This window comes from Anas platyrhynchos, chromosome 1 (assembly GCF_047663525.1).
Source record: "Anas platyrhynchos isolate ZD024472 breed Pekin duck chromosome 1, IASCAAS_PekinDuck_T2T, whole genome shotgun sequence".
Classification (NCBI taxonomy): Eukaryota; Metazoa; Chordata; class Aves; order Anseriformes; family Anatidae; genus Anas; species Anas platyrhynchos.
In genome coordinates this window covers 127,463,235-128,031,819 of record NC_092587.1, presented here as the reverse complement: position 1 = coordinate 128,031,819, position 568,585 = coordinate 127,463,235, and the positions used below count along the sequence as shown (strand labels likewise).

At 44.1% G+C, this 568,585-nt stretch overlaps 4 protein-coding genes and 1 long non-coding RNA gene across 22 annotated transcripts; 4 read left to right on the top strand and 1 right to left on the bottom strand.

Moving 5' to 3' along the window:
* Positions 1 to 6,193: 6,193 nt before the first annotated feature.
* RBBP7 (RB binding protein 7, chromatin remodeling factor) lies at positions 6,194 to 14,470 on the bottom strand. The gene is made up of 12 exons (XM_027448019.3): positions 14,313 to 14,470; positions 14,073 to 14,217; positions 12,066 to 12,208; positions 11,404 to 11,577; positions 11,001 to 11,116; positions 10,240 to 10,400; positions 9,711 to 9,837; positions 9,540 to 9,617; positions 8,891 to 8,967; positions 8,399 to 8,456; positions 7,480 to 7,590; positions 6,194 to 6,678 (listed from the first exon to the last, which is right to left on the bottom strand). The coding sequence occupies exons 1-12, from the start codon at positions 14,326 to 14,328 to the stop codon at positions 6,610 to 6,612; spliced, it is 1,275 nt and encodes a 424-aa protein (XP_027303820.1). The 5' UTR covers positions 14,329 to 14,470; the 3' UTR covers positions 6,194 to 6,609.
* A 27,385-nt stretch (positions 14,471 to 41,855) lies between these two features.
* REPS2 (RALBP1 associated Eps domain containing 2) lies at positions 41,856 to 159,356 on the top strand. 5 transcript variants are annotated; one of them, XR_005262566.2, is made up of 19 exons: positions 41,856 to 42,142; positions 72,873 to 72,996; positions 74,757 to 74,905; positions 76,478 to 76,601; positions 79,085 to 79,182; positions 80,798 to 80,936; positions 83,223 to 83,286; positions 85,034 to 85,176; positions 88,318 to 88,412; positions 93,019 to 93,088; positions 95,206 to 95,271; positions 99,971 to 100,013; positions 102,547 to 102,683; positions 115,992 to 116,056; positions 127,568 to 127,651; positions 130,043 to 130,188; positions 132,051 to 132,156; positions 133,784 to 134,347; positions 159,232 to 159,356. XR_005262566.2 is itself a non-coding variant. In XM_038172938.2 (18 exons), exons 1-18 carry the CDS (start codon positions 41,927 to 41,929, stop codon positions 133,850 to 133,852), a joined length of 1,935 nt encoding a protein of 644 aa, XP_038028866.1. In that variant the 5' UTR covers positions 41,856 to 41,926; the 3' UTR covers positions 133,853 to 135,943. The 5 variants fall into 5 exon arrangements, 3 of the variants coding, with proteins under 3 accessions (XP_038028866.1, XP_038028865.1, XP_038028867.1); XR_011805230.1 differs by lacking the exon at positions 159,232 to 159,356 and adding an exon at positions 155,698 to 156,653; XM_038172938.2 differs by lacking the exon at positions 159,232 to 159,356 and having other exon boundaries at positions 93,022 to 93,088; positions 133,784 to 135,943.
* A 19,834-nt stretch (positions 159,357 to 179,190) lies between these two features.
* Positions 179,191 to 186,953, top strand: LOC139999722 (uncharacterized). The gene is made up of 3 exons (XR_011805229.1): positions 179,191 to 179,668; positions 184,749 to 184,900; positions 185,586 to 186,953. It is a non-coding gene; the product is annotated as an uncharacterized lncRNA (long non-coding RNA).
* A 28,138-nt stretch (positions 186,954 to 215,091) lies between these two features.
* Positions 215,092 to 456,613, top strand: NHS (NHS actin remodeling regulator). 5 transcript variants are annotated; one of them, XM_027448030.3, is made up of 9 exons: positions 215,092 to 215,719; positions 430,565 to 430,717; positions 432,699 to 432,832; positions 441,345 to 441,407; positions 443,593 to 443,785; positions 446,824 to 446,955; positions 448,183 to 451,134; positions 451,637 to 451,763; positions 452,431 to 456,613. In XM_027448030.3, exons 1-9 carry the CDS (start codon positions 215,389 to 215,391, stop codon positions 453,053 to 453,055), a joined length of 4,710 nt encoding a protein of 1,569 aa, XP_027303831.3. In that variant the 5' UTR covers positions 215,092 to 215,388; the 3' UTR covers positions 453,056 to 456,613. The 5 variants fall into 5 exon arrangements, with proteins under 5 accessions (XP_027303831.3, XP_027303838.3, XP_027303849.3 ...); XM_027448048.3 differs by lacking the exon at positions 215,092 to 215,719 and adding an exon at positions 385,526 to 385,651; XM_027448045.3 differs by lacking the exon at positions 215,092 to 215,719 and adding an exon at positions 409,115 to 409,256.
* Positions 456,614 to 463,800: 7,187 nt separating this feature from the next.
* BEND2 (BEN domain containing 2) lies at positions 463,801 to 491,014 on the top strand. Of its 10 annotated transcripts, none has more exons than XM_027448067.3 (14): positions 463,801 to 464,103; positions 466,179 to 466,355; positions 468,021 to 468,202; positions 470,370 to 470,531; positions 473,265 to 473,425; positions 474,702 to 474,773; positions 474,952 to 475,026; positions 476,758 to 476,862; positions 479,392 to 479,905; positions 481,104 to 481,304; positions 482,187 to 482,308; positions 483,329 to 483,539; positions 484,640 to 484,843; positions 487,690 to 491,014. In XM_027448067.3, the coding sequence occupies exons 3-14, from the start codon at positions 468,175 to 468,177 to the stop codon at positions 487,923 to 487,925; spliced, it is 2,091 nt and encodes a 696-aa protein (XP_027303868.2). In that variant the 5' UTR covers positions 463,801 to 464,103; positions 466,179 to 466,355; positions 468,021 to 468,174; the 3' UTR covers positions 487,926 to 491,014. The 10 variants fall into 10 exon arrangements, with proteins under 10 accessions (XP_027303868.2, XP_071885157.1, XP_027303877.2 ...); XM_072029056.1 differs by having other exon boundaries at positions 463,813 to 464,103; positions 483,326 to 483,539; XM_072029060.1 differs by lacking the exon at positions 463,801 to 464,103 and adding an exon at positions 464,366 to 464,607 and having other exon boundaries at positions 483,326 to 483,539.
* The last annotated feature ends 77,571 nt before the right edge of the window (positions 491,015 to 568,585 follow it).

Genomic DNA, 568,585 nt, shown 5'->3' with positions numbered 1-568,585 from the left:
GTTTCACCATGATTAAGCTGCGAAAAAAGCTGAGTTATACGTGATGCAAGACCCGAGTATGTGTATACATACACAGGTAAGTTAGGTCTGTATCTAGTGTTTTGTCCTTCCTTTCATTACACTTACACCTGGTTACGTTACAGTTCAATTCTCAGGTGTTGCAGAAAATCTACCTCTTTGGACTGTAGATGGAAATAACTGTGAAAAAAGTGATGCAGAAATCTAGTTTGTGCTAAACACACTGCTTTATTTTTACAACCCATGTCTGCTTTCATGAGGAAAAATGATAAATGAACAGGCAGTCTTTGTTTTGCTTTTCAAAAACATTTTGTAGAGATTTTTCACTAATGTGAATCTGAAATTTTATCTACTCAATTCTGTATAGATTAAGTAAATAAGTATGCTTAATATATTGGACTCTGAGTTTTTCTTTTACATCCTATTTGTGTCTGACCGGATCTACCAAACTCATTTCTGTATGTTTGGAAACTCGAGAACGAAAATTAAAAGATGTGGAATGTGAGTTCAAGCGTACTGCTCAAGTTAAGTGCCCCACGAAGGGTGGCATTGCGGAGATGTCGGAGGATTGAGTTACCAGGAGGAGTCTCAGGGGCAGAGAGTGGTAGGAGAGCTACTTGCACCCAGCAGGCTGCGGGCATGAGGAGGGGTGCGGCGTGTCTGAGCACGGAGAGCAGGAGCATGGACTGACCCTGTGGCTGGCTGCTTGAGTGCTGCAGTTGGTAACCTACCATGGTTAGACTGCGTTCAGCATGGAAAAACGTGGTGGGGTTGTCCAGTAACTTCAAGAGTTCCTCGTGCCATCACAGGGAAGTAGGGTCATGCGTCACTAATACTGCAGAATTCTCTCTCGGTGCCCTAGTAATGATTAGGGTTCTGATTGCCTCTTTGGCATCTTCCTTAAAATGTGATAGCTTTCCCTAAATTGTAAGAACTGTGGGTTTTGTTCTACTGGGAGGAAAGTACAGAAGAAAAATGAATTTAACTAGTGATGTACATCAATGCAGTGTCATAGCGTACTCTTTAGAAATAGAATTACAGGGGGGAAGGATCCCCATTTCATAAAAGCTGGGTGGTACAAGTCCTACACCTGAGCCTTTTCTAGGGATGTGCCAAGTGTTTTGGAAATTGAGGAATGCTGAGTTGCTGACCTTTCCATACCTGTTAGCACCATTAAAGTACCCATTTCCACAAAAGGCGCTGCCTCTAAATAAAATCTCTACTCTTTCTACCCTTTACTGTGGCACATACTGATATGAAATCAAAGCTCCTGTCAGTAGGTGCATGGATGACTCCAGTCATCCTGATTTTGTTATTTAAAAAAGTCATATTTGTAAACTTGGAGGTAAGTTTGCTTATACATAACTGTTAATAGATGAGTCATTTTGTTCTATTACTTTTTTTTGTCAGATGTGAAGTCCCTTCTGGTACATGTGCATGCACATGTGCACATTTGAGCTGTTCTTGTGAAGTGCAGCTCTTCTGTGAGAACCTCTTTCACCAGCTGCTGCCTCAGCCCTTAAGTTCACCTTTGCTTGGGCTTCGCTCCCTGGCAGATGGACAAGTGTTCCTGATGCACTTGGAAAGGGTACTTGCTTTTATGCCTCTAGTAAGTTACTCCTCACAGTTACTTTTTCCTCTTTTGTGATTTCTTTTTACATTTAAAATTCCCATTATCTATCTTTTTCCTGCTGGTTAGACCTGTCCTCTTGAAACAAGTGTTTATTTTCTTTTATTAGCCTAACTTAGTCTCATCTACCTGTATTGGCTTTCATTGATTTTACTGACTCTGGCACCTATTTACCCTGCACCTCTAAGTAATTTAAGACTATTGTGCTTCCTATAAAGACTTTAATTTCCTTTCAAACTGCTTATTTTCTAGCTTTGAGGCTGCACCTGATTTTGGATTTAGTCAAACAATGATCTGAGATCGAAGTGCTCAAATCCCAGATCATTCTGGACGGTGACAGTTCTGTCTCAAAGCAGACTTTGAATGTAATTCAAGGCTACACTGAGAACACTGCTTCTAAAGATCTATTTCAAGAAAGTACTTGAGGTTCTCACCTTTGGCTTTTGGGTGGCTGTACAGCCCAAGACCAAACTGAGTGTTGATGAACTATTTCTCATTCCCTGTAGACTATACACAGCTGACGAGTAGACTCCGTCCAGCTATTTCAAGGCTGAAGTGGAAACTTCAGCCTTGTGTGGGCACCAATGATAATATTGAATATAGTGTGAATAACAGTGTGGACTCCAATGATAATTATTGAAGTGTTCTATGGATAAGGGCATGAAACAAATGACTAGATACTAAACGTTGCCTGGTATCAAGCAGTTGATATTTTAGGGTCTCACATGCAATAATAAAAACAGTGCAAGTAAAATACAGTTCTTCATGCACAGTAAAGGAAAAGTGCTGAAATTACTTATTGTCTTGTTGAGACAAACTGAAGTGATTTTACACGTTACCTTAGTTTTGTCCCTGTATAGGTATCAGGCTTCTAATATATCTCAACCTAGGTTACCTGGAACCACTTCCAACTCATCACATAGATGTTTTTTTTTTTTTTCAAGTTTATAACCCAACCCATGACATTCATAGAGAAGAAAATAATAGGACCAACATTTGTGATGCAAACTAGTAATGTGGTGGCTTCATGACTAATTAATCAAAATTACAACACTATGCTGGAAGCATGTAATATTGCTTCTCTTCAGCTACTGACCACTCTTCCGAAGTGTTTACTTAGTCTTACTACATTGTGTGGCTGAATATTTTATTATTCAACTTCTGAAAACAAGTCTCTTGAAATAAAATAGCATGTTTTAAATGTAATTTTGGATTGTTCCACATTTTTGTCATTTCTATTTCCTTTTCAGAACAAAGATGAGAGAATTTAGATTTCCTCAGTGTAATCTGAAAACATTAAAGAAAATATAACTTTCTTGATGAAAAAGCTACATAAGATGTATGCAGGAGTGAGAACAAATTAGGATTTCACTCTAAATTAGCAGTTCCTAACTCTAAAATTCCTCACTCAAAGTTACTTTCTGTATTTTTTGTTATGTCTGCACTTGGAAATAGCTAGTACCAAAAAAGGTGGGTCTCCAAACTGCAGTTCCCTTGAAAATAAAGGAGGGTGGATTAGATGTAGAGCTTAGTGATATGGTTTAGTGGGGACTGTTAGTGTTAGGTCAGAGGTTGGACTCGATGATTTTGAGGTCTCTTCCAACCTAGAAATTCTGTGATTCTGTGAACACTTGCTGTTTTTTTCTACTCCCCAGCACATACCTACCCTCAGGAGTAACTTAGTACTTAAGGAACTTAATATGTACACCTGAAGTAGCTGTTGTTTCACACAAATGAATGAGTATCTTACTGTAGCCATGGATCAGGTTGACTATTTTATGTCTTCTATTTTAAACTTCAAATTCCATCATTATTACTGCTAAGTGCAGTGCATAAGCAGTAAGTACTAACATGGAGGGCATCAGTGTTTGAGATCAAATTATTAAAGGATTCAAATAAGTAAATAGACTTAAAAATGACCTTCTTGTGTTTCACGTTCTACCCAGGCAACACAAAAAAATGTATAGGACTTCACGTTAAAAAATATCTTCCTGGCAGCATGTTCTCACTTAACTGCAAGGTGTCTGTCAGTGAGACATAGGCTAATTTCTACAATAAACAGTGATTCTTTGAACTGGCTGGGAGACTAAGCTGTCCTATAATTACCTAAATAAGGCTTAAGAAATTTTGCTACTGTTTAAGAAAGTTGTGTGTAAACATGTATATTGCAAAAGACAATTCAGACACAAGGGGAAGAAATTAGTATAAAGCCTGCATTTAGTGCAGCACTTTCATCAGGGGAAAGAAAAATTCTCATTTTGTTTCATAATAATACGTTTCATATGTCATCCTGCTGCCACTCCTTACTCTTGTCTTTCAGCTGTGAGTGTGGGCAGTGCATGCATCCCTAACCCCCAGTTACCTGAATCTTCAGTGCTCCCAAGGGAGCAGTAGGGCTTTGTGAGGTGAATTTTACTGGAATTCCAGGAACAGAAACCAGGAACACAGACCAATGCTTGGTTTGCTCAGCCCTGAGCAGAGCAGGCTGAGGGGAGGCCTCATGGCGGCCTGCAGCTCCACCAGGAGGGGAGCGGAGGGGCAGGCGCTGAGCTCTGCTCTCTGGGGACAGCGACAGGACCCGAGGGGTGGTGGGCTCCATGAGCCCTCTGGGTCCTTTCTAACTCAGGACAATCCATGATTCTGTGATTATGCTTGTTTGTTTAAAAGCAGTTGTACGATAGCACTGTATCAGTACTGAAGTTTCTCTTAAGACTATGCCACTAATTTACAATAATATTTTGTAACCCTGTTGTCCCTACCTGAATGAGCTGAGAGAAGCTGAAGTAAAAGTTACAGCAATGATCATCACCAGGGTCTCTCACCCTGGAGCACCAGCTTCCACTTGCTGTAGGGAGCCTGAGACATTTCTGGAGCTGGTGAGTCACCCAGCTGGGGCAGAGCTGTGAGCACGGCCCCTGAACAGCCCTCCCAGGTTAGATCACTGCTTGCAGCAGCAGCCACCCCCACCCTGGCCTCCCCATGATTATCTACCAGTCAGACCAAAACCATGCTTAGTGAGCACGCGCACCTCCACTTCCTGGACATGACATTTTAGCAGCTAGAGTTAAGGGGAGTTAACAGGGGAGTGCTCCATCTGCCCCCCAGCAGCTGGGACTCCTCCTGTTAGCCTGGCTGCTGAAGCCGCCTTCCACTGGAATACTCAAGTGCTTTTGCACTTGCCTGCAGCACTTGTAGAAGAGCCATTCCAGAAAGAGGTGGAGAAAGAGATCTGTCTGTGCATGATAACTGAGTGCCTGCAACTCCAGGAGGTCCTGGTAACAGCAGGCAGGGAGTTTAAAACAAGGCCATGAGGGGAGAGCTGCAGTAAGTCGTTCATCCCCCCTTCCCCCTCTCCAGTTAGTAAGGCACTAAGAAGACTCCAGCAAACCACGTAAATGTAGCACGAAGCTGAAATCACAAACAACAGGAATGAAGCACACAGCGCATGGGGGAGTAAAGCAGGCAGTAGGTCTTGAGGTAAAAGCTGAAGAGCACCAGCAACAGGAGCAGTCACATAACAGCAAAGTCTGTGCCTGGAAGAGCCACTACCCTGCCCTCTGGTAAGCACTTTTGCTTTTTCCTGTAAATATCAGGGTATTGACCTCTTCATTTCCTATTGTTCGAAAGCTGCGTATGTCAAAAGGAAGTGGGTACGATTTTTGCTCAGGCCCTGAGTTAAGCACATTTAATACTTATCGTTTGCAGCCATTTGCAAATTAAATTAACATCCACAACTGCAACAGTTCCCTTCAGGTGAGTACTTGTGGAGTACTTCCGGTGTTCCAACAAAGTGCACAGGAGGCAGGACAAGAAAGAAAACTGCTGGCCTGCTTAGATGCACTGTCAACAGATGTTGACTCTTTGAGCTGAAAGACCACTGACCAAGCAGTGCACAAGGAAGTTCACGAGCTCTTTGTGGCACCGCTGCATTGCTGTGCCTTTGTGTACCAGCACAGGGAGACAAGGAGCAGAAGACATGCTGGGAAGAAGCTAGCTCTCCCTGGTATACAGAAGCACATCTTCCTGAGGAACAAAATGCTGGGCCACAGCTGTCTAGTCACATTCCAGCTGTTATATTTATCATGGAGAGGGCAAGCTTTGGCTAACCATTAACTGATAGTACTGCACTGGTACCCAGCTGCCTCATGGAAGTTAACTCTCTCACTTGTTGAAGCCGTATTTCCTTCCTTCCTACCCAGCTTCTAAGCATCGATGCTTGTAAAAATGGAACATAACATTAAGCTACTAGACCTAGGAAGCATCCGCGCTACAGCATTCCCATCCGGACCATGAAAAGTTACATCAAAACTCCTACCCCTTTAAATCTCCTTCAGAAAAGAAATTATATATTTATGTATATAGTTACCTATTCTATGTCTTCCACATCATCAACACACCTCATAGCCCCAGGTGTCTAGTTGTGAGATGCATCATGAACTTTCTATACCTTTATTACAGAAATTAAATGAGACTCCTCTCTATTATGAGGTCTTATATTCAGGCAAGAAGGCATTTACCTTATGTTAACAGACAATAATAAACACATTTTATTTAATAAATTTTATTTATGCAAAGCCAATCCAAAAGTGTTATGTAAAAGTGAAAAGCTCTTTTTACATATCAATAAAAACTTGTGTTTTTTTGCAATTTCATTGTGGGAAGAGTGAAGACTTAACTGTTTTATTTACAGGAACCCACTAAGTTTGTTTAAAAATATAGACACGGGTATTCAGTCACTCTTATTTTCCCTAAAAGCTAACTGCTGTACAGTATACAATAGCTCAAGGTGCCCAAATAACTAAGGGTATCCCATGACAATTTTACTATACAACCTTTTTTGTGCCCGATTAAGGATATTCTTGCTTTGATATAATGCTTCTGCTTTTTTTTCCCCCTTAAATTTATACAGTAGTCAAATTATATTACTATGTCACATCTAGTACTTTCTTAAGGAAGAGAAGTTACGTCCCTTGACCTTCCAGTTCTGCTGGTGCTATATCTGGTTCTTCGTCATTGTAAATGTTTTCTGCCTAAAGACACAAAACGTTACATTATAAGTGGTAGACAACTGTTTTTAAGCAAACTTCTAGACTTAACATATAAACAAATGTGATAATACCAAGAAGATAGAGAAATCATCCACTTCTTAAGGGGACCTCTCTCTGCCTTTTCTTAAAGGGCAGCCAAACTCTGGAACATGCATACAATGGCCAGACATCAGCAGTTGCTCTCCGACATTATTTTATTTCAGTAGGATAAGCCTTAACCATTCAATTCCTTAACATGAACATTTCTTTCTTTGGACATGCTTCAACCTCAGCCTGAACACACAAAATAAACTGAAGAACAGGTATTAAAGCTAACTGAAAGGCTGACCTGTGACACAACTTTAAGTTTGATAAATGTTTTTGGTTAAAGATGGGCCTTGTGTTATTGCAAAGTAATTTTATTCCATTTTTATAGGATCGGTTCTTATAATGTAAAATACTGTGAACTAACTGCAGAGTTAAAAGGCATCTTGCTTCAGTCAACAGGCAAAAAAAAATCAAGTCTTTGCTAGTAGCAGATACAAATTCCCAACTGCCACAAATATTAACATGAACTAGTACCTAAGTCTCAGAGTCAAGAATTAGATATCTGTTGCATCTAATCAGGCTGTTTTACTGTTTTTCTTTTGAAAGTCTTACTCTCCAATCACATAGTGTGAGAAATGTTGAGGAAAGACTGCTTTCAGTCACTGAAGGCACAAGCTGCTCTAGGAAGAACAAGCCATTTCAGTTCCATTTATGCAACAAGCTTCAGAGGAACTCAGGAGCTGTTTTGACACTCACCATTTGCCATATCTGCATTATGTTGTCCTCCGATACAGAGCAGATCACCCAAGGCTCATTAGGATTCCAACTGAAGTCTGAAATTTTGGCAGTGTGTCCTCCATGAATAAACTGTTAAAAACAACAACAACAAAAATGAACAAAGAACACAAGCTTCAGCGAGCCATTTAATCTCTAAAGAAAAATCTGTTGAAAAACAGAGATTCAGAAGTTAAATTTGTTATGCTGACGACTGTACAAAGATGAAAAAGTTGCTGCTAGAGGTTCACAATACAGATGTAAAGAAGGTGTGTGCGAAATAACATGTTTTATTCATTGCTTATGGACATGGATGCAATTGCTGAGGCAGCATTTAAGACAGCAGTTCATGTTATAGGAACAGCCAAATGACGTCCCTGAAAAGGTGCTACTTCACACAAGACTGGGCTACGAAAGCCAGCCACATTTTATAACCACTTTCTCATCTAATTATACTAGCACTTGTACAGTTTACACAGGAAGTGGAGAAAACGAGGTATAAGCATTTTTAGTAGCTTATTTCCTGAGGAAACAAAAACAAAACCTAAGCTTTGGACTTCCTTTATTTTCATCATTAAAGCTGGCTACACAGACCTACTTGGTCTAAGGCAAAATAAACAGTCTCAGGCCATGGCTTTACACACTTTCAGTTGTGAGAGTACTGACAAGCACACGACCAAACTAAGGATGATCAAAAACGAAGATGTGTAAATCACATCTAGTGCAGCTTTGAAAATCACTGTCTTTAGAACTGAACAGAGGGAGCCACTGCAAATTACATCAGTGCATTAAAAGCTGGGTAAGTGAGAAGGTGCAAGAATTGCTGCAGTTTTAGTAGCAGTCACAAGGCATCATACTGCCATATAGCTTGTCAGCAGTTGAAATCTGGACAAAAGCATACCAAGAGTTCAGGAGGCCCATCTTCCGCATCCTCTGCAGACTGCTCTTCTCCAATTTTACTGCAAGAAAGTAGTTTATACCTTTTATTAAAGAGCAAAATTGCAACCTGTATCAATTTAATTTACCAGTTCCTAGCCTTTGTTTCCAGAATTTGCTACTGCTTTTGGTTTCCCTCACTGTTAAAAGGTTACACGCCACAGATACAAAACAAACAGTTTTGTTGTCAGTACTGAAATAAAATCTAACCTGTGAAGCAGGCTGAGGCAGAAAGCACTAAAGACAGCAGAAAGCAATTTTATCTGCAAGAAATCCTCACAGAAAAGTAACATCAGAAATACTGTGCTGCTTGAACAGCCAGGTCTGAGTTAAGCAAGCTAGGAAGGCTAAAAAACAGTATAAATAAAGTCTACCAGATAAAGCAAGTCTGAAGGCTTTATTTTTTTTTTTTTAAATATTTGTCCATAGACAGCAAATGAAAGGAATTGCTCTTCACCTTAAATCCCACACATTAAGCCGACGATCAGTACCACTCGAAGCAAGAATTGTTTCATTATGAGGAGACCAGTGAACCTATTGAAAGAGAAAACTTGACCGTAGCACAATTATTGATTTCTAACGATATCCTGAATAAACACTACCTGACCACTAATTCTCAACGGCTAGACCCAATACATTAGTTTCTTCCAGTACATCACACATTTTACAGCACAAATAGATTGCCTTAAAGTCTTTGATTCTTCAAACCAAGCAACCAACATTATTTCACTGTTACAGAGTTGCATTATGATGAAACTTAATTGCCTAAAATTCAGTGTTACTTGGATACTACTAAAAAGGCAGAGTTCACAGCATTAGACATGAAGCTAAGTTCTCTCCACAGCAAGACATTTCAGAGAAAACCTCTACCTTTACTGAGGGTAGTTACATGCTCCCAATATCTTTACAGCAGTAAGTTGTTGACTACTTGCTTCATTGTCAGTCATTGAAAGAAACTATGTAGTAGTCTGCATTAATTGAACCAAAATTCAGTGCTTAGTTTTAAGCACTGAATTCATTGTGCTTGGTCACCAGATGAAAGTCTACGTTCTTGTCCCAGTCACTAATTAGTATTTTCTTACAGGCTGTGTAAAAAGTTTACCCACCTGAAAAATTTCATCCTTATGAGACTCAAAAGAATGGAGTTTCAATTTTAAGTTTCGAAGATCCCACAGAGCCACCGTCTGGGAGAAGGAAAATACATCATTTTTCCTATAATGGCTTTTGAAATATCATTTAAGAATATGAACAGATTTAAAGTAAACACAAGTAAAAACCTTGTCAGCCGAACCAGTTGCTAAGATGAACTCGCTGTATGGATTGAAGGACAGGCAGTTGACCTCAGCTGTATGAGCATCTACAGAGTGACTTGGCTTTGACGTTGTATTAGATCTTGTGTCCCAACTGTCGCAGTCAAGGGTTTGGAGAAGGAGGGAGTAAGAAAGAACAAGAATTAAGTTTTCTTTTTTTTTTTTTTTTTTAAACTACACTACACATTAGTTTAAGAGAGTACATTAGTAAAAGTAGACTGAAGCTACCGTTTTTATTTCAAAACCTTTCAGGCTTTTTGCCTGTTGCACACAAGCAGTTCTCATCAGGAAGCTGATATACAGATTAATTACAGTTTATTTTCAAAGGAGATGCAGATTTTGGAGAATCTGCAGCACTATTATAGTTGATCGCACTGGAAAGCTGCATCAGACCATTGCAGATCTTTCTTTTTTAATGACAATTCACATGCTCTGGACCAGTACACTGACAGCACACAGCAGGTACTACCCAGAAACTGCCCTAACCCAAACTTACATCATAAGCTTCTGATCATCAGCCACAGATCCAAACAGAGACTCGTGGAGCAGATGCCATGCCACATCTTCTACTACTGCAGAATGCCCAGTAAAGATTGCTTTTGCATCAACGATTTTGCCTTCTTTTGGTCCAGCGCTTATATCCCATAAACACACAGTCTGTAAATAAGAACCACGTTGTATTGTCATCTGGACTTTAGCTGTGTTAACTTTAAAAAAAAGGATCACATTCTACGTATAAACAGAGATGACACTCTTCAAACAGTACTTTGTTTTTTTTTTAAAAAAAAAAACAAAACATTTAGCATGCCATAAATGAGAAGTCAATTGAGTTATCGATCAGTTTTCTGCAAATTCAATGCCCAAAGATTATTTCTGAGATCACAACAGCAATTTACAAAAAGCATCCCTATTTCAGTACCTTGTGATTTACTTAGAAAAGTGACAAAAAAAGTTAGCTGTTAGCGCAGTGGATCAGTTTCATAGTAATTTGCGGCCTCAGATTCAAGTCAGTTTAGAGGGCTGTTGCACACCAGTTTCTTCCAGCAGACATCTGTAAGAACGTTCTGTTCTCACTTCAGCCAGACTGATAACAAAGAACTGGTTGTTGATTATAGCCAAAAGCCAACCACCATCCTTCAGAAATATAACACGTTAGAGTTTTCCTACATAACAAAGTTACACTCAGCCAGCTTTTCCCTAATTATCTGTTACAGCTTTTTTTTTAAAAAAAAAAAGGGGGAATGATGTGTTTTTTACGTGATCATCTGATGCACTGAGAAGATGTCCACTCAAGTTTGAGTTCCATGACAAACCATAGCCTTCTTTCTGGTGCCCTCTTAATCTGAGGTCTGGATTACACTCTCCACTTGGGTCTGAAAGAGAGGAAATTCCCTTCGTTTACTTTTTCTTGCACATGAATCCATAAGAGCATCTTTGTCACTGTTTCTGTCACAATAATCATATTTCATGCATCAGCCTCACAGCAGAGTGCTGCTCTGGAGATTGAGGGCATTAAGAATAACCAGACATTTAAAGTCCCTGAAGATCTGAGGCTTCATATTCTGATTGTAGAGCCCATCACCTCTCCTCCCAGTTAGTTAAATACCAGTTTAACTCACCGTACAAGGCATTTTGCTTAGCTTCAAGGAGTCTGACCCACCTGGTTTTGAAGGATGTTTAGTGTAGTCAAACACCAACACATCAGCGGACGGCGTTTTTGTAGCAATGATGCAGGGATTCTGTGGCATGTAACGAGCACGGTTTACTTCACCTTCATGGTTAATTTTAATCTCCGTTTCAATTTTGCCAGTCACAGATCCGAAGCCACCAAACTCTATATTTGTGATTAAAAAAAAAAAAAGTCAGTTGATCATATCAACTACTTAAAATGGGCTGAAGAGCATTTCAGGCTTCTCTCCCACCTCAAGAAACAGCAGTACAAATCTTAGCATAACAATACAGGAAAGCCTATGAAAGACATGCAGCACATGGCACAACACTGCTGACAGTTTAGGTATGTTGAATCCTCTCTGACATAAACTCTTCCAGAGCTTTAGTGTCTGTTAGAAGTATATTGGTTCTCATCATAACAAACAAAGTTGGCAGAAATGCTAGTAGGAATTGCACATCATAGCATCAGATAAAAAGAGGAAACTTCTTACTTTGGAAGAATTTGTTTGCTGCTAATGATCTAGAATTAGTTTGAACTGGTAAGGATTCACCAGCTTTAGTATTTAACAGGAAGTTAGAATACCCTTTGACAGGACACTTATTAGTGCTATTATTGCTAAAGTATAATTTAAGAACTCATGCTCTGCCCACCTCCTTTCTCACTGTCATGTTGAGAAGCATCAAACTGATCATCGTTGGGAATCTGGACTCTTGCAACAACCAGGTGGTTCTGTTCATCAGAGGTGTGTGTTCCCAAAACCAGCCAGTGCAGCGCGTAATCCTTTCCTTCTGGCCTGTTTGGAATAATTAATTCATGGAATAAAATCACATGCTTAGTTCTGGAATCTAGAGAGCTAGCATCAATAGAACTCAAGATCCAAACTTCTTTGGGGAGCTAAAAAAAAAAAAAAAAAAAAAAGAGACTTGCAGAAGAGATTATTTTGTCACAAGAGACTTGTGCAGTAGAGTGAGCTAGACTGACACAGGCAATCCAGTGAGACAGCCAGCTAGCCCAGCGTGATGATACAAATCAGTAAGAACTGCCGTTGTTACTCAAATGGGACAACTGAAATTTGCACAGTAGCTACATGGTGATACTAACACGTATTTGTATCTTCAATTCTCCCAGCAATTGCACGGTACTGATTTAGAAAGCTATTGATGCTATGTTCTATAAAACACACAAACTGAGGAAAGTGGCAACATATTTTAGTTACTTCTTTTATGAGCTTTTACTGGTTACTATTTTATTAGAGCTTTCAGATTCTTGTTTTTAAACTAAACCTGTCTAACCAGATCAAACTCCTCTTCTGGCGGTTAAATGCAGTATTTGGTAACCAGCAAAAGGCTGGAGGGGCAGTGACATTTGTTTCCTAAAGGAAAGAATTGAACAGTCAAGAACAAGCAGCTTCTGCATTTTTGAAAGCAAAAAAAAAAAAAACAATTAGGCTGTCTGAATCCAAGCAAGCAGGAGTCATTTAAGCAACCATAAACCACCGTAGGTATTGTTAACACTGCTTCCAAGGCAGTGTAATACAATACATACATTTTGACAGCAAAAAGGAAATGCACACAGAATGCACGCACACTTACTTGCATCAGGAACAGGTGTCCCATCATGTCAGGTGCCATACAAAGAGACAGTCCTTGCCTTAAATGGCTTACATATTTTGACACTGGGTAATTGGAAATACCAGGTTTTAAACTGAACATTAAGTCAATCTGCAAAACACGAGGCAAGCAGAAGTGTTCCTCATAAGGGCTCCACACCCTCAAATCCCCACTCCATTTTCTCCATGCCATGATTAGTTAGCTCACATCTCTTAACATCTTCCCCCAGACATCCTGGTATGCAAAACTGGTTATCTAGCCACTAAGCAAAATATCATTTATGTAAGGTGGAATTTCAGAGTGGGAAGTGACCATCCTCCAATTATCCCATGAACTTTACATGTAAGATAATTGAAAACTTGACTGTATCCAGATTACAATAGCTGAGTGGGTACTCTGACAGCTGAACCTCTCTAGTAGCTGATGCATGAACAGAATCTATGTTCATCTCCAAAACTCTTTAAGAAATTAACTGGCAAGCATACAACTTTCAGAGGGAGGTGGAAAAATGGGAAAGCACCAGAAGTCAACAGCAAGCCAGGCACAAACATCAGCCTTATGAGAACAATAACCCCTTAAATAATCTCAAACTAGGAACAGCAAGAAAACAAACAAGAAAACAGAGAGATGATACGGCTTCTACAGAATAATTTGTAGCGTAAATTAAGAAAAATCTTCAAGAAGTTGAGTTTGTTTCTTAGTTTTCTGGGAATTTGCAATATAAGACTGTTGTGTCTCCTATCTGTGAAGTGGCAAAGATTTATCCCCTCACACCTCATGACATCTTTTATTTAGCTGAGCTACCATTCCCTAGGGTACCGAATTATGACTTTTTTTCCTCAAAGCTTCCGCATACCCAAAGGGTTTTGACCGCTGCAAGCACAATAAACCACGACAGTCCAAAACAAGCAAGCGACGGCTGTTTTTTTTACCAAACCTCCGTCGATTTTACCCTCGGGCGGGCAGGTCAAACAACCCCAGAGCCGGGTGCCTTATGTGCGTGTGTGTGTGTGTGCTGGGGGGGGTCTCATCCCGCCGTCCCCTCACCTGGTGACGTCGGGCAGCCACTGCACGGTGAGGCTGGGCCACTCGAGCGCGTGTGTCATCACCAGGTCGTAGAGGAACGGCGTGTTCTTCTTCCAGATCCTGTACTCCTCGCTGATGACGCGCTCCTCCACCGTGTCCTCCAGCGCTGCCATGAGGGGGGGAGAGGAGCCAGGGGCTGAGCGGGGGGACACCAACCTCCCCCCCACACTCCCTCCCAACCCCCAAATCTCCTCAGCCTACCTTCCTTGCCCGCCATGTTGGGGGGCGGCCGTTAACGGTCTCCCGGGGAGCGGTTGGGGGGGAGGGGGGAGAAACGGAGGAGCGCGCGCGGCTCCCGCCGCCGCCCGCCCGCTGCCGCCCCGCGCATGCGCGGCCGCCGCCACCGCCCGGGCACCTCAGCCAATGGCGCCCGCGGCGCTGTGAGGGGAGGGAGGGCTGAGGGGAGGTGGGGCTGGAAATAAAAACTGCGGGGGCTTTACGTGAATAAAAACAGGTCCACCGGCTGAGGACTTTATTTATTTATTCGTTATCTATCTATCTATCTATCTATCTATCTATCTATCTATCTATCTATCTAATCGATGGTGGTGATGATGAATGTGTCTCAAATGCCTGTGACCCAAATGTGACTTGCGCTCAAATTCCTCGCGGGGCGGGGGAATATTAAAATAACAATAATAATTCAACACCCCTGAAAGTGCCAGATTTGGGAGAGGAGCGAGCATGCTGCCACGCTGTGGCCCCCTCTGAGCTCTCCTCCCCGTGTGGCAGCAGCCCGTGCACGCAGGGCATTGGCGCTGGGGGTGGAGAGGAGCGGTGCTGTTATTTATTGGCACATTTATAAGTTTTTATGAGCAGGACCCCGGGTAAATTCGGGAAGGAGGGGCAGTGCTGTCGACGAGAGGAGAATGAAAACAAACGCGCTCCTTCTCCTCACCGAAAAATGTGAAAACCGATTTCCAACAATTACATATCCTAACGGCTTAGAATTTATATATATATATATATATATATATATATATATATATATATATATATTTAACATCAGTTTAAAAGAGGATTTTATCAAGAGCAAGCCTTTGGGGCACGGAGCCGGCTGCAGGCTGCCGTGCGGGGCCGCGGGCGGCAGGGGGCGCCGCGGTGCCACCGGGCGGGCGGGAGCGTCAGGGCCGTGTGGCGGGGCCGGGGGTGTGGTGGTCCCTCAGTCAGCGGTACTCCAGTTACTCAAGTTTTAAGTCCTTTTGGTGTTTAAACGGGGGCAGTAGTGCTGTCGGACTGCTGTGGGGACACGGCTTCTTCCAAGCTGTCACATACAAGGCAGAATGGTGGTTTTGCCGCGGTGCCCACGCAGCCGTTCTGCTCTCCTCTCTTGTTTCGGCTGCTACCAACCAAAAAAAAATAAATTAAATAACTTGCTTTCTATTCAGCTTGAATCAACAGTGCTTGCCGCAGGTGTCACCCTTAACCAGAGCAGATAATAACACCTTCCAGCAGAATAATGAAATGGGAACAGGGCGAACAAGAGGCAGTGCTTTTTAATTTCCCGCTGTGAAAAGAGTCCTGGTGGGCTGAGCCTCCCACCGCCCGGGCTCCAGTCCTTCCAGCAAGGATCCCAGTTATGGGAAATGTGTATAGGAGAGGCCGGCGGGCACCGAGGCTGGGAATAGCAGCCAAAGGTTGCAGCACGGGAACTGGGGAAGAAGTCAGAGGTAGGCAGGCAGCCGCCTCCCCAGCAGGAACCACTGCCTTTTTGGCCCAGGTGTCAAAAAAGAGAAATATTCCAGTGAAAAAGCTGAATAACTATATACTAGTCTTCCTCTTATACCTGCACAAACTGGAATTAAAGCCATGCATGGCATATTCAAAACATGAATGTTGTTAACTGGAAGCTGTAAACTAATCTGCTAGATAGGAGTGCATGGGTGAATGTGTTAGTGCAGACACAGAGCCCTGATCATGCAAGATGTGTTACCAGCTTGACTTTGGCTACGCTTACTTGTTGTTTTGGTATTTGCTGCCAAGTATGTGTCTAATCCTACAAAGTGCTGAGGCCTTCCTAAAATGTTAGAGTGAAGACTGAGCCTTTCAGAGGCTGTGTGTTGTTGCAGAGTGTTGATCACTTAAAACACAGATACAGGGTAAAGGAAATCTCTGTTGGGTTTCCTGACTGCGAGTGACCTCTGTTAGCTCTCATTGAAGTGTGATTACAGAGACCCTTGAAGGATCAACCCCACATGAGTGTGGGGTGGGATGCTGTTTGTGCCTTTTGCTGTGGATAGCAGTACTTTCTGCCACAGCTTACCTGGAATGTGGTGGGAAAAATGTGATTTGTGTTTGGAACAGTAAACAAAATTGTCTTTCAATGATTCAATGATGTCATGTTGGGCTTGGCTGAACTATAGATTTAGACAGGAATTGCTCCTCAACCCTCCACAATTTTTATAGACTCTGTTTAGGATCTGCAAATCAAGCTGGATTCTAATGGGGTGCAAGGAGCAGTGCTAGTTTTGATGAACGAAGTCTGCCACACCTATATATCAAAAGTGACCTGTGCAGTTCTCTTTTCCTTGTTAGCAATTATATTTGCACACAGCCAAATTTGCTTTTAATTTAAACCCACACAACACCCAAATCCTAGTGCTTTTCTCACATTGGGACTGTCATGGGAAAGACAGTTTATAACCATACAGCTATCAAAGAGTACACATCACCAGCTCTCAAGCTGGTTATTTGCAATTCATCAGCACGGTCGTATCTGTGGCCACACATCTAAAACATATCCTTTGATCCCACGCTTTGTGAGGAAAGTAATTATCCAAGGCCGTTGTTCATCATATGCAGCATGTGTAAAAGGTACGATAAATTAGTTTTGAAGTAAAACAGTGACTTGAATCATAAGCTTTATTTTATTAAGCTATACTCCTTTCAAGCCTAAGCGTGAAATACTGCATTTTCATTTCAGTAAAAAAAGAATCTGTCTTCTGCATCCTCAACTGTATGTGCTGCATCGTGATTCAAATTGCCAGATACACTTACAGAGAATTATCTGCACTTATTAATTTTCAGCTTGGAGACATGTGCTGATTTATTAGTCTGCAAAGAATGAGCTGGCTTGCCGGTGCTTATGTCTCTTATACATTATGTGGAGCTGATGGATGCTCATAGCAACAACTCAGCAAGTAGGTGTAGGCCTTACTGTGAATAACTATCTCGGTTAGAACATTGGTTAACGAGAAGTGGGCTTGTACAAAACCTCAAAATAGTCATTGGAAAAGTAAAGTAGCAGCCCCATGACTTATTATTCTCAAATATATTTGCTACTGTCATAGTCTTGGGAGCCTGTTTGGAATAAAGCATTGTTTTCATCAAACATGCTGGTAAGAAAAGCACACCACAGATTAATTGATGGAAACCTCTGTTCAGAATCTCCTGAAGTGCGATGGCATTCTTTTTCCCATTGCTCATCCACTATTTCTTTGTATTTACCCAACAGGTATTATCTCCTCGTTAAAAAATCTCACCTAATCTCATCAATACCCGGCCATCACAGAAGATCTTGAGCTGCAGCAGTGACCTGGACTTGTTCTTGTCCTATATGACATGAAGTTTGGGATCTGTCTAGTGACAGCATGTTTCTGTCACTTCACTTCTACACGGGCCTGGCTGTGTTTCATCCTGATATGCAGTATACATAACCCTGTGTGGCCATGTGCAAACAATAGCTTTGGCTTTACAACGGATAAAGTACGTTTGTAGGAACATTGATGTTAAGGGGACGGCACAACTCACTCTGAGATTACATCCAGCACTGGAGACCAATCCTCCACTTCTAGGTGGGGTTAACCGTTCCAGCTTCTAGGTGGGGTTGTTCCCAAGTATCAGGATACTGCAGGAAGAACTCCCGGGCTGCACGCTTTGGATAACTAGCACTGTTTTCACACTTCCAGTGGACTTTTGTAGATTGAATTGAAGTTCGTGCTGCAAACAGGAAGGAATCCTCTGCCCATCTTGTGCATTCCCTCAGTATTCAGGAATTGACCTTTTACCTTTTTACCTAATGTTTTACCTTTGGTGTAGCATATGCTATATATAAGCATAGCTTATGCTGGAAGTAACAAACACAAACAGAGCTTCTTCTCATATAGCAAGTCTCCCTTCTTTACCCCAGTCCCTCCAAAACACCATTATTATGGCACAAAGCCTAGACTTATAAATCTAACACTGCTGAACACTTTTTTGTTGAAACTAACTGCACTATGTGCTGTTTTGCATGCAATGCATTTCCAAAATGGTGTGTTTTTGTTGTATAGTCTGCTGTAGTTCTGCTGCCTGCTGGTCTGCACAGATGACTGCTCATAAGCAGAGTGTGTGGACCTGTAGGGGTATTAGAAGACAGGAAGAGAATATTTTGCTCTGCACAATATGCTTTGGCTTTTAGATAGAAGTAACAGATGTGAGAATTTGTACAAAACCAATTTATTTTCCTAGAAGTACAGATGCTTAAATGAGCACAAATGGGGGGATTTGCAATAAAAGGAGGGACACATCTGTCTTCTGAAGCTTGCAGCATTCAGCTTGGCACAGTGAAGTTCATCACTTGTAGCCTTGGCCTTTCCCCTTCTGATCTCAGGGGAATTTGGGGAGCAGGGGTGGGTTAGTTCCAAGCCTATGTCTGGGTCACAGGACTCAGGGGAGACTAATCCAGAAGCTGCTGTTTGCAGTTGTATTGGAAGGAGTGAAGGCAAACTGCTGCTCTCCACAATGCACTGAAGCAGAGTGAAGTGCAGGAAAGTGACTGTGACTGTAACAGGAGGTGCCAAAGAAGGCGAAGGGGAGATGTTTATCATCACCTGCTTCCTCCTCATCCTTCACTCGAGGACTTCTACAGTGTTCAATGAACGAAAGTGATCTCTGCACGTTCCTTCTAATCTTTGGGAATCTCTCCCTACCTGGGCTTCCTGGCCTCTTTTTTTCAGACTTCTGTGAGGTCACCATATGGTTCCTTTCTTTGTTCTTCACCCTCATCCTTCTGAGACTTGAAGCAATTAATCATGGCATTATCTTCAGGGTTCTGGGTGTCTCAGAGGTGGGTCCACTGAGAAAGGAACTGTGCCAAGCTCTTTTAGCTCACCAAACATCTTCTGTGGCAAGGAAGATTTTTGTTTGTTCTGTTTGATTTGCTCATTTTTTCTGGCAGATCACCCTCAGGTGCAGCCTTCAAAAGCTCTAAAGACCTTGAAGTGACCTGAAGTTCATCATGCTGTTAATGTGTTTTGCATTACATTTCAGAGCATGCTTTTGGAAGCAGCTTAAACCAACCTAAGTACATAATAAAGCTGCAAGGAGTAGGCTTGATCTCCCCTCTTGGTAGGCCTGACATTCATATGGTCTAGATTTTTTCAGTCTAGATGATCTATTTATTTATCTATTTATAAGCAGAGCTGGTTTTCAGCCAGATCACCAAGCTGAGCATACTCACTGCATGACTGCCTGGTCTCTGACCCTGGCACAGCGGGGAGCACATGGACAAGGGCAAGAGAAGAGATGGCTCCATTCAGGCCCTGGTTTTAGGTATTTCATATCGGTTGTGAGGTTGTGCACATAGACCTTGCAAGTCAGAAGCGTCAGCAGTCACTGCTGCATCACTGCAGTGTCCAGAGTGTTCAGCTCCCTCAGCAGCCAGCAGTGCAGTCTCTCTGCCACTTGTCCTGTCTTTCCTTCCTCCCTCCCTCCCTCCCTCCCTCCCTCCCTCCCTCCCTCCCTCCCTCTCTTCCTTCCTTCCTTCCTTCCTTCCTTCCTTCCTTCCTTCCTTCCTTCCTTCCTTCCTTCCTTCCTTCCTTCCTTCCTTCCTTCCTTCCTTCCTTCCTTCTTTCCTTCCTTCCTTCCTTCATTTTCTTTCAAGAAAAAAAAAAAAGATTTCACAAAATCAATGCTTTGCTGAGAGGCAGAACAACTGGGTCAGATTAAATAAAGCCTGAATTTTAAAAGCACCTTGTGGTTTGAGATACTGCAGAAAGCCACTCTAAGAGGTGTCGGACACTACACATCCATCAACTGAGGAAATCCCTAACACTGGGGGCTTTAGAAAAATCCGAGCTTTCATATTTCCATACAGCTGGAAATGTAATGTAAACAGGGCCTAAGTGGCTTGGCCAGAGTAATTTAGGGATTCAGAACTGCTGACTGCTAATCCTAGCTCAAGTTTCTAGCCACATGCTGAGAATGCTAACGTTTGGGTTTATTGTTTTGTGTTTTCCTTTTAGTTCCTGCAGTGAGGTACATTGTGGGACAATCCTGCAGTGAAGACAGTGAACATCACACCTCTGCCCTCTTTCTTTAGAAGGACCTCTCTTTTGCTGAGACCTAGGGAGGCAAGATGGACTACATGATGATGTATTTCTGTGTGAAAAGTCATTTTTGGCTATAACCTCACTTTTAAAAAAGTTCGTACATGCAAGATTAAAGAGGGTGCGAATAACCTGGTTTCTTTTTTGAAAGAGTGACTCACATGCAGTATGTTGGATCCTGGGATGGCTGTGTTATTTGTTGTCTTTTATCAATACATCTGTATACCACAGTCACAGGTCAGAATCAGATTCTGTCAGCACTCTACAGACACTATACAAAGACGTCAGCTGTTGACCTTAAGGTCTGTCTTATTCTTAGATTTTGAGACAAAGGCAGTTGGATACAGGAAGATAGAGCTGCCCAAGGCAACAATGATAGGTAGCAAAATAAGCATTTCTTTTCTCGTCATGGTTACAGCCTCCTTGGTAGCTGAAAAAATACATAATGAGAACTTAGAAGACACAAAACGGCATAGTGAGTGCTTATGGAGAAGCTATTTATTTAGGTCACCTCCCAAGAGAGTTGCTCCAGGACCTTGATTGTAAGTCTTCTGGGGTTAACAGTAACATTTGAGTTTGGATCAGGAGCAAGTTTTTGAAGCAAACCTTCTGATTGTCCCTTCTTCATCGCTTTACACTACAGAGAGGTCCCTGTGCACATGAATTGGATTCCTTTTGAGGGAAACTAAACCAGAATTGTGTTCCTACTGCCAGTGGGTAATCAGGCCTACAGAATCAAACAAGAGATAATCGTGAAGTAAAAAACAAAAACAAAACAAAACAAAACAAACAAACAAAACAAAACAAAACAAAAATGTTTGGTATGGAGTCAAGGTCCTCAAAATCAATTGCTTCGCTCTAAAGATCCACTCCTATTGCATGATATTACTTGGTACTGTAAACATACATTATCTTGTTTCTTTTATATATTTTTGAAAGGAATTATTTTATATATTTTTGATAGTGTTTCAAGTGCTTTTTGGCTTTATTTCTGAAATATGCTGATATGCTATCTTCTGTAACACCTCAGTGCCATTTGCTCAGGTAGTATCATATGATTTGTTCTGTATTTGCACTGAAGTTGCATCCATTACAGGACAAAGTTTCTAGATGCACAGCAAGTATCTTGTTAGGTGAAATGGTGTATTGACGATACATTTCAAATGACTGCTTAGCATTTTGGTAGTGGCACAGGTTATATGGAAAAGAAGAGTTAAAGATAGCGAAGGTCAGAATTCTGCCTCAGAGGATTTTGACTTGAAATGCTAGACGTTAAAAAAATAACCTCTGTGTTCAGCAAAACATTTGGAAACACTTTTCCCTCTTTCCCATGTGTGGCCTGTGGTGGTTTTACTCTGCTACAGAGCTAACTCCACCACAACCACTCTCTTACTCACCTTTCTCGAAGAAAAATGGCAAAAATAGGATGAAAATGGCTCAGGGGCTGAGATAAGGACAGGAAGATCACTCAGCGATTATCATCATGGGTAAAACAGACTCAGCATAGGCAGATTAATGTAATTTATTGCCTATCACTAGTGGACTAGAGCAGTAAGAACTGAAGGAAAAACAAAACCACCTTCTCCTCCGTCCACACTCTTCCAAATCCTCCCCCTGAGCAGCGCAGGGGAATGGGGAGTGGGGCTGCGGTCAGTCCCTAACGCTTGGTCTCCGCTGCTCCTTCATGGTCTCTCCCTGCCCCTGCTCCCCGTGGGGTCCCTCCCATGGATGCCGTCCTTCCCCAACTGAGCCTGCAGGGGCTGCCCACAGGCAGCAGCTCTTCAAGCACTGCTCCCACACGGCTCCGTCCCACAGGGTCCATCCATACCCCAGGACCTCGTGGGCTCCGGCCCGGGGCCTGCTCCTGCGGGGGCTCTCCATGGGCCGCAGCCTCCTCCAGGCCACATCCACCTGCTCCACCGGGGGCTCCTCCACCCATGGGGGGGCTGCAGCGTGGAGATCTGCTCCATGTGGGACCCATGGGCTGCAGGGGGACAGCCTGCTCCACCAGGGGCCTCTCCACAGGCCGCAGGGGAACTGCTGCTGCCTGCCTGGAGCACCTCCTGCCCTCCTGCTGCACTCACCTGGGGGGCTGCAGGGCTGCTTCTCACTCCTCGCTCTCCCAGCTGCTGTCACACAGCAGGTTTTACCCTTTTCTTAACTCTGCTCTCCCAGAGGCCCACCCAGCGTCACTCCCTGGCTCAGCTCTGGCCAGTGGTGGGTACCTTTTGGTGCTGGCTGGAGCCGGCTCTGATCTGACATGGGGCAGCTGCTGGGCTCTGCTCACAGAGGCCACCCCTGCAGCCCCCTGCTACCAAAACCTTGCCATGTAAACCCAATACAGAGCTAACTATAAAGCCAGGTAGACACAAGGTAAAATTTACAGGGATGGATGGAGTTATAAAGGAATGGCCTAGAGAAAACAATCACCTTGTGGCTCCCAGGTGAAGAGAAATCGACCCATGCTGAAGTATTGGTCAGTGCTGCTAATACCAATGTTTTAGGGTTTGATTTGTTGTGTGGCAGAACATGGGAACTGACTCCTTGATGGATCAGTCTGGTGTTTCATGGGATGAGCTGAATGGGATATAACATGGTTTGAGAAGGATAAACCTAAATCTCTGATCTTTTCAGAGATTTCTATACCTCTACTCCCATCAAAGATTACTAATGCAAAGCAGTACCTAGTGCTAGCAGCTTCACATTTGGGCAGTGACAGGGTGGTACCAGACTTGAAAAAAAAAAAAAAAAAAGGTATTATTGCTTGTGTACATTCCTTTTACAATTTTACTGTTTGGACAGTGAAAAATCCAAATGGACAGTGGTGGCTTATGATTGATTATAGGTGATTGATTGCCAACACTGCACCTTTAACTGCCACTATGCCAAATATCGTGAAATTGGTAACCCAAATTCAGGGAGCATCACACCCATGGATGGCAGCTTTAGATGTTACATACATGTTTTACTTGATTCCTCTCCAGGAATGTGATAAGGCTTAATTCATTTTTGCTTGGAAGGGGATACAGTATGCCTTCGAAAAGGCTGCCTCAGGGGTACAAACACTCCCCTACTATTGCTCACAATGCCTTGGCAAAGGTTTTAACAGAAAGCACCAGCCTGCCAGGCATCGTAATATATGATAGATCGATGACATACTGATAGGAGGGAAAAATGCAGAGGGAGTCAGACATGCAATGGAAGCTGTATGAGGAAAATTGATGGTTTTGGGATTAGATATCCCTCCGTCAAAATGTCAAGAGCTCAAGTTCTTGGGAATCTGGTGGATTAAAGGATCCATTTCTGTTCTTCCAGCCACCATGGGGAAAATAGAGCATGGGTGTGAAAATAGAGCATGAGTCTTTCTAGCACAAAGGAGTTACAACAAGGAGCTTTAGGTTACTGGCGTAAACTTATCACTGTTTTTGCTATCATTGTCTGTCCCTTATACAATCTGCTTAGAAAAGGGAAGTCATGGGTCTGGGATAAACAGCACGAGGATGCATTAGAGTCATTAAAAGAATTGAGTTTCTTTTACTTTTATACAGAGGTTCTTTTTCTTTTTATTTACTGAGGTTCTTCACTGTTATTTACTGAGTTCTTTTTCCTTTTATTTTCAACAGCTAGGTCTCTGACACCCAACCAAACCTATCCACGTAGAATGTGATTCAGTGAGCATGGTTCCTATTGGGATCTCTGGCAAAAGGGACGAGAAGAACCAGAGAGACTACCAGAGTCTGGCTCCCACTCTTTCAATTACACTGAAACGAGATATTCAGATCCTGAAAATGAGTTGCTACCCCTAGTGTGAGTGGTGAAGCAGGCAAAATAGATAAGAAGAGAACACAGCGCGATTGTTTAGGGTCCTTGCCATCTCCTAGATGCAGTCCGCAAGGGTACGGTACCACCTGCAGCGCTACCCAGAAACACACAGTCTGAACATGATATGCCTGTCTGGAAGGTATCAGCAAAATTCTGCCTAGAAGGCAATGTTAAGGTATCTAAATTGCAGAAAGACATCAACAGTACTTTCCTATGCCAAACAAGCCATCTGCCAAACAAATGCTGAGACCTGTACCTGGAGAGGAGAAATCTTGTGTACTAGTAGGTGCTGGAAGCCGGATGGCTGGAAGTGATGTTTGCAGAAAAGGTACTGGGGATCCTGGTAGACACCATCCCTGGGGGTGTTCAAGGAGAGGTTGGACGTAGTGCTTAGGGACATGGTTTAGTGGGTGACATCGGCGGTAGAGGGATGGTTGGACCAGATGATCTTGGAGGTCTTTTCCAACCTGAATGATTCTGTGATTCTGTGTTACACTGCTGAGAGGCTACAGCCTGAGCTGGAAAATGTCATGTGGAACATGTGGAACAAGGTAGATAAGGCTGATAAGCCAAGGCAGATAAGTCAAATGGCCTGGGAAAACCAGCCCCAGAAAAGGGGCCCTCAGCCCCCCAACCCTCCTCCTTCTTCCACGTGAGGGCATCTTCCAGGCCGCCCCCAACACAGCCGCCTTTGGCCACACATGGGCCTCTCTATCACACGGGCTTGCTGAGGACACAGTGGCCACCACTGCTGCGCCTTTGCTGCAGGCCCTATAAAACAGGACCCCTGCAGGTGGGCCACCACTCGCTGAGCTTCCAGGCCCTCTGACAGCCAGCTTGTGTGGCAGGAAGGAGAGCCGAAGCAGCGAGGTGAGCAGCAGGCCTCCTCAGTGTGAGGACAGCGATGCACTCCGAGGAAGCACCAAGGAGTGCACCCAACAAGGAGATGTGTCAAGGGCAGAGGGATAGTGCCCGTGGCACAAAAGACTCCAGTGCCCAAAGGACCTCTGGTGCGCAGCCCACAGACACTCACAGGCGGTACCAGTGAGTGGCATGGGACCTCGGTGTGGGACTGGATGACCCCCTGGTCCGGCACCCTGGCCAGAGAACATTCCCGATGGAACGCATCCCGTGTGGGCAGTCCTGGGCAAGGACGGGCTTGTCCTTCTGCCAGACACCGTGGAGCCCATGGAGATGGATGCACCAAAAGATGTGGAGGAACCAATGGGGTTGGATCCACCTCGGCCAGGTCAGACCCGCAATGCCCCCGGCCTGCCTCTGCTCCCTGCCATCCGAGCGCACCAGCAGGAGCAGCAGTGCCCGGCGAGCTCCCTGCTCGTCGCGCAGGCTCCATCCCCAGCATTAGCCGGGAGCCACCGAACACCACGGACATCCCGCAGGATCCCCTGCAGGATGTCCCGGCAGTAAAGAGCTGTGTTGCCAATTCTCAGGGCTGTGTGAGTGCTTCTTTCCCATCCCCAGCCCTTGTGTGAGAGGTGGCAGCCCTTCTGCACGGAGCCTGGAGGAAGAGCACAAGAGACCCAGCTCCCTTCGGGCTGCTGCGCTGGGCTGACAGGAGGAGAACCCGAGGGCCACCATGCGCCTTTAACATGTGTGAAAACAGACTGAGGGGTGAAAACAGTAGTGTGTAAGTGATTATGGGTGGCTAATTTCTTATCTTAGGAGTGAGTTTCTGTATCTGAGTAATTGGTAATGACAGACATGGAGAAGGCTGAGGTACTCGGCAACTTCTTCACCTCTTTCTGCACTGGTAGACAGGCTTCCCAAGTCTTTCATTTCCCTAAAGCTACAGACAGAGGCTGGGGGATCAAAGTCCCGCCCACTGTAAGTGAAGAACAGGTTCGAGACCACCTGATGCATCTAAACAGGTACAAGTCTTTGGGAGCCGATGACATGAATCCCAGGGTCCTGAGGGAACTGGCTGATGGAGTTGCCAAGCCCCTCTCCATGCCTGGACACTTTCCTTTGACTCCTGCTTTCCAATCCATATTCCTCCCAATATCACAAAGAAAAAAGTGGGGGAATGCCTTGCATTCTTTGACAGATACAAAGCTTATATGAAGAAGCAATGCTTTGATTATTTATTTATTTATGACTGGAACTGGAGGGTGGAAAAAAAAAGACATTGAAGTACAAAGTTCTTTCAGCAGGTCACTTGGGGTGACCACTTTAACAAACCACTTTAACAATTATTAACACAAGCTCTCCAAACACTTAAGTATGCCAAACTGCTTCTTCTTGCTGCATATATTCAGAGCTGCAGATGTGCTATGTCAGGCCATTTATAGAATAAAATCCACTTTTTTTTTTTTAAACCTTTTTTTCAAGTTGTACATTTTTAGTGCATGTGAAAAACTGTTGACAACAACCTTTCAAAATTTGTCCTGTATTATTTTCTCGTTTGATTAAGCACAGTAGGCTTTGACACGTTTTCAGTTATTACAGGTTACTGACAAGCTCAAAACAACGTTTGTTATCACTGAGAATAAACAGGATTCATTTCAAATGCCAATGAATTGCAGTCACAAGACTAAAATCATCAATATGAAAGAGATCTATCTTGGAAAAATAATCATTCTCTCTCTCCATTTTATTTTTTTCCCCTGAAGAAAATAAATCATTCTCTCTCTCCATTTGATCCAATAATCATTCTCCAAAGATGATCCAATAATGATCCAATAATCATTCTCTCTCTCCATTCTATTTTTTTCTCCATTTTATTTTTTTCCCCTGAATTTCTTTGCCTGATGGATTTTTATTATTTTTTTTTTGCTTCTATCTGGAATATGGAATTTGTCCTCCTGGCTTGAATCAGCCTAGTAAAGCTCTGTCTCCAGTAAATGTATCTAGCCAAATAACAGAGGACTGCATTGCCAAGGGGAATAGTTTTTCTTTTATGGCTCTCACAAGTGATTGGTTTATTTGATTAGGTTTATTAAAGTGCCTTGCAACCTGTTAACAGTCACTAAAATTATGTAGCGCTTCAAAAATGTTGGTGCAGCAATTAGTTTGGTGATCATCTGCAAAATTTAACTCTGGATTTCTTCCATTTAGCTTTGCAAAATTATAGTTTAGGACTTGGATGCTAATTTCAGTAAAGAAAGAGCTGCAACGATATATATTGTTATTGACCAAATCTTTGTTGTTGTCCTTCTGCCAGAGGTGAATACAACCACATCCTCAAATAAGTAAAGCAAAATGGTCCTTCAGCCAGTTTGATGTGAAATCAGTAGTCTAGTAACCAAACTTAAATTGCTGTGAGAAGCAGCTGATGCCAAGCTTTCAGATTGTGTACGGTGTTGGCTTGCAAACACTTTAACAATACTTGCAAGAGGCTTGGAAAAGATGAGTGGGGCTGGACAAAGAGGAGAGTAGGGAATGACAACATCTTAAATCACTGCAACTGCTTCTTAAATGAAAAAGCACATAAGCCCCAGAATTGCAGTTTGCCATCACAATAATTATTGCACCACTGCTTTCTGTTGTCTGAAAAAAAGCATTTTTTGATTTTACAAATCCCTTGGAAGAGCTAATGAGAGCGTTCAGCATAAATTGGCTGCTTGCTCACATTTGTTCCAGAGAAATGGCAATCAGTCACTGCTGAGATGGTTTAAGAAAAAGTTTGGCTTTGCCACTGCATAAAAAAGGAGATACTATTTGATTTTTGCCTTGCAATGCAGCTTCCAAACTGCTGAATCACAAAATGTGTGTGAAGAAGGCAAGGGAAGAAGTTCACGGATCCCCAGATTTAATGGGTGCTATTTTTTCTACTCTAAACTCTCAGTTGTTCTCAATGAGAGGTAACAGAATGTGTAATGAATTGCAATAGGCAAAATGGTGAGGATGTGAAACACATTCACAGAAATGTAGATAGGAGCAAAAACATTCACCAGCAAAAAGGAACCAGACCAAAGAAATATGAGCCTGAGTAAAAGAAGAGGTGCCATACTTCCCATACAGCAGTATATATGTACAGCATAAAAACCACAGGCAAAACTGAGGAGGAAAACTTTTCCCCCAGAAACAGCAGTTATCTTCCACTGTATTTTTAGCATGGGAACATTGCCGGGCAGCCTCACTCAGCATCTGAAAGTCCCAGCAATCTGAAAGCCCAAGGAATGACTTTGCACTCGTACTTGTACCAAGAAAGCTGCAGGAAGCTTTCCACCCTTGCTTAGCGCCGTCAGAGGCACTAAGAGCTGTATTTGTCGGCAGCTTTGCGTTGCTCTCGGTATCATGTCCAAAATCCTTGCTCCTGAGGTTTCTGCTGGCAGCTCTGCCCGTGCTAAAGCTGCAGACAGCAGCGCAGCTGAATCACCGTGAGCAAAGTACTGTGCTGTGCACAGGGCTCGAGAGGACTGGAAAGAGCAGTGATGTGCTGCCATCAAAAAGTGTCTGAAAGTAAAAGAGAGAGAATCGAAGCTGACCAAAAGCTGCCTTATGTGAACAGCTCCGCTTCTTGCTTATGGCTGGGGCAGATAGCACGGGTCACTTCACAACGCAATAGTTTTGTGTAAAAGCACACACCTTCAAGGGTGGAAACAGGAAAAAATATTCAGTGAGAGACTTTTAGTGGTACTATTTTATGTCCTCTCTCCAAGGGCCTCTAGTGTCACAGAATTATTCTGTGGTACCACATTACAAAGGCATCCATAATTCTGCAGTGGCTGTCGTCCACAGGTGGAGTAATGGTGAAGACCTGTTCTGAGGGTTATTGTCCTGTTTTAATCCTGTCTTTTTTTCAGGTTCCCAGGTCGGAAGGAGGTGGCTTGCTGTTACTTCCCAATGAGCTCCCCCAGACTCACTATTTAATTAATTCATAAATATTCTTGTACGGCTTCCCTCCTTTACATCTCCCTCCCAGCAGACCCTGACCAAAAGGCTGTTCCACTTCTGTTGGCAATTCAGGACCGTTCTTTGCTGTCAGCCTTTTCCCATCTTTTCTCTCTGTAATTTATTAAATTCATCACCGGCTGCCTGATTAAGACGTCTGCCTGCTCCCTTATGCCTACCAGCAGTAAGTTTTCTGTGCTGTATGAGCTTTGAGTAACTTTTCTGTGCAGTATGAGCCCTCAAGCCTGCTTGAGAGCTGTAATGTGTGTCTAGGTGCAAGCAGGCGGGCATTCTGGAGGAGAGGAGCAGGCTCTTGTCTCACTTCAGATCACAGAACCACAGAATGGTTTGGGTTGGAAGGGACCTCAAAGATCACCCAGTCCCAACCCCCTGCCATGGGCAGGGATGCCACCCACTAGAGCAGGTTGCTCAGGGCAGCCTCAGGATCTGGCCAGACCCTCGTCCTTCCTGGGCTATGTATAACATATATAATCTGTTCTTGTTAGCTGGCCATGGGGTGTTTGCAATCTACAGACCCGCTGATGTCTTTTCTTTGGCTGCAGTGCTTTCCAGAGCATTCAGCCCAAGTGATTTTTATATGGACGTGATCTAAAGGGCAATAATAAATAAAAAGTTGCAAAATGATACTGACACTGATTTCCAGCTGTCGTTACCTGGGGTCTCAAGTGGGATCTCTTTTGCCTTCCTGCCAAAAACCTCTCACTGCCCGTGACAGGAGGCAATTTTATTTAATGAAGACACCCATACGTTGGGATAAAGGTGTCGACTGAATTATTCATGAGCTCCTTTTATCTCCAGAGCATTCCAGCTGCTTTATCTCCCCGTAAAACTGTAAAAGAAAATTAAAGTTTTCTTGTTGGAGTGCAGCTGTTGCTTTGAAAAGCATCTGTTTACCAACTAAAATTGTGAGACAGCACCATCCTCAGCTTCTGCCGTCAGGCAGCAGAAGTACAAGACCAGCAAAACCGGGCAAAGATACACTAGAGGAAACAAGCCTAACTGCTCATCAGTGCTGCGAGGAAATCTACATTCAGATATTTTTAGGTGCCTCATTTTCTGCAATTAATGTCTTGAGCGGTACTGAAAAAAAAAAAAAAAAAAATGGAGAGGCTGAGCTTTTTCTCCCTCTTTATTCCCCTTTCTTTAACATATGGCTGTTCTATCCTGTGAAGTATTTCATCACAGACCAGGACTGTCATTAGTGCAGGACGTTGACATGAATCTTTACTCACGAGGAACCCAGTATAGTCAGCACGGCTACACACGAGCACAACAGGCGTTGCATTTCATCTAATTTCAGAGCTGAGATGCACATACACTGATTCAATTATGGAGTCTAATTCTCTGCAGCAACTGTTAGCCTTATTACTACCTCTCTGGCTACACGGTTACTTAGATTTGCACAAAATAGCAAAAGGGCTGCACAAGAAAAGGTTATGATTTTTTTTTTCCTTGATGGTATTTTATTGCTGTTGAAGTAAAAACCAAGTGTAGTGAGAAAAATGGTTTAAAAATCCATATCTTTAGAAATGGGAGCAGACTACACATAAGCAGCTTGCTGAACTTATTATAGCACTCTAGAGGTTCGTCAGAGCAGGCACACTGTGAGCTTTTGTCCTTTATTTCACCCACTATATCTTTTGACCTTGTGTAGGGAGTTCTGGTGCGAAGGACAAGTCACCGTGATTTATAGTTTCACCTCCTCTATTCTGCAATCGTATCGCTAAGTATTTTCTCATAATCATTTAATCATAAGGAAAGGATGCTGCTGGTCTGCTCATTTGCAGCTGTGGTACACATAGCCAGCCCTGCAAAGCTCAGTGCTGAGTGAGTTTGGAAGAGAAATATCACAGACCACTCCCCCAGCCCTCCCTGACCTGCCCTAACTGCTTGGACCCCGCTCAAGCCAAACTCCGGCTTGTTCAGCCCCCCGTGCTACTCAACATCGCCTCTTTCAAGGCTTGTGAACTGCACTTCACAATATAATTATCTCGTTTGCTGCTAGGAGGTGTCCTTACTCAGAAATTAGTGTGGTCGTGTCTCCCCAGCAGCAGATGATCTGCTAGGTTCCATCACTGCTTAGCAAATACAGCCGAACTCCGCAGAATTCATTTTTACCTTGCATTTATATTATGGCCTCTGTGCCCATAATGGGACAGAAATAACATCGTATAGGCCATCCTACTTGTGACATTTCCTAATCTTGTGGTGCTTTATTTTTTTTATCTCAGTGTTTATTTTTGTGTAGGATGTTTTGCCTAGAACAGTCCTAACAGGTGCCATCTATCCTCAGATACCATCTTCAGTTACCAAACCAAAGTATCGTTTAAAAATGTGATTATAATCTTAAAGGCTCAAGCATAGAGATAAGAAAATACATAATCATAAAAAAATTACTCTCTTCAGTGCAGAAGTGGATTGCAATTATTCCTAATTAATTCTGGTGCTGCTGAGATCAGTATCTGGTTTCATATAGATGCCTTGCCAACTGGATGCTAATTTCTTCCTTCTGAGTGTGAAGTTTTTTCTCTCAGCTTTAATTTAACCGATAACATAGGATTTCCTATGGCAGCTACAGTGGTTTTTTTACCCTTGTTACATCTGACACTAAATTTCACGGCTGATCAGGAGAAGCTACAAGCAAATGCTTCCTTCAGCTCTTCAGAACAGAAGGATGCTCTCAGCCACAGCTTTCTGCCACTGCTGGGAGGGCAGAGACAGACCAAGGCAATGTTCACACTGGGGAAAGTTTGTGGTGTTCCCTCACCCCCCCGTGGGCACCCAAATATCCAGACGAGATAAGTGTGGGAAAACCACACTTCATAAGCCCTGCTTCTCACAAAATCATTACTATTTTTAGTTAGGAATGCCGATAACCCAATTACTTTTCATCTGCATCTCTCCGCTGCGTTTTCTCAGAATAAGATGTTAGGGTTTTTCTGAATCTGTGGGATCATCAAGGATTACTAGAGCCGACTTTTAAAACATCCACAGAATACAGTCTGTCCTTCTTGAGAACATCAGCAGCTATGACATTTCTCATGCGGTTTTGGTTTGTAAGTACTCCATGCAGCAGACTGCCTCTGAACATCTGTTCACTGAATGTCCCAGGGAGATTGGTTTTGAACTGCAGAGCTCAAGCATCTCTAATATTACTATGCAAAACCATCACTGCTCCTCTTGCTGAGATGTTTTTACTGTGGGTAACTTAGAAAAAATAAATTGGTCTGAAAACTGATAAATTTTTTGAATTTTGAAGGATTTTGCAATACTCACACCCAGTCATCCAGTTTAGCTATTCCTTTTAGCTTTCTCTTTTCTTTTTATTTAATTTTCCTTCCATGGCATTTCCTGTAACTGGTCGAGCTGTTTGACTTTAGATGATGATGACTTTTCATTTAGGTCCCTGCTCAGGATTCGCTCTGCCATTAAAGCTTCAATGACGATTTACTAGAGTAGAAAATTATACTCTAATGTTTGAGATTGGGCCTCATCTGGCACACTCATTTATTGCAAATCTTTACAGTGCTGTCTATCTTACAGTAAATTCATAGGCCATTATCTTGCACGTGCTCAGCTTCTCAACTGTGGGCAGCCCTGTGGAAATTCAGTATTCCTTCATGGGTTTTAAAGTTAAGGAAGTACAAAGAGGTCTGGCCCTCAAGGTATGGAGTTCCCTGACTGCGTACATACAGACTTCATTTCCAAGGTACATAGCTAATAATTAAAGTGAAATCACAGCAAGCGTTGGCACAAGAAAGTAGTAAAACTACCCCCAAAACTCAGCATAGGCACATTCTGGTTTTGACTGTGGATCTTCATAATTTATAAGCTTTTTCATATTGTGTAATCCCAATATTACAAGTTAATAAATGTGATGCAGATGGCATAAGCATTTATAGGAACGAACAAACTTCTGTAACTGTACTGGGATACAGACTTCAAAAGAAAATTAAGAAAATTACCTTGTATTGCCTTGTATACATTGAATGATCAAAATGAAAAATAAATTATCAACAACAACAACAAAAAACCCTCTCTGAGCAAATACACTCTTTAAATTATGAGTTCTTCCCTTAAACTAACCATAGTTTTTGAGAGGTCGAGGCTTCCTAAATGTATATTATTTAAATGATGTGGAAAGTACAACAAGGTTCAAAAACACAAATGCTCAGAAACTTGTGCTAGAAAAAGAGAGTGCATATTCGCTATGAGCCCAGAGACTCTAGTAAGAAGAGCTTCACTTCTCAGCACTTCTAGTTCAGTATGGTTCTTTTGTGGCTTTCTCAGGTCCCTTTACGGTTTCTGCAAGGCTACTAGGCACAGACAGTACTTAACTGGTCCAGATGTTAAAGCCAAACCACCAGACATCCCTCGGAGTTTTAGATTAAAACGGCAGTGTTTTGTACAACCTTCCACCCCTAGCTATGTGCAGAGCTCTTTTAGGACAGAATGATCCCGAGTTCCCCCGCAGTGCTCTTGCACCGGAACAGCGGGGCTGGCGATATCATTTACGAGGACAATCGGAGCATTGTTGGAGGAAGCGTTTGTAAAACGTCTAACTGACCCCGTGCGGGAGAGTAGCTACACATCCTGTGGCCGAGCTCCAATTGTTTCTTCTAATATTAGGGCCAGGAACGGCTGATTTACCACACCCCGACGAGCAAACAGGAAAGGCTGCATCCATCGCTTTGTTCTGCAGCCGTGCGTGACGAGGGGAGGCGCAGGATACGTCCCGGCGGCACAGCAGGCAGCCCCGAGCTGCTCCTCCAGCACACCTGAGCTTCCCAGCCCACTGCAGCCTCAGGGCTGTGTGGGCATCCTTTGAGACAGAGCTTCTTCCTTTCTTCTTCTTGCCCGGCTGGTCTCCACTGTGGCAGATCTGCTGCAGTTTAGGGCTGAATATTACGAGGTGGCATCAGCCATAGGTTCCAGACGATACCCGCAGGCACAGCAGCAGGGTTTCCTAGACCAAGGGGCTGAGTCCTCTGAGAAATGGGGTGAAGAGAGTCCTCTAGCAGCCACAAAGAGGGGGAAGAGGAGGGGAAATTACATGAAGGTTCCCATATGGCTTGCAGAGGGAGGTATACGGCAAGGGAAGATGGGGATGACAGTGGTAAGTCCCTAGTGAGGAGGATGAGGGAGGGATGATAGCAAAGCTTTATCACATGGTGCTTGGTAGAAAAGCCTGGTTCCCACCTCACTACAACCTCTTTTAAGGTAATTGTAAAGTGAAATAAGGTCTCCCCTGTGCTGCTGACTATTCTCCCACCTAAAGTTCTTCTTGAGGGTGTTGGGTTTCTCTTCTGCAGTCCACTCCTGATGCATGGCCACAAAACACAGTGCTGAGCAACACTGCAAATCCTGTGTCTGGCACCAACCCACCGGTGTGTCACCACGGCCTGGCCCAGTGCCATCACAGGTGATGGTTTGGGCTCCCGAAAAGCAGCTTTGCCATCGTCCTTCACCTGAGCTTCTCAGCACGGGCAGCTGTACTGCTTCGATTTGGGAGCTGGCTGCTGCCTGGGGTCTCTGAACTTGGCTGTATGGCAGAGCCTGGTCATCTGCACAGAATTACTCCCGAGTCATGTAATCAGACTGCATCTCACCAACTCATCTCCTGTTAGTCTCTGTCATCACACCCCGGGTCATCCCAGAGTTCATGTCAGGAATAATCTGACTGCTGGTCCCTCACTGTGTTTATTTGCTCCCCATTACCCTTTCAGAGCATCTGAATGCCCTAAAAACCTCTCCTGTACCTCTCAAGATTGCTGTAAGACTATAAAATATTTTCATTGTGCTACTATTGAAGAATGTTTGCAGGATTGTGTGGCAAATATAACAAAGATAGGAAGGGCACCAGGTTTTTGTGAATCTCACTAAGATGAAATCCTTAGTCACAAGACTGTAATTTATCTTCCTTACATGCACCTTCCCTCTTCACCACGAGGAGATTTAATATCTAATTTCTGTACTGAACGTCACCTGTCAGCTGCCTGCAATTCTTACATTGGGGAAAAATGAAGAATACATGTGAAGGGTGAAGGAGATTTTAACAATATTTAGTCTTTGCTACTCAGTACTGGCAATGAGAACACATAACTAAAAAACAGAAAAATAAGATTTTCTATAAAAACCAACACAGGGTTGGCTCAATGACATACAATGTATGTACATACGCACAGACTAGCCTATATTTTAAACCCAGTCCCATTCCTATTTTAAATCCTGGCTTTAGATACCTGAACAGAAAATCTATAAAGGATTTTCAGCACAAGGAGTGGCAAGGAGTACCAGCCCTTTCTTTTCTCATACTGCTGCAAATGAAGAATAATTTCAGTGAAGCTGTTGGGGCTGCTGCAAAGGTGAGTGAGGAAGCAGGCTGGCAGTACTCTGATGAGCTGACCAGATAGCCGTGCTCCTTCCTGAACTCTGGAAGCAGGAAACAAACCTTGAAGAGGGGTCTGGGAAGAAGATCTTCTTGCCCTCCACTGTGAGAGCCTTCAATGGGAGAAGAGTCCCTGAGGACGTGCTGCAAACTGCTTTGTGCTCTGCCTTTGCTATGGCCAGGGTCAAGCTCCCTGATCCATGTGGGATCTCCCGTGTGCTGCCCTGCAGCTCTGCCTTTTGCATGGAGAGGGGCAATGATTTACCTTCCCCTGCTTGCAGATTGCTGACCATGAGCAGGCAGGAGATGAAGGTCATTTGGGCTAGCAGGGGCTGGACGAGCCCAGCTGTGGTCAGCGTTATCTTTCCTGTGCTGCCTCCTGTTTGTGGCTCTGATGGTCAGAGGCTGTCCCTGCTGCAGAAAACGACAAGAATTTCTCCTGCACTGCTGAGAAGCAACGCCAGACCCAAACTAAGGCAACTCGGGACTCTCAGGTTTCTTTCCTTCCAAAGCAATGTCCCAAGTACCTGTTGGGAGCTGGGCAGGGAGAGGAGCTGCTCACACGATGCAGTAGCAGCTCTGCAACCAGGCTGCAGCTGGCGCGTCCCTAAGCAGCGCTGGCTGAGCTTTACCGAGGGCACTGAGCATTTACTTGGCCAGCCCTGCACCAGACACAGCCGCACAGCTCCTGGCACTGCTCACAGGCAAACCCTGCCTTGCAGGCTGGGTTAGGAGAGGTAAAGAGGGCACAGTGCAGTGCTGCGAAGGAGGGAGCTGCAGCTCCGGCTGCTGGTGGCTGCGGGCCAGCTGCGTGTTTCTCTCTCTCTGCATGCAAGGTCTGGGAGGTAGAGTTTGCTCTCACGTTGCAGGCTGGGTTTCAGTTACGGCAGCTTTTGCATAACAAGCGATGCAGTGCAAGTGCACCCTTTCTCAACCCAGTGGACAAAAAGATGTGTCATGCCCCAGGTACAAGCGTTATGGCATGCTGCACGTTCCTGCAGAAAACGCCTGCAATGATACTGCAAGTGCAATGACACTGTTGTAGCTGTATTTGGTCTGGGAAAATTAGTAGTAAAAATAATTTATTGTTGCTGCTATCTCCTCTCTCAGTGGTGATAGAAGAATCTGTAGCACTTTGCAGCTGATTTGTTTGTGCTTTATATCAAGTTGATGAATTAACCTAGAGGACGAGGTGGACTATTTTCTCTGTTAAAATGTAACCGTGAAAATGGCATAAGGGAATACTATTTTCCCAAAGGAAACTCGTTTAGGTCAAAACTGCATACGGAGCATGAGACCGCAGTAGCAGCATTGAAAGCCCTTTATGGTCAGCAGGTTATCTTGTAACTGAATACTTAGAGGTGTTTTTTTTCCAGGTCTTAAGGCAAAGGTTTTGAGAGGAAAATTAGCTGAAAAACACACAGAAAAGTGAATGTGCAGTGTGTTTTTTTTTTATTTAATTGTTACCTCTTCAATTGGAAAATACACATTTGCTTTGCATTAGTGGCTCCCCTGCAATGAGTAATGTCTCTCTGCCTTTCTGTGGTGATTATGCACTTAGCAGCGTGGCTGCCAGTAGCGGTTCATTAGACTTAACAAGTGAGGGAACGTTAGCCACCCCACCAAGCACTAAGAAATTTTCTTTAATTATTATCTATGTTCTCGTTATTGCCCTTCTGCATGACACACATCTCCCTCCTTGTCCATGAGAACGCGGTTAACTTTCAGGCTGTGCTGCAAGACCCCTCTTTTAACTCACGTCTGTGGGGGAAGACAGTCCTACGTCCTTACCAATCTACGTTTTTCTGCATGCGACTCTCAGGATTGTGCAGGTCTTCCTTGAGCAGCATTTCTTGGCTCAGGATTTCAGGTGTGGTGATGGTGATAAGATCTTTAGGAAGTGTTGCCCTGCTATGTGGTAAGGTTTAGTGTGTTCTGGTTGAAACCAGATGCACTGACTGCAGCTCAAGGCTCCATGAATTCCCTAAATCAAAGCACAAACAATAGAGGAACCACGTTTTAGTATTTGGTGTGCTGAGTGACCTTTCGCATCTATAGACCATAAAAGGAAGTGGATAATCTCTCAAAATAAAACTAAAAATACAGCAAATGTGCACCTAAAATATTATGTTTTTCAATTTTATGTGAAGCCAATATTTTAAAAGAAACAAACTACCAGGGACTTTGATGGAAATTAATGGAAATGAGCTTGTACCTTTCTGGAAAATTACTTAAAAAGCAGTATACTATTTTTTGCCTTCATCTTATAAAGATGTGTGCCTTATGCCTCCAAGCTCATACTACATGTCTAAGCGTTTGTACAAAGACTTTGACTTTTATGAAGACTGTTCTAAACACAGCTAGTTGTGATATCATTGTAAGCTTTCAAAACTTTCTTGTAACTAAGAAACTCTACATACCAGTAAATCAAAACAATGTAAGTATTTATTATTTGCTGGAAAAAAAAAATAATAATGCCACTTATGTAAACTAGATAGAAATTTGATTTATCAAAGTATGTTTTAAAGCTGTATGTGGTCATCTTTTCCTCGTTTCCTCCCTACTGAAATAATAAATATGTGGATATTTGTCAAATATTTTATGGCTTCAGTTGTTATTCTCTACTATGGATTCAGCTGCTTACAGACAAAAAACTGTCATGAGCTGTATCTTCCCCAGTCTGCTCAGAGGAGGCAGTTTTCACCTACGATGCCATCCGATTTTGGAAAACGAATAGGTCAGAGCTAGGAAATTGCTACTCTTGCTTAGGTGTTTTTCATGCATTAGAGGCATCAACAAGGTGGAAGACAAGGAACCGAATTTTGCAGCTCACTGAACATTTCTGCTGTTTTTCCTGGAGATGGAACATCTTCGTGCAAGCAGCAATGTGAATAATGAGGGACCTGTACTCTCGGCAAGAGTATTTGCACGCTAAATTGCTACATGGCTCTACGAGGCTGTCAGCTGCATTCCAAGCATGCTTGATGCCCTGGGTATGAAACCTGCGCAACCAGCTACTTGTCACCAAAGCCTTTTCTCCTTTTCCAGAGAAAGCAAATAAAAAAACCCCAACATGTCATTAGTAGCCGGGGGTGTGATTCACTCAGAATGATTTGGGAAAATCTAGATGACAGTTTTCCAGCCAAACATTTGCCTGCGTTTCTGAAGCTTCGCCCAGTGATACGCGGGGTGTTGTCACTGTCAACAGGACACAGCTGTCAGCTGGGCCTTTTGGGCCAGGGCAGGCTTAACACGGTCTGAGCCCTATGGTAAGTGAAATAATGTACACGTTCCAGTGACTGGTCTTTGGGTCGTACTGCTCAAAAAATAAAAATAAAATAAAATAAAATAAAATAAAATAAAATAAAATAAAATAAAATAAAATAAAATAAAATAAAATAAAATAAAATAAAATAAAATAAAATAAAATAAAATAAAATATATATTCCCAGGATCCCCTAAATACTACCATATTAGAAGGGATTTTTTATGGTTAATTGCATATTATATGTCCTATATATGACTGACTATACTGACAATTTCATTATGAAAAAAAAAATCATACATATTAGTACAATTCCTATTAGCAAATCTTTGGAAGGAACATTTCTTTTTTTTTTTTTTTTTTTTTTTTTCAGTAACACTTTCATCTCCCTCCCACACTTGATCAAGGAATTGTTTGCCGGACTGCTGCTGGCTGTTTTTAGAATAAGTCACTGCGTTGTTATTTGGGTGGGGAGGCAGGGAGGAAAGGAGGACCACACACAGATCTAAAGCATACTTTGATAAGTCGGATTTCAATCCAGTTTACATTACTGCCATTATTTTTCTTTCCAGCAAACAATAAATACTTACATGGTTTTGATTTACTGATAGGTAGAGGTTGTTAGCTGCAAGAAACACTTGTAGCCTATAATGACATCACAACTTCCCTGTAAACAGGAAGGTTTAAACCATCTTCCTACGGTACCAGCAGGGCTTCTGTCACCACTGGGTGCCTCTCAGCCTGAACTAATGTGCCCTCACAAGAACTTCAGACATGCGATGTCTGTCAATACCAGCGTAGAGAGAGGGGGATGAGGCCACTATCGAAAGGTTGTACTGGCGGACTACCACGTACCGCAGGCAAATATTTCCACTGACGTTATGCTTTGCACATCCTTGGCACACACGCATGGTTTCTTGGGGTGCCCCAGTTCTTACAATCTGTGTCAGGCAGACCTGAAGGTGTGCTCAGCCCCACGGGGTGCTCAGCTCACAGCTGGCACCGAGGGATGGCACCATCCCCTCTGCTGTGTGCAGAGAGAGGAGCGGCACTGGTTGCCCTGCCTTCAGCTCGCAGGGGTTTGGTCCTTTGGAGTTTTGGAGGTTACGGTAGCAGGGCAGGCTGGTTTTGAACACTAGACCCTCTGTAAGCTGTGTTTGTGTTTGCAGTGTGGCTGGTAAGACAGACTGTTGTGTTCAGGGGAAATGGGTGTTTCCAGTATCTCCTTGCCGTGCCCTCCGTAGAAAAACAGAAAAATTGAGGCCATCACATCACAAAATGTCAAGTGGTGCCTGGTGGGGCATCGGAGAAGGGAGAATTTGTTAGGGTGAGACATTAGTAGCACAAGTACTGAGATGGTCAAATTTCAGCAAGCATCTTCAGTCACAGCAAAATGCAAAATTAGCACAAGATGTTGACAGCATTTTTTTTTTTTTCCTGTCAGAATAACATCTCTCTCGTTCAAGTTCAGCTGTAAGACAGCTGTAGTTCCACACGCCAATCTGAAGATATTATCCTATTTTCACAAGAGCCGTATAATTCAACATGCCTATGGTTAGGTAAAAATGACCCATGTCATCTCCATTGTGCGGGTACCTTTTCCTGACCGGTACCTTGTACCTGACTGAAGGCACAGGGAAGGCGAACATCTTAGGGCTTTCCAGGACCGGGCAGTCCTGGTGCAGCTCACTCTTTGCTCTGCAATGCCTTCTAGAGAGGATTCGCGTAATTTTTCTGAGTTTTCCAAGTCAGGCTTCAAGATTCACTTTCTGAGATATAACCACCCTCCTCTCCAAACCATATGTCTTACAATGACAAAATACCACGGCAGTCCTCTGTCCCTAGAGGAACAAAGCTTTCTTCACCATTGGTTCCCTCACCCTCTATCTTTTATCAGGATCACCAGCTGTGCTCCCCGCAGTAACTGCAAATCCCAGCCTGTGCAGCACTGCGGACAGGGAGAAGACCGGCATGTATGTTCGTCATGGATTAGAGGAATTAAAGGTTCTCCTGTTCTGTGCTGAGAAGGAGGCATGGCTACGTTGTGTGGAGAGGATCAAGTAATTTTGAAAGGAAACAATAGTTCTTGTTTATGAAGACACTGGTGATGTGCTAGCAAGTGGGATTTTTTTGGGGGCTTTATAAACAAATTAATTGATAACAACTTTAATTGAAGTAACCCTACCCTAATATTTTCCAGTCAAAACAGTATATTAAATTATTTTAATTATTATTATTTTTTTTTTTCCAGAATAGATAGTAAATGAACACATAAAAACTAAAAAATGTTGACTTCCTAAGCATTTTTTATTTCAGGATCACAACCAATGGCTTTAGTCATGCGTTGTCAAAGGTATGAGAGCGCGAGTGGGTATGGGGCCAGCTGGTTTCTTGGGGGCCAGGCCTCTTGTCAGCACCAGAGCCTTCAGGAGGAGAAATGCTCACTCTTCAGAGGGTTGCTGGCACTCACGAAGGCAACCTTCAGTGAAAGGTGAAGGTTGGTTACCTTATGCCTTGTCTGCTGAATTACCTTACCCTGAATTACCTTACCCTGAATTTGTCTGCTGAAGTGTCGGGAGGAGAGGCGAGCCTGGCAAGCAACATAACCCCACAGGCAGCCTCTCTGCTGGGATTTTGTGATCTGACAGGCTTCTAGGGAGGTTCTTGGCCTAAACAGGACCATTCATGGAGCTGCAGTAGTTGGTCCAGCGCAGAGCCATGAAGATGTTTAAGGGATTGGAGCATCTGTTTTAGGAGGAAAGACCGAGCAAGCTGGGGCTGCTTAGCCTAGAGGAGATTGAGAGGGGATCTGATCAACCTCTACAAATACCTGAGGGGACAATGTAAAGAGGATGGGGCCAAAGTCTTCGCAGTGGTGGCCAGCAATAGGACAAGGGGTCACGGGTATGAACTGAACCACATGTTTCATTGCCACATGAGGCAGCACTTCTTTACTGTGAGGGTGACTGAGCACTGGACAGGGAGACTGCGGAGTCTCCGTCTTTGGAGATACCCAAAACCCGCCCGGGTGCTTGAGGCGAGGGCCGCACCTTCCCCTCCTCAGCGCCGCCTCCCTCCCTCCCGCCGCCCCGCCTCCCCCGGCGGCTCGGGCCCCGCCGCCCGCCGAGCGGCTCAGCCCGCACCGCCCCGACCCGACATGGAGCCGGGGCCGCCGGGGGGCCCCGCTGCCGCCTCCGCCACCTCCGCCGCCACCCCCGCCGCCCCCGCCGGGCTGCCGCTGAGCGAGAGCGAGCAGCAGCGCTACTCCGAGCTCTTCTCGCGCTGCTGCCCGCCCCCCGAGGCGGCCGCCGGGGGCAGCAGCGTGGGCGAGCTGTTCCGGGCCTCGCAGCTGCCCCCGGACACGCTGCACCAGGTGGGTCGGGGGGCTCCGGGCGGCCGGGGGGCGAGCGGGGCGCGGGGCGGACCCCCCGGGGCCGGGCGCTGCGGGAGGAGGGCACGGCGGCTCGGGGCTGCGGCTCCCGGGCGCTTTGCTTCGTTTCTTTTCGTTTTCTTGCGTTTCGTTGCGGTTTGGTTCATTTTACTCTATTTTATTTGGTTTTGGTTTACTGCTTTATTATTTCATTTATTTTATTTTTTTTTATTTTATTTTTTTATTTTATTCTTTTTTTATTTTATTCTTTTTTTATTTTATTCTTTTTTATTCTTTTTATTTTTATTCTTTTTTATTCTTTTTATTTTTATTCTTTTTTATTCTTTTTTTTATTTTGTCTTATCTCCAGCCAAGCTGTTGCTGCTGCACATACCCACCTTTCCCTCCCCCCCCCCCATTTGCCCAGGTGCCTTAGGGGTGGCCGCTGCGCCCCTTGCCCCCATGTCTTGCCCCTGGGGTACCCGCAGTGCTGTTCGCAGCCCCCCGCGCCTGCACGCAGCCTCCCAGGCAGGGCAGCTCGGCAATGCCATGAGCTGCCTCCAAAGAGCCGGCCGGGCTGCAGAGGGCATGCAGCGTGTGCAAGTTTTGCCCTCACTGTGATTTTCAAGGGGTGTTTCAGTGCAGCTGGACACCAAGCGATGGGGTTGCATCAGTACACCTGTACTTGAATGCATTCATTTAGGAAGCAGGGGACTCTCGCCCATGCAAGCAGCAGAGCTCCAGCAGCGATTCCCCACGGAGGTGATGGGGCTCCCACGAAACCCTTCCCAACTGCAAGGAGCAGCTAGGGCTGTGCTGCTCCCTGCCACCCTGAAGGCATGGGCTTTTGCTTTTCCCTGCCTGCAGGTGGGCGATTTGACCCACAGATGGAAATTTTCAAGCAGAAAAAAATCATGTCAAAGTGGGGCTGAAGTGTAGTTACAGCTAGCCTGAGGGAACAGGACTGCTCCTCCACTCGCTTTCCTGACTGCCAGGTCGTCTCTCAACAACTTTATTTTGTATAAATCCGTATTACCTAGGTGACTCTGAATGAAAAATGTGATATTGAGAGGATGCTTTTCCCCTCTTACTTGCACTGTTTACCAGACATACAAACCGCAGCTGATCAGTGCTTTGTTTGCAGTCACACCGTGGCCTTCGACCTGCAGGGAAGTTCATGGGAAGGCAAAGGTATCACAGATCCAGCACCAAGAGCAGGTCCTTGCAAAGAGGAAGGAGAGGGCATCTAATTTCAAATAACAGCATACTAAAGAAGTGTATTAAAGCCCTATTGGTAAAGTTCTGTGGCTTTGGTATTAGCCATTTCATTTTCCAAAGAGTTACAGAAAAAAAACTCTTAGTTTTATTACATAGATCCTTATCCTATCATTTAAATGAATTTGGTTGTCATATTATCACAGTCCGTTCTGGGGGTTTCTTTGGAGTTTGTTTGGATTGTAACGTGTGACTTAAGCCTGGAAATGTTTTGGTATTCTTTTTTTTTTTTTTTTTTCTTTTTTCAATATTTTAGATTATTTCCAGGTATATTTATGATGTGAGGAGAACGTTACTGGGAAACAACTTTGTAATTGGCTTCAGGAATCTTCAGGATAATAAGACCTTTGGGATCTGGGGTTGTTTCTCTTCTTCCTTCCTGCCCTGCCCCTCTTGTTTATATGGCACTAATCACAGTGAAGCTGTGGTCTGTGGCTGGAGCTCCTATCCACCAAGCCCACTGCTGTCAGGTATTCTTACTAACGTTTACTGGAACTGAAGAAAAAATGAGTTGCCATAATGAAAAAAAAATGGAAACGTGGATCTTCTGATATGGGAAAAACCACAACATTGATTTTCCTGGGATATGTGATGACACTTTGTCTTTTGTTATCCTCCAAAAACGAAATTTCATAGTTTTGTTTAAAAAATAAACAGTACCATTCTAATAATTGTGGAAACAAGGCACAGCAGTTCATGGTAGCTGTTTTCTGCTAGTGCTGGGAACACCCGTTTTAGGCAGAGGCAACTCATTTGGGTTAAGATAACATGCTTTCTTTGAAATGACTGTTGACCATGAAGTTTTCTCAAAACAAAACATATCCTTTCAAAATCCCCATCTGTCACAATTAGTGCTTCATAAGCTGGCATCTCTACAGAGCCATCAAGAAATGGTCGTGCTGGGTTTTGTCATGTCGGAAATGTGGAGATTTGGATTGGAAAATGACTCCGGATTTCAAGTGAGCTGAGCTTGTGCAGTACAGAAGGTACTGAGCACCATTTCCCGGCCCTTAAATGGGCTACAGCAGGAGGTGGCCGTGGACCATTTTGTAAGCTCTGCGTGACTTAAGCATTTTTGTCCTCAAGGTATTCACGAGGAGTGGCTTTACTGAATGCTGTGCTTCCAGAACTGGCGTTTGGTGCCACGGCAAAGTGCTGAACCTGTGCCGTTGCCTTCAAGGTTTTGTGCTTGTGTAGTAAGTGGGATAAAGCTGTGAGAAAGAGGGAGCCTTTCGTGATACAGTGTTTGATGGAGGTTTCTTGTTGGTTGGGAGGATGCTCACAGGAGCTGTGGGAAATCTCCTTCCACCTTCCTTGAATGCAGCGTCAGGGTTTGCAGTCCCGACAAAGGTGCTGTGGGTGCAGCGAGGTGGAAGCCCCGCTGTTGGATATGGCAATTCCTGTGGGGAAAAACAAGGACGTGTGCTCCCAAACAGCGAAGAGGCATGGTTTTGTTCGGTTGAAGGTTCATTGGCTCAATCCAGGAGGTAATTTAGATGAAATAGGCTAGGTAGCAGGGAGCAGGTAACATCAGAGTACATGCCAGAAGAGGAAATGCTGGTTTAAATAGGAAAAAATCCAAGAGTGGCCAGGTCAGAAGGAGCAGATGGTGTGCACCCGAGAGCCCTGAGTCTTGCTAAGAATGAAGTGCTTGAACACAGATTCATTACACACAGACTCATTAAAATCAGCTATTCTGCAGGACCATAGAGTACAGCAGAGGCTGTAGCAATTTAACTTGCTTTAGAGAAGGGGCCAGGGAGCGAACTCAGCAGGAGTTATTTCAGTTCTGGAAAAATGGTTGGAGTTATAACTGGAATTAAAAATGTAAGACGCTTGACAGGTCTGGGAAGGGCACAGCAGGGACAGGGCAGCGTGATTTTTGTGGGCTGTGTAATCATACAGACTCATGGCAGAGGCTGGCAGGGACCTCTGGAGGTCACTGGGTCCAACCCCTTGCTCAGGCAGGGACGTGCAGAGCAGGCTGCCCAGGACCATGTCCATTCCTCCCTGTGTAGAGGAAGCCTTTGGTGTGCTGAAAGGCAGCACCACGAAGGTTTTATTTAGGCTTGCACAGAGCCTGGGGCGAATCTTTCACCAGGGTCTTTTAAAATAACTCTGTGAAATGTCTACAGTCTCTTGCCTGAAAGATCCATGCTAGGATTGTTTATTTTTAATATTTATGTCAGGGGAGGAAGGAACAGGCTAGTCATGTGCCATGCTGTTACATAGGCTCAGAAATAGAGGAAACTGAATGGCATCAGCCACATATAAATTTAGCGTTGGTCCAGTTGGAAGGGATGTTCCCTATGTTTTGACTCATAATAGAAGGAAAAAGAATTTGCGCAAAGAAAAAACATGCATGAAAAATAAATGTTTGCACGATTGCATCTCAGGCAGGAGGCACGGCACCACTGATGACCATGAGGAGATGACAGCAAGATTTGCATGCCTGCAAGGGAAAACTCTCTCTGGGGATAAGGGATGAGTCTCTCCGTAGTAACCCCCGTGCCACAAGTGGCAGCAGTGGCCATTTAGCCTTGTTTCAACTGTGGCAATGAGGCGTGATCCAATTTTAAAGCTAGCTGTCGGTGAGGACAGCCTCTGCTTATTGACTCCGTGATCCCAAAGTGCTTTCGTTAGGTATGCCAAGTACCAATGGACTGATGTTTGCATGGATTTCAGATAAAAGAGTGCTTTATACAGTTATTACCCACTGGTCTGCAAAGAGGAGGTGCCTTGTGGTAATTCTGCTGTTTGCCAGTATTACTGTGAATCTCTGAAGATTTTAACTAAGGATGAGGCTCAAGTTGTACACTGAACTCCTTATCTGATTAGTTTTTCACGTATTTAATTAATTCCCACTTGGTTGTGTGATGGTATCTTTAATTCCTGGTTTTATAAACCTTAATTTTAGTTGTGGACTTGCAGTATCAGCACAGAGATCCAATTTTATTAAGAAAATGCATTCTTTCCTCTACAAATGAACAAACTGAGTTATTTCGAGCTCCGAGGTTGACAAGTACTAATTGTATGACTCTGGAGCTACACAGACACTGCTTTTTTTTAGTTGGACCTCTCCTTCCAGTTCTGTGTGAATAGGGAATTCAGTCTTGCTTTTCCTCTGCATGGTCCATGAGTTATTTTGGTGACTTGTCTCTATAGTTACTCTGAATTGTTTAACCGTCCTGTTGTGTTCAAAAGCAGAAGTGTGAATAGATTAAAAAAAAAAAAAAGAAAAAAGTTGCTAAGATTCTATTTCATTGGAAAAGTGCCAGTAAAGGGTTGGCTTTTCTATCATTTATTTTTCATAAGCATAAATTACTACCTGCACGATAGCTGGGGCGGTGTTAGCTTAAAACAGTTTCTCTAGGCAGAAAAGAATAAGAACTGATGGCAGTTAAAATATGAGCTTTTCAAGTGAGGAAAGTCTAGAGTTATTGTTACTTCACAAAAGGTAAAATTCACTCTGTTGTGCCCCTGTACAGAATTTGGCATTAAGCTGTTCTCAGTGCTGGAAATACAATTGAGCTGAACGATGAACAGCAAGCACATCGAAGAAGCTGTGTTAGCTAGGAGGGCACATGGAGAAATTACATCCAGCTGACATCTTTGAGTCAGGAAGAAACAAAAGGGAGGTACAATTTTATGTAAGTGATACAGCAAGAAAAGAAAATTTGACATTTCAGTATCAGGACTTCTGGCCACAATCCCCCAGACTGTCATTGCCTTTCAAGAGTCACAAGCAGACGTGTAAGAGCATCCAAAACCCAGATGTAAAAAACATAGTAGTAGTATTTAAAAACAAATAATTAAAAAATCTAAATTGTACCAAGGTAAAGGGCAAAATTCCACCCGAAGCAGTCTTAACAATATATTCCATTAAAAAACATTCAGAGTTCCTGGTACATCTTTCAACTGTTGTTGGACAGTTTAAACTGTCACTTAGCAGTCACTGCTTACTGCTTAGTTCAGAGTGCCTCATTGTTGAGATGTGCAGTAAAAAAAAAAAAATAGAAGCTGGTTCTTCTCAAGTGTGTTTCAAGTCACGCTGTAAAACCAGAGACTTCTGAACCTGCTTGACATAGACTTCCCGCTGATGATTACAAATAGCCTGGTCAAGACCTGTAGCCTTCATTAATTGACCTTCATTACAACTAAGTATGGATTCATTATTTTATTTTCCAGTACAATAATGCTTTGCTCCACCAGTGATTTAAAATAACTGTACAGGAGGGATGGAGGAAAAAGGTCCATTGGGATGAAAATGAATAACTTTCATTCTATGAGAGAGTGCTGCAGAATAAAGCAATGATGATGAAGAATTTTTTTTTTTTTAAATGAGTGCTTTTGTCATGATACTTGTGTAAGTGCAGTGGGTTCACTAAACAGTTGAATATAACCTCTTGCTTTTTTGTATTTATCTGCAGCAACATCCTGTCATTATTCTGATGTTTGCCTGCAGACTGACTTGGTGTTCACAATCTGTGTTGCAACTCACCTGCTTCAGTGGGGGAATATAGTGCAGATACCCCCATAAAACAGGGTTGGTGTGAACTCAAAGCATGAATTTAGGAGAGCCGAAAAACTTAGCAGAGACAGATTCATGAAAGACAGAGTAAGCATTTCTGTGACAAAAAAATCACAATAAATAACCTATTTAAATTTAAAATACGATGAATTGTGAAATACATTTGGTATAATATCTGTAAAGCAAGATTCTTTGATGTATTAACATGTAAACATACTGACAATGTAGAAAAATAAAAAATTAATAAGCAATGCATACTAGTTCATTTGTTTGTCTTCAGAAGTTCAGTGGATGAGCTAGTGCATAATTGACTACAAAAGGTTGCTGGAGTAGAAAACCAACTGTTGGACAATAACAACCTCCTCTTCCTGAACAGAGGGAAGACTTTCCCCTTTCCAGTGTATTTCAGCAGCATTGTTTAGTGACCGCTGCATACAAGCTGAAAACTCTGTTGGGAAGAACTTGGTTGTTCTTATGCAGTTCAGATATGGTAATGAGGTGGAAGCATGTGGGAGGATGAGATCTATTAGTGCTGTTACTTGTAGGACGCAGTGACCAGAAATAATCAGCTAAAGCACTAACTGCAGATTACACTTAATTTATTTAGGAAAATATTTAAAACAGAAAATGTTTTTATAAACTTCCAAGTGTTTGTAAACATAAGAAATACATAGTTTTTCTAGCAGATGAAAATAGTCTGTTTATTTTTAAATGAATTCCAGTTTTCATCTAGATTTATCTTTGCATAAATCACAGGTGGGTTGTACCTACGCAGGTAGGTGTATCTATTAAAGAACATAAAAAAATCAAATTGCTTGCAAAATAAAAATTAAGATTCATAGTAAGGTACATATAGCGGCTTAGATTTGATTAAATGTACTACTTATTAATAAAAACAAAAATGTTATCATTCATTAAAAACAACAAAAAAGAATTATGCGCTGGTGTCCCCTTGCCTGGGCGAGGGCTGGCAGGTGCTGTGGGGATGGCAGCCATGTGTGTGTGGCTCTTGCTTCTGAGCAAGCTGGCCCTGCAGTGCTGTGCTAGCCTAAAACCACTCTATAAACGGCATGATGTGCTTTAACTGAGGGGCAGGGGATTAGAGTAGGCCAGTGGAAGGTGTTAACAACCTTCTGAGTGTGTCCAGCCTGTTCGTGAGCGGGAGGAAGGCCCGAGGTTCACTTGGCAGTGGCGAGGCCTGCAGTTGGGTGTGAGGTCTCGCCAGCTGGATCGAGGCCTGCTTATACTGCCCCAAGTTACATGCTGCTTGTTAAATGGTCTCTTGTCCCTGCATGAGTCACTCAGTGGTCTTCCTAATGAATATAAATTACTGTGCACAGCTGCAAGGGTGCCCTGCATGGAGCAAGGTGGCTTGGGATTGCCTTTTAAGAAAGGGTCTTGAGAAGCTTTGAACAGCCTGGCTTCCAAAGTGTGTTTTTAGTTGCTGTGTTCTTCTCCTTTATTTTTCCTTCCAATGCCCTGAGCAGCCTCCCCCATCCAAAAAACCTGCAGATGGTTCTTCCAGTATCTCCTGTTTGCATCTGCATAGTCCTGTAATCTTCATGCGCAACTCAGCTGGTCCTCTTCTGCACCAGGAGATGGCAAAGAACCAGTCCTTTGAGCAGAGTCATACTTGAAATGCTGGATCCAGAACTTAAAATTCCCATTGGCGTGGTGGCACTGAAAATTTAGAGTCTGCTAATGGGAAACATGTGGCTGAGCCTGAATTTAAGCTGTCTGTACATGGCCTGTAGTGTCTGCTTGCTCATTACCGTATGAATCATGAAGCTGAGTTCTATCTTCAATCGCAAATGTCTGTAGTGTTGCTGTATTATTGTTATAAATTTCAAGTGGTTTTGGCATCAGCCTTTCGTATTATTATTATTATTATTATTTTTCCCTCTTCTGAAAGTCTCTCTTTCCATACCAGGGAACATTAGATCAGCTTTGGCATAGGTAATGTTTCACGTTTCATGCATTCTTTGCTTATGGCATAATTTACACAATGATGGCCTATGGAAAGCCAATATGATGCTCTTTCAGAATAAAACAATGTGTCTAGTCTTCTGCAAAACAAGATGAGAACTCTGGGCTGACAAATACAGTCAGAATTATTTTGTTACCAACAGTAACAGCAGTGGAAGAGTAAAAGGTGAAGTACTTAGAAGTTTCAAAGGCCAAAAATAAAAGTAAATGGGGAGGGAGGCAAAAACAACTCAATAGTGTGATTTATATATACATTTATTTTGCTTTCCCTCCTCCTGGAATGACTGCTGCCCTTATAAGAGCATCTTTCTGTTTTAATAGATGTAGGCTGCCTTTCCTTTACTATCTACGGATAGAAATGCAAATACAAGCCATGATATTAAATGTGCTATTAAATGCTCTCGTACTGTGCATGAGCAGTGGAGATGATGTAATCTTTGACTCTGTACAATGTGGCTGCTATAGAGTCCTGTGTTCTTTAGCAGAATTGAGGATGAACACTTGGTTTAGACACAAACCAAGTAGGCTCTTGCTGACTGAATGATGCATTTCAACACATTAAGTGCAAGCATGTTGGTTGACATGATGATAATTTTCGGTTTTAGTTTAGTGATGTAGAAGAGAGAAATTTAAGATGCTTTTCCAAGTGATGTGTTGATTCAAACTGTAGGTTAATAAGGTATAAGGTCAAGAAAGGGCAGGAAGGGTCCTCTGAATGCGCTACTATATGCAATGAAGTTATCAGCTAAAATGGTATGCTTCCAGTTAAGTCTTTTGACAACTTTTCAGTCATATAAAAACAATACATACATTTCAATGAAAGACGATTTTAATTTTTGTGGTATGGATTAAGATAAATGCACAACTGAAGAGAGTAGTGTTTAGATATTTGCTGCATTGCTTTAAAAAGTACCTGCTGTAAGCACTAAGGAAATGAACTCAGGAAATGTGTCAAATGTGATAAAACGGGATTGGTGCAGGGAGCATCAAGATTTTTTGGGGCTGCCTGTCTAGAAAATCACATCACAGCAAATTCAGAAGAAAAAGGCTTACTCTAGGAAAAAAAAAAAAAAGATTATGATGGGAGATCATAACAGGAGATAACAGGCTTTATGTGGTTTCTCTTTGTGGCAAAAATGCATCAGTCTCTGTTTTCCTCTATATTAGTAGGGTCTCATTTTCTCTGCAAAGTGGAATAAAACCCAGAGTTACATTTCCATGTAAAAAGCCAGGCTTTCTTCTTTCTGAAGCAGAGTTAAATGTGAGAAATGGTCACAAAAGAAGTTGATTTGGAAATGTTTAAAAACCTATAATTTACTGAACCAAATCAAAGCACATTGTTTTGAACTGCTTAGGTGTTAAAGCACTGTGGCATCTTAAATGGGTAAGTTTTGGGAAGGAAATCATTTACGTACATCATCTCTTGGTCCTTCCTGTTGGTTAGACTGATTCTGCTGTTAGGTGGAGCTGTGGTGGTGGCCAGGCAGCTCTTGGATGTGGTCTGCTGAGCAACTGTGAGAGCAAGGGTGTGAACTGTCAAAACTACAGCTTCCACAAGATTCTGTGGTACTTTAATATTAATGCATCCTAGAACAAAATATTTCAAGGAGAAACTTGAAAATCTCATTGGAATTTGAATGTTCTTTCAGGATGAAACTCAAGATTTTGCAGTATTTTCGATTAGTTTAGTTCAAGATAACTAGATCTGGTCACTGCCATCTATCTGAAGAGTATTTATCCATTTGTCATCACTTCTTGGATACTAACTGTTGTGATTTTTAGCTACTTGAAGCACTTTGTACCACTGCCTTCAGAATGTCCCATTTCTTTTCTTGTTTTAATATTTTAATAAATAAAATAATTATTTTAATTATAAAGGGAGGAGGACTAGGAGGCACCAAATATCAGATCTTCAGTGCAGAGTTGTCCATAACTGATTTTCATTCTGAGAAGTGAGAGGTAAAAAGTTTAAATTTCTGAAGAATGAGTTTTCTCTATCATTGCTGAAGTTTTGGAAGACCTAGATAATTGTAGCTGCTAGAAATGTTATTTTTAGCTGTGGGGATGTGTCCCATGTAGACAGTAACATTCCTTGCCATCAAATCTTCTCTTCTGTAAACTCTGAATTCAGCTTTAATGGTAAAAAGGCATCTTGAAAATTCTTCTTCGGACCCAAAATACACTAAATCCATTCTTAAACAGAGGAAGAAACAAAAACTGAATGCAAGGCATTTCCAGAGTGATAGTATTTTTCTCTAAATCATAGTGGTGTGGCTGCTCAGTTATTGGCCTGGTTCCTTTCTGGTGTGGTAACTGCAATGCTGATGCCTTCCAACACCTTCTTGCGCTTCTCATAATTTGATCTCTTTAACGTTTTTGGTAGGAAGCATAAAGAACAGGTAGACTGAAACTTTTTCCCATTATAACAATGTAAGTGGAGACATTATCCAAGTATGAGAGTGCTAGGATGTAGAAGGACGGCAGTGAAACTCGTTCAAAGCTGTGGCTGTGGAAGAGGCTGGAGAGGAGGGAGGCTTGAAAGAGGCAGCCAGGTGCACGTTGAGGAATATCTGGTTTGGGAGGAGACCAGAAGGCAAAAATAAATAAATCCCAATTTCATTGTTAACTGCTGTTCTCTGTTGTTGAATAATGAAAGGCAGAGACCAGGAAGCTGCTTGTTTCTGGTTTTTATTAGATGCTGTAGATACCATGGTGATGAGCAGGTTATAAATATAAATGTTGGCTGCAGATAGAGCATGAAACGGACTGGAACCTGGTAACCTGTAAAAAGGGGGTAACGTAAGGTTTAAAATTATGCTGATGGCTGAAGCTTCCCAAGGAGTCCTTGAGAGAAGTGCCATAAAAAGCCTATCAGTAGTTTAAAAATAAAAAATAAAAGGCAAAATAAAAAAAAAAATCACACATCTTATCCTGTTTATGTTAATGCAATCTCATGTTGTAGCACCGGAGTTAGCTGAGGGTCTATTCGTTTCTGTTTTCCACACCCCATGTGTTAAACCACTTCAACAAAAAGCATGCTTGGATTTATTTTTTATTGCACTTGTAAACCTGCTGCTACCCATGCTTAAGTGGGGACTTTTTAAAAGAACAGCACCACGTTCGTATTCTGGAGATGTATTATACTTGTAAAGTAATACATCTATGAAGTCATGCCTTTCAAAAAGTGTTTTGAGTGTTTGGAGAGGAAGGAACCTGAATGGCAGCTTGGATGTCACAGTCTTCAGCACCTGGCACTGCACAGTGCAACTAGTCAGGGCAAATATTGTCTCAGGACAAGAAGGAGCAGCACCAGCCAATACTGATGTCAGCAGGAAAATAATTCTTATTGTTATTTACACTGAGTTACCTGTCACTTATTTTTCTTCTCTCTCTCTGTTCTCAGCTGTATCATAGTAATTATACCTTTTATTTGAACTAGTCTAAATCTGGACCCTCCTTGAGGAGGTTATTCTCTGAAGGATTATTTCTTTTTAGAAAACACTCATCTGCTTTTTTTTTTATTTATTTAAAAAAAAAAAAAGACCATGTTATTTACTGTATACATATTTGATTGCAGGCGATGTGTGTGAAAGACTCTTGAGTTCAGTCTAGCAAGGCACTTTGTGTCAGTATAATCACTGAATTTAAACCCTACAGCAAAACAGGGCACTCAGTTACTGAAGAACAGGTCTTAAAGTGAATATCTCTTAGTAGAAGAAACATTTAAAAGAGCAAAAGTGGAGAGTAAGTGTGTTAAGCTTTTTTTTTTTAATGCACCATATAGGTTAAAGTATTTGGTAGTGTTTAAATACAAATGTCAGTAACAGCCGAATTTATACTGAGACACAGCAATATTTGGGTCCTAGTAACCTTCTAGACACCCAAGTGTAAGTTAAGTTTCAAAAATAGGAGAGTGTTTGACATATTTTAGTGAGGAACAATGTGTCAAGGACTGTAGACACTTTTAAAGTAATGGATTAGAAGTGCTATCTAATTTTTCCATGATCTGGATTGATACTGGGATATGTATAGGGTTTCTAAACCAGGATATAGGAATTCTGGTAAAATATGGTGCCTTAAGTAGTTGTAGGACCTTTCTGTGGTCAAATTGGCTAAAACAGTGTTTCTGCAGTTTCCACAGCACTTTCTAGTCGTGTGACATAATCAGTATGTGACTCTACAGAGCTCAGAGAAGCACTAAGTTTGTCCCAAGAAATTAAGTCATTTGAGCCAATGATAAATATTTGAATAATTTTGCAAGACAACACTTCTTCCAAGCAACACTGTACAACAATTTTCTTACGCAGAAGAACATTAAGGCATTTCAAAAACAGGTCACTGTTGCTATAAAACAGGTGAGGCAATAGTTTTGTAATGAAAGAGTGTTACCAGAGTTGTGTAGTTCCAAGGAAAAGCAGTTTTGTATCATTAACTAATAATACACATTATCATAGTGAACCACTTCCCCACATTAAAGCTTAATGGATTTTAATCTAATATGACTTTTTCTTCCCATGAAATATGAAATAAAAGTTGTTTATTTTGGCTTGCTGCTGATGTTTCTGTTCTGTTAGACACGTGCCTGTCCGTGCTGTTTATACCTTATTATGATATATTTCACTCTGTTGACTTAGCCTTTCCTTGTGGTCCGCCTGGGAGAATTGCTACAAGCATCGTACTGGAAGTATTCCTCTGCAGCGGGAATGCTCAGATCTTTTCTTCACAGCAAGAGTAGTTAATTTATTGCCAAGGTTGCGAGCAGAATATGCATGTTATTTATATCCTTGTGTGTACACACATCGGTCTCATTAGATACCAAGGTAGACTGTCAGCATTTCACATCTGTTTTTTAACTGCTTAAAGGGCTGACAACACACTTGAGTTTCTGAACATGTAATGTACACTATGGGGAAAGCGTCTTTCCTCTGGTTCTCCACAAGGATCTTGCTTAACGTGCCACCCAGCTCTTTATGCAACGTGGGGTTTCATCTGCTGCTGAGAATGACCTGCAGCTAGTGGTCTTCCTGTTACCATTACATCACTACCCATGGGCACGTTCTCCTGAAAGGTCTTGCCATTTCCTACGTAATTGCATGGTTTCAGCTCAAAAACGATCACAGAAATAACTTACAGCTTCCTTTATTGCTGCTTATTCCACTTCACCTTTCTTAATGTAATCTAAAATTTGCCAATTTCCCGTGTCATGGGTTCGGATTATTTTGGCCTGGTTTTGAAATAAGATTAGGCTTGAGCAATAATACTGTTAATTCAGCCCAGGAATAACTTCTGAATCTGTTCACTGTCAACAAAACTTCATGGAAAATTAAGAGACTTTGAAGAGGTGAAGTTCCTAAGTTACGTGAAAGACAACTCATCTGGTAGAGGAAAGCTCCCAGAATGAACTGAAGACACGTTAAAGAATTTGTTTAGGAATGTCACTTCAAGGCAGTGACAAGGAAATTGGGATTCATTGCTCTTGATGCTCATGGGTGGCTCTTGCTTGGACCCAATGTAGATGTGAAAAGTAGTTTGGGCATGAGCTAAGAGAAGGGTTGCAGAATAATGATTTAAAAGCCGCTGAGCTGGTGAGTAAAGAGGGGCAAAAGTGGAAGGCGAGTGTCTCCGTGTCTGCTCGGGGATGCTATTTTGGTGCCTCCCTCCCTGCGCGGCTCCACCTGCGCTGCTCTTTGTTCCCCTCCGCTCCAGCTGGCGACCTACGGGAGCCAAGAGAGCTGCTGCTTCAGCGCTTCTCGGCATCTGCCAGGAAATGCATAAAGAGCGGGAAGAGAAACGGAAGGGATGCCTTCTTGCTCTTTTTGTCAGCTCTGCTTAGGGCTTTTTTTTAATTGTACGTCTCGCAAAAATGTACCACTGTGAGAAAATTTCCTTGAGACTGGAGCTGGATCCTGTCGCTGCCTTGGTTTCCTTAGTTTTTTGGCATTGAGAAAAACACAAGGGCTTCAACAGGGATGCACTGGAGCTGGATTCTCATTTTAACCACTGTTAAATACACCATTGCTATTGAGAGGTTTGATGCAGTCCCCTAAAGGCTTGCCAGGGGTTGTGCTTTGTTCGCATACACCCCTCAGTCATGCAGCACTCTGTAAGGTGTCCTACGCGTGTAGGTGGGCAGCCCGAATTTGTTCTCGGTGTTGCTTTGGGAGTTGTTTGCTTTCAGTTTTATAAATTCCCTCTAACTCTCTCTCTGGAAGCTGAGTATTATGTCGTGGTACTATTCCTGCTCATTTTGTGCCTGTATTTTCTCCTGGCGTTTCCAGCCTTCTGGAATCTGCCTGGGCATTGGAGAGAGTGCCCCCATTGCCCTTCTTGTTGTGCGTGGACTCAGGGTTCCAGGTACCCCATGAGATGCCTCATCCTGTGACTGGGGTTCAGATGAACAGGGAGGTTGTGTGAGACACAACAAGCAGGTGAACCTTTCACGTGAATAACGTGCCATCTCACCGTGGTGCAATTAAAGCTACATCTGAATTAAATACCTAGATTTGTCACCCCATGCTCATTCCTGTATTTTTTTTTCCAAAGGAGACATTGATTTTGCCAGCCCTTTTTCAGCACCCCTAAATCATTCATCAGCAGCTTCTCCAGTGGTTTCCCTTCAGGAAGTTTCACTTCTTCTGGTGTAAGAGCTGGCTTCATGGCACTGTCTGCTGTGTAGGACAGGCTGCCTGCCTGAATTTCCTTGGCAGTAAGCTTAAGTCTTAATGCACAATATTTCTAATATTTCTATTGTCATGGGTATTTCTCATTCTTTATCTCTACATCTCTTTCATTTTCCCTTAAGAGCATCAAGTCACCTTTTAAAAGCATTTACGTTTTTTTAATGTATTTTTTTTTTGTTTTTGTTTTGTAATTACATATAGAAATCAGTAATAGATTTTCTTTAACTTCCTACTATGTCTCTGCTGTCTGTTTTTTCCTAGCATATAAGGAAAGTTTGCCTTATTTTCCAAATTTCATTACAGAAATGTTTAGGTATATGTGTTACAGGGGAAATGCTTCCTTGCAGAAAAAATGTGTAACTATTTCCAATGGAGTTTAAAAATAACAAACAACACCATCTCATTGCAGAAGCATTTCTGCCAGTATAAAATCTTGGAAAAGAATGTTTAACAAAATCTAATAGTGAACCAAATTTTGCCTGACCATGTATATTTTGACTTTGTAAATGTGTTTGAGGTTTTAAACTACACAAAACGTTTGTGACATGGTTTGTTTGAAGGACTGTTGGGAATGCAAGATAATTTCTGAAACAATATATTGTTATTAATGTTCTATGTGTTCTTGGGGTTTTGACGAATATCACTCAATATACATGCTTTTGCTTAAGATTAATGAGTCTTTAAATTTTATGAAAAATCAAAGCAATGTGTTAGACACCATAAGATCCATGTTGTTGGTCTCTTTGGAAACTGTCGTATATCCTGTGCTCAACCAGCTTGCCCAGCCTAGAGCGAGCTCCATGCATGCTCTGTAGGCACCGGTGCTGACCCTATCTTCCTTAGATGCAATTGAGACAGTAGATTGTATGGTACTTGGTAACATGGTGTAGTGGGTGACATTGGTAGTAGGGTGGTGGTTGGACCAGATGGTCTCGAAGGCCTTTTCCAACCTTAATGATTCTATGATTGCCTAGTGTGTTTGCCAGTATCTTTTTTTTTTTTTTTTCTTTTTTTTCCTTTCCTATTTAAATTCTAGTTTTTAAAAACAATTCCTAGTGCCACGACTTTGTCCTGTGGTCACAAACACTCTTTGCCCCTGAAACCAACCTTGGCCGAGGACCAGAAAAAAAAGGCATATTTATCAGAGGCCAGTTTTCAATTTTGTTGGAAATACTGGCACCGCCCTGTAATATCTAGACCTTTTCTGGTGGAATGAATTCACAGTAAATATCCTGTTGAGTAGGAAATGTTTCTTATTCATTCCTTGAAAAATGAGCCATGGGGGCAGGCTAAGTTGAATGCTGGCCATTTTACACTCCTGTCAAAACTTTCAGAAGACCAGCAACTAACCGGAAAACAATTTTATTGTAGAATGCTTAATAACAAGACTTAAAACACAGACACAAAAAAACAGTTTAACTTTTTTTTTTTACAATGTTTTGTTCCTCTGAGACTTTTATTCTTGAAGTTTCATTTGACTCCAACTTGTTCAATGTGTCTATTTTTTTTTATGTGCTGTGCTCTCATCTGTAGGCCGTGTTGTAGATTGGACGTAAGTGGAATGTAAATATCTTGCACGGGAATCCCAAGTCGAATCCTTCCCAAAGTTTTTGTAGAAAATCAATTTCCTGTGAGGAGTGTCAAGATTTTATGGTTAATACTCCACGGAAATGCCTCCAATATTTTATTTTATTTTTTTTACCAAGCTGGAAAAAATCCGGTATTGTTATGCTATACAAATTTTGTGCTTTTGATGTGCTATAAATTCAATTACATACCTTGTTAAAATTTCTTATACAAAAGTGTGAGGAGAAAAGTATTTGTATTCTTTCAGTCTGAGTTAATTTCTTTTGACATTGAAGTGTGGAGCCAAAAATTTTCAGTGTTGTGAGAATCATTTTGGAGAAAGCAATTCTGAGGGATTTAAAAAATACGAGAGGCCATGGTATGGTGCCCAAATACTGTGATGTTAACAAGAAAGGTACAGAATACAATATTCTATTGTAGACTAGGTTATTTGGATCCTTTTCACATGACTTTGTGAACCAGAATTTTTCCTTGTATCGGAATCTGGAAGCATGAAATGGGAAGGTCAACCAATAGGTTTTTATAAGGGTGTGGCTATTCCAAGGAATTGCAGATATTTTTGGGGAAAAATCTTTTTTTTTTTTTTTTATTGTTCCAAATGTGTGATACTGTTTTGGTGGTGTTTTGCTTGTTTTTGCTGCTCAATGGAGTGATTGCAATTGTCACAGTTTTTCCATGATCATTTGCCTAGGAAGATAGAAGTAAACAGTAGATTCATGTATTTCTCACCATTTAGGAGGAAAAGGTAGCACAGTTTGTCTTCATTTATCAAAATTAAAATCATCCTGGTTTTGTGCATACCTTAAGGTCTGCATACAGTCACACTATTCTTCTGAGTTGTACTTTATCCATCAGTAAAAAATAACTATTTTTGTGTTAATAAGGTACATACAGCGTACAGATTCAGAATCATTTGACACATCAGTACTAAATGGACTTTTGAAACTGTAATGAATTTATTCAATCATTTGTACCTGCCATACATGTTGAGAATAGAGGTGGTTTTTTTTGTTTTGTTTTGTTTTGTTTTTCAAATACAACTTATACGACCAGAAACTTTTCAGGAATTCAGGAAATGTACATTGTTATTTTTTCATACTCAGTGGTCTATTTAATTTTCTTGTTTCTAGTTAAAGGGAAGTTGTTTTAATTCAGAACTAACATAGGTATCAGAGGTTATTTTAAAAAACATTTTACCTTCATACATCATTTCCTATAAAATCTGAGAGTCGGATTAAAAAGTTGTTTCAAAATGTGCATGTAGTGTTTTGTTTCTTTTTGAAGAAAAAGTACTTATGAGGAGAAGTGTGGAGTTGTTTTCTGCTCAAAGTAATTGTTGTTTCTAGAGGCTGAAAATCATTCATTTGTGTATTATATAATAATTTTCTTAGAAAGTGTGACTAAAAGCTGGGGGAGGAACTCCATTCTGCAGTACTCAGCAGTCAGCCCACAACTGTGGTGAGAAGTGTGGCACGGATGGATGGGCTTCTTTGGTTATATTGGGGATGGGTCACAGAGGAGTGCAGATGTAAAACTGGCATTTCTCGCCTGCCCCATGCAAGTTCCAGCAGTTTGTAAGGCAAAAAAAGAAATGTCTTCCATCATGTCTTCGTCTCCTCATTCCTACCCTTGGCCTACCCCCCAAAAACAGTGATGAAATGCAATCTAGATTTATTTTAAGTACTCACACATGTGGAGAAATCACTCCCACTTCTTGACTGAAGACCCAGTTTCAACAGCAAAATAAAACTAAACCACAGTTGAAAGACTTCAAGTGAAGACATGAAGCAATAATTTTGTTTTCAAGTTGTTTCTATATTTAAACTTACTTTCTGTAAGCGGATAGGAATAATAATATCTGAAAGTTAACCTTCCAGTGCCAAATCAAGCTTAGGACATAGCAAGCTTGATTTTCTGCAATAACACTCTTGCTGTGCAGCAAAAGGCAGGTAGAGCAATGCTTGCTAGGTAGGACCAGGGGGAATGGGAGTGTCAGAAACAGGACTTTCCATGCAATCTTGCTCCCCGTGCTTAACAAAGTAGCTGTTGTTAAGTCTGCTAAGCCAACAGATTCCTGTGCAAAAGCATTGAGGGAATTAAAAGCTTAATCAGCCCCTGTGCTCTCAGGAGTTCAAATGGTTTAGACATGGAAAACAGGGGAAAGAGTGTATGTTTGTTAAGTACGAATGCTTTTGCTTATTCTCAGTCAGGCTCCAAACTAAGAAAGCAGTTAAGAAACTTAGGGGTTTCCAGCCCATGAGCATTCCTAGTGAATTCACATGGGGCTATTTCATACGGATCTCGGAGAGAAATCCTTTGAATTGTACAGCTCTTATGTAAGAAAAGGATTTCCAGCTTGGCCATATGGAGTACGCTGTTACTAAAATATAAATTTATTAAGTCTTCTGTGGCTTCACCTTTTTAAAGCTGTTGCACTTTGGCCCCCTTTCATGAACATGTTTTGGGGCTTTAATTGCACGGTAAACCATTTGCTTCACACGATTCCTTTCCATTTAGTGCAGAAATCTTGTACAAAGTGCAAGGCAGAGGCTTATGAGAAGGAAAAGAGGCTGCTGCCTGTAAGATGCGGATTGGCATGCAACACGGGTTTTGGTATCCAGCTTTCATTTGTTTTAAGCAACAATTCACCTAAGGGTTTCAGTCTTAAATGTAAAACTTACCAATATTAAATAACAGGAAAGAAACTAAAGCAATTAAAAGGAAAAAAATGACTGGTAAATAGTTCATTTGCTGTACTGGTGCATATGCTTGATTTTCAATGCTGAAAGAAAGAAATGCTAAAAATGAACAGATACTTGGAAAAGCTGCACGCGATAAGCTTTTACAAATCCTTTTTATTGTAGTATGTAGTAATGTGTACAGATGTCTTTTTGTTTTTCTAGATTAATTCCAGAAAGTCCTGTCAAAGAGTCATCAGAGCCTCACAGCTGATGTTTTTAATACCTTGGCTGCTGCAATGTTTCACCCTAATAACACAGGTCTATTACGATAAGCATGCTGTTAGTGGTTGCATTAAGACCAAACAAACTGGAAGCTCTGAGCAATTTAGCATTTCACATGTTCTGTGAACCACTTCTGCACTCACAGCCACATCAAGAGCTGGGATGGGTGCCGGCATGGCCCCAGTTTGTCGTGTCTGTTTGTCTGTCCGTTGTGGGAGGCTGGTGGTGTGAGAAGTAGCCACACATCCCTGGTGCATCCCCACGGAGCTCCTCTTGAAGGACAGGCAGGCTTGCAGGTAAACTCTGGCTCATGGACCCTGTGTGAAATGGGGCCTAGGTCACATAGAGCATGTTATAAATGGCTATAAATGGCTAAATAGCAGTTCTCAGATCCCTAGAAAAATGATCATAGGAGAATGAAAGGCAGGGAGTGAAGCCTTCATTTACTTAACATTTTGACATTTTTTGTGCTATTTGTGAACGCGTAGCAGGAGGAAGCGCAGGCGTAGGAAGTATTTTTGAAATGTTTGCAATGTTTTTGGAGAAATGAAGTCAAAATCTTTCCTAAAATTGGTGTTGGGGCAGAGGGAGAGGTTTCCACTACTTGAAGAAAATGGATAAGGTTTTATTGGATATTTTCTTTTTGTTCTTCAGACAGTATTATTTCTCCTGCAGTGATCACTAGTGCCTTAGGAGCTCCAAAAATCACCATGTGATACCAGCCACGGATCATTCTCCACCTCAGCCATCTGTTCACAGCCAAACACATCATCACTCTTTTCTCTACCCGATGTGTTAAATCATTCTTTATTCTACTTTGTGCCATCAGTGTTTGCTGAAAGTTGTGGGGAGGAATTAGAGGTTAAATGGAGATTCGCATGTGGCTACTGGGCTGCTCCCCTCAGCTGTGTGAGGCCATGAAGATCGGTGTGGGGACGGGTTGCTGTGAGCGGGCTTGCATTATTTGGTCAAGGTCTTAGAAATCCAAAGCACTTTTTGGCGGTCTGTCTCACAAGTGCAAGTTGTGCTGTCCTTATCTTTATCCAAAGGCCGGAGAGGGGCTCATCAGGGTGTCTACAGTGGTGATGTGTGGTGGATGACGCAGCATCGGCGATGGGGAAGTCAGCTAGGCCTGGGGCAGCTCCTGGCTCTCCTGAGGGAGCCCACCTTGGCTGCTCACCTAAACTGCCACCATCCTGGTGGCTAGAATAAGCTTCTACAGGATCTCACTCCAGAGTTACCTCTCTGTCAGCAATTTATGCCCGTTTCAGTTGAGTGCGACACTCTTTATAATGTCTCAATTAATTTTAAATTGCACAAATCTTCAGGCTGCTACCAAGAAGGAAAGGCTTGGGAAACAAGCTTCATCAATTGCTCCCTCTGGGACTTTAGAATAGATATAATTTAAAGCACTCCACGTGACTTTTTTTCCTCCTTTTTTAATGTACAGAAAATCATTTTCTGAGTGGTTTTGGATTTTTTTTTAAAAAGGTAGATTAGTTTTGCTGAATAGTTTTCTGAATGTTAACTCATGTTACTAAAAGTTAATGTTGGATAATCTCTTAGTGTAATGCTATGAAGATTTTGCAAGAGAGCTGTGATTCTTAAGCGGTGTATTGTTTGTTTGTGCATGTCGTGCTATTTGGATCCTACAGTTGTCCTAGGCCATTAAAGATGAGGGAGGAAAGTCAAATGGAAATAAACGTAAAGGTGTTGTTGGACTGATTGTTTAGGTGCTCGTCTGTATTACGCTGGCCAAAGTTAAAAAATATCTGGTGCTAAAAGGTGGGTGATACAAGTTATAAGTGACACATCGATGTGTAAGAAGTGCTTTATTCGTGTTTGTCTTTATTGGAACGAAGGCACGCTGAAGACAAACAGATACAGAGGGATTAACTTGCATGCTGTTTTGTAGGAATATCTTGCTGTGAACTGAATTGTGCATGGGAGGGGACATCCTGTTTTGATCCCCGTGCCAGGCTTTCCGCACAGAACCTCTAACCTGGGGTTAATCACATTGCTGCTATATTTTTTGGCTGGTTCTGCACCGTATCAGTCACCGCTTAAGGTCGGGGTCACGGTGTTTCAATGGGGCTGGGAATGCTTCCCAGTAAGGAGCTGGTGCTGGGAAAGCCAGCGGGAGCCGTGGCAATGTGGGCAGGTTTTGGGGAGTAGCTGGAGCTAATGGTGGCAATGCAACTTATCCATGGTGTGGCTGCGGAAAATTCAGATTTCAGTTCAGTTTCAGTTGGCCACCTCTGCTTATTTTTAAAGACTGCTCCCATTCCTTTGGCTAGTTGTTGAAGGATGCTCTCTTTCTGTTTTTAACAGGTTTGTCCTGAGTGTCTTAGGAAGGAAAATCAATCCTTTTTTATTTTTTTTTTAAGAGCAGCATTGAGCAATGCTTGCTTTAACTCTGTCTAAAAGTAAAATAAAGGCAAAAGCAGCTAAATGTTGTAAGAAAAATATCACCCCAAAACCAAGATAAAAGCAAATAAAATATTTATACTGCTCTAGAACTCTGGATTTTATACCTGAAATATGTATAATGGTTGCTGCTTCCTGTTTGAGGCGTTACTGGAGGAAACCTGAAGGATGGAGCGGCATACTGGAGCAGATGCAGCTGTATAGTTGGCAATGCTGCTGTCACTTGTGAACAGTTAAAGCTTGGCCAAAATGGAGTAAAAACCTGGCAGTGGCAGAGGGGATGATTGTGAGTGCTGCCTCGGATGGTGATGTGAATGGCTACCTCCAAGCTGTCATTGCTTGTGGCTTTTTCATTTCCCTGACCACCTCACTTGTCGAGGTAAAATCATGTATGATAGATCTCAAACAGCAGAAACTCATTTGTATGCAGAACCTTTCAAGCCTGAAGACTCAATTTCTTCACAGACATTGTACTGCAACTATTTAAGCTGACACTGAAATAGGAAGATGTAAACTTCAGATATCTTTCTATAATCTTTCCAGCTAACTTCAGGTAGTTCTGTCATCTCCTGCAAGTGGTGCATCCCCCAGGAGTCCTGTGAGCTGAATTGTGGCCCCATGAGGCTTGTATTCAAGTGGCTCGGCTAGGTGCAGAGGGAATGCCAAGTGCATTGCTTCATTATCACCTGAGATTAAGGACTGATTTACCTGTTACTCAGCTGAGAGGTACGGCAGGGTGCACCAGGATGGTGGTGAGGCTGGAGGTTTGCATCCCATCAAGGAGTAGGAGTGCGCTGGCTGAGAAGAAAAGGCGATTCGCTTTCCAAAATAAGTCGGGAAATGTTTTTGCCTGAATCTGTAAAGATAACGGTAATTGCCATGAGGTATGCTGTCAGCTGCCCTTGGTGTAATTTCAGCTGTGAAAAAGCATCCAAATGGAACAGATCGTAAAGTTATTCTGGCATAGCATCTGAGAGTGAAACTCTTGAAATATTTCTTTTCTGTAGTTGCGAAGAAACGTGGAAATAATAAGGCAGCTGTTGGGGAGGCAAGCGAAGCACACTGTGGTCCTGCCTGTGGACGGTCATGTAGGTCTCTTGGACGCGATAATACACTAAAATTAAATTAGCTTTGTTTGCCTGGATTTGCCCATAGTGACATGATGTGCTCTGACAAAGGGAAGCCTTTAAACATTGCCACCAAATGAGAAAATAAAAGGAGATCTAACAGAGGAGGTCCATATACTGGGTGTCTCTGCCTTACCTTTATCAATTAGAAGTATCAAAAGACCTATGAGAGCAGTTAATGGGACTCAGTGATCTTTATGGGTCCCTTCCAACTCAGAATATTCTGATTCTATGATTAATTTTTGTACATCCAAAAAGGTTATGTGCCTTCACTTGATTTTTAGGATTTATCTAGCGTTTCGATTATTTTGCTCGTATGCTGGAAGAAGCTCAGAATTTGAGAGGGTATTTTGGTGGTCTGTTCAGAAAATGTGGAATGTCTGCAGGAGGCATCTCCTTAGGCTTGGTTCAAAGCTTTTCGGTTTTTCAGCAGCTGCAAGTTACATTTGTGCATTAGGTGAGCTTGGCTAGTTGCTTCACTGATGGCAGGGAGGTGTTTTCACAAACCGAGTGTTACTTACACTGAGGCTTTTTATGATGCTATTTCAACCTGAGAACAAAATGGAATTGCACTGCTAAGCTTTGCAGGGCAGCTTATTTACTGAAGTGTAAGCTGCAACAAAGAACTGATGTTTGATTCTTTGGAGAGGAAGGTAAATCCTGTCTTAAAGCACGTTATGGTGAAACGGTAAAAATGAAGTGGATGTTTCTGTAATACACATTTGAATTGTATGACTAATACTCATGCATCTGACTGAATTTTGACTTCAGCAAATAAAGTTACTTCAACCCAAATCAGTGGGGATTTTTTTCTGAAAAAACAATCATTGACTTCGCAGTCTGTGGAGTGTTATTAAGAGACTGAAATTTGACAACAGGTAGGATAAGGATTGTCTGTGTGAATAACACACTGCAAAGGTCAGTCAAATGTTCTTTTGTACAATCGAGGAGTCTTGCATTATAAATGCCTTCATGCTCCGTTATCAAATTTCAGAATTTTCAATTTCTTTTATATCCATATCTAAACTTTTTTTATCCATATCTAAACTGCAGAAATGGAGAGACCGCTCTTCTCGTATAAAAAAAGGCTTGGACAGATTGCAGAAACTTTTCCTATTAGTGTGGGATTGTTAAGACCATGCTTCAAATTAAATTCAGTTTCGGTTGTGTACATATATAGAGTGTTTTTGAGTTTGTTTTTTTTTTTTTTTAGCCATATTGAAATACATTGGAGTTCATAATAATTGCCATTCTAGATAATGAATTCAAGTTTTCAATGATTGCTATATTTTAAATCAGTGAAAATGTACTCTCAAGATGAACATGTGCTAATGAAAATGATGTTTATGCAAAATTATCTTTGAAATACTAACAACTTGGTTGGTGAAATGGTCAAAAATTACAAAAAATCAAGGAAATGCTACCTGTACTTGAAATGTGTCCTTGTTAAAAAATAATGTCCTTTAACGTGCATGTGATTGTCCTGTTTTTTCATTCCAAAAAGATCACCAGTGCAGCTCCTTTGCAAAAACGTGGCAATTCCACCTGAGCTCAAATGGAACTCTCCATTCACTCTCACTACTAGTAAGAATGGTATATGATTTTTGGGTCAGCCTCCAGAAAATGAAAGTTTTACAAACTGATGTGTATTTCAGTTGGGCCAGTGCCAGTGCTGGCCCAAGACCCGTGTGGGTAGTTAAGTCTATGTCAAGTTCCCCTGGTGCATTTTATTGCGCATGGGTACAGGGGTTATTAGCATCACGTCTCGGCTGAGTGAGCAAGAGTTGGAGGGTCTGGGCTCCCCTCTCTTGTGTCCTGAGCCTTCTCGGGATTATTTCTGTAGATAAGTTTTTGGAAGAGAAGAGGTGAGAAGGAAAATGAACAGAAGTCCTTGGAGTGACTAGTGCCTTATTTATAACGTATACAGTGTATGTTATTAAACATCTGCAGGATGGGATCCATGAAATTCATGTCTCACGTCCAGGAGAATGAAACATTCCTGGCAGTGCCTTGTATCAGAAGAAATTCGGATAAGCTCTCTGGAAGCTTCCTGCAATCTACTTGTGTGGATGGGGCGGTGTGACAGCTCTCTACTTGTCATCGTGCTTGGGATGTTGCCCTTATTCCCTTGTTTCCGCAGTAAGATTTGAAAAGCAGATAAAGCATCTGTAACCAAATTCTGCATACTCTGCAGATTTCCAGGGGATTTGGGGATTTAATAGTGATTTTAGTAAGGCTATGTGTACAGCATCTCAGGGAGTGGCTTGATGAATATGTGCATTTCCATAGCCAAATGCTTAGGAACGATTGCCTACAAAAAACGTGAAACAGTTCAGTGAGTAAGTGGAATCATACTTTTACAAAAATCCGTACTGCTTTTTGGTATGCTTATGATGAGTTCTTAAATCCACGGTAACCAGTTCTCAGGCTCTTTATTTTTGTGTTCCGGAGTAATAAACATTATTAAAATTTCACATATCCTATACAAATTTATTGGCACAAGCTGTGTTTATTGACCTGGATCGATGCGTGTATGAATTTGATACAAGCTAGTTGAATATAAAGCACAGCTTGAACACTTCTAGATGGATGAATCCTCAGATACAGTATTCATTTGCCAAATGGGAGGACGAAAAATGCAAGCAAGTTTTGAAAAGTATTTGCTTCATCTCTTTCACCCCTGCAGGCTTTCTACACGCTCCTAAAGGCATGTGTTTAGTGAGGATGATGGTAGATTTTCCTTTCAAAGAGAAGACGGAATGAAGTATCAGCCAATAAGCATAGCAGCCTCTGACCTTATTCTGCTATTGTGAAAAGAATTTTGTTTATGTGGCATCCAGATTTCTCAGGAATGGTGATTCTTAAGCTTCCCAGTAAGAGTGACATCAGATGAAAGTGTTTCCTTTTTCCACATCACACACAGATAAAGCAACAAGATTCATTACCGTTTGTGCATTAAATACCAAAGGTTGAGCAGAGGAGACTGGATTTCCTTCAGGTGCAGATCTGTGCTTATAAGTGTTAGGCTGCATCAGCAGCTTTTATTCCCGGGCAGTTGATGCTGAAGTCTTTTGATTAACAATGCTGACTCACACGTCCCAGTAGCTGCACAGCTCAGATCAATACTTTCTGTAACTTGCAGTGTGCTGGCATTGCCACTCCTGCTCTGTGAAGAGAAGGACTGTGAGATTTGTGTGCTTCAGTTTCTCCAGGTGTCTGCAGCTGATGATACAGGATAGGGGATTCCCTAGACCCTTGCTTTGACCAAGTTAACATAAGACTTAGAGTAATTTGAAAACGTTTTTAGTGTTCACACGTGATTCAGTCCCTGAGTGCATGTGCGTGTGTGCGCAAACGTGCACTGCACCATAAACTTTGCAGTTCTTGGGGTCGGCACCAAATGCTCTGCCTGGGGCTGCCTGGCAAGTGCTTTGCCCATCCTGAGGGAAGAGCTGGCCCTGCAGAAGCGCCCAGGTGGGGCAGTGTGGGGAGCACTTGTGTGTGCAGACGTGTGTGATTCTGCCTCCTGCCAGCATGGGGGGGTCTGGGGAAGCTCTGGTGGGGCTGTCGGCACGTTTTATGCAGCAGATGTGGTTGCTTCCTGCTGCTTTTACAACTGCGCTAACTGCGGTGGCTAAGCTACAGTAGCTTATCAGTAGCTTGCCTTACAACTTCGGCTAAAAGGACGCTGTAATTTTAAACTGGGGTCACACACAGCTTAAACAGTCAGATTTTGTAGCTAGGTCTTCAAAAGTGCCCTATGTATGTGTTACCTTGTGTGTCATAAAGTAAGCCATTTCCATTTCCTTTCATTTTAGGTGCCAGAACCCTGTTTGCTCAACATAGCCAAATTTTAGTGAGCTTCTCAGGTGCTGTTTAAAAGAGCCTAAACCAGCTAAAGCATCAATTTTTAAAAGACAAGGCAGCGGAGTAAATGTATGGTTACAGAAATACTGTGGAGGCAGAGGAGCAAGGCTAACAACCCCCCAGTCCACAGCAGAGCCCCTTCCTCCGGGTGGAAGCTGCTCCAGCACGTTCCTGCTGCCTTCCTGGGCACACCTCCTGTGTCCACAACGTGTTGTTCCTTACTTCGCTTTAGATAAATAAGAGACACGTAGCCGTGGGCTCCAGGCAGTGGTACAGGTATTTGAACAATGATCCATTCAGAAAGAATTACCTGTTTAAGAATGCAGCAAAACTTGTCCACGACCGGCAGATCAAAATCTGTAAACAGAAAATTAAACAACAACAACAAAAAAAAGAGCGAAGTGGGTCAGAGGCATGATATGGTTTTGAGATAAGCTGTTGATAAGAAACTGCTGCAAATATTTGTCTTTGTAAAAGTTATCACGGGGTGGCTGGTGTAGAGGGCTGAGCCTGGAGCTGCGTCAGCACAGCTGGTCATCTTGTAGGCAAAGTGGTTGCTTATTTTCTTTTTCTTTCAGAGGACATTCGTTCAGCTTATACACGTTCCTCTCAGAGCATCACAGCACTCACAGGGGCTTTCAGCTTCCTGGGCTGGGTTTACCCACAAATGACAGGCAGTGACCACGGCAGATTGTGACAAGGAAGCAGAACAGACAAAAGCTGGATGCCAGCAAGATACAGAGGACAACATAGCCTTGTTAATGATGAAGTAAAAAAGCAAAAATCCCAGCTTTACCTATGCTTACAGGTGAAAAACTTTCCCTTGAAGCTGGAGGATGACCACTTCATCCTGCCTACCTGCTCCAGGGTTGCTGAATAGCTGTTGCTGATTGTACCTCTTTCCCTATGTACAGCAAACTTCAGTTCTAGGCTTGGTTCCTGAAGTTTAGCTCTTGAAATCTGAATTAGTCCTGCCCAGGGTGTTTGAGAGGTCAGCGCTCTTGGAGGCTGCGGTGGAAACTTGTTTGGAGAGAACCGGGGAGGGCTGGAACAATGTCAGATTGTGCTGGGAAAAGCAGCTTCACGTGGGATGTCTTCAAGGAGCAATTACAAAAATAACACTCGCTGTCAGCCGATAGAGCAGAGCAGTGAGTGGATAGTAAATACAAAAATCTGCTTTTTGTTCCAGCGTTTCAAGATGTAAAGCCTTCCTAATAGGAGTTCACATGGAGAACAGTAATTTAAAACAGCCACTCTTCCAAACAGCTCAATAGCTGTGTCTTAAATTTTAATGTTGATAAGTCAGATTTCTTTTTTTTATTTATTGTTATTTTAAAGAGAAGACAGAAGAAATGTTATTTATTTTTACAACTGTAGAAGAACTTTTGGCCCATCAGAAGGGCGTGCAGGTGTATAGATCTCGATCTTTCTCCCCATCATTCACGGTTGCGTGATAGGGAAGGTGGTGTGATTCTTGTAGAGAACATGTGTTTTAAGGCTTTTTGCTAAAATGCCATTGAATATACAGGCATTGTTCCAGGACTGACTTAGAACGAGCACAAGGTTAGGTACTGTGGCTCTCCATCCTTCTCCGAGAAATGTTTTCGCGTGCTGTGTGAAATGAGCTTTTTTTCTCAATTGGCAAGTGACCCGTGAATTTGTTCCATTTAAGCAGTTGCACCTTGCAGAAATTTAAACTCAGTTCTGGTCCGCTCAGCATCATGCTCTTGCCTCAAAAAATAACATTTAATAGATGAGTCTTTGACTAATTCTGTTTATCACCCTGAGGTTAGATTTGGCAAGACACAGCGGTAACCTACCACCACGAAAAAGCATTTCCAACATGTTCTGCGTTAAACTTCTCTTCCACATTCAGCTGTCACTGGGGGATTGCAGTTTTCTGCTGAAGAATCTAAAAAAAAAGGCAATGAAAAGTGACTGTCGATAGTTCTGTATTAAGATCCCGTGCGGTATCGAGGTGTGCAGTTTATTTTGTTTTACATCTGTGTCTGTTTGGCAGCCTGTGAATAGAAAATCCCAGTTCTTTCCTTGCCCTCTCACTTGAAAACAACATAACCTAAACTGACAACAGGAGAGGATAAAAAGAATTTGTTTTTAAATATCATTTGAAGGAAAGCAGTCCTGATGTTTCCCTGTCTTACAGGGGATATTTTCATATATCTTAGTTCCAAAGTACTCTGTTTTATTTTGGAGAGTCTAGTCTGAAAAAAATACCATCTTGCATTGTCATATATGGTGATTTTAATTCAGATGGATCTTGGAGAGTCCTAAATAGCACTTGGCACAAACTAGCTTAACTTCAGGAATATCACTAAATGTAATCAGCCCAGCAAGAGACTACGTGCACTGACCCTGCTAAAGGTAAAATCGGGAAATAAAAAAGACAGTATTCACTTTAAGCTGCTATGGGAATGTGAGCAGCATATTCTGAGGATTTAATTTTGGGTGAAGGCTAATCTGCCACCTACCTCTGCTGCTGCTGCAGAGAGGCTGCTCCAGCCCGCAGCCCTAAGCAGGGTCCTTGTTTAGGTGGTGTGAGAGGCTGGCTGGAAGGGAGCAAGCATCCCTCTGCCTTAGCTGCACGGGGACACTAATAAGAACAAATGCCTGTACCTACAATTAATCTATGTGAATAGCTGCAATTACTTGTGTCATAAATGGGGCTGCTGTGGCAGCTTCCATATGTTGCTCCGGGCCATTAGCGAGAGATCAGGGCTTAGTTGCAGAAATAACACGGAGGAGGTTGTGCCTACAAAACATTTTTCTTCTGTTACTACTGAAGATGGAAATTATACAAAGAGGCGGTTCCAGGCAGAGAGTTTGAAAAAGCATGGTATTTTTGAAAAACGGTGTACCCTTGATAAAAATAATTATTATTATTTTTCTTTTTAAGTCTGCTTTATCAGAACAAAATGCCTTTGTTTCTGTATCAGGAGGGGAGCAGATCATTTACAACATCCTTAACATTTCAAGGTACAGAAACACGGGTGCAGAAGTGACTCTTAGCTTCTTTTCGGGTGGCTCCCAGCAATGCTGATCCCGCTGCTGAAGCCCCACTTGCTGCTCAGCATTGCCTCTTGCTGGTAAGAGTGCCCCGGTAACTCATGGCAAGCTGATGGCATGGGTTTGGGTCCTGCTGCAGGACCCTTGCTCCCACCTGGATGTAAAATAAGCAGTAAGGCCAGCTACAGGGAGAAAATAAAAAAAAAATAAAAATAACTTCAGGGCTGGCTTCAGGGAAAATAAAATGCGTAGAGGAAAGGGAATGGCATGTTCTGCTGGTTTACTGAAGCTGTACTCGTCCAGAGAACCAACCTCCCTTTTCTTCAAGCAGTCAGAGAAAAGCAAGCTGCTTGATGCGTCTTGTGATCGAGGAATGGAGCCGTGCATCTCAGAAACTCTCAGGAAGAGAACAAAACCAGAGCTCATCCAGTAGAAGCCACATCCAGAGATACCTTTGCTTGAAGATAATTTTCTTAGATTATTAAGAATTGCCATTTCCCCCCCCAGCTGGGAGGCATTGCTGATCCACGCTCGTTCACAGCAAAACAACTTGGGGCTTCCCTCTGTGTCTGAGGGCAGCGTGTGGGCCTTGGTCCGACTGCAGGGCCTGATGAAGCCTGCCCGCGATCACCTCAGTGTGGTGGGGAATAGGGCCTGTGCTGCAAGCCTGCCGGCAGCTGCTGCTCGTGTAGCTGATGTCTGAGTGTGTAAAAGTGGAGCTGTGTGCTTCGTGGAGGAGGTGGCCGAAGCCTGGTCAGGGATGTGTGGTAACAGAGCTTCGGCACCAAGAGTTAATTTTCCCCAAAGCGTGTTCTGCTGAAGCGACAGGATGGGGATTTGCCCGTGTTGCATTTATGTTCTGGTGACAGCAGTCGTCTGAGCTGTTGGAAGGACTAACTTTAAGTAGGATTTTCTATGAGTGCCATAGCTTCTGCAGTGAAGACGTTTGACTGGACAGTGCATGTGACAAGCCATCCTTTCACCTGCTGTTGGAATCATACCTCGTGTGAAAGCACACGAATCATTTTAGGGTAGCACTGCTCCTAAAAATGGTAATAAATAACAACTTCTCTCTGATGTTCTAAGGGGACTGTGATCAAACAGCAACATCCCGAATTGGAACAAACACTTCTACGAGCTAACTGTAAATACAACACGCGTTCTGCCTTTGTAAGGACTTTTTGCTTTGCTTGTTTGCACAGAGCTGCTTGCGTTCCCTGAAAAAGTGAAATGCGTTTTACCAGCAATGCGTCTTTTCTCTCCTAGATTACGGAAGTTTGTGGAGCCAAGCGCGTGGGTTATTTTGGTCCTGCTCAATTTTACATTGCTTTGAAGTTAATTGCGGCGGCACAGTCGGGGTTCCCAGTACGGATCGAGAGCATTAAGAATGGTAAGCAGTAAATTTTGCCTGCAGCACTTTGCACTTGTTTTTTTGCTTTCTTTAATGCTTGCAAGCTCTGTGTGCTGGTAAACTTTCCTTCTAGCTCGTCTGTGAAAGCATTGTATTTTGTGGAACAGAGGAAGGCAGAAGGCAGCGTTACTTTCTGGAAACGACTGGTAGAAAACTGCACTGAATGACGTGTGGCAGAGCTGAGATTAGCATCAGAAATCATAGAATATCCCGAGTTGGAAAGGACCCACAAAGATCACTGAGTCCAACTCCTACAGCCCCTCTCTAAAGGCATTGCCAGGTGGCAGCTGGTCGGTGCTGTGGCTGCATTTCCCTGTCACCTTCAGGCTCTGATCTTGACAGCTGTCTGCAGCGGGGGCTGATAGCTGCTGGGGTGGAGGGGTGCTTTGGGAACCGTGCTAAAATAATGCTCCCTGTCGTTAGATAGGTAAACGTATGGTAGGTGTAATTTAAAGCAGCTTTGTTCTCCACGAAGAACGACAATGTTATTAAATGTACAGAAAGAAAAAGCCTCACAATCAGGGCTGCACTGCTGGCACAGCTTCAGCTCAGCTGCCTCTGCTGAGGGCAACGAGTTGCAAAGTTTCCAGGTCTGCCCCTTCCCAGGTGAAAGCACCCACAGACCCACGTGTGCCAAGCCCCTCGCCCCAGCTGCCGGTGAGGCAGAGGGGTCAGATCCTGGCACAATGGGACCAGGGCTTAGACCGCATCAGGGTTTGTCTGTCTGTTTTCCTTGCAGATGGCTTGTCTGCGATGTCTTGCATTGCGCATCTTTCTAAGGATGCCACTGTTAGTCTGAGAAAAATCAAGCTAAATTAGAAACCTGAACTGAAGTGAGATTTACTGTGCGCATTTCACAAGTACAGCAGTTGCACATCATCCACCAGTCTGAGCAAACAAGGGTCCTTGTATTGGTATCCTGCTTACTTACTCGGCCTGAAACATTTCAGTGCTAATTACATCTTCCCTTGAAATATATTGATGCTTTCAGAGCGGGATGAGTAGCGTGCAGCAAACCTAAATTGATTTCATTTTCTTCCTGGTAGCAGTTGTAGGTGTAAATGATTACAGAGGTGATGCGTGGCTCAATTTTGAAGGCTACGCTCTGTTAATTCTATCATTATTGATCTTTGGGGGTGACTATGTACAAAAGAAATAATGATTTATAGTGAATATTCCCTCAAACTAATTGCAAATTATCCTAAAGATACATTTGCTTAAAAGTGTCACTCTTCTGCTCTGCAAAGGAGAAGCAAAATGGGACCTTTTGGTGGAGCCGTCTCACCAGGCCCTGAGAGGGCTCTCTCTGAGCCCTACCTTTATAACCTGCTCCTTGTATGATGGCAGCACTGAGAATACTGTCACCCTGACCTAATGAATTCATTAGTCCCACAGTTTCTATGAGAAACCCTTCTTTTTACTACAGACAACGTTTTCAAGGCAGGAAGTGAGTTTGCTGCTTGCTTTAATAATGTGCATAAGGCTTATTTCTTTCTCTGTGCATTAAGAGATAATCTGTAAGGCTAGCAAATGTGGCTTTCTGTAACATTCACATCTTTATTAAGACCTAAAATAATAAGACCTAAAATAATTACAGGAGTTCCACACTTATCAACGTAACAAAATATAAACAGTGCTCTTTCAGAGACGAACTTTTCACTGGTTTCACAGCACGGTGCTGCTTCAAAGACTGTTAATGTTCTGAAGTCCCAACTGAATTTCTCTCTCTTTCAATGAAGAACTGCCTCTGCCGCGGTTCGTGGCGCTGAAAAATGACAGTGACGTACGCTATGGGACTCCAGCAGAGCTCCATGGAGTTAAGTTTCAGGTTCCACATGCAACTCTGGAAAAAAACTCCTACAAGAGAACAGATGAAGGGGACAAACAGGTAACGGGTCCGTCTCCTTCAGGCCAGTGCTTTCATTGCTGTCATTGTGCTTTCTCCTTCTGGGTCCGGCCCTGGAAGTGATGACACTCATGTGAACTTACACAGTTTTTCAGCACAGTGCTGAAGATGAGCTCCTTAGGTGAGAAATAATCCCCATCGGGACTGTGCTCTTATTTTGAAGATCTCTAATACCAGTCACATCCCTGAAGGGAATTTATTTATATGAGCATGTTTAAAACTCAGCCCTGTAGTCTTCTGTGTAAGTTCTTGCAGCGTTGTAGACCTCCCTAGTGCAGTGCTATTTCTTGGAGAGTCCAAGGGGAGGGGGGACAGAAAGAAATCTGTCTGCTCAAGGGGGAATAAGCAGGAAAGTGAGCGATTTCTCATGGCAAGCGTGATCCTTTGTCGCTCCAGAAACACTAATCTGGAGAAGAGGTGCTGAAAGGGGGAGAGCTGGTCGTGAGCCACTGTTTCTGGGTGGGATAAGGCCACCGTGCTTCCCTCCTTACTAATCTCCCCCAGGGGTAGTCCAGAAGAAACCTCTTTATCTTGTCCTCAGTGAAACACCATTCCAGCTTCTCATGCTCTCAACTGCTAGCGTAACAAGGCTGGCCAAGGGAGGTTTGTGTTTCTTGCATTTGGGAGAGTTGAGAGTGCTCGTTCAGAGACATGCAAATTCGCAGAGCAAGCAGTATTTGCACAATTTTCCCAAGGCATAATGCCTTCTCTTAGGGTAATGCTTGGGGTCCTACCATGGTTGCCCCATGGCAGACATGTCACCTCCTTGCACTGTTCACACACACGTGTGACACAGCGTGACAGCGCTGTGTCAGCCTGGGTGATGGCATTCCCAGCTGGAGGTTAACCAGCAGCAACGAGCTGCTGCAAGACGCACAGCTGGTATAGCAGGATAAGGAAGAGGAGCGTGTACGTCTCCTGCCTGTGTGCATTGACACTGAAGCAGAGCACCGCCCTCAGACCTCTGGCTCCGTCTGGGTTGTCTTTGTTGTGTTGTGTTTTCCTTTCGTACAGTAAATTGATTCAGGATCGCATCCCCTTTAACACTTTCTGTAAAATCAAGAGAGAGTGAGCGCTCTAGGATAGATAGCCAGTAACGCCTACAAATCCACCAGGTGCTTAAAATATCAATTCAGAGGTTTATTTTAAATTCTTGGTACGTGTTTTAGTACAAAGAATGCTCTCTCAGAAATAATGCCTTCACACTGAGTAAACGTGTTATGTAAATCCAAAGATACCCACTCACATTAAGCCTTCTGCACTCACTCCTTCAGGCATGTTTGGAAGTGGGATATCTTAAGCTGTTTGTTGTAAAGCTTCGCTATGCCGTTGTCACACTTTATCCCTAGAAGGCTCAATACCAAATTCTGTCTTTACCCTCTTTTGTTTTTTTTTAATGAGAATTTTCTTGGATATAGAGAGCCTGAGAGAATCGCAGTGTTTTCCTCTTCTTTGTCCATCATGTTGCATTTGCTTGGATTGTGGTGCAGAATTACTTGGCTGTTTTGTTGTCATCTCTGAGTTCCTTTCTGCGTTGATGTGTTTTTGCAACAGGAACCCAAGTCTCCACCGATGTCTCCAATCTGTTCACCTCCTGCTTCTCCGTCTACTTACCAGAGAATACCCGTGACTTATGGATACAGTAAATCAAGAAGTGGGCTGGAGCAGCAGCATGGAGGTAGGGAAAAAGTTGGAATGTGCACACTGTATTCAATTATTATTCTTTTTTTTTTTCATAGAAGCATCAAAATTTCAAATGAAAATAGCAATCAGCCTAGTGTTTCTAAAATTTAATTATATCCGAGTTTTGGAAAATGATCCAATCATGTCATTTTATTTTGCCTAAAAGCTTTTCTTTGATTGTTCACTCCTGTCTTCCTGTTTGCTTTCTGGTAAATTAGTTAGATTTATGTGTCACTGCTCACAGATAAATGCTAATACCCAGTCTCTGACAAGGTTACATGCAATGTATCTCGATGATTGAGCGTTTGTGGGTATTTTCAGAGCGTATGGTGCTTTTGGTATAGTTAGAGGGGAAGAAAAACCCACTCCTGATTTCAGTAGCTGCTCTACTAGTATTTGAATTGACAATGAACCTTCCTTTGCAGGAAAGGATGATAAGCTCTCCACTTTCATAACGGAAATAACAATAGGACATGAATGTAAAAACAGTCCCACAGTGTAACACGGACAAAACAGATAAAAATAAGGCACTACAATGATGCTGTGTCCTTGATCTTACTGCCTTTAGAGTTGGTGGCAAAATGTTCTGGTTTTAGTCAGAGGGTAGTGGGACAGAAGCCAGTTCTTACAAAGGCTTGAGGAGCTTGAGGGTTTTTTTCCCATCCCACTCTTAACACAGCTGAGTGATGGCTGATTTCTGAAAAAAGCAATATTAGTGAGATTGTCTTCTTGTACGACACATGTTCTGCTCTAGTGAATAAGACCTGCAGCAGACAGCATGTACCCTGAAGACCAGTGCACTAGGAGTGAGGATGCCATTGGGAACAGCTGCCCATGTTTACCTGTGGTGTGCTCTACTCTTTTCTGGGAATTTTTTCAGGCTCTGTCAGTGACTTGCTTTTTTTGAGAGAGGTGAGGTAAGGTGTCTGAATTTGCATGCAGTGGTAACTCCAGTGAAGTCTCTCGTGGAATTGGCAGCCGTGTAGTGCATAGACAGCAGCCTCCAGCTCAGGTATCAACTTCTGAAATTAATCATGCAGCTGCTTGAGGTGATAAAATCTTGGAGGTGTACAACACTATTCTTACTTCCCAGGAATCACTGGAAATTAAAATAAGGGCATAGAATTTTTCAGCTCAGCCCCTAATGCCTTTCCAGAAGAAATTCTTCAGCCAAACGTCTTCTCAGTGGAAGTAACTGAATAACACGTTATGACCTGTGCTGTACCAAGTGCCAGGCTAGATGACCTGCTGATTCCTTCTGGCCTTTAAGATTAAGAACCTTCCAGTTTCCTGATGAGTATGCAAAAGGCTGGGCTTGAAAACAACAGCACTTGCATATGTGTCTGAGGTGATAACTTCACAGAACTGATCTTGCTAGACTTAGTTTGTACTGAAAGTATGATTCTGAAACTGGGACAAAGTGTCTCTAAGGTCAGCCTTTTGCACTGCAACTATGGCTATACACCAGTGGAGTTTACTTTTTTTCTTGTTAGTTTTTATGTTTTTCTTGCTAGCAAACACACAGCGGTATGACCTTGCACTTAGATCTCCTCTTGAAGTGCTTCTGTATATTTTCCAACTTCCTTCCTGTGTTTTTTTTTTCTTCTGAAATTAGAACTTGTACAGGAATAAAAATAGGGACCAGGATAAGACCACTTAGGAAAGCAAGGGGTTTCGGGATGTAATTTTTAAGGTCTTCCTGAGCTCAAAAATGCCAAGTCTTCTCATCAAGATTCCTTTAAGTGCTGTCTGTCTAACACAGACTGTCTTTGTTGTGGCACATTTTAAATGTGCTGGCAGCAGAAGTTTTCACTCTGTAAAATTTTGCAAGTGAGTTGCCTTTGTGTTTGCATACTTGACCTGTTTCTAAAACATTGTTCTTAAATGTGCCCTTATGTCACTGCTTACTATATTTACTGCCGTAGAATGCAAGCGACTTAGCAAAAGGAGTAATTTTCTTTACTAACTTTACTCCAAAAAATGTGAAGTGGTGAGTCATATTTTTTTGATTTTCAACAGACATTAGGGAGGAGAAGGAGAGGAGTATATGGAAGATTAATATATAGAAGATTTGTGATTCCACTGTTAGATAGTGTTGTCAAAGCATGTGTTTTTACATCCCAGTTTACTATTTCTTGCTTCTTGTAATGCCTTTTGCTATATAAGGCTGTAAGTACGTAAAATATATAAAGATATAAGCAGGTTATATAGATTGTTTGCAATGTGGAAGTAGCTATGCTTTCTGTTATCTAGTAATATGCAATGACAATTCCTATCAGTAATGTCTGAGGAAGAACGATGTAACAGGAAAGACAAGTGTGTGGCTGGAATTTTGTTGTTGAAGACAAAATCTACTTTGATACTATGATAATGTGGGGTCACTGTTGCTTGACCTTGCAGTATTTAACTTTTTGCTTTAGGCTAGTAGAACCTTTTGGATTATTTTCTCATTTATATACTTATTTTAAATGTCTATAGCTCCTTATGAAGTCAGACACTCTACTCACCAGCAAGATGGATCGTCATCAGGGAATTATGGAGCCAAACCTGCACACGCATGTTCAACTCTTGGTCGGGTAATGAATTGCATGTGTTTTTTTCTTCAGCAATGTTACTTCTAAAATTACAGATAAAGGAAAACAAAACAAAAAATCAAAAAAAGCAAAAGAATTCTCCATGGTATTTTTAGACAAGAAACTGAAGTGTGCCTTTTAGTATATGAAAAATAAAAAAGCAAGGATGATAGGAAGAAGAAATTAAAATGAATAGTATAATTACATTGCTGAAGCTAAGTAAAATGAGAAGCAGCAAATAGCACAGATAAGAAGACTGGACTGAGAATCTTTAGTTCAAAAGTTTAAAAAAAAAATGTTGAGGTTATTCTAGCAAAAGTAAAACATTTTCATTTGAAATATATGAGGTTTCACTGAGGTTCCTGCTTGATTTAGAATGTCATCTGTAACTCATACACAAAATTTATGTTCTAATATTCTCTGTATTACTGTTTTTACCCCAGCTTATAAGATGGCATCTCAAACAGAATAAACAAATCTCTGGCCATTTGTATGCTTTTATGATATGAGTCCTGTGTTCTCCTGCTGGCTGGAAAATCATATCTTTCTAATGTTCCACTGTGCCTGCTGCGTATTTATTATGCAAACAGGTAGTTTGCCCTAAGGGGGGTCAGAGCTCTCCTAAGGGAGAGTTTTTCCTAAATAAATATGGCTCAGGGCAGGGGCTCTGTACTTCTTCTGTTACATGCAGCAATCCACACCCATATTAAAATGTCACCTGAAGCTCAGGAAAGGTTCTACAGATAATGTCACATAATTTGTGCTAACTTGAAATGAAATTGAGTGCATTCGTTCAGTGCTTTGAAATGAAAATTAATTTACAACTTTATGATGTTGCCTGTTTCAGGGATCTTTTGATGTATTTCAGAACTGGTGTTTTGCTTTGATTCTTAAGAAATTGAGAGATGGATGTCAGAGAAAGGGTTTTGGAGTTGGTTAGAGCCTAGTTATTGTTCATTCTTGCCCCCTCCCTCTTTAAGAGTGCTGTTGTCCAGGCCTAAAGCATCTTAAACACCAAGTTATTGCAGTTTAACAAAGACACTACTTATATTGGCAGACCTCTTATAGGCACCACCACCAACCTAACAAAAACGGCGACCTACCTTAAGTGAGTCAATCAGAAAAGCATATAAATAAATTGATAAAATGTCCTCCTCTAGAATATTCTTTTTCCCAAACTTCAGCTTTTTTTTTTTTTTTTTTTTTTTTTTTTTTACTGAAAACGTGGGGAACAACAGAAAGTCAAGGAGATCCCTTGGGACTTGCAAGTCTGTTTAAGCAAAATGCGTGCTGAGTTACCTGGGTGAGCTATGGATCCAGAAGCAGTCTAGCTCCATAGTTACAGCATCTCTCTAAGGCTAAATATGTAGTTTCCTAGCAGATCTAAATATGTCATGGACTGTGCTGCATATATATAGCTGTAGGTCCTTTATTAGTCCCATTTTAGGTATATATATTGCTAGGTCAGTATTAAAAGTAAAGAGACAGTAATCACATGTCCGTTTCTGCTTCTCATCTTTCTAAAATGTCTGCTACCAGAACAGCATGAATCTGGTCCACTGAGGTTTCCAGAGCCCAGTCTGGCCCTTCTGGCTGGTGCCAGTGACCCTCCTCTCAGTCTCTTTCAGTGGAGCGGGAGCAGCCAGACAGCAGTGCCCATTACTCAGATGACCCTTGGAGGATAACTGAGGAGCAGCGAGACTACTATGTCAACCAGTTCAGGTCCCTACAGCCTGACCTGAACTCCTTTATTTCAGGTAAGTTTTACCAGAAATGTCTGTGTCAACTAGAGGAGCCAGGCTGAGAGACATGAAGTATTAAGTAGATAACTTAATTATTTTCTTTTCCCCAGAGTGTATTTGTGAATGAGTTGATTGTGTTTTATTTTCAAAGGCAAGCAACTGAAAGAACAAACCCATTCTTTGGGCATTATGTTTTTTTTCCTAAATATTAGCATTAATTCTTTCAGAAGTGGTTCTGTTTTAAAAGCTGACCATTTGAAAATGCATCACACGTACTTCAATTTTGCAGATACACTTTAATATTGCAGATCTTTTTCCTTTTCATGTCAGTCCCTGCAGGTTTACTCTGCCATCTGAGAATCAGGCCAAGGTGTTTTTTTCCTCTCCCTTGTGCATCATGCTCAGAAATCCCAATGCTGCTTTTTGTTACACATCTGCAGTCCTGTTGTCCTCTTACACAGGTGTAATTGTTGGCAGTTAAAAAAAAAAAAAAAAAAAAAAAAAAGGCAGCAGTAATAATGAGGATCAGGTTTTTGCCCTTGGTTAAGCTGACTGCAGAGCTTAGGGGAAAATGACATGAAAAATTGTGACTTCACACTAAAACAAAGTGGTTATCTATTTCCAGTGCATGATTTGAAACTGCTGAGAGGACGAGCACTGCTCAGACTTGAGGCAACACTGACCTGGTCCTGGTTTTGGGAAAATGCTTACTTGTAAGGAGAAGTGTTGGGGTTCAGTAAAAAATTAAAATGGACTCTTATTCTAAGGGACTGTATTCGTAGATCAAACCTGCAGTGTGTATTGAGCTGAAAAAGCCCTAGTCTTAGGCTTACTTTCCCAACAGAAAAGTGGCAGCATCCGTGTAATGAAAGTTAAGCACGTGTTTAACTCTCCTGGGTGGTTAAACCTGAGTGTTTATGGCTTTGGGGGACTGAGATTTTGACCTCCAGGTGGTTAAAAGCAAATGCTGGAGAGCGTATACATGGTGAAAGTGTTGTAAGAGTGTACTGAGATTGCATTTTCATCGTGAATGGGAGGATCAGGCTGCCTGGGAGAGGCATCCCCACAGGTACTGACAGTCTGGAATGGAAGAAGTTGCAGAGTTTAAATTTTACCAAGTCCTCCTACATATTGCTGCTCTTCAGCAGCATCTGGGATTCAGGAGGCTCAGATGTAGCCAAAGGTTTAAAGAAATACCTAGTGTTGACATAAATCAGTGCTTTAGCAGTTCTTTACCTCAGTTAAGTCTCTTTTGTACAATTTGCTTGAGAGAGGAAATAATTGTTCAACAACACTATTTCTTTACACACCTATATAGGTCTGTGACTGTGTGTGTATATTCACGTACAACCTTTCAGGGAGCTTTGCATTTGCCTTTATATTGTGTGAGACTCTCAGGCAGTCCTTGCACATCCAGAATTACTTTTTATGAATGATAAATTGGAGCTTCACACAACATCCTAAAATAATTAAACTGTATAAATCCTTGCTGCAGGGTGATACAAGCGCTAGGAGTTTGTCCAGGCTTAGGAAGTTATTTAAGAAATCCATGATAGGAAAATCCATCAGAAGTTACTGAATATTTCAAGCCTACTGCTGGTCAGAGGCTGAGGGGATATTCTGGAGCTGTATTGTTATGTGGCTTTGTCATGGTCTTGTACTCCTCCCTTGGCATCTGGTGTAGGAGAGGACAAGCTGCAGTAGATGAATTTTGTACCCGTCCTTGTTACAGCCTTCCTCATGTGCTGCAGTGGGCGATCCGACCTGAATGCACAAAGGAGAGAGGGGTGTTGACCAAGAAGTCTGTGTTACCTTACATTATGTAAAATATTACCATATATTTTATAAGCCTATGTACTGGCAGGGCTTCCAGGACACAGGGAACTTGTGCTGCCTCAGTAGCCTGTGTGCATGGGATGGTGAAATAGTGGATTTGCTAGCTAGGAGAAGCATGACTCTGCCACACACATGGCTTCTGGGTGAAGCAGAGACATCGGTGTCTGATATTTCATTACTGGTGTCATGGTAATGTGCTGGTTAGAATCACTTGTACTGAGGGCTGCTGTCCTCTATTTATTTTTCCCATTTGGAGGGAATGGGGAAATGAGGTCAACAGCTCTGTCTGACTTAGTCACTTACTCACCAAGAGACAAATGGTCCAACAGCTCTATTAGGTCTCAGTTAATCTGAGTGTCTGTTGAACATAAAGTACCCAGCTGCTTCTGGTGAAGCAGCCCTGGCCAAATGTAAATAATTGGAGATTTAATTTCAAACAGTTGATAAGGCACAGTTTCCCAACAGGTTCCGTGGCAAAGAATTTCTTCACGAAATCAAAGCTGCCCATCCCAGAGCTTTCTCACATCTGGTAAGTACTGTAATAGCGTTTGGGATGTGTATCCTGTTTTTCAGAAGATACCTAATTCAAGAGTTCTTGTTAAATTTTAAAAAGTGTCTTCAGTTGTAATTATTGCTCTTATCTCCAGAATCACTTTCAGGCCCAAGCAGCAGGGTGCTCATTGATCTTCCCGACACACTTGTTTTCTGTAGAGATGTTCGCCTACTCAGCAGGACGGGGAAGGTTTGAACAGCTACGTAACCGAGAGCTGTTCTTAAGAGTGTTGTAAGCAACATCATTAGCTCAACAAACTGACATTTTTCATGAAACGATGTGGAGGAAAAGCACATTTGGAGTGTTTTAGCTGTGTTGTTGGCTTTATGTTTCTGGCTGTGTTTTGTCAGATGAAGCCTAATTAATACCTAATTTTTAGTAAGTGCAACTGCATAATTCATCAGTGCTTTTCTAATGAACCAGTACACTTACTTTTAATGAACTTATTTAGAAATGATTGCAGATGGAACTGTACATGATAAAATTTGACAAGAATTCTACTACATTTTCATAAACAACATGGCACTTTGTAATTCAGCATCATCCTTCCATATAGATAGGAAAAGCAAACAGTTTAAAATGTTGATTAAAAACGCTGATAGAGTTTTTACTTTTATATATGCTTTTATGAGGATGGATGTGAGGAAAAGCTTCCAAGAGCCTAAACATCTGTTGGGGTCAAAGAATATGTCTGGAATCTTTTCAAAGCGGATTGTCAGTCATGAAATAATGAAAAAAAAAAACACAACTGAAGAAGCATTATACTGGGGGAAGTGAATATTAGAATTTAAATGAAAGATTATATACGAAGAATGGATTAACCCAATATGTAACAAAACACTCTATTTGTGTTGCTGACATAAGCAGTTCTCTGCAAAAAAAAAATAATCAAAGAAAAGCATTATTTTCTAGTAGATGATTATAATTTTGTAATGATATAATTTACCAGGTCATGTCACTGCATTAAACACATGGGATGTTTCAGACTTTGCCACTATAACCTCAACAGCTTGAAAAATACTCATTACTTTCAAAGAGTAGGAAGTTATGTATTTATGTACTTTAGTCACTGTGCTAATATAATAGTAATGTAATAGTTATTTCTGGCAGAGGAGTTGATTTTATAAAATCGAATTATTCAGTATGAGTATCTGAATTTAATTGTTTGAGAAGAATGCAGGAATTAAAGAGACAACAGATTTAATTAACAAACACTCAACACTAACATTTGAACATGTCAAGAACATTAATTTACCTCTATTCTTGAGGCTAGTCAATGTTGCTAATTAAACATTTGCCGAAGTCCACTTTTAACTTTGTCTGCTCGAATTGGCTAAAGATCCTGCATGGATTAGCTAAAACTGCTTTCAACCACTGGAAAGTTAATTTCGTCCTTAGAACCACAGGGTATGTATTTCATGTCATAACATAAACATAGCATTATATTGTATGGTAAGATGTATAACAAAAATACACCGCCTTAAAAAAGAAAAGCTGCAAATCAGTATTAGAAAATTAGCTCCATTTTCCTCAAGACTCCGAAATAGACACTCCCGTGTGGGTGGGAGTTGTAGTAGCTGTGATCAAGTAGGAATAATAGAGGTGCTTGTCCTTTATCAAAATAGCCGTCCTCAAAAAGCTCCATCTCTGTGTCTCCTGTGACTGCACGAGCACGCTTCCCTGAGGCAGCGGCTGGGGAAACGTGCGGCTCTCGTCCCTGCAGGGAGCTCAGCGATGTGGACTGTGACGGGGCGCTGACGCTCCCCGAGTTCTGTGCTGCTTTCCACCTGGTGGTTGCGAGGAAGAATGGTTACCAGCTGCCCGAGACGCTGCCCGACACGCTGCTGCCGGATTACCTCCAAGCAGGTAATGTCCCTGTGGCAGGCAGTGGTCCTGTGGCCACCTCAGACACTCGACGTGCCTCTAAAGCAGGCTTCGTTTTTCATATCACAGGTAGAGCTGAGTTTGTTGCTTAATGGCTCCCCAGTTGCTTTTTAAAGCACGAGGTTTTAATTCTGTTTATGAGGCGATTGCTGAAGAGGGAATTCCTGAAAGCACAAAACAGAGATGCGAAATGTACCAGTTGTCTGCCTCTTAATGCCTGTCGCTCTGCTCCCGTGTGCTTCAGGTGCCATTACAGCTAAAGTGGCAGATGATTCCCTGTAGCAAGAGGTGTATGGCTTTTAACTCCTGGTGATTTTCCCTTACGTATCTGTCTTTTGAAGACATGCTGAAAATGGTGCTGGACTGCTTTGGAACTTACTGTGCTAATATGTGTGTTGGATGCAGTCACTGGTTGTACCAAAGGGTGAATTTTGTACGTTTTATATGTATATAAATATATTTTCACATTTTATATATATACATATATATATATATCTTCTGCTATAAATAATTTGCACTAGTGACAGAGGGATTACAGCGGTTTGTCTAGAACGAGGATAAATTAATCCAAAATACAACATACCTCAGTAACAGAGTGCAGCGAGAGACATGCCCTTTTGTTTCTTCTCTTCAGTTATGTCTCTTGTAATTATAAATGAACGTTGAAATATATACTGTTCCATCTGAAAAATGTGCATGGCTTTCTAGGGCAAGGAGGATTAATCACAGATGATAATTATAGTGCTAAGGGATAATATTTAAGACCTAATAAAATCTCCATTAAATTTGATGACACTGAATGTATTAAAAGGCAGGAAAAGAGCAAATCAAGCTGCAGTTATGAAAATTAAATGTTCACCCTGTATCAGATTTGTGAAATAATTTCTGATGGAGTCCATGTTCCTTCATATCCAAGGGGAGAAGCTTCTGTAAAACCTGCACCTTCAGGTCTTCATCACTTTTAGTCTCTCTAATTATGACATTCTCTTGTCGTAATTACAGCTACCCTTCTCCCTCCAGGACCACCACTTTGCTCGCTAGCCTCACTCCTGATCTCATCATAAAATAGCTTGTAATCTTCTTCATGCTTCTTGTTGGCATGTCTTCACATTAAGCGTTTTTGGGTAACTCTGCAATGGAAATAACTATCTACAGTGGTATCAAATCACTACATCAGGGGAAGGAAGGTGGTAAGCTGTGGTTGTTCTCTGGGAGTCCTCTTTTCACAGAATCACAGAACTGTAGGGATTGGAAGGGACCTCAACAGATCATTGGGTCCAACTCCCCTGCCAAAGCAGGTTCCCTAGAGCAGGCTGCCCAGGTAGGTGTCCAGATGGGCCTTGAATATCTCCAGAGAAGAAGACTCCACAACCTCCCTGGGCAGCCTGTCCCAGTGCTCTGTCACCCTCACCGTGAAGAAGTTCTTTCACATGTTGGTGCGGAACTTCCTGGGCTCCATCTTGTGGCCATTGCCCCTTGTCCTGTCCCCACAAACCACTGAAAAGACGTTGGCCAAATCCCCCTGTCTCCCACACTTAAGGTATTTGTAAACATCGATAAGATCCCCTCTCAATCTTCTCAAGGCTGAACAGACCCAGGTCTCTCAGCCTTTCCTTTCCTTTTCCAGAGTTTGTGCCTTTTAGCATTGAGCTGTTATCAATTCCGTAGATGATTATTGTGATTATTGTGTTGGACACAACCAAGCATTTCAGACCGATTTATGTGAAAGCGTGGAAGGACTATTTGTTCCAGGCACTCTAAATACCATGGGTAATAAGCTAATGCTGTTAGTTTGAGGGTCAGAAAATGTCTTATGGTGTTTTGCTGCCTATTCAGAAATCTGAAGACTTGTATAATAAGAAGTGCAACATCTCAACACATTGAAGCACAGTAAATCACAAGAAAGAATATAGACCTGTTTGTATCAACTTCTGAAATAAAAGCATTGATAAATAAGCAAATCATTATATACTTACGTGTTTTCATAGTATTCATTTCTCTGAAACTTAGATTTTACTTGGCTGGTTAGGAATATGATAAAGATTTCTGGAAACTGTTTTTAATTAGGTTGTATTAAGTTCAGAATAAAACAGGCTGTTTCATTCCTGGTTTGATTGGAGCAAAATGTTCACATCTGATAAGACTGTTAAAGCTTCAAATAAAGTGGCTTGGAGCATAAGACTTTTAGAACAAATTAATCTTGCTAGTTTTACGGCTTGTTCTATAAACTACAAGTGCAAGGCCAAATTCTGTCCTGGCACAGCTCCACTGACAATTTGACCCACCACCTTCTTTTCTGAAAGTTTTTATTAAAACAAATTAAAGAAAATCCATAAAACTATTTGCCCTGTATGTAACCCACTGTATTTTAAATTAAGACAGATTTGCAAGAGCTTAATTTGTTCAGCTGAACTAGATGCTACCCAGAGACTAGGAATTTGACCTGAGAACTGGTTATTCTGTCTTTCAATACATTGATCTTACAGAAAAAAAAAGTTTTCCAGCTTTTTAAACAGATTCATGTAAAAATTAGTCTTGTGGTGGTACCAGTGGAAGGAGTTGAGCCTACAGCTTAGAAGTGTGGTTCTTATGAATATCACCATGAAAAGTTGCTGGGATGTTTTTTTTTTTCCTGCTCTCAGTGCTGTTTAGCTAAGGAATACTGAAGATGATATGTACTGCAGCAATGACTGTCATTAGTACATTTGTACATAGTAGTGTGTGCTTGTTTTTTACTGGCCTTCAATTTTAGTGTGTAGTGTAGATTCTGTTATACTTTTCAGTATTTAAAATACCAAAAATTAGAGTTGAACATTTGGTAAATACTTTTAACCTTACTAAGACAGCAGGATATAAACTATAAGGCCAACTAAGTCGATACCTTCTGCAACAGAAATCATATTTGTTAACACTTTCAGGACTTTGTGTTTTTCAAGATTCAGGATGGAAAGATTTTCTTCATACTTTTGTCATCTGTTGTTAGTATATCAGTTCTGATGTGTAGAAATGAAGGGCAAAATGATGTCAGAACAGGTTTTTAAGGGGGTATTAACCAAATACTTGTCGTGGCTCTGGTTGATTTTTTTTCCTTCTTTTTTTTTTGGGTTTTCCTTTCTCCTCTAGCTTCGTTGAAGCCTCTACGCGACTGCGCACTGTTTGATTCTTACTCTGAGTCATTGCCGGGCAGCCAACAGACTCGGGACTTCAGCCGGACAGAGGTGAGGAGGTGTGAGCAGGGCAGCTACCTGCAGAGCACAGAGCAATAGGACAGCCTCACGGTTGCTGTGGTATGCATAACAAGAGCTGTGAGTCTTCAAGAGGACTTACAGAGTGTCCAAGTTTAGCGTTAAGCCATGTTACACTCCTCTCAGCCATTCCCTGTGTGTATGGAAAGGGGAGGCAGATTTTTTTCGAAAGAGATACCCACAGAATCCAGCTTGCAGTAGGCATCTATGGACTCCAGCCTGTCTTGATGCTGGAGTCTGTGTGGGAAAATAAAGCTTCACCATTGGTGTCCTGCTGGGCAGCATTTGGCCCTCCTGTGCAAGGATCCAGCAGTGTGGAGCAGAGCCCATGATGGAGGGGGACTGTTCTGGCACAAGGGCAGTGCTTAGGGGAGATTTCTCATGAGTCTGAGTGGGTAAGAAATATTACATTTCAGGTGCAGACCTTGTCCTGGGTTTCCTGACCACCTAGCTTTTGAGTCTTTCTTCGATTTCCAGAGCTCCATTTACAGAGCATGCAGATGCTCTGTAAAGCAGATGAATGCACGTGCATGCAGATGAAAACTGTCTTGGCTTATCCTGTTTCTTTCCACCTTGCTTCTATGGGGACCGAAACTCTCCCCAGTTTTATGCAATGTGGACATGCATAGCTCAGGTCTAGGTGGTTCAGTTCCAGTTTTAATGTCCAGCCTTCCAATAGTCTAAGGAACAAGCATCTAAGGGTCTAGATAGTAACTGTAAGGAGCTGGAAAGAGTGTTCTGAGGGGTAGGAAGGGGGAAGGATTCTTAGGGATCCATTGTAAACAACATCATAATGGATGTCAGCCTTGTAATAAAAGACTACTGCAAGCAAAACTAAGTTAACAAGAAGAGTTTATTCTTGAGGTTAAAAAAAAATGAGGCTTTAAAGATTCTATATGTTGAGCTAACCATGGCCACTGAGTTGTGCTTGGATATTGCAGCTGTGAATATACGCGCCGAGGGATTTAAGGGTTTAGCATTTAAGGCAGTGAATCAAGTGGCAGGCTGACTGCAAGAACAGGCTTTCAGCTCAGAATTGTGAAGGCTCTGAAAATTGCTGTGGATTGCTGTTGCGATTGAATAGAAGGTCCTTCTGATGCTGCTGCCAAGTTAAAAAGTTGTGGCATGTCATGCCAGCTCAGCAAGGCATTTCTGCAGTTATTTCATCCCCGTGTCTGGTTCTGGGATGTCACCGGGTCAGAACCCAGATCCTCTGTCAACAAACTCAACTCGGCTGATAGCACCTCCAGGCAGGCTCTCCTGAACTGCACTTCTAACGCATCTGACTGTTATGTATGCTTGGTAATATTGCAGTCAGTGCTTTTAATATCCACCCTGTCTTCTGAAACTGTTAAAATACGCCTGGGTCTCCCCAGTGCACTTGCTGGGTATTGCTTTTATCCAGCTGCTCGACCAAAGCACAGCAGTTGTATTGGGTTTTGTAAGCAGTGCTGTTATCCTGGTATTCTGTGGCCTAGGGCATCCTCATTCCAGTTAGGATGCTGGCTTCATAAATGATCACCCAGGTACGCAAAGTAATCTTTTGTTAGTGCAGAGTTGTGAGGAAGTTTGTTCTTCAGTAGTGCAACCCTTGGGACTGTGAGATTACAGCGTTCATGTGTGTATTTCAGAAAGTTCAGAAGTCCTGCTTTCAGAGTCATCTTCTGTTTCTTAGTTATAAGATGTCATTTCAGTAACCTAACCAGTACAATTCCATAATCTTATTAAATGTCCGTTTTTTAGGCTCTGTTTGTTTGTGGTCCTTAAATGTAAGCGCAGAGTAAGGATAAATCTAAAAGAACATCACCTAAGCAGTTAAATTGTGTCTTTTTTTTGCTTTTTAGATTTTTCTGCTGCAGTGGAGATAATAACAGCAGGCACATCATAGTAAGAATTAAATAGCTTCAGAGTCTATATAGCACAAAATATTAAAAATAAAATAAAAAAAAAGTAATGAATCCTCCATTTTGCATTTAATTTTTCATTTGATTTCCAAAATTTAAGGCTTTCAAACCTCCTGTGCCATATCTCTGCTGTATCCTTCTGAAGGCGTTCTGTCCATAAATGCCAATAACTTGCAGATTACTGTGCTGCATTTACAGTCAGATAATGTTCTTGGGGGGAACAGCTGGGTGTTCTGCTACTCCATTTCTGTTCTGCAAAATCAATTTTTTTATGGGTAGCTTGAAAATAAAGAAACTGTAACGTGATTGCCTGTTGGCTGAGAATGGATAGTGTTACCTGAGTAAATCATGATTATTTGCCTGTCTTTGCTCTGTTTCTTTACTGTCTGGGACCTAGAGGTGTTGAGCAAAGCTCTCAGTTTGTTGCAGGGCCTTGCTATTTTGGTCCTTTGTTATCCAAAATTAGTGGAGCACAAAATCTCATCTGAAACCTGAGTTGAGAATGATTTTGATTTAATTTCTGTTGCTGTTGTTCAGCTGATGTTTCTATAATCAGAATAAATGCCCTGAAAGAGTTTCACTTGGAAGGTCAGCGATTCACCTCCCATTCATCTCACTCTGTGGGAAGCGCAGTAATTCACTGTTGCAATTTAATTTGTAGCTTGGCTATTTGAGGAAATGCAGTTTAGATACCTGATCACTCCATTAGAAATACTGTATTATCGATGCAATCGGTTATGCATTATCTCTGTGCCTTTGTGTCTTTCCATGTCTCATCAATTCAGACTGTTTAATTTAATTTCAGAAGACCATTTTTACTGTGACTGCTGAACTACAGTACTACAGTACAGTGGAGACAATTCCTGAATGTCTATAAAGAAATTAATGGCAGGAGACAAGTCACCAAATAGTAGGCTTTGTTAAACTTAAAAAGCACACAAATTCTGGTAATGGTATGCTCAAGAATGACAAGAGTGACTGCTTTTTGTTAACTAGAGTTTTGTCTTTTCGTTTTTTTTTCTCAAGTTTTTGTCTCCCACTCTGATTCTGGTCTCTTTTTTTTTTTTTGGCTCCTTTCCACAAGCCTTCTCACTGCCAAACGCTTAAAGATAAGACACAAGATTTCTCACTATATGCATAAAATGACTGTCTGGGGTTGCTCTAAACTCTCTCAGTAATGACATACTCACAGTTCATTTAAATTTGTGAGTCATTCCATCGATTCAGGCATGCAGTGAATTAGGTCTTTAGTCTTGACACTCTTTTCTTAACAACTGATGAAACCAAGACAGAAAATAGCGTCACGTCTCATCCACTCCCATGCTATAGCAGCACCAAGAGTTGCTATTTATTGTGCGCTTGAAACATAAATCCTTAACGTCAAAAGATGAGTGTGAATCATAATAGGATCCGGCAATTCTGAGACATTCAAATCTGGATTGCTTCTGTGCCTCTTCCTCCCAAAATTTTTTCTTTTTTTTGTTTGATCAGCTTGAAGTAGTCTGTAAAGGGCCACCTGGTCCAGAATCCTTGGTTCTTTCAGATGTGGCAAGCTCTGTAGCTAAACCAATTGGTGACCTTTTTGTTTTCCTTCCTTGTAGCATTGATTGTAATATATAGTGTCATGGCTAACTAGGGATGTTAAGTGTTTTGCTCAAACATTTTCATGATCCAAAAGCTATGGTTTGGATATGTTCCTTCCTCAAAAGCATTAGGGAATCCCACGGGCAACTTTATAAAACAAATTTCATTGCCCTTTACTCTGGACTTGGCCCTGACCTGAGGTTTTTTGAAAATGTCTGCAAGTTCTATGTTTCTGAATTCTTTTTTTCCAGTGGGTCTTAAAAAAAAAACAAAAAACAAAAAAACAAAAAAAAAAGCAATCAGCACTGTTTAACATTTAGAGAAGCTTGAGGTTTCTGCTGTTTGATTTATTGTTGTTTTGGCCACAGAATTGTTCTTATAGATAATGGTAGTAGAATTTGTTCCTCTTTCCTTCTTGGTAAGCTGTGCAGCAGAGGTTACAAGAACCACAAATGCTTATAGTGTAAGTTGCTGCTGTAATAAAGAACAGTTAGGAATAAGGCTGGTGTGAAGTTCCCCATTTTCCCATCGGAGACCTGAATGGGACTAGTAATGAATGCTGACATGCTGATGAAATTTTTTTCCCCATTTCTGTGAATGCATGCAGAAAGAAGAGAGTAGTCCAGGTCAGCTACCTCAGCCTGCAGACTTTAGATGCAGAACTACTGACAGTGCAGTACAGCTTGAGGTTTCGCTGAAGAGAGTTTTCTCATGGACACTAACTTGCGTGAAGAGGCTGGAAAGGCTTCTTCAACCTAGTACAGGTGTTAGACCCAGAGAAAAAAAGAAAACACAGAATGTCGTTGCTCTGTTTTGGGAAGTCTCTCTTTGCATGTAGTCCTTAGCTCTTTGTGATTCGTTGTTGAATTGCTTCTTTAACTAATTTCAGGAGTGAAACTGGTGTACCTTTAAAAGCAGAGAGGTATAGCTGTCTTTTTAAAGCTCTTCTGTGCTTCTTTATCATATAAAGCAAGTCTTGGTACAAGAGAGAATATCTTTATTTGTGTTGGTCTGTGTTCTTAGCTATTTGACTATGGAAATGCCTGGGTCTGCTATGTCAATCACTGTAATAACCGATCTTCTGTCTTTAGAAGACAGCAGCTGAAGAGGTGCCTGATAACTCTGCCCTGTTACAAGATACAAAGAAAGATGACAAACAAGGTATTCAAATGAAACATTTTTTTTTTCCTTTTTTTTTTTTCTTTTTAGCTTAAATTTTGTGTGATAATTAGTAATTCGATATTTCAGCTGATAGAAGAAATGGTATGTTTAATTTCTAAGCTAGCTGTATATTGCTGTAGGTTTAAAGAGACAACTATTGACAGCAGCTCAGCTGAAGAAAAATATATGGATGGGTTTGCTTCAAAATTAGTTTTATCACATGTGGATGATATTAAGTACACATTCTAAAATAGGCTTAGTCCGAAAGCAAATAATATTTTTACTTCATATTTCAACAGAGTTTTAATTGTCATTATCAGGAGTTTTGTAAGAATAAAAGCTAGATTGTGCCAAATTTTGGATTTCCCTTTTTTCATCAAATAGCAGCATTTCAGAATTAGTTTTTATTCCATTAAAAAAAAAAAAAGGAACCACCACCGACCCCATATTTTCTTGCAAAACAAAGGTTTTAGACAAACAGGACTGAAAATACTTGATTCATTCATGCCACTTGAAATATGGGAACAGCAAGCCACGTGAAATTGAAGTGATCTTTTCGTTTTTGCACTCAGCAGCTACTAGGGCTTCCAGAATTAGCACTGGATCATAGCATGGTCATTGCCTTTTATATTCTCTTTTCATTGACCTTTCAAGTTCTCACTTGTTGTCCCTCTCCCTCAGCCGTGGGACTAAAACAGTTGTGGGTATTTTCTTGTCTGATTCTCAGAACTGAATTATACATTCATAAGATAATAATAATAATTAAAAAAGGGGGTTAGGGTAGATCTTGACCTTCCATTTGTCCCCACAGTAAGGAGTTGTGAGACCAGGTAGTCCACATTCCTTCCAGTTACAGGTGTGACCAGGTTTGGCAGATTCCCAGTATCTCTGGGTCAAAGAAAGGTTGTCAGAGTTTGTAAGACGTTTGGGTAAGTCAGCATATTCCACAAAAATTGTGTTTTGTTGATAAGGTGTGTTTTGTTGTAAATCATGAAGCATGAGAGCAGGACTTGAACCATGAAGGTTATTGCTTTCAAATGCTGAGGGAAGATTCACTTTTTACCTGAGGAATTTGTTTTCTTCCCTGTTTAGGCAAAGAACTTGTGCTTTGTTCTAGATAGGTGACACGTTAAATCAGATGGGAAGCTGCTTTGGTGCATGCAGTCCTTCACGGCTGAGGATCTGCTGTATTTGTGACAGAGATTCCTGCCTTTTCAGCCAAAGAACAAATGCTCTCATTCTACTACTTATTGCTATTCTGGCAAATGAAGAGCAGATTGCTGTCCTGGCTGGGAAGAAGTTCCCAGACATCAAGAATCTGTAGTTCAGGACTGTAGAAGCAAATTTCCCTGCATTTTCAAAACGATACAAGTAAATTAGCTCGACTCTGTGAGCTAATATTGTTAAGTGGGGGAGATAGTGCAAACAGAACAGGATCCAAGAACCAGACTTTTCCCACGTATATTTTATTTGATGAAGGCAGATGGAGATGAGAGATTTCATTCCGAGTGGTCATTTATAATACAGCGTATTACACTGCATTAAAATATGCTACAAGGACGTCTTAAGAAAGTAATTAATAAAGCATGCGTAGACATGGATGGAACGGGAGTAAGTGCAAAGCATTGTGATCTCCTAAATTTTAGCCTTGGCTCTATCAGTGCCATTTGACATCCCCTGGAGCAAGGTGGCGAGGCTTCAACTACCAAAAGCTGTTGTCTCTGTTGTGCCCTGGGTTTCGAGGTTTGTAGGTTCAGAGAGATGCATCCCAGCTCGGCCAGGTGATGCTGGCTGCCGTCTGTGCAGGACTGCTGCATTGCTGAAACACAGGTCTCTCCTTTTGTGCATTCAAACCCCAAGTTCTCAAAGTAGGGATTATTTGGCTATTTGGGCATAGGCCTTTCTGTTCTTGACTTTTGTGCTACTAAGAGTAGTTGCTGCTTTTGGGTGTTTGGTGTTTTGAAGGTATTTTGCTACCATTGGTATCTTTTCATGTACGTTTGGCTTGATTAGACATTCCAACTGATACTGTTTTAGATGTTGCTTTCTCAGAGCTATGTCTACAGATACTACCTGCACATATTTAAAGAAATTTTCATTTTGTTTGTTTTAATAAGCTCTTAAAGTAAGCACCGCTGTCAAGACAATACCAAAGGATTTTCAGCACTTGACTGTGAAAACAGGTAAGAAGAAAACCATTCACTTGTTACTGCCATTAGAATTTCAATCAAATGTTTCTGTATCACAGTGAACCTAAATTAATGTATTTTGATATAATTTTTTGAGATCCTTTTTCTCTTGTAATATTATACTACTGAAATTAGCTTTTACCTCATAATGACTACAGTTTGCACAAGTAATCTTAGTACTTCAGGATGCCAAAAGGTTCTCTTGCTTTCTTTCTCTTGTTCTTACTGTATGAGTGTTCTTCACATCTGGGAAATATTTATGACGTAGCATTTTGAAAGGACTGTGGTTTTTGCTTTTCTATACTACAAATGAAATGCAATAGCATATTCTTGATAAAAAGGTCTTCTCCAGTATTAAACAAGAATGTCATGTTTTGGTGACTGTTCTGAAGTGGCTTGTTACTTTTGAAAAGAAATGAGCTTCTGCGTTTTCCTATAGGAGTTTTGGAAACAGATCTTGTGGCACATAAAGCATTGACACATCCTTTTGATTCAAGGGTGTTTCTCTTGTGAAACCACCAATGTTTTTTCTTTCTTCAACTCCAACATACCATCCGTGTTCTTGTCATACTGGAAAAATGTATTTCTGGAATGTCGTATGTGAAAATTACTTGGCTGTTCCAGAAACTCTCCATGCATTCAGTTTAGTTCATCAGGTCTCCTTGTTCCTCCTCTCTGTTAACCTCTTCCCTAAAGTGGTAAGAGCATTGGCAAGGTCCCAGGGAAGCTAAACTTTGGACCTGCTTTCCTTTCCTTTTGCATAAATGTTTTTACTCGTGAAGATATCCTTGATTAAGAAAACTGACCCCAAATGTCTGTCACAGCAGTTTTGCCTTATAGCTCGATTTATTCATGGCTGCTCAACAGCTGCATGCCTCATTTCCCAACCTTTTTTTTTTTTTTTTTCCTGGCTTCTTCCCAAACACTTGGCAGCTACCAGATGTCCTATCTTCAGCTCCTATTCTTGAACAATTGCTGCTTCTCCTACAGCCAGCAAGCCACACACAGAGCACCCCCTCTAAAGGGGAAAGGGGGGCCAGTGACACTTTCAGTTCTGTTCTCCCGCATCTCTGCCCACCACCTTTTGCCCAGGAGCACCCCAAGCAGTTTTATTTTCACTTCAGCATTTCCATCTTTGGTGTGCTTAGGGAAAAAAAAAAATATATTGTCACCTGCACATCACCTTTGCCACTATTGTTTTTTTTTGCCCTGTGTCCTTTATTTCCTTGTAAGGGAGCTGTTCTGTGTGCCAACTGTATTCTTTCATCAATGCTGCTGTGTTTGCATACCAAGGGAAGCAGTGGCAGATTTCCACCCCATTGCCCTGACTCCTGTTGCTTTGGGAGTTTCACCTGTGTGGTCCTGCACATGAAGGATCTGATCAAGCACATTCTGAGGTTGCACAGTAAGACTGATGTTAGAAGTCAAAATATTTATCTATCCAGTGTGCTAGATAAAGCACAATTGAGTGCTTATTTCAGAATCAGTCATCATTCCGAAATGTCATCATAATTATTACACTTCAGGATGCAGATTCAGTTGGGATGAAGCAAGAGAAAATTTACATCCTTCGTTTAGGCTATTTATGTAAATTCAGGAAAGATGATACTGCCGCGGTTCATTAAGGAAAAGTTTTCTTTGCCATCAGACTAGAAATTTGAAGTCAGTAAAACCTTCACATGCTCAACATCTCTGCAAATCTATTTTATTTAGGCTCCTAAGTGTAAGATCATTGTTGACCTTAGACTTTTAAGGAATTAAGAGCCAAATTTGTGAACATTTAAATTTTGTATTTCTGCATAGGCCACTAATAAGAGATAAAAAGTGAGTCACTACGTGTGATTTAAACTGGGGAATTCTTTTTTTTTTCTTTTCTTTTCCTTATCAGTGTAGCATACTTGCACCTTTTAAAGCACAATTTTCCACTCAAGTTTCCATCCTGTAAAGCAGGGAGGCACCAGTTATGCACACTGGAACAGGCTCCCCAGGGAAGTGGTCACTGCACCGAGCCTGACTGAATTTAAGAAGAGATTGGACTGTGCACTTAGTCACATGGTCTGAACTTTTGGGTAGACCTGTGCGGTGTCAAGAGTTGGACTTGATGATCCTTAAGGGTCCCTTCCAACTCAGGATATTCTATGATTCTATGATTCTATAGTCCACTAGGCTCCAGCCAGAAGTCACGGAGTCAGCATGCTTGGGAATGTTACAGTGAGCATGTACTGGGAGAGGGGCTGGGAGCAGTTAAACGCCTAAACTGGCAACCTTCACACTCTCCTCTGGCGTGTGAGAATAAATAAGTTCATCATCATGTGTGATTTTAATTGGTCCAGACGGGGCTGTTCAATTCATCAGACTTTGCCAGGAATAATACAAACTTCTAAATACTAACTGTACTCAATTTACTCAACAGCTTTATTTTTTTATTAGTCTTATGTAACATAAGCATCTCTATTCATAGCCATAGAAATAGGGAAAACTTGTGAACTGGCTAAATATTTTTGTATCATCTTGAATGCTTATGTTGTGCGTATGCGTAAAACTGCAGCTCGCACATGAACCGTGGACAGAGTGCACCGAAATGTCTGCACACTATACAGAAATGCTGCCACAATTCTTGTTTGCATGCCCTAATAATGAACTACCTGTTTTATAATAGCATTATATTTCATTTTATGAAAGGTTCACACTAAGGCTAGGTCTGGGTATTGTGTAAGTGTAGCCTCAAATTTCCTGATTTTCAAAAGCTTATAAGAAAATCCTTGGCAGTAATATTATATTGCCATAATTTTTTATTAGTAGTCATATCAGGTCTCTCTCTTCCTTTTGTGTTTTCCTGTTTACCTCAACAAGATGTCCTCAGAGAGTTCTCATTCAGTTCAAAGAGTTCAATTTTACCTGTAGCTTTTTAGAAGAAAGGTTTTCTAAAAGAAGTATGAACAGAATTACTCTCTCCCTAAAAGAAGAAAAACTTGATGGTTCTTAAGCATGGCTTAGCTTGGAGAGAATTTATACTTCCTGTTTCTAAATGACATTTATTTAATAATTGTGCATGTAATTTAATAATCAGCAATTCAACATCGGAAAAATTGGGTCATATGGCTTGGCTGTAGGGAAGCAGTTTCTAAAGTTGTGCTCTCTGGGAGTCTGATGCAGAGAGGGGGATTATCACCACTGCATATTTTAAAAGTAATTCCCTCTCTCTTCTTTACTAAGAGTTTGTTCCACTGAAGGCTGGAATGACTGTGGGCCAGTTTGCTGGTGACAATAATCTACTAGAACTTGATTTATGAATGTGTTGTGGGTTTTTTGTTTTGTTTTTGTTTTTGTTTTTTTTTGTATCAGTGTGGCACTGCATGACCCTGAAAGCATATTTCCTTTATGAAGAAATAGTGTGTGGCTCTGCACGTGTCATATGCTATTTCTTGCCTTCTGTATGCCTCAAGCCTCTTGTGTAGGGTCTGTGCAGTGACACAGTGCCAGCCATTGAAAGGTCAGTGTTTGCCAGCTGCTACCACAGGTAGCTCCTGCCCTGTTTGGGGGAGTCTGCTGTATTCTCAGGGAGTGCTGTACAGTGACTTCGTGCGTTGGGATCGCTTATGCTGCTGCAGTACCTCGAGGGTATTTCAGTGGGCTGAATTTGGAAGCAATCACAGAGATATATTTTGTCAAGATTATTTGATGTCAGCAAGGAGAGTAACAGTTCTCTGGGGACAGCGACAGGACCCGAGGGCACGGCATGGAGCTGGGACAGGGGAGGGTCAGGCTGGGGGTTAGGGAAAGGGTCTGCACCCAGAGGGTGTTGGGGCAGTGGGACAGGCTGCCCAGGGCAGTGGTCACAGCACTGAGCCTGCTGGAGTTCAAGAGGCATTTGGACAATGCTGTCAGACACAGGGTCTGATTTTTTTGGTGGTCCTTTGGGGACCCAGGAATTGGACTCGATGATCCTTGTGGGTCCCTTCCAACTCAGGGTGTTCTATGGTTCTATGAACAGTGTAAAGCAAGGAACAGCTTCGAGGAATAACCCACAGAAGGTGATTCAGTGCTGTTGTTTTTCTATCACGTAAAACCTGGTGGGGGTGGCAGGATATTCAGGATTAACCCAAGTAAAATAGATATTTACATTGATAATTATTTATTTATGTATTTATTTATTTTACCAACACTGAGCCTGTAAAACTTTCCTCTTTAAAATATCATTCCTCCCCAATGTCAAAGTAACCTCAACCTGATGTGTTAAAAAATTTTATGGGTGGCACAAACATGGACTTTTACGTCCTTCCTAAATTCTTCAACTAATTAGTATAAACCTTTGTGCTTCAGGATGCAGGACAACAAATAGATGTCTGGACCAGGAGAAAGGTGTTTTCTACGGACAGCTTATGCTATTTCTGTGTTGCTTGCCAGCACTTCTTTGTCACAACAGCATCAGACTTATTGCTTTCCCTGCTTTGTGTTAACCAAAGTAGACGGTGAGGTTTTGACTATGTTTGAGCTTTTGAATTCTTAGGGCATTTACACACTACAGAAAGAAAGGGGAAGGAGAAGTGAAAACAAATCCTCATTGCTCATGTGGGGTGAGCAAGCTCTCACATCCACATTTGCCACACTCCCAGTTTTAATAAACACCGATCCCACAGCTCTTATTTGGCATGATTTGTTTTAGCAGGTGATACTTTCTTTTCTCTTTCAGCTCCTCAGGAACCTAATGCACTTAAAGCCAGACCCAGATCCAGGTACCACTTTCATTTCAGTTTCGGGATAAGACGTACATTCCTCTGATGTTATACGCGATAACCAGTGTTGCGATGTTTTACTGGTGCCGTGCTGGAAGTACTACTCAGACCTGAGAGATTTACCAGGCGGGATCTGTAAACTCTGGACTCCCCAGGAGCACTGCCTAGCACCCTGTGGTCTTGGATCACAAGGCACTGGCATTTTTGCCCACCTGCCCATCCCGGCTGCCTCCTCGGGGTGGTGTTGCTGTGGAAATCGGGGCAGTGGCTGCGTATGGAGGGAGATGCCTCACGCTCCCGCTGCAGCAGCAGCAGCTCAGCTCTCAGGTGTGGGTGAGTGCATCCTTTCGTTGGTGGGGGTGTGCGTGACTGGGGCTGGTTGGTTGTGGTGGAGGAGGCTTATGGACTCACGGCTGCAGTTTGAGGGAAATGGCACCTGCTGAATTTGGGTATTTTAAAGAAGAGGGAGACCTGTGCAAAGAAATACTGTGTATAAAAGTATTATATTATGTATAAAGTATATATTATGTATTGTTTTTGTCTCTTCTGTTGTACAGCCCTATCATTCATTCACCTTAAAGCTTTTTTTTTTTTTTTGAGCTGGTCAGGGGAGCTTAATTTCTTTTTCTTAGGCTATAAGAGTATAGCAAGAGCTCTCTCCTAAGCTTGTCAAGGGCTGCTAATAAGAGAGGATGAGCAATCCACATAATGAATGAAGGTGGAAATCCTCTGTGCTTAGGACCCACATCCAGAAAGACTGAACTGCCTTCTGTCATTTTTCTGCTCCTAGCCAAAGCTTTTTTTGTTGTCACGCTGTTTTAAATTCTCTTGATGATTACTGAATCGTGAAGTGCAAATATGCAAAATATACATAAAAATATTTTATGTAAGACACACACAAAGGCATTTAAACAAAAAAATGCATAAAATAGCAAGCATTGTTTAAACATTTGAAAAAGTCACTTGAATGTGACTACTGTGTCACACATGACTGTCTCACATGTGACTATATCTCACCGTGTCAATGCAGAAGTTGGGGCTAAAGTTCCTTAGGCACATCCTTGCACCCAGACCTTCAGCCTGGCACAGCCTGGAGGGCTCTACAGCCTCAGGGCTGTCTGTCTTCATGCATGCCTCACCACCAGAGGCTACGATTCGAGTCTCTTAGAGCTCCCAGCTCAGGAGGCTGGCTCTCTAGTGTGAGCTGTGCAGACTCTTAGCTGCTGACTCTGAGGTGCCCAGGTCTGCCTGTTGTAAGCAGCGATTCACTGTCATAGGGCTATGTGTTGGCACTGCTGCAGCAGGAATATTTTTACCTAGTAGCTGCTGTCTTATTCTTTCTTTAAAAAAAAATAAAAAAATCTCAAGCTGTTAGGTTGTACAATTGTAAGGCAAGTAAAATATATACCACATATTATGGAAAATAAAAGTATAAGAAAGTAAAAAACAGGCAAACAAAACCAACAAAAAACATTCCCATTTATTTCAGAGGGGTTGGATTAGGTCTTAAATGATATGGCCATGGAATTCAAAGCTCTACCAAGACCGAAAAATTCAGCATCAGCAGAGGTTTTTGTGTCACATGTAAATTTTGAAGCAATTGCAGCTTTCACTCCTGTATTTATTAAAGTTTACATCAGAAATACAGGATCAGCATTGCCAAACGTCTGTCCCGCTAAATAGCTGTGTTCTAACAACAGCCTGCTTGGCAAGAAAAGATCCGTTTCCCATTAGTGGGAGTTATTTCTGTTCTCCTCGAATGTGTTTTTGGTCTTGCCTGTCATGCATAATGTATTACAGTAAGTATAACATCTCACGTTGTCAATGCTCATTTTGAACAAAGCTCTCGGTCGTGCAGAAAAAAATGGTAACTGCAACCACTGAAAAATATTGGACACTATTCAGCAAAATCAGAGTTCTTAGCAAATGCACTGTGCTGGGATTAGCATGATATGGACTTACCTGGAGCGGCCTAGAAAGGTGTACTGAGATACGTACTTGAACAGTATGGGTTGCTTTGGATTCACTCATTTTTCTGGATTTTTTGGAATTTGGTGACAGTTTGCTCTGAAAAAATTTACTCTGGTAGTTAGAATATCACAGTTTGCAAAATATGTACTTGCAAGAGGCAAGTTGAAGCTATACCTCTATAAACACTACTCTCACAGTTGTGAAAGGCAGGCAAAAGAAGCTGTAAAGAAAATTATTTTTTACCTGCATTTATTCAAAATAGTTGCTGCAATTATCATAGTGGCAGTTAAAGATACACGAGAAGAGCCTGAAACTGTGGTATAAAAAAGCCTTAAAAAATATTAGCAGTCAGTGTGACCCATCCATTTACCAAGATGCATGGTTCCCTCTGTTGCCAAATAAATCTGCCTTGTTATAAGGGGAACTTAAGTCAGTAGGGCGAGGGATTTCCACCATGAACTTGAGTTCTGGTCAGTGTGTTTTTAGATACTGTTCACTGTAGTTGTGTAAGATGAATTTCTGAAATAAAATATTTTCTGCTTTTAAATCTTTTCCTCCTTAGGTCTTATTCTAGCACATCAATAGAAGATGCCATGAAAAAGGGAGAAGAGCCCCCCACTCCACCTCCAAGGCCACAGAAATCACATTCCAGAGCTTCCTCTTTGGACCTGAACAAAATATTTCAACAAAACACACAAGGTAAAGTTTGCTTTCTTTCCTTCTTTTGAGACCATTTAGGTTAGTTGAGTATTTGGCAAATTGATCTGTTTGCACGAATGCTTGACAATATGTGCATATGCTTGTCTGTGCTATAGACAGTAATATACTGTGGAACAGAAGAAGTTGCACTTTACTGCATTACATCACCAGTGAGGGGAAAAATCGCTCTGTTGCCATAATTAAGGTGATTATAATGTTTTCTGGCACGATAACAGGAAGCCTAACATATGGTAGTCTGTCATCACTGACTGTTTATAACTAGTCTTGCTGTTTAAACAGTTCTCATCAGTAACTACAATACATTTGATTTTTATTACTATTTATTTTTTTGTAGTTCAGAAGCAGGAAGAAAACCCTGAATGTTTAAACTGGGAGAAAGTGTAATTTGTCGTGCGCAAACGTTTTCGATGTTAAAGTCTTCCATATGCATGGGGGCAATCAGAAACCATTCTTTGACTAAAAAGAAAGGGAAATTTCTTTTGACATGGGTACATGTTGAGGGGAGAGAAAGACAGAGAATACTGGCTGGAGGGAAATGAAGGAAAACCATTCTCCAGTGCTTTAGTGTTGGAGCCTTGCTTTTGTGTTGCACAGCGAGCGGTGGAAAGAGGAGCTGTTTGTTCAGGAGAGCAGGCACCCAGCGTTGCTGTGCTCTGCCAGTGTCCTTGAACCAGGCCAGAGGTTTATGCAGCACACACCAATCATCTGATTCAAGGACTAGGTTAAACATGGTCATGTTTATGCTTCAGAGGAACGCCAAGGTCTGACTGTGTCAAGGAATGTTTTAACTGGGTTCTCTTATGTGGTTGTTGGAGTTGAAAGGAAAGAGTTTCACCTCTTGCTATATAAGACATTCTTTTGTGCAAACACCAGGCAGAATTCAAGAGTCCTGTTGTATGTGCTGAACCCTGAAACTCACTAGGAATAAACAAATTTTGTTTTTTCCTTACACAGAGAAGCAATTCTCAATCTTTGACTGTGGTTCCTGTGCAGGGATCTATTGCCCCCAATTTTGATTTTGTTAACATCAAAAAGAAAACAAATGGAGCCAAGTACACATTTCCTAAGGCAGCAAATATTCTCAGAATCCAGATAAAAAGCATAGCTGGAAAGAAATAAACTTGGATTTAAGTTTCTCTTGGAACACGAATGAAAGGAGAATGTAAATTTTCTAAGAAATCAATCTGTGAATGAAAAGTAACATCTTGCTTTGAAATGGATCTTCTTGAAAGTCACCATTACCTTTGATGTAAAGTGAATTCTTCTGGGCAACTTAACAAACTGAAAGTGTTATAAAACATGAGTGACAGAGAAAGGATAAATTATCGATACATTTTGTAGGACTTCATCACTGGAAATGGGACAAGTAATAGGGGATAGGCAATTGCTCATTTGGGAACCAGGAAAAAAGAAAAGAAAGTACTTTCGATACCCTAAAACTATTCATCATACTCAGTTCAAAATTATAGATATTTATAGCTGGAATGAGAATTGGCTCTAGGTTGACAAAACCTGAAATATTGTGTGCTACCAAATTGCAGAAATGTGAAAAGTCTTCCAGAAGTTCAGCTTCCTTCTTTGCCTGCAGGGTCTTGGCCTACAATTTTCTGCGCTCTTGAATGTGCCTTGGTGGCAATACTAAATGTTTGGGGTGGCCTTGTTTCAGTCTCTTCTAATGGAGCTCTTCTATTTTGTATCAAAAATGTGAATACTCATTGTGGAAGAATGAGGAGAAATTTGTTGCCTTAGAGGATTTAAGGAAGAATTTCTTAAACAATTTGTAGCCTTCCACTAATAAGGGTTCCAGTAAAAGTCTGCATCATCAGAAAGAGGAGGAATTAATCAAGCCATCCCAGCACCCCCAGGTACTGTGGTGCATTTACCTTGCCTTATTTTGTTTCGTTAAAAATGTCTGCATTGGAAATGCTATTTTAAGGTCTTTATTCTATGAAGAAACGTGAGCATGCTCTTTTCCATCATTAAGTCCCGAACGTTTGTTATTCTGTAACATCCTATTGATAATAAGACTTTATACAGTTGCTTTATTTTCTTCTACTTATCTTATTTTCACCACCTCCCTTTTTTTCATTCTTTCTCTGTTAGACTTGGTTTTCATGAGAAGTTCCAGTCTTATTTTGTGTATTCAGATACCTTTGTCATCTAAAGACAGTTCTTCCTCATGGAGTGGTCATTGTTTAATAGCCAAATGCTCTAATGAGGTGCAATTTCTAAAAACAGAGTTTGCAAGGCAGCAGAGAAATTGAGAGCTGTCACCTTAAACCAAAGAGCCCTGGAAAAGCAAGTGAGTGTACACGCTCGTGTCAAGTAAATTGCTGACACTTGTATAATAACGAGCTGTATTCTTATTTCTGCTGACAGTATAAAGGATGAATTTAGAATAGTTTCCATCTGCAATCAGAAGATACAATTATATAGATCATGTGGTGGCAATGTACTATTTAGGTTTCTTGGTGATTGGGATAATATATCCTGGCATAAATATCGAACCTGATGAGTGTCTATCAGCAAGCTAGTTAATTACCTTCTGTCCTAATGTACTCTTGACTGATTTTTTGGTTTATGTTTTCTATCTGCTTTCCTTCCTTCCTAGGTTTTAAAAAACAGTCTCATTGTTAAAGTTGAGCCACAGAAATTAGCAGCTGGAACGGCCATCCCTTCTAGCACCTCTAGCACCACTGTGTTGCCTAGTGTCAGTACAGACGGTACAATTGGCCATTTTAACAGCTTTCAGGGTACATCCTATGGATTAGAATAATTCAGTTCTGGTACATTGGATTTTGTCCTATTAATTTTTGTTCAGAAATGATCACAATTGTGTGAGTTTGGTGAATACTGGCAAGAGTGTGCAGTAGTATTAAGTTCTGCTTTCAGTTCCTCATTGGTCATGTTGATCTATGGGTATGATGTCTTTAATTGTAAAGCCATCAGCGGTTTGGAGTGTTTTTGGGTGTATTTCATTTTTAAAGGGCAGAAGAAAAGTCTCTTCTCTTCAGGTAAATTCAGCCAATGACTGTGGCAGATCCCTCTTCTGTTTTGTTTGTGTTTTGCTTCATTTACTGCATGTGCTATATCATGCTTACCACCCATATTACGATAACCTAAAAAATAACTAACTTTTCAAATTTCCCATAATTACTGAACTGCTCTAGACAGGCATTTGAGTAGTATACACAAGAGTATTGTTGTTCTATCTATCTGTGTGTGTGTGTGTGGATGTCAGTGTGCAAAAAAGAAAAAGTGTACGTGTGTGTATATATATATAATGTATAAATATATATATATATATATATATATATATATAAAAAAACACACCTTCTAGTTGTGTTCATCAAGGCCACAATTCAAGGTGACGTTGTAATTCTGGAAGACAGTGTATGTGTGGCAAGCTATAGGAGTGTATTTTATCATTTACTGTGCTGGTTTTTCTCAGTTGTGACCTAAAGGATAATTCCTCAGGTGATCTGGCATAGTTGAGAAAACATGTATGGTAGAATGACCTTATTTTACATTAAAGAAACCTCAGGAAGTTCAGCATTAGGGTTATTAAGTACTGGCATCAGTGAAGCATCATGCCTATTGCCAATTGCTTTTTTTCCCCCAAACTGTCCTGGGATACCCCTGGTTTTTGCTTAGCTTTGAAGGGTGATGCATGTTTTCTCAAGCATTGCACAAAGAAGTTGCCTCAGTGAAAGTTTCATTGTCTTGAGGAAGAGGATTTCTAAAACCCCACTAGTCCCTGAAGAGTTTTTCCCACAGTATCCATGAACAAGGCTGTTACTGAATTTAACTAGGGCAAAATCACTGCATACCAGCCTATCGTGTGAGTGCATGATAATTTCTGTTAAGACTCATTAAAAGAGGGAAATTTTCTATTTTTTTAATCACGTAGTCTCTGTGTTAGCATCTGACAAAAATTCAGCACAGCTAGATTCTCGGTGTATTTCTTCTTGTTGAATGTATAATCTCTGGCGTTTGTCCTATGTACACATGAAGAAAATACTTGGCTGGGTTTTATGCATTCCTGGAAAGACAACAGCAGGTTTTAAGTACAAAAAAAAATGTCAGTTTAAATACGTGCGTGACCTGGTTTACATCTTCATTTCTCCTCTAGCCTGCTGTCTAGCCAGATACAAGCCGAGAGCTCCTAGCGTGAGCACTGAGAGCCTGTGGCCGGAAAAGCTTTTCTGCACTGTTCACAGAGGTGATTGCAGAATTAGCTCCTCTGGGGGCTCCTTGGGCCCCCCGCTGCCTGTCCCACTGATGAGGTGAGGGATCAGGCACTGGGGGAGCCAGCATTGCTGCAGCACGGTGCCTGCGGGGTCTGCCACACAGCCACGCTTCACCCTCTCCAGCAGCAGAAAGCCAGGGTCTGCCTCAGGGTAAGAGGGGCTGGGGCAAGTCCCAGCTTTACGATTAAAACCAAAAAATGTACCCACTGTCTTCAGGCATTTTGCTCAATTAAATTTTCTGCCCATGAAAACTACTAAAGAATTTAATTCTGGGTGGTGACAGCAGTCTGGGGCTTGTTAGGTTGACACTGATGCCTCTGAAATAAAATTAAATATATCAAAGAGTAGAAGACATTTTATTTCCCACTTAGTTCCATTACTGAATTTCGTAACTTCTTTTAATTAACAGGATCTGTAGAACAAAAGAAATGTGTTTGGAAAAGAGGATTTGCTTTGATGAAACAACATAGCTGTCATAGGCAGCGTAGTTTCATGTTGATGTGGAAGCAGGCTGAACGTCTCTCTGTAATTCTTCAAAACAGCCCTGTAACTATTTACGAATGAATTCTAGACTGAATTTTTTCAGTGCTCGTCTGCTTATGAACCTCATCTCCTGCGGAGGCTGCCCTGCAGTGAGGAACACGTGCAGCACAGGCACCGTTTCATACGCGGGCGTGTAAGCAAACACTTGGTGTAACTTGGGTTTGATCCATGGGGGATGTGGGTTTCAGCCTGTAACATAGGGCTAATACATTTACTTCTTTCTCTCTTTCACCGTGTGAGGTGTTAAGTACCACATGTACTCAGTAAAGAGGGAAAACTCTAGTGTATGAAAAAAAAGTCCTTTTTTGGATACCTTTGAGGAGCAAGGGTCCTCTCTTTGATGCTTCCATTACTTCATTGAGCGCTTCTTATTTCGTTCAACCAGCACAACCTTTCCTTGAGTGTATGGCTTTAGGTGTGTGTTTGTTTGCCAAGTGTGGAGATTTCTGAGGAGCAGGAATCTGTTGAGATGTTTTTCAGATTTGCCCAACCACAGACAACTTTTGTTTATTTCTGTATGGTTTTAATCCAGGTATCAAATAAAATAGTTCTGTAATTGTGTAGGAGAGAGGATGTGGAGAACTAAAATGCTGCTGCACTATTATACGCATTTTTATGGAAACTGATCCAAATACTTACCCAAATACTGTTTTCAGCTGTTTGCAACTACATCGTATTTGTAGCTCAGGGAGCAAATGCAGGTGACTCTATTTGGGGCACATAGAACTGTGTACTAAAACACCTGCCAAAGTTAACATAGGTACGGTTATTGCATTATCTTTTGTAATATTTATGCTTATTGGTATTTTCTAGGAAATATCTGTATCTATTAAGGTTAGCTATCTGCAAGTCTTAGGTACCAAAGACAAGCTTTTAAGGAATTATGGAGTCATGTTGTTTGTGTTACCATAAATAACAATTTCCCAATTAACTTTTTGGTCCAAAGTTGAAGTGACAAGGGGAATCCAGAATAATAATGCCCTTTTTAATGCTGAATTTAAATCACAGTGAATTTAATTAAGTAATTACTTGTCATGAGTCCTTCCTCTCATCATGCTTGTATTGCTCTCTATTTAGTAAAATCCAACTACTTTCTTGGGTAATAAATAGGGCAGGATTTTATTCATGCTGCAGTACTGTGCTGTCTTTCATAGTACTGTCCTGTGTTTGTTAATCGGTCCAAAAGATTAAATTAGGAAGGTGACAATTCTGGACGACCTTTATTTTAGCAGAGCAATAATGCCTACGATCATCAGCATAATGTTGCCTTTTGCTGAATATTGTTTGCACAGTGTACAAGAGTTCTGATGTCAGCTTTATAGAGTTAAGAGTGCAGAATCCAGTTAACATTTTCAATTGTAAGGGTTGTAACAATTAAAATGAAAAAAAAATGCCTGTTACGCTTAAACCAAAGCACAGAAAAGCCAAAACTGAGCTGATACTCATAATACTTTTTCTCAGCCACTGACCCACTGCAAAGAAAATATGTGAAAATGCTTTCTTAACATAAATTTTGCCTTTTTTTTTTTTTTAAGCAGAGAATAGCTTTTTCATTCTGTCACTGAAACTGCTGTTTCCTTGCAGTCCTGTTCCCTTTAAGAATATATGTGTTACTGAACTGAGCATATTGTGAATAAAATATGAAAGTTGTCCTCTGATTTGCATGGAAGAGTTTTATGCCTTTCAGCCTTTTAGATTTTTTTTTGTGAAGTATATATGTGTTTACAGCTATGTAGCTAATTTCTTTGTCCAGATGGACAAGGACATAATCAAGATTGAACGGGCTGAAGAAAATAGGACGTAAATGGATGAATGGTTAAACGTTATTCCTATCGTTTATCGTTATTAAACGATAGGAATCTGATGGGGTAACTTATTTCAGCATCTCTAGGTATTTAAATTTCTACATTTATCTCTAAGGGCTTAGTCCAGAGAGCACTTGTGTGCAAAATGGGGTAAATCTTGCTGGCCTTTCAAGTCTAACTGTTTCTTGACAATTTGTGTAAATTGAACTTCTTCTACGTGACATTTTCCATTTTGCTACTTGTAGCACTTGCATTTCTAGGATTGAGGAATGGTTTGTGCTGTTTTCATTGTGTTGCAGGTTATCAAAAATGTGAAATATTTTTATGGAACTCTAATCCCCGAAACTCTTTTCTAGTGAAAGTTGTTAAAGTTGAAAAGTTCTTGACTGCTCTACCAGCCCCAGTGACCTTGGCTGACCTATTTTCATGGTTCTGTTTGGCACGCTATATCCCATGGAAAAAAAAAAAAAAAGTTGGTCCATCCTAGAAGAGCTCAAGGTCTATTTGCAGGAAAGGATCTCTTGTTTCTCATGTGGAAAAGGGGGGCAAGTTGCCTCCCATGTGAGGAAGACTGCAGATGCAAATACTGCCAAAAGTCTGGGGGATGGGTATGGTGGGAGGCAGCCCGTTGCTTTTCCTGGCTCCCACGTGCCAGGGTTGATCTCTGCTAGACATGGTCACAGGCAGCAAGTGCAGGTGATGACTCTCTTGGAGCATCCAGAAGTCCCACTGGAAACCCTCGGGGTGAGAGAACTGTCAGTGTGGATCTGTCGGAGCTTGGTGGAGGGACTCTGCCTCCCTGTGGGTGGAGAATGAAGCTAAACGTGATGGGAGAGAGCAAAATCACGAATAGCTCTTTTTCACAGAGCAGGGGAGAGGGAGATGCAGTCTCCAGACAAAAACATACGGAAAATAAAAGGGTAGAGAAAAGAGTAACCAGAAAATGAAATGGTTTAGGGAAGATGAGGGACTGGAAGTAAAAAATACAGAGGCTGTGGATATATGACAAAACAGAAGACGGGACGGATGTTGGAAAAAACAAACCTGCTTTACAGTGAAAACATGCTAAATTACATAGATTGGGCATTAAAGAAACAAGGCATCACAAAAACAAATGCAAAAATAAAAAACCTTTAATGGTGTCTTTCTTGTTTGATGTGAAAGTGGCTCATGAAACCTGCAAGCACACCAGTGTCCTACATGAAGTCGCACACCTGAGAGTTCATAGTACAGAAACAACAGTGCTTCATGGCTGGCTCTCTCTCTTTGTAATCACCTGGAAAGCACTTAGAAAGTTTTGCATGCAGTTGGGGTAGAAGTGATGTTCAGCGTGTTTAGCACATGAAACAGCTGTAGCAGGAGTGTGTCTGTGACAGTACGTGTGTGCATCGCTGGCTGTGGAAAACAAAGCTTTGTTGCTGAACTGTTTCCCCAAACTAACTGAGAAGAGAGGTTTTGTCAGTCAAGCTCCAATTCTGGCATTGGCAATGCTTTCTGTGATCTTTCTACAAACCTGATAACAAAATTACTATTAGTAATCTTTTTTTTTTTTTTTTTTTAATTGCTGTTACACTCTGCAGATACATTAGTGAGAATTATTAAAACAGATCCCTGGACTATTTTGCATCACCTTACTAGGACCCTTCACTAAATTTGCATGCCTGGCTACGGCTCTAAGATTTTTTTTTTTCCTGTTGCAGCTTTCTTAAGGCATATTAGTGGGAATTGATAAATCAGATCTCTTGGAGTTATTTCACAATCACTGTGCTAAAGTATAGGAATGTAAATAAACGAAGGGTTGCGGAGAAGGATCCAAGTAGTCAAATTTCAGCGAACAAGAGGAAAGTTTATAAGACAGGTAAACAGGAATTGGATTTCAAGCATAGACATGGAACTTTCTTCTGTGACCTGCCTTTGGCAACAGAAGAGGAAAAAGTATCCCAAACAAACTAGCCTCAGAGTGGAAGGCCAAAATAGCCAGCTTCCCAAACTACCTAAGGCACTGAAGCAACTGGTGAGAACCCGTTCTTTTTCAGAGTAATTCATTCTTTTGGCATATCTTTTTGGGAGTGTTTCTGTATTGCAGATTATGCTTCACAAAATTAATTGGTCGCTCTTCTGTTAAGCCTGGTTTGGGAACTCAGCACTCTGAAGCAGCGCAAACTGGCTGCATCGTGGGTTCACATCAATCTCCCCCCCTCGATCCAGCGATGGTAGTCAGATTGTGGGCTGATCAGTAGCATCCACTTGAAAACTGTAATTGGTCTTTTTCCACTCCCATAGGTAACAAAAGCGCTGAGGATTTGTCTCCCCCACCAGGGAGGCTGGAGGCAGAGTGGCGTTGCCGGGTAGGATGGCATGGCCTGTTCTCAGATTGTGGAATTACATCCTGATGTTTGCTTGAAAATGTTTATCTAGCTTCAGATTGGAAAACCTGCTTTTTTTATCTAGTGTGGTGTCCTGCTAGTGCTATTAGACCTTCGCAATTGCCAAAATAGGGCAGGAAAATGGTCCTGGCAGCTTGCCCTGCTGATAGTCCACCATCAAGTGTAAACACACTGAGTAAAGAGCCATGGTTATTGTCCTGAAAGCCTTATCGCTGCCCTTGTGGGAGTAGCTAGGGCGTGAAAATGCTATCATTTTCAGTAATATGTGCGAGGCAGACACTGGGTGTACTTAAATCTATTTTACTGGTACCTGAACAGTCCTTCTTCCACTGTGCTATCTGTAAGACTGCGTTTACGTTGCTCACTCTGGCGTGAATACCACCAAGCTGCACAGTAACGAGGCGACCGGTGCAAGAACTGGGACTGTGAATGCCCATCCTTCAGCGAGGAAAACCTCTGGGTATCCCTCGCTCCCTACACCTCTGAGTGGTGTGCTCACCCAGCACAATTCCCTGCTTTTCTGTCATTGCTCATTCTGTTTGATGCAAGGAGGCGTTTCAGAAACCTGGGGAAACAGGGCTTGTGCATCTCGCTTGCAGCTTCCAGGCCTTTTGGATCCCATCACTGCTGGTGGAATTGGCACGGGGAGCACAGCTGCTGTGGGGGCCCTGCTGCTTTCAGAGCAGCTGAAAGGAAGGATTACCACGTTTTCCTGGTGTAAGTTGTAGGGCAATACATAAGGACAGCAACAAACCAAGCGTGGATAACTGTATGAAGGGAAATTACCCCATCTTACCCTGTGGTCCTTTTGTGTGTGCCCACATCCCCCCAGTTCTCTCTGCTTTTGTGCAACGTGTGAAGAAGTCTTCAAAGAGCGATGGTGTGCAGCTTACCCAAGCTCTGGGGCATGCACCTCAAAATGTGACATCTGGCTGTTTGCTGCTCAATCCCACATCACTTTGCTTTCATTTTGGGAACAGACCTCCCCCTGTATTTATTTTTGCTTTCAAAGCTATTGTGGTACCACCACTAACAGCAAGAACCAGTCTGTGTGGGACGGTCTCCCAGGAGGGGAGGCATTATAAAGTAGCCTAATAGTACAAGTCACCTGCTGGTACACATAAAAATGTATGAGTGTCTCTGAATATTGCCCCTTTTTTCGAGTAGTGATACCAGAGAAGGCTGAAGCCTGTATCATCTGTCAGTTATTCTTTTTTTTTCATTGCCCTGTGGGGAAAAAGTGACTTTTTTTTTTCTTTATAAGTTGCTATTAGTCCCCAAAAGTCAACCAACTTGGTCTTGTCTAGCAATTGTGCTCACATAAGCATGATTTCCTTCTAACAACAGGCCAAAGATGTTCTGCAACAGCAGGAATTTTATGAATATTTCATGAGTAGCTTAAGTTAGAATTTGCAGGATTAAAAAGAGGAAACTGGGTCAAATCTCGTGGTGTAAGCATCAAACTTCTCTAATGCTAAATTAATGTATGTCCTATTTTGAAAGCTGAAGAAGATTTTTTTTTTTTAATTTTGACCATCTTACAGGAAAACAAGATTTTTCCCTCTGGAATTTTGTTGGGAGCAAATCCCAGGAGTCTTGGAGCTTCATAGCGTGGGGCTTTGCAACCACATCAGGATGTGCTTTTCCAGCTAAACCAGCATCTTTCTGCATAAAGAATTCCCTGCTGCTTTTCTAGGTGTACCAGTGAGTTGGAAGAGCTGGGGAGCAGGACAATAGGTGCTGTATCTCTAGAGCAGTGCTGACATTTGGGCCATTTCTCGATGGACACAGCTCCTGTAGTACTGCTTTTGAGGGCCTGCTGAAGCATAAGCCAGCAAATATGAAAAGATGGGCTCTGGTGGGGGCTGCGTACGTGCGCCAGGGCCAGAGCAGCAGCTGGGGTCGGTGCCTGGGGCTTTGCCTTTCAGATCCTCACGCTCGTGGCTGCAGCACACTCCATGGCATCATGCTCAGACTCAGCAGGAGGTCTGCATGGCTCATGCTCCTGGCCACAGCCACGACACTGGAGCTGTTGGGCAAGCACAGATGATCTCGCAGCGACAGCCACTGGTGGTGGCAGGAAGGTGAGGTGCCCCCAGATATTTCCAGCGAGCATTGCAGCGAGGCTCTCCCAAGGCTTCCCAAAGATAAACGTATCTCACTGAGTACACATACTTGTCTACTATTAAAGCATGCAGCTGAGTGACCTATGGAGCACTTGTGTTTGAGTTAGATTGTGTTTTCAAGTGTTGTTATTAGCTGTAATTGCCAAAGCCAGTGCTCAGACAAATGAAATAACACTCTGAAATTTGTAGAAGGGAAGCCTTCATAGTCCACTGTTCAACTCTGAAGACCAGTTGCATGGAAAAGATGGAGAGTGTTGTGGAGAGGACACCATGCTAGTATTGCAGTGACCTTATAAATGGAGCTAATTAACACAGGGGAGAGGATTGCAATCACTCAAATATATTTTTTTTTTCAGATTTCTCTTATGCCTGTAGGTATGTTAATGGCTCCCTTAACCTAGGCTGGGTTTTAATTGTCTGCTCTTTGGCATTGTCTGCAGTGATACTAGGCTTCATTCTGATTCAAGAGATGATGATACAGAAGATGTAAAAAACAACATAAAATAAGCCTCTTTGGAGCTGTATATAGTCAGTGTGACTGTTCCCATTAATTTCACCCACACGTTTTTACTCTCATGTCGCTGACTTAATGGTTAATATTTTTTGTCTTTGAATTTTCAACCATGAAGAGATTTTTAGGCTTGGTGTATAAAATATGTAAATGGCTAAGCTGTAACAAGGCACATAATGGTCTTTGTGGCTTTCTAAAATATGCATAGGAATAAAAAGTGTATAAATGTAATTGCTTGCTTAGCATTATTGTGGTAAAAGGCATTTCTAAGTTTAATATTGCATTTTGGGGGCTATACAGATAACCAGCAGTGCAAGATGGACTATCTCATCTCTTCAGCAGTACAAGTGCTCAGCACTCAATGCCACAGGAACCGAGGGAGGGTAACCCACCTAAGGAGTCCCATCAGTCCTTGGTGATGTCTCTGTGTTAGCCTTGCCCTCCTCTCCTCTGCAGCTGTCTTTGGAAAACCTCATCTGTCCTGCAGTTGTGTCCCAAGATTGGGTTTAGATATTTTAAAGAAATGGAGAAGTATAGCAGCTGGACCTATGTGATTGTTACCCTCCCTTTATGCTAGCTCAAGATAAAAGATGAAATTATGTTATGCTAAAGAGGCCTGAACTGACTATTAGGGTTTGTCTTCGTCCCTTTATTTCTCTTCTTCCCTCCAAAATACCACCAGTGAGTAATAACATGCAGATACAACACATAAAGTAAGTGATTTTTGGGGGGTTTGTTTAGGCTTTTGTATTTCTAATTCCATGGCAGATTTTTTCTTTACAGGCTGTGCTCTGTTGTGTAGTGTGTGGTATCTGGAGTGAACTGAGGGCCGTAAAAATGATCAGAGGGCTGAAACACCTCTCCTACAAAGAAAGGCTGAGAGCTGGGGTTGTTCAGCCTGGAGAAGAGAAGGCTCCAGGAAGACCTTATTGTGGACTTCCAATAAGTAAAGGGGGCTTATAAGAAGTTGGGGAGAGACTCTTTAGTAGGGTTGGTAGAGATAGAACAAGGAGTAATGACTGTAAACTAAAAGAGGGTAGATTTAGATTGGATATAATCAAGAAATTCTTTAATATGATGGTGGTGAGGCCTTGGCACAGGCTGCCCAGAGAAGCTGTGGATGCCCCATCCCTGGAGGTGCTCAAGGCCAGGCTGGATGGGGCTTTGGGCAGCCTGGGCTGGGGGGAGGTGTCCCTGCCCATGGCAGGGGGGTTGGAACCAGGGGATCTTTAAGGACTCTGCCAACCCAAACTATTCCGTGATTCTGTGAACTCTAATATCTATATTAAATGCTAAGCACTACTTTTTAAAAAAGGCAGTGATGTTAAGGACAGAGAACAAAGTACTAAGGATAAGTATGTGCTCTTTCTGTTCTTAACTAGAATTGGATTGCTTTAGCTACAGCTTTTGTGGCTGACTGGCTTCCATCTCTGCTTTTTATCATAACATTGTGGTTTTTTACAGCAATTAAATCACTGCTCATTTTATGGAATGGTAAGCACTGGAGAAAGTTATTTCAAACAGGGTTTGCTCAATAAAGATCAAGTATGGTTTCTGTTATTAAAATGTTGAATACTGCCTCATCACAACGAATTATCATGGAAATAAACTCTGGTTTTATTTGTAATTAAGTGAATGTGTTTGTTTTTCTTTCTCCCTGTTCAGCTGTGAGGTCTGGCTGGCTGCCCCCACCACCACCTGCACTGCCCCCTCGACCTTCTGTATCTCAGGTATGGACAAAGTTTGAGCATTTTGCTGTGCGTTATGTGCTTAGTTGTGTTGCTGGCGTGGACATCATAGCCGTTCTTGCTTCCAAGTTAGCGCAACTCCACAGTTTGCTCTGCAGTTCCGTACATGTCCTTCATCGGTCTGTCTAGCCAGCGTGTTGTAGAGTCAAATTACAGGCTAATTAAATCTCTTTGTAGTGGAGCTGACATGCACCCACTAGACAAAGCTGTAAATTGAAAGCTAGTAAGGCTGGTCTCCTAATAAGAGCTTGATGCCTGAAAGGCATGGGCTTGATACCTGCTATTTGCTTCTCAAGCATCAAATGCTCGGAGGGCATCTGTTAAGGGAGCTATAGCATGCAAGAGTATGCTTCACCCATGGGTTTGGAAAACAATGCTGAAAGGAATTCAGTCCCCTGCCAGTTACGTTATTAAGTTTGAAACCATTACCGGTGCATTTCGTTTTCCTTTCTAGATGATTTTTGTGTGTTTGCATTTAGAGCGTCACACAATCACAGCCCGATGCAAACTGGTGAACTTGTGCGTGTCTGCATCCAGATACTGCTTCATATTTTAGGCAGTGTGATGTTGTTGGCTCTGTGAAGTCTTAGGCAGCAGTCTGCTTCACATATTACTCCTTTAGGTGAGGTGTTTAATAGAAGACAGGGCCACGGGGGAGCTAACAGCCCATTACACATAAAAACTTGGCAAGGCACTTTCTCTGGGCCAGAAACAGTCATCACTTGAGTTTTGGAACTACTCACACAAGGCTGCTGGTGAACACCTCCTGCTGCACTGAGCTTATGATGGAAATGATAAAGGCCTTGCTGCTACCCCCAGCTGTACCAGCAGCTCGTTACTCTCTTCCTCACCCTAGCCCCTTTTAGCTGAGCACAGCTGGTGTTTGTCTGGAGGACTGTAGGATGCTCTGGTTTGGACTTGCATGCTTCCCCCAAGACAGTGTGGCATAGCCATACTGCTAATACGACGTGCTCCTCAGTGCACCCATCACATTTCTGCTTTGTCTGGTATTCCCTGGAGAGCATCCTGAGCTGCTTGTATCCTACACTGTGTCATCTGTGGTATAGGACCTTTCTCGATCTACTTCTCTCCAATACGAAAGTCTGTTTTCTGAATAAATGATTAATTGATTAGAGTGGTTTATATGTCTAGGCATTATTTAATATATAGCTGGTGCTTTGCTTACATGCATCACTTACCTTTACTCATTTCTGATGATTAAAAAGGGTACATAATCAAATATCTCCTCAAAAGATTCTTGTTTTGACCCAGCAAAAATATACATAAAGCCAGTTCTTGAAAAAGTAATAAACTTCTTGTTTGTTACATTCTGCTTTATTTATCTCTAAACATTCCTTTCTGCGACACAAGTAATAGAAAGTAGGAAAGTATGTGTGGTGGGGTCATAATTCAGTTTAGCTGACCCTTACGAATAGCATGTAAGCAATAGTAAGCATATGGATTACGTTAGTCCAGTGGGGCCCTTGGTTTAAAGAGCATGAAGTAGGAGGGAAAATCTGCTTTCAAAACAGGATCAAAATCTGAAGAAAAACCATGATGCTGAAATGACGCATTCAGCTTTTCCTGTTTCTGAATCTACCAAACTCTTCTCAAATTTCCATCTCAACTTATTTTTCAACAGTGTCATTGAAAATCCTATTTTATTGCCTTAACGTTTTATTATATGCCTGCAGCTAAGTACTGCCAATGATAAATATAGCTTGGAAATGAAGCAAGGCCCACATACTTCAGGGGCTGTGCACCATTTATCTATGCTTGTGCTGTGGTTGGTTTGGCTCAGGTTTGGAAACCAGTTGATGGAAGAGGAGTGGGAAACAATTTCTTCTGAGGACTACAGTTTTGTATGGATGATTGAGGAGCAGCATGGACCTGTTGGCTCTTCAGAGCAAGATTAAAGGGCTCACGGGATGCAAAAGCCAAGGTGCATAAAAGAGAGGTACCAAAGGATAGGTAGTACATTTCAATGGAGCAGGAGTCTTCCTGTGAGCTTAATCAATAGCGATAGAGAAATGGTGTCTTGACTTTGGTCAAAGGTTGTTGTCGCTTTTAGTAGAATTTGTGTCAACTTTTCAGAAGGCATTATTTTTCCTGTCACACCCTCCAAGGTCATCAAGCTCAGCAAGTTACTGAAACACTGGTTAGTCACAGCATGCCAAATGTCTCCAGTTGGATCAAAACCTTCTTAAATTATGACCACATCCAACTCTGCCTCTACAGCACAGGCAGCTAAATAATGGGGGAGAAGGGCTGGGTCACTGGGAGAGAGGATCACAAGCAGAAGCTTAGAGATACTATTGATGTGGCACTGACTCTGTAGCTCAGTGGGTACACAAACTTACTGTGAGAGGCTCCAAACTTGTGATCCTGTGATAAATTGACCAGTTCACAGGGAAATAGCCGTGGGGCTAGCTTCACTGGTCTGGATTGCTGCTGCCAGCCCATGCTGTTTCACATCTTTAGTAGGCAGACACCTTTACAGGTGCAGCTATGGCTGTTCTTACCTCTACACCAGCTGCGAAGGTTGGTGGATTGATTATGTGTTTCCTTCTTCTTGATGGTCACTAAAAGGCTGTGGTAAATCCATCTCCTCTGTATTTTTCTTCACTGCCCAAGTCAGCATTTTGTAGACTTACATCTGCATCAGTCCAGAAACTATACCCGGGTTATCCTCAGACCATTCACCAGGCATTTCTTTAAAGGAGAAGTATTTCATCTGAAGTCCCTGAGGTGACTGAATAAGTTTAATAAATAAAGATGGGTAAAAGGCAAGTTTACGTAGTGTGGAGAGGTACTGCAACAGATCATTATACCTGATTTATGATCCTCTAATTCAAATTCCAACTCATATCTCTCTGCTCTGCAAGCTGTTTTGAAGTGAGGTTTCCAGTAAGATGTTGTGAAATGTGGTATGAAACGCTTTATTAGAATCCTCAATTCATATTGCTTTTCTATTGGGGAAAAAAAAATAATTCAGGTTTTGCCTAAATTCTGTGAAGGGCACTTGGAATTGGAAAGACTGTATGGAAGCAGGCTCATATAAAGGCTAGAGCTTTGTTTTGGTTAATATGTTATTCTGAAGTGTTTTCCTTTTACTACTGTGTATGTGCCTGTGTGTAACTTAACTGACACCTTCTGTAATCCCTAGTAGCATGTTTTACACTTAGCAAATCTGTAGTAGCTGCTTGGTTTTCAGAATAATTTTATTTGTATCAGTTTTCCTTCATCTTCAGATTATAAACAATATGCTGCAAGCTATTGAACAGCCTTCAAACACTGGCAATGTCCTTATACCTCTCTTGTTCACTTCACATGGCATGCCACAGTTATGGCTTTTCTGCTCTTGTTTTTTTGAGGCACAAATTTTCAGGGGTTTTGGACTCCCCAGATGATAGTATGTAAACCAGACAACCTACAGCTTGTTGAAATATCCAGTGTGTGTGTATATATATATATATATATATATATATATTTTTTTTTTTTTTTTTTCTGGGCTTGTAGAGGACTGGATTCAGTGGCCCTGGACCTGATCCTGCGTTCCCAACTTAATGGAACGCAAGTCATCAGTTAAACACAACTCATCAAAGAGAAATGAAGTAACAGTGGTCCCAGAACTTCTGTGCTGATCCAGGGTGTACACACAAAATCAGTGTAACTTTTAGAGGTGCTAAGAATTGTGGTAGGAAGCCAGCAGCACACATGGCTGGTTTTCAGTGACACAAATGTCAAACAGGAAATAACTTTGGGTGCTCATGAATAACATTCCACCGGAGCTGAGCTGGGACCGAACATGTGCATGCACATCTCGTGTGAGCCTCTATTATTATTTTCTTTAATGGAAAACAAAATAATAGTTTTTACCGTTGGCTTTTAAGCCTACAGAAGCCGTTTACTGCTGCTGCTTACTATGGGGGATTTAGTGACATATTTATGTTAATAGGAATTATGGATGAACACTGAAGAGCAAATATGGGTTTAGGATTTTTTCCAACATAGCTCACTATCTGCAACATTGCCCAATTGGATCAACACTCCTTTATTTAAGTTACTCTATTTCGGTACCTTCCTGTCCTTTATTGGGGTATCCTGCTTGTGCTATATAAGGGGATTTGAAAACAGCGGGACTGGAAGAAAACCTTGTATATCTTGGATGAAAAATCTGATGTTCTGAGTCTTTTTTTCCCAGAGTCTAAATTTTAAGCCTGTTGGTTTTGTAAATTAGCACTGATTTGTGCTGGATTTTTATTTCCTAGAGACCTTGGAACCTGTTTTCCCCACTGGTTCCATGCTGGCGGTTTTGATGGGCTCTGAAAACAATTACAGACTAAGGCAAAGTGGTCAAGTGAAGTCGGAGTGGGTAGGTGGTTGTTAAGATAGTCAAACTGAAGTATCCTGATCACCTTGCAGCTCTGAAGATTAAAATCTTGCTGTGTTACATGAGCTCAGAGTTGAGCTGTCGGTTTAATGGCCATCGTTAGCGTTAGTTATTAATGATTTGGTGAAATCACGGAAACAAAGTGCTGTGAGGGATGATAGGTGGGTCACCCTTCCCAGTTACAAGCACCTGGCATTGCTGGAAAGCTGAGATAATATTCTTCTTAATACATCGAATGTTCCGCTCTCGAAATGTTACTTGATACTTCATAATTCCTTCAAGCCCTTTGGCCATTCATCATCAAGACTTGCAAGTGAAAACTGGGACCCAGTTCAAGAAATGTGTCTGTAACAGCAAATTAAGCGTGCCCATGCTGATCTGCGGCACCGAGGCCGAGGGGTGGGGAGGGGAGAGGCTCCCATCCATCCTGCTGAGACCTCTCCTTCTCCTGCGTGGGATGGCCACGTGCCGGCTCCGTGCTGGGAGCTGGCCCTGACATCTCCCCTCTGCCAAAGTCTAACTTTGCCTAGTTAAAATTGGGAATCCTGACAGGCAGATCTTGGTATATCTCCCGTGGGTCTTGAATTTTTTTCCCCTCTCTTTGACTGGAACACCCCGTACTTGCTGGTTCCCAGGTTGCCTCGTATTGTCTTAGCTCTTTGTATGGCATCTGGGTAAAGCCTGAGTTGTATGGAGGATGAGAGAGGGTTTGGTGAGAGGGTTCAGTGTTGTTTGGAGAAAATGTTCAGCCAGCTGAAGTGCCTTCTTACTGCAAAATTATGTGAGGAATTTCAAGTGCTGGCGGGACACCTGGACCTTTATGGGAAGGAACTTTTTTGTTATAGAAGAAAGAAAGAACAAAAAAAAAGATTTTGCTTTTGGCAGCCTGCAATTCGTGGATATGATTGTATTCTCCCAGGCAACCATATTATATTAAACCGAAGGAATACTCTTTTAGCTTGCATTTACAACTGCTGTGCAAGAAAATGGTTGGGAGGGTTGATCATCTTCGCAGTTTTGGCCGCAGATTAACATATGTTGTATAATCGGTGCATTAGGTACTGCAGAAGCCTCTAAATAATAAAACTGAAAGTCTTCTGTAACATGAAAGACTTTGCCATCTGCCACTTAATATAATACAAACGGATTATCCTCTTCTGTCGTGAAAATTATATATTAAATCTAAAACGGGCAGACAAAGTAAATTATGGTTTAAGAAGTGGCAGAAACTAGCACGGTCAGAATTGAATTTGGGGAGTAGTTGATGGATGCCATAAAATCCGTTCTAAAGAGGTTTCTGGGAGAGCGGAAGCAGGGCAAGTATCTTAATTAAAATGTGTTGTAGTAATTTTTGAACATTTATTGTAAAAACAACAACAAAACAAGCCAAGAATCCAGTGCCTGTATCTGTAGTGGAAGGCACATACCTCTTTCTAGCTTATGGTAATCTGGTTTTGTAGAAGTGGAGTATTAAAACAGATTGCTAATGCTTCCATCTGGGTCCTATTCTTTCCTGGCGAATGGGCTGAATGCTGCAGCAATTTGTTTGTATTTACTGCCTTTTTCCTAAACCTTATCGCCAGCCCTCAGATAGCTCAGGGAGAGAAAAAGCTTATCAAAACTTCAGAGCTGCACAGTGCTGAGGAAGCAGTCAGCACGCTGAGACCCTGGCAGCTTGTTGCATTTGCATCCCTATGGGTTTTCTCTCTGTCTTATCGTTTTCAGTTTCTGTAACAAGCAATAAAAAGAATTGATGATTCAGTGTTGGGTAGACTAGACTCACAAAAACTGGAATTGAGACATCTTGACTTCTTCGGAATTGCCATTAAGCACAAAAATAAGAATGTTTAGAAAAAGGAAAAATGCCTCTTAAATGAACTTACGTAGAGATGATAGAAGATTGCAGTGGGCGCATACTGAGCGTTAAGCATATTTAGCATCCTACTTTTTTATACAGATAAGCTCTTCTCAATGCTTTTTCGCAAAGCTAAGCAGTGGCACTGTATAGGTAATTATTATGGGCTATTCCAATGAATGCAGACTGACAATTTCATTTCTGTGAGTGGTGCTATTGACTACAATGGAACTATTTCCACGTGTAAAGTTAGCCTGGAGCATAATCGTGGATGAGACTGAATTGTGGGGAAGACTGAACATACTTTAACTCTTGCTAAAAGGCTCTCAGGTAACAGAGATATGAAAGCTCCGTGAAGACTTTCTGTTCTGGGAGACCCGTTACAGATTGTCTTGAGAAGTGGGTGTGAAGTCTACATATAATCCAGCATTGCTAATCAAAAGAACTGGAAATGTAAGCAAAAAAAAAATCTGTTGTAAAGTAGTGCGTTCTTTTACAGTTATGAAAATCTTTCATCTGATTCTTTCAAAGCACTTAGTGCTTAAGTGAGCATTACATATTCTTTTAGAAAGGTCCTGTTAAGTATTGTCACGTGGAGCAGTTAGAAGACCATGAGTGGCTGCTCCAGGATCAGACCACGAGATAGTAAGCATTTGCAGTTCCTAATACTTATCCTAACGATGAGGGATTGTCTGTCCTACTGCTCAATATTGGTCATAGGCCACAGTTGGTCTCTGGCTGAGGCCATTCTACAGAGACTTTGTTGGCCATTTTTATCTTCTGCTAGGAAGAATGAAGAGGATAAGACTCTTCTTAGATGCAGGAATGGGGGAATATATGAGTGGGGGAAAAGGAGATATCACCTATTAATATCTGGATGTTGGTCTTGGCAAAGGGAAGCTCTTCAGGAGATTTGGAAGAACACTCGGTGTTGCTCTTATCTGTGATCATATACTCTTCTTCCCATAATCAAGATATTCTCAGGCATGTTCTGGAAATTATCTTTTGTGCTGCTGGTAGTGCACATGAGCGGGATTTTCTTGACCCAGCTGCTGTAACCCTGGATGTGGACCCAGCCATATCAACACTTCCTATGTCAGAAGCTTGTTTCATTCTGTGGCCATGAGACACTTCCATCTGAGCACCTTCACCCTATTGTAACTGAATTTTCCCTTGGAAGACCATATTGAATAAGCAGTATAACCTCTCTGGGTAGACAAGACTTTAGAAACCTGAATTATTTAAAGCACTGCTGAAGAATTTTAAACAATAATGTAACAGCGAGAAGTTTCCAAGATGTGGGAAAGCTTTAAGGCGTTTGTTACTGTGATGGAGGGAGGCAGTTTATTGCTGTGTTTCTGAATGAGAAATGAGTTGCCCAAATACTATATTAAGCATGGTATAAAAACAGTACAAAAATAAAGGGAATCCACCTTAATTGATCCTGATGGATCACCTTTTCCTTACACTTAAATGAACTCAGATAGGAGTATCCTGGAGCCAGTCTCACTTGACCTGTGACCAGAAGGCTACAGGGACTGGCTTTCACCCTGTGTCCAAATCAGTGAAGGGGAGGAAATCTGTGAAGAATCCCTCTGCCAAAACAAAAACCAGGAGTCAGATGCCATTGTCAGTGCCATGTTTTGTCCAAAATTACTGGACTGTTTCCCTGCAGAGGACTAAGCTTCCGTTCTCTCGGTAGTCAGAGAGGCAGGAGTTAACAGTCTGCAAGGAGAAAGTTCAGGCTCCCAAATCTTGTATTGCAGTTGGAAACCTCCCATGTCTGCTTGGAGGACTTTTTCTTTTAAAATGTGAGTGGGGAGGAACCAGCTTGCAAACATATTTGTAAAGCATCTCAAACCTCGCCTAGGGGACTCTGTTGGGTTGTTGAATCAGCAAACCTTCTTTGCATCGATGCAAGCTGCAGTTACACGAAATACTTCTGCCTGGGTTAAGTGGTGTCAGTCTCTGAACAAAACCCACTGCAGCAGTATAATACTATTTTTTTATGCTCAGACACTTGTGTCAGAGGCCCATCACTTCGAGGACTGGGAACGTTTCCTGCGTGACCAGCAAACAAGACACTCCAAAGCACCGAGGCTTACCTTGCCCAGCACTAGCTGTCTGCACACCTCACGGGGCAGGATCAGTCTGCAGGCCCTGAATAATTTGGACAGCTATTTTTTGGTGTTTTTCTTTAAGCCAAGCACTCAGAAATGGCCTATTCCACGTGCCACTAGGTGGCACTTGAGGGACATGGCAGTCACTTGGTTTTATTCATTATGCATGAGCTGCATCCCCAGAACTAGTTCTTTTTTAAATTTTTTGGTCAAATGTACTTATGTATTTATTTTTACCATCTGCCTTCTCCAGCCAGCCCCTGCCCTGCTGCCTGCTGAGCTTTGCACGCCAGCCTGCCTGCAGTCCCTGTGCCAGCCCGGTGGCCCAGCCACTGCTCTACAGACCAGGAGCTGCCAGAGCTGCTAGGCTGACAGCCACATCGCAGCACTCAGCTGCTGGAAAAAAAAAATATAGATGATGTGTCCTTGGGAACTGCTTTATCAAACTGCTGGAAATGTTGAAAACTCACCCTTTTGGCATCAGTACTCCAATTTATATTTGCTCTCACTAGAACAAAAAGTTCACTTTTTTTTCTCCATTCATTTTTCTACAGGTTAAAACAGTGTTCTCCTGCAATGAGGCCACTTTTTAAGATCAGTTTTTCTGAAGCAGTTTTAGCTTTTTTTTTTTTTTTCCACCTTTTTTTCCCTGCAGGTTATTTATCTTATTCTAACTTCAATTTTCATTCATATTTGCAATTTACATTGTAGAGTACATCTCTGTTTAGTTACTTCTACGCTGCTTGAACACATCAGTTTTTGAAAGCTGCATTTTATCTACACATGAAAGGAGACCAAGCCTCTGTTATTTTTTTTTCCATGCTGTAGAATAAGGTGCTGTATTCTTGCTTCTGATGCAAGGTTTAATATAGACTCCAACGAGAGTGTGAGCACCAGCAGCTGCCGGTCTGGCCAGGTTAGGGGGGTGTCTGGAGCCCCCAGTCCAAGGAAGGTCATTCAGAGCTGGCTCTCACATGTCCTTGTCATCACACTCATTTTGCAGCAAAGCTATACCATGAGTGCCTCATAGTGTATATATTACACGGCTCTCTGAAAGACTGTCTTTACTCTTGCTGCCCCTAAATAAGTGATTTATCAAAGTGATGTGATTTGGGACCAAATTTATTGTGTGGCTCTGTTGGGTATTTGAGCTTTGCTATCCCCAAATCATTCATGAAAGCCCCATAGATCTTCCCATGCGACTGTTAACAGTGCCCAGACCCTTGATTTCTTTCAGATATATAAAAAGTGGTTGTACAAATCAGAGAGGTTATGGGCTATTCACAATGCTGATAAAGAAATGCTATGTTGCATTAAATGCATTTTAAAGGTCTTTGATTTGTGTAGACAGAAAAAAAAAAAAAGATTGCTTTTTCCATTTTGCTCTCCTATTTGTACCAGAAATCAACAGATATAAACCAAGCTCTTCAATCTGTGAAAAAAGGTTTCCAGAATTGAAATGTTAATATCTAATAGCTATTTGAAACCCAAATACTTAAGTCATTAATATTCAAATACTACTGGAAAGTCAGAGCGTGTTTATTTTTATTATGCCATCAGATAACACTACAGATGTAGCACACTTGGAAGAGGGGGAGAGAGATCTTGTCAGCCAAGACACATTCTCCTCCTTTCCAGAGGAATTTCACACGCATTTAAAAAACATAAAATAAAAAATCACAAATCTCAGTGCTCTGTATAGATGTTCAACATCGTATGGTTGAAGAGCAGCAGTAACCTGACAGAACTGCTCTTCCCCTGCAGCTCTCTGTAGAGCTCTTACTGGTTTTGTTACAAAAGAAATGGAAGTGCTATGAGGGGGAAAAAAAAATAATAAAAAATAAAAAGTCCTTTCTTTTAAAATATACCACATTGTGTCCATTCTGTCATTTTTTAACCTGTGGTTAAGCCCTGTGAAACTTGTGACTACTCCATAACTTGATGGGTCTAGGCAGAAACCTCCTGGCAAGAGCAAATCCGGTTCTTCAGTGTGTGACAGGTTATTATTTTGGCTAAAATCCTGGCCCCTTTAAAGTCTGAGGCTTGCCTTGAACTTTTTATTTTTAAACCCGAGCTTTCACCTGGGTAGAAGCGAGCCTTTTTTTTTTTTTTTTGTGAGGAGCGAGCAGGATGGCAGGTTGCCTGCCCTGCCTGGGGGCCACTGTCAGCTTGGCTCCGACTTGACAGGAGCTGGGAGAGAGGAGAGGAGGCAGCCTGCGAGTGCCAAGTGCCCTCAGCCTCCCCGCTGCTGCCTGCTTTCCCCGTCTTCAAAAGCCAGCTGATGCTTTCGAGACAGAAAACAGCCGTGCCCTGTTTACACCGTGTTTGCTGCAGCATGCCCGGGGACAGGCAGCTCCGAAGCTGCCCTCCCGTAGCAGATGTGCTTTGCCACGGCCTGCTGGGGCAAACGGGAAGGTGCTGGAGGATCTTGGGGCAAGATCCTCCAAGGCAGAGCCAAGGGTTAGCCCTCTCTGCTCGTTTTCTCTTGTGTCGGATGCGCCAGGGGGAGGGCGTTGTGGTTTGCTGCCGCGTAGAGCTGTGTTTTGAGGGTTCAGCTCGGTTTCTGTTTGAAACAGGAGAAGGGGGAAAGGAAGGAAGAAGATTGTTTGGCTTCTTTTATGACTTGTGTTTTCAGTGCCTTTATTGGAATTTTTGGTATAATTCATACTTTCTCACTCCAGCCTTGCCAGCTTCAAAGACAGAAGCTTACCCCAATGCATTTTCATCAGTTTCAGGAGATGATAAGGTGACAGGGAGCAACCAAGGTCTTTCCAGATTTTATCCACCCCACCTTGGTTTTTCCTTTGAGCGCTTAGGCCATAAGGATAGCTTTGGAAGAAACTCTGGTTACCAGCTCATTTATATTCAGAGACACGATCCCTAACTTCTCGCAGAAAAACTTTTCCCTTGTTTTCCTAGCACAATAAAATACAAGAAAAGGGTTTTGTTAAGTCTCGAAAAGACGTATGTCATCCATTCAGCTGTCATCCTAGACCTCTATTTCTCCTACTGTTGAATTGTTAAAGTAACTTTTCTTTTGTGTATAATGTTTCCTTTCATTGACCTTATTGTATGTGACTGCTAGTCACTCTCTGGGTGTAGCAGTGACTGATTTGTTGTTACAGACAGAGCAAGCATCTGAGGTTGAGTTACACCCTCAGATGAACAGACCCCCGTCGCAGGCAGAAGAAAACAGCTCAGCAAAAAAGGTGAGACCCGCGTATGTTGTGCCATTGTTGAGTGATTTGCCCTCATCAACAAATGTAGTTGTTTCAAGTTTTAAAGCAATTAAACTGGGGGGGTTAGGGTTACGTTTTTACATGTTTGCTTTCTCGGGAGGTCAAGACACCAGAGGGAACTGGGATGGTGCGTGACATCAGCTCCGATAAATCATTGAGAAGGCTTTTAGTACGCACACATCAGTGCGTGTGCTTTAAGAAAGGCAGCTTCCCATTTGTTTCAAATCAACGGGGGCTTGTGGAGCCTTAAGGGACACAAAAAAGGAGTTTGGTTGTACTTGACCCCTGCCTCACTGTAAGCCTTCCAAGTTGTGATGCGGTTCTTGCTTCCCCTTATTAAGGGTTTGGTTTTGATGTAAACACACCTGTTTGCTGTGAGGTCAGGATCTGCTTCGAAATGTACACAGAATGGGAAAGATTTGCTCAAAACATTTGCTTAGGAGGTATGATTTCTAACTTCTTTCTGTGTGAACCCATACTTTGTATGAAGCAATCACCGAAGGTGCAGTGGTGCTCTTCACAGAGCCTGGCTTATGGATAGAGCAGCCCTGGCAGTGCCTGTGAGTGTTTCCCTGCTCCATGGCAAGGTTGTTGGCACAGTGCGGGCTCCCTTTTGAAGGGCTGGTGCAACGACAGCCAGCCAAAGAGCCCCCTGTGGAGGGGTCTGCTTTTAGGTACTGGGTATTTCTTCCAGTACTGTGCTTGAAATGGAAAAGGGATTACTCCTATGGATTTTGTAGTGTTTTGGCAGTTTAAGGTCAGCTGGGATTGCATATTTGGAATCCCACCAGTTTGTAGGTGTTGAATGCATACACAAGTACCTTGCGTTGTGAGTTTGCAGGGAGCTATAGGATTTCAGAGCACAGTATTATCTGAGGTCTGTGCACTGCTGATGTCCTGATTAAAAGATCTTCTAATATTTTAAATTGTGTTTAAAGTAATGGCAGAAGTGTTTGTAACATCTAACCCCCCTGTGTCCTTATAATTCTAATCCCTCTAATAATTTTAATCCTTCTAATTCTAACTATTGATGGTCTTATGTTTTTCTTCGTACTGTGTCTGTCATAGTAACCTCTTCTGATGAGTCAGGCTGTTTACTACAGTTCTTTTTCTTCTAATTGCTCGGTCATTAAATGCTTCCTTGTTTATTTATTTTTTTCTTGTTTTAGTAACAGTTGGCCAAAGCATAGTGAGGAAGATAGTCTGACCCAGTAACATATACTCTGCGATTGATAGTAAAACTTGATCTCTGGTCTTGGCTGTGATGCTAAATGTGTAACCTTTGTCATATCACTTTGTTTCAAACAAAATGTTTAACTTTTCCATTCCTGAAATGGGGCACTAATAGTTATGTCACTTGTAGAAGAGACCTAATAATAAAAGGCACTGAAAACCACACGTTTGTATTTCAGTATTAAAACAGATATAAAACATCAAAACCAATTCTCATTGCAAAAGGAAAGATGTCTTAATTTAAAAGAGTGAAAACACTTCTTCATTAAAGGCATTAAGACTTTTTGTTTTACCTGCAGACCAGACTCTCTTTTTGATGTAATTTACCAAGAGAAATAACCGGACTTGTACACTTTCAACATGTTAATTTTGCATAGATGATTGGAAACATGCATCTTTCTAAGCTCGTTTCTGTGTTGCTTCATGTAAGAGAGTAGGGGATGAGAAGGGAGGGGCCGTGTGCCAAGGGATTAAAGTAGAAGCTGTGATGCTAGTGATTGATCCTTACCAACTGGGAGCATAATTAAATGTAAGTCTTGCAGTGTCCTAATGTTTTTGAGCCAACTGGATGCTAGTACATCCATTCATACCCCCTCCCCAAATGCTGCCCTATACAATCCAGTTCTGAGAAGCCTGTCATCCAGATGAAGACAAAATTCATCTAGCTAGTGTAATTGTTTCATTCGTTAATCACAGAATCACAGAATCTCTAGGTTGGAAGAGACCTCAAGATCATCGAGTCCAACCTCTGACCTAACGCTAACAGTCCCCACTAAACCATATCCCTAAGTTCTACATCTAAACGTCTTTTGAAGACTTCCAGGGATGGTGACTCAACCACCTCCCTGGGCAGCCTGTTCCAATGTCTAACAACCCTTTCAGTAAAGAAATTCTTCCTAACATCTAACCTAAAACTCCCCTGGCGTTAAGGGGTTGTAGGAGTTATTGTTTCTTCGAACAAAGTCAAAAACCCGAGAGGCTATTACCAAATTTAAATTAAGCCCTGTACCACTTTAAATTATGAAACCTTAGGCCAGATGTCAGCAATTTCTGTGCCACAAGCACTCTCCAGCCTAGTGACTGGACACATATGGCCTGATTTAACTTTGCTGTGCTTCTCCCTTGCAGGAGGTTGTTCTCGTTCAGCCGCCCTCCAAACCTGCCCGCAGGAAGCTTCGGACGGAGACGCAGGGACTGGAGACCCCCGAGCTTTCTCCCACTATAAATGTGACTTCTTCTGTGCCAGCAGTCAAGCCTCACCTCCCAGTCCAAAAGTAAACAATTTGTTACACGCGTGCCAAACTGTACCATGAGATCTGATGTGACAGGGTTTGCTCTTTGCATAATTTTGTGCTTAATAGTTCTGGTTTTGGGAATACTTCACAAGATGCAGGTCTCTGAAATCTACATCTCTCCAATCCAGTGCAGGCTAAGTCTATAGTAACTGTAAGTCAGTAAGCCTCTTGAAAAGGTACTGCTTTGCCCTACCTCTGCACCTAGTAGTCATAAGCCACTGACCACTTGTGACAATGCAGTAATTGCCAAACCCAACATATGTTGTTTGTTTTCATAAATACAGCTGTTGAAGCTCTCAACAGCAAAGACCTGGAGGATTTCATTATATATATTTATTTAATAGCAATGTTGAAGGGGCTGCACAAATGGTAAGTGAAGGTACTTGAAGCTCTTTTGGGTCTATACATCTCCCTCAACCAAAACACCGTGCAGACATTACAGCCTGCCTTCGCCCAAAGCCTTGCAACGGCATCTGGTTCAATCTGAAGCAAAACTGAGATGCCCAAATCAGTTGAGCAGTTTTTGGCAAACTGCTTGTCAGCAGACTGAATCTGTGCTGCATAAATGGAGATTAGAATAAATCATAAGACTCCTAGGATGCCCTTAAAGTGCTATTTTATGCTTTGGGAGTGCGTATTCCATAGAGGTTCAAAGAACAGATAAATAGCATTTGTTAACATCTCAACTTAATCCCGTCTTGTCTGTATCTTTCCTGAAATGTTTAAATGACCATGGGGTTGTAATTCCTTGTGTTTTTTTTTTTGTTTTTTTTTTTTTTCTCCTGTAATTATTACTTTATAGTCTACAGGGAGTGGTTTGAAGCAAAACCTGACAGTTCACTGGAAGATAATAGCATAAAGACCAGACTGTGTTGTGACATAGACTCTATTGCAAAGATCAGTGCCATGAGCTCTGTCAAGAGAAAGAGCTAACGGGGACTGTGTACCATTATGGACCTTATTTGAATAGGACATCTGGTTTAGGTTAAATTTGTCATTAAATAGCTTTTGATGCCTCATGTAAAACTTTAAAATAATCTCTGTGAAAAAGGGCTTGGATATCCAGCCAGTATTTTCTGTATTTTTTTTTTCCTTTTATGCTCTCGCTACCTCTATCTCTTAGAGCAGTTGGTCCTTATGTACTAAGTTGGCACTTTCTGCACCCATCTGCCTGACTGCAGTTTCCTCCACACCGGTCACCATGGGCTATAGAGTCATAATAATAATAAGAAAGAAATCTTTTATTTAAGCAGCAAAAGAGATGAGGCAATTCTGTAAGTCATCTGCCTGTTTCTGTTTGTGATATCAGGTAGTTTCAGTAAAAGTGACTGTTTTGAGAAAGAAAATTAATATTATTTTTAAGTGAAGCAATATCAGAATCAGCAGAGCCTTGAAAAATCTGAGACAGCATTTTCATGCAGATGTCATTTCTTTCTGAATAGAGTGATTTTTATATTTTCTTTTAGCCACTCCTGAATTTTAAATTATACAAGTGTCTGAAAACAGCTGAAGGACAGATACTGCAATAAGGACAGCTATGCAAGGATTATTCTTAAGCTGAATCCAACTGCAGTGATTTTAAAATAATTGAGACAGCCTAAAATGTTTCTGTCATTCAGATTAACAAGCATGGCCATTTTACTTTCAAATAGCCCACCTGGTTCAGTCATCTTATTTTAGTGTTACGTTTTTCTTTTCTTAAATGTGTAGTTTGTACCTTGTCTTTGACATGTAGTCTAGTGTGTATAGGGTATAGACACACAAAATGGGTGGCTGGTCTTCTGGCATCAGCCACCATTGAGGCTCTTAATTGAAATGTTTTGTATTTATCTGTCTGGCAGACAGTCTTCCAAGCAGAAAAGGGCTATTCAGACTGCTATACGAAAAAACAAAGAAGCCAATGCTGTGCTCGCCAGGTTGAACAGTGAGCTCCAGCAGCAGCTGAAGGTAAGGAACACACTGAAAATCAGTGACAAACCTCCCTGCAGTCGGTTTCTGGAAGAGAATAACTACGCTGTATGGGTGGCTAGAGTGAGACTTTCTAGGAAGAGTTACAACCTGTGTGTGTACAGCTCCGTTGGCACTTAAAGTCTAAAGGAGGAATCTTGTCTTTCTGAAAAGTTTGGGCAATCTGATGGTATCACCCAGTGCAGGAGAGCAACTCAAGGTGTAGCTTCCTTGTCTGCTGATCGGTTGTGCTACGTAGCTGTCTTCTGGTGTACACGGACTGGCTAAGCCATGCTCTTTTTGTGAACATCTAATACTGATTTTTAGTGTTGTCTGTTGACATCTCTTTAAGCATGTTCTCAAGGAGCTACTTTCTTATAAATACCAGTTCTGTTTTTTCTGTTGTTTCAGTTCAAAGATAGTACCAACTTCAGCTTTTCATCTGCTACGGCTTTTTCTTCCTAGCATGTTATGAACACGCTTGACTGAAAAGGGAGGTGAACCCTCAGTTGCACTTTTTCTCCAGTCAAGATGAAAGTCTGTTTATGTTCAACTTTAATATATATTATTTTTTAACTAGCTTTCAGGGATCTCCCAAGAGTCATGCAGAGTGGATGCTCTGTTCTGAAATCATAGCAAAATATAGGACAGTGATTGGAATAAGCATGGAGATGAAAGCTTTTGATGACAGCCCATTGCCATCATTAGTTAGTTCAGTGTATCTATAGTCTGATTTTCTTCCATATGCTATCTTCAGTGTGCTTAATTTCCAGTCCCTCCACAAAATAGGCCTCTGCTATTCCCTGCATTTTACCTGCAGGACCATAGAAAGATTGCGAGATTTGTTTTAAGTTCATAGAAGAGCAGAAAACTGAACTTGTCCTTCAAGTCATATTGCTGCCTGGAGACTTTCTGCTGAAGCAGGGCCTTGTTCTTACAGGAACCAGCAGACATTACGGGCATGTATCAGGCTTTGTGAGCTTGCCCTGAGGCGGGGAAGAGTACAGGGGTGGAGGCCTGCCCGCTGCTGAGGGCACTGACGTCTTGGGGAATCAGCACAGCTCTTTGATGGGACATCAGCGAGAGCCAGGCCTCAGTGCAGGGGCAGCCTTGAGGCCAGGAGAGGCTTTCCCCAAAGCCATCACGGTCGGCTCGTCACCCAGGCTGATGTTCTCCCTGCCAGGGCTGCCAAAGAGGCAGACTGCATCTCAGAGTGGCCAGATCTTGTACATTTGCAAAATGAAAGAGTTTGGTTGTATGAACCAAGAATTCTCAGAAAGTAATTTTGAGGGAAATGTGACTTGAAAATGAACTGGTTGGTTTTCTTTGGTAAAAGTGCTGAGTTCCAGCTGTTTCACTGCATCCCAAGCCATTCCACTGGCTGATGTAGGACCTCTCCTCTCCGTGACTGCCTGAGCAAGTAGTTGAGCCTCCGTATCGCCCTGCTACAAGGACTGCTGTGGGGGGTGGCTGTGTGGTAATGTTTCAGGACAGCAAGGAGAGTTACTGAAATAGCAGAGCCCCACGTCCCTGGGCAGCTCAGCACCAGTGGTTTGCCCTTCACTGGCGCAGTATGGTGCATGCAAGTGCCAAAAAAAGTGAGGGCACGTCTCTCTTCATCTTCCAGGAGGTCCACAAGGAGCGAATTGCCTTGGAAACGCAGCTGGAGCAGCTTCGTCCTGTTACCGTCTTGTGACCCCCGGCGGGGCGTGCGGCAGCAGCAGAGCTCGTGCACCAAGAGCCTTGCTACGACCACGGCACGGAGCAGCTGCGAGGGGACCGCGGTGATGTGGCCGGCTTCTCGCATCTCCTCCGCACCCTGCTGCGCCTGCTTGCCTTTGCAGATGAAGAAGGTACAGAAAGCAAACACCAAACTGTCGGATGTGGGTGTCTGCCCTCTCCACTCCCTCTTCCCAGCCTGACATGTAAATGCGGTTTACCACTGAAATGAGTAACCTAAGAGTATTTTATTTATGTAAAGAATTCCCCACTGATACACACTCTTGCAACGCTTCCTGTCCCGATTCTTGAGAGGTACATCATTCCAGAAGTCTTGCTTAAATTTAAAACTCATCCTTTGAGATGGGTTCCTGGTTGTCACCGATTCCTGTAAGATGGTAAAGGACCTGTGGATTGAATGTACAAGAGGAATAAAACTCACCAGACATGCAGTCTTTATCAGCAATCACGTGTAAGATAATTATTTTCTTAGCACTGTTTATTATTCAATCATGGATGTATTTTAATGTTAGAGAACTTGTATTTTATAAGTTACATATCATAAGAGAGAACAGTAAAAAATATTAAAATTGTATTATTTTGGAAATTACAAAAAAAAAATCTGTTTTTTGAGCTATAACTCTTTCCTATCACTTGCTTGCAATTGCCAGTGTCTCTGCATAACTTTTTTTTTTTAAACCAACAGCATATTTCTAACAAGGTGTTAAAAATGCATTCCGGGCATTTTTGTAAAGGCTGTTCTAAGTATATTTATATTAGTCTGCTTTGTTGTCTTAATGGCTGCTGATTTGTTTTAAGGATGTGTACAAGAACTGTATTTCCAATAGAAGCAAGATAGCAAAACGGCTACATATGAGGTTATAAAACATTTGAAGGAAATAATTGCCTTCTAAAGCAGGCTTTCATTAAGGTTCCTTTGCACCTCACTGGAGATGATATTGATAGGATGAAGCTGCTAATGCTCATCTGTTTTCTAAGTGAAGAAGCACAGATTTTTTTTATTTTTATTTTTTTTAACCTGGGTCTGTTTCAAGGCAAACTGAACTCTGTGGGATTTTTTTTCCATGGAGGCAGTGGTCATTGGCCTTGGTCTCAGTTCTTGCAATGGAAGCTGGCTAAGCAACATCGATTTATTTCTTGGGCCGATGCTGTTAGGCTGGACAGCCTCAGACATACTATCAGCCCTGCTCCCTTCATGGAGATGATGTTTGCTTCACTGCTGGGGAAGTTCACCTACTTGTTATCCATATTACACATGATGCTGCATGTTTCCTGTCCCGTTGTATCCTGTTGCTCAGTGACCCGAGTATACACCATGCAAAAACTGCAGCAGGGTTTTTTTGTTGTTGTTTTTTGTTTGCTTTTACCATTTTTTTTTGTCTGATGCTTCCTCACAGTAGCTTTAGGACGTCTCTGGGGTAGAGAGGAAGGAGAAGTAGGTTTAAAATAGCTAGTTGGCCTCCATTCAGGCTGTGTCATGGCATGGCTGCAGTGAGGTATCAGAGGACATGGGAGCAGCCAAAAGTTTTGTTGGGTGATAAGTAAGAAAGACTTCAACAGGAATGTTTAAAGTGATGAGGAAAGAGGTTACTTTTGCTGAAAGGGATATGGATGTGGGATATGGATCCAGAGGTCTAAAGGTGAAAAGAAGCATTTATTTTTTTCAGGGAAAAAAAGAAAAAAAAAATCTGTTTTTGTAATGCATTGCTTTCAATTCATCTAAATGTCACTATGCGAATGAGCAACAGACATTTCTCTGGGTTTGGAACTTTTTTTTGGTGTGACTGTTGGCATAGCTGGAGTCAGATGATCGTTCCTCGTCAATGACAAAATGTGAAAGCTGCAAACTTCCAGGAAGCTGCAGAAGAGCTACTGTCCTTGTGCTATCAGTGGTGCTGTTCAGAAGTTGTCGTCATTTATTTCATGTGCCCTGAACACTGAGTTGTTCCTGAGTTTTTAAGGATGCTAAGTGCTCTTTCTTTGTTTGCTTTTTAGTTCTTGCATTGTCATTTGGTTAATAAACATCTGCTACTCAAATTGGAAATAATCATCTGGCACTTTTTGTTTTTTCTGTGTGATTTTTAAGGAATGCTTTTCAATGATGACAAAGAAATATGCATGTATGTATTTTTTAGGCAGTGAGTGACTTTCTTATGTTTGGAAGACCACACTAGAGGAAGACCTTGTTTATTTCACTCAGGTTATTCATTGAATAGATGGCATTGAAAGAAAGAGTGGAAAAGACTATTCTGTATGTCCTTTTCAGATGTTTCCTTTTTAAGGTACAGGTGTTCGTTCAACCTTAAAATACCTGGTTACCAACAAAGAAATGCTTCGTGGTTAGTCTGCCACTGGAGTTAATAAATTTAAAATGTAACTATCACTGAGGTTGCACTTTGAGGGGTGTAATCAAATTCCATACTTAGCTTGAAGGCCTAGAAAGTGAGTTAATTTGTAATCTGTTTGGTGTAGTATTGGCTGTGATGATGATACAACAGCTGACACAGAGACTAAATCAAGACATTCATGGAGAAGTGCTGTGTTATACATATCCTGCATGAAATTGTTCTTCTGTATGTCTCAGTACTTAAGTATTTGTGCATATCCTATCCAACATGATAAAGTGTCTGCTCCTGGGAAGCTGTTAACATCTTGAGAAGGAGAGGAGAAGGCATAAGGAAGCTCTCTTTCTGGCAGATGCTCCATGTGGCCATGTACATAGCTACTATTAACAGGGGTCAAAATTCACATCTAAATCCAGTATTAAGAAATTTTCTCAAAACAAACAAAAAAATCCTTTGGAAAAAAAATGTGGGTACAGAGAAATCATCACTTCTTGCAGGAAACTTTACTTTGTGAAACTTTGGGTGGGAGATGCTCCTAAACCTAAGGCAGAACACCTGGCAGAAGGAGATTCCTCAAGGTTTAGGGCACTTCAGTGGGCTCTGGGAGAGTGATCAACTTTAAGCCCCAACATACCTGGCCCAGAACAGCAGCTAAGACCTGGGAGCTCAACCAGGGAGCAAGAGCAGTATCCCATGCATCAAGTCTTGCTTTCCTTGATTTACAGTTTCTTCAAGCATTTGTGCAGAGCATCTCCAGCAAGGGATGGTAACTGAGGACAGAAGCTAGAACTCGGCTTCCTCGTGTCTGAGAGGATGTGCTGGCTGTGAGCCTGGTGTCCCTTTCTGAGTCTTCACTTTCCTGCAGCTATTTGTTCAGACAATCAAATATTTTTGTCCACAAGACAAGACTAGGTAGAGCAAGGTCTTAAACAGGCTCTTGCTTACAGCCCAGATAAGGATTTTCCACGGCGTGAGACTGTGTGTGTATATGTGTGCACTCATATATCTTCCTTTTGATCAGGCATTTCTTTATAGATCTGTTCATGTTTGTTCCATCTGATATCTTTCTATGAGAGATTTGTTTCAATATGTGGTAGTTTAGTGCTGAAAGAAGAAAAATGCCCAGCTAAGTGCCGTGAATGGTTGCCTTTGTAGATCAAGCCATCTTTACTTGAGCCTTTAAATATGAACCATAACCTGGTAATTACGTGAGGTGAGCAGTTTCCATTTGTTTAAACAAACGGCCTGTGAACAAACATTAATCCTCAACAATCAATGTCCTTCTCCGAGTTATTAAATTAATACTCGATGCAGAGGAAACATTACCACCTCTTCCCAGAGAGTTTTCCATTCTCTCTTCCAGAGAGTTCTGCTGATGTAGCAGAAATGTGAGTGATGTAGTGGATCCAGCCCTGTCGTTAAGTCAGCAAATGCCCTTCTTAACTTACCAGATTGTCTCCAAAGTGTTCCTGTGTGCGAGGCAGTGGTTTTGCTGCTGGGAGTTGAGCAGCCACGCTGGGGAGAGGAACTCGTTTAGCTTTCATCCAGGTGTACACCACCTGATGCTGTCAGGGCTAACCAGCCAGGGCGATGACAACTCGCGCCGTAAAATGGCCCCACCAGGATGGCTGGGGTCGGAAGCCTTCACAGGAAGCATTTGGGATGGACATGATATGGAAATCACCTTTCGGTGGTATGTGAGCTGCTTTCCTCCCACATGGGCTTCCAGGACAGGAGAAGGACAGTCGAGAAGCTTCTAGCCAGGGGTGGAGGGGTGTCAGTTTTCCAGCACCGTCAGCCCTTTGGCCCTCAGCACACACAGTCCTTGACAAGAAAATACGTGGTGTTACGAAAGTCAGACGGGAAAGAGGCCCTAGTGAAGACATATTTTATTGACTAAAGAGTAGAAGTATTTTTTCAGCAAACAAAAATCCAAATGATGTAGTACCTCTGAGAAGAAATGTATTTTGAAGCTTTTTCCAGTTATCTTCTTGATAATGTGCTATGGACACACGCATAACGTTTTGCTCTGTTATTGATTTTTTTGATGTAAAAATCTTATTGCGAGCATTATCATTGTTAATCTAAAAAAAAAAAAATACCCTGAGGCTATTATATATTTGAATTTTAACTTATAAAGTAGATAGCCAGATTTAAGCAATTTGTTTTCACAGCTGCAGAACGTCCATGTGGTAGGCTGCAAAATGTATAGTGCTCTATACTCTGCCCATCTAATTTTGGAAAATGTATGTGATATGGAACTGGGTGCTACATTCAAATAAAAATGTCCAATAACTTCAAATTCTCTCGCTTTTGTGGTTTTTATTTAGGATGTCGATTGTGCAGATCTGACAGGAGGATGGTAACTGTGACTCACTATGGAAAAAATACGGGGTTGAGATGGCTGACCTTCAACTATGAAGGATGAAATCACTTAGGCTGGGATTGTGCGTACGTGAGAGAGAGAGACGAATAGAGACTTATTTAAAGTGAAATCGTATTTCCGTAGGTCTCAGTTAAGTCAATACTTCATCTTTACTTTGTCAGGCCTCGCTTTGTCAGAATTCAGGCTTAGCTCCACGATAAACCTGAAGAGGTACACCCTTGTCTAACCTAGACTGCACAAGCACAAAGGAAATGTCCTTCCCATGGGCACCCCAAACCCTTGGCCTGGAGGTGCCCAAGCAGGAGCAGTGAGAGGACCCAAGTTGTTGTCCACCAGCACCGTAGTGATCATTGTTTTCTGTCCCTGAGGCTGCCAGGTGGGTCCCAAGGGTGGCCCATCAACTACGAGAGCTGAAACTAAATGGGGAGAAGAAAAACATTTGAAGAACTGGCCTTTATGGGCAGGGAGCTGGAGGGGATGATGCGTTTCTACTCTCTAACTAGCGTGATTTTCAAGAATTACATCCCAGCTATCCAAAGAGCAGGGCTTTAAAAGAGGAAATAATTAGTGATAAATTAATTTTTACAGCATTAAGCCATGACAAGAGATGATTTATTGCCCTGGAAGTATGTCTCTAGTGCACGTGAGGCACAAGGCCAAGGCACTAAAAACTTGTAAATATCCTGTAGGGAGCTATTCAGCATTGGCAGCAGGATGGATTTAGATGGCTTTTCCATTCTTAATTTTTACAATTGTATGGTACTCTGGGGTGTCTTCGTGCAATTCCAGGTTGACTCTTCGTGTTTGGATTCATGTTTCCAATAATCTTTCTTAAAAAATAAAAGATGCATCTTCCTGCTCTAGAAAAATAATTCTTAGTGGAAATGGGAAAGAAAAGAAGTATAAGAAGTTCAAAGACCTTTTTTTTTTTTTTTTTATCCTTCCACATTTTTTTAGGCGACGCTGCCTCACAAGTGTGCATGATGAGGCTGTATGCTCACACGGATTCTGCGGCAAAGCAGAATAAAGGAAAATTAACAAATGAACAGACCCCTGGGGAATCTTGTAGCCCACAGCTGGGTCAGAGCTCTTTCATCACTCGTCCTGTTTCACCTTCCCTGCCAGCCTCCTGGGCACCACATGCCCTCAAACAAATGCGCTCCGGAGCAGGAGGCCTTGATACGTGAGGTCGGGTTGCAGTATGCTCATGAGTCCACGGTATTCACTCAGCACACACCGTTTTGGGCACATCTGGAAGCAGTGGCATTAGCTGTGTCCCAGCTGTGTTAATCCAGTAGTCATTCTGGTAAGTGCCACATCTGTACTCCCAGTTAGATCCCGAATTGATTCACACGTATTGATTGCTAAATGAAGTAGTACAAGCTAGAAGGAATGTCTTATCAGAGGACATTTTGAGGATGTTTTATGCATCAGAAATGTGATGGACTAGACAAGATCAAGGCTTTATACTGTATCTGGCCTGTTTTTCATGGGAGGGAAGGAGAAAAAGGGGGATACTTTCCTTAGGCCGCTTCCACACATCACAAGAAATGTCAATTTACTTCCTGTCCTCGGTTAGTGTGAGGCACTTGCTCATTGCTGTGCTGTTTTTTAATGAAACAGATGCAATGAAACAGGTGAAGTAATTGTGCTTCTGAGGTAGTGGAGAAGTCGCTGCATCTCCACCACCTTGCCCCAGCCCCACACAGCAGAGTAACGTGCCTAAAAAGCTCTGCTGAGCACCTCACCATCAGGAGGCTTATGTGTAGGACATACAAGTCATTTTGTTCCAAGGTCACTTAAGTATTTTGTGCCGTCTGTTACAGAGTTAGGGTACATTTAGTCAGTGATCCTCGCCTTTGGCAGACTGATACAAAGCATGCATGAGCTGAGTAGACTGGGCAAAGCACAGAGACACTAACAGGCTGCTTCTGCCCCAGCCCCCAGCCCAGGAGGCTCGGCCTGCTCTCCTTTAGCTGGGTTATGGCTTTGCTCTGGTTCGGGTGATGCAGGGAGGTGGCCAAGGCTGCAGGTGGTGGAGCACAGGGCGCTTCATGAGGTGCCAGCAGGACGCAGCTCATCCAGGTGGCTCACTGTGGCCTGTCGGCTCTGCAGGCCGTCTATTGAAACCCTCTGTGGAAACCTGCGCTCAGCACAGGGCTGCTTGACAGAATTTGGGAGAAGTTAGGGGAATAATATCTGGGACTCACGCCCATGCTAACACAGACCACGCGGAGCTGTTGCTCCAGATGTCACTGCATGGGGCAATGCCGAAAAGCACTGGAGGAAAAGGGGAGGGCCCTGAGGCTGGCAGCAGCGTTTCAGGACACAGATTCCTGGAGACTGCAGCCGTGGCTGACAGACTGGCATCTCTTCTGGCACCCCTGGCACCTAAATGCATGAGCTGCTGCAGGCAGGGCAACATGGGCATCCCTTCTCACCGCAGCATTTCCATCTTCTCTAAGTGGGCACAGGGGAGAACCTGTGACACACTCTCAGCAGTAGAAGCTTCATGCAAACTTTATTTACCTACTATATTTTAAGTTTCTGCTATGCTTTCAATTTGCCATCGATTATTCAATATGCATTTTTATCGTTTCCTGTGTTATTTTTCTCCAGTATAGACAGAGGAATTCCCATCTGCTCAGTCTGTCTTTTTCCAGACGTTTCTTTGTCTCCAGCTATTTTTGCTGCCTGTCCCTGGAATTTTTTTCTCCTTCTTTATATTGTTTTTTGACACAGGGTAACCAAAACCGAAGCCAGTTCGTGGTTACCTCATCTCTAAAGCAGTGACTCTAAATTACTGCATCATGACACCCACTTGTTTTTGTCTGTTTTGTTTAGTTTGGTTTTGTTTGTTTTTCCTTATCTGTCAGCCCTGCAAACATCAGCTGGCATCCTGGAGGGGCGGTATCATCACAGCGGATTGAGAATTTGCTAATAACACTGTACAATCCAGTAAACGGTGGTGTGAATCTCTGGCTTTCAATCTTCTCTCAATGCTTGCATCGAGCCTGAGGCACCATTTGAAAGTAATAACTATTTTTAAGCCGTCAGACGTGTGTGTGAGCCTCCCTGTCCCATGGCAGGTATGCTCTGTGTTTCTCAGTGAGCTGCATGGAAAAGTTTCTGCATGAGCTGGAAAGGAAACCTCAGGCCTTGGCGGACTGAGAGCCCATATCTCACTGAAAAGCAGTGCTAAAAAATGTGCCTCTTCAGACAGATAAAAATTGTCCTCTGACCTCGTGTGCTTTGATTTCCGCTTGCTCAGATAACAGCATTGCCTGTGAGCATCTCCCGAGAGTGCAAATCCCAACCTCCGGAGCTGCTCTGCAGCTTATGGTAATGGCAACTCTGAGCCTGGGCTCGGGAAATTCGCGGGGAGAAGGACAATTTTGCATGTAATTTTACATCCTGAGGTGTTTCATTAGCAGTCTTAACTGTTTAGTCTCAAGAAGAAGAAGCAGCAGGATCAAAGGCAGGAGAGGAATGAGAGATCAAAATTAGTTCTAATCAAATTAATAAACATCTCAATTTTGATTTCCATTAAATAGGTGTATTTATTGCTCCTCTTTGAATTTTGCAGAGCCTCTTGAGGCTTGCTCTCATTTTTGCACTCAGAAATCACTGCATATTTTGCCTTATGTAGCTGTCATTTATCATTAGGGAAGAAGTAACAATTCAGGCCTCAAGTAGAGCTTTTTTCCTAAAAGAAATCAAGTGGATTGTTCATTGACTGCCATATAATCCTCTGATCTGTTAGACAGATACAAGTTATTTACGTCAATCCTAAAGCTAGATGGATGTGTTAGTAGCTGTTATTTATTTATATTTTTTTGCCAACTTTTATTATGTATGTTTTAATACAATGGGAAGTGGGTGACAAATTGGGGAATGTGTATTTGCTCGCCATGCGTAGTACTTTGCTGTAAGCCGGTGCTGAAGGTTTAAAGCAGTAATTCTGCAGGTCACACTTGCTGCAGCGCTCAGGAAGCCTGGTCTGTTTGCGTTGTACAAGTTGAGTGAAATGTAAAAGTAAATTAAATTTTAGAAGTTCTCTAGGGACCTAAGAAATTAGTAGGAAAAACAACTTCACATTAAAGGATTTGATTTTTACTTGCGCTGTGTCATGTTGGACAAGGTGTTAAAGCCCCGGTGATTCAAATTTATGAATCCAGCTTTCAAAATCACAAGGTGGGCTTCAAGAGTGAGAAGTAAAAATGAAATGGGACGTTTGTTTAATGTGCCTTCTGGCTCCTGGATCTTTAATCCTTATCCAGGGCCCCTTTCTAATGCTTGACCACTGATTTTTCGTAATTAAATCTAAGCTTACTTTTATCTAGTCCAGCAGCTGGAGCTTTAAGGAATACAGTCAATACTCTGAGAGAGCAGATAGGTAGCAGTGGAGCTCAGCTGCTGATATGCGTGTAACAGCACTGCTGCAGCCCTACAGGGTTGTATCTCCTGTGTCAGTAATAGCCTCACAGAAAACCTCGAGCAGCTTCAGTATTATCCCTTTCATTCCCAAGAACAAATAAAACTTTCAGGGAATGCTTCATTATTTGATATAATTTTTATTTATTCTCAAACAAAGTATTCTAAGTATCCAAACCAGTAACACTTACTCAAAACTTTGGTATCAAGCTCGGAGTGTAAAAACTGTCAGCCTGGCACAGCTAGAAGAGGAGTTCCCATTGCTATAAGGAGTAGCAGTGTTTCCAGCTTCTCTAGACCTCCTTCCACTGGTGGAGGGTGTGGTAATTGCAACCTCCACAGACCCACCATAAAGGAGGAAATATACCCAGGCTGTATTTTCCTCTGGTTCCAAAGCTTACCCTCTTTGTGAAGACTGCCAGAGTGTTTCAGACTGTAGGTAGGTGCCCAGTGCCAGGACAAGAGGCACTGGGCACAAACTGGAGCCCAGGAGGCTCCCCCTGAGCAACAGGCAGCACTTCTGTGCTGTGCAGGTGAGGAGCCCTGGCTCAGGCTGCCCAGAGAGGCTGTGGGGGCTCATCCTTGGAGATCTTCAATAACTTCCTTGGCCTGGGCCTGTGCAACCTGCTCTGGGTGTCCCTGCTTGGGCAGGGCTTGGAGCAGGGGAGCCCAGAGGGCCCCAACAGCCTCAGCCCTGCTGTGATTAGCACAAGGTCTAATGTATCTGCTAGCACAAGGTCTTACCTACCTGAGTGTTTCTACAGGGAAACATTCATAAAACTGGATTCTTGTTTCTGTGTCCTGGAGAGACTGGAGGACAGTGGTCTTTGTTCTGAAAGCACTCTGGGGGCAGACAAATCACAGCCTGTGTTTGTGACAAAGCCAGCCTGTTGCTTCAGCTCTTTTTCCTCCATCAAAAATCTTCCTCAGCCCAGCAGTGTTGGCCAGTACCACCAGCCTTCCTCAGAGTAAACAAGCCTGACCTCAGCACATAACCCACTTTCTTGAGTACTGTCATTTTAGAGAGGCTGAATTATTTAATCAGCAGTGACCTAATAACATGCATGTGGCAGGTGCTTTAGGGCTCAGTGGACTAATGAAGTATGGACAGCCCTGGCTCAGAAGTCTGGGAGATGAATTGGGAAGCTAATACAGGATGAGCTAGTCGAAGAGATTATTGTCTCTCATGAACAATAGGGAGAGCAACACAAAGCTGTCTAAAATCCTGCCTTCCTAGAAATCTAGTCCTTTAAGCTGGTGAAATGGATTCTGTGGCCCTTCTTCTCTGTAACCGGCTGGGAAGGAGATTGGCAGACCTGGACTCGATCCAGGATTTCCATGAAGACAACTTTTAGGGAGGTGACTGTCCCCCTGCGTTCTGCTCTGGTGAGGCCGCACCTCGAGTGTTGTGTTCAGCTTTGGGCCCCTCACTACAAGAAGGACATAGAGGCCCTGGAGTATGTCCAGAGCAGGGATACAGAGCTGGTGAAGGGCCTGGGGCACAAGGCCTGTGAGGAGCGGCTAAGGGAGCTGGGGGTGTTTATTCTGGGGAAGAGGAGGCTCAGGGGAGACCTCATTGCTCTCTGCAGGTATCTGGAAGGAAGGTGTGGGGAGCTGGGGGTCGGCCTCTTCTCACAGGGAACTAGTGACAGGACTGGAGGGAATGGCCTCAAATTGCACCAGGGGAGGTTCAGGTTGGAAATGAGGAGACATTTCTTCTCAGAAAGGGTTGTGAGGCATTGGAACAGGCTGCCCAGGGGAGTAGTTGGGTCGCCATCACTGAAGGTATTCACAAGACATATAGATGTGGTGCTTGGGGACATGCTTTAGTGGTAGATTTGGCAATGCTAGGGTAATGGCTGGACTAGATGATCTTAGAGATCTTTTCTGGCCTAAATAATTCTGTGCTTCTAACGGGAAAACCTTCCCTGCTGCGAGTGGGGGCAGGTGCTGACCCTCACAAGGCAGCATCCTGCACAATGCGTGATAGGGTAAGCCCATGACGGGCTTGTAAAAAAAAAAAATGTATTAATGGAATGGGTTACAGTTGCATTAATAAAATATTATCCCGAGGAAATAATCTGATTAATTCTGAGAGCAAAAAGTGCTTGAGGCTGTCTTTACTGTCACGGCGTTTATTTGCCACTGATTTTGCAGACGACAGCCTGGTTCTCAGATGCCTGTCCCCAGAGAGGAAAGATTGTCCTAGCATCAGGACACCAGCCGAGGAAATCCATATTCAAACCCTGCTCTGCCACAGTCTTTTCTGCGGCCCCAGGAAGCTGTCAGAGGTGGGATTAATCTTGCTTAATTTCACCTAGGTGAGAGTCAAAGCTCCACCGTTGTCTGGGCTCCTTCTGCATTAAGGGGCAGAGATGAGCACTTCTGGAGGCCTGTTCCTGCTGGGCCACGGTGCTGGCAAGCCCAGAGCTGGGAGCAGGCGGCTCTCGGCACCTCCCTGTGGCCCCAGTGGCACTTGTGCTTTAATCCAACTTGAGGCAGCGCTGCCACAAAGCTTGAAGAATGGAAATGCCTTGACAGCAGCCAGCAGCAGCACCATCAGCACCAGTTTGCAAATTCTGGCCCAGTGGCATCGTCACCGCAGCATCTGATGGGGGTGGGCACAGAAGAGGAATGCTCTGGCTGCAAGGTTTGAGCATGAAACAAAATGCAGGTGGGTGCCTGATTACAGGTGGCCTCTGCTATATTGAATGCATGATCTAACCAAGCCATTCAGGTGGAGCCACAGCTGCGCTTGCTCAGTGCCCCAGCACGCTTCAGTTTGAAAGGTAATATCAAAGGTAAGGGAGTGAGGGGGCTGTAAGGCTGCCACTAGAAGTGGAAGGCATTCCACTTCTCTTCCCCAAAAGAAGTTTGCAGACTTTCTAAGGTCATGGTATACGGTGCTCCAGCAGCAAGCAAAAGGAGAAGCAGCCCTGCAGCCCCCCAGGTGAAAAAGGTCAGTGAAGAAGGAGGACCCAGGTTATCCTGTCTGCATGCTCTGGGTTGGCAGGACCCTGCGGTGTTTGGGAGGGGGCTGCCTCCCACCCTGCAGTGACATCCCCAGCACGGCTCCAGCACGCAAACCCAGGAGCCCGTAGTGTCCCCTGTGCCAGATTCAACAGCCAAAAACCTTCTTCTGCAAACAGCGTCATCAACTGCGACAGGCCCTAGCTGTGAAAGGAATTACGGGTGTTTGGCTGCATGAACGCAGAGCACAGACCCCCACTCAGCCCTGCAGGGAGATTTGGTCTGCCTGTGCACTTAACCCAGCCCAGCCTGTCTCTCACATTGAGTTGTTTTGAGAGTTTGGGAAAGTTTGCTTTGCTCTTGGTTTTTTCATTCTCGCACAGTTCGTTCCATCTGGGCCTAAAAGGCAAAGCACTGAAATGTTGCAATAACAGCTGTGCCTGCAAGCTTTCTGTCCCAGCTGATAATTAAATGCAGAATATCTCAAGGAAAAATCGTATCTGGAGAAGACAAGCCCAGCTGTTAAAAAGAAAAAAATATATATATATATTGAAATGAACCTCAGAATCTGTCGGTATTTGTGCAAACCTGAGTCACTTCTGCTCTTCTCAAGTTCAAGATTTAGCTGGGATCACGAAGGACACTGCCTGTTGTTTAAACCTGCTGGCGCCTAACTCGTGCAGGAGCTCGTGCCTGAATTTAAAAACTCTTGGCAGCGACACAGAGTGTCTGCAGCCACGGCTGTTGCTCCTAGCACCCATCGTTTGGAAAGACCAATTACTGATCCTAGACACTCAATTATAGATTACGCCTACCGTGTATAACTCTGTTTTGCAGCATACGGGGCACTGGGAAAAAATGTGAGCAGATCAGAGCAGCTGGATTGAAAAACTGTATTTTTCCCTTGTTTGATTCTAAATTTTGTTTTGTTTTGTTTTAATTTGTCTATGGACTGCAATGTGGGGAGCAGCAATACCTTCTCACACTGAGTTTGGATTCATATAGTGCAGCCCTCCTGGGAGCACCAGTGAGGGACAGTCACCTTATTTTCACCTTATTTGGGTACATTTCCTCTGGAAAGTGCAGTTCTGATGGATCCACGTCTCACTCTTGGTTTCCATTTTGCTGCTGGGTATAGCTCTGGAGACCCTCCAGGAGCCTGGGATGGCCTGGGACCTTGTCTCTGGCAAGACCACCTGGTTTTCTGTGGTGGCTCCTCAGCATTTCAGCTGAAGAAATTTCAGCTTCTCACCTGTAGGTGCAATGAGGACACCAAAGCATTTTCAGCAACAGGTCTTTCTCCTTTTTCAGCCTATAAAATCTTGATCTATTAATCTTTTCCTTCAGGTTTAAGATGGGAAAAGGATGGTTTGAGGGGAGGAATGACAAGCACTTGTTCCCAGGTGTGGGGAAGGCTTTTTGAAAGGGAAGCCGCACATCAGTGCTTCACTGGAAGGTGCTGTACTGTGCACGTATGTGAACTCCTGGAGAAGTACACTTCAAAAATCAATAAAAAGTTTCTTTAAAAACAAAAAGTTGTTGCACACAGGGAAGGTGATGTGTAAACACACATGTAGTTCATGGCTATCTCATTTTTCACATATTTAGCCATTTACTTCAGTATTAAAATCATAGAATCAAAGCATCACAGAATGGTTTGGGTTGGAAGGCACCTTAAAATCACCCAGTTCCAAACCCCTGCCATGGGCAGGGACACCTCCCACCAGACCAGGCTGCCCAAAGCCCCATCCAGCTGGCCTTGAGCACCTCCAGGGATGGGGCACCCACAGCTTCTCTGGGCAATCTGTTCCAGGGTTTCAACACCCTCTGAGTAAAGGATTTCTTCTGAATATCTAATCTAAACCTACCCTCTTTTAGTTTAAAGCCATACCCCCTGTCCTACCACTTCACTCCCTGACAGAGTTCCTCCCCAGCTTTCCTGTACCCCCCCTTTACGTGCTGGAAGGCCACGGTCTCCCTGGAGCTTTCCCTCCTCCAGGCTGAAGAACCCCAACTCCTTCAGCCTGTCTTTATGCTCCAGACCTTTGATGATCCTTGTGGCCCTCCTCTGGACTCATGCCAACAGGTCCATGTCCTTCTTGTTCTGAGGTCCCCGGAACTGAAGGCAGGGCTCCAGGTTGGGTCTCATGAGAGCAGAGCAGAGGGAGAGAATCACCTCCTTCACCCTGCTGGCCACGATTCTTTTGATGCAGCCCAAGGTACAGCTGGCTTTCTGGGCAGAAATTGCATGTTGCCAGCTCATGTTGAGTTCGTCATCAACCAACACCCCCAGGTCCTTTTCATCAGCTGCTCACAATCCATTCTCCACCTTGCCTGTATGTGTGCTTGGGATTGCCCTGACCCAGATGCAGGACCTTGCACTTGGCCTTGTTTGACCTCATGAGGTTCGCACAGGCCCACCTCTCAAATGTGTCACAGTCCCTCTGGCTGGCATCCCTTCCCTCCTGCGTGTTGACCACACTACACAGCTTGGTGTCATCAGTAAACTTGCTGAGAGTGCACTTAATCCCATTTTTCCTGTCACTGACAAAGATGTTAAACAGCACCAGTCCCAGTACTGACCCCTGAAGACCACCACTCATCACTGATCTCCACCTGGACATTGAGCTATTGACTGCGACTATTTGAGTGTGACCATCCAACCAATTCTTTACCCAGTTGTCCATCAGTCAAATCCTTATCTCTCCAGTTTAGAGAGAAGGATATCACTGGGGACAGTGTCATACACCTGGTACAAGTCCAGGTAGATGATGTCAGTTGTTCTTCCCCTATCTTTATAGGGGTGAATGCTGTAACCCCATCACAGGAGGCCAGCAGATTTTGTCAGGCACAATCTGCCCGTACTGAAGCCATGTTGTCTGTCACCAGTCACCTCCTTATTTTCCACGTGTCATAGCACAGTTTCCAGGAGGATCTGCTCCATGATCTTGCTGTGCTCAGAGGTGAGACTGACTGGCCTGCAGTTCCCCAGGTCTTCCTTTTTTCCCTTTCTGAAAACAGGGGTGGTGGTTTCCCCCCTTCCAGTCAGCAGGAACTTCATTGGACTGCCATGACTTCTCAAATATGATGGAGAGAGGTTTAGCAACTGCATCCGCCAGTTCCTTCAGGACGCCTGGATGTATCTCATCAGGACACACCCTGCTCAGCACTAATTAGAAGGAGAAGTATCTGTGAATCTTTGTAGTTGTGAAACAGATTTTAAAATATGTGGATCAAGTGCAAACTGCCGCTGTATTTTCTTCACAGGTCTACAGAAGTCTTGAAACCACAGTTCTGAGAGAGGCAATTAACTCCTTAACCTAAAGATGGGCATTGACACGCAGTGTTGTTAATGCTTCCCTTGCTAATCACTTCTGTGGTCTTAATCAGCTGGCACACGCGTCGCTCGACTCCAGAGGGCTTCTCAGACAGCCAAAAGTAATGACCCTCCTCTAACGCAGCCCCTACAACACTTCCTTAATACTTTCCACACTGCACATATTTTCTTAATATACAAAGCTGTAATATAGAGAATTTGTGGGGGCAGCATAAGGTTAATATATATTAAAATAATAATAATAATATAAAAAATAATTCTGAATCTACCATGCTTATTTTATTACTCTGGTTTGTATTTTATATATTAAAATCCCCTCCCCCCTCTCCCTCCTTTTATTTTTATTTATATTTTTTTTTTCAGTGAGCTGGTTGACAAATTCCCAAGCTGTCACGTGGGAGCTCTGCAGAATTTGGGGGATCTGATGGAAAACTTCCCTCAAAGAGTAGTTCTAGGGAACAACCCTCTCAAGATAGAGGGGCAAATTCCCTTTTCATTTATAAACCATGGATGACAGGTGACTTTAGCAAGAACCTCAGAACATCACAACCTCCAGTCACTTCATCTTCTCACTGGGGCTTCTGGTGGTCAGGGGTCTCCAGACCTAAAATAGCCCCCCTCCCAGTACTTAGCTCCCGGCTCTCCTGGTTCCCATAAGGAAAAGAGGTCCGTGGGTGGCAGATGCTGTCCTGTATCTGAGTTACTGCTCTGGGAGGTTTGATGTGAAAACACTTTCACTGCAGCTGGTGGATGTCTCCATTAGCCAGCCCTGCAGGGTTTGGGTGCTGAGACTGGAGGATGATTGGCATTTTGTAAGGTAAACACAGGGGTTTAATCAAGAAGTAGCTGCTGCCACAAATGCTGGCCTAGCTTTCAGCACCAGTGGTGATGATTGGTGTGTAATGTCAGCTCAAGAGGAGAGGCCATAACTTTCTGGAGGAAAAAAAGGCCAAACGGGCATGAATGAGAAATGTTCTGCACACTGCTTAATCCTCCTTGATTTAGTGCTGACTGGGGGACTAGGAAAGCTACACTTTGTGTCTAAATTCAAATAAAAGACAATTGATGCTCTTTCTTCCAAAAATGCAAACCATGACTGTTTAAAAACATTAGACAAATCCCCAGCAGATGAAACAACAGGTAATTTCAAACTAAGATTTAAAGAAATAATAGATTAATTAGGTCTAGTTGTATCAGAAGTGGCCTATGACTTTAGCTCCTTCCATTTTGCCTGCTCAATATGAGACACCTTAAAGGACTTGAATTTGAGAGACGTGAAGCTTTGAAAATAAAAGTTTTTGGTTTGTCTACATGGATAGATATGGAGGGTAAAATCAAGGTTTTAGGCTCTTCAGCAGTTTTATGGCTATTCCTTTTCCCTCATCCTGTTGGCACATCCCCATCTCACTCTACTATATTCCCTCATTCCCTTGTTGCTATTTAGGTATCCCCAAAGGTCATGATTTTAAAAAGCTGTCTTTTCCCCAGTCACACATATTTAAAGGATGGTCAGGTTTTGTTTGTCACTTATTCTTGATGCTCTTTTCTGGAGTTATTTTCATGTCCCCCAGTGGGCCACTGCCACTTCCCAGTTCACCTGTCCACTTCCTGCTGACCCTGATGAATTTTCTGTAACCATCTGAGTTGTATGTTTATGGCACGGCGGATGACTCAAGATGCTTCATCTTTTTTCCCTATTAAAATTATAAATCCAATAAATCCACAGGGAGATTTTACATTTGAGATGGAACCTATTTTAACTGAAAACTTAGAAAAATTTGAAGCCTATGAATTGTAGATGCTCAAAAAAAAAAAAAAGGAAAAAAAGAGAGGAAAACATAAAAAAAAAGGAAAAAAGAAAAATGGAGAGGAGCGGAGAGGAGAGGAGAGGAGAGGAGAGGAGAGGAGAGGAGAGGAGAGGAGAGGAGAGGAGAGGAGAGGAGAGGAGAGGAGAGGAGAATATGAAAGGAAATTGGCGATGAATCTTAGTTGATGGTATCCTGTCAATTACATCAGAACAAAGACTAAGAAGGAAAAGGTTTTCCATAATCTAAGACAGCAGTGGATCTGAATCCACAGACTCAGGTTTTGGCAGTGTTTGAAATGTCAGCCTGCATCCTGCTCCTCGTCTCATCTACACCCCTTACGTCTGTTTTGCACAGACAGAAACAAAGTTCACATCTGCATTCCCCAGCCTTCCCCGTCTGCCTCGCAGACCTGCGTGGCAAGTGGTGCCCCACAATGAACAAATGAGCCAGAACGTGCACATGCTTGGAGCCAAAGGCAGCTCCCGACCTTCAGAGCTTTCAAACTAGGGCCGACCGTGCTGCCTATCATGCTGTGACAGAGCTTGAAAGAGATGGTGTGAGTGGCTTGCTAGGTAGGCAGGTGTCAATGATGCTGTGTGGCTGTCTCAGGAGCAAGATGGAGCCTTCACAGCCATGGGCTCGCTGTGTGTGTCACCAGCCTGGGGACCTCTGACAGTGGTTGTCCTCTGCAGCCCTCTACATTGCTGTCTTTTCCTTTGACTGACTCTTTAATGTCCCTGAACAACACTGAAGTGTCTTGCTTGACTGTACTGTTTCTCATGGTTCTCATTCTTCCTTCCACTGAAGGCATCTTCCTCATGTTAGTCATCTCCTGGAAATTGGAGGGGTATTCTGGGTGCTTGGGAGATAAGGCTGAGTTGACATTTTCTAGCTGACTCCTTCAATAACCGCCTCTCCCACAGTAGGACTTCCTGCCCAAAAGATAAAAGAGCCCTGAGATGGCATTATGGGACCAGGGAACAAAAATAACTATGCCAGCACCCTCCATCTGCTTTAAAAACACACACACTTCTACAAATCTCCATCATTTCAGGGGTCTTCCAGCTTCTCTGTCCCCACCCCTGCCCCATGGTGGGGGCAGCCTGGGTGCCCTCACTGGGGACAGGTACCCAGGGCATCCATCGATGGGATACGTGATGCAAGAGGTGGCTGGGTCAGAGGTTGGTTGGAGGTTCACTGGCCTCATCACCCTGCTGCTCTGGTTTTAGCTGGGAAAAAAATCACTTGTGGTTTTGGAGGAAATTAGAGAAATTTATCACCCAGAAATGATCTTGGCTACATCATTTCTTGCTGGAAAAGGTCATTTGGCAAGATCAACATAGCCGACATAATTGGTTCCAATTTCTTTAAACATGCTGCCCTGTGTAATGAGAATAATGGAGGCCTTTTGCTGCCAGGTTGTTGAGTCACAAATCTGAAAGAAAGAAACCCAAAATAAATAAATTACAGAGAGGTTTAAGCTGGCTACTTTGGGCCCGTTTTTCAACAGGTCTTGCTGGAAGCATATTTAGTATTAAGATTCTGTGGGTATCCTCCATAATAGCGCTTGGCTCTCAAGTGGAGTTCAGTGTTCAAAGTTCAAGGAATAGCTTGGATTTGGGCTTATCCTTTGACATATTGTCAGCAGTAGTTGCTTTTTTGCAACACCCGCAGCCTCTGCAGTTGTGTGAAGCAGGCGAGCTCATACTGTCCTTAAATTGAACTGGCAGCTCCAGCCACCAAGTGTTATTCACAGCGCCAGCTCAGATAAACCTCTCCTGCTTCCTTGCGGGCAGCCCCTCTTCCAAAAAGTGCAAATCTCCACAGTCTGCACGAGAGTGTGAGGCACAAACCACTGCGCTGTGTCTTCCATAGGCCTCCCCCCAGCCCTCCGCTTTCTTCGCAGATCCTTTACCACAGGAGAAATGTGGGGTTGAACTGTCTTGGCCAAACAACTCAGTGATGTTTGTTGAGTATTTGTTGAGAAAAACCTGACAGGTCTGTGAATATCCACAGAGATGCTCAGATATGACCGTAAGCGAGATTTCCACACTCTCGCTGAACCTTCCCGTGCAGTGGGGAGCCCGTGCTCACCTCACTGATGCCGGTCCCCCTGTAGCTGGTTTGGGATCACACTCCTTTCCCGCCCCATGGCTGGGATTAGAAGACCGCTCTTGCTCCAGTAGGCAATGCTGGGAGCCCACTTGCTCCAGCAGCTTGCACAAAGCCATGCTCACACACACACAGGTCTCACCAGGAGCTGGCACGTAGGCCTTGCAGCACATATACACAAGGGAGGGAGAGCGCTGTTATATATGGAGCAGTAATTCGTGTCGAGAAAATGGTTGATATTAATAAAGAAGAGGGAGATTTGGGAATGTGGCCATGGGGGGCTGGAAAACCCCTTGACTGAGATAACATTAGACTCTTACCGATGAGGCCATCAGGAATATAAAAGAGTTTAGAGGGAACAAAGAAGGGTGATTCAGGAGACTCCATGCAGTCTCCAGTTTCTTGTTCTCCAGTTAAGGCATGGATGTTTCTGGGTGTTTGCTGTTGTCGTTACATTCAAAGTTGTTTGAGCAATGAAAAGTTGTTTTGAAAAGAACTGCTGTGGAGAGAAGGGTATAAGAGGGGAGCCTGCCCTCAAAATAAAAAAAAAAAAGGCAACACGATGAAGTTACATCAATAAAGAAGCAGGAACAAGAAGTGAAGAGGAACAGGCTGCCAGAATGGAGACCAGGACGGGAACAGGCACTTTGATTGCCTCATGAAGATAGGTTCGGCCAAACTCAGCAAACTGCTCAGAGAAGCTCGTACAGAAAGTCGCTGGAAATAGGCGCACTGGAGCTGGAGAGAAGCTCGAGCTGAGAGAAGCGGAGCTGTGCACACAACTGCCTCTCGCTGGTAAGCAGTTGTGCGTTATGGGGAATCATTCGTCCTTAGGAACAAAGACCATCCTGGTAACCTTACAGCTTATTCTCCTTATTAACAATTGGACAGTTTATGAGCCTCAAATATGGGACCAAACTGAGGTTAAGGTGTGGGTCTCTGCAACTAAAAATGACAAGGTTGCAGTGGGATTTATCGGCACCTGGCGAGCAGTCTCTGAGGCCTTAAAGAGCCACGTGGAGCCACGATCACAAACGTGTGGTTTGCCAGATAGTGAGGGAGCTGCGGGCTCCTTTACTGATCCGACTGCTACGCCATGGGCCCCTCTGCTGTTAGAGCCATCGAAGGCTTTTGCTGTTATGCCCCCTGCTGCCCTGAACGTGCCTTTTGACCCAGGCCTATTGGCCTTGAAAAGGAGATGGATATGCTTTTCTTCGATCTGGGAAGAATGGGATACAGAAGGCCTGAAGAAAAGGAATGGGAAATGGAGACTTGTTAGTAATCAAGAAAAGGAATGGAAAATGGAGACTGTTAAGTCATGGAACTTAAAGGATTGTTTGCTACCTTTCCTGATTGTACGTATGTAGAGGCATACTTGCGTTTAGTATGTAAAGCAATGTTCTGCATATTTAGAATGTTTGATGTTTGTGTGTGAGTGTTGGTGGAGCGTAGACTCCCCGCACACCCAGCGCTGTTTACTTGCCTTTTATGCCTTTTATAGCTTTTATACCTTTTAGAAATATTTGTTCTATAAATATTACAAAATTCAGATTGACTTGAGACCTCACTTATAACAGCGCGACTCCACAGAGAGAGAATTAAGAACAGATTTAGTGAGAAACAGATTTAGTGATGCTAGTGCATCAGTTACTGCGACCAGGAAAAGTTTGTTTCTTATCCTTGTCTCCGTGTTTGACTTGTCAGGTCTGTGCCTCAGCATTTTGCTTATGGCTGCCCCTTCTCTGCTTCTATCATCTTAAGGATGATGGGAAGAGGTGGGGATGCAATCTGGGAGAGAAGGAGAATGCTTGAAAGGGTCACTAGGAGGAGCGCACTGGGGTGGCTCCTGCCCAATGTGCACAGGGACTCCCTGGGGGCGTGTTGGGTTTGTGAGCGAGCCCCCAGGGTGGTTTCTAAGGCTGGGATGAGGGCGCAGCCCCTCTGGGGAGGGCCTTGGGCTGGGCACAGAGGTGCCCCAGCCAGGGCAAGTGCCCAGAGGCTTTGGGGATGTGCCAGGCACCCGTGGCCCCAGGAGACGCTGCTGCCCCACAGGGGCTGGGGCCTGGGAGAGCCTCCTGTGGTGCCCCCTGCCTTGTCAGCACCCCTGCGCGGGGCAAAGCCCAGCCCAGGGCTGCTCATGAGCAGAGCTTGGCAGGACGGTCCCCGCGCCACCTCTGGCCAGGGCTCGCGGCCCTGTTGGGCACCCGAGAGCTGTGCACAAACACCTGCCTGGGGCGGCCTGTGGCCCGGGACGTGCAGCGCTCCCAAACCCTGCCCTTGCTGCCTCCAAGCTCCATTGCCCCCTCTCCTACCTACCCTCACGTCTATCTGGCTCCTGTCCCTTCTCCCCCAGCCACCAGCTCCCTCGCACCCAGCCCTGCTGAGCCCCTTCTCTCCCATCTCTTCCAGACCATGGCTATTCTTCTCGTCTGCCTCCTGTCAGTGCTGGGCCTCCTGCAGCTCACACTCAAGGTTGGGGACCAGCCTGACCAGGCCACCCAAGACCTCATTGAGGAACAAGAAGTGATGCTGCAGCAGGAGATGCGGGTGCTGCTGCAGGAGATTGAGGAGGGAAGCGAGCCACAGAGTGGGAACAGCACGGTGTTCCTGTTCCTCGCCATGTGCCACCACTGGCAGTCCTGGGCACTCTCAGAAGCAGTGCTAGCTGTGTTTGGCATGTACTGGCTGCCCAGGAAGATGAAAGCTGACACCAATGGTCATTCTGAACCATGGAGCTCAAGCAGTGAGGATGGCGATGGAGGAGAAGAAGAGGAAAAAGAAGTTGAGGAGGAGTTGATGGAGGAAGAGGAGGAACAGGAAGAAATGAACTTTAATGACCAACATGATCCAGGCCTGCTTGCGGGCCTGCTCAGGGAGTCTGCTGCCGAAGCTGCTTGAGATGCAGAACATTATGGAAGAGATGGCAGGGACAAATTCTGCATCACCAAACTCCCTTCAGAGATCCATTTTCCTGACGGAGCTGCAGGCAGTAATAGGGTTGTTTGCAACTCTCTTTGAGAACAACCTGCCTGTTTCATCCCTCACTTGCTCCAATGCCAAAGTTAATGGTTTTCCTCGTGTGTCTTCAAGCTTCCACTGAGGAATACCTACAAAGATTAGATGCATAAATGCATACAAATAGTCAGAATAGCTAAGGTTGTTTGTTAGGAGGTGTTTTCCATATAGATTAGTCACCTCAATAGAAACAGATTTGTAGTTTATAAGGACCACCCAGCAGCTGGGTTTCAGGACTCCAGCAATCCTGTGAATAGAAGAGTCTCACCAGATCCATCTGAAGATGCTGCTCCCAGAAGTCCTGCAGCAGAGGCTGCCATTACCCCAAGGACAGTAACTGTCCATGCTGCTAGGGGAGCGAATCCCCTCTAGAAGCACTAGTTTAAGCAAAATTCCAATAAATCAGATTGTTTGAACAAACACTGTCCCTGTGTGTCTTCTCCTGAGTGTCTAGGAGAAACTTTGTTGGGGGACACTAGCCTTTGGTTCCATCTCTTCCCTGTAATAAAGAGATGATCTTTGGGCTTGGTGGTATGTTAGCAGTGGTTACATTTCTGAGAAGACATTTGAGAACAGCAGGATTTCTGCAGCCTGCTGTTAGGAGAGATAAGTGCAAAGAGCACCACTGCCTCTTGCAGCTTCTGCTGCTCGGGAGTGCTGCTGCCCAGCTGCAGGGGCTCAGCACAGTGCTTGGGGATCCGGGGTCTCTGCCCAGGCTGGGTGTGCTGGCTCTAGCTGGGATATTAACTTTCCCTGCAGCAGCCCACACAGTGCTGGGCTCTGCACTTGGAGCTAGAACAGCACTGGTATCACACTGGTGCTGTGCCTGCTGCTGAGCAGTGCTGGCACCACATCAGGACTCCCTCCAACCCCCAGAGCCAGCAGGCTGGGCATGGGCAAGAGGTAGGGAGGAGACATCACCAGGGCAGCTGACCTAACCCAACCAAAGGGATATTCCATGCCCTGTGGTGTGACACTCAGAAATAAAAGGTGGAAAAAGGAAGAAGAGGGGAGGGATGGGCTCTCGCTGTGCAAAGGACTGTCCTGAACAACAGCTACGTGCGTTGAGGTCCTGCTTCAAGAATGTGGTCAAACATTGCTTGTTGGTGGGAAGTACAGAGTAATTTCTTTGCTCTGCACTTCCACACAGATTTTCTCTTTTTTCTTTTCTTTTTTCTTTTCTTTTCTTTTCTTTTCTTTTCTTTTCTTTTCTTTTCTTTTCTTTTCTTTTCTTTTCTTTTCTTTTCTTTTCTTTTCTTTTCTTTTCTTTTCTTTTCTTTTCTTTTCTTTTCTTTTCTTTTCTTTTTCCTTTCCTTTCCTTTTTCCTTTCCTTTCCTTTCCTTTCCTTTCCTTTCCTTTCCTTTCCTTTCCTTTCCTTTCCTTTCCTTTCCTTTCCTTTCCTTTCCTTTCCTTTCCTTTCCTTTCCTTTCCTTTCCTTTCCTTTCCTTTCCTTTCCTTTCCTTTCCTTTCTCCCCTTCTCCCCCTTCTCCCCTTTTCCTTTTTCCCTTTAGTTATTTGTTTAATTAATAAATTTTTTTCCTTAATATTTTTTTTTTCATTTAATTACATTATCCTTATCTCAACCCATGAGTTGTTTGTTTCCTTTTATACTTCCCTTCCCCTGCTCTTCTGAGGAGGGGGAGTGAGAGAGTGGCTGTGGTGGAGTTCAGCTGCCCAGCAAAGTAAAACCACCGCACTGGGGAATGGGGCTGCAGCTTTCCCCTTGCAGGTTCAAGCAGTAGCAAAGCTGAGCACGTGTCCCCGAGATGCACAGGACACACTCAGGCAGAGACAGGCCCCTAAGGCCCCGGCTCGCTGGGTTTGTGCTTTGCACCTTGTGGTGGCCAGGGCTGGGGTTTTGGGTGCACAGGACAGCTGTGTGATGCTGAGCTGAGACTAGGGACATGGAGGTGCTCGAGCAAGTCCAGAGAAGGGCAACAAAGCTGGTGAGGGGCCTGGAGAACAAGTCCTACAAGGAGTGGCTGAGGGACCTGGGATTGTTCAGCCTGGAGAAGAGGAGGCTCAGGGGCGACCTTATCGCTCTTTATAAGTACATTAAAGGAGGCTGTAGAGAGGTGGGGGTTGGCCTGTTCTCCCATGTGCCTGGTGACAGGGCGAGGGGGAATGGGCTAAAGTTGTGCCAGTGGTGTTTTAGGTTGGATGTTAGGAAGAACTTCTTTACTGAGAGGGTTGTGAGGCATTGGAATGGGCTGCCCAGGGAAGTGGTGGAGTCACCATCCGTGGAGGTCTTTAAAAGACGTTTAGATGTTGAACTTAGCGATATGGCTTAGTGGAGGACTTGTTAGTGTTAGGTCAGAGGTTGGACTCGATGATCTTGAGGTCTCTTCCAACCTACACAATTCTGTGATTCTGTGATTCTGTCTGGGGCCTCCCAGGGCTGTGGTGGTCACCATGGTGCTCTGGTGCCCACAATGGAACTGGGATGAGTCGGCATGGGGACGGTCAGTAGGGCTCTGTGATGCAGTGCGCTGCAGGCCATCGGTGAGTGCGGCAGGCGGGGAAAAGGCTGGCCGAGGGCAGGGTCAGGGGCAAAAATGGCAGCCCCCAGGGTGGTTTCTAAGGCTGGGATGAGGGCGCAGCCCCTCTGGGGAGGGCCTTGGGCTGGGCACAGAGGTGCCCCAGCCAGGGCAAGTGCCCAGAGGCTTTGGGGATGTGCCAGGCACCTGTGGCTCCAGGAGACGCTGCTGCCCCACAGGGGCTGGGGCCTGGGAGAGCACAAACACCTGCCTGGGGGGGCCTGCAGCCCTGGACATGCAGCGCTCCCAAACCCTGCCCTTGCTGCCCCCAAGCTCCATTGCCCCCTCTCCTACCTACCCTCGCGTCTCTCTGGCTCCTGTCCCTTCTCCCCCAGCCACCAGCTCCCTCGCACCCAGCCCTGCTGAGCCCCTTCTCTCCCATCTCTTCCAGACCATGGCTATTCTTCTTGTCCGCCTCCTGTCAGTGCTGGGCCTCCTGCAGCTCACACTCAAGGTTGGGGACCAGCCTGACAAGGCCACCCAAGAGCTTATGGAGAAAAGAGTAGTCATGCTGCAGCAGGAGATGCGGGTGCTGCTGCAGGAGATCGAGAAGGGAACTGAACCCCAGAGTGGAAACAGCATGGGGTTCCTGTTCCTCTCCGTGTGCCACCACTGGCAGTTCTGGGCACTCTCAGAAGCATTGCTAGCTGTGTTTGGCATGTACTGGCTGCCCAGGAAGATAAAAGATGACACCAATGGTGATTCTGAGCCATGGAGCTCAAACAGTGAAGATGCAGATGGAGGAGAGGAGGAGGAAAAAGATGAAGTTAAGGAGGGGTTGCTGGAGGAAGAGAAGGATTGGGAAGAAGGGCACCTCACTGACCATCATGATCCGGGATTTCTTGTGAGTCAGCTGAGGGAGTCTCTGCTGCCAAAGCTGCGTGAGCTGCAGGTCATTATGGAAGAGATGGCATCAGCAAACTCTCATCAGAGATCCCTTTTCATGAGCGAGCTGCAGGCAGAGATAGGGTTGTTTGCAAGTCTCTTTGAGAACAATGTGGCTGTTCTTTCCCCCATTTGCTCCAATGGCAGTTAACGGTTCTCCTCATGTTCCTTTGAACTTCCACTGAGGAATACCTACACAATTTCCCATAGATGAATAGGAATAGTCAAATTAGCTAAGGTTTTTAGATGTTTCCCATAGATTAGATACTTCTTTAGAAATAGATCTGTATTTTATAAGGACTACCCTGCAGAAGGTTTTCAGGACTCCAACAAATCTGTGAATTGAAGAGTTTCTCCTGATCCATCGGAAGATGCTGCTCCCAGGAGTCCTGCAGCAGAGGCTGCCATTACCACCATTACCTCCAGGGCAGCAACTGCCCACACTGACAGGGGAGTGGATCCCCTCTAGAAATATTAATTTAAGTAAAAAGCCATTAAATTATATTGTTTAACACTGTTCACGAGTGTCTTCTCTTGAGTGTCTAGGAGAAATTTTGTTGGGGGACACTAGCCTTTGGTTCCATCTCTTCCCTGTAATAAAGAGATGATCTTTGGGCTTGGTGGTATGTTAGCAGTGGCTACATTTCTGAGAAGTCATTTGGGAACAGCAGGATTTCTGCAGCCTGCTGTTAGGTGAGGTAAGTGCAAAGAGCACCACTGCCTCTTGCAGCCCCTGCTGCTCAGGAGTGTTGCTGCCCAGCTGCGGGGGCTCAGCACAATGCCTGGGGATCTGGGGTCTCTGCCCAGACTAGGGATTGGGGCTGAAGCTTTCCCCTTGCAGGTTCAAGCAGTAGCAAAGCTGAGCACATAGCCCTGAGATGCAGGGGACACACACAGGCAGAGGCAGGCCCCTAAGATGGCCGCTCACACAAGCTGTTCCAGCCTAGAGCTGCCTTCAAAAGGACTCACGTGAAGCACACAGCTGAGACCATTTCTTCCACTCCAGCTGGCAAAGACAGACATTCACTAGCACAGGCACACACACACAGCACTCGTCAGTTTCACAAACGCACATAGATTCAGGATTTGCTCAAGCACCAGCACAGCCCCCCTGTCCACCCAGCACCCCTGCCTGGACGCCAGGCCCTTTACTCACTTAACAGGCCTTCTGCTTGCTGGCTGCTCCAGCCTGGATTTTACTAGGGAATACACACACACACTGCACACACACCAGGCTGGGGAAGCTACAAACACTCACTCTCCTCCAGTAGTACCAAGGAGGGAAGGGCAGAAAAAAACACATCCAGCCTATCTCTCTGCCATCACGGGTTAGTTTTCACTGTGCGTCCTCCAGCAAACACAGCACGAGATGACCTAATTTAGATTCAAGGTGAAACTTTCCTGTCTGTACAAGAAATTTTTGCTGTTTTCACAGCAAAATGGCAATGCTGCCTTGCAGTGGATACAGATTACACCCATGGCTGACAGCTCACATGCTGCACAGCCATGGTCCACCTTTCCCAGTGCCAGCTCCAGCCCCAGGATCCCCTGCTGGCTGCTCTGAATGCCTTTGCCAGCTGCTCAGACTATTTCAGGTGAGGAAGCTTTAAGTAATAAAGCTTTGATTCTCGGTCCAGGAGTTCTCACGGCACTATGGATGGTGAAAGGGACAACAGACATCCCCCTAGGCCCAAACTGTATCCACCACATGTCTCTGCTCTCTCTTTGTGAAGTTTTTCATTTGGTATAGGGGCAGAATTGGGTCCCTTGCTCTGTTCATTGCACAGCTGCACAAATGTGGGTTTGACTGACCCCATTGGCTTCAGCTGTGTGTTCATGTTCAGGTGCCCAAACCCAGTCTTGTAGCTGCTTCAGGGCACCTTCACTGGCCTCTGTGAGGTGCTGTGGGGACCTCATGCACTCATGATGAGTGGCACCCTTGCTTTTACTGTAGGGGCACATACTCTTTCCAAACATTTGAAGCCACAAGGAGTAGCATTTTTAGGTATGTTCATATGCTCTCAGCACCCCTAGCTGCCCCAAGTTCTTCCAGCCATGAAGGCTCCCTTACCCTGCTCATCGTCCTCCTTGGACAGAAGGAACAGGGGTGGAGCCTTGCCCTGCACCACCCAGAACAGCTCTGGGAATCATCCGCCCCTTCCCAGGCGTTTAGGCCCAGAAACAAGCAGGATCATGGCTGAGGATTAACCCCAGGAGGGGTGCAGGGAGCTGTGATCTCCTTCTGCAGCGCCCCACAGGGAGCTCTCCCGCAGCAGGCCACCACTGATAAGGAAAACTGGGGCTTGCTCAAGTCAGGAAGCTGTTGCTGGGCTCAGACCAATGCACTGAGGCAAACTGCAAATGTTCCCAGACCACATAAATAAGCCATCACTGCGAGCAAAGACAACTGAAAAAACAGGCAGATTTTTAAAAAATGTCTAAAAATAGTGGAGCGAAGATTAGCAGCACAAGAATCAGCTCAGAAACATCAGGCCGCTCCTAGGCTTATTCCTGGAAGACAAATAAGAAGTTCTTAAAGGAGAACTGCAAAGATGCTGAAAATATATACCACCATCCCTACACATTTCTTGGGCCTGAAAAATGGGAAAGTGCTGTGTTCACAGCAAGGCACAGTGGCTACCTGGGAAGTCTTAACGTTTTTAATGAACGCCGTGAAGAATTTTATTATCATGGAAAGGAATATAATCACTTTCTCAATAAAAAATCTCCTTAGTCAGTAACTGCTGCCTAGCACGGAGAGGCAATTCAGCCTTCTTTATCTGTCATTACACAAGACATATGGCAAGAACAAGAACAACCCCATATTGCCTTTCATATTAGGAAAGCGTTCCCACTAATAACAGGTTTGTCTTTGTAATGTGTGTGTAGGAATGAAATAATTTGAGCTATGTGGTTTTTTATGAGACACTCTAGAGACAGCAGTCAGTAGAGATCTCTGACCAGCTCCTCCCTTTGCCTTCCTCAGGCCCAGCTTAGGAATTTCACAGCCATCCATCCAGTTCATTCCTGCTGCATCTTCTCCTGCATTACCACCCCTCTTTTTGTTTTGAAAGCATCATTCATTAACTATTTAATACTTTATTAAGCCAGCCTGGCTCACGAATGCATATTTTCTTTCTCTTAGTTTTCTTTACTTTTTATAGTGTACATGTTAAAACTTGAATCTCTTGTTGTGGGAGTGTAATACACGTTTAATGTCAATACTGTTGCAGGAGCTTGATAGCAGAACAACCTTTTGTCTCCTGAGTAGTGAGGCTTCCACACTGACCCCTCTCTTGGGGCTGCTGAGTCCTCTCAATGGTGGTCTGAAGCACTGTGCTTGCCCTGAGAGCCTTCAGAAGCTTTCTCCCTGCAGCTGCAGACGTGACTCAGCTGCTCAGACACTGTTGCCATCTGACCTCTCCCTGGTCATTTAAGTCCTGGTTGATGGGTGAGCTGAATTAGCAGCTAGCTCTCCTCCATCACCGGGATGGCTCTGCCCTCCTCCAGATCCCCATCCACACCACTTGCTCCCCACCTCACCGACTCTCCTGCTTCCAGCTCTGGTTCTTGTCTGATTGCAAGATAAGCCAATTTGTCCCACTAAAACAGTGGAGCCATGGGTTATTAATTCTACTCTAGGTGTCTTGTGAAACTATACCCTCCAGCTAAAAGCACAGCTGAGCACTAAGCTATATGTGGGCATGGTTCTCACCATAACAAGAAGGAGCATACAACCTTTCATTTCTTAAAATTGGAATGATAGATTGTGGAAGGTGTGGGAAAACATGTCAGCAGGGACTCTGAAACCATCTGCATTTGGACAGCTGCTAGGTTGTGTGATCTCTAAGGACCAACTTCTGTGTCCTTTCTCAGTGGGGCTCACATTAGCCTGCATTTCAGTGGGAGAGCTTGGGCAGATAAAGAAAAATAACCAGCCCCTTGCCAGCCAACCGCATCTCCTGCTGGTTTGCTCTGTAGCTTTGGATAGCTCAACCCCTTCAGGACTTCTGCATCCCCAGTGATGGATCTACAATCTCCATTGTGAACCAGGATGCTCCGCGAGATATTTTCTAAAGCAGGTTGGGCACAATGCAGATGGTGAATGTTTAAGAAGAAGGCGTTCCAGTCCTTTCTCTTTTTTGGGCTTGCTCCTGTTGTCTCTTAACACACATATATAATATATATATAATGAGCTGTTCCATCAACAAAGCAGCAATGACATCTATCATAGCTCGTTATCACTCTCCCCATGTCAGTATCAATGTAGGGGGAGTGAATTTAGAGAGCCCGTGCTGGGTGTGCTGCTCTGGCAGCACCACTGTCTTCCCTCACCATGCCGGGCAAGCCTCCCTGCACCTCTGTGTCTGTGGGGACTGGAGTTAGCTGCAGCTTGTCTGCATGGTGGCACGAGACAGGACTCATTAGTGTTCACAAAGTACTCAGACACCTGGATGAAAGAGAGCTATAAATGCTCAGCTTCTTTATTTGAAGACCCAGATCAAAGACCCAAGAGGAGCCTTGCTTTACCACTGTATGTACACCTGAAAGAAACACCCAAGTGAAGATCGAGTAGTAAAAACAATGACAGTAAAAACAACGAGTGCATGAAGAAAAAGTTCACAGCTGTTCAGCTGGAACACAATGAAACAAGGAAAAACAAAAAACAACTTTTTTTTTTTTTTTTTAGAGAGAGGTTGTTTTTTTTTTTTTTCTCTGACACTCTTTACCCTCTTGTTGCAGATTTTTAAAACAAAACAAACACCCCCCAGGATATTTAACTTAAAAGAAAAAGAAATGAGGAAAGAGAAGAGATCTTTGTTCCTCTCTGCAATAACTGCAGCTTTAGGAGGAAGAAGGTTCTGCATAAGAAGTTAATGACTGAAAAATAAATTCCTGGTAGTTAAGGAAGGGGCCAAGCACGGATCTGTCTCTGCCTCTATCCCCTGCCCGTCTGACAGCCATCAGAGCTTGTTAGGCCTAAAGCCACCAATAAATTTTCCTGCTTCCCAGCAGCATACTGTAGTCTTCATGCCACAGTGTCTCAGGTAAGCTCTTTCACATGGTATTATGCACTTACTGACATGTTTTATATATCCCCTGTGGTTAGTATGCACACACATTCCTGCAAGGTTAAGAAAGGGCATTCAGCTACAGAGAAAGGAGAGGACTCAGAGCAAATAGGACATATTTATCCAGGGAGGGAGGAGAAGCAGTGCGAGCATCTCAGGGGAGAAGCGGGTGCTGGGTGGGGGTCTGCACCCCAACTTCTGAACACAAGTGACCCTACGTCTGGGCCTGGGATGCAGCCCCGCCATGGGGAAACCCTTGGTTTCCACATACAGCACCATCCACCAGTGTGACACATCAAGTTTCATCCCTTCTGAGGTACCACAGGACAGATGTCGTGAGCCACTGCCTGGTAGCTGGCCACCTAAGGGAGGGGAGCGGCGATGGGAGCTGCTAATCTTGTAGGATGGGAGCTGCAAATCAGAGCTGGGTGCCAGCAGAAGGGATTTTTCCCTTGGAACAGCAGAGAGTTACCATCTTGTCTTATAACCAAGCCTATTTCAGACTATTCTGTGCTCACAATGGAAATACCAAAAGGCTGTGACTAGGTGGGTTTGGGAAGAGGTATTGAAGAGCTGTGCAGGAGGATGAGCCATAGAGGCAGGCAGGTAAATAGAAGTGAAAGGCAGAGGTCAGGAAATGTAACGGAATCACTCAGCAAATCTAGAAAACTTGTTTTGATTAAGTTTATAAGGAAAGACTTAAGGAAAGGGGAGGAAAAGAGACCACCAACATAGCAAACACAAGTTGAGTTAATGGAAAGAAATGAGGTTTTATTATTTTAGCAAACATTGGTGGGGATGGGATTGGAGAAACCCCCTGAATCCAAACTCCCCCCCTTTAGGAAGCTGATCAAGCTCCAAATTTCCCTGCTGGCCTCAGCTCCTCTGAAGGGCCAACCCAAAACCCTGGAGATGAACACAGGGAACATGAGGAACATCAGGAGCAGATCCAGCTCTGTGTGGCTTTGGCTTGCTTCCCAGCAGACACAGTAAAACGGAGGAGAAATCAAACCTATGGAGGCTGGAAAGGGTTGAGACACCAGTGGGGCTCCTCTCATCTAGCCGTAGCCGTCTCAAAGTGGCTGTCTGGGCTCTCTTTATTGTGTCTGGAGCCACAAATGCCTCCAAAGGCTGATTGACCCCAACAACTTGGGGTACATTTATGCTATTGAATCACATCCCTTCCCAATTTGCTGTTGGGCCCCAGTGCACTCATCTCCCATGCTGCCCATACAGTAATCCATGATGAAACCCTCTCTACAATGAGTTTCAAGAGGAGTGCTGGCCACTGCTGAGAGGACAGTTCACTTCAGCACCTGCAGAGACAGTCCCATGACCCTGTCAGGGGTGAGGTGGCAGAGCTAATACTCCCAAATACCTCCACACGCTTCCTTGGTTCACAGCACCTGACCTTAGCATCCCATCACAAGAGCACTGTCACGACAGCTTGATATTTGTCTGTCCATGGAATAAAATGGGGACCTGAGCCAAGTTGTCATGCGTTGCCTGGTGCAGAGGTGGCCAAGCTGCTCCAAGGGTAACCTGCCCTGCGCGGTGTGAGTGACTGCATCGCTTGGCAGTCTGTAGTAGCTTCTGCTGAGTTACCCCTTTACACAACCATCCTTCCACTGACTATAGAGAGAGGATGGATGGCTCCCTCAGAGCAAACGCCCTACTTGATGGTGAACATTAGGTGGTACCACTAGTACTCAAAATGATGATGAGTCCTCTATGAGCAGCCACACTGCAATGCTCCTTAATGGAGCAGTATTTCAGTGATTCTTAAAATAACTCCATCTCTGAAACTAACATCATCTATAGGATGTCTGGCCTTGGTATTGCAGTAAGTCTGGTGCTCCATCTGAGGAACTTCTCTTGCAGAAGAACTAGCGCAGGCTGGAATTTCAGAATTTCCTGAGAGACGTGTGTTTTTTAAGAATTCGACCTAATAAAGTCCTTTCACAAGCAATGGCATCAAAACAGAGAGATGAAGCAAGGGAAGTGCATGAAAAGCGGGCTGGCTGATCTGCCATTTCTCTAACTGAAAGGCTGCTGCTTTTTTCTGTGTGTGATGCTGAGATTCTACCAGATCCTGATAAATTCCAAGTGACAGAAGGGGAAAATGCCCTCTAAGGGTTTCCTTTGCCGTAGAAGACTAAATAGGCCATGTCTACAGGAGGGAAAGGGCGTCCCTTGCAGTGAGCAGTGCTGTTCAGTCATTGAGCACCCAAGCCTTGTGGTGTGTGGGGCACATCAAGGCTCGGGGAACTACAGTATTTCTAGGGGGATTCTTCATACTCACTTTACCTGAACTTTTGAACAAAGTTCAGTGGTAAGTGTGCATAGCTTAATGAGAAAACTGTTGTGATGCAGAATAAATTCCAGACACACCCACCGTAAGACCATCCCTGCTTGCTATTCCCCATGCTTCTGCTAAACCAGCTAAAATCAGAGAGATGCTATATTTCAGGAAAAATAAGGTAGCATAATTATGTCTGTTACCATATGAAGTATGCTATTCAGGAAGTTACAGTGCAATAATTTGCTGTAAAACCACGAGATACAAGTGCTCTCAATAATTACATATATTACCTTATCCTAAACTAAATTTGTCAAGTGTGAGGTAGTTTCCTCCTCCTGAGTTGAAAGTAAACTTCCTTATTGTAACTGTGGGGTAACAAGTTCCCCCTAAAGGTCATGGTTATGGCACCATTTTCTTTCTGCATAGCTCTGCTCGTAGCTCTCATTGCAGGAGCTAAGGATGCTGCAGGTCCTGCTCCTTTCCTGGGAGAGGGACCAGTACCAGCAACAAGTTATTGGGGTCACAGTCATTTATAAAATCAATTTTCAGGGAAGACTGTTATTGAAAAAGTGCATGATATCTTGCTAAAACACAGTATATTTTAGCTTTAAAAACTGTATTTTTCTTTGAAATGGAATCTTTCACATCTCCCTCCATGTTTATTTCCTTCTCAATTTATATCCCTTTCTAGTTGTGGTGCCTTTCACTTAGGAGTGTATTTCTAATAGTATACCATTTGTTCTTATGCTCGAGCAGACCCTGTGTAAATATACCAAAAAGAGCATACTGTCCCTATGCAAGACCAAGAACAATGTCCTTTGGCTTTCAAGTCCTAGCAGCACTTGAGCCAGCCTCTCCCATGCCCCTAAACCTCTGTTCTTCAGGGTATTTAGCCAGAGATAGAAGAGCCACATTTCTTCTTTTACATGCTTATTATTCTCCTTCAAGTGAATATGAATGAAAATGAAACAGATCTGATAAGCTCTCTGTGAGCAGGATGCAGATAACCTCTGAATGAAAGAATGCTGATAAAAAAATGGTATTTTAAGACAATAGCAATTTTTCTTTTATAGTATCAGATCTCCTTTTATGTGCTTTCCACCGACATTTAAGTAGATGAATTTTCCTAACATATTTTTTTGCCAGAAAATAAATCTGTAAAATGAAAGTCATGTGAAAACACATCTGAGAGTGATCACCTGGGGAGTCTCACTGGCAAGGCTGGTGGGACAAGACTGAAACCTCTTTTATGGTCTTGGAATTGTTTGGTCTGAGAGAATAAATATGACTGATACGACCAATTACACAGATTGCATTTCAGGTAATAGGCAATTTGTAAATAGTCCCATAGTTCCTGTCTAGCTCATGAATGAGAAAATAGTTGAACTGAAAAAAAAAATTAAAAACTGTGGTTTTCCAGATTCTCTTCCCTGTTCTGTTTGACAGCTCAGAGAAGAAAGTATTGGGCTCAATTGCAAATACATGACACATACTTCAAGTGCAGAGCTTCTGAGTGTGGCCTGGAGTGCTGATAACTGATTTTCATGGAGCGGCATTTTCACTGTTCAACAGTTTGATCTGTTATCCTTTTTGGACTGACCTCTCATTCTTTACATTTTCAGATAGCGTCTCTTAGTGAGGAATTCCTCACCCACGAATACAGAAATACAAAAATGTAAATGGCTACCAGATGAGGAGCAGATGAAGGGCTCCTGAGGATCTGTTGCCAACTATTCTCATCTCTTTGATAGGGATCTAGTCAACATAAGCATGTAGCTTGCACCTACATTTTTGGCACCTAATGAAATAGTCTTCTTTAAAGTAACCACTTCATTTCCCTAGGGAGACGTACATGCCTTTGAAGGCCTCCCAAGAAGATATGCTTTACAGAACAGAAGCACCTAGGTTTCTCTCTATCAGGTGAATAGGAAGCTTTGCCTTTTAAGGTGGGAGTTGCCTATCTTACATTTACTCCTATAATGCATCAGCATCTAGCCCGGCTATGTGAAAATGACAACCTACAGACACTGAAAAGGGATGCCAAATTCCAAAGGACAATGTTTATCTACTCTGTGAGACACCTATTGGGCAGTGGCCAGAGCTTCTCCTGGACATGCCTCTCAGTCCACACTGACCAGGCAGCTCCTTTGGAAATGGCCTGAGAGGAGGCCAAAGCGGCAGGCAAAAGTCATGGATTTTCATCTACGAAGCCTGCAGCTCTCACTCAGTGTTCATTGAAGTGATAGCATGTTTAAAATATTGCATGTATGTGCAGACATGCAAAACTTTGTCATATGCAACATTGGTTTTAAATATGTCAAAATTCAGCTGCTGAAAGGAACACACTAATACCATAGTGCTTAAATGCAGTAGGATCTGTATTTTTTTCTTTCACAGCCAAATACTCAAAATACTCAAAAGCAGTAACAGAAATAAGGGGGGATGGGTGGTGGTGAAAGCATTACGGTCTTTTATGCATATAGTTGTCTATTTAAATGCATATTTATGTATTTATAGGACAAGGCACAGCAAAATGCACACAGATGCAGACACACACACACACACATTCATATTGCTGAAATTACATATCAAGTCTGGAGATTATACCAGAAATAGAACCCAGATCTCCTGATGCAAAATCTTTTGCTGTAGCCACTAGAGAATAGGTCCCCCTAGCCTGAAAGGCTGTCAGATTAAAATGTAAGAGGAAAAGAATCAGAGGAACTTCAAATCAAAGCATGAAATTGAAAATCTGTCAAGATCCGTAAAATGAAAATTCTCTCCAAAGGAAAATTCTGACACGATCACATTTTCTCATGAAATTGGAGCTGGAAACAAGGTCATTCTGGAAAAAGAAAAAAAAAAAAAAAGAAAAAAAAAAAAAGGAATAAAAAAAACAACACTCAGCATCAGCCACTTCAGTAAGAGAGTCTGAAGGGTTTTGACAAGTACTGTGTCTAAGCCAAAAAACCCCAGGGCTAGATCTTCTACAAAAATCAGAAAACTTAAAGGGACATTGTCAAAGTTGGTAGACCAAACATTTGAGCTACTTTAAACTCAGAGTAATATAGAAGGGTTCATACTTTTCTTTATTAAAAGGAACAGCTGAAAGGTATTTTTGAAGAGTATGGTGACAGAGTTTGCATACTTATTTTGTAACTAAGGATAACAGGCTTTGCAACATTTTTGCTGGGTTTTAAAGCATACATTGTAGGTTGAAAGACTAATTTCTAATTAAAACTTATGCATTCTCTTTCCTTTGCTCGTAAGAAGAAAGCTATGGATGAAATCCACTGGAAAAAAGTGAGTTAAAATGGGACACAGAGAGGGGGCAGGGGAAAAATATGTTTATTTTTAAGTGCAGCATGGCATCATTCTGTTATAAAAATCTGGCACAAAATGATTTTCTGAAGTGCTGAGAACCTACAGCTCCTTTGAATTCAACAGGGGATCGTAGCGCTCAGCAGACTCCTTAGGGAATCAGGCCACATTACTTCAACTTTCCGAAATTTAAGCCTGCAAAACTTACTTCACATGTCCTGTTTGGCATAGGTGGTTGCTCTAGCTGGAGTTAATGGGACACTTGATCGTCATTCAGTTGGCATAGGTGCAGAAGATTAGCAGCTAGGTACACACCTCAGATAGCACAGATGCAATCCATCTCACTGAAGACCAATAAAGGCTGTAGCTTGTGCCAGTCGCACCAGGCCCCAGTTAATGGAGGACACAGGTGCTGCTCAGGCACAGTTCATCCTTCCCAAACCCAGCACACAAACTAAACCACATCAGTATTCAGGAGCCTGTGTGTGCAGCACAAACAGCAGTAGGATGTTGCAGTGGATGTTGCTGACTTGCATTAGTATCACTCTGGCTTTTGATGCATTTGCTTCTGGAGCTCAGAAGAAATGGGTGGAAAGAGAGGAGTGTTGGGAATGCAGGGTCAAAACAGGTTAGTATCTTGTGGCCAACCACAGTTGGTTTTCTGTGCTACCGGCCATGTCTGTTCAGCAGGGCCAGTGGTCAACATCACGTAAAGAACAACCTGAGAGGTCGGTCTGTGGGAACCTCATGAGTTTCAACAAGGCCAAGTGCAAGATCCTGCACCTGGGCCAGGGCCATCCCAAGCACAAATACAGGCTGGGTGGAGAATGGATTGTGAGCAGCCCTGATGAAAAGCACCTGGGCGTGTTGATTGATGAAAAGCTCAATGTGAGCCAGCAATGTGCTCTTACAGCCCAGAAAACCAACCGTATCCTGGGCTGCATCAAAAGCAGCGTGGCCAACAGGGAGAGGGAGGTGATTCCCCATGCCCTGCTCTGCTCTCATGAGACTCTGCCTGGAGCCCTATGTTCAGCTCTGGGGCCCACAGCACAAGAAGGACATGGGCCTGTTGGAATGAGTCCAGAGGAGGGCCACGAGGATGATCAGAGGGCTGTGTCACTTCTGGTACAAGGACAGGCTGAGGGAGAAGAGAAGCCTTGTTCAGCCTGGAGAAGAGAAGGCTCCGGGAGGCCTTACAGCGGCCTTCCAGTGCTTAAAGGGGGCTACAGGAAAGCTGGGGAGGGACTCTTGGTCAGGGAATGTAGTGAGAGGACAAGGAGTAATGGCTTTAAACTAAAAGAGGGTAGATCTAGATTAGATATTTGGAAGAAATTCTTCCCTCAGAGGGTGGTGAGGCCCTGGCACAGGCTGCCCAGAGAAGCTGTGGGTGCCCCATCCCTGGAGGTGCTCAAGGCCAGGCTGGATGGGGCTTTGGGCAGCCTGGGCTGGTGGGAGGTGTCCCTGCCCATGGCAGGGGGGTTCAAATTAAATAAACTTTAAGATCCCTTCCAACCCAAACCATTCTGTGATCTAAAAAGTGTGAGAGATGTTTCGTTCTGATATGAGGTGTTGTGGTGGGCAGCACTGGATGCAGATTTAAACCTGGAGGGGAATGGGGACATACAGATTTCTATGGAGTTATAGCTAAGGACTTCTGGATATACACACTTTTTGAGGTGAGTATGTCCCTTTGATGGTTTGTTTCCCAGTTCCTGTAGAGAGAGATGTTCATTCTTAGGAATCAATCTGTATATAAGAAAAAAAGACTGACCCCACTCCTTCAGGTACTGTATTTCAGTGGGCTGCCTGGCTGGCCCATATCATTGTTTTTAATAACCGTAGCGTGATAAACAGCAGCTCAGGCAAGCGGTGTTCTGCTTGTGCATGAAGACATAAACTCTGACAGATCTGACATTTAATTGCATACATTGTGTAAAACCAGGAGACAGCACTAATCTCTCATAACTCTCCCCTTTTAAATTATGCATAAAGATCATGCTGTCTCTGCTCTAGGTTGCTTCCCCCTGAAGAAACTAATCTCATAGTGAGCTGCCCCCATTCAAACGGACCCTCCAGCAAAACCCAGGGATGAGTCAGCTTTTCAGGCAGCAGAAACAACTTTGTTCCCTGCAACTGGCTGGGGAAGTACTTAAACTTTCACTCAAAATTAGTGAAGCTTGGTTCTTTTTATACTCTTTTTTTTTTTTTTTCTTTTTTTTTTTTTTTCCTACAGCTGATGAATCCTCACAATTGGCTTCATAATGTCATTTAGACTTTCACACTTCTGCAGTTCACTCTGGTTCAGCTCTAATTTCCAGTCAAATCTGATGGTCTGTATCATCCCGTTTGCCATAGGGATTGGCAGTGTCCCAGAATCAATGCAGGGGGTTTATCATTCATCTAACTGGACCTTTCATTTTCCTATAGAAGAAAAGTAGTTTGAAACAAACAAAAACCACATCATATACAGGGACATCAAGTCGCCAGTAGTCAAGGTTAGTAAATGCAGATAGGGAGGCAAAGTTTAGGTGAAGCTGAAGGGGATGATAGGAAGTGTTTTAATTTTTGCCAGGACATTCTTATTTCTTTACCTGCCAAAAGCAAAAGTGTGACACACGAAGCTATCTGTGATTGTCTCATCTGATTTGTTTTACTGTTGAGCTTTTAGTGGAGGGACCTGGGGAGAAGGAATGTGTTTCAAAAACTAATCCTTTTCTGAGGACTGAAAATCCACCCTCAGGTTTTCTGTGGACGGTCACAAGAATAAGTTAATGAGGCCTCCATGGAGGTCAGCCCAAGTTCAGAGCCTGTTTCAGTCTGTTCATTTGACATAGGGAAGGAGACGAACTTGGTGGCTTGGTGGAGTCGTCTGGAATATGCTGTGACTATGTCCTCAAGTATGGGAAGACTCTCAGGAGAGAGCTATTTCTCAGTTTAGTCACTTTCTCAGTTTCTCCTGTCCACACAGCTGCAATCTGTCCCCAAGCAGACTGTGCTCATTGAAAGCATCATTTACAAATTAGCATGCTAACATCCACTTAAATTATTATTCCCAGTTTTTATCTTTGAATAGCTGAACCTGGATTCCCTGTGTCTAAATCATGCTCCTCCTTCTCCCTAAGACAGTGCAGGAGCAGCTCCTTGAGTCCCTTTATTATTTCTGCTTGGATGAGAATAACTTAGTTTCTTGCCAGATGCTGCAGATGCCACTATCATCCATTTCTACTCTATAACTGGAAGGCAACCATACAGATCTCCTCCTTTTCAAAGCAATTGTTCATATTCTTTGTCCATCCATCTCTTGGTTGGATTTATATGGGAAAAAAAAAAAAAAAGAGGTGATCCACCAGTGTTGCTTGTTTTTCTAAAGAGCTTGGACCAAGGGATCTCACATGCACATTTCACCTAATGGGGTTTTAACAGGTTGTTTGCAGGGAAGATTTCTTTGCCCCATAAGTATTTAAGGTCCATGCTTGGTCAGTCCCAGTCCCTGTCATGAGTATTCTTTCCCACCTGAGTGACCTCTGCATTTACAGATAACCATGATTTCCACCTTGAGCAATTTTCTTTTCTCTGTGAAGAGGAAATGGTTTGCTATGGACCAAATTTTCCATCTTTAGAGGCACAGATCAAGGCATAGCTCACAATCCACACAATGTATCCCAAACACTTGTCTTTGTGATGAAAAATAGTGAAGAAAGAGAGTAACAGTATATAGCTGTGCTTAAATCCACAGGGGATGCAAAGAAACCTGAATTTCCAAAAGCTTAACATGTTAGGATATATTTGAGTTAAATGATGTCATACCTCAACAACGTTTAGAGCAATCCTACCCGTGGATTTAGTTCAGGTCCATTTCAAATAGAAAGATGTAAAACAGGTAGCAAAGGCAGCACTTGAACTTCAACTTGAATAAAGTTGACAGAAGCAGCAACAGGAAAATCATGTTAAACTTCTGAGAATTATTTAACTTAATGTAATACAAATCCAAATCTATTATTATTCCCCTCCTCATTTGTCACTGGAAAAATCTGCAGGAGAATGGGATCTCTGCCTCTGAGGTGACCCTTTATTGCCAGTGCAGGGCCATGATGCTCGGTGCCCTGTTCCTGCAGGGCTATGGGCCCTGTGGGACTCGGCTTGTGTTTTGACTCCAAGCTGATGGGAGAACAGTAGTGGCACTGTATGTGGTGTCATCCTCTCCTCTGTGAGCAGAAGAACCCTTTATGACATTATAATTATTTCTCAGTAATTAAGATCTTACCCCAGACACGAGAGAGACACAGGGGAGAAGAGCAAGCCTACCTTAGGAAGTTGGGTTTTAAAAAAGTATTTTGTCTTCTGAAGAATTTAGGATTTTACTGTGGTAGTAGGGATCCTAGCCTGGGGAATTTAAGTCTGCTGACAATAGCCCTGCTTTTCTTTCCTCTCAAGGGAGGGACTGAGAAGCTGTTTATGGGTCTTATGTGGTCTGTGTTTGTGATCTGATTTCTTTGAAGAGCTATTCCATAATCCACATGTTGGTCTGGTAATCAATGTTCAGTCTTTAATCAGTGGAGCTACTGATTGTGAGTGGGAGCAGAGCTTGCTGATATTTTAGGCAAAATTTCTGTAGTAATAGATCTGCCAACATTAACCGTGTATGAATACCCTTTAAAAATATTATGTACCAACAGAGAACACATTCAGAAACCACAAATCATTCTGTGTTTTCCTGTTCTGAAACAAAATATGATAACATCTCTCTTTAAACATTTGCTGGGGTAAAGGGATATCTGGCCCTCAGCTCACCAGTAGGGTTCCTCCATCCAGAATCATCCATCCTGGATGCTGTAGAGTGGGGATGTGAGAGCAGGGATGGCAAAAAGAGTTTCACCACACCCCCCCCCCCAGTGTGGTCAGCCAACAGAATCTGTCACCTGGTTTCATTTTCTGCCTGTCCAAAAAATGTCTTCAGGCTTTCAGACTTGCAGCCACAGAGGCTGTTGGCCTCAAAGCAGATCCACTTATTTGGTACAGAGCCTGCGTGGTCTGCACACACTTCATTATTTCTGCAGGAAAAACTGCAGTTCAGCTAGGAGGGTTACGGGGAGCCCTGTTCGTGTCCCATAGGAAAAAGGAGCTGGCTCAAAGGTGTATTTTTTGGCATTTTCTGCTACGACGTTGATCATGGTGTAACATCCCACCCACTTGGTGCCCTCACTTGCAAGCTGGAGCACTCCCAATAGGATGCAGATGGGTAGTTGGTCCTGCCGTGTGCCAGCCCATCACAACCCATAGCTGGGGTTGAGTAGATCCCACAGCACCACTTCCTAGATGCACGGAGGGAGGTGGTGTAGGCTGGAGAGAGCCCACAGAGTTTTGCTGCCAAGGCTTTTTACTTCTCTGTCCTTCAAACAAAAATTGCAGCCATTGAGAACAAAGTAGAGGCTGTGTATGTCCCAAAATGTTAATGAATGTTAACACCATAAGCAGTCAAATGCTCCTTTCATGGGCTCTGGGAAAAAAAAAAAATCAAAACATTTTTGATTTTTCATCTTAAATTATCACAGATTTGAGGCCAAAATTATACCATTTGTTTTTACGTGGGTAGATTTCCACAAATGTCAAGCAGTGAGGAGGTTTCTGCACAGATGTAGGGCTGAGCTGGATGAGACCCCTCAAGAGATCCCGACCTCCAGTTCCACCGTAGGACCTCAAGCACAGGCTCTGTACAGAGAGCAGTTCCTCTAAGCTGAGGAGGTTGTTCAAACATGGGTGTAAACCTCTGTGTGACCGGGTCTGAGGTTATTATCCGTACAAATGTGGCTGGCACATTGTAACCAGCAATTGTCAAGGAAAGGGTTTGTAGATACAATCACAGCCTTAGCACCGAGGATTATGCAAGAAAACAGAGACATCAGGGGAATTCTTTTCCTTTTATTGTATTTCCCAGTGCAAGTATTATGAAAGGACTCCACACGCATTTTTTCATCATTTTCCCACAGTCATTTAGAATAATCTCTTGGAAGCATCAAACCGAAACTTCATTCCTTCAGGAAAAAATTGCCCACTCATGCATTTGTTTTGTTATGCTCAGTTTTTTCATGCGAGCTTAGGCAGTGCCACCAAATGGTATTCATATCTGACCTTGGGAAAGCCAGAGCTGATTTGGGGACACCGCATGCGAAGAGTTAAATGAGTTGCACAGAGCAGATACCAAAAAGAGGCAGTGAGAGAAATACTAAGTCTGGCAGTTACAGCAAGTCCTCTACATCGGACTAAAGCCTGCAAGATACGTTTTAAAATCGCCCAGGGGGGAAAAACAAAACGCACGCTCTTCTAATATGGGTCAGAAACACTAATTAGCTGGAATTGTTTCTCATGATCTGTAACTCAGCAGCTCTCCTTCAGCCTCCTTGTTAGCGAATCTGCATAAAAATAGCAACAAGCAGCCGCTGAACCCTCCTAAACACACAGTGGGCTTCGATTCATCTCCCGTGGTGCTTCCCTGCGACAGCGGCGATGGTGGTGACGATGAGATAGGGCTGGCACTTCACACCGTGTGTCACTCCTCACTATCCCATGAGAGCCCCTGCGAGAGGCAGGTGCTGGGGAGCGGAAGATTAGGTGCAGTGCGTGTAATCAGGCTAAATCCTCCGCTACCTCTGCAGAGCGATAACAGAACGCAGGCAGCTCTTTCCTCTCCGCAAACCCTTCCCTGATTTCTCCAGGCTCGTCAGCCTGCAGGTTGAATTGCCTCAGTCGTGGCTGCAAAACTGCATGGCAGAGACCAGCACTTCCAGGCTGAGGGTGGATCTGGACTTCAGTCTTGTACTTCTTACGGTTTCTGTCCTCCGAGGAGCACATGCAGTCCTAATTACACAGCCTTAAACCAACGCACAGAAATCTCCCTCCCTCCCTCCCTCCCTCCCTTTCATGCAGATGATAAAGCTTTTCTTCCTCAGTTTCAGTAGATCCTCTTTAATTCCCTCTAATGGCTTTCACACTCGCCGCAAATAAGCAAGCGAATTTTGCAAGTGAATGCACATAATGAAAAAGCAAGGTGCAAGGCTCTGCAACATGAACTGGATTTTGACACTTGCTGCATTAGTTTTTGTACTTCTTAGTGTGCCAGTCAACGTTCAACAACGTGGTTGTTAGAAATGGAGCTCCAGTAATGAGATCTGGTGGGCCTTGTGGAAAAAAGACAACCATTTTTCAGTGCCAATTATGAACGAGAACTACTTGGGCTTTCTGCACGCTTTCAGGGACAAATTGCTCCTCAGATCTGAAACAAGAACGCTGGCTTGTTGGGAGAGAGCCAGGCCATGCTGGGCAAGAAACAGACACCTGGCTACATGAAGCGATTCATGCACACTGGCCACAGGGAAGAAAATACATAGCTGGCTTTGTGGAGAAGCTGGCTAGGACTTAGAGGCTTCCCAGGCTATCCCAGACAGGAGCTGTCTGGGATCAGCCCTTGTGCTGGAGATACACATGGGAAGCATTAAAGGAGGCAAATCGGGCAACTGTGCACTACGCATGAGAAATTATGGACCATGCAAAAGTGAAGCGTTAAAAACAAATCTTTCTGTGCTTGCCAGCAGTCACAGCTTCCTGTTGCAACTGGTAAAATGGCAGGCATGATGAATGGAAATGTCTGTGTTTCTCTTGAGGGCTAGGACACTAATGAGGGGTAACAGCAGCAAAAAATCCTGTCTACTTAAGCAAATAGCCTGAGGATGGTGAGGGAGGACTGTGGTGGCATAAAGGAAAGGCAAAGGACAGTTTTCTGGTAGTGGCCATGGTCTGTAATTGTGGGCACTCCTGCTCTGTCCTGCCAGCAAGGTCACTTGGCACCTTCCCACACCATAGGCTGCACAATTTGGTTGTGGTGTGATGAAGCACCTGTAGGGAAGACTCTTGCACTGTTAGGAGATGCACTCTAAGCTCTCTTTGCCTCTTCTGTGATACCAAAATGTATCAGTAAGGCTCATATTGTTACTGCTTGGATAGATGGGCATAGAATCAACCCCCCTTGAAATACAAGGATGTTTCTGTCACACAAGGAAGAACAAGCCAGGGAGCGGCCTGTAAAGGAGGCCTGGGTTCCAGCCCAGGTTGCATCTCCCTTAAAATGCTTTAAAAGAGTAGCCTTGTGTTTTGCAGAGTCGACTGCAGCTGCCTTCACTGTGTGCTGAGTCAGGCCTGCATGGAGAAATAGCATTTTCCACCTTGTAGATGTCAATGAGTTCGTTCAGCACGGTGCTAGGCCTTGGGAGAAAGAAGGAGTTTTTATGCTGCTCTGACTTGCCTCGTGTCCAATCCTGTGGGCTCCGAGGAGCATCTCTCCCTCCCCAGCAGGAGTCTGTGGCCTTGCACTAGCTGGGAGGCAGGCACTGTTTGGCAACTGTCGATGCAAACATTTCCCAGACCCTGGGGGAAAACATTTAGTCACACAAAAATCCCAGTTGGTTGCTTCATACTTAAACTGCTGCCCTGTGCAGCTGAGAAGTTAATTTGGGAAAAAAAGGGCAGACTGACAAAGTAAGGAAAATATGGCTAAATGACCTTAACTTTATTTTTAACAATGGATGCCTCTGGTGGATATAGCAATACTGGACATACCCCTCATTTAGAACTCTACCATTTGATTTTTGTAGTCATGAAGCATGTGTTTCTGTGTACTGAACATCAGGACAGGAAAGAAAAAAAAAAAAAAAAGAAGAAGAAAAAAAGTCCACTGCTGACTGTTTGCTCAGGAATGGGGCTTGAGCAGGAAGGATGCATCAAGGGAGAAGTATGTTTTCGTAGGTGGCAATTTCTCCTTCTTTGTTTTCTAGCATGTAAATAGTCATTTCTACCCTGTGCATGTTTGCTTCTTTGCATGAAAATTGTAACCATGATGAGTATTTTTACTGTAGTGCTAATTGCAACTGACCTACAAAAAGAATATTTGCTGTTTGGCATCTATTAAATGCCATTGGTTTTCCAGTTTTGCAACCTGACCCATAAGCTGAACACCGCTGAGCTCTGCTGAACCCCTGACAGGAACATGACCAAATATTACATCCTTCTTGGGGTGGGAATCTGCCTCTTCTGCGTGCGTAGCCACTGTGATACCAACATAACCTCAGCTATTGGAAACTACAGCTGGTAAGAAGAGCTACTTCTGCTGTTACTGATCAAGCTGAAACCTGACTGCTGAAACAGTCCCCCTGGGAGGTGTTATCACTTCACTTCCCTGAAATATCACATGCAAACAGGTAGGTTCTTCTGATGATAGTCTTGTCTATGAAGTACAGTTCACCATCGTTACAGGAAAGAAGAGTGGTAAAGCAGGCCTACAGATGCTCCACTGTACAAATTATCATGTAAAACCTATTTTCTACTGTTAGGGGATGAAAAACACAGATATTCACTACCCAGATTGTGTTTCACTGTCACATCATGACCCTAAAGGTGAATGTTTTTCATGGACAAATAGTAGAGATGTTCAAAAGCCAGAGTACCAGAAAGGTAACGACCGTTTTGCCTACATAGGTTGCTAAATCTACTCTCCAGATCTTAAAAATACCACAGACATATGTACGTGTTTGGGCATTCATGACCTGAAATATTTCTGCTGTTCTGGTGATACTGTAGGCTCTCCACAAGGTTCTTGTGGGTAGAAAAAGTGTTCAAGAATTGAGCACGAATCATGCTGTGTTCACATGAAAGTCACTTTTAGAAGCTGTATGGATACACAAAACCTCTTCCCACAAACAGATGTTTGGATCTTAGACAATGAGCTGTGGCTCAGCATTCATTCTCATTACATGAGCATGGAAATCCCAGAGAAACTGGGATCTGGCCACCCTCATAAGCATCCTGGCATGCCCACTGGAAGTGAAGTGCCTGTGAGTTTCTAGTGGCCTCTTAAGTAGCTGCAGAAGATGAAAATGCAATGTAACACATACAATAGGGCAGTGGAAAAAGTACATTTTACAGAAATTTTCTTAAAAGGTTCTCAAGACTTGTGTGTGAAGTGGTTACAAAAGTGTAACAACCATCAAGGCTACTGCTTCTCAGGTAAGACAGTGTGGATTGGCTAGGTTCAATATAGTGCTCTGCTTACCAGCTAGGTGAAAGCTGCTGTTAGCACTAGCATACCATACAATAGGCTGTATGGTGCAGGCCTCACTTTACGTGCACAAAAACTGAAAGCCAGGTGAAGAACTGCAAGGTCTGACCAAGGAGATGCTCCCGATGTGCTTATCAGAGACAGCCCTACAGGTATTTGGCTGGCCCATAAATGGAGAGGATTTAGAAGTTAAACCAAGTAAAGTTTAGTTCATCAGTCAAGCTGAGAATGGGCACATATCTGTGCCTTTCTTTATTCTGTCCTTTATTTTAGAACAAACAAATACAGACAGGCTGTGTTCTTTGGAGGACTCTGACACAAGGACCACCTTCAAATCTTCCTTGCTGTCTGAGGGACAGCTAGGGAGGGAAGAGATGGACAACATGGCATTGGTGTACGAGTGAAAAATTAGCTATGGAAATCACTGTCTTCAGGACTGGTTCAGAGCACTGACTGGCTGTGCAAAATTACCGAGCTGCATAAGCTGATGACAGCATTGATAAATACAGAAACGTGTCACCAAGTGAAGGGAGAATTCAAACCTGACCCATGTGTTGCAGTGCTCTCTGTGCCTTACCCAGCTTCCCTTCACAGATGGCTGAGGGGGCTTCACAGCCACCAGCTGTTTGTATATTTGGGGGTTTCTTGTAGTTGCCATGGTAATTCTTTAAATTTGCATCCTGAAACTTACCTTGTTCTAACCTGCTCATTGTTGAGACAGCCCTTGCTGCAGGAGAGAAATTATACATGCTGTAGAAACTGCAGACTGGATGCCTGGCTTTTTTATAGAACCAGGCAAACAGAAAGTACTTGTCCTACTTTCTAGTCAGTAAGCTGAAATTCTTCATGTTTAATTATAAATCAAATAATTGACTACAAAGCTATTGTGGTATGGCCTTCCATGCTGTTGATGGTTTTAATTGCAAACTGTTACATGACGTGCTTCAGTAACAAAGGATGAGCCCTAAAGTAGTGGAGAAAATGTCCTACTTTGCCTCTATTTTTACAGCCAGGATGCAGGAAACTTTCCGGCTTGCCATTTTTCTCCATGATGGACATGAACAAAGGAGCTGGAGGCCACACAAGATGGCAGTCAGGACCAGGCCAGTGGTGCATTTGCACAATGTTCCTGGGGGCAGCCCAGCAACTTGTTGCAGCCCATTTCTGCTGCCCCTTTTTTGGGGTCTACCCCCTGAAGGTCACAGTTCCCCTTCCTAATCCCCAGATTGGAGCTTGAATGGCTCACCCTGAGGCTGGGGATGAGGCAGACCATGGTGTGGACCACTGAGGGCCTTCCTTACATGAGGCAGCACCCCTGGCTGCTGGTCAGGGAGGGGAGCAAGTAGAGGGTGACGCTGAAGCTCCTAAACTCCTCATTGCCCACAGTGCCACTCGTTGCATGAAGAGTTAGACATAGCAGGGGCTGTAAGGGGAATCCCCACAGGTGTGAGAGGCTGTCCTTCCCTCAGGCACCAGGCCCAGGGCTGATACACTTTGACTCCTCTGGGGAAACTGGGCACCTGCTTCTGCTCCGCCACACAACTGCCTCTTCTTCTCCTACTGTGTATCTCACTGAAGTGCACCATCCCAGTAACCTTGTGTAGATACTGGAAGGTCTCTCTGAAACCATCTTATCTCTGGTCTGAGCAAGTCCCTGTTACCCAGCAGCATCTTATGGGGCAAACGTTTCAGCCAGGTGGCCCTCTGCTGAGCTTCAACCACCTCATTGATGAGTTTCCTGTATCAGGCCCCAGCGCTAGACACAGTGCTTCAGATATTGTCTAATAGTGATGAGTAGGTGGGGATAATTACTTTTCTTGGTCTACTGGCTACATTCCTGTTGATACAGCTCAGAATGCTTTCTCCTTCCCAGATACTACGGGTCCAGGCATTTACTGTCCCTCACAATTACTCCATGAAGTGAGGGCTGCCCTGAGTCCCACAGCCCTCATTTTTTGGTGGAGAGCAGAGAAAAAGCCACAAAGGAGGGATCTATTTGCCATCTGCAGTTGTCAAATGGAGCCAAGCTACTCTCAGAGGAACACAGGGAAAGGAAAAGAGGCAATGGGCAGAGACTGCAGCAAGAGAAATTTTTATCAGTTACAAGGAAAAAAATATCACAAGGAGGGTGACTGAACACTGGAACAGGCTGCCCAGAGTAGTGAGTTGTCCGTCCTTGGGTACAGTCAAAACTAAACTCCTGAGGTCCCTTTTAACATGAATTTTTGGTCAATTTTATAACTGGAAAATTCCTCACAGAACAGAGTATGGGTGTTTTCATTGTGTCCCTTCAGCAGTGAGAAAGGGGACCTTCGTGCACAGCTGTGCCTCCATCAGGTCCTCCAGTGGTCCTGCCTGCTCCTTTCCACTTATCTTTTTCTTACCGTCCCCACCAACAACCCACCAGGCTGCAAAAGATTATCTAGAAGAAGATATTGAGAAGGTGCTTGTGGTATCTTGAGAATGTGGAAATGAGAAAGATGAATGAGATTTTCCTTTAGCAGAGTAACCTGAAACAGAAACGATCTTTACCTGGGCTAGAGCCAGGACCCTCCACATGCTTGAAGCAGGGCAAAAAAAAGCTGATCAGGAAGGGCCCTGAGCACTTTGGTGCCCAAAAATGAGGAAGAGGAAGAAGTAGGGCAGCGCTGTCAAAAGTATCTCATAGGTAAAAGGCAGTGCTGGGGTAAATACCTGCTGAAAGTAAGGAGAGGTACACCTTCAATAGGTTGGGAAAGGCAGGTAGAGGAGTCCTAATCCTGTGTGTTGTGTGGCCAGAGGTGCTTAGGGACTTGCTAGTGAGGGAGAGAAGCTGCAAGTCTCTCCAAGTATTTTTTTTTTCCCTCTAGTACCCAACTCTGCTCATCCCTGTGAATCTGTCCCTCAGAAGCAGCTGTAAACTTCTTTGCTTTCTTCTCCTTAGAAAAGAAATATTGAAACCTACAGCCAAGATGGACTGAAAAATGCTCTCCTTTTCACCCACAGACAGTAAGATCTGGAGCCTTTCTTTGTTGAACACAGAGACTGAGCAGGGCCAATTACCTGCAGTGACAAACAGTGTTACAGTGAGTCTTCGGGCAGAATAAATGTAAAATCCTCCAAGTCAGCTATGACATCTTTCAGGCATATTTAGTCATTGAAGCTGAATATCCCCAGCTGTGTTAAACTGTTAAGCTGTTGAGTTTCTGTTTGCAAGCCGCTGACAAAAAGTAGGCTGCAATAGTCTTGCTGTGCCTGATCTTGCCTAGTGTTGCTGAGGGAAATGAAACTTAAAGCCTGGACTGATTCAAGTTTCTTGGAAAAACACCCATGTCCTTCATACCAGTGCTGTGTTCCAGTACCTTCCTGCTAGCAAAGTTTTTCTTCAGCAGCATCCAGGGCTGTGAACCTGTGTGCTGAAATCCTTAAACAGGGGCAAGTGAGCTGCTGCTTTATTGTGTAACGGTGTTGATCTTGAACCTTGCTCTGCTGAGTGCACTGATGTGCACAACTGATCACCTCCACGCTCAGGGAACCTTTTTGGTCTTGCTGTGGCACCCCTCCTCCAGGATCCCCGCAGGGCTGCCCAGCTGCTGGGTGTGTGGCAGAGCTCCTGTCCCCCAGGGAAGGAGGGCAGTCATGCTTGAGCCTGGTACAGCCACTGCTGGAGTGAGAGCCCAGCTTGGAGAAGCTGGTTCCAGCACAGGAGCGGATTTTTCTTTTCTGGATGTATGTCCCTGCAGCCCCAGGGGCAAACGATGCTGGCCGCTGTTTTGTGCGAAGCACTGTTGCTGTGATCTGTATAAATAATTACAGAAACCTTTGTTTATTAATCTCTGATTAAAATCCTAAGTAATTTAGATGCAAATTAACTGCTTCACTTATGATCCTGGCTAATGGCCAGGCTGGCCCTTAGCGTGGCAGAACAGGCTATTGTCCACGGCAGCTTTGCTGCTGTAGGGCCTCTGATCCCCTGGCAAACCTTGCTGAAGACCCTTCAGCTGAATGCTCAGCCTCCGCAAGGTGCAGAGCCAGCCCAAGACAGCCAGGGGTAGGAGATGATGGCTCCCTGGCAGGGGGGTCTGAGTGAAACCTCTCCCTGCTCAGGTGTGACCAGGCACCCCCTGTTCCCCCCAAAAAAAACATGTTCAGCTGCTGAAGCCCACACATTTTCAGCACGTGTATCTGAGAAGCTGCAGACCAGATTTCAAATGGCTGGTTATATATTTCCCCTTCCTTTCCAGGTCTGGTGGCAGCTGGAAAGAGTTGATGCTGGAAATTAAGTCAGACCCGTGGTGGTTGCTGCCATGTTTCTGCACTGCCCGTAGAGCATCGCTCCTGCTGGCCCACTGCAACAACTCCGTTTGTCATTCTGCTATTTGAAATAATGACTTTGGTAAAATTATGATTTATTTATTTATTTATTTATTTTGTTATTATTATGAAAGACTGGTGTTTTCTTTACTGATGTTGTTAAGGAGACTGTACCATCCCTACACATCCCACCAGCAGCATGATGTGTGAAGCTTAATGGGGGCTTTGGACCTGGAGAAAGGGTCCATGCACCCAGTGACCTGCCTGTTCTTCCTAGGCCGGTCAGTAGCCCTAATAAAAGATGTTTCTCCCCCCACAAACTTCAAGCAATTAAAGACAGAACAACAATCCCCATTAAGGGCTCAGTTGTTTTGCTATTCAGTGTAATAAGTCTTTTAAAAAGCAAAACTTTCCTGAAATTTTTATGAAAACATAATGGTGGGAAGTAGCGATCAGAAACACAGACTTCCACAAATCACACTGCAAAAAAAAATAAATCGCATTAAATCTTGTAATAAATGAGCTTGACTGTTCACAAATTCTTTCATACACTGGAGCGCTTTCCATGAAACCCCCCTGCTGGGCTCTTAAAAGCAAATTTACAGAATTTCTGAGTGTTTGGATTTGATCCAAATTGTGCTATTGAGATATAATGCTCCAAAAAAAAAAAAATAAAAAAAATCCACTGCTATTTTATCTTACGCTGATAATATGATCTAATTTGATTTTTTTTTTTTTTTTTTTTTTTTTTCCTCAATTGCATGAAGTGAATTAGCCTGGCTAAAAGGGAGTTGAAAATAGATCATCGGAACCAACTCAAGCAGGTACCCCTTAAGAAAATAAGCTCTTAATTCCCTAGGCAATTCCAAAGTTGAGAAGGAAATACAGTAATACTTTGTGAGAGTTCAGCCTGTGAATAAAAACATGGCTTTTTTTTTTCTTTTTTTTTTCTTTTTTTTTCTTTTTTTTTTCCTCTCACATGGGCACTGAACTGGGAAGTTCCTACTTAAAACTGTGTCACCAAACTTGGGAGCAGCTTGGAAAGGCTGTTTCCGGGGCTGAATTCCTTGGTCCCCCACCCTTAGCCAAGGTCAGAGCTGTTCTAGGGAGCTGCATGGCAGCTTGGAAATAATCAAGTTACGACGAATAAATCTTTCAAAAATGCTTTATGTGGAAATATATGAGGAAAGGGTACCTTCCCTTCTAAGATGTTTGCTTGTGTATTAAATACTTTCCACTGTCTCAGGAGAGCCCAGCAAGCACACACAGCCCAATGCATATAGTTTGTCAAAGCTTAATGAACTCTTTAGTGGATGTTCTTTGTGGCTTTGTGGGGATTAGGCTAGCAACCACACTTATGCTTCAAGGTGAAATGAATCAGTCTCCGCAGGCAACCTGACTTCCAGAGTGTTTTCATAGGAAAATCTCTCTCAAAAATTTTTGTTCTCTTCTTTTGCCTTCTTTCCACTCAACCTCCTCTACCTTGTGCATATATGCAGTGTTCACACAGCTATCCAGTGTTTTTTTTCAAGGAGTTTCACTTGAGAAGCAGGAGTGCACTTGGCAACAAAAATATTTCCTATAGGGACCTCTCCTGTCCACTGGGCAGTCATTGCCCAGGGGCAATGGTCCAGTGACTTCTGGTGTGCACTTCCACTGAAACTTTTGGAAGAAAACTCAGACTTGTACGCGTACACAGAGATAAATCTTCTACCCTCTTCTATCTATTTGACAGCATCCACAGTGCAGCTTCACACACCCCATGCACACCTTTGCTTTGGCTGCTGGAAACCTGGTTCCTGTGTGGATGCACTTTCTGGAAATCTCCCACTGCTGCCCACATTCCTTTCTCCAGTTGTACTGGCTGTCACCAGAGCTGTGCTGGTGCTGGACACAAAGGTGGCACATTCAGGGAAAGCATTTTCATCAGTACATCCTTTTCCTGAAGCAGGACAGGTCTGAGATGGGTTAGGATTTTTATTTCTTTGTATGAATTTTCTTATGGCTTGTTTCTCTGTGCAGAAAGGCATGGTACGGAGCAGTGCTGCAGTTGAGGGAGTGAATTGCTGAGTGCATGTCCTCCAGATGCTCCATTCTCTAACCAGAACAATGGGAGATTAAATGCTCTTGCTCTCCAAGACTGGGCTTGGTCAAATCCCACTGGGTTAGCAGGAGAGGTGTGAAGACACGAGCATTTGTGCTGCCAGGGAGGTTGGGTAGGTGTTTATGCAGAAGTGCTATGGCATTGAGTCCTTCGGCATTTGAGTCCATGTGGCAACAGTTCCACAGCAAGCTGTATCTGGAAGGAGGAGCAGGGCAAGGACCGACAGAGTTTGTGGTGTCACCACCTGTCTTGTTGACCATCCCTTCTTTGTGCTGAGCCATCAGGTCACCATCTGTCTGTGGGGAGCAGTCTTCATGTGTTGAGGCATGATGCTCACAGAGAAAAAAGCATATACCTGTAGATCTAAATTCTCCTCTGTACTGAAAGGAGCAGACACAATGTCATAATGGTTAAGAACCATATTTTACTGTGTTTCTCTCCCAGTGGTATTAGCCCAAGTGTGTGCTCATACCCCAGTAACAGAGAAATCGCTTCTGCGCTATTTGCAGCACAAGCTACATACCATAGGAGAAAGCTGCAGGGCATCTGGATAATCTTTTTATCTGCTCATACCTTCGGTACCCAACACGCCCGTTCCAAAGCAGCTACCACCTCTGAAGCAGCAGGATGCTGTGGCATCCATAGCCTCTCCCTTCTGCTCCACTTGAAAGGGATTTCAGATGGGTAAGACCAAGGCACTCACTACAAATCACTTTTAGGGTTTCGTTGGCTGCGGTGTGGGTCTCTCCAATTCCTCCCCTTTGTTGTTTCAAACTCCCTGTGATCTGTGTGGTCTGACCCAAACCTCCAAACCACAGGAACAAATTTGGGGGAGCATACAAGTCCCTGGCTGTTCTGCCAGAACCTCCTTTTTGTGTACTTTTGTAATTATCATTCCGTGCTGTGCTCAGGTCTCACCCATTGTACCTCTCGTCCATGTATGTAACCAAGTTTCCTGCTTCCCATTTCTTAGAGCAATCATCTTTTTTGGTTTTTATTTTTTATTTTGTTTTAGTGAACGTTGATTATGCCCCAAGTTAGTCTGGGAAAGACGGCAAAGCAGAGATGCCTTTGAATTTGCTGAGATGTGCAACTCCGGATGCCCAAGAGGAACAAGCTCTTAAAAATCTGAAAGGCTTCCAGAGGGTAGGTGCCCATCATGTTCTCAAAAAGCTGCAGGATTGCACCAAACTTTGAAGCACTGGGAATCATTAGTGACAGCCTTAAACTCCGGCATACGCACATGCCAAAGGCTCCTGGCTGTAATACATGCCACAGGATATATTACACTCCACACGCCATAAATCTTACAAACTGGGTTTTGAAATGACTGTGAAAGATAGTCTTGCCCAGCATTTCTCAGAGTCTCTCATCCATGCCTCTGCTCAGTCCCCTGATGTTTTTTTTTGTTTGTTTGTTTGTTTTTTTTTTTTTTTTTTCTTTTTTTGCCTGTCAGGCAACTGTAGCTCCATCAGGGCGGCTCGTGTGATTCAGAGCACCTCGACAGATTCCTGCAGGTCTGATCTCTTCCCTGCCCAAGAGCAGGTCCAGCTTGTACCAAAGCCATTCACAACAGATGTTTGCCTAAGCTGTTATTCAAAAACAAACAAAGAAACAAACAAAAAATAAAAGGAGATATAACCGTTTCTCCAGCTGATCTATCTAGTGGTTAATCAACCTTACATTAGATTTTTTGTGTTTATCCTAAATATCCTTTGCGTCTATCTTAGCCCATTATTTCCCATCCTGTCATCAGTGAACACGGGGAACAGAATTATTCCCTCATATTTGCAGATAACTTTGATGTATTTAAAGATTGTTATTGTCTCCCTTCAGTCTTGACTTCTCTAGACTAAACAACCCTATTTCCTTCAGTCTTACTTCATAAATCATGTTTTCTAGATCTCTAATTGGTTTTTCTACTTTCAAGAACTGGATTTGGGCCATCTTTTTTTTTTCTTTTTCTTAAAAAAAAAAACAAAAAACGTATGGAACTAAACAAAATATTCCAGCTGAGGCCTTAACAGCCCCAAGCAGACCCAAGGTGTGCCAAACAGCTTATAACTGGTGCTGCTGGTGCTGGACCCCAGCACGATGCTTGCAGTCCCTGCAGCAGCAGGACACTGTTGGCTTCTTGTACCAAATGGGGTGACCCCCCGCTCTCAGCACAAGGCACGGGTTGTGGTCCGTCATCTTCCAGCCCTGTGCTGATCTCGTCTCCTCTCCATACGTTTCCCCGTGCTGTTGCCTCTTGCCATAGGGTTTGACTCTTTGAAGCAAGGACCAGCCTTCTGTTCTCTCCCTGGGCAGTGTCTGGCACGATGGAGTCTTGATCCGTGATTAAAGATCCTGAATGTAATGGCAATAGAAATAATGCTGTCTATGCAACTGAGACACTCCTGTTTGTGGCAAAATGGGGAAGAAGTGGGTTTTATGGGTGTGCTAAACTTTCCTTTTGTGGCTCTAAAAACTGTAATTGAAGGCGGCTTTTAAAAATGAGCTGCTATTTCGTTAGGAAAATACTCTTTTGCTGAGGAGAATGGTGCATTCCTCTCTGTAAAAATGTCACATTTTCACCTGGGGCATATTCATGGAAATTAAAACTTTGCTTCTTGTTGTAAATCTTTATAAATTTCCATGAATTTGCCGTAGGTGAAAATGTGACATTTTTACAGAAAAGGAGTACTCCAGTTTTGCTGAGAGAGGCAAAAAGGCCTTCCTTAAAAAATAGAAAAATAAAAAATAAGGCAATGGCAACCTTCCACTTGTGAAAAATACCTATCCCTTTTATTGGAAAAGGAAAAAAAAAAAAAAAAAAAAAGAAATGAAGCTCAGCTCTTGCAGGGCTGTATTCCCCACCTTCTGATCTGCCTCTGTCACTAACCACTGTGCTCAAAGGTGCAGAGAGGAACTTTTCCACGCATTTAATTTACAAATGCACTTCAGAAAAATGACTTCTTTTTGTGGTGGGAATGGGTAACTTTACCATTAAAGTGTCAGCTTTGCTGGCACTAATATTGTTATATATTCAATGATTGTCACAAGCCAGCTACTGCAACCCTGGTTCTTTCAGCACTGCCACTAAAATTGCTTCAAGATATAATCGTGAAAGAAGCGATCAAATAATGTCATTTTGTAATAAAAACAAAATAAAATAAGAGGACAGTGCTTTCTGTTAGCTTTTTTTTTTTTTCCTGTTCAGTCTCTGATTATTCAGCCTGCCCCAGACACAGTACAGTCAACTGAAACTTTATTTCTAAAGTGGAAAAAGGAGAAGGAGAGGACTTGGAGGCCTGGATTGAACGGGCCTGGACATCACTCAGAGAGAACATAGTGTCCCTTGTCACACCATTGTTCATGACAAGTCTCCCTATGGCAAAGAAGAGGAATCACAGAATCACAGAACTGTAGGAGTTGGAAGGGACCTCGAAAGATCATCGGGTCCAACCCCCCTGCCAAAGCAGGTTCCTTAGAGCAGGCTGCCCAGGTAGGTGTCCAGATGGGCCCTGAATATCTCCAGAGAAGGAGACTCCACAACCTCCCTGGGCAGCCTGTCCCAGTGCTCTGTCATCCTCACTGTGAAGAAGTTCTTTCGCGTGTTGGTGCGGAACTTCTTGGGCTCCATTCTGTGGCCATTGCCCCTTGTCCTGTCCCCACAAACAACTGCAAAGAGGTTTGCCAAATCCCTCTGTCTCCCACACACAAGATATTTGTAAACATTGATAAGATCAAAAAAAGTGGAAGAAGTTTACACTTGAACTTGCTGTCCTTTAGCTGGAGAGCTGGAGAAGCAGAGGGAGGGTATTTGCTGTCCAGCAGCTTGACTGTGAAGCTTCTGCTTGATCTATGTGCCTGTGACTTTAGCAGGAGTTGCTGTGTGCCTAAACTCTTGTTATTGCCCACTCAGTTGTAAGGAAATGAGAAATTGATGCTAATGCCAAAAAGGGGTCAGTGAAGTATAAAAAGGAAAAATCCCAGCCAGCAATCCATGCTCCCCAGAAAAGAAAATGGCACCCTATGTTCCCAAACTGGTGAGGTCCAAAAAGCTTTATGAAAACTGGTGTTTGATTTGGCAAGTAGGTTCACCCTTACTCAGTGCAAAGCCATAAAATGAATCAGTATAAAAATACCCTTTTATAGCAGAGTTGCCTCCTCCCCCTAAGAGTAAATAGAAAAATAAGCTCGATAATTACGGGTACTCTGCATAATAAGCGCTGGTATCTGTTCAGGGAACGGGTCTCCTGCTAACCCTTCCTCCCTCATGCAACTCGCCCCCTGTAGCATGGGTGTGAGCATGGGTGTGAGCTCTGTAGCCCATCTGCTGCTCAGCACATACGACCACCTCTCTAGGGGCCATGCCATGAGGCTGTGAAGCCAGTGGAGTCCAGTGGCCCCCGTGGCCGGGCACAGAAGGACTTGTGCTTGCACACTGTGGTTACAGGATGGCCACGGGGAGCAGGGACCAGCAGTTTCCCTCCCTGCCCACATCACCCACCTCTGGTGCCTGGGTTGAGATGTGCTGGGTTAGCACTGACTCCGCTCCCCATGAAAATTTCCCACACTCACCGCAGTGGTAGGGCAAGAAGAAAAGCTCAGCTCAGTCCTTTGCAGATAAAGAGTTAACTGTGCTTCGCATTGATTATTGGCAGGATTTTCGTCCTGGCCTCCAAATCAAACTAAGATAAGTTAATAGAATTTGGGTGCCAAAAGACGGCAAACATTTTTGAGGACTTGGATATTAGTTTCTACGTCAGCCACTGGTGTTGCACATTCACTGGTGGCTAAACAGAAACAGTAGGTCTGGAAACACAGGAGAATGAAATATTTACAGCCCATAGCCATGGCGTCCCCATAGGAACCAAGGGAGCAGCAAAGACAAGTTTTCAGTGTTTTCAGCGTTTTCAGCACTGTGTTGCCTTGCCATGCCTGGAGAACTAGCTGATAGGGTATAAAACTCTTCTCTGTGCTGTGGAGCCACCCTTCCTCCCCATGGCTTGACGGGTTGCACCACTAGCCTGTTACGGATCCTGACTTTCCTAGAGTAGATGGATGAGGCCATGGAGAAAAATGCATTATTATTTTACTTAAATAGTTTAAACTTCCCAGTACCGGATGCCCTAGCAGTCTTTGCAATTAATCTTCCTACACAAGAATAGTGACCACCCAGCAGTATTACAGATAAATCTGTTAGGCAGCGTGCACGGTCAGCCTGCCAACAGTAGTAAATAAATGCTTGTAAGTGAACTCCAGCAGTAAATCAGAGATTAAAATACATAAATAAATAAATAAATAAATAAATAAATAAATAAATAAATAAATAAATAATTCCCCCCCTTGTTTCTGGAATAAGTCCTCAACCTCTCCCCAGAACTACATCTAATGAATGGCTTCCACCAGACACCACAGCAGCAGATTCCAGGATCCAATCCAGCCCTGCCCTTGTCCATGAGGAGATCTTGCCTTGAGCACCCTGAAGGACTTCCCCAGCCCCATGGAGAACAGTTCAAGGGCTTTCCTGGGTCCCCCAGCAGTTTCTCCATCTCTTTCTGCATAGGAGAAAGCCTTTTGACTTTGGTCTTGGCCTCAGCCATGAGCTGAGTTGGAAGTCTGGGTGGGATTCACTGTTATCACAGTGTTGCCTTTGGCAGTCCAACATTCCCTGCAAGGATTGATGGCTCTCCCTGCTGATTTGGCATCAGATCCCTCCTCTCAAATGTCATTATGTTCATCCTCTTGGGGTAAATGGGCTCCAGTCCAGCAGTAAACACAAAGTAAAACACGAGGTATGCCGAACATTTTGTATTATCATAATTATTTTAAAATAATTTATTTACCTGGAAAGGCTTAGCTCATACTCAGCATCTGGTTTTTGGTCAGCTCCTGCTTTTTTTTTTTTTTTTTTTTTTTCAAACCAGTTTTCCAGCTGAGTAGACAGAGGAACACACCAAGGCCATACAAATTGCCAAAGGTCACACAGAGAATCTCTGGCTCACACAGGATTTATAGAGAGATTTGCCCTGGCTTCAATCAGCAATTCATGTTGTCTCTGTTTGGGTTTGCTCTGACACTAGGGGTTCCTGATTCAGCCTTGCCAGTTCATAAGACTTTCTCATGAGTCTATTAATATTTGTGGCCTCTCAGAAAGCCGACTAATTGTTCAAGAATTTCAGACTTGTATGAATTAAGCTTCTAGCTGTGGTGACAGCAGAGCAAAAATAACTTGGAACAAAAGAAGACTGCTGTATCTTCTCAAGGCCTAGAAACTGGAGTAAAGTTGCCTTTCTTTTAAAAAGACATAATTTTCTAGCTTGATTCCTGAGCTTTGGAAGTCAGCTTTGTATTTTGTGACTACTTGGAGCTCCATTCATGTCAAGTTACTGATACTTCCAGACTTCCTTATGTCTTTTATCCCTAGTGTTGTTTTATTCTTTTTCCCCCTCCCTTTGACATTTAATTCAAGAACATTGTTCGACTTTTCTTTTTCAAGTTCTGTTCAATCTTGGATTTTATTTCTGTAGATATATTTTTTAAAAAATGGGGAAAAGGGTGCTCTGTTTTGAGGTTTATCTAATTTTATTTCTACTCAAAGGGCTCCATATATCTCCTTCAATAACAGAATTCAGAAAACTCTTAGCCCCAGACCAAGATGTCACGATATTCAGACATCTTAGGTACTTGCTAATCCCTTGCCATATATGAGATATACAACTGCTCAAAACTTCTGAAAGCGAGAGAGTGAACGTGATGCACAGGACCAGACTTTTGGATAATCCGGCAAGCCAGGCAGCCTCAGCTATCAGTACGATGGAGATCCCCATGCAAAGACATAAGTTTTTGACAAAGATAAGGGGATAGAGTTTAAATTGAATCTTACCAGGAACAGTTATTTCTGGTTTTAATCAGGGCTGCACTGAGTTAGATACAGATTTCAGCTCAGTGTCTATGCAAAATATACCGGCAGGCCTGAAACTGCCCATTTGCCCTGTGAAAATTGCATAACAACCTTCCATCCCCCTTCCTACATAGACGCAGATCTTAACATCCCTGCAGTGTTAACTGCCTAGTACAGCATGTAATTATATACAGAGAATTATCCCTACACTATGATTAGCCAAATGCATTCATATGCATGTGAATTACTCTTTGTGCTGACACGGTGAAAGGCTGGAGGCCGCATTTTTCTCGAGGGGATGGAGAGGAATGTGCTTGTGTGGTCCTCCAGGGGTGCCCTGCTAATGGGAAACGGACTTCTTGCATCTCATCTGCCTGCAGCAGGGAGAGCCTCTGGAGCTGGAGACGTGCTCTGGGTGTGAGCCCTCCGAGCACCATCAGCTCTTGGAGCTGTGCAAGCTGCATGTTATGTTGCTGTTAAGGGGATGGTGAGTTATTTTCTCTTCTTATGCCCAGTAATCTCCACGTGAGGGTCCTCAGGCCTGGTAATGGACAAAATTGATGTGAATGGGAGGGACTGAGCTTACAAAGTGTGCTCCCTGTGTGGCACATCAGCTGCTGAAGAGAGAAATGCCAGTGTGGAAAGTCCTGAAACTCACCTGACAGACCCATGAGGCCCTACCTGTGGCATAGGGGAAGGGTGCACTTCCTAGCCTCCTACAGCGTCAGCTTCCTGCTTGTCCACTTAACCAGGATGGGAAGGGAGAGGCTTTCCAAATGCAATTTTATCCTCTTCCTGCTACACGGCTCTTAAGGAGGAGTTGGTATGGAGAGCTGTGATGCTCTCTTGCCCAGGATCTGACACAGGCCAGTCCTTCTGATAGTCCATAGGGCCCCTGAATAGGTAGCTCCCTTCTACCAAGGGTTCAAAGCTGTCTTTCAGGGCTGGTGGCTGCTGCTTGTGTGACTTCTGTCTCCATGTTAGCTTTTTCTCCATGAGGCCATGAAGCTCTGGTTGGATTTTTGCTAGTTGGCACATGCTAGGAAGGAGAGGCGAGCCTTGCAGGTCTGATCTGGGATCTTTCTCACAAGGGAAATCTAGGACATGCAGCTATTTCAGAGCATGATGGTTGGCTCTCTCTTGATTTTTAAATCTCGAGGATGGTCATTAGGGGGGCATAATTAGTTTGAAGCTGAATGAAGTTAATACAGCTCAATGCCACCATGAGCACGCAAAGCTGCGGTGGCACTGCAGGGCTTCCTATGGCAGGAAGGATACTTCTGGGTGTGCGTCAGTGCTCATTCTGCAGGAGCTTTACAGCTTCAGGTGGTTGAGTATGGGCAAGCCCGGGGAACCAAGCCTGCCCTCATTACAGTGGTGAAAGTCTGCAATAATTCTGAGTAAGCTGCACAGCTACTATAAATTTCCCCCATAAGTGTTTCTTCCTGGGTCGCTTCCTTAATGTGGTAGTGAGGCTAGGGGTTCACAGTTAAATGTTATTAAAATATTAAGTATAATTTTCTTCTATATTATCTCTTCAGAAAGAATGTGCAGGAGATGGCACGCCATGTGAAATGTAAATACAGGTATTCCAGGGCAAGCAGCTTCTCTCAGGATATGGTGATCCCTGAATTATGTGCCTGGGGGTTATGTCTTTGATTTAAAAGCTTTTTTTTTTTTTTTTTTTTTTTTTTTTTTTTTCTCCCTGGTCCACCCTTGCTAATTAGCAGACTAATCACCGGCAGCCAGCTACTACAGGCTGGAGCAGAAAAGAGGAAGTTTTTAAGCTGCAGCCAGATCAGCCAGATCTGTGTAACTTTCTTGGTTTGGAAAAAATTCAGATGCAAGCAAAGGTGCTGAGCATACAAATGCTGATCCGTATCTATCGATGAAGGTTATAACATTGCAGGCACGTGAGAGAGCTTTGCAGCCAAACCAAACAAATGCTCGCAGAATGAAAGTGTTCCTTGTGCGCCAGTTCCCTCACTGCGCTCTCATCCAGCTCTGGCCAAGGAGCCTCATCACAACACCAGCCACAGAGGACTGGGCATACCGGGGAGGCACCTCCATCAGTGATGCCAGAGTGTGACCAGTGGTGTCCACAGCTGTATGGGATGGTGGGTGTCTCGAGTTGCTTGGGGGTGCCACCACTGGTGCCACACGGGGTATCCTGCTGGTCTGGCTGCCCTGCTTGCTGTGGAGTTGCTCCTGTGCTCTGCCAAGGCACATCACGCCTACCTTGCCCTCTCCACCTTGCTTTCCTGCAGATGGTACTGGGGGAAGCCATGGGAGGGTACCTGGGGTAGGGAATTAATATTTCCTTGCTTCACAGCTCTTGGCCACCCTTCCTCACCACTTCTTCCTCACCTTCTGGATGCTTTCTGGCTCAGACAAGAGTTTCCTCATCCTTATTCCAAGAAAAAATCATCCACAACTAGGTACCTGTGGTGTTAAAAGAACTGAGAAGCTGTTGAGTATTCTGGAAATATAGATGAATGTTTTCAGCATGAAAAGAAGTATATTAATATTGTTTACACTATTAATACACGGTCTTATGTCCACAAAATTACTGTTTAAATTGGTATGGTTACTTCCCTAGGACTTTCCTGTGTTTGTGGTGAAAAACAGGTGATTTTGTTGAGTTAATTTAATGTTGTGTTCATCTTAGTTATATGCAAGGACTTCACAATTACACCTGAAAACACCAGATGAGATAGTGTTTTGCACTTGTAGCAACTTTTGATGAGTCAGTATTTCAAAAAGAACAAGACATTCCACTTAATTTTGTACATTAAACACTGAAGAGAAATGGGTGTCTCCAATGCACCCTAGGTCCACTGCAGACGGAGCTCCTCTTACAATGACAGTGAAAGAACAAGCACAATTCTACTCTTGCTTTCACCATGAACTCCCATGGGCTTCACTTTTGCAGGTAAAAATACTTTGAAGAGAATCCACTTTCCTGTGGGCCCCTTCTAGCAGAGGGAGATCAGCACACTCCTTCCTCTGGCCCTTTGAGACGCCAAGGTAGAAGAGCAGCACAGAGACAGGCTTACAGGCTTTCCTTTCCAGGAAAGACAGTGAGGCTTACTGCAGGATTTTTGTTAGTAGCAGAAATTTGCTTGCTTTAGTGGCCCATCAGAGACAGCTTCTAAAGGAAAGTGGCACCCAGGAAACCACTGCAGATGTGAGCCAAGATACCAGAAGGAAGGTATTGCCTGCATGCCCCCTGAGCACCAGTCCTGCAGGACTGTGATGTTTTTGTGCACATGAAGAAATTCTGCTTTACTTCTGAGGAGATCACTGTCAAATCTTCAGAGGGTTCTACAGCATGGAATTGAATCTGGCATGAGAACAGAAGCCACATGTGAGAGAAAAAGACAGTGAAACATGAATGGGAGATCATTTAGGAACCAATGAACACCTCAGCAAATCATCAGAAACACGAAGTTTGCCTGAGCACTTCTCCTTGTGTCTGCTGCTGGTCTTCACCACAGTGCTGAGCTCCCACACCTCTGCCTGATTCCTATTCAGGAGTTTCAGTCTGCTGGAAAAGAAGAGCTCCCTAATGCCCAGGATAGCATTTGGAAGTTGATTGCCTGCCATCCAAATGTAAAACAGCCACTAAGTCTCAGGCCCTGAGTTTTCTATTAGCCTCTGGCCATTTTATTCCTTCCCTTAAAACAAACAGGTTGTGTCACTGACCTCAGCTAAACTCACACGGAAGCCTGATCTGACTTTATTTACACATTAAGTAAAAATGATGGCATTTGTTCATAAGATTTCAACTGCATCTTTCATATCAGGAATGAGCATAGTCGCAACATCTACAACATCTCATAAATCAGCCTCTTCTCCAACAGCATTTCCACCCTATTGCCGCTTTGCCAATGGAGCAAATTCATGGACCACAGTTATATAAACAAACGTTAAAGGTAGGAGGCTGGGTTGAAGGCATCCTAAATACATGAGATGTGCTTTTATTTTTCTGGATGGAGTGTGTAGGCAATAAACCTGCCACTTGGCCAAATGCCTGAAATTTGCTTCCTATGCTCAAAAACAGGACAAAGCTTCAAAATGTGAAGGTGCTGCCTGCAAGAATACACTGCACTCACGGTCCTGTGTCTAACACCACCCTGTTAGCTCCAATGCTCTTCCGAAGGCATTGTTTCTTGAATTCCTCAGAGTCAGTTCTCAGACAAATCTTTCTGTGCCGTGAGTCCATCTTCAGCAGCCCATGACTTACCTCTCCAACTGATCTGCTGTCCCACTGCTGGTAGGGCTTGCAAAAGCTACAAAAGATCTAGTCATCCAAGGCAGACTCAGCTGCAGATAATCAACCCAATCCTGTTTAGCAGCAGGCTGGCACTGAGGAATGCGAGCACTTTCATGGCCCTGCTCCCCAGTGGGATTTGCTTTTCCCTGGAGATTTTGCCCCTGGCTGAAGACCCACTTCCTCTTGCTATTCAGTTGCGTGAGCAGGCAAAAGAAGCCCCTGCCCACCTACCTAGAAGTTTCCCTCTGTGAACTGAGATTAAAGAAAACCCTCACTTTCCAATCCTTTCTGGCATAACCCAATACAGAGTGTGACCAAAGTTGGCAGGGTTCCCATTCCTGCAATTCAGTGATGGTTCAAGAATTAATTAGGCAATAAAGTAGAGGAGATTCAGCTCATTTGATCTAACAGTTTGCCAGGGAATGGTGGCTATGGCTTCATCTGATATACATACCTTATAACTCAAATACTCATTCCATATAGTCTCCAAAAATACATTAAAACCAGCTGTGAAATACAGTGCTGCCATAAACTAAATTGAAGAGAAAAACTCTTTTGAAACTTTAGCCTTGAAAAGCATTAAGAGATCATCAGGTCTGCTTTAAATAAGACTATTTATGTGAACTGTCAGAAGTGTAAGCTGTATATAATCAGAAGTCAAGAAGCTAGGACATCAGAGAGATCTCTGAGCTGCCCGCATCTTGATGGGAACAGACATGGAGATGCCCACTGCCCAACTGCAGATTGAGCTCACCAGTAAAATTGTTAGGAAAGCAATTTTAACAGAAGTTCAGTCAACTTGCTGGAGCAATTTCCCTATCCCACTATAATAATTCCTTGCAAGGACAACACTGTTGCAGACTGAGGCTGTTCAGAGATGTCTTTTCCAGTACAACAGGGTGAAAATTCTTAATGGTGAAAATTGTTGCTCTGTTAACCACAGGAGCTAAAAGGCTCTTTGTCTTCCCCCAGGCAGATTCTCACAGATGCAGAAATTTCTACCCCTTGCTGCATCCCAAATTCTGAGTTATCCAGGAGCTGCTGCTGCCTCTCCTGTTTGCTTCCATCTGACATTTCTGCCAGGTAGCACTTCCTAAAGGTGTTTTTTTTTTTCCACATCATGCTTCTGGAGAGGACAGCCAGCCATCTTGCAATTGTTTTGCAAATAATACTTCTGTAAATAAATCAATAACATTAAAATTTCCCCTGGAAAGGGGCAAGAACTGGGTAGGCTGGAGACCAGTAAACAGAGATGCTGATCAATGTTGCACATCCCACTGCCACAGCAATTAACCTTAGTTGCATCTCTCGAGCTCTATCTTGGTGACAGTGGTGTGGCATATTTTATTGTGTTTGGAAGGACTCCACAGTCTCAGGAATGCACTATGCACTCACAGAAGATGGGATTCTCCTTTAAGATGCATGAAGATGTTCAGTGTAAACGATGGATAACTTCTTCGGGCTGAGCTGAATCAACAACATGCGTTTATTATCTGGTTTATATTTCCATGTTGTTCAGCTTCTTTGTGAGACTACAGGGAAATGTTAACAAATTAATTGCATCCACTGCTAAAAGGGACTGTAAGAGCTGTTCTCAATCATCTGCTTTATACTGATAGCGTGTGTAGGAGGTTGTGGTGTTTACTGCCAGCTATCATTTGTACTACCATAGCACCTAAGTGCCTCAGAAATGTAGTGGGCTCCATTGCAGAGGTGCCATGAAGACAGAAGAAAACAGACCATCACAGTCTCAAAAACCTCTCTGAGGTGTTAATCCCTGAAGACAATTTAAAGTAAAAAACAATGTAACTCAGCCATTCTCACCTCTTTAAAACTTTCACCTTTTCTTTCTGGATGAAACTGCGACTCAGGAGCTTTTTGTTTCTCATCTTCTGTCCCTTTAAGTTTTATCTGCAAGACAGTAGATAAAGTTAAGCCTAAAACTGAATATGTATCTTTTTACTTCAGCTCAAACTGCATTGTTGGCATGATGGTGTTACCCTGATAACATTGTGACACGGGGTACTTCGCATATATTGGGAGCTGTATCCTTCTAATTAGCCATCAACTAGATAAGCTTCAAGGGGAGGAATTTTCCAAAGGGCCTGGAATGCAGGCAGCAGATAGAGAGATAATATCCTAGTGAGGTATAAACCAAACCAAATATAGTGTTCGGGACTGTGATGCAGCTCTGTCAAATTGGAGCACACAGTATAACCAGTATAATAAAAAAGTAAATGAAGCAAATTGTTCAATTATCAGACAGCCCTACTGCAAAGGCCCTTCTCATTTTTCAGCTAGGTGATGTGAGTGCAGTTTCCCCCATGGGTGCACAGGTTGCTGCTGTTAATAGGACTGGGTCAGTGCTCCATGCCTAGAGAGTGGTTTTCAACCTCATAATCCACAGCCCCGTGAAGTCCTTAGGCTGCTTCCAGAGGCTCTGGGAAGAGGGTTATTAACAGGCTCCCACCAGCTCGCCAGTGGTCCTCACATCCATTAGAAAATGTTTTGGGAGGCATGTTTCTTCACCTCCTTCCCTAAGCAAAACGAGCCAAGCCTTCCTGCCCAAAGTATCATTTCAGCTTCTGAAGATGGCTCAATGAAGTCAGCGTAAGAAGGCCCTATATTTACCCAGGCAGACTGCTACCTGCCTGGAGGGCAGGCCCAGGTTTTCTCATTCCACCCTCCCTGGTAGAAGATATTGTCAGGGAAATTACTTGCCTCGAGTTTTCTGCATTTGCTGGCAAAGGTCCATGGTTTCTTTTGCTCATTACGGCTTATTGCAGAAAGTGGAACATGAGGCAGTAATGTTGCCCCTTACAAGGGAAAAACTGAGAATCCGAAGTGATCTCATGACTCCAAACAGAATCAGATGATAAGCCTGGGAAGCTTACCCGGCTATAATGGTGCCTTGTACCAATCAACAGCTCAGGATTAGTAGGATTAAAGTAAATCTTGTTTCTGGCCTTCCATGTCTGAATTTCTGTTTGGCATGTGGTCAACAAAGCAACCGCCTTCTGCAAGGTAGTGTGACAAATTTATTTTTCCGTAAACATTATGAAAAAAAAAAATGTTCTTGAAAAGTCTGTGAAGTGCTCTGTATTATCGGTGGAGATGGTACTAAAATTGGAGCAGAACACAATGTTCAACTCTCATTTTATAACAGCACAACAGAAGCACATCGTCAAGTCACAAACTTACATCTACTCAGGTGGGGAAGGAGAAACGTTTTCTTTTCTCTATCATATACATCTTCTCCTTACACCACACCCAAGTCCTCCAGATGAAATACTTTGTATTATTTTTAATGTTTCCTTTTGTACCCTGAGTATGTAATCACAGATGAGCATTGGCTGCCACACTTCAATTGTTAGCCAGATGCAATGGAGAAAAGAGGTTCAAGGACATGAAAGGATGCAGGTAACACAAAAGTGAAAGAACTGGTATTTTGCAGTTGCAAAGATGCTGAGATTGCAAGCTTTAAGCAAAGCCTGAGGTTTGAGCATGAGCATGCTAAGGTTTTGAAGGCTCTTTGACGGCAGTTTTCTTCTTAAACAGAGACTCCATTTCTAAAAATGGCAGGTTAAAATCCAATTCTTCATTGTGTTAACTTCTCAGAATGGGGTGACATTTCTGAAAGATCTCTCTATTTTCCAGAAGCTCTGATCTCTCTTGTGCTTGCGGCTAATAATTGACTGCTGCTCGGGCACCAAAAGAAGGCATGCCCATGTGTGGACATGTCCGAACCAGCGTGGTGCAAATGGCTGAGCTCAGTCCCAGCTCAGGAACAAATGGACCGCATTTCTCCTGCTCTCCAGGCCTCTGCTCTGCACCATGGGGCTGCTGACTTTGATAAATACTAATGGCTAAAAGATACACAAAACATTTGTAGCAGGGAGGAGATGCCAAGTCTGCATTTTGGATGCAGACCTAATTTGGTAGGACTATTTGAAGCATCAAGTAGCTACTACCTGAGACCAACAGACCTTTTAACCTATTCCCAGTGAAGTTCACTCAGGAAAATTAACCGTGTTAGGGGTTAGCTCTTTGACCGGTAAAAGGCTGAAGATTGTAATCCCTAGAGGCAGGGATTAACATCCTCAAATTGGGAATTATGCCTTGAACACCTCCTCAATTCTTTGCTGGGTGGAGGGAAAGCTACTCACTCCCTGGTTTATGGCCTGAAAATTTCTGGGTTAGAATGTTAGGCATTAAAAATGACAGAGCTCCGCTGGCGTCACTCCGATTTACAAGAACGAAAGATCTGCCCCAGCGTGTACGGTGATTTTCTTCAATTAAAGCCATGTCTTTAAGAGCATGTGCCTGTAACTGTCCCCCGTGGCCCCACAGCTGCTGCTGCTGCTGTCTTCTGGCAGCAAAGAGGAATAACAGCTTTTTTATCTGAACACCACCAGGTATAAAGATCACGCTGTCAACAAACAACGTATCATGTAACAGCAGGGATCTTCTGAAGGAGTGCTTTCAGTTTTATTGGAGTTTACGGTCCAGAATGGAAGCATTAGTGCAGGTCCAGTAAGAAATATAATACCAGGAGTGAATCGCAGTAAACATCTTTTAAAGGGTGAAGCTCCAGGCTTAAGTGATCCTTGTGGTGATATAGGCCTACGTTAATGTTACCAAAGCAGAGTTAATGGGCCAGGCAGTCAGCTGGTGCGAAGGGAGCACCACTCAGTAGAAAGGCAGGAGTACCGACTTCATTTATTGCTCATCATTATTGAGAGACTCACCTATTAAGCCACCAGGGGCATGTCACTTTCCCTCCAGAGCTTGTGGCTGGCTACCAGCTACTAATGTCAAAGGTTTAATAAGCGGGGGTAATCCAGTGACCTCGGAAAACCATTGGGTACGGATTGGCCTGATGTCCCTGAAGCCAGCAGGGCTGCACCGCAACACATGGATGTGCACCCTGGAGCAGGCACTCAATTCTCACTGCACAGCTGCATTACGCTCTTGCTTTTGCCATGAAGCTGTCAAGCCCAGGAAGCCTGGAGAACAAGGGGGCAGGTGCATGCATCAAAATGCACAGGCCATTTCCCAAAGCCTTCCCTTCTTCCCCTGGGACATCCTTTGGTGGAAGAACCTGGGACTTGTGGGGGCCTTTTCCGTTTCTACAAAAAGTGAAGGCCAAGTTTGGGTTGAAAAGGCTTAACAGCTGTGAAAATTGATACCCAGGGCTTACAGGTTTCTACATGGCATCCTGCTGGAGGAAGGGACCGCTGACCCTGCCTGCTAACTCCTTGGTCTGTGATCAGAGCACTCCAGCCAAAGCTGGGCTGAACAACCCCCTGTCCCCCCTTGTTTCACTGCTTTGTTATGCATATAGAGTGTTAATTGCCTGATAATTTACTTCCTATGGCCCACACACTTTGTCTTCTCACAGGACTCAGTTTTGACAGCTGATGTGAACCCCTCCGATCTAATTCCAGTACATTCACACGAGCTGTATGGATTATTCCCGGCATTTTTAGGATGTGTTTGAACTTCCATAGAAAAAAAATCAGAGGCTATTCTTCAACAATGACCCCACTGGAGAGTAAGCCTTAACCTTTGTTCTCTCATCTAAGGTATTAAATTAATTATGGAGAGCAAGATAAGTAGCTCTCAAGAACAATTTGTGCTTTAGTAACTCATTTCATGTAACCTAAGACCTCATGCTTGATCAGTGATGTTGCAGTGAATTTTTAATGTGTTCTGCGCATGGATTTTTTCTGAATTGCCACTTCAGTTTGATTTTACTTTACAATGCTCAGTGTTGTATGCTTGTCAAGGCAGACTTTGCAGGAGTGGAATTCTGCGCCTAGTTTTGAAATGGAAACAATATTGTTGAGACATTTTGCCTGTGGTAAGATTTTCAGTATTGTGACAAACGTTGAGATAGTAACAAATGTAAGTAAAGCTGTAGGAACAAGGTTAAAACATGCTTTCTTTCCTCGTGCTGCTCCTTGCTCTTGATTGATTACCAAGGTCTTTCTTTTTTTCTTTTTTTTTTCTTTTCTTTCTTTTTTTTCTTTTCTTTCCTTTTTTTCTTTTCTTTCCTTTTTTCTTTTTTTTTGGAGTAAGGGATTAGATACAATTCCAGAAGTGGTATAGGTGCATATCTCCTGAATATCATGGGTCCTGCATCACTCATTAGACATCATTGTCCTGACACATTGTCCACACAGCAACCTCATTGCAACATCATTGCCCAGGCCTGGATGGGAGCCCATTGTGGTTAGCATGGACTATGCCATAAAGAACCAGAGGGAGTGCTCTCAGTTCTTATTCAGACGCTCAGAACATTTTTATTTGCCTGTACAGGGTTGGCTGCTGCTATGATAGGTGCAAACCAGTAAATATTCCTAATTAATCCATGGTAAAAAAATGCACACATCACGTGGAAACTGACGTCAATAACAGAGGCAATAGCAGCTATGAGATGTCCACATAAAACTCTTAGCCAATACTTCAAATACAATGGTCAGGTACAAGCTTGTTGACATCATTCTTACAGGTGGAGCATCCAACCAAACCGCCATCCCAGTTAATGGAAAGGCAGGTGTTTTCTTTTTAACCATAATGAGTAATGAACAGATGCTGTAGTGCCTTCAGAAGCAGTTTTCAAACAGCAGAAATCATACATGATAATTCAGTATCTCCTCCTGTAAAATGGTTATCCTGCTCACTACTCTTCCTACCTAGCTAGATCGATTAAAGTCAGCAAGGCATTTTTTAAGCACTGTGGCTTTTATAGTCTACTATGGCCACTCTTTTTTTTGAGTCATTATTCATCTGCTATCCAGATGAGAAGAGCATGGAGACTCCAGGAAGTTCACTCTAAACCCTTATATTGCTAACCTAATACTGAAGATGGTGAGAACACTGTAAGCATATCTTACTACAAAGGGGAGATATTGGGGCCCAGATTCATTCCACCTGACTCTTGATGTTGGTTTGTAATGGAGATGTCCAGGTTTGGAAGCCAGTGCCTATAAAAAACAGGGACAGATGCAGGGATTTTTAGAGCATGGTTCAGGTTATAGCAAGATGGTTAACTCATCAACCCACAAAATTAAATGAAGAGTACAGGGGTTATATATACTTTTCTTGTTGTTTGTAATCACCATTAAGAGCCTCACCTTTGGGTAGGAGTGCCCACAGAGATCCACCAACCTGTGCTTTTTTCTGCAGCCTCTCTCCCCAGTCCTTATCCCCACCTGCCCTGAAGAGCCACAGGAAAGAGTCTGTGTTGGAGGGTGATCCTGCAGTATGTCCATCATTTTATAATCACTTACAGGAAGACAAATCTGTGAAGGTGGAGTGAGGACTAAAAGAAATTACACGGCTCTGCTCAGATGCCTTGCACTCAAAATGTAGCCTTTATATTTCCAGAAATGTTTATTTGACTTACTAACTTCAGAGTTATTTTTCTTTAAGCAATAAATATTCCATAACACCCAAAATGTTTTAAACCTCTCTTCTGGCAACAATTTGCTGAGCTCTCTTGGTGTCTGAATGGTATTATATTGGATTAAACTTTTCAGAGGTTCTTTTGACACATTTGCATAAATGTCAATAGAACTAGAGCAAGAAGGGACAAGAAGAGAAGCTTTTGAAAATCAAGACACTTGTGTAACGTCTTAAACGTGGACCTAGATGGCTTTTGTGCCTGCATAATTATTTATTTATTTTTGATACATAATTGTACAATGTTTGTGATGCTTGTTTAATAATGCTTCATTAATCATAGTTGATGCCATCAGCAAAACTCCACCTCCTGCTCCAGCTCCAGTAGTGCTAGTTCAGAGAGCTTTAATTAAAAATATTTAATGGGAAATACCTAGTTATTTTGCAAGCTGAAGCCAAACAGACTGTCTACCCTGGCCAAAATACTTACCTTGCCTGTTCACCTCTGCGTTTGTGGGTGGCTCTAATAACATTTGAAACTGTGTCAGGTTTTCTGATATTAGGCCTCATCACTGTATATTTGATGCTGTGTATGTGGAAAAAATATAATTCAGAGAATTAACTTGTGAGTATTAAGGTAAGCTGCCTCTTATAAGCAAATGTGAGTGTCCGTATATAGTACTCAAGATCTCAAAAACACTTTAAATTGCTTTCTTCAGGACAGGTGCAGAGTACTCAGGAAAGGGGTATGCTTTTCTCTGTCTGCATATGAGCTATGTCTCATAATGTACACAAATGTGGGTCTCTATCATTAATGGTAGGCTTCACGGACTAATGTCCCCTGGCCCCTTTCCTCCAAACTGTGAACTTCAGTTGTGCCATGGTTCGAATTTCATACAGCTGTAGGCCTTTGCATTAAAATTATAAGAAAAGTCAGTCCGAATGTATCAGAAAAGCAATAGCAACAGAACAACTTTTTGGATGCTAGAAAATAGGAGTAAGCCTCCTGGAAGATTTTGCTGCTATTCCATCATCCCTTATTGATTCGGGTGCTCCTTTTCAGGTTGCTAACTACTAAGGGCATTTTATGTCCTGTTATTTGACTTCAAGCAATTGGTTGCCACGGAAACAGTAAGACACAGCTTTGGGCATCTTTGGGGCCAAATTCTAGGTGAAAGTCTCAGTGGGAAAATTGTCATTGTGAGATAGCTGGGTTTTAAATCAAAGCCAAAGGATCTCAGCTTAACAAAGGAATTGAAGTGAGATGTGGCTGGTCTTGTCTCTCTTGATAACCAGGGACTTGTAACTAATGGAGGAACTGGGATTAGCCATGGAAAAGGCAGGGGAAAAAAATAATAAAAGACCTTCTAAAGAAGACCTTAAAAAAGAGCGTATGTCAAAGCATCACCAAACTGATGTAAGCAGGAAAGTGGTGAGGAGTGAAGTTTGCACAGTTATGGTGTTCTGTTAGCGCAGTTGTTATCTGTATGCAGATATTGCATTGGCTTTTCTGGTTAGCGCCTCTGGTCTTACTGATAATAACAGCAATAAAGGCTTTTTTTTTTTTTTTTTTTTTTTTTTTTTTTTTTTCTTAAAGTAAGACATTACTTAACAGACTAGCATTCTCAGTAAAGGAGATATACAGTTTTGCACAGGTTAGAGTGTCCCCTTTAAGTGCTGCTACATTTCAGTGCATGTATGAGGAATCAGAGAGTTTACTCAGGCTGGCTTGAACAGATGGAACCTTAAGTCTAGTTGGGAGGTTTTTGAGCATTACCAAAACGCTTTTAATACCTCTTGTTTCTGCACCTGCAGGAAATACTGTGTCATCTGCCAAAACCCAAATTTCAAGGATTAGCTAATAACATTTTCTTTGAAAAAGAGAGCTGATTCTTAACCAGTATTGTGAGTCTTTGAAGTCTCTGTAATCTATTTTCACCATCCGCTTTTAATGAGCCTTTGAATGTTACTCTGCAATTTCTTTCTTCTTTTCCTTTTTTTTTTTTTTTTAATTTGTTGGGGGAAGGGGATACACACTCACTTTTCTCCAAAGAATTTTAAAAATTCATTATTGCAAATAACTTTCACAGTGCCAGAAGACTAAGTAATGCAGTACCCTTTGAGTGCATATATGGTAAATAAATCATAGCTTTGCTGGATTCTCCATCCGAGAGGTCAATGAGATGTAGAAGAAAATCCCAATTAACTCATATCTGATTTGGGTCCCTTTTCTCACCATGTAGGGCAGCTAGCAGTGGTATTTCATCCAGTTCTTCTTGAAATCCTATGCTCTGCACTACTCCACATTCTTTAAGTAGTGACTACCAGTATGCCCATGTAGTAATGCAGAATGTTTTGTAAACATTCAACAACGTTTACAAAATTAGCAAATCTAACCATAAACCAGTTAGTTTTGTAGCAGGTCAGGAGCTCAAAAGTGATTTTTGTTGTCGGCTTTTGCAGGGGCCTTTACCACACCATGCTTCACCCCTGGATGTGAGTGCAGGCATATTTAGGCTCGTGTAGCATGAATGCCCACTGACTTTCCCTCGTGCATCAGCTCCTGCAGTGGCTGTGCTGGTGCTGGTGGACACCTCACCTCCACACCATGTGGAGGCCTCCATCCCTGACCCCTTCTGGCCTCCTCTGAGGTGCACCTAGGGCAGCTCAGCAGGCAGAGAGGGAAGGATATGGTGGCTGAGGATTCGGCCTCTTGAACAAACTCTGCAGTCACCCGCCGGGGACGTGGGCCCGGCCCCGCAGTTGCTCCCGGAGGGCTCGGCGTGGTTCTGCAGGCTGTTTTGACTGGCAGCCCAGGTCTCCCTCTCCGTTTCTTTGCGACCACAACCACAGGCTTGCTGTCGACGCCTCCAGACACGGGCGAGCAGGCCCCGGCCTGCGCGACTTCTTCGTTAGTGCTGCTCGAAGCCATAATTATATCATACGAGAGGGTTTTCCTCTTGCCAGCAGACAGAGTTAATGTACAAAATCTGAAGTAGTAATTTTAGGTATATTGCAGCTCAACTGTAAACAGGATAGGGCTGATTTTTTTATTTTATTTTTTTTATTTTTTATTTTTCTCTACACAATGAGCAGAGCCCATTAGGCAGAGTACGGAAGGAGTAGACATAAATGTGGGTAACTGTATAATAGCCCTGTTTATCCCTAAAATAAATGTAGACTTTAATGACATTCCATTATTTAACGTGTTTCAGTATCTCTCTCAAACCCAAAAATTATCTTTTCAGTTCCTCTACCATATTTTTCTCGTTTAAGAGCAGATGACTAATTATGCTTCTATAAACTTTGTTTGCCTTTGAAACGGTAATCACTTACTCTGTCAGACTTTTCCTATTATGGTGCATTTTCAGAGCACTTAAAGTATTACTTGTTAGCTAAACAAAACAGGGAGCTGATTTGACTGGCCATGATGAGACCGCAAGTTGTCTCAGCCTAAGAAGGATTTATATCAGAGGATGCTTCTTCGGGAAAGCCAGGCCAGTGCTGGGCACCGCCGTGTGTCAGAGCTTCTCAGCCTGCCGAAAAGCACACGCTGTGAGCCCTGCTCGGCTTCAGGAGTTAAATCACCAGCGTTTGGGGTGCCTTCCCACTCTGCTGGTGGAGGGTTGGAAGCCCTGCCAAGCCACTGCACGCAAAGCTACTCTTTTCACCTCCATTGTGGACAAAGAGGTGGAAGAAGGAATTAGCCCACCTACTAAGCTGTTATTTATCTTTTGTTATTTTGATTTCTTTCAGAATCAAAGAGTTACTCCTGGCAGACAAACTTTTATGCATAATGGAAATCTTACAGATGGAAAGAGTACGTGCGGGGCAGCATGAGCTTTTGAATTTACTTGCCCCAGTGGTCTTCAAATCTGATCTGCTCCCCCTATTTTTTTATTTTTTATTTTTTTGACTCCTGGAACATGGACTTTCTGGAACATGGCCTGCAAACCCCAGGCCAGATCTTGAAACACCCAGACAGGCTCTACAGTAGTAGTCTCTGAAGGTTATGCGAGCCTGATCCACTCCCAGACGTCCTGTGCTGGAATCCAAACCAGAGAGAGCCCAGTGGCAGGAGCTTGCCTAAAACCTCTGGATGATGGCTGACACAGGGCTTTGCAAGCAAACCTGTGACATGGACCTGCCCGGCTCAAAAATGCAAAGCTAGCTTACTCATGCAGTGCAGCTACCCGAGCAGCACCCAGGGCTGGGTGAGATAACATCGTGCCACAACACAGAAAGAGGCAGGTGAGCCGAACACCCATCCCATCAACACTCGAGTTCTTCCCTCAGGGAGAAGCAGTGGGAAGCACAGAGGCACCAGCCTGACCTGGCCTTTCCCAGTGCAGCCTCCTCCTCACCTCCTCACCATGAGTGTGAGGGGTGGATCTGGCCCTTTACTGGTCTGGCTTAGGTGACAAAAGCTGTGAGATGGTGGGATTTTTGTTTGTTTGGTTTGGTTTCTTTTTTTTTTTTTTTTTTTTCCTAGGGAAGAGTTTGAAACAAAGAAGAGAGGGATAAACATCAGAGTACAGAAACTTGAAATTACTTCCACATTTAGACCACATGATAGAGAGCTAGAACACATTCAGCATGTAATCAGCATGTGCCAAATTATTTTGGGAAGTGTAAAAACGCGTGTTCTTAATATTGAAGAAATGATCATTGGTGGATGATGGGGTTTTCACCTTCTGTTCCCAATAAATCCTCCTTTTTCTATGTCAGTGTTGCTCCTCTTGCTATGATATAGGCAAAGTGTCAGCTGAGGTCAGCTGAGTTCTGAATCAAGATTGCAGACTGGGCCTGATGTGCACAAACTGCCTGATGCCAGCAGGCAAAATTAAAGAGAACAGTGAAAATACCCACCATGTGCAGGTTAAACCCCCACTGCTAACAAATCAAGTGTAATTAAGGAGTCAGAGCAACGTAGAGGGTGGATGGATCTCACACTGCAAGGAAAACATCTTCTTTCTCCCTTATGCTTCCGTTCACTGAGTTATGTTTCAAATACAGATTATTTTGTCTGCCTCTTCTTTTATCAGGGCTTCTGAAGTCATAACCATCTTTTCTACCTTTTGGTCATCCTGAATGTTCCCACTTGCTCCCCCTGAGATCAAATTAACCAGTCCCTCTGCATATCCCGCAGTCAGGCTGAAGACAGGGGCATTTTTGCCCCACACTTCCCTCAGCAGAGCTGTCCTATATAAACTAGAACCTGACACGACTTTAAGAGCTTTCCCATCTGAAGACATACCCACCAGCCCTTTCCAAAAACACGGTGGCACCACCCGTGTGTTAGAGCCCACCTTTCCTGAAGTCCAGCTCAGAGGCTGCTGCCAAAGCAAGGTCACTCTGCTGTGCTGTCCTCTCCTGTGGAGTCTAGGGCAAGCATCCCAAGTGTCCTGTGCACAGCTCTCCTTCTCTGAGCCAACAAACACAGGAGCAGTATTCTCTTGGATGACAGTGTGGGTACTTAGACTCATCATATTATAGCAGTTGGCACTCTTTAATGTTTTTTTGGGGGACCCTGAAATTTACCAGAAATTCACAGCCTCATTTTGATTTGTTCTTGGATTTATTGCACATTCTTAACCATTATTATTTTTAAAGGCATAAATGATAATGGCATTTATTCAACTTTTTTTTTTTTTTTTTCCATCTCCTTGATATCTCCCAGTGCTAGGAGCCAATACCCCTTTCCAAGATGTATGGATGTGAAACTAATATTGATATCAGAGGAAACTGCAGCATTTGCTGTTCAGAAGGGTGCTCCATTGAGGTTTTTTCCTGACTCGCAATGCCAGGTAGTACTGATGGAAAGCACTCAGTAGATGTGCACTTAACATGAACTTGCTAGGGAGATAGGGAAGTTTCCTTATTAAAACAGACATTTCTTAGTAATAAAACTCAATTATCATGTCAGCCTTGACTTAAGGCACATTTTAAAGAAAGTATCAATTTAATAATCACTCTTCAGCTTGAAATGTCATCCCTACTCTGATTGCAAGTAAACTCTATAACAACTGTAATTAAGAGAGTTTGAAGAAAGGGAGTTAACTTTCAGGTTTTAATTGTTTTGCCTGCACAACATGATTTGCAGCACCTTGTGGAGCCCAATTACTCATTTTGCTACAGGTACACACGCTCCTGCAGGCCCTGCTTTTTTCCTACTTAAAGCAGTGACTAAAGCAGTGGGGTCATGATTTAAGAGTGAAGCGGTTTATGGTAATATAAATATTAACAAATACCAGAAAAAACAGCAGCAAGATGAATTCAGAATGCAAGCTGGTGACAGCACATGTGTGGCTGGAGAAATTCAATGGGACAGGAAAGAGAGATTAACACCAAGAAACGCTCACTGTTCTCATGTCTGCACACATCTGCACCAGGAAGCGTGAGGAAGGTCAGGAAAAAGGTTTGCTGAGATTCATGGAATTATTCTTCTCAAAGAGCAGTGAGAAAAAAGGGTGCCAAGGCCTGGTGGACAAGAGAAAATTCAGCGTCTGCACAACATTCGTGTACTTGGAAGTGTTGTGAGAGATCATGGGGGCAAGGATGAGCAGGGACTATTCCTACCTGCCCACACCTATTCATGTGGCAGCTCCTGGAAGAGGTTCATGGTCTCTCACCTACTGTGACAACACTTGTGTAGCTGTTTGGGCCAATAAAGTCATATGGAAGTGGGAACTGGAAGTGAGAAGAAGTGTGCCTTAGTATATCAGCGGTGTTGCTTTCAAAGACCAGATGACACTGAAGGAGGAATTCACCTTGCTGTCCAGAACAGAAGTGTTTTGGCGAACACAGGACATGCTGTGTGAAGCTGAGTTACCAGCATTTTGCCTGACTAAGCCATTCAAACCCAGCGAGCCTCTTCAGGAGAAGTATTTCTCAGCTAAAATCCTGTTTTGGACACGGTCTTAACATGTTTGTGCTGAAATGAACTGGCAGGGCTGTGAGACCTAAATGAGCAGGTCCAGACTCACAGCAGGCTGCCTTGACTGCGCTGCTTTCCTGGCTAATGGGCTTTTATTGTTAATGTGGCCTTGGTGTGATCAATGGACGTCACTATCCTGTCTAAGAGAGTTTCTGAACAAGGATACTTCTTGCTAGCCTGAGTGGGTACAGGTTTGGTAATGTGCTGCCTGTGACATCTTTGCTGGGAATAAATATGTGATACACTTAGGGGGGCTAGCATCGGCGATGACAGATGCCACAGCATGGTCAAAAGGCCACAACTTCATTAATATGATGCCTAAAGGCATCCTCCTGACAGCCCTGGAAAGAGGAGGAAATGACAATAGCCTGAAGCACTCATCAGCTTCTCCTCCCTTTTTGGCACTGCAGAGCAAGGCGCACTGCAGCAGGCCAGAGCAACCCTGCCAAACTGGGCGAGATTGCCTCATCCCACCTCCCTGGCTCCTGCACTGCATCAGGGAACCACTGATTCCTTCTGACCCAACAGTGGTCCTGCCCTCCATCCCTATCAGCATGCCAGTCCCCTGGCTGGTTTCACTGTAAAATCACCTCAGCAAGGATGGCAGCAACAAATGCAAACTGGGGAGGGCGTGAACACGGCTGTAGCATGGGGCTTAGGGCTGTGAAGTTGCACAGCAGCTGCTGTGTTTTATGACCAGGGGCCTGCCCAGCACCAGCAGCACTGGTCAGAGGTCGAGGAGGAACTTTTCTTGTACCCTTTTCACCCCCTCTCCCATCCCCACAATGTATGTGTCTCTGAAGTAAACCACCACACAATCTTTCCCTGCTATGGGTGAAGCCAGGGCCATCCACAGCAGCATCCCAACCTGAAGTCACTGCAACCAGGGCAGGGAATACAGCTCACATGCATGCAGGAAAGCAGTACAGCCCAACTGAAGGCTTCTCCTGCAATAAATAAACAAATAAAGAACTGGTTCACAAGCTTATCTTTGTTCATGACTGGTACTCTTTCTGACACGTCTCAATCTCTGAGATCTGCAGGTGCGTGTTGAAATATACTGACGCAGAAGGCTGGTCCAGGTTGGCAGGTTCATAAATGAACACTTTGGGGAATAGTCCTGAAGTTTAACTTCAGCCTAGGAAGCTCTGCTGCCTGGGCTTCCCCTGCAGGCAGAGCAGAGGAACAGGCGCATCTGAGGAGGCTTCAGAGCTGAGGTAAATGTTCAAAATCCATCATGGGGGAGTTTTTCCCTCTCCTTTGGCTATGGAGAGAGCCTCCAGAGACCCGTCCCCTGAAGCTGAGGGTAGCCTTTGGGACTACGCCTCTCTATTCCTACCCCAGTTATTGAGCAGACACAGCAAGAACAGTTCTGGGGGCAGCTGAGAACCTGCTGAATTTGGGGTTGTGCTACCCGGCATCACCGAAGGAAAAGATTTCATAGTGTGTGACTGGGAGGGGCACTACCAGACCCCTTGGCACCTGCAGTGATAGACAGAAGCTGTGTTCCCACCAAAGGAAATGAGGAGGCTGAGAGGGCTCCTGTCCCTCCCGAGCTGCCCAGATGACAGTACCAACCAGGAGGCTGCAGCAAGGCACAGAAATCCTGCCTCTTTCAGCTTCCTCCTTTTACGAATGCCCCCCGATCCAGTGGCTCATTGGGATGCCTGAGAGCAATGTGGGATAAGCAACTGACAGCTGCTTTCCTAAATGCCAGTTTTTATCCCCACCCAGTGAGGGCTATAATGCTGCTTCCAGCAGCTTTGACTCCTGCGGTCCTTTTCTTGTGATCCCACACCACTTTGGATGGCTGCTGCCCTTTCTGTGGCATTAAAACATAGCCGCCCCCCCTCCCTATCCCATTTGCGAATCCCAAGTGAAATACGAAAACACCTTTCAGCGGATTATAACTAATGCACTGCGACTCCCACAGGTGGGAAGAGCAGCACAGGCTGTGCTCCATTACCGGGGATAACAGTTGAATCCTGTGGAAGAAACTCTGGGCACAGCATCAGGGCACACGAACTGCCCATGTGCCCATGTCAGAAGCCAGCAGCAGGTCCGGCAAACTCGGTCGGCTCAGATTTATCTTTGCAAGTGCACGCTGCTGGTGGTGACGGCAGCTTGGGCTGCTTGACACAGGTAATTGCACGCCGGCTGCATGCGGTCACGTAGCGTGTCCTGCACCACGGTAAGGATTCAAGGCTGCAAGGGTGACAAGTCCGGGTCAAGCAGGCAACCAGACCCTTCCGAACCGCGGAGTGCGGCTGTTGGGGTTGCTCTCCTACGGCATCTTTCCCCGCAGCACCCCCTCCGCACGTTTTCCACCCATCACACGGGATTTAATACCTCCGTATCCCGTACTGATCTGACATCCCGCCTGCTCCCTGGGCACTTTCGGCTTTGGGCACCCCGGAGGGCTCCACCAGCACCCCCTCTCCCTCTGCGGGCGGCAGGGGGGTGCCAGCCGATCTCCCCCATCTCCCGGGACCCCCCTGGCAGTGCTGCGGGGGGGCCGCCGGCCGCCTGCACCTCCCAGCTCGCTGCCTCCAGCGCCTCCCCGCGGCCGACGCGGGCCCCCCCCGGCCCCGAGCCCGGCGCCGGCCCCCGCCCCGCCGCCTCCTCGCTCCTCCTCGCGGCCGCGGGATTCCTCCGGCTGCGTTTTTGGGGCCGCCCCTTCGCACCCGGCGGCGGAGCGGGACGGCACGGCACGGCACGGCACGGCACGGCACGGCGCTGCGGGAGAGCGGCAGAGGCGAAGCGGGGCGAGGCGAGGGGGGCTGTCCCCGGCTCCCCTCGGCGGCGGATGCCCGGCGGCCGCCCGCAGCCCCGGAGCCCCGTGCGGGGCCGCGGCCAGGCGATGGGCGGCGGGCGCTGAGCGCACGGCGGGGCGCGGAGCGGGGCAGAGCGCAGCGGAGAGCAGGGCGGCGATCCCCGGCCGGGGCTGCTCGGCCATGCCCTTCGCCAAGAGGACGGTGGAGCCGCAGAGGCTGTGCCGGGCGGACGAGAGCCGGGGAGCCCCGGCGGAGCCCCGGGAGCCGGGGGCGGCGGGCGAGGAGGCGGCGGCGGCGGTGCTGATGGTGCTGGACCTGTGCGCCGTCAGCAACGTGGCCCTGTCGCGGATCCTCCGGCAGCTCTCCGACGTGGCCCGGCACGCCTGCACCCTCTTCCAGGAGGTCGAGGCTGACATCCAGGGCACCCACCGCCGCGTCCGAGCGCTGCACGGCCGCATCGCCGGCCTCCAGGGGGCCGTGCGCGGCCTCGACCCCAAGCAGGAGGCAGTGCGTAAGTAGCGCGGCTCGGCTCGGCTCGGCTCGCAGGGAGCCTTACGGAAAGGGCTGCCCGCCGGGGAGGGGGCGAGGATGGGGCGCAGGCGGCCGGGGGGGGGGGTCTGCTGCGCCCCCCTTCGCTGGCCGGGTCCCCATCCCCGAGGGGGATGCTTGCCCCTTCGGAGGTCGAAACCCTAAGGGCTGAAGCTGAAACGGCCGCCCCGCAATGCCCAAAGCACCTCGTCTCTCTGCGGCTTGCCATGTAAAATAAGGAAGTTTGGTTAATGACTTGTGTCTGTTCCAAGAGTGGCCCTGAACGGCCGGGGAGGGAGGGAGGGGACGAGAAAGATGAGGGCGATCCGCCGCCTCTGTGCTGAGCGAGGAGGGCTGGGATCCTGCTGCTTGCTTCTCCACCCGGGCTGTAAAAGCGGTGACAGGCTGCGTAGTGCTAGCAGCTGCTGATTTCTGCTGAACATTGCTCGTGTTTACAGCAGCCTAATGGTTTTGTGCTCTCACTGGCGCAGACGCTTCCCCAGCGCTTGCGACTGTCTGCACTCCGTAGGTAGGGCTGTGCACCGCAGGTCCGGAGCGGCACAGATCGGTGCCAATCCTGCCCTCCTAATGTCTGGCTTGGAAAAAGCAGTGGCATCAAAGGGGATTTGGGCTCAGTTTTCTGCTTTCTGCTACTCCCCTCAAAATCCCGCGTATCTCCGGTGGGTGTAAGGAGGTGGGTTTACAGCGGGGTAAGCGAGAGCGTGCCCCCTTCTAGGTGGTTTTAATGAACGTGCCATTTAAAAAATCGTGTTCTGCGTTTCCCCCTTTCGGGGCAGTGTGGAAGAGAAGTAACTCTTCTAGGATCAGCTAAGCTGTACCTATTAACAAAACCGAGCCTTAGGTATTCGGAGCTGTTTCAACTAGATCCTTGGCAGCTGCACGGTGACTTTGCCGATGATACGTTAACATCCATCAACTCCAGGTCAGCCCGACGGAGGCTTTCTGTGGTTTCAGGACTAGCGTGCAGGCAGAGGAGAGAGCGGGGCTGTGATTGGAAACTGCGGTGAGCAGGAGGGCTGGCCGGTGTGCTGAGGGAACTGTCTGAGGAAATGAAACTCCTCGGATCACGTTCGCATCTGCAAGTCTTCGGAGCCGAGTAGCTGCGCGCACACACGAATGGAAGCGAGAGCAGGGCTTAGCCCGTCTAATCCACACGGCTGTTTTTCTTTGTGGGTTCTGCAAGTGCGGCTTGTTTTCAGATCACGGTGCAAAACCGTGGTATTACAGCACGGCTATGTCATGCGCTTAATTGGAGAGCCTGGCTTTTCCCCTGAGATGATAAACGCGGAGTCCGCATCTCTGCTCATTTTCTGTTTTCCTTTAAATCCTTCACTTCTGGTCGTGATCTCCTGCGGTCTGGCTGCTGCTTCTCCTCTCCCCTGCATGCAGCACAGTGTGCAGCGCAGTGCTGCTGCTCTTGCTGCAGATATCCCTCGGGCTGGCTAGCCAGGGGCTCCTGCACGGCGCTGCCGTGTGCTGCTGCCCGTCCTCCTGTAGGTGTGTGTCCTGCCTCCAGCTGTGCAGCTGCTCACAGGCCCTCATCGCACTGTGCTGCACGTGCCCGAAGCGTGACAAGTCTCTGCACCCAGCCAGTGGGCACGGCTGCTCAACTTGCCACACGCTCTGGCTGCTCCTCTTCCCCACCCGGTGTTGGACCAGGACAGCTGCACTTGCGTGGTGCTGCAGCTGGACATCGCAGCTGGGAGCCTGGAGCTGAGCGGCACCGTGCTGCAAGGCTTCTCCTCGCATCCTCCAAACCTGTACATGTCCACGGCAGCTCCTCCGTTTGGCCTGCAGTCTGCTCTGTGCTCCCGAGGGCCTGATAGAGCTGCCTGGCAGGAAGCTGCCCATCCTTGCTGTGGCGTGTAACGAGAGCATGCTTTCTCCTTCCTAGGCTGACACCTCCTCCTTCATTGTTACTTTCAGCAAAGCTATGCTAATGTTTGTTTTAAGCATGAAGTGCCTACACATTTCATTCCTGGCAGCATTTCACTCCAGTCACAGGACCCATTTGTTCTCTTCAAAGCAACAGAGCAAGCTCAGGTCTGCCTTACCTTACCAGCCTCACATGAAGGCATGCTGACTTCTACACACAGCAGCAAACGTGGGGATGGTGAAGTGGCTTCGGGGCTGCTTGTTGGTTGTTGGGTCCGAGTACCACATCTAAGAGCAAATCAGAACCGACTGGGGATTTGGACTCACGCCACATGGAGCAAGGTGGTGGTAGGCACCCGTGTCCTCTCTGTAATGGTGGCACCAAACTTGCTGTCTACCTGGAGCCTGGAGGTGCTCTGCTTGGCATATTTACTGAGGTGCTGAGTACTGGCATGTTAGCCTAACAGCAGCACGGCCCACGTGTACATTTTTTAAGTTCTAGGTTACAAACTACTGGGCTATCTCGCCACAGTGAGATGTTCTTGGTGTTATAACGCCAACTGCAGCACAGTGATTTGAGAGTAATGCTACCAGACGTGCCCTAGATACTGAGCCGTGACATTTGAAGGCCTTTTTCTCCGCGCTTCGTAAGCCAGCTGGATTCCTGTGATGAAGGGACGGTCTGGGCGAGGAGAAGGAAATGATGGGCCAGATCCATCCCAGCAGCTAATGGAGCCAGTGGTTACAGAGGGCATCCCTTAGCCCGATCCAGTCCGTGGCAGTAACAGACATGATACCAATGATACCAAGGGGAATGAGGTCGGGAAAGGAGCTCTCTTGAAAATAGTGTATTGTACAATTTCATGTAATAATGGCATATTTTACATCAGAAATTACATATTGTTGCATTCAAATAAAACACTGGTGTTGGGTCCAGAGAATATTAACAGAAAACTGAAATGAATTAATAACGGTGTTTTTCTAGTAATGCTTATCACTGTGGCTGTTGTTTTCCTGAGGACTTACCATTCTCAGCTTTGTTGCTATTGAAGTGGTAAAGATTTGCAAGACTGGGTATGCTTTGCTCTAAGAAAAGTGCTTGAACTGCTTTGCTGAGCTGCTGTTGGAGGGATTTACCTATGTGTTGCTCTTTTGGTTCGGGCACTGTTCGGAAAGTGTGATTGGAGATCTTGTTAGGCATAATAAAGGACAGATTCTGGGCAGTCACAAGTAGGTCATCTTCAAAAACTCCGGGTCCCTCGCCCCTGCCTTCCCAGATGCTGCTGGTCCTTTCATCTTTCTTACAAGCCTCTGGCCAGCTAGCATCTTGCAAATATGAATCCTTTCCCACCCTCTGACTGGAAGAGAAACAAGGGTGAGAAATGTTTTCCTGCTCAGCTCCTGAACTAACTGCTTTGCCCTTCTGCCACTCTAAGTACTTCGCTGCTTTTCATCACGATCAGCTCCAGGGTCTGCTTCTAAAGCAGAACCATGTGGGAATAACATGACTGTTGTCAGTCTTGCTGTTGCTTCGAGTTTTCTTATTAACAGCAAGAGAAATGAGCAGTGTGATAGTTGTTTCATAATCGTGGTAACGCAGAACTGTAGAAGTGCTGGATTCGTGTGTATACTTGGGACTGACTGCCTCTGTCTGCACTTGGAGAGACGATTCCTCCGGCTCTGGCAGTCTGAGTGGAACACAGTACTTCTCAGAACCTGACGAGGTCAGCTATCTTGCTTTCTGAGTAATCAATAGTGACTGGGCAGCAGATTTTCAAGCCCTGGCTAACAAGATCGTGTTTGCACCCTGGCATCCCAGAGAATTCCATGCATTCCAGGCTTTTTTTTCTGAAAGCATCAATGTGTTACCAGAAGCAAATCTTCCTGAAGGCTGTCTCCTTTCCAGCAGTTGCTTGTTTTATCTTCATTGCACCACATTTCCATTCCCAATTTTCCTAAGTGCTCACATTTAGTAATACAGCTGCTTAGGAGTGTGGGCATCCCCTGTGTTACTGTGTCCCTCAGAGGTCCCCACACCTCTGCAGTGGGCTCTCCAATACTTTTCTTTACAGAAGTGACAGGACTGAGATAAAAAGGACAGCTGTGAACTGGTTCTTTAGCATTTCAGGCTCTGCATTAATTTATTCTATTTCATCTCAATTACTGGGAACAGCCTGGCTAGTTTCACTTTTGCTTTTGTTATGTTTTCTTTGGGATTTTTAGATTGTTGTGTTGTTGTTGTTTGTTTATTTTATTTTTTACACACTGATATAGTGCTCCTCTGTTCGGGTTTTGAGCACTGCAGGGGAAACGTTTAATCAATTGTAAGGTTTTGGTTTGCTTTCTGCTGCAGTTCTACCATTTTTACAAAACATAGATTGGATCCAAAGCTCAGCAGATCATGCCTCTCCTTCTTCTTGGCTTAATGCACTCAAACCTCAGTTCCAGCTGAGCCTAGAAACCTGCACCCTGGTTCCATCATAAGGCCACCCCAGGCTAACTGCTGGTGGTCACGCTTGCAGAGATCTTCAGGAGAGTACAGAAGACTTTAAGAGTAGATGCCCCATTGTAAGAAAAAAAGAAGCAAGTGCAGCTTGGGTAGGTAAGTGCTGCACTTTATCCCTGCTTCGCAAAATCCCAGGGATTTCAAAGTGCAGTTTCCATTGTACAGATTTCCTATTGTGCTGAGGCACAACTGTAGACCCCCACAGGTTGGATACATTTACACAAAAGCGTCTCTGGTACTGCTGGAAACAAATGAGAGTAGATTTCTAGTTTCCTTTAAGCCTGTATTGTAGTGCTTTATAGTGCATAAGCGCATCTGTGTGTAAGGGTAGCTACACTTCCAGAAGCATGCGCTAATGTGGTTTGGGACATGAAGCACGAGAATGTATTCACAGCTCTCTTTGTACATCGAAATCATATTCACTGGCAAGTCTTCATCGGGTGCATAACAAAACCTCCAAAGAAAAACAAAATTGTACGATGGATGTACGCAGGCAATCAGTTGCCTGCACCCATCCAGATGGAATGACACAGCCTCTTCCTTTGTCCTTTTGAAAGTGGAGGAGAGCTCTTTTCTATTTTCTTTTATTCCAGGTGTGTTTTTTATTTTGGGGGGTTTTGTTGGTGCTTTTTTTTTTTTAATTTCTTTTCTTTTCTTTTTTTTAGGTTTTGTGCTTGCTGTCACTTATTTGCTTGTTTCATAGAGCTCTACTGTCTGGTGCACTTGACTGTACTTTTCCCATTAACGCAAATAACCCGGGTTGTGGGTGTGGGAAAGTTGGATAATTTCCTGAGTGCTTGGCTTCTTCTAAATGCAGAGGGCTGGTGTCAAGTTAGCAGAGTCTGCAGGAGTGGGAGGCCAAACCATTGGTTTTCCTGTTTACCTTTTACTACTGTCAGAACAACAAAGAAATGTAGGAGGAAAAACCTGCTAACTTAAGCATCCCATTTGTACCTTGCCCATGACATTAGATAGAGCGCCGTCAGTTAGGAAAAAGATTCCTTATCTTTGTTTACAGAGTAGTGATAGAAAACCTTTTACACAAGAGCATGACCGTACGGAGCCTGGGGTTGAGAGATTTTTCTCATCCATTTAGTACGTGATAGAACATAAGGGGAGGAAATTTGTCAAGTCTCTTTGGCAGAGACATAGTGCTTTCGAAGCTGTTGTCACCTTCAGTCACGTTGACTGGTGTAAAGCAGACTCTGGCACCTTTGCAGATAAAAGCAGGGGATAAAACCCTTTGTCCTCTTGAGGTCAGTGGGACCATCAGTGGAAAGGCTCCAAGAGCTCGGTGCTCAGGTAGACTTGCTAACCTGGCACAACCTGGTAACGGATGAATAGCAGGTGGCTGTGGTTTTCCTCTGAAGCCATTCCCCGTTAAACAGATGTAAATCTTCAGGAATTGTGCTGAATTGCATTTACTTGGTCTTCCGCTGGCGTGGTATAGAAGGCCTTTACTTTCCTGTAGTTACTTTCCATCCCACAAACAATACTTAAACTGATGTAAGAGATTTGAAATGTTTGAGGACTTTTGTTGCTAGATGGAGAGCCTTCCCGACAGAAGACCTGACATCCAGTTATAGCTGAAGCTGGAATCCCACCTCACTGCAGCCACAGACCCACGCAGTATCATAGCCATTAATGGAACTTCCTTCTGGCCCATACTCATGCACCAAACAAGGGTCTCCTGGGCGTTTATTGAAATCCAGGTGGAAACAACTCGACTCCTTTAAGATCAATGAGGTCTCATTTACCCAGGAGTAGGACTGCAGAGAAAATGGAACCAGGCCAGTAAGACGCTTGCACTTACTGTGGATCTGATGACATAACATGAATACTTCACAAAGCCCCTTTAAAACTCCCTGCTTCTGTTTGAGATCTTTTATAGTTTAATGTAGATGGAGACGTGAGACGAGTGTTCCGGTGAAATCAGCAGAGACGTTCCCACTTTCGGTTGGTTCCTCCTGCTGATACGGGCGAGATCTGGAGATTAAGAAGCAAGCAGGCTCTGATAACTTACTGAGGATGTGGGAAGGTCATTCACCTGTTTATTCACACACATAAAAGATGGTGGTTTCTCTTTATGAAAGATGAAGGGCCTGGAGTGTTTCCAAAAAGCCTATTGCGTAATTCTCGAATGTCCTTGGACTGAGGGAACGATTCGCAGGAGGCAAGTATAAATATATGGCACCTGGTATAACGGTGCCACTCAACTGCTCTTCTGGTTCAGCAGGGCAGCGCCGGCTGTTTGAAGAGCCCCCAGTCTGACACATTTCCTTCACGCACACCTAGGTGTACCGCACCCAAATCAGAGACCCACGAGGAACTCCTGGAAGCAACGCTACGATGCCCAAAGTGGGGAAAAAAATACGACCAGCTCATGGGAGTAATATGCACGTGCATTTTAAAAGCATCGCCGCACAGCTGTGTGGTCTCCTGAATCAGAGAGCTGGGATTTTCAAAAGCTTGCTCTCTCCAATCACTTGGCATCTCCGTGTAATCGGAATCTGACATCAGACTCTCCACTGGAGCTACTCGAGCTATTAGGCTGTGAAGAGCAGAAGCTCTCTGTGTTACTGAGTGTGTGCGTGGGGGGGGGGAGTTTTTTCACTTCCTTTGATGTATTAGCATCAAGAGAGGGAGTCTTAGCTTCATTCCTAATTGCTTCTCGTCTTTGAATTTATACACCAGTATGTAAGTAACTGCAAAGGGAGATAGCGGAATTTATAAAAAGTTCAAAAAGGCAGGGCTTAGAGCATGATTAAAATAAAAGATAGCATACAGTGCGTGCTGTTTTGAGCTGAAGCATCTCCCCAGCATACTTTCCATTTCCATTTTCATTATATCTAACTGCTTCTAATGCGCTGCTTAGTTTAACAACTGGCATGTTTTTAGGGTAGATTTTATACGAGATATACACCCACTGTGTTCTTAACTTGAGACTTTAAATTGCAGTATCTGTATTGGACAATCTTTTCTTATACCTTCTTGGCTGAAGGCAGGAAGAAAGCAATAGTGATGGGAACCTAATTAAGCCCATGGTTTAATTACACCAGGAGTTGTGTGCTTGAAATGCTGCTAGATTCAATGAGTGCTGTGTGGCACTGCCATGCTAAGTCCCAGCAGAGAAAGGCATTTTTTTTTTTTTAATTTTTTAATGGGATCACTGTAATTCTTACAAAGCCACTGTGGGTTTCCCTTTCTTTTCAGCCGTGGAGGTAGTTGGACTTTGAGCTATAGCCACTCGGGCTGAGTCCCTGAGAAAGTTTGGAGGAGCTGTCTTGCTAGCGTGTGCATGTGATTAAGGAGAATGAGCATGGGGCGGTGTGTTTGTGCTATAAATATGCATAGCTCGCTCGGGCCTCTGCAGCTTTTCCCCTGCCTTCTCAAAGTTTTTTTGTTAGCTTGCTGATGTTTGAAAAGACCTTTAAGCTGGCCTGGAGGGAGGGCACGCTGAGGGGAGAAGGTGCTGATCCTTCTCCTTGGAGCTGTGAACCAAGCAAGTCATTTTGGGGAATGAATTATGTGGGGTGCATTGAAAAATTCCTCTCTTGGCACAGGCTTTGGACTGCTTTAAAGGCGAAACTGGTTCCTCTATGGATGCTCTGTTTTGCCTGTGTGTTTTGGTTTTGTTTTCAGAAAAGCTACTACCAAGCATTGTTCTCTCCAGTTTGTGAGTGCCTGTGATTGCAGAAACGAGATCTTGCTGATGGTGATCAGGATAGGCAGCAGTAACTTGCTGCGATGCTGAGAGGCATGCTTTTTGTAACACGGTACGCATTTCACTGTGGCTGGTATTTAGTGAGACATGATAAGGGGTGAATTAATTTTAAGTGAAGTGAGAGACTAATTATGATTAAACACTTTCCGTGCAAATCAAAATGGGTCCAGGGAGAGGGTACTGCCCAACTCCATTTCCCTCACTGAACCTGAAGTCTTGGTCTCCCCAGCAGATTGCATGAAGTCTTGCACACAGCATGCCAAAGCTGAATTTTCCCTGTAGGATGGATTATTCTGACAACACAGCTTTTAGCCTGGTTTCTTACTGAAACAAGAATTAAGGGATAGCACACTCTGTGAGTGTGTAACAGGGGAGGAGGTGGGCATACCTATGTATCTCACAGCAGCCATTCAGAAATTTTGTATCTGTTATTCAACTACAAGCTCAACTACATTGCCACAGGATAGGAATCATAAAAGAGGCTGCCAGGTAAAGGAGAGAACAGAACTGCTGCTGCATTTGAAGGATGGGCTTGTTCTTTATTAGACACCAGAAAATCCACAGGGAAAGAATCCACTATAAATGCTCCAACCCGATTAAAAAAAAAAAAAAAAAGTGCTCCAGTTGGAGCTCACATTTTCTTCAATGTGAAAGTCAGTCCTCTGCACAACATAAAAGCTGGAGAAAACCAGGCTTCATTAGTTCCGCTGCTTGCAAAACTGCTTGTTCGTGTTCCTCTTTCCCCTCTAGAATTACTGATTATTTCTTTCCAATTTTAGTCTTTTTTTTTTTTCTTTTTTTTTTCCTTCTTTTTAGGGGGGTGGACAACTTATGCCTTGAATGACTTTCCTTTTGGGTCACCCTATATTTTGCTCCTTTTTTCATGATGGCTTCATTAAGGACACACCTGCGCCTTCACTGTTTACCTCCATTTTAACAGTAAAGGCAACCCCTTCTCACCGTGAGAATGAGCAGTGTTAATTTTTATGGCTGTGGTTTATTCTCTATTGATTATCTTTAATGTGGTGCTGTCTTGTTCAGTTAATAAACTACTGATAACCTGCTAATATTTAATTAACCACCATCCCCCAAACGTAACCTGCTTTTAATAGACATTATAAATGCATTCATTGTGGCTAGCACATTAAAATCACTGTTTTAAGTTCCTTTACTTTGAAATTGCACTCTAGCTGAAGTATATTCTGTGGCAATCATCTTGTCATTACTCTGCTAATAGCCTAAAATAAGTATCACTACTTCATGATTTCAGCAATATTTTTTGGCCACTGTTATAGCTCCCAAAGGCTTGATGCAGCTTGGTGCCCAGACAGAGGACAGATAAGCTGTGTTCTGGACAAAATCCTCCTAATGGAGAACGAGCAGGCTCACCTGAAGGTCTGCTGTTAGCTCTCCATCACTGGGAGGAAGCGGCAGCTCAGCTGGTGTGAGCTGGTACCCAGAGCTTGTGAGCCATCCCTTTGGAGCAAGAATGGCAAAGCATTGCTTGTTGAAATGCAGGTCATGGAATCACAGAATGGCTTGGGCTGGAAGGGATCTTAAAGACCATCCAGTTCCAACCCCTCTGCCATGGGCAGGGACACCTCCCACTAGCACAGGCTGCCCAGAGAGGCTGTAGGGTCTCCTTGGAGGTCTTCAGAAGCTGCCTGGAGATGGGCCTGGGCAACCTGCTCTGGCCTACAGGCACAGGGTGGAAATGAGCAGCACCTCTGTTCGAGGAGTGTTGGGTCTGCAAGTGAACAAATACATTACAGCTACCTTCCACATCTATAATGTGGCTATTCATTTATGAAATTGTCCAAGTGGAACTTAACACAAATTATTAATGTAGATTAGAGGTATTTTTCATTTATCTCCTTGTTCCTAGGTGCTGTGCTGAAGAACCCGTCAGAATGGCAATTCGTTAAAGGAAATGAGAGGGAAGTGCAAAATATTGCAGCTCAGAGAGATTATTTTTTTTCCTTTCTGGAATTTGACTTGCTGATTGGCTGTATGTCTGGCCTGACAAGCAGCATCTAGGACTGTGAGACTAAAGGATTCCATTGCCATAAAACAAACCAGCATGCAGACCTTTCCTAACAATAGTTGCAACTTGGTTTGGACAGCATTTTCTTCCTCAAAATTTTGGTGTCACTGGAAGAGAAACACCATTTTAACTGTCTGTATACACAGAGGTGAAGGAGGAAGATGAGTGGAAAATTTGGGCAAGATAACATTGGTCGCTGAGCTTCAAGAAGCTTAATAGAGGGGAGAAGAATTTTTACAGCTGTATCAGCAGTGAAGTGCTGAAAACATGGGGAAAATATTCAGTATTATAGCCCTTATTACAAAGTTAATAGTCAAAGGTAACTGTTGTGTCTCATTCTTTGCCTTTTTGACTTTGTGTCCAAAAGCATCTTGTGGTGGAGGTCACTTTCTTCCCTTCCCATCCCTCTCACACTGGAAGATTAATCTGGCCTTGAGAGGTTGTTGTGGTATTGTTGTAAAATCTTCATCTGGATGTAATGGGTGATCCTGCCCTAGAAGTAGGGTACATCTTGCTTGGGGATGTGGGAATGATGATGATTTTTTGTTCTTATTATTCTGACTTGCAGAAGTGAAGCCTTTGCTCTTGAATCAATTGCCCCCACTATATTACAGCAAGAATTGAAAAATTAAAATGTAGAAAACCTCAGCCTAGTTCATTAAATTAATTCTTCGAAGAGAACAGATGGGAAAGTGAAAAGTAAAGTGATGCAAGTGTACAGTGTAGTTTGCAGATTCACCGAAGGAATGTTGTACACTCATATTTACTGTTTCATGGAAATGTCTCCTCTGTTCCCTTTTGAGGCAGTCCAACCTTGGGCCTGTTTAAATATGTCTCTAGAAGTTGGCACATGCTGACCTTGTTTGCTGCAGTCTGTTCTTCTGCAGCTTCTTGATTCTAGTGGCATGAGCCAGATGGACAGATCCCTAGAGCTGAATGCTGGATAACATAATTAAATGCTCTAGTACTGGAGGCTGGAGCTGGCTGAGTCCAACTTTGGCCAACACTTCAATACTTCTTGGACCAAGATATATCTGCTGTGTCAAAGTAGTTTTTGTTTTTTCTTTCAGACCATAGTACTTGGGTATGAGGATGTTAAATTATATACCAAGAACATTTTCATCTGTGTGACACACAGCTCTCTACTACTTCGTGTCCTGATTGCACCACAGGAACATTTTACAACCTTGTAGAGCTATGTGAAAGCCTACCTGATTTTTTTATTTTTGTTTTTTCAAATCTGTCCAGACATTTTTCTGTTGCATTTTGGAGCTGTGGATGTCAGTTGTGAGTGTCACCTGAACCCCAATCCCTGGAAGCCCCTTGCTTGTGCTCGGCTGCCCAAGCACCATGGGGGCATCAGGATGTGACTCTGCAGGTCTCATTGTGAGTTTGGGGTCTGAGGAGCCTGGTTACATACTGATGGGGAAACCAGGTCAGAGGTCTGTCTGGTGTCCTGCACCCTTTTTCCTTCTTGCTTTTTTATGCCATTTATAGCGAGGGAAATATCTCCCACCTCCTTTTTCTTGACATGCCACTTCATAGCTTCAGGGGCACTGAGCAGCTGGTGTTTCTCACTAGCTTCACCTATGCAACCCAGCAGCTTTCTGAGGCAACAGACTCCCCTGCACAATGTTCATGTGCAGTGTTGCCCTGCATTGGTGTAGCTCAGCCTCCAAAGGTGCTGTGCCAGCGAGATTGCGTGAGAGGAGAGTTGGCAGCAGGGCGGCACGGGTGAGGAAGCTGTCTGCCCTCCTGAAAAGACCACTCACTGAATCTGTGTTTGTATGAGCTGCATGACACAACACGGCTTGTTTAAAATAGCTCGGATATTTCTGGCCGCGATTTAGAATGGGCCTGAATCTGGAGATCATGCTCCTCCTGAAAAAGCTGCATCAAATGGAGATTGTTTGTCTGTTGGTCCCTAAGTACCCTCCCTGTCTGTTCCCTCAGTTTCTGCTGAAGAAACATTAAAGTTAGGGCAATAATTAATTTTTCCATAACGTTACTGTGGATTGTGTTGTGTATTCATAGCAGGGAGATAATTACAAAAAAAAAAAAAAAAGAGGAAAGAAAAAAAAAGGAAGGAAGGAAGGAAAGAAGGAAGAAAGAAAGAAAAAAGAGAGTGTTAGAGCAGTTGCATGAACCCTAGAAGAGCCAGCTGAGGCGACCAGCACCTCCCCTCTGTTTTTACTGCCAGGGCAGTTTTCCATCAGGAAAACTGGCAGTTTTCCATCACTCTAAACGTTAGGCAATCCATCCCATTGTAAGGTGGGTTTGTCTCTTGCTGTTGAACAGAGGAGTTTCTAGATCTCATGCTTGGATGAGTCCCTTAACTCGTGTTAAACACCATGGGGTGAAGCACGAGTACTGCCATGGGCTCTGTAGGCCTCGGTTCCTCAGCTCTGTGGCAGGCCCATCCCTTCTCCTCAGGGGTGATATCACGCAAAGAATGAGGATGAGTTGGGCTGGTCTTTCTGGTGGTGGATGCAGTACAGTTACCCAGGCTCGCTTTGTCAACAGTGAGCAATTTGCGGGGCTGAGAATTCTCCACATCAAGAGTGCTTCGGTCCTTTATGGACAAACGCTTCCAGGTGTTGATGCCATTTTCCCTAGTGAAGGTAATACCTCTAGGTGGGGTTTCCGTTCCTCCTTCAGTAAGCAGGATTTCTTGTTGCTGAGAGCCACAGATTTTTCCCCTTGAGGATCAACCTGAAGTTGGACTGAAGTTTTTGCAGTTACCAATCTTTCTTTTGAGGCTTGGATCATAGAGAGTGAGCTTTCTTACGTTACAGACAGCATGTCCTGGTTAATTACAGTCATGTAAAGATGAGGTTGTACCGTGGGACTTGGTTTAATTAAAAAACGGTGCTGGGAAGTTTAATAAATGTCTGATGTGTTCTATCTGGCTGCCGAGTGCTAACGTTGCAGTTCCCTTCAGGTGCGCTCTCAACTTCAGTCAGAAAGAGCCAACTGAGCTTGACATCTGCTCTGATGAAAGGGGAGGATGGATTTTCATTATCTGTCCAACCAGGCTGGTGTCTGGCATTGCACTTTTCACAGCTTGGGCTTGTACGTGGGCTTTGGGAGAAGCTTTGTGCGGGTAGTAGAGTCAGAGGAAAACTCTCAATGTGGTATCTAAGGCTTTCCCTGTATAATGGAAAAATCATAATTGTGCAGATGAAGTATGGACTTGGAAGAACTTTGCGTGGGTAGTCTTATTTTGATTCTTCTCCCCCTAGACCCATTGCCTTCCCACTCACGTATACTGAAGCCTGTCATCTATTTAACTTGAGCTTTTCTAATAATCGCAGATAATATACAACAAAACCAATAATAAAGTGCATGCATATACAATCTCTCTGATCTGTAGGAGCCACAAGATCTCCTAGACATGCTTTTTGTTAATACTGGCTTGTGAGAGACCTAGCACTCTATGATGCCCATCTGTTAGCAGCATGTTTAAATGTGATTAATGTGAAAGTTGCAAGAATTGCAGATAGCTTTTGCTAGTCTACAACAGAGTCTGTCATTGCTAATCTTTCACAGTATTAAGAGCTTAACATAGTAAATCTAATGTTATGGAAAGCTGTAGCTTTGCTTTGGTACCATCACCTTACTGCATTATTAAGCTAATATTTCCTTTTCTTCTATAGTTCATAAGCACAGTTGAGGCAGTGTAGGTACTGTAGGTACATTCATCAGCAGAAGAATATTTAAATGTTCATATATCTACGAAGGCTCTCAAGAAAGGGATGCTACAGCATAAAAGGACTCAGGAACATTGAATTTATTTGGGATTCCTGAGCAGTGCTGGCCAGAGCGGGTTGCATTAGGTGTCAGCTCTCCCCCAGAATCCTTGAAGAGGCTGGGGAAGTCACAAGCAATGTCTTGCCATGATAATTCTTTTCCATGACCAGGTAGAAATTAGAAACCATTTTGGCCATGACAGCAGGCGTGCCTCCCCAGTAGTGCTGATGGTGCTTCCTCAGAACTGCTGTGTCTTTAACAGAGAGCGAGGGCAGGGTGAGCAGTGTTGTGGAAGGAGCCGGGACTGCCTGCTGGAGCAGGTTGACACTGCGGGAAACAAACAGGGGAGGACCCAGGGAAGGAAAATTGCTTTCTTCATATAGCTGCTTGTGTTGGAAAGGATCAAAGAAACCATAATGAGTCAGTATCTTTCTTTCTTTCTTCCCCCCCCCCCCCCTTTTTTTTTTTTAGAGAAAATTTCAGAAGAATGATTCAATTAAATAGTCGTTTACTCAAGAGCTGCAGGTGGCTTGTAAAGTGTAATTAGATCCCCCTTACCTTTTAAACCCTGATCTACAGCTTTGTTCATTTTGGTGGGGGGGTGCGTGGAGTTCCCCATTCTTGGATTCGCACTGGGAGGTTGGTAGAGGAGAGGGCTTGTTATAAAACTAACCATTTTGTGACATGATTACAAGGTGCTTTTGGTTCCAGCAGGTGCTTTGGTCCAGGCATTTCAAAACTGCTTTTAATCCGTAAAATTATCAGGTGCTGTAGGACAAATTGAGACCTGCCTTTTGCTGAAGCACCCCCTGACTCCATCACACACAGCTTCTTCACAGCAGCCCAGCAGCTTGTCCACATCCAGTCACTGTAGGGAGTCAAAATCAGATCAGATCAGATAGGATAGTGCTTTCAGAGGGGTAGTTACAAAGTGTACAGTCCCAGAGATCAGACCGGACTCTAAGGGATTTTCTAGTTCTTTTGTGTACCCCTCTATAATCCAGTCTTTGAAGCATTTATGAGCTCAAGGTGCCATGATTAAAAGCTTCAAGCACCATTCTTTTTCATTTAGCCTCTAAGAGGATAGGCACCAATTCCACTGCTCTGAGCTGTTATGAAGACTTGCAGAGAAGACAGATCCCATTTGCCTTTTGTAGGCTGTCAGTCAGACCAAGTTCAGTGACGGGGCTTTCTCCCTTGCGTGGTAACACACATCGTTGAGACGATGAAACCATTCAGTTCTGGACCCTGAGGGCTGCTGTGGCACACCCTGGGCCTGTGGTTTTGGGTATTGCTCCTGCCCTGTGCTGTGGGTTGGAGAGTGACATCCAGTGTCCTCACTCTGTCCTCAACAGGAGTTCATATACCAATGGCTTGAAGTAGTGAGCTGACATGAGTTGCATGCAGCAAGTAATCAGTCTGGGACCCTGCTTTGCTCTGCCCCCTTCCCTCAGCTCTTTGCTAGGTTTGGCTGATGTTCCATGAGAAATCCCAGCAGCTTCCAGGATGGTCTTTCAAAGCTTTGCAAAGCTGTGCTTGATAGTGTAAAATCTGTTTACAGGAGTCAGGGATCAGCTTCACCCTGTACTTGTGTTGCTGGGGTATCCCTGGAAAAGGCTACTTTCCCATGATTTGGGGGAATCTTTTAGACAAGGGAGAAAAGGGAAGGGTCATTCATCTGCACCTTGAATGTTCACTTAGTTTTCAGCTCAATTTTTCAGCTGTTAACATGTCTCCACATTTTAGGAAGGATGATTCAGTAAACAAGTGCATGTGTGTTTGTCTTCAGTGCCTGCCTACTCAGGCAAGGGAAGCATAATTTAGCTGCTAGTTAGTGCTGATGTATCAGAATTGGCAAACACTGAACACTCCTGCTACTGGATCTGCCCCAGTTGCTTGATGTGCAGCGATGAATGGATGAACATTCACCAATGCTGTTGCACAAATAACCAAGTTAATAAAAAGCAGCTGATTATGTCAGTGCACACTGTAGAAACTCCAGAGCAGCACTGAGATTATTTAAAAACAGATGTTCTTATCTGGGAGCTCTTAGAAAGGTAGAGCAATGGTGTTTAAGGAAAAAGAAGCACACAACAAAACTCAGCAGAACAGGCACAAAACTACATCCATACCTTGTCCTGAAATGATTCAACAGGGAGGACTTTTGTAAGAATTTTTGTCTTGGTGCCTTAGCCTGGGTCTGAGTTTGAAAGTGGACTTAGCTTTGAATTGTGTCACTGATAATTGGAGCCGCGCTGGCATTCTCCAACAACAGAATTAACTCACAGGGATTTTATTTTTTTATTTTTTAAGGGGACGCACTGGAAAGAAATAGCAGTTGGAAAGGGAATGCTCTGTGGAAACTGGAATTATACAAACCAGCTGTCTGGCCTCACATAAAATTATATCGGCCCTTTGTACCTCCGCGTAAGTGGTATTTAACCCTTGCTATCATTACGGCGTACCGCCGAGACGGATGAACTTCCTCAGCTGATGCCTGAGCAGGGCCTGGGAACAAAGCAGGGGCTGATGAGATTGTAAGAGGATGCTGGGCTGTCAGCAAGGCCAGCCGTTAGTTCATTATTCAGGCAGACAAAGCTTCGTGCCCTCATGAATCACTTCTGTGTTTTTTTTTCTTTCTTCCCCTCTCCGAGGTAGCTCACAGAGAGAAGCAGGCACGTCGAGCAGTCACAGAAAGCTGGGTTATTGTCTCCATTAACGTTTTTCTGCCCTCTGGAGGCAAAAGCTGTCCTGTTGCATATGGCCTGGGCTGCACCAAGGCTCCCTGCTCCCCAGGGGCTGGTGTGGGGCAGCGTGCGGGGCCTCCTCTGCACACCTCCCCGCACAGCCCCTCCAGTAACTGTGAAATACCTGGGAACAACGGGCAGTTTGGGACCCCCCCAGCCTTCCTGTTGCTGGAGGGGGCATGAACGCCTCCGTAGAGGTGTTCCAGGGCCATGGGGGCAGCCACAGGGGATGCAAGGGGTTCCTGCTGTAGTGGTGGTGGGAGCAGCCCCAGGTCTCTGCTGCTGCACGCCTCGGCTGTTGCAGTCTGAAGCAGCACAGGGCTCTGGGGGGGGATAAGGAGAATTCTCCCTATTCTTCTCTTGAAATGGGGAAAATGTACTCGGGGAAAATAGTTTTGATCAGAAAAGCCCTGGCTGGTACCAGATGGCTCAAGCAAAAAGTGCAAGAAGGAGTGTAGTAGAAAGTAGTAACAGCTGCCCACACATGATGCGTTATCCCAGAGAAGGCAGGATTGGTTTCGACAGGTCCCCTGAATCATCAGCATTTCTAGCTCTTCTGTGTAGTTTTTTCACTCCGTATGTTGTCATTGCACATGCTACTATTAATTGAGCTTGCTTTTTTTTATTATTTTTATTTTATTTTTTTTTGTTTAATTCTTTTAAATTCTTGTCCTCACTGATGAAATGTAGCCAGCAGCTCCACAGGTTACCTGTGTATTGCCTGGGAACTCTGTGGAATTGGTTTCATTTCTCTGAATACCCACTTGTTCTTGCATTACAAAGCTGGATAATTAAAGAATCCTGGGATTCCTTCTCTGTGCTATTCATTACTTTGTGTACCTCTTTCATGTGCCCTTATATCTAAATTAAACACATCAGACCTCTTCAGTCTCTCTCCATCTGTAGATCTTTTCATGCCACTAATTATTTTTATAAGCTGTTTCTGGGACTCCTCTTTTATTTCTCTGTATCTTTCACCACTCGAATGAGGCTGCAGGCAGCCGTCTCCTTATGTGCATGCATTCTCTGAGTGTGTTTCTCTTCAGTTTCTGTCTTTGCCCTCCCTGTTTCTCCGGGCTCAATGCTTCAGCCTTTGCTAATTGTGCCGTCTAATCCCGATGACTTCAGCCATTGTAAATGAAGACTACAGAATCCTTCATTTATATATATTAATCTGACAAATGACTAAAGCTGAAGGCCTGAGCATCTTGGTTAGCTGCCATCTTCATTTGCTAATCGTTAACACACTTGAAAGACCTTCTTCTTTATTAAAACACAAAGTATGGTCTTTAAAGAACAGTGTTTTGCAAGACGAGAAAGCTGTGTTTGTTTTGAAAAGAAGATTTATTGGGATGATATAATTCAGCTTGCGCTATCTCACCTGTTTTTCCTCAGGGAGACCATCAATCTTTATTAACATTTCTTAATCAAAAGATAAAAATGATAGACAAATTCCAAAATGGGATGAAAATACTAACAAGAGCTGAAAGAGCAATCCCTTCCTTTTAATACCTGCTGAAACGGAATTCAAAGAGGAGCTAGTTTGCCACAGATGTCTGGGATGACAGCAGTTTTGTGGCTCCAGTTCTGTTTAACTGGAGATTGGACAGAAAGCACAGCAGTGCACGGGTCCCATCTGGAAGGATTTATCATCTGAACTCCTAATGCTAGGCTTGCAATCTTTTTGCAGTCACATGAAATAACTTTGGGTGGGTCCTGGGTCTGGCTGGGTCCAGTTTCTCTCCTTACTTTACCATTGCCTGCCCTGAGCAGCCTCTGCACAGCTGATGCTTTCCTTTTCCATCAGGCTCAAAAATTTTCTCTCAAAATGGGCTGATAGAAAAGCTGCCCGGTGCAGCTTTTAAACAGGGAGAGGAGAAGACCTTGAAATGCTTTCAAGGAAAAATGAAGCTTGCCAAGTGCTTGAGGGATGAAGGTTTCAGAGAGAAGCTGTTATGCAGACCCCCAGCTATTGTTGCGGGGACATTTGCTGAAGCAGCATCAGTTGGGCCTGTAGTGTTGGAGTTTGCTCTTATTTTGAGAGAACACTCCAGCAGCAGTCATACACAAATGGCTCTCCTGTGGCTACCTGAGATCTCTCCTCACCCCAGAAAACAGCCTGTGATACTTGTCCTCTGTGGGAGAAAAATACTTCCTCCGTGCATAAGTGAAGAAAAAGGTTGTTTTCAGTAAACCATGCACTCATGCTTCCCTTCGTGTCTTACAGACTGAGAAGTGGCAAATGGGACTGAAAAAAAAAAAAAAAGATTGTTTCCAAAATTCCTTTTTTCTTTTTCCATTTCCATAAAACATAGCCTTGTGATCCCAGCAAGGCGAAGAGCTGGGGGGATAGTGAAGCATTCACTTTGACTGTGGTCCTTAGCAGAGTTTGAACAGTGTGATCTTAGCTGTAATGTCTAAAATCCATAGATACATACAGGCATGTTATGTATCCATCCATCCGTAAGTTTAAAATGTTATATATATAATGTTAATAGACTTATTCACACATTTTAATTTCTCTGTAAAGATCCTTTGCAGCCATTGGTATTTTACTGCATATGGAAGAAAAGGGCAAAACCCAAGCTTTTTCTCATTTGCAGATAAAGGGTAGTACTACTGTGATCCAGTGATTGATTTTCTTGCTTGTCTCACTAGCCATGAATCAGTCCACAGCTCTTCAGCACTGAACAACGCTGGGTCAGGGTTGAAACCGCGGACTGTGTCAGAGAATCAGGGCAGGAAAACACATTTTATGATTTGTTTTTCCTGTTTGATCTAACACAGTGCATTGCACATGTTGAAGCTAAACAGAATAAGCTTTGTAACCTCTAGTGCATGGCATTAATTTATTCTGCAAATAGGCTTTGATTAACAAGGCATAGGTGATGTTGACTTTTGGTCACTGAAAACAGTGATTTTTTTTTAAAATGCCTAATAAATGGTAATGTGCAAGAGTACTTATTTTTAACACAGAACCTAAAAAGTGAATGCTCTTAAAGCAAATGAGACCTGGAGCCCTGGAAGAGCCAACTTGTGTGGGGCAGTGGCAGCACACCTGGAATTTGTGCAGTGCAGTGTAACTGTTCCCTGAGCAGAGCTGCCAGGTGGAAATACAGCAGATGGGCTTGGGCCACATCTTTGCTAGAGAGCAGTTGTGGCCTGCTGGCTTGAGAGTAGCCACCTCCAAGGTAGTCAGAAATGTCATTTCTTCCTGGGTTGAATCTCCTAAATGTCTTTTTGTATTCATGATAACACAGTATGCTTGGGAGCAAATGAAAAGCACATACAGCCATATGCTTTAAGCTTTATTTTCTTCCTTTGCCATGTCTTTGTGGCAAAGTTTTTAACTTTATTTACTGGTTTGTCTCTTTATCAAAGAGAATCATCTGTTTTTAGCAATAGAAATTTTATCTCAGAGATGTTCATCAATACTGCATTCTGGTCCAACACCAGGAGCTAGACTGTGGTGGTTTTTTGGTTTTGTGTGTGTGTGCTGTTGTTGTTTGTTTTGTTTGTTGTTTATTTTTGTTTATCCTGTGGGAAGTTACAAAATATTCCCTTTCTTCATATGTGGATGCTTGTCCCAGGGTAGTTGGTGAAGGAGGCTGCATCCAGGGCCAGGCTTTGGTGCTGTGGATTCTCCTGCTCATGCAAAGCCCCAGGTGGATTTTCTGCTAACAGCTGGAGGGATCCTAAAGTGAGGAATGGGGCAAAGCACAGCTATTTGGGTTAGTCTGTTCTTCTATAGCCCTCTTACTCTGGGACCACAGAACCTCCAGTGCCTATGGGCCACTGTGATCACACAGAGCCGATGTATAACATTTCCCAGGAAAGAAACGACTGTAAATAAAATGTTCAAAAGGAAATAAGAGAAAGACGGAGATTGGAATGGGCACAGAAGTCTCAGAGAAGGCAGGTGTCTTGTTTTAAACAGGGGATGCAAATTTTTACAGAGGCAGTCTTGGCTGAGCCTTTCTTTCAGAGAAGTCTTAAAACAGTGTTGGTCTTTACACGGCACTACTTAAGGTTTAATTAGGTTCCCATTCTGGGTCTGAAGGGAGATGGAAGGGGTATTCAAACTCCGAAGGATATGATTAGAAATTGGACTAGTCTGAGGAGGGAATAAAGTCTGCCTTTCTCTCTTTGTCTCTCTCTGGAGTACAACAGCTGGTTGGGGAAATTTACTTCTCATGATTGAGTGACCTGATTTTGTCTCCCACTTGCACAACACAGCCTCTTATAAGAAAACGGCTAGTCTTAAATTCATACATAATTGCACAGCAGGGAGACGGAGTTTAAAAATGCAGATTCTTGGGTATTAAGCAGCAGAAATCTGTTTTGAACCCTTGAACTCCCTTTGTTGTTTAAATGGCCACCTACAGAACCCGGCTGTGGAGAGCAGCAGAAACACAGTAGCTTCTTTTATGTGGAAAAAAAGTATCTTCCCCCACCCCTCCTCTTTTCCCCTCCATTCTGAAATGAATGTATACTCCATCCTTATAGCAGAGGGCACTAATTATGGAACTTGACTATGTACGTCTAGGCTATACAGAAGCAGTAAATGAGGGTATATTCTGCTAATCAGTGCTGCTGAACTTGGGCACAGTGTTATCTTTCTCTTCTTGAGAAACTGGGTTATTTGTTTCATCTTACTTACTTGCTTTTTTCTTATGAGCCCAGTATGCACAACCCTCCTCCTATCTGTATCAAAGGGGCTAGTATTTACATCTTAACCCTCAGACGTTCAAAATACAAACTCTTGCTACAATTTCAGCAATTTAACAGAACATAGAATATATGCACCCTACCGTTGCTGTCCTCTATATTAATTATATTAAGTGCCATAGATGTAAATATGCTGTGAATATGGTTTTATGGAGCCTGCATTTGTATTTTATCATACTTCCCAAAGCCTTAATATAAAGGGCAATGTTTGACAAACATGCTGTGAGCAACCCACATGAATATCAGCAAGAAAATTAAAACAATGTGGGATACTTTATTTCATGCAAATGACTCCTAAACCTTCAGTTTTACAATTTTGCATTTTTTCATATTAAAAAAATAATATATATATAATGTTATAATATATATAGTTTATATGTATATAACCTAAGTTCAAACAAATCACCTTAACTATGTGTTGAAAAACAAATTTTGTGGAATGGATGATTTTGAGATAAAAATGCTTTACTTCTTGAAGACACCTAGCTTAGCATATACCTGTGCTTCAGAGTTATTTTCTTTTACTCTGCTTAAGCTAAGGTAAGATGAAGAAAAATATCCACACTGGGAGGTTTAACTCTTTCATAGTTGTGTTATTGTCCCCGTGCTGATGCAGAACTGAGTGAAGTGGTATTCCAGCTCTGCTGGGGATTTCCTTAAGCCTTTTGAAACATTTTGGGAGATACTGCAGGGTGAAAGTGTCTGTCTTGAATTGACAAGTAGGCAAAGGTGATGTTAATGATGTTAACATGGCAACTTGTTGCATACAGTACAGTTATGAGGTGCTGGTTTAGAGCCTGAATGGCCTGAACTGAGACAATGTATCCCGCAGCAGAACAGCCATCGGCTGGGAGTCAGTCACCAGCATGTGTGGATTTCTCATTTTGATGAATCTTCATCTGGCTTAGGGTTAAGAACATCAGACTAACTGGTTCTGTAGCATTTCCCAGTGCTGCTGGGTAATACCTTGTTGCATCCTCCAAACTTATTGAAGGAACCATCTTACTGTTTACCCCAAGGGCAGTGCTGCTAGATGTGGAATTCCTAGCTCCAAAAGTATTTGTCTTGGAGAAAGCCTGAATGCCCTGGCTTTGGAAAGTGTGGTTTGAGAGCCCTGTGTGATTTCTGTCCAGCTTGGAGCAGGCTGGTCCTTATCTTACATCGAGCTACCATGCTTGACTTCTGCTTGCTGCTTCCTAGCAGCCAGGCCCATATGTCAGATATATTTAAGTAGCATCCTGTGATGGACCATACTTACCAGAAGCAGCTGGGTCTGGTGGAAGGGGATTGCTGCTGTGATGCAAGTGGGGCTATGCCACATAACAGGAGACTTCTAGTGAGAGGTGGGTTTGCTCAATGGCAGGCTGTACAGCCAGAGACATGGTTAGAGTACTTCTCCCAAGTGACCTACTCTCTGGGTTGCATCTCCATATCCATGACGTGACCCAGGACTTTCCCATACATTGGGAAGATGCTTGAGAGGTCTACTGGATGGGCATAGTGAACTGTTATAGCCAATCTCTGACCCACAGCACTGTCCAAAATGTTTCTATGCCCATGATATGTACCCCATTGTGTTTTGTTGTTGTTGTTTGTTTTTGTTTTTAATATGTTTTCTTATTTTCTCTTGCAAGCAGAAAAATGTTTTTGTACCAAGTCTGACGCATTAAGAGAGATTGCTTTGGAGCCAAAAAGAAGCACGTAAACCGGCTGATTACCTGTTCCATATTGAAATTAGTTTGTTTTCTGACCCTTTGTCACTGTGTTATGCATGTAAGAAGCCTAGGTGTTGGCTGTGGCCTCTGAAAGCTGAGAATGAATTAAACATTGAAGCTAAGGGTACTCTATAAGGTCTTCATTGCTTTTAAGTGAAAGCTATGCAAGAGCAAAATGCTGTACTTTCTGGTAAGTCTAGCATGCAAATGAAGCTAAAGCATTTTGTGCTCATCTAGTCTGCTACAAGGTTGTTGTCCTTGAATGCAGCTAACAGTTATTTTATTAACCTTTTTGGCTTTGTGCTAGCATAGGCTGTTGAGAGTTACTGTTGGTAGCTGTTTGGAAAAGAACACTGATGGAAGGGGACCTTGTAAAACGGTAGATGAACTGTCGCCCTTGGTTCATGGCTTGCTGACAGCATGTGGGCACTGTTGCCAACTTCTGTGATTTTATTGACCGTCTTTAGAGTGCCAAAAACTGGAGTCATATGTTCATTTGAGCATCAGCTCTCTCTGTTTAGAAAGAAAAAAGTTACTAGCCTGTCTTGTTGTAAACATTAGTATTTTGAACTCTAGAAGTTCACAGCCTGAAGTTAAATGAAAAGGACCAAACTACCATTTAAAAAGCAAAACACATACAGCCCTGATACTTATATCTGATTGTTATGTATGCAGACTTTGTTTTAGGAGCCAAAAACATTTGACTACTGATCTTTGAATACTGGGAGTTGGCAATAATGGACAGAGATTAGTCTATGTTCTCCCTTTTAAGGTGAACTTACTTGGAACTGATCTCAGCACCTTAAAATAAACCCAAAACATAAATAAATGCTAGGTTGTCTGTCTGGAGGACTTCCTGATAGGCATATCGTTATGTTTTCTGCAAGTACAACAAAGAGGCAGTTTCCCATCCTACTCAAAGGGTTATTGCTGCTGCATTCACTGTATGCTTCCACATTTTTTCTTTTTCTTTTCTATTTCTTGAGAGGAGATTTTGGTAGGTTTTGCTGTTTAATCTGAAAGTGGTACTGATGTCTGGCGCTGATAGTACCTTCTATTCTTGCCAAAAAAAAAAAAAAAAAGTGAAAAATTATAGAAGAGTAACAGTTGAAAACGGTTGAATTTTTATATCTTTCTTTCATAATTGGACAATAAGTATGACACCACTTAGATATTTTTCTCATGACATTCCTCCCGCTAACTCATTTCTTTTTTTTTTTTTCTCCTTTTGCAAAACACTCTTCTTTAAATCATGTAAACTCATAAGCTGGTGAGTAGACTAACTTAAAATCACTCTTCATTTTGTGAGTTAGAGGTTGTTTTTCACAGATATAACTCTTCATTAAAACACAACTCTTGATGTTCAAGTCTCCATCTGAATGTGTTTTAGTAAGGGTGTTGGAACACCACCATCACCAATAGCGCTGTCCATGTACAGACTGAGTAATATAATGCTTTAAGGATTAGACTTGTAAATAGATATGTTTGGGTATATCCTTAAATCTGTCTAGTTGTGTATAAACCATTCTCTTTGATTGAATGAATCTTAAGGCTTGTGAGCTTGGCTTCAGGCTTCAAAATACAAAAGGCTTTTTGCACAGCAATTGATAGTAAAATGACAATAACCGTTTTGGATTCAACAGTAGACCTCTGTTTCTTGGCATTAATAACATTACATTTATTCTACTTTTGTGACATATCCTGTGTTTTGTTTGTTTGTTTTGTTTATGTTTTTTTTTTGCTTCAGCAGAACTGAAGTTAATCAAACAAAGTGTGTTTTGCACACCCATCTCAAGATTTTTTCAAGGTTTTATCTTCCCTTGCTAAAATGGGGTTTTGCTGAGTCTGAAGACCCTTAAAACCAGTAGGAGGCCCACTGATGTCAAGAGCTGTTGGAACAGGATGAAAATGGAAGGCAGAAACCTGAGGAGACATGAAGGGAAAGAGACTGCACCAGTCCAGGCCCAGGCCTCTACATCAGCCCCAGGGCCACCAGCCCCTGTCCCACTGAGGCGCCATCAGGTCCAGGCTCCATCTCCCCACAGCCCTGCCCTGCCAGGCCCACCTGTGGGCCTGTGCCCCGACCTGGCCTCAGCCTGTCCCTGTCCCCAGGGAGGTGCTTGGAGCACCAGGGCTGCCCCGTGCCTACAGCTGCCTGGCTCAGGGGATCTCTGTACCAGCTGCCCCAACACGTTAATGGAACACTAATTTGGGACTGTTAAAATTTGGGGTTGGTTTCCCCTGACCTTGCAAGCAGGGAAGACAGTATGCTGTTTCTTGTTGTAAAAGCAAGGGCCTTTTTTTTTTTTTTTCTTTCCCAAACTGCTAACTGCAATTGTTTATATTTTACAATATTATTACTCCTGTTATGAGCTGCCTAAGGCAGCCACATCAAAGTACTGCAGAGCGTGTGTGGTGCCAGCTCAAATAATAGCAACAAACCCTGGTCTCTCAAACCTTGGTTTGATTTCATTGTTTAAATAGGAAATGAGCTAGTGTGATCCCTCTGTCTGCGAGGTTCTTTGACTGCAGATCATTGTTCTGGCACTCAAATCCCTATTTTAATTAGAAAAGAAGGAAATACTTTGAGCGGATGCTTAGATAAAAGCTGTGAATGATATTTATCACTCTCTTAAGGAGTTTTCTTTCAATTTAAGACCTCACAGCAAAATCTGCTGTGAGGACTTTCTCTCTTTCACTTCTATTTCAAATGTTTGAGTCTCTTGTTGGCTCTAAGGCAGCTGAAGTGATTGCACCGTTGCTCCAGCTTCTGCCCTGGGTGAAGTTCTGGCCTCACAGATTTCTGTCTGTCCAGGGGAGCTTTGTCATCGATTTCAGTGAGGCCACAGTTTTGGGCGTTGTCTGCACAGACAGATTTAAGGAGTGGTCCCTCATGGGAGACTTTTATCGTTGGGTGGCTTGGATCTCTCATAACCAGCTTTGGATGTGGTGGGTGTAGAGCTGCCAATGGATGTCATCTTCTCTGTCCTGGGGCTCCTGTGGCCACCACTAACCAGGATTGTGAGGGAAGGTTTCAGTGCCCGCTGCCTCCACTGATGTATCCAAACTGAAGCAATTTGCTTAACACTTCCAATGGCAGGAGGTACCATATTTAGGTCCTGATGATGTGTAAGCATGCTGATTTTGGAAGTATAGGTTTTGAAGTCTAATTCTTCATGAAGACTGTTTGTGCTTTGGCCTGGTTGCCACCACTGTCAAAAGTATGATTAACTTGAGGGCTGTGATTTGTGGCTTTTCCTTTCCTTATTATGTTTTTTCTTTTTTTTTTTCTTTTTTTCTTTTTTTCTTCCCAGTTCTCCCTTTTGAAAAGATAATGTTTGCCGTCCTATAGCTTGGTGGCTGGCAGCAGCCTTTAAAACGTGCATACATGAAAAGGATGAGTTTCCACCACAGTCTTCAATACCTTCCTTCCAGACTCTTAGCCAGTTCCCAGTGGGAATCTGACTCAGCACAAGTAGTCCCAGGACTGTGTGTTAAAATCATTCCCTTGATTGTTCTATTTTAGAAACTTACATTTCCACTGGGCAAAATGAATAATGTGCAAATGCACCAATTTTGTTACACTGCTAATATGGAAGTCCATCACAGCTGACCTTCTCTTGACTCAAGCTTCTTGTATTTGCATTTCAAGTATCTGAGTTTCAAAGCAAGGCTTATTTATAGTCCCCATTAATAACAGCTGCACATGCATGGACCTTACCTCCTTCACTGTATTCTGCCAGCTGTGCCTTCTTGCTTTGAAAGCTGTGAAGTCAGGACATTAAATAAGAGTAAACTTGAAAAAATAACTCCCATATAAGTAAGAAAGCCCTCACATTTATGGATTTTTAGAATGTTCTTTCAGGCCAAACCATTAGAAGTAATCAAGCAGCTGTGCATGAATGTGTTAGAAAACTAACTGAATATGATCTAGCTTCTTGTTAAGAGTTTTATCTGTGTTGGTAAAAAATGATGTTTTCCACTTGATCTCACACTATTCTTTAAAACTGAATTCTTGGTAAACTTCTTTGTATTGTAAAATGTTGTATAGCTTTCATTTTCATTATAAGTATGCACATGTTTATGTAAGGAAAATAAGTCAAAGAATTAAAAGATATGGGGTGAAGTTTTCTTCCTTCGTGTACATCAGCATAGTCTGGAAGTGGTAATTTCACAAAGAACAGGAAGATGTGTAGTAAGCAGGAAAAAAGAATTGGACAATTAGAAAGGAAAATTTTATTACTGGAAACTCCTGTATTTTTTGAGTTCTTATAAAAACATGAGACATGAAGGATAGAAAACAAAAATTAATACATTTACAAGTCACAATGACAAGTATATGAAAAAATGGATCATGAAATCATAAAATAATACTAATAAAATTATTCGGGGTGGGGGGAATGTTGAACTTAGAGCAATGTAAAATCTGGAATGTTAAGCAGAACCCTGATGTGGCTAAGGAAAACAGAAGAACTGGGTACAGCAGAAAGACATTAAGGACAAAATCAAACTATAGTTCACAACTATATAAGGTGGGTCCTTGAGCAACTGGGGAAATACTCACCTCAACTTTTTGAGATATTAGGATAAATGATAAATGGAATCAAAAGCAACTGTATTCACTAGTGGAAGGGAGGTCTATAGAGCAGTATTAAATAAAGAGGAATTGCCTCTGGCCCAGGAGATCCCACAGGATCATTCCAGCATATTTCTCAAAGTGGCATGCTCTGGAGAAAAGTCATGGCATTTTCTTGTATGTTGCCTTGGCCAACTGCCCTTGCTGTTTTTTATATTTTTATAACTGAAACAGTTAATAGGAGGGCAGAAGATGACATGCAATGAACCATGCTTAATCCCTTAGACCTCCAGTTTAACATTTTGTTTACCCATCTCTTTTGGAGTTGAGAAGATCTTGGAGAATGTAATTTACTGAACTGTAATTTAGATCAGTTTTCTAGCCTTGCTTCTGAGTCTGGCCAAGAAGCTATAAACCTGTGGTTTCTAGGGGGTAGTGAAACCACAAAAAATGAGTGAGTGGTGCTAATAAAGAGTAAATCAAAGCATTGACTTAGTTATAATAATTATTGCAATTGCTAGAATAAGGTAAATGCAGTACCCAGACAGCCAAACCTTGTGCCCCTGAAGTCAGTTTCATAGCTTGCACTGACTTCCACTTAATTTTCAGTGAAGAACATGACAGTATTCCTCAAAACTTGCATGGAACTAATTTTAATTTACCTGGGCTTATGCACTGCTTAGTTGATGGAATGAAAGGGCAGCATTTCCTGACATTGAGGTATTATTACAGTAGGGAATGTGCAGTTCACATTAAAGCATCCAGAGCCTGCAGCTCTGTGTGTGTGTGTGTATGTGTATGCATGCACACATGCAGGGTGGAGACACTCACCCAGAGGTCCAAGCCAGGTTTGCAGCTGAAGCTTGCCCTTGATCAGCGGAGGAGGGTGATGTGGGGAGACCTCATTGCAGCCTTTTAGTACCTAAAGGAGGCCTACAAGAAAGCAGGAGAGGGACTCTGTGTCAGGGAGTGTAGGGATAGGACAAGTGATAATGGCTTTAAACTAGAAGAGGGTGGGTTTAGTTTAGATATAATGAAGAGATTATTTACTCAGAGGGTGATGAGGCCTTGGCACAGGCTGCCCAGAGAAGCTGTGGGTGCCCCATCCCTGGAGGTGCTCAAGGCCAGGCTGGATGGGGCTTTGGGCAGCCTGGTCTGGTGGGGAGTGTCCCTGCCCATGGCAGGGGGGAGCTGGAACCAGGTGATCTTTAAGGTCCCTTCCAGCCCAAACCATTCTATGAAATTCTGTGGTATTCCTTCATATATCTTCTCATCTCTCCTTTCTGAGACTTCCTCACATTTGTTTTGTTCCAAAGCTAAATAACAAAAGTCTATGTCCTTCCTGGTAAAATGGCTTTCCCATTCTTCTGTTTATCCTTTCTTTATGTCTTACTGAGCCTTTCCAGAGTTCGCTTACAGTGATGGCCTGGGAGTGTGATTAAATCATGATTTACTAAACCCTGCCAAACCTAAAGTAAAATATGTTTAACATACTCCAGCTGTTCATCATACATAATCCTTGATTTATTTTTATTTTTTTTTAAATATTGAGCTGGTGTCCTGTAAAAACACTCCTGGGAAAGCTGCTCATTTGCTTCTATGCCAGTGAGAGCCTCTTTACTTGCTCAAGAAGCAGTATCTTACTCTTGATGCCTTGGTCCTGCCGGGTAACAAACACCAGCCAGTAGTTTCCCAAAACACAGAGTGCTTCCAGGATGGAATGGCAAACTCGGTGTTGTTACATAGCAAAGCTCATGACACGCACAGAATGAGACCTGTGATGCTATTGTGATGGTGTGCAGGCTGTCTGGCTCCAGAAACAGAGGACAGGAAAAGTGTTCATTAATTGCAGTGCATGTAGGTCACTTTATCATTCCTTAGAAGTTAGGAAATGCTTTTATTGAGACAAAGCATTAGATTTCTCTTCTGTTATTTTTCACCATTCTTTTCTGTATTTTGAGCCTGTGCTATTAGAATTTGGGTTGTGGGAGCTCCAGGTACATGCAAGAAGCCAGGCCTCTGTTTTTCATATTGACTTATTTGCTGCATTCCTTAGCTATGTGTCTGCCTGTGTATTTCCCATGTACTGAATGTCAGGTGATTGCTTCCTTGCTGCCCCCCAAAACTAGCTGTGCCCATCATGAAGACTGCAGGACAAGTAGGCAAACATCCATGCTTGTAGCATCAACCTGTCAGGTATACCTTTGGCAGAGGTACAAATTGCGATGGTGCAAATGAGGGGCTACTACAAGGTCTTTGCAGGATTTGGAGGCAGACCCTTTGGATATTTGGACTTTGGACCAAGTCCTCCCTGTGTGATGGAAGATTTCATGGATTCCCCTAGGGGAGCCCTTCCTGAAGTTCTCCTCTCTATGATTCTCCTCCTGAGACTGTTGCTGCCAATAATTGTTAAAACCAAACTTCAGGCCCGTTGGGACTCTTGACAAAGACAGCACTAACTGAGAAATGAATTAAGCAGGCATCTGAGGGCAGCTGAGCAGGAGGGAGAGTTATCCAGACTCTTTTCAAGGGTGTGCAGTATAGGTGATAGATAGCCTCTGAACCACCTTGATCATCATGAAGTCCTGATTTTGTTTCTAAATGCAAGTTCCACAAAGATACAAGCCTGGGTGAAGCCAGCCACATCTGTGAACAACATCTGAAGAAGCTCTGTCTAGTTATTTGGGGTATACTTTAAAGAAACAAAGCTCATTTTAAAATTTTATGTTTAACATTTGGGAAAGGGTCCTGTGTCATCCGAGTAAGATTTCCAATTGATCATAAGATAATAGAAATCCCAAACATTCAAACAGCACACCATCTACCACTGGAGCCTGTTTACATATACTCAAGTGCAGTATCTATCCAAGTGCTGCAGAGATATATTTTTTTTAATTACTCAAAGCACAAATGATTAATTTGAGGGAGAATCTCTGCTGGAGTAAAATAAGGACCTGCTTCTTATCATCGTGTGCAGCTTTAATGGGAAGTGAAGCCTGGGATCTGAGTGACTTGACGGTCAGCTAGACGGTTTTGCTTTCAACAGCTGAAGATCTTCAAGCAGAGCGAGGAGAGAAGAACACAAACCTGAGCACGGGATGCGAGCCTCTTGCCAGCTGACTTTAGTACAAACAGCGAGTCCCTCCTAATGGAAACAACCTTCCTTAGCTCGCAAGTCCGGGGGCTGGCGACGTGCTTGTTTGGTGCAGGTGGGTGAGTGGGAACATTTTCACTAGGTTAATCTCTGCTTAAGCTGTCTCCTAACCAGGTGGCACAAAAACAGAGCATGCCTACGCAATGTAGGAGTACAGTAGTGCCTTAGGGCTCTGGGGAGTGGGCTTTACTCCCTGGCAGAGGTTCATGGCATCAGTGCTGTGGTGCCATTGGCTTCAGTAGGACAGGAGCGTGAGTGGCCCCTCACTTGGCTGCTCACCACGGCTGTCGTGACTGCTTTTGCTATTAGAGTAGAAGAGAAGAGAGATTTTTTTCCACGGTTCCAGTACAGCTAGGTTTTAATGTTCTTGCTGATTACCACTGACCCAAAAAGTCTGCCTAGCATGCCTTTTATATGGAGTGTATGTCAGTGAAGCTTAAAGTCTCTTCTCCTCCCCTAGGCTTCACTCCGCAGTCGTGTCTTTCAGACAGCTGAAATGCCACAGCTCATTCATCGGGCTTTGTAGCGAAATGCTTGATCTAATCACGTCTGAATATTTTAAAAGGTTTTCGATAAGGGAAGGCTAGAAGTGTGTTTTAAAAAGGTCTGCATCCCTGAAAAGTGTGTGTGTGTTTAATTTAAAACTGCCAGCTCTATCCCAGCTTTGTCCCTACCAAAATACTTGCCATTTCTCATTGTAATCATAAATCCTGTCATAGACGTCCTTATTTCTCTGTTGCCCTTTATAGCTCGATTTGTATTTTTAAATGTGAGTTGCAGCATCTGAAAGCCTTGGTGACAAAGACTGTACCAGTCAATGAAACAAACTGTTCTACTCCTGCAAATAATTTCCATTAGCTCATGTAATTCTGTGCTGCGGAGTGTGCTTTGTGTGTCTGTCAGAGTTAACGCTGCAGCTAAACAACAAGTTTGGCAGTTTTCTCCAGAGGGCACTTTAAGTGGGGCTTCAAGCTGCCTCTGTCCCTCTGCACCACCTATGTGAACTACTGAAAGCAAAATGGCTTTCGCTGTATTAGTGGAAAGCTTTCCTGCGGTCCGTTATTAAGCTAGACTCCCCCGGTATAAAATTCCTTATAACAGGGTAATTCCTGAAAATAAACAGGGTAAGAAATCTTACACTCCAACTTATGCCACAGCTACTCAGCAAAACAGATGCTGTCTGAGATAAAGGTGGGCTTGAGTTGTTCTTGGTGCCTTTCCACTATTTACATACAGAATACTTTGGTCTGTGGAAGTCACGTATGTAATGTCACAGCAAAGGGAAAAAATCTTGGCAGCCACTACTGACCATCGAGTTCCGTTCAACTGCACGTGCTGGAATACACAACGAAACGTTGCTGCCCTAAATGAAAGGAGCTAGCTATTATTTGAGCCTAGTTGGCACATTAGGTTGATAGCAGTGGGAGGGAAAAGGAGTGTAGGAGAAAGGGAAGCAGAAAAGGAAGAGTATGAAACCTGAGGTACCCATGAAGGGACAAAAAGAGGTGGATCCCAGTGCAGGCATATAAACAGCACATAAACCTACAGCTGGAGCTGGGCTCTGGGAGAAGTCTTGTGTGTGCAGGGAGCTGCTGTCCTTCAGGAAGACAGGACAGCTAGAGGCCTTTTGAAATGTGCTCAGTAAAAATTCATGTCCTTGACTTCACTGAGAAGGGCAATGATTACAGGTGTGAGGAGAGGGAGCTAGCCACACTGCACACATTTGTGTCTTGGGGAAAGTAGATGCTTATTTTCTTACTGCTTTTTCTTGAGAAGGAATGTATGTCATTATTATCTTCTTGTTCCTCTCTAAAGCAGCTATTCATGAAAGGAATATACAGGCTTTTCTCAGAATTAATTTTAAGGGGGAAAAGCCAAATGCTTCCTGTCAATAAAAATCTTAATTTAGAGAGAGAATACAAAACAAAACAAAACAAAACAAAAAATTAAATACCTAGACTGAAAAGCCCTCCTCAAATCTCTACAGATACTTTTTTTTTTCTGTATTTTTGGATTCCCTGCTTAAGCAAATAGGACAGTCCAGGAGGTCTTGCTTTTTTATTATTTTATTTTGTTATTGCAAAGCATACTGTAATAGAGAGATTACTCCCTCACTCCCTTCTCTTCCTCCCCCAGCTGCAGAGCCTCCCTTGAGAGATAACACCAGCCGGGGAGAGGAAGAAGGAAATACTAAGAAAGTATTTAATAGATCCCCAGCTTCTCATATGCAACAGAGGTGAGAAGAGCCAGCCTCGCTGGGTCAACCTGAATCACTAGCAGTATCAGCGAAAGCTATTGCAGAGCTTGCAGCGGTGTGGCAAGATGCCACCATCCCTATTGAGAGGCAGGAGACCCGGATTATGGTCTGTGCCTGGCCAGTAGCCTGCTCTGTGGTGGCAAGGAGGTTGGTTCACCTCTTTCTGTCTCTGCTTTTCATTGGCACTTAGGTTATGAAACTCTCGGGGGAGGGATAGTCTTTTCATAGATGTTGGCTAATGCTGAGGGAAAAGGGACCCTGATGTTAGTGGATAGTTTGGGCGCTTAATGTAAATGAAAATAAGGAAGCAGTGAAGGACATTAAAGCTGCTTATCCATCAAGGAAGCACTTGTTTGAATCAATGCTGTACCTTTTCATCTCGACCAGGCACATTCATGTTTATAGTCAGAAATCAGAGCAGAAGGAGAGGAGGATTTTAATAAATAATGTATCGTGCATACTTGCAGTGGCCATGTTCTTAAAGCAAAGTGAAGGTGGAGGAAAAATGCATTCAGAATATTTGAAAGAGAATCGATGAACTCAAGATATAAAATTTCTTTCTGTCTTCATGTTAGTAGAGCTGCTAAAACACACATGATGCTCATTTTCCTGAACGCTGTCTCTGCACAACATTTTTTTCCTCAAAACAATGGTAATAGAGATGGGGAAAAAAGGAATCTAATATGCCAGTTTCTGAGCAAAGTTATATATGAGCTGTCTGGCTTGTTACCTCTGCAGTTCTGTACATTTATCTGGCCTGGGATGTTTGTGTGTCCTCACTTGACCTCTTTCCAATGCAAGCAAGTGTTAAAACAGTATATTCATAGGGCCTGACCCCGGTGACAGTAGGGATCTGGATAAGAGCACTCTGCCCTCTCCTCAGAAACTTGGCTGAGCATTTGGCTGAGGCGTTCAGCTGGTGATGACCTCAGGCACATATACATATTGCATCTCTTCTTTGCATTGGTGGGGGAACCACAATGGAGATTTAGAGCCATCTCATGGGTTATGCAAAGCCATCCTCCTGAAATAAAGCTAGCTGTGAGATTAATGTCTGCAGCTCAAAAACAGGGAATGGAATGGGTTCCCCAGTGCTGAAAAGGGTTTTGTACTTTTTGTCCTGCGTAATAAATAATCAAAAGCATCTCTAAAGAACCTGCTAAATATGTCTAAAGAGAATAAAGAATGTTCAGCCCTCAGTGGTTGGGGCTTGATAGCCATGGCTGTGACATGGTGAGAGAGGGAAATAGAAGTGTGTGGGAGGGGAGTCAAAATCATCAGAACTCCCAGAGGGAATCAGAGCATCTCCAGATGACCTCGCCCCGATGAACCTTAATACAGTTGAGCTTTAAATTGCCTTGCAGCTTCTCTCTTGGAAGAAAAAAAAAAAAAAAAAAAAGTTAGATGAAATCATTTTGAATGATGGTTTCATTATTCAGCTCTGGTGGATAAACTTCCTCTGGGCTTAATTTGGAGTGCAGGTTTCTACTATATGTAAGTCAAGGCCCTGCTAGCGCCTATTTCCCTGTAGTTGGCCTTAAGAATTAATTCCCTTTCCTGGCTCTCTAGTGTGCTCCTCTGAGTTACTTCTTTCATTTCAGCTTTCATTGTTGTTGTTGTGTTTGATTTCCTGCCTTGCATGGAAGAGAAGCCAAACTCTTCCTCCTTGTGTCTAAACATTGCGTCAGTTGCTGTCGACCCTTCGGTACCTGTGCGAGTGCCTGCTCATGTTCACGTGTCCTTGGCTTCTCTCTCATTTGGTAATCTCACACAGTCAGTGCAAGGTGCTCCAGGATCCCACCTGTGAATAAGACATCTCTTTGATGCTTTTTATACCCTGCGACTGAAGAAGATTGGTGGTAATGGTGTTCAAGCGATGGGTGCTTCTGCACCCCTTAGCCTTCCCTTGAAAGATGAAGGATTCCTCTTCCGAGGAGCGCTGGAGATCCTCCAGCTGATGTGCTGCCTTTTAACAAGGGAGTGTTTGGAAAGCACCATCTGCGAGGAGACATCAGCACGCAGCGTGTCCCACAGCCTGCACACACGTAAGCGTGTCATGCAATATGCAGGAAATGCAAAGTGCCAGACCAGTATAACTTGAGAGTTGTACTGGAAGGAGATTTCTGTGCTTTGCGCTGAGGATGCATGAATGAACTAATAAATAAGTAAATACATCTGAGGAAGGAGGAGAAGGAGGGGGAAAGTCCAGTTCACTGCTTCATAAACTTCAGTGCCATGTTAACCAGTTTTGCTCCTATATCAGACCTGCTATGCTATCATAGTGCTTTAATGTTTAATTCACTTTGATTTGGACTACAGAAATATCAAGCGTTTCTGCAGGCAAACCGAGGCATCTAAGGAGCCCTGTTGGGAATAAAACTCTAGAAAGACCTTCAGAGAAATTAGAGAAGGGGCACGTTATTGGTTTTTATTCTAGTCCCGCAGTTCTGCTCTGTGGCTCTGTTTTTTCCCCTCTGTTTAAATGAGTATGCGGGGCAGATTGATTTTAATATTGTGTCCTCGTTTCTGTGGGTGACCTGTGGAGGCTGTCTACAGCAAGATTAGAAAAACAAGCAAATGTTTAATTTTGTGAGGGGGAGGGGAGAGGAGTCAGAGGCCCTGCTGCTGTTAGAGGACATAAGACACTGCTGCAAAACAGACAAACTGAAATCTGCCTGTCAGGAGGAAGAGCCTTGATCGGCCCTTGCCTTCCTGCTACCTTCAGACATCCATCCAGGTCATATACATTTCCTAAGGAATCATTAGGAAAAATAAACAACCACTAAGTCTTGTGTTAATGTGCTGTCATGTAGGTGGGCAAATATGAATGAACCGTGCAGCAGAGACACTGCAGACTCCCTCCAGTGCTGCTTCAGGGAGGCTATTGATGAGTCCAGTCCTTTCTGCATCGCTGTGACAGTGTGAAGGGTCTGAGCATTGCCAGACAGAGATGTCAGGGAGCTCGGTGCAATTAGATGCTCTGCCTTCATCCTCTGCACCATACGAATGCTCAGTTCTCTTCCGAGGGTATGGCGTGATTGGAGGGGTGAGGGCCAAAGCTGCCTCGGTGTCACCACCTCCCTTAGGGTTTCAGCTGGGGTTTCTGAGTGCTCTGTGCTGAACTGGAAAGCATATTTATGCATGTGTGATAATGCATATTTATTAATGCATGCATTTATAAATATGCTAAAAAGCATATTTATGCATGTGCGTTACGGGTGTGCCCAGAAGACCATTTTTTAGCAGCCATTACAGCATGTCCAAGAGCTTTGGGTTGTGCTTCACCAAACTGGTTCAGCCCACACCTGGCTTCTGGGCCACTGCAATGCTAGGAGGTGGCTGCAAGGGGAGGGGAAGGGCCAGCAGCCCTCCGTGAGCAAGGTCTAGAAGCAGAAGGCCTGGTCCTATGGCTGACACTTGTCCCTGTACCAGGGAGGGGAAGCCGATACCCACTGCCTCCTCAGGCCATGGGAGCAGGATCAGAAAATCCTGGTATGTAGGAAGTGAAATAGAGACCCAATAACAGTGAACAGAATTACTATAATTCACCCTACTTTTTTTTCCAGACTCTGTACTCAGTTATCGTGGTGGTGCTGGCAGACTGAGGAAGTAGATGTGCAAATAGCTAACTTGTAATTTGCAAGTGCAATTAGCTGGTTTTGTGAGTTCAATCACAGTAATTGCAGGAGCCTAACTTATGTGCTTCAGTGTTTTTCATCTTCAGAGCAAAGACTAATTAAACATTAATAATAACATTAACAGCAAAATTAACATATATATATTTGAGACCATGAATTATTTGCTTTATTGCAAGTCACATAGGCGTGAGGGAGACAAAATGCACGTTGAACAGAAAGAAGCTCGCTGCATTTTTTTTGACCGCCCCAACACAGCTGTTTCATCACGATGCTGGTGTGGTAGCTGTGGCAGCAGGCAGCTTGAGGCATGGCAGCGTGAGGATTAGGGCTCTTTGTAATGAAATCCGGAGAGCGCGTGCTGTAGGATGGTATGGAATGTGGGAAGTCATTCTCGGATTCCTGGTACGTACAACCCTGCATAAATGCATGCAGCACTTTGCAAACAGTGGAGGAAATCTAGCCCTCTTCCAGGTGTTTTTGCCAGGACCAGGACAGCAATTTGGCCATGGAATGGCACAGAGACGCTAGGCCAAATCTAGCAGATGTAGGAATGCTTCGAGGGGAGAACAGGTTCTGTGGAGATTTAGGTCATTGGGTAAAAAGGAAACGGGAAGCTGTTCCAAGTGTAGTGGGTGGTATGGAAAAAAGGCACAGAGCTGAGAGTGGGAGCATACTACAGCTGTAATAATTGAACTCAAGTGTCTCTTTCTGTTCACAGGCACAGAAAGTTGCTGTTACATTTCTTACCTTGCCATACGATAGATGCAAGTAATGCAGTACGAGGATGTTGGCTGTTTCTGGATGTCCTCCTGCTCTTTGCTCACCTGCAGCGCAGCTTTGTCATCCTGTTGTTGCTTTGAGCAGCGCAAGAAATGGCTGGCTGGCCAGGAACAACATCTTGTTTCCTTCAAACAAGTGAAGGCAAAATTTGCACTCATAGTGCTGGTGGTCTGTTAGCCCCTTATCTAAGCCAGACATAAACCAGCTGTTTATTACAAGCTTCCATCCATTTTTTAAACCTGGAAATTTAGTTTTTTCTTCTGAGCAGTGGCCACCTTTGCAGCCTTCACGTCCTCTGTCCTCTTTAATTAGCCCATTCTGTTCATAGTCTGTCATTTGTTTAGTGTCTGCAAAACAAGTTAAAGTCAACATCAGTCAGGACAAACCATACCTGTCACTGGGGATTTCAAGAAGTACAACGATCCATAGTTTTTATAATGACTAAAGAAAGAAGAAATAATAAAACTCTGAGCTTCCAATATAAAATAAAACAGCAAAGGAAAGAGAAAGAGGCAGGGAAATAGAATTCCTTAATATCATGCTCCCATGGTTGAAGAAGCCGTCATGACTCAATCACAGGCTGTGATGGCTGCTTTATCAGGCGTGACCCTCCATTTATCCTCCTTGCTGTGAAAGTCTATGAAAAATGACTCCGTGTTACTCCTAGGTGGGCTGGTGTGCTACTGAGATCAAGCACCTCTGGCATACCAAAGTGCAGGAGCTGTTCCCTGACTTGGGCTTTTATGAGTTGCCAGAAATACTTGTCCAGATCTTACAGCCCAGCAGTTTGGGTGCGAGGAAAGCAAGGTGGAGTATGGAGAGAGGGGTGGCGCAATGAGGCAATGCTGGGTGATAGATAGCTTACGTCTCACTTGTATTTGCTTAGCCTGGCAAAAACCCCGCTCCTAATGAAAAGCTCCTTGTGAGTATGTGTACCCAGTAGACCTTAGATAAGCCAAATTGGAGAGTAAAAGGAGAAAGAGGAAGCACTTTGCAGTTCCTGTAGAAGCAGGTAAGGAGACAAGGCTTGTACCAGAGGCATCACCTTTGAAAGCCTTTCCCTGTCAGGGATTTTGTACTTGTCTTTTTGTAGTTAATTGACAGAAACCTGCTCCCTGGCTTGGAGACAGAGGAAGTGGCCCCCACTAATTGAGCTGAAGGTGTTTTGTTTTCTTTTCTTTAAACAAAGACGGGGGGAGGTGGAAAGCAAGAGCCCTGTGGCTGTGCGCGAAACTTGGCTGAGACCTCCACATTTTGGACAGCTGGCTTCTCATGCAATTACAAGCGTTTTGATGATGGGTTTACAGTTCCTATGTAAGTAATCCTTAGCTCTTGTTTAACAAATTCTCCAGCTGGGCCAGCAATCTGATATTTGCTGGTTGCTTATGGGAGGCCTAGGGAAAAACAACAGCAAGAAGGGAGGGCATCTTTCCCACCTTCCCCCAGTTCTGCAGGCAGCAAAGCTTCTGAGAAAGGTAAGGAGGAAGGGAGACTTGTCTTGGCTTTCTCATACTGTGCAACTCGTGGCATTTTGCCATTCTGCATGAGGATGACATGAAAAACTGCTTGAGGTTTTTCATAAAGAGAGAACTCAGAGGGTCAGTTAATAAGCTGGGCCCAGAGACATGAGAGTACAGCAAAACGGGCCATAAAGCTGTATTTCTCCTCCCTATGTGACTGCTCTGCCTGTCCCTGAAGATAGTTATGAGCTTGGCAGCAACACTTCTACCTCCTCTTTCTCCAACAATCTCACTGCAAGGCTGAGTGCCTGCAAAAAAAAAAAAAAAAAAAAAAAAATCTGCTGAAAGAGTTCAGCAGGTAGAGCAGTGGCCGTTGCCAGTCCTGTACCTGGCCAGTGGAGGAAGGATGCTGAGGTAACAGGTTTCAGGGAAAAGCACTTGAGGCCAAGCTCCTGTTAGATTAAATCACAGGAGTGATTATTTCACCCACACATCCTACCATTCCCTCAGGTTAATAAGGCCAATTCTGCGTTTCTAAAAAGTTGTTTTTAATATTTGATAACCTGTAATGCCTGCTGATCTATCAGGTGACATTAATTGGGAAAGCTTTTTTTAGCTGCTTCCTGAGGTCAGGCATGTATTATAATCAGAAAGCTATGAAACCCTAAAAGAAAGGCATGGGACCTTCCTCTTGGCTCTCTAAAAGTTGTTCGAGCCAAAAAGGGCACACCCTGTTCCCAAAACTTTTGGTGCATGCTTCTGCAACCTAAGAGTACAATGGTTTCTTTGAAAACGTAAAGGTTTATCTAGTCGGTGTGATGCCTTTGACACAGCAGAGCAGTTTCAGGTCTGTTGTTTCAGTTTCCCCTCAAGAGACCATTTGTCTGAAATGTACTATCCTCCAAAGAGCACCAACTGCCTCGCAGATACCAGATATGCCCATTACAGGAGAATGCAGAAGTCTTTAATAACAATTTAAAAGCACAATAGTAGTTTCTGCTCACTTAATTCATTTAAATCTCTGCACTCTTTCCCCTGCAAGCCTAGCTGCTCAAGAGCCTTACAATAAAGATAAATGTATTCAAAACATTTTTTGTTGTAAGTGCAATGCATTCTGATGATTTGTGGGAAATAATCCTGGCTGGGTGGGAGGTGGAGTGGATGCCCTGGGAGACCTCCTGCTTTTATAATCCTGTACACATCACACTGTGTTTTTGTAACCTCCAAGAACTCTCTTTCAAACTACTAGCTCCCAGACTAAGATTTGTTATGTATTTATGAAGGTGCTGGCATTTACCATTTCACATCTCTGCTGGGGAATGCAACAGCTTCACCTTTTTGCTCCACATCTTCTCTTCTTACTTATGTTAAATGATTTGTTTTCTCCCAAAGTACTTTCTCGTTGATCCCTTGGCCCTTTATGCTGCCCACACTTTGATAGCAGTCTTGTTGATCAACTGACTGCCTGATCCCACAAGAACTTCTGCTGGGACCGTAGAGATGGGGCTGACACAGTGTCCAGGGAGCATCCTCTCCCATACTGCTCATCAGAAATATGTTTAAAAGAAAGGTGGCACTTCTGGGAAGGAAACTTGACTGTGCAAGTATGTTGTGATGGGGAAAATTCATTGAACACTCCATTTCTTTCTTCCATTGAGTAGAACAGACAAGAGAGAAAAATAACATCTTGTAGTGCAGTCCCTGTGATGTTACAGTGCTGGGCTGAACTTATGGGTGAGAGAAGTTTTCAGATTCGTTTATACATCAGATTTTGAGGAAGAAAGAGGTAATCCAGTAAAAGAAGGCCTGGCCAGCTTTGAGGGGGTTTTGCTGCATTGTGCCATTGACATTGCAGATCACTGTCTGGGCTTGAGTATTGCTGCATTTCCTGAGTGTCTCCTTCAAGGTGAGGTATGGCTTATTCCCATTCTGAAATCTCATTTACCACTCCTTGGATTTAATCCTTTATATCCAAAATCTAGAGAGAGCGTTTTGGGAAGAGGTTTCATCGAGGTTTCATCTGTCCTCCTCTCCAGGTGTGCAGCTGGGGAGTAGTCAGCTACATGTACAGGTGGGATGTTTATTTTTTTATTGGTGTAGCATGTGGGTGGAAATGAAGCTAAGGGGAAGATTCCCCTTGTAGTATAACCACTGTGAGGAGGAAGAGCATCTGAGGAAAGCAAGTAAGATGTCCACAAATGATCTGAAAAACAGAAAAAAAGATTAGGGAGGGAGAGAGCTGTCACTTTAAGCTTTTGTTTTCATTAAAAGGAATGTTCTGTAGGCCTTTTGGCTTGCTGCGGGGATGAAACTAGTGAGTAAATATTGTTGCTACGGTTTAAAGAAGGAAAACAGACAATTCCTTTCTTTTTTATGAAGAGGAATTATTTGAAAAGGAAATTTCTCCCACAAAGTAGCTTGCTTTTAGAAGTTATTTCATATTATATGGCAGGGTAAAGCACACATTTTCCAAAATGTAAGTAATTTTAGTTTAATAAACAAGTAAATCATGCAATCTTAGAAAGCTCAGGCTGGAGGGGACCTCAAAAGATCATGCCTTCCATCTCCTTGCCCTGAGGTGGATCAACTGTACCAATGTCATTCCCAGAAGGTGTTTGTTTAATGTTTGTTGAAAAGCCTCTAATATTGAAGACCTCATGGTCAGCTTGTTGCAGTGCTTTGCTATTTTTGACATTCGAAAGTGTCTCCCAGTATCTAACTGAAATTGTCTTCTTTGTGAAGTAAGCCTGCTGCTTATTTTCCTGTTCGTCATGAACACAGAAAATGGACTTTTCTCTGCAACAGACTTCATACATTTGAATAATGTCCCATGTTCCCTGTTTCTTTAGGCTAAGCAATGCCAGTTGTTTCTCTTCGTACTCTCAGGGCATTTTTTAGGCGTCCCATCTTCCTAATTTCTCTTCTTTGGACTGTTCACAGAGAATGTATCATTTGGAGAGATCCCTTATCTGAGAGTCTGTAAGCAGGGGTGATGGACAGAGCATTGGCTTTTGCTGTTTCCATCTACATCAGAGGGTTTCAATACTAAAACTGAAAATTGGTGCAGATTGCTCTGAAATGTCAAGCTGGCAATAAGTCCAGAGAAACAGGTTCATTATATTTGACTGTATTCATCTTCCTGAAGGGAGCTGTAACATCCAGATAGTCAAAACATAGTCTTAAAATACTGTAAGATGATTTTAAAAAGCAATAAGTTTTAACATAATAATGCATTTGGATTATTTTTTAATTTCTCTTTGAAATTTTGGCTTATCTCTACCTGCATCTTCACAATGATGAGGTTTGAATTTTTGATTCCTTATTACCTTTTCTCTCACTAAAAATGATAATTGTAGCTTTCACTCCACCTGGCTCCAGGAGCTTGGACTTTAAGCAAAGCACCGTATGCAGTTAATGAAGTTACTGGATGTGGTTACTGGCTGTTCTTGGAGGGTGGCCACCCTGGTTAGTAATGTGGTCTCTATCACTAAAAAATGTATTATTATTTTTTTAATATTACAGATGTATTGGAAAAATAGCTTCTGATAAAAATCCTTCAGAAACAGGCTGAAGTCTGCTGGACGTTTATTTCCTTGCCAGTAGCTAAAAGGCAGGGTGGAGTTAGCGCTGACTGCCAATATTTGGCCAGTTCACTTCAGCTTTTCTTTCTGTCCTTTGTGGAAAAGCTCAGGGGGTAACTACAGCTTGAGCAAAGACTTGTTCTCCACCCATATTCTGAGGGTTGTGTTGCTGTCTGTACCAAGGACTATTTCATGACAGTGCCCTGCACTGATTTGTTGTTTTTGTTTTAAAGATTATATTCTGCTGGAAACCCTTCCATCCTACTGCTGCTTTTTCTGCCCCACCAGTTGCTTCAATCTCTACTTTTATTGCTGACATTTCATATTCTTCTTGGTTTTGCCTGCTCCAGCCAACCTGATCACTCTTGCAGTTTTGTTGTTCTTTTCCCCTGCCCGCCCTCCCCCTCCCTTCTGTTTTCTGCCTGTGATTTATTACAGTTTCCAGCACAGCGGGACTGGAAAGGAAGATGGAAGGATTAATCAAGAACATCTAAATTAAAAACTATAAAATGTAAGACCCAGACTGGATGGTTAGGATATATAACCTTACTTTCCAAGTAGCTAGCGTCAGCTGCGAAGCCTCCAACGCAATGGTTGGGTGGTCTTGTCTGGATAATGAGCAGAAAAATGTGTAATTTGTATGGATTCCCCGCAGTCCCATCTGGCAGCTCCTTTCTGGCAGCATTGTCGGGGATGCCAGGACTGAAATGGCACACTACTGTCTTCTCACCCTGTTAAAGTGCTCCCTCCCAGGCAGCTCCTGTGCCTGCTGGTGGCAAGTGTCTCAGGCACTGCTCTGGATGGAGGGTTTTGCTCTTATTTTATTGAATGGGCCAACTTGTCTTTGGTTGAATCAATGTGTGTCCAGGTGTGTCCCTAAGTAAGTTGTCTGTTAAAGTGATGCTGAGAGATCGAGAGAAAAGAAGGGGAAGAAGCTCTCTCTGCCCCTTGTGCTTAATGCTACCCATGTTGGCTCGGGGGGGTGGGAAATGTGCCTGCTCAGCATGCAGGAAAGCAAACAGCATTGAATAAAAGCCACTGGGGCTGTTGTCCTGTTGTCCTGCTTCTGAGGATGGGGTGGAGGCTGTCAAAGTGAGGGCTCCCACTGCCTGTGCTCATCACCACTGCTGCCTTGCCAGCTGGGTGCCAGCTGCAGCTGCGCACAGGAGGGTGTTGTACGGAGCTGCTGAGTTACACAGGGACTGCAGTGCAGACAGGGGCCAAAACAAAGGCTGAGGCAGGCAAAATTTGGACAGGACTGCTTGCAGGGTTTGTGTGTTTGTTTACAAAGTGCTTTTGCTATGTTGGTTTGAAAGCATTAGTCTTAAAATGGCAGCTCTCTGGATGTTCTTGCACTAGTGCAAAGGTGTTTCCACTGCTACAGATGCTTACAGCTCAAAGGAGAAATAAGTTACCATACTATGAAATAGTTTATACTAGTGTTACTATTAATACTTCAACTAGTGTTACTGCACCTGTGCCACCACTTTAATTTTGCAGGCATTATCATCCCACTAGCAGTCAGACCATTTGAGATACTTTGGGCAGAACAAGTCTTAGAGGAACTAAAACCCGGAGGGACTGGCTTAGCTTGAACCACCAAGGTATTTAAACTAACCCATCTCTTTTTTGCCTGGAGCAATTGAGAGAGCTATTTTTTTTTTTCTTTTCAGGATGGAGTAGTAAGAGGGAAGAAGAACTTCTAGTAACTGTAGTAGAATGACAAGGGGCTGCAGACAATGGGAGAAAGCCTCTTCCATGAGCAATGTATCCATGGGAAGTTGGATGTTCAAAGGCTGAGCCATGTCAACAGGCATTTAAATATGTACCAGGCATTTTTAGCTTCCCTCTTCTCAAGAAAACTGTTGCAGTATTTGTTTGGGGTGTATTGCACTCTTTTGAGCAGGGCATGAGAAAATATCCCTCTACACCATTTGTGGCCCACTCTACAGAAGTGAATACCTCTCTTCTGAGTGCTATGCCGTGACTAAAATATGTACATTGATAAATAAAAATATGCATGAGTTTCTGTGAGCCTTCAGGATTTGAATGCAGTGACCAGTGAATTGCAAATGCAAGTTCTGAGGCAGCCCCAGTACAGCATATTTGGATTTTTGTAATGAGTAAGGTTAGAACTGATGAGATGCAGCTGAGGAGCAGGCTTGAAATTTATGCTTGCTGTTAGCTCATGCAAAAATATATGAATAAATCCATCAGCTCTTCACCCTTTTATATTCCTTTGTGCATATTGGCTAGCATTCCTGCTTTATTTTTATTGCCCTGGTGCTGTTACAGGGTTAACTTCAGTATCGGTTTACCACTGGGCCATTTCAGAAGCTTTAGTAACCCCGTGCTCAGAAACAGAGGAATTGTTCTTGCAGCGTTGCTATTCACCAGATTATCAGTCTGCTCCTGTGTTGAGCTGGTTGGGAAATTACCTCTTTTGGAATGAGTCATGCTTCTTATAAGAGCTTTGGAAAGCTGTGTGTTTTTTTATATCTAGCAGAGAGGTGGGTGACATGGGGCTTCTCTTGCACAAATGGGTGAAGACCTCTCTGACATACTGCCGGCAAATGTTGCCCTATTTGTCTTCTGAAGGCTGACTTTCCTAAATTTGCACATTCACCTTTCGTGCTGTTATGGGCTCCTAGAGTAAGGCATTAGTGTTAATGTTTGACTTAGATCTGTGGGAACGAATATTTATTTCAGAAAGCAAATCAAAGAAGCCCACTCATGTCTATCCATCTTCCCTCAGCTGTGAAACTAATAGGCAGTATCCTGAAAGAAAAACAGTTCTCTGAATATTAAAACCTGCTCCATCTGACCTTTGAAAGGAAATAGCTAGGAAACCCAAAGCTTTTTAAAAGCAGCCATTTGTGGGACTTTTTTTTTAATGAAGATCTTTTGGATACTCTTGTGGTTTGGCAAAGTTAATGTTTGGTAGGTCAAGAAGCTGAGTGCTAACTGCTTCACCTTCTGACACGTATGGAGGAGGAGGTTTGAGGAACTGACCTGCGGTCTGTAGAGCCTGCTGGAACTACACTACTCGTCCATACAGCCCAGCATTTAGCTGCATCAGGCATCAATAGTGCCTGCCTGCATGAACCAAGTTTTGCAGCCTGTGAAACTGCCTGAAAAGGCTGGCCAAATACCGGCATGGTCAGCTTCATCTGAGTGCCCTGGTGCTGACTGGAGTAGTGTGGGGACACAAGCCTGGTCAGCACAAGCCTTGCAGAGGCGTTGGTGTGACAGAGCAGGGTGCTGTGCACTGCGCCCCGAGAGGTGGCTTTCCTCAAAGGCTGCAGGTGTCGGGCTCAGCACCCACTGGTGCCGCCCCAGGGGAGCAGCAGCAATGCCAGGAGCTGTAAAACTACTATTGAGCTGTTCAAGGAAATGTAGGAGCCTGGTTTTCAGGGCGTTATATGTTAACCCTAACACCGAAGTGGCCCTGCTCGGCACGAGTGCTCTTCCTGGCCCCGTTTCTCTTCTTTAACTTCCCTATGCACAGGAGATGCGTTGCACTCGGTCCATCTGTAAAAGTTCAATTAGCTTTGTCATTGATCCCTGCATGGGATCGGGCCTGACTGGCTTCACGTCTGCTTCAGAGGATGCAGGAATATCAGCCAGCCTGGGAGCTAATCTGTAAATTTTGCACAAAGATAATTCAGCTTAATGAAATGCCATCTTAAAACTGCAGGTGGAACACTGTTGAGGGGATGCATCCTGCCTGAGCCAAGACAATTACGGTGCTTGGTGGGTCGAGGGCTTGGGTTTAGTCCGTCACCAGGAGGAAGCTTCATTCAGCTCCCATTTGGACACACAGCAAATCAGATTAGCTGTGGACAGCAGGGTTTCCTCATAAAATATTATGCTGGTTTATCTCAGCTGTGCAGTATCCTGGTGTGGAGAATATTTTGGTTTGGTTCAGGGGGTATTGCTTTATTGCTTTCTTTTTCTCTTTTTTCTTCTTTCTATTTTTCTTTTCCTTTTTTTTTTTTTCTTTTTCTTCTCCTTTTTCCTCTCTCTCTCTCTCTCTCTCTCTCTCTCTCTCTCTCTCTCTCTTTTTTCCCCTCTTTTTTACTCTCTCTCTCTTTTTTTTTTTCTCTTTTTTTCTAATAGGTGTCAGTTGCTATCATTTTGGTTTGTGTTTCTGAATATCCTTTTAGTGTTCCCAGTTAGTCAGCGTCGCTGAACCAGGACTGTAACAGTCTTGCTCCATTAGCTATTACTGTTTGCTGAGGAGTTAATGTAAATGAGGGCAATCAGGAGGAGAAAAGCAAAGGGAATTATGCTGTTTCTCCTGTTACAGCTATGCCTGGCACTGCACGTTTTATTGTAAGTCCAGCACTAAAGGGGATTGATAATATAAGATGAAAGGTCTGTGTGATCTCATGGCTGGTAATAATGACTGAGGGACCACTTATTTCCTCCTCCTGCTTTCCCAGTTCCAGTCCCATTGTGACTTTTTTTTCCACTGCAGTGCATTAAAGCCCACAGGTCTGGGCTCCTTTACAAGGCTTTTTTTGTGGTGCAGTTTTGTCTGATTGAAACCACATTTTTATATGTGTCAAAACCAGTTGAGCAGTTAAAAAGAAATCATAATATCGATTGGATCATATTTCCTAAGTGGATGTCACCAGCTAATGCTTTTGTTATACCATTTAGCTACACAGGATTAAGCGAGTGTTTACTATTAAGCAGTTACATATGGGTTCTATTAATTCACGCGCTCTGGCAGTGCTTTTGACTAATATCTTGTCAAATAGGTTAGCATTTCAAAATGTCTCTCAGTCACTAAACTGCAGGGACCCTTCATTTTCAAAGCAAGAGCTGGTCCACTTAGGGGTCCACAGGTTAGAGTAGTGATGACATCTGGGGGAATTTCTTCTGTTCTTAAAAAAAAAAAAAAAAAAAAAGCTTTGCAAAACAAAGTACTTGTTTTTTTCCTCATTAGGTTTCCTGCAGTGTGTGACAAGGAATACACAAAAAGAGCTAAAGGTGAAAAAGATGGCTTTTGCATCTCCTGTTGTCTTCTGGCACACATCTCCAGGACTGAAGTGCTTCCCTTTTTCCCAAACTTTTTTTCATTCCTTCTGGAACAGGCTCCTTGTCTTTTTGTCACTCTAAATAAGCACCATTTCACCACTGATAGGTACTGTGTTGATCTCTGCTGTCATGGCCTGCGATGAGCCTTTGTTCTTGTTGCTCTCACACCTCCTAAGCTCTGGGGCCTGTTTTGAAAGTACTCCCATCCTCTTTGGAGCCAGTTTTGTTGGGAGGGGAGGAAGAGAGGAGATGCTGTGAGGTTTCAGAGCCATGAGGTTTGAAGGACACTCATCACCTGCCCTTTTCCCTCTCCTTGCTTTCCACTGGGCTGTTTTCACAAGGGTGCTTCCAGAGACCTCTTTTTTTGCAGCTCTTGCAGCTCTGTCCAGTGGGAGAATGAGACTTGAGAGAAGCAAGAGCTTGGTAGGGGTGAGGAGCAGCTCAAGCACAGCTGTCTCACAGCCCTGGGACCTGGCACCTCCACAAGGCCAGACTGAAGCACCAGCTCTGCCTCTGGGTTGATGCTGCTGCCAGAAACTGAGTGGCAGCAAAAGGGGGATGAAGACACCACTTGGTAGGGGCTGGGAGCATCCTGAGTGGATTTGGGGATGAAACAGCACTGTCTCAGGAAGAAACTCAGCAGCTGAAGGACTAAACAGTAAGGCACAGGTCACTACCTGCTTTCTCAGCGTAATCTCAGCAGTAAAATCGTAGCAGTTACTGTTTTAAAACAAGATACACTTTTACTGGGCCCTTCCCCAGGAACATCCATGATGAGTCCTGCTTTGGCAGTTGGTTGTTGCAATCGTGTTTAATCTGTTATCAAACAAACAAACCAGATATCGTCATCCTCTAATTGCTCCATCTCCTTGATACTGCTACCATCTCCAGGGAGGAGCACTCTTTGGTGCTTGTAAAGCCACTAGCATGTGGCAGGTAAAGCCTAAAAAACTGCAGTGAGAGCGTCCTGATCATGCTCTGGCCTTTTCTTATTTAGCCTGGTTTTGTTTTTGTTGTTGTTGTTTTTTCTTTATTCATGGGGCTGAGGTATGAGCATGCCTTGCAGAGCCAGGACGGGGCTCATTTTCTCCTCTTGGCTAGTACTTTAAAGCAAAGTTCACACTGGAAGAGCTGCTTTTGCCTCCTGCCCAGCTCCTCTTCAGAAGGGAGCTTTTCTTTTCCCTGTCTGAATGGGTTTTTGGTAAACATGCCGTGTTGCAACAGAACAAGCCAATGAAAGTCAAAACTTCCTCTTTTCCAGTCTGTAAACATTTCCTGGAACAATATGCTCAGCTTTGAAATCCTTTCCAAAGAGTATCTTACGACCTCCCTCCCTGCCTCCTTCCCTCCCTCCCTCCCTCTCTCTATGAGTCACTCGATCAGAGAAGCGTTCCCTTTTCGTCTGTTCAAGCCACTTCCAGGCAACCTTGTTAAAGCAGTAAGGATTCAGTGCAAGGAGAACCACCGCCAGGCTGTAGCCATTCCCCCGGGATATGCAGCTGGTTAGCTGGAGCTGGTTAGCTGCAGCTTCTTGGGAGTCTGTGGGCTCCGATCCCAGGCTGCAGTTTCTTGGAGCAGGAAATTTTTCTTGGACACCACGTGCTGGTCAGAAGGATAAAGTTCATGGGCATAATACAGTAGGCTGCACTTTTTTTTTTTTTTATTATTGCATACTCCTTCTAAAACAAATAAGTTAGCTATTTGCTCCTTCTTCCCTGTTGGTAATCCATTACATATTAGACCTTACTTCATTGTGTAGCAGAAGTAAAAAATGAAAGGCAGTTTAGATAATAGGAGGGAAATAAGCAGTGGAATAAGCTATCTGCTCTTACTTGCTCAGAGTGCACTTGCTGGGTCTGTGGGTTAGCCCTGTGATGGGGTCATGACAAAGGCAAGGACCCCAGGAGCATGGAGCAAGTGGGAAGGGTGCTGTGGAGCTCAGAAAATAGGAGTCCATGGGGGTGGAGAAGCAGCACTGCTGCCATGGTACATGGGGAGCGCATCCAGGAGGGCAGCCTGGCCATGTGCTCGCTGCATGGCTGTTGGAGACATTTCTCCTGGGCTCCCCAATGGTTGTGCCTGCCCATCGCTTTTCAGGGCTTGTCAGGGCCAGCAGAGGGGTTCAAGGTCTGCAAGGTGTCCCTGAGCCCCAAGGTACCACAGGGCTGTTGGGTCAGGAGAACAGTCTCCAGCAGCAGCCCTGGTGCTCAGTTAGGTTATGGGGATACACGCTAAACCTGCAGCTGTGATAAAGGCTGCCCTTTACTGTAAAGAAATTTGAGTTTAACTTTCCCAATTTAAGGAGGTGTTGGGTGGAAAAAGAGTTAAAGCAATTACGAAGCTGTACTCTTCCACCTTTTGGAGAAGAGATGTAAGAATCTGCTAGCAGCAGCTTTGCTAAGTTGCCTGTGCCTGCACGTAGTGCTTCATCCCTGAACCATCACCATCCATGTTTATTCTTGCTTAATGAGAAAGAAAGCTACCTTTTTTCCTCTCCCTCTTCCTTCTCCTTGCAGTGACTTCAACCTGACATACCGTGTGGCAGAGATGGGTGTTGTCAGGATGTGCTTCTGGGGAGCCTGTGCATCTCTGGAATTTATTTCCCTGGCTTGGTCCGAGCCCAGCTTTGTGGGTACGGTGCAGAAGACATCCGTTCAAGAGCACTGTGGCTGTGCTTCCCAGACCAATTAAAGGATAGAAAGGATCTCTTTTTTTCAAGGTGGTTGGCTGGAAGATTTCCTTTCTAATGATGATTTGAAGGCTCATGGGGTTTGGCTGTATGATTAATTATGCGTGAAGATGCCTAGAGCCTCCAAGAAGCATATGATTATTATTTATTAAAGTCAGAATACCAGTAAATATAATGAAGTGGAGCTTTAAATAAAGATAGAGGAAAAAAATGAGTGTTTCTTTTTTTTTTCTTTTTTTTTTTTTTCTACAGAACACCAGCAGTTTTGCACTGCTCTGGGACTGCGTGGATGAGGGAAAGTTTGAAAGGACAATTGCTGGTGCAGAGCAGGAGCCTGGCTTCAGGAGCCCCAATCCTCCCTGGGCAAACGTTCATGTTTGTGCATCTCTCCCACATAGTTTCCTTGTTTCTGGTCCAATATTGCTGAACACCTTTTCCTGAAAGCCAACAACCTGCAGAACACTGTGGTGCTTCCAAAAGTGTTCCAAGGACATGGAGGAGCAAAATCAAAAGGGAGGCATGTTGAGTTACTCTAGGGAACTTTACTTTCAACTTCAGCCTGAAAGGTGAAAAACAAAAACAGAAAACCCACACGACTCCTCTCCTATTTTCAGTCTCTTTCTTGCCATACATAACAATTAAAAAAATCACTCCCTCATTTTCATGGGAATAACGTAAGGGGTGTGACTGAATAGCAACTTGGAGAAAGTAATAGCACTTTGTTCTGCTTGACTATCCATCTGATATGGACTTTGCCCTCTACAAGTGTGGCGGGAGTCTGTTCCAAGAACTATGGAGTCAGAGAAGACTTGATGTAAAAACAAATACTTGAGCGCAGGAGAGGCAGCCTGGTTGTTGTAAATGGCTTTGCCTGCCAAAAAGCTGGTAATAGCATGTTGGCCAGGCATCTTTGCTTTCCTAATTGAAACCACAGGCTTTTGATTACAAACGTTAAGAATAACAGTGCCTCATCTAATTTAAACCCCCTTCTAACTTCCACGGTGTGATTTCTTGCTGGAGTGCTTGCCAGTGCAGGCTTTCATCCCCATGCCCTCTTCTTTAATACTTTGGACCAGTGCATCCTCTCATCAGCTCAGTTATTCCCAGCACCCAGGTTCTCTGTGGACTGACATCTAGAGAGAGTCTTACATTCATGTGAGAGGTTTTGTGCAAGTTTAGGTGTGGAAAGAAGTAGTTCTGTGAAAAGAGTAATGAGTAAGTAACTAAGCTAGGATTGCTGCTGTTTGGCAGTTGATAGCATATTGCGTTCATATGGCACTCTTTTTTTTTTTTTTTTTTTTAAGTTTTCAAACATTGATTGTGTCAACAGCATCAGAGATGCACCAATATTATGATGTTTTGGCATTTTTGACCAGATAAAGAAGCTGTGCTATAAGCACAAAAAGTTGGTGCTAGACCAGAAGGTGCAAATAGTGGTATTTTGAAATTGGCATTGGACTGCAGACTCAGAATATCACTGAGAAATACGTGGAGTATCCAGGCTTTGCAGATAGCCTGTCCCAAAACACAGTGGTCAGTGGACACAAGGAAGTCCTTAATCATTTTATATTCAGGCCGTGTTGGTTTGGAATATTCTGAAGCATCTTTTCCATCAGAAAATGCCAACTCTAAATCAGAAGAGTCTGTGAAACTGGGTTGGTTACAATGTGATTTTGACAGATACCAGGCAACTTCCTGAGAAAGCTTTGTCTGCAGGGCAGTATCTGAAACCTGTCTCATTCCCTGCCAGCTCCCTGCCTAGCCAGTGGGCTCATGAGAGCCAGGACCAGGGGAATCTTAGGTCTGTGTTCTTGGTAGCCTGGTCTTGCTGGCACCTGAACTGTGGCTGCAATGAGACCCAAGTGGCAAGATGCTCTCAAGCCTGAAGCCAGCCTAACTCCTCTGAAACTTTGCAGCTCCCACCTCCTTGAGCGCTGTGTGTTCTCCTGCTCCCATCTGCCAGGGCTCCAGGGACCTGCAGGAAGACTTTCAAGAAATGCCAAAGTGAAATAGGGGTACTTCATGCCTACGCCAAGCACAGACTTTGTAGACACATTCTTGTAGGTAGGAGTGGCAAATTGTTTACCTTGGACCTACAAGTCTATATCAACAGGTTTGCAGTAGATTGAACAGATAACTTTTCATATTGATTAAAATCAATGGTCCTTTATCACCTGTGGGCAGTGAGGTACCAGTGTATGCCATGCTCGATGTCTTTCTTTGCAAGTGCTGTGAAATAATTTCAGTAGTATTTCCACTTAGTAGTACCAGCCTGTAGCTCCCAAATATCTTCAGTGGCAGAATGTGTGGGATTAATTTAATCTAAGATAGCAATGGTTAACTTACATTCCCCCCCCCCCCCCCCATATACCCACCCCCACAAAAAAAGAGCTGGCAGAGTAGCTAAGACAGTGCCTCTTACAGATAATGTAGATGTTTCTGCCTTCCACTGAGTTAGCTTTTAGCTTTACCAGTTCATTTTCCTAGGCTGTTTCATATCAGAGGCTCTGCTTCTCTGAGGCAGTAAATTTTAAACAGGCAAAATGGGGAGAGCAGTAAAAATTTCAGATTCTGAGAGCCTTTTGGCTTTCACAGTGCTCTTTGGAAATCTCAGATACCCTGAGATTAGGATGTGGAAGCCACATTGCACTGCTTAGTTGAGCCAACGCATGTTTAACTAGTTGTAAATTCAGTTTCTCGGTGAGTAGGAGTCCATCAGCTAGGTTAGCATCCAAGCTGTCCATCTGTGTTAACTTAAGTCAATCTCTGTTCCTCTCCTTTTGTTTAATCGTGTGTTTGTCGGCAGAACCAAAAGCAGAATGTCTCTGCTTCAGCTAAACCAAGGGAAGGAGTAAAACCTCTTTTTGTTTCTCCAGAGACTTCCTTTCCCCATGGGAGTCTTGAAGTTATACCAATCAACAGCTTTGAACTGCTGGCAGCAGCAGCTGGGAGAGATGGCGTGCCAATGTGGGACTTGACATACCACCACCTTTTCTGCCGTCAGAGCTAAAAAGCTCATTTTTAACACTTTGGAACAAATAATATGTTTAAATAGCCATTAATTTGTAGCTGACACCTTCTCTCAGTGCTTCTGACAGCCTGTGTATTTCCTTTGCAGAGTGTCATGCTGCTTCTGTTTAGAAGCTAATAATACAATTTTCATAGTCATTACAGAGGCTGTTTGGCTCTGAGGTTTCCTCAGAGTCTAAGTGGTGCCAGAGCTTCTTACTTGAAGCTACAGAAAACTTTAAATGAACAAAATTTGTTGGCCACTGTGGTGATGAGGGATAGGGAACCTTTGAGCCCTTTTTTAAAATTTTCATCATATTTTCTCCCCCTTTCAATTTGAGGAGGGTGAGCACGAGAGTGGCTATGGTGGAGTTTGGCTGCCCAGCAGGGTAAAACCACCACACTAGCTACAGAAGGACTTGAGCTTCAATTAAATATTAAAATCTAAGCAGTTCAGGGTTTGGTTAGAATAGAGCCCTCTAACTACCTTGCAAAATATTTGCAGGCCAAGTTAATGGTGTACAGCATGTCATTTCATTCACTTTGAATCCAAAAAGATGCTTCAAGTTATGATATGTTATAAGCCTTTGTCCACTCATAACAATTCCCCTTGCCAAAGGTACAGGAAGGAGGATTAATTGGAGAGTGACTGGCCACCATTATTTTTTATGATGTCTCTTGTCTGACTGACATAGGAGATATACCTTGAATCTCAAGAGCAGTAAAAACCCAGTGCAGATGCAAGGACAGAGAATAAATTTTTGCAAAGTTTGCAACCCTGTCTGGTGAAGGTTGGTGCCTGTCTAGTTTGGGAGAACATGAATCCCAGCCTCACTCTTGTTTGGTTAGGGTTCAGCCTTCCTTCCTCATCATCTCCTGCTAGAAAAAAAAAAATTGAGTAAGGTTGCAGAAGCACATTCTCAAAAGTTAGGAAATGCCCTTGTGTCTCTTCACTATAGCAAGCTTTAATTACCAGAATAGTAGTAATTATGGCATGGAAAATTTCAGCCCAAGCACTTCGAAGTTTGAACGGAAAGCCTTAATAAGCAACTGAAAAGCTACACGGAGTAGGGTTGCTTTCTACCTCTAATAACATGCTATCGGATCCCATATGCCATATCAGATCTTAACATATCTTTGGCTCCCTCTCCATACACTCACTAATTAACATAAATGTTCCCAATCCTGCTCTTTTGGTAGCCTGGTAAGTTTTGGGGGCAGTTGTGCAGCTTGGGCTGTGGCATGGCAAGGAAGGAATGTTTTTTATGTGATTTTTTTATATCTGAGACTGTGGCCTTGAGCAAAGGGAGGCTGCTCCTCACGAAGCAGTAACTGGTCCCTCATATTGCCTGGCAGGGGATGGCTGATTTCTCTACAGAATATGTATGCAAGTGTAAGTCTCATCTTGCTGAAGTTGTGATTAAGACTGATTGAGTTTTCATTACTGAAAAAACAATCAGCCTGATAGCCCAAACCTGACTGCAGCCCCAAACTACATCTGACAAAGGGTTGAGATATCAAATGGGAGACTTATTTGTGCATTCTTACAGATACGTATGTCTGATGTTTGCAGTCTAAAGAACACCACTGATGCTGTGCCATACAAGAATCCACTTGTCCTTGAGGCCACCTATGGAATTTTCTGGAATAACTGTCCATCATTTTTGCAGGTTTCAAAAGTTTCCAACCCTTGTGGGGCCTGAAGGAATTTGAGCGACCGTGAGCCGATCCTGCGCGACTGTAGAGCCAATGCTGATGAGAGCGTTGGCAGCTTTTGCTGCTGCTATTTCTAATTCCGTGGGTGGCGGGGAAACAAGCAGGAATTAGGTCAATTTAGCTCCGCTGCTGCTTGGGAAAGCGAAGAGCAGCTGCTGAGACAACCACGGGAGCTATTCCCTCTCGGAGAGCACAGAGAAGTGGAAGCTGGGGGATGGGTTAGGACAGTGAGTGGGGATGCGAGGAGTGGGGATCAGCTGCCGGAGTTGCCTGGACTAGGAGCAGGCATTGCCTCAGGTGGAGCAGGCGTGCGTTGGCTGTACGCTCATGTAAATAGGTCTGGGGATGGAGTAACAGCAACGTCTTGCATCCTGGGAAGGGAAAAGGGGGAAGATGTGTTTAGTTTTTTTGCCTGCAGCTGCCCTGAGAATGTTTCCTCTTCCCTTACACTCTTCTGTTTGTATCTTCAGTTCTGAGACAGGGCTAAAATCTGGATTTAGGGGGAAACGTAAATATTGTGGTTTGGTATGGGCTAGGTCTTTGGTCGTGGAAAAGATACAGAGGAACTGGATTTCTAGCTAGAGCCTATGCAAAGCAACTAGGAGGACATGTTTGCTGTAGGGCGTTAGTAGATGCTGCACTGCATAAATGAGGGTAGTTCTTTGGGAAGGTGTAGGTACCCTAAACAAAACACAGCTGCGTGGGGGCAAACAGCATCACGAGCTGCAATTGCTTTCTGCTTAGAGGGAATTAAATTCTTTTTTCTCCTTCATTCATCCAGATGAGTTCCTTGGGTCTACAAAACCATGCCTGCAAAACTGGCTGTATCAGCAGGATCGGTGGGCGAGGAGGAGAAAATATGGCAACACAGGGAGCCCGCAGGGCTGCCGAGCTCTGCTCCAAAACCACGAACGGAGAGGGAAAGATTGCCTGTAGTAAATATAAGATTCCCCTCACTTTCCCCCTTCAGATGTAGCATCTGAAAGAAAATCCCGTCTGGAGCCCTGCAGAACAGCAAACACCCACTTCAATTTGCTGTCTCTGTGGTGGCTGGCAATGCTCCAGCCAAGCCTCCACCATATGCACAGCCCCAGAGGTAGGCTGCGGTGCTCCTGCTGGTAGCAGTAGCAGAAAAGAAAGGAAGAGAACTTGCTCTTCTGTTTCATAATCCATTGACTTCCAGATGTAGCAAACTGGTAAAACAAAGCACTCACAAAAGTCTGGGTTTACAGAAGGTGAAAATCTGCCACCAGGAATGGTAATGCTGTTTTAATTATGCCAGGGCTTGAATGAAGTCTGCATCCAGGCTTTCTGTGCCACGCTCCGCGGCGCCGTGCACGCCGGCATTATTCTCTTTGTGCGTCTCGCCGGTCCCACCAGCTGCCAGGCTGCAATAAAGTTACGTCTGAGTCACTGGTTCCCAAAAGGATGACAAGTAGGTTGTGTGTCGCTGAATAGGACGATGCTGATCCTGCCAGCTTGGGTCTGGACTCGGGCCATCACTGCGTGATAGATGCGAACAAATGCTGGTAGCTGTTTAAGCGAGCTGGCCGGCTGGAGAGGGACGTTGGGACAGGGATGGGAGAACGAGGCAAGCAGCCGAAAAGTGGGTTGGCATGCCAATGAAACGGTTACCAGCCGTGTTTTGGCTTCCAGTAAACAGATAGGATCACTGGAAAGGCACAGTGGACCTTGCTTGCAGCTGGGCTGTGCAGGAGCTGGCAGCAGCTTGTGTGGGTGATTAATTTCTGTGAGCCCCCTTGTTTAGCCTCTGCTGTCCCGGAGCACTCTGTGCCACTCTGAGTCACCAGGCTTGTTGCCGAAATATGGAGAAGGACATTCTTGAGTCTTTGGTGGTTTTTATTTTTTATTATTATTTTTTTAATTTGCTTAGACCAGTACAACACACTACCTAGACATATTTGTAGATGATGTGCCAGATACAGACTTCCACGGAGGTGAGCCTGGGCCCATGTCCACTGCCCCCTGAGCATTAATTTGTCTAGCCAGCTCTGCAGATGCCCTCCAAAGCCCACTCCTGGCAGGCCAGGAAGCCTCAGCTTAGGTGGCCACGTGTGCATGGCAGCCTGATCATGGGTCTTGGCTTCTCACAGGTGGGTGGCCTTGCTCTTGTGATGCCTTCAGCCTCCCTCCCTAGCAGCTGATGCACCTCACCCCGGAGGAGGTCTGGGCTTCACTCTTCCAGGTGAACTGGATAATCCCCGCATTGCAGACTGCTGAGCTCTCTGCCTCAGGGGAGGAAGGGAAGAAGAAATCTTCCCTTCTCTTGCTTACTAAGTCCCCATTTGTTTGCTGTTACCACCTAGGCTACGTGTATAATAGGGGAGAGTCTCCTGACCTGATGCTGTGTCTTTTTCTCATGGGCTAAAGTTGGTCACACGATACAAATGAAGGTGATGTCTCTGGCTGTGACATGGCTGCTTTGGTCCAGCTTGCTTTTATATCAGAACTGCATTAAAACATATGGCAGTGATTTGTGGCAAATATTTGCAGAATATTATTTGGTAGTCAAGTTAGTCAGTCTGGAATAATTGCGGAATCTGATGAATATTTAATTTTTAAAAATGCCACCATTTGCATAAAATATTTGCTACAAATACGTTACTTACAAGCAGATCCCTAGCTTTTAGCTCTGCTTTGAATTTGGCAAAGAAAAGGTATTTTGGTTCCGCAGACAAAAGCTGTAGAGTTCAGTCCTGGCTGATTATTTGTAATGGTTGGCCTAGGTTATGGGAACTCGTTCATTTGCTGAGTGTGATAAAGGAGGTGAAAGACAAAGGTCACTCTATCTCTGGGATTAGTTGGGTGAATTAAAGGGCATGTGGAAACACAGCTAATTAGGATAAGGGCCACACAAATGCTACCTTCTACTTGCATGCCTCAACACTCTGATGCAGCTCCTGCACAAAGCAAGTAGGAGAAGTAAAAATGCCACGTCCAACAAGCCACTGTGGCTGAGCACCAGTGATCAAAGGGCTACAAGTAAGTGTTTTGGGGTATCTGCCTGTAAGCTAATTTCAGAATTCTGCACTGCAAGAAGCATCGTCATGTCCCCTGAAAGCTTTTCCTCATGTTTTTTCCTTGCTACCTGCAGTTATTAACTCCCGTCAAGTGCAGCTGGCTATGCAGGAAAAGCGAAGGTACCGCTGCAGTAGGTGTCAAGGTTAATTTATATACTGCAAAACTGGAAGCTCTTTTAAATACTGACTGACAGGCTTACCAGCTCGAACGAGCTGGTTTGCTCCAGGAGTGCCGCCAGGCAGAGGCATCTCGTTTGAAGAGCACCAGGGTGCATGCAGCGCCAAAATGAATACGGGCGGCAGAGGTGAGAGGACATCTGGGGAAATGTGAGCCAGGTGGCTGGTGCTAATGGAGGGGGTGAAGCCTGTCGTAGCCCCTTGCCCCTGCCACTTTCACCTGATGGATCTGTGCCAGCCCCATCACTTCAGCATTTGCAGCGGTGGTAAAGAGCTGGATACTGCCTGGCAGAAGCCCTTTTGGCACACCGTGTTAAAAACCGCTGGAAGCGCCAAGAGAAACACGAGTGATGTAGCACATTCACATTTGTAATTTGTCTGCGTCTGAGTGAAGTATTCAAGGGAGGAACCGGGTGCGTCAGCTCGGGGCTTAGACCAGCTTTTCCTGGGAAAGAATGCTGCTTACACAAAGTCTACGTATACATGGTGTGTATAGACATACATACCCTATGGAGCAGAGGAAGACGTTGCCATATGCCTGTGTGCCATTTACCAGTGTGTAAAAGTATTTATTTTTGATTGAAAACAAAGCAAAATGAGGTTTGCTTCTGTGTTCTGGCTGCCGTCAGGCCCTCCTCATCTGCCATAAGATAACAGCAATGGGGAGCTGTTAAGCTGTATGGAAGCAGTTGGGGAACAGATGAGGACAAGCTGAAAAATCCCAGTTGCTTGTCAGGTGTTTGGGAATATCTAAGTAAGGGGAAATTACAAGGGACTCCCATGCCGAAAGACATGTAAGCAGTAAAAGCAGATCTGGAAGTAGATATGGTGTAGATGAATGGAGCTGGTAATAATCTTGCAGGAAAGCGCTCTGGTTAGTAGTCTGTTAGTAACGGGAAAGCCAGTGCTTTGCGGTGAGGGAGAGCTGGATTACAAGGTTGGAAACAGAGCCTTGGCAGGATAAACGGCAGCAGCAGTAAATAATCTCAGAATCTCACATTCAGCGAAAATTATAGGCTGGAAGGGACTTCTGGAGGTCATCTGGTCAAGCTTCCCAGAGGTTCACAGCAGAGCTGATTTCAAAATACTTAGCTTAATAGTTCAAATTATTGAAAGCAACCCTGGAAATGATTTCCAGAGCATGCCATTTGAAGAGGCTACAACACAACCAAAATGTGGTGGCTAGTGTTATGATCTAAAGTAAATCAGTGCCCTGCCAGTTGTGATTTTTTCAATATGGGACACCAAGTGAAGTGTTGATACTAGGTTTATACTTCTGGTGGAAATCAATTTTTCCCTTCTCAGAATCACTTGCACAGGCTCTTAAAAGCACCAGTGCTGCTCGTGCAGTGGAAGCACAAGTCCTGTGGAGCTTCTTTTCCCAAGAAGCTCTCTAGGACAGAGCCAAGCACTGCTCCCAAACGTGGAGCCAGATTCATTCCAGGTATGTGTCAGTGTGGCTCCGTTGACTTCTGTGGAACTGCTGCGGCATAAAATGAAGATGAATCAAGCTTGCAGTCTTCCTTTTGAACTATGAATGTCAGTGCTAGCCTAGAGAAATGCGGTTTTCAAGCTGATGTGGTTTGACACCAAATTCTACAGCAAAGATGCTGGACAGACCGATGACTGAGTTAGCTCCCCAGGGACAGCGATGAGTGATGGGCAGGCACTTATTTTCTTGCATAGAGGCGTTCACTGTTCAGGCTTAGTAACATCCAGAACTGATTGATCTTCATGAAGGGTTGCAGTTTGGGCCCTGTGCCACAGAAATCCCTCCCTTTACTCTCTGCATTACTCATCTTCCGGAGGGCCTTTTGCTCTCAGTTGCTGCTGCTGTTTCTGGAAAGCATCCTACTGCAGAGCCTGTGGAGAGCGTGCACCTTCCGTCATGCAACGAAAAAGGCCAGTCACAAGTTCGTGTTGTCAAGTCCACAAGCAAAACAGTCTGAAAACAGAGAAGAATGATACCTTTCCTAAATCTTTTGAGCGTGGTAAGGATTTTGTATAAACTGAAACAGGTGCAGTACTCTCAGCAGGAAAAATGGTATTTCTAATGTGAAAAATAACTCTGCTCTCCTCACTGAAAGCTCTGGGGTTGTGGGCCTGCAGGCACCTCATGTTAGGGCTCTTCACATCCATCTTGGGCCTCGGTGGCTGAGGGGGGAGGTCACTGCTCTGGTCACCGAACCCTCCAGTCACTACTTCAGGCTCCACTTCAGAAGGGTGGTGCTGGATGAAGGCATTCCCCAGTCTTGTGTTTTCCACTTCTCAAAACCCAAGAATGATGAAGCACATTTTGTCTCACGGGATCACTCCAAGCAGAGCACCCTGATGGGTGTAACGTGTGTGTGGCATGGAGATGCGACACGTGGTATTAGGAGGGCAAGCAAAGCTGTCGTCTCATTTCAGGCAAGACCCTGCTTAGCCTTCAGGTAATAAATTTCATCTACTAGTGGCTAGGATTTGATATGTGTAAGCTGTAATAACATACTGCTCAAATTAATGAAGTCCTGCTTCCAGTACTCTGGGCTAACCATAGCTTAACTCTTAAGGGCTCTGCTCTGGGCTTAACTGTTTGATGGGGTTGTTACCATTCAGATTATAAACAACAGCAACCTCATAATCATGAAAAATAAAACCACCAAGTGTTACAGAGTAAATTTTCATTATGGATTCTGTAATACTTGGTAAACATTTGTTGGAAAAGCTCATAATTCAGGCCTTTTTTTAACACAAGTAACAAACAAATTATAGTAATTTTCAAAAGCATCTAGAAACAACAATTGTGAGACTGTCTGAAGCTAAACAAATCCTAATGAGATACAGTGGTAGCAACAGCAAGACAGACAGGAAATCTATACAGATAATTAAGAAATTATCCATTTGGGAAAAAGTTTAACTATCTTTTACCTTCTCATCTGTGGAAGCCAATGCATGCAACTTGTTCTGCCTTCTCAAATCTTCCCTGCCTCCAATTATTTAACAATAACATAGGAATTGCTGCGGTGTTAGGAGGCATTTGGGAATACAGCAGCAGAACCCCAGGATTGGTTGGTGCACTATCTAGCTGACTCTTCTATTGGCAGAGCTAAAGTCCTAGTACAAAATACCAGCCCCAGGGGTAAACAAACTTAGAAAAAGACTTTAAGAACATTTTTTCACAAATAATGCTATGATACATACGATGGCTAAGAGAAGCAGAATAATAAGCGCCAGCAAACTCATGAGTCCTGTCCTGATTTGGTTTGCACTGTGCCTAGAATTGGTTTTACCCACTCTGTGCTTTCATTCTTTCCTGATAGTATGAAACCCAGTGATTTTGTTATACATGTTTCACACAGATAAGATGTAATCAATAAAATCTCAGCTACGGCTACCTGTAAAATAGAAGGATCTTCTGGTATACAGAAAAAGGTAAGAAAGAAAGGTTAAATGTCCTCCTGCAAATGATATTCTCGGCAAGATGTAGTGATCCTTGAAAAAATAAGTGAAATACATAATGCACGCATATGAGAGAGCTTCTGTTATTATACAGAATGTAATGCTGCTTCACTGAGGCTTACTGCTGCTGCAGTAAGTTTATTTGAAATAAAAATGACCCAAGATAATGAAGCAATTGAAGCCCAAGAGTTGTGTCTGGGGTGCTTAGGCTAGAGCGGTTTGGGGACCGAAGAGAAAACAAAGGAATTTCCATAATCTGGGTTTAAAAAGAAAGATGGAAAAGTTCTGTGGGAATGTCTGCCATAGTCCCTCCCTGGGACTATGGTCCCATTGCCATGGTGGGACCCCGATACATTTCTACAGTACATCGTTCTGCTCCTCAGAGGAAGGAGGATCTGGTAGACAGCTTTAACTAGTAAACTCTGCCTTTTAGCACATCCCAAGAAAAATCAATACATTTTCTTTTGAGGGAGTGAATCCTTGGGATTCCTCTTCTTTTTCTACTGTCCCACTCTTTCCCACCACCCTTCCCCCTGCCCCTCCAAAATTAGACACTAGAAGCTGAAAGTTGTCAGATATGTAAAGATAAACTATTGCATCATTGTGTTGGTGTTAGATTCCCTCCTCCCAGCACAGAAGGGAGATCAGAGCCGCACAGTGCGATGCATATTGCTGGGATTGCACAATGACCCTAAATTGCCATTCTAATGCAAATAAAATATACGAATGATGTCACCCCTGATGAATGCAAAACCGAGCCGAGCAAATATGGAAATGCCAATAAAATGCTAAATGCCTTTTTCTAGGATAATAAAGACTTGCAAATTTGCCTCCATTTTTAGGAAGTAAGAAGGAAAAAATGCAGTGACACAAGCATATTTTATCTGAAGTGGTTCTTTATCAAATGTAATTATGCTAAGATATATCCTTATACAGCCTCACTTCAGGAGATGGAGGGCCTTTCATTTGTCATTGAGAAGCCAAAAGTAAAGAAGTCATATGGCAGTATGAAGGAATGGATGAGGAGGGATCCTGCATGAGATTTCAGGGCTTGAGTCTTTCTCAGATTTGTGGCCAAGTTCTCTGCGAGCAGCTCCTCAGGTTTATCTGGATGCATTAAATTACTTTGATTGGGCACCTCTTCATAATAAATTCTTCAAAACAGTGAGATTGGTCACCTGTCAATGACCTAGAAACTTTCTGGGCCATCTCTTCTTTCAAGAATATTCTTCAAAGACTTCTTTAAACTATGTTAGAATAGTTAGAATAGTGAAATGCTGCTTATGCTAGCTATGGACTGCTTTTTTTTTCAGGACATGGTTGTCTTACTGTGTGGATCATTTAAGGTGGGTGAGAAAGTGTGATTGTTTCATGCAAGTTGCATTATACAAGTACCTCACTTTTTCTGCATAGAGATGGCACGTAGTGGACGAAGACTGCTTGGAGGCCTCAGTTCATGCTTTTTGCTGGATAAATAATCTGGTCAATCTAACACACCTTTTTTCCAGACTTTGCTCTAAATGATATATTTTCTTTATGAGTCAAGGGATATTCAATAGTATGTGTTTTGTATGTAGTGGATGGAGCGGGGACAAGAGGGACTTTCAGAATTCTGCAGGGCTAGACACTGAGGGCTGCATTTATCATTTCAGTTTTTAGTGGGTCCTCAGGATGCCAGCTGCTGCCTTGCTCACTTGTAATTACCACCTCCTTAGTCCCTAGGTCTGCAAGAGGCTGTTCGGATCATCTCAATGTCTTCAGGTCTGTGTCGTTCCTGACAGCTGTTTGTCTGCTTCCTAAAAACCTCTGGTGACAGCGATTGCACAGTTGGCCTAGGAAATATATTCCACTCCTCTCCTACTCTTCCTGCTTTTTTCTCCTTACATCTAACCCAGATGTCTGCTGCGACAACTTAATTATTCCTTAATCGCTCCCATTACTTCTTGTCCAATCCTCTTTATTCGTGGAGGAAGGTCTCTTTCTCTTTGCAGTGATCTTTCGCATACTCTTGGCTTAACATTGTGAAAGTTGCATGGGATATCTGAGCTAAATCCCCAGCAAATCCTTCAGCAGCATGGGGAGACAGGGTGAGCTTAAGACTTCTGGGAGGACTCTTCCAACGATGCAGGGTGTGGGAGTCATCTCTAACCACTGTCACATTCTTGACTTCTTCTGACTGCCAAAAAGAAACACATTTTGGATCAGATTGTCATCTTGCTTATTCTAGTTTTACGCTGTAAACAGCTCAGTGAAGTGACCCCTAATATGAATGAAAGGGTTTAAGGTGGTGAAGCTCCTTGCTGCCTGCCACCCCAGAGAGCGAGGCTGCTCCTGGGAAGTGTTTGCATGCCCGGCGTTAAGCAGTAACAGCAACGCCCGTATCTCTGGCTTCGGCGTTGGTGGTAAAACACTCTACTTCCCTATCTTGTGGTTTTAAGTATGTCTGGAGTTCAGCTTTCCAAAGTTTTGCGTTACGCCGTGGCTTTCAAAGAGACAACGTCCTGAAGCAGATGAAATGCAGGACCCCAAGGTTTATTGCGTGGCTCACTGCTGTGTGAACGGGACCAGCATTCGACCGACCCGAAAGTGATGCGAGCTGAGGGGCCGGGGAAGGGGCGGGAGGAGCAGGGGGGAAGGTGGGATTCTGGGGCTGGGAGAAAATGGGACGGTTAAGCATGAACCCAAAGCTGCCACCCTGCCCTGATTAATTTAACAACAATTAAAGACTTTTCAGTGGAGATCAGCGTTCTGCTGGTTCCCAGCCAGGCTGAGAAGGATGAGTTGTGCAACGGTAACGGGGCCCTATTCATCACAGGCAACGCACACAGCAATTACCCCTGCTGTCTATAGACTGAAGCAGACTTTTTCATTAATTGATTTACTGGGACCTTTTATCCCCTTTCTCTTTTGTTTCCTCCTTTCGCCTCTGTGTTTTTGTTTGAAGCCCAGGCTCGTTTGGCCACAATGCACAGCGGTGCCCGGCCACAGGGGACATGTCCTTGGGATGTAGGGTGGAGCTGCCTGGTTTTGAGACACTGCTCTGCCACTGTCCCATCCCTCCCAGGCTGTTTCCCAGGGTGCTGCCTGCCAGACGGTTTTTCTTCTGAAATCCACTGTAGTAAGCAAAATGGATCAGACATCTGCTCTTTCTCCCTCCCTCCCTTCCCCACACCTCTCCTTGCACTCCTCTGTTTTCAGCGGTGAGGTCGTTTGCCTCTCATTTCACGCTGGATACGGGAGAGAAATCTCATTATTTCTGACTTAGGTATTCACATGTGTCTCTCTACAACATGTCATGCCAGTTGCCTGCTTGTTACAACATCACAAGAAGAATTCAAAGTGCTGATTTATCTGCTATTGGAAATGTCTCTGGGAATGAAAGGAGATATGTGAAGGAGGGGGAGAGGCAGGGAAGAACACGGGAGGCAGCACAGGACTGCAGCTCCACAGGGCAAGACTCTAGCCTTATCTTACTTTGCTTGCTTATTTGCTGCAGTTCTGCTAGCTGGACAGGCAAAATGATCAATGGGATGTGAAATAACCAAGGATGTAATGGGCAGGAAGCTTTTATATCTGTAGAAGGAAAACTGTGAGAGAAAGATGCTACTATGTCTGTCTGGTAGATGTTGAACAAAAAGAAAAATATATAAAAAAAAAAAAGTTTGATACTTAATCTCAGTCTTTTGTTGGAGAGTGAACAGTAGTTATATTTGAGAGCTGAAAGGCTTCCAAACGCGGAGAACACCCGCTCGCTCCTTGCACACTATATTGGAATCAGATGTCCCAGTTTGATCCTCTGTGTGTTTTTTGTTTCATGTGTCTGGCTCTGTGTATCCTTCACTGCAGGACTGGGGAGTTAATGACATCCCTAGCCATACCCATGGCATTTCTAGCTGCACCCACAGAAAAGCAAAAGGCAGGAAAATGCTGCGGTATCCTCAAACATTGGTGCTTATTTTGTGTGAGCGTACAGCAGTCCAAAGGAGGGATCCTGACCACATCCAGCAGTGGCACAAAACAGCTGAGGCTGGAGGGCACGTCTGGAGAGCGCCACTGCAACCGCCCAGCTCAGAGCAGGGGCAGCTCCAGCAGGATGCTCGGGGCCGTGGCCAGCCAGCTTCTCCACATCTCCAGGGCTGGAGAGTCCGCAAGCTCTCTGGGCAACCTGTTCCAGTGCGTGACCACCCTCACAGTTAAACGAGCTGTTTTTTTTATGATTGAGTGGAATTTCTTTCAATTTTTGGAAATACAGTTTTTCTGGTCTTTTATATGTAGGTTATCTGTCAGAATGTACATCTTCTGTGGTTAATGCATATAATGAGCCATATGGGTCTTAAGCCATTCCTGAATCGGAGTTAGTGCCTAGCGAAATGGTTAAACCACTTGCCTCAGTGCTTACAGGGATGTTGTGAAAACAAACTGATGTTTATGCAGTGCTTTGAAGGTTTAAAGCGTGCCTTATTTATTTACTGTTATCATCAGGAAAGTGATTGATAGCTTTTACTTATGCTGGTATTGACATGAAACTGTGAACAATATGTATCAGGAGAATGTCAGCGTGTCTGCAAATGGAAAAACCAAATGGAGAGGATCCTTTGAAATGATAAAGAAATGAGACAACAAAGCTATAGAGCAACCTTAAAACATACTGCAGTGTTAAAGTCTGTACTAAATGTGCATTATGTATGATCAATAGCCTTGCACACTGATGAACAGGGTCCAAAATGTTCAGTTTTTAACACAGGGGGCATTTTTCATTTGGAAAGAAATTACACTCCAAAAAAAAAAACCATTAGTATTTTTAAATTAATAGGAGACCGGTAGTAACTCTCCGTGACATCTACTTAATAAGCTGTTGAAGTGATTTAGTGATCAATAAGCACTGACATTTCGAAAAAGGAAAGGCAAACTTTGGCACTTCTTCCTGTGCGCCCCCCGCCTCCTGGCTTTGTGAGAGATAAGGATGGCATCCGTGGGAACCTTGCTCTGCTGTGAGAGGGGACACTGCTGCCACTAAAAACAACAACAACAAAAAAATAGTAATAAGAAGTATTCTCTTCAGTGTTGATTGAACAAAGTGTTTAGACTCAAGTATGAAGGATAAGGCTACTCAAATACGGGTTTATGCGTAGGTGCCTCGTATGCAACTGCCTTGTGGTCATTCCGTTTTTGCCCCCCGACTGCTGTTGCTCTGGGATGCTGCAGCATGAGGATGCCTCACGTAGTTGCTTGTTTTATGTAACTCAGTGGGAGGGAAGCCTGCAGGAACTGGCTTTGTCTTGCTCCAAGTGAATCCAGTTTTGCCTTTTCCAAGTTATGCTACTTCTGTAATCACTCTGAGGCAGGACGTTTTCCTTTTTCACTGAATTCAGACAGACATCCTTAAAAACGAGGAGGATTTCTTGTTATAAAACTAGGTCTATTTGCCTGAACCCAGTGAGAGAAAGTAAAACGTGAGGACAATGTTAGCATTTAGCAGACTGGATCTCCAGTAGGAATATATTGGTGTCACTTGACTAGTGTCAGTGAATTACGCTGATCTCCTGTGCTTTAGAACCTGAGCCCATTTCTTTGATGGATTGGCCTGTTTTAATGTCCTCATTTGATTGTTACTTTATTATTAGCAGAAGATACTGTGGTGAGGATGAAAGGCTGCCATCAGATCTGTGTACAAAGTATTCTCCTCTTGTTGGCACACACAAGCAGGGCTGGGCAGAGTGGTGGAGCAGGGCTGGCTGTACAGCTCAGAGAGCACGATTTTGCCAGTTGGCTGTTCCCTATCTATGAGATTCATAGCTAGAGGTAACAAGTAAAGACCGGTCTACTCTGGAGGCACCTTCAGAAATTACTATAAGGATTAACAGTCCCGATCACAACATATTTGTTGGCATACCCTTCGAATTATGACGATTACTTCTACCATGGATTATAGCAGCTAGTCCTAGCTTTTCCTGAGCTTCCAGCTTTAAATGTAGGACGTGGGTTCCAACACTGAGGCAAATGTTATAAAGGATGTGCTGCAAATTGGTATTTGTAGGTCACTTTAGCCAGGCAAGCATTTCAAGAAGCCCATCAAAATGTTTCAAATATGTAGAGCTACTCTTGGGAGACCAGGTGAGGCTTGAAATGCATTTTGTAATTGGCTTTCCTTGTCAGGTTTGATTGCAGGAAGCTGTGATGGGGCTGGATGAGATCTGACTGGGATTTCCAGTCTGCAGAAAATGTTATTGGGCAGGTCACTGCGAGCCTTCCCCTTTCTGCTGGCCTCCTGTTCGGATGGCTGGAGTGACGTGCTGCAAGCCGACAGCTCGGGGACGTGCAAGCGAAATGCTCTCTGGAGTGCAGCTGCTCCATTGGGCATTGCTAAGGTAAAGTTGGAATCTGCTACGATGCCACTGGCTCTCTGCGAAGCAGTGAAGGGGAATTAATGCTTGGATACTGATTCTGCAGCTCTTGAGAGGCGCCCTGGCATAACACATGCACTGTTGGCTGCTAGAGAACCTCCATTTTGTCTCTGGCTCTTTCTTCCCTTTTTTTTCTTCACATTTCTTTCTTCCCTGGTAAGCAAAGGAAAGCCTGTGGTCTGCATCTCAGAAATTGCTGCTTGTGCTACCTTTTTGGGGATGAAAAGGGATGTGTTTCTTCCTTTCCCTCTGCTTGAATCCTTTCCCATCTCCTATTAGGTAGTCATTGTCTTTCAGGATAAAAGCTTTACTTTACTGTCACCTTTGGGTTAAAATGCTAGTCAGTGTAAATATTACTCTTCTGTCTTTTTTAAAGCCAGCCTGTATACCTATATCCTACAAATCTTGATTCGTGTGCATGACTGAGGGGAAGGAAATCCTTGATCTCGGAGGTGTTGGTGTAGAACTTACAGGGCCCTGGTAGCTGTGCCCTGTATTGTACATGGCTGTGTCTGAAACTACACTGACCTGATGGATGCTTCTGCCAGCACGGCGTGTTGCTTCTCTGTCTCATAATGACAAGCAAGGACACATGGATGCTGAAATTTAACTCTTAAAGCTAGGCTCTGCCCTGTTTGAAGCAATTCTTCTTTTTTTTTTTTTTTTAATTAACCATGTCAGTATTTTAGTTTAACGATGTTGTTTTCTTTTGCTATGTCTCCCATAGCAGAAAAAAAGAAAGTTATGTTTGGTGTAGCAACCCTGTAAGTGTGTGGAATGACATCTGGCACTTTGACTTCAGTCAATAGCTTTTGCAGATCACAAGCAGCAACTTGTTTGTTTGACATAATGGTGATGAGACTTAGAGAACTTGTAGTCAATAAACAGCGGTCTGCAGAAACTCATCGCTATATCCACATTTCTTCCATGCTTCATTATTACCTTTCTCATACCTAGCAAGAAGCTAGTGTGCTCAAATCATCAGATTCTGGTTAGCAGTAAAGTTGGAGAAATGAGGGGAAATGGCATATTTTAGCTAAAATGTTTATTATTATGTTTTTTTGTTTTTTAAAGAGAGGTAGTGTTCAGAAGGCATCACACAGACTTCACATCCAAAATGAAATGTTTTAATTTGAGCTCTTTATGATGCAACAAACTTAAAAAACAAAAACAAAAACAAACAAACAAACAAACAAGCAAACAGGAATCAGACATTCGCTACTCCCACCAAAGCGGAGAAGTTCCCCATCAGCCCAGGAGTTGCAGGAGACCCAGGCCACTGCTTGAGGAGATCTGGGTGTTTGTAACATCTGTCAGGAGATTACATTAAGCCATCTCTCTCATTAGAACTGTTGTACAGATAGCATATAAAATTTAAATATCGTTTAGGTCCACTGTTTGTTTCTTCTGCGGTGGCTCCACAGACTGACAGCCTTCAGAAAGCAGAAGTGAAATAGTTTTGTAGCCCCACATGCCTTTATTTTGGTTGATGACATCTACCTGCTTTTATTTCAACCACTCTATTACAACAGGAGGAGCACATCAACCTTTTAAGGTGACCCTAACTGAGAGTATATTTTCTTCATTTCACAGAGCAGTAGAGTTTCCTGCAGTCTGTAATCTTATGAGGTACTTCCCAAATGATCCAGAGAAGGGCTTTGACCATTCGTGCTCTTTGAGTCTTGAAAAGAAAGTCTACTAAGGTTAGATTCTTCTATTGCTTTGGGTGTTACTGTATCTTAGTCTTTTGGATGAGATGTCAGTATGGACAGGTAACGAGTCTGGGAACATTTTTGTGGGCCAGTTGCAGGACTGTTTATGGAGTATGGGTATGGTGGAGGTGGACTTCGGGGCTGGAGGGAACTGCCCTGGAAGACACCAGCAGTACCTGAGATAACCTCTAATCTTCTCATCTAGCTTCCAAGGTTGGAGGGATCCAATCTGCTTTTGTTACATTTTCATTATAGTTGCAATATTGTCTTTGTGATGTTATTCTTTTTTTTTTTTTTTTTTGGTCAGGAATTAAAACTTTCTGTTTTCTTCTTCTGTGGGTATGCATTTATGGTGGTTTAAGAATCTGATTCACTGCTTACTTTCATGCTGAACAGATTAAGTAAGGTATTTACCAAACCACAGGGTTCAGGAGGGAGGTCAGTGAAACCATTTGTGTATTGTCTTCATGCACAATCTTTTCTAGGTAGGTCCTTATATTGATCTCTTTTAGGCTTTGGCATTCACAGCGCTCTCTCTTATTTGTTTTACTTTTTAAAAACATAATGGCTATCAAATGAAGCAGAGTACCAATATCTGACAAACAAAGAAGATGGATTTGGGGGTTCTTTTCTATTATCTTTTTTTCTCCAGCACAGGTAATTGCATGCTTTTAAACTTTATCACTGTAGACACAAAAGTCTCACCAGGAGATCAACCAGTGATGGAGTTTGAAGTGGCTTAACCATACCAATCTGCAAATTATTCACTGTCCTGTTGCACTGTGTAAAGCTGCTAAATACCTGTAGAGCACTGAGCATCATGAACATCACCAGCTTTACTCAGAGAGAGGAAACATGATGTTTAAGAACAAATAAAGTGCCCTCTTTCTGCCACCCCAGGAAGCATACAGAATAAACAAAAAACCTTGAGAACTGTGCAAGTAACTTTTTTTGTAAAGGAAAATATGTATTGAGGTAGAGTGCAAGATGCTCATTTCTTTCACTGTGTTCTTCTGCTGCTGTTTGAACAGCACAATGACCCCAGTCACACCAGCCTGCTAACACTCAGTGCTGGCCTCTGGGGAAGTCCCACTGTTCTACTCCACCTGGTAATTTCACTTTGCATCACCCCTTCTGCTCCGTGTCACTGCTCCCTAATGGCCAAGTCAGCTCCACTCCAACTACGCTTTGAACTTTTGCATGGGATCTGCTTTTTGCAGTGAGCCAAAGTGAAGTCTCTGGGGAAGTTTCTGTTCTTTTGGTTTGGATGGATCTGCTGAAAATCAAACTCTTCCTCCAGGCATCTTCTGATTTGGTCAGGTCGAGTTAAAATACTCCATACATTTACTAGATTGAGGTTCCTGCCTGTTATCTATTATTAAATATTGTATGCATTTAAAAAAAAAAAAAAGAGAGAGAGAGGGAGAAGGAAAGAAAACAAAACCATTGCATATGTCTTTATTGAAATAGTATAATTAAGGTTGCAAAATGTTTGTATGGGAAATGCCAGAGCTGAGTTTGTTCATGCAACCTTGCTTCAGCCAACTTGGACGTACCCTATGCTGCAGTCTTCATCCACGTGATCAGATGTCGCCCTCTTCAATGCAGGAGGATTAATATGGCTAAAGGCCTTTTGTAGTGGATATCTGGGAGGAGAGAGTGAGTGTTAGCAACCCACCCAGCTCTCGTGTAGGCAGCTGGAGAAGATGTCCTCCTGGGCTCCTCACGCAGCCATCAGAAAGAGGTGGGTGCTTCTGGGAGGAGCATCCCCTCCTCCCCAGAGTTAAGGCATTGGTGTTGTGAAGGCTGCTATGAAGGACATCGAGGTGCTTGAGCGGGTCCAAAGAAGGGCGACAAAGCTGGTGAGGGGCCTGGAGAGCAAGTCCTATGAGGAGCGGCTGAAGGAGCTGGGCTTGTTCAGCCTAGAGAAGAGGAGGCTCAGGGGTGACCTTATTGCTCTGTATAAGTACATTAAAGGAGGCTGTAGAGAGGTGGGGGTTGGCCTGTTCTCCCATGTGCCTGGTGACAGGACGAGGGGGAATGGGCTAAAGTTACGCCAGGGGAGTTTTAGGTTAGATGTTAGGAAGAATTTCTTTACTGAAAGGGTTGTGAGGCACTGGAACGGGCTGCCCAGGGAGGTGGTGGAGTCACCATCCCTGGAAGTCTTCAAAAGACGTTTAGATGTAGAGCTTAGGGATATGGTTTAGTGGGGACTGTTAGTGTTAGGTTAGAGGTTGGACTCGATGATCTTGAGGTCTCTTCCAACCTAGAAATTCTGTGATTCTGTGATTCCTCCCCACGGTGCTCCCAGTGTAAATAAAAGATCCCTTACTGTATTTGTGACCTCCTTTTTAACCCCACCTGGTGCTGCTTTTATGCCGGTGTTGAGTAAAGCCTGGGGAGAGCACCAGTGCCAGGGCCCACTGAGGAAGCCTCCAGAGCCTTGTGCATCTCTGCTTGGCATGGCACAGATGAGTGAGCTGTGGTGGCCGTGTTTTGACCCATTTCTCACAACCACCCCACTCCCTCCCGGCTTATCTCTCCCTGGAGATATGCGTCAGGGTGCCAGGAGTGCCCGTGGTTACAGGTGTCAGGGCAGAGGGTGGGTGAAGGCCTGAGGGCTCCCCGTGCTGGAGCAGCTGAGGGAGGAGACCAGAACATTGCAGATGAGGCCAGCAAATGTTGTAAGAAGGCACTTTAATGAGGAAAGCAAGCGGAAGGGAAAATCCCATCTCTCTTGCTTCTGGAGGGTCAAAATGAGAAGTTAAAGCTCTGAGGGAAGGCCCAGGCATGAACCAAATTTCCACCCCAAATCCTAATGGCTTCTAAATGAGCCCAGGTTTCAAGAGAGAGTCAGACCTGAGGAGGGCGATGAAACATGAACATGGCTCTGTGTTAACCCTTCTGTGGTGGCCAGAGCAGGTACCTGGGTCTGGCCAAGTGGTGCATTTGCTCTGTGATTTGAGGCAAGCTGGTTCACCTCTCTACACGTTCCGCCACCAGGCTCTGTTGTACCCATTTATACAGTCCCAAAATATACGGCCCTGAAGGGCTGGGAAAGTTGCCCCAGCAGTGTTTGTGCACTGCCTGCCCCACTGAGTGTCTGGTTAAACCAGTTGCCACCACTAACCAAACAGCAAACGCAGGAACGAGTAAGCCTGGTACAACTGTGGAGAGAGGAGGAGGGGGACATTGAGCTTTCCTTGTTCTCCAGAAATTCTTGTTTCAGCTCATTGAGCTTCACTGTGAATGAATCTAATGACAGCTGAACCTTTGCATGGGCTGTATGAGCTGTAACTTAACTTGGGACACCCAGGTCAATTTGGGCTGCAGAATTGGGCCTTGTTTCTTGGGAGAAAAAAAAAAAAGTCTCCACAGGTCTTTCAATCATTCAGCAGTAGCAGTTTCTGGTCACCACTGGAGCAGGGAGAGGCAAAGTAACACAACAGAAGTATACAAACAAAGACATCTAGCAGTGAAGGCCTGAATTGTGTCTTACTGTTTCTTAACCATGTCCATGGTTTTAATGCAATTAGTGTAGTCTGAGGTAACATGAATTCATTCAGCTTCTTTGCCTTCAGGACTAAATTGGTTTCTCAGGGAGATCTGGAAAACCCTTCCCTAGCCCATTACCGTGCAATATGATATGATGTGTGTAAAGGGGAGCACAGCAACTGAGCTTAAGAGTATAGGCTCAGCTGCACAAAAATATCTGGATGTCCAAATCCCACTAATCAGGTGTTTAAGTACATTTGTTTTCTGGGCTGAGGTGATGTCATCTAGAGAGAGGGAACCGAGCAAAGAAAGGTTCCATTTTTCCCCCTCAAAGGAATAAAAGCAGTCTCCATCAGACTGTGGGGAATGGCATGATGCTGCCGTGTGGCCAGAGTTATGCAGCCTAGGCAAAGAGCTTGGGTCACAGAAAGAGACTGAGGGATTAGAATTTGGACCAACAATCATGGGCCATAGTGGTGGGATGTAGGGATTAGACTGATTTAAAGCAAGAATTGAGCCCAATGGCTTGTTGCAGAAAAGCTGAAAGTTTATTTTGGATCACAACATCAAAACAATATCTGTCTGTCTGTCAGTCTTTCCAAATGGAAAACTTCAATTTTTAGCTCAGAATTGAATTGTTTCACTTTCTGGGTGCCAGAATATCTTTGGTGGAATTCTATGAAAATTGAAAAATGTCAGCCAAAAGCAGACACATTAGGATAAAACTCTGTTTTCTATTTAAAAAAGCCTGAATAGGAGAACCGTGTGGTTGTTTCTTGGCATCACAGCATTTGTACAGCAGCATTGGAATGTGCATTTTGTGTATGAATACAGAAATGTTCATTTTAAAAGGTTCCTTAAAACTATGTCTTGGGACATGCAGGAGAAGGGGACGTGCTGATGTTCTGCGAAATGCTAACTGTGAAGATGGGGAGAGAATAGCTGCAGTTCTGCTCTCATTGCGTGGGTGTTCATGCTCGCTTCAGTGTTGTAGTAAAATTAAACATACCTTTTTGTTATTCACATTAAAAATAGGGGAGAGATATTTTTCATGCACTCTTTTATGAGTGACATAGGTACCAATTTGCTGCAACAGATCGTTTCCCTCACAGTTCCTTTACTGACGCCCATCACTTATACCACTTGTGCCTTAGCTGCTGCACAAGGCTGTCATTCTGCCTTGTTACTTGGCATAAAGGGGGCTGGTTCCCAGTCTGGGAGGCACAGCCCCAGTTGGGCTCTGGCTGCAGGCAGCATCCCCAGCCCCCTCATTCCTGCTCCCCATGCGAAGGGTGGGATGGGGAGAAAGGATGTTGTTCACCATGGGCAGCCTGTGCTCCCTGCCTCGTGCCCAGGGGGCTGGATGGGGCGAGAGGGAATGGCTTTACTTTGCCTGCTCCTGCCCTCATTTCCTTGCAATGGAAAGCAGTGGCTCCATGGCTCCAGCTTTCCTTTTCCCACACCTTTTCTCCCAGCCCTGAGCAGAGGAGCAGGGAAGACGCATCCCTTTGTACTCCCTGGGCGGTCCAGCAGGCCCATGTCACACTCAAGCCACAAAGAAGCAATGAAGGAAGTGGGAAAGGACATGAACTTGAATGCTGTACTGTAGCACATTCAGTTGAGCTTCTATCTGGAGCTACGTTTGCTTGTTTGTTTGTTTTGAGTGTTTATTTATTTGTTTACTTTTATAAATCTTTTGCTCACACTGCTGTCTTTGGCTTTCAGCCTGCAAATTCATTTAAGCAAGAATAGATGCTTCTCTGTGCTTTGTTTTTATTTTCCTTCAAAGGAAGCCAGACCTTTTTATAGATGCTTACTGTAGGGAAGCAAAAGATCTGGTGCAGACAATTCATTTTGACCATAACTCTTCCCACCTTCTCAGAGCTCTGGTGTATGCCATGGTGATATTAACTCACCCAGCCTTTATTTCCTTTACAATAAAGCTGTAGAGGCTGCCTTGGAGAGAAAAAATCCTCCTGCACCCTGCTTCACTGGTCTGGGACTGGATGAAATGAAGATTGGTGGGAAAGGCCAGCCTCCTAGCATCCCAGCCTGATGCTGCCTTTCAGCCGGCTCCTTGCCTGTTCCTATTTCTATCCCAGCCACTCGGCTCCATGCGCCCTTGCCATGTGGAATAGATGATGTGTTTCTCTCTGGTTGCCATGCCAATAGCAAACAATAAACTTCGTTCCCCACTTCTTCAAAATAGATTAATCGTTTGGAGCTATATATATATGTATATGCATTTATACTTCTACATATTTGGAAACAAGCAGTTGTTACTGCTTAAAATTGCTATGAGGACATTTACTGATTATTTTAGACCCCACCCTGAGCACCTGGCTCATAGCAATATTTAGTACTCTGTTTCTGGCTCTCAGGTGAGCTTGTTAAGAGTAGTCAGATGTATAATTGATGGTGACCCATCTGTACGGTTTTAGGCTTAATCTTTCGCATCTTGCTTTACAGTGTTTCTGTCAGTCCGTTGGTTATATATCCTTCATTCTGTTCAGTGGCCTAATCTGGAAATAGGTTTCCAATTTCTCTTCGAAAATTACTTCTGGAATGGCAGAAAGAATGTTTCACAAACTACAGCTGGTTGAACAAGTAGTCATCGTGATTATCAAGATAATTTATCAGTGGAAAATTGAAACAGGAAAACTGTAATTAATCTCCCAGTCCTTGCAGTCAAATGACATATTCTAAATAAATCTTGGACATGAAGAAAATTTGTTGCAAACCAGGAGAGAATGCAAAACACACATTTTTGCTGGAAAACGCTTACTCCAACAAACTCAGTGACACAGTTAAGCAAAAGAGTGTATGACACAGCACATTGTTTTGTTAGCAATTGTCTCTTGACCTGAATAGTGTCAGTTGTCTTCTGTAGGAAACAAAGTCTTTAATCTGATCACCCCAGTAATGTCACCCAGATGTGAACTTTCCAGAGAAAGCGTGGATGGATTTGGAAGGGACTTGCCTACAGCTCTAAATGAAGATGGTCTTCGTGGAGGTTTCCATGCTGGAGCATGCATGGAGGAGGCTGGCAGGGTTGGCAGCACACTCCAAAAGTCAAATGTTCCTTTTTCCCATAAACGGTCAAAACTCCACTTACACCTGCAGGGAACTTGGTCTGACATTGCCCAGAATAGTGTTAACTGTTTTCACACCCTGCCTAATACTATTAGCTTTCCCCAGAGGTCTCTGTTCGTTACCCCTGTTAGTGATGGCAGGATGGCTAGATCTAGCTAAAGGTATTTTCTGGGGACCTGGGTGTGATTAGCAGGGAGAGGGAATCCTTTGCCCAAGGTTTGCAAGCAACAAAAGCTCGGTAGACTTTTCAAAGGGTAGTTGATAGGAATTACATGGCAGGTCTCCTGGAGAGAAAGCTGCAGACTGCATGTGGACAGCCCGTTAGGAAATGCAGCTCTGGTTGACGTGCAGAAGGAGAACACTGATCAGCCTTTTGGACTGCTGGCTGTGGCAGTGTGGGGCTGAGGAGAGTCTTCAGTATGACTGTTTGGCAGATGCACCCTATGCTCTCTTTTACTGCAAAAACAATTAGTAACTTTAATTCTACTTTGTGTTTATGCACTTACCAGTTGCTTTAAGAGGTTTACATCTTCCCAAAGAGGGGATATCTGGTCCTGGTGTGTCTCTATGAAGCACATAAACTGCGGTCTCTTAAAAAAAGTTAATCTTTCTCTGTCTTTATTTTATTTTTATTTTTGTCAGAGAACCGGGATGCAGAAAATAAACACCTGTCTGAGGGGTGTTTGAAGGCAGTGTCATTGGCTAAGCTGTGTTTGAAAGAATAGTAATGCATTTAAAAATAAACCACTGTTTTCTACGTTGTACCTTCTTCTAAATCCTGGATGTGTTACTGTCATTGTAGGTAGGATGGGATACTCAGGTTTGAAAGAACAGTTTCTTCATCTGCTTTATTCTTTCTCCTGTTGCAATGCCCATGTGACTATTTATACTCTCCTAAACAGCACCACTCTTTGTTTCTTGTTATACCATGCTAAAATGCAATAAATACTAAGAATCAATGATTGTCACTTGAATGAGAAATCAGGGTATCAGGTAATAGGAAAAATATCAGATGAGAAAACCTGTTTCAGTCTTAATATTGCACGTTTCTATAACTAGTAACAGACATAAAAATAAAGTCATGAAAAAAAATATTTCCATGGTGGTGGATTCTCTAGAATAGAGAATTCTTTAGAAGCATGCTAACATTTTCCAAAACAGTCACCTAATTTCTGCATGCTATATCTCATCCACAGTAATTGCTCAAAGATGAACTGGTGAGTGTAAATTTCTGAACCAAGGAGCACTATTTTTTTTTTTCTCTAACAAAACTGAAACTAGTTCTGGAGTGGCTATTTTAAAATAAAGATAGAATTTAAATGGGGAGGGTTGAGATCCTTACTTACCCACTTTTAATTAACCTTCTCTTGTCATGATTCTAGTCCAAATGACATCAAATAGCTGTCGGTATTGCAGGAAAGTTACTCTGTAAGGGACTCTGTAAGGTCTGGTTAATGGTTAGACTTTGTGATCTTGAAGATCTTCTCCAACCTAAATTACTCTGTGGCTGTATGACTGGGTGCCAGCACAGCTGTACGAGGGAGGCCTGCAGTGCCCAGCTTTCCATGTGGGGGCATGGCTGGGAGGCAGAGGAAACACGGGAGGGTGTTTGGGGCAGGCAGCAGGAGCCAGAGGACAGGCAGCGCCCGTGTCCTCTGCACACTTCTTGCCACCCATGTCCTGACCCTCTCTCTTCAGTTTAACACTTCCAGAGGGTCTGCTCCTCCGCCTGAGGCTGAGGCAGCTTCTTCTGGCAGGACGTCTGGTGGGAGTTGTTTGCAATGTCCTCCTCATGGAGAGGAACAAAAAGTGTGCTCCAGATGAGGCTGCCAGTGCCCGCCTCTTCTTGCCAGGACAGTCACGAGCAATGGCTTGTTTTATCTGTCTCACTCCCTCTCTTGGGTGGCATTCAGAGAGCAAGCAGGACACCTTTGGTAAATATCAGGAAACCTGCCTCTTTCAGGGCAGATTTCAGGGCTTAAAAGACCGAGGCCCTGGGAAGTCTCCCCTGGAAAATGAGCCCACAGATGTCTCTGATCACCTCATTTCTCCAGCACCTCAGTCAGGGTTTCAGGGGGGTCATGCAGCAGCAGTGGCAGGTTTCTCCTGTGCTTGAGGAGGTCACTGCTGGTGGGACTCAGTGACATCCCTACAGCTCATTTCTCACTTTGTTGTAGCCTGCAGCAGGGAGGTGTCTGGGAGAACTGTTCTCAATTTAAATGGTTTGGCCCAAACAAGCTGCAGGAGGGAAGGATCCTATGGGGAGGTATTTCTTTTAACCGTGGCTCCAGGGTGAGGGTGTGGCAGCAGCACGGGGAATTTTGCTGAACAGTATATGGCAGTATGCATAATTTTAGGCACCCCAGAATGGCTTGGCATACCTGCTGTTTTAAAGTGTGTCTTAATCCCAACATTCTGCTTTCCACAAAAAAAACCCTGAATCCCTCTCTTCTCTTGAAACAAATCCAGGTGTCTTTTGAGCTCATGTGCAATCTTTGTTTCAGCTGCCTCTCCTAGTAACTTGTTCCACATGTTTATTACCCTTCAGCTGAAGCAGTTCTGCCTGACAACTTCCCTGTTTACTCCCAGTTGTTTTATTTGAAATGTTTGCAGTCTGGTTCAACATTCCTTCCCTTCCTTCCCTCCTGGTCCTCCACCCTGCCTGGGTAGAAGTTACCTTGATCACTCCCTTTCATGATCCTGAAAATCCTCTATTAGGTCACCTCAAAGTATTGTCTTTTCCAGTGAGAATAAGCATAACATGCTCTCAGTTCACCCACCTAATAACTTTGGGCTTGGTAAGAGCCAAGATCTGGTTTCACTTTTTGTTGCTCTGCTCTTGCACCCTCTGAGGCAATGATATTCTTGCTGTGATATAGCGGCTAATACAGAGCATCTGCTAAGCCTCCATCTCCAGAACAAACCATTGATTTCTAGTTGTTACTGCTGTATCTCTGCTAACACAAGCTTGTATCCCGTTTCTCTCTTTTTTTTTTCTTTCTTCATTTTTTTCTGACATCCTGCCACATATTGGTGGCTTTAATTATCTCTTTTTCCACTGCATTGCTTAAAATTCTTTGCCTCTACTATTTGTCTTGTCATTATTGTACTTAGCATATACAGCTTTGCCTGAGTCCTTTCTCGGGGACTAATTTATTTTGCGCTTTTTGTATTGAACTACATTTGCTGAGTGAACCAAATTCTTCTACATTGACAGTGCTTAGCCCAGATTCGTTTCCTAAAGTGAGAGCTAGAACACCATGTGAAGATATTCTTTTCAGTATCTCTCTATTGACCTCAGTGTACAAGTACAAGCTCAGTACTGTGAACCAAAGGGACACTAAAGCCATTGCTCATAGCTGCTGTGACATAAAACCCCTCATCAAAGGCAGTAAAGGTCATAAGGACATTTTTGTCTGAAAGATGCTAACATGGAAACAGTATTTGAGGGAAGTGGGATGGAAGAAGCATTGTAAATCTGACCCCACCACTCAGTAATCCTTTTCCCTATATAGAGCGCCTGCCCAACAGCCGACTCTCTCTTGCTCTGCAGCCACTGTTCTGTCCTTTTACTTTGTAATCCATAACTTTTTGTTTGTCTCCATTAGTCAGCTCAGAGGCTGGACCTTGTCAAAACTTTGTTTGAAAAATCTAATCTGTACAGCATCTGTCATGTTTTTCTTATCTGCCACGGCAGTATTATCTTCAAAGATATCCAGCAGGTTAGTTAAGCATGACCTCCTGTGTCTAAATGTATGCTGGCTGTCCTTAATCAAACTGTCTTTCCAGGTGTTCCCATGTCACATCCCTTAGAGGTTTCCTGTGCCAGATGTTAATCCTACAACTCTACAATTTCCTGGTTTGGCTCTTGACCTGTTTCAGGCGGTGGAAAAAATAAGTCAGAGTGCCACTTTTAGCTTTAAAAAAAATCTGCCAGGCTCATGGTACTTTAATATTTTCCTTATCCTCTCTTTTATCCTTTTATCACTGTGCTTGCCCAGTCCCATCAATGGGCGTTGACCACTAATGGGTACTTGGACCATGTTCACCTTCTCAAATTAGTGGTATCTCAGAGGCACGACAAGTTTTTATAACCGAGAGGATACATTGGTGCTTTGCCAGAAAACCAAAAGCCACAAGTAATGTATGATATGAATAAATGGAGCAATGCAGTGGCTGCCCTCATTCATTAAAGGGGAAAATGCTTAAAGAAATGACTCAGACCTCCTGCACCAAGAGGCAGTGCTTTTCTTCAAAGAGATGTGTTGGTACATGGCTCATTTCTTTGAACTGTGGTAGTGATGATAGTAGGAACAGTGCTGTAGATCTTTGGTACCCTTTTTTGGCGTTGGAGAAATAATCTCCAGTGCAGAGGCTGTACTTCTTCTTGAAGAAGGTAAATTGTCCTGTATGTAACGAGTCTTCCCTTTTCCATTTGCCAGATCCTACTCCACAAAGTCATGCCATTTCTTACTCCCCTCCTCTTATGTGCTAACAATCTATAGTCCATGAAAGGTATTTTTCCCCTCTGGTTGAGTTTCAGGCTGATGGGCTGTATGGAAGAACTGAACCAAAGATCAGCTCTATCCCCATGGGTCTCCATTCTCCTTTCTTAGTAAGTAAAAGATTCAAATTTCTCAGTTAATTTCTGTGGGTGAGACATCAGTGCCAAGAGAGAGAAACAGTGGGAGTAGGTGCGGAGGGGCCTTGTTCTTCCTTGTGACTCTACAGAAACAAAGAATAGAAATGAAAAAATAAAGTGGCAGATACAGGATAGGATGGGATAGGATAGGATAGGATAGGATAGGATAGGATAGTTGAAAGAGACCTACAAAGATCATCTCATTGATAACATGTATTATAAAACATGGAAGTAAAGACAAACATTATTCTTCAGTCCACTGATTCACAAATTCATGGCTTTTTTTTTTTTTTTTTAATACTATGTTTAAATGGTCAAATTTTAGCTCCGTTAGAAATAAAATCATACTCCTTTGTTTCTGTGCTAAAAGACATATTCTCAAGGAGGTCACGATAACAATTATCTGAACCGTGTTCCCCATTTTTAAAAATACCCAGAGCAAAGATAGCATGCCTTTACAGATCAGAGTAACTGTCGTTACCTTTATGGATTGTCCTCGTTTGCTTTTTAATTAACCTTCATACCCTTAATGTTGTTATAATTAAGGGGTATTCTTTAAGATCATGGATAAGCAGAGCACATGCTAACATCAAGTACTTCTTAGGCACTTAGCTGAATCAAGGCTGAACTTCAGATTCTTGCTTTTGAATCTGAGGGTGAGTATGATAAATACGATTTATTCTTTGTCCACACAAGAACAAAAGGACATGGTTAACTTTACTATATAAGTAGTGGGAGTTTTGCTGTTGATTTTGCTGCATGAGCTGGGGCTAGTCATAGCGTTTAAGGAAAAGCACATGTGTAGGCTTTGGGTGACCGTTGCTGTATATAGAATGATCCTGACTGTAAATAAACCAGGTCTCTCCTTCCTCCCCTTCATTCTTGTTTACTGCTGCTTCGCTGCTGCTTCACTTAGAAAGCTGCTGCTCTGCCTAAAAGTTTTGGAGGACTCTGCCTCCAGGTCAGACTCCTCAAAGCCCAAGGGGAGGCTGACATTTCTAGGAGGTTCCCAAACCCCATTAACATTTTGTTCCCTAATTTCTGGGAAGTAATTGCAGAACTTCTGAGTTTCTCTTATTAAGCCCTTGCGGACCTTTTTCCCGCAGATTTTGCATTTCTTGTTTTCAAGTACTGATCTCCTTTACAGATATGCCAAAAAAAAAAAAGAAAAAAAGAAAAAAAAAAAAGCAGAAGCAGAAACATGAATATGCAACTGAGAAAACTCTTTCAACAAATATTATTAACACAAACCTGCATACCAGTCTGGTTTCGTTACTATAGCAGCAGCACTAGTGAGGTATGTTCTCAGGCTGTGAGACCATAAATCAAGTGCAAAACCCTTTAGTTTTGTCCGGCAGGATCTTGTCCTGTTCTTCAGCCTTCCCCTACCTGGGCTTATTGTGTAGTTCTGTTTTAGATAATGGAACATCTGAAACATAATTTATAAGAGGAAATCACTTTCCTCTCCAGCCACAGGCCGGCACTGGCCAGACTAACCACAGAAATTCCCAATTTGATGTTTCCATCGTCTGAGAAGAGAGTTTCTTTTGCGAGTTACTTTCATCCTGGTTGCTTAATAGGTGTTAGTAAATAGGGATGCCTAAAAGCATTCAACTTATTATTTTAAAATAGAAAAGAGTAAAAAATTATATTCAAAGTTTGTTTGAAAACAATCCAGAAGAATTTGGATTGTCTTCTTGCTATTAGGCAAATATCTGGGAGAACGGGCCGCTTAGTTTTGTTAGGGGAACAACTGTGGAGTGAAATGACTGGTAAGACACAAATAATTGGTTTGGCCAGTGGCCTGATTTGGCTGGTTGGTCAGCTTGTCTGCCTTTGTTTCTTTCTCCAACAAAAATAAATGAGCTTCCCAATTCATCTTTCATTTTCAGCAGAGCAAGTCTAGCCAGTCAGTTTTCTTCCTTGATTGATCAAAAGACCCAGAACAGAAATGCAACTAAACCATGGACAGCATTTGAAGGAAAGCTGTCAAATTATTTTTATTAAATTGATTAATTGCAGGAAATTCCAGTTTCTGACTGACACACTATACCACAGATGCTCTGCACAGAAAGGGATCGTTACGCTCTTTCAAGAAACCTACCATGTGCTGGGATTCTTTGGTCTTTTTTTTTTTTTTTTCATTATTTTTTCCTGAAATGTTGATCAATGCATCTGTAGTCTTTTTGCTTTGTCTTTCTTTTTACAGCAGGGAAAAATACAGGTGAGTAGAAATTTTTGTTAATGTAACTCTCAGACTTGTTTGTCTCACAGGTATTTTATCACAATAAAATGCCATTGGAGTGAACCAAGTCTGTGCTTTCTTTTGCTAATGGGTATGCTGTTTATGCTAGGGAGACTTGTGCATCTAACTATACTTCCACTGAAGGCTAAGCATGATGAGAGGACAAACCATGAACTTACTATACAGGAACACGCCACGCAGAAAGTAAGCAGAATAATGGAATAAAATCTCCTTTCTGAGTCCCTGCCATCTTCATTTGCTTTGATCTTGGATAACTATTGAGGAGTCAATAGAGATAAATGTGTTTTTTCAGGCTGGCTTCATGCTGGTAAAGCCACTGGACAAAGTAGTTGCTGGTGAATGGTTTTGTTTTCAATACAGAGCAGTGTAGTCTTCACATTAAATACAAGGTAGGGTTTGTGAATTAGCTTCATACTGCTCTTGTTCACTCTGTCTTGCTCATGCCATCTCCATCTCCTTCCCCATCCCCATCCATAGGCTCTCTGTGCTCATTGCACTGCAGTGAAACTCTATTTTTAATGAGACTCCCTGGTTGTGCATTGCCTTGCCTGCTCCTGCAGTGGACAGAGTGAGTCAGAAACCAGCTCGCAGCAGGTAGCAACTGGACAGTGAAACGAATGAAATGAATGAACTTTAATGAAAGTGAGATTTATTTATTTTTTTTCTGCAGAAATGGTTCACCTGCTTTCCGTGTGTCCAAGCAGCTGAAATTTCTGTGTGATCTCCTGCATCGCTTTCCCTGGGCAGTTTACAGACGGCTTATCTTCCCCTTTGCATTGGCTGTAATTCCCACTGCCTGTTTACTTGGTTTACTTCCACTGCACTGTGTTGTTGCTTTACCTGCCTACACTTAAAGCACTACCTGATTTATTTTTCCAGAGGATCTCTTTTATGTCATGGGTATTACTATGGATTCAAATGGCCTTGCCTACACATCCAAATGCATACTTCTTTCTGCATGCTTTCATATTTTAGGTAAATGCTCTACTTAAGCACACAATTAGTTTAATCTTTTTAGCCTTGTAATCGTTCCCATCATCTGTGTTGAAAGTTATCTGTTACATGTCAGTTTGTGAGGAGGGCAGAAGTTTGTACTTCTCACTGTGTTTGTTGTCATTAGTGCCTCTGTGTACAGCGTGAGGTTTGTGTGGTGGGATGTACATCTGTGCATGTGAGATGCTTGTATCACACGTGTTTATAATTACCTTGCAATACTTCCCTGTGTTTCTGCACCAGTGGAATAAATTGCTTTTACTTTGCAGCTCTGACCTCCTCACCTGCACTCTGCTCACTATAATCTTACTCTGCAGGAATTGCTTTGAACACCTCAATTCAATAATGCTGTTTTTATACAGCACACTATTTTCTCATAAAAATAACCTACTATAAAGATACTTTTCTTTTTTCCCTTCTACCATCTCTTGCAGCCTCCACTGAGTCACAGCAAGGAATGAATGTTATGCTGATCTAAAACTTAAGTGCTACAGGCTTAGGACTGTATATATTAAGAGCAGATTATCTCATGAATCAGCTAGACCAGAAGATGTTTCAGCTAAGTCCTTGAAAGCTTTCTTTTACAACTGGAAGGAACAATGAAATTTTATCACACCTAAGAAAGAAAAGGATGACGTGGTTCGGGATGGAGTATAAAAATGATTTGTGCTACTAAGGAAAAGGAAACTAAGGCAAAGAACAAGGCACAGTGGGAGGCAAACTGATGAGCCAGGTTGTCTCTCTTCCTTTCTCTTCCTCTTGTTTGTTCATTACCACAGGGACAATGGAAAAATTGCTGTTTAGGGCCTTACTCAAACTACCTCGCTTCTGTGAGCACCCCCATGACAGGCACCTACAGTTTTTATTTTCTAGAACTTTATCTGTGTTTTTTTTTTTTTTTCTTTTTCTCGTAATTATCTGTTAGGGACCCAGTCCAAGAAGTAGGAGTACAATGTAATTGCATCCAGTACAAGATAATTTTGTTCAATGGTTACTTCAGAAAACTTCCATTTTAATTTGGACATTAAAACATTTGGTTACAAGCTCATGTTGGAATGGCGTTTGTAGATCTGTCATGTAGACATTAGCAGGAAACAGTGCACATCTTTCTGATTGAGCTAAATGCTATGGTGAGCTCTATTAAAGTCGTACAAGTCGTACAATGTATGATATTTTAAAATGGTTATGACTGGCATGCACAGCAATGTTTTACGAGTATGTTTTTGAGTAGAGATAGCAGCTGACGGTGGCTGTTTTGGTGCAATAAAGCAGTAAGCACTGGGCAGGAGCTCTCTCATCGTCCCTCCTCCCCTCAACACCGTGAATTTAGTTTGGTGGCGCAGGAACGCAGCAGTAAAGTCATAGGCTGGATTGAGTGTGTCAAGAGACAGCCTCCTAGCGTCCTCATGGCTTCTTTTGTGCTCCCAAAAGGGTGAGACAACTCTTCCCAGAAAGCACAGGCAGGGGTTAGAGGGTGGCTAGCTTGCTGCGGTGATGGAGAAGCATGGGATGTGCCCTGAGCAGACCTAGAGAGGTAGGAGATGAAGTTAAGAAGACACCAGATGTATGTCTATGCCCAATCTAGGCGGATTTAGGCCCTCCTAACCTTAGTGCTAGTTCTGCACTAAGCTCTGAAACCTGATTTGACTGAGGGTAAGTCTGATTGCCCTGGCTTTGTAATTAAGCAGGACTTAGCCCATCCACCTCTGACAACGAGTAACTGCATCAAAAGCACTGCAACCAATCTGCGCTCAGGACTGCTTCCAGAGGAGTGATGTGGCTCTGCTGGTTCACATTTGTTCCAAAAACAGCACTGGGTTAACTTTGTACTGGCAGGCTTCATGCAGGATCAAGTGTCATCTGTCCTGCCGCAGCTGGCGGAAGGCCAGCGTAAACTCCGTATCATGTGCTCCAGCTAATTCATCTTAAATGTGATTATGCGCCCTGGGCTGATCCAGATCAAGTGTGTACTGAGACCAAAGAGCCAGGATTAATGGTTGTGGAGACATGACCTGAATTTAGCCAAGGAGGAGAAGGCTGTGATAGCCCGGTGGCTCGCACTGCCCCTGGGCAGCACGGAGCTGCTCGGCCTTTGGTTCCTCGGGAAGCGGGGCCAGAGAGGGAAAGGGAAAGGGAAAGGGCCGGGCTTGCTGCTTGTGGTGAAGGTTTTTCATGGCGATGTTGACATTTTGTTCCTCTCTAAAGACACCTGTGTTTATTCTCCTCCTTTGAAGTATTTAATTGCACATGTGAAGAGCGATAAGGGAATTGGGAGATCCCTCTGTAAAATACTGCCTTTTGTTTTGCTTTAGTCTCTCCAGATCTGATGAGTAAGTTAGGCCTCCCCGTTGCCAGGATAAGCCTGATACTCTCTTAAATCCTTAATTTGAGAGACTGCGGCCCAGCAGAGCTCCCATGTGCTTCTCCCTTTGACAGGGGTGGCAGGTGGGGCTGCCCATGTGCTCCCAGCACATCTCCGTGCAGGAATGCAGAGCGGTCTCCCTGGACCTCCCACTCACCACACTGCAGGCATCTCTGTCAGAAAGCCCTGGCAAAGCTGCTCTCTGCTGTCCGGCCTCATGGTTCATGTTTGTCACGGGCATTGGGGACGGATCAGTCTTTGGAGGGCTGTCAGGATGCTGCTTCTCCTGACAGGTCACTGCCAGGAGGGCAGGAGGAGGAGGATTTGTAGGTCTGATCCCTGTAACCTCAGGGTCCTTTTGACTGCAGAGCCATTGCAAGACATGAAAGTTAACATCGGGTGTTCCCCAGGTGAAAGGAAAAGTTCTGTTTATTTTTATTTTTATTTGCTGGCTTTACAAAGACTACAATGATAGGGAGCGTGCAGCGATGATCTCCTATCACCTTACAATCCAAATACAACCACCCAGACATCAGTGTTGTAAATCGAAGCTCAGATGGTGGCTGAAGAGAGACCAAGGATGCTTGAGCTCAGTGTGGAAAACTGGAGGTGGATTTTCAGTGAGGTACCTGTTTTGGAAACATGGTGGTGTGCTTTACCAACCTGTTCTCCACCAGCCTGACCCTTTTGCCAAAAGCCCCATGCCACCTTTGACTCCTCCTGCTTTCTTGTCTTAAGCCAGCTGCAGTAAAATCCATGCTCAGGCTCCCGTCTTCTGTCCAGAACTGTCCCACCTCCCTAAAACCTACCTGTTTCCCTCCCCAGTGGTGGTTCTTTCTTCTCTCTCTCTATAACCACATTGCCATCCTCTTCACATGGCTCCTTCTGTTTCACCAGTGCATCATCAAGCCCCCATGTCCCCTGACTGGTTTACACCTAGGGGCATGCTTCTCTCCCATGCTGTCCTCTGGTTCATTTGCTCCACCGGTGCAGGTCACCTTGCCTGGAAATTTTTCATTTTGTTCATCAAACGTACTTTAGATCTGAAATCTGCAGTTGATGTGTAAGTGAAATCTTTTCCCAGCCTTGAAGACATTTCTTAACGCTGTTTTCCACATCGAATTACGTAGCTGAGAACCACTGGATAAGAAGAGTCAGCGCTTTGTAATAATATTTCAGGTATACAAATTGGAAGCATTTGCTTGCATCTTTTGTACCTTTGCATATTACTTTGGCAGACAGTGATGAAACACTTAGATCACAACCCCCCCAGGCAGACAGCAGGTCCTCCTGTCTGCCTTCTACCTGGCACCGGTGCAGTTATCCCATCAGCTTCTTACGGTGGTAATTGGACCTGGAAACGGAGGGATTTTTCCCATATAAAGTTTGTGAAGTTTTGATGAAGTATTTTCCCTAACACCTCAGTATCTTGCTTCTGAAACACTGCCAGGATACTTCATGAGTTTTATAGCTGGTACATGCTTCAGGCTTCCACTCTGGGCTTTCGCCTGGTCTAACCAATGTCTCCCTGTGGCAAGAGGACACAGCATGTCCTGGACAGGCACCTAGTGTGGGGCTGTGAAGGGTGCAGGACATGGCCTGGGACAACAGCACGAGCAATACATGACAATAACTCCCCAGGTTCACTGCAGCAGCATTTAATACCCACACTGTATAGGATTTAGACCTCTGAGGTTTTGCAGTAGCAAAGAGAGGTTTGGTAGGAAGTACTCCTTCAGCAGAAACCCAGTTTTTGCACAGCTGTTTTCCAGAGGAGAGATTTCTATCAGTCTTTGTAATAATGTAATAGCAGAACCCTGGGCTGCTGCTGTGTTTTAAACATCCAGGATCTTTGGAGTCACGTTGAAGGCTGTAGATATAGCTGTAAATGTTGAGGACTGTGCATCTCTTACTGTACGCAGTGGGGTGCAAAGGTATCTTCAGGGAAAGTAAAGGAGGTCTGCTTCTGTTAATTAGAAACAAAATCAAAGGAGGTTTGGAAATTCATTCCATCTCCATATTTCAAACCTGCTTTTACTGGGAAACACCATCTCACAGTGTTGGAGGTTGCTGGCACAAACCACCTCTCTCTCCTATCTCTAATGCTGACGGATGAGATACGGTTTCATTTCTGAAAAAAATACTTAAAAAAAAAAAAACACACTGAAAATAACTGTGTATGCAACTGCCAGTGGGCAAATTTAAAGTAGTGGATTGCTCTTCAGTATTAATCATGTTAATTTATGGCTAAATGCGACTCATTTGATTACTTATGAAAATCAAAGCTGAGTGATTTTCTACACTATATATAGGGAGAGGGCAATGTGTGTGTGTGTGTGTGTGTTCGTTATCAAAAAAGGGAGTGACCTGACCAATCACATTCCTTTGCTGCCTTTTATCCTGGCAACCTATGGAACAAGAATTAATACAAAATCATTTTTCGGTGCTTTCAAATTTTATTTATTTATTGTTATTATTGTTCAGGAGTGCCTGTCCCAGCAGTTGGCTTCCTTTTTCCTGGGGATTTCTCAACCTGAGATGTCTGACAGGGCTCCAGGAGGTTTCACGTTCAGCATTTTGATGATTTCCCATGTTCCATTCTTTATTTTTGGAAATTATCACAAGAATAGCTTGAACCAGTTTGACCTGTTTGTACATCTCCTAGCACAATGGGGCTCTAATTGAGGCATCTCACATTACTGAATGGGTGCCATTATTATTTGAAAGCAAGTAGGTACCTATTAGGAATATTTATTCCCTCTCTTCTATCAAGAAAGCAATTTTCTAAGGAGAGTCATGTTTTTGTCTAATTTAGGGTATTGATTACCTACTGCTTTGAAATAAAAGGAGATTTATATGCTCTGCAGCTAGATAATCTGCACAGGACTGTTATGGTAAGATTGAGCCCCTAGGCTGGGAGCCAAGAAGAGAGAGGATGTTTCGCAGCTTGGCTCTACCTTTCTCACATGATTCATAGGATGCTATTCAAACCTCTTTGTACCTCTGCTCACTTCTCAATTTCACAAAACTCTCTTAAGGACTTGTAATCGTTGTAATTTTGGGGACACTGAGCTCCCTGGCTCACAGGGTCTGCAGGAACATTGGCCATGATGTGGAGACGATGCGCAGAAGAGTGGCTCTTCTCTGCTGTCAGCCCCAGATACTCATAATTCATGCCTATATCACCTAAGCTTCATTTAACATTTTTTTCTTTTATACATTTTTGAAATTTTGAATACTTTTGAAATGTTTTGAGTCTTTTTATTGATCTACAGTGAAATTAGGTAGAGGAATTTTGACGAAACATGGAAATACAAGAGCAGTAGCAAAGGAACCTGCATGCTGCATAGCCACAGTCGTAGTTTCCTAAAGCTTCCATCAAGAGGAAAAGGAGTGTTTAATACGGGGGCACATTTGGTGGAATGTGTAGGCAGCAAAATGGAAAAAAAAAAAAAGAAATAAAAAAGAGCAGCTTAAAAAAAAAGGCGGGGGAGTGAATTTTCATGCTTTCAAACAGATGCAGAATAAAGGGCTTGAGAGGATGGATGCTGAAGGATTTAAAATCCCTGTCAGTGTGTCAGTAGGTGTGTTTTGCTCCACTTACACCGAGTGAGTCTGGAGGAAGTACTGAGTAATGTGTTCCTGTCAGTGGTATTTGCAAGGATGGAGGTGAAGGAGAACCATCACCCAGGCTGCTCCCGAAGCTGCAATACCGTGTTTTATGTTGGCGTGAGCACAGGTTTTGGGGTACCCCAGCACGAGGGCAAGGTCCCACCTGACGGGCTCCCCCCAGCCTGGCCAGCTCATTTTAGGAAATTCAGGTGGTTGCCTGGACATGTTGGCAACCCCGAGCTTGTTGCCTGCCTGCAGCTCACTGCTGCTGCTAACGGTTTGGACATCACACGCTGCAAACCTGTGGCCAGCATCTGCTGTGTTACTTTTAGGGAAATCACCTCTGGGGGGTTATTGTGCCGGCATAAACCTGGTCGGGGTTCTGGGAGTGATGGGGCTTTAAAATGAGATAAATGAGGATGTCGCTTGAGTTCAGTCTTTTGCAGAGTTATCGGAGATTAATGATTTATTTCAAATTCCTGGCATAGTTCTCACTCTCGGAGTCTGGCTGCATGTGTTAATCCTCCTGGTGGTAAGAAAATCTGGAAAAGAGGAATACTAAAGTTTGAAAAGGCAGAACATAAACGAAGGTCTCCTCAAGACAATTTTCCAAACTTCTTTTTTATTTTAATTGAGATTTTGAAATTACTCCTACCCCTGCTTGAAGTGGAAGTAATGGTTTTTGGGTTGCATGGGGCAGGTAGTGCTGCACAGGCTGTGTTTGGACATTTTCAACCACTGCTTGCTATGTGCATGCATAAGTGTGTTAATTAGGTTATATTATGAGTGTAGATATACTACGCTATATCTATGGAGTCCTAATCTAACAAACACTAGTCCCCAGAATACAGGAATATAGGAAAAAATGGTACATTTCTGTACCACTGATAAGACTGATGGAAGTGATCTGCCCCCAAAGTGATGATGGAGTTGGAACTGGAACTGTTATTATTATCATTCTTCAAAACCTCTCTCCAACTGGGATTTATCTTTCTCCTCTATGCCTCTTACAATGGTCTGAAACTCCCATTTGTTTTAACTTCCTTGCTTTCCCTGTCTTCATGCATCTCCCCTTGAAAGAGCTGTCATAATCTGTTGAGTGAAAACTCAATTTTGCATAATAATGCTTACAGATGATTGTTCTTACAGGCTTTGTGACGGGCTTCTCAAAATGCTGGGGTAATTCTTGACTGGCTTGCTTAGGTTTCACGTTTGCTTTCCTACTTGTCACTCAGGGAGTGCACGTATGCACCTTTTTGCTTTTTTTTTTTTTTTTTTTCCCCAAATATTTCCAAAATAATACGTGGCCCCTAGCCTGCAGGGAGGTGTCAGTGTGTTTGCACCCGATGGAGCTGCCATTTGCACGAGTTGTGTCACACCAGTGTTTTGGGATTCATAACCTGCAGTTGCTGCTTATTTGGGGATGTCTTTGGAGGGGATGGGATGGGGATGCAGACAAGCAACAGCCAGTGCTTACAGTTTGGCTGTTGCAAGGGTAGGTTTTTGCCAGTGGAGGTGTGTTGGTGGTTCGATGGTATTTGCTTGGGCCGTATCTCACTGCATCAGGTGTTCATTTTCTGCATGAGCTGTCATATCCCTCAAATGGGGATTAGCCTCGCAGGGGTGAGCCTCGCAGCAATACTGGAGACGCTTAATTACTTTATGTTTGTACAGTGCATAAGGAGAGTGAAACAACATACAAAAGTGTTGTGTTTTTTTTTTTTTTTTCTCCAAATTTTACAGCTCTATTCTTCCCTGAAATTCCCCGCTTAATGCTGAGAGCAGCTCCTGCGCAGTAGAAATGTTTCCTCTGCCACGGTTGCAGCAGCTCAAGTGAGTTCATAATTCATAAAGCCACGACCCACACTGGACATGCAAAACCAGAAGCTGTCTGAGGATGAAAAAGCTTTTCATTTTTAAAAAATATGATTCAAGCCGTGTTTTTGCTTAAAGGACATTTGCCCTTTTTACATCCAGTGCATTCATTATGTATTTCTGAAGAGCAGCTCTACCCTTTCGGTTGGGGTGACCTTTATTTTATATTTAAATGCAACAGCACAACAAGGAGCAGAAAGGAGCGATGTGAATTCTTCCGCAGAGTCCGTTCCCTCGCTCTCCTCCTGCACACGAATGCAAAATGGCAGCTGCCATGGCAGCGCAGCCAAGAGTCCCTGCTTAAAAACGCCGTCCTTACACAAGGAGCCCTGGCAGCTCTAAGCCACAAAACCCAGCGCCTGACAAATGGGAAGGGACAAAATCGGGTCGCGGAGGCTGCGCGTGGGTTTTGCTCTTGTGTTGTGTCTTCGATCAGGGGGTTTCGAGTCATGGTACGGACGTGGTCAGCGAGGAGCCTGGGGGTGAGGGTACAGGGCGGCTGCCCATTTGGATGCAGCACCTGCTTTAGGAGGGGATGTGAAGAAATTCAGGCCCTGCTGAAACTGCAGGTGGGATTTCTGTAGGCACAGGTAGTGAACTGCTCTGGAATTAATGCTCCTCAGTGCTCCAGAAAGCGCCCTAGGATGTTAATCGAGGCTGTTAGTCAGCAGGCTGGTAGAGCCACGCGCGGCAGGGGAAGTGGTTATGGTTATGAGTTCATGGAGAGCCTGCATTTCTCTTCTACAGCACCTCCAAAAGCATGGCCGAGGAGAAACATCTCACCCCTGCCAAGGGGCAGCCTGCAGGGACATCTACCAGGTGGGAGCAGGGAGCTTTGGCGAGCACCACAACCCGTCCCAGGGCGGCCAAGCGCCCTGCTTGTGCTCTGCCCCGTGAGAGCAGCGCCGTAGGAGGGGCACTCAGCCACCCCGGCTGAATAAAGCCCACGTGTAGCCAAGGAGAAGGAATGCAAAATGGCAAGCTAGCACGCTAGGAAGCCAGCAGGCAGCTCTGCCGAGGTCTTTTCATCTTCCTGCTGATTTATGTGGTGCAGAGAGGTAAAGCGTGTTTGCGTTTTCGCAGCGCCGCGTTCCCAGGTGCCCTCACGGGGAGCCTCTGCCTGCCCGAGGTCCCTGCCGCTGCCCTCCCCACTTGCTCCACTCACTTCAGGGGATTTCTGGGCTATTTCTGCATGACTTCTGGTGCCCGGTGCAGTCCCAGCACTGTAACCCAGCAGTCACAGCAACAGGCATATTTTGCATTCCTAAATTAGTGCCAGCGATTTGATATTTCTGTTTTCTGCCATTTTACTGTTCAGCCTGGAAGTGCTAGGACATCACCCCCAGTTAAATTCGGATACATGCATGCACATGCATGCACACACGTGTAGGTGTACATACGCTGGATTTCACACCAGCTTCCCGCTGTGCACCTGAGCCATCGGCACCCTCCTGCTCTTCGATTCTTATTGCTGGGCAGCTCAGAGCCATGCTGCTTGGGGGCAGGAGGGTTTGTGCCTGCCGAGGGAGAGTGCCCAATTCAAAATGGAAGCGCAGATCAACCCCGAGGTCTATTTTTCAAGCTGAGCAGGTTTCTTGAACGAGATAGGGCGATGCCAGCTGCCGTTGCAGAGTGCCTTTCATGTGCTCTTCCTGAAATGCGTGCCTCATCTGTGTGACAGGGTGGGACAGCACCTGCAGGCTTTCCTGCCAGCCAAAGACTGGTGTCAGCCCTTGGGAAGTCGGTATACTGGCCGGGGTCTGAATATCATTAAATGCCTTTACAGGGAAGTCACTTAATGCCTTTTGTCTCCGAAACTCCCATTAATCTCTGCTCAGATTCCCTCCATTCCTCCTGCCACACCTGGCTTTTAAAAGCAAAACACCCTTGGTCTCCGCTAAGCATAAAGGAAGAGACATGAAAGAGGAGCTATAATTGCTTTCCTAGGAGCGTTTCTTCTCCCCCGCCCCTCTTCCTGCTGTTTGGTCACCTTTATTTTTCCCTCTTTCCCCGAGGTTTGATGTCTTTGCTCATCATTTCAGCTGTCAGCAGTACACAGCAAGCATTTTGGAGCGGGGACGCTGGGCCTGGGTTTGATCTCATTTTCAGGGATGTAAATGGAGCTACTCGGGTTCTGTTGGTGTAACGGGGAGCAGAAGCTGGCCCTCCTCTGAAGTACCAGGAAAATGCCACCCACTGGTGGCATTTATAAGGGTTTGTTACTTTCCTGGAGAGAAGGAGCGAGCCCGGTGCATTTGCTGGTTGGCTTTGAAGCTCTGCACATGTGTGTGCGCCTTTGTCTGCCCTCCTTGCCCTCGTTTTATTCCTCTCTACTCTGTGGCATTTGGTTTAGGATTAAGCATAATTTACTTCCACCACAGTGCAAACTAATTACCAGAAAAATCATTTTTTCTAATTCTCTTTCCTTCTTCCTTTTTTTTTTTTTTTTTTTCTTTTTTTTTTCTCCCCGTTTTGCAGTCCTTTCTCAAGGATGCAGTTCCCTGCCCAGAGGTCACCTTGTCCTTCAGGAGGAGCACCTGGGGGGGCTGAAACCCACCCAGGGCAGCCAGCTCTGAGCTGCGGGGCACCCTTGGTAGGTAACAGGGCCGGGGCAGCTCGATGCCAGCTCCCCTTGGCTTCCCCCACTGTGTTGCAGTGATGTCGGACGAGGTGTGGGTCTCACTCGTCTCTGCTGCAGCTCTTGGGTAGCCCAAGTACCACAAATGGATGCTATTTTAAGGTGGAAATGTCCAAAAAGGGAGGTCAGAGGCTGACACAAGGAAAACATTTCTGGTGATTGGTTTTGAGAAGGGAGTGCTCCTTGTAGTGCTTCAATGGCTATTTACAAACAGAAGAAATGGCAAAAATGATGTTAAAATCCCTGCTGCTTTTTGCATTTCGAGCTTCAATTTGAGTGTGAAAGAGTGGGGCCAGCTCTGGCTCTTGACCTGTACGTGCAGCGCTTAATTCTCTGTGGCAACTGTGATGGATGCAAACGCGCTGCAGCTCGCGTTAAATCACAGCTAACCGTGCAGTTGCAGCAGCGCTGAGCTAACCGCTTGCATATTTACCCACCTTGTCAAGCAGGCTGTGCTGCATGCGCTGAGCTCTGGGCTTTCCTGGCCGTGCTGCTAGCAAGCATGCGAGCCGCTGAGATGTCCCCGTGTGCCTGTGGCCACTTACACCACGGCAGTAGCAGCTACACTCCCAGGTGCAGGCTCTAACACCATTTATTTGCAGCCGGCTCAGGATGAGCCCCGGGGATGCTGCTGCCAAGGGAACTGGTTTTGCCCTTTCCGCCGCTGCGGCTGCACATTCCTGCCCCCGTGCTGTAATTCATTTTTGTTAGATTAGTTTCGGCCTGGATTAGTTCTCCAGGTTCAGATTGCTGCAGAGCTGAGCAAACGCTTGTGCCAGCAGCACAAGGCAGAGCGGGGATGGAGAGGGACGAAGCGGTGCCTTCAGTAAGAAGCAGGGCCAGGGGAAGGCAGCCGTGAATTTGTGGCATCTTGCTCTCACTTGCTTCTCCTCGTTTGATGAAGAGCTACTGCCATTGTGTCTCCTTGTTTGCTTTTAATTTCCTTCCTCGGGCTGATTATAGAAATGAATGAATTGCAGTAGGTACCGTCCCTATAGGCCAAGTTACCTCTGGATCAGCCCAGCGGCTTTTTGTTGCAGCATTTTGCTTCAGGGGCTTGATATGAGTCACAACCCAAAGGTTTCCCCACTTTGGCAGAGCACAACTCCAGCACTCCCCCCATCTACCTGCCGTCCATCCCCATACGTGCACCCTCCTTGCTGAGCCTCGCACGTGGTGGCCGAACCCCAGCCCTCTGCCTCTGCCCGGGGCTCGGGGCTGGTGCAGAGCAGGAGTTTTATAACATCTTGGTGGCAGTCTGTGAGTCCTGGAGCAGCCCTCGCTTGCATTTCTTTCCAGCAGTGCTTTTGCCTTTCATTGCCTATGCTTGCAGGTGCTCCTTGCTGCGGAAGGCGGGCAGGCAGCGCAGCACGCTGCCCTGCAGCTTCGGGTTATGCAGCGCTTTGTCTGGGGGCTCCCGGGAGGGCTTTTGCCCATTTCCTCCACTGCAGAACAAACTGAGGATGGGTTTTATGTTTCTGAGCACATCGGGTCTTTCAGCACAGTGTGATGTTCGGCATACTGTCAGCTACTTGGGGCTGCTCGTCAAGGAGGGGTGCGGTGCAGTGCAAGCTGAAAAGCTGCTCTAATTTTTGCGTTCTCATTCCTGTCGCAAATGGCATTATTTAATTAGGCTGTGCCGTGCTTCCAGAGGAAATATTTTGAAGGGAAAGCACGGGTGTTCCTGCATATCGATGCCTTTATTACATCTGGGCTAGCCGAAAGCAACATGCAATAAAAAAGCAGGAGCAGTGGCATGGGTCCAAAGAAAGAAACGGCTTCAGCAACCTAGTCCTGGCTCCATATTTGGCTGTGATGTGGTGTTCCTCTCTGAGCAGCCCCAGCCATAAATGGGGAGCTGACCAGTTGTTTTCCAAGAAAAAGCACAATCGCCCTTCCTACAATATATGGCCTAATCCCTGCAGGATCCCTATGAAAGCAAGTTTAGGGGTTTTTAATTCACTGAATGAGGCCTTTGCAGCATTGCAGAGATAGCTGCTGCTTTTCCTCCTTTTTTTTTTTTTTTTTTTTTTTTCCTAGCGGGGCTTTTGGCAGTATCAGGGAGAATAACTTTAGCTCTATGTTATTTTTTTTTTAAATAAGCCCTACTGGACTCCTCCTGGTTTCCAGAGGAAAGTCCCAGCCACTTGACAGATTGCCGCGGTGTTGTGGAAAGGGCTGTCAAATAAATCCCCACGTTTCCTTCTGCTGCCGGTTCATGCACCAACTGCTTTCATTTGTTTGTCTCGTGGCCTTTTGTATCCATCAGGAACTGCCTTTGCCAGAGCCTCGCAGCTACGCACGTCTTGCTCTGGTGCTGCAGATAGGAAAGCCCAGAATGCTTTGCCGTGTTGGCTTTGCAGTGAAGCTTTATTTATTTTACCTTTTAAAAGGTGACTCTAAAGTCAGTATTATTTGAATAATACTGTCTCTAGCTGTTGCCTGTTGCTTTTTTTTTATTGCCAAACTGTTTTTCATGCATTTAAAAGGACTCGTGCTTGTTGGTAACAAGGATATGAAGTGCTTTGACATGAGAAGTGCCTCCTGGAGAAAGAACCAGGCTGCTCCTGTTGGCCTGTATTAAAATGAATTCTCAGGTTCATTACAGGGGGTAGATCTTGCAGGGAGATGTTACAATAACCAGCAGCCTGTTGTTGCAAACTTTTACGCAAGTAGTACCTAATATTTACATAGATAAGATTTAATAACGATTCTCGTAGTTGGCCAAGTCCTGCCATGCTTGCTCAGGCTACGTGCAACATCCACCTGGAGAACAACTGGTTGCTTTCAGGGGAGCTGTTGCGTTCACTGCCCTTGCCAGGACTAATTACTCAAATAGGCCTTGCAGATGTGGACCTGCTGTCCATCTGATCCGACTTGCAACACGTTCCTGCAGAGCCTGGATGAAGAAGAAGGGTGCCATGAGCTCCATCGATGGACTCCCCCTCAAACCACTGCTGGGATGGAGATTCAGGTGTCTGGTGGGCTGCTGAGAGACCTCCAACAAGCTGTTAACATTGAATGGGGTGAATCTCCTTCTCCTCTACCTGCTTCCGAAAAATAAATGTATGCAGCAGTCCTTCTGGAATTTTAGTTGCACGGACAGAAAAAGGGCTTTCTAAGGCTTGCAAGAAGTTCCTTCTTCACAGCCACCTTTACAAAAACATCGTACATTTTTAGTTCTCTAACCCTGCATTTTTCCTAAATAGGAAAGCAATCGCCAGCTCTGCTTTCTGGAAGACTCATTTGTATCTGGTAGATTTTTACTGAATCTCGTCCTACCTTCATAGATGATGGGTTTTTGTTTCAAAGGTGCCTCTGCTTGAGCATAAAGTCCTCATATGGAGATATTCTTCAGCAGTACTAACAATTATTTTTGTAGAAATAAATAGATGAAAATCCCCCTAAACAGATTTTTTTTTTTCTGTTTAGCCAAACAAGTATAAAGAGAAATTAAGAGGGATCTAAGAGGCTGCTATTAGACCTTGTACCCTCTCATATATTTGCACCTTTCCAAATCTCTCTGTCTGTTCTAGAGTATTGTGCCTGAGTAGAGTTAAGGTTATGGCTTTTTGTTTGCCTTTGGCTTTCTTTCCTTCTGTGCTGTAACCCAAACAATTTAACAGTCCACTTAGGAGCTCAGTTTGACCCCTTATCTCTTCCCAGGTTAGATGTCAGCCCTTTAGAGAGCCCCTGAGGAATCCCCCTCTCTCCGTGGCAGTCAGAGCAGGTAGGAAGCAGGATGGCTGCTGCTCTGCATAGTCACAGGTCGCCGGGGCCCGCAGCACTTAACGCTTAGGCTTCATGCAGGGGGGGAGCTCCCACTTGCAAATGTTCAACAAAAGGAGAAGCAAAAGGCATGGCTTGGCAAGAGGGTGACAGTAGGCAACAGCTGTTGCTCCAGTGGGCGCCATAAAACCACAGGGTACTGGTGGACCATGCTCTGCTGCCTGGGGAAGGAAAGGGAGAGCCATTCAAAAGCAGACAAGCGTTGCAGCAAAAGCAGGCAATGGAAACTGGGGACGGGAATTGCTACCCAGACACTTGAAAAACTGAAGAGCTGCATTGTGAGAGGCTGTGTTTTCCTCCCCTGCTGCTCACCCCTTTATCAGAAGTGATGTGCACGTTTGAGAATTGCGGAAGTGTGGAAAGCTGTGACTCTGGCATCTCCAGCACACGTGTGCTTATGTGCCAGTGAAAAACCTTCTACTCGAGTGTGTAGTAATCAGAATGATTTCTGCAGTGCTCTTGGTAAACACAGGCTGGAGAAGGTCACAGAAAGGACAATACCAAAAGCTCTGGTTGAGACTGTACTTTTATTTCTGTTTATAATGACAGACTTCTCCCCTCCCTCCTGTCTCCTTCTGTAGCACCTCCTCTCCTTCCCCAGCGTCACCCCTTGCCAATGCCTAACACACTTGAGGGATGTAGATGTTAATGTAATGGCTTGGTTTTGTTTGTCCTGGCAGACGGAGAGGAATTCCACGCTTGGTGGCATGTATTTCAGAGGCACTTCATAATCTTCAGTGCCTCACATTTTCAAGCAGGGCTGCTATCAAGTGCAACAACAGCCTCTGTCCAGCGCAATACGTGCGCTGCTGAACCCAGGAGAGTTTCCCAGCATCCGCGTGTGGGTGCATGCCACAGCCATGTCCAAACTCCACGTTGGGGCATGACCAGAGCATGCACCGTCCTTTCCCACTCTCCGCTGTGCCAGGGATCCAGGGCACGCAGGCTGGGTGGGAGCCACAGATTGCTTCAGCAGATCTCACGCTTGTCCCCTGAGGCTTGCTTTGGCATGCCCTGCTGGGCAGCCTCAGTGTGAGCACCGCAGCACATGGGGAAGGTGATGCAGAGTGGATTTGTAATGCTATACCCATGGGAACGGTGCTCGAGTATCAGCTTCACACTGGGGTGTGGGGATAAAAGTCAGAGAAGAAGTAAGGGATGCTCCCATGAATGGCTGTTTATATCCGAAAGATAGTGCAGGATCTGGGAACAGCGTGCGCCGGCTCGAGTGAGTAAGTGGTTTGGCTGTCAGATGAAGAGCTGGGTGAGATGCCAGCACACTGGTTATAACTGATGAAGGTAGGAACTGGGAGTTTGGAATGAGGTAGGGCAAAATCCCACAGTTAGATAAAAATGCTGTGCAACAGAGCAGCATAAATCATAATTGCTAGGAAAAGCCCCGTAGGTAAAGGATGTGGGCACAGTAAAAAATGCTGCAGCAGCTAAAAAACACCGTAAGGAACAATGACTTTGAAGCTGTGGTTTCTACAAATATTCAGTAAACCATGCAGAATGAATGCTGGGCATGACTGGCCAGCTGAATCTCAGGTATGATTAGTTAGGAAGATGAGTGAGGATCTGCAGAAGGACATATGTACTGTGCTAACCTTATCTGCTGAGAGCATCTCTTAAATGAAATAGAAAAGATTTGTGAAATTATTTTTTTTTCAGGGGAAAGGTTAGAGAAAAAAAAAATTCTCAGCAAGTGTTTTTTTCTTCTGGAGTCTGAACTATTGTTCTTAGGGTTTATGGTACTGGTAAAATATACCACTGTCACGTAAAGGGTTTTGAGTGCAACAGTATTTATTCCTTTTAAGAAGACAGTACTGAACTGGTAAGCTGTGTTTCTGCCTGCCATTAGCCAGGCATTCTCTCAAAAGTGTATGCAACGTTTCTGTGTATGTCCATTTTGTTATTTTCTGGTATAAGCAGTTCTGCATGCAGCACCATATATAAATGTATTATAATTAATTATTCAGACGCCACCACCAAGTGCTGAGAGCTTTATGGAAAAAAAAAAAAAAAAAAAAGTCTTGAGCACAAGGTCCTTTCTATACAGATTTTCTGGACAGAAAAGGGAAGGGTGGAAGGCAATGTGAAGGCCAGCTCTGATAATGTAGTCTATAAATTTAGTGTTGGAAGGCTGCATCCTCCCTTTTAATATTTTTTGAACTTTGCGTTCTTCGGCTTGTCAAAAGAAAAATGGGATAAATGTTTATCTTCCACAAATGATCTCTGGTTAGGCTTATCTTCACTATAGACTGAAAATCAAAATATAAATCATGAGCCTTTCTTATGTAAATACCCATTGTTAACATTTGTCAGACATATAGAGAAAACATTCAAAGTCCTCTCTCATCTTTATGTGGGATGAAAACAAATCACATGAGTAAGTAATGCTGAAAGGGCTAATATTCTTTGAAGCCTTTGAGCAGCATTCATATCCCAAGAAACCTGAAGGTGAACTGTCTATAAAAATAAATAAATAAAAATGCTAGGCATACTAATGACCCAAAGCTACCATTTTGTAGGAGGCTTCGTATAATGATGGCAAAATACTCCTGGCAAAAAAAGATGCCAAGCGCAGTGGGGAGTGGAATTGTGGGATTTCATTTTTCTGTTGTAAGGCATGGTGCTCTCCAAGGGAAAACAAACAGAAAATGGGAAAGTTTACATTGGCCGCATCAGAAGGAGGGCAGAGGAAACCAAAATTTGCTAACAGAGGAAATATTTCAGACTATGCTCTACCCGTGGAGGACTCAGAGATTCTTTTTTTGAAAGCTGTCCTTTTGTGAATATGAGGTACTTGCAATTCTCGTATATTTGAACCAGCTTTGAGACACTTTTGTGACTGTTGCACTTGTCTGAAAAAGTTTAGTGATGGCTCATGAGGGCTTTTTATTTTTATTTTTTCCTTCTAATTTTGAGAATATTACCTAGCTCTCAATTATAGCTTCATAAATGTGGCTGAATAGTATCATCACAATCTCAAAGACCGTGGTGGGAGATGACAGGATCTAGCTAAGCAAAAAAAAATTATTTATGAACTTGGCAGTCTTGACCCTTGATTGTTTTGAACTTGTCTGGTTTAATGAATCTCCTCCCTCTTTCTTTCTTTCTTTTTCTTTCTTTCTTTCTTTCTTTCTTTCTTTCTTTCTTTCTTTCTTTCTTTCTTTCTTTCTTTCTTTCTTTCTTTCTTTCTTTCTTTCTTTCTTTCTTTCTTTCTTTCTTTCTTTCTTTCTTTTTCTTTCTTCACAGTCGAGACTGGTGGCTACATTTTTTACTTAAAGATGCTTGAATTTTCTTATGTTTTTGATACATTACATGGTAAAGTGGATCCCTTGGCTCTTCAGAACTTCATTTATCTCATGCAATTGCAATCAATCTAAAAGTGTACACAGTGGAAAAATACATAGAGAAGCTCCTGCCATCCAGGTGTGCAGTCTGAAATGAGAAGTCTGAAATGAGACTGTGTCTCCAGGAGAAATGGGAGGAACCCCTGCAATAGCAGGGCTGGTGCGCTTTGGTGGCAGAGGCATCACTGGGTTATTCCCAGGTGATTGTGTCAGTGGTCATGGGAGATCTTACAGATCTGTTGGTGAAGTAGTTAGAGGGAATATTTCACACTCATGGGCTCTGGGTAGAAGTAAGTGGCTTTTGTAGGCCTGATAGGTTGGTTAAGTGCTGGTAAAACATTTCTAGCTGTGGATGATCCTCAGGGTTTTTCTTCTTTCTGAGTCCCATGGGTGATCTGTGTCTCCAGCAAGCCTAGATGCTGTGGTGTGGTGTAGTTAGAAGGAAAACTGCAGGATAAAGCAGCTCTTCTCCTCAGTTCTCTGGCCAGGATTCATCAGCACATTCTGAGGAGAGGCCTGCCTGTGCACTGTGATCCTGAGCTGCTCTGTGTGCACCCATGGCCTTTGGTGCTGTAGCTTTGGATATAGAAACACAGAATGGGTTGGGTTGGAAGGGACCCTAAGGATCATCTAATTCTAACCCTCTTGCCATGGTCAGGGACACCTCCCACCAGACCAGGTTGCCCAAAGCCCCATCCAGCCTGGCCTTGAGTGCTTCCAGGGATAGGGCACCCACAGCTTCTCTGGGCAGCCTGTTCCATCCTCAGAGTAAAGAATTTATTCCTTATATCTAATCTAAATCTACCCTGTTTTACTTTAAAGCCATTACTCCTTGTCCTATCCCTACACTCCCTGTCAAGGAGTCCCTCCGCAGCTTCCCTGTAGGCCCCCTTTAGGTACTGTTAGGTCACTCTGGACTCACTCTAATACTTCCTTTCTGTTCTGGGGGACACAGAGCTGAAAGCAGGACTCCAGGTAGGGTTTCATGAGAGCATAGCAGAAAGGGAGAATCACCTCCCTCTCCCTGCTGGCCATGCTGCTTTTGATGCAGCCCAGGATATCTTGCTGCTCTTCAGGTTTTATGTCTCCCATAGGTCCTGGGAGAAGGGGCAAGATCTGTACACAGCAGAGAAAAATGACTTAACCTGAGCCATGAAGGAAAGTTTTTTGGGGAGGATTTAGTCTAATGTTTCTCTCCATCAAAACAAAAAATGTCTATTATACATTTATAAGGATAGGTGCTATTGCCATCTCACTGTGAACTAATATTTATCTTGGTTTTGCTGGAAATTCTTGTTTCTTACTGTAAGACCCATTTTTTCCTCAGTTTCCACTGCAGTCTCAGCAGCGAGGTGACTGTTACAGAGCAGTACAAGTCTGGCACAGCAGGTGCTGTATAAGTAGGCCCCTTACACTTCCCCCATGACAGTGGAAATTAACAAAACTTCCCAGTCAAGATAAAGAAAAGTCTAAGTGGGCACCTGTAATACAGAATAGGCCTTTCCTATGTGTTTTCAGTGCTTTTCTCTTTCCTGCTCAAGTGAAAACCAAATCCCTTTGGGCAGTCAAAACCTTTAATCTCTCCCTTCACTACTTTTTTTTTTCTCTTTTTATCCTTAAAAAAAGAACTGTAGTCTGCAAATGAAACCCTCATCCTCCATCACAGGTTTTCATATTGATTAGGAGCCATGAAGGATGAGCATACTGAGGCTGCATGGCTGTGCTTTGATCCATCATTGCAGAAAATGGAGGGATGCTGGTTCATCGAAAGGGTCTAGATGAGTTATTGACGGCTGGGGCTTAAGAGCACACAGCTCAACGTGCTTGGCACAGGGGTGCAAAGGCTTGTAAAGATGCTTGTGGGAATTTTCCTGCTTGGAGATGACTCGTTACGCTGGGAATGTAGCTCCTGGGTGGCATTAGGGCCGTGCCAGTATTGTTTGCTTATTTTTGAGCCGAGACAGCCCAGATGGGCTCCCGAGGAAGCCTCCTGATGAGTCCCCGTGTGCATCTGGAGGGCTGTTTGAACGCACGTTGGTGTTTCAATGCTTTTTTGACGTGAGGTCGGCGTCACTAACCATGTCCCTGAGTGCAGGGTGGAGAGCTGGGGCGAATATCCATGTCCAGCTCCGTTTGCTGCTGGGCTGGTGTCAGGAGGATTTACCTAGCTCTGGGGCCTTTTGTGTGGGGATGGTGGCTGGCTTATGAGAGACAATGACCACAGCAGCACTGGGGCAGGAGCAGCGGGAGCAGGACACGGCAGCTGAATGGGCCCAGCCGCCGAGCAGATGGAGGGATCAGCCTGACAAACAAAAGCAGAGCTGCGGGCAGCACATTGCTGAAAAGCGAGGGGCAGCGTGGGGGCCACTGAGGCAGCCGAGTCAGCGGGGCTCGGCGAACAGGATGGTCTGCTCAGAGAGGGGGCCGGGGCTGGCACTGCCCTCGTACCTGCTGGGCTGTGGGTTTAGTGGTGAGCTGAGTGGGTTTGCACTGGATAGCAGGGTCCCAGGGAGGTTATGAGGGCCTGTCCTTGCTGTTTGCACTGATGCAGCTCCTCTGCCTTCTTGGGTGTGCTTTGGATTGCAAGGAATTGGAGGTTTTGTTCCAAGGGTAAAATTGTCTTTGCGAATGACCAGGGTTAGTTGGAGGAGACATCTTTTGTCATTCAAGTGGTTGGTGTCAGGCCAAGAGTGGGGTGCAAACCTGTGCCTCATGCAGGCAAACCCCACAGATTTGTGGCAGAGGCATGCCAGCAAGGGGCCAGGGCAAGCCCTCGCCACCAGCCCTGTTCTGCCAATGATCTTGGAGAGCTTCAGTTTCCAGAGCCATCTGTCAGTCATCTTCCTTGACACCAAGTCCAGAAGAAAAATCAGAGTTGCTCTGCCTAGTAGCAAACACTTTGCTCATAGCTATTGGGCAAGAGAGAGGAGTGGAAATGAAGGGGGAAGATACTACTGCATGTCCACCAAATGGTGCTGCTCTGCCCATGCCCTGCTCAGCTCCCTTATGTGTGTCTGAAGGTAATGTGGGAACCTGGAGAAGTTAATAAGTGGGTGCTCCTATGGGCTGGGTAAGGAAGGGACCACTCTGTAGAAATGTGTAGGTGGATGACTTCTGAGATCTACTCTAGAGCACTGGAGCCCTCATGGTGGAGAAGATCCCTTGAAATGCCAGGCGTTGCAGAGACAGGACAAAGGCCAGTCCTGTCATATAATGCCTACAGATATTTTTTTCCAAATAAAAAACACTTACCTTCTTTTAAAGGCATTAGCTTTGCAAAATATTTCTTGCAAATCAGATTATTCTGAAATAGCCTTGTTTTTAAAGTACATTTTTTTCTTTTAATTGGTAGAGGAAATTATTTTTCGTAGAATCAGTTAGGTTGGAAAACACCTCCAATTTCATCTTTGTGTTAAAATTTGACAGAGTGACTACCAAGATGTCACCTACTGTAACGGGTATAATTATCAGAGAACTAAGTTTTGTTTAAATGAAGGAATGACAGTGTGATGCAATACAGAAATGAATGCACATTTAAAACAAACATGCCTTCCAAACTTTGTCCTTTAATTAACCTGACAGGTAAGATTGATTTCTTTTAGAAGTTTTGAGATTTGGGCACTGTTTAAATTGTCAAGCCTGCATTCTGCAGCTGTAGGCATTTGAGTGGCCATCCAAGGGTCACCCTGGCCCCTCTGGTACCCTGAAATCAGGGGCATCACCCCATTTTTGCCTTGTCTCTTGGTGAGGCATCACAGCTGCTCCTTCAGGCTTGTGGTGAGCATAGCTGCCCACTTGGATCAGCAAGGTATCAAGCACAACCTGGGAGAGCCATGTTCTCCAGACAGCTTAGACTTCACAAAAACACTTCTCCCTCTTGGAACAAAGTCCTTCTCTTTGAAGACACCAAGATGCATCCTTCTGGCCTGAGTGAAGGAATAAGTCCTGTGAGGCGCTAGGGTATGAACTCTGCCAGTGGAAGGGCTGTCCAGTTTTAGCTAGAGATGGCTATAAGGGAAATAGCAGCAATATAGGAAAAAGCAAGGAAAAGGATCTTCTGAGTTGCTTCGAAGACTTTCCAGGACCTCACTGCTCTAAAACCTAGGGAGCTTCAAATTTCTGGCCTAAATTTATTTTGACCAGGTTATAACCGTTTGAGCCAGCTTCAATAACCTGTCTTTCTCTTGGCTTTTATCTCCGCAATTAATTTAGAGTAGGCATCTATATAAACACTTGGCCTTCATTTTGCAAGACTAAAGCTGAAGTCTTCTGGCCTCCTGTAAAATAGGTTCACAGATCCCTAATTCCTAGTAGTTTTTCTGTTCCAGAGCTGAGCTAGATAGCCTTCTTGGAAATGTTGTCCCAAAACGACTTGGTGATTTTGAAGTGCTATGACCCTTCACGCTTTGTCACTTCTACTAGGCTACCTGAGAAGGTGGAGTATGCTTACAAATGTATGGATGGATATGCAGAGTTCATGTGTGTGTGCTTATTTCTGATCTGATATTTGGGAATTATTATACATTTTGATTCAGATAAGGCCTTACCTATATTCACTTGAACCACTTGACTTATTTTTTACTCTGTACTATACCAAAGGACACAAATAACTTTGTAATTTCATAGAGGACCAAATCAAAATTACACATCACAGTTCAGTATAGAAAAGGCCCCAAATGCAGCTGTGAAAATCCCACTGATCTGCTGTTTTCATCTCATACAGAGAAATAGTTGTTGAAGTAATTTTACCCCTGTCAGAGAAGCAAGTGAAAGGAAATGTTTCCACAAAAGTTGGTATTTCAGAGATACATGGTTTCAGAGGAATTAAACAAGGTTAGTATTTTAAAGCAGCTGGTGTTGCCAACCAACAGGCTATTTTGCCATCTAGTCTTTCTAATTTTGATTGTGAAGAGTATTGCCAGCTTGAATGATGGGGCATATGGGACTGCAGGTTTTTTTAAGCACTGATGAAAAATGAGAGTAAATAAAAGAAAAATATGTTCATGAGCAAAGGGTAGCAGCCATAGAAAATGCCCCTTTATTCCAACCTCATCCTAGAAGGTTTGTGCGTCCTAACTATCTGCAGTGCCTCAGAGCTTCTGCCATGCAGCTTGGCATGGGAATCCGTCTGTTTTGGTTTCAGTGGGTATTAGGCATGCTTCTTCTTAATAGTCCCTCCATTTGGAAGCTGAAAATCATCTCTCCGAGCTCCAAAAGCCATTTTCTTTCAAAGGTAGTCTCCAGGGCCACTTAATGTTATTTAGCATATAAAAATGCTGCAAATTTTGTCTCTGTTTTTACAATATAAAGGTTTAACTAGTGGCAAGAATGCTCAAGCCAGCCCATGGCATACTTTATTTTCCAAGAGAGAAACTGGGAATATCTATGCCAAAAGAACCAGATGGTGCTGTCTGCTTGTATTCAGTAGCTGGGCTGGTGATGCTCCCACGGAGCAAGGGGTGACAGTCGCATTTGAGGGTTGAGACAGCTTATAGAGGATCTCAAAATCTGCCTTTAGATGAAAAGTTAAGCCATCTTGTCTTTGAATAGGTGAAAAAGAAGTATTAGAGTCTTACAAAAACAAGAGTGCTAGAAGGTGGGATCCTCCACTGTGGCTGATTAAGGGTCAGTGGAAGAATATACAGTCAAAAAGTGGGTTTTGAGCTCCTGTTGTGTACCTAAGTTTAGAGACAACTGAAACCTAGGCTGTCTTTTGGCAGAGATTAGGCGAGTCTCAGGTCTGCTCTGCCATTTGCTGGCTAGCCACAAGTGCAAATGGTAGTCATGTCAAGCAGAGGGAAACTGGCCAAGTGAAAGATGTTTGGGCTGTGCGCCGTTTCCCCAAATATGTTTATGACAGCTTTGCACTGCCAGACTCTTGTTAGTGACTCTAGTCCCAAATCTTCTTATAAACAGAATGCTAGCTGTTTTGAGATAACTAATCTCAGCAGAAAGGCAAACTAGGGATACTTGCTAAAGCTGTGCATCATGGGGAAGATCTTTCTGCTTCTTTGTGGCAGAAGTAAAGACTTGTAACATGGCCGTACTGTTCCCCCTGATGATCACACTGAACAAAGAGTCTCATAAAAGCCCTTTCTACTTACCTGTGATATAGCCCCAAGAACTCTCCAGTCAGCTTTTGAGTCTCTGATGTTGCCAAAAGTTTAATGGCTTCTAGATCTAGAAGAAGAATGAGGGCATCCCAGCTGATTGATACACCATGCTCATTTCAACAAAATATGCCGGGTCCCAAGAGTCAAAGGTGTTAATGTGACCTTGATGCTGGGTTATGTTTAATGGTCAAGTGAGATTTGAGAGCTTGAGCATAGAAAACTCTGCCTGCTTGGGCGTATAGCCAACAACTTCCATTAAAGTCTCTTATAAAGACTTCAGATTATCACATAATATTCACTTTATAATACCGTGTTGTTAAAGATACGGATGAAAAGGCAGGGGAGCAGCTGAAAGCATCTGAAAGGTGTTGTATGGCCAGATCTCATTTTACTTTTGAACTGCATTCTGTTTTGCTTCAGCTACAAAGCTTTAAAAGGAAAACCCTGCTTGAGAACTTTGAATTGGCATTAAATGCGGTATTAAAGACCATCTTGTTGGAAGGCCAAAGTCATCCAAGATAAACTGGTGTAGTTGCTGCTGCTTTTTTGGAAACAATCAATTCTTGCTTGAAAGATAAAGAAGAGAAAAAAGGCAAATACAAATGATACAAAAATGCTACTTCCATTTCTGTTGCTGAGCATCCTGGCAGCACAGGGGAAAGGCTGAGCACAGCCTTATCAGTCACTCCAAGACTTGGCAAATTAGGACCAGCATAAAGCTGTTTATGACTGCTTTTAGCTAGCTTTTCAGTTACGGGCTTACTGCAAAATTGCCAGAGAAATACTGTTGACAGCTGCCTGGGCTTCTTTAAACAAAGGGAAAAAAGGGAGTTAAGAAAACAACAAGCAATAGGACAAGAGGAAGTGGCCACAATTTGCACCAGGGGAGGTTTAGGTTGAATATTAGGAAAAAAGTCTACAACAAAAGGGTTGTGAAGCATTGGAAAAGACTGCACAGGGAAGTGGTTGAGTCACCATCCCTGGAGGTATTCAAAATGTAGTAGACATGGTGCTTAGAGACCTGGTTTAGCAGTAGACTTGACAGTGCTAGGTTAACGGTTGGACCTGATGATCTTAGAGCTCTTTTCCAACCTAAATGATTCTATGGTTCTGTGATAAGAACTGCAAGACCCTTTCCTCTCATTTTTCATTAGGGCTAAGACCAGTGTTTTTTGAGCAGATTTTGGTGGGCTGTTTTTTGTCTCTGAGATCTTGCCTGCTACTGGAAGGGGGTTTCTCTGGATGGGTTCAATTCCTTCGCAGAAGCTGTATCCAGGAGATACATTTCAAGGTTTAATCCATTAAAGAGATGTTCATCTTAGAAGATCGTTCATTTTGTCAGTATGTTGTTGTACTGATACGACCTGCAATTTAAAGTTGGCAAATGAGCCTTGCCTACCCAGTCTCAGTTGAAATCGAGTGGATTTCATGAAGGTGGACGAGACAGGAGCTTGTTCCATTGAGCTCATTGTGCCAGGCTGCCATGTTGCAAAGGAAGCCTTTTTATAATCACTAGAAAAGCTTTTCCCTCAGTTCCCCCTCCTCTGCTTTTCTTAAGTCACTACTACTATGAGTCAATCACTCAAGATCCATCATAGTTACAGCCACAAGAATTTGACCTCACATCTATTTTAAATTCCTGTTGGTAGAGCTGTTTTCAGGCACTCTTTGGATCTCTTTCTCCTCAGAAACGGGCTTTTAGACTGTCATGTGTGAGAGAAAGAGAGATGAAGATGCACGCACAATTTAATTTGATGGAACCATAATTTGGCGAAGGAAGAGTGGATATGGGCATAAACTTTGTTTACACTCTTAAGAAAAATGAAAGAAAATAAAAATTCAAAATGCATGCCCAACGCTGCACTGCAGTTTCACACCTGCACCATCTCATGTATTTCTGCATATGCATTTTCAGCCATAATGTGAATCTCACAACTTGTGTCTACCAAGTCAGTTTGAATTTTAGGTTTCATTTACATGGGCTTAAGGATAAAAATTACTGTCTATCTGTCTTCTTTATGTCTCTCTCTCTCTGCACACACATCAATGGTGAAATGGAGTGCAGAAATTTATGAGCAAAAATCTCATGAAAATTGGAATGGGTTACGCAATAAACTTTTAACTGTATGAATAGAAGTTTATTGGTGCTTCATTGCATCTTTCAACACTGAATTTGAGATTATGAAGCATGAATAAAAATTGTAATTGTGAAGTTTCTAAACAACAGCCGTTGGAGGTTGGTATTGAGGCTTGAGAGAATAGCTATTTGATTTTGTCATGAAATTGAATGAACCAGTCAGAAAAACCTAATGGGATGTATTCATTCAGGAATTAATTATTGATCACCAGAACAAACCAAAACATTCCCACATATAAAGAGAGATTATTCAGTTTAATCTGATTGCCAGTGTACTGACTATCAAAAGAAGATGAAGCCAGACTCTTCTCATTGGTATCCAGAGACAGGACAAGCTGGGCACAGCTGAAACAACCACAAAAAAAATCCATTTGAATATAAGAAAAAGCTTTTCTGTGGTGTGTTCAAACACTGGATCAGGTTGCCCAGAAAGGCTGTGTATTCTCCATCCATGGAGATACTCAAATCCTGAGTGGACACAGCTCTGAGCAACTTGCTGCAGCTGCCCCTGCTCTGATCAGGGGTTGGACTGGATGTTCTCCAGAGGTGCCCTCCAGCCTTAGCTGGTCTGTGACTTCGATCCAGAGAGCTTCTGTCCATGTGGCTGGTCAGTGCTGTACCGGAAATCCTTTCTTCTGAGGGACTACCTGGAAATCAGTTTTCTGGTCTATGTTTTGAAGTTAGACACCTAAATCTACACTGGTTATCTTGGCTTCAGTTATGGCCAGTAGCTTTTCGTGGAAGAGCCACCTCTCCTATGTGCTAGGTGTTTAAGGTGGATGAGATATGTTATGTTATGAAGTCTTCTAGCTCAGACATAGGGGTGCAGATTTTACACCCCCAAAGTTGGGTGATTCCTACCATGAGTTTCTCTCAGTGGTTGCCCAACCGTAATGTATGCAAAATGAGCAAGTGCTTGTGAAATACCAACCATAAATGCACTGTGCCTGACGCATTTTCTCCATGTGCAAAGCAGGAACGGTGACACTGAGCCAGGTTTGAAAAGCATCTCAAGAAACAGGAATGGAGGAGATTCCCTGGGGGACTCTGTGCCTCTGTCTAGAGCGGTTCAGAGCAGCAAGAGGAGGCATGTAAAGAAAATAAAACAAACTCAGTGCTGAGAACTTGGCCCCACATTGTGCTTGTTGCAGGGACTTACTGCATCTAGCTCCATGGATTGAACACCCTTTAGTAGTTGGATCATACTAGGTGTGTTCCTGAAGCAGATCTTGCATTTTAGTATTTTTCTGAAAGAAATACAGTTTGTGTGCCCCCAAAGCCATCTGTGATGCGAAGCAATGCATGGCAAGTGGGGAGAGGGGGGAGATTCACTTGTAAAAGCACACTGGTGATCCAAACACAAAAATGCAGGTGCACCAAATGAATGCTAGAGATCATAATTAAAAAAAATAATAATAAAAAAAAATCAAACTGCATTATTACATGGTTAACAAAGCTATCATAAGTAAGATGATAATACAGCAAGGGGTGTTTTTGTCAATCCATGCTTGATTCTGCCTAAAATACAATTTCAGAGGTACTGAAAATGTTCTAGAAAATTGATTAAGTTTGATGAGTATTTTTGACAGAAAGGAGGAGGATGTGGAGCTTTAACAAAGTCAAAACATTCCATTGAAGCATTTTGCTGAACATGGAAACATGTCATTTTCAGATTTTCTAAATGAAACTTTTCAACTTTTAATTCTGAAACAGTATGTTCATTTAAATACATGATCTGAATTTTGAAAAATCATAGAAGAAGAAAGGCTTTAAACTGTGCTAAGTATACCAAAACAGAAGAAAGGGTTTGGTTTCAGTGTACATCGATATAGACAACATCTTTTTGTGATACATCCTTTTTTTTCCTTTTTTTTTTTTTTGGCTGGGGGAGGATGAAGGGAAAGAAAATTGGATGAACAAAAGAGGTTCATGCCAAGAGTTTAGGTTGGTCAGTGAAAGTATCTCCTATCCATACCACTCAACAATTGCTTGTGGTGCTTATTCAGTTCTGTAAAATGCAGCAGAGAGTTTTGTAGGCAAGAATATGGTTTCTCTAAGTAAATTCTATCAATTATTTTCTGCCTTCATTTCAGAGAAAAAAAATAATAAATCAGAGGATATGATATAGGAAACTCTGCCTAGCTTTGTGGCATGCACTCAGACCATATGCTTATATAGGTAATTGTGGCTTCTCTCTCTTGTACAGTAGGGGTTTCCAGGAATGTCACTGCATTTAGTTGTGCCCTGTGCGTTCTCATACCATGGTTTTTACAGTTGCTTTCCGAGTGTTGTTTTTCCTCTCAAGGAATAAGCTGCATTGGCAGCTACAGCTCAGCCACAGACCTCTCAACCTTGAAGTTGGTTCCACTTTCATTTTAAATACGATAAAGCTAATTCCAAGTGACTGCCTATAATAAAATAGGATTGTTTTCCTGCCATCCCTTTTGTAGGTGTTGCTGTTAAGTTCTTCCTGGTTAAAAACTTCACCTGTGAGCAAATCACTCCCTTCACCAGTCTGCATGTTAAAGGATTTCTCTGTGTGGGAGCTTTTCTTTAGCTCAGGTGTGCCTTTTGGCTGTTTTTCCCCTTCTGTGTCCTGCCACATGCCCAAGAATGAGGTATGAGACTTCAGATACCACCGGTGCCATGCCATGAACCCATTATGCTTCAAGGGACCCTCCCTTTGCAGCCCTCCCCTTTGCTTTTGCCCATGATGGGACCCAGAGCACCCCCTGGCACTAGGAAAGGGGCTGTAGGGTGTCGAGAGGAGCTCCTGGCAGTTTTGTTCTTCCTGTGTAGCGACATGGGTAAATTCACACATTGGTGCAACTTCTCTTGGACACACATAAGACTTTCAGAAATACACAGAAGAGGAGATTTCCCTAAAAATGCCGCCAAAATGTCAGAGAAATTCACACCTGCATTTTGCTTGTCCCCCGCTCATCTCATGGATCACTTGGCTTGTCCAGAAATGGAGAGCCTGGGTATCTCAGCATGGCATGTTCCGTCCTGCCACGGAGGAGAAAATACTGCAATTCACCTTCTGCTTTAATATAGGTCATGCGTGTTGCAGCAGAGCAACTGAGCAAACGTGAGCTGAACGGGTTTGGAGATGGTCCTGGGAGAAATAACAAGCAGTTTGCTTTGTTTCTACCTTGCTATCTTCCCCTTTTTTTTTCATTCCCCTCCTCCTTCTCTCCCCTATCCTCCTTCCCGAACCCGGTGAGGTACTAAACAAATGCCACTGCTGTCAGAGATGTGCTGGTGCTGGCTCTGTTGTCTGTCAGCTCCTACTCACTTCAGAGCCTACAGAGTTTAGATACTTGCCACACACACAAAGTTCAGGGGTTTTCATCTGTCAGACCGTGGCTCTCTACGATGGTGCACTTCTCTGATGCCTGCATTCCTGTCCTTACCTATTTATATGCCTGATGTATGCACAGCTACTGGGGAGCTGGAGGGAGGAGATGCACTGGCCTGCTTTAGCTTGGCTATAAGTGAGACTGGATTTTTAAGACATTGAGTACTTGGAGCATGCCGTATCTGTCACTATTCATATGTGAGTGTGTGTTTGTGTGGGTCTAAGCATTTATTTTTTTGAGATTTTGGACAGGCATGCCCAGTCTTGCATCAACGCAGAACCAGAATAGTGTCAGTACAGAGCTCTGAAAGCCCAGGGAGATAAAGCTACGGGGGAAGATCTCATTTACTGGTAGAAATTGAGGTGGAGATTGCCGTATTATTCATTTAGGCAACATTATAGCCATGATTTTAGGGTCTTTACTACATATATGTGTTTAACAACTTCACAGTATGGATTCACTGTTGTTGAATGTGGGACTCCCAGGGCAGGTGACCAGGGAGCAAGACATGGGGATGACCTGGAGGAAAGCAGATAGATGAAACCCAAATCCCCCGTTGGTGCTCTGTGGGAATTAGTCAAAATGTTCACAGTGAGTGAAACTGAGTCAGTAATTCCTTCCCCCTGTTCAGGAAAAGCTGGAAGAATGGCACCGTGATGGTGCGGTGCTCCTTGGTGCTCACCATGAGGACCTGGGAAGAGGACCCCTGGGCCGGTCTGTCACCATCTCTTATCTTCACAGAACACAGCTACTGCTCCCAGGAGAAGTGCAAGCCAATCCCGATAAGGGGGAAAAACCCAGAAGTGAGCATCAAGTGTCCTCTTTCATTTCAGCTGCTCTCCAGGTTGTCATGCACCGAATTGTCTGTTTATTTGCCCCTGGAGCATTTAGTTCCAGAGTATGTGATTACATACTACTTTTTTGGCCCTGGTTGGAGACAGCGAGTGGGTGTGTTTGCTCTGGTAGCTTTAGGGTAAGAAATAGCAAAAGAGGTACCGTCTCCTCTGTTGTCGGGAGGAAGGCGAGCGCTAATTCTGTTATTACAACAGACTCTGTTATGGGGTTGCTGGCTCCATGCATGGGCATGCACAAGTATGGGGAAGAACAGGGAAAGGAGTAAAAGGAAACAGGAGAGAAGTGCTGAACATGTTTAAACGTTAATTTTCAAGGCGGTCTTCTTCGTTTCACAGAGGATGTTGCCAGTTGCATGTTAAGGGTAATTCACCCATAAAATGGAGCCCATCTCCAGGGTGGCATCTGGTAGTCATTTCTCAGCCCACCACACCGGTTTTCAAGTCATTATCTTCTGGGGAAAGGGAGGGGAAATGGTTGTTTTCTTGGTGTTTAAAGCTCTGAGAAGCGTACGATCAGCAAGAGAATAATCTTCTGGCATGCAGGTGATAGCAGATGTGACACCCGGTAATGCAGCTTGCTCCTGGAGCATTCTGAGCCACGATGGAACAATTTTCTTTAAAAACGTAAGACCATAATATTTCCGGATCTTTTGGAACCAGAGTCTAGGCGAGCAGCAAAGAGGAAAGCTTAATTTTCATATTTGGCTAGGGTAGCTTTAGGTTTCTGGTAGCAGTTTCCTCACTCCTTACCTCGTGGCTTATTCCCATAGGAAGACTTGGCAGGTATGCAGTGGGGAAGGTGCTCAGCCCCACACTAATAACCACAGATGAGCACAATCTATAAAATCAGGGCTGCAGCCTTTCTTCTCCTGCTTTCTCTTAGCCAAGCCTCAATCTTTTCAGTTCTGTCAGTTGAGATCATATCATTTTTAATGCTGACTGTCCCTAGAAAGGCGGGGAACTCTTTTCTCCGCTTTCCCAGAAGGCAAAGGAGAAAGACAAGAAAATGGGAAAAATAAGGCTTCTCCCCAGATTTGCCTGCAAGCCTCAAGCAGATCTATAAAAGACAAAGTGCTTTCAGAGATGGAGGAGCCCCCAGGACAGAACTGCTGGTGGTGTGCAGAAGGATTCAGGGGAGCCCAGGTGGAGAGCCCCTCTCCTTCCAGCTGACTGTAGCGTGTCCTGAGGCCTAACATAGCTTCCACTGTGTTTTATGATCTCATCTGGGGAATGGTGAATGTTTTCTCTTGGGTGTTTTTTTTTTTTTTGTGTGTGTGTGGCGACAGGACAGTTCCTGAGAGGATCAAATTAAGCAACATCACTAGTGGCAGCTTCCATAATCATGAAGAAACTAAAAGGAAGAGGTCCTGGGTCCATAAGTGAAATTCAGGAGGATTGCATCATTGCCTGTTGGCTTATTTGTTTTAAGCAAGGTTGGGTTGAGGGGGAAAAATGTGCCACGGGAACATGCTTTGATCATTTTCCACCATGACCAGTTTGCAAGGTCTTGCATATTTTTCCTATATAAGAGGGGAAAAAATCTTCAGGAGTGAGCTAATGGATATAGGATCATCAAAAATGGCTGGCTGTCCTTTCATGGCTCTGGCTGTAGGGAATTTCTATACACCTGTGCTTGTCTGGGTATACTTGGTACCCAGCAAAATAAACCTCTTAGTCCTGCTTCATCAAGTTGCATGGGATCAGCCACAAACACAAGGTTCATTCCAATGAAATCAGTCTAACTACTAACGTACTTAAAGGTAGGCATACACTTAAATACCTTGTTGAACAAGGGCCAGACTACCTACACGTAAGAACAGTCAATGGCTTTCATCTTTTGGCACAGACAATATGCTGGGGAAAAAAAATAGATAAGGGTTTTCCTCCATTTTTGGAGTGCAGATAGGAAAAACTTCTTTCCCCCCAAATAAATACAGTTTTATGTCTTTAAAAGAAAACCTTATCCAAATGCAAAATGCAAGAGGAATAGCTGGAGGGCAGTAACTTCTTTGCTAGCATGGTCATATCTCTTAGTGAGATTCTGTAGTAGGGAGGTGGTTATCCAGGTGCAGAGTAAATTATAAACAAAGATAACAATTCTACAACTTTTGTTTTGGTGCTGTAAATATCAGATTACATGTTGTGTCATAGATCAGTGAAAAGAAAGTTAGGGAGCAAAGCATTCCTGCTTTTTCAGCAGTAGTGAGAGGTCTTGTGTTTCATGTGGAGGAGAGAAAGAGGCACAGTTAGGGGGTTGTTTTGTTTTTATTTTGAGGTCAAACTTGGCAACCCCAACCTAAAGGCACTTCTATGGCTTTCCACATCTAGTGGTGCACAGCAGATGAGACATGGTGTCCTAAGGATCTCCTCTGGGTTAGTGAAACCACCTGAGCTGAGTTTGTGGCAAGGGGTGTTCAGACTGTGAGCTTAGTACATCTTTAGCCCTATCTGTCTGTGGGTAGGATCTCATTTTATTTTAACTAATTTCGTGATTCATCTAGAGAGTATTTACACTTCAGAGTCTTTATGCTCTCTTTGTGTCCCATGAAACTTTTCAGGAACTTCCATCCCTTCCATTACTTCTGTTTTTTGTACCAAAGTTGTGGTTTTCTTTCTGCCTGTTGTTTCTCAACTTCTCAACCCTCTTCAGCCCCATGGGGTTCACATCCAAACTATAGACTTCCTATAGAACTTTTCAACAAATCCAGACCCCTTTTATGAATAGTTTTGTTTCAATGTATGGTCATCTACCAGTGGGATGACCTGGAGAGTGAATGTACATTTTTATTTCAGTCGTCAGCTGCCTGTGAAAGAAGCACTTGCTTCTCACTTGTATAATGTCTCAATTAAAGATGAAGGAATGGAGGTTTTATTTGTTTTAGTTTGTTTGTTTTTTAACTAAAGAGAAGATCACTTATTTTTACCTGCATTGGTTGAGCATTGCCTATGTTTCCTTCTTGACTAAAGGTGAGAGACTGGGGGCTCAGCAGCCAGAGAGGGAATGGGATCAGTTTGGTGGTCCCTGTAAATCCCCAGGTTTTTATAGTGGCGCAATTTACAGTGCCAGTGATTTAATATGGAAAGTCTTTGGAATACAGTAGCCTCCATTTATGAAGTGGCTGCTCCTGTTCGTGTTAACGCATGTCAGACACATCATCATGAATGATAAAATGGTTCGGAGTCCCCTCTGAAGTATAGGCTGCCTGCTTCTCATCTGGCACTGCAGAGGTGTCTGTAGCAGCTGCCCTGCTATGACATGGCACAGTTGCTCCTCTGAGATTCCTCTTTTAAATATTAATTCTTCAGTCCTTCAGCTCGGACAACCTTATACCCCCACTCCCCAACCCCCCATGCTTTGTGGAAGCCTTTAATGCAGTGCATTGTCTTCTCCATGTCTGGTCTGCTGGTGTTTCATTTCCTCTTCACCTTCCCAAACAAATAAGCCTCAGGTTCCTGAATGTATTGATTCAATGACATGACTGAACAATGATATCAGTAATGATGTCACTGATACAATACAGATAAATAAATGCATAAAGTATGTGTTTCCGGCCAATTCAAAGATTTGCCCTGAGGAATATGCTGACAAAACCAAAGAAGCATTGAACCTAAACAACACAGTGATGGAGCTGTGAGTTAATATGCATCTTGTTTAGTTTGCATTGTGCTTATTGAATTTGCTGTCTATTTTGTTCATCCATCCTGGAGAGAGGGTTCTTGCAAGCAGCCTCTTCCAACATGGTGTTACCAGGAGTTCCCTTACACCTTCTTCCTTCCCCCTTTTAAAGCAAGGTATTATGTTTGCTCTTTTCCAGCCTCTGGGCCTTCACCCATCTACAGATTCCCAGAGATGACCACTCACGAGCTTGTTAATCACTGCTTCCATTACAGAAGTAACTTTGGGTGGATTTCCTCACAACCACATGATTTAAGAGCATCTACCCATTTAAGGATGTTCCCATCTGGTCCTTCCATGGCCCAAGCTGAGATCATTCCCCTTCCTAGGCACTAGTTGTTACAGAAACCTGCACTGCTGAAGGGATGGGTGCTGTGGTGTGTGCCTCATTTGCCTTTTCTCAAGGTTAGCTTTTTCTTTGGAGGAGAAAGCAGACGGAGGACCGCTCGCTTCCCACTAGCTGTGGTATGAGCTGCCCCGCAGACTGTTTATTCAGGTGGTGCCGGCTTATCATTATCAGACCTCACACTCTAACAAGACGGCGTTTCTACGCTTTGAATTAAAGGAGTGATGACACGACAGATTAGCTTTTTCCTACTTCTCCCCTTGCATGCACCTATGCTCTTTTCCACAACACCCCTCTAATAACAATGATAATAATAGCAGAAAACAAAGCAAATCCAAAGCCCATACAGGAAACTGCTCAGAAGTAGCATTTGTGACTCGGTGTTATTTTTTATGGTCTGCCTGCCAAAAGCAACAGGAGTCTGCCTCAGGGATGTGAAACCATCTCGGATTTATTAGAAATGAGTATTTTTCATGGCTCCTCCCTTTTCTTCCCCTACCATTTTGATGACCAGCCAGCCCACAAAAACTTTTCTGCAAGCTCCACTCTGAGGGAATAATGTGCAACAGCTTTGGTTTCACATAGAAGGGCAAAAGGGTGCCTTGGAAACCACTGATTTGGGCTGATTGGCTTCTGGAGAAGGGCATTCATGAGTGCACACCCTAAAAGCAGATCAGGTCCTTTCTGCAGTGGTTGTTTCCTAGCTGACTAAAATATGTATGTGTGTATAGGTACATACGTGTGTGTGTATGTGTCTGTCACCACCTCCTTAGTTCCTGGTACTCACATGGACAGTCCCAGAGTAAATGGCTTGCAGAAAAACACAAAGTCCTTGTCCTGTGTACTCTTTGTTCAGTTCATCAGGGGTATGGGTGTTTGAAGGAGTGCATCTGGCCAATGTGACAGCAAACACGGCTATGGCTTGGTATAAAACCATGAAAGCACAAAGCATTGGAGCTGCAGTAATGTCTTTGGCCTGGCTGCTTGGGTTTGGGGCTGAGGGCACAGCTGGCATGTGGGTCACTATCTGCCCTCCTCACGGACACACTGGGGTGCCATGGAGCAGACTTCCTGGGATTGTTTTTGCTTGTCTCCTTCTGTCCCTGTTGTTGGACACACCAGGTGTACCAACTGCACATCCTCCCACACTGAAACTCCAGGTAGACAGGTTCAAAACATGCTATGAGATTTTTCTGCACTATTTGCAGCACCGAGCCTACTCTCCCTGCAGTTTTTTAAAACACTGCAGGTGGGTTTTCTTCACCAATGGTGAAGCAAAGAGCATAATCTCATAGAAGGTGCACAGTGGATATCAACAGGCAAACTTTGTTATTGCTGCAGATCAGTGCAACCAGAAAAGCTAAAAATGTTCTGTTCTCTTTCAAATAAAGCACTGACTCTTACTTAATCACCTGGCTCCAGGAACTGCTGCTCTATAAATTCATCACAGAGCAAGTAGGTATATGTTCACACTTACAGCATCTGTATTTAATAGCCAAGGCCCAGAGTATTTGGCACATGGATGTCCATTTATCATCATACATACTGCCAAACTAACTGTTTGATACAAAAAATTAGTGTGACAACTAATCAAATGAAATCTTTAGGATACACACGGGCAGAGTCCTGGTCCTGGCCTCCTGCATTTTGCCACATTTGAATGCAAAAGTGCTGAGTGTTTTTATTTTGAATGAGCCTTATTTAGCCACAGTTCCTCTGATGTGGTGTCTATCAAAGAATTCTTTGAACTTTTTGAAAGAGAGCTATTGGAAAATATATCCCCTGGTGTCTAAAAAAATAGAAGCTAAATTAAAAAAAAATAACCTGATGTATTATGAATTGTTCAGGCTAGTCTTGTGAATGCTTAGGGTCTGATTTTTGACATATAAAATGTCATTTTAAAAGTTATTAACAGAGCTCCCCTTCCACCGCATTGGGATGATTAGTGAAACTAACTTGACTTCAGAAATAGATGAGCTTCAGTAACTGAATTTATCCTAAGAGGAAGAAACAGTAGACCTAGCATGATTTATTAACGTGGTGGTCATCCTTTATCTAGAAAGAAAAGCAGTTGGCAAACTGCGAAAATGTGGGGTTTGCCCTTTGTCATTTATCTTTAAAATCACATTATTCTGAATAGTTTCATCTTCCCTGCTCTTCTTTTCATGCTGATGTGAAGGCAGTCGCTGCTCTCTAAACCCAGAAACACGCTGTGATATTCTGAAAATTGAGAGTAGGCTCAGACGGGGGTAGGTCTCTGGCAGCCCCCCTCAAGTGACAATGGCAGTGGGGTGCAGCCAAAAGAGGGGTGTGCTTTTCAGAGGAGGCAGTCTCATGTGCCCACAAGACCTGGAAGCGTGGGGGATCAGTGCAGTGCTCCCAGACCAGCCAGCTTTTCTAAGCTCCCATCACACACCGGTGGCCAGACACCTTCAGTGCAAGGCAGCATGAGCTTCAGCTCAAGGTTTAGCAGGATACAAAGGTTAAGTGCTTATACACTTGGTTACAGATACATGAAATGCAGTATTTTAAATAAATGGATGTGTGTTGATCAGCTTGAGTGTAGAGATGACCTGTGTCATCTAGACACTTTTGAGGAGCCATAGTCAGGACAGTTTGATATTTTTGTAGTCTGTGCTGGTTGGAACTGGAAAAGAACCATTTTTGTAAGCATAGGATTGGGATTGTTTTTTTTTTGTTGTTGTTGTTGTTTTGTTTTGTTTTGTTTTGTTTTTTCTACAAAGTTTTTGTGTAGGTAGCAACATCAGTGAATTGTTTGAACCAGGTTGTAATCGGTGCAGCAACACAAAACTAAACCCCTGAAAGGACAGGGTAGGAAAACGTCTAGATGTGAACCTAAAGTGCAGTATATGGATTTCTATTAAAATGATGATGCAAGCTATAGACGTGTAAGAAAGAGAGAGGAAGAGGTGATGTTGTTTGAAATGTGTCACACTCCAAATTTTGGACTTGACGGTGCAGATCTGAACCTTTTTGGTTGGGCCCACGCTGGCTGGGCCCACCTCACTTCAGTAATGCAGCTCTTGATTACTCCTTGTTCTGGTCTTTGCTAATTAATCCTGTCTCAGAGATGTGGCTTCCTAGGCAAAGGAGAGCCTATCTGTTGTCAATGATAATGTATGGTCTCCTTGTACAGAAGGAGACAATCCCTGGAGCTGGTGAGTGAACCATGGTGGCTGCCTGGTGCTTGGAGGAGCCGCAGGCCCGTGTGGCCAGAGCCTCCCTGCGAGCTCCTGTGTGTGGTTACCCATGCACAACACGAAGAAACGGGCCGGTAATGGGTACCAGATGGAGGGCTGTGTGTATAAACAAAGACACGTTCTGGACAATCAGAAACAACCGAGTGGCAGTTTGTACATTAAATCCCGATTTAACGACAGCACTTGCTCGCTGACCCAGAAGAAGGAGGGCAGCGGGGCCTTTGTGTACTCCTGACCTAACGATCCCCCCGTGTCCCTATTTCTGCGGTGGGATGGGGGAGTACATATGGCGAGGGTGTACGTAGGACCCTCACAGTTTGCAGAGAGCCTTCCTTTCACGTGACCAAGGTCACCTAGGTGTAGAGCCAGGCCACCGTGTTGGCTGCCCTTGCCATGCTCCTGTGTGTGTTCCTCCTTAGGCTGTGAGAGGCAGTTTTGCCACGTTTGCTGCCAGCGGTGGGTCTGTGTGACAGCGTGTAGGTGTGCATTAAACCAGGCCTTGGTAGCGTGCAGGCGGTTGCTATGGCTCCTGCCATAGCGGGCAGCGCAGGTTTGGTTACAGCTCGGCGTCGTTCGCCTGTATTTCTGTAAACGAAGCTGGCTGAACAAAGGGAAGATCTGTTCTGCTGAGTGCAAAAACGAAACTGCCATCATCTCTGCAAGCCATAACCCCCCTGTGTATACCGAGCATCTTGTTTGACTGTGTGTACTGATATGCTTTACAGTTTGACACGTTATATAAATAAAAAAAAAATCAGCACGAGAATGATAAGTTCCTAAACTTTCTCTCTTAAAAGTAAAACAATAGCATTTAACCTTAACTCTGTCCATTTGGATTATGGTAAAATAAACTTCCTCGTGCGTTATTCTCAAACAATATAACCTGTCAGCACGTGTATCAGTCAGAAAAGATAGTGTGTTATTTAAAAAGCCGCTTCTGTCAGCAGGAATGGAACACGCTCATCACTTAGCAGGAGTATATCTTCTGCTTCCATGTGCAGAAGAAAATTTTTACTCCTCCAAATGCCAAAAAACCAGTAGTACCATTTCTGAAGGAGAAAGCCAAAGGTGAGAAGAGTGAACCTCCCTTGGCGTGCCAAAGCTTGCTCAGCCCAAAGAGGAGCAAACAGCGCTGGGCAGGAAACTCCCAGCTCCTCCACACTTTCCCTTCAGTGGAGCGGTTCTCTCCAGACTAACAGCAAACAGGGACATTTTGACCCTCCAGTAGTTTGACTTCTGTTTGTTCTTGCAGGCGTTGGCACACAGAGGGTTTTGTACATACAGCTACGCAATGAAAGTGTTCTTACCACCGTGACCGTAACAGCAGCCCATGGTGATCTGTTTCTTCTGCTCAACCTCACCCTCTTCAGTAATTTTTTTGCATTTGTGTCAGAGGAGAGACAAACAGGCTTCCTTGATGGTGCACACAGTGGATGTTAACCTCTGCTTTGACTGTGTTAAGCACAGAGTTTTCTCCGTTTCCTCGGGGATTGACAAGAAATGGAGGGAAAGGGTGCTCCTGCTGGATCTGCAGTCCCAGAGCAGCTGGCATCTGCAGCTGCATAGCTCAGGCCAGAGGAACAAGGAGAAGGCATTCCTATGAAACCAGTCTTCTCCAAGGGAAGGAAGAGGAAAATCCCACTCAGTCTGCATCCGCTAACTGCATGGGGTGAGCTATAAATAGAGCGTGGTGGTAATTAACAATGTGCTATTGTGTGCCAGGGAGAGGCAAACCAGAGAAAATACACTGCTCCAGTATTGTTAATAGGATAGTGTTCTTGCAGCTGTGTGCCTGAGCAAACACGCTGCAGCAAATAGCACACCGCCACAGCATGTCACCTAGGTGCCAGCGTCCCCTGGCTGAGACTGTTCAGATGAGGAAAAAAATGCATGTGTGGCTCTTTCCTCTGCCCCTTCCATCTGTGTGCTTTTGTCAAGGCTACGTGCCACATGAGATCAAATGCAAAGGTTCTGCAGTGTTTTGAGACAGATGGAGGCTGTGATACTGAAGGCCCAGCTGGAAGCAGGAAACCTTGGTTTCCCCTTTCCTCAATAGTGGAAACCTTCACTTTCTTGCTTTCTCACATGGCCTCTTGCCACCTTTTGCTTTGATTTGTTTTGCCTGACAATTATTCTCCCACTTCAGTCATTCATCTGTAGCTACCCACTAATAAGCTAGAAATCCCATTTCTGGGATGGACTGACAGCCTCGTGAGCCCAACACTTCCACTTGTGATACTATTGCAAATCTTGTGATATTTGACAGATCTCGTAAAGCTCCAGCTGGTACGTTTATGTGATAAGGCGAGACTTTCACCCTTCAGTGCGGAAATGTGGCCCAGATGTGTTGCCATGCATCAGCGTGCAAAGGAGACAAAGAACCTGTGGTGCTTCCTAATGGCAGGTTTTCCAGGACTTAGTTGTGCTGTTAGCAGGACTGCCACTCCTGCCTGCTGGTCCATTTGTCCTCCCCGAGTTGCAGATGGTCTCTCTAATGAGTGTAGATTTTGGGTGGGGTGCCCAGTGTGATCACTTGCTTCGCATGTCTTGCAGCCATGGTGGCTGTTCACAGCAAGCAAGCTGACCTCCCTGCTGCTCAGCTGTCTGGGGGCCAGAAACCCACACCCATTGCCTCAGTTGTCACCATCCACTGGCTTTTCAAGACCCTTACAAGTCAGCTAATTTCTTGCAGTCACGGTGCTGTTGCAATGCCAGGAGACCATTTTGTAGAGAGCCTGGAAATGAACTTGAACCGAGCATTTACAGCCAGTGATAGCGCTTGTAAAAGCCCCAGACCTCCCCCAGCCATTTCCTTTCCTTCTCTGAGGACTGGATAAAGTGCTGAGTTTAACACTTTCCTGAAGTGGGTGGTAATCCAAAAGAACTTTTGCACGAAGCAGATAATAACTTTGAGGGGTTGTTTCCTAACTAATCCGCTTCCCTTCCAGGAAACCCGTGCAATCCCGAAGCCGAAACGAGGGCTGAGAGCAGGCGCTGTGCTTTCTGTAGCTTCGTGTTGGCACTGGCGGCAGAACACATCCAGCCTGTCCCCACCGAGGGAGGCCTGTCTGAAACAAAACAAAACAACTTCTCGGATTGCTTATGAATTAGGATCATGTGAAAGGAGGCAACATAATAGCAGGGTAGAGCAACTTGTCAGCTCTGCAATTAACATCAATACATACTATTCAGCTCTCTTTAGAGACACACAAACACACTTCAAACAGCCATCTCGTTAGAGAAATCATAACTCCTATACATACAGAATGAAGATTTTAGTCTGTTGAATACCTCTCACCATTATTTCTAGTTTATAAAAACAAAAGTTTTAATTTTGTTTCCAATGACAACAGCATTGTTAGCAGACAGACGCTTTTCCCTTAAAAAAAAAAAAAAAAAAAAAAAAAAGATTTAAGATTGTTTATGGAGCTTAGGAGCTTATCTGGAACAAAGGTACACTCAATGAAGTTGGCATCGAAATATCAGGCTCTCTACAGGTCAGGGTGACACCGTGAAGCCTTTGAAGAACACTGCAAACCTATTATCCCAACCATGTGCCGTCCATAGCTGTTTCTCAGCAATACTCAGAATAACAGATTCACAGGGTCACTTCAAAGACAGAAGTCTTATGCAGGCTGCCAGCGTACACCCATAGCAGTGCAGTAACCCAGCTCCAGGGCACAGGCCCGATGATATTCACATCATCACCCATGGTGTTACACCATTGGTGGGCCCTACAGACCATGCAGGGCAATGCCTGAGTGCCGTTCAGGTACTAGTGTAGCCTAGGAGCCATTCCCAGCAGTCTAAATGGTCATCAGGAAGTCCTGGAAAATGTTCACTGCATGCACAGAGAGAGATGCTGAGGTGGCTACCTGTGCCTCCATGTGCAGCACTTTTTCCATCTGGCTCTTCCAAGACTTTTTCCATCTGGCTCTTCCAAATCTGCCAGTCTGCTCCGTCAGGATGCCGGTGCCAATGCTGCTGGAGAGCTGGTCCCCGGGAAGGCAGCACAAGCTCTGCTCCTGCTGATTTATCCCTGCTGGCAGTGTGGTCACAGTCGCCACATGTGAGGTACAGATATTCTGATTAACAGAGTAGGAAAGAAGCAAATGGCTGGCCCCCTTTCCCTCCTCCCCATCTCGCCAGCTTCTCATCTCTCAGGTTAGGGACAATCGTGTCCTCTGGCTGTTCTTTGGGAGGCAGCTCTGTCTCTGCTCTGTGAGGACTCCCCCAGGGCAGGAATGCAGCCCTGAGCTGAGCCCATCATTCCCCAGGCAGGGGACCCTTGCCCACGCTGGGGCCTGATTGCACATGGCAGGTCTTGGCCTGGTGCAACACGAGACAGAAACTGGGTCTTGTTCTGCAAAGAGCTGAGGGTCAGAGCATCTCCAGGGAAGGGCAGGGAGGATTGACGTTCCACGTAGCCAACTAGAGCAGACGTACACGTGGCATGGGACCAGGTGCTGGGGAAGGGATGGGGTTTGGTCCTTTTTCTTCTCCCTCTTCAGCTGGGCATCACCTGCTGTAAGCTCACCCTCTCTCAGTGAGGCAGGTGTCCACCTGCAGGTAGCACACTGCTGGCTCCCCACCTTGTTTCCCAGGACAGCTGCATCCCCCTGTCCTCTCCACCTCAATCCCACCCACTGCTGGTGGCCCTGTGGCCCCAGGGGCACAGCGAGAAACCTGCCTGGTGCTGAGCAGCCCTCTGCCAGCTGTGGTTTTTGGTAGTTTCTGGCTCTGACATGCAGGCTGGCTTCACAGCAGTGCCCAGATGTCCTAATGTCATGGCACTGCAAGGTGCTGCTAGCCAAAAAAAAAAGCAACTACAAAATAAACCATGGCCATATCAGGTCTTTTGTACAATTCTTTCATGAGGGCACACAGCGCCGTGTTTGCTCTACCAGAGAAGAACAAGGTGGAGAAGTAGGATTGGGCAAATCCAAGGGGAAAGAAAAGGCACCTAGAAAAGGTAGAGCGTGTCAGCTATTTGCTCTGACCGCATTTCCTCTCGGTGTTTTGGCTCAGAAGCACTTTTGTGTAGTTTTCTCATCTCCATTGGCTTTTACATGGCAAAACTGTAAAACAGTATTTTTTTTGTTTTGTTTCGTTTTTCTAAGCTCGTTGTGGTTGAGCCAATTTTTTGCTTGTGCTTTAGAGCACTCGCAATTTCAAAATTTGTCTACCTACCATTTCTGCAGTAGAAGTGGTAGCTCTGCCGGTCTTTTCACATAAGCCTTCTTCCAGCCCTGGTTCATTTAGCCATTTACCAAATTTCTTCTATTTTGACAGTATCTTTCTAATGCTGTACAATCTGTGTCAAAATTGCAAGTACAGCGAGAGCATCCCTTTCTGCTTCTTGCTGTGATGTCTTTTAACACCCAGCCTCCTTTTTCATGCTGCCATATCAAAATATTTACAACCCATCTTTTGCCATCATCAGGCTGTGTGTTTTTAAATTCAGTTTGAAAATTAAGGGCAGGGAAAATTATGATCATTTCCACATTAGTCACTCCATCCAGTTTCTTTGGAGTGATGAGTGAATCAACTCCCATTCTGACTTACTGTAGGGGTAAATATATGTAATTTGAGCGAATTTGGGTTGCTTGATATAATTGTTTGCTGCTGTGCTGCGATGCAAAATGCGTGGCTCTGGGAGGAAGTGCTTGCAGCAGACGCATGCTTCTTGCCTTTGGTCCCTGCCAGTTTCTATTTTGCAGTGCCAAGTTTGATGACAGCCTGCCTTAGGATGCAAACGGGCTTGGTAAAGAGACCTGTCAGACAGTTTCCAGCACACCGTCTCTGCCTCGTGTGTGCTGGGAGGGCTGCATGCTACAGACCAGATTTGCTTTTAATTCCCCAGTGCTGCTCACCGAGGTGCAGCTGGGTGAGACGAAGGGACACGTCAACAGCAAATCCCAAAAAAACACTGCGGAGGAAGGAATCCTCTTCTGCTTGGCAGCAGCATGGGTGCCAGCTGTCCTCTGTGCTGCTGCGGGATACCCAGCGAGGGCGATGCACGTGGCAGCACCCTGAGATGGGTATTTACACCATTGCTGCTCAGAGCAGGCCTTTTTTGAGTCTTGGCATGAGTTAGAGCTTGTGTGGCAACATGAGATAAGCTCGCTGGAGAAGATGGGAGAAAAAAGGAAATAAATGTCACTGGGTGTTGCTGTGCTGTCAGTTGGTTCACTCCCTGTTTTGCCCCGGGGCCCTGCTCCTCTCCTCACCCACGCTGTAGGTAAAGGCCCGTCAGAAACAAGCCAAGTGTTTCTCTTGGAAGGGAAATCTGGATGTGGGTTGTGCAGGACCCCACACTGAGAACCATCCTGAACCAGTGTGCACCATTTGGCCCCGGCATAAGGAGTGATTTTGGCATGGAGAATTGGTGGGACGTAATGTGCTGCCGATCATCAAGGCTTCTGCACAAGGCCAGGGCGTACAGCAGCATCCCTGGGGACATCAAAAATCATGTGTGACGAGTCACAGCGAGGCTGCTGAAGCAACTGGTTCATTATTCAGCCACCAGCACGGAAGCTGTGGCTGCTGCCCTGCTGGTACCTGCTCGTCTGCTTTCCCCTAGGAAGCGTATTCCAGCAGGTGAGGATGCAATCAAACACAACAAGATGACTCAGGCTCATTTTGTATTTCTCTTTCAGGTAGAGCAAGGGGCTGAAACCGTGCCAAAAGTAGCAGCCCTGCCTTTTGAAAGAGGCCGCAAAAGAGATGGACTTTAAGGCATTGCTTTCATATCCGAGGGCTTTTCTAATGACTTCTTAACTAATTGACTTGACTTTGGCAGGGAGACAGCCAGCGGCTGAAAAGGATTAAAACTGCTAGAAATGAACAGCTTTGAAGTGGCTGAAACCCTATTAAAATTTGGATGGCAGATTTCTTACAAATGGTATTTCTTAACCGCTGCGACTTGGTATGGGGAACTCTTCTGCAAAACTTTAAGGAGAAAAGGGAAAAGTCTGCATGATGGAATGGACTCAGGTTGCTGCTGCCATTCAGTTACCTGATAGCTGTAAGGTACCTTGTATAACCCATGTATCCCACGGATTTGGTTTTCAGGAGAGGGTATTTTGTGTTAGGGGAATATTTTCCTTTTATCGTAATCCCAATCTAACACAGTAAGCACCATGGTGGAGCTAAATGGTGTGTCTTTGTCCATGGGTAAATGAAGCTTGCTCTGAGAAACAATCTGCCATAGAAATTACTCCAATTAGGGCTTTCTGCGGGGAGCAAATGGTGATCCAGTTCTGTAAGGCTGAAAGCTAGATTGTGTCAGATGATAGTCATTTAAGTAGAGGTGATGGAAATTTTCCAAAAGAATGTCTTCAACTCAGAATATGCTGATTTTTTCAGATGTAAAACATTTCAACTGAATTCCTGTCAATCACCCCTTTTCCCCTGTGCTCCAATGTGACCTCTCCTGTCACACAGGTTTCAAAACTTTCCTGCCAGCCAGATTTTCTCCAAAACCTTATAGGCTTTCTGCCAACTTACCTGCCCAGCAACTTACACATCTGCCTGAAACACAGCATCAGGGTGGGAAGTGCAGAGGCTTTTAGGGTCTGGAGCTGCTGGACCACCCCACTGGATCCTCTGCCCTAAGGAAATGCACCTCATGGTTTCTGGCCTCCTATGCTAGTTGGCTCCTCTGGTATCTTTGCCATCCTTGAGGAGGGAGCCTTGCTGTCAGGCCCAGATCTCCAAGTAGGTCTGCAAGGGCTTTGAGGCTTCCTGCTTGGTTTGGGTCCCTCCCCAGTTGACGGTCTGCAAGTTCTGTGTCCACAGTTCTGGTTTCCACCATGGTGCTGCCAGAAAGCTGTGACTCCTCGGGGTCCTTAGCTCTCAAGCAGTTATCTCAATGGTTGATGGAAAACTGGAAAACACATTGTGTCCCAAGAATTAAATAATTCTGGATTTTAGTCTCCTGAAAACGTCTGTCATTTGTCTTTTTGTTACAAGTTAAAATGGAAAAAAAAAAAAAAAGCGCTTTTCGATGTCAGAAAGTGATCATGGAGAACAAATTTGTTTTCTCAGGTTGATCTGCTTTTAGCTCTGGGTTCAGCAAGTACGTGCAGGAGCGTGGCGTTAAGCCTGTGAGTAGCTCTGCTGAGACAAGTCAGGGTACATCCACTACCTTAACACCAGGCTTGTGCTGCATTCTGCCCTGAACTGGGCCTGTGGGAGCAAAGTGTGTTTTCTACAGATCATCGAGTAGGTCAGAGTTTCCTCCGGGGCATTTCAAACAAAAACCTGATGGCTAATGAAAGGCAAATTGTAGTACTCTAATTTACATGGGCACTCAGCTGCAGACCTCTGACATGGTGTTCAAGGAGATCATGGCTGGAACTACTTTTAATCAATCATAACTTCTTTGGCGGGGATCTGTAAGAGGAACAACTTAGTTAATTCAGTGCAAATGAGCTTTATAGCAACCAGTTCTCATTAGAGAATAGATGTTATATAGCTATTCTTTATATAGTTATTTAGCTACTCAAGTAAAAGCATTCTCGTACCTATACAATGCACTAGACTCTTGTGTACAATCATAATTTGTATCATAATGCTGCAGTCTTTTTCTTGTAAACCATTTCTTATGAAGAAACTCCAGGCTGAAGCACACAGGATATTGGTACCAACGAGGCCTCTTGACAGATTTGCCAGAGTTGTGCAGGCTCATGGCAATTACAGACACATCACTCGGTGTTCAGAACATCGTGCTAACCCTCACCTCTGTGAGTCCACTTGTTTTCAGGAAGTAAAACCCCATGAAAATGACTTTGAGGGTGTGTTCCAGGCATGAGGAGGGGTCCATGGTTTTCTGGGAGTAATTGCATGTTTACAGTTTTGCTGAACAAAACCTGGCTTAACTTTGTGATACGAAATATGTCTACCAAAGAGAAGCATCCAATTAATATGGCCCAATTAAAACCTTAAAAGAAATAATCTTCAGTTAACAAACACCAGATGTACATGTCAGGGTTATCTCACTGCTGTTATATTAATCATTTATAAGCTCTGTTCATTTGAGCACTTACTTGGTACAGAATACTATTGCAAGATTGTCTTTCTGAATATTATGCCAAAAATAACCACTTCCCTGATCCTGAAACTGTTAGAACATCACATTTAAAAAGAGGGAGAGAGAGGCTGGGAAGCAAAGCATACTTGATTATTTTTTTTAATACAAAATGGCCACTTAACCTATTACACAGATTGAATAAGAGACTTTTTACAGTTAAAAAAAAATAATTAGAAATGTTCATTCCATAGCATGTTACTGCTTTGTGGGGAAAATTAAGTTATTATTCTGTTAGAGCAGCACATGTGCAACAAGTGTAGAACTGATCTGCCAACAGAGAGATGGAGGAATTTTCCACCAAAAATGTAAACTGTAGCCAAGAAGAATAAACTAAGGAACAAAAAAGTCAGAGATTTGCTGTAGTCTTTTCACATCCTCCTGGCCATTCACATTATGTGGGTACAGAGTTGCTGTTTTTCATTCCAGGACATCTCAGTCCTTGAGCTTCAAAAGGTACTGCGAGGCAAAGACTTGTTCATACACCCCAGAGAGACCCAAAGCACAAAACTGGGCTTTCAGTCAGCTCCTGAATGGTTCTTCAGATTGCCCAGGTGGGCAGCAGATGCTGTAGGGCTATAATTTCTTTCAGAGACTGAACATCCCCTTGCAGCAGGCCAGCATATTTTGATGGGATGTGGTATGTGCCAACAAGGCTCTGAAAACCCCATGCTCATTTGCCCCTATTGCTTTGGCCATGACTCCCCAGGTCTCCCTGCTGCTGTGCTGGGGGACATTGTGGACACTGCACATAGGAAAAGGAGAAAAAAGTCCTTTTTTTTTTTTTTTTTTTTTTTTTTGCCTAGCTCCAGTGTGTTGAACATGGCCACATCAAAGAAAGGAGGGATATGTGTAAGTATGTATTTTATATCCATACTGGATTTCTGCTTGGGAGCACCCAGCACGAGTAGTCATTTTGTGTTGCAGCAATGCTATATAATAGATATATAACAGATCTACAGATCCGTGTTTTGGTTTGTGATCTGTTTTCCCACTTTTCAACAAATGTTAGTGCTATTGCACTGGACAGGGCTGGTAGGAAAACGGGTCGAGAATGATTAATCAGACGGGAGAGGAACCTTTAAAACATTGTGCTGTGTATGTGGACTTGAATGCCTTCAAAACCACAACATGGGAGAGACAGTCCTCATGGAAACAGAAGGGATTTGAAAAGACAGGCTTCTCTGGGGAGCAGGAAATTATGTGGAAAAAATGAAGATTCAGGCCTGAGTGAGGATGAGTAATTGTTTCTGGAGTGCCATTAAGAAATGAAATCTACAGGGCCTCTGTGGTCAGAGAAGACACATTCTTGTCTTTCCTTATCTTGTGCCGTGACAGCTAGACTGCACAAACCCAGAGCAGACCTCCTCAAGTCCTGTCTCCTTGTACTTTTAGTTTGGGCTCCCCGCCATTTCTAACAGCTTCACTTAACCACTCATCAGCCTGAAATCTTCCTCAGAGATGACAAATAACGGATTATCTCACCTCCTTGGGAAAATGTTGCAAGAATAACAAAAAAAATATATAAAATTAATCTAGTGTGATGGGTTGTTTTTCCCATGTACTATCTGAGTTCCTGCCTGGTGATGCTGTCCCCTTATAATAGGTCCTTTGCCCTGCTTTGTCCCATTCCCTGCTGCCACCACCTTGATGGAGCCCAGCCCCACAAGTTGGGGGGATGAGAGCCAAGGGCAGGACAAAGATTTTTCTTCTGCTCCCCTGATAAATGCAACGTGCTCTGTATCTTGTCCCTGAGACTGGAGTTCTGCTTGTGCTGTGTTCCCAGCTCCAAAGAGCATTTGTGAAGAAACCCCATACTATGTGTCTTCGTGAGAGACACAGAAAGGTGGGAAACACAGGCGGTAAATGAAAAAGTGCAATGCAAATGGAGAGAGATCATCCCCCCATTTTGCTTAGTGCTTTCAAAACACACACGTTTTTTTCCTTATCTGTCTCCCTCTTTTACCCCTCTACTCACCACAGTCTTTAGAGCACTATTTTCCCATAAGGACATGTGTCCTTTAAGGGGGAGATAAGTTGGTTTTTATTATTTTATGGTTTTAAATCACGACAGTGCCTGAGGCAGCAGTGTCTTTTGGGACATGGATGCCGTAATCGCTTAATTCTTTTTCCAAAGTCTAAAATGACATCATCTCTCAGGATTGGGAAACAGAAGGTGTGCCAGCCTTACGGGTTAACAGCACTCACTGGAGGATGGGGAGCTAAGGGGCTGAGCTCAGAACACAGGTATTCTCACGCAGCATCTCATCAGCAAGCCAAGCCTTCCTCCAGCCTCACGCAGTGAAAGTACACCTTTCCAGGAGGCTAAAAATACCTTGGGTGACTCTTCCTCTTGCATTAGGAGGTAACCGCAATGCCCAAGTGTTGTGCTGGATCAAAGTTTTAGCATATCAAACAGCAGCCTGAATTTGGTAACTGGTTTCCCCCTTGGCAGAGACGGAGGTGTTGGAAACTTTTGTAATCTCAAAGAGTAAGTTGAGAGCAAAACCTGGTACAGAGTCCTGGAGAGAAATCAGGGCCTTGAAGCTGGTGGGTGGTTACTGAACGCAGGGGGATTCCTTCCTAGCCACACAGCATGCCCGTGCCCCAGCCCTTTCCCACCCTTGTGTATTTTGTTTAAGTAATTTTCTAGTGTAAGCTTATGATAATTTAATTCATTACATTATTAATTAATTGTAGCCTGTTATTTTAGATGACTCATGGACTACTTTAAGTTCAGAATGGAGAATTTTGTTGTTCTTTATTCTAAATGCTACTTTTTCAAAGAGTCATAGACAAGTTCTCTCCCCTCTCATTTTTTAATATTCCTAATTGTTTTGCATTGAGTGATTTTTTAAATAAACAACAAATGGCAGTGGTAGAAAGCAGTGCTGCGTGCATTATGGCACAGAGAGAAATACGTTCCTTTTCTCCCTGAACTCATGCCAGCTTTAATGGGATTCATACAGACACAGGCAAGGGATTGGCAGAGGTGAGTGCAGGAGCTTTGCTGAGTCTGTGGGAGTATTTGTGTAGGTACTTGTGTGCAAAGGAGAGAGGGGATGTTGAAACCTGGGAACTGTATCATCCAACAGCTCTGTAGTGACAAGTACAGTCCTGATCTTACAATTTGTTTAAAAGGCACCGTGGAATCCTGGTTTGGGATCCCACGGGACCTCCAACTTGGTGTAGTTTTCTTTTCTCTCCTTTCTAATAGGCTGTAACAAACCAAAGTTAGCCTTATCTGTGCTGTTTGTTTTCATATTAATTTTGAAGTTTATTGGCGTTACAGCATTGGCTGTGGCAGTACACACTGCCCCCTTGTTTTCAAGCCTAAATATTGTAAGTTCAGCTGGAGAAGCCACATGCAAAGTGCTGTCACAAGTCATGGGTTAACTGAAGGCATCGGGAGCCCGCCATGTATCTCACACGCCCTGCTCCTTTGCTGTGCCCACACATTTGTTCTGCTTGAGGATGAGATGAGCAGGGACTGCTTACATCTTGTGAAACGATTTTCTTCAGGCTTCCTCAGGTGAAAGCAGACACCTATGCTTTGGCTCATTTATAAATATTTCTTTTACAACCATGTGTTTTGCAAGATATGTTTTGCAAAACTAAGATAATGAAGACTCACCAGGTGAAGAAACTGAGACTTTTGACTTGCCTCTGTGGTCATTGCCATGTCTAACTCTGCACTGGTTGCCACACTCTGCTTGCTCTTCTCCTCAGGGTCCTACCACGACAGAATTGTTCAGGCCTATGAGTTATTAAGACCTACTGGAAAGTCTTATTTTGGGAAGCTATTTGGTTTAAAAGAGAGAAAGTGCTTCTGTACCTCATGCTTTGTGAAAGCCAAGGTGATCCTACCTCAGTACCTTCTGGTTTCTTTTGCTACATCCTTGCTATATGAACCACAGAATCACAGAATTTCTAGGTTGGAAGAGACCTCAAGATCATCGAGTCCAACCTCTGACCTAACGCTAACAGTCCCCACTAAACCATATCCCTAAGCTCTACATCTAAACGTCTTTTGAAGACTTCCAGGGATGGTGACTCCACCACCTCCCTGGGCAGCCCGTTCCAGTGCCTAACAACCCTCTCAGTAAAGAAGTTCTTCCTAACATCTAACCTAAAACTCCCCTGGCGCAACTTTAGCCCATTCCCCCTCGTCCTGTCACCAGGCACTTGGGAGAACAGGCCAACCCCCACCTCACTACAGCCTCCTTTAAGGTATCTGTAGAGAGCGATAAGGTCGCCCCTGAGCCTCCTCTTCTCCAGGCTGAAATTGTGAGAGTTTTTGTGCTCATTGTGAGAGTTTCCTTCCCTTTAGATGCCAGGAAAGATGTGGTGTCTCCATGCTGCCTCTATCTTTCCCCTCATGTGCTTTTTCATCGTTTCTTCTCCACATGCCATAACACCGCTGAGCATGGGTATTGCAAGAACGTGTTTCAGCAGTTCCCTGGAAACCTAAAGCGTGCCTTGCTAATCAAAGAACAACAGAAAAGTGACAGTCAGCTGAAGCCTCAGCAAGAATGTGAAGAATACGAGTAGGAAGTCAGCCGCGAAGCCATCCTGAACTCAAATCTTCATTTGTTTTTACTTTTCTGAGAGATAACGTTTCCATAGTTTAGATGCTTTGGTATTACAGCAGGATCTCTACAGTTTAAGCAATAAGACAATGTTAAAAAAAAAAAAAAAGAAGCAAAACTACTGAAAGACCCAACTTCCATTTAGCCTTCTTAGGGTTAATAAGTCTTAGCCTTCCAAGGGGTAATGAAGAATGCACTCCTACTGATAGGCACCGTGTATAAGAAGAATCTGATATGATACCAGTGGAATAAAAACTTTTGGGAAAGTAAGAACAGTGACAGCGAGCAGTGTGTGTGATCTGCTTCCCTGCTGACAGCAGCTGACACCGGTGAGTTCTGAACATAGCAGAAATCATGAGACTGCACGTTTTCATGCAGTAGCTACAGTGAAGCCAGTGTTTAATCCACGTTCTGACATTTCTTTGTCTGGTTTAAATCCGTAAGTTGTAGCCACTGTTTTGCTTTTTGTAGTCCCTATTTCTTTTCTTTCTTCCCAAACTGGAAAGCTTTCCTGATTATTCCACAGTTGTAAAAACATATGTTAACTCCATAATGGAAAGCTTCTAATAATAATAATAATAATAAAATATGTATATTTTGTGGAGAAATAAAATTCAGAGGTGAAACCAATTTAAGTAGCAGAATGCTGTGTCTTAACTGTACCTCCAGTATCCCTGGTTTGCATATCTGCAGGTAGCAGATTTCTTTTTCACCTCTTTATAAGCATAATTGTTCTGATCAGCAAAACAACTTTTACCTAAAACCAGAAAGGTAAAAATAAACCTTTTAACTGTGCACATTGTGAGTTATTCAAAAGACCTTTTAAAATAACTTTTTATCCTGCTGTATTGTGAGAATAATAGGAAAATGATTTATACATTTAGATTTTTTTAAGTCATTTCCCTTTTCCCCTTTTTAGTATCTCAACAGCACAGGGCTCCTTCCTGCTTCCATTTTATTTATTTTTTTCATTTACTAAGATTGTGTTTGATTTTTTTCCTTCACTCAGTAATGTAGTTTCTGCAGGTCTGTGTTGTGTCCATGTGCTTCTGAACTTGCAATCCATTTTCAGACAAATAGATCCAAAGGCATACAGAAATATTAGTCTTAAAAAGCAAGGCTGAGTGTGCATTATATCAAAGAGTACCCTTAGAAAGAGTACCCAGAGTGCGAGGAAGGAAATACAGCTCTGTCCTTCCTCTGGTCAGCTGGTCAGCTGTGACCACCCCTTTCCATTTATTTTTCTCTTCCCACATGTACCTCCTCAGTATTACACCTTGATATTCTGTAGCTGTGTGGGGTGAAGCTGGAAGCTGCTATCATGATGCATGAGGCAAGCAGGGCCTTGTGCTAACATGATCTATGGTGACCCAGGTAAATGTCACATTAGGTTTCAGACTTAAAGGGTACATTGAAAAAAACTTCCCAGAGAAGCTGTGGATGCCCCATCCCTGGAGGTGCTTAAGGCTAGGCTGGATGGGGCTTTGGGCCTGGTCTGGTGGGAGGTGTCCCTGCCCAGGGCAGGGGGCTTGTAGTTAGATGGTCTGTAAGGTCCCTTTCAGCCCAAACCATTCTGTGATTCTATTAAAAGTGGATTTCACAGCACCAGTTTTGCTGACTCAGGAGAACACGACTATATCAATGTGGTCCTTGGAAGTTCTCAGTTTTCTTTACCATTATAAGGTGTAGAAACATTATTTACCTTGCTTGCTTTTAAACTGGTTTTGTAAGAAGGTTTGGATTTTATGGGGAGTTCTGGTTTTGTGTCACGATAGCATCATGGCACAACAGCATCAGGGAGCCCTGCTCGTTACCTGGCTAATCAATTTGAAACCATTTTCTGAAAGGAGGACTAGTATATCAAAATGATGGTAGGTTCTCCTGAATTACAGCACACTTCCCCAGAGGCAGGCATGCATCTGATCTGTTTTTCCATTCCTCTGTCAATCGGCAGCGGTGCTTTGTTGCACTGCACCGCTAAACTTCTCCTGGCAGCGGACACAGATAGCTGCAGATTTCCCTTGAAGTCTGTCCAAGCCCCCTTTGGAGCAGGCACTGAGAAGGCAGGCCTGCGAACAACGTATGCTGGAAATCTCTGGATTCCTTGGAAATAGAGTAAGCCTGAGGCATTCCTCCAGAATTTATTAACTTTTTCTACAGCTTCACATTTCTGTAGCGGCTTGGCACTTGTGGATTTCATATTGTTATCTTTATTGACTATGGAGAACCTTTCTAGTTTTGTGGTTAACATTAATAACAGAACATAAAAATATCTGCTTCATGTTTGCAGCCTGTGAGTAAATCAAGACAGCATCCACAGGCACTCACCCGCCGAGCACAAGTGTGCTCGGCTCCTGGCACCTCTTTCCCTCCGCTCCCAGCCTGGCTCCAGCACCTTGCTGCAGACAGACGCTTAACTGCATGCCTGACTCCAGCCCTCAGACCTTAAATGTTCCCCACAGCTCTTGGTATTTCTCATCTTCCTGTGAACAAAGCTCATGCTTAGTTCATCTTCTCCCAGATGGGTGAGGACATGTGTCAGGATAGGCTTGTGACACGCTCAGGGACATACACACACAGCATCACACAGAATTTCTAGGTTGGAAGAGACCTCAAGATCATCGAGTCCAACCTCTGACCTAACACTAACAGTCCCCACTAAACCATATCCCTAAGCTCTACATCTAAACGTCTTTTAAAGACATGGCACAGTCCATCCAAGAGTGCCCAGGTTCATGTGCCTATGGTGTTTGGAGACAAGTGACTTCCATCCACTCTGTACTGAGGGGAGCTCCTCTCCTTCCCCTGCTCCACAGCGGTGCTGAGCCTTGGCTCTTGCCACTCAGCTGGTGCTGTGCTGTGAAATGCAACCACTCCGGGACACATCTGCTCCCCGTCAGCAGAAGGGGACACTGACCACAGAAGCAATCATTTTATCAAGGAACATATCTGGCCAAGTCCTTGGAGTCCAGATGATAAGAAAGCACTTAGAAATATCTCTCCATTTTTCCATCTCTCTGTATTTCCCATGACAACTGTTTATCAGTTGGCATTTCTATGAATAGTACAAGAATTACAAAGGATGCTCTTCTCTTTAGTTTAAAAAAATAAAATAAAATAAAATAAAATAAAATAAAATAAAATAAAATAAAATAAAATAAAATAAAATAAAATAAAATAAAATAAAATATATAAGATAAAATAAGATAAAATAAAATAGCACTCTTGCAATTGTTCAGCATAACTTAGATTTATGAAAATTATAATTATAGCATTAAATTGTGATGTTCTAGCTGTATATTAACTCTGCAGGGAAAATTGTTTCTGGATAACTCACAGGAAACACGCAAGACTCTTAATCTTCATTCATTCCAAGTGATTGCAAATCTGTGCATGCATCCTACCCTGAACAGCCACTGGTTTCTGTCGTACTTTCTTGGAGCACCGACGAACCCTAATAGCACTGTTTTTATTTTTTTCCAGAAAGGGAAATAAAATGAAGTCAAATCTTTGCAAGAAGCTCATGGCAACTTGGGATAAAGTCACATACATCCACAAACCATGTTTTGAACCTTGCATTGGAGCTGTCTGTCTTTCACTCTGGCTTTGGTGGACCCGTCCTCTCCCTGAAAGGCAGTGTCTTCACTTAATGGCCAAACAACAAGCTGAAGAGGGCACAGGGTTCCTTGATGCCCGTGAGATAAATGGGAGGCAATATGCTTCAAGGGGGGTCCTGCAGTGATTTACAGCGGACAGCAATTGTTTATAGGCCAACATTAGCTTTCTGCTTCTCCAATAAATGTGTCGGATTGGAATGCAAGTGTGCAGTCTCAGTGTCAGCTTTATGGCCCAGGAAGCGTATGCTATTGAAAGCACAACTGATTTCTCAGTCCACTTGTGTTGGCTGCATAACTTTCTTCTTGATCAATCTTTTTCTTTGATGACCCTGCTGAGTTTTCTTTTTTATTTATTTATTTTTTATTTTTTATTTTTTTTTTCTGTGCTCTCTCAGTTCTGATGTCCATTTATTGGGGGTGCTCAGACCAGTAGGTTTACAGCAGAGGAAAATATTCATAAAAGGGCTGTGTACAACAGCTTTTGTGTCTACAAGCAATTGTCAGGGATAGCCACAGCTTGTATCTTTCCTTAAGCATCGTGAGCATGTGTATGTGTTCATGTGCATACTATTGTTTGCTTAATCTGAGTAAGAAACTACCCCAGCTCTTTATGAAAATGTTTGCCTACCAGGCAGCACAAATCATGCCAATGGACCTGGAATGACAGGAGGTGCAAAGGAGTACAACAGGAACAAGAGCAAGATGGACATTTGTCAGGGAAGCAAAAGCTTTTTAGAAGTTCATCAGTGAAGTGAGAGCAAGGAGAGTTGTGAGGAGCCTGAGAACAAGAGCAGCAAAAGTCAGCTAATGCAAAATAAATGCGTAAGAAAGTTTGGCCAGCAAACAAAAGGGCTGTAAAAACATTATAGATGTGACTGATATAAGGCCCTTGACTGTTCGCAGGAACAACGTCACTGTTAGCTCTCTGGGCTGGTTCCTACGTACTGGTGACCTCTCTACCTGCCTGTCCAAGCTCTGCCCACGTGTGGTCAGGAGACCTGTCTTTATAGCGGGGTTGGAAACCTGAAACAAAACCCTGCCGAAACACTTGCCTGCATACACAGCTCTCCCCTCAGAGAGCAGATAAGAGCGGATGAAGCACACATAGCAGATGGCAGGCACGTTGTGCAGTGCATTGCAGGGAGTTCAGGTGTTCTGCTGGCGGGGTCAGGTTGGAAGTGGGGTAATGCAGCAAAGATGTGAAAGACAGGTGGTACTTCTGATGATGGATGTTTGTCCTTCCTATGCCAGTCACAGCACTGTATTTGCCTGTCTTTAGGGTTTTCATATTTTAGGATGGAGAGGATTTCCTGTGGGGGGGAGGAGCAGATGAATTCGACAGCTGCTTAAACTGGAGCATGCATTAATTTTTAAAGTGTTTCATAATTTATTATTTTCAGTCTATTTAAAAGAAAATTGTGTGCCCACAGAAACACTAAAGTAGTTGGGTTGATTGTAAATGGTGAATTAGCAGAATACAAAATCTAGTACCTCTTGCTTCCTGAAACACGCTGATACCTGTGTCATTGGAACTGAGGCTAGGAGAAGGGAAGGGAAAAAAAGATATTTAAAACATTTTACAACTTGTTAATGAGACAGGATTTCCAAGTGAGGAAAATGCACAGTGTATGGGAGAGGGAAAGACAGATGCCTTTTGATATCACTTACCTCTTCACTACATTAAATTGTTTGTAAGAAGCTGTTACTGGGGACAGCACAGACTCTTTCGTGTTCACACTATTGCCGTGTCTCCCCCTGCCTTCTCACACCCAAAGCGGTGTGTTCCCACATGCTTTCTGTTTGTCACAGTCCCAAAGGAGACCAGGTTTTCCCATCAGAAGAGACAAGGGATTTCCCTACCACACGTACAACTTCACTCAGATCCTTCGTCAAGAGGACAAGGCCCTTGCGTAGGCACAGTTCATTCAGAAATAGCATTCTGAGTCCAGATTTTTTTAGAAGTGCTTACTCTCAACCTTGCTGCAGATCAGCAATGACTTGAGCAGGATACTGCTTGTGGCAGGGAACCTGTGGTTACAGAAGATCTCTTGGAAGAGGACTAATAAGTGAACGAAACCCAGCAAGAGAGGGAATCTCTCCTTTCCTCAGGAGAAAGTTTCTAGGTTTCAGTGTTCACTTGCAAATACTGGAATGCCCCGAGGACATGCAATATTGAGGAGTTAATGTGAAGTTGTATGGATTAATAGCTGTTCGATTTTTCTAATGTGGCAATGTAAACAAATAAATAAATAAATAATGGGGATTATTGTCTCGGTTGTGTAAATACATAGTTGGCTATACTAAAAATGCACATTATCAGCCTCTTTGGAATCACTGCATTCTCTCATGTAAATATGTATTTAGGGCATTTTTAAAATGCAGGTTTTTGCCCTGATTATGTAAATATGCTTGTACACTGAAAATGCCTATTTCTTGTTCACTCCCCCCCCCCCCCTTCTTTTTCTTTCTTAGAATATGTAAGTGAATTTCATGCTTAAGAAAGTGAGAAAGTACTAGCACAGAATGGCTAAGAATATTTAGGGCAGGTCCTACCCAGTAATTCTCAAAGAGCCTGTCAGTCCACCTAATACAGTTATCTCCATATTCCAGTCCTTGTTTTTTGCTGAGCGAAGAGCCTGTTCATTAAGACTGTCAAAACTACCAGACTGGAAATTACTAGGCTGACATTTTGGGCACAATCGACACATGTTCTGTACCTCATGAACTGGAATACAAAGCTTTCTTTATAGAAATATAATGTTCTTCCAGTGACAGTGCAGACAGTAACTATAAATTTCACTCCTTTACATCATCAGAGTACTTAGATTCTTTTATCGTGTCTTGAATCCTATTAGTCCCCGTTCTTCAAAATTATCCTGAGTCAGTTCCTTCCACTGATTAATCATATCAGTCAAATTGCAAGAATGGAAGAAACCAGTTTTGTCACATGGGTGAAAATCATTTAATTTGTTTTAGCTGTCTAAAAGTGTCTGAGATGTCCTCTAGGGACAGTGGAGAAAGACAAGTACGTCTGAAAAGAGATGTGGCCCATCCTAAAATAGGTGGGAGGAACTCTGCTGGGGATGTGCATGTCTCCCTTGATTATGGAGAGAACTTAGATCTAACTTACAGACAGGTGAAATAAACCCCATCACTTCTGCTCACTCAGTTTTACAGTACCTGAACTTTGTGTAAGGGTGAGGATTCCTCACAGCTGCTACATGGGGAGGATTCCTTTGGTGGCACATCCAAAGGTCCAGGTCTTTTGATGACCCAGACTAAGAATGACACTAGGTTGTGGAGTGTCTCCCTGGGTGGTGGGATGCCCCCATACACTTGGGTTTCCTTCCTGCTCTTAAGTGAGAAGGACTTTTGGTACAGCTCATCACCTCCATTTCAATGCTAACCAGATGACCCTCAAGGAAAAAAATGAGGCACTGCTCCCATTCATCCCATAGCCTGCTCCGTGCTTCTGCATACTTCTTCATCTGTACTTGGCCTCGTTGTTAATGTGCTGTCTCCCTTTTGAACATATGGGACTGTAGAGGGAGGGGAGAAATTTATGGATGGAAGAGAAAAAGCAGAATACAGGAAACTAAGAAAATGTTTATTAAAAAAATGCAAGAACCATAAATTCTGTGTTGTTTTATTTTTTAAGAAAACCTACAATAATATGTTATTTAGAGATGGGCTTTGCTGGCATGTTTATTCATTGGGGTTTTCCATCATCATTTCCATGTGGTGCACTCTGATCACTCACAGTTTTGTGGGTTTCTGTCCAAGCCTTGAACAGCAAATGTTTAATCTAGGGAACTCCTCTCCTCTTCTCTCTTCTTCCCAATAGCATGGAGTGAATTACCATAGAAGAGATACAAAATTTTGCTTGTGTGGTGAAGGGGGAGGAGGGGCAATTGACTGCATTTCAAGCCCTGCAGGCAGATCTTTAACTGGTGTAAATTGTCATAGCTTCAGTGACTTCAGTAGAGCTCTTAACAACATCCAGTGGCTGAGCATCTATCCCGTTTTTGGTTTCTTCTGTTGAAGGCCTGCTGTGAAGCCCAAATTAATATCCGGATGAGAGAGAGAGCAAGAAAGAGAAAGAACAAGAGCAATGCCACAAAACCTTTTTTTTTTTTTTTTTTTTTTCAATTTTTAACTGAAGAGCATTGAATGTTCCTTCATCATGGAACATTTAATTTTTCATCACAGCTGTTGCCACTGAGAGAAGCTATTCTGCAAAATGTTACATACCCCATTCTGGGTGGCTAGTATTTCAACCACATGCATAGGCAAGTTTGTGTTTAAAATAAGAGAATGGTGGGTGATGAAGATGCTTCCTTATAATTTGTGTTGTTTCTGATAAGACACAGACTAGCAACTGTTCCCGCAAAGCCATGAACCACTGTCTTTCATGAACAAATGAACACATATTCAGAAAACCCTAGAAAGAAGGTAACCTGCTGACTGATAGAAGAAGCTTTCTGTTGGCCTTGGTGGGCCTTGGATAAGGTTAGAAGATTCTTTGTCTAGGAAGAATATTCAAGGTGATGACTTCCTTCTTTGAAGGACATTGTGGTTTCCACGGGAGTAATACCATTCCGCTTGAGTATCAGCTCTACTGATACTGATCCCATTTGAATATCAGTATCTACCCTTGAAAATATGCTCTTCAGGCAGTGCACACCTCTGCTTTAATGCACTGATGGTCTTATTTCTGGTAGCTTGAGTTGGGATGCCAGCTGGGAAATCAAGCCCAATTTGGTATTCAGTTAAATTTCTTAAGAAAATATAAATCTAACTACCACAGATATTTTTTTCTTATCTTGGAAAAAAAGCCTCCTCTTAAAACCCTTACTGCCCAAATCAGGGAGTGTAGTATCTAGACTGTTTGATACCTACTGGCTACTCATTGGTAAACCTTGCAATTTGAAGGGGTATATAGCATGCGGTAATTATCTATGTATCCATTTAGATGCCTTTTTGAAGTCCATGTAGAATATTTCATCATGGGAGTGTAGGAATCCTAAGTTAATTTATTTAGCAGGAACACTGCTGTATTATTGTTGAACTGGACAGAAAGTTTGGTAGACCGTCTTCAGCTTTATTCTTTTAATGCTTAATTACATTGTAGATCTCAACATCAATAATTCTGGATCTACAATAACAATGGGTGCCCAAAATCTCTTAAAGTGGAGTTAATAGAGTATTTCTCCAATAGGAAAAAGAGGTGTTTTAAGGAGGAGGGGTAATAAAACAACCCAGAGAAGAGAAAATATGGTTAAAATGAGTTGGGCAAGTCCATGTGTGTCAGTAGTCATTGCTCAGGTCCAAGAGACATCTTGATTATCCCAAACCACTTTTTCTTACTTGATGCCTTTATAAGGATGTTTGCTGCACGTTATGGAAATGCAGGCTGCGAGCAAATTGCTTTGAAGACATTAATTGCATGGGTCTGCAAACATTTGCCTGGAGGGAACTGACTCTTAGTATTAAAGATCGTCAAAGCAAATGCAATACAGCAGGCATCATCTCACACCTTTGCTGAAGACCTGGTGGCATCAGCTGCAGGCGAGTCACAGCAAGTAGCTCAGATCACCCCTTAGCCCCAAGTCTCTGCTCTTAGTCATGTGTCTGAACATCACAAAAACCTCCTGTAACCGATGACAACATAGCTTTGAAAGTCAGTTGACAGTGCCAAGAGTATTGGCTCCATTAGGTTCAGCGGGATGTTGCTAGTGGCTTCCAGGATGGACAGGGAGGGGGAAAGGAATTTCAAGATTTTCCCCTGTTGCTGTTCTTGGGAGCTTTGCCTACAAGTAATGAATCCGATAATTTATGTTTCTGACCTCTCTATGGCTCAAGTTTAAAGGTTTTCTAGGGAAAGGAATATCACAGAGTGACTGGAATGATTCAAAAACAGGATTCTTAGTTTTTACTTAAAATTCTGCCTCTGACTTACTGCTCCCTAGATAGCAGCTATGAATGCCTCAATGCGGGCATCTGCAAAATGGGCACACAGCCAGCGTCAGAGAGGTAGGGGTGAGGCTTAGTGAACATCTATAAAGCGATTTGAGATTGGAGCAATGTTTTACACAGGTGGACAATGTTGTCCTGTCTAGTTCTTGCATATCATCTGTCATGAACAGGACCTTTTCAAGAAATTGGGGACCTAAGTTTTCCTGTGTTGCTCTTCAAGGCTGCTTCATACTTTGTCTAATCCCAAGACAGGTGACTTGAAGTCCTCTGCCCGTGCTCACGGCTAGGATTGTAGGGACTAACCGCAGCTACTTCTCAGAGATCAGGAAAGCAGTGATAAATGCAAGTTTTCTGCAGAAATTTGGAGAACATTGTGTTACCTCCACAATGTCTAGGTGACATTCACTTATCACCTGGATCTGGAAAGGTTTTTCTGTCACTGAGTATCCCTGGTGTAAATAGCTCTGTTGCAGGGAATGTTAGCTGAGTGTCAGATTAACTAAATTGATATGTCAGTGAGAATATCGTGTCAGATAAACATGGTGAATCCTCATTCTAGCTGTTATCGCACACAGTATTCACACTGATCTGGTTGGTAGGTGCTGATTGCCCATCTGTGTTACCTGCTGGAGAATTTTTTTTGGAATGATGCCATTGTATTAGAAGTAAAACCCAAAGATGTGGCTAATGGCTGCTAACAGGTGTCTGTAAAATCTAGGAACTGAGCCAGCCTTTATAAAATCTGATGCCAACCTAATTTGCACCAAACTGTTACAGAAATCCTTCCTTGGTCTTGAGCTAGATTATTTAACTTTTGGATTTAAGCATTGTTTTTATGTTCAGTCATTACTCAGTGATTTCAGCTGGGGCTGAGGGAGAAATTCCTTACACGTATTTCAGAAATGTATTTCTCATTTGGGTAAAAGATAGTAGTCCTGGGACTGTACTAGAAAAAAGCAATTCCCATGAAACCCCCAAGGATACTGTGTGCTTGCGGGTGAAGGGGAGAGTGCCAGAAGGTATTAAGCAACTGCCAGAAATTTCAAGGGCTGACAGAGACTTGAACAAGAGGAGAGCTTCAAAATGTTTGATCTCGTTTGGACAGACTCCAAATTGCAATGTTTACCTGAGCTGGTCCTCACCATTTTCCCTCATCCTTAATAGAAAATTACTTGTAAAAGCCAGTTTTATGGAGGAGTTTGTTATGAAAAATCTAGTTGTTCATGGGCTCAGTTCCAGCCACAATTAATGTAACCGGGGTCCCTGAGCCTGTCAGCTAGGTCCTTCCAAGCCGTAGGAAATAACTAAGTGAATGAAAACATGGGCTGAAAACTCACAGAGAGTGAGTTTGCCCTTTAGTGAGATGGGAAATAAGCACATCATTGGAAGCTGTTTGGAGGCCACTCCTCTCCCACTTCAGTCAAAGCATGAAACCATTTTGAATATTGCACAAACTCAGTGAAAAAAAAAAAAAAAAAAGAAAAAAAAAAGTTTTCAGAAACTGCAGACATTTGGCTTTCTTTAGGTCTTAGAATGATTGACAAAGCAAACGTAATGTCTGCAGTGGGTATCCGACCAGGAATAACAAGTTTTTTACTTTCAAATTATAGTGAGGGTGATCTCATGCTATAATAAGGCAAGCAAAGATGCTGGGTCAGATTTTGCGGCTTCCAAAACGTAGAAATAAAGATGTGAACATGAAGGGCAATATACTCCATTGGAATTTTTATAACAGAAACAAAGACATGGTGCTTTGCCAGTGTCCTAAAAGTGATCACATAGACACATGGCCTTTCATTATCTTAAATCCCATTCAAAATGTTTTGCTGATTGTTTCTTTTACTGTTTTGCCCCAGAAGATTAACTCACATTCATGGCCCTCAAAGATGATTTTGTAAAGCTGCTAATTGCAGAGCTGAGGAAAATGGGTCACGTGGCACACTTAGCCCTTCACTAATTGATACACAACAGCACACGCTTGTGTCTGGCTGGCTGCAAATCTAGCTCTGGCTGCAGAGAACTAATGGCAGCACCTACTGTAATACACCGATATTAGGAAAGAAAGTGAAACAACCTGCTAAAATCCCAAATGGGTGATGGAAGTTCTGCATCATCCAGACCTCTTCATGTAATTGCGTAATGGCACAGACTGGCACTCAGCCTGCCAGCCTCTATTTAATTAGTAAATAAAACACTCTGCGGGCCTTGGCTGTGTCATGACACACTTATAAATCCAGCTGAGAGTTCTTGACTACATGCAATAAACCCAACCCAAACTTTGTGGCTGACGGTAAAAGTCATCACGTGAAAGCACGTGGCAAGACGTGCTTTTATTTATTCTTTTGTTTATAATGCATGGTTTAGATACTATATCTGGTGCTTCTTCATGTATTTAAATGTCATTTATTTTCACTGTATTGCTTTTGATCCATTTGGAGCTTTTTGTCTTGTAACGTCCATGTATCTGCATGTGACTGATAAGGAGATCTCCTCGGGCAGCTGTGCTGTCCTATAGGCTATGCAGTCCACAAAAGAGCTTCTGCTGAAGGCTCTGTAAGGCTGCAGAGTGGTCATCTGAAATGCTTTTTATGATGAATTCTGACAAAAAGAGTTGGCTAGAGGATATTGCTAGCCCAGCACTTGTTACTGTAACTAGTCAAAATGATGGGTTTTCTGCAATGTTTAAGCCTTTTTGTCTTTAAAAAAAATATTTGACCCCTGTAAAAATCCTATTTTGAGCTGAGAACATATTTAGCCTCAAACAAGTTTTACATTATATTCTCCTGAACCACAAGCAAAACTGTTTTGTTTTCCCTTCCTCAAATGCTGACCCTGAAAAAACGGATCACCATTCCTTTTTGTCTGTGATCTAATTAATCTGCCCTTTTCCCTCAGTGCCCTGCTGTGCATACACTAATACAATACCTCCTCCTGCCTCGCTGCCTGTAGCACTAGTGGTAGGGAAGGTCAGTGAGACCGTCCCTCCCAGCAAGGCCCTGGGCAGCGGGGGAGCTGGAGAGGCCTCTGCCCAGCTCTAGACAGGGAGCCATCCCTCTTGCCGGTGGCTGCAATACTTGATTTTCTGCAGGAGAGGTCCCTGGGCACCATGTCCATGAAAATGGCATTTCTATGACCTGGGAGATGTTCTGATTAAAGCCTGATTTTGTCAGCTGTAGAAGCGCAGGCCTAGTGTTGCTCCTTGGACCAGGAGCATCCTTCCACATCAGTTATGGTGCATTAGGTTACTCTGCCAGCCCCAGGAACCTTCAAACCACTTCCATGAGGAGTTAACAGCATGTTCCTCTGATCCTGTGAGAGGATACATTTCAGATTTTATGGCATAGTTGGAAAGAATAGTTGGCACAGAATCACCAAAGGGTTGAGGTTGGCCAGGCCCTCTGGAGGTCACCTGCTCCAATTCCCCTGCTCAGGCAGGGCCACCTACAAGAGCCCAGACTTCAGGTGAAGCACTGGGATTGCTGCCCAGCAGTAGCCCAGCGGGCCATAAGCAAGAAGTCCCTAGAGAAAGTTAGAAGCTAGTTTCAGAGGCTGTGCCTACGCTAGCAAGTACCCTGCTGCAAGAGGAGAGGAGCAGATGGTGCTGAGGACTGATCTTCAACCATGTTTAGGAGTTTTACTGCAGACCAACTCTGGTCTGGTACCAGGTAGCTGAATGCACATTAAGAGATGGAGAACGTTGGTTGAACTCCTGGACACGTCTTGCGATTTAATTTCAAGGGGAAAAAAAATCTAATTCAAAATTTAACGACGTAAACCAAAATCTGACAAGTGAGAATGGTTTGTAAGTTTGCTTCCAGAGCTCACGCTTGATGTAACTAAAACAATAATTATATGCACACAGAGAGGGCAACATCCCTTTTGGAGGTATTAATGCTGGAAGGCAAGGGCAGAGAGCAGTCACAGACATTGCCTATGTTTTCCCTTCTGCAGATGATTACCTTTGCGGTAATCATCTTACCTTTTTTGTTTGTTTGTTGGTTGGTTTCGGGTTTGTTTTGTTTTGTTGCTGTTGTTTTTGTTTTATGTTGTTGTTTCTAAGAGGTTATGTGCATCAGAAAGTGCAGAGGTCAAATGCTGTTTGCTTGGGAGTTCTTAGGAGTCTTACTGCTGCAAATTATATCTTTGTCACCACTGTAGAGCTTTTCACATGTGTACACTATAGTGCATGTCCCTTCTATAAGATGTATACTATGTGTATTCTTTGATAGGCAGATAAGTATAGATAGCAATACACTACAGAAAGGATTGATTCATTCTTAAGTGGTTACTAGAGGCCAAACTGCCTCAGCTTCCCTTTGCTGCCTGGGCTTGACAAAGCACTTACAAATTTTCTCTTTTCTCTCTAGCTTAGGCCCTTCTGTCTTCCACTGTGTGACATGCAGTCAAGTTCATTGCTGCTTGGGACTAGCCAGAAGGAGTTAGGAAAGGATCTGTCCAAACACAGGATCTCCAGTCCTTCCAGTGCTGAATCAATGTCCATGTTCTTCTGGTAGGAAAAAATGGAGGGTTAGCTGGAGACACCCGTTAATTGCTGTTTTAGCTGGAAACTGATCTTCATCGCACAGCTGCGAATGAGACAACAACAGCATTTTTGTGTTTGAGGCTGAACTGCCCCTAGAACAGGGAAAGGTCAGCTGGCTCCTCCGTCCTGCACTTGGTTCAGGCACTTGCTTACAGGTTAACTAGTTCAGCTCTTCCCAAGAGAGCCGGTGTACCATTCCTAATAATAATCTGGCACCTTTGGCATAAGTGATTCCTCACATGGGAGAAGTAGAAACCGCAAAAGCAAGATCCCAGAGGAATAGAAGCAAGGAATAATAATGAACAATGAGGCTTGGACACAGATTGTTAGCACTGAGGTTTGTATTGATTTAACATCTTTAATTTTTAATTTGGCAGTGATTGCACTAACGTGAGCTAAAAGGAGAGGACGGAGGCAGACTACAAAACCAAGAAGAGCAGGAAGGCTGGGGCAGTGAAGTGAAAGCACAGTCTGTGCTCCAGGAGCCTGTGAGACCCTTCCTCTTGCTGCCATGAGGCAAGGATGTCAGCCACAGCATTTAGGGGGAATTTGGGAACAATGTCAAAGGTTGAGACAACTTAAAAAGTCTGCCTTTTTATTTATTTGTTTATTTAGTGTTTGCTGGTTTTGTTTTTCAAGCTGTATTACATTATTACAAGACATAGTGGGAATATGCTTACTCAGGGGTTGCCACAGTGGCATTTTAACTTGCATGAAAAGAGCGGCCTCTTGACAGTTGAATCCCACTGGACAGCAAATTAACTGAAAGTTAGTTAATAAAACCTGTACCTCACCATTGGCATGGCAAACTGCCAGTTTAGAATCATCATCGGAGCTGTCTGTCTTTGTTGGGTTTAATCTTTCTGAGCGTACTGACTGCCTTGTGATGCTGATTGGCCTTTTTCTTGGTGCTCTGAGTCCCTTGCAGAATACGAGCATGTCTAATGAACGTCATGGGTGTCTAATGTCAGGGCAGGCCTCTTCTGGGGGCTGATGTGACTATTGCCCCAGGCAGCAGCATTGAAGGGGCAGCCTACTTAGTTGTGAGAATATATTACTCTACATAACACTTGTAAATAAAATTAAATTTAGCCCAAGTCTATTTCTGCACACCTGTAGATACTGTGTGGCACTAATGGACACTGACAACCAGCTGTGGCTTTTTGGCCTGGCCAGATGTGTCATTCACAGGCCTGATTTTGTGCTGTGGAAACCAGGATGAGTTGCACCATTGCTTTTAACAAGCAAAAGGCAGATCAATGACAAGTGAAAGTGCAACATTGGCTCTGAACAGCTCAGATGGTTTTTGTGTCACTGCTCCAGTCCGGTAGTACATGTACGCTGCCAGAATTGGTACATTATTTCAAAACCCACCAGGGTAGTCAGGGTGTTTTAGGAAGAAATGCCTTCTCTGGGGCTGGAGATAATCTTAAGTAAAGCAGAATCAGTGCTGAATTACAGGGCTGGTTGTCGTACTTACACCACTGTATCTCATGATAGCATCACTAGAGTGACAAAAGTAGAAGTGGAACAGGATTCAGCCCTATGCTGCTTGAAAGCAGTTTTGCAGTTTACTTGTCAATCTGATGGTATAGCAGCCTGCATGTAGAGCACTCTGTTTTCTCCAATACTTTCATGGAGCTGCACTAATTAAGATGTGATCCTCTTGGGTGTGTATTAGCATTAATTAAGCGATTGCAACTTTCACATGAATAATCTTCTGTCTTCAGCAGACCATGAGCAGAATTATCACGTAAATGGAAAGTAAAAAGCAAAGGAAAAATCAGGAAACATGAACTTCTTAGGAAGGAGACAGTTGTTGACCCTGTCGTTTTCCTTGGTACTGTCAAGATATGGGATGATAAAGGGTGAATTATTGCAATTTCATTTTTAGCATCAGATTCACATCTTTGCTTCAAAAAACACTCAACCCTAGAAATAGTCAATTAGCCCTGCTGAAAAAGTACGCTTCCAAACAGATGTTCTTGGCAATAATGCTCATCTGCAAAACCTGATTGTTTCATCCCTGCTGGTGGGTGGCGGCAGGGAGGAGAAGAAGGATGTTGAAGGGTGAAGGAGATTGTGACATAAGGAGGACGTTGAGATATGCCGAGATGATCTCTTTTGTATTTCTCCTGAGTCTGTCCCCTTCTGCTGTGCTTCTTCCCTTGTCCTGCTAATGTTATACCTAACAGTAAAGAGCCAGGATCATTTATCATGCCTGTCATGTGGTGGTTTCACAGGGCTGGAGGATCCTGCTGGTAACTGCATGAGGAAATGCTGCCACCTTCTACTGCCTTGTTTGCAAGTATCTAGGTCATCGCATCCATGCAGTAAACCTTGGTGGGATTGTTTCCAGGCATGGTGTAAAGCATGATTAGTATAGTCTTGGAGATCTCAGTATGTGCTTGGTACATCTGTTTATCTTGCCCAGTGGAGTCTGGGCTCAAATTCTGCCTTGGGGAAATTCCTTGACAACCTTGCCAGCTGGATGCATCACAGTTATCTTATCCTCAACCTCAGGAAAATAAAAGCTTCTTGCTGGGCTAGTGGTGCCATGGTTATGAGCAGGGCCTCTTCTCCTTTGTGTCATCGTTGAAGAGTATCAATCTTGTCTTGACTTTTGACCCTTCCACTTGTGTAGCAAGCTGTGTACTATGTGCACTAAAGAAGTGAGTTGCTTCTTGTTTCACTGAGGGTGTCTGTGCATGCTGTACCCTAGCTTAGCCTATGCTGACCTTGCAATAGCAGCATTTGAAGCATTGTTTGTACAACTTCCTTTTAGCTGCTCCTCAGAAATGCTGCCCGCATCTTGCAGTAGGGATGCAATAACCCATTAGGTGGTTCACATGGGCTATGAGACTAGACCGACATTGAGATCCAGCTTCAGCTTTTTCCATCCCTGATGGCGTAAACCCCTCTAAAATTCAGACTTTTTAATACTGACTGGTCGGGAACCCCCTGAACATACATACTTCACTCTGCCATTGTTAACTTTTAAATATCTTCAAGTTCTTCAAGTTGTGCTTTTACCAAGTGGGTGATAACATGTAAGAACAACCATTCCTTTTGGCTGTGTCACTCCTTCCATGCTGAGAAACACTCAAAATCCCTCTCATTTTATGTTGGACTTTTTTTTTTTCAGTTTCACGATTTATTACTTTATCTTCCTTGTCCCATCGCTTCAGATCCTGTCAGTTAATTGGATATGTTGCCCATTTTAAAGGGTATTCTAATATTTGAATGTGTTCTACTTGTTTAATCAAATAAGAAGCATTGGGTGCACGAAAGCTTGTCCGTTTTTTTCAGCTCTGGTCTGTGGGACTAATTAACACTGCTTGTTCAAGCTGCTCAGCAGCACAGGCAAAAATGATTTTTGCTGCTGCAAAAGTCAAGGCTTGTGGCAAAAAGGGGGCCAAAGCCAGGTGAAGGGCTGAGATGGAGGGATCTGCAGATCTGCTGCTACCCTTTGGAGCCTGGAGTGCTGGAAGCAGCACCTTCATCAGCAGATGTTTCCTTCTCCCTTCTTTGGAAGTACCTCACCTGTTTTCCCCTCTGAAACAGCAGCCACCCTGCCTTGCCAGGGCTCTGGCAGGAGCAAGGTCAGTAGAAGGACTTGGGCCATTTCACTGCTGCGAGCAGCATGTTGCCCTAGGGGACTGCCTGCTTTGCCATGGTCCAGAGCCAGCCTTCATCTATGAAAAGAAATTTCTCCCTGCAAACCCTCCCTCTGTTGTATCTCAGCTACAGGAGTGAACTTAACCAACACTGAAGAGAGTAGCAGAGAGCAGTCGTCAACCACAACTGATCTGACAGAAGAGCAAGAAAATTATAATCAGTACTTTAGGATCATTTGGGGTAAATTATGTAGGTAATCATGCCAAAAAGCTGTCTGCTTTATCGATGCCTCATGTCTTGGATATATTCTGAGGATAAAGGGTTAATATTCTGGGCACAATATAAATCATAAAACAAGATAGTTTGTTATTTGTTCGGCTTTGTAGAGATTTTTGTCTCTAGTCAAAAGAAAATGAGGGGAGAGGGGATGAGGGGGTGTATTACATATGCTAGATGGCATGCATTCAGTGCTGTAATGACGTTTAACAATTCCTTGGCCTTGGAAAACAGCCTGAGGGATGCCATGTTCAACTTCTAGCTGAATTGCAACTTCCACATGAATAGAGTAGCTGTATCTTGACTACATTATTGATTTTCTCAGGATTACTCCAGTGAAGCAAGTGAGCAAACTTAGCTGTTGTATTAGATGCTCAGCAGCAGGCAGTATGCAATGCCAGTTTTTGAAGTAGTTTGTTTATCCTAACATTTTCTGATATGCATTGAGACACAGAAGAAGCTATGGCAGTACAGGCTAAACCACTCGAATCCTGAGCCCCAGACACAGGACAAATGCCTCAGGCCTTTGGGGTGGCATCTGGGGAGAGTAAGATTTAATGAGTGCTTTCCAGTACTGGCACAACCAACTGATTGAAGAGACACAACAGTAAAAAAGCTTTCAACTCTTAACAGTGAAAGGTTCATCCTAGTTTGATACCTAAGCATTTTTATAGCACATTGAAGCAGTTGAAGCTAATTTTTAACCACAAGGCTTTTAGAGGCAGGTGGAAGATGCTCTGCACTTGGAAAACTGTATTTTTGACCTGATGCAGGTACCTTGCTATGAACATAGGCATATGTCTCATGGTGTGTATTGTGTTTGAAGTTTGGCTCAAATCAGGAGGGCAGCTCACGTGCTGTTTTATCTGTTCCCAATGCTGTATTGCTGTCACTGACTTTTTAGACTCATCTAACTTACCAAAACCTAGAGGAACCCAAAAGAGGCCCTGGGCAAGTAGGTGAAATCCAAATGAAACCTCATTTCCATACACATCATGTGCCTGCAATGGTATCTTTGCATCAGTGTCTTCACAGGGTGTTTGGGAAACCTGACTATAATGGTGCTTCATGTTTTGCTTTGTTTTTGTTTTTAAAGGGATGAATACAGTAATGTTTTAGAGCTTTTTTTTTTCTCTTCTTTAGACACTGTGAGTAAAGTGAGAGACAAAAAAGCTCTATCTGCTGTAAACTGTGATCTAAAAACTGAGGGGGCTGCTGTGGATGGCTGTTGGCAGCATGCTATAAATGTCTTTTCTGTGCTGGAGCTATTCCAGGAGCGATGGTGCTGTCTGTGCCATCCTGCCGTTAGCCAATACCCGCCACTGCTATGTGATTAAAAAAAAAAACACGGGGGTATTACAGGGGTAAAAATGGGGTTCAGGACATGGGAATTAGTAGGGAAAGCTACAGTATTTAAGAGGAATCATTTTTACTGGGGCTTCTTCCCAGCTGCTTCTGTTTTCACTTAAAAAAAATAAAATGCACATGGCCTACCTAAATGAAGATACTGAAATGAAGTGCTCGAATGTAGAGACCCGTATTAAGCACGCCTTTTTCTAAACACACAGCCCCTTACTTCTTTATGTTAATCTTTAATTTGGTGCCTGTTGCCATATAATTCTCCCCCAAATGATACTTCCTCTCTTCATCATGCTTTAACAAGAAGTGATGTGTTTAGTACATTACAATTATTGGGCTTGGTTCTCTTTTGGAGATCAAGCCAGAAAGGATCTCTACCCTGCCAGCTCTCCCAGGTAGCACCAGTCATTATGTTGGTCACTTCTGCTGTCTCCTTCATCTTTCACCCTCTGGCTTTTCTTTCCATTGCCTGGTCGTGGTTTGGTGTTTGAGTGGATTACCTTGTGTTTTGGGTATCTCACTACGAAAGAACACTTTGTGTAGGCCTAGAAATTTATTCACAAGTTGGTAAAATGGGGCTCTGCCAAGTCCGGGGTTGGATTTTCAAGTGGTTCTGCCCCAGATGAAATTCACAACTGCCTTTGTTATGAACAGAAAATCATACGTTTTGACAGTGCAAATTCTTGCACGACTTCAGCACGCAGTCAATGTGGTTAAGTGGGATGCTGCAGCACCAGTGAAACTACACACATTGTGAAAGGTTAAGGAACACAAAGAGAATTTCTCCTTGTTACAAAAACCCGCTATTTACAATCATTGCATATGTATATTATGCATATTCTTCATCATTGCAGTCAAATCTGTTCACTGAGGAGAAAAGGGAGCATTCACGTTGAATATGTTTCCTTTCTCAGGTTATATTTTAGCCAGGCCTTACTGGACTCATTCAAATTATAAGCAGATGAAAAATAAGATGAGCAAGAGAATGGGATCCGTAACTGTGGGATGAAGCTGACCCATCCTCAGAAATTTCCTAATATATATATATTTTTCTACTTGAAAGTGCTGATTTGTTAAAGAAAAGACTCCCTGAAATATGTTAATTGCAATTTAACTTTATTGTATTGAATCATTTCTGAAGTGTTCCAGTAAATTTTAAAAATTGCATTCTAAATTTCATCTTATTAAATGATTTTCCTATTCAAAATAATTTTCCTTTCAACATAAGCATCTTTTTTATAAAACAACGCGATGTAAGATAATCCAAACCAAACAAAGTACTTCCACTGTTGTTGAAACGAGAAAAAAAAAAAAAAAAGTGAACAAACTGAAAGGAATTCAGTTTTATTTAATGGGAAATTTAGTAATGATCGAGGGGGTTGCCCAGATGTATAAAACATCCCCTTTGGCCTCTACTAGGAATTTTGACTTTTAAGACTATTTGTTTCCCTTAGGGAAAAAAAAAAAAAGGGAGCCTGCTCTCCCTGAGCTTGGAAGTAGCAGTATCATTGACAAAATCAGAATGGTGCAGGGGGAGATCCGCAGTGAAATTCATGCATGTGGATTTTTTCTCAAGAAGCACAGAGCACGCCGCACCACTCAGTCACAGCAGGCAGAAGAAGTTTGGGATTCCTGTTGAGATCAAGGGAAGGAAAACTTGACACTTTCAGAAATGGATTTCAGACACTTTGAACCACGCGTGGCCTGCACCCTGCAAGCGCCTGGCTGGAGGAGAGGGATGCAGCCCCATCATCTTTTCCACCCCCTCTGAGACCCCGTAACACTGACCTGACATTTCCCAGCAGATTGCTACTGGAACCAAAGCTTCTCTCTAGCTCTTTTTCATTTATTTATTTATTTATTTTAAATTTTTGCACTCCCAGATTTGTTTTTCACTGATGCTGGCATTTATTTATTTATTTATTTATTTTCATTTTTTTTAAAATAAATAACTAAATGTAGCAGCCCAACTTTTTCAGGCTGTTCCCTCCTCGCCTGTGTGCAGAGGACTGCAGATCTGTGTGCGATATAATGAAGGCCTGGGGGAGAATATTAGCACTTCTGAAAAGAGCTCAGGGAATTCTGGTTTTTGCTCTGACAACTGAAGGCAGAGGAGAGTTTCCCTTTCATGTTTGTTTTCAGTACATAAAATGATTGAAAGCAGTTTCCCAAAGAGGTGGATGGGGTGGGGGGGGGGAGGGTGCTAAAAATTTTTAGCATTTCTAATTTTCTGCCTTAATTTTGCTGCGGCTGCACTCTCTGATGAGTTGGTTAATGCTACAGTGGGGCAGGCCTGCCCAGCAAGGAGCCAAAGACAGGGCCGCAAGTCTTGTGGGCACAAGTCCCTGCATTGCCAAAGAGACCACTGCCACAGGGATGGGAAAGGGGATGCTTCGGCCAGAAGAAGAGCACAAATTCACCAACATAGAGAAGGCAGAGGCTGGCTGTAGGCCATCAAAGCTAGGCCCCTGTAACACAGGCGCTTCTGTAATGGCCGCACATCAAGTTCACCCTGTACTTTTTTATTTATTTAAGTGGTAATATTAGTGTCACACACCCTTGGACGGAAGGCAAGGCTGCTCTCTGAAGCACTGCTGCTCAGCTGGTAGTGGGAAGGCAACGGAAGCAAAACCTTGTGGGCTCTGTAGAGCCTGCCCAGACACCTGTTTCCATCTGTAATATATCTCATGTGGAAAAACAGTGTGCTTTCTTTTGCCCCTGAAGGTGTCCAGCTGTGCTCGCTGGATTTTTTTGGCAGGGGAATTCATGATTGGTGTTGTTAGGATGAGGATAAGTGGATCCTGTGCTTTGGCCATGGTTGCTTGGGCCCTCCCGGCCTGTGCCTGGCAGCACGACGTGTGCTGTAGGCGTTTACTGCAGAGGGACTCAGACCCTCTGGCTCACCCCAGGCTTCAAATCCTAATCCAAACAACATCTAATCTCCTGGCCCAGGCCATGAAACGCACTGACGAGTCCCTCCAGAAACTTTTGGATCAAGGTAGTACCCAGCCAGGAGCCCCTCTAGGTAAATATGGACCATGCCTCGAGTTTTAGTCAGGCCAGCATGGGTCTGTCTGCCTGGTCCAGATGCAGAGAGGAGCCCAGTTTCCATCCGACACCTCCTCGACACAAAATAATTAAGACGGGGTTGCCAAGAGACCGGTGCCGTGTACCTCCCTCCTGCTTTGAGCTCTGAATTGATCCACTCATTTCGCCTGATGCTGATCTGAATGGTGGCAGCCTGAGACCAGCTATAGAAAATCCATTCTGCCAGCCTGGAACAGGGAGTTCTTCCCTCACGCTGCCTTCTGCTTTATTGGGCTCTTGACGAGAGTGCCTTGGCCTGTGTGCAATAAGTAGATGCTAGCCTGCTTTGTTCAATTCCACATGCACAACGTGAGAGCAACTGTCGTGCCCTGAAAATTTGGTATGTGGTGTGTAAATGTGTGGTTGTGGCTGTTTGATAAAAGGGATGGCCGAAGTCACGGTTACTCTCACCTTTCACGTCAGATTACTTGTTGAATATTAATTCAGAAGCAAGAGCTTAGCGTACTGAAATGCCTCGCCGCTTTTACTTCGTTCCTAATGAAAAAGGAAGAAAGATCGCGTGCGTTGACATATATATGGCACGGAGAGGACTAACAGCAGCCAGTTAATAATCTTTGTCTCCCTTGCTGCTGGCACAGGTTTAGAACAAATGCACACAAAAATGTCCCAGGCACGTGTGCTCACAGATGTCTATGCATGCAGGCATGGTTTAGCATGAAGAATCACATAAATTAGCAGGATTATAATTACTCTTTTTAATCCCTTCGCTTTGAACAAACAAGCTTTAATCAGCAGACGGGAAGCCCGTTTAAGACTTGAAACATAATCCAAGGTCAGAAGCTAAGGGTCACCACCCTTGACTGTGGACCAAACAACCAGGTGTGACCAAAAGTTGTGGCAAAAAGGGGGCTTTTCCCCAGGCACCCCGGCGGCTCTGAAGAGCACCTCAGCTGAGTAGGAACGGGGGATTCACCCTGGAGAGCCCTCGGGGCTGGGAGGGCAGCCACGAGTGGGGGCACATCAGCACCATGCTCCTGAGGAGCAAGGCAGGCAGCCATGGAGAGGAGGGGTGGAAAGCGGGCAGGAAGCTAATGAAAACAGTTCCCCTCTCCAGGGATAACTGGGGAGGGGTCAGAGGTAATTAGTTTGTATGGGTAACAGAGGTTAATAGGGTTCTTGTTTTGGTTTTTCTCTTCTTTTGATGGAACGTGTCAGTTGTTTAAAGCTAACAAGCTGATGAGACAAAAAGCAAATTAAATATGCGATCCAGGTGTTGCCAAAAGTTGAGGCAGAAGTGTTAAAAGGAAAAGTTTACAGAGCTGTATAGAAAAAAAAAAAAAAAAAAAAAAAGGTTTGCTTGTAAATACCGAACAAACCAAACAGCCAACCCATCCCATGCCTTGCATTATTTGTGACTCAGGTGTTTACTGGACAAAAAATAATAATAATTAAAAAAAAATCAAGAGTGAAAAATGTAGTTATTAAGAAAAACCCTCTTTCTGCTCTAATGCATATCTTTTTATTGATTTACTCCAAAGTACTTCCATACAGCTTTCAGCCATTGGGTTCCTCATCAATAAACAGGAGGAGACAGAGAGTGCAGTGGCTTGTTCCACGAACCACACAATAGTTTTTTCTACCTGGGCAGGGTAACCCACTCTCTGATGTCCCCAGACTCCTTAACATACCTTGCAGCTATATTTAAAAGTATCTGACTTGTACCAGATCTTGAACAGGAGCCTTCCAGAAACACCGGGCAAGTGCTCAAGATCAAAGCCCTGGTCATGCGCATGGCACTACAGGGATGTGGAAAATGACCAAAGTTTCCTAACAATGCTGTGCTCATTTAAAAATCAGTAAAAAAGGACAGAGTATTCATAGTAAACTATTCCAGCAACTCTGTCTTGCTGAATCTTGCATGTGTCCCCAGGTCATAGTGACGCTAACATTTCAGTGAACATCTCTAAGCTTCTCCTTTTCACCCTGCTATCTTTATTTATTTTTATATTTACTGGCACCTGTTTTCTGCTCCTTCAGTCATCAGCTGTTTAAACTGGAGCTATAGATGTGAAGATGACCAGCTTTTGAGACCTCTTCACAGACTTTGCTTGGGAGCTGTGGTTCACCTTCCACTCCTAATGTTATGAGGTCAGTTTAGAATGGAAATATCCACACTAGAAAATGTGTAATGGGAAGGGAGTTTCCACACTGCATGTGGAATATATAGATGATAAGCAATCTTCCTTCCTAAGGGTTTGAGCCAGTTGCAAGAGCAGAAATTGCCCTAATGAAACATGGTGGGAGAATTGCACCCCAGGTGTTGGAGGGAAACAGAGCCAGGTGGCCAAGAAAGTAGCTTGCCTAATGAAGCTACCAGTGAATGGCACAAAGCTGTTTTATCCTCTGTATCTGAGGAATTCAAGGATGCCCTGTGGGACCCTGAAATAAGGGGGAGAGTGGCAACCTGAGGGAACCAAAGTTACTGTGAGATATTCATGGGTGTACAAAGGCACTGAGAATTGTCAACAACACTGTGGGAAGGCTTGCTAGGAAAATAGCTCTTTTCTAAGCTACACGCACTGCTGTGTGCTTCTAGTTCCAAAATATTTTGCAGACAAACTACTTGGATGATTTACAAGATTCATTACATTGGAGTTTAGCATAATCTGCTACCACTTTTACTGCTGCCTGGAATATAATTTGAAAATATTCCCACAAAAGAGCAAGGAGAAGAGTGTTAGCAAATAGAAGAGCAGCGGAGTATTAGTATTAGCATGGTCACTTCTGCTGCAGTCAGTCTGCATCTGTCCCCTCCTGTGTTCACAGAGGGGAGCAGACTGTCAGGCACATTCCAGAACAAAAGTAACCCTGAGTTCATAATATCCAGAGGTAGGTTAACCTTTGAAAATGCAGAAGGAGTGTATCTGCCAGAAAGGGTAGAGGAGAGAAGGTGGAGAGATGATGGATAATTTGTTGCCACCAACCATCTCTTACTTCTTGTGGATTGTAGAGAAATTTCTGATACCAAATGAGCAGCAACACAGAAAATGGAGGTACCAAATGTGCTAGAATACATTGCTTTGCATGGGTAAAAAAAATAAAATTCTGTTTAATAAATGTTTATGGAACTAGTCTTGGATGCTCTAAAAATAACCTGGCTGGAGCGAGTCACTGAGCCCCTGCAGGAAGCCCTACACATTCCTAGCATAGAATAACAGCTTAATCCTGGTTTTCACAACAAAAAGAACAATTATTTTTAGTGCATTTAAAAATAGACTTCAGCTGCCTGGTGCCTCATCAAAGCAAGACCTGGAAGATGTGTCACTTCATGAGAGTGCGGCACAAGTTGCCAGATGCTGAACGACCGCAACATCTGACAAAAATATGGTGGTTCAGATGTGTTAAGAGGTGTTATGATAAAGACTACAGGCCAGGCTTGCAGGAAAAGGATAAGACAAAAAAAAAAAAAAAAAAAAAAAAGGCTTGAGGAACATCCTAACAGCAGTGAAGGGTGAGACAGAGGAATGGGAGCAATGCCGAGCAGAACCTTCTTGTGGCTGAGACTCCAGGGTAATCGTGTTCTACGAGACTGGAGAAGAGGAGGCTCGGGATCTTATCAATGTGTATAAATAGCTGAAGGGAGGGTGCAAAGAAGACGGAGCCAGGCTCCTTTCAGTGGTGCCCAGTGCCAGGACAAGAGGCACTGGGCACAAACCGGAGCCCAGGAGGCTCCCTGTGAGCACCAGGCAGCACTTCTGTGCTGTGCGGGTGAGGAGCCCTGGCACAGGCTGCCCAGAGAGCTGTGGGGTCTCCTCCTTGGAGATCTCCAAAAGCTGCCTGGAGATGGGCCTGGGCAGCCTGCGCTGGGTGTCCCTGCTTGGGCAGGGCTTGGAGCAGGGGAGCCCAGAGGGCACTGCCAGCCTCAGCCACGCTGTGATCCTGTGAAGACAAATGTTGCGCAGCCAGCTGGAAAGTTATAAGGAGTGTAAGAGGCTCTGGTTATGCCATCAGAGAGGCAGAGTTAAAACCTGGTCCCAGTGAAACCAAAATTCACCTGCAGGGACCCAGCACAGAAGACTGGCATTTTACTTCCAGAAGTTTGTAGCCCAATAGAGCACAGCCTCAGGGCTTGCTCCTTCCCCTGGGGGTTTATCTCCTGTTATCACTCTAACTCTCGCACTTGGATTCCTAGCGCAGGCCAGTTATTTGGGCTCCCTCTGTGGGCAGTGGGAAGCACAGCATTTCCAGAGGGTTTCCGTTGCCTTCACGAGATACCAATTAGCCTAACACAAGCTTCTAAGCTGGCTTTGCTGATATATAAAAAAATATGCTGTGTAACTACAGTTCAACTCTTCTGTAGGGTGAGCTGTGTCATATATTTGCAGCTAGCTGTTCCCAAATATAAGTATCTCCAAATATGCTTTAGGCAGTTACCTCACTAATGTGTACTTCCTACGCACCATTTTGCTGATCTGCTCCAAAGGCTGCAGCTGGAAGATCTCTATTTGGCTGATATGCCTCGAAAGTGATGGGATAGTGCTCATCTGTCAAACAAAGCTGGGAGAGAGATGAGATGCTTATCTCTCACAGACAAAACACCTGGCTGTCTGGCTTTGTGAATGCTAATTTTGCAACTCAAAAAAAAAATAATAAAAAAAAAAATCTAAATTAAAGTATTTATAGCACATTTCCATCAGCTTCTATTATATAGAATACAACCTAAAATCCATGGAAGAAGTGATGACAAATTACCTTCTTTTTCAATGATTCTAAATATGCTTACTTAGTATTCACTTCTGGGCTTTTTTTTTTTTTTTTTTTTTTCCTTCCCAAGCATTTGTAGTCACGTCATTCCAGCTAGGCTGGGTACATAAAATCCCCCTTAATAATCTAAGTTGTCAAAACTAAGAGCATTTTGTAAAATACCAGAAGAGCCTCCAATTGAATAATGATGAAAATATTTATTTAGGTTTATTTGGTCTGCTGTTGCAAACGTGCCTTGCATGTGACTCAGCAATTGCACTCTTTGGTTTTCTTTCCTTCTGTTTTTCATGCAGTCCTTTTCTTGTACTCCCCCAGGAAGGCAGATTTTAATACGAAGTCCCTGAAAAGTGAGGTGCCGTATAAAAAAAACAGGACTTTCACTTACTGACACGCAACTCTGTGCTACCCAGTGTGGGTAAACAGAGCTTCCTTTTCACAGGGAATCAGATCATATGGGGAATAAAACCACCACCTTTCAGAAACAGGACATTGTCCCATACCAATTCCTTCATATTTTTTCTGGTGTTCACTTAAATGCTAATTTGAATGAATAAGAGGGTTTATAGTGGTTTTGTCAGTGCGGTTTCATAGTTGCTCATACCTTCAGATGCTCTGTGCACAGCCGCGGGCTCGGTCCATCGGCGGTGTGATGGATGGGCACTGGCTGTAAGGTGGGACTGGAGCCACGCTCTTCAAACGCGGCTGTTTCCTTGCATCTTCCCAAAGTAGTGCATAAACAATTACCTCCAGTGTTTGGAGCTAAATATCAGATGTTCGTAGGTTTAAGAGCAGGCTGGAAGGAGGAGGGCTGGAGGAACATGCCACGGTACTCTAACAAGCGTCATTGTCAAGCCCTTCAGCTTTGAAAGGGAACATTAAGGTATCATTTACTCTCTGCCCTGGCTTCCTACGGAGCGCCGCTAATGAAAGACCTCTTTGTGTGTGCAGTCACTAACTACAGAGACCAGTCAAAGCCTTTGTGGACATAACCATAAAAAAGAGCCCGTAGGCCAGAGCCGATCCTACAATTAGCTCCTGTCTGTGTGAGTGGAAGCACCTGCTCTGGCGGTAGTGCCTTTCAAAAACAAGAGACTTTTAAACCTCTGTCCGCTCCAAGGAGCCCTTTTTGCCTTGGATGACTTGCCTGTGTTCAGGTATGTGCACATGCTATACACCAAGGTCAGCGGAAAACACAAAGACAAAATTGCAACGGGGCCAGACACGCAATTGCCTACCCACTCACAGAGGGTGATGCTTTGCGGTGTGGCCATGCAGGCTGTGCAGATGTGAACAGCAGTCCTACAAATCCGTGGTCATACCACATGAATTCTTAAACATGTCCTATCCTTTTCCCTTCTGTAGCAACAGATCTATTTGAAACATCCTTCTTCTTCTTGTCTCTCTGTGCTGTAACCGGAGCTGGAGCTGCTGAAACCTCTGCAGGCTGTTTGTGGCGGCACATCAGCGCTGCACCTCTCAGGCACACTTCTCTGCATGGGTCAGTCACCTCATTTCAGAGCTGAGTTTCCCTCGGGATCCCATGCAGAGAGCTCTGCAGCTCAAGGTGGCCTGCACAGAAGTGCCTGGGCAGTGGAAAAGGGCATTCATGGTCAGCCCTCCATTATATACATAGCTCAATACACATGGGGAAATGGCTAAATGAACTCTTACAGATCATATCTGAATCAAATATGAGTAAAATACATGCATGAGCCCATTTTAAAATGTGGATATAATACACAGAAAGGTGATAGAGGGGAAATGAGAGCAAATTTGCAAATGTTTTAGACTTTTCAGCTGTAGACGTCTACTTTGCTATAAATCTGTTTTCATGCTGAATAAATCAGTATCACATCACACTTTCCTCATGTATCTGAGTTTGCTTCAATTGTTTCAACAGCATTCCATGGATTTTCAGATGCTGCTTACTGAATAGCAAGCTGCACGTTTAAAGAAAAAAAAAGTCATTCTGGTAGGAAAATCAAACTTGCCAAAAGATATCTCTTCTAAAAATCAGAATTAATTTTGAATGTGTTGTCAGCTTATGAGTTATTTTGCCTGAGACTGCCAGGAGAATTTAATTTTGCAGTTTCAAGTGAAATTCCTCTAATCGAATCCGGTGCGGGCCTTATCATCAGATCATGCCATTCATGGAAGAGATTTACTCATGTGCACGAGTAAAAGCTCTGCAAATGCTCCAGATGAGCTGAATTTCAAAGTCTACATGTTTGAGGGCTCATAACTGCCTGGGATGGCATTTGTGGTCAGAAATCTGCTCCGGTGAGGGCAAGCTTCACAGACCCAGAGGTTCCCCTTTCCTACTCCATTCCCAGCCCTGTCCAGCTGTTGGGTTTGGCCCCAGCGCCCCATGGCAGCACCAGCAGCAAGGTGTCTGCCTGTTGAGTCCCCAAATCAGGTGTTACAGTATCAATGGGAAAATTGCTGCTCATTCCCTCAAAAGAAAATAGCAGAGGCAGATTTTTGCTTTTAATAGTGGTGGTGGGTGTTTCAAAATGGGCCAAAGGTGGTATAAAAACCACACGCTTTACCACCTGCCATTGTGGTGGTTAGTTCCCAATTAAAAACTTAGGCCATTCTGGCAAGGTGGTCTTTTTCCTCCAACAACACATGGGTGGTGGAAGCGAGGGAGGAAAGCAGGTGTTTATTGCAGTAATTGCGTGATGCAGATGTTTGCTCAGGTCCTGCAGAGCAGCACAAACCAGAGGGCTGGCCGCCGAGTGCTGTCAGTCAGCAGGGAGAAACTCGGGTAGCTTAGAAATGGGCTAAGTCGGTGCACTCCAGCACGGAAATTAGCACTCCACAAAGCTCGAAAGGTTGGAAATAACCAAGTTATGCAGTAGTTGGAATTTCAAACACCCCCTTGGAGTTTGGGAGTCTATATAATCAGCATCATGAAAGAGAAACAAATCTGTGCACCTTTTAAAAATGCACAACAGAGCAGATCTCACTGTAAGCCACGTTATTCTGTATTTTCATAGTCTTCTGGTTATTCTCCTTCTGCTAGTTCATGTTCTTCTAAATTGTACCAGTGTATTTTCCTGAGGGCAGGCTTTGGTCTCTTCCTGCTGGAGAGTCAGGGAAAGGGGGGTGGGGAAATACTCTTGGCAGGGACTGGGTTGCAAAGGTTGATTTTGAAAGTCCTGAGCTTTTTGCTCATGGAAGAATCTCCTTGTTGGGCTGAGAGGATGATTTAAGCCCTCTGTGCTCCTTGCGTTCCTCTCTGAGCATCTGCATCGCTGACAGAGCAAACAGGTACACCTGAAAAAGGGTTCAGAGACAGCAAGCCTGGGTATTTGCATTTTAAAGAAGTAACCAGGTTTTGTATTTTTCAGCCAAACTTCCTTAGTTAGACAACAGAGAGGCTTCCTGACCCTTCTGCAGACAGGATTTCAAAAACTTTGACTTGAAGAAAAGGTATTCTGTGCAATTTAAATACACGGAAACTTCCAAAGAAGCAGGAGGTGTCCTGCCACTGCAGGGGGTGCGCTGGCATGCTCTCCACAGAAAGACTGCATCACCTGCAGAGCCCGCCTAGTGCAAAACTGCGGATGTCTTGAGAAATAGCATGATGTGTGCTGGTGGGATTGCCATTTCTAACAGCTAGACGGCTTTGTGTGTGCATGACAACCCAACAGGCTGGCTTTCCAGAGGGGTAAGCAGCCCACGCTGAGCTCCAGACAGACAGAGATGCACAGGTCACGAGCTAGCTGCTCTATTACCCCATCCCCTCTGCAGTGTTTTGTCCAACCACGATTGTTTCAGCCCCTTCTCAACCACAGCTCATTGATCTGCTGGAGAGAAGCAGAAAACATTTCCAGAAATGAGCATGTCATCCGCTACTGTTTGCTGAAATGCATCCCTCTGTTCTAGAGGGAATTACAGCTTCCATCTGCGCCGTAATACGAAAAACATGGGCAGGCCCCTATGTTGCAGAGCCGCCGCATTATCAAGCTGCACAAGCTCCTGGAGATTCGTGACTGTTGACATTTGATTTGAGGAAATCAGGCCGCCACTCTGCAATTACTTCATTAGGCTCACAAATAATCAGATGAAGGGTGGTCTGAGATTTGAAAAGCTGGGCTGTTGGGACTTTGAAATACATCCAATTCTTCACATTCTCTTTCAGCTCCTTTTAGGTTAAGTACAGCATGTGTTTGAAGTTAAAAAAAAAAAATGTAATGTGGAGTTCCAATGGGGAAGTGTTTTCCATGTGCATTCAAGTAGGATGCATGTTGTCCACATGGGCAAGACGCTCCATGTCCTTCATCTTGTGCATATGACGCCTGCTGGAAACCTGAGTGTGCATCTGCACAGACCTAGGGAGGACATGTGCTGAGCAGGTCCCAGCTGGTTCATCTGTGTGGTGTCAGGCTTGCTTTGGTGGAGTGGAAATGTTCAGCTCCACGCTGCAGTGCAGTGGATGTGGGGCTTTGATGCTCCAGGAGCACCGGTGGGACCCAGCCCAGAGCTGCAGCAGAGCACTGGAGAAGATAACCAGCGTGGTGGGCTGCAGGCTGTCTGATGAGACCAGGCTTTATTGGCACTACGAACCACTTTGCTGTGCACCTGGGTACCTCTGGGGCCATACGCTCCTCCAGGAGAAACTTCACCTCAGGTCCATGGGTGCCACCCAGGAGATGCTGCAGGCTAGCCAGCCCCCAGGTGCCTGAGGGCTGTGCAACGTTTGGTTCTCTCCCGTGACACGTCTGACACAGAAAGGCTGGCAGAAGTGGCACTGGGGCTATAAGCTGAAGGGCTTTGCTTGTTTTAGGGGAGAGAGGAGGGTGCACAGGGGCTGAGCAACCTTCCCACCCGCAGCGTGTTTCTGCAGTGGGAGCACTGAACAGGAAGGACTGGGTGCCCAAACTGCTTCATGTTCCCAGCCTAGACCTTATTTTGGTTGTGTTTTTTGGCCAACAGTTGGCTTGGTAGCTGTAAGAAAGAGATTTGAAGGGAAGAGTTCTGAGGGGCTGCTCCGTGCCATAGCTCCCTCCATCCATGCACCTCTGTCAGTGTCACTCACACGTGCCCCTTGCTACCTCTGCCAAGTCATTTGTGGCATAAATTGGTTTTCTGCTGTCTGGGGCATTGAGGCAGGAACACTGCACAGCAAATAAAGGAATTTGTAATAATAAGGAAAGCCCCCGTTTAGCCTAGTAGCTGTACAATTAGTAATACTGAGAAGCAGATGAGGGCAGGCCTCATGTTTGGCTGTAATCTTTTGGCATATTGTGGTTTAATTACAGACCATTCTACCATCTGGAATATTAATCATCTCTTACTGTCATGGGGAATGCGGTCCACCTTTCTTTGTAGGTGTTTTGTTTTTTTTCTTTTTTTTTTTGGTGGGGGAGCTACAAACTGGCTACATTATTTTGAAATACACTGTACTCATTATGAGAGATTTTGTTTAAGTTAAACCCCAGTAACCAGAACTAAGTGATTTGCTCTTAGTTCTATACATGAAAATAAATGATTTAATATATATATATATTTAAAACTCATTTAATTTCTTTAGCTTTGTTTCACATTCTTTGCAGTTACTCATTTCATTACTCATGGACACAGCCAACCACAAACAGATAATTTTTTAAAAAATATGTCAATGAAGCGATTTCTCTAGCAGTCTGAGAAGGAAGAAAGATTGTAATTTTTGGTTTTGTTAATTAAGCACTTGCTAAGAACTCAGTACCAAGAGGGGGACTGTGTAACAGGAGAGCAGATAGGAAGAGAAATGAAACTGGTTGAGATAAGCTGAGACACAGCAGGTGAAATCTTGTCTGTGAAACCAAACTGAGTTTGACTGTGCTTTTTCTATTGCTGATGTTATATGATGTATATATTCTTTCTTGAACATTTAGATAAAATTCATCATACTGCAGTACACTCTGGAGAACACAGGTACCAAGAGTCTACAATCAAACTATATATATATACACGTGTGTGTGTGTGTATTAGATGTGGTTTTGCTTTTATACAACAAAAATCAGGATATAATCCGTGTGACTGTGTGAATTTTTTTTTCCTGTGCTGACTTGAGCAAAGCCTTTTAAATCTCCGTGCCTTAATTTCCGTGAAAGATCAATGAATAACGCCTGCTATTGGGACAAGCAGAGATATTACCATTTGTTCTGAGATCTTTAACTTAATTTTTCTGTAGGCAAGAAATTATCTCTCTTTGTATTCGTGTTATTCTGTATCTGGTTGGTGCGTACACAGATGGCAAAGTCTGCCACTTCAGCCTGGCTCTGCAACTTGCTTTGCTGGCTTACTTCACCTGGCATTTTCTTTTCTTTTCTTTGATCTTCTCTTCTCTTCTCTTATTAGGAAAGCTCCTTTCTCAAACAAATTCAAGGAGTTTGCAGGTGACACTGTCTTGGGAAGAATCGGAAACGCTGGTGAGAACTTGGAGCAGCAACGAACAGGGAGGCAGGCAGGCCTTGCCAGTTTGGAAAAAAAAAAAAAAAAAAGAGCAGAAAATAACAAAGTGAGATTTGACTTGTTAAAACACAAGTTTAAGCTCTAGGGAAAAACATGAAACGTGGTTTTGATGTTTTGAAGTGGAGCAGGGTTGTGCTGAAGGAGCATGTGGGAAGGTGGGCAGCACTTCGCTGACTGCCTTCAAAGAAGGTTTAAAACATAAGGTGCTATGGGGAGGCTTCGGGTCCCTGGGAAGGAGGTGGTAATGCCTGTCTCCTGCATACTTGGTCTGTAACGGGAATTTGGGGATTGGTCCTGGTAACTGGGTTGCTGGAAAAGCAGAGGTTTGGCTGGAGCTCAGAAAAAGAGCAGCAAAGTGGAGCTGGAAGGGAGCTAGGCTGTCTGCTGTGCTTTGCAAGAATTAAACCTGGCTTGCTTGGCAGTGCCACAGCTGAGGAGGAGATGCAATCGTCTGCACCTGCAGAGCATGTAAAGGCCAAGACAGGAGAAGAATTACTCACAGGAGTAAGCAGTAACTCAGTAACGGGCTGAATATTGAAACAACTTTTTTTTTTTTTTTTTTTGGTCTGTACACTAAGTTCTGGAAGAAATATTGAAGATCGGATTGTCAGAGTAGTTCAGATCAAACTGAAGGAAACCCGTGTGCATAGAGCCTCTTAGACCATCTCTTTTTTCCTCCACTGGGAATCCAAGAGCAGAATTAGGGGGCAGCCCCCCGTGTCTGCACAGGTGCAGGAGTCACAGCTTGACCTATTTCTTCTGCTATTTGCGGCAAAACCTCCTGTCACACCTGCCATAGCCTGCATGCTATTTATGGCCCTGTTTTGGGTAGCAGCAGTTTTGGGCACAGGATCCATGTGTGCACAGCTGCATTCATCATGAAATTTGGGTGGAGGGTAGGAGCAGCTGCCTGGGACAAGGAGGTGGTGAGGCTGCACAGGGGGCAGCGAGGTAAGTGAGGAGGTATGGGACACCTCTCTGGTGCCTGGTCTCTTGGTGGTGGCTTTAAGTGCTGCTGCAGCAGCCTTTCTGCTGAAATAGGTGTGTAGCTTGTGAGAATTCACAATGGTTTGGGAGCTCTGTAAGGCAGCTGAAGCAAGTCAGAGTGGTGGCCAGGCCCTGCTGGTTTTGCCATCAAAATGGGTGACTTAGCAGGAAAGCTTGCTGGTGTGTTATGATCAGCCAAGGCATCCAGCCCTCCTCGACTCCTCTTCCTTTAGGCAGGCACGCCAGATAACGTAACGCCAGAGCTACAGGGACGCTATAAATACTCCCTACTCTTTTTGCTATTTGTTTGTGTATCTGTCAGGTTATCACAACGCAAACACGGACAGCACTGTTGGGCAAAGAGCTAACGGAGAGAAGACAGAAAAGCAGACATACAAATTATTTCAGATAACGCAGGAGCAACTTCTGTAGTGGGAAGTACGCTGTCTGTAGCCTTAGGCTTGCATTTCAGCGTGCTTGGCGTATATAACTCATAATAACATATGTGGGATAACGGCAGTGATTTCTGGGGCCAGGAATAAATTTGGGATTAAAATGAGATAAGCATCCTAGGCCAAGTCAGTTGAGTTGTCTCTTTCTCTTTATAGCATGGGTATACCAGGCACTCTCCTCCAACCTCTTGCAGTATCCCACCCTTAATTATTGGGAAGGGGCACGCATGGCAGCAGCCCTCATGGCTGCTTCGTCTCTTCATTTGGAATAGGGCATGGGCTCAGTGTTTGGGATTTTATTTTATTTTTATTTTTTTTTCTTTCTGGAAGCTGAGCTGGCAGCTTCTTTTGGCTTACATTTATAGCACCCTGGTGTGCTATAGCTGATGAAATATAAATGACGGAGTTGATTCTGAGGGCTGTAAAATAGGCCTGGTGCTGGAAGTGGCGAGCTTACTTCTGCTTGGTGGAAAATCTGTTGCCTTTCTAAAGGGGTCACTATTTCAGCTCTCCTGTGAGTTTTCCTCACTGAATGGCACGCAGTATTTTGCACCTTTGCATGGCTTTCGAGGTAAGTGCAGGAACATACTGGTGAAATAGTGCTCCTGGTTAATGCTTCTGGCGAACAGCACCACCAACTTTGCTCGCTCATGCTGTGGAGGCAGATGAGGCAAAGATCAGAGCCCACCAAACAGGGAGGGAAGCGAGGAGTTACACAAACACGAGGACTTACAACCAAAAGGTCTGCTGCTTGTGGCACGCCGATGGCTGCAGGGAGGCAGGCGATCCTCCCGTACCATCACACCAGCATCACGGAGATGCTGATACGAGCACAGGTCAGCAGCTGGTAAGGCAAAATCATATTTTTCTCAAGGCAAACTGTCATCAGAAGGGGAATGCTTCTCTTTGCATCCAGTTCCAGTAGCTTAGCCTGGACTTTAATTTAAAGGGTGGATCATATTTGAAGGATTTAGCAGCTTACACCAAACCCAGCATGGGTTAATTCCCTTTGCTGCTGATTGGAAAGCCCAAGTCAATCTTTTCCTGAGACACTTGCTATATTTAGTCAGGAAATGATAAATAATGCTATTTGAAGTGCATTCAGCTTCTTCCCCTTTCCTCCCCCAACCCCTTTCCTCCAAAATAGACTGTGAAGTATAAATAATTTGTATATTTAACCTGAATATTCCTTGTCTACTCAGGTGTGCTCGCTTTCTGTCCCTACACAAAAATTCACTAAGTGGGTTGAAAGTTGTTATTTTATTTATGTGCAGTATAAATAAGTCACGCTACATGAGATGATTTGTAGTTGGCTTGAGCGTGCTTTATTTTGTGTCCTCTGCTTTCTTATCAAACAGGCCTTTATCACTTGAACTATTCACCTTAAGAAGTGAATTCAGTTTTTGCTATCTGAAGGGAAACATTTCTCCCACTGGCAGAAAAAACACTGGCTGCTATTGTGTGCCTGCAGTTTCTTGCTTTGCCTTTGTACTTGTTGAAATGTCTGTTTTCTGATCCAAAACATGGATATTAGATTACCATGTTTCTAGTAAAGAAAGGTTGTTTACTTAATTAAACACCAGGTAATGATGATGGAGGAGACTTTTAATTTCTTTCTCATCCATGGAAACTTTTGAACAAAGCAAAATGCCTCAGGTATTAAGATTTTTTTTTCCTATGGAAACAAAACACTTTCCCTTTAGTTTGCCTACAAAGTGATGGTATTGATTTGGAAATCACAAGTCTTTTTTTTTTTTTTCTTTCAAAAAACATCTTTTGCTGAAGGAAGTTTTCAACAGGCTCCCATAGGTGCACACATCTTGCTCACCATCCCTTGAGGAAATCTATAAAACCGAGGATTTATGATCTATGGAAATCTTTTAGGCCAGGGGTTTTTGATGGAAATCACAGGAGATAGATCGAGTGAGTTACTCGGTAAGGTTGGGCTGCAGGGAGCCTGCATCAGAGCAGCGTAAGGAGGTTGTAAATCAGAGGAGAGCTGGGCTGTGTGTCAGCAGCAAGTTAGCTCTTCCATGGGAGCCCCCACTCAAGGACCTCAGCTTGTGTAGCACGGGGGTTTTTCAGCAAGCATTACTTGGATGCCAAGCAGAGGTTAGCAGGAAAAACAGGCAAACCACCAATTTTCAGTTTAATTTTTTTCTGCAAATTTGCCTCATGAATTTATTTTTTTTATCTACTGCGATGGAAAGACAAAAACATTAAAAGTTTCTGTACACACAGACAAGCACTGCCCAGCTGCTTGTTCTGTGGCGTTCAACTTACCTGTTGGAATTCATCTCTTGGAGAATGAAATGGATTTGGTAGGAGAAGGAGGAACAGTGCTAGTGGTGTGGAAACAGACATTTCCCTACCTGGAGCCTCAGTTGAGGATCTGAGGGCCTTCCCAACGGGGATCTCTGCCAGCAAACAAGAAGAAAGAAGGCCTGAGGAGAAGACTCCAGCTAATTTCCGAGTCTGAGACTCCTCTTGTCTAGTAGCAGCTCCCTGAAAGTTAGTTCCCCGGCCTGGCGTGCTCCAGGCTCGCCCTGGAGTCATTATAGTAGGCACCTCACTTTCAGCCACCAGCTGCTAGGTGAGCTGAATTGCACACTGTGGGGCAAGGTTTTTATGGGGTTTAGCCCTGTGGGGGCATATCATCCTCCTGGGAGTTCTCAGAAGTGCTGTGATGTGTCACCTAGGTGCTACTGAAATCACGGGCAGATGAAAATCCACCCTTCTTTTGCGAAGCATTTAAGTATAGCGCGTTTATATATTTTGTATTCCGTAAAGCATCCATCAGGGCCCTTCAGCATGTCAATTTGAAAATCTGCTCGTGGTAAAATTTTGCAAGCATCAAATTCTGTATGACACGTTACCTTCTACAACGGCTCTTGTCTGGGGTGATCTGGACAAGATCTGCCTGGAACTGCTGCCTCTGAAATGCCACCACAGCAGAAGCAGCAGTGCAGGCACTTAGCATAGGCTCCAGGGCTCGCTGCAGATACCACGTTGTAGTTCAGCAACTTCAGCACACTTTTTTTTTTTTTCCAATTAAAATGAGAAGGGTATGTACTTCTAAGGCAGTTTGACTTGAAGAAAAAGACCGGGAGTCATTTTGTGAGACGTGTCATCAAGATCTTTAATGACCACTACTGGTTGGGACATCAGCATTTACAGCACAGCAGTTGATTCCTCCACCGAAGAAAGACTGAATCCAAAATCATTAATTTAAATTCAATGTCCCTGTCACAACCAGTAACTTAAATTAGGTATCTGAGCACGTAGTGGCAGGCACAGAAATACATTCTCCTCCATAGCCAAGTCTGAGAAGGAGCTGAACATTCACAACTCCGACTGTAGAAAATGGAAGCTAAGAGGATTAACAATACATACCATAGGCTTGATATTTAGGGCAATTTCCAAAGTCATGAGGGTTACTGCCGACTGATGGCCATCTTACTGGAGCAAGTAGGACTCATTTTGTGTATGTATGTGTATGTTTGTCTATAGACAGAAGAATCTGCTGCATAGTTAATCGGTGGTCCTGCAGGTGAACACACGCAGATGTGAGCATAGTATTTATAAATCCCTAATTTAGTCAAAACGGTGATTTCTGAAGAGGCAGCTGTGATCAGCATGTCTAGCAACACTTGATTCAATGCCCTCCGAGTGCAAAAAATGCCATTTTCTCTCACTGCAAATTTATTTGCACTTTATTGCACGTGGATTTTCATGTGCTGTTAAGGAAAAACTTTCTGCCTCTGCAGTTTCCTCCACTGATTGTCTCTTGGTTCCCGTTGCCAGATTAGTACCTTTGTTCTGGAGACAGGTACTGGTGGTTAGCAGGAGGCTTCAGCTTTGCATTGCAGATGACACGGCTGCATAATCTCCTGGCTGAGCAGCACAGTGAAATGCAGTCAGCTGGAGGAGAGCTGCAAGTTTGATATTTCTTACCTGTTTTCCAAATCTCCTTCCTGACTCTAAAGAGACATAAAGAAGGGCATTAAAATAAAAAGAAAGCAATTTATTCTTTTTTTTTTTCCTCTTCCCAGTGCTGCTAAGGCTGCTGGTGAGCAGTAGCTCACCTGAGCAGCAGCTAGCAAGTTTCTGCAGGAGTATGTTGATGGAGCAAGGAAGGAGCAGAGGCTCAGAATAAATCATTTATGTGTGCACTGCAGACTGCACTTTGGGGATTGGCGTTAACGGTGGCGCACTCTCAGACAAACAGAGGAAAAGGCTTTCACCCAACTTTTTGCTGAAACCTCAGAGGAATAAAACAGGTCAGCAGTGAATATTAAATTAACTTCTGGCCATCCTCCAAAGTGATTTGGCCTAGTTAGGAAACATCAAGAAGGAAGAAAGCTTTGCTTCTTCACATCCTGATTTCTCCAGGGAGGAGAGAGAAGGAGATCTGTGCACAGCATTACAAAGGCAACCTGATTTTGTAAGCCAACCCTCCTTTCATACGTACACACTGACAGCCCCATGCAAATCTGCATTACACGTGCAGGTGCCTTTCTTGCAGTGCTGCAGCAATATTTAATCTGCATTCATTTTTTAACTCTTAACATGCATAGTCTGATAAATATGGCTAGATCAACAGAGTATTTATTCGGGTTTGCAAGATGCTAAGCAAGGTGTCTCTTGTGGATTCCCCCTCCTTGGAGGTCTTCAAAAGCCACCTGGATGTGGTCCTGCCCTAGGTCTCCCTGCTTGAGCAGGAGAGGTTGGACAAGGTGACCTCCAGAGGTCCCTTCTAACCTCAGCCATGCCGTGATTCTGTGAAGGAGTGCTGGAAATGGGGTGAGAGAAAGTATTCTCCTTTGCTTTTATTCCAGCACAGCGTCCAACTGAGCTCAGCCCCCTTGTGCACTTGCTCTGTGGTTGATACTGCAGGCATTTATTGGGATGGGCTGGAAACAAATAGGGAAAGAGCTTCAAGAATGCCGCATCCTCATGGTTCAGTGGTCAAAAATGGGATTAAAAAGAGCTGGTCAGAAAATGTTGAGGAGTGGTTGGAGGCTTTGGGGTTTGTTTTGTTTTGTCTTCCTGCAGAAGTCTTCAACACAAACGTAAAAGGAACAAAGTAAACATTTTCTGACATAGATCCTGTGCTAAAATGCAGGAACACCACTGTGGGGCCACATGGGAGTTTTATTTCTTGTGCTTTGAGAGTCTGCACGCATCCTGCTGTGGTCACCGCAGCACCCCCACGTTCACTCTTCCCAGGTACCCAACTCTTCCAGTCCGAGAGGATTTTCTGCTGGAAGACAAAATGCTATACGCAACCTGTATTATTGAATTGAACACAGTATGTTCTCTTGGATTGCAGTTGTGATTTTTTTTTTATATTTTATTTTAATTAACCTTAAATGATTGCACGAGCTCACAGCTGGCTGCACTGTGGGAAGCTTTCTCCGAGGAGGGCAGAGATGTGCAGAAGCACACAGCTCTCCCTCTGGGGTGCTCCCAGGGGTCCCTATTTCAGCCCCCTTGGCCCCCTGTGGGTAACTTCATGCAGTGCTGATGGCCACAACAGGCAAACAGGGGCATGTCCAGGGCTTTCAGGCTGCTGGTGACCTCGAACAGGTTTTGCCGGTGGGCTTCCTCCCTGAGGTTGAAGGGCAAGCTGTTGAGCCACCAAACCCACAGTTATTTTCCACATCTGGTTTGATTCTCTGCAGATAAACAGCAGCCTTGCCATTAACAACAAAAACTTAATTCACTGAGGTTTGTTCAAGCACTGAGAGCAAATATTTTTCCTATGCAGCTTGGGGTCATTTTAAGGGAAAAACAGGGCTGGAGGTATATCGACCCTTTAAAAATTATTATTACTTCCTAGAGAAAATAAAACGTAAAGAACCTTTTCCTTCCATTTGTGAGGTTATTTTAATGGAAAAAAACACTGGCTTCGGAAGGAAATGTTGTTTTGTGCCTGACTTGGCATCAGAGCAGGAGATCTGAATAAATGTATGGATTAACGTACCTTTTTTACTTTCTAATGGAAATGATCGTTTGTAAGTCATACCTTGATAAAAACCCCTAGAAATGTTCAGTCTGCTTTTCTGTCTGTTTTGTCTCGATACTAGGGCTTACACACAAAGCAGGGAGGGGACAGAGCAGCCTGCGAGTACTGCAATTATAAGTATTTTCAGGAATGTCTGTGGCTGCGTAAGCCGCTGAAGGGTGGGAGGCTGCAGCCCCTATGTAGGTCACGTTCTCCAAGGCTGCTGCCTCTGTCACAGCCAGACCTGCTGGTGGCTTGGGCTGTCTTAACACATCAAAGCGACTCTGCTCTGCTCCGGTTCCCGTTGCAGTCTTGAGATATGCCATTCAGCTTTTCTGGTAATCACTGAGGTGGGTACCCTGACTAGTGAGGCTGAACACTAGCCAGTGCTTTTCTGGTTGCCCAGAAGGAGAGGAAAACAAAACAAAACAAAAACAAACAAGCAGAAAAAAAAAACTTTTTTTATGATCACTGTTGTTATTTTAAATTTTTTGAAATCTCTCCCAATATCCCTTTCCTTTTTTTTTTTTTTTTGGGGGGGGGCGGGGAATCCATTTGTCATAATCCATGATCAGCACTGTTATCAATGGTAGTATCAGGTGAACCATAAGAGGCAGTTATGATGGTTTTTATTTTTAAAAAATCTATTAAGAACAAATGCAGTCCATCTGAAAATGAAAAAAAAAAAATCCACCATGAGAACATTGCTGCACAGTGGCAATCAAATTGTAGGTGCCATTATGTGATGGAGCAGCTTATTGAACAGTGAGTGGGTTTGGGGCAGGAGTGCTATTTAGCTAAAACAACTTTTTGCTGTTCTGAACAGAATCATCTCTGTGTATGGAGATCAGAAATTAAGAGGCTGAAAGGATTGGGGTGGTAATTGGTGAGAAACCTGGGGAAGTATCACGGAGAGACACCGGTCACGTCTCCCTCTTTGTTATGGTTTCTGTGCTTGGTGTTAAAATGCTGGGCCTGGCACTCAGGTTAGCAGTGACAAACCATGGCCAGCTACTGATACCCTTGACTCAGCCAGTGCCTGCACCAATTGGGAACTGCCTGATGGACAGCAAGAATCACAAAGCCATGGAATGGTTTGGGCTGGACGGGACCTTACAGACCATCTAATTCCAACCCCCTGCCATGGGCAGGGACACCTCCCACCAGACCAGGCTGCCCAAAGCCCCATCCAGCCTGGCCTTGAGCACCTCCAGGGATGGGGCACCCACAGCTTCTCTGGGCAGCCTGTGCCAGGGCCTCACCACCCTCTGAGTGAAGAATTCCTTCCTTATAACTAATCTAAATCTACCCTTTTTAGCTTAAAGCCATCTCCCCTTGTCCTATCACTACGTCCCTGACAAGGAGTCCCTCCCCAGCTTTCCTGTAGCCCCCTTTAGGTACTGAAAGGCTGCTGTAAGGCCTCCCAGAGCCTTCCCTTCTCCAGGCTGCACAATCCCAACTCCTTCAGCCTGTCCCCACATGAGAGGTGCTCCAGCCCCTTGATCGTTCTTGTGGCCCCCTCTGGACTCATTCTAATATATCCACATTCTTCTCATGCTGGGGGCCCCAGAGCTGGATGCAGTGCTCCAGGTGGGGTCTCAGTAGAGGGGGAGAATCGCCTCCCTCAGCAAGGAGATGCTGGCCACAAACCATGAGGAAGCGTCTAGTTTTAACCACATATATGTTTTATTGATTTTGTTGCTGCTTGTTTTTGTTTTGTGTTTTGTTTATTTTTGTTTTGTTTCTCTTTTTTGCTAGCAAATTTTGCTGGCCTTGCTTTTTCTCCCTCTCTGTCCAGGCTCACTCCTGAACCGCTCCCGGCCTGAGCCACCTGCGCACCTGAGGGGGGCTGCAGGGCAGCTCGCCTCCCTGCACTGAGGGAGGTTTCAGTGTTTGTCCTTGCTTCTTTGCAAGTTGGCAAGCCTGACCCCACGTATTTCATGTTTATCATCTTCTCCTTAGCGCATGGCCATGACATTTTCCCACAGAGGGTGCCCAGGAGGTTTGGGCCCAGCAGCAGGGCAGCGCACAGCCCTCACATCCCACAGCCAGGGGGTCCCTGTCCCTGCTGGCTGCTTCTCCCTTTTCCTTTTCTCCTTGCAGACCACCAGTGGGAGCAGGGTTTTTTTTGTTTGTTTGTTTGTTTTACTGTTTGAGTGACAGCCCTGGTATCATCTGATCGCTTCAGTGATAAAAATCCCCAGAGGAAGGTTGTAAAAACACTTTCTGATTTGTTCGCGGCTGCTACCATGGAGAAATAGCTCCATTTGTCTGCTGAAAGTGCAGACTGGGCAGGATTTTTTGTTGTTGTTGTCGAGTGAAAGGCAAAATGAAATAAATAAATGGATAGGGCCCCAGGCAACATGCAGATTCACTCAAACATTTTTGCATCGGATGCATGATCACTTTAATAAGGGAGATCCAGCTAAATGCTTGGAGGGAGGAAGATTGCAGGAGAGAGGGAGAGAGCACGAGCGGCAGCGTGAGGCATGATTTGTTGAGCTAGGCAGTTCGCTCGCTCAGCAGTTTTCTCCGTAACTTGGAGGATCGGCAGGATAGGTTTTTGTTTTGTTGTTCAACCTCGTTAGTGTCAAACCTATTGACGCCTGGTAAAGATTACACTAATGTGGGAGCCTTTGGGGCTTCCCCCTGTGTGTGCGCGCACGCATGCATGTGCCAATGTATTGCCGGGGAATGCTGATCCTAACAGGATTAAAGGGGAGGTCAATAATGTATCGCTTAACGCAGGGGCCAGAGTCGGTCATCTTAAAATATTGCCAGTGGATGGCATCTGAGGGCAAAAATGTCAGCCATCTGAGTGTTAATGAGTTAATCATCTGCCCCCTGTCCCCATGTTCCCCCCTCTCCCCTTTTTTTTTTGTAGTCCTGGAAATAAGGCATGTGTCCTCTTGCATTCCACACAGCTCCGCAGCTAGCTCTTTTCCTTGGCCTCGTGCTATTGCTATAGAGTAACACCTCCCAGTGGCACTCTGAAACATTTCACTGAAGTCAATGCAGAATTTCTCCTTAATGGGTTTACGAAGCAGAGCTTGAATGAAGCCTTATAAAACATCATTTTGTTTTATGAGTATGTTCTTTATAGAAATAGTCCCACTCTCCCTACCCTGCTGAATTTTGGGGCTCCCTATTAGTTAATAGTTAAAAGCAAATCAGTCTTGGCATCGTGGTACATTAAAAGTTCCTCAAATACAATTATATCTTGTGGCTCCAGAAAGAAACTTATTGTTCTGGATGTCGTTGCTGATGTTGGTGGATTTATGTTGAGAGAAAATCTCCATGGTCTGTGTGTGTAATGGTGCGCAATGCCTTCTACCAAGGTCCAAGGCCTGCAGAGATCTGAAATATACAACCTAAACACGTCTCACACTCTTAAATCAGGTAAAAACAGGATTTGCAGAGATTCAGACAGGGTTGAGTTATGGTGAATTACCAAGTTTCCCATCATCAGCAAAGCTGCCTTCCCATACCTCTGTATTCAGTCATCCCCATCTAGCTCAGCTTAAAACCTTCCAGTTTTAATGTCATTCACCTGAGTTATAAGTAGCACTGATTGCAGTGTGGATGAATGTGTGTATGGTAGTGCACATATAGGAGCATCTCTGCAGATATTACTTGCTAAGCCATTGCAAGCCAGTTGCAGATGTGCCCTTAGCAAGAAACAGTCTGTGAAGCCACTTCTGTTTCATTTAATTGGGAATTCTTTGATTCAGCTGAGCCCAATTCTAAATCTTTGTATATGTGAGAAACGTATTCTAGACTAAACAAAGGTGTGAGTTTAAAAAATAAACTGTAGGGATGCAGGTTCTGGGATGGGCTATTTTTCTTCAGCAGTTCATTTCTGATGCAGTGTGAATCGGACAGGTTCTGTCCTCCTGGGGAAGCAGGGTGAATAGAGTGAACGTAGCCGCACTCTAACGATAGCTGCTATGGAACAGCTGTCTTAGTGGACTGTATTCCAGAATAAATAGGGATTTTGGAAACGATTAATACGGTGCTTCCTGGCTAAACCTACTTTTGTTATGGAATAGTGAGCCCTCCCGGGAAATTACACAAAATGGCCAGAGAGAAATACCATGTGTTGGTCAAATCCCCTGTATTAAAAATGGCCTTTGAAATGAGTTTGCTCCAAACCAAGCAAGAACTACATCTCAATTTACCATGAAGGGTTTGTACCGTGACTACCTACAAATTAATAATACGTCCTTCAGTTAATTGGATTTGTGGACCAACCCTTAATCATAACAAGAGAGGCCTTACTCCTCCAGTGGTGGTGCTGAAGTCATCCCCATCACAAAAACAGTGGGATCAGTTTGTAGTAAGATAAGATTCATAAGAGACATATCAGAATTTGAGCAACAAAATTAAGGGAAAAGATAGGCAAAATATGAAACATGAGGCTGCAGGGTCCTCGGTCTGGCTCAAGCCAGCGAGTGCAAAGAAATTCAGGCTTGCCGTCAGCTAATGCTCCAGCACAACCCTTTGACATGACTATGTAATGCAGCAAATCTGTTTCTCGTCATCTGACGCTCCACAGAGACCTCTCGCTATGCTTAACTGAGAGCTTTGAATGTCCTTGCTTTTGTTGGCTTGTTATGAAGTCCCTCAAAAACACAATCGATCTAATATTTTGCTCCGCTGTTGCTAACTATCCAGGTTGCTGTCGGATAGCAGAGAGTCAGTAGCAGCTGGTGTAAGAGTGGATTTTGCATTAATTCCATCATGGTAGCAGGGCAGCAGTTGTGCAGCCCCTGGCAGGGCGTGGGCAGGACAAACAGAGCTCCACTTTGCTCTACTTTTGCACTTCTGCCACCCAGAAGTGTTTTTTAATCTCTAGCAGTTCTTCACCACAATTATTCTCTGAATCTTTTAATCCAGGTGTGGCACAAGCTTCCTCCCCAAAAAGCAGGCCTGAGACGGAGGGGTGTAGGAATTACCCTGGGTTTGGGACAGTCTCTGACACCCAGTTGTGATTTCTCTGCAGCACAGAAAGCGCTTTTTGAGCGTGCAGTAAATTAGTTACAGTTAATGCCCTGTCTGTGCTGTACTTACCACAAATGGCCTCTGGCCACCAACAACCCCAGCTGCCAAAGTTTTTACTCCCCAGAAGATTCTCTGGCAATTTGGACTTGGGTGATTAATTATGAAAGACGACGGTGCTTTAAAGCCTACTGGGAGTGGATGGAAACTGCTGAAGCAACAAGGATGTGATTTTTTTTTGGGAGGGGGTTGTGTGCCCAGCACTGTAAAGACGAACAGGGAAGACTTCACTGAGTGCGTTGCAGACTTTGGATTGAGAGTGGGGTTTCTCTGATTGATTTGCAGTCTAACCAAGGTGCAGTCACTTGCTGGAATAATAGCTGTTATGAAGGTTGTGGACATTGTTACATGTGGCAGCAGCTATTACAAAAACATACGAAACAGGGAAAAAAGAAAGAAAACAAACAAGCATCTCCATGTGGTGACTGGTCAATCTGTGACATTATATACACCAAGAGGCGGTAACATCACTGTTCTTTGCAAATGCTGCAGAGTGTCACACATTGAGATGCTATCACCATACAGGATTTTCTATCTTATGCCTCACACACATAATGAAGCTTAATGTACGATTGCAGTGACAAATGCGAGAAATGGACTGTTAGGTTGCATGAGGTGACAACAGCTTTTTGCAGCCAGTACAGGGGCTGCAGCACAGAGCCCAAAAACTTGGTGTGAGTGGACCAGCTGGCTGGCATAACCTGACTGCAGCCGTGCATCCTGCTAGAGCATAACCAGCTTTAAACTCTTCACTTGGAGGAAAAACAAAAACATAAACAAAAACAGACTGGTGCAGGCAGAGGGGAATTCAAATATTCTTTTCCGCAGTCATTTTTGTGGACAACCTGCTCTACACATCCCTGTTTGAGCAGTTGGGTTGGACCAGATGATCTACAGAGGTCTTTTCCAACCTCAACCATCCCGTGATTCTGTGTTTGTTGTAGCTTATAGTTGACAATACAGGGCACTAGGGTTCAGGAAAGGTGGGTAATTGGTGCACTAGCCTTGTAGCTGCATGGCATCTCTACAAGCTACATGAGGCATCTCTAGCAGACATGCAGAAAGCAGTACAGAATGCAGTATAGGTATCTAAATCCTTCCTGGCCTCCAGCTGCTGCCCCAGGATCCTATTTTGTATCGACCAGCCCTGTACAGATGTGTGGGATACCCTAGGGCATCTCAAATGGTACCAGACACCTCTGCTTAAGCAACTGAATCCCACCCTATGTGCTTTGCTCAAGATCATATGTAAAGCCTCTGTGAGAGCTGGGACCTGAGCCCAGATCTCTTCATGTGCTATCCAGCATCTTGATCACTGGAACGTGCCGTGCCCTCTCTCAGAAATGAATGTATCCATGTGGTAGTGCTGGTTGAATTTATTTTTGCTTTTGTTATTTTGGAATAATTTAACTAGCCAAGGGTCATTAACAGAAGTTTTACAGTGGGTGGCAAATGCTTCTCCACACTGTACTTCATGTACTGGAAAGGGGTGAAAGTCCTTTCCCTTCGGCTTACTGTACTTTCTGTGGTTTTATGTCAGTCTTTGATGTTATTGCATCTTCTGTGCTGGTGTTTGGAGAGAAATGCACATGCTATTTTAATACCCCTGTGCCAAGTCTTCCCCCAGCTGTGTGGCTGCCTGGGGATATTTGTTCCACATTTTGAGAAAATGTCTGTGTGAGCCCAGGGTATGAAAATCCCACCAGACAGAATGAGAGAGAAAGAAACCTCCGACTGAAAGCAAATACACAGGGACATGAGGGTTAGGCCAGGAGCCTTGTGTGTGACAGAGCCAAATGGAAGTGTCAAGGGGACAGCCCAAAAGTTCGCCTGGCACAGAGGGTGTAGGAAGGTTTTCAAACCAGACCGCTACTGCCATGAACTCTAGGGTGAAAAAGGTTGCTGTGTTGCGTGTTGGGAGCAATACTTGATGGTGGGGAAAGCCTGGGGTCTCAGCTGCCAGCTGGAGAACTTACTGGGCCACTAAGGGAAGCAAGAAAATTAGAGGCCTGGGATGGAGGGAGAGGAGTAAACTGCATTTGCAAGCATGAGATCAATAGTTTGTAATACCACTTTGGCCGAGGCTTGTATCAAATAAGAAACCTGCTGAAAGCAATTATCCCAGAAAAATGGAGCTGCTCAGATTTCTGCTTTATAAGTTTCTCCGCTGATTTAATCCTCTTCCCCATCCGTTCTGTGAGAGCCGTGTCCGGCCTAGGGAGGCCCCCTTCGTTTTGCTCCTTTGGGCAGCCGCCCGCTCCTTTCCAGAAGGGTCCCCGGGGGTTGGGGGGCAGAGAAGTAGGTAGTTCAGAGGAGCGGCGGCTGCGTGTGAGAGCTAATGAGGGGAAATGAACTCGTTTGTGAGAGTTGTAAACTGGAGACCCCGTGGCGAGGGGTGGGGGGCCCAGCTGGCTGCAAGGCCAGGCCATGCCGGCCCAGGAGGGGCTGCCTCTGGAAGAGGGTCCAGGTGGTGATAGAAAGCAAAACCCAAACTTTGTGGCCTCTGCAAACGTCCCAGCTCAGGGCTCTGACGCTGGCAGCACACTCTGTATCCTAGCTCTGCTTTGTGCCCTGGCCTGGCTGAGCCCCTGGAGCTGGTCTCCTCAGAAAATTAATAAGCAAACATTAAGCAGTCAAAGACACATCTGGCTAAACCGTAGTTTTGTTCCTGGTCTTCTTCTGAACTCCTCCTGTTACCCCCCTTCTCTTTGATCCCTAAAAAGCCAGCAATGGCTTTAAATAAACTGTAAGTTGGGGACACGACTCTGCTTGATGTCTGGCCGGCAGTGGAAGCCGAGTGTCACTTCTAATTTGGCGTGGGTGCAGAACAAAGATGCCTGTGACCAATCCACTGCTCCGCGCGCTGGGTTTGTTCGAACGGGAAGCTTTGGTGAGAAGTGTTTTTCAAAGGAATGGGGGAAGCAGATTTTAACTGCTGTCACAGAGAAATGATTTTGCCTTCTTTAATTCCCATTCCTGGTATCTCGTGTGTCTGCCTCACAGGCCCTGTGCAGTAGCCTTGCAAAGCAGATGTGGTAGGTGGCTGGAGCTCCAGACCAAGAGCTCTGTGTGTATCCATCCCACGGCAGGTATTGACCCGTGTTAAGTCAACCAAAGCAGCATTTGCAAATGCAGGAAGGGCAGAAACAGAAAAGCAGCTAAGTTGTCCACAGCACTACTCATTTGCAAACAGAGAAGCTTAACCAAATTTGTCTAACCAACTTCGATCGCTGTTGCCAATACCAAATCAAAAGACATTAGGTCTGTATGAGCTAATACTCTCTTTGTAGCTTTTGGCATTGTATTTTTTCAAGGGTGCAATGACCAAGGAAGGACTGTAATAAAATAAGTCCCAGATTTACTATGAATAGGAATTTAGCCAGGTCTCTTAGATGCTAACAGGGATAAGCTATCTTCCTATCAAATAGCAATGTAGTTGAGTAAAGAACTGAAATAAATTGTTGGGATGACTTCCAGTTGCAAACTGTTGTAACTAGGTGGTGGGGGTGGGTCACTTCTCCCATCAGCCTGGGTTTTGGCTTCATGTCAGGCAGTTCCGTATCTCCCGCCTGTCTCTTCCGCACCATTTGCTTTATGCACTCCATATACATCCTCCCTTCCCTCCCCACAGCCTCCACCCTCCCTTGTAAATATTTGATCATAAAATCTCTCTGCCTTTCTGGTTCCTTGTGTTTGTCATGTGCTTTATTCTGGCTACTGCCTTTGGTAGCTGATCCTTGACGAAGGAAAAGGGGCCAAGCAGACTATCAAGCTGTCATGCTCCGTACAAGGCATTACTTTTGCCTCATTCAAAATTAAATGGCATTTGGGCTTTTCCTTTGGCCCATCAGTGCTTCCACAAAATTCAGGGCTGTCTAATGAAAATCATGGAAAATATTTGCACTCTGTCATTCCCTTGCGTGTTGTCATGGTGTCACATGGCTCTCTGAAAACATTTTGGTTTTTTGCTTTTTAAAGACTGATCCACAAAGAGGATTACCACCAGTGCTTATTGCACTGCTGTCACACACATCTACCTCAGCCACCAGCCTGCCCAAAGAGCCTTGCATCTTCCAGACTAAATGTTTTCAGCATAGAGTCAAATGTCAAAGCTTGATAGAAGAGACACCTTGTCCCTCAAAGACACATGCTCAGGTGCTTTCTTCCCCTTGCTTTCAGTCTGGAAGGCCAATTTCTGTAATAGATGATTTTTCTCTTGTTTCCAGAGTTCAGCTGGAATTCCACTGCACATTGTTCCCCAGATGTAAAAAGCAAACAGAAGGATTAAGTGTTTTAAAATACGGGAAATTGAATTACGTAGGGCTGTATGCATTGTAGAGGTCCCATTTACATCCCACACCACCTCTGGCCTCCTCCACCACCAAAGTCCCCCTTTGAGCACACAGCCCACACCTGGGAACAGCCCCGCTACCTTTTTTCCAGCAACACAAGCACTGTGGAGATACATTTTTTAAAGAGACGCAGCCGACTGTGGTAGATTGAGACGTACAGGGTTGCACAGATCTTCTCCAGGCTGTTTTCCACCCTGACCACAGCCATGGCCACCTCCTGAGCTGCCCTCTGTAGTGAAGGGGTGAACTGCAGGTGGATGTTGCTGACCCCTACGTTCACAGCCTGGTGTCCTCCTGATCATACCACCAAACAGCACGCCTAGCTCACAGACATAGTCAGGGCAAATGGTTATCGGCCCCTCCTTAGCTGACTGATGAAGAAAACGGATGCAGAGGGATAAACACAGCCTTCCCACGGTCCTTTTACATTCTGAGCTTGTTGACAGGAATTGGGGTGGTTCTCTTGGGGCAACAGATGGCAAACTCACTGGGGGATAATTCTGCTTTGAGTCCTGTTTTTGTGGTCATTGCTTATAGAGGTCACTAATCCTGCGGCTTGGCTTCTCCCTGGAGGTTACTAAACGCCTTGGTTTGAATTTTGGGAAATCAAGCACAGTATGTAAGAGTGGTGTGTGTGCTAAATGTGCTAACAGGGAAATTGTGTGTCACACTTTAATATGTATCACATCTCATGCTCTGACAAGACAGGCATGTAGATGATGAATGTAATTTGTCGGTAAAATTCAGCAGAAATATCTTCGGGGTTTAACTCAATATCAAAGCAGGAAGGCAGTGCTGAGAGCATGGTACTGAAATTCAGGCTCCTCCATCCTTTTCAATCAAGCAATATTAATTATTAGATAAGTAATAGTGATTTGAACCAATGCAGTCAGTATGGAAAGATAGTTCACTGGGTTGTGCTTGTGGTTTGTGGGTAGATCGTTGCTCCAAAGCACACAACAAATAGTATGAAATATTGCAGTTCTGCCCTGTTTTAACAGGTCAGAACAGGGCAGCTCTCACTAGATGGTTTGCAGGCTTTTCAGAGATGCAAGTTGTGTTAGGACAACAACATGGTTACTATTTTTGGCAGTAAGTTACTTGAGTGTGACTTGTATTTCCATTCATCTTAAACTTCCACTCCTTCCAAGCTTTATTAATCTGTACTGCAACAATTGTATCTCTGAGTGTTTGAAAAGCAAAGCCCTGGCAAGCTGAAATAGAGAGTTGCCAGGCTAAAAGCAAAATATATTAAGTCAAACATCAATATTTATGACATAATCAGTAGTTCTCCTGATCCAAACATGAAGAAAATCTTGTGAAAAGGGATGGTGGAGGCTGGAAATGATAGTGAAAGCAATGGACATAATACTGTTAGGGTATAAAACTCATATAACTCAGGACTTGGTTCTTCTGCAAACTCTGGCACAGTCACCTCTGGACTTCAGACAAACAAAGCCAGTGTCCAAGTTCGTGCTGGTGAGAGTGAATGAGAGAATTCTCCTCTGCAATCCTTATTTTCTAGGTGGTACCCAAGTAGTATGGCAGCTGAGGCATTGCTGGATTGCCTAGAAGTGCATGAGCCACCTATCCAATGTACCTTAATTAGGGGGTTGTAGGTGAAAAGTACATTATGAACCCAAAACACTTACACCACTACACTTCCTATAAAACACTTCCATTCTGCTCCTGCTGGTAAAAGACCAGGCACAGATATTGATCCTGTTACATATATAGCAACATCTCTAATCATTGTAAGACTTGCAAGCCACATCATACTTCTCCCAAAGCAGGGGTTGCGCACCCTGCCACCCCAGGGCAGCAAGGAAACAGCAGCATGGGGGGATTAGCAAACAGGTTAAACATTTACCTCGCTATTTGGGGAAAGACCAGAGATTCAGCTGAGAGTTTTATTTTTTTTGGTTGCATGGCAATCCAAGTTTCATTTCAGATCCTTTCATTTTTGTTAATAAAAATAGAAAGGATCGTCATGTCCTGGTAAGTAGGAAGTTTTGTTCCCTCTTATTACTTAAATCTGACACAAGATAGCACCAGTACTGGACACTAATGCAACACACCTGTATTGCTCTCATGGGCAGAAGGTACAACGTTGCACCCTTTGAGGAGAGAAGAACTTGCATCCATGTCTCCTGTGCTTAGGTGAGGTGTTATGGTCCCTGTGCTCCTGCTGACCAGAGGAGTACTGTTTTTGCTAGGTGAGGATGATGTGAAAAATCTTGAATTTGTGAAGAAAATAGATTAACTGAGTTGTTAGCTCGAGTCAACCAAAATAATTTTATAATTTATGTTGCTTAGCTGCCAAACAACAAGAACAGAAGTCCAAAAATATGCATCTGGTTATTACAGAGACCTTAAAGTAGTGTAAAGTGGGAATTGTAACCCTGTTATCAGGGGAGGAAAAAGAGTAGAAACCTGTGTAATGTTCAAGTACCTCCATAACATGTGGCTGCTGCTGCATAAGGCATATCTGGGACCTGGCCTTTTCTGAACAGGGTGCGAGCAGGCATGGCTCTGGTGGCCTCTGCTGGGTGCTGGGTGCCTGTCCCTGGCCAGGCAGCCCCCATGAAGAGAGGCAAGGCTCCTGCTCTCACACTGATGTATGTACATATATATGTAGGTATGTACGTGTGTGTGTGACATTTGCAGTGCTGCAGTAGTGCTGCCTTGAAATGTTTGCACAAGTTCCCCAGAATACACAGAGCAGACAAATTAAACCCAGAAATTGAGGGGGAGGAAAAGTATAACCCCGTGTCCTCCTGATATTTACAAATATACTTCCAATTTTAAAAATTATCTGTATTAGAAACAAAACAAACTGGCAGTAAAGCAGTGAAGCAGTTTTAAAATCTCCTCATGTTGCTGTGGAAGCTTTTACCTTGTTAGCTCCAACCTGCATGGTTGCTACAGCTGCAGAAAACCCAATAATGGCAGTATGGAGTGACAAGAAAGGTCCAAAATGGACCAGTCTGTGCACACTGCATGCAGGATTCTCACTATGTTTGCTTGCTAGAGACAGGATTCAGTTGCTTATCCTGTTTTTTGGGACTGTTTATTCTTTCATCTAGGAATGAGTGATATTTGGGGATGCTGCAAGGTCTGATGGCCAATGCTGCAGGGTGGGTGCCTGGCTGGTGCCAAGGCACAGCTCCTGGAAGGAGGCTGCAGGGCGAGAGGAAGGGTGGGCAGCATGAGGGACAGCCTTGAAAAATGATTTTTTACTATGTTTGAGGAAAATGTATGCTATTTTATGCAGCCTTTTAAGGAACAAGGAACCACAATGTTTCAGATGATCAACGTGATGCTTTCTGGTTTTATCATAGTATTCAGTGAGGGTGAGAAGAGGGGTCTGTGTCCACATCAGGAGGAACTGGGAGGTGCGAGACAGGCCCTCCCATGACCTGCTCCCCAATTCCCTCGTGGGGCTGCAGTGGGTGGCTGTTGGTGCAGAGCAGTGCCCTTGGTCTGACCGTCAGGGTTGAGACAGGGACAGGCCAGCGACACAACCATCAGGCACATGAGTAAACGAAGCAGGAAATAGCTCTGCGAGGGCTATGTCCCTAAGGGTAGTAAAAGCTTTAAAAAAAGGAATGTTAAAATCAACATCGGTCTCCACAAGGAGCCTGGCGTGAAGACTTTGAGATGGAAGTTAAGTGTGTCTGTCACTGAAGCCACCGCCTTCTGAGGAAATGAAATCCAGCAGTAGTGAATTAAATGCAGCAAAGGTGACATGATGGGCATGTCCAAGTTGTGACAGGTTTGGGTTGGACATGAGGATGAATTTCTTCATGGAGAGGGTGATCAGGCATTGGGATGGACTCCCCGGGGAAGTGGTGGAGTCCCCAACCCTGGGGCCATTTAAGAGACGTGGACATGGCACTAAGGGACGTGGTTTAGTGATGGGAATTGGTAGTGTTAGATGATGGTTGGACTTGATGACATTGCTGAGGACAGCCAGCTCTGCTGAGCAGGGAGCAGCAGGCTGGAGCAGCCTGTTTGTGGAGCACCACACAGTCAAGTGGGTCAGAAAGGAAATCAGGCAATGAAAAAATGGCATTGAGATTTCTTCTCAGAGGCGTGCCACACTATTCTGCCTCTTCATCTTGTCTCAGGTCAGCAGGACTGGTACCGGGTCTTATTTTCTTCCTTCTTTCCTTGAGAAGGTTAAATAGATGGGTGGGAAGAATATTCATACTGCTTCTGCTTGAAAGCTAACTTTTATGTAGTCCAAGTCAGCTTTGAAATTTAAACCTCCCTGGGATAATGAAACAGGAGAGGCTGAGGTCCTATTTAGGCTGATATTATTTGGCTGAGGGCAGCCTTTACTCAAGAGTAATTTGGAAAAGTGACAGACAGCCGTGACCTTGATTCACTTTGTAACAGTTTGGATTAAAATGAAAGAGTATTGAGATCTGGATGTTTTAGAAAATTGCAGGGACGTCATTAAAGAAGAGGACTTTCAGTTCTTCCTTTCGGTGCGTTCTGTAATGTTAAAAATAGCAGGGGATTCAGCTGTGTGACATTCATCTGCTAATTTCCTCAGGTCTGCTACCAAACTTGATTGCATTTAAAGAGTGGTCAAAGACGAAAAGTGGTGCAGGACTCTCGTCTCGTCTCTGAATGATTCTTAAAATGGGAAACACCCATTTAAACGACATAATACATTTGCTAAACTGTGCTCGTGGGAGGCATAGTACTAGATTAAAGAGGCTATTGGAAATCCTGAATGAGGTGCATTTGCTAAGGCAAGTGGAGAATTCATACAACATGGAGCATATTCTACCCCATTTACTTTGGAGAAACCCCAAGGTACACTGAAATGCACGCATTAAGGCAATGCTGCTGTTTGGTGCTCATTTATTTGGGCACCGATCTTCAACTCGGTCACCCAAATACTTGAAAAGATCTGCATTTGCCAAGTGAAACTGTTCATTAATATCAATGTAATGGGAGAGGAAATGATGGGAGAGGTGGGCAAGCTCCAGTTTCTTCTGGCTGGAAGATTTTTTCCTCTTTGATTGGGAGTTTTAGGAGCCCTCGCTTATTTATGTTGGGTTCCTTCCACCCCCAGTCCTGCACTTTGCTTGCCTGGTCCTTCTTAGGAGAACGGTTTTGTTTGCTTTCCTGCAAAAACGTCTCACAGTCGGGAGCGAGCATGGATCTGGTTGGGTTTGAGAGCCGTTGTAACCAGCTGGCAGCTTGCTAACACTCCTGGCTACAGGTTAAACCAATGCCATCACTCGGAAGAACCAAAGTGAAGTGAGAAGGGAGTGTTCAGTGGTTTCTTTGAGGGAAAAAAAAAAAAAAAGCATATATATGCATTTGAACTCTAGAGTGCTGGTAGGCCTGTGAGAAGCAGATCTTGGAAAAGGAGACAAACACTAAACAAATAATCTCAGTAACCAAAGAAAAACAAGAAGTAAAGACTGCCTGTGGACTTGTCCATTTGTCCTTTATTCTCTGATTTGTCTTCTCAGAAGAGCCGTGGGACCCCCTTCCCTCTCCCAGGGCAAGGGACCACCACAGGGCCAGCTGGTTGTTTCCCTGTGGAAAGTGCAATAGCTGAATTGTACCTGGCTGTCCTCAGTGAGGATGGCATTAATTTGGTTTTCTCCTTTTTATTTTTTTTTCAACTTGAAATTTGTAGGGACTTAATTATATAGAAAGTAATCAAATTATCCTGGCAATTCTGTGGGCAGGGAACTCAAAAATTGAGGGTTTGGGATGTGGGAGACAGACAGCGGGTTTGCCTTTTTCCTTAATAAGCTGAACTAACCACTTCCTTCATTTAGAAGGGAAATGCAGAGATGTTTCTGGTGAATGGGCATTTTCTGCTTTTTTTTCTTTTGATCCAGTATATGATGTATAATCGATGTTACTCCAGAGATGTTATTGATGGTACTATGTGTAAATAGCATCCCCCTTTGCTAATGACTGTGATATACCTATCAGAGCAGTAAGAAAACTGAGGTTTGATTAATGAATGGTGGCAGAGGCCTCGCTCTTCTGTGTTTGTCTGAAGGTTCGTACTGGAGGAGCTTCAAAGCTGGCCCCACATCCCTGTGCACCACAGGCATCCTTCCTAAGTCTGGGGCTTTTCCCTGCCTGTGCCAGAGGCAGGCTCACCCAGCTGCCATTTGGGGAAGGGACCCACAGGGCAGTGTACTCACTAAAAGATGGAGAGGGAGATTTCCTCATGTGGAAATCCTGTCCCAGAGCCACCACACTTGGTCTTTTCTGAGTGTGTAACATCCTGTGCTGGGTGACAGAAGGTGTCAGTCAGGTTTTCAGCCGTGGCTTGGTGTTTGATACAAACGTCTTAGCCAGTCTGCAGGCAAAACACATTGCTGAGGGAGATAAGGGGAGGGAATTGTGAATAAACCCCATGGCAGTCCTTTAACTGACCTCCTTGGACTTCCCACTGCCTCCCTGTCTCCGGCACATGTTTTCTTTGGGACCTGGCTCACCATCATTTTCCTAAATCAGAGGGCTGACGGGGATTTCACTGCTGAAAGACTCCTGCAGTGCCTCCCAAGTCAGGCTTTCTGGCACTCAGGGCAGCACCACCACACGCCACGCGCGTTGCGCACCGCTGCGCCTTTCGGGTGGGCTCGTGTGACTTCTGTAAAGCCTTCAGAGCTCTGCACCAAGCACTCACCTGTAACCAGCGAGGGTATAGTCGCATGCAGCCTGTCGTGTGCACACACGGCGTATGAAGGAGAGTGCTTGCAGATGCAGCGCTGTGCTGCTACCTGAGCAGCATTCGGTACCTCTGCAGCATTGCTGGTGCGGTAAGAGACCCGGAGATGCTTGCTGGTACGGTAAGGGACCTGGGGATGCAGGTATGCACCCGCACCTGTCTCAGTGGGTGCACAGCAGGCACCCCGAGGCGTATGCTGCTATAGGAAGGGAAAGTAGGGTGCTGGGGACCAGGCGTCCCAGGCAGCTGTGCTCGGGGCCCTGTTTTTTGGAGAGAAGTGGAGTTGTTGGCGTGTGATGATGTCACGCTCAGAGGGAGGGAAAAATAAATAAATAAATAAATAAATTTAAAAAAAAAAAAAAAAAAGAGGAAGAAGGGAGAAGATTGCGGTCCTGACGCCAGGAGGATGCAGCACACCGAAGAGGGGCACGGAAGGGATGCTCAGCACCTGGGGGGCTCCCGGGGGGGCTCCGAGCCCGTCCCGCTGGGTCCCCCGGGGGAGGCATCGAGGCTGGGGGGGGGGAGAGGGAGGTGGCAGCCTGGGTGATGTCATGGTTAACCCCTTCCTCCCAGGGCCCGCCGTGAAGTTGGAGGAAAAACCCGCAGTCCCGGCATGGCTCTCGGCCCCGAGCGGAGGGAGGCCACGGTGGTAATGCGATTTCTTTCCTTCCGCAGGGCTGCTCCCGAGGAGCCGCGTTTCGGGGCGAGCCGAGGGCATCGCACGTCGCCCTCCCCGCGTTGCGCTCCGAGGGGTCGACTCCGGCTTTTTCGCCTTGGGTTTGCCAAACACCTTGCCGGTTTGTTTGAAGTTTTGCCAGGGTAGTTTTGAGTTTTATTTTTTTTTTATTTTTTGTCCGTAGCGTGAATCCGTGTCGGTGCAGGAGAGAGTTTAGCATGCAGCATTTCTGCGACTCGCCGGGGAGGGAGATGCGGAGGTTGCCAAGCTGCCTGCACGGGCTGCGCTGGACTTTTAATATCACAGGTGGAGGGATGGAGGGGGGCTCGGCTGGTGTTTGCGCCGGTAATGGATGCTATTTAATGCTGCTTGGAAGAGGCAAGCAGACTTCTATTTAACTGTGTAGGTAGAAATGCATCCTGCCTTGGTGACAGCTTCTTCTCCTTTGATTGCCAGGTTTTTATTATGAGCGCTTTAATTCTAATGAAACTGGATGGAAAATGTCAACAGAAGATGTTCTGACTGTTAGAGGCAGCGGATGCGTATAGATTTCTTAGCGGTGTGCATTAACCACTCGTGTGCTGCACCCTCCATTGCACTTGCCCTGTTGCTGGCTTTGATAGAAATCACTGGGCTGCCAGGCTGCTCCGTGGCCAGCCAGCAGCACACGGGCTTGTTCTGCTCACCAGCTCCTGCAATCAGCAGCAGCAGGCAAGCCGTTTTCAGATAAATAAGGTTTTTAAGACAGGTCCTTCAAAGGTGAAGCGGCTTTGCTGAAATGGCAGGCAGGGAAGAGCATCCCCAGTTCATATTTTCAAGTGTTCCTCTGCTGGTGCCGCTGGCACAGCTTAGGTTTGTGCTTGCTGTTGCTGCTGCATGGTAAGAAGGCAGAGGGTGTAATGCTGAGGGTCCAGCTGGCTGTGGAAGTTGTATAATATTCCCCTCTGAGCTCTCATTTGCTGGTAGTAAGATTTGCTTGTCTTCTCATCCAAGAGAACATGAGCAATATCTGAGGAGGCCAGACCTTAGTTTTGCTTAGGAGGAACTTGGGACATATATGTGATAACCACGTACCTCCTGCTGTAGCCTATCATGGCAATTGTGTATTTAGAGCTGGGAAATCTGGGCTTGAGAATGCATAGAAGAGAAATGGGAACATCATGATACCTACCAAATATGAAATGTTCCTTCAGGAGGTTCCTGCTGATGATAAAGGCTTGGGAAATCTGTTACTGCCCTTGAGAAAGCTCTCAGTGAAGACCATCTGGGAGGAATAAGGCATTCTTTTACCAGCTATCATGAAGATGCTGGCAGCTTTCAGAAGGTCATTTTTAACTCCTCCCCCTGCAACATGCCATGGTGCAGAGGGAAAGTAAATCTGGTAACCTTTCTCTTCTGCCAGTCCTCCCAGCGTGAGCCTCGGTGTTGGAATATGCAACTCAGAGCCAAAAATGCCAGGCTTTCAAAATGGCATGTTCGTATCGGTCTGGTTTTCATCCAGATAGATGCTTGCTGGTTGCTGATAGGGCTTATGTGGGGGCTGTGTGCCTGGCAGGTGGAGGGACTGGATAACAGGCAGTACCAAAGTCGTCACCATGGCATATGGAGGCTTTCCGTCCCTCCACTGCTAGGCTGTATCTGCTGCTGTGGGTAGGCAACTTTATTTTCCTTGGATTTCAGTGTGGCACCCTTCACCAGCAGGAAAATAATGCATTTTGAAAAGGTGAGCAAAGAACTGTGCACCTGGAGTAAGCATCTCTTCATCCTCCTCCTTTGGAGGCTTACCTATTCCCTGTGCCCCGTGCCTGGAGTACACCAGGACACTAGTTCTGGCTTGGTTGTGTCAGCTTGGTTCATCTGAGGATAGAAATTGGGAATTCATGTCACTAGAGATGGAATCCGCTACCCAAAGAAGAGGGGAGCTGCATGTGACTGCAGCTGCTGAGCCCGCTTCTGCAGCCTTCCCCCTTAGGAGCCAGCTGACTTTGCAGCAGGGAAGGTTAGGAAGACCTTTCCAAGTGCAAACAGAAATAAAGCACTGGGACAGGCAGCCTACACAGCCTGCGGGATCTCATTCTTTAAGGCTTTTAAAGAACAAGAAAGAATAAAGTTGGGGCGGTCTAGAAACGCTTGCTCCAATTTAGAGCAGTGAAATTACACTTGGCTTTGCTCTTTGACCTTTTTAGGGCAGATTCAGTCACACAAGTCAAAATTCACTATAGGAAGCATCTTCTGGGCCTGGGGGTGGGCACCTCACCTGCTCTTCATAGCACCTTAGCTGTGGTTCAGGGTTGAAAAATGGACTGGACTGTTCTCTTGTGGTTCCTTCCTGCCCTCCGTTTCTACTGCAGTACGACACAACCCCGCTGAGGTCCTGCCACCAAGGGATTGAGAATGGTTCAGTCTCCAAGCCCATTCAGCTGTAAAACTACTGATACTGTCAGAAAAAGCATCACTGCCACATGAGTGGATGTGGCTTTTAGGAAATGGGAGGCAGTGCACAAGAGTGCCTGCAAAGGTTGTAGCATCCTTCTGAACTTTGGTGAACTTTGGGTCTTACAGCTGGCAGCCGTGCTTGCTTAAATGAAACTCTGGTCAAAACCACGCTTGGTTTCTTTGGAGAGCATTGAGGCAGGGGAGCATGAAGGAAGAAAACTTCACTTGTGTGATGTTGTTGACCACTGCCCACGAGGAAGCACTTTTTTCCTCCTGTAACTCTGACGCAGTATGACTTCCTATCTCCAAGATAATCCTTCTGAATGCATACGTGATGGATTTTACTGACTGTGCCAGTTCTTCTCACCTTGTATTGTCTTCCCAGGAGAGGACAGCGTAAGCTGGGAGTGAGTTCAAGGTTACAGGTGTGTCAGGTACAGCTGTGTTTCATGGGGCATGCAATGGTGATTGAAGCTATAGAAGTAGATAACAAAATGGACTGGGGCTGGGTACCAAAGCCACCCCAGGAGGCGAGGAAGTCCGTTTCAAGGGGTGGGATCACATTGTCCTAGGAAGGGCTCCTTATCAGCACTGCAGAGAAAGTACAAGGAATTCACAGTCCTTGTGAGTATGTGTGGGGGAGGAGGAAGAAAAGAACCTCCCCGTTCCAAATTTAACAATGAGTTCAACTCTGTGCGTGTGACCAAGAAACACTGAGGTCAGGCGTCTAATTGCATTGATGCCATTGCCATCCAAGTAATTATCTTTTCCCCCCTGGCATTTCAATAGGGTAAAGCTGAGGTGGTTTTGGACTGCTGGAGTCTGCTAAGTCAGAAACTAGGTAACCTCGGTGGCTTGCCTACCAGGCTGTCTCTTCTCCTCTGGGCCCTGTTGGTAGAGCAGGCAGTGGCTATATTCCTCCGGGAGTTTTTTTTTTCTAGGCTACATGTTTGAGTTGGGAAAAATCCTTGTAATCGCCTCAGTTCTTGGAAGTAACAAGAGCAACTCCCCGCGCAGCAGCGTGTCTTTGGTAATAACGCTTGAAGTGACAGGGATTTCCAACTGCATCCGCGTGTTGTATGCAGAGGTTGGCGCTGCGTCTGCTGCAGATGGGAGTGGGATCAAGTACTACACATCGCTGTAACAGCACACAGTGAAGATGGGTGATTCTGGTCGTCGTGATACATGCATGAATCTTAATATCTTCGGTCATTTGGGGGGATAAAAGATGCTGGTGCACCTACGTGGAGCAACAGCTGTTTTGTGCCCTGCAAAGTGTGCAGACATGAGGTGTTTAGCTGGGGGCAGCTTCTATACATAGGACTCCACCATCACTGCTGGAAAACAGCCCCCCTTTCCTTCAGCCTCCTAACAGCCACGCTCTTGATGCCAGATCTTATTCGAATGAATCAACCTCAGAGGCTGCTCTTGAGAGTGCTTTTAAAGGCTGTCAGTTAGGTTGGAGACGAACACAAGAACAATTTGCTGAAATCTGAAGCCATTTTGTGACCCTTGCATTTTGGGAACCCTCTGGATATAACTGTAAAACGCTGTGCTGTTTTCTGCCAGCGCTTGAAGGAGGGGAAGAAGCAGTGGGAGAAAAGGCTAGTTCTGTACAATTTCCCCTTCTCTCAGGGAAGACCAGCGTTTTCCTCCGGGTTTACACAACAGTGCTGCACATCGATCACCTTGTAATGATAATAGCAGACAATCTTCATAATAGCGATAATCTTCACATACAGCTGCAGATTTCTTTTTTTCCCCCCCATTTTTAGCACAAAGTTCATCTGATGGCATCAGGAGTCTGTTTTTTTCACGTCCCTGCCTGTCTCCCCCAGCATAACCTCACTGCTAGCTATCAGCACCAACTTTTGCTAAGAGGAAAGGTGATGCACCAATGTCAGAGTATGGAGATTCACGTTTACCCATTGTACCTCAGCTCTTGTGTACCTGACAATGTTTTTTTTTTATATATATATTTTATTTATTTATTTTTTTGCACTGCACAGGCAATCAAAATTTATCTTCCAAATTAAGACTGTAATTATATTTTGATAAAGATCTGGCAATTCAGTGAGAATGAAATTTTAAGGGTTGCCGGGATACAGATGACTCTGGGTTATGGGGAAGCGTTTGCATGTGGAATACTAATCAGCCAAGGTTGTTCGGCATCCTTATCTAGACTTTTCCAATAGTGCCTGATAACGCAGGCAATCAAGTGTTTGTTTCTTTGCTATTATTCTGGCAAAGCGATTAAAGATGCAGGCTGTCTTTTATGAATGAAAAGGTGTCGTGCTCGACATGGGCCGACACAGATATGTCCCTCTGCTCGACGTGCACACACAGTGGGTGAATGGAGTGCTGGCCATGCCCACACTCCTGAGCCAGCCAAAATGGGCCTCAGCTTGCTTCTTCAAAGGGAGCAGGAGGATGTGTCAGGGATCAGCGTGGAAGAGGCACAAGCACCAGAGCTGGTGGGCTGGGCTGGATGGCTGCAAGGAGACCAGTACCATGGAGCAGGAGGTGGACATGCAGGTGCCAAAGGGAAGGGCACAGCTCACGTGCAGGTGCTTCTTGTGCCGGCCCCGCAGCTCGGCCTCAGTGCTGCAGGCTGATCACAGCAGAGCTGCAGCACTTTCTGTCTTTAAGCCTCTGCATGTGACACTAATTAGTTATTATTGAAAGTTATTGCTATTCAATACTGCGGCCTGCTGACAAGGTATGGTGCGCTGTCTGCTGTGGCAGCACCTTCAGGCCTCAGTGGTCCATCCCCAGCGTTGCAAGCTCTCGGCAGTCCTGAGCACTGCCCCAACTCAGCTCAGCCACCCCCAGCAGCAAGGCTGGCTGTGTGGTGCATGGCATCTCCTTGCTAGGCCTCTGCGCCATGCTGCCTGCTTCAAAAACCAGCACGTGAAGGCAGGCTGGTAAGGGAAAGACACATTTTCCCTTGCACTTGGCCTACCACAGACATCCTCTCTCAGCACCACCATACCAAGTCCTTTTTTTTCCAATGTCTTTACTACAGAACGGAACAATTCTATGACTCTCCAGCTTTTTCAATTAACTGAGAAACAGTACATCATATAACAACAAAATAAGTGTTCTGGTGGGATGGCAGCTTCATCTGACATCCCACTTCTGTCCCAGTGGCAGGGGGAGCAGGTGTAATCCAGAAGCCTGGGGTTAATAAGCATTTTGGGAAGGCATGGTCTGTTTGAGGTGCTGCAGCTGTAATACAAGACAAAAAAAAGTGAACACCTTCAGTAATACATTGGAAGGGCTTTAAACCATGAGGTTTGCACTGCTCAAATGGCAGTCTCCTGAAATTCAACCTGCTCATGCACTGCTGTGCTTTATTTCGCATCTTGTAATAATGCATGGATATATGTCACTCTTCTCAGGCAACTCCAAAGCTGCAGGGCTGTGCCCAAACCCAAATCTTACCATTTGCTGTAAGCTTTGAGACAGGCCGGAGAAGAACGGTTTCTATCTCAATATCTGACTGACTGCTCTACTTTGCTGTCTTGGCAGCACTGGGTGCCTGTTTCATATGAGGCAAAATAAAAAAGAAGTAAATCTGTAAGTCATACATCACTACATAAATGTACCAAAAAGGGTTTAGCCAATTTGGATGCATTTCCCTATTCAGCAGCTGACTGATGTGTCAGTCTGTTTTGCTGCAGCTCCATGCCCTGAGCTCACATCACTGTTTTCCCACAATGCAGATTTTACATTTCATTCAGTTTTTCTTCTGCTTGTTCTGCAGTGCCTCTTCGTCACATCTACATCTAGTTGGGAAAGCAAGTTGGGAAGGGAAAGAGAGTGAGAGCAAAGAAAGCTAGGCTTTTACTGCAACCTTAGCAGAAGCAGTGATGCATGCAGAAGCACAGCAGCTCTGCTTTATCAACTAATACATTTGGAGGGACATAACAAAAGCAGTAGAGGCTAGAGCATGGTAACTATTTTGTTCTTTATGGTCTCTTTTTCTACATCAGGAGGCCATGCGATACCCTCTCGGCTGAACAGTGAAGGAAGGAAATTGGTGTTTCCATGGCCGAGTCAGTTTGCAGGTCCCCGATGATTTCTGATGCCAGCATCACAGTGAAGTCTCATCAGGATTCTTGGAAACTTTTTTGGAGGCAGACAGAGCCCCCATCTTCTGGCAGCTGCTGCTTAAACAGAGGCACTGTGTACTTGGGGATACTTCCAAGAGATGCAATAAGCTTTATTTATACTATAAATTGTCTTCTGTGGGCTATCAGAGTAGGATTTGGTACACAAAATGTCCTTATGACCTCTGGAAAAGGCCTTCAGCTGGGCATGAGAAGTATTTACCAAGAAGGTCAAGTGGGGAAAGATCAAGGGGGGATACTTCAGGCAACAAGACTGGGGAGTAAAAGCTGTAGGGCAACAGCATCCCACACTTTTAAGTCCCTTTCATGTAGCCAGACCCTAAAAGGTTGCTTTTCCCTTACCAAGTCCGACTGAACGTATCTAAGTCCATTTTCTTCATTATCCATTTCTGCTTGTACAAAGGTATTGGACAAAGCTTTGAAAACTGTGTGATCTTTGACTGCTATAACTGTGCCAGCCAAAGCCCCTGCTAACATTTATCAGCATAACGTGTCTTTTTGATGAATATGGGGGTGTGAGGAAATAGGCTTACTGCTAAAATGCAGTTATGTCTGCGTAGCCGCAGCCACTTTGCCAGCGTAATGTATTGCAGAGAGGCAAAAGTAATTTTAACATATCAAAACCCAACGAACCTTCATAGTTTGAGAGTGGAAAATGACCCCAGATAACACAGCTGGAGTCGGTAAGAAGCTGAATTATTGCCAGAAGGGGGTGAGCTCGTGTGTGCAGTACGCCGCCTGGTGATCCCACACACAACTCCTGCACGCAGTCAGCTGCCCGGCTTGGAGATTTGAGGAAAGCAGAGTTCAGGTATAAAACCAGGAAAACTGGAAGACTGCTGGTATGAATTTTGTGATGAAACTTTTGTCATCAGGAGCTATGACAGTGAAACCAGCTGCTAGGAGGCACCAGGCTGCAGGGATCCTACACTCTTTGAGTGTCCACAAGTAAAAGGGCACTGAAGGCAAAGCAATATGAGCATCTTAAAGCCACCCCTTTAGCACATAGTTCCCTGAGTTATCATGGATGTGACCATAGATATCAATAGCAATAGAACCGGGATTCTTAAAAGCTTAAAATGTCACAATGAGAACCCTCAAAGTTTAGATATTTCCTCTTGACTGACTGAATGAAGGTAAGTCTAAACGTTTGCAGAAAGTAGGAAGAGTTGTACTAAATGTTGGCAGGCTTCTCTGTCCCTTGGAAAGTGAAAAAGCATTGAAGTGTTTGTAAAATGTTACTGATGAGCAAATATTACAATGAGGAAAGGAGTCAGGATGCTAATAGAAGACAAAAAAAGAGAACCCAAATGAAAAACAATGAAATGCCATTTTCATAGCTAAGTAGTAGCTGTACCTTTTAGAAATGTTTTCTTCTGTGCTGTTGCATAGAATCCCGTTTTTTGGATAAAATGAAAGCGTGCTAAGAATGCCAATGCCTGAACCTCAGATGTAACTCTGTGTAACGGAGAGATCGCCAAGCAGTGACCTCACCCACACTAACTATGCTCAGAGTTACTGCATCCCACAGGAAATCGATACTTGCTAATATGAACAAACACGAAGATGGAATTCTCAAACTGCCAAGTCAGGGAAATAATCCTGATTTTCCAGAACTAGCTGTGATTTTACGGGAGTAGTTAGAGGAACCTCGAGTGATACTAAACCTGGCAATTGACCAGTGAATCCATGCGTCTCCCCGTGCCACATGGGTTAGGGTTCTGGTAGAAATCATCCAGGGAGCCAGGCTGCCTCTTGTCTCTTTACTGAGCATGGCAGGTTAATTCTGAATAATGAACCACCCAGTATTTATCCAGGCCAGCATTTCGGAGCTGCTTGCAAATGGCAGAGGTTTGTTGTGCCGTGGCATCCTGTGGATCCAGAACCACAGGACGGGGAACACACACCACAGCTTTTCTGTCAAGGTTAAAAAGTAGGCAAGCCTACTTTTGTCTGAAAGAATATAGCACTATTAAAAAAAAAAAAAAAAAAAAAGTAGTTTTGGAATATCACATGAAATGAGGGGCCTATTATTGTGTAAGTACTGTGTGTGTTAAGTGAAAAGAGTGATTTCTGCCCTTCAGAAAAAACAGAGGCAAGGCTAGAAGGTCCCTGGGAGAAGAAGAAATGGCTGTGAAGGGCAGGAGGTGATTTGCCCAGGGCCAGAGCTGGGATCTGCCTGCATATCCACCTAGTGGACCAACCTGCATCTCCAAACCACAGCCACCACCATTTGAAAATGCTGCCTGAAAGAACAGAAAATTCTTTCCTTTTTGCTGCATACCAATTCCTGTATTTTCTTCTTCTTCTCTCTCTCTCTTTTTTTTTTTTCTCATTTTTAAGCTTAGAGGCACAGATAAGAACTTGTTTTCATATTCTCTCTAACACCCTAACAATACTTGAGATGATACATAGAAAATAAGCAGATGGCTGCAAACTGATCTGTATTTGTATATGAAATGTCTCTGACTTAACAAAAAATATACATATTATAAAAAAAAAAAGTTGGCTGGGGTAGCTCCCCCCGCTCTGTTGGCAGATGCTACAGGATTTGATGGGATGTGAAGCCTGATTGCCACAGACAGCATCCCCCAGACAGCATCCTGCCGGATCAGGGCTGGGCTGTATCCGTGGGTGTCGTCTGCCTCTTGCTGTTCACTGCGTAGAGCATTTCAGCCTCTAGTGCAGTCTAGCACCTCTTCCAGCACTTCTTTTTTTAATGCCACTTGGAAAACCCACACAAAAGGGAGAGCAGCAAAGAGGAGAAGGCAGTAAAGAGAGAGGGAGCCAGCTAGGGCCAGACCTGATGTCCTTGTGTAGCCACAGTGTCCAGAGGCTGAGAGAGGACAGGGCAAGGACAGCAAAATCTGACCCCTGGTCCAGCTTATCGTCTCACATTTCTAAACACAGTTGTCCCCTTCTTCATAAAAATGTGTTTATTTGTTCAGTCTCTTGGACAGTGCTTCACATTTTGAGTGATTGCTTGAGGTGATCTTGGTCTCCTGCAAAGGCAGCATCTCTCTTCTTCGTGCCTGGCAGTGCTGGGGCACCTGGGCTGAGCACAGTCTATCTTCCTGTAGTCTTTCCAGGGTGACCAGGGCAGGACAGGCTCCTCCAGAGGACTTCCCAGAGCTCTCTGTGGCTCATTCATACTCAAAATCAGAGGGGAGCCTATCTGCTAGCTGTAGAAGTACTCCAGGGAGATGAATCTCCCATGGGAAGAGTTACTTTTGTTCTTACCTTCCATCGTCTGCTTCTTTCTGCTTGGAAGTGTTGTCAGCTCTGCTCCCTGTGAACAAATCTACGTTTCCCAAGGGTGCTTTCTCCCGTGATTCACCATTCCACTCCGCACGTGATACATTAAGGTCAAACTCTTTTTTCTACTTGATGACCCCATCTTTTACTTACACTTCCTGCATGATCGTTTTAATGACAATGCTCTTTTTCCCCTCTCCTTTTTGCCTTTCCTTTTTCCTCTCTGGAAAGTATATCCTGGCTTAATTTCTTTTCCTGTGGCTTTTAAAGCGGATTATTTCCTGCCGTTTATTTTTATTTAATTTTCATCGCTGCTTGCAATTTAGAGTTTGAAAGCTTCCTGTCCGGTGTTGCAGGCCAATGTCACTCCTCAGCAGGATTCCTGATAGTTACCTCTGGATATTGGCACCCGGCATTTTTGCACTGGTTCTGGCTGGCTGCAAGGAAACATCCCCATTTCATCACACTTTCTGTTTTATGTTTCAGGTACAGCACTCAGTACACGGTCATAATAACACGTCTGACCACGCTTAAAGGGTGATCATTTCATATGTACATTAAGCTAGCAACCCTTTGCCACGCTGGGTATTTGCTGTACTAAACCCATTGTGTTGAAAGCTGCCTTGCACTGAGTCCAACACACACACACAAGCACAGATGAGTTAAAAATGTGCGAGAATTTGCTGTTTGCTGTCCTGACTGAAAGCTCTTGACAGGGAATGGTCCAGAGCCCTGCAGCATCTGACAAATGCCGGAGCTCTTCAGCAATTGTGGCTGCTCAAAAAAAAACACCAAAAAACAGAAACACGTCAGAACTCAGTTAGTTCTTCTGCATAAATATGTGGCTTAACGATATAAATGTGAGTGCAAACAATAGGGTATGGTTTGGGCTCATAAAGCCGTATTAGCCATAACAATAAAGGGACAGTCTATGTTATAATCTTTATTAACACCTTATGACCCTTTACAAGAAGTAAATGTTTAAAAATTTATTTTAGCATGAATGTTTTCAAGCTGCATTTTCTGTGCTAATTGCCATCGGCTGTGATGTCTCAATCCAAGCTAGGGGTTAGCTGGTTAGCATGAGCTGTAGAGGCTCTGCAGCTGGCATGGTAACAGGTTTGCGTCCTCTGCAGAGTCATGCAAGGGGATGTGGCTAACAAACAGTGCTCACCAGTTGGTCAGGCGTGCAAGCTAGCATTTACCATTTGGTGCTTGTTTGCCATTTTAGGCATGCAAGGGCCTGAAATGCAGTGGGAAAACAGTTCAACGCCTCAGAAAAATGTTAGTACCTAAGGTGAGCAAGCTGAGAACATATTATTCAAACAATAATAACAGTGGGAAAATAGCTGGTCTTGACGTAAGCTATTCGGTTTGAAGTCTAGGTGCACAATGTCACTGACAAAAGGCTCCAAGACTTGTGTAGGATCTGGTGCCCCAGGGACTAGTTCTGGGATGTGTCCTTGCTGGTGCAGCACCCCCAGGTGCAATGGACGAGCTGTGGACCCATTTTTCCTGAGGTGTCTTTGGAGTATGGAACCAAGGGCTTGAGGAAGGGAAAATTGCTGTGCTCTCCCCATCTTACAAAGCTGACAAGATTCCATCTTGAATTTCTTTCTTTTTTTTTTTTTTTTTTTTTTTTTTTTGGATAAAATCTATTTGATTGAGAAGGCATCAAAGGGGGGGAGAGGAAAATCTATATTTTCAGGCAGCTCTCCTTCCCTGTATAAAACAACAAAGACTGCATTTAGTCTTATTTCAACAACTGAAACTCTGCAAGTTGGCCAGCCGTGTTACTTCTTCCCAGCTGGCTGCTCAGAGTGGCTCCCTGAACCCTTCTGGCCCTGCTTGCTGTAATGTTTTACAGAACTGTCTTGTCAGAAGTGGGACTGAAGAAGGATGTTGCCAGACGGTGTTGAAATGAGACCTCCCCCTCGTCGCCCTGAGCTCCTTTGTGCTAGGTGCTCTGCACACCCAGTTCAAACTTGGCTGTACAGAACTGTGCACTCAAATAAATCACTTGTGAGATTGAGGCCAAAAGGAACATCTGAGAGGGGTGGTGATGAATGACTTAGGTATTTGCTGAGCTGGGGAAGTCTTTTGTTGGAAGGACGCATGAAGAGATACCTGGTGAACAAGTTGGATCTTCAGCTTCACCTGTGTGCTAGGCCAGCCTTGGGCCATCATCAGGGTGGCATGGGAATAACCCAGTGGTATTGCACACATGATTGTTGCCACCTGAGCCAAGACACAAGCTGCTTTTCTTTTACGGGGAAGAAGCTTCAGTGGTGTGGCCATGACCCCAGGAACAATTAGAGACCTGGGAGTGAGCCATGTATCTCTGTGCCTCTGCAGGAAGGCAGTGATGGGGCTGCAGGAGCTGCACAAATGTTTCCCCAGGAGACAAAAAAAGAGTTGCCTTTGGCCCCTCTGAGATGATTGACTTTCTGTTTTTCCCTGGATGCCTGTGAGTAATTCAGAGGAGCATGTGTGGCAATAGTAGCCTAGTATTTACTAAATATAATTGGAAGAAACTGTTGCTACTTACCTCAACTCGCAGCTAAGCGGTACTCAGGGCATCTAGCCAAGCACAGTGAAAAAGACTGATGGGGAGGAAAAAGTGTGAAATCTGAGCCACCGTTTCTGCTCCTAACACATGGCTTGTTGTTCCTGACTTTTGGGGGCTTCATTTCTCAGCCTACATGCAGTGCCAGTGGAAGGGAAGAGGGGCCCTGCTTGTTCTTTTTGTGTGTGAACTCTGCAGTCTTGGTTTTTGCTTGGGAGCAGCTTCTGACCTTGGTTACTGGCTTCCCCCCGCTACTTGCTGAAGACAAGGGTCTTAAATATGCCAATGAGGAAAGTGTCTCTCCTTCTCCTCCCTCCCAGGGAAACCTTCATTATGGGACTGTCCCTCCCACCTCCAACACACACTCCAGTCTCCATCACCCAGAAACCACCCTGTTTTCTAACTCTTGATTTTTCTTAATCATAATCACCTTGCTAATGGCAATTATCATTATTCACAAATAATAAAGGCAGTTCATTTTTTCTGGAGGACAGATAATGAATGTTGTAAGTTCACATATGACAAATGAGATCTCAGGAGCCATTAAAAATAATAACAGGGGAAACATTCTTAGAAAAACATCCCCCGTACTTTTACACGAGATACAAAATGTAACCCGTGTCTCTGGTTTGGTTTTGCTGTTCACATTTCATAGTGTTTTTCTTCTGTAGAGTGTGTCTCACCCTTCCAGACCAGTGACTTCGTCATGTGGGAAGCCACATTAGGGACTAATAAGATTAAGCAGTGGGGCTACCGGGCTTTATTTCTTACAGGTTATCATCTTGAATGAAGCACAGGTCAGTAGTAAACAAAAATGCTGTCACCTGCTCATGGCCATCTGATGCCCTGTGCAGAATAAGTCAATGCCCTCAATCTGCTGTCTATGAGACAGGCGTGTGTATCACTGCACCGTCGGTGCAGCTGCTGCTGAACGACACTCCTGAGAGCTGAATGGGGAAGGCACGGAGATTGATGGAGACTCACTCTTACAGCTTTGATGGAAGGCTGCAGATTATAAAGATTTCAAGGAAAATGGAAATATGTTTGCTGTACTTGGAATAAGTCATCTGAATCTTATCTTCCAACATGCCAAGCACAGTGTCTTCTTTGTTGAGTGTCATCTTCCTCCGTGCTTTTTCAAGGCTCCTGGGGTTTTACAGCAGCATAGGTTCTTCGTGTTGTGGATGATGATGTGGAAATACATGTAGGTGCTATGATGTTACGGCCTCTGGTCTTGAAAAGAGAATCCTTGGCATGGATGCAAAAGGCCCACTGGCCCACTTTAAGTATAAATATTCAGAGAAATATGCAGAGGAATCGAATGTTTTGTGTAGGAGAATAGGCAAGATGCATTAAAACTACTGCAGAAACACTGAACTATGACAAAAGTGTGTATAGAATAGATAGAATAGTTCATGAAGAAATGGGCTGCTGGAGAACATGAGGATGGTGGTTTTTTTCCACAAGATCTTGAAGGTAAACATTAACCAAGGCAGGTAGCATAGTAAATTAATTTTGTAAAGCTTTGTTCTTGAGTGCTGGCATATGAAATCAAGGTGACAGATCTGAGAGCAACATCACAGTGAACAGCACGCTTCTGTGTTTTAAAAGGGAAAGCATGATGGTGACCTGTTGGGGCAACTAGGGCAAGCTTAATAGTGATTTGGGATGAGTCAGTACAGGAGAAAAATAGCAGAGCAGTGAGAGAGGATTGCAAAGGATATACAGAAGTCTGCTTACTGAGTGCATTGTAGAGACCATGCACCGCACTGCTGGAGACAAGAGGCTTTATCTTGCTGCGTGTCATCGAGAGTGGGAGTAATGTGAGGGGTCAACTTGTGAATAAAGTTGTGTTGATGAGTGCTGAAAGCACGTCAGATTGAGAGAAGTGCTTTCAGCTAATTAAGAATGTGAGATTGAAGGGGGTCTTGAGACATTGATTTCAGTTACGTGCCACGACATAAACACACGTATATATGTACATGTGTCTGATGTCATATCATCCCTAGAACTAATGTGCCATCCCTACCTTTGGGTCCAGTAGCCTTAAACTAGTTGGATTTGGGTGATGTTTTTCATTAACACTGTTTATCCCTTTGCTATTTTACTGTTTGATTGGCTTTTTTTTTTTTTTTCCTCGTGGAGCATGGTAGCAAATGGAAATGAATTTTTACATGGACTCATCCTGAAGAGCAGCTGACCTAACATTAGCCTTCAGTTTGCCAGGCAGGACTCAGGTGTTGTCTGCCTGCCCTGCAGGCAACACCAGTGCTGCCTGTGGTATCACTCCCACTCTTTGGTTGAACCACTGAGCTGGGGTGTGAGTCACTTCCCAGCTGGGTCGCAGTCTCTGAAGAAGTAGAATTGAATTAAATGTTCACTTTAATGCATACAAGTGCACAGCTGAAAAACCTTTTGTCTAGTCATAAGTATTCAGCTGTCCCAGGAATAGAGCTGGACCATGTTAGTAGTTTTGTTTCTCACTTACTAACCTGCTTGCCCTGATGGGCTTCCTGCTATCTATGTCAGAACAAGGACAGTAGAAACACCATGGCTACGCATACATTATTGAGCATTTCAGATGTTTATTAATAGATAAGTGTGTTGCACTCCCTCCAGTGCTCGCTGTCACCATGCATTAGACGGGCAGTGTGCCCAGGAGTATTTCTTCACTGCAGAGCTTGGTGTGATAGGAGTGGGGGCGTACGCACAATTGCACATATTCATAGAGATGTATAATAACTAGACATGTGCACCTAGAATAAAAATGCCATTCATCTCTCCAGTCTGGCTCATGGGTGAGAAGGGCAGCTCCATTAATGAAACCCCAACAGAAACCTTCTGTCTGTGACTACATTTGCCGGTATTTTGTAGCTGAGAGCACGAAGATATTTCTTTCCCATCCACTCGTGGAGACAGTGCAAAACATAGGCTGGAGAATGGGAATAAAAGGAGAGGAAGAAATCACTGGCAAGAGAAGCTTTGCAGGAATGAAGCGTTAAACATATAAAATGCTGTGCATTTCTGTGAGGTTACCGTCTATCCTGCAGTGACAGCTTTGAAATACTTTGAAATAACAAGTCCCAATCTGGCCACTGTAACTTATTTGACAGAGTTAGGGAAAGCAGTTAAAAATATGTTCAAACACCGCCAGCAGTGACTGAAAGCAGCAAAGCCAAGAACGGGATTAGCATGTGGCACTCTTCACATAAGTGCATATTGCTTAACAGCATAATCTTCTTACGTGTATAAGAATCACAGGCTTCCCAGCCCTCTTGAATTGTGTCTGTTTTTGTGCCAGTTAACTGGATACCAGGTAAATGCGAAATTCAAGGATCTTCACGTGAAAATGACATCTAAATTGTATGCTTTCCAATATTTTCATCTTTCCGGATAAGTGAACGCTGATTACGGATGGGGTTTTGTCCACTTGTCCATTTTTTTCTCCTGAATAGCTGTTATTTCCAGATGTGTGGCATAATAGGAGGCAGAGAAGTGTCACAGGGATGCACTAAGAAACTCTGGTTGAAACATGCAACATTTCACCGTATTGGCAAGAAGTAAAACAATACAAAGAGTATAAGATCTCTGTCTTTCTCAACAGCTTCTGCTCTCAGTGGAGTTCTGTATTTTGCCTGAGTTTGAAAAATTTGCAAATTGTCCATCCGTGAGCATAGAACAGAATAATAACTGTGCTCTTGTCAGGTAGCTAAGGGCTGAACTTGTGTTGCTGTGTCTCCCCTCCTGCTTTTCCAGAGGGTGGTTGCAGCCTGTGTAGGTGCAGCCATGCCAGCTTTGATGTCCATGCGTGAGTGCTGGTGGTGGTGCAGATGTGGTGGTCCAGGCTCCACGTCCAGGCCAGCTGCCCCCACCACGTCTCAGGGCATTCTGCTGGCATTTGCTCCTCACACCCATCCTGAGCTGGAGACACACAGGGCACAAAATTCTCAGAAAGAGCAATAATAGGGCCTAGTGATGTGTAAGGCCCCTGCAAACCATGTTTTCCACTGTGGGACCCCACTGAGAAGTAACCCAGGAGCAGACCATCCAAAATAGGTGTCAGTTACCCCGTGACTGTGGGAACACCAGGAATGCAGGAAAAAAAGACTTGACTGAGGATAGGGGGATCCCATCCTGTCACTGAGCAAACCCCAAAGACACACAGGAGCGGTGAGGAAAAGGAGAGAGGGATTTTGGCACACAGTTTTCTGTTTCAGTGAGAGTTGGGCATCTCGTCTCCTGTCAGAAGCACGCTTACAAAGCCCTGCCAAGGCCCAGGTGCTACCTGCCTCGGCTCTCTGGTGTCCTGGGGCAGCCGGACCACACACCAGCAGGCCCAGGGACAGGAGGACAGGGAAATGCTGTTGGCATTGGTCTGAGATGGCAAACAGGGGGAAGTGTTTGGGTACACACACAGCTGGGAGCAAGTACAACTGTAGAAAAGAGCTTGTCCCACCTTGGAGGAGCTCCAGGCTCTGTCCCCCCAGGCGTCCGTCCCCACTGGGTAGGCCCAGACACCCCCTGTAGCATCCCTGGGAGCAGCAGCCACATAAGGAGCTGCCTCGAAAGTGCTGATCTTGCTGATACTGCACAAAATGTGGGACATGGACAGCAGGGTAGTGACTGTAGATTTTTACCAGCCATGTAGGCTTAAGCCCCCTGGATTTTACAGCAGAGACACAAGGGCTTAGGGGAAGCATACATTCGAGACATGCAGGGCTATAAATAAAACTCACATCAGACTCAGCACTTGCCTCAATGAAACATTTATGCACTAATATGCATGATGGAGCTGGATGTGTTGCCGGATTATCTGGTATTTGAGGTGAACCGGTCTCGGTCAGAATTCATTTTCTTGTGATGCTTCGCACACAAACTTGGCAGACAGTAGCTCACCTGTGCAGCCTGTGTGGAAGAGATCATGGTTTTGCCTTTTGGAACCAAGGTGCTTTAATAAGGATATGGCAGCCACAGGTTTGGCTTTGCTCGTGCAGGAGCTGGCAGTGTGGTAGCTCTGGGGGATCTGTCCCTGAGCATGTAGGCTCCGTCCTCGCTCGCCGCTAAAATCCCCTCCAGGCTCTGCACTTTTTCACACCCCACACCAAATCGTGTTTTCGCTTTGAACCAGGAAGCATAGGACATCATCATTTTTTCCCCCTGACGCCTAATGGCAGCTATAATACAGAAAAATATAACAGAAAGTCACGAAACAGAAGGAGCTGAGGGGGGAGGTGAGCGTCTAGAGAAGCAGACGGAGCTGGGGGGGGAAACCCCTGGACCTATCAAGTAAATAGAGCAGAAATCTTTCTTGCTTGGCCTTTGTGGTGTTATTATTAGAACAACCACGCTTGAGTGCACTAAAGCCGCGCAACCTTCAAGCATCTACATGTAGCTCTGCTATGGCAGGATCCTTTTTTGCTTTGTTAAAGGAGGAGAGAGAGTGAATGAGAGGACGTGACGACAAGAAGGGTCTGTGAATGATAAATATGATCAGCTTTGATAAAACAGCTATTTGGGAACCCTCAAAAGTCTTCTCAGGAGAGCAGCCATTAGTGTACGTCTGTTTGACATTGGTTGTCAGGAAACCAGCCAACGTTAATGGATCCACAAAATGTAATGGAGAATCCATTTAAATGGTCTCTTGTCGTTTTGTCATCCCACAAGACAAAAAACAATTACTTCAGCTTGGGAATGAAATGAACATGATAGTTTATATGATTCACTTGTATGTTCTAAACTGATCGAAGCGCACGCTAATGATGTATTAACAATCTGTATCTGATGCCTGGAATGCTTTTCCTACATCTACGCAGGATTCTTTTCTCATTCACTTTGTTGTCCAGCCATTAATAATTGAAAGACCGTGGCTTTACAGTTTCAGTGCTGCTTTATTTACTATGCGTATGATGATGATGCTCAGGGGCTGGAGGCGCACACAGGCAAGGCCTTGTTAAAACAGTCTGCAGTGTAAATCACCCAGTGAAAGGAAGCACTGGCCGAAAGAGATACCTTGCCCCCATTTTACACAACGGAGGCACGGGGAGTCTTACCAATTAACCCAGGCTCTCAGCAGAAGCATGTGGTGAAGCTATGATGGAAGAGGTCCTCTGCATCTCAGCCCAGTGGTCTTTGACTGCTGAATTGTGCTGCCATGGGGCTGGCTTTTGTTGTTTTAGTGGAGGCAGGAGATTCAGCTTTGTGCCCAGACTGAGATGTTCGGCGGCCTGGAAGCTCGCAGTCCTGGTGGCTTCAGCCCCCAGTGCCCAGCTCCCAGGGCCTGCACCCAAAAATCAGTCTGGATGCCCTTGCAAGGAGCACAGGCCAAGCAACAGTCCGTGAGGGTGAACTAGATGCTGGTCCCTCTTTTGACAGGCAGTCACGTCTTCTGATCCTCCTCCATCACTTACCAGAGGGCTTTTTCCTTCTCCTGCCCCTTTCCGGGACATGGTTCCAGAGCGTCACTGCTCTGGGGCTGGGATGTGTCTTCCAGCATCCAGCCTGATGGCATTCAAGGCGGGTTTATGCTTCTTTGTCCCTGGGCCAGCATTGTCCTCTGCCCTGCCCAGTGATTCTCCCTCTCTCTGAGCTTCTCCCCGTGCCCCACAGGCAGAGGACATTCACCCCCTCACAGCTTTTTCGGCAGCTTTTTTCGTTTCTGTTCTGGAGCGCCTAGAAAATCCACTCCAGCTTTTCAATGTTTTAAAGGGCTGTTTGGTTCAGTGCATATTGTGTAATATTTCTGCCTTCTTGGTGTCAGTAGGGCACATTCCCTGGCACAGTGAATCCGAGTTCCTGCAGGAAAAGAGGATGCACAGATGTGCAGTAACAGGGGTGTGCATTAACTGGGACCTTACTACAGGGTGCTGTGAGCTGCTCAGTGCCCTATCCTTTCAAGATAAGCAACGGGTTTCCTTGTTATTTTCCTTCTGGTACAGTATTTTTCACAGCTCTGCCAGGTTTGCTTGCTCTTGGAGGCTTGTTGGATGGCCAAGAGGTCATGCTGCTTTATCTGTGATAGCAGCGTGTGTCTACCGCAGCGAGTGCGGGGCGGGATTGTGTTAGCTTGGTTTCATTTTTAAGTCTCACACAAAGTATGTTAATCCAACTCCTACTCATCTTACTTGTAAAGCGCTGCTGCCAAAGCCAGAGGAGCTTTCTACAAGTTAAATATTGCAGTGAAATCTATTCTACTCTAATGAAATGTCTGAACAGCTCATAAGCAGGTAAAACTTTCCGCTCACTTATTTAGCTCCGTCACAGACAACTACTAGGGCTGCAGTCTAGACAGCCTGTTTCTGGGAGCAGGAAGGAACTGCTTGTGCCTGCCTTTTCATTAGCCCCCAGGGTGCAATCTGCGATCATGAATATCACATATCCTGAGAGGCAGGAGGAACGGGTGGGGTTCCATTGCTGTTTCTCACCAGCTCTTGTCCCAAGACGAGCTTCCCCAGGAGGCGATGCAGCTGCTAGAACGGGATCGGGCCAAGTCCCTTTGTGTCTTGGTGCCTTGACTGTAAAATAGAAATTGTGCTTGCTTACCCTCAAGGGGTATCCTACAGCCACTACCCACTCCCACCATCCCCTTACCCATTTTTGTCTCACCTTGCTGCAATTCATTGCACCGACAGCACAACCAGTTGCATGGGATGGCAGTGCAAATATGCTGAAAATTGAGTAATAACCCATCTGCAAAAATAAACTGCAAAGCAAAGAGAGGCTTCCTGCTAGGCTCCAATTTTGGGATGGGGTCAGTGGTGTTGAAGCTTTTAGAACCTAAACTTCAGCAGGTCTATCACGCTCTTAAGCCACCGTCTTCATCACGGCACCACAAAGTTTAGCAAGCTGTTTTCTTTCTCATCAAAGAAACCTATAAAGTCTGTCAACATCCTGCACATGGCAGCAAGGTTCCTGGGTTTCTCCCCTTCTGTGCTCCATCCTTCTCCTACTCTAGATTTTAGCATTTCCTCTTCCTTTCTCCATGCAAAATACTGGCATGCCTTCAGTCTGAGTAAATGCTGTTTTGCATTAATGAAAGCAACAAAGCCAGAAAGAGCAAAGCATCCCCACCAGAGGATAATGCTGCGGATGTGCTGCCGGTGCCCCTTGGCCTCCCACTTAGGGCACGTCCCTTCTTTTTTTGTTGTGGCATGCTGAGGGCCATGCAATGGGGGCTGCTTTTGCCAGGAACTGTAGAAACAGTGTAAGGGGAGGGCCCTGACGCAAGACGTTTAGATGTAGAGCTCAGTGATATGGTTTAGTGGAGGACTTGTTAGTGTTAGGTCAGAGGTTGGACTCAGTGATCTGGGCGGTCTCTTCCAACCTAGATGATTCTTTGATTCTGTGAAAATACGTGTCGTATAAGTGGGCAATGAGGTGGCTGGAGAAGGGGCTGGTGCACAGTCATATCACAGTTATAGACTGCTGGAAGAGGGCTCTTGCCCAAGGAGATTGAAGCTCCTTGGCTGGGCTGGGAACCCCCTGTAGATCCCTCCACCATCCTTCCTCCCACTGCGGTGCCCTGTAAGCAAAGCTCCTTGGCCTTACAAGACGAGGTCTCTCAGACCTGAAACATTTCTTGCAACTTTCAGAGGCAGCCTTTGTTTTTTTCTGTAGGGGAACTGAGGTTTTCCTGTCCCTCAGAAGCCCATGTCCATCACGGGAACCTTTTCTGCTAGGTGACAGGTAGAGGTGCTCAGCAGGACGGGCAGTTAATCTTGGTCGGTACGGGCTGGAAGGCAGCGAGCCAGCAACCTGTGTCAGGACTCAGCTTTGTGTAACGTGATGTAGTGGAAGAGCTACACCGTGGTGGCAAGGAGGACGGGTAAATGGGGGGATCTGGTCCTCTTGCTGCTGTGTTGTTCAACCATTCTCACCATGGGAATGTCGCTTAGTTTCTTCGCATTTTCATTTTGTTGCCTTTAAAATGATCAGCCCGTTAGTCCATACTTTAACACAGACGATATGTATGCTTGCACCTGCCTGCTGCCTTTACTGGAGGTCTGTGATCTGGCAAAAGGCGTTATCTAAATGCTAAGTGGCATAATGTCATACAGCAACACGGTGAAGATAACAGTGGTTGTAACTTGGTGGGAGGAAAGCTGTTGTAACATCCTCACTGCTCATTCTTGGCACTGCTGTTCCAAGTGGGAGCCTTTCCTTTTCAGCTACACCGACACACGAGATGCTCCAAGGCTCACCTGGGCTTCTCTTTGTTTTTTCTACAGCTGTCTCCAACCTGGATGCAGAGAGCAAACTGAGTGTCTACTACCGGGCACCTTGGCATCAGCAAAGAAACATTTTCCTCCCCTCCACCAGACCACCGTGCGTGGAGGAGCTGCACCACCACGCCAAGCAGCACCTGCGAGCCCTGCGCAGAGGTAGGTGCTGGCACGTCCCCACCAGGCAGCGCTGGGGAGTTTTGGGCACTGCCACGGGGCTGTGGGCACTGCTCTCCCTGAGGAATTAGGGGCTCAAGCTGAGAAATAGGGGTGAAGAAGAAGTTCTGGCAGCGCAGGAGGCATGTGCCCTCTACAACTTATTTATGGTTACTGGAGGAGATCTGGGGTGGACTTTTTACAAGTCTGTTTTACATTCTGGTTTTACGTGTTTTTCTATTAAATTGATATGTCTGAATTGTGAGTATGGGCAAATTGATGCACTGACCCCAAAAGGATGGAGGTACTGTGTCTTAATAAGGCCACATCTCTCCCTCTCAATGTTAAACACACGTTAAACAATGCCTCGGCTCCAGGACAGATAAGATTTAACTTCTCAGAGGTTAAACCTGGAGCCCAGTGGTATTAGAGAGAAGCTAATAAGCTCCACAGAAGCTAAGCTGCCCGCCTGGGGTCATAAACAAGATATGGAGACCTGTGTCCTTCTCAGGTGGCATCTGAGAGCCTGCAGAGAGAGGGATTCCTGCCATACAGGGAATTTGCTAAGTGAAACCACTGAAGCCTTGTGTGTTGAAAGTGTTTTGCACCAGCAGCTATCATTGCCTTGCCCGTTTATTGTTGTTTTTGGGTTATAATAAAAATTACTCGGCTCTGGGGAGCATCTGTTGGACAGATGAAACATTCCTGTCAATTCCCACATGTGAACCTCTCTGCAGAGTTTACCTCAGGCCTGCACTGTGGGTGCAGGATCTCCTCGCAGCACTGCAAAGAGCAATAAGGCAGGATCGCAGTCGCGGTCGTGCTCACGTAGAGCAGAAGTTGGCTTTTCTCTTCTCAGCAGCTCCGCTTTGCAGCCGTCCCAGCGCCAGGCTGGTCTCTGCCTGCCATCTGGTGGGCAGCTCAAATCCTGACACCGGTGGGGAAGGCAGCTGGCAGAAATGCCTCATCGCTTTCAAGCAGCACGGCTCTCTCTGGGCAATTTCCCATCCTCCGTGTTTAAGGGCAGCCGTGCAGGTTCAGCAGGCAGCGTGTCATATCCTGATATTTTTATTCTCTAAATAACTGTGCATATTGGAGTGAAATTGTAATCTGAAATTTACCCTAAACATGTTTATTGTCTCTCTCCCATTTCTTGTGTAATAATTTCTTAATTATCTCTCTATTTAACCAGGGGTAATTCAAACTAAACATCAGATCAGGAAACAGCTATCCATGCTAACAAACGTGGTCGGCTAGACCATAGCTCTGTGCATTAGGTGAATCCATCATCTCCTTCCAGCAGCACTGAGCAAACAATAATTACCCAACTCTCACCTAAAATTAGAGATGGGAAATCCACCAGCGTTACCCTATTCACATGGAAAATTTCAGACTTGGGAGTGATGCTGGAAGAGGGCTGGGTATTGTGAGCCCATGGTGAAGGAAGACTCCTCTGGGTCAGGAGAAGAGCAATGGGGATTTTGCCAGGATGGGCTCCTCCGTGCTGGGGCATAGAGTGGCTGCAGTAATGACCTTTGTGATATCAAGGAATGGAAGGAAGTCCTACTTGGGACTGTGTTTCCCTCATAAGGGTATATTTTATAGGGGTAGAATGCAGGTGTTCATTCATCTTGACTTTCCAAGGCCACAGGAGCTGCAGGTTCCCACTGGGAATCAGGTGCTGTGTCCCAGGCACTTACAAGTTAGCTCCTTTGTCCCTTGGAGTAAGTACCATGTGGGGTGAATTCAGCTTCAACACACGTGCTGGGGTACATTGTACATGCATTGCTTTTCCAAGGCCTGGGAGTCCAGAAAGTGCTTCTCCTGTTCAGTGTTGGTAAGGATCATCAGTAGCGTTCAGTGGAAGAACTTAAGCTTTAGAGTCCATGTCCTGTTTGTAGCTCTGTTGCACCACTAGTAGAGACATTTCTATGTTTTTAATGCTCTGAAAGACTCACGTCCTCTTTATTCTCCTCCAAAACAGAACATCGAAGCCGAGGTGATAACAGAGAGCAAAAAGCCCCAGGGCCCATCTCTGTGGTGGCTCCCCCCTTTCCTCCCTTCCCTGCAGTCTGCTCTCAGAAGAGGCAAGCGATAAAGGACCGGCACTTCCTATCAGTAAGTCTCTCCTGCGTGCTACAAGTATCCCACGTGAACACATCGTTAGCATTGTGGGACCCCAGGTGTGACACTGTGTCACAAGTGCCCCCCTGAGCACGTGCAGGGACAACACAACTCGCCTTGGCATCTCATCAGTAACACAGCTCAGGTAGCAGCTTCCAGCAGCCAGCCTCAGGGTGGAAGTTTCCACTATGAAGCCTCTTATTTTTCACCCCTGGCCAGCACACGTACACACTTCTTCGTATGCTTCTCCACAGTCCTTCACATTCCCCGCTCCTGCTTTGGGCAGCACTTCCAGGACGCTCCTGTAATTTCAGTAAGTGCTGTAATTTCAGCCCTGAATTATCATTGCCAGGAGCCAAGAGCTCAAGGGCTTTGAGCACTGACTGGAGGCTTGCACGGGTGCAGAGAGGCTCAGCAGCACGTCTCCAGCTATCAGGAGCTGCAGTTTTCACTCATGTAAGACCATAGTACCAGAGTTTAGCCAGATTGGCTAAATTCTGCTTTGGGCCAAGAGCTACTGCATTCCTAAAACCAACTGAAACACCACTGGTCCAGCTGGGGTTTGACTTGTGATGTACATGCTCACTGCCAGCCCTCAGTGTAGGGACATTTGGGCATGTGCAGACACAGGTACATTGGCATCTTCAGAGATACTGCAGCCACGAGCACATTATAAATGTATAGCTATTGAACTGTCACCTCCTGAACTTAAAATTCCAAGTCCATTCACCCCAATTCCTTACATTAACCATATAGAACTACTGCAATGGTAAATGAGTCACACTGTAAAGCACCTGCTCAGGAACTTAAACTTCAGTCCACAGAAAGAGTTTTGTTTCTCGTTTGTGAGCACAAAATGCATGACGAGGTTTTAATTAGATTGATCATTCTGGCTTTTTGTCTGCTTATCTGGATAATTTCAAGGAGAGCATCACCATCACTGCAGGCTTTTAACCGGCTAGATTTGCAGGCCTTGTGAATCAACTGAAAGGAGATACTCTGATGTTAAGGGACAGCATAGAAAAGGAAGACAGAAAGGAGAAACAGGCTTACCTTCTTCTTCTCTCTAAGTTATCATCGAAGCTAATGCTGTTATGGGGTCACTGAAAGGTAAAGGAGAGGTGACCCCGCATTACAGATCAGAACTAGTTATGGATAATAGTTTGGACAATGTACTGAACATAAAGCTCTCTTAGTTAGTATCAGATGGGGAACGAGTCATATCTTATGAAATTGCATACTCAGTGTTGAAAGGCCTGAATCTTTGCTGTGCTTGGAACCAGGGCGTTTTAGACATTACTTCCATCTGTGTAACACAAAATAATAATAAATAGTGAGCGACCCTCTGAGTCCTGCATTAGATGGTAAAATTAAGTCATGCTGAATGCAGATGTTTTGGCTTTATCAGCGAGTCCACCTTTTTCTTTTCAAGAAGGAAAATATTAAGCTTTGTGCCCACCCATGCTGGGGCTTTTTTTTGGAGGCTGACCAGGATCAGTGGTCCCCTGAGGAGAAGCAAACGAGAGCAGCTTGGAGGCTGCAGTCCTATGGATTTCAAGGCATCTGGAAATGCTCTGCTTTGGGGTGTGCAAATACTCCAAGGCCAGGGTACTTCAAAGTGCCTTGACCCATTTCTTAGGGAACTCCTTGACCACAGGGCAACCATAAATCGAGAGAATAAGGCAAGATGAAACAGCACATGAATGCTCCGTCTGGGAGAAGGCTAATCAGAGATTTTTACAAGATACCGCAGCAATGAATAACTAATTGATACTGTGCCAGCCTTCTTGACTTAATGATATCATTACAAGAGATAGCTGAGAGTGCTGTTATTGGCTAGCTCGCCCTTTTTGACATAAGCTTTTTGACATCTGCAGGTGCGTACATGCTTCAGGGGTGGCTGGAATTGTTTGATACCTGATGCCAGTCGATTGTATCGTCTGTTCATCGATGAGCTAAAGATGTTAAGTCCCACAAGAGTTTTTATTCATGGCACAGCAGTCTATTCCAAATTCGGATGTTGTGGTGCATGGGAAAGGTGCTGGTGAAAGCGATATTAAATGACAATAGAAGCCCTTTTCCAGGTTTCCTAGAAATTAGGAAAGTGTTCAGCGAGAAGCTGGGAAATCTTTAAGTTACAGGATTGACTTTTCCAAATTGGGCATCTAAGTTAAATGCGTGCATTGAGGCACTGAAATAAGCGACCACTGTGAAAGCTGTGAGAATTATCCATAGTGAAAGCTACCATAAAACAGATCACCTGTCTGAGACCAGCTGAGGCCTCCAGATTCCTACATTTTGGCTGCTATTTTTATTGCTACCAACCAGGAGCTTTCCCAAAGATCTTACATATTGTTTAGTAAAGCTAGAGAATATCAACCTCAACAGCTAAAGATTCACTTTTAAGCATGGCCGGATGTTTTTGCAAGGGGGAAGGTGCCAAAGTCCCATAAATTCCAAGGAAGACCAAATGAATTACAGTCCAAAGTGACTGATGCCAGTGAAAATGGGTCTGGAAGGCCATTTCGAACTGTTCCATCACAAGATCACGTTGTCATGGAGCAGCAGAGAACAAGAAGCAGCTGTGTCCTGGGATCTTTTGTGTCCTAGGATATTTTGTGTCCCTGACAAGATATGTGTGAAGTTAGCTTCATTATAGTCTACTCTTATTACAGGAGCTGCTCTGATTTGTCCACTTAGCCCAGAGGCCAGAATGGGATCCTTCAGGAAAGGACAGGGCATGATTTATGCCATTTATTGTCCCATGATTTATTCTTCCAGTTTCATGCAGAAATGAATTACAGAGTTCCAGAGCTAGAGATCCAATACAGAATAACACACACTAAGGAACAAGCCTGCATTGATTTTGAGATTCATTTAATCCCCCTTTTTAGCAAATTTACACCTTCGCCCTCAACAGCATTTTATGACAATGACTTTAACAATCCGTATGAAAATATATCTTCCATATGAAAATATAGCTTTTGTTTGTTTCAGTCCTGTTGCCTCATAATTTTATCGCATCCCTTCTAGTTTTTAGAGTGTGAGAAATGGTGAGCACTGTCTTCCTGTTCACTTTCTCCATGCCTTCTCCCCTCCCCCCATTTTTGCAGACATGGTTTCACTTCATATACATCCCAGACATTCATTTTTCAAGCTGAAAAACTCTAGCATGCTTAGTCTTTCTCTTCACAATGGACCTACACAACCAAACAAATTTATAAGCATCATTCATTCAGGCATTTTTGCCAATGAAGAAAACAAAAAATGATCTGAGGAAAGTACAAGGAAGGTGCAGACTTGGGAAAATGAGGGAAATATTCTTTACACATGTTCCCATGACAACCCTGCCTGTAGCTCTGCTGAGTGTGAAGATGCTGTGTCATTCCAGCTGCATTTCAGACTTCTCTTTCATATTCTCCACGTTTTTTTCTTTCTCTGTTTTTACTAAGTGCCCCCTGTGAGGCTTCAAAATCTCAGTGTTCAAGTGCAGAGTGCAGGTGTCATGGGACCACAATTTCTCAAGCCCCTCATGGCACAGCTGATATAATAAAATAAGGGAGATCGAGCAAGGAACCCATAATATTTGGAAATCCACACTCATGGTTGCACAGGGTGCAGTGTCAGTTTGCTCATAATTACAGCTTGAGCAGAAATCTAAGGGACAGAAAGCAGGAGGTTGTTTTCCAGTCAGGCTTTGCCTCTCCCTGAGACCTCAGCTAGAACAAATATTAAAAGAAAATAATGGATCAGGTAATTTATTCTATGCCTCTGCCATTTCAAAAATACTCCCTGTGGTCTGCCTTGGGGAGCTTTGCACTGCTCATACCTAAGTTTTACACAATTTTGTGCTGAAGCTCTACGAAGCCTCAATAAAAAACAAACTGAGTTAAGGGCTAGGCAGGAGTTGGGCTCTGTACTTTCTGTGTCCAAATCCTGCCTGTAGCTGTTAAAAATGAAAGCCAGCTAACATCATTCATCAGAATGAACTTGTACAGCACTATTTGTGCACTGAGCGTAATACCTACCACCCTGTATCGTGGGATTATTGTTTGCACCTTCATCTGCTGGAATGCCATGTGTGCTATGACTTCTGTCAGAAAGCACATCTTTACCTTGTCAAAACATTGAACAGTACATTAATCATTAAAGGACTGTCAGTACTTGAGCAGATCACATTTGCGATGCTCCAAAATAAAATAAAACACCCACAAACAGATAAAACAAAAATTTGAGGAGAATGAAACATACGGAAATATAAATATTGAGAGCAGCAGGTGAGCAGGGCTGTGCGTTGCAGCAGAAATAGCAGCCAGAAGTATTCCTATTTTCAGAGTCAGCTGACTGCATAAGAAAGATGCTGTATGGGTACGAATGTTAATTTCTGATTAAGGAGTCAGCTGTGCTCTGAAAACGCTGGAAAGCTGCTAACCTTTTATTAGTATTTCTTCTCCCTTTACCAGACCTTTAATTTTTCCAGCATGCAAATCCATACCATTTCCTTGAGCTCCCGTGAGTTAATGAAGCAGCAGGCTCTCCATTTTACAGGCAGAGGAGGAGAGGGTGGGAGGGAGCTTTCACCCAGGGCCACGGGAGTCAGGAGCAGGCTCACGCAAACGTAGGACAAAGCACCAGTTCTCGTTTGCTCTGCGTGTTACCTTTCCAGTACGTGAATGATTGCCTTCAAATGTCAGGTCGGGATGCACTCATAATGAGTACGTGTGATTTATGAGCTCACTTAGCTTGAAAGCATCTTGCATATGTTCCCTTTGCTGCTGGAAACGGACCATATACAAAGCTTGCTGGTGCTGAAGCTATACTCTAATGCGCTGCCCACTTCTCTCATAAGGTCATCCTGGGAAGGCAGTGTCTACCACCCAGTGCTATAGAGGCCTGAAGTCGTAAACAATATTGATCCCTTGTGCTTGTCGTTGGCTGTAGCTTACAGGCAGCAGAAGTAAGGGATAACCCGCTGGGGAGCAGAGCCGTGCTGCCAGCCACCTCCTGCCCTCGCCCCGGCTTCGCTGCTGCTGCAGGGGTTGTGACTTGGCCACCGACATTTCCTGGGAGACAACACGCCGCCCACACGGTCAAACCAGTGCTGAGGGCATGGGGAAAGGATCAACTCAGCCGTGACTCCATTAGACAAACACGCTGAGGATAAATGTGTATGGCTCTTGACAAGGCTATAGCATTCTCTGAACAGCTTTAATTCTCTGAACAGAAGTAAGCTCTTTATTCCTGGTGCTATGTTTTTTGCCTCACTGTTGCACAGTGCTCACCATGTCCTGTGCTCTAACTTTGAAATCCAAGTATCTCCTGTAACACTATGGCTGTAAGGCAGGCAGGCTAGATGCACGACCTGGTGCACACGATGCTTCTTGCGCTAGTCTTCCCTCGTATCTTGAAGATCCTAAACAGTAGGCACCTCAAAGTGGCACCTCAAAGCTTTGGAGGATGTAGAACAGAAGTGGGGATTAAGTGGTGAGTTTGTACTGTTGCTGACCCACTCATTTCCTCCTCCTGATCCCAGTTCTGGGACAATGAATGGGGTGGTCTCATAAATTGCCACGCTGGCAAGTTCATGATAGCCAAATTGCTTCTGTGTCACTGCTCTGATGGGGTTTAGGGTTCTCATTAGCTAAAAGGATGATTCATGTGTCCCGGCTTAGTAACAAGTAATGCTAGGCTCCTCTTAAAATCTATGGGGTGAGCGTTCAGGGCATATAGGGCGTTCAGGGAGTCACCTCATCCCGAGTTAGGTACTGATGAAGGTTGAGCTGGATTGCTCTGTGGCAATGCTGCCTTCTGCTTCCCTACAGGGAACGATCTCAGGCTTGGACATCCTCACTTTTTTTTGTTGCAGTGCACAAAAAACAGAGACTTTCACACCGAAGAGATGCAGAGCACTGAGAAATCAGATCACGTGCATATGCAACCAAGATTTTTACTGCAGAGCAGATTCAAGAGCACAGTGACACCTCTGCAACTGCAGTTGATGGGATAGCTCGGAAAACAGAGAGGCTCACATTTGTCAGTGACTGCAGAATAAATCCCTATTCAAGCAATTACACACCAGTTTGGTTTCAAAGCAATCTTAGCCCATTAAAGAAAAATGCCTATTTAAAGTATTCTGGCTTTGTATTTAACAGATTGATTATCACCATTGCTATTTGCCAAGCACACCCACACAAAAGAAATTCACTTTGAAAACTGCCTAACTGCAGATTTGCCCAGCGGACCAGAACAGCCTTGGGTATATAATAATAATTTCTTGCTTAATTATGTGTTTACTCAAGACATTTAGAGATATTCTGGTCTTCTGAGTGAATGAGAACATTTGAGGGACAGCAGCTCGCTCCCTCCCCCAGCACGGAGGTATCGAAACACTGAGGCTGCTGCTGTATCACAGCGTGCCCAGCTGCCCAGAGGTGGGCATCGTGCTGGATCCAGCAGCGGGTGATTTTGGGACCCCTCGGTCAGGTCACAGTGGAAGGTCACACCAATAAGATAGCAGGAGCTGAAATTTTTGCCATTTTAGACCCACTCCTCCGTGGCATTTCTCTCGTTTCCATGGCAGGGAGAAGAAAAGACAGTAATCAGGCAACCTTTGCCTTTCCCACCTTTCGTTGTTCTTCCATCTTAAATCCCCACACCTTGGCAAGTGAAGTGTAGGCTGTGGGTACGTGTAACTGCGGGGTGTTTTCTTGGAGGAGTCAGGAAGGCAGAGGAGCACATGGGGAGGTAGAAAAGCCCTGCACCAATGGGACAGGTTGATGTCCCATTGGTGCCAGCCCTTGTTTGTGTCTGCTGTAGCCCACAGCTACTCTCTCCATGTCCAGAATCGAGCTCACGCTGTTTGTCTCTTGGTGGTTTGCCCTGGGTCCCTCCCCATCCCCTTCTTCTTGTGCACTGACTGGGACCCTCGTGAGCTTTTGTGGAACCTCTAACAGAAATAAAAGATTTTCATGTGCTGGACTCATCACCTCACTGGTGTTGGTCTCCATCCATCTCAACCCTCTCCAAGACAGCTTCCTCTTCAGACACCTTCCATGGGGAAGCTGAATTTCAAAACCTGATCCTTTTAGCTGTGGTAAATCTGCACAAAGCAGGTGATGGGAAACTTGGCCAGAAGATCAAGGGCAAAATGATCCCTGTGACTCTGAAGAGCAAAGTTAACTTGTTGATGTGTTCAGGATCTCTGCACCTTTTCTTACACAAACAGTGGTGTTCATCCCACAGTAAGGGCCTTTTCCCAGCTTTGGAGAACTGGTTTTGCACAGATCTGAATGGCCTGATAGAAACGTTAAATAGGAACAGTCTTCTTTAAATTTTATCCCTCTGCTCTCCAATAGGGCTCACGTGCAGCTTATTTGGAGGCTTCACTCAACTTTAGTCCTGCACATGGACCAGGGTACAATGAGAGGTGTTGCATATCTAGCTAAAAGGTAGGATGAGACAGAGAATTCAGCCTTTGGAGCTTCAACATCACCTTCTTGTATTATTTTGGAAGGAGACCATACAATGCAAAGTGTCTCAGATGAGGGTTTGTGTTTTATTCATCACAGCAGCACCGATTATGTTTGGGCAGAGCAATGCTCATAGGATCATTTGGCAGGTCTGCTAAGTAATGCCAGGGGAGACAGCACTTGCTAGAGCTTTCCAGCATGGTGATCAGACCTTTTTTCTTTTATCTTTTTTCATTTTATTTCCTGTTTTGAAAGAAGTCATCCTTCACTCATTCATTTTGAAAATAGGACGTTGCAACAAACCAACCAGAGCTTCCACCGTTAAAGGACTTCAGAGCTGCAGGGATGCAGCAAGACCTAGGACAGTCTGGGCATCCCTCTTTATCCTTTCAAGCATTATAAAATGTGACAAAACGCCAATTGGTCGCTGTCATCCTGACACAATGATTGCAGCCTTGGAAATGTAATGATAACATCAGGAAACCTTGGCAATCGACGTATTTGATAAATCATCCTCAGGACCAGCATTATTTATATCTGCTGCCTATAAATACCTCAGGCAAAAAAAAAAAAATCCTTATATTATGAAATAGATCATTTATAATGTAATTGGATAAGCACCTTGCACTGCTCCAGCTTCAGGCAGTACACAGTTTGAGTTCCCCAAATCAATACAAGACATTCTTAGGACAATTTAACTATGTCCGTAGAAGGAGATCGAACCAATTTCCTTACAATTTCGTCTGGTCTGAGTAAGCAAAATCAGCACAGACTTCACATGGGTCCCATAGGCGAACTTGAATGAGGTGGGGCTGCATTATACAGAATAGTTTGTTCTGGGACTGATCAGAAAAAAAAACAGAAAAAAAAAATCAGAACAGACTGATCGGTTGGTTGGAAATCGAGGTGGAAAGCTCAGGTTGTTTTTCCTCTGACACTCGTTTATCCAGGCAGAAATAATGTGCTTTTACCAACAACATTTTGTCTGTGTTTTTAATTTAATTTTTTTTTTCTTTTTTCACATTTCACATTTATAGTTTAACAGCACCCGTTCGCCCTCCCCAGTTGAGTGTTGCCACATGACCCCCTGGAGTAGAAAGGTACTGGAAAAACAAGCAATCCTCAGCTCACAGCCCTCTCTCACTCTTCCTTCCAGACCCTAACCCTGCCTCTTGCTTGCTTTTCACTTTGCTAACTTTACTGCCTCTTCTGTTTCCGATGTCAGTAAGGCACAATAAAGACGTCTTTTTCCCTCTTTCACTCTCCACCTGGGATCAGTTTGAGGAGCTCATGGCCACAAGGCCACCTCCTTGATCCTACCACCCCTTTCAGTGGCCTGGTCCAGGACAGAGCCCATAGCAGCAGTGACTGCTTTTCATTTTCTTGCAACGTTTTTGCCCAATGCTTTATTTTTCCAAATGGTAAGGAGTGGTTTGGGCATTGCCAGAACGAACACGTGCATTTGGATGCTCGGCGATGCTGCAGTTTGCTGAGCAGGAGCTCTGGCAGCCGGGGTCACTTCACCCGCTTTGTCCCCTGCTCCATTGTTACCCTGGCAGGAGCCAGCAGCCAGTGCAGCCTCTGTGTGTCTGCCTGCCTGCGTGCAGGGTTTGGGGTTTTTTTGTTGTGTGTTTTTTTTTTTTTTTTTTGCATGCATGCATCAAACTTTTTTTTTTGGGGGGGGGAGTTACCTAGGAAACAAAGTCTTTTGTGCTTGAAGTTTATACGAGCTATTCACGTCTGCCGGGGATCGGCACAAAAGCCGCAGAGAGAAAGAAGGCTGCGATGTTTTGCTAAAACCCTACGTGGGAAAGCGGGGCTCCCCGCGGGCGGGAGGAGGAGGACACACGTCCCCTCGGCCCTGGGGTGCTGCGGGGGGTGACGGCGGCCAGGTAAGTGCGCGTCCTCCCGCCCCACAGCCAGTAGCGTGGCTTTGGGATCCAAAATGCTTTTGGGGCTGGGGCGTAAGCACTGTCTGGAGCTGGAGGCAGCTCGTTCCCCGGGGACTTGTGCGAAGCCTGGGAGGAGGAATGGCAGAGCTACAAAGGCAGGCTGGCGAGAGCGCGCCGCGCTAGACCACAGCCTGCTGGACCCCAGCACGGAGGGGAGCGCGGCGTTTTGTCTCCGCCAAAAATTGGCGAAGAAAGCTTAAAGAGCAGTTATGAGGGAGAAGCCGGGTAGCTGGGCAGCTGGGAATTCAGGGCTGGGGAGAAAGCCAGCCTGAGAGGTGCTGCTCTTCGTGTTTAAAGAGGAGGCAGATCGACTTCCCGGGCTAGGGGAAGAGTTGTCACGGCTTGTGGAAGAATGTTTTGATGGAAAAAGGGGGGGAACTGGGCAGAAAAAGGTGAGTGTTTCTCCCCTCCGCTCCTTCCAAACAAAATGGGAAGTTTGTTTTGTTGTTTTTTTTTTAAACAAAGGGACTCCAAACAAGGGGTCGGTAGCTGATGCCACATGAAAACCTGCTTAATTTATTTCTCTGTTACTGGGTGGAATTACAACAGCTTTGCAGGACAGGGTGCTGCTGGGGGATTTGGTTTTGCTTCACAAAGAAAACAAAGCCTCTGTGTTGCTTCCACGCAGTTTACTTTTCTCTCTGTTTCTTTATCTTCCGTACCTAGTGCTTCTTGTAGCATGCTGTAAAAATTTGCATGGTTTCTAAACAATACTTCCAATTTCTTCTGGTGGCGGCCGACCTTCCCTGTGGCCGACATCCTCCTGACCCCAGCCCTGCTAACACCTGCCGCTTCCAACCACGTCGCTGCCCGTTTTCTGCAACTTTTTTTCTGGTCACGTCCCTAGTTTGTAAAAATGAGATGCGAGTGACTTCCCGAAGCGCGGAGGGGTCTCGCTTAAAGCCTTAGGCCTTCTGCTGCTTGTCCTTGAACGAGTGTTTCCCCGGGGCCGGTGCTCCCTGCTAGCAGCAGACTGCTGTGCTCCAAAGGCTGCGGATGCAGAAGCGTGCCCCGGTGTCACGCCAATGGTAAGCGGGTGTGCACTGAAGGCAGCAGCGTGCAAACACGGGACGTGTGCCTCTTCTGAGCGGGAGGGCGTCCTGTACTGCCCCGTGAAGGCGCTTCTCCGCTCCCCGCATGATGAGGTATTTGTCCCCTGCGCCCGCTGCGTTATCACCGCTGCAGCGGGTAGCAGGCAGCGCTGTGTGCCTTGCCCAGAGCAGCTCGTGGTTGCTCCCTGTCACTGATTGCTGATCTGTCTGCCTGCTTTGTTCCTACAGCAGCCGCGCATGCCCGAGTGGCAGACACTGATTCTGAATGTATTCGTTTGCAGTCCCATCCACCAGAGGACGAAGATACAGATGTCATGTTAGGGCAGAGGCCGAAAAATCCAATACATAATATCCCTTCTACACTGGATAAGCAAACCAATTGGAGTAAAGCACTACCTCTCCCAACTCCAGAGGAGAAAATGAAACAAGATGCCCAAGTGATTTCTTCTTGCATTATCCCCATCAATGTCACTGGTACAAATCTCTTCTATTTCTTTTTGTATTTATTGCATGGTTCGAGGGAGGTCAAGTGCTTACTTTGTTTAATTTGTTTGAAGTCGCTGGATTTTACAGTCTGCGGGCATAGACCCTGGCCTGAGGATTTAGTTGCTGGAAGAGAGTGGGCTAAATTCATCCCTCATGCGTGCCCACTGAAGTCCCTGAAGCCGCATCTAGGATGAATTTGGCCCACATTTTTCGAGTCATGTTGTACAGTGTAACGTAACGCTGGCTCCCTGTATAAACAATGTACTTTTGTTGTGTATATAACCTACAGCCTGTATTCACAAAGACCTCAAATAGCTTTTCGAATGTAGCTGACTGAAATAATGCAGAAAGCCACCAGGATTAATCATATGATTATCATGTGTAGCAGGAGAAGAGAAACTAGAGAATGTAGGCTACTATTTGCAGTGCTTTAAACATGCAAGTCATGACTGTGTAGCATGCAAACCACCGCTCTGAGATCTCTTTATATGCAGCTATGCTGAAGGTATAGTAATGGCATTTTCTTTTATTTATATAACATTTGGATGCATTTTACTAGATTTGTTTGAACAAGAATTGTTTGTGTAAGCATCAGCTTTATCGGTTATTAAATGTGATAGATGACTTGTTTCCAGAATCAAAAATCAGGTTGTTTTTTTCTCTTTCTCTCTTTCTCTTTCTCTCCTTCCAGAGGGCTATGGTAAACATAAGGTTTATCTGAGTTTTCCTCAATGATATTTTGCACCAAGGTTTGATTAATGTAAGAGCATAAAGTGGGCTGACTTCCACGGCTATAGACTTGAAAATGAATAGTCAGGGAAAAAGCGGGGAGCTCTCAGCTAGCTGCAGAGAAAATTCTGGTGTTTAATTGTGTTTTTCCAGAATCCGGGGGGTTGGCAGGGAGGTCACGTCCCCTCATGTCACGTCGCTCCTGCTTGTGTCCATCGGCAGTGCCCAGCCTTCCCACAAGACAGGCTGCTGAGCTACCTGTGGTGCCTGGGGAGGGCTGCATGCCCCCTGCCCCGCTCTGCTCCCAGGAACTTGCTGCTGACTTTCCGAGGGCCTCACTTTTTTGGGGGGCTCACTGCAGCATCCCTTCTGCCCCACCATCCACCTGGGGCAGAAGGAGCTGTGTCTGAGGGCTGCCTGCTCCAGGCTGGGCACTCCCGATGAAAGCCCCTGCAGAAAGAAGTGAACAGAGTGGCATGCATCCACGAGGTGTTGAGTGATGCTCTGCCCCCACAGCATGTAGGACCCTAGGTGTGTAGGCTGCCCAGCATCACTAACGTCACACAGTCCAGAGCAGAATTACAGCGCTAGGCCTGGGACCGATGTGAACTTTTCCAGTAATAGCAATTTTTGCCTAGACTCCACCTGTCATACACTGGAACCAAATTTTACAGATCAAGAATGGTATGTAATCTTCTGGATGTTTATGTGTATCATTCTCATTAGCACTAATGGGAATAATTTGTATGCATCACGGGGAGGACGTACCCTCTGCCACTTTCCTCTGGAGATGACCCGTGCATCTGGCACACAGAGCATGTTCGGATAACTCACAATTGCTGGACACCCAGCAATGATTCGGATTGATTTTCGTTTCAAAGAGTTTGCTTTCGTTTTTCTGTTTTGTTCTTTAAGCTTCTCCCAACCCCGAGAAATGTTCACTTTTCTGAAATGATTGTTGTTGGAGTTTACAGCACTTGCCTTCCATATTAAAGAAAGTTCTTCCTCTGCTTATTCCAGGGGCATTGGTGGTTACAGGACATCTGTCTGAAGCCTCTATTTCACTGTAGTAGATTTCAAGAAGAACTTTTACAAGAAAGTTACTTTTTAACGTTTTACATTGTTATGTAGTGTAATATGTATGTGTATGTCTGTGTATAATTATGTGTTATATAATTATACGCTATTACAATAGTTTTTATCAGGATTTTTTATTATTATTATTATTTTGTTTACTTTGGTTTGTTCGTTTTTCTTAAGATTACAAACCACTGTACCAATGATCCCAATGTTAGTGTTTTTATGGACCTGGCACATTTTTTCCGACCTGTCCCACGTCAGCTTTAGAGAGCAGAAGCATATAGCTGTGCGAGACCACAGCCGGTCTTTTGGTGGGCCTCCTTTTAATTTTAGATTGACCACAGTGTAAAAAACAAAGTCAAAGAGACTTCCCTGTGGCAATTCCATAGAAACATAGAGAAAAGGAGGAATTCTTGCCCATTCTGCATGACCATGGTTATAAATAGGTGTGCATGTGAACTTGGGCTCCTAAATCCAAATTTAGGATGGTAAATGTGTGAGCTGATTCCCAGAGCGGACTCCTGTGTGTCTTGCTGCAAGCTGAGCACTTGGGAAAATCAGGCCACGTGCTGGTGCACAATACCTGCTGCCCATTTATTTCATCCTTGGCCATGTGCAATAGTCAAGGAAACTGCTCTCTAAACTTGCATGTGGACTTTGCCCCATTTTAGCTGTCTTACTCCTTTCTGAAATGGTAGCCCTTGTGGCATATTGGTCTCCTAAGAAGCCCCCAACTATTGTAATTTGGCATTAAAATTTAAATTGTTTCCTTATGCTTAGTTGCTTAAAGTAAGTCAGGCTGTAGCTGAAAAGTTTGCTCCTTGCAGACAAGTAACTGTCATTGTCCCTGTGACAGATGGATAAATAGTGATAAGAAAGATGCCCTGCTACCAGGAGCCCTCAACTGTATTTTCCTTCCTCGTTTTCTTTTCTTTTCTTTTCTTTTTATTTTTCTTTTCCTTTTCTCTCTTTCTTTCTTTTTTTTTCTTTTTTTTTTAGTCCTTGTGTTACTTTTGGCAGACCAGGCTGCTGAGGGGGAGCTGGAATTAAATGTAAAACTGTGATATACTGTAATATAATTCACATAAGAGCTATATAAGGGCTCCCTTATGTTTATTCACAGGCTTAATCCAAGCTCACATACCTCCACTGTGTTCCAGCCATGAAAATTTGTTTACTATTTCTAAAGGCTAATGAGACCTATTTATGGGTTGCAGGAGTTGGTTTTGACAGAGAGGCTAGTATACGCTGCTCTCTTGTTCATTCACAATCTGTACTACAGCGGAGACGAAAGTTGAGGAGGAGGAAAACCATCTCTGGCATCCCCAGAAGAGTGCAACAAGAAATAGGTGTAGTATAAATACAACTCTTCCATAGATAGCTTTCTAACCAACTTAAATTGCAGGGATATGAGCTGGTAGCCGGCCTTCCAAAGATATGAATCCTTGAAAGCATAACTGGTTGTGGAGTTTGGGAATGATGTGTTTTGTTTTTTTGATTTACTGCAGTAAGCAAAGCTATATTACTCCATATGGCCCTGACGTACGGGGGGCCTTACCGAGTAATATAGATGTACGTGTTCAGCTCTTATCGTGTAAATGTTAATCAGTTATTTTTTTTCCATTTTATTTTTGTTATAAACCCATAGTTGCGTGCATAAAAAGTAACTAGATTAAGTGAAAGTTTTTTCTTGTGTGAGGGGATCTGAAGGTAAAGAAATGACAGATGTTGCTCAGCAAAGTGATGAGCTGTCACAACTCACTCAGATATCAGCTGGATATCCGCATTAGAGACAGCTGCTGGTACCCCACTGAAAGCTTTGCTAAAAGTTCCTTTTCTTTGTCATGCTTGTCCTCAAGTCCTTCCTTGCATTCTTTATTACCAAGGATATTTGCTTGAAATCAAGTGGCTTGCCTTGCTTCTTTTGCGGGTAAACTAGGAGCAACTCTGTTGAGGGCAAATACAGTGTAAAATTGGTCTGAACCCGAAACTAAATGAACAGGATCATTATTTCTTAATGTTCATCTGCATCTGAAGATGACTCTGATATCTCGGTCAGTTGCTGTGAAATTTGATCGGAGGCAGAAGGAATGTGTTTATCATAGGGAATAAGCAACCAGAGAACCTATGAAACAAAGATCCTGTTACTGTGCAAATATTCTTGGTAGGAAAGAAGCAGATAATGGAAATTCTGAAAAGATAGATAGAATATAATTATTTTTAGAAGTTTACGGAGTGTTTTGTCAGGCAGCCACTCCTGACAACTGCCTGTAACCAGCTGCAGTACAGTGACAAAAACTGAAAAGTTAATATTCATCTTAATATTTACCACAGCGAGATCAGCTCTGCGTGAGATCACATTGCAGAAACAGGAGAACTGAGATCACATTGCAGGACTAGCAGAATTTCCCACCTCACTGCGATGAGGTCTGCCTTGTGTACATTTTATAGCCGAGCTAGCTTTGGTACAAAACTCAGCAAGATTAAATGCAGATATGCTTCTTGGGTTTCTCCGCGGGTCGTCTCGTGTCGGGACGCGCGAAGCTGCCTCTCACCCAGCTTTACGTGTACCCTAGATTCGGACGAGTCGCCGGTGGCGAGGGAGCGCAGCGTGATTGTGCACGCCAACCCGGACTTCTCCAGCGCCGGCAGCCGGCGGTCGGGGACCAGGGACTCGGAGTGCCAGACGGAAGAAATCCTGATCGCCGCTCCCTCCCGGCGCCGCATCCGCGCGCAGAGGGGGCAGAGCGTGGTCGCCTCCCTCTCGCACTCCGCTGGCAACATTTTGGTGCTGGCGGACAACGGGGATGCCGTCTTTGCTGCCGCTGTCAGCAACCGCATCCGCTCGCGGAGCCTCCCTCGCGAGGGTGCGAGAGCCAGCGAGGGTGACCCAGCCACCGCCACCAAGAGTTCGGCGTATGAGGCAGAGCACTTCCTAGCCAGCCAGGAGAGGCTCCCGAAAAAGGGGAAGGAGGTCCTGAGCAAACAGGGTTCACAAGAGCACCAGCCCCTAGGTTTAACGTGCCCTCAGCACCTGCACAGCCCCGAGCACAGCATCGGCGAGAGAGGGAGGTCGCGACTGTCGAGGATGGCAGATTCGGGAAGCTGCGAGATTTCGTCCAACTCGGACACCTTTGGGAGCCCCATTCACTCCATCTCCACGGCAGGAGTCCTGCTCAGCAGCCACATGGACCAGAAGGATGACCACCAGTCCTCCAGCGGCAACTGGAGTGGGAGCAGCTCCACGTGTCCCTCTCAGACATCCGAAACCATTCCTCCTGCTGCCTCTCCGCCGCTGACGGGCTCCTCGCACTGTGACTCCGAGCTGTCCCTCAACACCGCTCCCAACGCCAACGAGGACTCGAGCGTCTTCATCACGGAGCAGTTTGGTGACCACGTGGACAAGGTCAGAGGCCACAGGGCGAGCTCCTTCACCTCTACCGTGGCAGATTTACTTGATGACCCCAACAACAGCAACACGAGCGACAGCGAGTGGAACTACCTGCACCACCACCACGATGCCTCCTGTCGCCAGGACTTCAGCCCCGAGCGCCCCAAGGCCGACAGCCTGGGATGCCCGAGCTTCACGAGCATGGCCACGTACGACAGCTTCCTAGAGAAGACCCCCTCTGACAAGGCAGACACTAGCTCACACTTCTCCGTGGATACTGAAGGATACTATACCTCCATGCACTTTGACTGTGGTCTCAAGGGTAACAAGAGCTATATTTGCAACTATGCAGCCGCAGGCTCCGAGAGCGGCCAGACGGCGAGCGCGACCTCCAGCCTGGCCGACTGTGCCTGGCAGGAGTGCGTGAACCACAGGAGGCAGGGACGGCAGAGCATCTCTCTGAAGAAACCAAAGGCAAAGCCAGCCCCACCAAAACGCAGCTCGTCTTTGAGGAAATCTGAGGGCAGCGTGGATCTTCCTGAGAAGAAAGAACCAAAGATTAGCAGCGGGCAGCACGTGTCGCACACCGCCAGGGAAATGAAGCTGCCGCTTGAGTTTTCCAACACACCTTCCAGAGCGGAGGGCTCGAGCCTGCCACCCAAATCCGAGCTGCCCTGGGCGAGCCAGAGCGACGGCGGCCTGAAGGACGCTCAGTTCGACACGGCCGACATGCCATCCTTTAAAGACGAAGGTGCTGAACAACCTCACTATGCAGACCTCTGGCTCCTGAACGACTTGAAATCTAGCGATCCTTACAGGTCTTTATCTAATTCGAGCACTGCTACGGGTACCACGGTCATAGAGTGCATCAAGTCACCAGAGAGCTCCGAGTCCCAGACGTCGCAGTCCGGGTCACGGGCCACCACCCCATCCCTCCCTTCCGTCGACAGCGAGTTCAAGCTGGCCTCACCGGAGAAGCTGGCGGGTCTGGCCTCGCCCTCCAGCGGGTACTCGAGCCAGTCGGAGACGCCAACCTCCTCCTTCCCGACTGCCTTCTTCTCCGGACCCTTGTCTCCGGGGGGTAGCAAGAGAAAGCCGAAAGTACCCGAGAGGAAGTCGTCGCTGCAACAGCCGCTCTCTAAAGACGGCACCATGTCTGCAAGCAAAGACCTCGAACTCCCGATTATACCTCCGACCCATCTCGACCTAAGTGCTCTTCACAGCGTCCTGAACAAACCGTTCGCTCACCGGCACCAGCTGCACGCCTTCAACCCCAGCAAGCAGAACACGGTGGGAGAAGCCCTCAGCCCCAGCCCGCCCTCTGCCCTCGCCATCACGCCCTCCGTCCTCAAGTCCGTGCACCTCAGGGCTGTCAACAGGCCCGAAGAAGCAAAGCAGAAGGGCAGCACTCCTGACCTGCTCTGCGTCCGAGAGACCACACCGGTGGCAAATGATGTTTCGCCAGGCAAAATGAGGCCGCTCCTAACCAAGAAGCCGGTATCACGGCAGTACTCCACTGAGGAGGCCACCATGCCGTACATCGATGCTTCCCCAGTAGAAATGGGCCCTGGAAAACCGCCCTTAGAAAAGAGCTCCTCTTTCAGCGGGCAGAGTAACTGCGAGCAAGAAACCCTAACTTCAGCAAGCGCGGCTCTGGTTGAAATCAAACCCGTGAAGGACCAAGTGCCCCTGGCCACCGAGCGCTTGCCAGACAGCGCTCTGAATCAGTCTTGTGCCGTTCCTACAGAAGGGTTTCAGAAAGGTTCAGCCATCCCCACAGGTGATTACGAAGCAGAGAAAGCTAACCAAGGAGCAGAAGTAGATGGCCGCCCCGAACGCACGCAGCCAGAGCTCTCTGGTGGCGGTGGGCAGCAGCTGGAGCCTGGCCCTGTGGCTGAAAGCCCTGCTCAGGCGCAGGGAGTGGATGTCAGCGACCAGCTTAAGCACCAACTCGATTTAAGCCACCATGTGCCTGGGAATATCAGCTTCGCATCAGAGACGGCAGCGGTAAACTCGCTCGGTGAAGCATGTTGCAAGCAGGAGAACGACATCGCATCAGGTATTCCTACCAAAAGTGCCTCCGATGCCGGCAGGGCGGACGAGCCAGCGGGTGGCACAGAAGAGCCGTCGCTGAAAGGTCAGTTGTGTCCTCTGTCTGTGCTGGGTGGGGTGTGACTGGCAGTGACAGGGTGACAAAGCTGGGTGCCCTGAGGGCTGGAGGTGCCACTCCACAGGCCCTGGTGAGCCCTCCTGGTCTGACAGCAGAGCAGCCACCCAGAGATGCTGTGTGCTCTCTCAGAGGGGTGTATTTCTCTGATAAATGCTTCTTCCCTTATGCTACATGCCAGATGAAAACAGGAGAAGGAGGAACACTGCCCCGCTGTGCAGGAGGGCTGCACTGTCACCACTGCAGAGCTGGTGCCAGCGCCTGTACTGCAAGCACGAGGTCCTGCTCTTGGGCCCTAGCAGTGCCCGCCGCATGGCTCCGACATGCAACGTGCACGGTAGTTAGAGGATAAAGTCTGTGTCACCAGCACTGGCCTCTGGCTCACACACTGAGCTCACACCTTGCCTTAGCAGCGCTGCTTCAGAACATGGCGGTGGTCAGACTCTAACCATGGCCTCTGTCCTTATCTTAGAGTCTTCTCCAAGTGACGACTCCATCATGTCCCCGCTGAGTGAAGACTCTCAGGCTGATGCTGAGGATGTTTTCGTGTCTCCCAACAAACCTCGCACTACTGAGGACCTGTTTGCAGTCATTCACAGGTGATCTAGCCTTCTTGTGGCTTATGTCTGCTGCCTTGCCCTGCCCGCCAGCAGACATAGCTGGTGTGGTGTGGTGGCATGCACGAGATGGTACTGAAAGTCCTGAAGCCCCACTGGTGCTAGCTTACATATTATGGTTGTTGGCCTTATATAATGGCATCGACAATGCTAACCATATTACCAGGGGTCAGGAGCAGTGGATACTGGTCACATGTGTGCATGATGAGTATTTACAGCATGTGTAGGATGCTTTACAAATAACATCAGACTGTTCTCTCTAATAAACACACATCTCCAAAGAAAAGTCCCCATGGTGGTTTCTGGGTGCTGCCCCCCAGCTCCGTCTTAATGAGTGAGCTGTCACACTGAAGTGATGAGAAGGCATCTCTTCAAATTTAGCATGTTTTGTATTCAGCTGAAATTTGTGATCACAGCTGAAATTACAGATTTCTGATATTAAATGGGTTATGATGAGTATTTGGCTAACCTGGGACTCAAGCATCATTGTCTTTATAAAGAGCAGTTTGTGCATGAATTGTTTTTGGAAGAACTGGGTAAGATTGAGAAGGATTAAGGGAGCTCCAGCTAGTTTAAAAGCGTGGTGAATCCATGAAACTGCAGGCTACAAAGATAGCATATGAAAGAGTGTTCCTCTGTATTTTTACAGATCGAAAAGGAAAGTTCTTGGGAGAAAGGACTCTGGAGACCTGTCTGTCAGGAACAGATTGAGAGCTTCCTCTGGGACAAGCAGCCAGCCACCCGCCAGCAGTACGCTGCCCGCCAGCAGCGCGCCACCCGCCAGCAGCACAGGTGCTCCCATAAGCAGCCAGAGGTCCCCCGGGCTTATATACAGGAACGCCAAGAAGTCCAACACATCTAACGAGGAGTTTAAGCTACTGCTCCTTAAAAAGGGCAGTCGGTCTGATTCTAGCTACAGGATGTCCGCCACAGAAATCCTGAAGAGTCCAATTCTGCCCAAGTCTCCCGGAGAGCTGACAGCGGATGCACCCCAAAGCCTGGACGAGTCTCCCCAAGCAGCGAGCCCCGATGCGCTGTCCCCGCTGTCCCCCTGCTCCCCGAGGGTCAACGCAGAAGGATTCTCCTCCAAGAGCTTTCCCATGTCAGCATCTTCGCGAGTGGGGCGCTCCCGGGCGCCGCCGGCAGCCAGCAGCAGCCGGTACAGCGTGCGCTGCAGGCTGTACAACACGCCGATGCAGGCCATCTCGGAGGGAGAGACCGAGAATTCAGACGGCAGCCCCCACGATGACCGGTCTTCTCAGAGCTCAACATAGGCTGCCAGGGACTGCTGACACCACGTGGGTTGTGTAAGGATGTGAATATAAGAAGGCAATGCTGTAGCAGTCAAAGAAATAATAATAATAATACTTGCAGGGCAATATCGATGCTTAAATGTGTTTGTGTTCGTCAGATGCTGGGGAAACAGGACTACAGCTGTAGCTATTTATTACTCTACATTTTCTAAAAGTAGAAAGATATGCTACGCCTATTCTGTTTTCTTTTAGCTTCATTTCATTTATCCCACTCTCATTTCTGTTGTCACTGTAGATTTCAAGGCTATACACTTTTCGTAGAGTTCAGAGAGACTTTTTGTGTTATTTTTTTTTTCACAGAAGTTGCCCATCTAGAAAGAAATCCCTCACTGTAGTGCTTCCCTAGGGAGAAAAATAAAAAAGCAAATGCTCTTGAGGATTGGTATTTTTCTACACTAAAATGAGCTGAAACAAAATTTAGAAGAAATTAACAAAGCATATGTAAATACCATATTTTTGATAGAAATTTGTAAATAGAATTATCAAAAAGTGGACACGTGGCAAACAATTTACTGCATAACAACTTTGTTTATAGAAGACAAAAGAAGTCAAATGTAATAACTGTATTCTGTGAATACCATTTTCATATCAAGCATAAATTCACATGGCCACCAACAACCACTTTCGGTGCCATATAAGCCTCAAAGACGACATTTAACAGTCGAAAGGAATTCTCCACCTTAGCTAACAAAACAAAAAGGCTGACTGAGATCGGATTAAAGCAACCATTTGTCTTTCTAACGTAGCTCCCAACAAGCTAACTGGAAAGTGCAGCTGTGAGTTTCACCGTGATAACCGGCTGGGAAGGCAGGCGTGCTTCTGACACAACTAAGTCATTTTTAATACGAAGCCCCAAACGGTCCCATCTGACAGTGTCCCCTGGGCCTTCGTGCTAACAGGGACTGCTTGGGCGGGAATAGACGCGAGGAAATAGTACTTCCTTTCGTATTCCTATTAGGCTATTGGGATACATAACACAGTCATAACCTGGTAACTATAATCTTTAAACATGATTAGTTTCTGGCTCTTAAGGGAAACAAATAAATTATAAGCATGCAACAAGCGCTTTCAATTTATCAGTAAATATCTGCGATGAGTTTTCAGTGAAGCTTTCTCTTTGTGCTGATGAGATTCATGCTACCTAAATATTTACAAAAATGACACTGTGAAAATGTAGCTGGGAAATAGGTATGTGTATGCATTATTTATATTCATTGCGAATCCGGGAAGGGGAAAGCTCTGGTTCATTGTGCCAGCCACATACAGTTTGGATTTTGTCTGGGTTCACCAGAAATGTGCAACAGGGTGGGGGACTGGGATGGGGCGGGAGAGGAGACAAGTCAAAGCAACTGCTTTGATACAAATGAAGGCAGGGAAATAAAAGCTGAATTACTTGAAGTTACTTGAATTTTCTTGTCTTAAAACTGAAAGGACGTGTACTTTTAAACTTAACCCACAAGTTGCTTTATGCTTTTAATTTCTAAATGAAATAAAACCAGTCGTTGGCCTGACCCTCCTTTGGGCCATTGTGGTTTCCAATGATGTAGCCTGACCATGCTACTCAGAGAACAAGGCCCTCTTTGTCCAAAATTTGTGCAGTTGGTGTTGTTTGCTGTAGGATATGCTTTGGAGTAGAGGAACAGAGGAAAGGTTAGTGCAGAGAAAATATTACAAGAAGGAATTTGGTGTGCAGTAGGACAGGTTGAGTAGGATGGCAGAAGGAGCGTACTTTGGTACTAAAGAAATCAACTCAAAGCTGGCTTTAAGCATAAGTAAATAATAGGGAAGTGGGATGTGTGAAATGGGTTTTTCCTTTTTTTTTTTTTTTTTGTGCTTTTATTCATGTAATGCATAAAGCTGAGAGTTTTAAAAGAGGGCAGATTGTGTTTTTAAGAGGAAGGTTCGACCTAAAGCAGTTATGAATTAAAAGAGCTTGAGCAAGTCAGAATGGTTTAACACAAATCCTGAATGTTATTTCCCATAAGGTTTGTGTCTCATTTTGTCTAGCGTTTACCACAAGAAATATATAATTCAGGGTATCCTACCGTCCTCCTGTGTAGTCTGGTTGTGTGCAGTATGCCAGATGGAATCACTATGCATGTGGTACGTGTGTTGGGAAGAGGGGTGGTAAATCAGCTAAAGGGCTTCAAAACAGGGAAGTCTAACATAGTTTTTAAAAAGGTAGGTGGGGTGAGGTTTGGAAATTACAGGCTAGTCACATTAGTAGCTTAGTTAAGAAAATAAGTCTAAACACAAGTGAAATGAATGAATGGGAATGTTTTAATAGGAATTGTATAGCGTATAACAAAACACTTTCTGGAGAACATGAGTAAAGGAAGTTTAGGTATTGGGCAGAAACTCCTTAGTTTGTCATCTTAAGTCATTTTCCCTAAAATTTTACCAGGAGCTCTTTTATAACATGTTTACCCTTAAAGGTGTTCTATGTGCTTTAAAGAATCATTCAGAACTGTAAAGAGAATACAGCTGAATTGACTTTGGTGATACCACTTTTTATTACCAGTCAACAATTCAATAGGTGCCATATATAAATATACACTAAAATGTGTTTTGACTTGAATTGTGAGGCAATACTTCACATACAAAATGACCAGAGAACAATCACATTGAGATATAGTCTTATTTTGTGTAAAATCTATGAGGGGCTTTCTTCCTATTTTCTATTCAGCGGATCGAAACCCAAACAAAGCCACTGTAAATCCACTGTGAAGAAGAGAGTTCATAACAAATGTGGGAGGCAGGGGAAAAGAAATGGAGGGAGACCCCTTTGGTGTTGCAGGTGTGCCTCCAAGGCACTGGAGGACAAGCTGTAGAGCAAGGGGAACATCAGACAACTTGAAACAGGGCACAGGACGTGCCTGATGGCCACCAGTGAACCATCATTTCAAACTGTTGTTCTGTTGTTTGCACTGATGTTCTGGAAATGATTTTGGAAGTTACACAGCTGTGTGTTCTGAAAAGTAACATTTTCTCCCCCCTTTTTTTTTTTTATTTTTTTTTCATGGCAGCATAGAGAAGATGGAATAGTTGTAGCAAATAAAGCATATATTTGCTTTTGCCAAAGGTCAGTGATTGAGTGCATTTGCTGCAATGGTGGCAGATATAGAGAAATACTGTAGGTTATGACTTAAAGAATTTAAAAAAAAATAAAAAAAATTAAGAAGGTTACAGTGTAACTATTTTGGTACTAGCACCAGTTCATGCTGGCAGAAAAGACAATGGTTTATGGACTTGCATCCATTTTGTATTTTTGTAATATTTGTAAATATGAACTTTTTAAATTGTTGCAAAGATGGTTTCTTTTGTAAAATGTTTTCAAAGTTTACATTAAATCCAAGCCTTTGTATATTTTAGAGCTGTGCAACACTTTAAGTCTTGTATTTATTTTTAGTAAAAACGGTGACAGTTTCATTGTGAACCCCTCTCAAAAAATGTGTCGGAAAAGTTTGATTACCTAGAAAGTGTGTATAGAAACTGCAAATAAACGTGACTGCAATTAAATCACACCTTCTCTTTACTTGTAATGAAATGTAGAGTCTGATCTACTGGACTACGGGTACAGTTTTTCCAAAAGCAAGTCTCAGTGCATCGCGCCTTTCAAACCACTTGATCTTGTTTTCCCTTCAATTTAAGTTTTTGTACAAACCAAGTAAGGGAAAAATCTGTATCCAACCAAAACCGTCACTGGGTTTAAGTGGAATTTAGCCCCCAAGTACAATTTTGCCAGAATATAAAGACTGCTGGATTTGCCTAAATTCTACAGGGGACAAAAGGTTAAGCAGGAAAGAAGGGAAGCAGGGATGAAAAATAATGGAAAGACTGCTACTTGATCTTTGGCTGGAAAACAAATTGCAGCACGTAAGACCCAAGGCATAAAGCATCCAGTGACTGAACCTTATCGCATAAAGCAAGCTGTAGCCAAAAAGGAAGGTGATAAACTATGAACATAAAATAAAGTAGCATTTGCACTTCTAAGTTTAAGTCATTTTTGTTAGTGGGAGATAGAGAAGTCTGGACACGGGTGCTAGGTGGGTTAAATGTTCCAAAACTGTATATCTGCAGGAAGAGGGGGAGAGAAGAAGCTTTTGTTTCATCTGCTATTCTGTCAGTAGCTTTGCAACCCTGGACATGGGTACTTAGAAAGCACACATGGACAAAAGCTGAAATATGGAAGTCTAGTGCCTTAGAGTGGAAAAATCAGCCTTGGGGAACACAGCTGACCTATTTGAAATCGTGCCTCGCAAAGATATGAAGATTTCCCCTATGGGTGTGGTACCAGAGTGGTCTCCAAGTGGGAATCAGCTTCTATAACATTTGTTTCAACCAGATGGTCAAGCAGTTAATGGCTATGTAGATCATTTGCTGATGTATATTACATGCCTCTCCCAACCCAGAAGTACAGATAAGCAAGAACTGCAGGACGAGCTTAGCCTACAGAGGCAGGCACAATCTGGTTTTTATCTGCTCGCTATACACTTGTGTATTTTTTTCATGCTCAGTGGAGAGAAAATTAAACATTAGACCTCATAAAATATACCCCTTGCTTTTTTATATATACAAGCTGAAATCTTTGTAACTATTTACAACATATGTGAAGTTGGTGACTTTTTTTTTTTTTTAAAGCCTTTGCAAAATCCAGGCTTCAGCATGTACCTTTGGGTACACGTACACAGCATACCACAGTCAAGCCCGTCCAGTGGTAATATAAACCAGATACTACATGGAGCATCACTGCATATACAAGCACTTCTCAGGTTGTGCCTTCCTGCTCGGCAAAGCATCTCATCGTGCTGTGTGGGTGTCTGTGTGAATGTACAGAAACGTGCACAAAGGGACGACTTACGAGTGGGGGGGTGCTTTCTGCTTGGAAGATAATAAAGCACGTGGGTGTAAGAACTTCAGATGCTATGGTGAAAATTATGGTACTTTCTCCACAGAGTGGAATTCCAGCAGACATATACGCACACCCCCCCAACAACAGATCTACCTCTACACTTCACCCACTGTGCAGCACACAGGGCCCCGCCATCCACACGGCTTTCTGCCTGCTGGGCTGTTCCAGCACGGGGCAGCAACAGGCAGAACTCTTGTTTTAGTACCACAGTTTCAAATTCAGCCTGTGTGAGGGCCCGTCCCGTCAGCGAGGGACACTCCCAATATCAAATGTCTACGATGAGGCCTTTCGAAGAGGCTGTTGCGCAAAAGCAGACTGACAGCCCCGGGGATACACCACAACGCATACCTGCACCCATGGGTGGAGACACCTGAAAACACAACAGCACTTTCTCAACTCGGCAGCCACCCACAAGAAAAGGAAAGGTGATTCCTCCAAAGGTTTCGGAGCCTTCGTTTGAGTGTGAGGGCTTTTAGGTGTTTAAAATAAGATTTTTAATATCAAAGCATTTCCTGGATCTCGATCTTTAATAGCGGGTATGTCAAACATCCCCAGCTTGTGGAGTTACACAGAGTTTGGTGAGTTTTATCTTCAACTTCTGTGCTGTTGGCACTGTCACCTTTGGGAGCTGGAACCCTATTCTCCACCTTAATAACCCTTCACCATTTCAGCTCCCACAACAAACTCCTCTCCTGGGGAAGAGGGCAGCTCAGGGCTGGCTGCAGCCCTAGCACTGATTTCCATAAACCTATGTTTGGCTGTGTTAATTACACCCCCCTCCTTTATTTCTTTACTTGGTGACAGAAGCATGTATTTACTGTTCTGATTCTGGGATTAAACTCAGGGTGACAGGTTGTTGACCCAGCTTGTCCCAGTTGTGTTTTTAACTACTGGCTTCTAGGTATTCTCCTGAAACTTTTATAGTGCCCAACCTTATTGGTCATAAGAACTCTTCAGTGGTTCTCCTAAGCTCCTCGTAAGACTTGAGGGGTCTGGAGAACAAGTCCTACGAGGAGCGGCTGAGGGAGCTGGGATTGTTCAGCCTGGAAAAGAGCAGGCTCAGGGGTGAACTTATTGCTGTCTACAGGTACCTTAAAGGAGGCTGTAGTGAGGTGGGGATTGGTCTGTTCTTCCACATTCCTGGCGACAGGATGAGGGGAAATGGGCTAAACTTGTGCCATGGGAGGTTTAGGTTGGATATTAGGAAGAACTTCTTCACCGAAAAGGTTGTTAGACATTGGAACAGGCTGCCCAGGGAAGTGGTGGAGTCACCATCCCTGGGGGTCTTTAAAAGACGTTTAGATGTAGGGCTCAGTGATATGGTTTAGTGGAGGACTGGTTAGTGTTAGTTAGGTCAGAGGTTGGACTCAATGATCTTGGAGGTCTCTTCCAACCTAGAAATTCTGTGATTCTGTGAGTTGTTGCACACAGGTTATCCAGCTCTGCTGACTGATGATGCCTTCAGTTACCTCAGTATGAATGGGAGAGGTTTCATATCCTGTCATCTGGATATACTCCTGAAACAGAAAACGGGAAGAGTATTCATGATGAATCCACATCCTCCAACAGAGGCTCAAGGTCAGGATAACAAAACAGGCAAGCAGCTAAAGACAGACTTTCCCACTTGATTCACCTGCATTGACATTTAAACTTCCCCAGAGTTGGAAAATCACAAAACCACTATGAATGTTAAAGCAATTTTATCCTATAAAAGGGACAGGCATTCTCAATGAAGTTTTCTGTTTATTTAGAAGGTAAATTCAAAAGATGCACAGAACAGCAGTGGTAGTGACAGTGCTAGGAATAGATACAGCAGCTTTTATTAATTTTCACTCTGGATAGATAGCTTTTTTTTTTTAACAGAACTTTATCCAGATAGTATGTTACTATTCTTACTATTGTCATTTCACATTAAAGCTGCAAACCATAAACTATTCCCGTGAGGAAGCAACTGCATCCACAGCTCCCTTTTTATTCAGTCATCTCCAGCTGGAGCAAGGGGAGAGGCAGGAACTGCTCCTTCAGTCCCCAGAGAAAAATAACAAAGGCCAAGGAAATGCCATTTCTTGATCAACTCATAGGTCAGTTCAGACTGTTCATGCTAAGACACTGCTCTCCATGCCTAGCAGCAACAGCGAGGTACTCATATAGCAGGAAAACAGGCTTTCTTGGCAACAGTACGTGAACAAATAAGAGATGCCTTGCCCTTTAATAATGGTTTTGCAATAGTTTTGATCTGGTGTTAGGCTGTTTCCACTTTATTTTATTACTCAAAATCATGCATTAAAAAAAAAAAAAAAAAAGAAAAGAAAAAAAAAAGACACCAATCATCCAATGAGCTTCCTGTGGAAATTCACACTATGGTTTTCACCGAGACTGAGAAAATTGCGCAAGTAACATCACTGAACCCGTGGCTTGGTCACTTGGGTAACCAGTCACACTGAATCTAGGTCAGGTGGCTCAGACCTATCACAAGCCTCCAAAGCTGGAAAAAAGAAATCATCAGATAAAAACATCTCTGTGAGTAAATGACAGTCAAAATCTGAAGGAATTCAGTTCCTGATCACTCAAGTTTATTTACACATTTAAAAGGCTGGCACAGAACTGCAATGTTATTGCCAGTATTTAGGGTTCACTCTTTAACAGGAATGCTGTCCTCTTAAAAAGTACCTCCTTCAGGTGTTCTTTAAAAGCTTACTCAACAGCAGATGGACAAGCCTTACATAATTTCATCATCATGAGCAATGACAACAAGTGGCTTTATTACCATTTAAGAATGTTAGAGCTTCAAAACCGGATTATCTGGAGTCTTTTCTCGGGCTTCATGCTTTCACCGTTTTCTTTTTTCTTTTCTTTTTTTTTTTTTTTTTGTAGATAATTTAAGGGCTGATCCAAAGCAACGCGAATGAAATATAGACCACACCCTCTAACTACTGATGCCAAACCATAATATCCTAATACTGCAATCTGTTTCTATGCATTTCATTTTACAAAGCCAGCTGAACCATCAAGCAAACCCTAAACATATAAATTTAGGCTGTCATTTCTGGTACTTTTGTCAAATCAATGCACAAAACAAGTTCTGGGGTCTATGAAGATCAACGCGTAACTGGAGTTAGTCCAGATCTTCGCTTGTCATTTGAAATATCCAGCAATATAAAATACCAAGTTTTAATCAAATTAAGACCTTTCAGAAGCAGATAAAGTAGATACGCTTAGAGTCATTGGATCCAATTAAATCAAAATTTAAGTACCAGAAAAGATGGCCAACAAATCAGTTCCAGGAAAGTTTATGTGAAAACTGATCCAAGAAAAACAAAGGCCTTGTAGATCAGGTTTTCTCACTCCTTCCGAAACTATGATTCCACATTCAAATGTATTAACTATTAGCTGACTCCTTTCCTTATAACAATCTCCTGCCTACCTCCACCTCTTTCAGTTTTCTTTTCAAATCCATCATTTCTTCTACATGATTAGCAAGCCACTGAAACAATATTTGTCTATGTCTACCACTGTGGAATGTCTACCACTTTTTATCTCAAGACAAAGTTTTCTAAAATCACATGGTGTAACTCAGAAATGTTTGGCCTCTAGTGTATCGGATAATACTTTCTAATTAACTTCACTTCCTAAAGATTGGGTTCATCTTACCCCTTCCTCAAATATCTGTCTTGTTAGCTCCTCCAAATACCTTTGTCCCACAAGAGTACAGAAATCAGATATTTGTACAAACTTTTTCAGTCTGTTTCCTTCGAAAGCCAACACTTCTTTATCCTTGTCCCGAGCACTTCCTTTCCACAGTCAGCAGTATGTGTCTCAGTTTCCTATTCAGCCTCCGTGGACTTCCAAGATATTCCTCTTCCCAAATTGTTCTTTTCAGCGACTCCTTCCTTATACACATACAAATTGTTGCCCTATCATTAAAAACAACTACAAAAACAAACAAATAAAACACCAGAAAAACAAACGAGGAAGATAAAAGCTTATCTTGAAAACAGCTGGACTCCCTATCACTTGGGCATTCTCCTGCCACCTCAAGCTTTCTGGGAAAACTAAGCTCTTGGCTTACCCAGTGCTCTTCCAGCCCCGTACTTGAATTGAAAAGCAGCAGGAAATCTGACATGTTTTGGTGAAGAATCGCTTGTATAAGAAACTGGATGTACCACGTTGATGTGATTCAAGATGGGGCTTGTAGATGATGGTCTGGCTATCAATGTCAAAGAGAAAACAGGCTTTTAAATCCTAATAAAGATCAGGAAGGAATAAAGGAAGCATTGACTAATCCTTCAGATTCTCTCAAAACGCTTATGAGGAAAAAAGGTAAAGTCTATAAATAGTCCTTTTATATGTACCTAACTCTTACACAAGCTTTCTCAGAGATAAGCAACTAACTGCACGCTATATCATCATTCTACCTTTCTCACCAATATGGGTAACAGCTTTTAAATCTTTTCTAGTTCTTTCTGCCCAGAATCTTTCAGATGTATGCTCTAAGCTTTAAATACAGAATGTATGCTAGAGGAAAATACATCGTGCTGGATCCAAGAACCCAGGAGAGGCAAAGCTGCTGTAGCTTCACAGCCACGAGTTCAACCAGTGGCGAGGCTGAAGGCACATTCCCCTGACATGCACACAGAGCACATACACACCACAAACGTAGGCATACCTGCAGACAGCCCCACAGCACACAAACAGCCCCCACCCAAACAGACAGCACCCATGAGAAGCACTCATCCTGCTTCTCTATGCCTGAGTAGGTTGGAGTTCACTGGTGTATCCATATATATATATATAAGCATGGGTACTGTGGGGATCCTTCCAGCAGCAGGGCTCACACCCAGTCTGCCCCATGGATCCCAGTTTCCCCAGTTGCCTAAATCTCTCTCTTCCCTTGCTGTTGGTTCCTCCCCTAATGCTAAATTGTCTTGTGCAATCCCTCATGGGTATCCCATAGCGTGTCCCATACCCCTAGGCATCAACCCCCAGTCCAAAGCTCCTCTGGTGGTGGCTCATGGGGATGGGCTCCACACCTGGCTGCTGGGGATGGGGCAATGATGGGACAGCCCTGGAAGGGGCCCAAGCAGGGTGCTTCACCTACTCAGGTTCCCACCTATCCTCGTTCTCCTGTACTCCACTGAGAAGGGATACGGAGCTGGTGAGGGGTCTGGAGCACAAGGCCTGTGAGGAGCGGCTGAGGGAGCCGGGGGTGTTTGGTCTGGAGAAGAGGAGGCTCAGGAGAGACTTCATTGCTCTCTGCAGGTATCTGGAAGGAAGGTGTGGGGAGCTGGGGGTCGGCCTCTTCTCACAGGTAACTAGTGACAGGACTGGAGGGAATGGCCTCAAGTTGCACCCAGGGAGGTTCAGGTTGGAAATGAGGAGACATTTGTGGAATGTGTTCATCTGATTCGTGTCAGTATGGAACAATGCTAGGGCCGCATGGTGTGATGAATGCGACCTTCTGTCCTACAGACCCTTGTATAACCACAAGTCTAAGAAAAACAGAGTGGTTAATGTATATAGTTCTTGTATCTTGCAAAGGAATGCTTTAGCAATTCGTGTCAATAGAGAGCTTGGAGGGAAATGTATTTGTAGACTTTTCCTTGAAGTCTCTGGTATCTGGGGGGTTTCAGAATAACTGCTAACTATGATGACCATTGCGTGGGACGCTGCACAAGGCTCTGACATCCAGCCAAGTTGGACAAGAGGGAGGAAGACCATGAGCCTTCAGCACCAGAGACCCCCAGAGGGACCACCGGAGACTGATACGCGTAAGGCTGGACATGGTGCTTGGGGACACGGCTCAGTGGGTGACACTGGTGCGAGTCGTTGGCATACAGAAAAGGATTCAGAGCCAACACTCCCCCCCGGTCCCTGCGGGCGGCCGAGCAGAGGCGGCAGGAGGCAGGAGGCGGCGGCGGCCCCGCCCGCCCTGCTCCCGTTTGCCGGGCGCGTCGCGCAGCCGCACTGCCCGCCGACAGCCGCCGCCGCTCGCCTCACGCCAGCCGCTTCCGTCCCCAACGCCGCATTCCGGCCACACCTGCCCCTGCCCGAGCCCGAGCCCGAGCCCGAGCCCCGGCTGGCTCCGCCGCCATGTCGGGTAGGTGCGGGGCCGGCGGCCATGAGGGGGAGGAAGGGGGCGAGGGGAGGCGGGAGGCGGGAGGCGGGGGGGGGGGGTGGAGGCGCGAGCCGGCGGCGCGCGGGGAAACGCTCCCTCAACGTTCGCAACGGCCCCAACGCTCGGCGCTGGGCCACGCCCACCGCGCGCTCCCATTGGTCGGCGGCGGAGCGGCGGGGCGCGGCGATTGGCTGGCGCTGCTGCCCGTCGGCGGCGGGGGCGGGGGCGGGGGTGGGGGGGCTCGGGCGCCCCTCAGGTGGTGGTGAGGCGCCGGGAGGGGAGGGCGCTCTGCCACAGCTCTCAGGGGGTCCCCAAAACGGCAAAAAAAAGGAGTGTGGAGCTGCTGGAGGGTCCCCCGCACCCTGATCCTGCCGTGGGGAGGCAGAGGGTGTCGTGCAAGTGTACCACGGGCCTCCCCGGGGTGGCGTTGGAGCAGGTGTCAGCCCTGGTCTCTTCTGGAGCTGCTTTTGGTGAACTGAGGCGTTGGTCAGTGCGCTCTGCCATTATACATACAGGCACCAAGCAAAGGGTGCTGCTTAGATGTAGGGTGCTGAGGGGGCACGGCAGTCCTGGTACACTGACCGGGCAAACACGCAGTGTCATGTGGTGGGTGTCAGTGCAGCCTGCTTTGTCCTCAGTTTTTTCAGTCCCCTGACTGGTTTTTGCTCGAACTCAGCAATCGTTAATATAAAAACTGCTCTAAATCCCTCGGCAGTGGGATAGAAGTGCCATTAATAATATTCCTCAGTTAAACATATAGATCAAATCTGACTCAACATCAGAGGCCTCTTTGTGGGGCCTGTTTCCCCTGAGTTTTACTTACCAGCATCTTGGTAACCTGAACGTGAAACTTAAAGCCCTGGGAAACCTGGCTTCATTATTCCCTTCACCATAATGATTGTTCTATGCTTGCTCAATGTACGATTCCACTGTCTTAATTTCGTTGCAAATTTCAGTTGCACAGATTCTGGCTCCTGCGTTCTAAGTTAGCAGTTGTTTCAGCGTTCAGAGACTTGACGAGTATCTAGTATCTTTGGAAGTCTTCTGGTGTTTCTGATCAGCTGCTACAGGGCAGGAACTATCCAGACTCAGGACAGAATTATCAGAAGTATATTGAATTTAAGGATGCATCAAGGTGGATGGTACCCAGTTTTCCTGAGTGCAGCAGAAAGCATCTTTATAAAACTTACCTTGTCTTATGCATGTCTCCCAGTGCTCTCGGTTACAGCTGGGAGTATGGGGATCATGTTTGCAGATTACAGAGATGCATTTAACTAAATGCTTAGGGAATGAAGAACAAACGCTGGCGTCCTGTGAAAAGTATGGTTTAGCTCTGGTGACGTTGCCAGTAGAAGCTCTGCTGTAGAGGTTGGGATGTGATTCATCACTGCCCATTGCTTACAGCCTCCTCAGCCCTTGGGTCACCTACCTCTCTGTACGGTTTAACTTATGATTACCTACACTCCTGTTTCTGCAATAAATGAGAGCATTCAGCAAGTAAAGTCTGACTCAGTACAAGCCCCTCCTTATCCCACAGGCATATGTGGTGTATTTAATTAGTAACGTGCTCAGGGAAGGAAAAGTAGTCTGTCAGCTTGTCTTCTGACTTCAGCTGATGTATCAGTTCTGGTTGCACTTCCCTGCTCACAGCTTTGAGCATAATAGCATGCAGAAATGTGGTTAAAACTGTTATATTTGCAATGAGACAGTGTCAGTGTGCAAATGTTTACTTGAAGCCGGGATAACATGATGCTACCACTGGAAGACATTATGGCACTGTTGTCCCCATCCTGTTCGTTGTGTTAGCTCACTCTTTTTTGTATTGGCATAAACATTGTGCCACAAATAGGCCAGGATCTAGATAGATGTGGTCCCAGGTAATGCTAGCAGGTTCTCCTTTTGTGACTTAAATTCAGGTAAGTTTCTTGGTATGTATCTTTCTTTTCACTGAGCTAGAGTTGCTTTGCTTTTACATTGGGATGTAGTTTGTAGTGCTACAGTTTTGTTTCTTTGTTTTTGCGTTTTTTTTTTTTTTCTTTCCTTTTTGTCTCCACCAGTTCACCTTGTCTGTTATGTCCCCGCTGCTTGAGAGTTCCTCTCCCACCCTTGCACTTGGGTTCCTATCAAGTGTTGTCTTCTGGACACAGAGAAGAGTGCGGGGAAGGGATCACTTCTGGACAGTTTTGGTTGAGTGATCCCTGGCAGGCAGAAGAAATCATCCCAGGAGTCTAATAGTATGTTCAAAATGCATTAGAGAATTTGGAAATCTTACTGAATACATATTAAGGTGGTGTTAATTGGTCATCTGCATGCTTTGACTTCTCTTTTTTTTATGACTTGGTAGGTTCATTTTTTAGGATAGCAGCAGGTATATCCCTAATTTAAGCTAACTAGTTCTCCTCAGCAAAGAATTCTTTTCAGAAGCATTCAGGGATTATAGTTTTTGAAGTAAGGAGTTGTACCATATGACTTTGACAACTTGAAATTTGTTTATCCTTCAGTTTCTTTTGAGGAATGGATGCCTCTCCCCCCCTCAAAAAAAAAAAAAAGCTCACAAAATATATTCACTCAGGAAAACTGGAAAATCTATCTCACATGTTTGAAGAAGTGAAATGGAGAGCTGTGAATGGAGCCTTACACTAAGAAAAAATAGGCCATGGAAACTTCTCAGTTTTGCATGTGGGGTCAGCCTTTCAGTAGTAACTTCCAGAGTAGTGTCTCTGCAGCAGGCTTATTTTGAAAGCCTTCAAAATGTATTTTAAAAAAAAAATCTTGATGTTTGTATCAACATCTTTCGATTTCTAAGTGTGCTTAAAAAAAATAAATATTGCAGTTTGGTTCTGTTCATCTTTCATTGTTACTTGTTTCACATTTTTCCATGTTCAGCTCTCTACCCCAAAGCCTATACTGCCGTGCTGTGGTTTGGGGATAGGTAAAGGAGCAGTACTTGAAAATCTGATCTTTGGAGTCTGTGTCATTTGATCAACATATAAGCAGTCAGTGGGTGCCAGAATATTGAAGTCACAATGATTTATAAACATACTTCTCTTCAGTTACTGGGAATAAATTTTTTCTGAGGCTTGATCTTTGCTGTGTAAAAGCAGTAGCTTAATGTGGCTGTGTAACTTCTGATGCAGAGTTAGACACACAGTTGGACATTCTTGCATATAAATCGTTATGAAAACTGGGCTCAAGTTCAGTATCTTTGGCTTTCTGCAAAGACCTGCTTACCTGATGATTTTGTGCAGAAGCAACAAAAAGCTCCTGTTAAAACAACGTTGGACAAATCCCGAATAGTGAGCATAAGCCATTTTTCGGTTCAAAGGAGCACCTCCAGTCTTGGATTTCTAACTTCGTCATTTCAAAGCCCTGCTCTCCAGCTGCCTTCCTGCACAGCACGATTCTTGTCAGCATCTACCCTCTGATGTAGCACATCCTAGTGCCTGGCTGAAAATAACAACTCATGTAACTCAGAGCACTCATTGAGTCTGAGCAGGAAATTAGCAGGCTGATGCTTTCTAAATTTAGAACAATTGTCACTTCAGTTTTCAAACAGAAATTCACAAGGCTCTTAAACATATAGCTTGTTGCAATCATTGGACAAAACAGCCTGTTTAGTAAGTCTTACTATAGCGTGTAATTCACAGTAAAGCCCTTATTTGAAATATATAAACCTAAATATTTTCTCAATCACACTGATTCTTAATTTCTAAATTGATTTAAAGACTCACTGGAAACTTCTAAATACCTGCGTCATGGTATTTTGTGCCAGGGGAGCTAATTAGTGCAGGGAGGTTGTTAACTCCCATTGCTCCAAGAAATGCAGTTGCATCTTCATTCAAGTCACAAGAAAAAAAAAAAGTGTCTTAATGGGTTTACTTTACTGTCCTTTTTTTTAGGAGCAGAAGTTAATTACAGAGTCTGGCAGTTTGTGGTTTCTACTTGAGAGAGACAGATACATATTTCATATTGGTCAGCGCTATATCTATACCATTACCCCGTATTGCTAGCACTTCCTAGAAGCATCAGAAGTACTCAGAATTGCTTACAGGAATGAGTTTCGGTTTCTTCAAGTTTACGGGTAAATAGCTGGAGTTCTTCTGTAACAAATTTTCAAAGTTATAAAGATTGTAGTTGGGAACATGTGGCTACAGGAGCGACATTAAAAAGTTGAATAACTTGCCTGAGTAAGTTATATATTGGACCACAAGATGAGAACTACTTCCCCTGCACCCTTTTTTAGTAGCTAGTATTAACTGACAAGTATTTTAGGCAGCGTAAGTGAAATATTTCTGAGCACAGACATTCACCTTGTGATGAACGTAGGCAATTTGCAGCAAAGACATTTAAATTTGGCCACTGACCTCATAGACAAAAAAAAAATAGAATGCATTAGGAGAAGGAAGAAGTGGTATGAAGCAGGTGGGTCTGTTTCTTGGAGCAGCTTTCTTTATGTTATAGAGCTAAGATGACCAGCCACGTTGGTAAATGTTAATGGCAATGGGTCGTGTGTGCTAATTTCAGTATTACCTGGTTGTCCAGGTAAGAGTGCTATTCTGAAGAGGAAATGATTTCCCTTTGAGTGCTGAGCAGCAGGTGATGAAGTTAAAAGTCCCAGATAAGAAGAGGATCCTGGCCTCTTTCTTGGGGATTAAAGGTTTTGAGAGACTGGTGCTTTTTTTTGGTGCTACATCATTGTAGAAATGTAATATATTTTTTTTGAAAGTGGGGTGTCTCCCTGTTTGGTTTATGTTCATTCTCTAGTCATCCTCTAGCTCAAAACTTCTGTAACTGCAGATTTTGCAAACTTTCTGTCTGGAATTCTGCTGTGGAGATGCTGATTTTGAAACTTGTTTAAGGAAGGCTGGTAGAGGGCATGGAAACTGAGCTTTGACTTTTACTGTCAACCACTTGTAGTAACACTCCCGACATCTGATAACACTCTCCATCCTTTATTCCAGATGGACCTGCTTTGTCTTTGCCACGTGCTGGCTCCTCGTTCCTTATTCTATACAGCAATTTAAAACTGGCCAGGAACCATGCTCTGACTTGGAGCCAAAGCAGCGTATCCCAGCTCATGTCTGCTCAACTAAGCTCCCTCTTGCAGGGCTACTGGATTTTCAGCCTCATTTATTGCTATAAATGTAGCTGTTGGCTGCATGGTGATTGATGGGCATCTCTGCATATACCCGTAATTGGGTGAAGTAGTGTTTCCTAACCTGATGACAGCCAGATCCAAACCCTTCTGTGTTGTTTCTTCTGGATTAAACAGGAGTACTGGCCAGAGTGAAGACTCTCACCTGTAGATCCAGTTTATTTCTCACCTGTTAGGCTCTTGAGAAATTAGAACAGAGGGAAGGGAGCAGGATTGGGAGTGAACTCTTTGTACGAGAGTAAAGAAGCAGGCCACTGTTAAACTCATACAGCCCTGATTCATCCCCAGAGCTCATCCCATTTTGTACACCGAATGGGGCAGAGATCCTGTGGAAAAGATGACACATGTGTCATCGTGTGGGTGCTGGCTGAATTAAGCTGTATTTTCTAATTCAGTCTAGTGCCTCACAATATGATTCCTTCCATTAATTTCTTTCATCAAGGATAATTTCCTCTCCCTTCCTTGCCCTCCTCCAAATGCTGTATCAAAAAAATCTAGCTGTAGTAGCTCTAATAGTTGTTCTGAAACCAGGACAGTTTTTTCTTGACCTGATACAGTTAATTGGAAAAAAAAAACCACAACACCACAGCACTAGAGATTGCCCATTCAGTGTTTCTCTACAGCATCTCACTGAGAGCCAGTGCTTGGGTTGATCTGAATACCAAATATGCCATTAGGTTTTGTAGGCTGGTTTGTTTCGAGTGTGCTAAGTGTTTCTTGTTTACGGAAGTAAAATTTCGGAAACAAATCAGTGTGTCTTGTTGGGTGCTTGAATGGAAATGGGGTTTTCAGGAGTGCTTGTTACTGCCCTGGAACTGGTCCTGTTGGAGCTGGGCGCTGCAGGCGGGGTTAGGTGCTTTTAGGAGTCCTGCCAACTAAGCAATAGCAAGCCATTTCCCTTCTAGCATGTGTTAAAACCTCAGTACACGTGTTGAAGTGACCTCATATTTAAATGTTAAAGTGAAACTGCTCTAAAATTCGCCTGTGGTGGAATTGAGATAATGCTAGACACGATAAGAGTATTACAGTTTTCATCTGATATGCAGAATAGTGTCTAGTCTTAACCTGCTTCTCTTTCTGCTGACACGAATAGATTATGACCCCGTGAACGTTGAGGATGATGTTGAAGCAGTGATTATTGACAATTCTGAGGCAGAAGATGGAGAAAATGGACTGTCCACACAAAGCTGCGTGTCAATGGAACAAAACTCTGAAGTAAACATTAATGTTCACCACGTGCCTCAACTCGCGTATGGTAATTGCACTTCGTTTTCTTTGGTGATCTCATAGTTAGTGGCTAATTTTAATGCTGTATGTTCAGTGCTTCTGCCTTTAATGCTTTCTGTGTTACCCATCTTTAAAGCAGATTTTATTCAGAAGCTATAGCGTTGTTTGTATAGGTTGTCTGCGTAGCATCAGGGAGGCTGAGGAGTTAGACAGCTGGATCCCAGCACAGTCTGCAGGGGATGCACAGCCTGAAACTCCCTCACAGGACCTCACAGATGGGAGGGGGACCAATAAAGCCAGAGAGTAGAAGCTGCCAATGACAAGGACCAGCAGGAGGAAGACGATTCCCCCAAAGACTAAGGTGCCCTTACAGAATCACTTCACCCCCCCATGGACAAGAAGTGTTGCCAGCAGTTCGAGGAGGTGATTCTCGCCCTCTGCTCTGCTCTCCTGAGACCCCACCTGGAGCACTGCATCCAGCTCTGGGGCCCCCAGCACAAGAAGGACATGGATGTATTAGAATGAGTCCAGAGGAGGCCACGAGGATGATCAGAGGGCTGGAGCGCCTCTCCTGTGGGGACAGGCTGAGGGAATTGGGGTTGTTCAGCCTGGAGAAGAGAAGGCTTCAGGGAGACCTTACAGTGGCCTGCCAGTACCTAAAGGGGGCTACAGGAAAGCCGGGGAGGGACACTTCGTCAGGGAGTTTGGGGATAGGACAAGGAATAACAGCTTTAAACTAAAAGAGGATAGATTTAGTTTAGATATAAGGAAGAAATTCTTTACTCAGAGGGCGGTGAGGCCCTGGCACAGGCTGCCCAGAGAAGCTGTGGATGCCCCATCCCTGGAGGTGCTCAAGACCAGGCTGGATGGGGCTTTGGGTAGCCTGCTCTGGTGGGAGGTGTCCCTGCCCAGGGCAGGTGGTTTGGAATTAGGTGATCCATAAGGTTCTTTCCAAACCAGCCACTTACTCAGCCACCACCTTAGGTTGGTATCTTGTAGAGCAGCGCCTTTTCACCAGATTTGGTTCTGTCTGTCCAAAACTTTTCTCTTATTTTTTGTCTCCAATCTTCTCACCTACAGATACTTAGCTGGCAGAGCAAGCTCAACATCGCTGAGACACAGATATAGGTCTTTATTCCTCCCTGCTTGCTGCCAGAGCACAACTATTATGCTTTTTATTTATCCATTTATGTCCACAAACTTGGTAACTTGGTATCACTTTTTTTTTTTTTTAATGTTATCATATTCTTAAATCTATATTTGGGAAGTTAGTTGGGAATCTGGTTAGTTTAACAGAAGTGTAATGAGTTTTAAATGTAATGAAACCAGTTAGCTAATGTTTCTCCAGGTGAAGTGGCGTTCTCCTTTGGCAGCAGAAAGCATCTGGAGTTTGAGGGAGTACATTGTGCTAGAGCATTTATCCTGCTGCCCCGTACCACAGAACAAACACCCTACCATGCTTTTTAGGTTCACCCTAAGCTCCAAAACGCTACTGCACAGCAGATAGAAAGGCAGAGACTTCTTATGCCAGCTGAGGTTTTTTTTCTCCTTATTTCTTCAGAACCTACCAAGGTCTTTCATAGCTTCTCCAGCTTTCTTCCACTTTCAATATCCTCTCTTCTACAAGTGCTATCTGCATAGTGCTAGGTTCTGTCTGTATCTAAAATATACAGAAATCAGGGAGAAATTGTTTCCTCTTAAGAGTGTTGCCGCAGCTCTTTCCTGAAAGTTTGAGGTAGAAACACGTAATGATGGACAGCGAGATTTTTGCAATACGAAATATGGAAATTCTTTAATATCCTTCAAAAGGTAGGTCTGGCAATTGTGTGGGATTGCAAAGAATTAGGAGGGAAGAGTGGCAAACTGGTTGTTGGGCTGGTTCTTTTGTTTGTTTTGTTTTCAGTGGCCGTTATATTCTAGCATGGTGGTAAAATCATTACTTCTTGAGATTTGAGAGGTCTGGCTAAGAAGTTAATCCCAGCTAAAAGAACATTCCTTTCGATGGAAAGCTAGCTGGCTGCAGTTGGTTCCCACCCCCGCTTCTGCCACTAGGCAGGCTCCACCAAGAGCCACCTCTCCCTGGTGCCAATTGTTAGCAATTGATAACGTGGTTATCAGGCTGCTGGAGGAGTCCATCCCTCCCAGGCGTGGGTGCTGGGCTTGTTAGCACGTAAGTGATTGTCTGGAGTCCTCCTCTTGGGCGAGGCATGGACATCCTCCCAGGGATGGGCAGCTGGCTCCCTTAAAACTGCAGTGACTCTTTTCCAAACCTCTTTCGGTGGGTCTCTGCAATCTCTTGGCAGCAGAAGAGAGGGGAATACCATCTAAATGTCCTCTCACGGTGATCATCCTTAGAGCTTGCTTCTCTCTGACCTGGCTTAACTTGTACTTGTGTTACTATGTGCTTGGAGCCTCGATATTCTCTGACCATAGAGTAAACTGTTTTTTAGGCTGTACTAAACTGCTGGGGTTATTTGTGCTTTTAAAGAGTGGCAATGGCCTATTGTCCAGCTCCACCAATGAATTTGGAAGAAAATATCAAATTGAATTTATCAATTTAAGATTGAAATAAACTGGAATAATAAGCATTTAATAACATGCTAGTAAATAAATCACAAATAACCAAGCAGTTTGAAAGTGGTGATTGTTCTCTGTTTGTTTGTTTGTTTTCTAAAAAGCGGCTGTACATGTTTTTATAGTCAAAGGTCTAAATCAATGGGAGAAACCCACTGATGTGCTTTGCTTTCTCTTCACTTTCCAGGAAGCGGAGGCTTATCAGTCCTGACTGAACGAGTGCCATCACAAATGAGCCATTCTGCAAGCATGCAGAGAGGAAATGGTCACACGCCTGAAAAAATGGATTTTGTGTTTTTGCATAATAAAAGAAAACGGCTTGCCCCCACTCTAGTGGGACAGAATGTGGTATGTGTAGCCAAACAGTAGCCCCTTGTTTTCTCAACAGTTTCAGTGTCATCGGAAATGCCGTTTTTCCTTCACTTTTCTATGCTCATCTGATGACATTTTGATGAAGCGTGGGTAGGTAGGATATGTCCATAGTGTATCTGGAAGCTTCTAGCAAGGGTAAAACCTTATGCTTGATATTGTACTTATGTAGAGTAACAAGTAGTCTACACAAGAGAGCAACTTATTTTCCATGTACATCCTCTTATTTTGCAGTAAAATATTTGTGCAGTTTAGGATCAAATAGAGTTGGATCTTAATGTTGTTGGATAAAGGATTGTACTCATGAGCTGATGACAGGTTCTGATCAAAGACAGATTACATATATTTTTATCTTGAGGCAGGTCTGAAATTTTGTTCATGTCACCGTACAGAGGATAATTCCTGAAATTTTCGGAGTTGGTTTGTCTAATGATTAACAGTGCACCTTCTCTTAAACTACCTCTCGTAAAGACTATAATTCCCTCTTTCACAGTTATCCCCAATCAAATATGTCTTAAAGTGTTTTTTTTTTTTTCTTCATTTCTTTTTGATGTCTTTTTTGTTGTTTGTTTCTGTTTTGTAAAAACAGACTCAAAATCTATCCTGTATGGTGGACAGGAACTACTCCTATCCACTAAAGTAAAAACATTAACGTTGTCCAGGTGGTGGCACTGTTGATTCCCATCTAAAAGGACATTTCATGCAACTCCTTTCAAGCAAGAAAATTACGTTTATTAGCTGGTGAATAGACACTTTTACAGCATTTTTTTTTGTGCAGAGTTATAACCATTGAAATAAATCAATTAGGGGAAAAAAGATTTATTTAAATTAGTGTAAAAATGTGTGTGGAGTCTCATAATTACATAAGGCTGGTTATACAGGATATGACTAGTTATGTATTATTAAAGTTATAATAGTAGTTACTACCTATGTAACTGCATGAGAAAGTTCTGTCCTTAGTCTAACCAAATAACAATACATATCTTTAATAGAAAATTGCAAGAGGTTTATTTTAAACACGAATACAATACTGTAAAACCAAATATGAGGTGAGTATTCATATGACCTGACTGCAGGCACATAAACGAGATGCCTTTGTTCAATCTCACTTCCTTGGGCCCTTTTGTAGCCAGGGAGGGAATATAGCTACAACTGAAAATATCCAAGTAATATTCCTAACAGGTTCTCTCTGTTGTTTATGTGCAGAATTCTTTCATTTTTCAGAACATTACAAGTTCTTTATGTTATTTCCCAGATAAGAACCAGGGAAGGAGAATATGAAGACAGTGACAGTGTCATTTATGAGTATGAACCAGATTATGAATGTGTAAGTTCGCTTTCTTTTGTTTATTACTTGTAAGTACTGCTTTGGGGCTATATATTTTGGCATAGACTAAAATGATGTTTGAAGTTGGGATTTGTTTCATTAATGTTTTATCGCAAGATTGTGTGTGTATTGCTAGCTTACACTTTTTTTTTTTTTTAATGTTATTTTAATGAAAAAGGGGAGTATTATATCCGAAGCTTCCTACATTGGAGATCAGCAGAAAACTCTTATGGAGGTCCTCAGTTATTGCCAGGTATTTCTTTTTCTCCTTCCCTCCCATGGCATTGAAACAATTTTAGGTAAACTTCAGGAAGATTTGAAATCTGTATTTGATAAGCTAGGACTTCAGCCTTTCCAGTTGTTCACTTGCTGGCTTTCACATAACTGCTGTATTTTCAATGAAAAAAATAATCTTTCTTTGTACTCTGAACTTCTCACACCATAGCTGGCATGAATACTTTTCAAATCTTAAGCTTTAATACAGAAGTGATTTATTGTGAGGGGCTTTACAATAATTGGAAAGATCTGACAGTCATACATACCCAGACTTTGAAAGTCCCTGAGGCTTGTCAAAAATGTGCCAAAATGCTGCTAGTGTTGTTTGGGTGAGTTCTTTCCTTTTGACTTCTGAAGTCTGGCCTCCGGCTAGGCTTTGTGCCACTGTTCACCACCCTCTGGTCCTGGCTGTTCAGCCAGTTCCAATCCACCTTGCTGCTCATCCAGCCCACACATCAACAGCTTGTCTGAGACTCTTCTGGGTGACAGTGTCAAAGGTCTTGCTGAAGACCAGGTAGGCAATATCTGCTGCTCTCCCCTCATCCATCAGGCTGCTCATTTCATCACAGAAGCTCATCAGGTTGGTCAAGCTTGACTTCCCTGTGGTGAAACGATGATGACTACTTTTGTTTTTCTGTCCTTTGTGTGCCTGGAAATGGTTTCCAGCCTTAGCTACTCCGTCACCTTCCCAGGGACTGAGGTGTGGCTGAGTAACCTGTAGTTCCTGAGGTCCTTTTTCTTACCCTTCTTGAAGACAGGAGTGATATTTACTTTCGTCCAGTCATTTGGCACTTCTCCAAATTGTCACAATTGATTTAAAATTATCAGGAGTGATCTTGCAGTGACATCTCCCAGCTCCTTCAGCATGGATACATTCCATCAGGGCCTATGGACTTACGAATGTCCAATTTGCTTAAGTGTTCCCTGACCTCATCCTCTTTCACCAAGGACACATCTTCCTTGCTCCAGTCTTTACCTCCAGTCTCTGGGATTCCTGAAAGCCTGTCTTGCTAGTAAAGGCTGAGGCAAAGCAGGCATTCAGAGCTTCAGTCTTTTTCCTCTCCCATTTAACCAGGTCCACTATCTCATTCAGCAACGGACCCGCATTTTCCTTAGACTTCCCTTTGTTACCCATGTCCTAGAAGCACTTCTTGTTGTCTTTGATGACATCCTTGGCTGGACTGAATTCCACTTGGGAATTTAAATTTTCAGACAGTATTGTTCTAAATATGTTATATCGTTATATACAGATATATCTATATATCTATATATCATTAGTGATATAGAAATCCCTATTTCAGTGACTGCCTATGAGCCTTTCACCTCTGTACCTGGGAGCTTACTGTGACTTAAAATAGTATATACGTAGCTTACTTTACTGGTTGTCAGTAGCTTTGCAATGTAAAATGAAATGTACCAAATGATAGATAAAAGGAAAACATTGCACAAGCAGGAAGAACAACATGTAATTGCCAGCCATGTTAAAATAGCAGGAGTGGGCTTCTCTGAAAATTCTTTTTACCATGATATTTACTATTGTCATTTGCATTGATTTTAATATCCTTAAAGAAGGTATTTATTATTTACTGATCTTGCCCAATTTTAGGGAGGGAATTTTGCCTTTAATGGAATTTACTTGATTTCTTCAGATTTAAATTGGTGGGTTCTTGTGAAACAATACTATTTTAACCTGTACATTTGTTATCAGGCCATGTATGATGCCATTCAGAAACTGGATAAAAAGCTTGACCTATTACATCGAAAGGTTTCAGAAATGCAGCATACGCGTGTGAGGCCACTGGTGCTCAAACCTGTGAGTATTAAAGAACTTGAGAATTTTTTTTTTCCTTATAATTTTCTCATTTCTTCTGATGCTTATTTAAAATGAAAAACCTCTCCTTTCACTAAGACTAAAAATAGTAGCAAACTAGTCGATTCCATTTCAGTTAAATTGTTCTAGATTTCTTATGACAGCTTCAGTCTCCTGTCTTGTTATTGACTAGTGGTCACAGAATTGCCAGTGTCCCTCGTCAAATTAAGGATCCCGTAATAGATGCTGTATAAAGTCTGTCCTTATTGGAAGGAATGGGAAGGAATTGTGTAGGTTACATGTTATATATGGTTATATTGGTGTTACTGCTTTACCAGGTGTGGTGTACTGTCTCTGGTTTCAAGAGGCGGAAGAGAGCTTCTGCATCACAGAACCAACGCATGCTGATTCTATTAGCAAGTTGATTTTTAGATCTCGGCAGTGTGTCGTCCTTTCCAATATTGCAGTACAGAATTGTATATTTCTGATAAAATGCCTTTCTTCAAAAATTTTAAGAAGGCACAATGCTGAGTATGTTATCTGTTTTGTTTTTACATGGTTAATCTGCTGTTAACTAAAGAGACAGAATATTTATACTTAAGTACAAATGCTCTTAAAGGAAAAACATTACAGGTGATTTCTGAAGAAGGTTGTGAAATCTGTAACGACCTTTCTTTGTCAACAATACTACAAAGCTTTTAACATGGCAGAGGTGATTCTGGTGTCAAGATGTCAAGACATCAAGACATCAGTAAAGCCATTTGCATTGAGTAAAATGTATGTGAGTAAACATGATGACACTTTCATGCATGTCACTTATGAATCAGATGTTATATTTTATATGGCAGTGCTTTTTTATGGTCCTGACAACTGTAAGCTTATACTGGCCAATTAACTGAAAATACAAGATTTGGGGAACAAACTGGTGTCATCAGCAGTAGTTTGACCACATGGCCTCTGCTTTCTTAGCCTCTCTGATCAGGTGGGAAGGCAGCTGCTTTAATGTTCAAATTAAAAGCAGCCTCCACAGCTTTTTAAAGAAAACTTTTATCATTATATGGTGTAAGGCAGAAGCCAGCAAATGTAAGCTGCCAACCATTTTCTTATGTTCTGCTTGCATTTTCTCTTTAAAACCATCAGGAATGCTGTGGGTTTTTAAAGCTGTGCTATTGTTATAGCTGTAATGGGATAAGGATATAAATAAGGAGAGGTTTGTGGTAAAGGAATTTAGTTTTTTATTAAATCAACTCAAATACTCAGAGAAATGGACAAACTTTTAGACAAGCCTTTCTTCAGGTTATAGATTTTCCGAGGTTACAAGAGTGGAATATGATCAGACCTCTGTTTTTACACAACAAAACAAGAATATATCAGGTACATTGGGTAACTCCTGATCAGTGACTTCTATTTCAAACTAGAATATATGTTTTAGGGTGCATATGTTTCGTAATGAAAGGACTTCAAAAGATGGAAAGCATAGCCCATCTCTCAGTTTCTCCTTTTTAGTCACTTTGGAGTGTGTCAATGTGGGCAAGGTCTGGATGTTTAGTGCTTTCAGCCAGCAAATAAAGAATGAAGAGGGAGCCAGGAGAGAAGGTGAATTGGTTTCCTTTTTCCTTTATTAAAAGGAAACTAGTATAGCACTGGACAGTCCTTGAAAATCCAGAATTCTGGGTCAATGGTTCAAAAACTCTTAATTTTATTTTGCCCAATTTTTTTCCGCTAAAAACGAGCTTTCACAAAGTTGCCTTTCTCATTATATATTTCTCTGGCTTTTTAGAAAGGAGAAAAAAAAAAGCCAGCACCCCAGGTGGAGAAAACTTGAGAAGCACTCAAACTGACCAGATAAACTCTTAGAGTCTGAGCTACAAGTGAGAATAAAAGGAAAGAAGAAGAATAGCACTGGCCTCATGACAGTGAGGCGTGAAGTGTACTGGAGTATTGTTTCCAGTGTGAACCCCCAGTACTGTAGGGATTAGGAGCCCAACATAGGGCCATGAAAGTGGTTAAGGGACTGGAGCATCTCTCCAGTGAGGAGACACTGAGAGAGCTGAGGCTCTTCAGCCTGGAGAAGAGCAGGCTCAGGGAGGATCTTATACATTATTCAGGTGTATAAATACCTGAAGGGACATATGCAAAAACGATGGAGCCAGGCTCTTTTCAGTGGTGCCCAGCAAGAGGCACTGGGCACAAACCAGAGCCCAGGAGGCTCCCTCTGAGCAGCAGGCAGCGCTTCTGTGCTGTGCAGGTGAGGAGCCCTGGCACAGGCTGCCCAGAGAGGCTGTGGGGGCTCCTCATGGGAGATCTTCAATAACGACCTGGGCCTGGGCCTGGGCAGCTTGCGCTGGGTGTCTCTGCTTGGGCAGGGCTTGGAGCAGGGGAGCCCAGAGGGCCCCAACAGCCTCAGCCCTGCTGTGATCCTGTGAAGTCTATTGCCAATAGCATAAATACTACAAAGTAGTCTTCCTGGTTTTCGAAAGATCAGCTATATCTAATTTAACCATTTAATTGTTTTCTGAATCACATTTACAGAAACCAGTTGGATTTACATACAGAAGTTCCAGTCATTTGCCCCAAGGAAGAATAAGAGTACAAAAATCCATGGAAAGGGAATCAAGTCTTCAGTTCTCTTCACCAGGCCAGGGAATGCATAACCCAGTCATAAGGGTTGCTTTACAAAACGGCCATGTTCAGGTCAATTCCACAATAAAAAGTGTTCAACAGACTGTGCAGCTTGAACCGCAGCAGCCCGTTCTTAGGCAGAGCCCTCCACTCCCCACCATAGTTTCTACACATTCATTGCAGTCACCATTCGCAACAGCTAACAGCATCCCTGACCTTCCTCCGCAATCAAATCTTTCAGCCAGTGTTGTGGAAAGTACTGTCAGCAGTGCACCTTCCTCAGTGGCATCCTCAGTGATGCCAGCACCATCTGAGACCAGCCTGGGAAATAAACCTGTGGTGGTGGGCTACAGAAAAACACCTGGGAGTGTGAACATTAGTAAGGAACTGCCATCTTCTTCGGTCTCCATCCACCCAAGCTTTGGTGAGTTCCTTTCTAATAAACACAGACACCTAGGCTAAAAAAATGCTGTTAGTGTAAAAAATTATGCCTAAAGAATACCTCTTTATCATCATTTATTTAACAAAAGTAAAGGAACAGAACTGGCTGCCGTTACAAACATGTTTATTATAGAACAGTGTTTAAATCCGTTGAAATGAAGGTTGTAGGAGTGTTTAATATGCTGGGGATCAGTTAAAAACCTCTGTGCAGTGTATATACAGTTGTATAGACTAAGAAAAGTCTTTGATTTAGAGTACATGCTTTCGGTTATTTTAAGACTAAGACCTTTTATTCTCTCTTAGGACTCTTGATGTAAACTATTTTTGACCTGCGTGTTATAAGTAATACATTCATACTGTGCATATTTTTTAAAAGAGAAGAAATTGCAAGTAAAATTGAAGCATATGCCTGCATAGATGTTGGGTATTTAAGAAACAACTTAACCTGATATGTGTGAAGAAAATACCTGTTTTCTTCTTGTGGAAAGTTTTGTGAAAAATCCTTTCTGTCCTCAAATGCTCCAGTGTTTGGTTTCTTTCAAAATACTGTGTTCCACAGAAAATGAAGAATTCTGTACATCGTTGTGATATACAAAGCAAGCACACATCAAATAGCACCAAGTTTTTAAAAAGATAATGTATTTCTTTGTAAATGCACTGAGTAAATGCTCTGTGGAAGTGTGGACTATGAGGTTTTGGTTGCTTTTGGTGTAAAATACAGGTTCATACAGCCGAAGAGCTACATGAATAGTAGGTGAAATACCCAGATACCTGTCTGCAAACCTGTAAGCAATGTATGATTTAGCAGTAGTGTGTATGGTTGTGCCATTATTCATGGGTCATCTTGAAAATGTATAGAATCTGTACATGTGCAAAAATAGACTTGTACAAACATTTTAACCTCCTATGTGTTTAATATGTTTTCTCGGGTGTTATTATTTCAGTTAGTTGTGTTAGTGTTAATGTGAAATTAAAAGACGGTTCTGTTAACAACTTAAAGCTGTGGATTTATTTCTGTAAGAGCAAAGATAAGTGATATATAGGGGAATTAGTTTCAGTGGAGAGCTGGCTTAGAGGTTAAGAAACAATTTCAAAAACTATTTTTTGAATGACTCTTGATTTTTTTTTCATATAATTTATTATATTTTATCTTCTCTTTGAATGTTTTTGTTTCACAAAAGAGTATGTTGGTGATCCGGTGAGAAACGTGAAAGTTCTCGGAAACTATTTGATGAAAGCTCGGCAAAAAACTAAACCAAAGTACGCAGCTCGCTACTTAGTTCGGGTCTTGTTCCCCAAGGAGACCTTATTGTGTAGCATTATGGGAGTGAGCGCACGGGGGCGCAGAACACTGGATCCTAACAAAATCGCTGCAATAAGAGGTATACCACTTCTGAAAATGCACAGGTTTACTTTCTTCTTTGGTACTTGTCAGAGATTTTACCATATAGGTGTCCGTTTCTCTACAGTAATGATCAGTATTGTCCAGCAACTGCTAAACGCAGTTGTGGATGTGCTCTGCTCTGCTGGTTTGAAGTTCCTGTTTTGTGATTCTCAATGTTCATTTTTGTTCAAAATGGATAAAAACTCTGCTTTCTCCTAGTTCCGTTTAGAATGTTCATCCGTTATGCGAAGTGCTTCTAAATTTTTCATTACTGCTTACTTTGAGTGTATGTTGTGTTTTTTTGTTTGTTTTGTTTTATTTTTTTTTTAATTTTTTTAATGGTCATTGTATACTCAGGACAATCGTTACCTGATAATACTTAAACACTCTTCTCTCTCTTAATTTCACTTTTCTTGTTTGTTTCAGAAATGGTGAAGATGAGGAGGGCTTTTGTTATTATTTTTTTTAATGTTGTCAAGCTATTTACCCCAAATCCTGTGGCACAGATATATGCATCTGTCCATCTCCTCCTTTCTTTTTAAAGGCTGGGAGATCTCATGAACCGTATAAAGTTGTTGCAGCATCAGCATTACTCAGTCTTTTTAAGTTACATCTTTCCCTTAATTCTACCAGAATTTACTTAATAAAATCACATTAAAAAGATATCACTCAACACATTAAAAAGATATCAGTGTACATCTTAATTTCATAGTGCTACTTACCTTCAAAACATGAGTTTACCATCTTTTTTATAAAAGCTAGAAATACAAAGCTCCTAAAAAATCAAACATTTCTTAGCCTTCTCTCCTTTCTAAATTAGAATACTTTTTTCTGTTTTCTTGTCATGAAGCTTAAAAAATTTTCTACATTTTATATGCAGAATTTCTTGCAACTAACTTTCCAAACTATGACTTGAGTGAATATGGAAAAGACTGGAAAACCTGTATCACAAATGTCAATGCTATGATCCGCTGTTTACGCTCTGAAACAAAAATAAACCCAGTAAGTTGTCTCAAGGTGGTAATTTATTAAGTACTAAGTCTGTGCTTCCTTGTCAAATTAATTATTTGAACTCCTAGTCATACGGTGCTCTAACTGGAAATTCCTTGGGTTCTGTCTTTGCATTGCTCAGCGTGGGTCTGCTGACTGCAGCACTGGTTCCGTATGGGGAGTACTGGCAGCATAGTCCTTTTCCTTCCTCTGTACTTCCAGCTCCCATGTCCAGCGTTCAGTTAATAAGATACATGTAGACATAGGGTACTAAAAGGAAAGTTCTGTAAGTCATAGGATCACAGAATGGTTTGGGTTGGAAGGGACCTTACAGACCATCTAATTCCAACCCCCTGCCATGGGCAGGGACACCTCCCACCAGGCCAGGCCCAAAGCCCCATCCAGCCTGGCCTTGAACACCTCCAGGGATGGGGCACCCACAGCTTCTTTGGGCAACCTCTCCCAGTGCCTCACCTCCCTCTGAGTGAAGAATTTCTTCCTTATATCTAAACTAAACCTATCTTCTTTTAGTTTAAAGCTATTCCCCCTTGTCCTACCCCTACACTCCCTGACCAGGAGTCCCTCCGCAGCTTTCATGTAGCCCCCTTTAGGTACTGGAAGGCTGCTGCAAGGTCTCCCTGGAGCCTTCTCTTCTCCAGGCTGAACAACCCCAACTCCCTTAGCCCAGTAGTAACATCAGATCTGATTGAGAGCTTAACCATGTAGCTGCTGGCACTGTTTTCACAGCCTTTCCATCAGATACATCCAGTTATGCATTTTGACTTTATATTTACTGAAGCATCACTCCCAAAACACCTGTAACTCCATTCACCTCTGCTTTTAAAAACCTTTGTGCCAAGCCATGAGTATGTAGTATCTGTTTCACCTGTAGCTGTGATGATGGAGATTCAGGACTATTGTAAATACATGGAATCTAATCTATACTAAATGGGAAATGAACTGAAACGCTAATTAGAAAACAGGTAGGCTTTTCCTGGTGCACGTGTTAACCTCATTTCTCTGTTTCAGGAGATGTCTGACGGGAAAGAAAAATTAGCCGACGCTCCAGATACGTCTCTTTGTGTAGATTTAAATTGTAACGAAACTAGTGAAGGCAGTTCTCAAAACCCTCAGAAAATGATCATTTCCACAACGGACTGTCTGCAGAACTCAGGATGGGAGAAGTTTCCAGAACCTTTTCACACACCTTCAGTCAAGAAACTGCAGTCTTTGGAACCCATGGGTAATCTGAGAAATTGTCATCCTCTGAATTTATGCATGTTATCTTTTAATGATCAATGAAAAGCAGAAGATACTACTGTAGGTGAAATTGTGAAATAAAGGGATTTGCTGACCTCTGTGACTCTTCTCTTAGCCTCTTGGTGTGTAAGTCTTCTTGGGAGCAAACAGGAGTATGATCTGGCTAACAGAATGTGTGCATCTACCAATTTCCCATAACACACTTTAAGACTAGAAAGTTCAGCTGTAAGATAGTCTGCTCAGTCTGTCACTTTTTCAGGAATTGCTTCACACTTGTCCCTTTTTTGCTATTTTTTTTTATAGATATTCTACTCTAATGGAGTGAGCTTATTCAGAATATCAATGAAATGAAATTGTAATTTCAGAAGAACATCCTTCTGTAAAACTGACAATTTAAGAAAACAAAAATCTTAGGGTAGCCTTTATGCTAAAAAAAAAAAACAAAAACAAAAACACAACAATATACAAACGCATCAGATGGAAAAAAGTTCACATGCAGCACGTGATGCCTGTAGAGAGCTTCAAGGAAAATGAACTGTTAGTTGCCTTTGTATTATTTGATTAGAATCACTTTGGGGCTCTAACTGATCTGCTCCTGCACCCAAGATTTTTTACTGCTATTCTGACCCCCAGAAAACCGCCTGGTTTGCAGTGGAGTCATGCTGAAGTAGTTGTAAAAAATATTTACTCTTTTCAGTTTCCACTTAAGGGACGTAAGCACCATTGTAACCGTGGAACTTTTATTTATTTATGTAATTGGAATAGCATCTTCTTTACATGTGAGAGGACAACGATTTAGAAGGCGATCATTAATGAAGGCTACGTTGCCAGCATTGCTGAAAGCATATCAGAAGTGCTATTACACTGTTGTAAAACAGGCAGCTTTTTGGCTACTGGAACATCTGTCTACAATCTGTTGTATTTCAGAATTAGCTGCAGTGTTGCAGTTTTGCTCCAGTCTCTCTGAGTACAGTAGTTTGAGGGGAGAATGTTCTGTGTTGTAGTTTCAGTGTAATACAGCCATGTTACGGGATGGTCGGTACTGAATAAGTAAAATACTTCTCTCCATGACTTTCTTTCCAGAACTACTTGGAAGCCCATGGCGCAACGTCCAGCTGCCTTTCTCAGTCATTTACGTGGCTAAGGGGAAGTCCCGGCCGGAGCTGTCAGCTCGCTACCTGATCCGCCATCTCTTCACTGAAGACGTGCTGGTGAAAAGCAACGTATACGGTAATCTTGAGCGTGGCATGAGTCCACTGGACTGCAACAGGATTAATGCTCTCAGAGGTAAGAAAGAAAGCCTCTGTTCTAATGATAATGGGGGAAATTTAAAAGACCAATTAACTCTGGGTCGTAAGAACAAACCATACAGCTTCAGGAATTGTTCTGTGAAAGTGTTTTGACAAGTACTAGTATAAGTAGTGGAAAAAGTTGAGAGACTTTAAAGTCAATAGTTAAAGTCTATTAAAACACATTAAGGAAGTCTCCAGATCACAAATCTTGTTCTTACGGGGGAACTCAGTCTCCTTGATACTACTTGAAAGGATGACATAGCGGGAGATGCAAGCAGTCCCCAAGGGTTCTGAAGGGGGTCGGAGGGTATAATTTCTTGGTACAAGTGCTGGGTAGGCTAAGCAGAAGTAATGCACAGCAGCTTCTGATGCTCTTCATGAACAAGGTTGGGGTGTGATAATCAGTGGCAGTATTGCCTGTAGAGACTGTGAGATAAGGGACCTCAGGATGCTGAGGAGAGTTGGAAAGGTTTGAGAGCAGACCCTGTGGCTTAGGAGAGCAGGCTTTGGCTTATTTGGGAAACTCATAGATGGGACCTTGTGGACCACCAAAAGGGACAGTGAACTAGAACTCTTGTCCAGGGAGGAAACTGGGCTTATTTGGTCTGGAAAAGAGAAGGCTCCAAGGGATAGCAGTCGGCCAGAAAGAGTTCACTGAGAAGGGAGAGCCAAGCTCTTTGCAGCATTGAATGTGGAAGGATGAGAGACCACAGGCATAAATGGAAGTGAGAGATTCAGACTGGATATGAGCAGAAGCATTTTGCCCATGAGGACAATCAAGCACTGGAGCAGGTTGCTCTGTGAAAGTTGTTTTTATCTCTGTCCTTTTTCCATGCCTCAATGGACAAATCCCTGAGCAATGCTGCCTGACCTCAGAGCTGGCCATGGTTTGGGCAGGAGGTTGGAGTAGAGGCCTCCCAAGGTCCCTCATAGCCTGAGTGACGGTGACCAAAAAGGAACAGATTCGAGAACCTCACCCTTATACGGGCTCAGAGGTCAGCTGTCCCTGCTCACTTAACAGTCTCCATTGAGGGAAAAGGTCTCAGCAAGTTATTTAGTGGTTTAGAAATTACAGGTAGGATAGGGACTGCTGCCAAGTGAACAGGCAGCATTTCGAACTTGACCAGTTTGAGCTAGTTGGATAATGGTTCTTCACTGAAGTGTATCTTTTCAAATAATGTAGAACAACCTATTCCTTTGTATGAATTTGGACAGTTTTGCAATCTCATCAGCTTACATGAATCCAGGATGCCTTCAGGAGATAAGTATTATTTATTCTATTTGCAAATCCTATCCCAGAAGCCAAGAGAGGTTATGTTATGGTTGGAATGGTAGCAGGTGTTTTGCCTTCTGCATTGTTCTCAGTTCAGCTTTAAGACTTCTGGAACAGAATCACAGCAGGGCTGAGGCTGTTGGGGCCCTCTGGGCTCACCCACTCCAAGCCCTGCCCAAGCAGGGACACCCAGAGCAGGCTGCCCAGGCCCATCTCCTGGTGGCTTTTGGAGATCTCCGAAGTGGGAAACTCCACAGCCTCTCTGGGCAGCAATGATCCATGCTCCTTCCTGAGAAGGGAGCCTCTGTTTGTTTCACTTGGTCCTTCCTGCAAGGCTGGGTAAAACAAGCAGAGCTGTGACAGTGGCGGTGGAGTTAGAATAACAATTCAACAGCAGGCGAGGAGGAGTGTGGAGCAGGTTGTAGCTGGAAAGGGTACCTGTGGTTTATTGTGCAGAAGAAAAGTTGGCATTATCTGGTAAGAATTTAGCATGGCCAGCATAAACAGCAGCACTGAGTGGAAGATAACATGGTTTTGTTTGCTATTTGATCTGTGGCTGTTAGTAGGCGTGCAGTGAGTTCACCTCTGAGATCACAGCAATATTGCTGAATAAAATGGTATTGGGACTTGCACGCTCTGGGATGATGTTTGGGCATGGCTTGAGGGACAGAGCACACCAGAAACCATTCCCATTATGGCAAGACTATACACAAAAGTAATTTTTCCCGAACTGTTTTTTCTTCCACCGCTGGCCTGAGAAAGCTTGCCACTCTAAGCATCTCCACATACGTCCGTAGTACACACATTTTGTTTCATGTCATTTTGATTTCAAGCATTCAGAAGATATATTAAGGGTGTCTGAAGGCTGCAGGTACACCAGATGGGCTCCACAGCAGATGCAAGGCAAAGTTCTCTGCTCTGTGCTTGCAGCCAGGCCATGTCCCTTGGCTTTCAGGCCAGAGGGCAGTCCATGGCCCAGTTTTCTTTAACATTACAACATAGCCTGATGGGATGGTCACATCGGCTCCCTGAATGCAACACTGCAGGGCAGGAAGGGGACCTGCTTAGCTTTGCTATATTCTCAACAATTAGTCCTTCTCTGTGAAAGAAAAAGCATTATTAAAAAGCTGATCTGTGGGCCATCTACAAAGGCCTGGTAGTAGGAATTTGTCTTCTGTGCTGTAGCTCTGAGGCCAGACACGCTGTCAGGGATGGAGGTGAAGGGACCCTGGCTGTTGCCTCTGCCAACAGCTGCTGTATCCTTTGTCACTATACCTCAGGAGAATTCTCCTTTCTTTTTTCACTCTTTCTTTATTTTTTTTTCCAAGCCACTCAGAGTAGAGTAAACTGCTAGAGCACAGGTTTCTCTCTCTGCTCTTGTCTTTCTTAGATCTTTTGTCATTGTTACATATCTCAAACAGAAGGGGAAAATATATACCTTCTAATTTTGCTCTGCAAGCCTCATGCCTATGGAGTCTTGTTTTGGTAGCATGCACTTGTTTTGACTGAACTAAATCCGAAAATAAAATTGCATAAATGATCGATAATTCACTCGTGTTTATTTTTAGACTTTCTTCAAGAGAACTACCCATCCTTTGATCTAAAGGAAACTGGATATGATTGGAAGGCATGCGTGGCTGCCATAAACAGCACAATCCGCAGTCTCAGACACGACCATAAAAAGGCTACAGCTGGAATCAACCGGAGAATCTTGGCAAGGCCACCATCAAGTGAAAAGAGTCCCCCACAGAGTCCTACTTCTGTAAAGCCATGTGGAAGTGACACTATCAATCTTGCAGACTGAAGATCTCTTAACAGCCAACTCAAATCTTCATTTAGCAGGTTTTGATAAATCCCACATAGGCAGCAGCACTAAATATCATATTTCACGAGACCAAAGTTGGCAGTAGACTTAGGAACCCTAAAGTCTTCGTAGAAGTAGCATTGGCGCTCCTCAGAGATGAATTCCACCATTCCCTGTAGCGGCTGTAATGTGCTGTCCCCTGAAAGCACTTTCTTTTCATGATTAAATGACAATGAAAGATTAATTTGATTACAAAAGATGGATTGCACATCAAGGCAGCAGAAGCAGACAGAGAAATGTGGAGAGGAAAGAATGGCCCTCCGTGGAGGAAGATTCATAGTCAGCTAGACTGTCTCCTTATGTGTGAGGAGGGAAATTTGCTTTGGCAGTTGGATATATTATGCAAATATACCTAACGCAGAAAGGAAAACACATTTTTATTGCATCTAGCTCATTTGTTATCTCTCTCTTTTTCCTCTTCCTATAGCAACAGTCTTTGTTACAGGATAAGGAAAGAGACAGACAACATTGTAAGTACAGTTGGTAATTTTTTCTTCATTCTGATGTTGCTGTACAAAAACAGCATCCAGAACAAACAGCCCAGCACTTGATTCTGTTTTTTCATGAAGAAAATGGAAGAAAGCACTTCTTCAGGGACGTAGTGGTTCAGTGGCACGTCTCATCCTGTCTGATGTCCACAAGGTGCAAATGGGCTGCAGCTTTCATCGAGCCATCTAGAGGATTTGGATCCTGATTCAGATTTAAGAAAGAATATTTGCCATCAGCTTCAAGTGATGGTCCTTCAGTTGAGACTGTATGGACACATGCTGCATGCTGTTTGTATGCAGCCAGAGATGACCAGCATCAGTGGTGCACCTTTCTCAAACTCACAGTCAGAGCTTTTAATATTCAGGCGTGTGGCTCCTGGTCTACAAAGCCAGGCATATTTGCTTTGCTGTCTGGTTAGGCTGCTGTTCTGAAGACTTGTCATCCTGTCCTTGTTAACTTAACTCTGAAAGATGTGCAGTGATTACTCCTGCCCTTGCTTGCATTTCCGCACAACACTAAGATTTATTAGTGGATTGAATTATTAAGATAATAATAATAAAAATCTCATTTTGAAAATTACTGGGGTGTGGGAATCCTAAAAATACATAAATAGAAACAGATGACTACATATGTATCCAATTTTACATCTGTTTCATAATTTAAGTTGAAATTCAGCAGCAGTAACTGTACAGAAGGTAATGACTTGTTTTGTTTTCTTCTTTTTTTTTCAAATGAGGAAATATTTGGTATGTGGTGGGTATATTCAGTATTCAGAATGTGGTAGGTTATCACTGGCTGGCTGCCGGGTGCCTGCCAAGCTGCTCTTTCACTCCCCATCCTCAACAGGACAGGGAGAGAAAATAAAATGAAGGGTCAAGGTAAGGTCAGGAAGGACACTCACTGTCATGAGCAAAGCAGACTTGATTTGGGAAGACTATTTTAATCTATTGTCAATTAAAAATAGAGTAGGGTAGTGAGAAACCAAGACAAAACTGAAACCATCTTTCTCCTTCCTCCTCTTCTTCCTTCTTCGTAGGCTCAACTTAAGTCTTTATTCTTCTACCTCCTTCCCCTGAGTGGTGCAGGTGAATGGGGAATGGGGGCTGTGGTCAATCCCTGACGCTTTGTCTCCGCCATTCCTTCACGGTCCCTCCCTGCCCCTGCTCCCCGTGGGGTCCCTCCCATGGGATGCCGTCCTCCACAAACTGCTCCAGCATGGGGCTCTCCATGGGCCACAGCCTCCTTCAGGCCACATCCACCTGCTCCACTGTGGGCTTCTCCAGGGGCTGCAGCGTGGATAGCTGTGCTAGCACCTGGAGCACCTCCTCTCCCTCCTTTTCTGACCATGTTATCTGCAGGGTTGCTTCTCTCACATTTCGCACTCCTATCACAGATTCCACACAGCATATTTTACTTTTTTTTTTTTTCTTAACCGTGTTATCACAGCCTTAGCTTTGACCAGCAGCGGGTCCCTTTTGGAGCCAGCTGGAGCTGGCTCTGTCTGACATGGGGCAGCTCCTTGTCTGTGCTCACAGAGGCCACCGCTGCGGCCACCATGCTACCAAACCCTTGCCACAGAAACCCGATACAATGCCTTTCCACTACTTGTCTTTTCAGCTTTAGTTACACAGCCCTCTCACGTTGGATAACTGCTGCATAAATTTGCCTTACCATCTGCATAATCTCTGAGCTTAGTCTCACACATCCAACTTTTTCATAGAAAATAGCTGACACAAGGAACCAGTTTCACCTCTGAAACTTTGGCTTCCAAATTTATGCCTGTGTACATAGCAGAGCAAGATTTAATTAGACCTGTCCACTCCAAGGCAAAGGCTCCATGTCTCTTGTTGTTGTTTCTTTTGTGAGCAATAGGATAAAATAGGATATTGGTTCTCATTTTGCCTTTTATTCATAACAAACAGGCAGTTTATATTATATTATACAGTATAGGATCAGCTTTTATTGCAAGTTAGGATATGCAATGGCCTTATCAAATATGGAATTAGTACGTTTCCATTGCCAGCTCCTGGCAGACATCTTCTATAGGACTTAAGAAATAGGCTGACATTATCTTTTTTTTTTTTTTTTAATAGAGACATTGTACTGCTGTTTGTCAGTAACATAAGAACTTTGTTAACAAATTCTGCTGTTACTGTTACATACAATCTTTCTTGTAAATGCCAAGAATTTTATATTGTGTGTAGATATTACTAGTTCCAAACCTCAGAAAAAAAAATACAAAAATGCTTATATTTTTTCAGTAGCTATATGAAACTTTTTCACTGTCATTCACAGATTTTAATGGTAGAATGATATATTTATTGAACGAGCTGTCTGGCACTGAAATCTGTTAGTGTGGTGCATACCTCTAGCTTCCATACTGAAAGAGAGTTGAATAATTGAATAAAAGTAGAAATAGTTTTCTTGTTTCTGTTAGAAATGTATCAAATTTTGCTAACTTTTATATAATAAAATTACAGTATTTTGCTCTTCAGAAAAGTATTTTACAAATAAAACTAGCTTATAGCTCCTTGACTAAATATGTGTCTGTTTACTATTTCTTGCACCGTGGCTCTACAATTTCATCTGAAAAGATTCTTTTTATCTCCTTTCAAGCACCAGAGCTTTGAGAAGATCTGATTGAGGTGAGAGGGCTTCAAAATTCAGACGGCTTTAACTGATTGAGTAAACCAAGGAGAGCTCTTTTGGACTTGTCAGTTACAGCTTTGTGTAAGCTGTGTGAAACGCATTCCACAGAAGAGTGGGAGTTGGGTAAAATTGTTAAGAAATTCCTTTAAACTACTGTGTTTTTAGTAGATCAGGCCATACTCACAGTGGAATCAGTTTCTGTATTACTCCCTTTTCAAGGAATAAAATGGGCAGGAAGGTAATCTGCTCCCTTGAAACATTAAAAATTCACCTTCCGTCCTCTGTCTTTGTACAGTAGAGCTGTACTCTCCTGTACAAGTTTCCATCCTCCATACAGCAGAGCTGGGCCACTCCACGCATGATTCAAGTCCCAGGGTTTGAGACAGTACTTCTGCTAAGGCCTGGTGCCATTCACAGCGTGTATGGAAATTGGCTCTCTCACAGACATGTTCAGCTTCAACAGTTTCAACTCATCCCCTTGAACAGCATCAATACAACTATTTTCTTCAAGCGTTTATTTGGATGTTTAATGGGAGTGCTCACAGGGTTTTAGAATATGACGTCGAATGGATTGAACATTTGTGCTCCTGCCTTGTTTATAGCTATGGCAACACAATTATTTTGTAGTTCTGGTACCATCACTGGTTTCTTCTGTTCAGGACCAGGTACAGTGGTGTCTGCGTGAAGCGAGATGGGAGCTGCTGGCTTTAAATGCCACCTGAACTCTGTAGGTATTTAGCACTGATTTATTTGTCTATTCATGAACAGTGAGGTGACATCGATAATCCTAATCCACAAAAATTTCTGCATTGGGAAAAGGCTGTCTTGCTCCTGGGTAGTTTGAAGGGCTCTAGCACCACCTACCGAGGGCTGAAAGTTTTCTGAAGAACAGTTTGATTCTTTATCATTTAGTCTGCTAGCATGAACTTTCCGAGGGTGACATCTCCTTTGAAAGTCCCCGCCAAGGAAGAGACTTCCAGTGGCATCATCAGACAGGTAATTAATTTCTTTGGGAGTTCCCAAAGCTGGGCGAGGGACCACAGGTTGGCCAGAACTCATCTTTCTATTTGTAGGGTCAGGTTTCAGAAGGCAAAGGAATGATATTGTTGGCCAGGAGACAGTAACAATATTATCGTGTGCTTAGCCTGAGATAGGAAGCGCTGCATTGCCATGACAGAGACACAAACGAGTCCAAACAGAGGGGATTTTCAGCTGTGTGGGGTAGCTACATCCTGAAGGACTTTGACAGGTGAGACCTGCTGAAACGAGAGGTGTTCCAGCTTGGGGAAGGCTCCAGCTTATTGAGACGTGATAAAATGATTTGGGAAAAGGAAGGGACCTAACTGGATGTGAAATTCTGAAAAATCATCTCAGTTTGGGAGCAAAGGTTGCTAACCACAGGATGGCGTGTGTATCTCTTGTATCGAATGCCCTCAATTGCTGTGTTTCTATACTGCATGGACTAGTACAGAAAAAGATGCCCAATATTTTCTGCCTAGTGCCTCCCAGTATACAGAAAGAAGTCCACGTTTCTAGTTAATCCAGGCCAGAGCAAAATGGCTTGTATGTGCTTCTTACAGCAGTTAATGCCTGCTAATTAACTTTTAAATTGAGTCTTGACAGAGGCTGAGTGTCGGTAGGAAACTAGATTGCTGTCTTATTCAAGTTGCTCTCTAAGGTTTTGACTCTGGAGGCCATGTGAGGGTTTGGTAACAGGACCATGGGATATCATCATCTGCTCAGGCCCCTGGTAGCCAGCCGAGCTTCCTACGTACTCAGCTGTGGGAAACACTCTGTGCAACATTATGTGACTTCCCTTCTTCTCTTCTTTTACCCAGACCATGTTTTCCCTTACTTGTGTGAACCATGAGGGCTGGTGAAGAAAGGCAAGCCTGTTTCATTTAGCTTCAGTTTGCTTTCTGAGGTCTACATCGCCACTGGACAGTGCTCAGGGGCCTTGCAAATTGAAAAAGGTAGAGGGATATTCGCTTAGACCAGTCTCTCAGAATTGAGAAGAATCTGAATGATGTTGCTGTTCAAAATATGGTAACAACAAAGGCAAGGAGGTGTGTTACTCCTTCCACGAATGGTTCAGGAGCTGGATTTCGGGAGCAGTTTTTCTATCATATCCTGCTTTGGTTCTTGGAGCTCAGAGCATCAGTCTCTGCTCAGATTTGGCAAGAAATATGCTGAAAAGAGACTGGTGTAGTTTTCTGATCTGGCTACGCAGGCAGAAAATTTCACAAGGAAAGGGAAAGCTATTTAAACTGACAGAGAAAAAAGCCTAAATTTATATTTGAAGTCTTGTCTGTTGCAGGCTACTGGTTTAGTGACTACAGGAAAGGAGTGAGTGGAGCAGTCAGGTGCTTGGGACATGAAAATGAAGTATTTAGGCATGTTTTTATTTCCCTAATTGTCATAGGTGAAAACACTGATAAATTATTAGTAATACATTACTGCTGTGACTTTTTGTGTTTAAAGGTTTCTGTATAAAATTTATTGAGTGAGAAAAGAAAAATATAAAGAAGGTGTCTTTATTTAATCACAAAACAATAACAAAAAAAACCCTACAACATCCTGCCCCTTCCTCTCGGAGATCAAAGATAACTTTATAGTGTAGCTATTTTCTCTTCCCTTTTTGCCACGGCTCTGAAGGAAGTGTTAGTTTTCCACTTTATGAGCATGACCTTCTTGGAAATAAATGCAATCACTTTAAGCAGCAGCCTATTAAAATCTGTTTGTTTTCCACACTACAGAACTTTCCTTAAATTCCAGTGCGATAGTTTTCCATAAAACGTTATTTCCATCCTCCCATGTATTTAGATTATAAGTGAGGATTATTTTTCTGCTGTGTGATCTCATGGAGGTGCTGTTTGAGCACATTTTGTCTTTTTTTTTTTTTCTTCTTTAAGGCTGTAGCTCTATAGAGCTACACTTTCAGTGTTAGCTGGAGGCAGAGATAAACAAAAGCAAATATATGTAAAATTCTTTACTTTTCTTCCTTTAGCAAGCGAGATATTTTTGCATGGAGCTCTTACTATGGGTTGTAATTCCCTTTTCCTTTTTATAACTGTAGCAACAGTAGCAGATACCTTTCCTATAACAAGTCAATAAGGACTGCATATTTTTTATAAAAGGAGAAACAAGCAAACAAAAGAGCCCCAACACATTGAGACCTTTTGTATTTTTGTGGCTTTTCACAATTTCATTTTTAACTCTGCAGCTGTGTTAAGAAAGCCTTTACTTGGAAACCACCAACCAAAAACCAGTCTTGCTTAGTCTGGAAGCAAATCTATTCAAGCTTTTGCTTGGCTGTGAATTTATTAACCTGGTAACTAAGCCTGTGGCCTAATTTTGCAAGCGGCATCCAAGTGTGTAACTTTTCCATCCTATTTATGACTACTCAAAGTAGGAAAGATTAACACGTGGAAAGATGGCTGAAGTATCAGGGTCTATGTTGGCAAATCTGAGCTTCACTCAAATTAATAATAATAATAATACTTCAAAAGGCCACGGGGAACACATAGAGGGAAAGGGTGTTGTGGTCCCTCAGACAAGCTGACAGATTCAGCCATCCCACCCACCCCTGGGCGTTACTGGCCCCATGGCACTGGTGTGTGTAATTTACCCACTCCACTTCATAATTTGGCATGGGACCTTGTCCTGCACAAGGAAGTGAGTTTGCTCAAGTACCCTGGACTCCGAGCACCAATGGTTGAGATGTGTGCCCAAATGTAAAGGTAGAAAGAAAGACTCAGAGGAGTGATAATGCCTTACGCTGCGACAAATACCTGCTGAATATGAACACAATAATCATCAGTAAATCCTAACTGCTTTGTAAAATGCTGAAACATAATCATCAGTGCTTTGGACCACAAAGATGTTTCTTGTGTCTATCTTAATTTCTCCAAAGAAAATCCCTGCAATTAAATGCCAGGGAAATAACAATAACCATAAAGGAAAGTCATTTGTTTGCAGAGTAGTGGGATGCTGAAACCATGACAAGAAAGCTTTCTGGGACAGTTTATTCTTGTTTCTATTTTCAACATTTGGTGCAAAGGGGGCTCCTGTGCATGAAGCCCTTCAGCACTACAGTAATTATGTAAATTCTGGCCTTTATTTGAGGGCCCGACTCAAAACCAAATAAAACCAAAGGGAATATCTACAGATCTTTTGGGGGGTAGGTAAGATTGTTTGATGCTTAGCTACATCTTTTGTTTTGTTTGGATTATATATTTTTTTTAATTTTATTTTTTATTATTATTTTTTTTATTTTTTTAAGTAGATAGAACTATTTTGAAATAGCTTTTGTAATGAATGTGAGGTCTTCTGCCCGGGGAACAAATGCAAATGCATCTCGTCCCCAGCTGCAGATCGGTTGAAATGTGGAGTCCCTAACCCCTACTTGCACACTTTGAACACTTTTTTTTTTCCCCTTTCTGCTGACAGCCTTTTAGCAGCATCCCCTCAGGAGGCTTATATTAGAAAGTGTAATATATCTTCTGTTTGGTGAATTCGAGGATGTTTAAAGAAAAAGTGCTGAAAGAAGCAGATTGCTGCTGTACACCTTGTCCTGAATCAATTTCCGAGCCCTGTGTGCCTTTTTGCTAGTGAAGCCCTGCCTGTCCCTATATCAGCATTGAGTTAAATGTCCTCTGAGCTAGAACATAGACATTTCCTTTATTTTCCTAGTGCTTCTTTGCCTTTTCCTCTATCTGCTTCTCCCTTTTCTGCCTCCACCCTGTAGCCATGACCCACTCTGCCCTGTCCCCACTTTCCTGCAGAACAAACCCACCCAAATCAGCTCCAGCTTGAGTGGCTTCCCTCTGGGACATCAGCCTGATTTACCTCCTTCCCAGCTTCCCAGCGTACCTGGCTAGATAAAAGCGCTTTGGTTTTTGAACACAGAGAGCTTTTTTTTGTCTTTATATGCTTTATGCTAACTTGGGAAGGTCAGCTGGGAGAGCTTTTTAAGCAAATGCAGCTTAGTGCACAGTGACTTAGTAATTTGTATTGTCTGGTATCTCCTGACTTGCATCAGAAATGAAAGAACAATAGCAGAGTCTTCAATTCCCTGGGGATGTTGTGGGCTTCTTTTTTTTTTTTTAAAAAAAAAAAAAAAAACAACAACAAAAAAAAACCACAACATTTCTTGGTAATCCAAATGTCTTAGGAAGTTAAGCTGAGATCATACATTTTAGCTGAGCTTTAGTAGGCCTTCTAATGGGAGGAAATGCACCAGAAAAGAACAGTTCTATGCAAAGAGAGCAGCCCTTTTATGTCTGTAAAAAGCATCACATTTTGCATGTGATCTCGTGTTCTGAAGTGCACTGTGAACGTAACTGAAAATATACCACAAAGGACTGTGTAGAAGGATACAACCTCCAAGCTCCTATCAGCTATGTAAGAGAGTTTTCTTTAAGAGAGAAAATTTTATGAAGGGGAGAATAAAATACCTCCAAAGCTTTCTCTTGAAGGCAACACGAATGTTACACTGCATTTAATTTCTGTATGTCCTAGCCATCTCTTACACTAAAAAGAAAAAATGGATTTAAACCTTTTTTGGAGTTAAAAATGTAATGTTTCAGACATTTGTAATAGGTACCCTCCTCACTTCAGCTTTCTTGTAGCCAAAATATGTATGCTGATGTACTGTGGAAGTGAATTAATTTCCTTACTTTTTTTTTTTTTTTTTTTTTTTTACTTTTTCCTTCCTATATTCATATGACATTTCCTGTGAGATTGTGAATCCTCTTATCTGTGTGCACCATAAAACAAATATTGGAACTGTAGGTCATTTGAAAGAAAGCCTTTCGAAGAAAGTGCTTTAATTAACATTTACTTTTATTTGCGGAGGAACCTTGAAGATCCTTTATATCCGAATATAGGTCATGGCTCACAAAGAATACCAATGATGTACTGTAAACTATGCTATTGATAAATTAGTGTCAGACTCCCAGGCATATTAAATCTGCACAATTGTGAAGCACTAATTATTTCTATTAATATCTATTACGGTAATGCGTACTGACTGCAACGGAGGTCTGAGCCTGCTGTGGGAGGTGAGGGACACGCAGCAGAGCCAGTCCTTGCCAGCCAGTGCTTACCCCCTGAGCAGGTAAGCAGTGGGCTACAGGACACAGCGTTTTCCTGCTCATAGAGGGGGAACCTGAGGCACAAGCGCCATGCCTTGCCCTAAGTCACTCGAGAAGCCTGTTGCGAGGCTTGGTGTGGTAACCCCACAGACTTCATGCCCTATACTGGTAGGAAAACAGCACCTCGGTTGCTTTTGTGGTGTTGAGAATGGGCAGGTCCTCAGCACGCTTGCTGCTACACACAGAGTGTGGAGCACCAAGGAATCCAGGCAGGAGGGAGCCCCAGATCCCTCCCTCCTCACCCACACAGCACAGAGGATGTGGAGGGGCTTTTAAGCGCTTGCAATGAAGCCCTGAACCTTGTGGGGATTTCCTTCCTCAGGTGTTGGAAATAGGAAGGGTAAGAGTAATGGAAATCTGCTAAAGACTGAAAATAATGGGATTCCTCATATTCTCACCATCTTCTCTAACCCTCTGGAGCACATGAATTCATTGGCAAGATAAGCCAGATACTTTATCCACTTGGCCACACAGTCTTGGTTTGTATCCAGGGGACTTTACAGGTGTAAAATTAACCACAGGAGAGCTCTTCTATTGTTCACTGACTGCAGTGCAAACATATGGAGAACTACAAGTACAAGTGAAAAATAATTAGAACAATATTTGGGTACACGCCTGTTCTCTTGTTTTATATGTACAACACATGTAAATCAGTCTTTCTTTTGTTTAAGTATCTTAATAAGGAAAAGTGAAACTTCCTTCTTCAAAACATAGCTATCTCGGTGAAATGTTACCTTTTGGAGATAATTTGCCTTTGAGGAGAGAACAGCTGTGTTCAGAAATGCACACAAAAAGAAAGATTTTATTACTTGGCATGAACTGGAAAATACCTTGGATTGATCCTGTGAAAATACTGTGGCAGACTTCTCTAGCTTGGCTCACGGCGACTTTCAATAGCATACCTCTTAGAAAAATAATCTGCATTCGACTGATACTAAAAGGTCATGGTCCATCAGCTACACTAAAATGTTTCTAAACCTGCCCCAATACATGCCGAGCCAATGAGCCAGGGAGACTCCTCCTGAGATTTTCTTCTATCTGGTGCAGAAAATGTGTTTTAAAGTTTACCTAAATACACGCTTATTCAGCAGATTGGAGAGGTTCCAGATTAAGTGTGTTTTTTTTTTTTTTCTTTTTTTAATTAAAAAAAAATCTGCCTAATTATATCTTTTTCCTCATGAGACAGGAACAGCTGCAAAGGTGCCATTCTGATTTCTCTGATAAATAGCTGGCATTTCATTTACTTGTTAAAACCATTTAGTACTCCTGAAAGGTACCAATTTGAGAGCTGTAGAGCACCCAGCTTTATTATTACATTTTAGTGGCTAGAACAAGTATTTCACAGGCAGCTGTGCTATTAGTTTCCCCACCATGCCTGCCAATCTCAAAGAAGAGCGGAGGGATCCTCACAAATCTCCCCCTCATGTGGGAAGTGAGGCAGACTGACTGAAACTCGTGCAGGATCACAGGGGGAAGGAAATGGGGAGTAAAAGGGACAGCAATATGGGGAGAGAGAGGGGAGGAGTTGAATGGACAATGGGATAAAGTGAAGCATGAATGTGGAAGGCAAGGATGCTCATCCAAAGAGGGAGAGGAGCACACAAGCAGCTAGATGTCTACCTCGAGCTGGCAGATCTGTTCCCCTCAGGCACTAATCTGTTGTCTTGGTTTTCCCCCCAGATATTTCTTCCCCACCTGATAAAACATGCTTTCCTTTTTGACAGCATTGTGGGTTTGATTGAGGATCTAGAATATCATGCTGCTGTTAAGATAGATTAATACACATATATAGCACAGTATTTGTGTGCATAATGACTGCGGATTTCTGCCCCAGAGTTTGCCATCATAAATTAAAGTGCAACTGCTCCAAACTATTAGTAACCCACTATTGGCAGTTGCCTGGGGGACCGTTTCATGGCAATTTACATGTGCAAATATGGTATGTGTTATGTTCTAGTATTTCCTATTTTTTCTGAAGCAGCAAACAAAAAGAAACTCACAATACAAACCACTGCCTGGTTATAAATATGAAATCCATTAGGTCAATTAGTAGCAGAAGAAGGAACATTTGGGTCCATATTTGGGGTCATTATCAAATCTGCTTCTAATGCTGATGCAGTCAGCTTAGTGCAATGCCTCTCCCCCAGTCTCTGTGCATGTGCATGTACGTATGCACACAGGCACAGAAAACACGGAGATCAAAGATTGGCACGTGGAAATACAACCGGGTGAGCACGTCAGTAGAATGCAGGCACAGAAAAACAGGCACATGTGAAACTTCATGTAGAACAAACAAACAAACAAACAAGCAAACATCTTTTAAACGCTAGATTTGGAGACTGGCCTCTATTCCCTTGGCCTGACTCCCTATGGCGAACATCAGTAGGAGCAGGTTTCCAGCCCAGCTGCAGCTGAATGTAGGTTTGCAGCAGCTGACAGCTCTCCCTGTAGCCTGGATTTAATTTGCATCCCCTGTGGTAGTAGGGGATGGTGCTGGCTTGTGGGAGCGAAAACCCAGGGAGGGTCCTTGCTGGTAGGGTTACCAGCACACCGCAGGTGATGTGCAGGTCCACATCCAGCTGTGCGTGCATCACTGACAGCAGAAACCTGGCACTAAACTCTCTCCTTGTCAGCTGATGTAGCTTGATGTATCAAGCCTGGTCATTTGGCTTTTGCTCAGTCAGGGGATGAAACCCTCTTCTCCTCAGCCTGGATGGGGACAGGGATCCCCAGCTCTCTCCCTGTGCCCCCTTCCTCCGTTTCAGGCAACTTATGGAGGGAACCCTTCGCCTGGCCACTGCCGGCTGCTTCGTTTCCCTCTTCCATTGTCTGCAGCAGGGAGAGATGGCAAAGTGTCTTAGAAACAGCAGTGCTAGAGATGATCTCAGAGTGCCGGCTGTGAGTGGAAAAAAGGCAGCAGCAGGCAGTCAGATGAGGAGGAGGAGGAGGAGGAGGAGGAGGTGGAGGAGAAGGGCTGGGCAGCCCTGGGGCAGGAGCAGAGCATTGGGCTGCACAGGCAAGTCCTGAGCTATCCTCCCTTCTGGCCCGAAGGGCCTGTGCAAAGTTCAAGGGCTCTCCACGATGAAGCAGCTGGGCAACACCTGCAGGCGGTTTACTTAAGTCCTTACTGGCTTATTTGGGGAATCTGACTGGGTGCCAGGATGGCGGCTTCTGAGGAAGTAAATACTTCAAGACAAAATACTCAAGTGTTTTGCCTAAGCTGTGTGCGCTGGCAGGGGGACCAAATAAAACAAAGCAACGCGTGTGTGCGTCCAACAAGAGCCCGTCCAGACGAGATGGGAAGGTGGAGCTGAGAGAAACGTCCTGAAGCTGGGGTGGAGGTGGCAGGGTGCCAGCGGGGCAGCTCTGCCCGGGCCTGCTGCCACCTCCATGGCCACAGCCCAGGCCTGTGCGGGCTCAGGAGCCCAGGCTGGCCAGGCATCGCGTTGGCTCAGGGGACCACTGCCCCACACCAGCCAAGATCAAAGCTGAAGGACCTGAATCATGGAATCACAAAATCGTAAAGGTTGGAAAAGCCCTCCAAGATCACCTGGTCCAACCACCCCCCTGCCACCAATGTCACCCACAGAGCCATGTCCCCAAGCACCATGTCCAGCCTCTCCTTGAACACCCCGAGGGGCGGTGACTCCACCACCTCCCTGGGCAACCCGTCCCAGTGGCTGACTGCTCTTTCTGAGGAGAAATGTCTGCTAATTTCCAACCTAAACCTCCCCTGGTGCAATTTGAGGCCATTCCCTCTAGTCCTATCACTAGTTATCTGTGAGAAGAGGCCGACCCCCAGCTCTCCACACCTTCCTTTCAGGTAGTTGTAGAGAGCAATATGGTCTCCTCTGAGCCTCCTCTTCCCCAGACCAAACAACCCCAATTCCCTCAGCTGCTCCTCACAGGCCTTGTGCTCCAGGCCCCTCACCAGCTCCGTAGCCCTGCTCTGGACACACTCCAGGGCCCCAATGTCCTTCTTGTAGTGAGGGGACCAAAGCTGAACACAGCACTCAAATGCAAAAATGCATGGAGCCATGTAATGTCTCTCTGCTTCCTCCTCTTCCATTATGGGTTCTCAGCTCAGAAGCAGCTACTGCAAAGGACCTGGTTTGCAGCAAAGCATCCCTGCTGAGGAAGGACAGGCCACCAAGCAATGGACAGAGAGTGCCAGCCAGCAGCACAGGGAAGCAGCTGGTTAAGATGATCCTTCCAGGTGAAAGTCTGCCTTGCCCAGTAGCCCATTTGCTGGCAAAAGAAAGTACAGCCCATGATCTGAGACGGAATGATACAGATGGTGGAAAGAAGCTCCATGGGGTCAGATCAGGTGTTGCATGGGCTGCTGAAGAGCTCTTAGCATCAAGGTATCTATAAACATGGGAGGAAAGAAATTTGGAGGAGCCACTGCCTGCCTCCCAGCTCCACAGCCTCTGGGGAAAAAGAAAATAAAAAAAATAAAAAAATGCAGGAATGAAATGGTTGTATCCAAGCAGATTTAAACAAGCTTTGCTTGTTATGCTTTTCCTGGACTTTATGAAACCCAAACAAGCAAAAGCTCCCCATGGTGGTGCTGTCACATACCAAACGTCCCCTCCTGCATTTCATGGCTATGTGAATCCTGTTTTCATTCATTTGTAGCACTACAGTAGAATAAAGAGTCCAAAGTAAGACCAGGATGCCACTGTGTTCATCACAGTTATACATGCAGAGCGAGCTAATTAGGTGCTATAATACACAGGGTGTATTTTGGTCCTGTTTGAAAGTGCTGCCAGTCTAACCAGATCAGACAGACAAAATGTTGTGTGAGGGAGTGGGATTTACAGGCAGAACAAGCAACAGGAAGGAGCATATTCCTTTTGAATATTGCTTTTAAAGAAGGCTGGAAAGGGGAGAATGGTAGTTAAGTGAACGTGTGCTTTGAAGACAAAAAATATTTGCCAAAGTTAAGGCCCCCTTGACCTCTCGGGGTGAGAAATACCGCAACTGCTTGAGCCTGTGTGGGACTGGAGTGAGGTTCTGCACCTCGTGCTGAGCCAGGGTCTTACAGATCCTGGGACTGCTGCCATCACCCATAAAAGCAGTCATGCAGAAGGCAGCTACCTTCTCATCTGAGATTTAAATCCCTTGCCTTTGGGGCCCAAAGCCCACTGGCGGCCGATAGGGCTTTCTGCCTAAAGACCTTTATCCTGATAACCCACCAAGTCATGACATCTGCTGGTTGGGGGGACATGCTCAGCTCAGCTGGGTAGCAGAAATGCAGGGATGTGACCACAGCTGCATGGGGAGGTATGGGTTCCCGGTGCAGCCCTGGCATCTCCGGTACTGACACAGCTTTGCAGCACAGCAGCTATTGCGGTGACCTTCCCCTTCTCATGCCGGGTTTATAAACGTTGCCATCCAGGGCTGTGATGGAGGAGGGGTTTGCTTAGCACTGTTTAAATCCCAGGATGGCTGCAGTGAACTCCTGCCTGCAGCAAGCTTCACACTCTGTCTGCTCTTCCCGGGAGCTGCGCTGCCCGTGCCTGACTCAGGATGACAGATCCCCCACGCCTCCATCCCCTGGAAGCAAGAGCAGAGCCAGGAGCTGCTGCACGCTTCCTCCCTGCTCCTAAAGCCTGGTGATTGCACCCACAGTGCTTCCCTGCTTGGCCCTGTACCAGCTGTGTGTCCATGAAGGGATGCCATTAAGCTCTGACCTATTCCTGTATCATCCTGAGGTCTGGGGGTAGGAATGGCTTCCTCTTCCTCTCCTGCTGACCCTCAAATTGCTGCCTTTTCATGACGCTGCCAGCATCTATTTATTTGAAGCAGAGGGAGGAGGTTCCCCTTTCCCACTTGTTTGTTGCTAAGCCTTTTGCACTTTCATTTCAGCCAAGGGGACAAGACCGCTGAAGCGTTTTCTCATCTGCTATGCCTCTCTTCAGCAATGTTATTTGCACTTAAAATGTATCCTGTTAAAACCGAAAGGTCACATCAGGAAAGAATGCAGACTGTTAAATGCGAGGTGTGAGTGTGAGAGCCTTGCTACCCATCCCCTCCTCGAGCCGGGACGCGTGTGGCAGCACCTCCTGAGGTGCAGCTCTCCCTCCAGGCCCACCAGCAGCCCCTTCGTCCCTACTACAAGTGGCATCACCTAGGAGTGTCACAGCACCAGGAACACAAGCCCTGGGGCATGGGAAGCTTGTGTCATTCCCCTTGCACATAGGGGTAGAGCAATTTATCAGAATATGTTTCATCGTCTTTCTTTTTCTGTTACCGAGCCCCGTTAATGTAACCACCAAAGAACAACTGCTAGCATTTCAGGGAGCTCCTGTACTAATTATTCACTCAGTCTTCAAGAAATTTGGATGGCTTTTTCTAATGTCATCCTTAGTACTTGTATGTGTGTGGGGCTTGGGAAAAAAACAGCGACAGCAGCACTGGGGGTAGAAAACATTAGGGTAGCAGGGCCAGTGCCTGATGTGTTGGAGACAACTCTTTCACTCTGTGCTGCCAGCAAACAGTTTAGATAAGGCTAGTGATTCAAGATGTCCAGTCCCTCCCAGGCACATCCATGAGACCTGATCCCAGGCCTTTGGAACAAAAGGGAGAATTTCCTCCATCCCTCCTGGTTTGGGCTGTCCCCTCTGCTCGGTTCCTATGAAAGCCTGCACTGCTGAAATCATGGGTGTTATTTGCCTGGGTGCCCCCGTGGGACCTGAGCTCTTTGAGAAAAGTCTCGTACAGACCATAAGAGCCACGCACTTGAAAATGTGGCCCCTCGGTGCTGGTTGGGCAAATCACCTGCAATGTGCTTGAATTGGAATCAGAGCACACAGTCACCTTTATTGATCAAAGGAGGGTTTTGCTAAAGCTTAATCTTGAAATCTGAGGTTATGAGCTTGCTTCAGCCACCCATGCACTCTGCAATGGTCAGCAAAATGTGTTCAGATTTAATGTCAACAGCTCTTGGCACAACACTCCTTCGCAGCAAGGCTGAGCAATGGGAAGAAGAGGCAAAATCTGCTCAGTCGTGATGACTCATGTCCTGTCCTTTAGCAGTTCAGCAGAGCACGAAATACCTCTCTCTTCAATGAGGGAAGGGGGCAATGAAACTGGAATGGGGACTTCAGATCAGATGTCAGAGCACTTTGCAAATAAACCAGTGCACTAGTAAGTCGTTACCACTCTCTGCGCCCCAAATCTCACTTGACTTAAAACTGAAGCCACATTTCTCCCTTCTGAAATGAGTACATTTTTACCTGGGCAAGAGTTCAGATCCCGATTCCGTAATGCTTTCCTCAGAATGCTGAAATGTATTTCTCTGTTGCACCAGCCCAAGTTATGCTGCTATTGCTGCTGCAATGTTAATAAAATGCTCCTCAGTACAAACAAATCTCCTGTGTTTTGGACACTGGGAAAAAAAATGCTGACAGATGGTAGCTTTTATGAGAGAAACAAGGGGAGTAGAAAGTACTTACAAATGTGTCCTTCTGAGACCTAACTGTGTGCAGAAATATATGCAGAAGACCTGCTGCGTCCCCTACGGGCTGACACTTGGACCCGCTGTCAGTGACACCAAATGCCTCTTCCAAGTCACCATAGTTAGTGACTACAACATCCTAATTTAGTTGTTCTTGGTCTGTATAAACTCAGTTTTTCCATCGCACTTGCAATGAGTTGGCATGCTTTGCCTTCTTCCTCCATCTTAAGACAAGACAATGAAGCCACAGAGCATACAATAGTGGTTATTTTTCTGTGGGGAGGCATTGTTTCCTGAGGAAACAGTGCTTTGTTTAGGAGTAGCTTTATTTAAGATGAGGAGTTTTATTTAAGAAGAGGAGAAGACAGATTAACCCCACCTCTTACCATTTCTTGGGGCATGGTACCCAGGGTCACACAATGGGAGAGTGGAGGAAGGAACTCTTTTCACTTAAGACGTGCATAAAAAATCTCCCACCCCCTCCCCAAAATACTGTATCAGACAAAAAGTGTATGTAGTTCACAACTTAAACTTACACGGTGGCCAGAAGCAGAACATAGGAAAAGAGTATGCAAAACTAACTAAAGAAAATAACAAATGCTAATGCAGTGTGTCCCTTGCCTTTGCATAGCTTTTCAGTTTCCACCAAGCAGCCATTGCAAAACTTCCCAAGCCAGAGGTTGTATTTGAGATTTAGTTTAATAGACTACCAACAGACTTTACCCCAGGAACTTTTCTAATCCTTTTTTTTCAGTTGCTTTGAGCCATTTGTGGCAATGAGTTTCACAGCTGTAATTATGCACAGTATGAAACCAGCTTCTTTATGTTGGTTTTCAAATCTGCTGCCCATTTATTTCAAGGGGTGCCTCCTAACTCCTGTGGCAAGAGAAGAAAATTGCTCCCTGCCCACCTTCCCCATGCCATCTGTGGTTATATATCTCTCAGGACATACATATTGCCTCCATCTCTGTTACTGCTGTAGGGGAACAGAAGGGTAGCCTGCTCTTTAGTCCTTCTTCATGAGTAAGAGGTCCCGTGCATTTGATCACCCTCTTCATCTTTTTCTCTGTCTTTTGTAATTCCCCTCTACCCCTTTTGGAAAAGACTGACCATACAATAACCAAGGTGTGCGTGCTCCATTGATTTATACAGTGGCATCGCTTACTTATTTTCCCCTGAATATGTGTGGCACAAAACACAAATTATTCCACCCTACCTAAGCAATTTGTAATTCTCAGGCTGACAAAAGCTAATCTTCTGATGTAGGTGGGTAGGTAGCCTGGTCCCCAGTGCCCATTCACCCAACGGAGTCATTCATGAAGTGATCCTGGAAGAAGAAGTTGCAAGTTCGTAATGTAGGCACGTCCTCCCTGGAAACTTGGTTCGTTCTGTTAAATCACTGAGTAGGTGATCATATGGAAGTGATTCCATGTGCTACAATTCAGCCTGGCTTCAAAAGCATCAGTAAAAATTAGTGAAATGGGCTTGTTCTCCAGCCACTGCCCAGAGAATCTCCAGGATTTACACAGTGTTTGCAAAAGCTAAAAGCCTCTGAGCTTTCTCAGGAAGGTGCTTGAAATTTCCTGAAGCATTTTAAATTTTTCTGTTAATAAATTTAGCCTAGACCCAGCTCAGTAAAACATTAAGCATTAAACATCTGCTTAACATGAAGAACTAGTAAGAATGTTAAAAATGTGTAATCCCATTCCTATTTAGGTCTTTATTCATTGTGGCAATTAAATATGTGCATTAGTGCTCTGCTGCATCAGGAGCTAAGTACCTGCATACAATTAAACGTTGTGCTGAATTGAGTCCCAAAGCCAACATTGCTGTAGAGGATTTTAATCTATATTTCTGTCTACTGTGCACTTCACTTTAATGCAGGGAATATTTATTACTTTAACAGATATTCTACCTTGAAGAGGAATTTGCTCTAAAATGTATGTCACAGAGTGCTGTTTTAATGACTCCAACTTGCACAAGTATTTTGTGATAGGAATAATTTATCTCCTGATTAACCACTTCAAGGCAATTCTAGGCAGTAGCATGCTTGCAGGTTTGGCATCAAAACATTCTAGGGTTATTTATACAATAAAGTAATTCAGAGTTTCATATTGTTTTACATATATATATGTGCGATTTTCTATTAAAAATATCTTAAAAAAGGATGGAAGCAGTTTTAAAACTTGTCTAATCCAATCCATTGCACTTGGAGCTATACGATTGTACGACCATGAAGATCTGCAACAATGCAAAGGCTCCAAGAGACGACACAAACGCTGCTGTTCACATTGGTGCCTCCAGCTATCCCTGGTTTCTTTTGGTTTTGCATTGTGATCTTATTTAACCAAGAATGCTTCTTTCAGCAGCGGCATCTGCAGCATATTGAATATTGGAGCATACTGTGATCCATTCTGCTTTCATCCAGTTGAACTGCTGGAGTGACTAAGATGCAAAGAAGTCCCAGGACTTGCCCACGGCCACACAGTGAGTCAGTGGCCCAGCTGTTTTCAGAAAGAGAACAATTTTCCTGTCTCTTTGCTTTAACAATTTTACTGCATGGCGTCCTTCATACACATTAGACTATTTTTTTTTTCCAGAATAGACTAAAATGGGTCTTCATGGATACCACTTTCACTTCCAGTCACATACTTCGATGGGAAAAATCTTCTCTGGGAACTACCAATGCTATCTTTTCTTCTTGATCTATGAAGTCAGTGGACAGAATAGGCTAAATAAGTGATTTTACTTTGTCACTATCAAAAATATCCAAATCACTGTCAGCGTTGACTCTTATTCAATTTCACATTCTTTCTCACTTTGCAGATCTGATGTTACCCTCTCCAGAAACTATCTGTCCCCAAGACCTGCCATTTTTCCAGATCAACCTTTAGTTTCACTAACTAATTGCATGGCATATGTTCATGCTTTGTCATTACCTTGTAATTTACTTCTAAAATTTTTGCCTCTGATTTTGCTCAATTTCTTGTATGATTTTTAGTTTATCCTTATTATTTTTAACTGGAAAGACCAGAATATTACTGAACTTGTGGATGTTGTGCTTTTATCTCTTAAATTCAAAATTTTTTAATGCATCCAGAATTCCACAGAGGCTATAGACTCATACCAGTGCATGGCAGTGTCCTCAGTGCATGGAAATATAGCAGCAGGACTACAAAATTCCATGCACTGGCATGCCAAAGTGTTCATATTTAACCCAATTGCCTGACTGTGCCTCAGGAGACCTGAGGGTGACCACAAGCATAGTAGCTGCAAATCTTTTTTTTTTCCCCCCAAAGTTCACTGGCTTCTTTCTTTTTCTTCTTTCATCTTTCCTGAGTATAGTTTGACAGAATTCATCAAATACCAACAGGAGTTGAGTTCAGCTGCAGGATCTATACGTGGACTTGTGGTCTCACCCATCTTGGGTTGCTCCTTGGCAGGACCACCCCTGCTCAACATCACTTCTTCCAGCAAGTGACCAGGTTGTCTTTGTTCTGTCCTTGGTAGTATTTACTCACTGACTTCTCCAATCTGTCCCAAAGACAGTAGGAAAGAGATAACATTTAAATCCAAATTTTCACTCGAAGACTCCAGCAAAGAGGTATTAAGTTATTCTGAGCTGCTCAGCCATTGCTGTTTCGGGTTACTGTGAGTGAGCCCTGCTAATGCTAGTAGTGTTTCTTGCCACACAAGCCGGCAGAAATGGACTCACACAATGTGCTTTGTCTCACATGGTATTCCACATTTCTAGGCTCTCGCTGGCTTCCCTGGGAATATATGAATAAACCCAATAAAAAGAAATTATACTCCTTTTTACTCCCACTCTGTTCACCAGATGTGCAAGCTCACCCTGGGCTTTGGTTGCCAGCCTGGCTCCCTTTTTTGTTTTACTGACTCACCCTCATAGTGTAGGTTCCCTCGGGGCCAGACCCTAAGCTCACTTACAGCCCTGCAGGCCATGTAGGTTGCCTTCAGCTGGTTCTCCACTCTCCACCACAGGCAGGTGTGGAGCTGGGGACACGGCCCTGCCTGTGGGACTCGGTCTGCAGGCCCCCCAGGGATGCATAATGTGGACCAGAGCCGGTCACCCTCCCCGACGGCTGGGAGCACTTGGCGTAGCTAGCAGAAATTAGCACCACTGAGATCATATACATTTTCATTAATCATTGCGAGCCTTAAATAAAAGCAGCGCTGCTGGCAGCTCTGATTAAGAGCTTTCCATTGATCATAAAAGCTGAAAGCTAAAATGAATTGTTTAATGTTGAAGGATTGCGATAACAGCCAAATAATTTGATTTATCGCAAAATCGAGACATAAGAAGAAAGAAAATATTTCAAAATAAAAATGCTACGCTCTTTGTGGCAGGCCCTGAGCTAATTTGAGGCAGGCCAGGAAAACACCCCAGCCCCCATGGCCAAGTCTGCGCCGCAGCGTAGGGCTGTCACAGCCCCTGAAACCTGGGTGCTGGAGCTGTGACACCACTCGTGATGGGCACCTCCGCCAGCACTAATGTGCAGCAAGGAGGCTTGGGACGCCTTAGCTTTGTGCAATAATTTCATTCCTCTCTGTGTGTGTATGCTTTCAGATGCCTCTGCTATAATATATATATATGTATACAAAGCAAGAAAATGAATAGAAATATCATATACTGTGAGTGCAATTCACCCCATCTGACTACTTTAGCCCTCTGAAAGCAGAGCACACGGTGGTTATTTATATTTTATAGCCTCTAGTGTTACTGGAAAGAGAGAAAGCAGCTCCTTAGTGATTACCTACTTGAGGGCATCTGAATCACCTTCTGTCTCTGTTCTCTGCCTAGCGAGGGAACCCAGGCTCTTAGGTTACACTGGACATGTAGTTTTTCGATTAAGCTAGACATGGATACTCCTGTGTGTATGCACAGGATGACAGAAGGTGTGAACAAGTAACACAATATCTTGTCTTTAGACCCTGCTGAGCCCCCAGAACTTGTTCACAAGAAGTAATCTGCCACTGTGGTGTGTACTGAGGGCTCCTGCAGAGTTTACCTCCCCAGGAACAAAATGCACTTGCAAATACCTTACCAGACTCTTGCTAATGGATAAAAACAGAGCCTCTCTTCTGATCCCCATTCTCACCATGTTCATGCTGCTCAGCAACGTGATTTTCTTTCAGGCTGTCGGACTCCTTGGAAGGGTTTTGGCCATTCATCATCAGTCCTGCACTTTCTGGGAATAAGGGAATAGGGAAGAGGTGGACGAATCATTTGGAAGAAATGAGACATAATCCAAACTTCTCTATGCCTACTTAGCTACCAAAATGGCTGCTCTGGCTCTGTTCACAGCTAAGCAGCTGTCAGGTTGCTCTGCTCCAGCCAAAGCTTTCTCTGCGGCCAGCCAACTGCAGGCTGGGCTGTAGAGCTCTACAAGGACTTCAGACAGACCTTGCCTATGAACTGCGTGGCTGTGCAGAAAGAACTGAGAGTAGCACAAAGAATAGCCTGCTCCTGTACTCACGCATCCTAAGACAATACTTGCCTCTGGGTGAGCATCTGGAAGTGTGTCGTCTAAATGCATGAGCCAAACATGGGGAAGTGAGACATGACCAGGAGATGTCTGTCCACCAGAGCATGGCCTAGAATACAGGACACTCACCTGCTGCATGTGTGTTAGCAGCATATCACCCTAACCTTCCTTAGATTACAAGTAATTCTTTCATTTTCAATTGTGCATGTGTACACATGTATCTGTCTGCCTGTGAACATACATCTTACGAAAGAGCGCGTACACTACTGAAGTCTGCCACCTCCCAGTCTCCCAAGTCTGTCATTCTCCCAGTCTCCACCTGGTTTATTCAGGACTTGTCTTGCTTTGCTTCCCATTTCGATTCCTGCACTCATTTTGCTTTCTCCATATGCGTGAGCATGTAGAGATGCCAGATAGCATCAAAAACCCCCACAATAATTTCCTCCTGGAAATCTGCCAGCAAAGAACAGGGTGGACAACAGCTCTTACAATGCTGCAGTGTGATCAGTCTGTTAGTTTCTTTGTTTTTAAAGTGTAAATGAGCATGGCTCCTGTCCCTCTTCGCAGGAGGAGCAATGTCCTTGGGTCTCTTGCATTGCTGGTTGCTGTGTTATCAGAGCTGAAGCTTCTCCTTTAGGTTACTATTTCCCAAATGCTGTCCCTTTAAACTTTCTGGCACCAAATCTCTTTTATGCCTTTGTTCGCCTTGCCCAGTAGATATTGACTCTTATAGCATAACTATGGTTATGGCTTCTCTTTTGTTTATGGCTTTTTAGATGTTTTAGCAGGGCTGAGTCACAGGCAAATGAGCATGGGGGAAATTCCTGTTTGGAGCTAGTGACCTTGGTTGGTGTTTGTGCCTCCTCAGGGCAGCTCACCATGGGTGAAGTTGCATTTGTCAATAACATAAGTGGATATTAAAACACAAAGGGGAAGTTCCTTCCCCACTGTTGTTTTCTCTTCGTTTCTTTGTTTGTTTTGAAGTTTATTCTGAATTCTAACACGATATGCCCATGTGGATAGGGACATTAAAAGCAGTATCTGCTTGATGCGTTCCCAATAAACAGCGGATGCCACTAATAGAGTCCCTAGCACGTTTTTGGAAGAGGAATATAGGTGGCATATGGCACAGAAGAATAATTTCATAGTAATAAGCAAAAGCCGGTTATTAGTGAGACACTACTATGCAGCTAATGGTGTTATAGATAATGAGGGTGGTGAGGGGGAATCTGTTCTCAGTGCTGGGAAACATCCGACTACTACGCTCAGCAGTAACAGCACCATCCTTAAGAAGCCACTGATCCCACAGTAGACTTCAGGGGAAGGTGTCACAGCACTCAAGCTTTGGGACTGGGCTGTGCTGCAGTTGGCAGAGGAGCTTGCTGGCAGCTTTACGGTGAAGTTATGCCAACCTGAGCAGCAGTACAGCAAACCCTGTAAGCCGATAGCTGCCATCCCCACGTGTTCATGAGCAGCAAATGTTTGGGTTTCTGCAGAGAGCAATGATAGCTTGTTACAAGAGGCTGAATTATTTTCGGGTTGTTTTGAGAGAGGGTTTTTGGTTTATTAAAAAGCAGTACCTGAAGATTTTTTTTTTATAGCCATTTTAAGAATATTAGCAATGATATGAGTGTTCATGATTGAGTTTCCTCAAGTGTATTGCACTTTTAGATTGCAGATAGGTCTTCTGTTCTGTATATCCCCGAAAGGAAGGAAGGAAGGAAGGAAGGAAGGAAGGAAGGAAGGAAGGAAGGAAGGAAGGAAGGAAGGAAGGAAGGAAGGAAGGAAGGAAGGAAGGAAGGAAGGAAGGAAGGAAGGAAGGAAGGAAGGAAGGAAGGAAGGAAGGAAGGGAAAAACGTGGACCAAGCCAAAGAATCTAGAAAAACCCTACTGGTTGTGACCTAGATGGTTACAAAGCAAAGGACTGGCACTTGAGGATATGTTGACACTGATTTATCACTCTGCAGATGATGGCCAATCTTCTCAAAAGTTACTAATGATTTCACGTGCCTCTGTTTCTAGCAACTGAAATGATCCAGACTTGCAGAGGGCTCTGTGCCCAGCCTTTGCCAAAGAGCCGCAGATGTGCTGGTGTCCCCCCACAGCCATTGCTTGTCTACAGACAGCCTCTGTCCCCAGAGAGGAGGGCTGATGGACCTCCTCAGCAGCTGAGGGTGGCTTACTCCTTCCTGAAATTGCTCACTAAGCAGCTGCTGGCCTGAACCTCTGCTGCAGGGCACACACGGGTAGAGGCCTGGCATGGCGTAGGAATTTTTACATTGCTTAGTACCTTTCTGCATGACCCTCACATTACTGAGGGGCACACGAAACTATTACCAATAACATTAGCAACAACAGGAGCAGCCGTCCCTCAGCAAATTGCAGCATTGCCCAGGTATTTCTGCAGAAAGCTGTTTCCAGCTGCAGGGGCGAGCTTAGCCGCAGCCCCCCCAAAAAAACACGCACACACTGCCCCTTGCTGCCTGTGCCATGTGGCTTTCCAGGTCTGCCAGCAGGCCCTGCTCATGCTGGATGGCCAAAACGTGGAAGATTTAGCTCTCCCCTTCCAGAAAGTGCGGGACAGCCAGCAAGCGTGCATAAACGCCTCTGAGGAAAACCCACCCCCTGGAAGCTCTCCATCCTGCTGTGATCAATGAGCTGCCATGTGGTCAAAAGGTGAGGAGGCCCAGCCATAGCCATAGCTTGCGCATCTCAGCAAAATGGGTGGTAAAGCCCGGGAAATACACTTTTTTTTTTATTTTATTTTTTTATTCTGTTCTGATATTTACTCTCGCTTTTGGGCCTCCTGCCCCGTGCTAGGGCGGGGAGCCTGTGTCTGAGTGTCTGTGTGCTGCGAGGGCTGTGCTTAGACAGGGCCGGGCCGAGCAACAGGGCTTAACGGGGCAAAGGAGGGCAAACTCGAGGCTGAATTGTTTCAATGAATTCTGTACTTTTCCGAGAGTGATGTCAGGCTGCCTTTTCTGCTGAATTGTAGTAAAAATAAATACAGCTAGAATGTGTGGGCATGGTTTGGAAAAGGATTAAGGGGAAGTTTTAACATTGGTTTCAGTGAAGTGGAAATGATTTCTGATAGCCAGCTGGAACCTGGTAGAGGCACTAGGCCTAAGCTGAGAGCTCGCGCAGCTGGGGTTTCATAATACAAAATTCCTAGTCTTTCATTTATTACTTCAGAGCCAGATTCTAAAATCTTATTTATATGATTAGTCCCTCCGGGCCATATCCTTATTTCTCTTACACCAGGCTGACTCAGGAACAGAAGAGGGGATGCCTATGTGGCAAAGCCTCCTCATTAAAAGGTCCCTCCAGAATGGAAAAAAATAAAACTTAGCTGTAGTAATGTCCTCCAGCCTGCAGCTAGGAGTCAGGGACCAACACAGAAATAAGCTACACACCAGGCATCTCTCCTCAGCAGAACTAGTACGGCCCTCCAGAGCCCTCCATTAGCTCCTTCTTCAAATGAGGGTTCAATTTAAATACCTGGTACTAATCATCCAGGTCATTAATTTTTTGGGTCCAGTTTACCTCAAAACCTCCTCCCCTCTCTACACTAAGCAACACAGCAGTCATTACTAGGGAAACATTTGGCACCAAGATGTTTTGTGCACTTCAGACTGTCCCCCACCTCCCAAAAATACCCGTAATAAGGATGGGCAGGCCAGTGTGTCGCATAGTGTGGGCTCAGCTGCTTCGCTGCAGACACAGCCAACCTGGAGCAGCGTGGGCAGAAGATGCTGCATCATCTTTGGCTTGGAGACCACGGACCCTTAGCAGTGAGGTACCACCTTTATCGTGAGGGTATTTATCAGGAGGCACCAGGTGGGACTCAGGGCATGGAGAGCTTGCCAAGAGCAGGATGATGGGCAGAGAGTGGGGAGACACATACTTGCCAAATTTTAGCCTGATAAGGAGGTGTCTGAGGTCATGGAGGCCTGAACTAGCCCATCCATACAGTGACAAGTTTGCCAGCTCAGATCCAGGTCCTGTCTAGGCCACTGAGCCTACAGGGCAGGATTTATTAACTTGGGGACAGTGGGATGTCCAGTCCTCCACGCTTGCTTCTGGAGCTGGGGAAGTTCCCCTTAGCCAGCATGAGTGCCCCTGTATGCACCCCTCCTGTACAGGTATAGTCCTGTGCTTATCTCCCACAGTTTTGTGTTATGTTTGGGGATCCTTGCACCTGGTGGAGTAGACTCTGCCATATTTTGACTCCTGTGCCAGCAACTTCATCATCAGCTTCCTGCAGTAACAGCTGGAGAATGAAAAAGAGGAGGAGAAAATGCAGGAGGAGGATGAGGAGGAAGGAAGTGGCCAAGGTCTCAGGCACACAACACGAGCTGCTTGGACTCAGATGAAATTGGCCTGCTTTCTCGTCTGTGTGCATGCTGTACTAATATCCCCAACAAAGCAGAAGATGGGAAAAGATTCTGGGGCAAGAGCCTGCAAAATCAATACAACAAGGGCACATCTGGCACTTACCTGGGGACAAGAGACTCCCCAAATCACGGCAGAAATTCCCTAGCAGAAATTTTAAGCTGGGGGGAATCCACCAGTTACTCCTGTTAGCACCTGCAAACCTACTTTCTAACAAAGCAGCATTCTCTCACTGCGTGGAAATGCACTGCACATCCCACCAGGCTAATTAAATAGCAGCCCTCCCGCAGGAACACGGGCGCTGCAGTGGGCGGGCGTGAGCTCAGCCTCTGCGCTCAAAGGGCGACCATTCCCAGGTTGCTTTCCAAGGGGGAAATAAAAACTTCCAGCAACAGAGATCAGCTCCGTGCCTGATGCCAGGGCTCGGCTTGCTTTGCAAAGCAAGTCCCCATCCGCCCGCCAAGGCTTCATGGGGGCGAGGGAGCACTGCTGGCTCCTTGGCTCGGCTTCCCAGGGCCCTGCCTAATTGACAGCCAAGGTACACTTAACACCATGTGCTGCAGAGCACTTGTGTTTGTCAACCTGGAGGGCTTTGTGCAAGATCCTGTAAAACACAGGCGAAGCATATCCAGCACAGCATGGCTCGGTGTGCAACGGTGATGTTGTCTGCACCTGGACACCTCTGGGACCTGTTAACATTACCGAGGGGGGGATAAAAAGCACTTTGTTTCTTGACTACATTTTTGAAAACTGAGAGGACTGCTCAGGGATTTCTGAAGCTTGAGTTGATTAGCAGTTAATGATGTGTGTCCTGAAGAAAAAGTAAGATTAAATATTGTGCTCGTTTTGGAGCAGGGCATTTTAAGATTGAGATTTACAGCTACTTTGTTGGTATTTCGTGAAGTGCTTAGGTCTGCTCAACTCTCGGTTACACAGCCGCTCAGTATTTTGAGCACTCGCTTTATACAGATATAACTTGAACAACCAATGATGTATTAAAGCATGTAAGTGTGTCTGTTATAACTGCACGTGAACTTTCAGGGAATGCTATTGGAAAACAGACACCCACTGGCACAGCAGTCACTTCTTCAGCAGGCAGGAGATGTGGGCTCAAGAGCACCCCATGGCCCTCCCCATCGCAGCACTGCCTTCCCTGTGGGTTGCACATCGCCCCTTCCTGGGAAATGTGCTGAGCCAAAGCTTGTCCTGCCCATTGCCCCAGCGCTCACCAGCCTCTCTTGACAACTATCAGCCTTTAATGTGGTGCAGCTTTCCTGAGGGAAAACGAAACTCTTACTATTTCCCTATTTTGATGCCTTCCTTCCTGAAGACCTGCTTCTGTCATGTTGCCTCCGGGAAATCCAATCCATCCACTAATTGCTTTAAAATAAAGGAGAAGGAGGAGGTGGTGTTTCCTAATCTGCTAAGAGAGAAACCTATCGTGCCTTTTCTCCCTTTCTAGGGGTTTGCCTCCATACCAAGATGACGGTGTGCTTATAAAGACGTACAAGAGCAGCAAAGATGTGGTGGGACAGGCTTACAGCATCACCGACAAGTCTCAGGAGGGCAATTGGGTTGCTGAGCAGTTCCGATTCCCATACACCATCCTTTCCCTCCTCTTGTTACCCAGGCTAAGTAGATTCAATGAAGCATAGATATGCCCCGTCATGCTACATTCATGCCTGTGTTTTGCTGCAGAAGCATACTACAAGAACAACACCTGACACATCGTGTTTAGCAAATGGTGACAGTACAATTCATAATTCATTTTTTTTTTTCTTCACTGACTATTAGAACAGCAGTACCATGTGTTCAAAAGAGTCATTATTTACCAACATATAAAATGTATCCAGACAGGCTAAGCTGGACAAAAGATTCTTGTCCTCTGTGGCTATTAAGAGTTTCCAATTAATTAAGTACTCGACTGATAAATGCATACAGCCGTATTTGAATAGGTGTCTCTTAAAAGCAACCCTACTACCCCACAGAACCCCTAGGGAAATAATTTATAGTGCAAGTCTGTGGTGTGGTTTACAATATGCAAAATCTATACATCACAGGCTAAAATAAAGCTAAAGCTAGAACTAGCTGAAAGAAACAAAGCAAAAAATCCTCAAAAGTTCTAATTCAGCTCACACAAAGTCTTTAGTCTTTAATACATATGAATTGTTAAAACTTGTGTTGCCTGTTTCTTACACAGACACAGAAAGAGTAACTGGAGTTGCTCTGTAGATGTTCTGTGCTCCTACTATTACTGCTGATAGGGAGTTCACACAGATTTTGTTACCAAGATAGCTGTGAAAATCTTCCGACTTTCTCTCCCTTTCTTTCACTTTCCAAATGCTAAGCTGAATTTCCAGGTTGTGAGAAGTGCAACATTAGGTTGGTTCTGCTTCCCGGCCTGACTGAGCCCACCCTGTGTGGCCGGGAGGATTAGCAGAAGTCAGTTTAAGTAATTTTTAGAGGAAACAGGATGCACTGTAGTAAGTGAGCCCTCCAAGGCAGTTTAGCAGAAGCATGGCGGTGTTGTTGACAGGGATAACAGCCCTGCTAAAAGGTATGCCACATCTTCCAAACATGTTCGAAATACTGATGCATGCATCTCTTCTTCTTCAGTTGGCAAACACCGATGGAAGCCTTTAAAATAATATTTTATTTTCACTTACATCCCGTTGAAGGAAATGTGACTTAATCTAGAGTTATCTGCTAATTTGGGGGAGAAAGGTTATTTTAATGCATTGTAAAATGATCATTTATACTGTACTTTGGTATTGGTTTTCTATAAAAGCCTGAAGGTCATGTTCCTACTTACTGTAGAACTGTCTGGTGTATATCCAGATTCACAAATAGCTAAAGAATAAAAAATCCTTCTTTGGCAGCAGGAACAAAGTGTCTTAAGCAAAATCATGTGTTTGAATCTACATCCAGACATGGGTCTTACTAGCACAGGTCTGGAAATTTCTCCTGCAGTCAGATATACATGTATGTTGCAAGTCCTGTGTTTTAACAAGAACATTGGGCTTAATTTGGATGGCATTGTCAATGCGGAAAGATTTATAGATACACACAAACATGACCCTTGCATCTTTCTGACAGTAAAGTTTGAATCTATAAGAATAAACTCGTGGTTAATTTGATCTGGCTGTTTTGAAGCCCTTTTCTTTAGGCAGAGCTTTCTACCTCTAGAGCTGGGGATGGGACACTTCTTCAGACATCAAACTCTTGTCATATCTGAGCTTGAAAAGCATTTCAAATGCAACAGAAAGTGGAATCACTTCAAATTTTATCACAAACTCCCTTCTTTTGGGATTTAAAAATGGTTCATAACCTACTACTGACTTCCTGTGAACATGTTTATTGGCTGAAAGTTTAACCCAGCATTTTGATGGAATATCAAAACCGGGGGGTTCTTGTACCTGATCACTCTTTGTGTCGCACAAATTTCATGGGTCATATGGTAAGATATATTTTTTTTCTGATTGGATGAATAAAACATTTTATATAAGAAAAAACAAAACAAAACAAAACAAAAACAACAAACCCCACTACTGAATGAGGTGCTTCTGGCACAAACACTTGGAGGACTACTCATTCATTCTTAAAATTCATGCCACTTTCCCACACAAGAGTTGTCACATACTTGGCAGTGGTCCAAGTCCTCGTAAATAACATAAAACATAATCTAGGAATAGAAGGAACCGAACACAGGTCTCTTAGCTGCAAAACCTCTACAGATCAAATTCTGAAAAAATATATATATTTTCAGCTTTTTCTGTTAACAGTGTTTGCTGTAAAACAAAACCTACTTACACAGATGGCTTTATGTTAGTATTTCTGGGATTTTTTTTTTTACCCTTAACTCCATGTTTTCTCTTCTTTTGTAGGCTTGAGTCAGACCATCAGTGTTATGTTCATAGAGCTGTTTGTGTTCTAATTAAGCAATAAGGAGCAGGGCCTGTTCTGGGGATTAGGAGTGACTTGGAGTGTTGATGCAAAGCTGAGAGCCATTAGCAACACCTGGCCATTAATTCCCCAGGAGATGCCAGTGCCAAACTCATCATGGCTATTTCTAACGGTCCTTGCTTTTTTTTGTGTGTTTTATTTTATTTTATTTTATTTTATTTTATTTTATTTTATTTTATTTTATTTTATTTTATTTTATTTTATTTTATTTTATTTTAGTGGTGAAAAATGTATTTTTTACTTTTGGAAAGTGCCAGGGGCAGGTGAGATTTCTGTGGTTCATCATCTAGGAGTTGATAGGAATAAAAGGAATATGGATGACTACAGTGGTGTCTATCACCAAATATTTTCCTATTTACCAGCCCACACATATAGCTCCACAACAAGTAAATATTCAAAACACAAATCAGGCAGAAGAGGTGGGGTATGTATTCAGAGCTACCAATTTCCAATAAACCAGATTTCATTAGACAAACTGAGCTGACATCCAAAAGAGCTGTAAAAGGAGCTACACTCGCTGAGTATCCATTTTTAAACCACTCCCATTGCTGTTGCTTGATAACCATATAGAATATTGTTATGAGAAGCTTATCCAATTAACATTTATGCTTTACTCAGCTGAGAGGGAATGGGGCCTGTACCCATCTAGGCCCTTTTGCATTCTGGCTGGAAATATATTAACCATTCCTATCCCTCCCCCTCTCTTTCCTCCATGCTACTACAGCATCTTCATTCAGCACAGCCTTGCATTGCTTCTGGGAGAACACTTTCACTATGTTCTTACAGGATATTAATGGACATTCATGTATAGTATTGCCATATGAATGTTTCAATGACCTAGATAAATGTGCATAATTTCCTTTGTGTGTAATGGGCATGAGTGTTTAATTATGACAAGTTGTGACTTTTGTAGTTTATCTCTGCCCCCCAGGGAGCCCTTGAAAATGAAATTTCCTATTCCCTGGTATGCAGGGAGTACAATTTTACAATAACCCTATACTAGGATACCATAATCCGTGTTGCTTCCCTGTTTTTCCTCCACTTAGTGTTTACAGAGAAGCACAGACACTGAAGCTGAAGTTTGTGTGAGAAAGTGGGTTTGTACAGAAAGCAGAAGGTTACAAATGAAAACAAAGATTTAATGGGAAATGGGCTGCAAGACAGCAATCAGGACAATTTTTTTGGAAGTCACTTAAATTACTGGCCACACATTAATTCTGAGGTTAATTCCTTTGGTTAAACTAATCACTATTAATCAATGAAGCTGTTAATCATATTGCTGAGAACCCAGGACCGAGTAAATTGGACAGTCAGATAATTTCTTGGGCTGACTAAAAATGCAGAAAAGTTTGTGTTTCCCTCAGGAAGACGAGCAAAGGGTTAACTATCTGGCACTTTGTGTCCAAAAGATGCCTGCAACAGCATTAAACCCTGCTATGCTTTAGGTTTTTGGAAGTCTTTTCACCCATCTCCTGCTTTTCTTCCAAATGTGTGCTTTTGCCCTGCAATTGCACCCTCTCTCTTTCACATATACACATACAGGCAAGGATGGAAAAGGCTTGTAATGGAGAGATTTCAAGTGGAAGATTGATGGCCAGCAATTGTGAGGCCAAATCACTCTCTATACTTGCTTTGCACTACATGATTTCCTGCTGTTGTTTCTAGTTACAGTAGATAATAAAAACTGTTACAAAACCCTCTTAACAAGAAAACAAAACACAGATGGCATGTTGAATGTAAAGCATCTGGGGATGGCAATCAACTGTGGCCTCAAAAGCTATTTTGTTCCATCCCAGTTTTCTTGAGAAGTGGGAAAGGGACGGCAGGAAATGCTGCGCGAGTTGCTGGAGGAGTGAGCTCTGCCAGCTACCAAGAAACTCAGCATATGCTGGAAGTGGCTGGATCTTCGAAGGGACAGTGGCTTTCAGGAATGCTTTGGGGCTAATGCACAGTGTTATTATCCTCTTATCTCTTGAGGCCCCGGATGGGAGAGTCATCTCTAAGACGTTCGTTCCTCAGATTGATAGCCAGCTCTTTGCGAACCTGCATGGATACTTCTAAAAGAAATAAAATGTGGTTATTATGCGTGCTATAAATTCTGAAAATGGAATAATAGTCAAGGCTTAAAGAACAGATGAAGCCTTACAGAAAACTTTTAAAAACATCCTGTTGAGAAATATATACTTGCCTTGCTTCATATTTTAAGTCTTTCTACTGCTTTGTTCTTTGGTAATACAGATAATGAACCAAATCTGGAAATCAATTACATGGCGTATGTTTGGCATAACTTCACTGACCCCTTTTGTGTTGGCTAGCCTGCCTTTACAGCCCAGTGCCGCAGAGATCAGCCGGGTTCAGCTTCAATACAAAGGTCCCTGTAATGAATGCATTCATCTGCTCCCATGGGCCTGTCTCAGAGAACACTACCTGCTTGGGGAATATTACCCATTTGCTTGTGAGAACACGAAAACAGATAATGACAGATAACAAAACAGCTATGCCCTCATCCTTGTTGGCAAGTGAAAAGCAATGGAGCGTATTTTGGAGGAGATTTACACAGAGATGCTCTGGTCTTATTCCCTGGCGTAAGATGAGGCGGGTGGCTCAGGCTGCTACAATTTATGCTGGCTGCCGAGGCCTGCTTTTTTCTAGCTGACATGAATCTCATCGAGCAAGAGAGCAGCTTCTACATTTGCTGCGTGTGGTGTCTTCAGGCCTTCAGTGTCTGGAGAGAAACAATTTATGGACAATAGGTGTCAGCGTCTGCATTTGGCCGTGGATTTAGGTGGCTGTTCCTCTCTGGGGGCTGTATGCATAGACCTCGGGTGGTCCAGAGTCTATTCAGCAATGCAATGTGAAGCAGAGTGGTCTGAAATCTGTGGGATGAACAACAGGCTTGACATTATGTATTTCTTTGTTCCCGCTGACAGAGACTATTCCTCTCTCACTAGACATGCCCTGAATGCACCGCCACATCTAGGAGTGGCTGGCCGTGCTGCAGGGGACAACCTGATGGCAAACAGGCTGTATGCAAATCACAAGGGTGGCTTTGAAGCTGGCATGGATTTTTCTTGACTAGTTTGCATATGCAAAATTCATGGCATGTATATGGCAATGCCCTGGGCATAGCAGAAGAGTGAGTGAGTTTTACATTCGGCTGTGGACAACTGAAGCTTGACTGACTTTATGCATGTGGAATAGCATCAACCTGGAGTTCACAAATATGTTGGCAGCACAGTTATTTTGAAGATGGGGGTATTAGCTTAATCATCCATTTTACTCACTGCGTTGTTTGTTACTCACTATTTCCCAGTGACTCAAAAATATTGGAGCTCAGCATATCTGCTCTGGCTGTGGCTCATGTTTTACACCCTGTTGTTTGAGCATCATGGTTATTTTTTTGAGAAGAACAAAGGATTTGAGTACTTAAGGCACTCATCATTGTTTGGTTGCACTTACCTGAAGGTGGTGCCACTTACCAAAATTGTCAATGACAGTGGCATTTCTGACAGTCACAACAGCCTCTGGTTCGGACCATGGCCAAGCATGGGTGTTGTCTGGAAGATGGGAGGGACTTCTGAGGGACTATGTGAAAGGTCCCTACAACAGAAGTTGAGCAGGGCAATGAACTCCAGCAGGAGCCTCTGAGTGCTGTTAACCATGCCTTGCATACCCCTGTTTCACTGAAGGAGCTAGCCCAGATGGCCAGGTGTACCGTGGTTGAGAAAATTTGCTCCTGTTGGTCTGTGGCAGGGCTTGCACCTACTGGCAGCAATTTGAACCCTGTCTGGGACCTCACAAAAATTGGTGATCAGCAAGGAAGTGACCTCAGGGCATTTGGTGAGGACTGTGACACATGTCCAACACAGTTCATTAGTACCTCCCAGCCTCCCTGCTGAGATAATGATCTCCTAAGAGATGATGCTTGCTGCCTCTCTGGGACCCTGTATGAACTGGAAGTGTGAGGACGTTGTGCTTTGCTGATGACCAGCCATGATGTTAAGCTACAGGAGCAGCAGTCTGGCAGTCTCACAGTGATGCTGCAGAGAGGCACAGATGTGAGCTAGGTGCAGCAGACAGCAGAGGGTTTAGCCCATTTGTCCTCTGCAGACTTTGAATTTCTCTATGAGACAGCAAATACTACACACAGGGACTGCAATGAGAGCAGTCATCTCCTGCGCTAATGGTGGTTATAACATCCTGGGAATGCCAAGCTATGGACAAGCCTCAGGAGAGCCCCTCTGTGATGCCCCAGCATGTCCAATAGAGCACATGTTGTCAGAAATGCCTTTTTGTGGCTATTGGTAGACAAAATATTTGCTAGCCTGGAATCACACAAGGAAACTCATGTGAACATGCAGGAGTTCTTACGGCATATGTGGGCATGGAAGAAGGTTAGTGAAGGCTTCATCTCTCATGGAGTTGTGGGAGGTCAGATGAACACAGACCTGCTGGTAATAAGCTAGGAAAGAGGTTCCAGTCTTTCTTCCGCAGGGCAAACTTTGGTAAGAAAAGGGCATCAGAGTGTCCAGAGCCTGTTCACACAGTCATCGGGTGAGTGCCTTGCAAAGGCCTTTCTTATGAAGTGTGGGGCCCGTAGGCACTGCTGCAATGCACAGAGCAGCCAGTGGCCAGTCTGCTCTTACACCTTTGCCGTGAAGTTTCTGTGTGCTTGTTCACATCAGCTATGTGAGGTTGCACAGGTGGTGACGTGTATCTGCTGTCAGGCCTGCTGCATGCAGGTGGAAGGCCTTTACAAGATGGAGGGCCAAGGACCGGGCCCTCCAGGCACAGCCCTCTTACACGCTGTGTCATGAATGTGGCAGGGCTCCCTCACCAGTGGACAAGGCCCAAATATCTTCTTGGAGTTTAGCAATGAAGATGGGAGAGGGTCTCAGGAGCTGCTCCCAGGCAACAGTGCAGATGTCTGCAGATGTCACCTCACCCACAGGGAGGACAAGGGTCGAACCTGAGTCTCACATATGCTGCTGCCTAACCCTAACCTTGGAGGTTCATTTTCTTTCCCTCCTCTTCCTATAATTCTGGACCTTTTTCTCTCTGGCACTGCCACCTCAAATCTGAAGAACGTTTCAGATACTCCTTCACTGAAGCCATATGTACAGTTCGTACCGCTCTGGTTTGCTTGGAAAGGTGGAGGTTGTTGGCAAATTTAGATACACTACTAGGGTGCATGGACCTGTGACATTTATTTTTCCAGTCAGTGACTGAAAGTCATGCCACCTTTCAGAAGGCAGGTATTACTTTCTTCTCCTCATCCTCATTTGCTTCTGCATGCTGCCGACCACCTGGCCTGGTCGAGGGAACTGCATGGTGCCATTAGATGCATTGCCAGCTCCGCTTTCCTATATAGTGATCTCATGGGTCCAGATCATAAAATTATAGTACTTACATGAAAAATACAAACGTTGGCATGACGACAAAGCACTACATTTAGTACTGTAGACTACATGTAAGTAAACAATAACAGACCTAGAGCTGTGTGGTGTGTATTTTCAGCACTCTGTCCACAAAATCAGAAATGGCAGACGGCTAGCCTCTCAGCAGGATAAGAATTAGGATTATTTGGGTACCTCAGCTGTTCCTTGACATGTATTTGGTTCTGTTTAATGCTAATTTTGATAGCTTTTTAAACCTGGGGTATTTTATTTTCTTTGATGTGAATACAGGGTTCAGTCTTGACTTTGCTTTTAAAAGCTTCACATGCATGTGCGTGTGTATATTTGTGTTTGACGAGGATAACAGCATAGGCTAAGGAAGTAAATGATAGTGTGTGAACAGGCATCGCCCTCCTGGCAGGGAAAAGACTTACCCCTGAGGGTCATGTTGGCCTTAGGCATTTAGAGGGTGAGACACCAGGAAATTTTGCCCCAGGCATGGGCAGGGAAGCAGAGCTGAGGGCTGGCAGCACTACGCAGACCTGTCTGCTGCAGCGGGGGAGCACGTGTGGGGGCTCCCCCCTCCTCCATTTCAGGCTGTGACTGCAGCTGTAAGGAGTTATCAGCCAAACATCCTGAATATTTCATTGGGGACTACATTTTACTTAATTGAGCGGAAAATAAAAATGACATGCTCATGGAGGGTTAATATCAGTGCAGAGATGGGGGGGGACACGTGCTTCTTAAAAAATAAAAGCCAGCAGTCCCACTGCTACATCCAGTACTCGAAGTGTAAAATATTGGCATGCATTGCAATGACTGGGGCTAGACATAACTTTGAAGGTCTGTCTGATTCCCTTATAAAGTATTTAAGCCAATTCTGGCTTGAAGCTAATTCCTTTTCCCTTAATAGCTGCTCAGATAGTAGGAAGAAGGAAAAAAAAATGCAAAGAACCGCACAGCTGTTTGTGTGGTAGATATGCATGATCTTTTCCCCAGGAGATGACTGGACTCAGAGTCTGATGTGCCTCACTAACATGAGTATAGTGGCATTTGGATAGCAAAGTTGTAGGACCTATTTGGCAGTAAGACTGCAGACTGCTTCACAGAATCACACAATAGCTGATGAGGTTGGATGGCACCTCTGAGGATTGTCTAGTCCAACCCACTTATTCAGATGGCTTTTTTGATACTAGGTGTGTATTTATCACCCAGCAGGGCTGTACGTTCTAGCAATACACAAGTTGAGAAAGAGAAAAAAAAGACAACTCTCTCTGATTTGCAAAATACATTAATTTTTCTCTCTTTCTACCAGAAGGATGAGAAGCAGACAGACCACTTTGTAATGTGAAAAACTTATTACGTGCTAAAGCTTTCTTTAAGGGTGAAAATTTAGCCAGTCTTTAAAATATTGCAAATTGTACATATTCCTAGCAAAGTGTGTGCAGCAGCAAATGTATTTGGTGAATGAAAGAGCAGAGCAGCACAGCACTAAAGACAGGGGGCAGAGCTGGCTCTGTGCTCGGGAATCTTTTGTACAGACACTGCCTCTTTTTTTTCAATTCTTCCCTGGATAATAATGTCCTACATAAGTGGCTCCTTAAGGTGCTGCTACAGTTACTCTCAAGTAATAACCAGGCATTGTACATGGTCTGTCTGAGAGCCGGCATTAAGGAAAGACCACCCTGGCCATTGGTGGTGTGGCTCTGCAAGGAGGCTGAATTAGCATTGCTGGGGGCTCAGAGTGCTTGAATACTCTGATTGCTGTCATCTTAAACTGAACGTGCCGGCGCGTTGGAGCTGTGTTAATGGGGCTCTGGATTTTCTACATTTCATCTACCTTATCTGTTTAAATGTAAAATATACCTTTCATCACATCCTTGTGCACTCAGACTGCTGTGATCCATTTTCCACTCTGTGCACCCAGATGGCTTTTACAGGTGAGATTTCTCCCACTGATTTTTTTTCAATACAGAAACGTCGCTGTTTACTTTAGGCTCTAAGAGCGCCTAACTGGGATATTATTTTCTGCGGCGAGTTTTACTTTCCTAACCAAGGCCGAGTGACTTTCACAGACATCCTCAGCTGCTGAATCATGGCTCAGCAGCTTGGCGGCTGCCTCAGTCCTGACAAAATTTGCAGCCTGTTGTGGCTGCTCACAGAGACCTCATGGTCCTTGGGGACACCCGCAGAGCCCAGTCCTCTCCCTGTCTAAAGCATCACAGCTGGCAAGGGATGACCTCTCTTGGTGCTCAGCTCAGGCTCCTTTCCACATATCCTTAGCTTCAAAGGGCCCACTGGCTGCTACCCAGCCACGTCTGAGCATCGAAGCCTGTGGGGTTTGGGGACACGGGAAGCGTGGCAGCTCTGCCTCCCTGTAAGATGGCCCATCATCTGAAACCCAGCGGGGAGCACGTCCGAGAATTTCGGGTTGTGTCCTTGTGTGCCATTAAGTAGTTACTGAAATGTGTGGAGCGTTCATTTTTTTTTTTTTTCATATTGCACTCCATAGCTGTATTAATAAAAGGTATTTACCCTTCATTATTTTCATTCTTCAGGGAATTACTGAAGACAGGATATAATTAATCCAGATGCTCATACGAGTCCAGGGAGGTTGTGTGCAACAACCACTGTCTTTACTAAAGGTAATTGCACACATTCACCACAGTCCAACCTCTGTGGCATTTTAAGAGGAGCATGTCTAATTCATGAAAGGGAAGAATTGGTTATTATCTGTATTATCTGTAGCACTCTGGCTTAATTAAGAGTGTTAAAGAAAGATAAAAGGTAGGAGAGAAATGCAGGAAGATGAAATGATTTGCCCAAGGTCACAGAATGGAGATTAGCACCTGGGTCTTTATAGTCCCTGTCTAGTGCCCAGCCCATTAGATCAGATGGCCTCCCAAATCACCCTTCCCAAAGATCAAATACCTTGAACGTCCACATAAGCCTCTCAAGGAGAAAAGCAAAAGTGGCTCAATGTAGTCTGGTAAAATTATATCAATGCACAAGACATCATTGGAATTCGTTAAAAAGAATTTTTATTGAGAAGCAATGTTAAAAAGGAAACATTTATGCTTTAAAGCAGTCAAGGCAATGAAAGCTTCCACCTTGCTTCAATTTGGAGCTCATATTTTTGTAAAACTAATCAATTAGATCATGCTCGTAATTTAGAGTACTGATGCTTTCAGCTACACTTCTGAGTTAGGAACAGGCTTTCTAAGAGTCACAGCTTCTGAAATAAAAATAATTGGTTTCTGAGGAATATAAAATGCTAAGGAAGTAACCACTTGCCAACCTATTCATCCGGGAGCATTTTAAGGAGCAACTTTTTATCTTTGGGCATCTGCAAGATAAAAAGGGATACAGTTCATTAGCAGACAACAAGGTAACAGCTAAAAGGAAAAAAGCAAACTTCTTGGGTGTTTCAGCAAGGACAGCAGTACGAGCGTGATCCCTTCTGAGCAGCTCTTGATCAAACAAGTCCCTTGGCTGTGTGCTCAACCCCAGTCCTCCAGGAGGCCCCTGCCCACTGAAGCAGTTGGCAGCTCTGCCTCTTCTCCACACCACTGCCTCTGAGTGCTGGGGTGTTGTTGGAGAGATGAAACCCAGGTCTGCGGCCAGCTCCTCTGCTGCTCTGAGAAAACATGATGAAGGGAGCAGGTGAGGGACGGAGTGCTGGTCCTGATGGCAATCTCAACATGGGCATAACCTCTAAAAGCTATAAAGAAAAACACAAGCACTTATTGGACAAATTCAAAAGGCAACCGCTAAAATTGTGTCTGCATTAAGAGCAAAGTGCTCCCAAACACTTCCAAGGAAATCTGGATGGCAATTTTCCAACAGAGAGGTTTTTCTTCGAAAATGTTGCTTTGCTGAAACAAAAGGTCTAGAGGTGAAATCTGGCATTTCTGGGATGGAATTTCTGGTCAAAACCATGAAGGGGCTCAAGAATAGCCAAAAGGCCCTTCAGGGTAATAGTCTGCAAGACTAAGGTCATTTCTAGCTGGTACGATGGTGCAAGCCACAGGGACAGCTCTACCACAGACAACCTAAACTGACTAATCCACAGAGTACCTTTTGAAACAGTAGGTGTGATTTGGTTTGGACACCATGGTCATCTCTACACTCAGGAGGTATCGGCCTGAACCTGACAGCTGCTTCTGCAGTGCACAGCTGCCCAGTGGCTCCAGCCCGAGGTGCCACGTGCTGTCTCAGAGGGACAGGTTAGTCCCCCTGGGGCCCATATCAAGCCTCTGGAGCCAGTGGAAAGGATCCATCAAAATTCCTCAGGCTGTGGAATTTCATCGGGTTTCTAATTGACAGAAATCACACAGGGCAAGATTCACGTGGCCTGATTTTAGCGGGTGTATAGCGTAGCATAAGTGACTGTCAAGGCACTTTGTGCCATTTGTGGAGGTAAGTGCCTCCAGGGGTTAAATCATAATGTTTCTCTCTCCCTTACAATATTTTTTATGCTTAAATGGCTATCTATTTCAGGGGAGGAGGAAGAAGGCAGGCGATGGGAAAGTTCATTTGAAACAGACGTCTCGTATCTAATGGGCTGGGTAAGCTAATTCCCTGCTCTGCTATAGCACGGAGCCTGTGGCTTTTCCATCTAATGCCTCACCGCCGCAATGCAAGCAGAGGCTGCCCTCGAGCCTGCTAAAGCCAAATGGCTCGGCAACACTGAACAGCCCTCACTTCACAACCCTTATTTTGTGTGATCTGGATGTGATCCTCATTAAACTTACAGCTAGCCTGACTTTAATAGGAGTCAGATTCAAGTCCTACAGCACTGCAATACAAAACTGTAGTTCAGAGCTTACCTCTCTGTTTTTGAGTACTTGGTGAACATCCTCTCCCTAAAAGAGTGGATTTTAAAATAACAAAAGAAGGAAAGATTAATTTGAAATTAAATGGGTCAAGTTGAACTCTCTGGGGATTACACTGACCTTGAGAAGGTGATAAAGGAATTCCACATTTCCTTAGGCATTTTCTTGTTTGAAAGACTCATTTTGCCACTTCTGCTCTTCCTATTATATATAAACCAAATTCCTGATGTTTATAGGAGCTCCAATCTCAGATCCACATGCACCCAATTTTTGACACCCTCATAAAGTCTAAGGTTTACTAACTCAACAGAAACCAGCCTATCTAAGCCTGCAGGATCTCCTCAGGAATCAGTTTTTAAACCCCTCTCTTAAAGAAAAATACACCTGAGTCAAGACGTTGTAAATGATTAGAAATGGTGGTAAGTACACAATACAGAAATATTGATCTTGCTTTTCCCCAGACATGCTCGTGTGATTCTTTGCCAAAGGGTCATTGTATTCCCATGTCTCCAGATTAAGTTTCTTTTGCTTTTCTATTTCCAGCATTAATTTCTTAAAGGCGTTCGAAATGGGATTTGAAGTTGGTCTGACAAGACTGTCGAATGTTCTTTGCAGGGCCCCTGTAGTATCATGAAGTACCTCACACATCTAGATACTGGACAGTAAGCAGCTAATGGCATTCATCAGCCACAAACAAAGTACCAGACTCTTCCTGCAAGGGGCATGGAGAGTAAAAGATCCTAAAGAGAAAATTTTCAGAGCTACTGAATGGGCAGCCAGACTTGCACCAACCACAAAGGAAAAACCCAGTGGCCTTATGTGGCTGGGTGTGGCATGGTGGATGGGCAACAGCTATGATAGGCCTGAATTTTATAGTTTTTCATGATTGTTTTATGCTACACTCATGAGCACTAGGAATACTGGGGAGATCTGGGCTAAATGGTGCCCTTGAAAATGGGTTACATGTCTGGCTAGCAAACTTACTTTAAATCAACGGAGAGCATTGAAGCAAGACAATGAAAATACCACAGCTGCTGGAGAGACCTGCAGTTTCTGTATTAAATGAAAACAAAATTCTTGGTAAGTGATCTGTGCATTAAATGTTACTGTTGTGGAAAACAAACAAACAAACAAAAACCCCATAACTCTTTATCTGTGACAATCCTTGTACTGCATCCTGTTAATATGTGACAACAGAGGCCATTTCACCTTGCCTCAGCTGGGTCACTGTCAAGGAAGGAAGGAAGGAAGGAAGGAAAGAAGGAAGGAATTGAGTTAGTTTGTTTCTTGAAGAAATACAGAAGGGAAGATAGGAATCTCCAGAGCGTCTTAAAATGTGTATAAACTTGCTACAGGTAGGATGCTGTTCATTTTTTTTCATCATGACCAAAGGCAAGACAAGAAATTATCAGCTTAAATTGCACCATGAGAGATTTAGGTTAAATGTAACGATTGTTAAGAATTGGCATGGGCTGCTGAGACTGACTGCGGAGATTTTTAGGGCTACACAAGACAAACATCTATCAGTAATGTAAGTATGTGCACTGCTGCCTGAGGACAGGAGGATGGATTAAAATTACCTGACCTCTTGAGGTTTCAGCTAAGCCTACATTTATATGAGTCTACAAAATCAAAAGCAGGCAGTTTCCAAAAGAGATGTCATCTCGAACCAGCATCTCTGAGGATGCCTGCTATTCTACTGTTGCTATTGGCGAGTAATATTTTAGGCTAATTAGTTGCATCTGCAATTGTTTACACAAGCTAAGCAGACATACAAAGCAGCACGTGACAGGGATTTTTTTTTCAGTGTAGTCTTTGTTTTAAGCCAATCAATTCATTTGGCATCTAATCTCTGTTCCCCTTCTTCCCTGGGATTAGTTTAAATATTTGAACATGTTAATAAAGAATCCGAAATAAAAGCTAGAACAGACATTTCGTTATAAATCTCTTTGTTTTGCACAAATGTACTTTGACATTTTGTCAGTTATTAAACAGCTTTTCCCAGGCACTTTATCTACCGCAGTACTTAAGGCGAGGTCTTATTGAAATAAGAAAAAATTACACAGAAGTGTGGAAGCCCATTGCATTCCAGGATAAAAGTCCTGCCTTGGAATGGAACTTGGAATTTTATTTCAGAAAAATGTGTTTGTTTGTTTCTTTTCTTGAACAATAAAACTCGATTATTTTGTAGCCCTTGGGGGTGCAGGGGATTTTTGCAGAAGGCTGTGTAGAAATCCTTACCGAGGATGCAATTTTTTAACAATTTATTTTTGTTTAATTTTTGAAGGAGAGGGTTTCTCAGGTTCAAGAGCTATGCAGCTCAGATAATGAAAAGTAATTAAATCATAACCTGTGATTTGATAACCGTAACATTATAATCTCTAGGAAATGCAAAAATGCATTTGATATGTGTTCTCACATGACTCTTCCTGGAGTGTTACTGATCCACGAATATCATTCTTGCTAAAAAGAAAAAAAAAAACAAAAAAAAAACCAAAAAATGAAATCCACAACCCCTGCAAGATGCAATGGGATATTATTGGCATTAAATTCACTCGAAAAATACAGAATAATAGAATGATTGAATACTTTCTTCTGGAATTGAAGATGCCATTTGCAAAACCAGCAACATTTTCAGTAAGCACTGTTCCACCAAGTCTCATCAGTGTCTCAGTTCCCTAGGCACCATGTGTGTATGTGTCAGACCATCACAACCACAAGCACACATGAGCATTTGAAGCTCAGACACCCCTTGCCCATCCTGCAGGTAGGGCCTTTCATTTAAAACCCTCTGAGCTCCCTCTGTCTCGTTGCGGCAGCGCCAAGTGCTGCAGCTGAGGGCAGCCAGGCGTGGGTGCACGCACCTCAGTGCCTGCATGGGAACGCGGCGTGACCCTGGCACTCAGCCCCAGAACAGAGCCCTTGGCCACATGCCATGCCTGCCAGTCCCACATGAATACTTTGGACACCCCAGGAAGCCCCCTAGGGCATGAGGTGTCCCAGCTGGGACCCTAACCTGTAATCTGGAGAGGTATTCAGCTGAGCTGCCTGCTTTGGGATGAGGCACGTTGCTCCCTACCCTCCACTGACTGGCTCTCCACTGATGAAAATGGGAATTTAGGCACCCAGCTCCAGCATGGAGACCTACTATCAGAAACCTTAATCTGGACCCGAATCCCAGTTGTGCCTCTGAAATTTCTCTGTTCCTGTGCAAGTGCTCAAAGATAATCCCTATCGCTGCTGAGATCATTCCAGCAACTCCCTTGCATGCTTCCAGCAGCACTTGTCAGACCCTGCCTCTCTGCTGACTCCAGGACACCTAAGTGATCTGAATATTCTTCAGCATTTTTTAAAATAAAGGTAGAAATTGCTTCACTGATTTTCTTCCAAAGAATCAGCAGCCTGGTTGCGACCAGCACGCAAGTAACAAAAGGAAGCCTTTGGAGATGAAAATTGAAACAAAGACGGTTACATATGCACAGCTTTTTTTTTTTTCAGATTAATTCTAGCTAAGCTTCCAGGATGCCTTTCCACGCTCCTCCAGCCATTTGTTTTTGATTCCTAAAAAGATCTGTGTTGTTCCTCTTCATTATTCAGCAGCCGCTGTGTTCCAGCACAGAATGGCTGTACTTCAGGTTTTGGCAGGGCCAGCCCCTTCGCTACACTTCACACTGTTTGTGAAACGCTTTGGGAAACTTTCCACTGAAAAGCATTGTCAGAACGCGAGCCTATTATTCTTGCAGCGGGGAATAACAGGTTCGGCTGTCGGCTCGCCGTGTGAGCAGGTGCCAAAATCCTGCTGGGAAATGCTGATGGAGCTTGCTGGCTGGCTGCAGCAGCCGGGAGGTGCAGGGGGCTCTGCCCGCAGGGCTGCTGCACCGAGCCGCCTCCTCTACACAGCGGGGTCGGGCACGTCTCGCCCTGCGATTGGGAAGGTCAGCAAGCCTGAGACTGGTGCCCAGCACCCAGGAGTGTGGATGAATTTGGGCCTTTCCCTGCGCTTTGGAGCTCAGCTTCGAAGCAAGCTGCGCGAGCCATCTGCTTGCTGCCTGCCGCGGCGCAGAGCGCTGCTTCCCTCGCCTCTACCTCGCCTTAATTGTTTGCGGCGTGCTGAGCTCACCCTGCTGCTCCATGGGCGTGTGGGGACCTGGGGACAGAGTGGAAAACTGGGTCGGGTGCTGCTGTGCTGGATCAGCTGGCTGCTTGGCTCCTCACCATGGGGCCGGTGGCTGCTCATGGTGGGGTGTGCGGGGTGCTGCCAGGCTCTGACAGCGGGGAGCTCAAGTGCAGCAGGCCTTGAAGGGTCACAGTGACCTCTGTGAAGAAGGAAGGGTGGCATTGGAGCACAGCAAGGGGCACAACTAATCTGCTCCTGGGTATGAGGAGAAAACACGGCTTGATGCAGGAGCTCAGCGCCTGGGCCCATGGCCTGAGGCAGCTGAGGTGGGGGGGTGCAGAGAGCACCGGTGGCTGGGCTGGGGTTTCTGTCCTGCCTGGGGAGGCCGAGACTGCTTCTGCCTCTCCATTTGTGTGCTTTAAGAGCCTCTGTTCTCATTTCCTGTGGACAGCCCCACGCGGGGAGGCCGTAGCCCTGGCCTAGCTCTCACAGCCATGCTGTGCACTCTCCTTCTGCCACTGGGCTGTGGGGGCTCCTGGCTGGGAGCACCCACTGGTACCAGCAGCCCCCTGCTACAGGCACACTGTTCAGGGTCAGCAGCGATGCCACCAAAACCACCTGGGCCCCGTGGAGGTGACCTGGGGGCTCACACATTTGGTCACACTTGGCAGCAGACCTGCAAACATCACCATCGCCCCGGCCTGCTGTGAAACGCTGCCAGCACCTCTCCTAAGGAGCCGGGAGGGCAGAGGCCAGGTGATGTTTCCTCTTCCCACCTTGTTTAATGGCCAGGGAAGCTGGTGGCTTGCTCCTGGGCCGTGCTACCCCTGCCAGTCACGGGCAGGACATCTCAGGGTGACAGCAGGAGGCAATGCACGGACAGCAAAGAGGCAACAACAGAAGTGTTGGTGCAGTGCAGGCTGCCACAAGCCATCATGTCCTGATTTATTAGGCAGTGTTGTGGTAAGTGCTTTAACAGGGAATACAAAAAGAAGGGAAAAAAAAATGCAGAGAGCAATTTATGGGATCTCCTTTAGTGTGATACCTCTGGACTCACAGCACTCTTTCCAAGGTAGGCTTATTCTGGTATTAGAAAAACCCTTTCATCTTAGCAGGAAGGTTGTTATCCATCTCTCAATTCATTAGTAACAGAGACTCTGCATTACCAACGTTAATGTAACCGGCCAGAAGTAAGCCTAGCAAAGGTAATAGGTATTCATTGGCCAGAGAGAGAAAATCCCACAAAATCTTTTTTCCTGATGTTAGTTGGGTCTTGCTGTTTTTCATGGGAAATACAGAATCACCCAGTAATGCCCCCAGCACGCCTCGTCTGTGCCTCAGCCATGCTCTTGCTCTTCAAGTCTCCTTCACCCGGTGGCTCACTCTCCCCTCGCCCTCCCACCCATTTGGTCACACAGATGAAGGAGCCGGCAGCATTTCCACATCCTTGGCCATTTCACTTTGAGCAGCCATTTCCTCGTTTTTCTTCATGAGGAAGCACTTTTCCTGCTCCATGCTTCCATTAAGAAAATGTACAAGCCTAATAGTTACTAAAAAGAAAGTGACTAAAGCTATTCTAATGTTTTTATGGACTCATTAAAGGTCTTATCAATTTTTCCCCGTATTGGAAAAAATCTAATTTTTTACTCGTGACATAATCAGGAGTGGCACCCAGGTTTTCAGGGGTGAAGCGTTCGCCCGTTAACCTCTCGTTCCGCTTAGAGCAATCACTCCCGTGAACTTGCTGAACTGCAAATCAACCCGGGGCTTTTAGAGGGGGCCCGTCGCCTCCCAAGGGCCGCTTTATTTCCCCTTGCATGCTGCTCACCATGCTTACTTTATATGTGCTCTTTGCAGCTGACCTTGGACCAAGGGGCTGTGTGAGGACCTATGGACCTAAGGATGCTTTTGTAAGGATGCTGTTAGTTGCTGCTCCCCACCCTGAGACAGCCCCGAGCCCCCCCACATCTCCCACCCGAGAGTGACGCGTGCTGAGCAAACTTTTAATTGCTTCGCTTACAACAGCCAGCGGCTAAAGTAAAGCCATAAAACTGCAAACACATAAAAGCAAGAATGTGGTGAGTGATTGATGGCACGCAGTATCTGCTCTCCACTTGCCAGAGATCCCGTGCGAGCAGGCGATGTTTAGTGACACGGTAGCGGTGTGAATGTTAAGTGCGGTTATTGCACAAAGGACCCAAATTCTCCTGACAGCCAGGCATGAGTTATTTCAGAAACGTGTGGCATGTCTGTCTAATCGTGATGCATCTCTTAGCAATGATACTTCATAAATCCTCAGTTTGTAAATTCACTTCCAGTGGAGGAGTGAGGTGTCAGTCTATAATCTGTTGTCATGGAAATAGTTGGGAAGTTTGATGTGCAGAGGAAGGTAACTGGGATGGGAAATTACAAGAGCGTGCCTCTCGATTCTGCCTCGTGAGTTCTTCTGATCTGGAAATAAAGGCTGAGGCTACACTGAAGCCTAAGGCAAGTGCATTTACTTTCTGGACAGACGCGTTTCCCTAGCTGGGGAAACCACATCTAACCTCACCCAAGGCATCCCAGCGAATCAGCGGCATGGCAGCACTGCGCTTGGATGTCATCTCTCAGCTGCTGATCATTACAGGCTTGTGCGTTTTGTCCGGGGAATAAAACGGAGCCTGTACAGAATCCCACACAAGGTGGAAAGTGAGACAAGGACAAGCAAAGATAAAATGAAGAATGGACATCAGAGGAGGTGAGCGCAGAGAAGCATATTCCACTTGCACTATTGTGGAGGCTTTTAATTTCCTGAGATTTTATTCGGGCCAGGCAGGGACATGAGTAGAAGGCAATTGCATTGCCAGGCCTCTTATCAACCTTGATTTTCCTTGGCCTTACCTGAACGGATTATTTTTTCAATGGTTCAGTATCTAAATTAAAAAATGAAAAAAAAAAAAAAAAATCACGCTTTGCTTCAGAACAACGTACAATGTGTTGCTTCAGTATCTCTCGATGCAGGTGAATATTAGAATGAAAACATCCTCTCAAAAGAATGAGCTGAAACAATTTATTGTAAAGCTGTCAAAACAAAATATCAAGAAAAAAAAAAATATCAAGAAGCTTCTCGCTCCTCCATTTTTCTCAATTTCTACATTTAGTCTAACTTTCTGCAGGGTGCTGGGGCCTCCTCTGGGGTGATGGGGCTGGGTGCTGAGGCTACCAGGGGGCTGTCAGCACTGGCCCCCAGGGTATTGATGGGGCTATTCCAGCGACCCTGCCTGCAAAGAGAGCAACTTCTCATCGTGTTTTATTCCTGCTGGAAGATGTGGGTTTATTTTCATTCCACTTTTCAAGGAAATGGCCAGATTTGGACCAGCTGCTTTTGGGAAGGGTTTCTGGGACCCTGCACAAGCCAACAGGGGGGCTGCAGGAGATCTTGGACCCCATTTTTGGGTACAGGGCTGAGGATGCCAGGCCAACCTCTGTTGCTGAAATAGCAGGGATTTCTTTGTTGGGTTCTTCTGGCCACAGAAAGTTTTAAGAAATACTGACTGTGTTTGTTTCAGCTGGAGCATTTCCTGCGAAGGAGACACCTTTGTTTTGGCACTATTTGTTTGTGGTTTTGAGCTGGTTACTCACAAATCGGGGACCATGGGAAAAGCAGCTGGAGACCTGAACCACAGCTCCAGAAGTCTTCATCTTCAAGTTTCTCTCTTCCACGGAGAGCTATGGGCACAAGTTTGGAGGAAGAAAATGGCATTTGGGCCCTTCCTTGCAAGAAGGGCAAATTCACACTGGTTTTTAGCCACAAGCTAAGACCACCAGCCCCAGCACAACCCTGAGGCCCCTCTGGGGGAGGCTGCTGGGGACATGCAGGGTCACCCATGTCCCCTCGCCCCTCTGCCTCCCCACAGGGCCTGGGTGCTGACCCAGCCTGGGCAGCACAGCTTCCCCCAGTACGGGAGCTTCCCACCCTTCAACTTTTAAACAGAAAGCTTTTTCCATGAAAATTTGCCCTGGTTCCTTTTCGGTCAGACCTTCTGTACAAGGCTTAAATAATTAATATACAGTTGTCATCAACACTTCTTTTTCACACGCTGCTTTTTTTTCCCCTATACAGTCACTGCCATGCCATAATCAAATAACAGCCTAACTGATTGCACTCCCTCCCTCGGTGATTTATGTCTACAAGCAAATAAGGAAAGAGAATCGCTCTTGAAAAGCTGTCCTTGAAGTCCTGTTCTACAATAGTATTTTTTTTTCTTTTTTTTTTTTTTTCTTTTTAGCTGGGATCAGAAAAAACATAAATTGAAGTATATCTTCAAAGTGCTCTGGGGGTTGTTTGCCACATGACTCATATTGACTCTAATGGGAGTCACATGCTGGGCTCCCATGCAACACTTTGAAATGTTTAAAGTGCCACTGCTCAGCGGAAGAGTCCCGAATGAAGGGCCGCTCTTGTTTTGCCACAGCAGAGGCGGGAGCACCGAGAGGTGCAGGCACGGGCTGAGGGCAGGTCCAGGATTAAGATACGTGCATCCCCCGCCACAACAAAATGCAGTGGCCTTCCCTCTGTTTTGGGGGTTTTCACATGATTTGCTGATAGTTTGCACCAAAGCTCATTGCAGAGCCTCAAAATCATTGCTGTTAACTTGGCATCCTGAGATATTCCCAGTCCTGTCTCTGGGAAAGAATGGAGCAAGCACACAGAAAATTCCTCCTCAAAGAAAAAAAAAAAAAGAAGTCGCCCTCCCAGATGCAAGTCTGGTTTTCTGTTTTGAGGAAGGAAAGCAAAATCCCCTCCTCTTCCCAACCCTCCACCCCTGAAACAGGTTGTGTGTCAGCCTGATGTCAGGTCAAATGGCTGAGCATGATTTAGAGGGATAAAAACCATGTTAGAGCAAACTAGGAGCAGATTGTTCCCGGTGCACACATGGCTAATCCTTGCCTGAGACCAGGCAGCCTGGGCACTGCAGATACGAGAAGCTCCCCCGGTTTCTTTGAAGTATGGGCAAGTATATTAAAGTGGGAGGAAAGCACCGGCTCCTTCAGGTGGTGATTTGTGTTTATTGACTGTGATTTTTATGAGTTGGGGAAAGAGGTAGAGACACCGGTGTATGGTAATTGAAATGTATGGGGCTGCTGTAAGAGACCGCTTCACCATCAAGGGATGGTGACAAAGCCCTTTCAGAGGAGCGTTTTTCAGCCTTTCCCAGTGCTGCTGCATAAAGAGTCCCAGTGCTAATGCTACCTTTAATGGTGCAAGTGCGAAGCTGTGAATCATCTGCGCAATGGTTACAAGCAGCAAGACGTCCTCAGGCACTCAGAGCCAGGACCTCGCGGCGTTTTAAAACACTGGCTCCAAAAAGCCTTCCAGCGCTGCTGGCAGGACGATGGAGCTGCGTGGTGGGACAAGGGAGCTGCAGGGCCAGCTGCTGCTACTTGCTGCAGCTCCAGTCCCTCAGTTTGGTACCTGGGGCTCTTGGCTCCCTGCAATTAGGAGCTTATGCAAGGAGAAGCTGCTGGACCTGTAACGCACCCTCAGCATGAAGGTGACATCAGTTCCATAGGCTTTTTCCCTGAATATGGCTGGTTTTCCACCTGGAAATGTGGGATCAGAAGAATTGAGGACTTTGGGACTCCGTCTTGTTTCCCAGCAAAGCTTTATTCTTGTTTTGGCATCCACTGTCCATCTCCCACTGAAGTGAGCGCGTGAGCAAGGTGACACCACGGGACAGGGAGGGATGGGTGGGAGCAGCCCCAGTGCAGCAGTGCAGCAGGGCCACGGGGCTCCTCGCCACTCCTCTCTCCTAATGCCAAGGGACACAAGCATCTCTGCCCTAAAATTTCAAAGAGAATCTCCTTGAAATCCCTTTTTTGTGCTGCATGCCTGCAATGAGGCAAATACAGGGCTTGAGCAGTGCAATGGGCAGCAGAGTGCCAAGGTGAGAGGGGTGCGTGGTTCCCTCTGCACAAGGACCCACAGGGTGCTGAGGCAGCATACTGAAGCTAGGCAGGGTGCCCTGCTGCTTTTCCTCCATATAACAACACAAATTACAGCAATTCTTGAATTTTTCAGTGCGTACTGGTGTGCCAATAAGCCCTTTGCTGCAGCAGAAGCCCAGACAGAGCGTGAGGAGTTTCAGTCCTGTGGCTGAGCCTCCTGAAGGTACAGCCCAATATGGGCAGCATTTGTTTGTACGCTTGTTTTTTAATTTCTTCCTCCACATAATTTGCTGGGAAATAGTCTGCCTGACCTTGACAGCTGGCTGAAAAATTTTATTGCATGGTTTCTTGGCACATCGTGCAGATTTCATCTAAGGCAGAATGTTTCATAGGAAACATTGACTCTTTCCACCAAATTTTTTGACAGGGAAATGTTAAGACACTGTGTTTTGAAAAACTGTGACCATGTGTGATCAATGGTCAGTCTTTAAGCCATGCTAAAGCCTCTCACTTTAAGGTGATTATTTTTACTAGGGACTTTTTTTGATCACACTCCATTCACTACAAAGAGTACTACAAAGTGTATGATCACACTACAAAGTGATTTTTTTATACTAAAATATGCAAAATACTTCAATAGTCAAAACAAAACCATCAGTGGTCTCCAAGGAAAATGGTTTGAATGTTTCAAGAAAATGTATAGGCAATTTCCAAATTCGATCTGTTTATTATGCTTTGAAATTATAATATTATCGTGTCAAAATTTTGCTCAAATAAGAAATTTCAGTGTAACAGCTCAATGAGGTCAAACAAAAATGTGGCACTACCAGATGGTGGGGACCTTCTCTTTGCTTATTTATGTTCTTCACGGTCATTTTATGGTGCTTGGTCTCAGGGCATCCAGCGTATCGCTGCCTACGTGTGAGAAGAGTATGGGCATGGCTGGTAACGTACATTATCGACAGACACAGAGCCACATTTAGGAAACGAGAGCTTGTGAAAGTGACCTTGGCTCAGCAAAGAGAAGCACAGGCACCCTGCACTGCTCATTTTGTAGAATATTTGGAGGAAGTAACCATATTGAGTAAGGCAGTGAAAGTCAGTAACAGTGCCATCAGTGGGTAGATAAGTATTAATGGATGGCTTGCTTCCCAGCCAAGGTAGCGAGGTTGTCCCCTTCTCAGAGGGGGGCTAACCAGGGGGTTACAAGGTCCTTAGCTTTCTGGATTAATGAATGTGGATGTCACCAATGAAAAATGACTGTAGTATGAAAGGCTGAGCTCACCCTGGAGCACCCAGAGGCCCCATGGTTGGGTCATGGTCCTAGACACTGGGTTGCATCCTCTCAGTCAGAAGTTGGGTAGGAGTTGGTGAATCCAGCCCTTCATCTCATAGGATTTTGTGGCAGGGGCCAAAATCAGAACGTTGTATTTTAGGCTGCTCGATCAAAATGAAAAGCTGCCTTTGCTTCGGTGAGGCAAAACAAGTCAAAATTATTTTAGGTTGATCTGACCCTACTTTTAGAGTCTTCTTCGGGTCATCTCACAAACCGCAGGGCAGTTACTCCTACAGCACTTCCCTAAGCCCCGAGTGTTTGGCAACATCCTTCCCTTTAAGATGCTGCCTTTCTGCTCCCACTGGAAGTCTGCTTCGGTGTCCCAATACGAGCAGGAATCTATCATCTCTGAGCCCGCATCTTGATGACCGGTTAGTTCATTAACACCAAATAACTAGGAAAAGAAGTCATTACTCTTCTGTTGGTCATACACAGTATCCTCCAAGGAGGTTTTTATGTGTGGGAGAAGAAGTTCATTGGCTTGGTTGGGATGTTTATGAGTGTCCCTTGAAAATAATAAAGCCATCAGTCAGGATGGAAAGGGGCAAGGGAGAAGGAAGAGCCAAATCACCATAGGAGAATTTATGTGTCGATAGTTGTATATAGGTTTTCTTTTATTTTTTAAATGTTGATTGGAGGACGAAGCCCAATAAGATATACAGCCCCGTAGCTGTACACATGTGCTGCTATAATGCAGCCATTCATTCAAAAAGGCTGGCAATGGTTAGGGTGGCAGATTTATTGTGTGTACCGCAGGTTAAGGATCATAGGTCACTTTGCAAATATCCTTTTCAGGTGTCTGTAAATTCCTGTAAAAACACATACAAAGTACAAGAACACTCAGAAGAGTTATTTTTTTATTACCTTCCTGACTCAGAGCCCAAATGAAAACAAGATAACCGTGTCCTTACTGGGAACACTGGGAGCGAGCTAACCTCCCCGGGCAGGAGCCCTCTGCTAGCCCAGGCAGTCGCAGCACCTGGAGTTATCTCTTCCCAGCACTCGGGCCTCTATTTCACTTCACAAAACACCGCGGCAGATCATAAACTTCCTCGCGGTTGAGCAAAGTCTGCTTTTAGCTCCTGTTCAGAAGATGAATCTCCACCGAGGGGTAGCATAACCAAGCCGGCCACCTTTTAAAAGGCCGCCCTGACCCCACTTCCCACGCATGCAGGGCTTAATGAGAGGCTTAACTGCATCCTGCCTTAATTTTAAATGATTTATTATCGCTTATGCAGATGATCAGGCAGCAGCTAAAGTGGGGTCGCGGGTGCGATTTCACCAGCCCTCCGATTCCACCAGCTTAGGGCCAAAGCTGCTGCAAGAAGCCACGCGATACCACCTCCGTCCCCAAGAAGGCAAAGCCTCGGAGCCACACTGGTTTTACGGGCTGCCCAGAGGTCCATGAAGAAGTCCTGAGAAATGAAAGGGACCCAAATGACTTTTTTTTTTTTTTTTTAGCATAAGGTTTGGCAGACGAGCTGGCCAGGGGCATTAGTGGCATAACATGAGTGATAGTTTCTGACAGAAGGAGGTCACACAGCCCATTTCAGCCCGTCCACCTACGCGGGGGGAAGAAACATGACGAGGCAGGAACACTAAGTTCTTGTCTAAGTTTTCTGACCGTTCACTGTGCTACTGTAGATGCTTTGGCAGCCTTTCGAGCTTCATTGCATGTTAATTAGGGTAGCCGGTTAAGACTTTTTTTTAAACCCAAAATAAAGAGAATTCTGCTGACAAGGTGCCTCAGCTCCCTTCCAATATAGTTTTTGGCTGTAATTGTGGAAAGTTTCCTTTTTCTGTGAAAACAATGTCGCCTTAACAGTTTAGTTGAGCTTGCTGGTGTGGCTCTGCATTCCCCAGAAACAATGGTTTTGGTCAATTAGTTGCTTTGGCAATCAGTTTGATGAATTAATTCACATACTGAAAAACAGTCAGGTCTCTCTTGAGCACTTTAGAGACAGGTGGCGCATTCTGAAAATTAGTGCTTTTTGTTTCTTAGCCACTCTTTTTAATTAGTCTATATGGCTTTTATGGCTTTTTTTTTTCTTTCTTCTTTTTTTTTTCCCCTGGATGTTCATATCTTAACTAGAGTTCACCAAACTCCATGAAAAAGCCTTGCCTGACCAGAGGGAGGTAGTTGTTTTATCCTGATGAAGTAGCTCCCGAGGTGCTATCAGGAGCTGTATTGGTACCCACAGGCTGCAGACTTCTCTGCACTGACACTGGTGATTTGGAAAATAACATTTTGATCAGCAGAACGTATGAGTTAAATGCTCCTTTGCTAAGGTGAAGAGCTGCAGACGTGACCCAGGGTTCATTATTCAGAGTATGCATGAAGAGAGGTGGAGACACCTAGCATGGCAAAAGTGTTGCAGACTTTTTTCATAATACTTCATCTTCTTTTAAAGGGTTAATAACTAATAGAAAACCCCCTGCCTCACCTCTCAGGTGCTGCTGTTTGGGATGCAGGAGAGGCTGTGCACATCCCACCTTCCTTCTGCCCCCATCCCTGAGCACCCCACGCTTGGGCAACAGAGGGAGGCAGCAAAGCATCGGTTCCATACCATGGTGTTTCTGCTGTACTGCAAAGTAAGTTTGGAGCTTTTGTGGCAGTGTTTGGTCTTAGCATTAATGGCAGCACAATTCAGAAGAGTGGAAAAAACATGTTGGTGGAGAGACCTACTTCAAGCCTCATCATTTAATACTTCATTTTTCAGAGTCCTGGTAACGCTAGCGTTGAAGTTACTACACTCCATTCAGAATGGATCTTTATTTTTAAAGGAAAATCCCCGCCAAGGCCAAGTTTTGAGATGTGAAACTTTGTAGCTGTTCCCACTTCTACCACAGTTGGAGGAGCATGTTACAAGGAAGGTTTTGAAAGGTTTTGAAATGTCCCTGAGGTTCGGTTCCCAAAGTCTCACTGCGATTCGAAAATCTCCCGGCTCTTTCAGAAATCACCCTTTATTTGCTGTCCCAGTTTCTTCACTCAAGCAAAAACGTGTTTCATTCATTTCTTTGCAGCGGCCCCGTGTTTAATTTGGCAAAGAGGGAAGCACAACCCGGTTCCACTTGTCCACGAATGATGCAGCAGTTTTTCAGCGTTTGCGCCCTGCCGTGTCCTTGAATCAAATTGTCTGATCAGCAGCCATTTCTCAGCCCGGCTGTACTCCTGGCCAGGCTGGGAATGAGCAAAGCCAATGGAAGATCATGTCTCTATCGAGCAAAATGCCTGGTTCCCTAGCTACAGACAGGGATGTGCCAGGAACCCCAGCTCGAGTGAGAACTCTGTGCGAGGCAGTGAGGTCGCCGTGACCTTCAGAAAGATTACTTCATGCGTTTTTATTTCAGTAGGTGTCAACAGCCGTGCTGAGATTGCTTGCGTTGTGCCACAGCCCAAAAAGGGTAAGAGAAATTGGACATTTTGCACAGGCTGGGGTTTTCAATTGAAAAGTCCTGCTTGCTTTTTATTTGCTTGGCCTATTACAAGCCTGCTTCTGCTTTCATCTTTATGGTCCTGTAATGAAATTCACACTCAGGAGCAGAGCCAGAGAGCTCAGGAGGGCAGCAGGAAGACCTCCACCTACAACCTAGTAAGACTGCTCCTTCTCTGCTACCTCTTGGATTTTGTCCAGCATGAATTGAGCCTGCCCAGACACATGCAGCAGCTCCACCAGCGCCCAGATTTGCCCCCGTGCTGGACACAGCAACCCCAGCTGAGCATCTTCTTCCCCACCACCCTCAGAATGAGCTGCCCTGCTCTCACCTGCCCCCTTGGTTTCTGGGCATTGCTACGCAGCAGCAGCACAGGGTGACAGTGCACAAGCGCAGTCGAAGTGCTTTGATGTGAAATGTAGTGCATATCCAAAATGGATTTCTAGGAATAGCACCCGGAATGCTTCAAACGAAATTGCACGAGTCATGGTTTCTTTTGTGTCTGCACTGTTGCATATTCATACAGCGGCGTATTTCTGGCACGGGCTTTTGTGGGAAATGACTTTCAAAAACTTGCCTGAGGAGTAGTGAAAAATGAATCTCACATTTTGAGGAATGATAATTCACACTGGAATACCAATGTGGCAGGAATCAGGGGATCAGAAACAAATCTCCTGTAATCTCTGCCTGGTCGCAACCAGCTTGCAGCTCTTAAACACTGAACACCTGCAGAACAGTGTTTGGAATCAATCAAGCTTCTGACTTTAAGATTTGCGATATAATTCAGGTAATCGAGTATATCTGAAGGAACTGCAGTCTGCTCTCTCAGTATCCACAGGTAGTAACAGGACACTCAATCCGTCAGACAAATTATTCATTGTCAGGCAGCCACTCTCCTCAAATCCAAAGGGTCTGTTTTGGCTGGAAATGGTTCTCTCTGATTGCCTCCTCTCCCAATGGGTGTCTGGATTTATCCACTGCAGAATCATATATATATATTTTTTTTTTCAATGCTAAACACACATGCATTCCACTGCATCTCCTGGCTGGCTTTTGGTACTAGAAATTAAATTGGGGTCATCGCGTGCAGATGCTCACAAAGCAAACTTGTACCCTCCGGCTGTAAAAAAAAAAAAAAAAAAAAAAAAAAAAAGAATGACAGCCTAAATTCAAGCCATTTAATACACAGCAGAGAGATGGATCAGGCATTGAAACTAGAATGGGGCATTTTCCAGCCCTGCTGTCACTGCCACAAATTGAACCTGCAGTTATCGAAAACTGGCTGGTCTATGAAATAGACCCTCGTATCAGCCCAATTTTTTGTAGTTTATGGAGCTCAGTCCTGGTTTTAGTAAGGTGCAATTTGGCTCTTTTAGAAGCGAGATTGTCTGGGCAGCCAGTGCTGGGGAGTTCAAAGGCTCTGTGTTTCTGGCCAGGGACGGTGGAAAAAAAAGTAAAGAATTCAGTATTTCCACTCATCTGGGGAGAAATCAGAAGGACTTTGGCCAACACTTTCTGTGTATCAGTAATATCTTTGAGACAAAACATACATTATTTTTTCCTCTCCTTACTGTCCCTCCATCAGCCTTAAAAGACCAATATTAAGCTGCTGCTTTGTAAAACTGCAAGCAGAGAATTGCCTGCCAGAACAGCATCTGACACGGGGAGGCTGGAGCCAGGTGGAGGTTAGGGCAGGCTCGGGACAAGTGCTGTGCCCTGAGGACATGCCAATACATTGCTCCTCTGGTTTTCTTGCTTCTCTCTTACTACAAAAGCTGTTTGCTGAGTTTCTGAAGGGACTGTTTCTGAAGCGCTTTTTACTCAGCTGGGTTAATGGTGCCCCTTGTGATACAGGCAGCTCAGATAATGTTTTGCATTGCATACCAGGCCCATTCACAGAGAAGGAAAAAGTCTTTTAAATATTTTTTTTCTATCCCTTTTACCCCAGTTCTATGCAGTTGGTGCACAAGACTGATGTATACTTGAAAAAACAAGAACCAAAAATCTCCAGTCCAAGTACCCCCTATATTCCTTTCAATTTCCTTATACTGAGACAATTGAAATAAAATTTGATTCCTTTTCCCCAAATTAACTCTTTCAGTGACTCTTTACCTCTTCTTTCCAATTGCTAATAGCTGTCTACCATACATCTGTCCCATAGCTCTTTCATCCCTTGGGCTGGGCTTCGTCATGACCTTCTTGCCCAAGACATGTGCCTGGGCAAAAGCTGAGGCTCTGCCCCTCTGCGGATGATGGTGATGATGAGACACAATAATACAATCACCCAAAGCCCCCCCGCCTCTTAATGGCTGCTCCAGAGCATATTGCCCTGTTCTGCCTTCCTTTGTTCAGTCTTAATTCAGAAAGTTGGTTTTGTTGCTCCTTTCTGCAATTTCTTAAGCTTTTGGCCAGGCTTTGTCATTGCAACAAGTGCCAGTGTCAGCCACGAAACTGTATCCCATGCCATCCTCATGCCCAAAGAGAGGAAGAGAAAGAGAGGAGCCGTGCAGAGATGGACTTGAATGTCCAGGCTGCACCATGGGGGAGAGCCAACTCTGTCCAGCCCGGCCAGAAGGTCACTGCACAGCCTGTGCTCTTCTCGTCCCACCCCTTCCCTAAATGTCCTGTCTTGACAGCACCCGGCCTGTCACCGTGCACGTGCCAAAGAAAGCAAGAAAACCCAGGAGCTCTCTGCCTCGTGGCCTTTCAGCAGACATCAATGGCTGCTGTGTTCGTAGGGTCAGTCACACCTGGAGGTGTTGGAGAGAAAACATCCCACCTGAGGGGTCACTGTTCCTCCTGAGTGCTCCTGGCGCGTTCCTCAGCTGGAGGGGGATGCAGTGCCTCGGTGCTCTTTAGCAGCACATTTTGTGATTCCCAAGTTCCCAACTCCACTCGTTCTCCACCCACGGCCTTCCCACCTGAAGCACTGCTGATATGCGGGTAAGCTAACGACAAGGCACACAAAGCAATAAATCCTCTGCCAAATGGCCAGCACAGGCACAGAGGAAGAAGGGCAGGAGACTGGGTGCTGTTGTGGAAGAGTGAGAACAACCCCCAGGTTGGGTGGAGGGGATAAGGCTGTGCTGCTGGACATGCTGCCCTTCAACCTTTGCACCTCCATCTGCCAGGAATATACTTCCAGTGGGAAGATGGTTTTGTTTTGTTTTGGTTTGGTTTTCAGAGATCCAGACCTTCCTCCCAGGCCATTGAGATCTACAGGGCTTTCCTTGCTCTCTTTGGGCTTTAAGGGCTAGCTGGAAGCATCTTTATTGGCCTGCAGTCCAGATACCCCAGAGGGGAAATGTGCAAGTGACACCATGAGAAGAAACAAAAAAAGCACTCCAAAAAACCTCAGGAACAGAAGCAGGGAAATGACTGAACACACACACACACAGAACTTGCCAACAAAGCAGGGGCTGGTCCTTGGCACTTCCATCACCCCAAATGTTCCCCTTTGAAATTGCATCCTTGTTCCCTTCACCCAAGAGCAGTCTGATTTCTGTGACACTAGCACTGTATTGCTTTACTTTTAGGACACTGAGGTCACAGAAAGTGCTTTGTACCATGAAGAAGTTACTTCCACTTGACTGAAAGCTTTCTGCAACTGCATATTGCATTCAGTGTTAGTGGCTGCTGATCCATTATTTGTAACAGGCACAAACCCCATGCTTTGCTTTTTGGCTGGCTGAAGACGTAACCTCATTTCATCTAAAGAAAATGTGACAGTATGAAAGATTTCCAACCATTCTCTCATTTTTTATTATTATTGCTGTTATGATTGTTGTTGTTTGCTGCTGTCCGCTTGCTGTAGCTGTGACATGCAAAGCTTGTGCAGCTCACCCCGCTCAGCATGACTGAGTTATTTTCGCAGTGATGCCGCGGGAGGGGGAAGCATCTATTCTGTCTATTCCGTTTCATTAAGAGGCAGAGCGCTTTATGACTTCTCCAGTCCAGCAGCAACGACGTGGTGCCAGGTGCTGTAGTTTATTCCCCTCTTTTCACTTTGCCTGAAGAAGCAAAATAGCTCAGATCTGCACAAGTCACAGGTAGGACATTAATCAAAACCCCAGCAGGGATCCAAAAGGAGTTCCTGAAGCAGGAAAAGCAGGAAACTGTTAAAACAGTACACGCAACCACAATTTTACCTATGTGCTCAGTAAGCCTACCTATGGATGAGCACTTAGGAAAGAGAAGAAAAGCAGTATGCATTCAAAACCCAATGTTAACAGCAATGTACTGTAATAATGTATGTTCATGTGTGTCCAGTTCCCGTCTCTTTCTCTGCAAAGGCTAGGTATTAAGTGAACAAAACATACTGCTTATATTATATGTTAATGAATATATATGTGTAGACATGTGCATTTAATTGTGCTGTGTGTATGCCCATACACAAAGCAGAGATCCTTTACAAACATGTCTCTTCTAGACGACTAAATACATCGGTGTGAGATGAAATATTTCCTTTAAACGATCATAAAATGTGTCCCTAAAATGTCACCGCTTATTTTATTTTCCCAGCTTGCCCCACAGTTCACTTTAGAGTGAAACTAATTTAAATTACTTTGTAGCTCCCAGCAATAAAAGGAATTTAGTAATTTGCAGTTCATTTGCCCTTGCTATTCTTGGAAACAGTATCTGAGGTTGTCCAATTCTTTGCATTAGGAAATGTGCAGAGCCCAAGTAGCAGTCATGTCATGCCTGGCAGATTTTGCCAAGGAAACTATTGGTTTTTGCAGCTTTGAAATTCTGGGATAATTGACATGTGCTCCATTCCCACAGAATAGCTGCGATCCTCATCACTGCCCGGCTGTGGATGAGTTTAGCGAACATTGTATCGCCCGAGTGGTGGTGAAGCTAACTTAATTAGGGAAGTGCCTTTATCCCGCCCTGGACAAAGGCTGCCCTTGATGGAGCACTGTTGAGAAAACAGCTCTGAGGCAAGGGGGCTATGAACTGGATTTTGCAGAGGTGTCGTCTCCTCCTTGGCCTGGAGCTTCTGGAATCAAATGGTGGGGATGACATCCTGCAGGGAAAAAGGAAGAAAAAAAAAAAAGAAAAAAAAGGTAAAGATAAAAGCATGAAATTTCTAACAAGAGAGGAGAAAGCTTTGGCTTAGAAATCCAACGTCAGTGCTGATGGAAGGGAGGAGATAAAAGTGTCGTATAAATGAGGTCTGAACACTGATGGCTGCACACAAACAACTGGTATTGTACATGGAGGTACATAGAGCAGCAACAGAGAGAAAGCCTTTCTCTCGATATATGAGCTACTTCTGCATGTGCCGTAGGGTTCTTGTCATTTCTCTTGATTATTCATTCTAAAAGCATGGGAGGGAAATGTGTACACACACAGCACTATGATAGTGGGGTTTGTTTCTAAATCAAAGGTCTCTTACTTAGGCTGGCTTTGTACTCTCTCAAGGTTCCCAAAATTTATCAGGAAATAAAAGCCTGTTTCTGACAGCATCCACAAAACAAGTAAATGTGTTTTTTTTCCCTTTTGCCTGAAACATATTCCAGTGTATTGTTCTCAAGTCTTAATTCTCAGCAAAGCGCTGAGCATGCTCGTCTTTCCCTTCTGTGCCAAGTTCAGGATTGAAGGATGGAGCCTGCTGACGGTGGAGATGCAGAGCACTTTGGACGTCTCATCCACACCATTACTCACAGTGACAAACACCCCAGAGCCCTCTCTGATTTCTCATTGTGAAGGGAAACCAGTTTCTCCATGGGTATTTTCGTCTGTGCTTTCAATTAAATCCTTAATCTGACAGCTCTCTGTGTCCTACAGTAATGATAATCTGCGCATTAGGATTTCTGAGGGTAAGGCTTAGTCTTCTAAATCAAACATTCCCATATCATGATCACCACACACTCAGAGAAAGGTAGGGAGCAGGAAGGAGAGAGGAAAACATCTGTGCAATGATGTTATCAGCCAGCTTGAAGATGTTTTTCTGGAGAAAGAAGTCTACGGTAATGAAGTGCATTGCAATTTTTGCTTCTAAGATGATTGTTGGAGTAAGTAAAACCTCTGTTCTTCCTGATTTTTTCCTGTCTTGTTCTGATTTCACACTCAAGAGCTCCCACAGGACTGGTAGTCTCCGTGCTGCTCACCAGCAGCAGTTCCTGAGTGTAAGGGATGTCCCTCAACTTACTGAAAACCATAAATTTATCCCTTCCCATATTATAATGGTAAGGGGGGGGGGACAGAATTTCAAATAAATAAGAAATGGCATAAAAACCTGTGTGGATTGTTTTAACGTATTTTTCTCCTAAACAGCCCAGCAGCAACATATGGCTCTCAGTAAGACCCTGCTATTACCTGCTACAGCTTGGCAGCTGGGCTGAATGAGACATAAGAAGGTCAGGAGCCTTGCAAAGCGCTCAGCTTGTCAGCATCTCAGTTTGGGGCAGAATAGACAAACTTTGGGCCCAGTTGCCTTCCTGTACTGCTCTTGGCTTCCAGGGTTTAGCCCTTGGGGTGGATCCCAGCTACAGAAACTACAAATAAGATCTTGCCATGGATAGATGAAGGCTTCAGACACCAAAGCTAGTAATGAGCACTGCTTTTTCCTTAATAAGCAATAAATGACAGCCCATGACAAGCCTGTGATAAGGATTTCATGGGATGTTTTCCAGTTATGTGGGAAGTAAGGCTTGAAGAAACTGATAAATAACCCATTCCGATTCCCTGTATGCTGGCAGCTACTGCATCCCCAAAATTTACATCACATCTGAAGATCCTGATGAGGGCAAAGGCCCAGACCTGCGGAGCAAAACCTGCATCACCAGCAAAGGGCCCCCACCACTGATTTACCTCGAGTCCCACAGCGAGACCAGCCAGCCTTAGGCTGTGCCTTCGGATGAGGGCCTGGTTCTCAGTCTGCTCCTGTCACAGTTATTTAGTTCCTCCTGCATTTGTGAAGAAGTTCCTCCACGGCCTGTTGTGTTTGTAGGCCTGGGCACAGACGCAGTTACCTCAGCCAAGTAATGCTGGGTTAGAAATCTGAGAGGAAACCATGTACTGGGGATGTGCTCTGAAAATAAAAGGAATGGTATCACAGCTACGGGGAGGCATTTCTGTTATTGTCTGACTCTTGTGCTTCCACACAATCACAAAATGGTTTGAGCTGGACTGGACCTTACAGACCATCTAATTCCAACCCCTCTGCCATGGCAGGGACACCTCCCACCAGCCCAGGCTGCCCAAAGCCCCATCCAGCCTGGCCTTGAGCACCTCCAGGGATGGGGCACCCACAGCTTCTCTGGGCAGCCTGTGCCAGGGCCTCACCACCCTCTGAGTGAAGAATACATTCCTAAGATCTAACCTAAATCTACCCTCTTTCAGTTTAAAGCCATTCCCCCTTGTCCTATCCCTACACTCCTGGACAAACAGTCCCTCCCCAGCTTTCCTGTAGACCCCCTTTATGCACTGGAAAGCCTCTATCAGGTCTCCCTGGAGCCTTTTCCTGCAGGCTGAACAACCCCAACTCCCTCTGACCATCCTCATGGCCCTCCTCTGGACTCATTCTAACACTTCCATGTCCTTCTTGTGCTGGTGGCCCCCAAGCTGGATGCAGTGCTCCAGGTGGGGTCTTGCGAGAGCAATGGAATTCACTCAAGTGGACCAGTGAAACAAGCACCGTGTGGGGTCATCTACTGAGATTACAGCCCAGCTCATTCTTGTAACATGCCTTGGCAGATGGTTATCTGATCTTTATCTGTGTGGTTTCTATTTGCATGGCAAAATATCTTCCCAAGTGTGTTTTACTCAGTCCTGACACATCCTTTGACAGTAGATTTACTTTGTAATAAAGTTCCTCTTTGCTGTCCAGCACACATCCAGCTCATTGATTCCTACCAGAAGCAAAACACTGAGCACCTGTTGAAAAGTTAGTGCCTAAAGCTCAGCAGGTATCAGAGATCCAAGGGAGAAGCTGGGCAGAGAGAGTAACATGGGTGAGGGATGAAGGGCCTGCAATGCTGACCCACCCAAGCTGCATTCCTCCCCTGGTGCTCCCTGTGCAGCCTCATGGGAATACCACTTAAAGGATTATTTTCTCCTTATGCAGATGGGGAATGGTGCAAGTGCTTCACTCTTTTCAGGCAAGTGCTGGCAGGAGCCTTCTCTGCATTTCTGATGAGTTGTGGGGCTCCTCACCCTGAAGGTCCCAGAGTTTCGCTGAGGTTAGGCCAGCAGGCACACATGCTCTCACGTGTCCATGTGTTGCATTTTAAAACATGAAGAGCACACAGTGAACAGCATACCTTGTGTTTTGAAGTGGGGATGGTGGCAGGAAATGTATCTGTTGCATTGATTCAATACCAAGACAGTGATGGTGCCTAGGAGAGGAGGGTAAGACGGGGTTCGGTTTCTGACGTCCAGAAATTGTCTGCAGTGTGGGTGGCTCCAGATGAACCTGTTTAAGCTCCCACAGCAGCCAGTGTACATCCAGCAAATGCCACTGTGGGTCCCAGGGATGTACTCAGCTGATAAAATAGATGTAGGTGTTTCTGCACAACTCTCTGGGGTCAGCAATGGCCTGTTGCTATCTACAAGCACCTACAGTGGTTGGAGGGGCAGCCAGCCATCCCACCAGGTGCACGTAGGCACTGTGGTCCCCAGGCTCTGTGGCATAGCTGCCAGCCCTACAGAGCATCTCTGACAGCTCTAGGGCCTGTGGAGCAGCCTCTTCCCCACACCCTGCATCCCACCTCTGGTGCCTGGTATGCACCCTGGGAATATGGTCTCAGGCAGCACATTGGACTGTAAGGAGTGGATTTCACGAGTCTATCAAGCTTCAGTTCACAGACTGCTGCCTGACCTCTATAAACAGCATTTCTGTGTCTGCATATTATAACCTACACAAAAAATCTTCGCAAGGCCTTTCCTCGCCAATGGTTTCCTTGCTCAGCAGTCTGTGCTGCAGCCTGGAGATCGGGTGCTGCAATGCTGTGGCTTCCGCTCACGCACTGGGGCTTCTCCTCTGCTGCTACCTGCAATGTAGCAAATTTCTTCTAAATTGTTAATAAAGCATTACCACAGAAAAAATACATAAATAAATAAAATCTACTTGCTGCCTGTGCAATTTCTGCATCTACCTCAGCTGGGGAAACAAGGATAGGTGAGGGCTGCTTGTTTTTCCTGCCCTAATTAACTCCTGGATTTTAATGAAATAGTGTTTGAGCTGAGCCAGTGCAAGGTTATGAGGATTAAAAGACTTAGAAGACATTTGTGGTCTCAGTTGTTGGTGCTGTTTTATTTATTTATTTATTTGTTTGTTTAAGCTTGTTTTAATATCACTTCAGATAAAGACTGTGCTTGGGCTCTTTTTTTGGCTGAGAAACGGTGGGGAAATTGTGCTGCCTCCGGTTAAATTCACATACGCTTTCTCTTTCGTGTGGTTTCCCCCTGCACCGTGCTGAAATGCAGCGTTTTGATACCTATTAAAGTGTCACTCTCAGCGATATTGTGCGGCTATTAAATTCTGCCAGATCATCCTTTGTGCACGAGAGGATGTTGACAGAGCCGCAGCCCCATCTTTCAGCTATTATCTGGTATTCAATGTCCTCCAATTAGTATGCACAATAAATCTAGTCCAAGGCCCCCCACTGCTTTATGTCATTTCTGTATTAACCTCACTGCTTCCCAATGTGTTCCTATTATTAAGCCATTTAAAGGCTTCCCTTCATTCAGTTACCAGCACTATGTCTCATTTTCCTCCTTTCATATATTTGCATACATTTCCAAGGGTTCACTTGACATGACTTCAGTTGTTGTTGTTTTTTTAATTAAAGATTATTTCCAATATACTTTCTTTACTCCATCCGTCTAACGTGTCTTATCCTCCTTATCTCTGTGAGATTACAATGACTGGGTTGAGAACAGATTGATTATCGCTTCCTGTGTTCAAAAAGCCAATCTTTTAAGGCTGCCTTGGTAATTTCCAGGCTAAAATTGAGTTTTGAGACACTTTTGGCCAATGAAAAATGTAAAATTGTTAACGCATTGCATTATGTGATCCCATCTGCAGTTCTCATGCTGTGAGAGGCTTTCGAGCCAGGGGTGTGCTCCCCTCGCTATACAGCTTCAAAGGCAGGTGGGTTTTAGCTGGGTGGGAAAGTCGGAGGCAGGGCATAGAGATGTGGAGATGGAGCAAAGGATCTCAGGACAAGGAAGCCTGAAAATCACTTGTTTAATTATATCTCTAAACACCATATTTTAGAAAACCACTCATGGATATATCAGAGGATAACAGAAGGCAAGAAGGGTGGAGCCAGGCTCTTTTCAGTGGTGCCCAGTGCCAGGACAAGAGGCACGGAAACAAACTGGAACACATCAGGCAGCACTTCTGTGCTGTGTGGGTGAGGAGCCCTGGCACAGGCTGCCCAGAGAGCTGTGGGGTCTCCTCCTTGGAGATCTCCAAAAGCTGCCTGGAGATGGGCCTGGGCAGCCTGCTCTGGGTGTCCCTGCTTGGGCAGGGCTTGGAGCAGGTGAGCCCAGAGGGCACTTCTCACATTAGCCACCCTGTGGTTGTGTGATTTTGTGATCTCATGGTGGCAGCTTGTGGGTCAGAGGGAATATCCTCTTGTCCCCTCCCTGTTTAGCCATCTTTCTATGAGGCTATACACCTTTTCATTTATAATAGCTGTGAATAACCACAAAAAGAGAGAAATAATTGGAAAATGAACTCTGCAGCAAATTTTACTCTGAGTTCTGACCACACAAATGCAAAAACTCTCAAAAACTTCAAACTAGGAGAAACCCCAAGGAAGGGTATATAACTTATAAATTATGTATCTGCTTCTTGTTTTATAATTTCTGATGGAGGAACCAGAAATATTTAGACATTTCTCCACCTATTTCTTGGCGGGGCAGGCTGGGTACTACCCCACCGCTCTATATCTAGAATTTCAAACGACTGCATTAAGCTGTCTGGAGCTCAGTAAATACCTTTTGTTCCCCTAATCAGTAAAACACTGATTTTAGTACTGAATAAACTATTCCTAGGGTAGGGAATGCAATACAAGACCAGAAGAAAGCCTTTCATGTAGATTTCTACATCCTAATCTGGACCCTGACTTCATAGTCAAGGTTGAAGTCCTGTATCAGGGCTGGATTACGGTATCAGAAGTACAAAGGTGCAGAGTGGTGGGCCTGGCTCTGTTTGTCCTCCTGTTTTTCAAGCATGGTAATGGTTTGTTTTAGATTTGAAATGTCTGGTGCTGGTTTTCCAAGCCTCTCCTCCACTCTGGCAGTGTCTGGTGATACCAAGGGTGGCCAGGGTGGCAGGGCTGGGAGGCGTTCCCCTTCCCCACCCCAAAAGGAGCACCTCGGTGGGGGATCTCACCTTCATAAAAACTGTTAGGAAATGTGAAGGGCGATACTGAAATGCTGCATGTCTCTTCAGCCCCCTCCTTGTGCACGGGGCTGTGGTCACAGACTCCTCTCCAAAGCTTCAGTGTTGTTAGGCTGGCCACCCTGCACACCCACAAAAAAATGGAAATCAAATAAACCTTGGTTTCCTGGTGGCTTTCCTGGCTTGGTAATCGGAGGAGCGACACAGAAGCTCATAAATCTGCGGCTGCATTGCCAACTGGAACAAAAGCTATCTCGGCTTCGGGGAGCCAAGGAGGTGCTGTGCATCAGCCGACTGTCAGTGGAAATAATCTGCTGCTCAGGGCAGACCTCATCGCTGGTTCCTCCCCATCTGCCTGCCTGCAGCACTAGCTGTGCTCTGCAGCTATTAACTGGCAATTCGGACGAGCAAAACAGGGCAAGGTCTGACACGACAGAGGAGAAAAAAGGAGGGAATGGACCATTATCAGGGATGTAAGCAGCTCTCCATTTGGAAGTCGTGCCACTTCCAAGGGGCTCCAGCCACCCTGGCTGGCCAGGCAGCTGCAGAGCAGGTCCCTCTCTCTCTTTTCCAAAAGGCTTGGCTGCTGTGCCCTGCCTGGCCCCCAGGGCATCGCTGTGCTCCGTGAGCAGGGGGAGAGCAAGATTTCCCTTCCCCGACAAATCGTGCTCCTTTTTTTTTCTTCTAGAAGATTAAAATAAAATAGCATTTCCACTGGTTGTGGTAATCTGTTTGAGAAGCAGATGTTTCTCAAAGGAGATGGAAGCAGCTTAATCATATCTGATGGGCTGATTCCTAATTCTTTGGCCAAGAGATGAAATTATCTTCATGCAACTTTGAGGGGGACGTGGTATTTGTCTTGATGGGCAGTCAGTGCTCTGCAGTAAGCCTCTGAGTAGGGCTGAGTCTTTGGGAGAATTTATATCCCCCAAGGGACAATGCCTCTGGTTTATCTACTTAAAAAAAAAAAAAAAAAATCATTTCACAGAATTAATTGATTATGGAAATTGTTGAAAGTATTGCAGATATTGGGTTTGGTGACCAATGGGAGCTTACTGTGAATATTGCATGTCAGCTTTCATGACCTGCTTTTCTTCATTTTGCTGCTGGCTTCAAAGAGCATTTGGCCAACGTTGAGATGCGATTGTAAATAAAACCGATATGTTACAATCTCATTACAATAAAAATACATTTAAGGCTTACATTTTTACAAAAATAAAAAATAATAATAATCCTATATGTATATGGAAATTCCAGTTATCTCAGAAAACCATTTTGGGGATTTATATGTTATGAATGTATTGTCCTCTTGCAGAGGCCGTGTGTGTTGCCTCCATCAAACACTGCAAGACTTGTTCTCAGCATCACATTCTGGCAGCATAAATCCCTGTCTGTTTGGGCTGAATCCCATCTGATCCCTCCCTGTCAGACACATGAAGTGGAACGATCTTTATTATGAAGCAGAACTTGAATGAAGTGAGAGCATTTCTTGTTTTGTAACCAACGTAAGTAAGGATGTTGGAAAACCAGATCCTGTGAAAGAGAACGTGCACCCGCCAGGCACAGCTGGGTGATGGCTCCTCTTCACAACTGGGTTTCTCCCAGAACTGAGTTATCCTAGCGAAGGTGATGGAGCTACCCACTGGCTCACCACTGGAATCTGCCTGGAACACAGCACAACCTTTATTAATCCCTGGAAAGTAATTAGCACAGCTGGCAACTGGCTGTGCTGGGGCCCCATCCCCCCTGTTCCACCACACATGAAAGCATCTCAGGTGTGGACCGTATGATTAACAGCAGCTAGAGATTGACAACAATCTTATCATTTGTGATAGAAAAGAAAACAAATCCACCTTTTCTGCCACTTCTCTGCCGTGATCCCCTGCACCCCCTGGCCACACAGCTGGGAGGCACTCCTATAGGCACCAAGACAAGGACTGCTGTCCAAAATGATGCACTCCTCAGGGCTGAGCAAGCTGTCTGCTCTGAACTCGGCTGGGCAAGACAGAAACCTTCCTCTGTCCTTTTGTGTCTGAGACGGCAGTGCCAAATCCCACAGGGGACTAAAAAATCTTTCTTTCCTCACGTGCACGGTATATTGCTTTGGCTTGAACTTTCCTCATTGAAACGCATCCCGGTATGCACATTAAAAGGAAAGGGAAAAGAAAAAAAAAAAAAAAAAAAAGCCCCATGCAAAATACCCTCCTGCACACACAGTCCTTCCCTGGAGAGCAGATGAGAGAAAGAGCAAACCAGATGTGACAGATGTTAGTCACGTCGCTGCGTGCACCGCTGGCAGGCTCGCAGGAGCTGTGCCGAAATGGCAGCCGGGGAGCCCACCCCACATCACCGCACTAATCGGTTCTGATTCCAGGCAAAGACGCAAATGCAAATTGTTAGTTTATATGCAAGTTGTGATTGTTTTTTTCCTTTTGCTGCTAGTGTCAAGGGAAATTGATTTTACAGATTATTAAGATCCTATTTATTTGCAGAAAGCCTATTTTTAAATAGCAATTAGTCATTTTATTGAGCAATCTGTGGCCGTTTATATTTTTCTTGTTTACGCTGTGCAGTGCAGGGCTTGCCTTTCACAATTCCCTAACTTGCAGGATATTCTGTGCGAGGGTGCCTTTGGGTTTCTGCTGCTGTGTCAGGCTAATGCCACTGTTGCCATGGCGATGGCGATGTTTGAGTCTGCTTTGTCACCTTTGTCCTGCTATTTTTTTTTACACGCACGTTCAAGCTGCAGAGGCCTGAAAAGCAGGCAGAGGGTTTGCGGCGAGAGCTCAGCCCCGTCCCTTGTTTATTTATTTATAATGTATAATAAAGCGGTGTGGCAATTTCATAGATGAATAAAGCCAAAAGCCAGCGGAGCTCATCCGATCTTCCCGAAGCCAACCTCCCATATAAATGCCACCTAGTTATCCCCGCACGGCAGTCCATAAATCCTGGCTGCTAAACACCAAAAGGCATCCCGTCGCAGTCAGAAACCACCAGAAACTGTGCAGACTAACACAAGCTTTCGGAAATGCTTTGTGCTTTAGGAAAAGCCTGCCCGATTTTTGTCTGAAACGACTTGCCTCCAGCTTCCAGTCCCTTGCCATGCCTCCCCCAGCTGAGGGGCCTCGGCCTGCATCCCCTGGGCCCTGCAGCCAGGAGCCCTCCGCCTCCCCATCACGCTGCCATCCCTCCATGTCACTGCTGGGGGGCTCTCAGGGCCTGCAGCCCCTTTTTCAGGGTGACTGCGTTTCCTGGCCTGTCCCCTTGTCTCTACATATTGCCCTCAGGAGCACTGAGCTCGCCTGGGTGCAGCTTCCCGTGAGGCCCAGCGAGCCTTTCAGCTTTATTTCCCCTTCTGCCTCTCTTTGGATGAGTGGCGTGTTTTATCAGTGGTTTCACATTGGTTTCCACATCACTAATGAGTGTGTGTGTACCTAAGAAGCACCAACAGTACCTCCCACACCTGGTGGGGCGTCTGTCTGCTCCCCATCTTGTCACTCTGCGGCAGCATTTTCTCGGTGTTGTGAAGGGTGTCAGACACAAAGCCAGGCAGCCTCCTCAGCCAGCTCTGCCAGGATTCCTGGGTTTCAGCTATTTTAAAACATTGATCTCTGGAGGAGTCACTGTACACTGGCCTTGACTGCCGGGGGATGGAAAACACATACTTCATCACTCCCAGCTTGGGCTTAGCGTGGGTAAATCAGGCCTGAATTCTTGTATGGGTTCTGTAGGAAAACTGGGGGAAATGCTTGCAGTTCTCAGAGTGGCTCAGCTGCCCCGGGGACCTGGTGCATACACATTTCCCTGCCCTGGGGCCATTTTATTGGGGTGCCAGTGGCAGCGAAGGGAGCACACAGCCTTTGCTGAAAGAGTGTAGTGTATCCTCCATGGGCCTGTCAAAAAAAATTCCTGAACCTACATGCTGGAAAACAACAAACAAAATCTCATGTTGTGAGGGAACTTGCTTCTGGGTGCAGGCCGAGGAGGGTCCAAGAGGGATTTTGGCAGAGCTGCAGTTAGCCTGGAGCTCCCTGCTCCCCCTGCAGCTCCCTGCCTCTGGCAGTGTGAGGGGGAACACTTTGGGACAGACCGTCAGGATGCAGGACATCCCACCCACACCTATGGACCCGTGGTGCTGAGCCGATTTTCAGAGTGTTTATCATTCCGGAGACCTTTCTTTTAGGCAAATTGAGCAAAATGGCAATTAGCCTGGAGGTGTCCGGGGACCATCCTCTCTCTCATGTGCACATGATGTGACAGAAGTGTTTTGGAAAGCAAAAAAGCAGTATTCCTCTCCCTTACTATCTCCGGGCAGCGCGGCTACGGCGACCTTTGATGTTGGCTACATACACAATGGCGGCTCTGCCGGCACTCGGTTTTATAGCACCAATACAATATTAACTGCAGTAATTCGAGATAGCCTGTAAAGATATCTTGTGCAACTCTTTAGGTCCAGAGATACGGTTACAGCCGCTGTCTGACACCTTGTCCTAATGGGATCAAGGCCACGGTCTGCAGTCCTCCCTGCCTCTTCCTAAAATGCAGTTGGCAGTTTTTAAGCAGTGTTTGTTCCTCAAGGAGCTATAAAATCACCTTTTAAGATGGGGAAGGACACAAATCATCATGGAGTTCTGGTTGCCAGTACATTCTGTATTTTTAAAGCCTTCCAGAAATCCCAAGACTTGAAGGAAAGCTATGGTTTCAGCAGCAGTGGCCCCTGCTTTTTCAAGAAAATAGAAACCAGAGAATGATGAAAAATAAAAACCGTCGCTCTAAACCATTAATGATATCACTGCACAAGTGCCAAATACATCAACTATGTTTTGTCTTTGCTGTCATTTCTGGATAAGTGCCAGGATCGTGAATATCCGAGCTATTAACGCAGCTACAGCTTTGTTGGGCACAGGCCTGCCTATATCTGAAAGTGAACAGCACAGTGATAATAATAATAAAAGAGATCTCTTAAAACACACCAGAGAGGCTTTCCCCCAGCCCGGCTGCAGCTGCAGCGGCAGCGTTAGGGGAGGACTTGCTTCTCGTGGCGCTTTGCTCAGTGCACAGGGTGCAGTTTGCAGCCCCGTGGGGATGGCTGGGACACGGGTGCCTCGTGGGGACAAGGGGACAGGAGGAGGTGGTGGGGACAGCCGCTGACATCCCAGGACAGAGCTGGCAGTGGGTGGTGCAGGTGGGGACCTGCTGGGTGCCTCTCCCCAGTGGGTTTGCTTTTGCTGGAGGAGCACACCCCAAGGCTTTGACACAGTCCCCTGTTCTGCAGGCTGCCTTTGTGCTGGTTTTCCAGCTCCAAAAATGGGAAAGTCACACGTTTGTTATTTATTTCAGTTATCCCCCCTTACAAATCAAACGAAAAAATATCAGCAGTATTATTTCACCCTCGTTGCTTCCTTAACTTTGAAGTCATCCCCAGTGCAGCTCCTTTGGCCTGCAGTGGTTGGCAGCACGCAGAAGAGCTACCTGACAGCAGCCAGGAGGTTTCTCCTGGAGGTTAGACGTGGTGCTGTACGCTTCCCTCTGCTTTTTGTCAGTGGCATTTTTTTTTTTTTTTCTAGAAGGGTGGGGACTCTTTTGCTCCTTTCTCTTCTCCTCCTCCAAAGATCGGCTGCAACTTGACCTCCTGATTGTTCATCCCCGGCGCTCTCAGGAAGGCTCTGAGTGGTAAATGAGGTTCCAAATGCAGGAAGAGATTACTGTATTTTTCTTTTCCTTTTTAAAACCTTGAATAGATGAAAATAGATGGTAATCAACAAACCTGTGGCTAGAGGAAAAATCCCTTTAACTCACATTTTACTTCAATTACATTCAGGACAAAGAAACACATTGCACCATGTGCATGAATAGATGCTTTATTATTCAAAACAAGCTTCAAAGAGCATTACGTCCCCTATAGAAAATATGCAATCAGTGTTTAATTCAATGGTAGGATGCAAATTTAAATTCCCATAAGGGGAAGACTGTTAATGCCATTTAAATTGGTTGTAAATTACAGATAATACGCTTGAGACCCGAATACAGATTAGCATAGTGTTGCTTTATGAATCCAGCCCTACTTTGAACTTATTGTGTATTTATCTATGGACAATAAGACAATGAAGGCTTGTTTACACCTATATTTCAGTATTTGTCTCAACACATACACAGGAAAAAAAAATCCTGTTTTTAAAATACAGAAAACATTAGCTCCAGTTTGATGGGGATTGGTTGTGTGGAGATGATCTTTGGTTGCAACTGTATCCGTCCTCCTCATTGCCTGCTCCAGCGTTACGTGTTTCTACAGCTTTCAGATCACACAGAAATTAGCCTGGAGGAACTACCGTTTCCCTATTTTATTGGCAGCTGAAGGAAAACCCTGGTGGCCTGGTGTACCCCACCAGCTTGCCACGTGTGTGGGACACCCGTCCCTTGCAGGACTCAGGGCTGCCACTGTCTGTGCTGCGCTCAGTACCCCGGGTGTTCAGCTGAGGCCACGCAGTCCCATGGTCACAGCTGTGAACTGAGAAGCCTGGGCATGGTGAGAACATCTAGGGGATTTTTTCAGAGCAAACAAAGCGCTGTGGCTACATCCTTTGCTCACCAGAATAATCATTAGAAATAAGTGATGTGCTTTAAAGTTAGGGCATTTAAAATGAGCTGTGTGCATCACACCATGCTGAGTCTGTTTGCTGTTACTTTCTGTGGTGTGTTTCTTACCCACTCTGCTATTGCTTTTGTGTAAGACAATAACTTGTAGAACTGAGAATTTTTATTTTGTAGAAAGCAACTAACCAGTCATTGGAGAAGCAGCTTTGCAAACCACTGAATGAGCTTTTCTGGTATGGATGTCATTAAGGTCACGCTAGCAACCTTTTCCTGGGCTGCATCTTGACAAATTTTCAAGCATGTTTCTGCAGGTCCAGAGAACATTTTTTTACATCCCCAGGTGCACAGGAATTACATCAGTGTATTACAAATGGAGTAACAATACAGGTTGCCCCCATTCAGCCTGGATTTTGGCCCCTGGTCCTGGCACTGCATTGCCAGGAGCACACCTCATCTCTGTTCTGGATGTGCCCATGGCTTCCAAGCACTGGACCTCATTACATTCTTCTGCCATCCTGAGGAGCTCACTGCCATCAGAAAGCTCTTTTTAAACAGGGTGTAAAGTTTTTTTCCAGGCCTTGCCTTAAGCTTCTTATACCTCCACTAGCCAGCTCCCACAGCCTGTTCTGGGAAAGCACCTTTCTGACTCCTCCTGGCCCCAAAGCTGGATGTAGTGTTATAGTAATGCCCTCGCAAAAAGGTAATTTCACTGTATGCAAGGAAGATACCATTTCTGTATTTCTGCTTACTTAAATGCTCTTGAAACCTGTTCATTCCTCTGGCTGAATCATTACACTGGAAGCAACATATTCAGTAATTTATTTCAAATGACTTCCAGGCCCATTTTAGCATCACCAATTTCCAGAGTACAGCCCCCTCTCCCCCACCTTACACTCCTGATCTGCTCCATTTATTTCTAAATTCATAATTGCACCTATGCTATATGAAAATGCATGTGGTTTATGTCAGCCCTCTTCACCAGAGACGCAGGGCTTTCTCTCCTGGTTAGAGAAATGGTATTAAGCAGCACTGGATCACACATAGACTCCCACAGGACTCCACTACAACCACTCTGTAAGGGATTGCCCTTCCCAACTTCCAGCATTTTTCAATCTGTCAATTAACTAGTTTATCACTCTTTGAATGGGAGCTGCACTGGCTTTGTTTAGTGCTCTTTTTTTCTCAAAACACAAAATATCAGGTACTTGACGACAATCATTTTCTCTATCCTACAAACTTGTGATCCCTTGAAAAACATCCCATTGTCAAGCATATTCGACAAAACCTGTTTTCCATAAAGTGCTGTTGATTGGCATTATTTTACACTCTCGTCTTTTAATTTTTTGCTGATTGTGTCCCCTATCAGCATTTCCCATGACTATGCCTGGGATCAATGCCAAGATAACTGGTTTAGTGTCTCCTGCATCATTCCATTGGCTTTCTGAAATATTGGCCCAACATTTGCTTTTAGGGCTCTCCTGCTCTTCTTCTCATTTGTTTTTTATTCCCCTCTCCCACTCCCATTTTTTAGGATTTTCCCAGAGCTTAAAGACAGTTCAGAGGACTCCTCTGCTGGTTCTTATGTTCCTCTTGGGTACAAGGTACTTAGGCCTTCAGATTTAAAATAGTTGTAGTTTATGAGTAACCATAAGCTAGGATTTCAGGTCCATATGTAGAGGAAAAGCGTGATCTTCCTGCTGAAGTTCAGACATGGATCTAGGTTTCATCTGGGTTCTTCCAACATTACTTTTGTGTGAGTGAGCACAAAACATTTACATTCAGTGGGCCAGCTCAGCCTTTACTTTGTCCTTCTCCCAGTGATTTGCACCAGTTCAACATGGGCACAAACACATTACCAGATCACTCTGACATTTGTTACTGCACTATCAGCACTGCCAACCTGATTGTCCTCTGATGGAAGTAATTTGGTTTTGAAATGGTCATCATTAGCATTATAAGTGGCTCCTGGATTTTAGGATGTGAGTTTTGAAGTTTCCTGCCATCACTAAACACCAAATTTCCTAGGCTCCTCTGTAGTATGAATAAGCTAATTAAAAACCTTTAATTAATAAGGAATGGCTATGTGTTTTCATTTCAATCCCCCCACCGTGGTCAGCAGCCAGTGTCACTCCAAGGAGGCAGACAGTAGAGTCACTTCCAACCGTCTGCTTGACCTTTACACGGGGGGCTTGATCCTGCTCTGAAGGTCTCATTGATTTCCATTGTAGGAGACACCCAGCACTTTATAGCCTCGTGGTCCCAGGAGCATCTTTGCCCAAAATTTGGTAAGTTGAATACAGTAATTACTTAACTGTCTCCTGTAATTAAAGCCACTTGGAAGCTAGGCTGATAGACAAGCATGCTGCTGCCACGGATTGCTCACAGACGTGACAGCAACGTGTCTCCCTCTGTCCTTCACCCCACACCACGGCCCCTCTCACCTCCTTTCATCATGTGTAATTAAAGGAACTTCCTCCTTTGCCTCGTCGGCTGCAGATACCAATTTGCAACCTCCATTTAAGCAATGATTAAATGTCTTCAGAGTGCATGCAGGGCATGCCTCCAGCCTCCTGCCAGTGCTGCCACCCCGTCCTTCTCATAATAATCAGAAGGTGCACGTCCCCATCTCCTCACTTATTTCCCTACATCCATGGCTTTGGAGCAGGGCCGAGCACCCTGTAGCAAGGGCAGGCGTGGAAGCAAATCCCATAGCTGCAGCAGAATGGGGCCAGGCAGGCCAGAGAAGGGTTAAATCACAGCTGAAATCCTCCCTGGATGCTCTGTCTGGTAGCCTGCTTCACCATGCACGGGGCTGCCTGGCGTTTATGACTTTGAACAGAAAGCCAAGTTTGCTCTTCGAGTTTCTGTATGAAATAGTGTGATAACATATCAAGCGGCTAATGTCAAGAGACTTTGGGCTATATTCATAAATGCTTCAGTGAATCGGTAAAGACACAATAAATTATTGCTTCAGAAGTTTCTTCATTCACCTGCTCCAGGCAAATGGGAAAAGGACAATCAATATTTCTTTTTGAAATGCCAGAAATCCTACACGTATGAAATTTCTTGACAGTCCCTACATTTGCACTGGGATTTTATGAGGTTGCATCAGTTGACCTTCCCCCTTTCAGAGTTCATGCAAGCTGGAAAAAAAAAAGGAATTGTAATAAATATAGCCACAGACGGATTTAAGCACAATACCACAAACCAAGGCATATTCAGTAATCCAGAAAATGGGCCGTGTTCTAAAGGGACTTCATTCTGAATTTCCAGTAAAGGAATTGATAACATTTCCCTTTGAAATGGAAATGAAGTGGAGTTCAGTGGGACAAAGTTTTGCTCGGTAAAAACCTCTGATTCTGAGCCAGCACTTCAACAAAGCTTCATAGATGAGAGAACAGGAAGCTTTTGTTTGTTTGTTTGTTTTCTGTGGAGAGCAGCAGTTTATGGAAGAAGGAGGGAAGGAGGTGGTGGTGGTAGGGCCCCAGCCACCAAGCCAGTCATCGCTCCTTCACAGCGCTGCAGCTCATAACTGGCGGCATAGCCAGTCTTCATACAAAAGCATGGACTTGTGTCTTCGGTGGCTTTTAGCTCTTGAAGCCATCAACCTTCCTTCTTTCTGTCTTTGCCTTTTTCCTGGCAAGCCTCTTTTCCCCTCAGCCACTTCCACACATCCCTCCATGCATGGGAAAAACATTCAGGTTTCGCAAAGCGCCCGTCTTTCCCTTTTCTTCACAATTCTCTTGAAAACATTCCTCAGCCATGATACCTACAAATCTCTCCCATCTGGGGCTAGTTAGGCAAATAACACACTGCAACTTCTGCTCTTCTGCAAGCCCTCTTCTATTTATTGTTCCCCCACTTTCTCAGCCCAACTCTGAGCCAATTTTGCTCAGCTTTTGCACCCTGCTGATGTGCATTTCATGGCAAGGGGCTCTCCATTTCACTGCCCACCTGCAAGATGCCCTGCACAGGTGCCTTAGCTGCCAGATCACCTGGCTGGAGTCACCAAGAAAGGGCTGGTTGGGATTTTGCACATTATATTTCTCTTTCACTCCAGTTATGGAAACAGAGACCTGCCTGCAAGCTGCCAATGCCAGTGTGCTGTGCAGCAACACACTTGCTTTCTGAAGGCAGGCTCTCAGCAGCCAAACAGTTAAATAGTCAGCTTCTTGCTAAGTTCAGTCACTCTTACACCACTCACAAACACTGCTTTGTGCCTTGAGCATTATTTGCACAACGCTAGATGCTTCATGGAAAAGCTAAAATTCAGGCAATAAAGCAAGCCCAATTTGTTTCTCGGGCATTTCAGACATCATTCTGATGTAGACACAACTCCTGCAGCCTACCCCTATTTCAAGGAAAATCTACGGGTCAAAACACTTTCAGGTGTCTCTGACAGAAATACTGTGTGTCAGTAAATAAATCCTGGTTTATGAAACCGGCTCGTTGGTACGAAGAACAGGGAAGCCATTTTCCCACTCCGTCTCATCCCTGTCCCTAAATACGCAACACGCACCACATATGTGGAGGTGAGACCTATGTGATAAATTGCAGAGCAATGTGCTAAATGAATTTGTGTTGCACCCCCAAGAGCCTCCCCTGCCCTCTGACTTCTCCTCCATCTCTCAGGATTTACTCTAACATTCCTCTGAACAGCCACCATTTAAAAACAGAAAACTAACCCGGAAAGCCCACCATCACCAAAAAAAATCTCCCGGCCACCTGGACGAGGATTTTTTTCCTTCTTCCAGACATGAGAATTTCCACAGAACACGACCGGGCCGGGTGATAGGAGGAGCAAGATGTAGTCCTGGGACAGTAAGCAGCTTCTCTGTACCTCGCATCACCGTGCCCCTAAGGTTTCATCCTGCAGCCGTGCACAGGCACGCAGGCTGGGCGCAGAGTCCTTCCCGTTCGACGTGGCAGCCTGTCACCACAAGCACAGCGCGGGATGGGAAAGCAGAGAGTCAGGCCGGGCAGGGTTCAAATTTAATCTTTGCAGAGATGGAAATGAGAGGGTCGTGTCCCTGGGCAAGAGAGCTTTCCTGTCTCCTAGTGACACTCGTTTTAGATCTGGAAGAGCTCCCAGAAAGGATTTAAGTATGAGAGACCTTTGTTTTTGAAAACACGGTTTTGGCTCATTTCAGAGGAGTTTTATGGTTTTCTGTGGGCATGGATAACTGGATTCATGACAAGTCCTTTTGTATCCTTTAGCAGCAAAAGGACACAGAAGCCATCATAATGTGTCTGAAAGTTTCCTAGCCCACATTTGCTCATTTTTCCCTAATATGTTCAATCTATGCAACATCACCGTCATCTGGCATATACACATTTTATTTACATTAACGTAGCACAACCCATGTAATTTACTTGGACGAAGTCAAATTGATTCAATTTTGTGCTCTCGATTCTATTGCTAAGAGCTAATTTCCTTTACTTCATGCATTAGGGCCCGGTGCTCCCAGGATCAGAAAGTCTCAGAGGCCATGATGTACCATTTAGTGATGACCATGAAGAATTAGGTAGTAGTGAATTTGTAGCAATATATATAAATATCATACCATTTAAGCATGAACCATTATTAATTCAAAGAATCAGCAGTGAACTGTAATGTGAATCATGTGTTCTCAAACCGGCTGCAGCTTACATCATCCATTACTAGTGACCGTGCACATCAGCTGTTGTCAATTATTTCTATCCGCATTGCACATAACCCTGGTCCAGGAGGGCTTTCAACCATCACAGCTGAGGGATGCCGTGTAATTTGACAGATAGGACAATTAGATGCTCGGAGTCCTGCAAGCAGCAGCTCGGAGCCCTCGATGCTGGTGGCAGCGTGATGATGTCCATGACCTGAAGTCACGGAGGCTGGGGGAGATGCAGATGTGTGGCTGGCCTCTGCTGGGCTTATGCCTGAATGTGTGTTTTTAGTTGTCCTCACTGGTACAGACCAAAGAGGACTGGATCCACGTGATTTCCTTAGTGCTGGGGACTTTTGTGTCCTTGGAGAATGGTTGAGATTTACTTCAAACGTCTTTAATAAAAGAAAATGATGATAAACCATTCTCCAGGCAAGAGTTGTAAATACCACTGTGTATATTGGCTTTCAAAATAGAGACACTAGCCAGAATATCTCAGACTGTGCAATTTAGTGTCTTATCATTTCATCTTCCAGTTATGGTAGGAAAAGAAGTGATGTCTGGAAGATAAATTTCACATGAGGAAGAAAACCCCATGTTTCAAATATATTTAATATTTGAATAGTGTAATAGAAAGGCCAGTCTTAATATTTTTCCAAAAGGGGACTTAAAAACACAGTACCTCCTGCACAATGTTTTTTTTTTATTTATTATTATTATTTTTGTTGGTTGTTGTTGTTGTTTTTTGTTTTAAACATCCAAGCTTTCATGAGATTCAAATCTTTCCCTTCTTCAGCATCAGAGAGATCAAAACTATCATAGTCTAATAATCCCTGTATTTTTTCATGATACGCTGGTGGGTAACAACGGGTTAAACAGTGGGCTATTAAACATAAAGTACAGGAATGCCTAATTCACAGTTGAATGGAGGATGCAGACTCTACAAGTTTCCGAGTTTAAATTATAACAATAATTTTGACGGGTCTTCAAGATCTCGTACTGAAGCAGATGTTCATACTTTACTCCCATGTGTAGTTTAGCTATTGAGCAAAACTGAATGGCAGAGCAGATGCAGTCGATATGTGATGTATGTGATTTGGTGACCTTGTAGAAGCAGGGAGGAAATCAGGCTTCACAACTGGTTGTGGTCTGTTTGCTGTTTGTGGAAGGTTCAGACCAAGAGGTGAAGAGAATAGTGAGATGTCATGGTTTGGGCTGGGATTGAGTTAATTTTCTTCACAGAGGCTTGCATGATGCAGTGTTTTGGATTTTTGATGAGAACAGTGTTGATAACACACGGATGTTTTAGTTATTGCACAGCAGTGCTTACACAGAGCCAAG

What these genes read in the sequence shown, in the direction of transcription:
- NHS (XM_027448030.3), top strand. Translation starts at nt 215,389, where the DNA reads ATGCCCTTCGCCAAGAGGACGGTGGAGCCGCAGAGGCTGTGCCGGGCG. An exon ending in CCCCAAGCAGGAGGCAGTGC is followed by an intron (nt 215,720 to 430,564) that starts GTAAGTAGCGCG and finishes TTTTTTCTACAG; the next exon opens with CTGTCTCCAACCTGGATGCA. An exon ending in AAGAGTGCAACAAGAAATAG is followed by an intron (nt 446,956 to 448,182) that starts GTGTAGTATAAA and finishes CGTGTACCCTAG; the next exon opens with ATTCGGACGAGTCGCCGGTG.
- BEND2 (XM_072029056.1), top strand. Translation starts at nt 468,175, where the DNA reads ATGAGTTTCGGTTTCTTCAAGTTTACGG. An exon ending in ATGAACCAGATTATGAATGT is followed by an intron (nt 474,774 to 474,951) that starts GTAAGTTCGCTT and finishes TTAATGAAAAAG; the next exon opens with GGGAGTATTATATCCGAAGC. An exon ending in CTCCATCCACCCAAGCTTTG is followed by an intron (nt 479,906 to 481,103) that starts GTGAGTTCCTTT and finishes GTTTCACAAAAG; the next exon opens with AGTATGTTGGTGATCCGGTG.
- REPS2 (XM_038172937.2), top strand. Translation starts at nt 41,927, where the DNA reads ATGGAGCCGGGGCCGCCGGGGGGCCCCGCTGCCGCCTCCGCCACCTCC. An exon ending in GCCGGATTACCTCCAAGCAG is followed by an intron (nt 85,177 to 88,317) that starts GTAATGTCCCTG and finishes TTTCTCCTCTAG; the next exon opens with CTTCGTTGAAGCCTCTACGC. An exon ending in CCTCACCTCCCAGTCCAAAA is followed by an intron (nt 130,189 to 132,050) that starts GTAAACAATTTG and finishes TCTGTCTGGCAG; the next exon opens with ACAGTCTTCCAAGCAGAAAA.
- RBBP7 (XM_027448019.3), bottom strand. An exon ending in CAACTGGTTCGGCTGACAAG is followed by an intron (nt 9,618 to 9,710) that starts GTTTTTACTTGT and finishes TCCTTCTCCCAG; the next exon opens with ACGGTGGCTCTGTGGGATCT. An exon ending in TAATGCAGATATGGCAAATG is followed by an intron (nt 6,679 to 7,479) that starts GTGAGTGTCAAA and finishes TTGTGTCTTTAG; the next exon opens with GCAGAAAACATTTACAATGA.